This window comes from Pseudorca crassidens, chromosome 12 (assembly GCF_039906515.1).
Source record: "Pseudorca crassidens isolate mPseCra1 chromosome 12, mPseCra1.hap1, whole genome shotgun sequence".
Lineage (NCBI taxonomy): Eukaryota > Metazoa > Chordata > Mammalia > Artiodactyla > Delphinidae > Pseudorca > Pseudorca crassidens.
Window position 1 is genome coordinate 67,993,582 of NC_090307.1, and position 565,705 is coordinate 68,559,286.

Genomic DNA, 565,705 nt, shown 5'->3' on the forward strand with positions numbered 1-565,705 from the left:
CCTGTCTGCTCATGAGGCCTGCCTGGAACTCTCTTCTCCTGCCCGAGGGCCCGTGAAGAGAAACCTTTCAGTAAACTCACAGCCAGACCCCCAAGTGAATTCTGGAGTCCTCCCCAGCGTCTGTGGCCGCCTCATCGGCCTCCAGGGCCCCAGCGGCAGGGCACGACTGCCCAGCCGAAGACAGGATTGCTGCTGCCCGGTACCAGGCTGGGGACAGAGATGCCACACGGGCCAGTTTATTCCTGTTACTGCTCTGTACAGGTATATACAGTTGGTGTGAGCCTATGGTACATTATTTCACAAAGTTATCTTACATCCTGTGCACACTCCTCCTGGGCGAGAAGTACCTGCGGGCGGTGGAGGAAAGGACGCTCACGGGAGCCACTCTGTTGCTGAGGACGTGCACGGGGGCGCCCTCCCACCTGCTCCCGGGTGCCGGAGGCTTCCGCAGTCTTTCTCCTGGAGCGGATAGAGGCTGGCGGGGGCCAAGCAGCACCCACAGCCCCCACCACCCCAGCCTGCCTGACCCCACCGAGTACCATCAGCAGCAGGACAGTATCCCCCAGCCCCTCGCCCCCCGCCCATCACGGGGCGCTGGCGTGCATCTTCTCCAGGCAGCTCGTCCAGAAGGTCACCAGCCGGTTGTCACGGTTGACGCAGAAGTCCGTGAAGTCCTTCAGCAGCCGGTCAGCAAACCTCTCGTCGCCGGTGGCGCTGGAGCGCCAGGTCTTGGTCAGCATGGTGTTGTAGGCCCAGCTGTAGCCCACCCTCTCCTCGCAGAACAGGCTCTGGCTGGCGGAGCTGGTGGAGTTGCGGCGCCGCCGTGGCTGCCCCGAGAACTTGCGCTTGGAGTAGGGCAGCTGCAGGAACACCGTGCCTGTGGGGACAGGGGCCAGGTCACAGCTCCGGGAAGGAGGGAGGGAGGGTGCCCGGGCCAGCCCCCCGCCCCCACTCTGGGGCTCCCGGTCCTACCTCGGCCGCCCCAGACCCCGCCCCGTCCACACTGCGCCTGGAGCGCCTCACCTGTGACGTGGATGTACTGAGGCTTGGTCTCAGCAGGGAAGTTGAAAGCAGAGGCAGAATATTTATCTTGAACAAACCCAAACCTAAGGGAAGGACAGGGAGACAGGCCGATGAGGGCCCCCTGGGCTACAGGGACATGGCGGGGGGGGGGGGCGGGGGGGCGTGCTGGGGGGAGCGAGAGTGTGGCTAACACGACTCTCCGACGGCCATGGGATCTGGAAAGTCTCTTTCAGGTGGAACATTCAGGCTGCTCCTCACTGTCCTCACCACTTCCCACCATCCCGGCCCCCTTTCCTCTCTGGTGCTGAGAGCCTCTCACCTGCCCAGCTCTCCCTCCTCCAGCCTTCATCTCCACCCAGCCACCCCCCACTCCATCGCATCAGCCCTCCCCCCTGCGCCCACCCCCAAGACTGTCAGCTCCCCCGGGGAAGGCCCTTATCTTAACTCTGCTGAGCCGGGCCCCTCTCCCCTTCCTCTCAGTTCTCCCACACTAAGCACACAGTAGTTCTCAATAAAGGTTTTGCATTGAGAAATATCATAACTGGAGTCCTTTCCTTAAGGCGAGGAAAGCTAGGGCCCTGCCTCGCTGTGTTCTGGAAACAGGCATCCATGGCTTGTTCTATTCCTGGTTTTTTAATTTCCACAAAGTGCATGTATTACACTTTACATGCTAAGTGCTGTAAAGGATGCATTGGCAGATATGGCCCCTGCCCTGAGTCTGAGGGGTTTATGTAATGAAGCCTGTGATGAGGCAGAACTATAGCAGGGAAAACCCTGTCTCCCTTCCTGGACTGAGCTCCAGGGAGGTGCTGTGTTGCATCCTCTACAGAAGCTGCTGGCTTTACACGGGCACTTGATAATTATTTACTGAAGAACATGTGAAGTCAGACGCATAAACAGATCGGCTGATGGGCACTACCAGCTCATCACTGTCAGCTGGTTCTAGCACATGCAGGAACGGCTCTGGAGTCTGCCCTTCCTCCTCTCTACTTTCCGATCAAGGCTCTCTATTTACTCAGCGTGGATCAGCAGGACCTGCTGACAAACTCGTCTTCCTCATAATAACTACCATCTCCTGGGGCCCTACTAGGTGCTGGGAACGTCAGGGAACCCTCCCAACAAACCCGGTGAAGGGGGAGAACTCGAAGGCAAAGCACCTCACGGTTCCTCAGCCAGATGCCGGTGGAGGCCGAGGTGAACCAGGCCTGTCCGCTTCCCACATCAAAGTCCTTTCCCACCTACCTCTTCATTGACCGCCCCAAATCGCACCCCCTCCTACTGGACGGAGGAAGTCAGGTGCCCTGGCATTCATTTCACAGCCTTTACCAAGCATTGAAGAAAAGGGCTGAGTAAGGTCTAAGGCAGGCCTGGGCCGGCTTGGGTGGGGGAGGCTGAAGAGTCCGGACTTTATCCTGCGGTTGGTGGGGGGCTGTGCACGGAGGGGGGTGTGCCAGGTGGGGCGGGGACAGCTGAAGGCGCCTGAACAAGATGATATGACACTGAAGCAGGCACAGGAGGCTCTGATTTTCTATGAATAACACAAGGCAGCAACCGGACACTGAGTTAGTGATGTTCTAGAGACCCAGCTGGACCGGCCTGGGGGATACAGCTAAGCCTAGGAAAGGCTCTCCCTGGTATACATATTAGGTACCAGTAAATATCTACTGAACGTATCTATTGCTTTTTAACCATTCATTGTCTTCTCAACATGTGTCAAGAGGCTCCTGACAGATTCTACAGTTTTTCACCTCCTGGAGAGTTTGGCTCCAGGTCCTGTAGGAGGCTGAGGAGAGAGCTCTCTGCTCTCCTACAAACTGGAAGAAGAGGGAAGCAAGTCTGAAAAACTACAGCTCCAGGAACCGGACAGGTGGTGCTCATCTCTGAAACCAAGGCAGAGGGACTAGTCGGAGATAAGCAGTGAATCTGTCACTGGTGGACTGGGTCCATCTCCCCAGAAAGGGAATGAACTGGGCTTCGCTGTGGTAACTGCTATTTGAGACCAACACTGATGCCTCCCCATGCTTCCCTCTTGCTAAGGGACAAACCTGTGTGCAATGGCTTCCTGGAAAAGGTGCATTCGGTCCCAGTATGTTTCTGGTTCAAAGCCTAAAAGGAAAAAAGAGTAAATGCCGAGTTGTGATTCCAAGATTTGCAAATCTCCCTGGGTCCAGCCTTGGGTATCCTTCACTACTCTTGGCAATGCTCCCCCCTTGAGCCTGAGCTCTGCTTTTTCACACCACCTGCTTTCAGAAAGACCAGCCTCCACCCCAAGGAGGGATATCCTAAAGACAGTGACAGCCCTCAAGCTTCATCAGGGTCTAGAAAGGAGAGGAATATGAGTCCTCAGCGACCCGTGTGAGCTACTAGAACTTGGTATAAGACTCATTCTAATGACCGTCTGTGCCGAAAGCGGAAAGGAGCAGGATATTAAAATACAACCAAGAGATAAGCTTGAAATGAATGTCATTTGCTTCTAAGGAGAAAAAAAAAAATCCCAATCTTCCATTTTAGGGGTGGGGAAATTGAAGCAAATCAATATAAAATGATTTTTGGAAATGTGATCAGCTGGGGAGGGGAGGGGAGGGGAGGGGGCAGGGCAGGTGAGTGCCCGCCCCCACCGCCCACTTCGTGCTCCAGCCTGGCTGGTGTGAGGACAGGAGCAGGGTGAGGAGGTGGCAGGGCTGAGGCAGCTGTCACACAGCAGAGGCAACAGGCCGGGGCTGCTCTCGGGATCAAGGTGTGGAGGGCTGGGGCGGCAACCACATGAGACCTCGTCCCAGAGGCCAGGGGTGCCTGCAGGGGCTTTGTTGCTCTTTCTGTATTTGGAATTTTATATCTAGGTTAGATTTGAGGATTCTGGGTAACCAAAGAGCAGAAAAGAGAAAAGACTTTGGCTTTAACAGATAAAAACAGACAGTGTATTCTTGTCAGATTTTTAAGATTTTGAATTCCCTGTTATCAGAACGGGAGATAACAGGAAGAGAGGTGGCACAGAAGCAAGAAAATTGATTTTTAGATTCAAGTCCTTATTCCTTTCAACTAGGACTCCTTTCGTTCAGCTGTAACCATGGCAACCAACAGGGGATGCTGGTCTTGAAGACTGGGTTACGACTGGCAGGGAAAACCATCGGTTCACACAGAAATGTCCTCCAGTGCCAGCCCTGCGAGCACCCCTGCGCTGTTGCAGCGAAGGTGGAAAACCCCAGAAGAGTCTTTGGGTGGTATGGGGGGAGATCTCGCCTTCCCCTCAACATGTTAAAAACAGCAGTAGGAGGCGGTGCCTGGCTTAAAGTCATCAGATGCAGACATAATCACCTGCCATTTCAGGACGGCAAAAAACAGTCCCCCCTCGGCCACACCGTGAGGGTAAATGAGAATGTGTGTGTGGGGGGGGATTGGGGGGTGCTTTGTAAACCCTAAAGATCCCAGGATCTTCAGCCTCCAGGGGCCGGGGGGCTCACCTGGAACCCCAACTATCACTTAAAACACTGTGTCTATACACAAATGTCTTCCAAGATGTAAAGAATGTACAGGTGGGCCTTTGGAACAAAAGCTCTTTGCACCCCGGGGGTGGGGGGGCCGTTTCTCTGCCACCAAACACAGCACAGACTCATAAGAACTCAGGAAAAAGCATCTCCTTCACCTCAAAAGTTTTTTTCTCCACACTGATAATTTCTACGCCTGAGAGTCTACAGGGCTCTGACACACCAGCAGCAACTCTAGCTTTTCGTTATAAAAAGATCATCCATGAGCTCATGGGGTGCTTTGTAGGAGCTAATTACATGCTCACTGAAATGAGTGCTTGGTGATGAAAAGTCCATGCTGTGTGAAGTCAGCTCATCCCTCCATCTGTCTACACCTGCCCTCAGAGTCTGGTAGACGAGGGTGGAGCAGCGGGTGGGGTTGGCCCCATGGTCTCCATTCCGGGGAAGCACTCTGAGGGGGTCCCGCGTCCTCCAGGTGCTGACGCATCTCAGCTTTGCACAACAGCACACTGTGTCCTGTTTTTGCTTTCAATGCCTCCCATTTCTGGCCTTTATTCGTGGAGCAGCAGATCCAAGCCTCCAGTGAGGATCAGATTCCTGCCGCCCAAACCAGTAAGGCTGGAGCAGAGAGAGGAGGGTGTAGGGAGAAGCCTGGTGCTGCTCGAGATTTACAGAGCACAGCGCCCTCTCCCACCCACCGTCCCCTCCAGGCCTTACGAGGGTCTTCTTAAGCTAGTGAGGCAGCTCTGGTCACCCCCATTTCAGGAATAAGGCATTTGAGGCTCAGAGACATTAAGTGACTTGCCCAGGGTTGCTCAGCCACTAAGTGAAGAATCAGGATTGAAACTCTGGCCCCAGCACTTCCCTGGTGGCGCAGTGGTTGGGAATCTGCCTTCCAGTGCATGGGACACGGGTTCGAGCCCTGGTCCAGGAGGATCCCACATGCCATGGAGAAACTAGGCCCGTGTGCCACAAATACTAAGCCCGTACTCTGGAGCCCACGAGCAACAACTACTGAGCCTGAGTGACACAACTACTGCAGCCTGCGTGCCTAGAGCCTGTGCTCCGCAACAAGGAGGGACCACCGCAATGAGAAGCCCGCACACTGCAACGAAGAGTAGCCCCCGCTCGCCACAACTGGAGAAAGCCCGCGCGCAGCAACGAAGACCCAACGTGGCCAATAAATAAATAAATTTATAAAAAACAAACAAACAAAACCCTCTAGCCCCCTGACTACAAGGCTCCTTCTTTTCACTGGCCCGTGAAAAGCTGGCCTCCATTTTACCAAATTGAAAAAAAAAAAAAAAAAAAAAGCTGGCCTCCAGGCGCCTCGAGAGGCGACCCTGGGGGAAGGGTCTACGTGGGTAACAGGCCCTCCGGAGAGGGGTGTCTCTTACTGTCAAACAGGTGCTCGCTGCCCTCCTTGAGCAGGCAGCTGATGTTGAGTGGGATGAAGAGCTGGGCCCGGAGCGGGTCGCCGTACAGGTAACTGGGCAGCGCAAAGGGACCCTCCAAAACCGGCACCAACAAAAAGCCACAGGAGGTGGCCTTGCGATGCCAACCTTGGACCTGGTGGGAAGCACAGAAACACACAGCGTCACCTCCAAGTTCATTCTGACAAGAGAAGTAACTTCCTGAGGAGTGAAGCCACCCGAGTGATGGCCTGCGTATTGATCCACAGGTTCACTGATTAATGTCCACCGGCTCCAGACCCGCCCTGGGAGGAGGAAACACAGTTGAACCTCCTGTGAATCCTTGGAAGACCGACCGGGAGGTAAGCGCATGGCTCCTCACAGCCTGAGTTTCTGCAACTTCAGGGGCTCTTTCGGGAGGAACAGGCTAGAGAGAGCTATGTCCTGCCTCTTCTTGCTCCATAGGATGTTGGAGGAAAGTCACAGGATATAGGTTAAGTCCTTCTAATTTTGTCCTTTATCAAAAATTTACTAAGTCCAAAGTATCAAATAGGAAAACAATCCACTCAGGCTGGCTGAGAGAGATAAGACGCGGGCTGCAAGATGATCATGGTGGCCTCTGGCCAAAAGTGACAAGCGCTGACCTCGCAGAATGAGAGCTGCTCTCTGCAAGCTCCCAAACGCCATCTGTCTGAAGACTGACCGAGAATAAAAGTTACTGGGGCTTAACGACAAACCTCCCCACTCTTAGCTTTTCTCCCAGGAACACTCCTAACCATGACCAAAACACCAAGGTCTCTGTTTGACCAAGTAATTTCTAAGGCTTATGTAATATTTATCTAAATAAAATGTGGTTTATAACAAATGTGGACATGGCCTTAAAATAATAATTAACCTACACTCGAGATTCTTAAAAACTTAATAAAATCATGATAAAAATGAGCAGCTTTCAGTGGGTTTTACATGAATTGATGTGCAAAGTGTACTTTTTAAAAGATAGATGCTAAACTCCTCTGAGGAAATAAATACTCTTCTTCCCGCCAAATTATAACTGTATCTGTGTGTGTGTGTGTGTGTGTGCGCGTGTGTGAGTGAGAGAGAACACTGTGGCTGTGTGGTTCTGAGACAGTGTCACCTGGTGGGGCTTCTGAGGAGGACGCTATCGCACTGGGCCAGAGGGTTAGTTCTGGCTGGAGGGAGTGGTCATCCCAGCGCTGACCCGCTGGGGAAGAGCTGGTGTCCCCTGCAAGCTGAGCGGAATGGGCAGCTGGGCGTCTTTTTTGATTTGGACCTTAACAATGTTCCCTGGATGGGAGTGTCTCCATGGGACGGGTCCTCAAAGACAGTAATGCCATTTGGAGGCAGACAGGGGTTGGGCAGACAGAGACGCAGACCAATCTCTTCCACGTCTTATAGGGATAAAACTAGGCTTTTGAGCCCCGGACAGAAAAACCTGTACGTTGCCAGCCGACGCTGTGCTCCTTTCCCTTTGGTCATCTCCTAGGCTCTTCCAAACTCTTTTTGAACTTTCCAGCTGCTTTCAGCTGTGCAATGAGATGTTTGGACCAGTGTTGGAGGGGCGTGGGATTCAGTTGAAGCCACAGAGAAATACTCTTTGGGGCGGAAGGAGAGAGCATATAAAAAAGGGTAGGAGACCATAAAGATGGCTCACGAAGGCTCCTGGAAGACACTGACAGCTCGGCTAAGGAGCATTTATTTTAGACACACAGCCTGGGATGGGGGGTGGCCAGGAGCAATGAGTGACCTGATGAGGCAGCTGGACCACGGTGGACGAGAAGCAGAAACAGTCAGGAGACCAACTGAAACAGGGCTTCTCAGCTTTGGCACTTGAGACACTGGGGCTGGGGGATTCTTTGCCGTAGAGGCTGTGTTGTGCTCTGTGCTATAGGATGATGGGCTACATCCCTGGTCTCCCCACCACCCGCTAGACCCCAGGGGCACCCCCACCATTTGAGGCAAGTAAAAATGTCTCCAGATATGCCAAATGCTCCTAACAGGTCACAACCACACACCTCCCCCACCCCTGTAGAGAACCAGTTAATAGCAGTGATATTCACGAACAGAGGATTGTGTAGATAAACTATGATACAAACAAGCAACAGAGTATTCTGCAGCCCTTAAAAATAATGAGGCAATGTCTTCCAAATTGAGCTGATGTAGTGTGTTCTTGGTTACCAAAACACTCAGGTAGCTTTGGAAATTTGAAATGGTAAATATTCATGATGTATAAAAAAAACATGATACAGGGACTTCCCTGGTGGTCCAGTGGTTAAGAGTCTGTGCTTCCACTGCAGGGGGCGCTGGTTCGATCCCTGGTTGGAGAAGTAAGATCTCGCATGCCACACGGTGCAGCCCAACAAAAACAAAACACATGATACATAACTATAGAATCTTAATTACATAAAAATGGATGCTTAGTTGCATAGATACATAAACGGGACCTAGAAGGACGTGTCAGACTCTAAAATACTTGTGATTACGGATGACTTTGATTTTTTACTTCTTGTGTTTTTTAGTTTCCTATTACGCACATGTTAACTTTTAAGAAACAAATGTTATTTTAAAAACTTTCCCCCCAAATGAGGCAAAACAAATTAAAAAACAACTACAGCGAAGCCGACTTATTTATATTGATACAGAAGATATATAGGTGATAGGAAAAGCACAACATGAATAGTAAATATTCTGAGCTACTATGTCTGTTAAAAAAAAAAAAAAAAAAGTAAAAGTAACAGGGCCTCTATATGCACAGAATCTCTCTCCAAGTACCAGCAAAGTGGCAGGGCAGTAGATGGAAGTCCCAGGGAACAGGGTGAGGGTGGGAGAGAGGGTTACATTCTGCTCTGCACCAGTGATTCTCAGCTGGGGGCAATGCCTCCCCTCCCTGGGGACATCAGCAATATCTGGAGACATTTTTGGTTGTCACAGGAGGGTATGCTACTGGTATTTGGTGGGTAGAGGCCAGGGATGTTGTTCAACATCCTACAATGCACAGGCCAGGCCCCCCCATGACAGAACCATCGGCCCTACGTGTCAGTAGCACACCAAGGGTCAGAAACCCTGATCTACACACCCTTTTCGACTGTTTGAATTTTTCACTATGCTTAATTTTTTGAAAGAGGCTAATCCAACGGTCCACGTGAAGGTAATAGGAGCCTGAAGTGAAAACCATTTTTTGAGTGACGTGAATCTCTACCGAGCACCTGCGCGCCCGTCTGCCAGGTGAGCCCAGGCCTGACCGCACATAAGGGGGTCTCACCATCTCAAAGAGCACAGCGGCGGTCACCGCCATCCAGTGCAGCTTGATCTCGAAGGCCGCGTTCAGTGAGAAGTTGCCGTGGTAGTAACAGCTGCACCACTCCAGTCGGTCTGTGCGGTTGTTCACATCCACGTCCAGGGTCACGGTCCTCTGCTCTGGGACAGTGGCAGCTACATGGCAGGGGGGGAGGTTGGTGGCCGGGGGGAGGGAAAGGAAGGCAGGGGGTGAGGAGGAAGAGAAAACAACTGAGCATCCAGATGTGAAACTGCAGATTCCAGATGCTTCCTGGAAATCAGCTAGTCCAGGGCTCGGCAAATGCTTTCCATAAATGTCCACGTAGTAAATATTTTAGGTTTTGCAGGCTACAAGGTCTCTGTTTCAACTATTCAATGCTGCCGTTACAGTGCAAAAGCAGCCTCAGGTATTACCTAAACGAGTGGGCGCAGCTGTGTTCCAGTAAAACTTTACAAAAACAAATGGATTTTTAGGGCAGTCAGGCTACTCTGTGTGATACAATAATGGTGAATACATGTCATTATACATTTGTCAAAACCCATAAAATGCACAGCACCAAGACTGAACCCTAAGGGAAACCATGGGCTTTGGGTGATAATGATGTGTCAGTGTAGGGTTGTCGATTGTAACAAATATCCCACTCCAGTGGTGACGCTGATAGCAGGGGAGGCTGTGCATGTGTGCAGGTTGTGCGGGGCGGGGCAGGGAGTATATGGAAACTGTACTTTCTGCTCAGTTTTGCTGTGAACCTGAAAGTGCTCTAAAAATAAAGTTTATTATAAAACAAACAAATGAACAAACAGGTGACAGGCCAGATGTGGCTGGTTAAACCATAGTTCGCTTCCCCTAATCTAATCCAATTCCTGATTTACAGATGAGGAAACAGCAACCCATGGAGGAAAAACGTCTTGGCCAAGATCAGAGTCAGAACCTCAGCCAGGCTGAGCCCCAGATCTTCCAATTCCAGTGACCACGAAGGGACATGATGGGACACACAACCCGGACCACAGCGAGGAGAAGGTCTTGCTTTTCTGGTTTCAACCCAGGAAGGCAATAGTTCTATAATTGTTTCTCAAGAAATGAAACCTCTTAATGAAGGCTAACGCTCTGTCCCAACAACCGTGTGCTGCCCAAGGATGTCAGGTCAGTGCCAAAGTGGCTCATCCAATCTGGGCTCCTGCTCAGAAATCCTTCTCAACCAAGACAGGGGTGTTTTAGAGACGGGTCAGACTGTCAAGTTCCTGACCAGACTAAAGGCCCAAAGCGGGCTCAGAAGTAAGAAGATCAGGGCTCTGCTCCACCTGGCTGGGCACTGCCACACATGGGGCTTCCGCAAACTACGATCGGACCCTCTTTCTCCCCTGCCCCCTTGAATCCAGTGACATTTCTCTGCGGCAGTCAGCTTAGTTCTGGGTTCTGCAGGTAGAAGCCCCGAGTGGCTTTTATCACACACAAGTAACAGCTCTTAAGTCAGCAATTTGAATGAACTTGTGCTGGGGGGGCAGTGGAGCTGCCGCTCGGACGCTGAACGGGACCTGGGCAGACCAACACTCAGCTGCGAGGTACACAGCTTGTCATCCTCTCAAAACCAGAACGTGCAAAAAAAAAAAAAACCAGAACGTGCAAAGTGGGAGACACTGTCGACTTGGACTGGGAAGACCTAAGCCCTGCCGTCCAAGCCCTGCGCCCCTGAGAACATTGCTCCACCCCTCCTGGTTTGGCTCCTCGTCTGCAAACTGAGAGGGCGCCCGTCCAGCGGCTCTGCAGAGAAGAGGGGAGGGTCAAGTGAAACATGGATGAGAAGGGCTCTCGGACTCCCCTCCTGCCTTCTCCTCTGGCCACCCTCCCTTGTGACTCTCCTCCTTTCCTCCTCCTCCTGTTATTCCTTCCTCCCAGTTTAAGCCACGGGCTTATCACCACTGCTCCATCAGAGGTCTGCCTAAGACTCCCATGGACGCTGCTTAAGCCTAAAGAACTAGGTGGCTCTGGTGCTAAAAGTCTCATCAGAACGAGTTTCTGTCTCTGCCTCGTGTTCCTGACTCCTGACACCGCCAGAGGAACCCTTTACTGAACAGCCCAAACTCAAGGAAGGAAGTTTGCTCTCTGGGCTTGGACAGTGTGTTCTCTGTAGGTGAAAAGCCCCGGTCACAAAAGAAAGGGCACTCAGAAAACACCAGCAGTGACCTTGCACATGTCTCCTCTCCCATGTGGCACGTCAAGTTCAGAACAGGCTGGTCTGAGGAAGCCAGAGGAAGCGCACTGTTCAGCCTAGTGGTTACGGGCTCAAGATACCACTGGCTTCACTCCTCAGTAGGGGAGGTGACAGTGCAGACGCTGCGGGCAGAGGATGCTGACAATGGTGTGAGTCCAGCTGAGGTGCAGCCCCTGGCCAATTCTCTGCATCTCTTCTCGACTTCCATGAGGACCGGCTTGTTCCCCTTGGGATAGGGAGATATAGCGAGGCCAGTGAATAAGGACAAACCCAGGCTGAGCATCCTTCACCCGTGTCACAGAGACGGGTTGTCAAAGACCTGAGGAGGGGATCGGTGTCACAGGAGGAGAAAGAACAGCATCTCAGGGAGGGGAGTGAAGGTAAAGGTAACAACCAGCTCTGCCCACCGACAGAACGAGCAATCTCAGGAGTGAGCGCCACGTGGGTGGGAGTTTTCAAAGAGCGGCCGGCTCCCCACTCCTCAGGGCTGCTGTGGAAGACATTCAAACATCAGGGTTTGGACCGAGGTGCCCTACAGCCCCTTCTGAGCCTGAGATCCGGTGGGCTGCAAGAGAAGGCTGAGAAGTAAAAGGCGTGGGACTGGCTCAAGGGATGCAGTGCTGCCTCTTCCGGGGTCTCGGATCCCCTGAGCTTCACGGCTCAGCGACACAAGATGACAGGGGTGGGGAAGTGGAGCCACCACAGACCAAGCCAGACAGGACCATGTGCCACCGCCAGGCATTTCAAAACAGTTTTCTGCTGCTAACTTCCAACTGAGAATTAGGAATGTCTAAAAAGGAACACATCAAAATGAATGAACGAAAAAGGGAGCAGGTCATAAGTGATACAAAGGCCTTCTTCCCCTTCTATGTCATTTTGATTTTTTTCTGAGAAAAATACTCAACACTACAGATAGACCAATTTCACTTAAGTAAACAATACAGTAAAAGTCTATATTCTAACCTGAAAAAATGCTGGGAAGAAGGATCTCATGTCCTAACACAGAGGTGGGAGGGGTGTTACTGGAGAGAAGTAGCTGTAATAATGCCGTGTTGGGTTTAAAAGGAAAAGAAACCCACTTCCTGTGGGAGGGGTGGTGGGAAAGGAAGCTGATGGAGTAAAATTCCACTATAACAATCATGGGAGCCATTGAAAACCTAGTAAGTGGATGTTTTCCCAGAAAACATGCACATATGAAAGATTCTGCCTAGTTTCAGAACCACCGACCCTCCTGACACCCCTGTACAGGGTGAAGAATACCCCAGGTTGATAAACTACCCGCTGTAGACATAAATCTCTTTGCCCCTACTCTTCCTCTTTTTTGGACATATTTTCCCATATGCTTTTCCTTTTTGACCACACTTTTTGAAGTAACTAAGAACCAAAGCTAAACCAAATGACACAAATCTCATCCTGAGCTTCAGATGATGGCAGTCACGAGAGGGTTGTACCAGCGGCTGCGGGAGAAGACTTTGGAAATGAGGATGTCCCTAGAGAGACTGTCAAGATAGCCTCCAGAACCAAAATGATGACGCATTTCCCAGAAGCAGTAACCCTAACCAAGGGGTAAGTGCAGCACACGGGCTGGGACCCTGCACACACCCCCGTGGAGACCTTGGTGAGAAGCAGTGGTCTGTCCCCTGCCTCTCGCACAAAGCACTGGCCACACTGGCCCTGAGCAACTCTGAGAATCTGGAAACTGTGACGACTTGTAGCGTTTCCATTCCACCAGCTAGGCAAGCATTCCAATTAGCCGGGCACTTCTGGGCTAACCAAGTAGAATGGGGAATTTCCCTGGAGTTCGGCCTATGTTACGTTTGCTTCCCTCCATCCAGAGGGTTTTGAGGGTCTCTCCAACCTGCCTTTGAGGGAAATCTCACGACGCCCTGCCTAGGGCACGCATTTTCTAAAGACGCTCACATCTCGACCCATCAGTCCGGTCCTTGAGAGCAGAGGTCACCACTGTTCAATAAGCAGGTGCTCACCCCATCTTAGGGCTGCAGGAACCGAGGAAGGGAAAGAAGAATCCCGGTGTGCATCCCTTGATGGGGTAAGCACATTTGGGGAGGGAGGGCAGAGAGGAGGGTCACGCACAGGGTGAGTGCCTGGAGTGGACACCTCTGAGGTCTTCTTCTTCTGAGGTCCTAGGATGTTGTAGTCATGGGACAGCCTCTGGCAAGAGCTAAACCAGCAGTGAGCACCAGCTCACGTCCCCTGTGTCCTGAGCCTCTTGGGAAAAGTGACCACACCGTCTGTCCTCTCCTATCCATAGAAGATTAGTGTCCTGCCCTGATCTGACAACTGCTGAGCCCTGTTGGTTTGTTGGGACAATGATGAGCTCGACCCACTAGGCTGGTGAAAGCCGCACAGGAGCCACGGTGCTAACAGTCACAGTGTGACAGCCACGGGGGCCCTAACCCTGGTTCCCGTGGCACCGCCCCTTTGGCTGCCCCTCTGCTCAGCCACCCGCCAGTGTGTCCCCGGGCTCCATCTGCTTGGGCACCTACCTAAAAGCGCAGCTGCCTGGCTCCGGCCCCCAAAGCTGCGGCTGAAGGAGCTGTGCCTGCTGGCGTAGGAGGCTGGCCGGCTGGGCAGCCAGGGCAACAGGAAGGCAGGGATCTCCGAGTGCAAGAGCTCCTCGGCCACGAAGGCCACCTCAAACCACTTGCGCTGGAAGCTGGCGAAGTCGTCCACCGCCGTCGTGTGCCAGGCAGTGGGCTGCTGCACGGCCACTGGGAAGGGCAGAGGGGAGGGGGAGCCCTCAGCACAAGCTCTCGTGTGCTCACCGGTTCACGCCCAACACGGGTGAACCTGAAAACACAACGCTAACGAGCCAGACACAAAAGACCACAGAGCGTGTGAGCCCGCTTGGGTGAAATGTCCAGAACAGGCCAGTCTTCAGAGACAGAAAGCTGACTGGTGGTGGCCAGGGCCTGGGGGAAGAGGAGTTTTGGAGGGAGCCCTAATGAGGACGGGGTTTCCTTTCAGGGCAATGGAAGAGGTCTGGAACTAGATAGAGGTGGTGGTTGCATGACACTTAGAATACTCCATGCCACTGCCTTTTAAAATGGTTAGTTTTGGGAACTCCTTGGTGGTCCAGTGGTTAGGACTCAGTGCTTTCACTGCAGTGGCCCAGTCAGATTCAACCAAGATCCCGCAAGCCGTGCCCCACGGCCAAAAAAAAAAAAAAAAGCCAAATAAATAAATAACTAAAATGGTTAGTTTTATGTTATGCAACCTCTCCTTCAATTAAAAAAATATTTTATCCCCAGTTTCAGACCTCTAATTTCAGAGCATGTGACAGTAACTGGGGGTTTTTCACCTTGAAGGTAAGGTGGGTGTCTACTGGTCAAACTCAGAATTTAAGGGAAGAGGGGTGATGGACACACTTGGTGTCTACGAGGAAAAAACCTAGACGGATCCACTTCCAATACATGCTTGGATAAGAGCGCCAGTGAGTGGCACCAGCCGCTTCATCTGATGGAGTATTCCCGAAGCCCAGAGGCCGAGAAGCTGTCTGTCTGAAGGGTGGAAGTCACTCCCCTCCAAGGTCCCTGTGTGCTCGGGAGGGACTGGAGATGCTGGTCGGAACCCTGGGTGCCTGCAGCTCTGACCAGGCTGGAAATTGCTCCCCTTCTGGGAATTCCTTTTATTCATTAAAAAACAAAATACTTGAAATTTATCTTGGAAAGCTTGCTAGTCTTCCTGGAGGAAGAGATGGAGTCTGAAGGCCCAGCAAGTAAAAAGTGCTCTCAGTTAGATGAGAGCTGTCATGTTATACTCAGACCCACCTGCACTGGGTGGGGGTCGGGGGCGCCGTGAGTAAAAACAGTGACCAGCAAATGAGCCGCGGGCATTTCCTCATCATTTGCCTCAGCCTCTTTTAGGCTTATCTTCCATCCACACTGTGCTCACCAAGAATGTACTGTGGCTTTAAGAAACCCTTTGTCACTCTGGTGATGCTCAAAGTAAGTACAGATGCTCAAGGAGGCTGACGGATCCGTCAACTTAGGGGACAGCATCACACGAGGAGCTCGAGAAGCACCGTCATTTAACGGAGCATGTCACCAGGAAACACCTGCCCCACGGGCAACAGTTCGCCTCACCTCGCTCAGGCTCTCTGTCCATCACTATCTTGTAGAAATAGAAGCCATATATGAAGGTCCGCCAGACTTCACCAGAGGCGTGTGTGATGAGCTGCTCTTCCAGCATTTTCTAGAAGGAGAGACAACGAAGCTCTGAAATTCCTGCAGGGGAACATCTCAGAGGTGCAGCCCTCAAACCCCACTCTCCACCCCCATCAGCGGTGACGACTGCGCTGTGTTAAATGCTGTGCCTGGTGTAAATTATATTATAAAATGCAAATGCATAATACAGTATCATCAGATATTTCAAACATACAGAGAAGTATAAAGAAAATCCAGGTCATGCCATCAGCTAAATTCAACTAATTTAACTTTTTGCTATACAGACTTCAGAGATTTTTGTTTAAAAAAAAAAAACATCTCGGGAATTCCCTGGCAGTCCAGTGGTTAGGACTTTCACTGCCGAGGGTGTGGGTTCGATCCCTGGTCGGGGAACTAAGATCCCGCAAGCTGTGCAGCGTGGCCAAATAAAATAAAAATTAAAAAATCTCTATGGAGTCTCCCATGTCTCACTCCCCTTCCTCTCTCTCCAGAAATAAATGGTTAGCGAAATGTAATTCTCATGCATGTTTTTAATAATTTTATTATATAGACAAGTATTGATCAAACAGCACTGATTCCCCATGGGGGCCTCTGTGTGGACAGTACGGTGTGAACCGACCTCTCCCTTTCCCCTTCTCTCGAGTTTAATTCCAGTTCAGAACAGTGTCATTAAATTCAGCGAGTGCTTGCTCAGTGCCTACCATGTGCCAAGCAACACGGCGGGCACTGGTGATGTGGAAACACACAGTAAGGGATGGCCTGCGCTCGGGGGGCCTGGTCAGGGCGGAGGACGAATGAGATGTGGACCCCACTCTGCTGTGCCCAGCGATCGACAGAGGATGCGCGGGGTGCCAGGAAGATGCTGAGGCAGAGGGAGGGCACTGCCTGGGGATCCTTCACAGAGACTCCCCCAAGGTTCAAAAGCACAGATTCTGCCCAAAACATTTCAGTTCCGGTGGCAGATTATGCCCGATGTTTAAGTCAAGGTAAAGTAGTGCCTTTCGAACCAAGACCTGCTCTATGATTCGTTGATCCCAGACAGGCCTCACACTGACTAAAAACAGACTCTTACTCCACCTGGTGACCTCATTACTGGCGAGGGCCCCCGCTCTGTGGTCTTACCTGCATGATGTCGATGGCCATGGCCTGCGTCTGCACCCCATCCACGTTGTTCACCAGCCAGTGTACCACTTCCGCACTGATGAAGCAGCACGGTGAGAGGCCCTTCTGCTCAGGGAGCAGCTGGACTCCTGTCCTGAGTTCCAAGGCGGCAACAAGCAGAAAGAGAAGGTAAAAAAGAAGGGACCCCCACTAAAACATTTGATATCTGAAGTGAGGATCCCCACAGCTCAATTTCTCCACATTAATCCTAGACTCAGAGAAATCCCTGTGACAGGACAAAAGAAGGTGTTACAGGGGAAAAGGAGAAGGGGGAGGAGAGAACCTGGCCTTCAGAGAACACCTATGCTTGTCGGGCGTTACACTGGGTAATTTACATGATTATTTCATTCAATCCTCACATCGATCCTGTGAATCAACCATTATAATCCCACTTTACAAACAAGGTAACAGAGGCTCAGAGAGGTCAAGTGACTCACCCAAGGTCTCACAGCTGCTGAGCGTAGTCAGGTATAAACCCACCAAACCACGCTGCCTGAGCACCACCCCAGCTTGGGCCACGGGATCCTCCCACCCCTGCACTCATTCATGAAAGAAGCCACTTACGAGGGGTGCTTCATGGCCTCCAGGATCTCCACCAGGGTGGAGGAGGACGTCAAGGAGCTGGCCGCCAACTGCTGAGAGCTGTAACACAGAGAAGCAGAGTGAAATTCCCGAGTCTTGACCCTCTTGCTTTGCTTCTTACAGAGCTGGAAACCAGGCTGATATGGACACTGAAGGCATTCAAGCAAATTCTGGACAGTTACATCCTGGAGATATCTCACAGGGGGGTTCCTGCTTCCAACATGTATACATTTAAAAAAAAAAAGGATTCAAAGTGGTTTTGTGTCCAAACTTGCTTCCTTTAATAAGCATCTCCCCTCTGAATAATACGTCAGGCTTCACCCCTTCCAAGAAATCTCTCTAGAAGAATGCTCTGGACCTTTCACACATCACATCATTTAATCTCACCAAAGAACGCTAGGTAACATGGTCAGAGCACAGGGGGCAGAATCCCAGGATCATCACCATCAGCTGGAGGGCCTCTGGTTTTTCTTGGCCTAAGTTTCCCCATCTGAAAACTGGGGATGATACTGTTCCTGTCTTCCAGGGTTGCTGTGAGGTTAGTGTGTGTAAAATACTGTGCATGGGACTGACACCCACAAAGTCCAAAACGGTAGACCATACTAAACACAGTAACAGTAACATCCACCCTTTGGAACTTGGAGATGTAAAAGGAGCTGGTGAAGGTCAGAGCTGGGAAGCGTCAGGGTCATCATTTGAATCCCGTCTGTCTGCTCCAGCGCCCAGATCTTTCCGTCACCTGCTGCCCGAGTTCTTCCTCGATGGTACTATGGTCCCTTAAACATGCTTAATACTCAGCGACCGAGCCCAGATTACTGGGCATGGGACACACAGGGCCACCCATCACACCAAACCTGGGGCTTATCCGGAAGCTCCTTAAACCCCTCCCATTCCTCAGTCCCAGCCTCCTCTTCCTACTAGGCAGGTCCAGGACCCACTGGAGCATTTCAGAATCTCAGGGTTAAAGAAGACTTTAAAGATCCTGGAAGTGAACTAATGCCTGAGTCCTCGCGACAAGAGTCTGGACAGAGGCCGCTCCATTGTGTGAACATCTTCAGTGGCAGAACCAGCTGCTTGGGAGCTCTTTATCGTGAGGTGGAGTGTGTTCTCTGTAATTCAGTCATTGGTCCTGATTCGTGTTGTTTTTGGCCTCTCATCTCCAGCCTAAACATTCCCAGTTCCTCTTCCAAAAGCAGAAGAGAACCTGCCACGTGAGCAACGAGGAAGCAGAGAAGTGCACGCCTTTCCTGTGCCCTGGGCTGCCGGAGCCGAAGCGTCTGCCAGACTTGGCAGGGACGTGGGCCTGGGGAGACGACAGAGGCCAGACAAGGCCAGGCCTGCGGCTGCCTCCAAACTGACCACCTCTACCAGCCAGTATAGACGAGATGCAAGTAAATCCAGCACAGGATGTGTGACGTGCAAAGGAAACTGCGTGGCTGCTGATGGGGACCAGCCAGGTGAGCTGCCTCAGATGACCTTCTGCGCTCAGGTGAAAGGTCCAAAGTCATGTCTCTTAGACCATTTAGCTGAGGACCACTCAGTCAGTGCAGTGAGGGAACAAGAGCAGACTGGACAGAATTACGATAAACCAAACGCAGCTGGGAAGGATATAAAAAAGAAGTTTCTCAAATTTGACAACAGCATTAAAAGCTGGGCACTTCCTCCAGCAAATGAGCTCCAAGCAGCTTCTTTTCCCCCTGGTTATTCAGGAACAAGAAAAGAGCCACGGAGGGACTTCCCTGGCAGTCAAGTGGTTAGGACTCTGCGCTTCCACTGCAGGGGGCACGGTTTCCATACCTGGTTAGGGAACTAAAATCCCATATCCCACACAGCGCAGCCAAAATTAAAAAAAAAAGAAAGAAAAGAGAAGAGCCACATTGGGGCTCTTAATCGACCCATTCACTGTTCGTCCATTTCCTCAGGTGGCGTGGACTGACTGCACCTGACATAGGCAAGGCATCGGGCCATGGGCGCCCCGTGCAGCAGGACGGGTTCGCTCTGGGCCCCCTTCCCGAAGCCCACTCCTGCACAGTGCCTGATGCTTCTCTGTGTCTCTGCGGCAACCTCTTAGCTGTCCTGTGAGGAAGGCAGGGCACTGACCACTAGCCCTGTCGAAAGGTGCTGGTGAGGACCGACTGTCTGGGCTCCCAGATATAACTTGTGGCCGAGTCAGACCTTGGGCCTGGGATCCGGACCCCCGGCCTCTGCAGCCTTTGAGGTCAGACCAGCCTCACTGCCCAGGAGCATGAGTTTGGCCTTTCTGGGTCTCACCTGCTGTCATTGGAGTTTGCAGAGGGGAAGCCCTGTTCCCCTGAGCTCTGCGAGTTCCCAAAGGTCTGGCTGTTGCCTCTGTCCACGGACTGGCCTGTGCTCACCCCCAGACTGGTGCTGTCCGACATCGGGGTGGCCGTCTGGTCCACAGACACCTGTAGGAGATTTAAAAGTTAACACCAAAGGGAAAAAAAAAATCTTTCAGGCTATTCACACGCATGGTCCTACCCATTTCTCTCATTCCCAGTCCCCACTAGTCCCTGGTTGAGGAGCTAAAGGAGTCCAGGGACCACCCTGCTGGCGTGTGCCCCCTTCTATCGGAGCCAGTGGGGGGGGGGGATTCCTGTGCCGCAAACTGAGGCCACGGGAGGCCAAGGTGCACAATGAACCCCTGGGACCAGGACCTGACTCAAACCACAAGATTTACACTAAAGAAAACCCCCACCAAGGGAGTAAAGAAGTCAACATCATTCCTCAGGGCTGGGAGAAGGGAGAGAGCACGGTTAGAGACAAGCAGCTCTCCTGGCCCCCAGTCTTCCTCACTCGCGCCTGTCGCAGGTGCAGTCAGTCTTCCCATTTGCCCAGGTTCACAGCTCAGGTGCATCTGAAGCTCCCTTCTCCAGCTTCACCTCTAGAGGCCTCGTCCTGTGGCCTCCCGTCTGCCGACTCCCACGACCCCTCAGGCGTGCCTGCCCCACCGCCTGGCTCCCACTGACCCCCCCACCTCACACACACCCTACCTGTGAGCACTCCAGCTTCATCTTCCTAAAGGATAGCTCCAATCTCATCACTCCGTTACTGTGAAATCTTTCAAGACTCCCCACAAGCTACCGAACTGAGAACCGACTCGCGGCACCGGAGCTCTGGCTCAAACTGCCCCATCCACGCTCACCCACGGCTCTGTTTCCAGCCGAGTCAACCCTGTGTGTTTAAAACTGTCTGTGTGCCCCACCAACCTGCGACGCCCTTCCCCACCACCACAGGCTACAAACGCTGTGTTTCAAATGCTGCTCCCTTAGTGAAACATTCCCTGACTCACTCTGCCCCCATCCCCAAACAGAAACTGTCTCTCTACTTTGGGTCTCTGAGCCCTGCCTGGGAGCTGCCAGGTTTTGCTTCATGTCATGGTTTTCTATCTGTCTCATTCCCTTTAAACGGCCTGGAGGGCAGGACTATGACCTGCCCACCTAGAGAGGCTGCACCCCACAGCAAACATCTGGAGAGAACAGCAAGCCTTCCAGAGCACTTCTGGAAAAATCTAAGACTCCTAGTCCCTCTTACATGGGGTTCTCGAGTACTTCCAGAATGGAGCCTTATATTATCAGATACTCTATTGGATGATGGAAAAATCACTCCTTCTAAAACAGGGAATCTCGGGACTTCCCTGGTGGCGCAGTGGTTAAGACTCCACACTCCCAATGCAGGGGCCCCAGGTTTGATCCCTAGCCAGGGAACTAGATCCCACATGCATGTTGCAACTAAGAGTTCACATGCCACAACTAAGGACCTGGAGAACCACAAGTAAGGAACCCACCTGCTGCAACTAAGACACAGCTCAACCAAATGAATAAACAGTAAAAAATAATAATAATAAAATAAATAAAACAGGGCATCTCAACCACCGCATTATCGCCGTTAGGGGCCAGATAAGCCTTTGTTGTGGGGACCGTCCTGTGCATCCTCGGGTGCTGAGCAGCTCCCTGGCTCCTACTCACCAGATGCTAGTAATGACCCCCTTATCATTGCCCTCTGCTCCAGCTGTGACAAGTAAAAATGTTTCCAGGTATTACCAATCGTCCCCTAGGAGACAAAATCACCCCTGGTTCTAAAAGAACCAATTGGCTCTCCTACATCAGGTTCAATGAACTGCCAAAAAAAAAAAAGGACCAATAAGTCTTTGCCAGCACCATAAATACTGAGAAATGCAGCAAGAAGCAGTTTGCAATTACCAGCTACCACCTGCCCCCAACCAGTAAGACTTAGGAATAGATGCTACACCGAAAAATTAAGTTAGAAGCTAACGGAGGGGACTAGACTCAGTTCTCAGGCACAGAAGCCTCTAGGTGCTGCCTCTCTGGTGGGGTCATCTCTCGTCTACTGCCCCTGAGAATTGCCCCACCAGCCTGAGCCAGGAAGTGGTTAAGAATTATCCTCTAAATCAGAAATTGGCAAATATTTTCTGTCAAGGACCAGATGGTAATTATTTTAGGCTTTGTGGGCTATAAAGCCTGTTGAAACTTATACAGTTTCTGTATAAGTGAAAAAGCACAAAAGCAGCCATCAATGATGTAAATGAAGGGGGTGTGGCTTTGTCCTGATAAAACTTTATTGACAAAAGCAGATGGTGGGCCAGATTTGCCCCACCCCTGCTCCATATCACACAACGTCCATGTTTCAAGAGGCTGCTCAGATGGGACTCCTCTGGTGGTCCAGTGGGTAAGACTCTGCACTCCCAATGCAGGGGGCCCAGGTTCAATCCCTGGTCGGGGAACTAGATCCCACATGCATGCCACAACTAAAAGCCTGCATGCTGCAACTAAACATGCCTCAATGAAGATCCTGTGTGCCACAACTAAGACCCAGTGCAGCCTATATAAACAAATATTTAAAAAATAAAAAAATAAAAAAGAGGCCACAGAGAAAGGCATTTTGCTCAGATCTTAATACCAGGAAAAGTTATGCTTCTCCCCAACAACTGGTTTGTCTTTATCTCATGACCACTCTGAATCCTGGAACAGATGTTTCCCACTTTTCTTTGGCTACCAGGAAGTGCAGAGCTGAATTTAGCAGGAAACTCTAAGTACGTTATAAGACCTTGTAGGATGTCCTGTCTTGTTTTTTCTTTTCCTGAATTTCCCCATCTAGTCACATTTTTATTCTGGAGGTTGCATTTATTTCCATAATCCACCCGAAGAAACTTTTTGGAATAAGACCAGTGGGAAAAGACAGACAAAGAGATGGACAGAACCGCCGTTGTCTCACACGGAGAGCTGAAAAGAGCCAATCAGAGGGAGGTGCTTGGTCTGGGATGGGTTTTGTCTTAGGAACCTCATTCAAAACCTTCCTTACAGAAGGACCCCATTAAACCTGTGCAGAGGGGACCTTCCAGAGGTGAGTTTAATCTCCTGTCTCCTCTTTGGAGTAGGCTAGATTTAGTGACCTGCTTCCAGAGTATAGAAAGGGGAAACAGCAGCTTCACAGTGGAGACAGCTGGCAAGTACCACGTCACCAAGCGATGACGGTTCACGTCACCAATGATGTTGTGTGGACCTTGTGGACCTCCATGGGATGTGATGAGATGGGTACTTCACCTCTGAGGATTCTTTTCAAAAACCTATAACTCCCGTCTCGCCGTGAGAAAAACATCAAACCAACCCAGATTTGGAGACTTTCTACAGGATATCTGGCCAGGACTCCTCCAGACCATCAAGGTCATTAAAAAAAAAACAAAAAAAAAACCAACCCAAATAACAAGAAAAGACTGAGAAAATGTCACAGACCAGAGGAGACTGGGGAGACATGGCAGCTAAATGCAACACGGCGCCCTGGACTGGACCCTGGAACAGAGAGGACGTTCACAGAAAAACCAGTGAAATCCAAATAAAGTTTGGCACTTAGTTAATTAAACAAACAAACCAACAACCCTCAGCAGCAACACCAACCCCTTCTCCTCCCACCTTCCCACACGCCCAAAGCTGTGGGAGAAGCTGAGGGAGGGGGCTTTCCCAAGGACGCCTCTGAGATGAGCATTAACCACAACACGTGCCCGCATGGCCCCCAACCCCATGCCTGTCAGAGCCCTGCTTGCTCCTGCTGGAGGACAACCAGCCACCAGGACACAGCAGGACCCGCCAGCCCAGCCCTCAACTGTGCATTGAGGCCAGTGTCCCACCTGGAGACGAGGTGGGTTAAGCAAGCCTCCTGCCTCCAGCCACCCAGCACCATCCGGGCACAGAGAGGCCTCGTAAAAGCACTCATGACGGAATCCCATATACCTTGCAGAGCTGGAGAATAACCCCAGCCCCACAGCCAGGATGTTTTCCAGGGTTTATATCATCAGAGAAGGAAGGAATATCACCCCTCATCAAAACCCTCCCCTGAAGTTTGCGATTGACATGTACACACTGTTGTATTTAAAATAGATAACCAACAAGGACCTATTGTATAGCACAGGGAACTCTGCTCAATATTATGTAAACCTAAATGGGAAAAGAATTTGAAAAAGAATAGATACATGTATATGTATAACTGAATCACTTTGCTGTTCACCTGAAAGTAACACAACATTGTTAATCGGCTATACTTCAATATAAAATAAAATGTTAAATAAACAAACAAAAAAAAAACCCCAAAAAACAAACTTCCCCTGCCCTCATGGTGCTCACCCTCTGGGGGTGAGGAGGGGGGAACAGACATCAAACAAGCAACAACCACAGGGTGTCGTGTTCATCCCTGTATCTCCCACGGCACTCAGCACAGCTCAATTTAATTTCATGTCAGTACAGAGCGCTCCCTTACTACATCTTACACGGGATCATTTTTTTTTTTAATGGTGGGTAACATAAACTCCTCATCTCTGTTTGCTGTTTCCAATTCCAGGAACTTATCCACTTCTGTTCTTCCGGTGAACTCCACCACGTGAACCTGTGTGGAGTATTATAGGATGTCTAAAACAATTCTCTCCCGCTCTGTTGATTTATCTTAGGTTAAGTTCTAATCTAAGTCTGAAGCTTTTCACAAGAGGGTCTATTGTTAGAAAGTAAAAGGTTAAAAACTCCAACCGGAGTCTGTTTTAAACCACAAGGGCAGGTTGCCTCCTACGGATGGTGATTGCTGGATTAGGACTCAGAAGCCCCAACGGGGACCTGCCCAGGGTCGCGCTTTCACTGGGAAGAGCCCAGCACAGACCCAAGATGCCCTCTGGCCTCCCAAGAAAGGGAAGACACCAGTGTGAACTACAGAACAGTGGAGGGGCTCTGCCACTTGCTAGTTCCGGGCCCTTTGACCAGGCAACATACTTAAGCCTCAGTTTCTTCATCTGGAAAATGGGGTGATAGTACATGTACCTCATGGACTCACAGGCTGTTTGCAAAGCCCTTTGCACAGTAGCTGGCGGAGCACGTCCTCAATCCATGTTGGTTTTCTCACTTCCATCAAATAAGGGTTCCTAAACCTTTGCCCCGAACCTCCCACGTCCGTCCTCCTGAGCCTGCCCTGCTCTGCACAAACCTCTCCTCCCTTTCAAATCTCTGTGACCAGGTCAATCACATATACTCAGGGGCCTCAATAAAGGGCAGGGAGCCCAGGTTCTCTTCACCAAGATCTGTCAGCACAGCAATGACCGATGCTAATTATGGGGTGGGGGTAGTGAATCAAGCATCTTGGTCTTGATTTAAATCCCAGCTCAACCCTGTACTGTGTGAAGCACAAGTTCTTTGTCCCTCAATTTCTCCATCTGTAGAACTGGGATAAAACTTCTGCTTAACTCATAGGCTATGCTGTGAGGATGAGATGAAATAATACTATGAGCCTGGCACATAGTAAGTGAAGAGTTTTAAGGCTTGGAAGCCCCTTGAGATGGGTCCAAACCCTTTATGTGACACGCGAGTTCAGGACAGTCCAGAGGCAAGCTGCCCAGGGACGCACACCCTCAGTCTATGACAAAGCACATGCCTGGTAGTAATTGCTTGCTCTGTTCTTCACCACTTCCTGCCGCACTGCTATAAATTTATCTGCTTGTACTAGGAAGAACAAAATAAGAGTTCTGTCCTTAAGTCAGCATGTATCATGTTGCTTATGTCATATGGCCAAAAACACCTAAATAGGAAGATGCTGCCCCGTGGCCAAGAGTCAGTGGCAACACATGACAAAGACGGGAACACATTAAGCCACACGTGCCAACATGTTTTCTGACGTTAATCTCCTCATCCCCCTGTGTCACCACAAACACCAAGAAAGGAAATGCACCTCTGAGACTGAATTCAGTTTCAACTGCCCCTCAAACTCGGCTTCGGCCCAATTCCACGCGTTCAGAGCCGAGCTGAAGGCCAGGTCGCGGCTTCTGCGACGGACAGGCATGCACGGGCCTCGGGGCCCTGGGGTTGGACTGACCTGCGGGTAGAAGGTGGACGATGCTGTGCGTGGGCTGCGAACAAACTCCATAAAGAAGGCCCCGTCCTGAGGTCAGAGCGGCAGGAAGCGGCAGCAGGTGCGAGGGGGCGGAGGGACGGAACGTGGCCCAGCAGCGAACCATCGGGGAAGGAGGGGGGGACGAGAGCAAAAAACAAAAACAAGGAGGGAAGGAGAGAAAGAAGGGCACATGAGGGGAAAGGGAAAAAAAAAAGAGAGGGAGAGAGAGAGAGAAAGGGAGAGAGATCCACCCAGGAGGAAAATATCCAAATGCGAAGCATTAGCAGAAACTCACACCTTCCTGGGCAGAATATCCCAGTGGGGTGGGAGCCAGCACCTGGGGGAGAAGGTGTGTCCAAGCGCCTCAGATCTCATCAGAGCCTGGCTTGGCTGCTTGCGTCCTCCCACATAGCTCTGAACATCCTCAGACCTATGCCGAAGGGAGGAGAAGGCCGCAGGGCAGCTTGCAGAGGGGGGCATGGGGCAGGATTGGGGGCAGCGTCCTGGCCTCCCGCCTGGCTGGGTGACCAGCAGGCCTCTGGGAGATGCACGGAGGCCTGACGTTTGCGTTTCCGCCTGTAACATGGCAGCCAGATGGGAGAAGAGGATTCACTGCAGGAAAAGTTCTTTTTCTTTTTTTTTTAATTTTCTGTATAGATCATATATTGAAAGTGATGATATTTTGGATACATTATGCAGGAAAAGTTCTTGTTTAATTTTCTGAGCAACCTGGGAACACAGGAGCAGCAATACCTTCTCCCCACTGGTTGTGTAACAAAATCATATGCAGTCCCCGGGAGGGGCTCCTGAAGCATCCTTCCCCTCCCCACCCTATTCTTGTGGGGTTCAAGCTGCCGTGTACTTGAAACATAAATGACAGAGAGAACTTTTCCAAAGACCCACTCCCTCCCTCTTTCTTAAGGTCAAGAAGTGTCCTCTTGTCCCTTCAAAATCTTTTTACTTTTTATGCTTTATTATCACTGAAATTCGGAAATGCCACTTGATACACCTGAAGGTCCCTGCTTTCCTAAAACTTTTTAAATTCTAAAAGTAGAATCACTGAAGTATTTCGGTGTCCATTTTACCAGGACTGCTGCCACGCCCATCAGCCACTAGGAGCTCAAGTAACGAGCTGAGGAAACACATGTCTGCGGAGATGCACACTCGGGTACCCTCTACACATCCTGACACAGCTGCTGCCTGGAGAGTGCTGGGCCATCTCCTAACACCTCCGCTTCTCCTGGACCACTTGGGAATCTACACCCAGCAGACCGATGGCTATCCACATGGATTTCAGTGTCCAGCTGGAAGATGAAGGGAGTGCTCTAGACCATGATCTCCTATTTGGCTGTTGGTGTATTTTAACCATAATGCTTGTGGTTCTGTAATTTCTGTACTTCTCAGTACTGTCCCCCGCACTGTTTCTAATCCTCAAAGACGGCAGTGGGTGGACGTAACAGCTAGTGAACAGCACACAGGCACTTGTGTGTTCTCACGTTCTATTTGCGTCCCTTCTCTGCCAGAACATACAGAAGCAGAGGTGCTCACGCTGCTGAGATGATGTTCCCGTGAGTGAGGACAGGTGAAAAGACTTTCTTCACCAACAGGTCATTCTTGACGCACAGACTATCCTTGGGACTGTACCTAGAGTCACTGCCTTAGAGCTGGGTTTGCGGAAACGACAGCCTACAGCCTAATCCAGTCACCTGGTTATTCCAGCCTGTGAGCTGAGAACCATTAAGATTTTAAATGGTTACAGAAGAGCCCACACAATAGCCTTGATCTTCCCTCTCAGCCCACAAAGCCTAAAATATTTATTGAGGTTTGCTGTCTCTGGCCTATGGATGCCACACACTGCCTGCAGCCTCAGTTGCTACTTTTTCTCAGATTTTAATCCCTCCATCCTAGAAGTCTAATTCTAAGAACTTACCCTGTAGAAACAATCAGAGATGTGATCAAATAATTATGTGCAAGGATGTTTGCAGTATTACTTGTAATTGTGATACACTGCAGAATAATTATACAAACTTATGGAATAATTGCCAAAAACTATTTTTAAAAATCTGAAACCACCATTTTTTTAACAAAAAATGAAGTTATAAACAAAGGTCTAATCATATGATGAAATATTATATAGTTATTTTTTAAAATCAAACTTTGGAGAAATAATGACATGAGGAAATTTTCACGATGTGAAAGTAAAATAAATAAATATGCAGATGGATATACAAGCTGACCACAATGTTGAAAAATAAAATACATCTATTGAATCTCCTTCATTTCCGAGTGAGAGAGACCAGGTAAGAGAATGTGTGGCCAGCTCACCCTGCCACATCAGAACGATATCAGATTCTGAATTTCCAAGGAGAAGGAGTTGGCAGAGACACATCTATTGGTCTTAAAAGCTACAACAAGCCTGACCTGTGGAGCTTTCAGCTCCTCTACTGTACTTGCTATTCCGTATAGAGGCCAAAGCCTCAGGTTTTGGTTTCCGTCTCCCAGGATGCTCCCGTCTGACTACTTCTTAGGAGTCTAAGCAAACTGATGGGAATTTCATTCACCAAAGAGTGAGCTCTCCCAGAAGCTGCTTCAGTCATTTTCTACCTCCCTCCCGCCACCAGGAGGGCTGAAGATGGGGCTGAAGGAAAACCAGAGGCCAGTGTCACAGCTTGAGCCAGATCTCGGATAGATAGAGTTTAGCTTGACTGATTTACATCTGCTTTCATCTAGCAGTTAGCGTCCTTACAACCGTGAGCAGGCAAGTCCCTGCATCAAAATAGCAGTGCTGCAAAGGATTCCTCCAAATCCTCAGCACACTTAGTCCTGGACTCATGGGCTGCGTGTTACCCTCCATACCGGGTCCCTGAGCGCACACGCCAGCCCCCCCACCGGAGGGGCTCCTTTACCTTTCGTGGGCTGTCCACGTAGGTGGGAGTCATGGCTACGCCGCTGCTCTCGGCTGGGGGGGCGGAGCTCTTGCCCCCATGCACCGCCACCTGCTGTTCTCCCAGGCACCTGAAAGGGGGGAAAACACAGGGCGGTCCTTGCTCAGAGCCCCCTGGGGAAGGACCCATGTTAACCACAACGAAGCGAAGGCAGCTCTGTTGCCAACACCTTCGAAACACGCTCTTCCGCTTTGTTAATCCTCAGGCCCTACGTGGTGCCCTTAATTTCATTCATTGTCCTGAACAATCACCAGCTGCCACGGAAAATCAGAAAACAGCTCAATTTTAAAAGCCTCTTGGCAGCACCTGGGCTTATGTATTACTTTGAAAAGGCAAGTGACATGGTTTGAGTGACTCTGTCCATGAACACCATTTTTTTAACTCTCTGGGAGAAACTTTTTCTCAGTTTTTATTAAATATACCAGCAGAAGCACATTCTGAACGTTAGGGCTGCGTTACCATTCCGCATTAACTAAACAGGGTGAAATGTGTCGACTCTTTATACATTTTGAAGATCCGTTAATCTTGCAAATGCACACACTTGAGCCCTCCCCACCCCCCAAAAAAATGCCACACACTAATCTAACAGGCGTTTATCTCAGACACAAGACAACTATGGTTTTCTTATGACATCTCCTCCCATCTCAGTTCTGGTATCCATAAATGCCTACTTTCACATATATTTTCCTAATTTTTTTTTCCGTACTAAGATAAGCCATGAACTATGGTAACGTAAATGCTACCCCCAAATTAGACTGTTCTAATATACCATTGAATTTTTATTTGGTAAGTTCCAGGAGACTCACATTACAGTCTAAAGTGCTTCATTGTTACCATAACACACACTTCTCGTGGTGGGAACTTCGAGGCGCCACCCAGACCCTCTGCCGTGGCCCTGCTGACACGGGAACTGGGCATGTTGTCCCCCTCCAGAGACGGCCCAGCTGCAGAGCCCGAGCCCCTCCCTGGGCTGCCTGTGGACAGTGAACCATCACCAAGGGGTGTAAAGGCCTGGCCCTGTTGGTCCAACCCGGCTCATCTCCGAACGTGGCTCTAGCTCCAGGGCTTGAGGGAGTTGCCCGAGGCCGTCACTGGGCTTTCCTGCATCTCAGCTTCTCCCTCTGTCCCCTCCGCCTTCCGCCCCCTCCCTCCCACGGGGGCTGAGCCCACGACTAAATTCTGTCTCCATCCGTTTCCCCGGGAAGCCAATTTGTGACATTTCCCTCATCTTAAAGCCTGACACATCTCTTACTGATGGTGAAGTAACCTCATATAGGAGATTAAAAATCAGTTTCCATAGTAACCTGTTACACTCTCTCTTTTTGGTTTTTGTCATGGAAAATTTTCAAACCCATATGAAAATAAGGAGGATAATGTAATCGAACTCTTATCTACCTGGACCCCAGAATTATTTATTGATAGAGCCAATCTTGTTTCATCTATCCCTATCCACCCGATTATTTGGAAGCAAAACTCACACATGCTATTACTTCATCCACAAACACTTCAGTATATATTGTATCTTTAAAAGATTTTAGGACTTCCCTGGGGGCGCAGTGGTTAAGAATCCACCTGCCAATGCAGGGGACACGGGTTCAATCCCTGGTCCAGGAAGATCCCACATGCCGCGGAGCAACTAAGCCTGTGTGCCACAACTACAGAGCCTGCGCTCTAGAGCCCACGAGCCACAACTACTGAAGCCGGTGCACCTAGATCCCGTGCTCTGCAACAAGAGAAGCCACCGCAATGAGAAGCCCACGCACTGCAACTAGAGAAAGCCCGCATGCAGCAACGAAGACCCAACGCAGCCAAATATAATAAATAAAGTTTTTAAAAAAAAGATTTTACTGTGTGTTTGTTCAAAACAGGATTCAGTTAAAATCCCTACAATGCAGTCAGTTATGTCTCTCAAGTATTCCTTAAGCTAAAAGCTCCACTCATCCCTCCATCTCCCCGTAATTTATTTGTGGAAGAAAGTAGCTCACTCGTCCTGTAAATTTACAGTCTGGATATGCTGATCGTATCCCTTTATTGCTTATCGTGTTCCCCTGCGCCCCATACTTCCTGAGCACTAGAAATTATATTTAGAGGTTTGAGCACATTTACGTTTGATGGGGCAGTAATTCTTCCTCAGTGTGTTGTGTGCTTCTACATGGAGGCCCACAGCATCTGGCGATGTGAGCGGTCACTGGTGATCTCTGCTAGGTCCGTGAGCGCATCAGAGCCCACATGTGGTAATGTTCCAGCGCTCCTTCTGGACCCATTAGCTGGAATATTGGAGAGAGACACCTCCTGCACCAATCACTTGGGGACTCAGAGGTGTAATTCATATAAGAAAAGCAGACTAAAAGCCTGACTCTGCCTGGTCCACGTACAGTGCACTGTCTCTGCACCACATCGTGGTGTGCTCCTCTGGGCCTCATCCGCAAACACACACTGGGACGCTCTCCTGCGCCTCCTGGGGGCTGTGGCCTAGCCCGTGGCTGGGACAGTGGTGGCAGGAAGCCTCGGTTGCCCCCCAGGGTCCCCTCGTCTGATGCACATGACAACCCCCAGGTACTGAGCTGCCATCTACGTGCTGACCCGTGGACTAGGAGTTGGGGATTCAGAGACAAGTAGGACCCGTCCTTGCCCTTGGAGGTTCCTTGTCTCACGGCTCAGGAGAGGGGATGTCACAAAAGGACTAGCTGTACTGTGCAAGTCCACACGTGAGAATACGCATGGGGCACGCTGCCTTCTTCCCAGAGGCCGCGACAATTGCCACGTGGGCTCTCTCCCTGCTCTGACTCCCTGACATCAGTTTATCCCCATCTAACAGGAGCCGCAGAGCTGCGGACTGGCACCTGCAGCCCAGACTGCCCACAGCCACGCTCCTGGGGCCTCTGCCTCCCACGAGAGCCTGACAACAGGTGCACGCCTCCAGGTAAAGACCCAGGAGAAATGGAGGAAACAGACACGCGTGGTAAGATGACAGGACTACGGGTGAAACTTCTGAAACTCTTCTTCGTATGGCTATAACAGTTTTCCATAATAAAATTGGATCTGCTTGGTGTAGCAAAACAATAAAGAAAAACACAAAGTAAAAAATGCCGTGTGAGCAAACGTCACATAAAGGTCTCGCTCCCTCTGCTCGGCCTCCGGCTCTGAGAAATCACACCACATCACCCAGGAGCAGTCATCTGTCCTGCCTCCTGCTGTGGGGTCAGCTGAGCTCCCCACACACACCCAGGGACACTGCCACCCCAAAGTACCCGTGCTCTTCAAGTCTGAGCAGAAAGAGGCTCCTTGGGGTGCACTGAACGATGACTCACTGACACATTAAAATAAGATTCCCCTGCCCCCAAATTCGCACCCCTCCCAGCAACATATGTTCCTTGTTCTTTTTTCCAGCAGGAAAGGTCTGTGATTAGCTACAGGGACAACCTGCCAGGTGGAGTTCTGGGGTCTTTCCTTGGTCAGATAAAGGTATTTTCTGGAGGCCCCAGTGCCCTCAGTAATGAGCCCGACCTACCCCAGCTCTCCTCCTCTCATCTGCTCCCCTGTCACCATGGCCACGCTCTTCCCTTCTCTCCCCGCATCCCTTCCTCTCCATCCCATCCTCACCCTCTAGCCTCTTCTGCCTCTCGCCTGGACTAGTGAGGCCTCTGCCTCCTGGGCCCACCCACCAGGCCTTCCTGTACACAGGACCCATCTCTGCAAACACCACTTCTGCCAAAGATGCTGAATGAATATTACATGATATTAAGGAACTGCTGTGACTTTTTAGGTAAATTATGGTATTACAGTTTTGCTTTAGGAGTACTTATCTTTCAGAGATGCACACTGAAATATTATAGACAAAGGGGTGTGATGTCTGGGATTTCATAAGAAATAAAAAGGAAGATATGAGCAAGCAGGATATAAATGAAACAAGATTGGCCGTGAGTTGATAATCATTGAAGCTGGGTGATGGGTAAACAGGGATTTAATACACGAGTCTACTTTTTTTTAATCTGTTTGAAATTTTCCATTAAAATAAACTTTCAAAGGGTCGCTCTTGCTATGAGAATGTGTAAGAAGAGCCTGGAATCCGATTTCCCATGCTGTCTTTGCAACTGCATCTCCCACTGGGCCTCGGGCTCACTCATGTTACCTTCTGAAAGCTTAACATATTTGGGCTCCTGTGGGCATGGCACAGACCCCCTCACCAGACAGACACCAGGAAGTACAGCAGGGATCTGATCTGGCTGGAAGGCTGGAGGGGGCAGGGAAGACCTCCCAGAGTAGGTCCCACCTGCTCGTGGCAATGTTTTCTCCTTTTCCCCAAGTCCTCCCCCTACCCCCCATATAAATGCATCCCTTTCTACAAGGACATCTTAAATCCTACCTCCTGTGACGCCGTCCCTGCCCTCCCAAAGCAAGATGTGGTCCCACGGGGGTCCTAAGAGCTGCAGCACCTACTGTTTACAAAGGGACCACACACTCAAATGCCTAGAGAAGCTGGTCAGGTGGCCCTTGTCTGAGGCGCCAAGACAAGTCCAAGAGCAGACGGCGTGCTGGTTCTACAGTAAACCAGGGGCACTAGTCCACCTAAAGTGCCAGCCCGTCGTGGCTGGGCTTGAACGTGGACCCAGTGGTAACTGAGCCTCCACCACTTCGAGCAAAGTTGGATGTTACATATTACCCATAATATAATTTCGTATTACATTATCTATATTTTTTATACAATATAACCATGTTATATATTTTTTCATGTAAGAATTCATTAAGAAATCAAGATTTTTATATGAAATCTTCAAACGAAAAAAATTTGGCTCAAATATTTAAAAAGTATTTTGTGTTTTTAGGGCAATGTTAACTACTCTATAACGGTGGCTACATGTCATTATAAGTTTGTCTAAACCCATAGAATGTGCAACACCGAGAGTGAACCCTGATGTAAATAAACTGTGCTCTTTGGGTGACTACGATGTGTTAATGCAGGTCCATCGATTGTAACAAATGTACCGTTCAGTGAGGGATGTGGATAATGTGCAGGGACAGGGTGTAGATGGGAACTCTCTGTACCTTCCATTCAGTTTTGCCTTGAACCTAAAACTGCCCTAAAAAAGAAAGTCTATTAAAAATACAAAACAAACAAAAGCGCAACCAACCAACAAAAAAACACCTTGTGGACCAAACCAACTGTATCTGTAGTTCAAATCAAGTCCCAGACTGCAAGTTTTTAACTTCTGGCCTACTTCATGACATTCGACACTTACCAGGTATTAACCTAGCTTTCTTTTCACATATGTGTCTTTTTGTCAGTTACTGGCTCCTTGGTAGACAGAAGTCACATTTCACCGCACTGGGGCCTGGGGGATGGGAACGAGTCTCTGTCCACCAGGTACTTACTTCTGAGTGGCTTCCATTTCCAGCAGGGCAGACAGAGCTGAGGTTCCCTTCTTCCCAACCGGGGGGCCGGTCGACTCGAGGGAGTGGGTAGGGATGGGCCCAGCCATCTGCAAGCCTTTCATGGCGGCCCCTTTCTAAAGCATAGAGGAGGAGACAGGCCATCAGATGCTGCTGCGTCTGCTGTGCCTCAGGCTCTGGGAGCCCACCAGTGCAGTTGGGGAAGACGGGGTCTCAGGATCAGGAAATGCCAGGAAACGGCTTTTTGCTTGAACTGAAGGTCCCAAATAGCTGTGGACTCAAAACACACTGCCTCCTTGAGGCGGTTTACGTATAGCATCTCATTTTATTCTCAATCAACGGCTCAAGGATCTCCTTGTAAATAACATCACATCTAATTTAAGGAAAAAGAAGCTAAGTCTCAGAGAAGTGAAGTAACTTATCCCAAATCGCACTGCAGCTGGAATTCAAACTCCAGTTAACTGACTTCAAAACCAAGGTTCTGGGCTTCCTTGGTGGCGCAGGGGTTGAGAGTCCACCTGCCGATGCAGGGGACACGGGTTCGTGCCCCGGTCCGGGAGGATCCCACATGCCGCAGAGCGGCTGGGCCCGTGAGCCATGGCCACTGAGCCTGCGCGTCCGGAGCCTGTGCTCCGCAACGGGAGAGGCCACAACAGTGAGAGGCCCGCGTACCGCAAAAAAAAAAAAAAAAAACTAAGGTTCTTTCCACTACATAAGCTCTCCCAGAAATGATGCTGTGTACGAGAGGCAGCTGGCCTGGGTTAAAGAACACTGAACTTGAGGTTAAAAACAAAAAATAAAAACACGGCTGATGATGGAACACTACTCAGCAATGGAAAGGAATGAACCGTGGATTTCAGCGACAAGTTGGATGAACCCGAAAGGCATTATGCTGAGTGAAAGAAAGCAGCCTCGAAAGGTTACGTATCGTATGATTTCACTTATAGGACATTTGGAAAAGACAACAGTATAGTGATGGAGGACAGACCAGTGGCTGCCAGGGGTTAGAGATGGGGGACAGTGTGACTCTAAAGGGTAGTGTGAGAGTTTTTTTGCACTGATGGAACTATTCCATGTCCTGATTGTGGTGGTGGGGGTGGTTATGTGAATCTATACATTTGTAAAATTCACAGAGCGGTATGTGTACACACACACACACACACACACACACACACACACACACTCTCTGAATCATCCCAGATCAGCCCTTTCTTAGCTCGGTGTCCTCAGACACATCCCATCACCCCCACGAGCCTCAGCGTCCTCACTGGGGAGTGAGTGGTTGAATGAAGGCCCAAGGGTGCAGGAAACACTACAAGTGCCATTGCCGCTGTCACCCTCTTGAGCGAGTTTCTATCCAGCAATCCAGCACCAGCAATCCAGTCACATAAGCAGCTGTGCCTGATGCCGGGTCCCCAGTGGGGAGCTCACAAAGGGCTGTATCCTCGGGTCAGATGCGTGGCCCCAGCCCGGTGGCTGGCTGTGTACCCTGCTTCACCCTGCTCTGGAGGAGAACCCACTTCTTTGGACTGAAGATAAACGCTGGGCAGCTGTGGAGTAAAGAAACTGGCCGGCGAGAGGCCTCAGACACAGGAGGAGACGGTCCCTGCATCCCAGACCGGGCCCAGCCCCCAAGGGGTCCGTGGTGCCTCACCCGCATCATGCGATCGGAGCGGTGCCGCCGGCGGATCCGGTTTAGGCCCTCCACGAATCGGATGAAGCCATCCAGGAGCTGCCACTCCTCCTCGTCTGCCCGAGGCCTGTCCCCGTAGATGTCACAGTGGGCCTCCCCCTCTGTGATGCGCTTGGTGGCGGTGACACAGGCTGGCAGCAGCAGGAAGCGGGTCCTCCAGAACTTCAGAGACTCAATTAAGCTACAGAGGGCCAGAGGGGAAAAGGGGTGGTGGTGAGAAAAAGTAGATGATAAAAGCACCCCAGTAAGCATCCCATCTCAACACCCACGCCCCCGGGAGTGAGGGTGCAAGCGTCCATCTGCCCAGGAGCACGTGCTCATCTGATGCTGCATTTCACGCAGGCTGAGAGGTAAGAACTCCAAGGCTGCTTTTACTTTCTATCCCAGAGACGTCAGAATGCTTCTGTGCACCCAGGCCCAGTGCCGCTGTGGCCTTTTATCATCACAACCATAAATCATGCGTAAAAATGAAAAATTAAAAACAAGATGTCACAGGGAATTCCCTGGTGGTCCACTGGTTAGGACTCGGCACTTCCACTGCTGTGCGCCCAGGTTCAATCCCCGGTCAGGGAACTAAGATCCTGCATGCCTCGTAGCATGGCCAAAAAAATAAAATAAAATAAAATAAAAACAAGAGGTCACAAAGCTTTTATATATAGAATGGATAAACAACAAGGTCCTACTGTATAGCACAGAGAACTATATTCAATATCCTATAATAATAAAAAAACAGTGAAATAATGCTATTTGCAGGGATATGGATGGCCCTAGAGATAGTCATACTGAATGAAGTAAGTCAGAGAAAGACAAATATCATATGATATCACTTATATGTGGAATCTAAAAAAAAAAATGGTACAAATGGACCTATTTATAAAATAGAAATTGAGTCACAGATGTAGAAAACAAACTTATGGTTACCAAGGGGGAAAGGGGCGGGGAGGGACAAATTGGGAGACTGGGATTGACATATACACACTACTATATATAAAACAGATAACTAATAAGAACCTATTATATAGCACAGGGAACTCTATTCAGTACTCTGTAATGACCTACATGGTAACAGAATCTAAAAAAGAGTGGGTATATGTATATGTATAACTGATTCACTTTGCTGTACAGCAGAAGCTAACACAACATTGTAAATCAACTATGCTCCAATAAAAAGAAAAAAAATCTACATTTATATGAAACCATCACATTGTACACCTTAAATATGTACAATTTTTGTCAGTTATACCTCAATAAAGCTGAAAAACGATTTTTAAAAAATCCTATGATAAACCATAATGGAAAAGAATACAAAAAAAAAAAAGAATGTATATATGTGTATAACGGAACCACTTTGCTCGACAGCAGAAATTAACATAACATTGTAAATCAACTAGACTTCAATTAAAAAAAAAAAAGATGTCACAAGCAGTCAGGAAAATGTGAAGAGCACTGACATTCCACCAAAGAGCACATCTTGGGACTTCCCTTGTGGCACAGTGGTTAAAACTCCGCACTCCCATTGCAGGGGCCCAGGTTCGATCCCCGGTCAGGGAACTAGATCCCACATGCATGCCGCAACTAAGAGTTCACATGCCACAACTAAGGAGACTGTGTGTGGCAACTATGGACCCAGAGAGCCACAACTAAGGAGCTCATGTGCTTCAACTAAAGAAGCCCGTCTGCTGCAACTAAGGAGCCCATGAACCACAACTAAGGAGCCCACCTGCTGCAACTAAGAGCCGGCGCAACCAAATAAATAAATAAATAAATAAATATTTTTTAAAGAAAGAGCACATCTTCACCAGGTTTTTTGCTGTTGTTTGTTGTTTCATGCGGTAAAATATACATAACAAATTTACCACTTTAATGATCTCTAAGTGCACAATGCAGCAGCATTCAGTACATTCACACTGTTGCACAACCAGCCACGTCCATCTCATCACTGAGTTTTTAACCCAATGCAGATGTGCTATTTCCCTCCATTTTCTTTTTCTTTTTTTTCTTCTAAAACAGGCATCATTTTGCAATCAGGAGAAAGGACAGAGACATTAAAATACGGACACACACAAGGCGGCGAGGATGGAAAGTGAAATCGGGGTCTCTGACCTGAAGTCCTCGGAGCCGGCAGAGCAGATGTACTGGTCTAAGTAATTCCACTTGTACTCCTCCAGCCGCTCGTGCGAGAATTCCACCCAACAGGAGACAAACTCCGAGTCTGAGTGGGAGGGGCAGAGGCTGTAGGTGTAGTGGATCTGGGCAGATTCGTAAGGGTACCTGAAAAACAAAGGGTGTGGCCTGAGGTCCAAACAAGGATCCCCCCCTCCCCCCAAGTCTCCTGTACCTTTTCTGTCTCAAGACACTTAGCAGTATCCTTGGCACTCAACCCTCGACCACAGTAACCAAAACTCATCCCAGGGAACTGGTAATGGAGATTTCTCAGTTCTTCTTAAACTTTCTCATTCTTCTAGCCTCATACTCTTTATTTTTAATTGGCATGTTAAGACTCATGCTAAACATTATAAGCTGGATCAAATCCCTTTTGGAAGTAGGTGAGCTACAACCATAAAATACAACCCTAGAGAGCAAAACAGTAACTCTGAAAGAAAAACCAATTACTCAACCTCCTTGGTTTGAATTACATGTTATACACATAATTCAGTATGTGGACAGTATGTGTTAGAAACATAACTTAGTAGTTTGACATAATTTAGGACAGAGCTGGAAACTTTAAATACCCAAGGACTCACTTGGGAAGGTATCGTGTCACTGTGATCATCTTATCCTTCAGTGTGACTTTGTGGAAAGTTCTGCCCATGCTCAGCCAGTACTGGTCTTCCTCCTCAGGGCGGTTTCGGGACACAAGGCCTAATAGGGAAAAAAATAAATAATTTCCTCCATGTGGTTGAGGGTCATTCCTTTAACAGGCAATTGCTTCTCTTCCATATAGATTTAGAAAAGGAGAAACAAAAGAGGCAACACTTTCTTTCCAGGGGCAGTTTCATGGAAAAGAAATATTCTTGGTTTAAAAAAAAAAAAAAAGTCCTGAAGTGGGCAGATTTTTCCGTTACTGAACCAGCCAGCAGGAGGTTAGAGCCTGGGGGTGCCTACAACAGCTGGCCGAACAGCCCAATGCCTCGTCCTCTGTGAAGGAAAGTTCCGGAGTAGATGTTAATTGGCTAAAATGGAACTCCACTCCCCTCAGGCACAAGCTGCCACCCGGCATCTGAGGCCCTCAACCGCGGGGGTGGCCAACCTAGCTTTCAGCCCTCAGCCCCCATGACGCCCACACTGCTGCACCACGTTTCAGACTTATTTGCTCGAATTTCCTTCTCCAAACATTTGCTCCTGTTGCTTCTTCTGCCTTCTCTTCCTGGGCGACTGTCGAAATCCTAGGGATCATTTAAGGTCACCATCAAATGTCACTTCCTCCAGAAAGCTATCAGACCCTATCAGCGGTGAATTCTACCCTGGATGTAGCTCCTTGTGTGCCTCTGTCTCACACCCTGACAAACCAAAAGTTCCAGGAGGCCAGGACCCAAATCTTGTTCGTCTTTGTATTTTCAGTAGCACCTGATAAAGTACTATTTCACAGAAAAGGAAGTAGGCAACCTGGATGGAGCCACTGACACGAAAAGCAGATCCATCCCACTGCTCTTGGGATAAGAACAAAATCCTTCACGTGGGCCTGTGCAGACTGGGTCTCCTGACATCTCCGGCCACATTGCTGGCTTATTCCCAGTGCTCTCCACGCCAGTCTTCTTTCGGGTGCCTAGAAAGTCTCATGAGGTCTTCCAGCCAACAGGGCCTTTGCACATACTAACCCTGCTGCCTGGCATGCTTGGCCCACCTGTTCCTGCCCTCCACTCCTCTCTCACTAAAAACTCCTGCATGTGTTTCAGGTACAGCAGCAGCTCAAACATCAACTCCTCAAAGAAGCCGCCCCTGACTCTCCAGACCAGATCAGGTCCTGTATTAAATATTCTCGCAGCCCTCTGATTTTTCCCTCACAGTCTTTATTGCAACGTGGAATTGTATATCATAGTTTGACTAATGTTATTTTCCCCCACAGAGCAGGAGCTTCAAAAATATTAATGAGGGGCTTCCCTGGTGGCGCAGTGGTTGAGAGTCCACCTGCCGATGCAGGGGACACGGGTTCGTGCCCCGGTCTGGGAAGATCCCACATGCCACGGAGCGGCTGGGCCCATGAGCCATGGCCGCTGAGCCTGCGCGTCCGGAGCCTATGCTCCGCAACGGGAGAGGCCACAACAGTGAGAGGCCCACGTACCGCAAAAAAAAAAAAAAAAAAAACTAATGAGGACTTCCCTGGTGGCACAGTGGTTAAGAATCTGCCTGCCAGTGCAGGGGACATGGGTTCGATCCCTGGACCAGGAAGATCCCACATGTGGCGGAGCAACTAAGCCCGTGTGCCACAACTACTGAGCCTGCGCTCTAGAGCTCACGTGCCACAACTACTGAAGCCCACGCACTCTAGGGCCCGTGCTCCACAACAAGAGAAGCCACCGCAATGAGAAGCCGGTGCACCGCAACAAAGAGTAGCCCCTGCTCGCCACAACTAGAGAAAGCCCGCGCGCAGCAATGAAGACCCAACAGAGCCAAAAGAAAAAATACTAATGAACGAATGAATGACCACAGTCATATATTCATCAAGGCACACTGTCGTACACCAGGCACAGTGGTTTTCGTGGTGGAGGACAACAAGATGCAGCTGAAATCATCCTGGCACTCAGAAAGGTTACTATTCAGTACAGTCTATAATGTGCGAAAAAGGCATCACGTGATACATATCACAAGGGGCTTTTAGAGAAAATCCAGAGGGAATCCAAAGCTTTGTCGTGAACAACAGGACCTGGACCGGAGGACTGCTAAGCTCCCATTAACAGGTCCATGCTTCTTTGATCCTCTAACCAGAGGAGATTTTTTTTAAATTTTTGGTTGCTTTGGGTCTTCATTGCTGCGCATGGGCTTTTCTCTAGTTGCGGTGTGCGGGCTTCTCATTGCAGTGGCTTCTCTTGTTGCGGAGCACAGGCTCTAGGCAAGTGGGCTTCAGTAGTTGCATCACGCAGGCTCAGTAGTTGTGGCTCCGGGCTCTAGAGCGCAGGCTCAGTAGCTGTGGCACATGGGCCTAGCTGCTCCGTGGCATGGGGGATCTTCCCGGACCAGGCTCGAACACGTGTCCCCTGCACTGGCAGGCAGATTCCTAACTACTGCGCCACCAGGGAAGTCCCCAGAGGAGCTTTAATGAAGCCAAAGATGGCCTGAGGTTTGGTGCTGGCTGGTTAGGGAGGAGGGGAGCTCATTAGCTACAAGGAGGAAGCAGGGGACTATCAGATGCTCAGTGATGGTTCCAGGAAGTGACCGCCGCTGTGTGGTTCCAGGCCCCTGCATGTAATTCTCGCTGCCTGACTTGTTTCAGAGGAGCCCTCCAGAGCCCAGCTCTGACTCAGCCGGTGCCACTGAGTCTCCGCCACTCACTAGCCTCTGCCACTCAGGGACAAACCATCCCAGCTTCAAGTCACTGAGCTGCAGTGACAAACAAGAGAACATGAATCCAGAATAGGAAAAAAACCGAAAAAACAACAAGTATAAACTTGAGATTCAGGTAACATGAGAAGACCTACTGTGTCAGGCACTGTGTGAGACATAAACCCAGGCTCCTGGGTCTGGAATATTCACCCTGTAGTTTGACAGCTCAGCCCCTGCTTGGCTGCCTGGGACCCCGAGGTACTGCTCAAGCCAGGCTGGAACTTCCTGAACTTGGTCATACCCTCTACCTTAAAAGGAGAGTTTTAAGATAACTCCGAACCCAGTGGAGAGTTTAATTCTCATGTAAAGTTAGATTTAGAGGGAAAAAAAGTGTGTGTTGAAAAACAATGACTCCTAAATGTATGTATTCCCTACTATCTGGAGAACCCGCTTGCACAAACTTAGTAGAGAAGAGAAACTACAATCCAAAGAGGACAGCTCACCACGGCCATAGAGCGGGCTGCTGCTGAGCGGGGGCGGGCCAGCGGGGCTGGGCTGCTGTGCCCTGGGCTGCACGATGATCTGGTAGCCCTGCATGAGCCGCTGGCAGACAAACTCCTCAAACACCTGCTGAGCCGTCATCTGCACACCTTCCTCGTCCCTCCTGAAAAGACAGACGGCTGTTCACAGGACATGCCTGGCCCAGGGCCGTGTGACACTCATAGAGTCCCCCGGTCCTTGGCTTCATCCCCATGAGCCAGCCCTGATGATCCTTCTGTGGTGGTAAGTGAAACTAATGATTTGTAAACCAGTCTTGGGAGAAACAAAAGCTGCGCGCCTTTCCTCTGCCACCAACCTGTCGATGTCGGCCTCTGGGAGGAGATCGTAGCAGCCCTCTGTGTAGTCATTCTGCAGGCCCTGGCGGTCGGGGAAGTAGTCCGTGGTGAGGGGAAGGCACGCCGGAGTAGTGAGAGACTTCCAGTCCACGCCAACTGTGCAACAGAAGCCTGGCACTACAGGGGGAGCAGACAGCGTCAGAACTGCCTCGTGTGAACAGGGAGGAAGGTACGTGTAGTCACCAGGCAGGTGTAGGATGGCGGGGTGGGGGGTGGGGGACAGGGGGAGGGACGAAGGGAGGGGGAAGGAGAAAGTAGGTGGTGACAGGTGATAAAATTGCCAGGAAAGGGGTGGGGGGGGGGAGAAAGAGAGAGAAACAGAGGCTGTTAGACAATGCAGTGCTTATCCAATCCCATCATGCAAATGGGATGCACAGCCGATACTTTTCATTTTCTGCTGATCATGAGCTACAGCCGCGATGCCAGTGAGGTTACCGCAGGGCAGGCCAGGCCAGGCAGTTACACATCGAAGCAAATCAACATTCCGAGACCGGAAGAGAGGCTCGAGCTGGAAGCCTCCCCTGGGCTGATGGAGAGGCTGGGTGGGGAGAGGAGGAGAGCGCAGCCGGATTTTGGAGCTGGAGTTTGGAGCGAATAGCACACGGGAGCAGAATTCAGGAACGCTTTCAGGATGGCAAAAATAAGTCACAGATCCAAAAGGGTAGGAAGAGGAATCAAGGAAGGATGTCTGGGAGTTACAAGGCCGGAACTTTAGGAGACAGAGTTTAACAATCTAGAAATGAAAGCTGCCATCAGCAGAGTGGGCCCGACCACAGGGGTCTGTCCAAAACCTCCTGCTCTTTGGGTAAAGCAGAGTTTCTCCACCTCGGGGCATGAAGGCTATTCTAGACCAGATAACTCTTTGTTGTGGGGGCTGTCCTGGGCATTGTAGAATGTGAGCAGCATCCCTGGTCCCTACTCACTAGATGCCAGTGACATCTTCTGGTTGTGAAAACCAAAAATGTCTGTAGACATGACCAAATGTGCCCTGAAGTGCAAAATATTCCCCGGTTGAGAATCAGAGTTAAAGTAATGGGGCGGTAATCTCTCTTAAGTCATTTAAGTGAAAATTATTTGTCAAATCTCCATGCGAGGGAGCAACGAGCAACAGAAACACTCCGCGCCTCTGCCTCTGCATTCCCAGTGAGACCCTCACACACCTCACTTCTCGTGGTGCCCTGTGACTTACCGTGTGCTGTACCCCCTCACATTACCTCCTCCGAGCAGGTGTGGAGGCATCATCGGCCCCTTTAAACACCTGGCCGAGCCGAACCCACCACAGGTCACAGGGCCAGAAGCCACTCTGCTCAGGGATCTTTCCTCCATACAGTGACCGACACACACCACCCAGGGCAACAGAGCCTCCCTGAGCCCGGAGTTAGGGACAAGAAGGGGATTGCACCCTGAGTCCCAGCAGGAAACATGCCCTGTGTGGCAGCCCTGCTTTGGGGAAGATGACTTGACCTGCAACAGGCCTAACTCCATGGTCTCCACTCCAGGTCCTGGGCTGACTTTTGGTTGGTTGGTTTGAATTTTATTTTATTGTGGTAAGAACACTTAGCGTGAGATCTACCATCTTAGCAAATTTTTAAGTGTAGTGGAGGGTAGGGTGAGGCAGGGTGGGATGAATTGGGAGAATGGGATTGACATATATACACTAATATGTATAAAATAGATAACTAATAAGAACCTGCTGTATAATAAATAAAAATAAATAAAATTTAAAAAAACAAACAACAACAACAAAATTTGTAAGTGTCCAATTCAGTATTGTTAACTGAGGACGGTGCCGAGCAGCAGGTCTCCAGAACTTACTCATCTCCCAGGACTGAAGCTTTACGCCCACCAATCAGCAACACCCCCCCTACTGCCCACCTCCCCACAGGTCCCAGGCAATCACCACTCCACTCTCTGAGTCTATGCTTTTGACTCTATACAGGTCTTGTTAACTCCTTAATACTTCAAGAACTCAAAACACAGCCAAGGGGGAAGGGGGGAGGGAGAGGGATGGACTGGGAGTTTGGGGTTGGTAGATGCAAACTATTACATTTAGGACAGATAAACGACAAGGTCCTAATGTATAGCACAGGGAACTATACTCAGTCTCCTGTGATAAACCATAATGCAAAAGAATATGGAAAAAAAAAGTCTATATGTGTATAACCGAGTCACTTTGCTGTATAGCAGAGATTGGCACAATGTTGTAAATCAACTAGACTTCAATTAAAAAATAAATAAAATTTTTTAAAAAACGACACAGCCCACGATAACCTAGTTAACACCCCAATTCCCCATAGGGCGGACGAGGGATGAATTTGTTCACATTTCTTGGTTAGAACCAGCAGCAGAAGGTGGGCACACAATGCAGCCCCCGTGGGGAGGCCAGAAACAGAAGACACTCTATCACTGTGCCTTCTTACATCGTTCTGGCCGTCACCAGCTTCCTGACCCTCAAGATTATAAAAACCTTTTAGAAATGGTATCTGCGGGCACACACTGAGACACGGAGAATTCAAACCCCGTGGTGAGAAAAGCTCCCGATTCTTAGCTTGATGATGTTCTTTTCATGGGTAAAAGGTCTGTGTGGCCTCTTTTCTACCTCCAGTATCTTCAGGCCCTGCAGAGGCCTCTGAGGAGGTCCCACCTCAGAATCATTCAGTTAACAGTAATAAACACAGATGACAAAATCCAGTGCTGGGGTTGTAGAGAAGAAACAGGCTCATCTATTCAGGGCTGGCAGCTTTCTAGAAAACAATCAATCTGCCAACTATTCTTTAGAATATATTCCGAGGATCTGAACCAAGAGAAAAAAACACACCCACTGCACCATGCATTATATGCTAAAAAACTAGAAATCACCCAAATGGCCACCATTAAGACATGATTATCCAAAGCACGATTTAATAATGTGTTTGATATTGCCATGAAAAATGACCAGTATGCCGGACCTGGAGAAGTAGTGAAATGATTGTTAAGTTCCTTAAAAGTGGGGATAAAAAGACTTGGTGATGTACATATATCCACTGGTCACAGTGAAGTAAAGCAAAATCGACCAAGCAGTAGAATTTTTTTTTTTCTGGTCTTTTGCTATTGATATTTAGATGTTCAGCTATTTCAATAGACAAGGATGATCAAAGCAAATGCAACCCAGACAAACACTTCCAACTACAGGGATGTAAACAGTTTCAGGTCTTATTCCTTCCGACTTCTCCCCAGAGCCATCATTAAGCATTTGAGAGCCAAGGCCAGCTCTGGGAATTCCTCTACCCTTCCTGTGTGGCCCCGAATCACATTCCAGAACAGGTCATTTGGCCTCCCTTCCACTCATGTTCCATCGGAGAGGCTGCAGAGTCTCCCCTCTCCCCTCACCACCCAGAGACATGTGAACTTCCAGACCATTCTCTTCCCAAAGGGCTCCCTCTTGCTCCCCCAGTGCCTTGACCATCCACCCCCACGCCCCCACCTCCCTGCCACCTTCCCCCGTCAGCAGGCCCCTCTTACTTGGGTCTGGAGAGGTAGAAACACTGTCCTCTAAAGCATCCTTATTCTGGGTCCTAGGATTCATACCTGTGGAAAGATGAAAAGAATCTGTGTCAGTGAGACTCATTCTGCAATAAAAGTTCTGACCAGTTATGGTTTTAAAAAAAAGCCCCAAACTGTAGCTAAAAATAAAAAACCAAGTACAAATTCTGTGCTGAGTATCTCCAACAGCACAAAAGAATCCATCAAAGAAAAACGAGCAATCTAAAGTTCGGGAAGGAGCCAGAACTTTACTCTGAGGTTATCAATACTGTTCGCCTAATGGGACCTTTAGGGCACATGCACAAAAGCAAACAGCAACCCACCACTTAGAATAAGAAACGGGACGGGGCTTCCCTGGTGGTGCAGTGGTTGAGAGTCTGCCTGCCGACACAGGGGACACGGGTTCGTGCCCCGGTCCGGGAAGATCCCACATGCCGCGGAGCGGCTGGGCCCGTGAGCCATGGCCGCTGAGCCTGCGCGTCTGGAGCCTGTGCTCCTCAACGGGAGAGGCCACAACAGTGAGAGGCCAGTGTACCGCAAAAAAAAAAAAAAAAAGAAAAGAAAAAAAACAGAAACAGGACGAATTTCAAAGTAATTTCAACTAATTAGAGCAACCTTTAGCAAACACAAGGTGACCTATTTAAATTTAGTCCACTTAACAGTCATCCTCTGAAATTTTCTTTCCTGAATCATGGCTTCCTGGAATATGACTTATGCATTGAAATGCAATGCATTTCAATGCAACTTATTGACTGAAAAGTAATAGAACTAATTTCAAAACACACATTTCAATATTTAAATGTCCCTTTCAGGGCTTCCCTGATAGCGCAGCGGTTACGAATCCGCCTGCCAGTGCAGGGGACACAGGTTCGAGCCCTGGTCTGGGAAGGTCCCACATGCCACGGAGCAACTAAGCCCATGCGCCACAACTACTGAGCCTGCGCTCTGGAGCCCGTGCTCCGCAACAAGAGAGGCCACCGCAATGAAGAGTAGCCCCCTCTCGCCGCAACTAGAGAAAGCCCGCCTGCAGCAACGAAGACCCAACGCAGCCAAAAATAAATAAAAATTAAAAAATTAAATGTCCCTTTCAAAACACATTTACTAGGGAATTCCCTGTCAGTCCAGTGGTGAGGACACCGCGTTTTCACTGCCAAGGGCAGGGGTTCAATCCCTGGTTGGGGAACTAAGATCCCGAAAGCCGCGCGTTTACATTTACTAGAAAATTAGGATAGGACTGGAAAGATCCTCACAAAACTGTCAACAGTGGCTATCTCCTAGAAGAAAGCTGGAGGAAGTGGTGGGAGGGAAAGGAGATCTTTGGCTTTTTACTGTAAATACTTTCGTGTCAGCTGAATCTTTTCTAACAAGAACAAATACTTACAAATCCCTTGTGAAATTTTTGAAAGGACAAGCTACAACCTGTGAGAAAGTATTTGCAAATCGCACCTCTGGCAGAGGACATGTATCCAGAACACATAAAGAACTCTAAAAACTCCAGAGCAGGAGAACAACCTGATGAGGAAATGGGCAAAAGATATGGACACACATACAGAAGGCACGTGAAAAGATGCTCAATGTCTTAGTCATTAGAGAAATGGCAAATCAGAAGTTCGGTGGGATACCTCTGCACCCGGGTCTCTTGGGATGGCTAGAAGGACTGCTCAAGCCAAGTGCTGACCAGGATGTGCAGCAACAGAAACCCTTATCCACTGATTGTAGGAATACAAAATGGCACACCACTTTGGAAAACTGTTTTGCAGTTTCTTTAAAGGTTAAACATATATTGACCATTTGACCCAGCAATCCCACTCCTAGGAATTCACCTAAGAGAAATGAAGATTGATGCTTACACAAAAACCTGTTATGTAAGTTATGTAAGTGTGGCTTTATTCACAACCCAAATGTCTTCCACCTGGTGAAGGGATAAACTAATACATCTATACAATGGAATAAGATATGGCAATAAAAAGTACTGAACACGACTGGGGATGCCGGCAACAACTTGGATGAATCTCGAATTATGCTCAGTGAAAGAAGCCAGACTCAGAAGGCTTCAAGTTGTATGATTCCATGTGCAAGACTTGCTGGGAGAGACTAAAGGGACAGAGAACAGATCGGTGGTTGCCAGGGGAGGAGGGAGGGATTGAGTACAAAGAAGCAGCACAAAGAATCTGAGGGGTAATGGAAATGTTCTGTATCTTGATGTTTTTGTTGGTGCTTATGACTCTATGCATTTGTCAAAACTCATAGAACTGTACACTAAACAGAGTGAATTTTACTGTATGTAAATTTAAAAGTAAATATATATTTTTTTAATTCAGAAAGATGATGTCACTTGGCCAAAACAATTTTAGAACTTCTTTTTTGGAGCTGCCTTCAGTAGATTTTTAAAAATTACTAGCCATCATAATAAGAAGATACAATCTATTAAGTCAGAAAAATAACAGTGCTTCATTTTATTCAAACCCACACTGAGGCAAATGTGAGGTAGGTATTATCCCTTTTCCACAGATAAAGAAACTGAGGCACAGAGAAGTTAAGTAAGTAACTGAAGATCACACAGTAAGGAAGTGACACCTGCATTTAGACTCTTTCTGTGCAACTCCACAGATGCTTTATTTCCTGACTATCCAAATGGGTCACCAGTTTTCATCTACTGAAAACGTTATCTGTTCTCTGCCAACAGCCAAAAGCCATTTGTAGCTAAATTTTCTGAAAAAGCTAGCCTGACTGACAGCATCCATTTTCACACAAACACAAAGCATAACAAGGAAGCAATGGGGTGGTTTTTCTTGTCTGGCCTGAGAACTGGTATGAAGGCAATTATAAAACCGGCATTCTCCGAGCGATGCGAGCAATAGGAGAATTACTAATACATCGCCTCATGGGTTTGGATTCTAAATTTCGTCATCAGAGCACCTTTTTTTTTTTTTAACCCAATCCAGACTTCGTCTACAAGAACTGAAATTCTTACCCTCATAAAGAAACAGTTCAACTTAAGAATTGTGTGAGCAACTGTTTGAGTTCAAAGAGGCAACCCATCAAAGGGTTCTCGGAGCACCTCTGGCTTCTAGGCCCAGAGCAGACCTGCCCATCTCTAAGGGATAAAGCATGTTCAGCCTTTTGTGCCTCCCCTGTCTTCCGTCCCCAAACACATTTTATTTGAAAGAAATGAAAAGAATTTAATGAAAAGAATTAGAAGAAATACATATTTTAAAGGCTTCTTCGAAGCTACTTTCACAGTTTCCTTGCAGCTCAAGCCCAGCACACAGCCTCTCCCTGCAGCTCTGCCTCTGAGGCTCAGCTTTAGGCCCGCAGACTCACCACTGGCATGTGAAGAACCCAACGACCTGGGAGGGCGGCGGGGGAGACCTCCTGGGCAGGCGGCTCTGCTCCAACCCAACATTTGGGAATGAACCTCACTCTCAAAGTTGAAAGCCAGACGCACCGCTCGGGGAGCCAATGCTCAGAAGAGCCAACTCAGCTCTGTCTCTTTTCACAGCTGTTCGGAGTCAAGCAGTGTGAATGTGTTCTCTGGTTGCTAACGTTTGGCCAAAAAAGGTAATCCGTGTGGGGCCTTTGGGGCTGCTTCCAGGGGACACCTGTGCCTGGGGCGAGTCACTTCTTCTCTCTGGGCTACAGAGATGGTACTTCCCCACAAACACCCAGCCTGGCCTGGGTGAGTAACTGTGCGCTCTGATTTACTTTGCCTGGTAGCTCTCGGTCCAAATCTGCTGCACGTATCTAAAACTCAACACAAACACCAAGTTGCAGATTCAGAGTCCCGACAGTAAAGAGAAAGAAAACTTGGCGTCCACTGATTTTCTTTATCAAAATTCTCTAGCACAGTTACCCCCATCAGGGGGATGACACTGACAAGTCTTATAAACGGGTGCCCAGTTAAAGAAACAGAGGGATAAACGCTGCCTGCCCAGACCAACCAACAACCTGGTTCCTGCTGGGCAGCACAGGGCCAGGAGGGAAACCCGCAGAGATGCCAGCCCTGTGAATCACAACTCACCTATGAGTCAGGTCCAAATGCAGGCGAAATCGGAGTCACGCCTGCATGCCTGCTCATGGTGCAAACCGCCAAGGCCAGAAGGCAGAGGTGGGTCACAGATGAGGTTTTCCCGTTTCTCTTCCATTTTTTAATGAGGGAAATGTTCACTAGTTTTGTTTCGGCCCCCACTTTGTCCCCAGACAAGGACCCAGTGTGATAATTTTGCCCTGAAGGAACCCGATCTACTTCTGGTCCTTCAACAACTCTGTGAGGCAGGCAGGCAGGTGAAGATCTTTATGTCCATTTCATGATCTAACTTCTATTTTCCAAGGGTCACTCTGAACCACTGTGCTGAAAATAAACTCTACGGCAGGGCAAAGGGAGGAGGCTGAGAGACCAGTTAGCAGGCCACTGCAACAATCCAGGTGAAAGATGAAGGCCTCTTGGGTTGGGCTATGACTGGTGGAGTGATGAGACATGCTAAGATTCTGGATATACCTGAAGGTAGATCTGACAGTAACTGGTCATTGCACACGGTAATACAAATTAGAATGATTTTCCCTAATTTCTCTCTGTGGCTAGCTGACATAATTGATCAAGAAGTACAAGAGCAGGCTTCCCTGGTGGCGCAGTGGTTGAGATTCTGCCTGCCGATACAGGGGACACAGGTTCGTGCCCCGGTCCGGGAAGATCCCACATGCCGCAGAGCGGCTGGGCCCGTGAGCCATGGCCGCTAAGCCTGTGCGTCCAGAGCCTGTGCTCCGCAACGGGAGAGGACACAACAGTGGGAGGCCCGCATACCGCAAAAAAAAAAAAAAAAAAAAAAGTACAGGAGCAAAGACTAGAGTCAGTTCCCACGCGAGGCCAGTGCTAGACCACCTCCTCACGAGCCCCGGCCCCTTAATTTTTTAAATTAATTATTAATTTATTTTTCTTTGGCTGCGTTGGGTCTTCGTTGCTGCACACGGGCTTTCTCCAGTTGTGGCGAGTGGGGGCTACTCTTTGTTGCGGTGTGCAGGCTTCTCGTTGCGGTGTGCAGGCTTCTCATTGCGGTGGATTCTCTTGCTGAGGAGCATGGGCTCTAGAGCACAGGCTCAGTAGTTGTGGCGCACGGGCTTAGTTGCTCCGTGGCATGTGGGATCTTCCCAGACCAGGGCTCGAACCCGTGTCCCCTGCATTGGCAGGTGGATTCTTAACCACTGTGCCACCAGGGAAGTCCCAACCCTGGCCCCTTAGAAAACACATGCTCCTGGTCACAAAGGGACTGGGCAAGGGTAAGGATGACCCTATTTAACTATATCACCCTGACTGGAGAAAGAACCCAAGGAGCCGACACCTGCTCTAAGAAGCTAAACACTGTAGGACATATTTACGAATTGATAGCTCGTATACCAATTAAACAGAATAATTATGTGGGTTGTTCAAATGCTGTCATTCTGGCAGCTTGGTTTTAGAAGTATAAATGTCTTTGTCAATAAACACACTAAACACTGTGAGGAGAAGATAAATAAAGATAAGCTCTTTCAGTCTAGTGGAGAAGCAGACGCAGAAACAAACAGTGGGCCCAGGATATGCCAAGTGTACAACTGCGTCTGGAGTTACGTGGAAACGTGCCTCACACCTCCTGGGAGGAAGCAAAACCACCAGGGAGGGCTCCAAGGAGGAGGTGTTGTTGGTCTTTATGATCCATAAAGACCAAGTGGATGTTTACAAGGCAGAATCAGGGGTTGAAGATAAAGGAAAAAGCATATTCTGTAGACGGACTAGTCTATGCACAGAAACATCAGGACAAAGATCTTCTGAGAAGGCACAACAGCTGGAATATAAACTGTGTTCATCTAATAAGAGTAATGACAACAACAGCTCTCGTTTGCTGAGTGCTCACCATGCGTGCCAGGCACTGTCCTTAGCGCTTTGCGTGGATTATTATCACACTTAATACTCAACCCTCCTCACAGATGAAGAAACCGAGGTACAGAGCAGTTAAGTACCTGGCCCAAGGGCCTCGCCGCTCTTTAGAGGTGGAGTCAGGACTCATGTCCTAAGATTCCAGAGCCTGTGTTCTTCCCACATGCAGGGCTACGTGGGAGTAGAGGCAGGTGAAGGTGTAAAGGCAGGTGGGGCCCAGGTGACGACAGGCGTTACAAGCTGTGAAGAACCAATAAACGGTTCATATGTGGGACAGAGAGGGTGATCAGACCAGACCCGCATTTGGAAATGGCCCATTGGTGACAGTACAGGAGATGGATAGGAGGGGACACGAACAGAGCAGGAGGATGATTTGAAGGCTATGGTGACAATCATGGCCAGAAATGACACGGGTCTGAAACAAAGCAACGGTGGTGAGAATGGAGAATGTGGCCCAGAGTCAGAAAAGGAGGGGCAGGTGGGCAGGCGGGGGGGACAGCAAGACGTGAGCTCAGCTGCCGGTAATTAAGGATGAGGTAGCCGGGGGTCATCCAGGTGGGGAGGCCCGTCAGGTAGATGGATCTATGACTCAGGAGCCCAACAGGGAGAAGGTGAGCCCGAGGTGCAGGGGGCAGCAACCGCTTTCCCAATGCATGTGCACCAGGGAACTCTTAGCTCAGAGGCCTCTAGGATGGTGTCATTTGAGGATCTTCCACACCAATCGCTGAATAAGGATTCTTTGCAACTTCCTGCTTTTCCCCAGACTAGATTGTAAAGTTCCAAGACTCGTCTTCTGAGGAATCATCTGGTCTACGTGAGCTACCCACCCCAGGCCCGGAAGCACTCCACGACCACTGTGGGCAAATCCTGGTGCTGTTACCACCTGAGCCCATGGTTCACCAGCTTCAGGTCACCAGGAAACTCGCTCAAAGTGTGGTCCCATGAGCCCCAGAGCAGCCCTCCTTGGTACAACCTGACCCCAAACAGCCAGGAAGGTCAAACTCTGGGTTCCTATAAAATGGCTCCTTCTTTTAGCAAAACAATAGAAACGTTGCCTTTAGCGTATTCTGAAGGTACTTTAAAAGAGTCTGGTAGACAAGTAACATTTTTAGCCCCCTGAGTACAGGGATAAAAAGTATCTTACTCACCCCCAAATTTTTATTCAATTTGTTTTCTCATTCAAAATAATGACAGAAAAGATGCACTAGAAATAGGAAGGAAATAAGTATAATCCTTTAGTAATTCTCTCACTGCCAGTCCAGTTTCCGAGCCTTAGCTATAGGCCTCTAGAAACGTCGCTGGCTGAATCCAGCCGTGAATGGAGGAAAAACTTCATTCACCAACTTAACACAACTTCACTTTCATTACGCCTTCCTTAAGCCAAGTTCCACAAATGCAGGTTAACTGATAGAAAACTAAGACACAAAGTAGCAGCACCATTTTTTCTTTCCGTTTTAATGTTTTTCATATTCATTTTGTATAATTATCTGCCCTTTGCGGCTTTCCAAAATCTGCCCCCCACCCATCCAAATTCATGTTCCCCTACCCCTGTAAAGGCTCTCTGAACACTGCTGCTGAAATCAGAAACAGCAGGACACCTGGCTACTGGCTTGAGCGATTAGTGTAACATCTCCACACCTCTGGGTGCTATGCTGCCGTATATGTAAAATATACTTAATAACCTACTCCCTACTGGGATGATCGCGTAAGATAACAGATATACAAGTGCTTCCAAAAAGCATAAACCCTGTATTAATACAAGTTCCTACTCTCCCTCCACTTAGAATCCCTTACCTTCTCACTCTCCTCCTGACCAAATTCTACCCCTTCGCGTCTGAGATGCGTGCCCACTTCTGTAGGCAACAACGTCACCCTTCTCTTCTCTGAACTCGTAGGTGGAACCACACTGCTCCCTCTGGGTCTCTCCTGATTGTTTTTATGGGGGTGGGTTTGCCCACACACACACATGTAATTTAAAGCTCTCAGGCCTGGTGTTGCCCACTACAGTGATCTCATAAGCAGCCCTCAATCATGACTCACTGACAGTCCAAGGATAAATGTGTTCTTGACCAACACGTTCTCGGCTAAAAACGTAAAGTGCAGCCCATTTATAATTCCATGCATTATACAGCACTGCTTCTAAATAGGTCACCCGAAATTGTGGCTGAAATGATCCGGAAATAGACATGGCCCTGCTTTTCTGGTTCCCACCTCGCTTCTAGGTGTGGGCCTGCTCTGAGCATCCCCACTCTGTTACCTCTTGGGTTGCTTACCTGCACCACTGCTGCTGAGCAGGCTGACAGGAAGCTCTTCTGTTCCAGTGAAGTTCAAGAAGGATGTGCCATCGCCAGGCTGGTGGGAAGCGCTGTGCCTGCAGAGAACAGAGCCCAGCCGCCTGGCTTAATGTGGATCATCACCTCTTTTATCCTGCTCACCCTGTCTCCAGGGGGTTTTCATCAAAACCAGGCCTGAACATTTGGCCACACAGGCTGGCAAACACTAAGACCCATACCATGGCCACCAGGCTGCGGGGCTTGGAGTGTGTGCCAGCTCTGGTCTCCTGCCCTGGCACCCCAGCTGCTTCCCCACTGCCACGTCAGATGCCTGCCCCCTCCGTCCTAAGCCTCCCCTTGCTGATACCCACAGGACAACGTGAGGTGCTTGAATAGAGGTACCAAGTTAACCTGGGAAAGAGGTTACGCCCTGCCTGTATCCCTCATCCATCCCATGGGATGTTGGGATGACTGAAAAGGGATCAAAGATTGCTCTTTGCAAAGGTAACAGATCACAGCAACAGCGGGTAGTGTAGCATGGACTCGAGCATGTCAAGGCTTAAATGACTTTCTTCCTAGGCTGACTCTCCTCAGATGCCTTGTAACACATTCAGGATCCTGGTTTGAAAAGACTTGTTTCTATAAACACAGGCCTTGGTTTCCATTGCTTTTAGCATCAACTTCTTCTAAACCCAACAGTGGAATTCCTCAATGACCAAAATGACAAAAGTCATAGACTGACTGCCCAAAACACACAGCGGGAACCACCTGCCTTGGAACTCGTTTTCTCCCATGACTGAGGATTAGGAGAAACTCATGTCTGAGGTTGACAAAGCGTGTTTTGACTTAAAGCAGAAGCTAAAGCAGGGCCTGGGGAACATCTCTGGCAAAAGCATCTCAGGCTATTTGCTGTGCACTGGCCTGGTGGCAGGGACGACGCTGACAAAGGAAAGGCCCGCACGCGTGCACACGGTGTCTCCGAGTCTCACGAACGTGACGTTTCGCGGGCAGTCTATTCTGCTGTTGCCCTGGGTGCCCGAGCACGTTCTCGCAGTACCTCCCACCCAGTACCCCGTGCCCGGCCTCACCTTCCAGTGGCTTCATGGTATGCCAACTCCAGCAGCTCTGCAGAGGAGTGGGTCGGGTCCCTCTGCCCGCTGCCCTGCAGCTCTGCCATGTTCTGTCGGGTCTGGTGATGGATCTGGATAGCCTCTCCAGATGGTCCTGCCCAGACAAAGATCCACTGAGCATCATTCCCCCGACAGCCAGTGCTGTGTACTTCACCTCAACCTTCCTTCCTTCCCGCTGCTGGGACGCGGGTGATTGAAAGGCGACCACACCACAGAGGCATGTCCTGTCTGTGACCCTCTGGCTCCCAGATGGGACATCGCCTCTTCCAAGCAAGGCTCATCCTCCTGTGAGGCTTCAGTCTAAAAATATTTTGGGGTCCTCTGTCTCGCACATGTCAACTGAGACACAGTAAAGAAAGATAACAGTATGGGAGACAAGGGTCCCTCCCAGGAGGGTCAACATGGGCGAAACGAGAAGGGACACACGAGAGAAACACCGATGACTCTGTTAGTACCTGAGATGATAACAGCTCCTACTTCAAGAGCAGAGGACGCACAAGGGCAAAACGGACATCGAGTAGGAGCTAAGTGAGAATTAGTTGCGTCTACGGAAACATGCTTCCTGGAGAATGATAGGTTTCAGAGCTGACTGTCCAACCAGGTTAGCGGGGATTGAAGAAGAGGGTATTTGGGCAAACCCCAAACGTGGAAGAGGCAAAACACAAGCTGGAGGCCACAAACTCGCTTGGGAAAGAGAAAAACCTCTGAGGATGGGGGTGAGGAGGCGGGAGGTTGGGGAGCCTGGCAGAGGAGGGCCTCGGCTCTTAGAGGGCCAGGTGGGCAGAGTATTTAGTAAACACATTTAGCTTTAGAAAAGCATGGGTGATGGGGGTGGGGGGAAGCACAGAAGCAGGAAGAGCTGACGGTCATGGAAGAAACATCAATAGTTCTCGTAAGAGAACTTGAAGGGAGCCGGTGGGGATGATGATGGGGAGGAAGGGACACCAGAAAGAAACAGGTAAGGTGACAGATTAGGATAGAGATAAGAGGGGCAAAAAGGGGGTTGGGAATGACCCCCAATTACAGCCAAAAGAACCAGATTCATTGCTCACTTATTTAACTTGTAACTCCGAAAGCAAGTACCAAAGAAAATAACTAGACACTTGCAAGCATTCAGCAGGATGGCTTCCTGAAAACACCCAGGAGGTTAATGTACCTGTTCCTCCCCAGCCCAGTAACAGCCCATCAAGCTGAAGTTTAATTTTAGCCACAGCTTTATAAAACCTTACTGTCATCTTCTTTAGGACCGAACACAGATCAAAAAGGATGAGCTCGGAGAAACAGTGAATTTGAAAAAAAAAAATTTATTTTTTAGTTTTGATTGGTTTTGAACTTTATTTAAATGGTATCATACAGAAAGTACACTTTTATGGCAGGCTTCTTTCATTATGTTTGTAAATTTAAACATGGTTTGGAATATGGCTGTAGTTTGTTTTTATTTCAGCTTCCCATTATAAAAAATAGAACTCGTTTATTTTAAGCTTTTTTTCCCCAATTTATTTAAACTAAAAAAAAAAGAAAAAAAAGAAATTGTTCACCCATTTCTCAAAAAAAAAAAATTTTTTTTTTCTGCTGTCAGAGACCCTGAGAGAAAACAAAGTAACATAACTCCGTGTAACCAAGACTGTAACACTGACATCCAGAGAGTAAGGAAAGGAAGGAGTGAACAAGAAGAGGGACTTTCGTCTCAGGAAAGAAAGCAGGTGGCAAAGCACAGTCCCTGTCAAACAGAAAAAGGAGCCCTTGGGTCTACACAGCTGGCTAGCTACAAAGTCCTCAAGGATCCTCACAAGAGCCCCGGGACAGACAAAGTGGGCGTGGCCACCCCATCTTCCAGGTGGGGCACCACAGGTGCAGAGAAGATGACACCCTTGACCAAGGCCACTCAGGGGACGCCAGGACTAGGAGTTCCCAGTCAGGGCTCTTTCCCGAGCGCCCAACTTACCCACAGGAAAAGTGTGCATCCAGCGCCTCCTGTTGGACGTAAGCTTCATGGGCATCCGCGAGGGTGCAAAGGGGTTGATCAGTGCCCGCTGGGGCATGTATCCCCCAGGTCGAAAGTGCAGCATGGACTCTGCGCTGCCCACGTGGAACCTCCCCGGCGCACTGGAGTCCCGCTGTGGTGGCTCCATCATGTTCTCCAGGACATCTGCCAGTTACCGTGGGGTGGGGGAAGCACAGAGAGAAAGCACAGGGTCACGGTGAAAGCAGAACTAGGAGGACAACCTGCGGAGGCTGACAAGGACCTTGGAGAGCGTACATGTTAGGGAACGAGGGAAATGAGTGAAATCGCCAAACTATAAAGGAATGAAATAATGGGTTTACTTTTTAAATACCTGGGAGAAGGGGGTTCTGGTTCCTAAATTACTGGCCCAGTGAAGCCACACCCAAACCTGATGGGGAGGACCACACATTGCCTGGAGACCTTAGATGTTGAGCTGGATGCAATGACTCAATAGTGGGTCTTGAGTTGTCTCCCTTTGGGGATGGGGCGGGTGCATTCTGCATGTGGGAGGAACAATACATGTAGATATTTGGTGACCAGAAGGGCAGACCCTAGCAGAGATAGCCAATGTGTTCACTAGACCTGTTTGATTTTCCTCTGAGACACACAAGGAGACTGTAGTTTCCAGTCCCTTTGCACTGGGGCCAAATAACTGAGTTCCAGCCAAGAGAACACAGGCAGAAGTGACATGCTCCACCCGAAGGCCTGGACCACAAACCTCTCCACGCATGATCTCCATTCTCCTCTGCCCTGCTGTGGAAACTTTGGAGACCAGTGTTGATGACCATGGCATCCCGGGATGGAAGGACCATGGGGCCCTGAGTGACTGGGTGGATCAGAACCCCCTCCCATTAATGCAGTGGCCTGGAACATGAGTAAGCAATCAAACATTACTGTGTTAAAAAAACTAAATTCTTGGGAGAAAAGAATGAAGAAATGGATGCATCCAGCCTTGACCAGGTAAGGAGATGGCATGATATTTAGACTCAACCTGTCCCATTCAATGGCAGACAGGTCCCTAACCTGAGTAGATCAAAGAGCTGAAACCTACAACCAACTCTGTTGGTGAGCATCCCATGTTTACTAAGCAAACACCCAGGTTAGAAAGTGGGTCCAGCAGATACAAATTCCATGGCATCAAGGAATGTCTTGTCCACCATTATCTACCCAATTCCTACCAAAGAACATGGTACATAGTAATATTTAATTCCTCAAGCCATTGTGCATGCAAGAAGAGAACATTCAGTTCTCCATGAAAACTGTATTTTTCACTGTAAATTAATGAAATTGATGGTCCAATTTATCAAATAAGAAAGAATACAGTCTAGTTAGTTATCATGGAAATAAAAGGAGAGAACTCAACTTTAAAAAAGGTGAGTACACACTTTGAAAAGGATAAGAAATAGGACTAAGGGCTAAAATGGGTCAAAAATATGGGTAGAGGAAAGGGGAAATGTTTCCTATGCTACACTGGGTAGGTGGATGGGTGAGAAGCCCTAAATATAACAGAGAAACTGGAAACAAAGGCCATGTGGATGGCATTGCCTGACACCGTTCCAGTGAATTGCTTTTTGGCTTTTCCAATAAACTCTCACATATCATTAAGGCTGTTGAAATCAATTCTACCATTCAGATAACTTTTAAGAAAACTTGTTTTCAGGGGCTTCCCTGGTGGCGCAGTGGTTGAGAGTCCGCCTGCCGATGCAAGGGACATGGGTTCGTGCCCCGGTCCGGGAAGATCCCACATGCCACGGAGCGGCTGGGCCAGTAAGCCATGGCCACTGAGCCTGCACATCCGGAGCCTGTGCTCTGCAGCGGGAGAGGCCACAGCAGTGAGGGGCCCTTGCACCGCAAAAAAAGAAATACTTGTTTTCAAAGCTACTTGGATTGGGACTTCCCTGGTGGCGCAGTGGTTAAGAATCCGCCTACCAATGCAGAGGACACGGGTTTGAACCCTGGTCCGGGAAGATCCCACATGCCGCCAAGCAACTAAGCCTGTGCGCCACAACTACTGAGCCTGCACTCTAGAGCCCATGAGCCACAACTACTGAAGCCCACGTGCCACAACTACTGAAGCTCGCACACCTAGAGACCATGCTCCACAACAAGAGAAGCCAACGCAATAAGAAGCCTGCGCATCACAACGAAGAGTAGCCCCCGCTCACCGCAACTAGAGAAAGCACACATGCAGCAACGAAGACCCAATGCAGCCATAAATAAATAAATATATATATATATAATTTAAAAAAATAAAAAGCTACTTGGATTAAGAGCAAATTTATCTCCTCAGAGGAGAACTGGCTTTTAGAATGACAAAGGTTTTTAAAGGATTAATGTGTAGTTTAACTTTTACTACAGACCCTTCTAAGAATATGTTTAACAGAATGGGAATATAACTGTCATGCAAACTCAGAAATTTCCAGAAGGTGGGAAAAAGCTAACCTAGAATTTTTTTTTTTTTTGGCCGCAGAGTTTGCGGGATCTTAGTTCACCAACCAGGGTTTGAACCCGAGCCCTTAGCAGTGAAAGCGTGGAGTCGGGGAATTCCTAGAAATCTTCAAATGTATTAAAATTCTTTTGAATACTAACCCTAATTAATGTAGGTGACATAGGTTATATTCTATAGTTGTGTAATTAAACATCTCCTTTCTCTTTCAGAATTTCCTTTTTATACTTTGAACCAGTTTAAAAAAAAAAAAACTTTTTTCAGCAGTCAAAAGATTTCTGGCTGTTGGCTCAGTGTCTATGGTGCCTAATGAATGAAAGATGAAAGCACCCTGCTCCTCGGTCCTCAGGCCCCAGGAGCCACCAGTTTCCCCTTCAAAGTGCTGGGAAACACCCCTCACCCTTTGGGAATCCTTCCAGGGCAACAGGAGGCAGCGGTGTGCACACAACAGTCCTAAATCAGTGATTAAAAGTCAGGAGGGCTACTCCTCCATTTAGAAAACATTCTTGAAATATCAAAATTATGGAGGAGAATGATTAGTGGGAGGGTATGGCTCTAGAGGGGTAGCAGAAGAGAGGCCGTGAGGATGGAATATCTTAATTGTGGTGTGGTTACATATGTCTACACATGTGCTAAAACTTCACAGACACACACACACCCACAAATGCATGTACGACCAGTGAGCTCCGAATAAGCTCTGTGGATTGTACAAAGGTCATGTTCCTGGTTTTAATACTGTACTAGTTATGCGAGATGTTATCACTGGGGAAAATGAGTGAAAGCTACACAAGACCTCCCTGGATTTTTTTTTTGGCATTTCCTATAAATCCATAATTATTTCACAACAGAATGTTTTCCAAACAGGCAGGAGGGGGCTGTATACTTGAGTTGCAGATGCCACTGGATGGGTAAGATAAGATATAGGAAAAGCAGCACCTGTGCTCCCTGGGCCATGCCAAGTTAACAGGTCACTTGAAGTGGAATAGAGAAAAGAGGCTGTTTTAAGTGTGGCTCGAATGGAAATGCTAAGGAAATAAGTAAACACTTTAACCTTAGGCCTAAGAAAAGCTCTACCTTAACATATGGAAAGGTAGACATTTATAGGGAAGAGAGAAGAAAGGGCAAAGATGAAAATAGTATAACATACACACACACACAAACAGCTAAGGCCATTCGTACTCACTGCACCTGCATGGAAATAATTAACACATGGGACTTACAGCCCACACCTATCCATAGTCCCGCCCATCCCCGCTACAGGAAGGCAGCTATCCCCACCCTGCCCAGCCCTGCCCTCTGACCTCGAGTGCTGGTGTAGCCCAAGGAGCTGCTGACTTCATACTGGTGCAGGTGGGGGTGAGGGATCATCAGGATGTTGGCGCTCCTGCCCAGGGAACTGTCGTCAGAAGCCTGGCTCCTCACCTCCTCTGTGGGCAGCGGCTGGCCAGGCAGGGAAGGGCTGGATGAGACATCACAGGAGCTGGCGCTCTTCCGACTGTGACTCTCCCGCTCTCGCACGGACCTGGTGGGTAGAGACCAAGTCACACCAAGCGGGGGGTGCTGTCCGACCTAGAGTTACAACTCCCAAATGGATCCCCAGCCTGGGCTACATGGGAGGCCAATAACGAAATAACGAAAACCCCCAATGGGATCTCCGAGGAGGTAATGTAGGAGGGACTCTGCCCTGAGCAGCTGGAGACGTCGTCCCAGGATCAGAGTTGTAAAGAAGCAATTGCTCAGCCTGACCCCACCTCATCCCACCATCAAGCTCGTGTCACTGAGAATGGGGTTGTGAACCGATGTCACCCAAGAGGAAACACACAGCACAGCCTGAGATGTCTTCCGGCATCAAAAATTGAATCTAAATCTAACCAAGCCTCTAGAGATAATTGCCAGTTTACAGCAGATTCAGAGACAACAGGAAAAGTTAAATGTCATATGGAAATAAACAAAGGAAGAAAGCAAGACACTCTGCGGTCACAGAAAATGACATAAGAGAAAATGCAACATGTGCATCTTCTTCAGATCCCAACTCAAACTAAGTAACTGTAAAAATCACAGTTTTGAGACCATTGGGAAATCTACAGAGGGACTGGCTATCAGGGATATTAAGGAATTAGTGTGAATTTTGTTACCAGTGACAAGGGTACTGTGATCAGATTTTTTTTGTTTTATTTCTTATTTGTTAGAGAGACACATGCTGAAATACTTACAGGTTTAAAAAAAAAGAAAAGGGGGCTTCCCTGGTGGCGCAGTGGTTGAGAGTCCGCCTGCCGATGCAAGGGACACGGGTTCGTGCCCCGGTCCGGGAAGATCCCACATGCTGCGGAGCGGCTGGGCCCGTGAGCCATGGCCGCTGAGCCCGCGCGTCCGGAGCCTGTGCTCCGCAACGGGAGAGGCCACAACAGTGAGAGGCCCGTGTACCGCAAAAAAAAGAAAAGGATACCTGATATCTGTTTTAGAATACTCAAGCGAAATTTCAAATGTGGGAGAAGTGATAAAACAAGATTGACAACACACTGATAACTGTTCATTTCACTGGTCTGTTTGAATGTTTCCTTAATAAAAATTTTAAAAAATGTATGCCCTTATTAAAACATGAAACTCCCTGAGGGGAAAACCTCTGGAAACAGCAGGAAGAAGGATCAGCAGGAGAGGAGCCCAACGGGGTACAAAATTTCAGAATGGAAGAGTCAGCAACCGCCGATAGGGCCACCGCTCTGGCATCAGAGCTGTTCTCTTTCCACCTGGAAGGATTTTAAGGGAGAGCTTAAATGGAACATGAAAATAGATCCCATGGGCTGACTACACTTTTCATTATTTCAACAGTAAATATTTAAGCGCCAGCATATGCTCAGCCCAGCGTGGGGATAGAGCACAGATTAGGGCACAGTCTGTGCCCTCAAGGAACACAGCCTGAGTCTCTGAGACACCAGGTCTTGCCGTCTTTGATCAGAAGAAAGAAAACCAAGGATCTTGGACCATGAAAGGGTTCTTAGACACTCAGAAGAAAAGCACCGCCGAGGCCCTAGGCAGCATCTATGTGCAGGGGAGCTGCTGTTAACAGCACTCACTGTGAGCTCTAAGCATTCTCGGGACCAGACATCAGGATGGGATGAGGGGAAAGGACAGAAGAAGAGCACGTGGCCACTCTAAGCCCATTTGTCACAATGTGAAGAGACGGAATATTCCTCCAATCAGTGATTCTTCAAATCAAAGCACACTTTCCATGTCTAAGAAATGTGGAAAATGGACTCGCGGTACTTGGTCAACTAGGGAAAAAAATAAGCTAGAGCTCTGTTTCACATTTCATTAAAAAAAAAAAAATTCTATATAAAGAACTAAGTATAAAAACCAAGACCGAAAAAGTATTGGAAGAAAATACAAAAGACACGTTTCTAACCTTGGAGTGGGGATGGCTTTCTTACACAAGACCCAGAAATGAGTATGTTGGTAAATCTGACTATATCACAATGAAAAACTACTACATGACCAAAATACCATGGAGCAAATTTTAAAAACAGGAATAAAGAAAGAAAAGTCTCTCGCCCTCTGGGAATAATAAACCTAAAAGAAACTCTGGGCCCTGGGATCGATCGGTTGATCAATCTATCTATTTACCTATCTATCTATTATTTATTAGTGGCTGCCTATCTATCTATCTATCTATCTATCATTAGTGGCCTCCCAGTGAAATGAAAATTCCAGAATTCACGAATTGCTTCTCTTGGCTAGAAAAAGCAGAATGCTCTCCTTATGAGGGGACAATACTTCATAGCAAACATAGCTAACAAAATGGCTGGGCCAGAGAACCAGAAAACAGACTCCCTAATGATCCACATACTACGGCTTCCACTTGGCTAATTTTAATTTAAGATGTTTTCAAGGTTGCTCTCATGCAGGTCCCTACTGGGCCTCAGGTTTTCCTAATCAGCTTCTACATCCACCCCAAAGTGCATCTGGCAGAAAACCTGCAGGTGGCGAGGCGCTGAGCCCGGGATGGGCCTGGCAGCCTGAAGACTTGCGCGTCATAAGCATCGTAATCCACTTGGATGGGAAGGGTGTTCTCAGATTCTTTGGGAGTCCCCAGAGCTGAAACACACAAATAATACAAACTGTCCTCAAAACACATTTCAACAAGAGGCCTTCGGATGGTCTTCATGAAAATCTGCAAGATATAGGTCATCATCACCATCTCCCCCTGAAAAAAATGGGATAATAACCCATTCGTCAGGTTACTAAGATTAAATGATTTATATGTCAAAGCGATATAGAAATTACTATTTACTAGCATTAAGTAAAGGCAAGATGATGGCAGCATTTCCTTCTGTGATCCCACTTTAAAAATATCATCTTGGGCTTCCCTGGTGGCGCAGTGGTTAAGAACCCACCTGCCAATGCAGGGGACACGGGTTTGAGCCCTGGTCCGGGAAGATCCCACATGCCACGGAGCAACGAAGCCCGTGCGCCACAACTACTGAGCCTGCGCTCTACAGCCCGTGAGCCACAACTGCTGAAGCCTGCACACCTAGAGCCCGTGCTCCGCAACAAGAGAAACCACCGCGTTAAGAAGCTTGCGCACCACAACAGAGTAGCCCCCGCTCACTGCAACTAGAGAAAGCCCGCGAACAGCAACAAAGATCCAACGCAGCCAAAAATAAATTAATTAATTTTAAAAAAATAAAAATATCATCTTAATGTGTATATTTAGTCCTTTAAAACTTTCCACCCAATCCCTACAATTGACCTATGGAAAAGAAAAATAAGGTTTTGTTATCACCCATTTTGCAGCTGACAGGACAAAAATATACAGGATCACTAAGGGACCTTCCAAAGATCACACAAGGGGAACTCTGGTCTCCCAAACTTGGCTGTGAATTTTTTACGCAACCTCACAAAATCTTGTTGCCATGGGTTAGGTGACTCTTTCTAAAAGTGATGAAAGGAGAAAAAAATACTCACACGTATCACGGCCATTTTTTGCTTTCTCAGAGGCAGGCTGCAAAATTAAATAGAGTTTATCACTCCTGGGATTTGCTTTGTTGTTTATTTATTTAATGCAGAAAACTATAAAGTACTAAGACAAATTTCTCAAATGCTATTCATGACCACTGGGGGATAGGAGGTTTCTTAGGCCCAAAATAACAACATCAGTGACAGTCCCTAAAGGCTCTGCTGGTGGGTGAAACCTACCTTCTTTCCGGCCAGTTTTATTCGTGGGGTGAAACTATTACAAAAGAGCTGGCTTTTGGATGTGTAGAAACTGCAAAAGAAACAGACAGGGTCATTCATCTAAACCCCTTTCTTTCTTTTTTTTTTTAATTAATTTTTTTTTTTGGTCATGCCACACGGCATGCGGGATCTTAGTTCCCTGACCAGGGATCGAACCTGTGTCCCCTGCAGTGGAAGCGTGCAGTCTTAACCACTGCACCGCTGAGGAAGTCCCTAAACCCCTTTCATTTTAAACCTCAAGACACAGCTGGAATCCCAGCCATGGATCAGCCCTCCCAGGAACACCTTTGTCTCAGGCCTCACTGATCTTCCCAATTCTTTCTTTTGTAATTACTACAAAACATTAATTATGTTTTAAAATATTGTTCTATTCCTTTTTTTCCTATAAATTGTCTCATGTGCGCTAGTCCTGATTCCTAACTGGATTAGAACCTCCTCGAGCTGAAATTAGCAGGAACACTGAGGCCTGGTCTCATGCGAAGAGGAGGCATGGGGATTTTTCTACAAATGGAGAGGCCCAGGCCCTGTGCTGGTCCACTATGGTCTGTGTGAGTTGGGAACAGGGGGAATTGGGAATAGTTGTGGAAATAAGTCCTTCAAACTTGTTTTTATGTTTTTCACCATAGACTGTTCTTATGTCACAGCCATGGCTTTGCATATAGAGATGCTTTAAACAAATGTTAGAACTTTGGTTTCCACATTCTCGTCACAAAAGATTTTGTAGTAAGAACTTAACAGGTTTGAAGAAAAAAATGGCAAGGAAGCTAATGGAATCCCTGATCCTCTATGGCGAATCCAGATCTCACCCACCTGTGGTTTATCCAGTGAGGGATATTGTAGTCATCACCCAGGCGAGAGTCGCGAGGGCCACTCCGATTGTGCAGCTGAAAGGGAACAAGGCAGGGCCCAGGTCAGCTGGAAAGCAGGTAAGGCCCGGAACTGTTCCAGCTTCTCTGATTCTAACTATTCTCAAGACCACCCTGCACTGGAACCTGGCTTTTAGTGAGCACTGCAAAATCAATCACCTTGAACAACGGGACAGCATGCAGTGGCTGCTCCCCCATGCACACCAAGTCCACACCGATTCCTAAAAAAGGAAAGACAGAAAGAGTTGGTGGGGGGGGCGGGCAGTGTAGAGATACGTATCCCAATCTATTAGCCGTGTGATTTAAGTGGGTCAGGGTACAAGGCACAGCTGACTTATTCTCCTCACCAGCTCTGCCCACGTGGTTAAGAAGTAAATAGGTGCATTTTGTCTGTGTCCTCTTTACCAAGTCCCACCGCATCTGCCACTAATCAGTGCTTGACAGCTTTTGACGGCCTTGCAGATCGTGATTTGTCAAACAGACCGCCAGGCCTCCATGACTACAGTTTCAAGGCCCGAAAGGAAAGGGAACCTTGTCATCTCAGTAAAAAGCAAAATAATCCACATCATTCAACAGAGTTTCTTTACTGGCCACCAGGATTTACGTTCCCAACTCCATCTTGTTGTTAGAACACAAATCAAATAGGGGGAGGGGGTGCAAGCCGGAGACGCACAGCACATCCCAGAGGGAGGACCGGATGATCCCATGGCGCTTCCCAGGATGGGCTGATGGACGCTGGATCCTGGAAACAATCCCCCAAAGGGGTTCTCCAGCGTCAAGTATGTTTGGGAAACTCAGAGTGCCAGTTATGTCCTCTAGAGATAAACAAGATACACTAACATATTCAAACTGGCAATTAGGAACTCTGCCGAACTGTGCACAACCCAGCATGTCCCAAGCCGACTGACCATGGAACTCTTTTTTGTCACCTGACATTACTCATGTCCCCAGATCCCGATGGGTAAGGGTAAATCAGGCTATAAACACAGCAGCGCCCCGGAAGCATTACCGTTATCTATCATCCGCTGCTTGGTCAGGATCATGAGTAGCCGGTCCACTTCGAACACACCCACCCCGGGCGTGATCACCACAGACATCTGCCCAGTTCGGTCAAAGTTGCGGTTGATGTAGTGCTTGTCAAACACTTGAAACAAAGTAAAAAGTCCTCCTGTGAAGATGCTACAGCTTATCAGAAACCAGCCAGTGGCAAGCGTCTCCATGCTCTCAGACCATTTTGTCCATGTTTCTGTTAGAGCAGTTGTCACCTCCCGGCCTGAATTCACTACTGTCCTTCCCCTTCTACAGTAAGAACTGCTTGAATACAGGTCTATGTCCCTGTTGCCTTTGTTAATACCCCTCTTCGAGGCTGAATACTTGCCTTGTGCAGCCTTAAATATCCAAATTTCATGTCGCTAATTTAAACCATCCATAAATGGATCTGTATTGAAACTTAGAAGAATCAAATATTGATTTAAGACAATATTTGAGAGAGCTGACCAGAATCTTGTGACGACTTTTTAAATTTGGCAAGTTAATTCTTACTTCTTGTTTTTTTTTTTGGCCGTGCCATGCCACGCAGTTTGCAGAATCTCAGTTCCCTGACCAGGGATTGAACTTGTGCCCTCAGCAATGAAAGCAGAGAGTCCTAACCACTGGACCGCCAGGGAATTCCCTAATTCTTATTCCTGAGCTGTGCGGTTTTTACTATGGAAATTTAGTGCCATTCAAATGTGACAAAAAGGCTTACTAATAAAAGACCCCATGCTCTAGAATCCCTAGCACCTGAGTACAGACACAGGGGCAGGCGATACACACAGTAAAGTGACCACACACCATCTCTTCTGTCAGTTGCCAGTGATGGACAGACACCTAACCAGAGCTGGGAATGTGGAATTCTAACCAGAGAGCAGAGACAGGGTCACTGGGAGCTGAACTCGTGTCTAGGAATTCCTGCTGCTGCGGTTCCCAGAGCCACCCTCATTCCCACCTTCCTCAACAAGGTGTTCAAGCCTTTTCTGGCTGCCCCAAGAGCCCCTGTATCCTTAGAGTAAACTTCCTTTTTTGTTTGAATTCAGTAGGTTTCTGTTATCTGCAAACAAAGTATCTCAGCTAACACATAAATGCAGGGAGAAACGTTTGGAAGAAATCACATCACGCTGTTAACAATGGTCCCTCTTGGAAGGGTCTGACAGTGGAGGGAAGGGGGAGATTTTCATTGTACTTGATATACTTCTCTAGTATTTGAATTCTAGGAACAATGGGCTCCTTCTTTAATTTAAAAAAAAAAAAAAGTAAATTAAAAAAAATTACCTGGAAGCAACTGAAGGATGGAGTGGAAAATAATAAGAATGCAGTTTTTAGGAAAACAAAGGGCCCAAGGAGGACTTTCTCCAGCTCTTTACTCTTGGATCACCATGAGAAGCAGATGAGAAGAGGAAGTTGATTCCCAACAGAAAACCCAAGAGCTACATGGTAGCCATTAAAACCATCCAAACAGAAGTTACTGCTTTCAGTTAATCTGGGGGGTAGGTAGGTGGGGGCATCACCAGCTAGGTCTGGGTCTCTGCACATTAGTAAAAAGAAGGTCACAGCCATGTGGTCAGCAAGACATCCGCTCACTGTGGCTGGCGCCCTTACTCACCATTGAATGACAGATTGATGGCCTCTAGGTAGTTTCCTTGTGCTGAGGTAGAATTGTCTCCTTGAGGAAAGCCCTCTGAAGCAAAAGACACAAGAGAAGGAACAACATCTCATGAAAGATGGACTCGTAAGAAGCAAGTGGGGGGATTTCTCTGGTGGCGCAGTGGTTAAGAATCTGCCTGCCAGTGCAGGGGAAACAGGTTCGATCCCTGGACCAGGAAGATCCCACATGCCGCAGATCAACTAAGCCCGTGCGCGACACTACTGAGCCTGCACTCTAGAGCCCACGAGTCACAACTATTGAGCCCATGCGCCACAACTTCTGAAGCTCACGCACCTAGAGCCCGTGCTCCACAACAAGAGAAGCCTCCGCCATGAGAAGCCCGCACACCACAACGAAGAGTAGCCCCTGCTCGCCTCAACTAGAGAAAGCCCAAGCACAGCAACGAAGACCCAACGCAGCCAAAAATAAAATAAATAAATTTATATATAAAAAAAAAGAAACAAGTGGAAGGTGCCTTGATCCACAGGCCCCTCCCCCTGCAGAAGGGACGTGACTGAACTTACTGCACATGCAATGACCAGCGGGACCCAACCAGACATAGAAACCCGGCCAGAAGCAGAAGCCATACTCAACACTGGAAGGGAAGCAAGCAGGAACCTCTTGGTCCCCCAGCCTCCATCTGACACCTCCTCCCCTGCCGCACCTTTCAGCACATAAATGCAGTACCTGCCTGTTCCAGTCGCACCAGCACTGGATACTGGATGAAGAGCTTTTTAATGGTCACAAGGAGGGAGGTCCACTCTTCTCTCCTCTCATTCTGCACCACCACCCTGAAAGGAGCACGATCACAAAATAGGTATCGAGCAGTGATGACACACAGGACATAGGGTCCCTTACTGGGTTCAAGGAAAGGAGAAGAGGGGACGCCTGGAGCTGGGGTCATTTATCATATAGCAATATGTAGTAAAGTCGAATGCCTTTAACAAACGTTAACAAAGAAATGTAATTGCATCAAGAGAGTGAAAATTAAAAATTGAAAACAAAAAATATAAAAACATTTCAAAATTGCCTAGAGATTATATAAATGCCCAGTGCTGTGCAGGGAAATGAACATTCTTACAGACTGAATTACAATTAGATAGCATATACGAAAAGCCTTAAATGAAAACATCCATATATGTGTTTTTACACAGACAGCCAATAAACATATCTAGGTCAGGGAACTAGATCAGTGGAAAAGGATGGGTGGGAATCTGCTTACTGTATACCTCTGAACCTTTAAAATTTTGAACCATGTGAATGTATTCCAAAAAATAAGTAAAATTTAAATTGAAGAAGAGAAAGATACATTTCCATTTAATGTTAGGAATTTATCCTAAAGAAACACACAGGATCCAGAATAGCCAACACAGTACTGAAGAAGAACAAAGTTGGAGGACGGACACCATCCAACTTCAAGACTTATATGAAGTTACAGTAATCAAGACAATGTGATATTGTGAATGAACAAATAGATCAATGGAACAGAATGGAGCCAGAAATAGACCCACACAAATATAGTCAACTGATCTTTGCCAAATGAGAAAGACAATACAATGGAGCAAAGATAGTCTTTTCAACTGGTGCTGGAACAACTGGCCGTCCACTTAAAAAAAAAAAAAAGGAAGGAAGGAAGGAACAAGGAAGGCAGGAAGGAAGAAAGAAAAAAAGAAAGGGGAAGAAAGAAAAAAATCTACTTGCAGTCAACCAATCAACAGCATTGGGATCATCAAACTCTCAGGATCCATCCCAGAACTTACTGAATCAGAACCTACATTTTAACAAATTCCCAGGGATTCATTTGTACACAGCGGTTTTAGAAGCACTAGTACAGTGGACCACAAACACTAAAAAGGTGCTTTATAAATAACTCTACTGAGCTGATATTTAACATACTCTCTACAAAAAAAAAAAATCTAGACACAGACCTTACAGCCTGCATAAAAATTAACTCAAAATGGATACAAAACATAAAACTATAAGACTCTGGAAGATAACACAGGAGAAAACCTAGATGACCCTGGGTATGGTGATGACTTTTTAGATTCAATACCAAACGCACAATCCATGAAAGAAAAATTGATAAGCTGCACTTCATTAAAATTAAGAAATTTCTGCTCTGCAAAAGACAGTGTCAAGAGAATGAGAAGACAAGCCACAGACTGGGAGAAAAGACTTGCAAAAGACACATCTGAATAAATGACTATCATCCAAAATATACAATGGACCCTTAAAACTTTACAATAAGAAAACAAACAATACAATTAAAAAGTGGGCAACAGGGCTTCCCTGGTGGCGCAGTGGTTGAGAGTCCGCCTGCCGATGCAGGGGACACGGGTTCGTGCCCCGGAGTGGCTGGGCCTGTGAGCCATGGCCACTGAGCCTGTGCGTCCAGAGCCCACGCTCCACAACAGGAGAGGCCACAACAGTGAGAGGCCCGCGTACTGCAAAAAAAAAAAAAAAAAAAAAAAAAAAAAGTGGGCAACAGACCTGAACAGACACCTCTCCAAAGAAGATAGACGGATGGCAAATAAGCAGATGAAATGATGCTCCACCTCATACGCCATCAGGGAAATACAAATTAAAACAACAATGAGACAACACTATATACCTATTAGAAAGGCCAAAATCCAGAACACTGACAACACCAAATGCTGACAAGGATGTGGAGCAACAGAACTTTCATCTGTTGCTGGTGGGAATGCAAACTGGTGCAGTCATTTTGGAAGACAGTTTGGTGGTTTCTTACAGAATTCTTATCATATAATCCAGCAATTGTGCTCCTTGTTATTTATGCAAATGAGGTGAAAACTTATGTCTACACAAAAACGTGCACATGGATGTTTACAGAAGCCTTATTTATAACTGCCAAAATTTGGAAGCAACCAAGACTCCTTCAAGGGGTGGATAGTACAGCCAGACAAAGGTCCATTATTGAACGCTAAAGAGAAATGAGCTATCGAGCCATGAAAAGACATGAAGGAAACTTAAATGCATACTACTAAGTGAAAGAAGCCAATAGGAAAAAATTACATATTATATGATTCCAACCATATGACACTCTGGAAAAGGCAAAATTATGGAGACTGTAAAAAGATCAATAGTTCCAGGGGTTGCGGGTGGAGGAAGGAATGAGTAAGTGGAGAACAGAGGATTTTTAGGGCAGTGGAAATACCCTGTAAGATACTATAACGATGGAGACCTGTCATTATTCATTTGTCCAAACGCAGTGAATATACACCACCAAGAAGCCCATTTTTTCATCTTGTTTGTTTTGGGTCTTACCCCTGGTCTGACTTTGCAATCCAAAGGGAAGTACTTTTAACACTATGATATGTGTTTCTCCAGACCCTTTTCAGTTTAGCCTGTTTTAAAATTGGACGTTCCTCTTTTTAAATTTTTGTTTTTAATAAAATCAAATATACTTTGGTAGAGAAAATAGCACTGTGAGCCTGCATGTACCTACCACTCATATCCAACAATTATCAAAGAGGATTACATCATTTTTAATGGGATGGCTGTATAATATTTTGTCAGTCTGAAATTCTACCATAATTTAATTCTTTATTGTTTGATATTTAATTTTTTTCTAATTTTTAAAATTATATGTCACTGTGAGAGACAGATACACAGTTATGCATCCCTGAGTGTTTCCTGCTTTTTTTTTTTTAATTCAGACTTTTTTTAGAGCAGTTTTAATTTCACAGCAAAATTGAGAGGAAGGTACAGAGATTTCCCATATACTCCCTCCCTTAACACATGTTTCATGCCCCCCTCACCCAGTTATCAACATTCCTCACCAGAGTGGTACATTTGTTGAAATTAATAAACCTACAGTGACACACCATAATCACTGAAAGTCCATGGTTGCCCTTATTCTTTAGGAACAAAATGTTTTAATATCTATAGTTTGCTCTTAAGTAAAATGTAGCCAAAAACCAAATGAAGCGGGGCTTCCCTGGTGGCGCAGTGGTTAAGAATCCGCCTGCCAATGCAGGGGACACGGGCTCGAGCCCTGGTCTGGGAAGATCCCACATGCCACAGAGCATCTAAGCCCGTGTGCCACAACTACTGAGCCTGCACTCTAGAGCCTGCGAGCCGCAACTACTGAGCCTGCGTGCTGCAACTACTGAAGCCAGCGCTCCTAGAGCCTGTGCTCCACAACAAGAGAAGCCACCGCAATGAGAAGTCCGCGCACTGCAACGAAGAGTAGCCTCCGCTCTCTGCAACTAGAGAGAGCCCGCGCATAGCAACGAAGACCCAATGTAGCCAAAAATAAATAAATAATTTTTTAAAAAAAATGAAACAAATATGGCATGATAATAACTGTTTAATCCAGGAATTGGGTATATGGGTTCATTATATTAATTCATTATTCTTTTCTGTGAGTTTGAAACTTTTCACAATAAAAAGTTTGGAAAGTCTAATTGCAATGTGGTATCCTGCATTGGATCCTGGAACAAAAAAGGTACATAAGTGGAAAAACTGATGAAACTGAGAAAAGTGTGATATTTAGTTCATAGCAATGTACCAGTCCTCATCTCGTAGTTTTGATAGATGTACCTTGGTTAGGAAATATTCACAGAGGAAACTGGGTGAAGGGTATATGGGAACTCTCTGTACTATCTTTGCTACTTCTCTGTAAACCTAAAATTATTCCAAAGTAAAAAGGTTAATTTTTTTTTCTAAGTTAGGGAAGAAACAACCAAGGGAAAACAAAAGGCAAAAGCAACCCAAACATACTTATAGAAGTCTTCATAGAATCGCCCCTTGTGATCCTGCCTAATTGAGGCTCGGTTTATTTCAGGAAATTCATCTGAAATAGAGAAAACAACATATACAGATCAGATTAAAAAGAGAAATTCAGTTTCTCCGCTTCCCCCTTCTCACATCACACACACACACACACACACACACACACACAATTATGTATCTGTTAAGTTGGTTTTAAGATGAATCACAGCCCACAGACTCCTTGAATCTGCTAATGGACTGTGTCATTTTCCACTCTACCCTACCCTCTAACAGAAAAGATGGGACAGATGGAGCAGTGCCAAAGGAAAGAAAATGATAAGGAATGAATTGGGATGGGCGTGTGGAAAGCTTAACAAAAAAATAACTGTAGGAGACTTACGCACCAAGAGATTTTGCATCATAGAAAGTCCTAGAAAATAGGACCACTGTCACTTCATGACTACAGTTCTTCTCCTAGGGATGAGTAGAGAAAAAGAGGACTCAAGTTTATTCCATTTACTTCAATTCTGGGAGGCTTGGGGGCTCAGGCATTGGGTAGCATCATGTAATTGTAGACTGCGTAATGCAGTAGACACAGCTCTGCCAGAGTCAGAAGGCTGGGACTGACTCCTGCCTCTGAAACTACCACTACATGACCTTGGGCAAGTTATCTAAAGTCCTAGGAATGTGGAAGGTGTTTTGAAAACTGCAAATCACGGGACTTCCCTGGCGGTCCAGTGGTTAAGACTCCATGCTTCCACTGCTGGGGGCGTGGGTTCCATCCCTGGTCAGGGAACTAAGATCCTGAATGTCGCACAGCACGGCCATTAAAACAAACAAAACCCTGCAAATCACCAATAAGTTGGGGGTGCTGTCTCCCAGCTCTTGATTTGGCATAAAATAGATCAGCCCATTGTCAGAGGATCATGGTATTTGTACCTGCTTCATGGTGTTTTTTAATTTCTTCAGGACTGTGGTTTAGGGAAGAATGGAACCCATGGTGGTGGATGTAAGCACCAGACACTCCCACCTACTGCCAGGGCCATAGGACGAGGACTGGGTGCTGCTCAAGATGCACAGGTTGAAACCAAGGTAATTACCTTTGGACTGCGATGGGGACGAGTGAGAATACACATTTCCATGCAGTCTGGAGTTCAACATTCTACAAGTAGGGTGTTTACAGACGGCATGAAATTTGGCTTGCACCACTGAGCCAGAAAGCTCAGTTTCAGTTCCTCCTGGGTCTTTGAAGACAACAGCCTATACTGACCAACCCCATCTCGAACTGATCTTACTAACCACACAATTCAGCATTCACCGTATAAAACAACATAATGAACATAACATGTCACCTTATATTCTTCCACCGATATCTCTCAAGTAGACAGAAATTCCTAAATACAAGCCACAGTACCAAGAGCAGACCTTCACTAGCCATCAACTAATTTATTGGACGCCTAGTGCTCCAAACACAGCTCCAAACTCATCTGATTTTGGTGTAAGTTTTACACAGGAAAAGTGCCTGACAGTGGGCTGGTGTGGGCATGAGAGCCTCTCAACTCATGTTTAATGGAGGAGGTAACATACAACAGTGGTGACGTGACTCAGGATTACAGAAACAAACAGGACGGCCCAGGAGTTACGACCTCAGGTGAGCACTGGATGAATGGATGGAACTGGATTAGAATCCTCGCTCTGCTTTTTCGGGCTATCGATCACAGGCAAGTTACCTAACCTCTTTCAGCTGTACTTTCCCTACCTGTGTAAGAGTGACAAGAGGATGAAGTGAGATAAGGAGGGTAAAACACTTCCCACAATACCTGGTATGTGCTCTTATATTTAGGTCTCTGATTCACTTTGAGTTAATTTTTGTATATCATGTGAGGTAAGACTCAAAATTCATTCTTTGGCATATGGATATTCAATTGTCTTGAATCCATTTGTGGAAGAAGCTATTATTTCCCTCATTGAGTGGACTGCACATTCTCATCTAAAATCAACTGACCATAGATGTATGGGTTGATTTTTGTACTCTCAATTCTATTCCATTGATTTACATAGATACCTTTATGCCAGTACCACACTGTTTTGACTACTTTGGCTTTGTAATAAGCTTTGAAATTAGAAAGTGAGAGTCCTCCAACTTTCTTCTTCTTTTTCAAGATTGTTTTGGCTCTTTAGGATCCCTTGCAATTCCACATAAATTTTAGAATATTTTAACAATATTAAGTCTTCTAATCCATGAACACGAGTTATTTTTCATTTATTTAGGTCTTCATTCATTTCTTTCAGCTATGTTTTATAGATTTTAGTGCATAAACCTTGCCCTTCCTTGGGTAAATTATTCCAAAGTATTTTATTCTCTCTGATGTTCTTGTAAATGGAATTGTTTTTTAATTTAATTCCCTTTAAAATTTTTTATTCCTTGTTTTAATTTCCTGATCAGATTGTTCACTGCTGATGAAACACAAATGATCTTATGTGTTGATTTTGTATCCTGCAACTCTGCTGAATTTATTAGCTCTAATAGTTTTTGTTTTTGTTTTTTTATGGATATTTGGGGGTTTTCTACATACAGGATGTCATCTGTGAAGAAAGATAGTTTTGCTTTTGCTCTTCCAATCAATATGGATGCTATTTCTTTTCTCTTTTCTTTCTTCCTTTCCTCCTTTCCTTCTTTCCTCTTTCCCTCCTTCCTCCCTCCCTCCCTCCCTTCCTTCCTTTCTTTCTTTTTTCTTCCTTTTTTCTTTCCTACTTGCTTTGGCTAGAATTTTCAGTAAAAGGATGAATACCAGTGGTGAAAGCAAACATCCTTATCTTGTTCCTGATATTCTTAAGGTGGAACATTTTCGGTCTTTCACCATTGAGTATGATGTTAGCTGTGTGTTCTTCATAAATATACTTGACCATGTTGAGGTGATGAAGGTAATTTAAATCTAGAGTCTTATCAATTTAGACTTTAGCTAAGGTACCTCAATTAAATTCAGCTTAATAGAAAGAGTAAGTTTTTAAAATCTGAATTGAATAATGTTTACGCAATGAGATTTAGTGCATGAGAAGAAACGTACCTTCCATTTGGTAAAGAGATCAGCAAGGAAACCATTCACAGCTTTCTCAAAATACAGATCCCCTGAAAAGAAACAATAGAAAGAAGGTGGGAATTATCTTTATTTCTTGCTTACATTTTCTTCTCTCAGTAAATTAACAGGAATAGGACTAGTCAAAGAGAAGGTGGTACTGCTACATCCTAAAAGCATTTTCAACCTAGACTTTCTATGGAGCCAAATTTAATATTTACCTCACTCAGTAAGAGGTCATAGCTTCAAGGTAAAATACAAGATTGAAAAGCTTTGATGATTGAAAAAGACAGTGTATCTTCAAAATGAGAGAACCGTCTAACTTTTAAATATAATTATTCTCACAGTGACGCTTCCAGTTTGTTTGAAGGTGATCTGGTAGCCCCTGGGCCTTCACTAAATTACCATTTGCAGTTTCTGCTGTTCTTGAGTATCCAAGATGCCCTACATCAAAAATTAATTTGTAATTTTGCTAAACACAAATTAGAACTGCATGCACCATGAGGCTGGTGTGTCGGGCACAGTGTCCACACCTCATAGCAGCTTTACTGTACTCCACTTATTGTGTAGTAATTCTAATAAAATGAGACAAACTTGGTGATTTCTGTGAGTGATAGGACATAAGATGAAAGATATCAAAGAAGTGCTGGTTCCTGGCCATAGAGTCACTCCCTCTATGACTTTTGATCTATGCTTATAGAATAATTGAAGACCTGAGAATTCAGATTTTTCATTAATGCTTTACTACATTTCATGCAATTCACTAGATATATAAAATATTTATCTATTTTAGCATTTGAGGATTTGTTAAGATCTCAGGACATATCTTCAGAGAATGCTAAGAGATTGCTGTAAATGATACCAACTTGGGGGAAACCAGAAACTTCTCCCCATTAGCAGTTATGACCCGCACTTAGGAACAGTACCATAAATATCAAAATCCCACATTTCACAGCTCATCTGAATAAATATGTAAACCATAGCTGACGTAGAACGGAATACCACCTGAAAGAAACAAAGACATAATTGCATTAAAAAGCAATGATGGATAGAATTTCAGTTCTGCAAAATGAAAAAGTTCTGCAGATCTGTTTCACAATGATGTAAATATACTTAAAACTGCTGAACTGTATATTTAAAAATGGATAAGATGCTATATTTTAGGACTTCCCTGGCAGTCCAGTGGTTAGGACAAGGTGCTTTCACTGCTGGGGCCCGGGTTCAATCCCTGGTCAGGGAACTAAGATGCTGTAAGCTGCGTAGCACAGCCCAGGAAAAAAAAAAAAAAAGCTAAATTGTACATGTTTTTTACAAAAAAAAAAAAAAAAGCAATGCTGGAAGATTTCTCTTAATTGTGAGACATGGAACTTCTAAAAGCAAGCTCCATCCCTGGCATCACAGGCCATGAGGGGAAGATTCTGTCCCTACCCTCTAGGAGCTCACGGCAGAGGATAAAGACATGCAAAACATTGCAACTATATACAAACGTTCCTTGAAGCTTCCCACAAGAAACGTTGGAGAAGGGGCAGTGAATCTACTGGGAAAGTCGATGAGACCTCATTACAGAAGGAGAACTTGGGCTAAGATGCACCAGTTGATGAGTTGTTGATCTAATAACTAATCCACATCATACCCCTCTCCATACCCAGAATGCCTCCAGGAAAAGCCCTAGTGGTTTCCCTGGCCTGTGTGCTTTACCACAAAGCCCTTTCTTTACCCAGCCCTTCCCTCCTCCAGCAGACTTTAAAGAGCTTTGGTGGGAAAGCAAAATGTATAAAATGTGTAAGTTGCAGGCATCAATACTCCCTTTCCTTTTACATTTGCTCCTTCGAATCTTTTGTGTGCCAGGTAATTGAACTGATTATAAAGATTATCTCAAGTAAAAGAGCCTTGGGACATTAAGTGCCAGGAGGTATGCCAGACAACTTTGGGATATAAAGGTAAAAGACACAGTCCTTGCCCTCAAAGCGCTTGCAGTCTGGTGGCAAGGCAGGTAAGAAACGCATTCACCGGAGTGTGACAAGTGCTGATATAGATATATGTCCCAGGTGCCACGGGGGCACTTCCAGCCTGGTGCATCCAGGGAGGCTTTCCAGGAGCAGGGAAGCCTGAGACTAGTGCTGAGGGATGGATGAGAGGCTTGGGAAAGGGGGAAGGCGAGGAGCAAGCACCGCAGGCGGGAGAGAGCAGCACGCAAAAAGACACGGAGGCAAGAGAGCACGCTGCCATGTTGGAGGGATGGTGAGCGGTTCCCGTGGCTGGATGGGATGGGGGGCTACATGGGAGAAGTGACAGATTAGCTCCAGACTCAACTGCCTCCCCTGATTTTTCCACTCGGCTGTCCAGACATCTCACAAACTGAAGTTCCCCTGAACGACTCCTCCCTGGCCTTCTCCATATGATAAATGGCACCGCCATCTCTCCACCAGCTGCTCAATTATTCCTTTCTTCACTCTTCACACCCAACACATTAGCAAGTTCTGTGGACTCGACCCCAGAATGTTTCACCAATCTGCCCATCTCTCCCCTGCTCCAGTGCCCAGCCTAGCCCACGCCACCACCTTCTAACTTCCTAACTCATCTCTCTGCTTCCACTCTTGCCCCGACAATCAACTCTCTGCTCCAGAGCCAGAGGGGCTGCAGCGGGTACTGTGGACGCCTAGCCAACATCCTTCCTTTCTAAGTCAGAGGAAGCTGATTCTATTCTGGGAGGCAAGGGACCCGCCAAGAGACCAGACCTCCAGGCATGCTGAGCAGTTCCACATGACTCAACCCTGGTCAGTAAGGTATAAATGGAAGTGTGTCCTGAAAGGAAGCTGACTCGGCTGGAGCGTGCCCCGTTGTTGTCTTTCTTCCCTTCTTCCCTCCTCTGCCTGGCATATGGATGTGGTCACAGCAGCTCCAGCCAGACCACGGAAGCCCAATCCTGATAGGCAGAAAAGGAAGGCAGAAGGGGCCTTAGACCACCAGTAACTGTGACGCTGTCACACCAGCCATAATTTGCCTACCCATGGACTTCTTTTATATGAGAGAATAAAGCTGACCTTTAAGTATCAATTTGCCACCGTAACTCTGGGAGTTTATTTTTTTTATACAGTATTATTTTTTTAAATAAATTTATTTATTTTTGGCTGCATTGGGTCTTCGCTGCTGCATGCGGGCTTCCTCTAGTTGTGGCGAGTGAGGGCTACTCTTCGTTGCGGTGCTCGGGCTTCTCATTGCGGTGGCTTTTCTTGTTGCAGAGCGCGGGCTTAGTAGTTGTGGCTTGCGGGCTCCAGAGTGCAGGCTCAGTACTTGTGGTACACGGGCTTAGTTGCTTCGCAGCATGTGGGATCTTCCCGGACCAGGGCTCAAACCCGTGTCCCCTGCATTGGCAGGAGGATTCTTTAACCACTGCGCCACCAGGGAAGCCCACTTTGGGAGTTTTGTTCAACAAAATCCAACTGAATGAATAAGTGATCTCTTAAAAGCGTAATTCAGGTATCATTCCCCCACTTAAAATCCTTCAATGGGGAATTCCCTGGCGGTCCAGTGGCTAGGACTTGGCGCTCTCACCGCCATGGCCCCGGGGTTCAATCCCTGGTCAGGGGACTAAGATCCCACAAGCCGCTCAGTGGGTAAGCATGTGCCAACTTATCATGGTCTTTATAAGCCATACTTAAGAGTCAATTCCCAGAAAACTGGGGGAAAGATCACTGTAAAATACCAATGTATGCCCAGTAGAGTGGCAAAAACTTTCAAAATCTAAGACCTGGTGTTGTAAAAAGTGAAAAACAAGATTTTATATATGGCTACTAGGAGTTTAAAATGGTCCAAAGAGTTTGAAAAATAATTTGGCATTACCTTACAGAGTAGAACCTATGACCCAACAAATATACTCCTAATCAATGATGAAAAATATAGTGAGTACAAACGCGATAGCTAAAGTGGGGGGGGGGGAGAGAATACATTTTAATCCACTTTAATAAAACTTAAACGTGAGCAAAACAAATAATATACTGTGTAGGGTAAAATACATATGTATTATCACTATGTAAACAAGGGAATTACAAAAATAAAATTCAGATAGTGGTTACCTCTAAAAATGGCCCCAAGTTCTCAACTATTTTGCTTGCCCAGGGGACATCTGGTAATGTCTGGCGACATTTCTGGTGGTTATGACTTGCAGGGGGTGGGGATGGGCGCTACTAGCACTTAGTGAGTAGAAGCCAGGGATGCTGAACACCCCACAATGCACAGGACAGTTCCGCACAATGTTACTGCCCTTGGGGCCCAGGTGACCCTTTGTTCTGGAGGGCTGTCCTTTACACTGTAGTGCGTTCAGCAGCATCCTCCACATAACCCCAGTTGTGACGACCAAAGATGTCTCCAGACTTTGTCAAAAGACCCCTGGGGAGGCAGGATCACCCCTGGGTTGAGAACCAAAGGGAGGCTGGGGGATAGGAACACGCAAGAGAAGACAGGTGCTTTCACCAGCGTGGGTAACGTTCACAGCTGTTCAGTTTGGATTTTTCCAACTGGAACAGAGTCACAGGAGGAGATTCCTTGGCAAAGGTCTTTCTTCGTGTTTACCAACACAATCTTTTACTGAATTTAAATTTCGCTATGTATTAGTGGGCACAGAAACCTGCAAGCTAGATGTTCCATCTCTACATCTGATATTAAACGGAAGAAAATGAAGATCAACCCCAAACTGGAGAGATCCAACTGTAAAGCACTAGAATTTCAGGAGTCCCCAACTATATTACAATATTATCCAGCTGAGCAGATAGTAGCTGGTCACCAGCTTGATCATGAGATCAAGTTTTTGCTGGTTTCTGTTTTGTTTTTTGATTTCACAACTTATAGACATAATACCACGGGGAAACAAACCGAAAAAAGCACTTTATCACCCTTACCCTGGTATCTTCGCTTATATAACCACACATGACCTTCTCATTCTTGACCCACAGCTCCCCGGCCTGCGCCCTGAAAGGAGAGGCACACGCGTTATTACGAGTCCTACATAAACCGAGAAGAAACAGGGGTGCCTTTGGGGTGTCTCTCTCTACTCTATCATTTACACCCAAATGACCTGGCCAGTTACAGATTTCCAGAGGGCCACGAACAGATTACACAACATAAAGAATTCTCAGAGTACGCTGAATCTGTACAACAGGAGCTCTTAATTTGGGGGTCTGCAGACAACATGTGGGTCTAAGGAAGGGCTTCGGGGAACCCACGAACCTTCTGAAATGATGCAAACTTTCCTGAGCACAGAATTGTACCTTCTGGCAAACCTCAAAAGGGCACACGTCACAAAAACAGTTAAGAGGCACTGATGAACAAATTTGCTAACCCCAGCTTTGAGTCAATGAGTTTCAAAAAAAACAAGATCCACTGCAGTATCAAATTAGAAGATAAGAAAGAAGTCAGGAGGCACAAAGGGACAGGGTCCCTATTCAATGAAGGCCATTTTGCTGAAAAATTTTTATGTCAATATTCAGTAATGTAATATTATGTCTTTTCCCCCTGCTTCTTTATTCTGTTTTTCATATTGTCTACAATGAGCAAGCACTGTATGTAAAAATACTTAGCATAGGCCTGACACATAGCATGTGCTGAACAAGTGGTACTTGACAGTATTAATTCTATAATCAGGACAGGTGTGTTGAGACTTGACACCATAGAATCAGAGCTCAAGTCAGAGAAGATCCCAGAAGATCCTCTGCAGTGGGGCAGATCTAGCAGGAAAACACCCAAACTGGATGTTCCAGTGGGCTTTAAGTATGACTCTCAAACAGATCTGTCTGCCCCAGGACAGCTGGGAAGTCAGGGCCAGAAATTATTCAGTGTTGCTCCCTCTGGCATGTGAGTTAGAAAAAAACAACAAAAAAAATTTTTTTTAAGTTAAAAAAAGTAGGCAGCTAGTCAGTAATCTCCAAAATTATATCTGGGAAAATGGTATCTCTTCACAATAAGATCAAATAGACTAGGTTTCTAAGTTCAATTTTTAAAAGATATTTATTTTTTTACTGAAGTATAGTTGCTGTACAATACTATATGTTACAGGTATATAGTATACTGATTCACAATTTTTAAAGGTTATACTCCATTTATAGTTATTATAAAATATTGGCTATATTCCCCCCGTTGTATGATATATCCTTGTAGCTTATTTTACACCTAATAGTTTGTACCTCCCACTCCCCCCCAGCCTATAATGCCCTTCCCCACTTCCCTCTCCTCACTGGTAACCACTAGTTTGTTCTCTATACCTGTGAGTCTGCTTCCTTTTTGTTATATTCACTAGTTTGTTGTATTTTTTAGATTCCTCATATAAGTGATATCACACAGTATTTGTCTTTCTCTGTCTGACTTATTTCATCTAAGTTCAATATTTTAGAAAAGCAGAGTGCTGTTAGGAGATAGATTTTAGTGCAATATTTTTCTTTAAAATTTTTCTTCAATTTTTTAAAATACTGATTTTGAAGTTTTTTTGTTTTTTTTTTTAAAGAATACATTGTGAATTTACTGAGAGCAAAACAAAATGTTTACCTTTAAGGAAAAATAACATTTCAAAGGTAGGGTCTCAAGGTAATAAAACTACGTCCTTAACTGTTGACTAAATTACCAGATTAAAAGGCTAAATTACAGGGAAATTCTCTAATAATTTATTATGATTTGATTTTATTTTCTCATATGAGGCCCAGAACACTTTTTTTTTTTTTGGAAAAGAAAGTGACTTTTGATTCAATGTAGAAAGACTATAAATTTTTTGGAAAAATGATAGAAGATTTTGTGGTTTACATTTAACCATGAATGAGCAAAATATTAGGACAGATCTTGAAAAGTCTAAAACTGACATTATGTCAGGGTGTATGAAGGCACTTACATGGAGAAACAAGGAATTTAATTATGAAAGGGATTCTGAGAGGGTTTCTAAACCAGGACTCATCAAACTGTAGCCTGCAGACCAAATCCAGCCCATCTCCTGTTTTCGTATGGCCCACAGCTAAGAGTAGATTTTACATTTTTAAATGTTAAAAAAAAAAAAAAATTGCAACAGAGACCTGAGACTCACGTGGCCCAAAGTCTAAAATATTTACTATCTGGTCCTTTACAGAAAAAGATCCTAAACCTACCACTTCATTTTGCAGAGGAACAGATGCAGAGACTCCCTGAGCTGTACAGCATCACCCTGCTAACCACTGGTGCTGCAGGATGGAATACAGGTTTCCTGACTCCTGGTCTCACCTGGGAGAGACCAGCTTGTATTTGATGGCATAAATAGGTTGCATTTCTTGTTCTGCTTGAGACTTCATCACTTCTTGAACTGTGCTTTAGTTGCTAAAATTTTTTCAAAGAATTTTTGACCTTATAACAACTTCTAAAACATCCCCTTTCGGAAAGAAAAAAATGAATCTTTTATCCTTTCTTTCTTTCAGGATCAGTAATTCAGACTAACCAAATAGCCCTCATTGCTGGTGAAAGGTCTTTACAAAAGGATTCTGGACAATAAAGGTAGGAGGAATGGCTGAATTAGAAAATCACCATCTTGCAATAATCATCAACAGATGAAACCATTCTGTGAAAACCTGATGGGGAATTTCATAACAGGGGACCAGGCTGCATCACCAGAATCCAGTGGTCAATCTCACATTAAAAGTGAGTCAACCAGATGTAAATATGCTTGAGTATATACAGTAAATTTCAAGAAAGACACAGTTTCCTCTAGGGAAAAGGACATATTTCTAACACACTTTTTTGGTGCTGTTAAGCCTTCACTATGTGGATATTTTGATTTTTGAATTTAGAGGGGGTTTCAAAAAGTCCCCTTTTCTCTCTTCTTCACAAACTGAAATACAGAAATCATTTTAATAAATCAAGAGCAGTGTGATATCTCTAAAAAGGCAGCAAGTCAGGAACTATTGTGCTAGTCATTTTATGTCTCCAAACCTGTTTCTTAGACTGTAAAACAAGAAAGTTTGATGAAATATGTTCATCTAAGGCTTTTTCCAGTTCTAAACTTGTGAGTCTATCCCTCCTTTGTTCAGAATACAAGGCGGCTTCAGCAACATCCACCCATCTTAAAACTACTATATAGTGCATTTCGGGGTCTTTTGGATTGTTTTAGCTACCACAATCTAACGTTTTAAGCTATTGTGTATTTTATTATAAGGATGTCCTCATGCCTCAAAGGCTGTATGTAGCAGTTACTGCACTACATGCTATTCCCAGTTACAAGCTAATAAATCAAGAGTGACATAGTATCTACCTGATGCCAGCGAATTCCACCTTCTGAGTGATATAGGCACATGTGCTGACCTAAGGGAAAAGAGAGAGAGAGATTCAACAATACATCAAGGCCATGAAAGGTCACAAAGAACATCTCCTGGCTTTCGAATCTCTTCTATTAACCCAAAGTTCAATTAACATGGGAGTAACAGATTTATCCCATAGGAAAACGTGTTGGGGCAGGTATAACAGTAGGTTCTCACGGGTTTGGCAAGTATAGACAATAGTAAAGACCAAGTGGATAATAAGTGGCCAGCTTCAGTAATATACTTATGTTCACACACACTTGCATACATATGTACATTTACATATGGAACATTTATTTCTCAGTTTAGAAAATGGAACCTTCTCCCACCAAATAAAACATGAGCAAAGATATCTCTTTCTGAAAATATACACTGTATGGACATTCTACCTATGATTTGTTGTTTCATAATAGCCAAAAAGTCCAAAAGGAGAATTTTCAGCAGCAGCTCACAATTCTGATGAACTGATCATGTTCAGCGGAAAATGTCCATTAAAAATAAATAAACAAGGGCTTCCCTGGTGGCGCAGTGGTTGAGAGTCCGCCTGCCGATGCAGGGGACCCGGGTTTGTGCCCCGGTCCGGGAAGATCCCACATGGGCGGAGTGGCTAGGCCCGTGAGCCATGGCCGCTGAAGCCTGTGCTCCACAACGGGAGAGGCCACAACAGTGAGAGGCCCGCGTACCGCAAATAAATAAATAAATAAATAAATACACAAGGAAAATGGAAGGAGGGTAAAGCAAAAAAGCAGTCTAACCTGGAAGGAACAAGATCTGGGTTCCAGGGACTTCCCTGGTGGCGCAGTGGTTAAGAATCCGCCTGCCAATGCAGGGGACACGGATTCGAGCCCTGGTACGGGAAGAGCCTGTGCACCACAACTACTGAACCTGCGCTCTAGAGCCCGCAAGCCACAACTACTGAGCCTGTGTGCCACAACTACTGAAGCCCACACGCTTCGAGCCCATGCTCCACAACAAAAGAAGCCACCGCAATGAGAAGCCCGCGCACCGCAATGAAAAGTAGCCCCTGCTTGCCGCGACTAGAGAAAGCCCGCGTGCAGCAACGAAGACCCAATGCAGCCAAAGATAAATAAACAAAATAAATAAATTAGTTTTTAAAATGTTAAAAAAAAATTAAAAAGATCTGGGTTCCAGCCCAGAGTCAATTGCTTACTAGCTTTCTCATCTTAACTCCTCAATCTCAGTTTTCACATCTATAAATTCAGGATAATAAATGCCTGTCCACAAGAGGAGATGCGAGGAGCAAAAGAGATCAAGTGAAAACCTGAAAACCAAAGTTCAAATGTAAAATAATATTACACTCTCCCCATTCAAACCAAAAATGCAGAGTTAAAACTCTCTGATAACAAACAAGCAAAACAAAGCTTATAAAAACCATGAAAAGAGAATGGGAGGAGACATACAACATGTTTACAGTAATCGTCTGTGATGCTGGAATCAGAAAGGATTTTATACTCTTCTCCATACCAGATCTACATCTCCCTGGTGACATGGATTATTAACATAATGGAAAAAGTAACACACTTTTTAAAAAATAATATCTTACCAAACTTTTCTTCAGTCGCCACATATCCCCACGGCCAATATATTGATCCTTAAAGGTTAATTCCACTAGGTCAAGGGTCACATCCTAAAAGGGATAATCAAATATATGTCTCTGCTTTTCTCTGCCATACTTTATAGTCTAAGATAACACTCACTCACCATGGAGAAACCTTTTGACAAAAGGACAACTACTGGAAGACCATTCAGTAGTAGAACCCTGACAAACAGAATTTTACCCTGCCCAAGAAGGCTTTGGAGGACAGGTAAGTCTCCAACAGATACTATAGCTGCTGTATCATGTGTGGTTAAGTGCAAAGGGCACCAGAGTAGTGATTCTGTGTTTTAGTCTTGATTCTGGCACACAAACACGACATTGAACTGTGGGCTTTATTTCCCTAGATAATGTCAACAATATCTTTTGGACAATGATTTTTACCTCTTAATTTTATAGCATCATTTCTCAAAGAAAAAAAAGAACACATAAAGAAATGTTAGTATTTTTATAGAAAATTTTACATTTAGCTTCACAAACACACATATACATACAGAATCTTTTTAGGACAAGATTTTTAAAAAGGGGTGAGGATTTTAAATGCAACCTACATTCTACCTATAATCTAAATGACCTATGTATGACCACATATTTAATAGCCTAACACTATACTTAAGTAACTCATTATTTCCTTAGAGACCTAATCTTGAGGAAGGGTATTAATCATTCCTCAAAAGATATTCAAATCCAGAACAAAGACACACCTTAGGGTCTACGACATTCACATACACATCTTGATAAGGTCTTAGCCGAAACACTTGAGTCACCGTCTGGTCCACACTGATAGTTTCTGAAACGGGAGAAGGAACCTGGATCAGGTAAATATATTTGAATCCATAACTACTCAGACATTCAACAAACAACATCCTTTGCCAAGGGCAAGACATGCTGTCAGCCTTCAACAGCTTAAAACTTAAGAGAGTTCTCTGCTTTTCAGGTGAAATAAGACCTGAACCCAAGCAATTAAAAAATGAGAGAGACAAACAAATAATACAAAGAGACAGAGATAGAGACAGACAGAGAGAGAGAAAGGAAAGAAATTAAGAAGCAACATAAGAAAGTTCGAAGGGTTGTGAAAATTCAGAAGAGGAAATCATTCTTTTGGAATGAAAGTAGCAGGGGTAGTTAAGGAAGAAATAAACTTTTCAATGAGCCCTTAAGTCTGGTAAGTAGGAAACTTAACAGGTGGCAGGAGATGAGGTAAGAGTAAGAAGGACACTCAGGGTCTAGATTTTACTGACTGTTTTCCCAACAAGTTAAAAAATAACAAAAGAAGTGGTTGACACCAAAATCCTTTAGAGCAAATTAAAAGTTTTTCCTTTTCTTTTAAGTGCCAGTTAAGGAAATACTTTATTAGCTATCAATAAACATTTTAGTTCCTTGATCAGTACGGTATAGTCATTAGAGGAAAAAAGAAAGGATTTGGATCCAGAATGAATAAGTAGAATCACTGCTCTGGCTCCTTCACTTACTGACTCCAGGCAAGCCCACTCATACCGGTAAGACAAAGCTTCCTCACTCTCTCAAGAGTTGGTGGGAAAATCAAGAAAGATAAATGACAAACAGGGTTTCCCTTGTGGCGCAGTGCTTGAGAATCTGCCTGCTAATGCAGGGGACACGGTTCGAGCCCTGATCTGGGAGGATCCCACATGCCGCGGAGCAACTAGGCCCGTGAGCCACAACTACTGAGCCTGCGCGTCTGGAGCCTGTGCTCCGCAACAAGAGAGGCCGCAATAGTGAGAGGCCCGCACACCGCGATGAGGAGTGGCCCCCGCTTGCCACAACTAGAGAAAGCCCTCGCACAGAAACGATGACCCAACACAGCAAAAAAAAAAAAATTAATTTTTAAAAAAAAATGACAAACAGCTCCCAGCACAGTGCCTTGCACAAGTGGCAGGTAATCAACAATATATGTTCCTCCCCTGCCCCAACCCAAAGTAGGTACTTAAATATTTTGTGAAGAAAATATAATATTGAGAAAAGCATGCTTTGCCAACAATCTTTAAGTGTAAAGCTTCACCTATTCAGATTAACCGTCCTCTTGACTCTAAATGTAGTTTTTTCAGTGCCCTCAAGATGCTAACAAATGAGATTCCTTGGCAATTTTGATATCTGACAATATTTTTTTTTAGCAGGAACACAATTTGATAAGGAGAGAAGTACTGTGCCCTCATTCCCAGAGATTGTGAAGAGGGGTTTCTTACAGTTTCTCAAACAGTAAAGTGTAAAAATCTTAGAGAAGCGAGATGGAATTTTTACCTTTCTGCAAATCCTCCTTAAGTGACTTGACCTGCAAAAGCAGAGGGCTGGGGAAAAAAAGAAAAGCAACAGAGAGAAGGGATGTTGTCAGCAGTAACTAACCAGCTTTCTTCACCACCCACAAAACACAAACAGATCACTCTGGACATATTCTAACTGGCAGCACAACAATTGGAGAAAGTTCCCTTAGAAAACAAACCCTGCACTTGTATTAAAGGAAATGGATAAATGCTACAGAATTGTTCAGCGTTGTCATCTCAGCTTTAAAAACAAAAAGAATGGACCACTTTTTAAAAGATGATTGGTTTATCAAATCCTGGAGGGCAGGAGCATTTTTATCCAAAGGCAAAGAGCCATCTTCCCCTTCAATCCCCTTAGACACAATATCACCTGGAAAGAGAGGGCTGCCCAGTTAGTTCCCTGCTCCTGTCGGAAGCTCACCTGTACTCATCGTTGGGGTGAGCAATCTCCACAATGTCTCCAAGCTTGATGTAAGGAAACACTTTGGGGTTCACGACTAGCTCATCATCTGAAAGACAATTCAGCCATCTCAGGCAGCAAAGAACTCACTTGGGCAGCAGGTTGCTGTGTATGTTTTCACGCGGGGTCCTTACAACCCCATCATTTGGTATTATGACCCCATCTCGCAAGATGAAGTTCCATTTAAAATTGAGATTTAGCTCAACTGAAGGATTTGCACAGGAATCCAGAGCTAGTGAGTAGTTGAGGGGGCCGGTGTTCGGGAACCTTTGTCTCCAGAGCTTTTCCTACTAGCCCACTGCTCCCAAGGAGAGGGTAACTCTTCTTCTTTGGGAATTAGGTCTCTGCGGCAATCCTTGACTCCCTCAAATAGCATGTATCTGGCATATGCCAGGAACAAAACAGCCGGGGTCCCACATACAGCAAAATCCTTTCTATTTACAGTGTTCGCAGAACTTCTAAAAATACTGTCTGAATGTGACCCTCACAATAAATATTTGGATCTAGCAGAAGCAAGGAAATGACCTAGGAGATAAAGCAACTTGCCAAAGGGTAGATAGCTAGTAACAGTACACCAGGACTGGTTACTAGTCCAGGGTTCCTAAACAAACCACCTCTCACACATGAAAATCAAGCCAGAGAAAACACCCTGGACTTTGGAGGGCAGCACCTGATCAGGGGAAAACTTCATATATCAGTTCACATTAGAGTCCAATGAGACCCTTAAAATATAAGGAGAATGTGATTTCATATGTTTATCTACCCCTGCCCCCCACTGGGGGTGGGGGAGAATTCTTTCAAATATAACAAACTCAGGATCATAAAGATAGGGTGATTTTTTTTTTTTTTCTGTTTTAGCTTTTAGGGAAAGACATGGCCTTCAGTTATGCTAAAACCATGACAAATAAGTATGTCCAGATTTCAAATATAATCAGACCCAACAAAAATTCAGCCTAGGAAAGCGAAGTACTGGGTTAATCCCACAGTTGCTTTTTTTGTATATTGTTTCCATTGACAGATGTACACCAAATCCTCTATGAAGTCTTCCCCTAACTTCCACAGTCTGAATTAAGCTCCCTGAACACATATTCCTTCCTGCTCCATTTTATCATTTCCTTTTTGCATGTCTGTCTCATCAAGCTGAAAGCTCCGTAGGGAGAAGGGACCTTGTCATATTCAAAATCTTTATGTTTGGTACAGGTATGTACTTAATAAATACTTGTTGGATGTATTTTTTTTTTTGGATGTATTTTTTAAATTTGATTTTTACTTTACTCATAGAAATACAGTTGATTTACAATATTGTGTTAGTTTTCAGTTGTTCAGCCTAGTGATTCAGTATTTTTGCAGAATATATTCCATTATAGGTTATTACAAGATAACAAGTGTATTCCCTGTGCTATGTAGTATATCCTTGTTGCTTATCTATATATAGTAGTTTATATCTGTTAATCCCATACGCCTAATTGTCCCTCCCCACTTCAGTAACCACAGGTTTGTTTTCTATGTCTGTGAGTCTGTTTCTGTTTGTTTTTTAAAATAAATTTATTTATTTATTTATTTATGGCTGCATTGGGTCTTTGTTGCTGCGTGCAAGCTTTCTCTAGTTGTGGTGAGTGGGGGCTACTCTTCCTTGCAGGCGTGGGCTTCTCATCGCGTTGGCTTCTCTTGTTGCAGAGCACAGGCTCTAGGTGTGCAGGCTTCAGTAGTTGTGGCACGCGGGCTCAGCAGTTGTGGCTCTCGGGCTCAGTAGTTGTGGCTCTTGGGGTCTAGAGCACAGGCTCAGTAGTTGTAGCGCATGGGCTTAGTTGCACCGCAGCATGTGGGATCTTCCCGGACCAGGGGTCAAAGCCCTGTTCCCTGCATTGGCAGGTGGATCCTTAACCACTGCGCCACCAGGGAAGCCCTGTTTCTGTTTTACATGTACATTCATTTGTATTATTTTTTAGATTTCACACATAAGTGATATAATATAGTATTTGTCTTTGTCTAACTTATTTCACTAAGCATAATATTCTCTACTTCCATCCATGTTGCTACAAATGGCAGTATTTCATTCTTTTTTATGACTGAGTAATATTGCTGGATGTATTTTATTTATTTATTTTTCTTTATAGTCCTGCAGCAGACTGGGTACAGCACAGAGCTACCTTTGTCTTGTACACGTGAAAAAGAAGACTCGCATACATTGTATATACACTGTATATACTGTAGCCTTGTATCTTTCCCTCCTCTGTCAAAAGTTATTTCTGTTGTGCATTCAATTCTGCTCCACAAACGTTTAGGCAGCTTCAGCTGCATACAAAGTACAGTGTTAACAACAGACTGTGGTTTTAGCAGAAATAGTGTTTTAAATATAGCAATGCTTAGTATATCCTTCCTGGTAATTACAATGGTTACATTTATTAAGCAGGTAGAAGGAGCCTGGTACTCTACTAAATACTATACATACATCATTTTACTTTATTCCCGTAAGACCTTATGATATAGAAACTATTATTTTCCCTTTTTGGCAGTCCTGGCCTTTGGGTGGCTTATACATATATAACACAGGAGCAAATACATACTAAAATACAATTTTAAAAACACTCACTGTGTTGTTAATTCTAATTTCTGAAGTAAATAAGGTTGTTAGGACAGAGGGAAATTTATTCCTTTACGAAAGAAAAAAAAATCATATGAGTAGGTGCTTTCCTATTCTACAGGTTTATAGACTCAAGGTGCTAAGAGAAATGGAGAAATTATTCTAAAGAGCTGGAATTTGTAGTTAAGGTAAACTAGGGGCTTGCCTGAGGTCACAGGGAAAGTTAGAGGCAGAGCTGATACCCGGATTCATGTTTAACACAGGACAAGATGCTGTGTCCTGCCCCATCTCACCGTGCTTCAGAGCCAGGCAAAGGTTCATGCTTTGATCATACCTGTCTTATGCACATCCACTACTTCTTTCATTAAACATAAGTTTCTCTTATCTGCCAAACCAGTGCATACTGGAATTTTGCAGAACATACACAGTAAATAAGTAATAAAAAGATACAAACAAATCAACAAGGACCTAGCACAGAGAACTATATTCAATATCTTGTAATAACCTGTAATGGAAAAGAATATCTAAAAAAAAAATCTATATATAGGTATATATATCTATATATCTGAATCACTTTGCTATATATCTGAAACACAACACTGTAAATTAACTATACATTAATAAAAACATTTAAAAAGCAAAAACAAATGAAGAGTAGTAAGCCGGCAATATTCACAAAGTTTGTTAAAATGCAGGATGCAAATGCTTCTAGAAGGGGCCTGCTACTCTCCCCACTACAGTATCACTTGCTGCTTCACTCAGTTAAGCTACCTGCTTAGCCTCGATTGTCACGAGTCAGTTTGAAAATTTCAAGGCACCGGACACATCAGAACCTCGGCCAACTTACGCAACCCCCCTAAGACCAATCAATACTGACCACTGCCCCCAAAGCCCTTCTTGTGGATGACAAGTTTGTAGACCTTTGTTGTTCTCATCTTGTACTGTTGTTTCCTTCAGCTGTTCCAAGCTTGGGGGAGAGAAATCATCTTGCCTCCCTGCCAGTGAAACACAAACAAAAAGGCTGGAATGTCAGACTTTTCTTTGCAACTGCTCTTTGATTTCAGGGCAGTGAAAATACTGCCCTTGCTCAGCTGAGAGGTGGCACCAACCCTCGGATGAAATCACTCCTCCAATTACCAGGAGGGACGTTGAACAAACAGAACCAGTGAATCTGGAAACGAAAGGGAATTCGGGCCAGGGTCTAGTCCAACCTCCAAGAAGATATTTTATCACACCCTAAAGGGAAAACTTGGAGTGAATGAGGCATTCATTACCTTGCCTCTATATAAACCAATAACACCCAAATATTAAAGAGATCTTAAAAGAGATTAGGCACACAATCTGTAGATGAGGAAAGTGAGAGCCAGCGCAAGGGACTTGCCCAAGGTCTCTGAGACAGAGAGGCATTCCCACTGCTCACGTTTCGCCATCGATGTCCTGGGCAAGAAGAGTGTAAACAGAGGAAGGCTCATTACCCAAACCTCCATCTGCACAAACTCTCAGTGGTTCCTCCCCGCACCCTCCACCCCCATTTCATAGCTGAAGCCACGGAGGCTCAGAGACGGAGAGAGACTTGCCTAAGGTCACACAGGGGGTTGGGGGTGGGGCCAGGTTTCGAACCTGGGCCCCGGCCCCTTTCCTCCTGCTCCCCAAACCCGGGCCCCGGGCGGGCAGCTCCACTCACCCGCAGCTCCGGAGCCCCTTCCCGCTTGAGGCCGGGGTTCCGGGGTCCGGACCCTGGCCAGGGCCCCCGCGCCTCCTCGGGACGCCCCGCCTACGCCCGCAGAGCCTGTGCAGATCCCGAGCCAGAGCTGCAGGCGCCAGCCGCCCCGCCCCGGCCACCAAGCGCTCACCTGAGAAGCCGCGCGGCTCCGGTGGCTCCGCCCCGGGGCACCGCCCCCTTCCCGCCCACCCGCCCTGGGCCGCTCTGGCCGGGCCTCCGCCTCGTCTCGGTGTCCGCGCCACTTCCCCATCCGGGGCTCGTGCCGGGGGCGGGGCCTCGCGTGAGCCCTGTAGGTCGGGCTGCACACCTGCGTTTCCCGCTCCCGAGCCTGAGGGCCGTCGTCACGGGAAAGGAAGTCCTTTTCCTCCAGACGTTCCGAAATAGATCCGAGCACAAGCGGTTCTCTTCCGACCTAGTGATTTCCTCAACAGGGCAAACTCGGGCGAATGTCCCCGGATCTGTAAACGATGTTATGGACCCTCACCAGGCCTCTCAGGGCTACTGAGAGGCACAAAATAGAGTTTCTGGGAGAACTTTTGTAAAATGCAAAGGGCTAAGCACGTGCGATGGCCCCTGCTGGGAAGTATCCACTTGAGGGGCTTTTCAAATCCTTCCAAACCCCAAGTGGTGTTCCGTGCTTCTCTGGTTGTTAACAATAGCTACCAGAGCTGTCACAGACATTCTTATGTAATCGTCACATCTCTTTTAGGTGGCATATACTATCTCATTTCACAGACAGGGGAACAGGCTGAGGACACCAAACTCCTTCAAGGACAGATCTTGACCCAGTGGAGTCCAACTTGGCTCCGAAGGCTGAGCGTTTAACCAGCAACCTCGTGTCTCACCCAAGGGTTCAGCCTAAGCCCTTATCTGTTGGGACATCTTTCTCTTCTCGAGTTAAAAATCAGAGCTGTGTGGGCAGTGCCTGAAGCTGGCCAAGGGCTGCTGGCAAGTTGCCAGCTCCATCTAATTGACCAACCGTTTTCAGAAATTTTCTGAATGTTGAAATAAAAAAAGCATCACATACCACAGAAGGACTAGGGAGTGAGTGAAGGATTCGATTCGGAAGTTAACTCTTAAATAATTGCAATTTTTTATTTTTTTATTTATTTATTTTTGCGGTACGCGGGGCTCTCACTGTTGTGGCCTCTCCCGTTGTGGAGCACAGGCTCCGGACGCGCAGGCTCAGCGGCCATGGCTCACGGGCCCAGCCGCTCCGCGGCATGTGGGATCTTCCCGGACCGGGCACGAACCCATGTCCCCTGCATCGGGAGGCGGACTCTCAACCACTGCGCCACCAGGGAAGACCTAATTGTAATTTTTTAATAGTAAAGAAAAACATGTAATCAAGCAGACTGCAACAGTTGCAAAACCTGTCAAGGATAAAATGTTAAATATAAAATACATGTTTATGTTGCCAATTCGGGGGGCACACCCAGATCCCCCAGGCTGTTTTTCAGTAACTGAAGTCCTTCCATCCCAGAGTTTAGGGGACTCGCTGTCCCTGGCCCTCAGGGGAATTTGATTCTGTCTCCTGAGAGATTGGTGTGTCGTATCTTGGAAATACAAATATTTCACTTTTTAATTTGGCAAAAATTTGTAAAAAACCTTGACGAGTTTTGAGATTTTAAAAAATTGCCTAGGGAATTCCCTGGTGGTCCAGTGGTTAGGACTCCATGATCTCACTGCCGAGGGCATGGGTTCAGTCCCTGGTGAGGGAACTAAGATCCCACAAGCCATGTGGCCAAAAAAGTCTAAAGCTGGTCAAAGTTAGGGGTTAGGGAAGGCTGGAGGGGGTAGCTCCCAGACTGGAGAGCCAATGGCCTTCGTTCTACAATGTACAATCACTGTGCTACAACCACATGGAGGATTGCCTGTTTTTAGCTGTGTGGCTTTGCACAGGATACTTCTCTTTCCTCAAATTTCTCCCCTGACAGATGGGAATAAAAAGTACGTGTTCTTCCTCCTTCACAAGGTGTTTGAGGGCCAAGCAAGGTGAGGGACATGTTAAGTCTTTGAAATTAGAAGAACTTAAAGTGCCAAGTAAATGTCACCAAAAGCATGGAATTTGTCAGGAAATTGGCTCTTCTCGACTTTTAGGGGATTGAATTATATATATATGATGCTTCTTTGGGGTCCCTTTGTGCTTAACACAGAGCTAGGAGCAAGACTGGGACTAGGGTGTGGTAGGTGGGGCTAATGAGACACTTGCCTTATTTAGAGCACAAAATGCTAAGGGGGTCCCAAAAAACTCAGCAATGTAAATGTGATTTTTGTTTTTAAAAAAAGAATACAAAAAATCCATGTTGAAATGTAAATGTGATTTTTGTTTTTAAAAAAAGAATACAAAAAATCCATGTTGAACAAAATATCACATTTTTAAAGACGAGATCAATAATGGTGCTGTGCAGTAATATTAGATCCTGAGGGAAAAGACAAACCAGTAATACTGAGTTTCTCAGATCCTCTTCTATAGGCACATAGTTGCCTGAGAAAGAACTTGAGGACTTGGCTACTATAAGTGTAGAAATGTTCTAAAGTGAATTTCTAGTTAATTCATCCCAATAGCATCTGTGGTAGCCTGTATGTGAACTGTGTATGTATATAGACGATGGATGGACTTACAGGCTGTAAACAATAGGGTTGGCCTTTAGGTGTGTATATCTCCAGCCCTAACTAAAGCTGGGAAAACCACTGTCTTAGATAAAATGGTCCACATGTTGACTGGTTCAAGGATACGTTGATTAGAGAGGAGAAAGTTAAAATCTCCCACAAACCACCAAACCTCTAGCTCTCTACTCAGCCAAGTTGATAAGCTCCAAGAGACAACAGATTTCTGTTTAATACAGGGCTGTGTGATTTGGGGATTGATTGCATTCTCTGGACCGTCTCAATTCCCTCTTGAATAAACGTTCTTTTCCTTCCTTCAAATATCTGTTGAGTGCCTGCTTGTGCAGGACACTGCTCTAGGTGCTGAGCAAAGAATGATGAACAAAACAGACAAGGGCGCGAGGGACAGATGATAAACAAGTCGATAAACATGAAATGGCAATTTTGGCTACTGTTAAAGCTTTGAAGAAATTAAAACAAGATGCCAGAAAGGAGATGTATCAGGGGAGTGACATGATCTGAAATACTGATTCCAGGTATAAAAAGATATCTTGGGCTGCCAGGGTAGAAGCCGGGAGGCCCGGAGAGTTGCAGCCGTTCGGGCCAGAAAAGAGACTGGACCAGAGTGGTCTCAGTGGAGTCAGACACTGGACCTGAAGCTCAGCAGGAGCGGAGTCAAAAGATGTGTTCCCCTTTAAGAGTCCTGGCCGCAGGGGCGGGGCAGAGGCCGCTGGAGCTAGCCGAGGGCGGGAGGCTCCACGCGGGAAGAGCCGCCCCAGGAGAGCGCGCGCGCAGTGTGGGGGCGGGACCTGGGCGAGTCCGCATGGCTAGCTCGGGCCCCGGATGAGGAAGTGCGGGGCGACCATAGAGACGAAGAGGCGGCGGCGGCCGGAGCGCCCCCGGGCTCTCGGCTCCGCAGGCTCAGGTAGACTTGGAGGCTACGGGGCAGTGGCTGCAGAGGCTGGGCTGGCGGGGCGAGCGCGGGCCGCGGAGCCGACCTGAGGGTAAGAGGCCGGGGGCGGGAAGGCTTCGGGCGTAGCCGCCCCGCCGCACTCCAGTCTGAGTGGACCCTTCGCCGGGCGGTGCAGGCTGAAGGGGAGCCCGGGCCCCCCGCCCTCTCGGGGCGCCGAAGGGAACGCAGGCTGCGCTGCGGGCGCGGAGCGACCCGGGGAGAGGGAGGAGACCAGGCCCCGCGTCGCGAGGGGAAAACGGCTTCTCCGAGTCATGGCTCCGGCGGGGGAGAACGATTCCTCTTCGACCTCGATACGGCGGGGGACCCCCAACTTCTCTCCTCGGGGCGGGCGACGCCCCTTGTCGTGGGCGAACGCGCTTCTCCGGCTGCGGCGCTCTTGTCAGCAGAGGGAGACTCGCTCCCGGGGTGCGAGAGGGCGATTCTTAACTTATTTTCAGGAGGGATAAGATCGCTCTCGATTTGGTCAGCGCCCCCCAGGTGGAGAGGAAGACTCAAGTTGCCTAAAAGTGACAGGGGGCTCTTCCTTCCCTGTAAAAGATAGATTTATCTTCCCTTCTTTATTTTTTATCTTTACCCTGATACAGAGGGAGGAAGACCCTGAATTTACTTTATGGTGTTAGTCAGCCTTTCTCCCCTCCCCCAGTCGTGTCCACAGAGGGAGCCTCGCTTCTCCGCCCCCGAGCTTCTTGGTGTGCCTGGAGCTCTTTTCCCTCGCACAGTGAAGAGCGTGGCGTTTGAAGTGTGATGGATGCAAGCCCGCGTGTGTCCCACTTCCCACCTTTGTGACCTTGACTCATTTCTTAACCTTTTGTCAGTCCTCCCATCTCTAATTTGGGTACTCTCTTCAAAGAATTGTCCTAAGGGCTAAAGGAAATTTTGTGTAAGTGCTTAGTACATAGTAACCTTTTGGAAAACTGTTGCTATTACTGTTACTTAATTTTTTTTAAAGGAAACTAGTATCTTCCACAGAGAAACACAGATTTTTCCATGCATGTCTCTTCCTCCCATCCCTCCCCACCCCCATCACTTTCTGAGGAGGCATTTCCCCGGGGCAGAGAGACACTTGTACTGTCTTAGATCCGACCACACTTCCCAAATTAACAAAGAGGGCCTCAGTTAGAATAATCTGCAAAAAAGACTGCTTTTGGAAGCAGGTCTGTACTCCAAGAGGGAGACCTGATAGGAGAAGCCAACCTTTCCTTTGTCCACAGAAGCTATCACTCCTTCCCGACTGGTTAGAGATGCCCTCTCCCACTCCCCCTACTTGCTCTAGTGACGAAAAAGCTTCCTTCTATCTGATGTGCACACCCCCCTACACCCAAGATGGAGATTCCAACTTCTTTCTCTTGCTCTCCCAAGAAAAATAAGACTCTAGACCTATGAGAGAAGGACGCTTTCCTGCTGTATATTTGGAGTGGCACAGATGGTTTCTTTTCTCCCCTTCCTTTGAAAAAGGAATGAAAATCTTTTATGCAGACTCTTTGTCAGTAGAAATCAGGAGCATTTTCACTGTTTCACTCCCCATGTGGAGACAGAGGGATCCTTTTTCTGCATGCTGATAAAGGGAGGAACGGGGGAAGCCGTGCTTGATGCTATTGAGATTTCTTGTGCACTCCGTGGGGAAGAGCCAGGCCCTGTTCGGTATATGGACTTCCCTGCCCCACTTTCAGTTTGTCCAGAGATCTTCTTCAAAGATTCTTCTTTATCTGTTACTCAAGAAGAGGCCCCCTTCTCCGAATTCCCTCAGGGAGGGATTGGCTACAGTGTCCGAATCTTTGGAAAAGAAAGCCCCTTTCTCAAGGTGAAAGGAGTGTGGTGAACTTCTGAGGGCCTGATCGTTATTGTGAGTATTGTCCCTTGTCACAAGTGTGGTAGTGCCTAGTGTTATTAACTGCTTCGTTTGGTTAAGAGCAGCCCCTTTGCTTTTGGAATTAAAGGGAAGGGAGACCATCAGATGGGATTATTGGGGCACATGGCTTTCTGTTCTGTTGTTTTCTTTGTTTGGTTTTTTTTCTTCTTTTGCTTACTGCTGTAAACTTTGTACCCCCAGAACTTTTGTTTTGGGGCATGTTTGAATGACGAAAGTTGCCCCTTTGTCAGGTTTTTAGTATTATAAAATGTATTCTAATGAGGCCGAGAGCTACAATGTTAATCTTTCATTCCTAGTTTCCCCATCCTCCCCTTGGCTTTTGTTATTTGGTGGGATGGGAATTAACACTTCCAGATTGCCTGAAGACACACTGAAGAACAGCTTTCTATCTTTTTCGTATGTAAAGTGTTCTTAAATTACCTCGTTTGCCCTTGAGTACTTGCAGTGGGGATTAATCTGAGCTCTGTACCACTTTTTGTTGGTGTCTGTAGGTCTGCTGTGCTGAAACAAACTGGAATAGAAAAGTTATTTAGAGTCTTGGGATTTTTACGGGTAACACAATGTTTTGCGATTATTTTGTTTAATTTGTCCATTTTACATGTGAAAAACAAGCCCAGGAAAGTTCAGTGACACACTCAAGGCCGTGCAGCTAGTAAGCGAGAGGCAGGATAGGGACCCTGATCTCCCAGCTTGGAGACCAACAACTAGACTGCTTCCCAGCACTGATTCTGCATTTGAAGCAGAAAGACTGGGAGATGATAATTCTCAATTCAAAGGGCTTTCTTCTTTTATTGGAATAATTATACTGCATACTCCTTATAAACGTTAGTCTTCACCCCCATCCCCACCCCTGGGATAAATCCATCCCCTAAACAATGTAATTCTTATTTGTGTTAATGGTAAATATGACAAGCTAATAGCAGCAGGAGAGAGTTGTTTGTGAATTTATGGGTTATTTTCTGCTTACACCTCAAACTAGGTAATTATCTGTGTCTTCACCCAGTAGCTTGGTTATAAATCATTAGTAAGGATTAAGCCATAAATCCCTGTCTACATTTTATAAGCATGTGTTACTCTTTCTGCTTACTTCAAGTTTATTTAACACTTTAGTGTAAAAACTTTTATGATTGAGGGAGAGAGCTGACATTTGGAAAGATACTGATAAAGGGATAATATACTTACCAGTTATTCTTTATTGCTTCATATTTGGATCTTGAGATATAACGTTTTAAAAAAATTTTAACACGTGTGATAGACGCTCATTGTTAAAAAAAAAAAAGTACAGCATGCAGATAAGTTATCCATGGTCCCATCACCCAGGGTAACACTGTTAATATCTGGCTTATAGTATTTAAAACAATTTTCCTATATGGATATATATTTTTCCAAAATAAAAGAATCCTAATATTTATCTAGCTTGATAAGACATCTCAGGCAGCTTTCTATGGAGAGGTATATTTCTGTACCATCATTTTTAATTGCTCCATTGCATTCAGAAATTTAAAGAACTTGAATGGTAGAATTCTGTTGTTTCTGCAGTCTTGTGGCATTACCAATGTCTTGATAGAGGGAGAAAGTTGAGAGGACAGTTTAGTGATGCGAGCTAGTGAGTTGAGAATCATTGTAAACTGCTGCTCTAGGCTTGCATCTAAATATGACTTCACCTCTGAGGGTTCCAGCTGAGGCACTTAGCTGTTCTTGGTGACTCCACTTCACATACTGCTGAGAAACTTGAGGACCAGAATCACGCTGCAAAAAGGAGGGAGTGTCTGTTTTGCTTCGACAGCCGACGTGCCTAGTTGTTTTACAGGTTGAAAAGTCTTATAATTACGTCTCTACCAAACAAACGTATCAAGAGATGGTAGTTTTGTGGCGTTTGGCTTTTGTATATTGGAAGTTATCTTTTGGTGACCAAGCTTTACATTCTGTTTTGGTCCACACCAGTTTACAACATAGATGGAGGTGTAGGAAAGGTAATGGCACTGTTTCTCCTGAGGAATATTTTGAGCCATTTTATGTGATTATCAACATTGCCTCTTTGTGATAAGCATCTGCTTAGGAAGCATGTATTTGTGCGTGATTTTGTGTTCAGAACAAAATCTTGAGTTAGGACTGTGGGGTTGGAAAGGAGTGAGATTTGTTAGAGACACAGCTGGAGTTGGGACCGTTGGTACAAGCGCTAATTGAACGGCATGTGGATGGTCAGACATGATTACGTCTGAGGATTCAAGTCTGAGCTCTGGGGTAACGGGTGCCATTACTAAGAGAGGCAGTGGGATCAAAAATAAGCATATAATGCTACCGAGAGCCTCTTACTCATCCTGTTTCTCATAGCTGCTTGCATGTAGCAATACTCGATTATTCACTGCGTTGAATGGGTTCTATTTTAGGCTTGTTACGTTTGGGGGGGGTGCCATCCTTGTGAGTGAAACGTAGGTCACAGCTTGAGAAAAAGTTGGGGCTAGGGACAGATTTCTTTCTTTTAAAAAAAATCAGCTGTATTAAGATGTAATTCATATAACTTGTAATTCATCAACTTAAATTGTACAATTCAGTAGTGTTTGGCATAGTCTGAGTTGTGCAGCCATCACCACAATTAATTTTAGAACACTTTTATTGCCCCCAAAGGAAAAACTGTCCATCAGCCACTCCCTGTTTCTCCAACTCTTCCAGCAGTAAGTGGTCACTAATCCACTTTCTGACTCCAGATTTGCCTGCTCTGTACATATCGTGTAAGTGAGATCTTTCGTGGTCTTTTGTGCCTGGCTTCTTTTACTTACATAAGGTTTTCAAGGTTCATCCATGTTGTGTCATGAATCAGCACATCATTTCTTTTCATAGTTAAGTAATACTCCATTGTGTGGATAGACCACATTTTGTTGATCTGTTCATCAGTTGATGGACATTTTGATTTGTTTCCACTTTTTGGCTCTTGTGAACAGTTCTGCGGTGAACATCCGTGTACAAGTTTTTGTGTGGGCATGTGGTTTTTGCACATGTTCCTCAGAGTGGAGTCGCTGGATCATGTGGTTACTCTGTGCTTAAAGGGACAGTTTTGAGTCATCCTGTTAGCAGAGAAGCTGCACGAAAAGGTGAGGTCATCAAAAAAGTGAATCCTGGGAAGGGAGGTGTATCGAGGGTTGAACTTGAGAACACCCGCACCCTGGCAGGCAGGGAGACCCACGGAGCTCGTCTCCACCTTCTCTTCTACAGTAGTCTTTCCTGCAGTTACTCTTTTGGTGCATATGTGGTGTGACAACTAAAAGCTGGATTGTTATCTGTCGATGGGAAAGGGAAACTGAACCAAATTAAAATGGAGCACTTCCAGCCTTTTGGGAGCGGGGGCATCAAATAGCAATTTCACTTTATCCCTTAACCCCCACGTATACACACACACACACACACACAAAATGGCTTAAAATCTAAAGTACCCCTAGAAATCCAGGAGCTAGAGGAGAAAGGGGAAGACTAGCTCCAGAAAGGATGCCTTTGTCAGCACGGTTTATGAAAGTCCCCTGTGAGTCTCACCTCACTCCTTTGCACGCCAGTGCATCTCTCCTTGCTTCTCCTTTGGATTCAAGTTTCTTCACCAGCCCTCCTGTGTTACCTCAACCTTATGGACCAGCAGTCAGCTTTCCTGTAATTTCTAGTATTCGTATTTAAGTTAGTGGTATTGCGTTATGTCCTTTCACCTTTGAGTAGGGTTCCTTGAAAACACTAAGGCGCTCGCTCAGCAGATGAGAGCATAGGGACGTGAGTAAACCAGCCACCACAGGTTGGAAAACCAGGAGGAGGGCAGAATGGTCTGGAATGAGAGGACCTGTCATCTGCCCTTCCTCAGCCCCAGCTCCAGTCAAGACAGCACAAGCCAGTGTAGGGGACCTTCTGTCAAGGAGGAACAGTCGTCAACCCAGGAGTGCTCAAGGAGCGGGCTGCTCATTGACGGGGGAGGCAGAGCGTGTGCCTTTGTGTAAGCGGCATCGGTGGACTTTCCCCTATAATCAGGGTACAAACAGACAGGGCCCAGGGCCGCTGGGTCGTAAGGAGGGAGTTACGTGGTGTCTCGGAGAGTCCCTCATGCTTAAAAATCTGATCGTGGTCGGTGGAGAGACGGTGAGACAGCCTAACAGTCAAAACAGTTCAGTAGCAAGCTCTGGGTATTACTTGTATGTAACATGTTTATTTTGGAGAAAGATGAACATTAGGAAGTGGTGAGAGTACATCTGAAACATCCTTTCCTATGTACATTTCGGCCAAAGGAATCTGCTGTCGGTACTTCCGATAAATTCTTGTTATGAACTCGGAGATTCCAAAGATTTCTCATCTTCTCTCTCCTCCTGTTTAGGGTTAAGGAAAACATCAAGAACGAAAGTGTGCAGTATCTCATTTGGTTATCATTTCCGCCTTGGTCAGGTCAAGTGGATTTTGTGGTGGAAACCACACGCGTTTGGTAGACTAAAATGGAAAAGTTACCGGCCAGGAGACCCTGGTTTTGGGTGTACCATTCCCAATCTGTGTGTGTTTGTTTTGATTACTTTAATAATACAGTATCATGAACTACTTAAATATGTACATTTTAGCAAATAACCCATGTTCCCATTACCCAATGTGAGAAGTGAAACATGACCAACACAGTGGAAGCCCTGGGTGTCTCCCCTCCATCCCTCAGTTAACCATGTAATGTTTTAGGCAGGTCACCTTTACCCTCTTCAGGTGTGGTGTTAGAACCTGTAAGAGGAAGACAACAGCCGCCCTGCTTAGCTCACTGGGTTGTTACGAGAATCAAATGAGTGGTGTCTGTGAAGGCACTTGGAAAATCTCGAGGTGCTGAGTTGAAGTCAGGAGGGATTTGCCCAAGAGCTGATTTAGTCGTGTTGGGTGCCAGCCTGCGTAGACACAGCTCAGGTGTTTAGTGAGCACTTTTCTCTATATCTTCTTCCAAAGAGAATTCTTAATGAAGAAAAGTCAGTGAATCGAATTCTTCAGAGTCCCTCAGTATATGTTAATTCAGCAAATATTTTCTGAGTACCTTCTATGTGTGAAACAACTATTCCAGGCAACAGGGATATAGCAGCGAACAAAACGCGCAAGGTTCACAACCTGAAAACAATTCAAAAACAATCTTTATTTTCTTATTTACATTGGGTCTATCCTTGGACTTAGACGTGTCTTATTCTCATCTACATTTGATGAGATCTCACTTAAATCCAGATTTATACTAAGAATTGTTCACAAGGCAGTATTTGCATTGAAATTAGACATGTCTATTAAAGGTTTAAGGTATTTATTTTCCTCAAACTCAGTCTCTTACAGAGAATTTTTTGGTGCCAGATAATGTTGGCATTTGAGTTAGAATTTTTTGCCTTTGTTTTAGCCAGTTTAAGCTGAGACAGCTTTCTACTACCGTGCAAGGTTTTAAACTTTTATCCCTTCCTTTGATTTGTGTCAGGGTGAGCCGTTTGGTGTAAAAGACTTGACTCCATATCTGCATCTGCCCCCATGCTGTCATCCGGCGTAGAGACCCAGCCCGTTCCACTCGATTCCTCCATGTCTGCCGAGGTGCAGGAATTATACTCTGAACTCCCAGTGAGTGTCTCCAAAGAGCTTCATGCTGACCCTGAGCCAAGTGCGATTCCAGATGTAAAACCTGGAGCCTCAAGCTCTCGTATAAGTCAGAGTAGGGCAGTGCCCTTGGAGCTGCAGAGGACTCCCGTGGAAAGTTGTCGCGAAGAAACCCCTGAGACCTTGGACCATGGGGGTGAGCCTGGGCGGTGTGGGCTGGTGGACCCCACAGCAGAAGGTTCTGTGGCTTCTGGGATCTTGGATAGGGAAGTGAAAGCCAACAGCATGGAGCAAAAGGTCTTCAGAGATGGAGGGGACCAGGCGGAGAGTGTAAGAGACCCCTGTGAGGGAGCAAAGGAAGACACACGTCGATATTCCACAGCTGCTGAAGAGAAGCTCTGCCCCAGCCAGGTAAGAAATGAGATCTTGATGCAGATCAGTTGAGTGGGAATGGCATCTTTCCAACTGGACTAACACTTCTTAGAATAAAGTACAGAGTCTGACAGGTAGCTTATGATTTATTCTTGAAGCATTTCCAAAATGTTGATTTTGATGTTAACTTTCTTTTGATGATTTTTAAAAACATTCGTGTCGCATCAGACACTTGAGGAGAGGAAGTGCTTATCTCATGAAAACGTGTCAGTCCTCTGACACAGCTACTGTATATGGAATGTTGAGTCTCTTTGTGATGGTCGTGTGGGATTTCTGTGTCTGATGTTAAGGAACGATGTGTACTCGTTCCTTGGGTTTTGGTAGCGTCATGGTTAGGATAGAGTGAGGTGTCACAGGGATATCTTTGAGGGAGGCTGTTGACCCAGCTAGGGCTTCATAGGATGGATACCCTCATGGGGTCTCCATATTTCAGAAGTAAGTCCTAAGCTTTGCAGGTCTAGAAACTTGACTTATATCTTTTGTACGTCAGAGGTGATGATCTCCAAAAGACTGATCCAAGCTACCCCCCTTCATGAGAGGTTGAAGCTTAAATCAGAAAGCCAGTTCTTTAACTAATACACAGTGAAAAGTGGAATCACTGCTTGGTGTGGCATGGAAAATCCCATCTCTGTGAATTTGATATTGGAATAAGAGGGATTAGTTAGGTGAGACTAATGGTTAGTGAGCTAAGGTAGCCTGATGGACCCCAATTCCTAAAGGAAGTTTTACCTGCCAAGTGGACTAGAAAGCTTACTCTTTGCCCTGGATGGTGCCTTAGATCAAGAGTTAGTAAACTTTCTGTGTAAAGGGTCGTAAAGTAAATATTTTAGGCTTTGCAGGCCATATGGCCTCTGTTGAAACTACTCAACTCTGCCATTGTTGCTTGAAAGCAGGCATAGGTGATTCTTACAAAAATTAGTGTTGCTGTATTCCAGTAAAGTGTTGTCTATAAGCACAGGCTGTAGTTTGTCAACCCCTGCTCTATGTACTAATAAATTCGTATTCTCTGGGCTTCCTGGGCTAGGAAGCCCATTCCCCACCTGATAAAAATACATCATTTCTTTACACAGGTTGCAGGGCAATTGACTATCATTAGTAGGCTGCGTATATTAACCATAATTAAGAATAGATAAAGCGTGAAGTAACAGTTGAAAAAAATATCAGATTTTATGCTGTGATGCCCTATCCTTAAAAATATAGTTAAATGAGCAAGGTAACAGACCCAAAGTTCCTTACTCCTTGCTATGGTGGGCTGCATCTAACAAGATGGAAAGTTTTCTTCGTGTAGAATTTGATATAAAATGAAATTATGAGTATATAAATGAACACAACATACTTATATTAGTACGTGTATATACATACATATATACGTACCACCCAACTCGAGAACTAGAAGATTACTGTCTCCCTATTCCTTTTCTAAACCATTCCCTTTCTCACTTTTAACTCCACCAGAGGTAAATTCTATTTTGAATTGTGTAAAGCAAAATGAAATTTAATAGATATAAATGCAAGATTTTGTACTTGGTTTTCATAAAGGGAACTACACACAAGTGGAAAACAGAAGTGAAAAACAGAAGCCCTACACGTTTTAACTGGTTAATTAGAATTGACTCTGTAGCTGCCAAGAAAAGCCAGTTTGCTCTTAATATACATTAACAAAATGTGTTGCCTGGACAGAGGTGGTGGTTGTGTGCTTGTGTGCTGGTTCGCCTGTACCTAGAGTATCATCCTCATGGTTCTCTCTCCCCTACCCGCCCCAGCATTCAGATGAGCTCAAGATACAGGGAGGATGGGGTGGGGAGCAGAGGGGAAGCAAGGAATGAGTCAGTGTTGGGGTTCCTGGCCAAAGCAGAGCCTGTCCCTTCCTTTTCACATTGAGCCTGGGGTCATGTGGGAGGAATGTATTCATGGATAAGAATTCACACTAAGGACACAATGTGAAAATACCCCATTGGAAGCCGAGTTGCTGGGTCTTCCTGAAAAATCAGGAGGAATGAGAGAAGCCTTTGCAACTTTGGAGGGTTGAGCAGAGCAGTTCTGTTGGGCACAGTTAAGCTCAGGGGAAGACGGGTGGGACGGTGGCAGCTCCTGACATTCTTAGGTCACAGCACCATTGGAAATCTGGATGAATGCTGCAGGCCTCTCAGAAAAGCAGACATGCCATCCCGGCAGGTCTGCAGACTCCAGACATCTTTGGACCCCAGGTTAACTCTTGCTAGATGGCAAAAACACCACAAACATAGTCAAAAGACAACTGACACATTGGTAGGACATATTTGCAACGTATATCATGGATAATGGCTTATATCTCTAATGTATAAAGACCTCTTAAATTGGGGAATGAAAAAACCCAATAGAAAAATGGAGGAGACACTTGAGTAGATAAGTCACTGCGTGCATGTGTGTTTGTGTGTGTGTATTGTGTTTAAACACATGAAGATGGCCAACCTCACTCATAATTAGAGATGCAAATTTAAACAACCCATGATACTACTTTTATGAAACCTATCAGATTGGTGAACATGAAGAATTAGGACAACACACCTGGTCGGCAAGGCTGTGAGGAAAAGGGCTGTTCTCACACATGGCTGGTGGGAACGCATACTGATACAACCTTGCAGAAGAGGAATTGGGCTACACTTAACAAAACTATGCCCTGACCTGTTGACCCAGAACTCTCATTTCTAGAGAGTATCTACCCTGAAGCTACACCTCCCACAGCATAAAAATATGTATACACAAGGGTATTGTTTGAAGCGTAGTTTATTATTGCAAAATGTTGGAAGCAACCTAAATGCCCACATATAGGAGACAGGTTGAATAAACTATGGTATATAAACATCCTTCCCTGGAGCCCTGTGCAACTGTAATAAAGAATGAAGATCTCCATGTACAGGTACAGGTGTCCCCTAGACCGCTTCTGTGTTTGGTGATTCTCTGGAATTCACAGGACACTGCACATGGTCATATTCACAGCTAAGATTAATTACAGTGTAAGGACATAAAACAATCAGCAAAGGGAAGAGGGGCATGGGGGCAATGTCTAGAGGAAATCACGCACAGGCTCCCAGGACTCCTCTCCGAGTGTAGTCACACACACTTCACTTCCTCTGGGAACAAATTCTGCTCATACACGTGAAATGTCTACCATGGAAGCTTGTTAGAGTTCAGGCTGGTCACATGGGCATCCTCTGGCTGGCACATACCAAAATCCCAGACGTCACAGGAGGAAAGCAGGGGTTCCCTATGAATCACATTGTTGTATAGGTGTCATGAGCCACTCTGATCATTTAGGAAATAGTGGAGACTCTCCTGCAATCTAAGTTCCCAGATGCTAGCCAAGGCTACCCTTGTAAGCATGCCTTTCTTAGAATAACAGTTAGGCCTGCTGCTGTTAACTCTTCTGCAAAGGAGGATATACTAAGTGAAAAGAGCAAACTGTGAAGGACTTTCTACAGTATCCTCCCTTTCATGCATGAAAGAAGGGGAAATAAGCAAGTGTACAAGTGTATGCTCATTTGTATAAAACACACACATGTGTACACACAGGAGGGATGAGCCAGAGAAGAACCATGTCACTTCTGTGGGATTCCTGCCCCCCAGATGCACAACCAGGATCTAATCATGAGGAAACATCTGAGAAACCCAAACCAAGGGACTTTCTTTCCAAAAGTTATGAAAGATGAATACGTATGGAACCCTCTCAGTTGAAAGGAGACTGAGGAGGCATGATGACTAAATGCATTCTGGGAGCCTGGATTGGATCCTGGTCCCGAAAAAGGGTGTTATGGAGCCATTAACAGGATTTGAATAAGGTCTTAAGACTAGTTAGTATTTTATTAGTGTTAATAACTATACTGTGGTTATTTAAGATGTTAACATTAGGGAAAGCTGGATGAAGACTATACAAGAAATTTTTTTGATCAATATTTGCAAGTTTTTGGTGTATGTAAAAGATATTTCTAAATCAAATGTTTAAAAACTTTAAAATATTATAACAATTAAAAAACAAAACAAAAACCTCTTCTTGATAGAGGGAGACAGAATTTAACTCAGTATGAGAGGTGCTTTTTAACAGCTAGACCAGTCTAGACATGGCTTAGGTTACTCGGGGAAGTCCTATTTATGAAGAGGCTCAGTGACTGTTTGTCAGGAATATAGCAAAGGGGATTCTAACTCAGACAAGCAACCTCAGAGGTGTTCTTTTCCATGCTGACATTCTGTGATTTTGTTCTAATAGTTGATTTGCCTTTAGCAGCATTCCAAAAAGCTTTTTCCTTCAGCTTTTGTTCGTCTCAAACCAACAAAGAGGCCCACAATCGTGCACTGGCTCCAGTTTGGGGAAAAGTACTCAGAGGTTATCACTTAACCCACTCTTCTCTGTTCCCTCTGAACCAAAATCAGTCAAGGCGGAAGGCTACTGACTTCAACAGAGCTCGGCTCCAGGAATAAGAACTTGCTGTGGTTGTGAAGGACGGCCACCTACACTTTCCGGCGTGGATTGCATGAATTAAATGAATTTAATGAAGTTAAGTCTGCTTGGTGAATTTCCCAGTTCATGGAGAAGAACAGCACCAATATTTAGAATTAGAAGTTTACGCTTTTTTGTACCTTGGGCCCTGATGAAGCCTAAACTGTTTTTGTTAAATATTCATTTCATTCACTCATTTAACCTCTCAAGGTCATTATTAGTTGTGTTTTTGTTTTTCTGTTTTTTTTTTGGTTGTTGTTGTAAAAGAAAAACAAAGTACATGTTATTTTATGAAGCAACTTATTTTTAAATGTTGGTCTTAACTTTTTTTTTTGGCTTTTTTTACTGTGGTAAAATACATATAACATTTACCATTTTTATTATTTGTAACGCTTCAGTGACATTAAGTACATTCACATTGTTGTGTAACCATCACCACCATCCATCTCCAGAACTCTTTTTATATTCCCAAATTGGAACTCTGTCCCCATTAAACAATAACTCCCCATATGCTCTCCCCCAGCCCCTGGTAACCCCCGTTCGCCACCTTTCTATGAATTTGTCTGCTCTAGGGACCTCATACAAGTGCAATCATACAGTCTTTGTCCTTTTGTGACTGTACTTGACATTTTCTTTAAAGATCCACGTAGGGCTTCCCTGATGATCCAGTGGTTAAGACTCTGCGCTTCCACTGCAGGGGGCAAGGGTTCAATCCCTGGTTGGGGAACTAAGATCCTGCATGCTGTGTGGTGCAGCCAAAATATTTTTTTAAAAATTTAATAAAAAATAAAAAAATAAAGATCCACTTAAAAAGTTAAAATAAATATTCCAGCCATGAAATATTTCAATCATGAAAAGTTAAACCAGCAAAAAAATCATTCTTTCCTGCCTTATGATTGGGTCAAAAAGTTATAAGGACCTGTAACTGGTACTTTTGTCCTTTGATCTGGGATATTCTGTTATCGGGAGGGGAGAAGAAAGGCAAAAACAAGAAGGGGAAAGAGTCTGGGAACAGATGCGTGGAAGGGACAGCTGCAGGAGCCACGCTGAGTGGTGAAAGAACCGTTCAGCTGTGACCTCTGCACTCACAGGAGGAAGGTCAAGAACTACGGTGCACACAGAGGTTACGGACCAGGATACGGAAAAGACTGGTCTTATTTAAGAATAAAATGGAAAGACGGGTATGCGACATCCCACACAGGTGATTTGACATTGAAAACTTTTTTTTCCTGATTTGAACAACCAACTTTCTTTTTCTTTTTTTTAACTGAAGTATAGTTGGTTTACAACGTTATATTAGTTTCTGGTGTACAACGTAGTGATTTCGTTTTTGTTTTCTTGGCTGCGCAGTTTGTGGAATCTCAGTTCCCTGACCAGGGATTGAACCCAGGCCATGGCAGCAAAAGCCTGGAATCTAACCACTAGGTCATCAGGGAATTGCCCAATGTAGTGATTTTTGACATTTTTATAGGTTATACTTCATTTAAGGTTATTACAAAATATTGGTTACATTCCCTGTGCTGAACGTTACATCCTTGTATCTGTGAAAACTCTTTATACCATGCTTTGTTTGTTTTTCTTGGTGCTTAGATGTAAGCTGTACACAGGGGTAGATCTGCCGGGGTGAACGTGTTGTAAAAGCTTTGGCTTCAAGATACATCATTCATGCTCAACACAGACACAGAAAAAGTTCTGAATTGTCTGTTAGCGGAAACATATGAAGACTCAGTATGCATCTTTTGACAGATATTTGAAAGCATATGGACAGGAGACATCAAGTCAGGAAGCACAATGGCTGTTGATCACCCGAGGCATGTTATGCTATTGGAGAAACTTCTTATTTAATGGCATGTTCAGAAAAGACCCAATCTTGTGCAATTTATGTGACTTTACTTAAGGGAAAGGCTGTTATGCTAAATGCCCATTAAGCTTCCTTCCTCATCACCCTAAGCGTCTCTGATCCTAAGGGAAATTTGCAATAGTGTGAAGCAGCTTGCTGTTTGCTTAAAAGGAAATCTTGTTGGAAATAACTGATTTTCAGTGATTTAAAGGTGAAAAAATCTGAACTTCACACTCTCAGTAGTACAGTTGGTGGCCATAAGGTGTTCTCCCGGTCTGCCAGGGTACCATGGTCCCCACAGTGATGGTTTGCCGTGGTTCTCAGCTCATATTGTTAAAAGTGTGTGACAAACAAGTGCCCAAAGCACCATTCACATACTGCTGGGACTTAAGGTGGAACTTTCTCCTCATTAGTTTAGCAGTTCTCTTAGATAAATCCTTGTGGCGGACTGTTACTAAATGCCTTACCCAGCTAACGTGATTGGTGCCTCATTTAAAGTTTCTCTGAATTGAGATACATGGAGGAAAATTCCTTTTTAGGCTCAGTAAAGATTTAAAGTTGCTGTCCTACAGCTCTTCCTTCCTAGATGTGCAAGCGTAAGAAACTGAAAGGTCCATCTAGAGATCCAACATCTTGTTTATTTTCAGTGTTCTTCACTGTGAACATGATCACTGCTGTTCCCACAAGTGCCAGGAAATAGGAGGTATCTCATTTGCTCTGTGTTGGGGCCCTATTGTGTGTTCAGTGTGTCGGCAGTCCCACCTGAAGCTGGGACCACCACTGCTCCAACTTAGGAAGCTCAGTCTTGGAGGGGGTCAGCGAGATCTGCTTACAACCAGGGCTCATGGCTCAGGTGTACCTCAGGCCCTGAGGAGCTTATAACTACCCTGCTTATAAAAGCTGAAGGACCTGGTGCATGTTCATTTCCCTCCTAAAGATATTTGTGGGGTTTTTTTTCTGGCTCAATACTAGCCTCATAGGAATGAATCAGTATTGCGTCTTTTCCAGGATAAACAGCCAGATTTTTTTAAATTATTATTATTTTATTTAATTTTATTTATTTATTTTTGGCTGTATTGGGTCTTCGTTTCTGTGCGAGGGCTTTCTCTAGTTGCGGCGAGCGGGGGCCACTCTTCATCGCGGTGTGCGGGCCTCTCACTGTCGCGGCCTCTCTTGTTGCGGAGCACAAGCTCCAGACGCGCAGGCTCAGTAGTTGTGGCTCACGGGCCTAGTTGCTCCACGGCATGTGGGATCTTCCCAGACCAGGGCTCAAACCCGTGTCCCCTGCATTGGCAGGCAGATTCTCAACCACTGCGCCACCAGGGAAGCCCCACAGTCAGCTTTTAATGGGAAATAAGATTATAGACGAACAGTAAGAATGGTTTTCAAGACCCTCCTAAAATCTGCCTAAACTTTGGAGAAGTATTTTAAGTTGGTTTTGATTCCAAGCAGTGGGCAAGAGGATGACATGTTGGCTGTGCCAGGCTGAGGCAGAGAATTTGCTGTCAGTTTGACAAATTGCACTATTACGTGGCATTTCGTATTTTATATAGTTTATATAATGCTACAAACTACTGCAGTTATCTCATTTGATTTTGCAAGAGGCAGCCACATGAACTTTTATCTTGGAAACAGATTTTGCAAGGAATGTTAGGATATTAACGATCAGATGTCAAGATTTAGTAAAATCTAGATGGTAGAGAGAAGTGTTTAGGACTTTACCTCTAGGAATCCTGAAACTTAGAACACTTAGCTGATAAAATATTGTAGGAAAAGGACATTGTGTCTGATAAATTTCTGCAAGTGTTTCTTACATGGTCGGTTGGCTCGAGGGGATGGAGGGAGTTAGTTGCACACAGGATGCTTACGCTACACGGCCATTGCTCGCAAGTGGTCTGTTCTGTTCCTTCATCTGCGTTTGGGACCCAAGGCTGGTTGAGCTCCCACCTGATCTGAAGATCACCCACTGCCGTGGTGCTGGTGGTTGGGGGTCCCTCACATCTGAACTCAGCCTCACACTGTTTTTCAACCCTGTCAATTCCTGATCATATCTAGACTTAAAACTTTGTAGGGTCCACAGCCCTCTGTGAGGGGAAACTTGTTTTTCATAACTCAGAACCTTTCAGGAGAAGTCAGCAAGGCAGGGGGAGAGAGGAGTCTGTCACTCCTGGCTTCTGCTGCTCCCTTTCACTGTTAGGAGTCGTGGCTAAGCAGGGAGACGGCGGCGGCGGGGGGGGGGGGGATGGCTTGAAGCAGTCAGGTAGGCACTCCACCAGGGTGTGTGCAGGCTCCAGCTAAGACACCTCCTTAGAGCAGCAGGTGGGGCCAGACTAAAATCCCAGCAGTCCCTCCAGGAGCCGGAGCCCTTAGGGTTCATCATATGAGCTCACCAGAGTCCATGGGAATCTGAGGGGACCTGTATGCTGCTGGCAGGTCAGCTCTCACTGCAGTCTCTTTTAGGCCCAGAAGAGCTTAGGGTGGTCACTCCAGATGACACTGGGCTCTGTTGGTGACAGTCCTATTGCCTTTTCTCACAGGAAAGTGAGATCTAAGGTCTAAGGTCTACTGGATGGTGAGAGCTTCTGCTCATGGAGCACCCGTCCTGACGGGGCATCTTGCGAGGTGTCTGTGGTCCCCATTTATAAAATCACGTGTAAGCATGCACTCTGTGCAGCAAAGCTAGCAGGTGGGAGTCCTGCGGCTGGAACGGAGCTGCATCTGACTCCTCACCCCTTGGCTTTTGCTCCAGCACCCGGCCTTTCCCATAAAGTATTAACCTGAAGAAATACTCTAAATAGCATCTAATCTAACACTTCAGACATTCAGTCTGAGAACTGGAAGTGTGGAGGGTAGTATCATTTTGGAGAAAGGATCAAAGGTAACTACAAATAATGATGTTTTCTTAACCTCTTATTTTGAAATAATTTGAGACTTACAGAAAAGTTGCAAAAGTAGTGTGAAGAATTCCCATTACCCTTCACGTGTATTCCTCACATGTTAACATTTTACCACATTTGCTTTTTTCCCTTCTGAATAATTTGAGCGTATAGTTGCAGACGTGATGCCTAAATACTTGACTGTGTATTTCCTAGCAAACAACGGCATTCTGTCAGGTGACCACAGTACCCTAATCAAAATCAAGAAATTAACACTGATCAGAGTACATTTGGCCAATTGTCCCACTGAAGTCTTTTGTAGCAAAAGAAAAGAAAATGCTTTCTTGGTCTAGGAAAAGTCCAGGATCATTTGTGGCATTCAGTTGTCATGTTTGTTTAGTCTCATTTAATCTGTAACATTTTCTCAGCTCATGACCTTGGCACGTGAAAGAGTACAGGCCATTTATTTTGTAGAATTTTCCTCAGTTTGGGTTTGTCTGATGTATCCTCATGATTAGATCCTGGTTGTGCATTTGGGGGGCAGGAACCCCACAGAAGTGATGTGGTTCTTCCTGTGCATCCTCTCAGCAAGCGCCTGGCATTGAGGTGCCTCATTCCTGGGCAGGGGAACTGCCATCACCTGGTTCAGGTGGGGTCTGCCAGGCTTCTACACTGTGAAGGTACTATTTTCCCTTCATAATTATTAAGTATCTCGTGGGGAGATATTTTGAAACTATGTAATATTTCTGTTTCTCATTCAAACTTTTAGCAACTAGTTTTAACATCCATTGATGATTCTTGAGATAATTATCACTGTGATGGTTGCCAAATGGTGATTTTCTAATTCCATCATTCCTTCTACAGTAAGTAAGAGCTTTTCTTCTCCCCATTTACAAATAAATTGGACCTGGCATCACGCTAGAATTTATACTCTTTTGGCCAAACGTGGTAACACGTAAGTTCTGTGGGAGATGGTTGTTTTAAGTTCATGCTGTGCAAAAGCATTCCACGCTGAAGTTGCAATAGAAAGTGAAGGAACAGTCCAGCTTTGTACATGACACTCCACGCCAGGCCTCTTCTCTCACTTCCAGTGATGATGCTTTATTTCCTCCTGTGTCCTCCTGTATTTGCCATCACTTTGATCTTCTGTTTCCACCACAGAACTTTGCTTAGAAATGAAATGGTTTTGCTTGTTTGTTGTTGTTTTTTTTTGGTATGCGGGCCTCTCACTGCCGTGGCCTCTCCCGTTGCAGAGCACAGGCTCCGGACGCGCAGGCTCAGCAGCCATGGCTCACGGGCCCAGCCGCTCCGTGGCATGTGGGATCCTCCCGGACCGGGGCACGAACCCGTGTCCCCTGCATCGGCAGGCGGACTCTCAACCACTGTGCCACCAGGGAAGCCTTGTTGTTGTTTTTGTTTTGGGGTTTTTGGGGGGGGATTTTTTTTTGGTGGAGAATGTGGGCAGTGATTTTTTTTTAAGTGCTGTAAAAGTTATCAAGCATTGTAGCAGTGATTTTACCATCTGTCAGTTTAAGTGAGTGCTGTGTCAGAATCTTTTACTTACCAGTTAAATCCATGTGAAAAAAAAAATCTTCGGACAGAGAAAAAGGTGACCCAGAAGGAAACTTTGATGTGAGCAGCCATCATTGGTCTGTCAGTGTCTCCAGCTGGTCAGCCTGGTCGGACCCTTTCCTCACGGGGCCCCATGCCACACATGCGCTGCTGCTGCTGCCCCTTCCCATTTTCCTGAAGTCCCTCTGTAGGTTGTCATTGATGGTGTTCCTCCTTATACCCTCCTCCAGTGAACAGGGATGAAAAGGAAAAATAACCCTTCCAGGAAGTTTGAGAAAAAAATGAGTATGTGATGCTGAGAATGGTTAGGGACTGAGTTACATTCAACTTCCTGATAGTTTCCATTCAGATTTTCACTTAATTAAGATCACATTGCATCAGTGTGTTTCTTGATTCGGAGGATACTTACAGGGTTTTGTTTGGATCTGCAGCCCAGCATTCTCAACCTCTGTTATTGTCCAGACCTTGGGAGACTTGGCTTTTCAAGCTCAAATTCTAGAGAAGTGGAAGTTTTATTGATTATATTAATTTGAATTTGAGGTTTGCTTCAGTTCCCAGTCCTTGTGACTGCTAGCAAATTTCCAGGAGTTGGAAAGAAGACTCTCAGAGAATCATTGGCATTGGTGAGCTCGGGTGTCTCTGGATCCTCCCTGACGGCTGGATTTTCTTACCGCAGGAGGACCTCCTGATGCAGGCAAGCAAAGAACATCTATGCACGGACCTCCCTGAAGATGGTCTGAGGAACAAAGGTATTTATTTCTCTCACATCTTTTCCTTCTTCCATTATTAAACACACAATTTTAGTTCACACTGGGAACGTGAGGATTTTAGGTCCCTGCCTTGCCAGATGGACTTCACTGTAGCAGCTCTTGATATCATTGCCCACGGACGTACTCGGAGGCCCCTGGTATGATAGAGCGATGCCTCATTTGTGACAAAAGTTTGCTTCCCACTTTTTCTATAATGAGTCCCCATTGACTGTGCGTTGAACCTTAATGCTGGTGTGAAATCTTTCATTTGACTTTATAAAGCTGCACTGCTGTGTGGAAGGGTTCATGTGGACGGGGAGGAACCACCGCTGGCTGTGTAGGGCATCCTGCTCTGTTCTCGTGGACGGCGTGTCCACTCCCGGTCACCATGAGAGTTTGCAGAACAGTTTCTCACTTCCGTTACCTCGTTTACTCCTCAAAACCATTGTTGAATATGGGCATCTGAGATACTGCCTTTAATTTGATTGATTGATTGATTTGATTGAGGAAGAAGCCGAGGCCCAGAAGAGTGCTGAGCCAAGATTCTTCTCCCACTGCCCCAGGCTGAAAATAATCTTAGGCAACTTTAGCGAGGACTCTGTGTATCTATTTTATAATTAAGGTTAACAATGTAGAATAATCAAAACTGCAAAAAAAAAATTCAGCAAATATGTTTGTGTGAACATTTTGTTACTGTGATACAACGTCAGATTTGACTCTGCTTCTTGGCAGCCTGGACAGAAAAGGAAGCACAGACCATCCCTATGAGAAAGGACGCTTGTCCCAGTTTATCACCCTGCTTCCTGCTGCTGGAGATTCTCTCTGTGGCTCAAAGCCTTGGCTGTCCAGTAGAGAGTAAAGTTCTGAAGATGAGAAATGTTGCTTTGTGCATGTCTCACCCAGTCTCAGGGCTTTACTAGGGATGCAGTTTAGTGCCATCACCTGTACCCGCCTGGATCTTTTTTTTTCTTTTTTGGCGGTACGCGGGCCTCTCACTGTTGTGGCCTCTCCCGTTGCGGAGCACAGGCTCCGGACACCCAGGATCAGTGGCCATGGCTCACAGGCCCAGCCGCTCCGCGGCATGTGGGATCTTCCCGGACCGGGGCACGAACCCGTGTCCCCTGCATCGGCAGGCGGACTCTCAACCATTGCGCCACCAGGGAAGCCCCCACCTGGATCTTTTTAGTGGGGCTCCAGTACTGGTATACTGAGTCGTAGGTGTGTTGGTGTATTTTCACCCACATCTTATCACAAAATTCACTGTGTATGTTATGAACTACATTTAACTACTTTCATTTAACCACTGAATGGACCTTTTAAACAAGAGAACCAGAGTTATTTTCTATGACGAAATCTGCATTCTCAGACTTACCTGGGTACTCTCCACCTAAAAAGCTGGTCCCCACTGGACCTGGGTAAGTTGAGCTCTTCTGAAAAGTGTTCTTAGATAAACTGCTCTGTGGCACTTTTCTTCCTGTCCTAATGCCATTCTTCTTTAGTGACTTAAATGGTAAAATGAAATTGTTTTCCTCCCAAGCCATAGGGAAGGTTCTCAGGTTGATGTGGGGGAGCCTGGAAATGGCAGCTCTGCCTGACTTTTAGCAGCGATGGCCTAGTGCCCGACTGTGAGACGTTCTTCCATGCAGCCCCCGAGAACCTTGCAAGTTGGCCCTGTGTTACACTTGCGGGAACCAGCTCGGCTGTCCAGTGTCCCAGGCAGGCATGGCCAGGCAGAAAGGAGGGTTCTAAGCAGGCAGGTCTCCGCAGGAATTGAGCCCTGGGAGTGCGAGCAGGCCGTGCAGCTGCCACCACGGATTTGAGTTAAACAGATGCACATGCTCTACTGTCTTGTGACCAGCATTTCAGCTTGCTTTGCCAAGGTCAAGGTCAAACATTTACTAACTTACCATTTACTACAGAATTGAGAAGTAAATGATGTTTCTTGGAAATCTGGTTGTACTGTCTCTACAGGGGCCCCAGCGGCCAAAATTTTCACTCTGCCGTGGATTGTAGCTCCTAGTTTTAGGCATGTTAGATATTTTAAGTTTTCCTGATGGAAATCTAATGGATCCTTGCTACCTTTGTTGTGAGCGTTTGTACCGTTGAGCACTGTGCAAATTGCTATACATAGTTTTGTTTATACTAAGTTTTGCTTATTCTGAAATGGGGGCACCTCTGAGGTCAGTGTTCTGTAATAATTTATAAATTTGATGAGGGGTGAATTTGGGTCCCCCGTACTGAGCTATCTAGTAAGTGACCCTCTTACAGCTCCCTTCTCTGTGTTGTTTTTCCTTCTCTCTATAAATGTCCCGTTCACAGCACACTCCCAGGTTCACATGGGATTCCAGGCTTTTGAGGCTCTTTACAGTCGTTCTGTCTGCTGTGGTTCAGTGAAGTAAAATGAGAACACGATTGACTCTTTAATAAAAAGGACCTTTGTGTTAACCAAAAGGAGTCTTTAATTTGTAGAATGCTATTTTGCATATCATTCCCTATTTCTTGATTGCCGTAAGGCAGATCCGAGAGAAGCGGGCATGGGGACCAGTGCTGGGTGTTAGTCAAGAGGCCATTTCACAAGGGAAGAATGTCCCATCAGGCCCTCTGACTGTGCCTCTCCCTCCCTGCTGTTCTGAGTGTTAACCTGGCTGTTTCACCATAATTTTCTGTTCAATATTTTATAAAACTAATGTTATCAATTCTTTTTTCCTTGTAACTGGGCTTGATTGGGAAGGTTGCGTAAGAAAGATGGAATGGGCTCCAGGAAAAATACAAATATTAGTTCCCACTAATTACTGTGAGACTTAGTTCCCATAGTAACAGTCTCCGTTAAGGCTTATGTGGGAATCCTCTGAAATAGTAGGGTCACCAGAAATTGGAAGAGTGTTGAGGAAGTAAACTTTGATGCAGAGGTGAAAGCATCAAGGAGGGAAAAGCTACCTTATATAATTTTTGGAACTAGATAGTTTAAATTATTTAGAATAACTAAAGTTGAAAATCTTTTCATAGCCTCTATTTCTATTATGTGAATAAATTAAGCATTTTAAGGAGATGGAATGAACCTATCAATAAAGCCCTTAGGTGGTATATGCATTCAGATTCTTGGAGTTTACTGATCTGTTTGTATAGTTTGGAATTACTATCTCATGTTTTGTATTCCCTGTTTATGTCATTATGCTCCTATAATTTACATTTTGGGGAGTGGAAAGTTGAAAAATCAGCCAGTACCACACCCATTTAATAGGCTACAACGAGGAGGTGTAGACATTTGGGGAACTAGTTTTTCATTTTAAAAAAAATTAAGGTATAACTTACATATACTGAAATTCACCCTTGTTTTGGGTGTGTATATGGTTCTGTGAGTTTTGAAAAATACATACAATTGTGTAATCACAACTGTACCAGCACAATCAAGAAATAGAACATTTCCATCATGCAGCAATCTCTTGCAGGCCCCTTTCATAGTCGGTCCTTGCCACCCCCAGCCCTTGGCAACCACTTATCCATGTTATTTCCCTATCGTTTTGACTTTTCTAGAATGCCCTATACACGTAATCATGCGGGGGAAGTCTGTGAGCCTGACTTTGTTCATTTAGTGTAGTGCATTTACAATTAATCCACAGTGCTGTGTGTATCGTAGCTCATTGCTTCTTACATCTGAAAGGTATCCTGTCGTCTAGTTGTATCACGATTTATCTGCTTCTCATTCGAGGGAAATTTGAGTTGTTTCCAGTTTTGGTAATTATGCATAATGCTGCGGTAAACACTTTCATACAAGTTTTTTTTTAATTTACTTTCATTTATTTATAGTTTATTTTGGCTGCGCTGGGTCTTAGTTGTGACATGCAGACTTCTTAGTTGCAGCATGCATGCAGGATCTAGTTCCCTGGCCGGGCCCCCTGCACTGGGAGCATGGAGTCTTACCCACTGGACCACCAGGGAAGTCCCTTGTACAAGTTTTTGTGTGAACTTGAGTTGTCATTTCACCTGGGCAAATACCTAGGCTTGGGACTCCTGGGTCATTTGGGAAGTATGTGTTTAATTTTACAAGAAATTACCAAACTGTTTTCCGGGGTGCTTGTACCCTTTTTTATTCCCACCAGCAATATATAAGAGTTCCAGGTGAGGAGTTGAATGCTATCTCATTGTTTGTTGACTTATCTGGAATTCAGAAAGCCAGGTGTCCAGTGGGCAGTACAAGCATAGGAGGTGACGGAACTTATAGGGCTCTCTGCCGCAATCCTACCACCAGTAGGCAGCCTTTGTGAACCTCCACCAGAGAGCTTCCTTTTATAAGGCATTTCAACATTGCTAACCCATTACACATCTTTCCAAGGACAAGATGCAGGATAAACCAAAACTTACGTCATATTTAGTTTCCATGTCTAGCCACTTAAATTTTGATCCAGGAAAATGTTGTCATGGAAATGCTATTGAATCTTTGTCAACCTCCAGCATGTCTATCCTGAAGTAGGGTCATTTGGAGATAACACCAAAAAGGTGTCTGAGTTTTCTGATGTAACTTTTATTATAATTGGAGTATGAGCACTTTTTGAAAAAACAATTTCATGGAGATATAATTTATAGACAATAATTTTCACCCATTTAAAGTGTATACTTCAATAATTTAATTTTTATCACTTCCCAAGGAAACCTTGTACCTGTTAGCAGTCATTCCCCATCCCCACATACCCCCAGCCTCCTCCAGTCACTAATCTACTTGTGTCTCTGTAGATATGCCTGTTCTGGACACTGTATAAATGAGACCTTACAACATATGGTCTTTTTGGTTTTGTTTTGTTTTGGCTGCATCCTGCAACTTGCAGGATCTTAGTTCCCTGACTAGGGATCGAACCCGGACCCCAGCAGTGAAAGTGCCGAGTCCTAACCACTGGACCACCAGGGAATTCCCAAAATGTTCCAATTTCTCCACATCCTTTATCAGTTATATTTTATTTATTTTTGGCTGCATCGGGTCTTGGTTACTGCACGCGGGCTTTCTCTAGTTGTGGCGAGCGGGGGCTACTATTCCGTGTGATGTGCGGGCTTCTCATTGCAGTGGCTTCTCTTGTTGCGGAGCACAGGCTCCAGGCTCATGGGCTTCAGTAGTTGTGGCATGCGGGCTCAGTAGTTGTGGTGCATGGGCTTAGCTGCTCTGCAGCATGTGGGATCTTTCCAGGCTAGGGCTTGAACCTGTGTCCCCTGCATTGGCAACCGGATTCTTTAACCACTGTGCCACCAGGGAAGCCCCCAACAGTTATCTTTTGTTTTCTTTTGAATAATAGCCATTTTAATGGGTGTGAATTGACATCTCATTGTGGTTTTGATCTTCATTGCTCTTATGACTAATGATGTTGAGCATCTTCTTGTGTGCCTATTACCGTTCATATGTCTTTGGGAAAATGCTTATTCAAGTCCTTTTCCCTTTTGTTTTTCTTTTTTAAAAAACTAATAATTTTATTTGTAAAGCAGTGTAGGATTTACAGAGAAATTGAGCAGATGACACAGAGGGTTTCCATCCCAACCTTCACTCCCCTCCCCACCCCACGCCCTCCCACGCCCCCCCCACCGTTTCCCCTATTGTTAACGTATCAGTATTGTATATTTGTTACAGCTCATGAACCAGTGTTGTTATACAGTTCATAGTTTATTCTGATTCCCTTACTTTTTCCCTAATGTCCTCTTTCTGTTCTAGGGTCCCATCTAGGATCCCACCTCACATTTAGTCCTCTTAACCCCTTAGGCTCCTCTTGGCTATGATGGTTTCTCACACTTTCTTATTTTGGGTGATGCTGAGAGTTTTGAAGAATGCTGGTCGAGTGTATTGTAGAATGCCTCTCCTTTGGGGTTTGTCGGATGTTTTTCTCATTAAGACTAGGGTTATTTATGGGTTTGGGAGAGGAAACTCCCACAGGTAAAGTGCCACTTTCATCACATATCAAGGGTACTTACTATAAACGTGAAGTGGTGTTTGTAAGGTTACTCCCCCTCCCCCTTTCCATACTGTCAGCTCTTTGGAAGGAAGTCACTATGTACAGACAACACTTGAGAAATGGGGAGCTCTGCTCCCTCTGCCTATTTTTAAATTAGACTTTTTGTCTTTTTATTGTTTAGTTGTAAGACTTCTTTATATATATTAAGTACAAATCCCTTATCAGATGGTTGATTTGCAAATATTTTCTCCCCACCAGTGATTTGTCTTTTTGCTTCTTGATGTTGTCCTTAGAAGCACAAAAGTTTTGGGACTTCCCTGGCGATCCAGTGGTTAAGATTTCAGTTCCACTGCAGGGGGTGTGGGTTCAATCCTTGGTCGGGGAATTAAGATCCCACATGCCACATGGCACGGCCAAAAATTTTTTTTTAATTAAAAAAAAATGTTTAAAAAGCACAAAAGTTTTAAATTTTTTTAAATTGATTAATTTAACTTTTTTTAAAAAAAATTGAGGTCTAGTTGATTTACAATATTATTTTAGTTTCAAGTATAAAAAGTTTTTAGTTTTGATGGAGTCCAGCTTATCAGTCTTCCTTTTTTTAATCACTTGTGCTTTTGGTTTCTTAGCTAAGAAATCATTACCTGGGACTTCCCTGGTGGCACAGTGGTTGAGAATCTGCCTACCAATGCAGGGGACACGGGTTCGAGCCCTGGTCTGGGAAGATCCCACATGCTGCGGAGCAGCTAAACCCATGCACCACAACTACTGAGCCTGTGCTCTAGAGCCCTTGAGCCACAACTACTGAGCCCGAGTGCCACAACTACTGAAGCCTGTGCGCCTAGAGCCCACGCTCTGCAACAAGAGAAGCCACCCAATGAGAAGCCCGTGAATCGCCATGACTAGAGAAAAGCCCACATGCAGCAACAAAGACCCAAGGCAGCCAAAAATATAAATAAATAAATAAATTTTTAAAAAAGAAAGAAAGAAATCATTATCTAACACAAAGTCATGAAGATTTACTCTTGTGTTTTGCTTGTAAGAGTTTATTATAGTTTCAGCTCTTACATTTAAGTTTATGATCAACTTTGAGTTGATTATTTCGTGTGATGTGAGCTAGGGTTCAAATTTATTCTTTTGCATGTGGATATCCACTTTTTCCAGGACCATTTGTTGGAAAGGTATTCTTTTTGGTCCCTTTGTCAGAAATCAGTTAACTGACTATAAATGTTAGAGTTTGTTTCTGGACCCGGGGTTCTGCTGCATTGATCTTTATGTCTCCCCAGCGCCAGGGCCACACGGACTTGATTATTGTAGCTTTGTAGTAAGTCGGTTTTTTTTTTTTTTTTTTTGCGGTACGCGGACCTCTCACTGTTATGGCCTCTCCCGCTGCGGAGCACAGGCTCCGGATGCGCAGGCTCAGCAGCCATGGCTCACAGGCCCAGCCGCTCCACGGCATGTGGGATCTTCCCGGACCAGGGCACGAACCCATGTCCCCTGCATCGGCAGGCAGACTCTCAACCACTGCGCCACCAGGGAAGCCCTGTAGTAAGTTTTTAAAGCAGGAATTATGAGTCTTCCAGCTTTGTTCTTCAAGATTGTTTTGGCTGTTACGTGTCCGTTGCATTTTCATACCAGTTTTAGGATGTTTGTCAATTTCTGAGAACACAAGCACCATTAAGCAGTTATCATAGAACTACAAATCCAGGATCTTCAGCTGAGGTCATGAAACTCCTGTGCTTCTTAAGTGGGCACATACCTCACAGAATACACATTTCACCCTCCAGTGTACCTAATACTTCTAACACCTTCCCTCATTTAATTCTTCTTTCTGCTAACATCTGTATGTACCTGCCAGTCTCCAGGGTCACGGTTGGGTACTGAGTACACAGCGATCATTATGATCCAGTTTCTGCCCTCACATACCTCCAGTCTCATGGAGCTGATAAATGAGACACATAATTGAGAAACAGCCTTACAGAGGCTTTGATAGAGATGTTGTGCAAGGGAGTGAAGTTCCAGGGGAGTGGTTCGCACTCGCTAAGCGTGGACTCCGTCTGGCACTTCTGACAGTTTTACCTGTCAGAAGTAACGGACAGGTCACCGACTCATCTAATCTTTACAAGTCCTGTGATGTGGATACTCTTTTTCTCCCACATTACAGATGAGTACCCAGGTCAGTGTTCCATGGCCTTTTGAAAACTTACTAATAAATAGAAAACTTTCTTAAAGGCTCCTTTAAAGTTCTTTGTGATTTCACAATAAATGTGATTAAAAACAAGCCAAAAGAGTAGGCAGAGTATCATTTTGCTTTCGTGCTGTCCACAACCCCTCTTCCCCACCTGCTCCTCTGCTCACCACCTGGGAAGTAGCTGCTCCCCGGCCTCCCCACTAAGACTGGACGTGTGGAAAACAGGCGGTCTTCCAGCAGGTGGGGGCTCTAAGCGTGAATCTTGCCTTAAGTGCCTTGCACAGTAAATGGTTTGGGGTTGGATGAAGAGTTTTAGTGTTTTCCTGAGTAGATATAGTGAGGGATAGGACTAGTGTGGTGAGGGGAGTGGGGGAGGGGCCAGAATATACATGACCGGTTTCGTGAATGCTGCTGCGTCCAGCAGAGAGACATAGTAAAACCATTTGGAGTATTTTGCTTAGAAATTCATGAATAGGTTAGAATTGTCTGCTATGATATGGAAAGTGGGTCAGTTTCAAAGATAAATACTCAGTGGACCATTAGGATTTCAAGGCTGCCTTTTGTCAGTGATTGGTAGCTTTGCACACTTATGGAATGCAGCACACATTTATGTATCTAGTATTTGGTGACTCTGAGTATTTCTAAATGCTGTGTCCTAGCCTAGTTATTAAGTTTATCATTTAAGCTATTCTCAGATTCAGTAAAATAAGAATCAGAGAGAGCAGAACAAAGGAAAAACACTTCTCCTTTATATGGCAGGCACTGTACCAGGTGGTTTGTTTGTTTGTTTGTTTTGCGGGACGCGGGCCTCTCACTGTGTGGCCTCTCCCGTTGCGGAGCACAGGCTCCGGACACGCAGGCTCAGCGGCCATGGCTCATGGGCCCAGCTGCTCCGTGGCATGTGGGATCTTCCCGGACCGGGGCACGAACCCGTGTCCCCTGCATCGGCAGGCGGACTCTCAACCACTGCGCTACCAGGGAAGCCCCCAGGTGGTATTTTATATGTATCATTTAATTTAATCCCCAGAGTAACACTGAGGTAAGTATACTTACCCTCTTTTTACAAAGGAGACTCAGAGAGGTGGGTGACATCACAGAGCCCAGCTGGCTTGCCTTCAGAGTCACTGCTCTTTCTCTCAAAATTGCTGCTCTCAGAACTAGTTAAGAAATGGCCAGGGAAGCCCTAGGAAGACATTATTAATAGCATTTGCTGATGTCACCCAACTGTAGTCATTTATTAACTTCACAAATATTTATTGAGTGCTATTACATACCAGGTATTATGCTAGACAGTAGGGAGGTGGAGAGACTAAAACAAACTTGATCTTTCCCCTCGTGGAGCTTATGTTCTAGTGGGAATTAGATTTGTAGATGGATTTGCATTTTGCTTTATCTGCTTAATGCAGGTGTCCTGTTATGTACATGCATGTATACGTACATGCATATACACATTTACATTTACGTTAATGTGAATAGCTTCGGGTTTGTTTTCTGTAAAGAGAGAAGGATGAAAAATCTTTTGTAGATTAGCACGTTTGGGGAACTTCTTTATATTACATCGTGTGCCTAGAATTTCAGAGAAACTCTGTGCAGTAAACTCTTTCTTTATGAATGTGTTTATATTCTGCTTAGAAAGGTTTTTTGTTTGTTTTTTAACATTTTGTAACGGAAAATTTCACATTTATTCAGCAGTGGAAAGGAGAATGTATTAAACCGCTGTGTACCTATCACTTACCTTCAATAATTACCAACTAATGACCAGTCCTGTAGGGAGGCAAGCGTTGCAGGTAATTGGGTTCAAGACTAATATTCAACTTAAAGAGTAATCTCTTTTACATAGGTTTTATGTATAACTGTTCTTTGTCAAAGAGATAATTTTATCTATTGTTTACTCAAGTGTTAAGAAGATGGGCATTTAGTAATATAAGCTATTTTATTGTGAGTCTACTTTATTAATGCTTTAGGATGGAAGCTTCCTAAGATCTGAATTAGGCATATGTCTCCCCATTATATTCATTTGTCCAGCTAGGTAAGTGCATTTAAGTAAGTAACATTTAAAGAAAGGCATTTGTTCAGAGTAACCTCTTTCTTCCAGGTACTCTTTTGGCCCTCTGTCATATTTTGCAGAGAAGAACAGGCCAATGGTATTGTAACACTAACTTTGCAATTCTCTTTGTGAGTTGGGTCTTTTTTGTTGCTGCCGTTTGGTGCATGATTAAATTTATGATGATATAGCAAATGGTTTGTTTCTTTTAATGATTACATATTGATTTGGATTTCTTTCTCTTGTGCAGAAGGAAATGTACAAATTACAGCTGAAACTCTGCTAAAATCTACTGAGGAAGTACAAGGTATGAAGGTCAGTGGGACTAAGACGGATAATAATGAAGGACATGAGAATGGCCATGTAAGTAAAGGTCTCTCAGCTGGGTGCAGCGGATACCCAGAAATAGACAAAATCACGACCAGTGGTGAGGTTTCAGAGACTAGCACATTAGTTTCCCTAGAGCCTTTAAACTCTGTGGACCCTGGATTAATAGAAGCAACTAAAGAAAAAGAATGTGAAGAACTAAAAACCTGTCCTCCTTGGTTGTCATTATTACCAGGGAAGAGTGCCATTTCCAAAGTGGACGATGGAAAGGAAGAGTTGTGTACATTAAAACTTGTCTGTGAAGCAGATGACAATCGCCAACAGGTTCCTGGCCACCATAGTGAGAGACACAGTTCTGCACATGGTAGTCCCAAAGCCATGAGAAAGGTGGTTATTGTAGAACCCTTAGAAGAAAATTCTGAAGTTTCACATTTCACATCATGTTTGTCTGGTCCAGAATCCAGAACAACATCCTCAGAAAAGTGTGGTTTTGATGGTGATAGCTTGCCAAAGGGATCTGCTAAAAAGACAGACAGTTCCTGTTTTGATGGGGACGATCAAAGCAAGAACTTGGCTTCTAGAGAAGAAAATGAACAGCCTTTGAACCCCAGGAGTGAAAGAGAGGAACTGTTTCTTGTTAATGCCAGGCAAGCAGAAGAGGATGCTAGTGGTCACTATTCTGGAAAAAAAGAGGCTGTTGACTTCCCCAAAGAAAATATCCACGATCACTACTGCCCTCACGGCAGTATCCGTACAGACTGCTCTAGTTCTTTAATGCCCAATTCTTTTACTGAAGCCACGGAAATAATGTTTAAAAAAAATGATTTAAAAATCACTTTAGACATTCAAGATAACTTGGCAAATCATGAGGACCATAGAGGAACTTTTGCTAATATAAGCTATCCAGGCACACACTCTGAAGAGAACCATTTTTCCTTCTCGATGCAGATTGAAGAGCCAGAACAGACAACCACTATAGAGCCTGGTATGTTAAGGGAAAAGATTTACAGTAAAGACTCTGACTCCTTAGTCAGCACCCAGAGAAATCTGGAAGGCAGCACCCAGTTAAATGAAGCATCACATGATGGATTTCTGATTGAAAGAAAATCCCCTGTGAGTTTAATGCCAGAGGACCAGATAAGTTCTATAAATGAGGTGTTGAAACCCAAGAAAGACATTGCTCCGTTACTGCCAGCCCTAGAATTTGATGACAGACCTGAGTCAGAAATAGCTGTACAGAACTCCCAGGACGATGGTCCCCATTTAGAGAAACAGAGCGCTGCATGGGAGGTGAATGAACTTCCTCATGCCAACGAACTAGTTGTAAACAAAATAGGAAGTGAATGTGTTTTAAATCAAGTGTCCCTTAATTCTCAAAACCATGCGAAGTTGCCAACTGACAAAGAGATGCCTGTAGCAGCGAGCGTGGGCTCCCGACAGAGCCAGCACCCTCCGTCAGAGGATGGAGCAGATGTCACTGCTGGTACCCAGACTGTTCCTGTAAAGACAAAAATGAAAGACATCTCTCCACCAGGTGACAGAACCTGTGGTGCCTCTTCAAACAATCCCACCTTAAACAGCAAATCAGAAAGCCTAGAAAGAAAAACTGAAACAGCTGATTCAGGAGCAGAAGGTCTGCATTCCAGACTTCTCTCAAATCAGAAAGAAGCAGCAGGCTTGCCTCAAGAGGTCTCTGCCATGGAATGTCAAAGCATTCAATCTCGGGATCTCTCTAGCTGCCCTTGTGTAAGAAAAAACGTCCCAGAGGAGAGCGCGTGTTCTGCCCATGCTGCCCTGGAGCCCAGCGAAACCATCCTGGGAGTTGAGAACTGTCTGATAACCAAGTATGAAAATGCATTTCAGCACAGCGATCACCGCCCCCAAGGGAGAGAAGCCTCCGTGGAAAGTTGCATCCATAAAGTGAGTTGTACATCGGCGGAAAGTGAGCCAGATGGGGGAGAAACTGAAGGCAGGCTTCCAGGAGGTAAGATCAGAAACGAAATGACGGCAGGCATGTTAAATAGTGAAGCTCCAAACAGGACCATCCACTCCACCTGTCACATCCATCCCAGCGAGGAAGGGCTAGAAGAAGAAGAACAGGACACACCCAAAGAGACTGTGTTTTGTAAACATAACATCTGTGATTGTGCCGCACAGGAATTAAACCAACCTGCAAACATTCCAAGTCCTGAAAAATTGCTGGACCAGTTTCCTACTGTTATGTTCACCAGTGTTAAAAACATGAACCAAGCAGCTGAAACTCCTGAGCAGAAGGCAGATGAAGCCCTCGGCTGCCAGAGTAACCCAAACAGATCCAATGAATGCAGAAGTGAAGATAACCCAGCTAAGGAGACACTAGGCAGCGACCAGAGAGAGGTGGTCGCAATACCTAATGGAGAGGTGAGCCATAGCCTGAAGGATCTGCCAGTTGGTTCAGGCAATAACAGCTCATCGTCTGGTGGAAGCCTGAAGAAAGGGGCCTTTGAAAGGATTTCTGGTTGTGAGGAGCCCATAGACGGTATGGCAGACATGGTCTCCACAGGCTGTAGTGTTAAGGACACAGAAGGCGTTCTGGACATAAGGGCGTCTAGTACTCTTGATGGGGGTGCAAGGCAGGATGGGCCAGTGTTAAAGGAAACCTCAAGGAGTGTGCTGTCACAAAGAGGAGAGCCTATTGCTGCATTTATGGGAAGGATGGACCAGGATTCAGATTCCCAAGATGCTGCTTCCTCGACAGCAGACTCTCTCGAAATTAAAAAATCACGTGAAGAGAAAGTATGCAGATTGTTAAAAGACTGTGAAATGGAAGTGTGTCCAGACTCTTGTGCCCCTGAGACAGGGTCTGTGGCAGATCATAAACCAAATGTAAGAGTATTGGATAGAATAAATGTGTCTTTAAATTATATTCATCTTGAACAGCAAGCTAAAGAAGCATCTCTGAGAGAAACACAAGGAATGATTGAAGGATCAAGACTAGAAATAAATTCTGAGCACGACAAGGGAAATGCCATTGGAATTTCCTCAGAAGAACTGACATCTTCTGGACACCAAGATGAGAACTCTGTTCCCCCGGGAAGCCTGAAATCCACTGAGATAATTCCTTTGTATCCGTTGTCTCAAGAAAAATCAGAAACAATTATGAATAGTGAGGAAACTGACCTGAAAAACCTTTTTAAACCAAAAGATGGTGAAATGCCCTGTGAGAATGTAAAGGACTGCATGGTCCTGCCTGAGATGAAAGGAAGAGCACCAAGGGATAAGAGTAATCCTAGCAAAGAAAGCGGCACAGCCCTCATTGCGGAAAGTTCGCCTTTGACGATGGAAACAGAAGCCGAAGTGAAAAGAGAAGAAACTACAGAACACCAGAGGGGACCACGGGGTCAGTTTCCTGCTGTGGAGGAGTCCGAAGAGATGACTGTCAGAGAAGGTGTTCATGGTGATAACATGAGCCAGGTGTCTCAGACCCATCTTAAACCCCCGAGGGTGCTGCGTGTTGCTGAGGACCAACAGAGCCAGAAGGTTTCGGACTACAAGGAAGAGGAACAGATGCATCAAAAAGAAGCACATGCAGCTTTGGAACGATGCACATCATCTAATATGTTGTCAGATGAGGCGCAAAGTAAGAGCCAACCTAAGGATTGCAAAGCTGAGCCCACCGTGGTGAAAAATATCACCCTAGCAAAGCCAGCCACAGGCGGCGACACTGCTGCAGGGTTTCAGAAGCTGAAAGACCCAAAGGAGGAAAGCTTGTGTCGCCCATCAAAAAAGGACATTGAGTCCTGCGCAGGCCCTTGCCTCCATGATGTCCCCCGGAAAGCACAAGACCCCAACTCCGCTGGGCGTGATGAACTACACGGTGCCTTTGGGAACACTTCACATCAGAAAGGAGTGCTTCCCTTAAAGAAGCAGCCCCACCGAACGTGTAAGAAAGTTTCCTGCCAGGAGCTAGTCAACATGGGGAGGAAAATAAGTAAAATCAGAAATTCTACATTTTTAAAGAGCTCCTCTGAAACCATCCCCACAAACGCATACAGATTTCTCAGTTCACATACTGTGTCTGCACCCACGCAACTGGAACCTGAAACAGCCCCTGCCAGGAGCCTTGTTAGCCACGTACCAAAGCAGAAGGCCACTCCAGGCCAGCCCTCGCGTAGCCTGAATGTTCGGAAGCCTACCAAAGAATCAGCCTTATTCAGCAAGCTGTCCATCCTTGCCTCCAGACTGGCCCCAGCCACGAAGACCCAGAAGCTGCGGTATCGGCGGTGTTCCTCTGACCTTCTTCCAGTGGCTAAAAGCTACAAGAGGCTCAGATACAAAAGGCTCCTGGATGGGTTTTCCTACAGCACAACACAGCTGAATCCATGGTTGGCACATAGTGATTGGGACAGGAGGCCTAACAGTAAACCCTTGACGCTTTATTCGCTCGAAGCCATCAAAATGAGCTTCATAGATTTGAGCGACAAGATGCCATCCCTGTTGTTTGGTTCCGAAATCTTCCCAGTATCCTTTCACGTGAAGTCGGGCTCCGAGTGCGGGACCGAGTCCCCAAGGACTTTTCCCGAGCACTGTGCACCCGCGAGGCTCGCCTTAGGAGAGGCCCGCCGGTGCCCGTCTTCACCTCCCAAGTGGACCTTCTCTTTCTTCTTGGCCCACGACTGCCCTGGGGTGGCCATGTTCAGGGAAGACCCTGGCCTGTACTGTCAAGCAGGCGCCCAGCCTCCACTGCAGCCTCCAGTTCCTCTCCAAGACCATGGAGCCACCACCATAGTCCAGACCAGAGCGGGCTGCTCCGTCCTTGGCCTTCACACACTCCTAGCACTTTGTTCCCCAGGATGTTACCGAATCTGGACCAAAAAACGGAGCTGCTCTAGCCACATGCCCACCATGCAGAGGCTCTTCCTGACCCAGTTTACCCAGGGTCTGAAAGGGTTACGGTCTCCCACCTCCATAGCAGACAAGGTCTTCTGTTCTCTGCCCTACTCGGTGGGCCGAGTCCTGTCCATTTGGAGCCAGCACGGGCCTTCTGCCTGCCCCTTCGAAGTCTCTGCTCTTGATTCCTCTCACAGCAAGCGGCAGCCACCTCTGGGCACCATGAGCAGGTAAAATCCGTCCCCTGTTCTTTGCTGAAGTCCCATGTTTGCATCCTACCATTGGGGGGAGGAAAGGGCGCTCCTGAAAATTCAGGGCACAGAGTCTGTGCCTGCCATTTCCTGTTTATTGCCCAATCTCTGCTAGGAACATGCAGCAGTAATTCTGAAGTGTAGCCCCCTCTAATTTTCCTGAAGGGTCTAGATTTCTTGCAGAACCCTTTATTTTGTACCTTCCTTTGTTCTGTCCATTTAATTCTGTGAACCATTAAATCTTGAATCTCTCCTTTTCTCCTCTTGCTCTCACCTTGCAAAGAACATATCCCATTACTATAAGTAGTGACTTGTGACTTGTAACTATTACTTGTTCACAAGGTATTATAACAGCCTGCACCTAACTCAGTGGTTGGTGTGTAAAGGATACAGAAGAAATACTTTTTAAATAAACTAATTAATTACATAGGCATCACCAAATCTAGTTTAGGAATCTATGTGTTTCTTTCTGGAGCAGGGAAGCTTCAGAGATTGGTGTTTACATATTAATAGCTATAGAATTTATAGAATTTTAAGTGAACTGGAAAAGAGTTCTTGTGGTTTGACCACTGAGAATAGTTGAAAATAATTTCACCAATATCATTTTACCTTCTAATAGGAAATGAGAGAAGAAAAAGAATTTGGGAGTTACATCCCTGAAGATCTGCTTTAGGCATAATAGTTAAATCCTCCTATTTGTAATCCTCTAGATAAACAGAAACTTTAAACATCATTTGGTTTGCCCTTATCATTGCTGTAGTTTAAAACTTCAACACCAAAAAAGCCTTAAAATTCCAAACGGCCTGGGAGAGGCCTTGTTGTTTGTGTGTCTGGGCAGAGTCTCTCATGCAGAATCATTCTGTCATTGAAAAGCTTCTGGGGCATACTGTGAAGTTACCCAGCATCTTAGCAGAAAACTAACTAAATAAAAGAGCTTCAGAAAGGCACCCCAGAACCTGAATGTGGCTGATTGTGAGTCTTGTCCTGTAGGAAAACAGGAAAATGTTCACTTCTTATCAGGCAGCCATAAAAATAAAACAGGATGAATCAAATTGTTTTAAATGATGGTGCACTGCTTCTGTTGCGTAGTTTGTTTGCCTCTACAACAAACTCTGCTCTGTGTCTGTAACACTCAGTTTTAAATCATGTTATCTTCTTTAAACTATGTCCAGTCCTAAGGTAGCATGGAGGGTAGTTATTCATTTCACCCTGTGAAGGTGAATGACCCTATGACCCTTTTCCCTCTTCCAGAACTCTTTCCCACCTGACTTTTCTGTTTTCTGGTGGGGAATATTTTCTCTCTCCCTTAGATCCTGTATCTGACATTTCATTTATTTTATTTTTTAGTTTACTTTTAATTTAATTATATATATGTGTGTATATATATGTATTTTATTTTTTTATTATTTTTTAAAATTTATTTACTTATTTTTGGCTGCGTTGGGTCTTTGTTGCTGCACGCGGGCTTTCTTTAGTTGCGGCGAGTGGGGGCTATTCTTCATTGCGGTGCGCGGGCTTCTCATTGCGGTGGCTTCTCTTGTTGCGGAGCACGGGCTGTAGGCGTGTGGGCTTCAGTAGTTGTGGCATGTGGGCTCAGTAGTTGTGGCTCACGGGCTCTAGAGCACAGGCTCAGTAGTTGTGGCGCACAGGCTTTGTTGCTCCGTGGCATGTGGGATCTTCCCGGACCAGGGATCGAACCCATGTCTCCTGCATTGGCAGGCGGATTCTTAACCACTGCGCCACCAGGGAAGTCCCTGTATTTTAAAGATTTAATTTTTTTAAAAAATATATTTATTTTTGGCTGCGTTGGGTCCTTGTTTCTGTGCGCAGGCTTTTTCTATTTGCGGCGAGTGGGGGCCACTCCTTGTTGCGGTGCGCGGCCCTCTCATTGCGGTGGCCTCTCTTGTTGTGGAGCACGGGCTCTAGGTGCCCGGGCTTCAGTAGTTGTGGCACGCGGGCTTAGTAGTTGTGGCTCGCAGGCTTTAGAGTGCAGGCTCAGTAGTTGTGGTGCACAGGCCCACTTGCTATGCGGCATGTCGGACCCTCCTGGACCAGGGATCAAACCCATGTCCCCTGCATTGTTGACAGGCAGATTCTTAACCACTGCGCCACCAGGGAAGTCCCTATTTTTTAATTGAAGTGGTAGGGGTGGTGTTTGTGGGAACTTTTTTTCTCATTGGCTCTAAAAGTGCCTTAACATCATATATATCCTTGGCTTAGAGCTTAGAAGTTTGCTGTGTTTGTAGACACACTTAGAAATGTTAAGCGTGATAAATTGGGGAGCCGCAGAAAGCAAGACTTAACCAAGATTAAATTAACTTATGTTTCCACAGCGTTTTCTCATTTGAACCTCATCCTCCAGCACTCCATAATATGGGTCAAACAGACATCTTTTTTGCCTTTTTTTTATAGATGATGAGACTGAGGCACATGTTTTTTTCTAACTTGGGTCACTCAGCTGGTTGCTGTGTCAGCTGAGCTAGACCCAGATGAGGCCTCTGATTTGGTCAGCCCTTTTCGCAGTATTCCAGATTGGTGCTAAGCTCTCTAACAATCTGATTTATCTGTGTTTCAGCCATTGAACAAATTTCTCTAACTTCCCAGAGGAGATGGATTATATGGTCATTATATAAACATCTGATTAATTAAACCTGTACTGTGTCTAAATTCAGTAGAAATGGATACAAGCTTTACTTTGAGGGGTACCAAAAGCTCTCCATCAATGCATATTAATGTATCTATAAGTGATTAATACCATTTTTCATCTATAAAAATCAAAGCTTAATTATAAAGGAACTAGCCCTGTGAACAGTTTTCATCTACATGGCCATGTTTTACATGGAACTCGGCTTTAAAGATAATAAGGTTTCTTCACAATTTTTTGTAAGTTTATAGAAATTGGCAGATTTTATTTTAATACGGTTAATACAGAAGTGAGGAGTGTATTTTTATCTTTAAATTACTTTTTAAAAACTTTAACATACACGTTCAACAACTTGATTAAAAGGTATAAGGTTAAGGGTATTCTTGTCCTCCTCCTTTCTCTTACTGTCCTCTGTATATCTCTCCCTGCCTTCTTTCCATTTAAGTTAGAATATAATCCTCCTGTTAGCCTGCCTCCATTCCAGTGATGGGCACGTACATGTAATTCTCATGCCTGGGAGGGAGGTTTTCGTCTTCCTGGGTGACTGACACTTCTCGTCTTCCTTGGGCTCTGATTGAGCATCCTTCCAAACCCACGGTACACCAGAGCCTCTCCTGCCATCCCGCTGCCCTAACCTGCCTCTCGTGTACTTTTGCTCCACTTCAGCCACACCGCGTTACCGTCCGTGCCTCTTCCGGACCTGGAAGCTGCTTACAGCACCAGCGGCAGTCATGTGAGGTGAGGCTCCAGTGGCGCCTGGCACGTGAGGGCTTGTGGTTTGCAGTGTGTGTGTGAGTGAGAGAGAGAGAGAGAGAAGTGGGAGACGAGGGCACTGGTGGCTGGTGTGGGTCGGGCATGGTATAATTCTGACCTCTTGTTCTCCTTCTAAGCCTGATCTACATCTCTCAGATGAACAATCTGAGGTTCAACCTGTGTAACTAAAGTTGTGTGATCAATCCCATTTATGAAAAAAACGTCAAAATCCCTAGCCAGCTCATTGTACCACAAGTCCCCTTAAGATACTGCTCAGTCATTTAGCCGATTTCAGTGCCCGGATGGGATTGATGTCGTCTGAGCACAGTCCCTTTGTTCAGTTCACTAAATGTCTTCTTCCCACAAAAAACCTGTTCCTTTTTACGTTTTTCCTTATTCACTGCATCTTCCTTGTTCGTTATTCCATCACAGTGAAGTGGATTGACCACATTCTCGTCGTTTTTTACATGTATAGACACAGGTGTGTCCAGAAGTGTCAGGAGGACAGGTTTACTGGGAACGTCATTCAGCTCTTGTCTGGATGTTAAGACGAATGTGCCAACATAGAAGGTGAACCCATCCCATGTCGTTCTTCTCTGTCTCTCTCTCCGTGGTGCTAGGCTAGAGCCTCCATTCCCTGCCTTGGTACCAAAGTCTCGCTTGGTAACAGACTCAGCTGTCAGCAAGCTCCTGCTTTCAGCCTCCGAGTTCCCGGTTCCTGGATTTGATGAGCTGGATGGTGTGACAGCCCCGTGCCCCCGACCACAGAGCAGCCCCCCAGAACAGAAAGAGGTAAATTTAAAGTGCCTGTGGGGTCAGGTGGCGGTAGCACCACAGATGATGTGACAGGTACAGATGGGCCCCTGAGTCTCTTTGCTACCACCTTACCTTCAGCTGAGTACGGGAGGTTAGCAAGACAGTAAAGGATACCTTGAATCTCTTCTTCCTCGTCGCCTTCCAGACCCTTTTCTCTTGATGACACATTTAACAGTGTTTAGAGAACCGAACCACAGAGCGAGAAGCTTCATGCATTCAGAGACGAGTGAACAATGGTGTGCTTCAGTTTTGCAGTATCTGCTGTCTCCAACAGTTGCAAATTTCCATATTGATAATCTCAGTATCTGAACTGCATGTACAGTAACATAAAGGGGGTGGTTGCTGAAAACGCTGTTGTCAGGAGTGGGGGTGGCGGGGGGTGGGAGCTTTGTCATAAACTACTTCCTGAAGTCATCTGTACACTGAGGAAGCAATGCGATGGGTGTCAGGAAAGGGGACTTCATATATTTAGAATGTCTTACAACCTGACCATCTTTCTTCTTAAAAATAGACTGAGCCGGAGAAGAGGCCAAAGAAGGTCTCACAGATTCGCATCCGGAAAACCATTCCTAAGCCAGACCCTAACCTTACCCCCATGGGCCTTCCTCGACCCAAAAGGTGAGCGCCTTCTCTAACGTGCATGTGTGCACTTTTTTGGAAGTTGGCAGAATATAATGACCTTTTGAATGATCATATACTCTGAGCTTTTGTTATACTTCTAGGAATTTATCCAAAAGAATTCATCGGTACTGTGGCCAGAGATTTGTGTGCAGGGATATTTGAACGCGTTCTCGATCACTTTTCCTGAGCTCTCTATGCCGGGTGCTGTCGCTCTGTGTACACAGTCCCAGTTCATCCTCCAAGGGTGCTGGAAGGTAGGCACAGCCGTCGTCCCCAGGTTTAGGTGACGGTGCCAAGGCTCAGTAGCTGAGAAATCTGTGTTAGGCCTGAGTGTCCCTCATGACAGAACAGGTAGTTCCTGTCTCTCACAGGTCTTACCCGACCCCACAGCCCAGGCTCACAACATTCTGTGCACAAAACTGGGAAGGGACCTACACATCATGAAGGAAAGATGTCTTTTTTTTTTTTTTTTTCCCCAAGAAAATGCTAGATCCATGTTATGGTCCATAGTATAGCCTTTAAAAATTTGGATTCTAAAGATTTTTATGACAGAGCTGATTGCTAATTCCTATAAAGTGAAGTGGAAAGAAAAAGATTACTAAATTATATATTGGTTGGGCGTGATTCCAAATTGTGTATTTGACATGATTCCAGTTTGGGGATGATGTATATTACACAGATACTATGAAGATATAAACATTTTTAAAAGATCTCCAGAGTTATGTTTTCTTGTGATGGATTTCACTCCTTAATTTCTCATCAGCAAATGGAAGGAAGCCTGTGTCCCTTGATTAACCCAAGGTAAGTTATTTCACCTTCCTGAGCTTCAAGGACTTACCTGTAGAATGTGAGTAAGAATTCCCAACACTTAAGATTGCTGTACAGTCCAGTTGAGAAAAAAATGTGCACTATATCTATTTTATTGCTTCACACAACACAAATGTGATAGTTAACTGTTACTATGATTTACGTTCCACTTTTCCCACGTGGTTCTTATCTTAACGTGTTGTGTTTTTATACTATAGTTCTTTTATTGATCATCCTACCATGTCTTTTCAAGAGAAATTTTTAAAGTATTTCAGATGTCCTGGGTTGAATAGTACTTTTTACTAGAATGAAATAGGGTTCAGAATCATGGTATTCTCTCTTGAATTTTTGTGTAGATAGAAGTTCTGGAAAACCTTATTAATAAAGATAGGTAGTTGGGAGTGCAAAGAGTTTTAATAGAACAATGACATTCAATCCTTTCAACTTCTGTCAAGTAATATCAAAAAATCACAGAGTGATCTATCATCAAATCATATTTAATGATTTATCACCTAATCTTTTTTGAAAGCAAAGAATCAAACAGTGCTGACTCACTTGGGTTCTGTCACCCAGCCTTTGGAGGCCAGCAGTGGCTCAGTTTATGGGACGTGCACCGAGAGGATCTGACCAGTTTCAGATACCTAAGAATTCTATGTTACTTTCTCACTTAAGGGCACTTTATTTAATCCTATATAATGAAAGGGTTGAAAATACAAGATCTTCAATAAATCTTTACCTAAGACATCTTGGTAAAATGCTTTTATTACCTCAAATACACTTTTGTATAGACACTTTGAAGGTGCCGATTTAGGGCATTAAATTTATGGAAAATTTTTGAAATACAGCTTACTTGGTGAAGGCAGTTTTTATTATTCAAGCCCATTGGCCAAATCATTCTTACTTCCTAACTTTTCTGCCTTCCAATTATAATATAGTCATCCCTCAGTATCCTCGGGGAATTGGTTCCAGGAGACCCCCCGATACCAAAATCCACAGATGCTCAAGTCTCTTACCTAAAATGACCTGGTACAATGAATACAGCCTCCCCTCCATGTCTGCGGGTATGAAACAGTAAATATGTTAATATTTACCTTCAAGAAAATCATACAGACCATTGAAAAATAAATTATGGTACACTTCTTGTAACGTAGATTTCTAAAAGCCATAAGTCAAAATTAAAGTTATGTATAAGAATTTCCCATTTTTTGAATTTGTAATAAAGCAATGTAATTTATAGCTAAAATAATAAATTGTGAAGTGAGTATGTTAGAAAGCATGATATTGCTTCAGTAAATGTGTATACATGCATGAATACTCATTATTAGACTTTTAGGAACAGTTAAGAATCATGTAAAAAATCAGAAATAAATCCATCAATTTATGTAAATCTCATGATTGCTTCAATATTTAATGTAGGAGAAAAGTGTATCACTGCAAACCAATTGGCATGGCAGCTCATACAATTTTTGTTGTTAACAGGAAGTAGAAGTTGTAATATTTTGTAAAATGAATGATTGACTTAAATATTTCCTTATATGATTTGATTAATGTTCTTCTAAGTGATAACAGACTGTGCATGAGAGTTGAGAATAGTTTGAAAAGACATTGTGTACGGTTAAATACATGACCAAGCTATTTTTGGTGTTTGAAGCTCTCTTTTTTTTTTTTTTTTTTTTTTTTGCGGTACACGGGCCTCTCACTGCTGTGGCCTCTCTCCCGCTGCCGGAGCACAGGCTCCGGACGTGCGGGCTCAGCAGCCATGGCTCACAGGCCCAGCCGCTCTGTGGCATGTGGGATCCTCCTGGACCGGGGCACGAACCTGCGTCCCCTGCATCGGCAGGCGGACTCTCAACCACTGCACCACCAGGGAAGCCTGAAGCTCTCTTTCTTAAGTAGGCATTGTTTGATGATAGTCAGGAGGTGAGTGAGGCCAAGTCCCTCTGACAGCCCCATTCCACACCATATCTGAAATTAGGCTGAGTCCCCTCTTGCTAAAGCCGCTCTTCTCTTAGCGGAACCGTGTATAAGGTGGGGAAAGACACGTCCAAAACACGTTTACGGTGATTTCATTAATATCTGAGGAGGACCTAGTGAGATCAGTGATTTTATTCAGATACCAAAGTAGAATTCAGGGTGGATAGGGGCTGTTCTAAAAGAATTTGTGAGGGGACTTCCCTGGTGGTCCAGTGGTTAAGACTCTGCGCTTCCACTGCAGAGGGCATGAGTTTGATCCCTGATTGGGGAACTAAGATCCTGCGTGCCGTGTGGTGTGGCCAAAAAAAAAAAAAAAAGAATTTGTGGGAATGGAGACGTTTACATGAGTGTAAGGACACTTCTCAGGTGTGTCACGTGCAGGAGTTTAAAGATCAGGAGATTGATTACCCTAGAGCTGGGTTTCAGTGTGTCTGTGGAAAGTCTTCTAGTACACTGGTGTGAGGACCCCTGGTCTAGCAAAACCTTAGGGCTTTTACCTTAGTATCATGTTATTAGTCTAGGTCCAGTCAGGAGATGGAAACCACACAGTATTTTAAACAGGGGAAGTTTAAAGTGTTAAAGTATAACAGGAGAGTAACTGTTAAGGTGTACCGGGAATTCTGAAGGGCATCCTAGGGCCAAGGGAGAAGGGGGCCCTCTCCCCAAGATTGGAGTCTGACTTTGTTGGAGAAGGTGTGGTTGCAGCCCATCGGATAGCCAGGTTGCTAATGCCAGAGCTGGGCGAGCAGGAAACAACAACAGTAGCCTTCCAGGGCTTGAGCTGAGGCTGGAGGGCAGGCACCCGGGGTGTCAGGGTGCTGCTGCAGGTGCGTGGTCTGGGGCATGTGGCGTTTGCTCCAGGAGAGTCACAGGAAACAACCCTCAGGATGTTGGGGTCCCACTATGGGCTTCAGTCCCCGAATGCCCCATCTGTGGTGTGGTGGTCACCAGGTTAGTGCTGCAGGGGCATTGGGGAGGGCTCCACGCTCTGGCTATACAGCTGGGGCAACTGTCCCCATCCAGCCCCGCCCCAGACATCCCAGTACACGTGCACCCATGATGGACCATGTGGCAGCAGCAAGAAGAAAAGCTCCTTTGCTCCTCCAGTGTCCTCCAGTGCCTCCTTCTGCCAAAGCTCAGCACCAACTCACTGTGAAGAAGAAATGCATTAGGAGTCCAAGATGCCATTGTCACAGAGCAGGTACTGAGGGTGCATTCTGAGCTGAGAAGCAGTAATTAGATAACTGGTACATTCCAGTAAACGGTAAAAATTTAAACACATTCACTTGACCAAGAACTGTTCTTTTAGGAATAGATATGAATAAATGGAAAGGAATGTATTTAACACAGTTATAGAAATAAAGAAGCAAGAATAGCCTGGAAAATTCAGAAAAGGAGTGAAATAAGAGTACTAGTCTTAAGAGATCTTAAAATATATTGTCGTCTCAGTAATTAAGACAGTATGATGCCAGAGCATAAATATACAAATTGGTAAAGCAAAGTCCATAATTAGATACAAATACATAGAGAAATTTAGTATGTGACAAAGGTGTCCCCTCCAATCAGTGGTGAGAAGATGGACTATTCAGTAAAATGCTACTGGGACAGCTGGATGGCCATTCTAGGAGTAATAAAGCTGGGGGACTTCCCTGGTGGTCCAGTGGGTAAGACTGTGCGCTTCCACTGCAGGTGACACAGGTTTGATCCCTGGTCCAGGAACTAGATCCTGCATGCCGCAACTAAGAGTCCATATGCCCCAACTAAGACCTGGCGCGACCAAAATTAATAAATAAATAAATATTAAAAAGAAGAAGAAAGCTGGATCTCTACCTTAGACCTTTCATCAGAATATCTTCCAAATAAAATCAGACTTAAATGTAAACAAATGAAGCCGTAAGAATAATTGAAGAAACTGTAGGAAATGGTTAAGTATAACACAAAATTCAGAGCCATAAAGTAAAAACCTGAAAAATATGTCATAAAAATCTATCACTTCTGCTGGGAAAAAAAGAAACCAACTATAAACAAAGTCAAAACACAAACTCTTAATTAACTAGATAGGAAGAATCCTCTCACAGTGTATACATATATCAGGTCATCACAATGTACACTTGAAATGTCTTACAGTTCTGTGTGTCAGTTACACCTCAGTAAAGCAGCATCTAAATGAAAAATTTTAAACAGCTTTATTGAGAAATAGTTCACATACTGTGTAATTCCGTGTGTTTTAGTATACTGGCAAAAAACGATACTAATCCCATACAGGATCAATAAAAAGAATTTCATACCTAACTTCAGAAAGAAGTTAAGTATGAAAACTTCAGACTTCCAAAGACAAAGAGATAACCTTAAAAGAAGCCAGGGAACCTTATAAATGTATACATCAAAATCTTCAAAATAATAGCAAATGGAATCCAGCAACGTATTAAAAAATGATTATACATGTGACCAAGTGGGATTTATGCCAGGAATGCAAGGTTAGTTGAACACAGGAAATTAATCAGTGGAGTATACCACATTAATAGAATAAAGGGGGGAAAGCACATGATTATCTCATTAGATGCAGAAAAGGCATTGGACAAAATCCAACACACTTTCATGATAAAAACACTCCATGAACTTCAGAATAAATAAGAGGGACTTCCCTGGTGGTCCAGTGGCTAAGACTCCGAGCTCCCAATGCAGGGGGCCTGGGTTCGATCCCTGGTCAGGGAACTAGATCCCACATGCTGTAACTAAGAGTTCGCATGCCCCAGCGAGGATCCCACACATAGCAGCGAAGATCCCACGTGCCGCAACTAAGACCTGGTGCAGCCAAATTAATATTTTTTAAAAAAGGAGAGAGAGAGAGAAGTAAGAACTTCCTCAAATGAATAAAGGGCATCTACCGGAAAACCCGAAGCAGAAATCCTACTTAATTGTAAAAGACTGAAAGATGTCCCCTAAGATCAGAAACAAGACAAGGATATTCAGTCTAGCCATTTCTATTTAACATTCTGCTAGAGGTTCTAGACAGGGCAATTAAGCAAGAAAATGAGATAGCACTCAGAAAGGAAGTAAAACTATCTTTTCAGTATCTTGTATATAGAAAACCCTAAAGAATCCACTATTAGAGCTAGTGAATGAATTCAGCAAGTTTGTAGGATATAAGATCAAGATACAAGAAAAAGAAAAATAATTGTATTTCTGTACATTAGCAATGAGCAATCTGAAAATGAAATTAAGAAAACAGTTCCATTTACTGTAGCATCAAAAAAAAAAAACCTAGGGATGAATTTAACAAACGAAGTGTAAGGCTTGTTCAGTAAACACTACAAACTACCAACTACTGTTGAAAGAAATTAAAGATCTGAATAAATGGAAAGACATCCATTCATAGATTGGGCTACTTAATGCTGTCAAGAAGTTAGTACTACCCAAGGCAACCTACAGCTACTGCAATCGTATTATAAAATGTCGACTACCTTTTTTTGCAGAAATTGACAAGCTGATCCTAAAAATCCTGAAAATACAAGTGGCCCAGAATAGGCAAAACAACCTTGAAAAAGAGGAACAAAGTGGAAGACTCACACTAACCCATTTCAAAACTTACTACATGCACAGTTAAAAATAATTGAGGGCTTCCCTGGTGGCGCAGCAGCTGAGAGTCCGCCTGCCGATTCAGGGGACACGGGTTCGTGCCCCGGTCCGGGAAGATCCTACATGCCACGGAGCGGCTAGGCCCGTGAGCCATTGCCGCTGAGCCTGCGCATCCGGAGCCTGTGCTCCGCAGCGGGAGAGGCCACAACAGTGAGAGGTCTGCGTACCGCAAAAACTAAAATATAAATAATAATAGAAATTGTTTTGTATATTTTACCACAGTAAAAAAAAAAAAAAAAACACAAACTTAGTACAAAGCTTCAGTAATCAAAACAGTGTGGTGATGTGTAAGGATTGACATAAAACCAATGGAGGGGACTTCCCTGGTGGCGCAGTGGTTAAGAATCTGCCTACCAATGCAGGGGACACAGGTTCGAGCCCTGGTCCAGGAAGATCCCCCATGCCGCTGAGCAACTAAGCCCATGCACCACAACTACTAAGCCTTCACTCTAGAGCCCGAGAGCCACAACTGCTGAGCCCGCGTGCCACAACTACTGAAGCCCGCGTGCCTAGAGCCCATGCTCCACAACAAGAGAGGCCCACGCACTGCAACGAAGCCTGCGCGCAGCAACGAATACCCAACGCAGCCAAAAATAAACGAAATAAAATAAATTTATTTTTAAAAAATGGAATAGGGAATTCCCTGACGCTCCAGTGGTTAGGGTCTCCATGCTTTCACTGCCGAGGGCCCGGGTTCAATCCCTGTTTGGGAAACTAAGATCCCATAAGCCAAGCCATGTGGTGTAGCCAAAAAAATAAAAAGTAAACCAATGGAATGGAAGCGTTTGGTGGTTTCTTATAAAACTAATCATACTCATACCATACGATCCAGCAATCATTCTTGGTATTAACCAAATGAGTTGAAAACTTATATTCATATAAAAACCTGCACAGAAATATTTACAGCAGGTTAATTCATAATTGCTAGAATTTGCAAGCAACCAAGATGTCCTTCAGTAGGTGAATGGATACTAAATCATGGTACATCCAGACAATGGAATATTATTCAATGCTAAAAAGAAGTGAGCTCTTAAGCCATGAAGAGGACATGGAGAAACCTTACTGAAATACTACCAAGTGAAAAGCCAGTCTGAATAAGCTACATACTGTATGATTCCAGCTATGTGACATTCTGGAAAAAGGCAAAACTATGGACACTGTCAATGAATCAATAGTTGCCATGGAATAGGGAGGAGGGAAGGAGGAATAGGCGAGTACAGTAATTTTTAGGGCAGTGAAAATGATTCTGAATGATACTGTAATAGTAGATACATGTCATCATACATTTCTCCAAACCCACAGAATGTGCAACACTAAGAGTGAACCCTAATGTAAACCATCGACTGTGGGTGATTATGATGTGTCATTGCAGGTTCATCAGTTGTGACAAATGTTCCACTCTGGTGCAGGCTGTTGATAATAGGGGTTGCTGTGCTTAGTAGGGGAGTTGCAGGGGCTTCCAGGCAGGGTATTTATGAGAACTCTGTCCACTCAGTTTTGCTATGAACAAAAACTGCTCTAAATAAGTCTTTTTTGTTTTGTTTTGTTTTTTTATGATAACAGATAACCCACAGAATCAGAAAAAGTGTTTGCAAGTCATATATCTGATAGGGCTCTAGTATGAACAATATATAAAGACTTCTTACAACTCAACAACAAAGTGACAGCAATGCAATTTTTTAAAGTAGGCAAAGATTCTGAACAGGCATTTCTCCAAAGAAGATGCAGACGAATGGCCAAAAAATTTTGCTCAGCATCATTAGTCATTAGGGAACTGCAAATCAAAACCACAAGATGGCTCTCACCACTAGGATGGCAGTAATTTTTTTACAAATAAAAACAACAAAATAAGTGTTTGCATTGAGGATGGGTAGAAATTGGAACCTTCATACATTGCTTGTGGGAATCTAAAATAGTGTAGCCACTGTGGGAAATAGTTTGGCAGTTCCTCAGAATGTTAGAGTTACTATATCACTACTTCTAGGTATATGTCCAAGGGGAATTGAAAACATGTTCACACAGAATCTTGTACATGAATGTTCATAGCAATATTCTTCATAACAGCTAAAAAGTAAAAACAATCCAAATGTCCATCAGTTGATGAATAGATTAAGAAAAGGTGGTCTATCCATAGAATGTTAAAATGAAGTACTGAGACATGCTACACCATGAATGAACCGTGGAAACAGTGTGCTAAGTGAGAGAAGACCGACTCCAAAGAGCACATACTGTATGATACCATTTGTATGAAGTGTCCAGAATAGGCAGAACCATAGGGGCAGAAAGTAGATACGTGGTTGCCAGGTGCTGGGGTAGGAGAGGGTGGGTGTGACTGCTCGTTGGTCCAGGGTTTCTTCTGTGGGTTGTGAAAATGTTCTGGAATTAGTGGTGATGAATCACATTGTGCCTCTACGGAAATCCACTGAACCGTAACTTTAAAGGGTGAATTTTAGGGCCACCATCACCTGGCTGTGAGGAGAGCCTATAGGTGCTCCAGCACAGGATCGGGGGCGCTGCACCCACTGACCACCAGGCCCCGCCACATCTTTCCAGGAGCCAGATCTGCCACGGCATGAGCACAGCAATGTGCTTTGGGGGTCACAGTGGCATGGTCCTCACAGGAGACCCCTGGGACCAGGGCTTGACCCCCGAGCGAGCCCCTCAGAGCCTCAGTTTTGTCAATACTAGAATAGCACAGCCTTGCTTCAGAATTGTGTCAAGATGCTTCTTTACCAGGGGGAAATCAAGTCGTAAAAACAGATCAAGAGGCGGAGGGAGCAAGGAACCACCAGACAGAAGATGCTCGAGCGTAGACTCTTGCCAGAGCCACTCTGGGCAAAGTGGCATCTGCACAGGAAGTGTCTACTTTTGAGGACATCTACACATCCCACCACCTCCAGTGAGTGAAGCCCCTCTGAGGAAGGCAAAGCTTGTTGAGAGCCTAGGAATCCCAGAAGCTGAACTTGGCGCTTCAGCAGTCACCTCAGCTCAGAAACTGGACATGGGTGCACACTACCCTGATTTGCTCGTCAGAATGACTGTCAGAAGCCTAATCTTTCACTTTCCAACTACCCATCCGACATCCTTAATCTAACGTAGCTATTGCTGTCGTTAAGAAGCAAAGTAACAGTTGTTTGTTGGAAATCCCTGTGAAAAATCGTATCCATGCTATTATTTATGTATTTTTTCCACAAGTATGTTCTTTGCTGAATTGGAATTGAACCAAACTGAACCTCAATTAAGATTTTCAAAAAGCCAGGAAGAAACTAAAGCACAATGCTGAAAAGTTTATTGCTGTGCTGTTCAGTCACTTCTTAACTTATCTGAAAAAGGTTTAAAGCACAGAAACTTTATAATAATTTGCTCTTTTGTAATAAAGGTATTGTGCTGTCTGAAAATAAGTTTCTACTAAGAGTGGTGGCCTGAAGGTTGAAGCTATTATCTTCTACATAGTACCAAAAACTAAGAGTGAACAAACAGATTGAGCACACTCATAAAAATAAATAATAGGGTGGCTTCCCTGGTGGCGCAGTGGTTGAGAGTCCACCTGCCGATGCAGGGGACACGGGTTCGTGCCCCGGTCCGGGAAGATCCCACATGCCGCGGAGCAGCTAGGCCCGTGAGCCATGGCCGCTGAGCCTGCGCGGCCGGAGCCTGTGCTCCGTAACGGGAGAGGCCACGACAGTGAGAGGCCTGTGCACTGCAAAATAAATAAATAAATGAATGAATGAATAAATTGGTGAATTTTATGATATGTGAACCAGGGCTCCTTGAAGACTGGCTACAGGTCTAGGGCAGGAAATGCATGAGTATAGACTGTCTTGTGCCAGAAAGTGATGAGCTCTCAAGAGGCGACTGGGGTCATGTTGGAGAGACACAGGAACCAGTTTGAAGAGACTCTCAACTGCCACAGATGAGACTGTCTGAGCATCAAAAGGAATAATAACTGCAGTAGATTGAAGCACATGAGATATGTTTCAGTCCAATAGTTCATAATGAATGAGTTCACAACTCTGGCTGTATTTGGATGATAATAGGGAAACAATTCATTGTTTTGTAAACTGGTAAATAAAGGGAAAGAACCAAGCATACAACCCACTTTTCCTGTGCAAACGGTACGTCAGGGTTACCAAAGCATGGATGAGCATGAAGTTTTCTTTAGATGGAAGAATTCTCCCAGAAGAATGATAGACTGTCACCGTGTACAATCCTAAAGAACTAATAAATATATTCAATGTTTATCAGTGGCTGGCTGCTAATACACAAAAAGGGTGACAGCTGGGTATCACGTCCCTCGTGATGGACACCTAGAAGTCTATCAGAAAACCCAGAACACCTAAATCTGATCATACCTCTCTATTTAATTACCAGTCCATAGGAAATACCTGTAGTATTTTCCATATGTTTGGGTCAGAGGCGCATGTTAAATGACATCAGTGGGATGTAATCAAGAAAATCTAGACTGGGGAAGCCACAGACTAAATGACCTGATTTCTTACACAAAAATTTACAAAATAAAAAGGCAAAATAGGACACTACTAACATAAATTGGGACAGTATTGATCAGACTTAGAGGTTCCAGGGATTTTGTGTTGTTTGAGAGAAGGGTTTATAAGTTAAATATGCTCATTAAAATTTTTGCCAACCACTAAAAGAACAGAATATGTATAAATTTCAAGCCAGGAGAGGAGAATATGAAAAGAGCAGTCAATTAAGCAGAAGAAACATTGAAAAAGTAGGACGAGAAGAAGCTGTAAACTAAGATAATAGGTACAAATCCAGTTATATCCCTCCAAGTAAGTATAACTGGACCAAATCTCACAAAGTTGAAGATTGATGCCCTGGAAAAGAAGATCCCTTACTCATTGTTCTCATGAGACACATCTAGGACTCGTCTTTTACTCTTGGAAAGTAAAAGAATGGAAAACATAGAGTTGGGAAACCAATCTTTTCTCTCTTACGAGACCATGAAGAATTTATTTTTTTCTCTTTTCAGGTTAAAGAAAAAGGAGTTTAGTTTAGAAGAAATATATACCAACAAGAATTATAAATCTCCTCCTGCAAACAGGTAAGTACCTATGAGCAGGAAATAATAGATTGGGGGGCTTCCGAAATGATCGATGTAAATCTCCAATCCTTGTGCTTTGGAAGGGGTTTTATGTTCCGTTCTTCCAATACCGGCGTCTTGAAAATAACTAGAATTGGTATTTTTAGTTCCCAGCACTTGAATTGGGGTCAGTGGTAGGATGGGAAAGAGATGTGTGTCAGGTTAGGTAGTCTCCTTTTCGTTTGTACTTGGTTTTTAGCAAATATGCCGGCTGTCTTCAGGACCAATAAGCACTGATCTTCAGATATGACTCCAAACCCAAGTACAGAAGGCATTTCACTTGGCTACCTTTGCGTCTAAATCAGTTCAAGTCATTGAACATTTATTAAATTCCTGTAGCGTCCAGGATGTAGCAGGAGAGTTTTATCCTAGAGATAAAACTCTGAGGCATTGATATAAGACTATTCATTACAGCATTGCTAAATAATAGGAAAGGATTGGAAACAACTTAAAATATCCATTAATAGGGTTCTCATTAAATTATAGTCCATCCTTGTAATGGGATACACTGCATAGCCATTTAAAAGAATGAATCAGATACCTGTGTACCCAGCTGGGGCAATCTTAAACGTTATTGATAGGTCAGAGTGGCACAATGCATAGGCCAGTGCATGTAGTTTGCTGCCATTTGAGTAAAGAAGAAACCATAGATGCTGTGGGTCAGCAAACTACAGGCCGGGTCCAACCAGCAACCCGTTTTCTTTCTTTCTTTTTTTCCAGCCCTGTGAGCTAAGAATGGTTTTTATTCTTTTAAAGGGTTGTTTAAAAAACAAAAAAGAATATATAGCAGAGACTTGTGCGCCTCGTTAATTTTAAGATGTTTACTACCTGGCCCTTTACCCAAAAGGGCTGACCTCTGATGATACATGCTTACCTATGCACATCTGTACGTTGAGTGACTTTGGGAGGATACACAAAACACTGTTGCTGCTGTTGCCGGGGTGGGGAGTGGGGGGGGGTTCATCTTACTTTTATTCTTTACCCTCCTGTCCAGTTTAAATTTCTTCACTATGTTGCTTGTACTACATATTCATAGATATATGTGTTTTGTCATCAAAAAATAGCTGCAGACCAGAGGAAAGAGCTGTCAGGAGCAGTTAGCCTTTAGCGCCCACTGACTGGGAGGGTTGGTGGCCCCCAGGGTGAGCATGTTGGTGACTCTGTTTTGTGCTCCACCCTTAGGTGTTTAGAGACCATCTTTGAGGAACCTAAGGAACGGAATGGTACGCTCATCTCAATCAGCCAACAGAAGAGGAAGCGAGTTCTGGAGTTTCAGGATTTCACAGTCCCACGAAAGAGGAGGGCTCGCGGTAAGGTCAAGGTGGCAGGCAGCTTTACCCGGGCCCAGAAGGCGGCGCTGCAGAGTCAAGAGCTGGATGCTCTGTTGATACAGAAACTGATGGAACTGGAGACCTTCTTTGCCAAGGAAGAGGAGGAGCAGGAGCGGTCATCCGGTTGTTGAGAAGCGATTCAGGTGGGGGGGTCTCAACTTTAGACTTTCCCGGCCTCCTTGGAAGAGGTTGCCTAATTTTGCCCTACTGCCCAAACCACTCAAAATGCAGACTATGGATTTTTACCTATTTCAAGGTGCAGCCTTTTTAGGAACTGGTGAAAGAGGGTCCTCTAACTTGTACTGCTGAGTATAGAACCTCAGGAACGCTCCCTTTCTCCTGGAAATGGTCCTGAATGATGTCGGCCTCCTCCCCACACTCTCTGCCATCCACGGAGGAGGACACCACATACCTTCAGTAACACTAGGTTTCCAAGGACTCACAGCATTTGCACGTCCATGTGAAAGTTCCGCGTTGTTTACGGTGGTGCTAGACCAAGGTTATTTAGACATGTGGCCTAGGGAGGGGGACCTGGCGTCCTGTCCCATGTCTCACCGGCTCATTTCAGTAGTTGAGGAAAGATGAGCTGCTGTGTTTTCTAATCCTTTGAGCCCATCTGTCCAGAACCAGGTTGTGTGTGTGTGTGTGTGTGTGTGTGTGTGAGTGAGTGTGAGAGTGTGTGTGTGTATGTGTGTGTGTGTGTGTGTGTGGCTTTTCCCCATCATTTTCTCCCCTCTGTGACTGTGGGTCACTAGTGCCAGAGGAGCCCGTCCAGGCCCCATTCGAAGTAAGTTGCACTTTTTAATGTGGTAGTGTTGATTATTTTCATTTGTTTTATTTCCCTTTTTTTGTTTTAATTATTGCTGCATGTTTGGAGCCTTTAAATGTGATTTTAAAGCAGTTTTTTAAGACATCAAGGAGAAAGACAGTACATGTCTTCAGAACACATGACAGGCATTTGACCTGGTTTGTCGGTGTGTGGTGTGGGGCGGCCGAGAGCCGTTTTCCCGTTGACGTGTTCAGGCAGCCCCTTCCCCGCCTCCAGCTCCTAGTGCGACTCATTTCTCATCTGGGTTCTCATTCTTGCTTAAGTAGTTGTATTTATTTTAATGACGGAAGTAAGAGCAGGTCTCTCCCCCAGTCATTTAAAAAGTTGGAAGCTTGGGTGTGGTCTTAGTGGGTTTCATCTGAAGTGGTGGTCCATGACAGAGGCATCCACGATGGCTCAGGTGGTGATTAAGCCAACCCAGAGCGTTTGCAGCTGCCAGAGCAGCCCGCTCCCTAGTGGGGAGGAGGACAGTCTGGGGTCACGAAGTTCCATGGCCAGCCCTCTTGGAGGGCAGCTCACTGTACTTTGGGCTCCTGCGTCAGACCTACTGTAAGTTTGGTAGAATGCCAGACAAAGGTCTCTGGGTTTCTCCGTTTCTGCCTGCAGCAGTCTGTGGACAGAGGACCAGAAGCGTGCTGTGTGAGGCCACAAGCCCGGAAGTTTCATTCCTTTCCCACTTAAGGCCTATGTGCCCTTGCCTTGCTTCCCCTCCTCCCCTTCCCTTGTGTTTTATCTTTTCTCTCTCTCTCTCTCTCTCTCTCAAAACAAGAGTGCAGAGAATTAACATTCCTTGGCTGGTGAGTGGGATGCTAAGCCCAGCCTCAGGACATTGGTCACCTCTCCCATCCTCCCAGGAGCCACTGCCGTGGAGCAGCGCCAATGGGAACTGTCAAAGCTCCAGAGACATTTTCGAGTCAGTCTGTGAGAGGAGTGAGTGGTGCCGTCCTGGATCATGTCTCCTGGGTCCCTTTGGTTTCCCTGTCTGTCAGGGGATGGGAGGATGGGGTGGGGGTGGGGGTTTCTATGTGCCTTTCCTTTGCAGGTTGACAGTCTGTGCCACACTGGAGCAGAAAAACTGACAGTGCGAGAAAAACGAAGTGCCACGTCTGTCTTGTAGGTCCAATGCCTCAGACAGAGCATTTAGTAAGTGAAATACACACCTGGTGATCCATGGAGGCTTCTAAGGCCACAGCCACGTAGCATTAGAGGGGAGCCTGGCTTCCGCACCAGCTCTGAACAGTGCAAGCCAGATGCTGCCATCGTGCATTCGCTTTGCCCAGACTGTGTAGACACGACCTGTGTTTCCCCTCAGTACCTCTCCCTTCCTGGGACAGGGTCCTTAGACACAAATGCTTCTCTCTGTCTTTTTGCTTAAGGGAGTGAGATGAATTTGTGCCCTTGTACAAACGTTTTTAGGAATCTCCTGCTGCACAGCTTGCAAACTCCCAGCAAATCTACAGAGCCCTGTTTGCCAGCTCCATTGCCAGTGTAGATGGGTCTGCAACGTGGCAAGCGTGGCAGACTGAAGTTGACGTGGGTGCAGCTGTGGCATCACCAACATTACGGAGATACAATTTCAAGTTTGCCCGTTGCAGGAGTGGCACTTGTCAGGGCCAGGAGCAATGATTTGGAACATTGGCGTTTGGAATGGGGGCTTGGGGGAAGTGGAGACCTGGGTTCCTTCCTTGTCCTGGGAACATAGGAAAAAGCTCCGCTGAGGCCAACCCTCTCCTTGTAATTCTTGGCGTGCATCTGGCCAAGGCCCTTCCTCATTCCAAAGTTAAGAAGGGGCCCCCACTGCAAACTTGAAATTGCGTACCTGAAGTTGCCACATCGTGTTCTAGCCGTGCTCAGCCATACCTGTCTTAACATCCATTTTTACCATTGGCCTAGCCAGCTGCAGTGCTGTCTGTGGTCCTCGGAGCCAGCCACCTGCCCATAGCTACAGGAGGTCTGGTTCTGGGGTGGGACTTGGTACAGTTTCTGAGTATGGGGACTTACCACCCAAAGACACTTAGTGTTTTTAATATGGGAAAGAGAGGAGAAATCTCAGGTCCAATCAGGGTTCTGCACGTCAGCTTTTCACTGAAACTTTCAACTATAGTGTTTTCCATCTGTCAGTTTATAGCTATATTTGCCCCCCCACCTTCCCCCTCCTCTTTTCTTTTGGTTTCATTTCTCTATTACTTTAAATGTACCTCATCACCTGTTCAAGCAGATTATGTCCACTTTTTTTTACTGACCTTATTCTAAGAGCTACAGCTGAGGGAGGTACGGTGGAGAGACATACAGCGTTTGCCTTACTCGGAGCCTGAAGAGCTCAGAAACTCATGCTGTGAATCCTGAAACAGCGCTCCTCCAAGAGCTGTGAAAAACATGATGCTTTGTCACAACTTTGCCTGAAAGGGTCTTTTGCGCGAGTGCCAGAGCCAACCTGAGGTAGATTCCAGATCCCACCCTCTGGGCATGATCCTACCCCTGTGGCTGGTTCCCTGTCTGCCAGGCTAAGGGCTGCACAGAGTGCAGGACTGGGGCTGCCGGTCCAAGGCTTGGTGCAGCCTGATGGAATGCAGAGCCAGTGCTCCGTCTCCAGGCTGGGATTTCATCTCATAATCAATGTACATCAAGATCCGCGAAAGACAAACTTTTAGACGGTGGTACTTTTCTCCCATTCCCTGGGGGCAGAGTATGCAGTTGGTGCTTTCTTTAATTCCCTTGTGTTTTGTTTCTGTAAGCTTCCCTCACCCCGGTATCATGGAAAGGACCTCTGAAACACCACATCATGGGTGGCTGTATCCAAAGTCTTTAAGTAGTTGGCCAGAGGTGCGGAGTATCCTTTCCTGGATTCATGCGAGGGAAGGGCTCCTTGCCACGACTGAACTTCCTGTATAAAAAGCTGGCCCGGAAGAAGGCTTGATTTACTGAAATCAAAGTTTAGTACTATTATCTAGCCACAAATTGATCAGCAAAGGCTATTTATTTTTATTGTGAAGTGAGGGCCCCCACATAGCCTGCCATCTAGCACAGCACTCTCTCAGATTGGATGTTTGTTCATTGTGTGTCTCCACGAGCCCCTCTCTGGTGCTGAATCGGATTTTAATTCTTGGCAAGAGGCCTCAGCATCATTTCCTTGGGCTGGTCTAGGCCAGTAAATAGCTGCCTGAAGTGTTTGTATATTATCATGGTCAATAGTTCAGTGAAATTTGTACATTTTTGGTAACATTGGCATACATGATGCCCCTGCAGTTCCTTTTCTGTTTGGTAGTTTGTGACTCTAAAATTCCCACTGTTATGTGTGTTAATTTATGAAAATAAAAAGGAATTTTTTTTGGAAAACCTTTCAAATAACTCTCAAGGCTGTTACTTTATTCTTATGGCTTCATAATAAGTTAAAATTCTACCTGTAATATCATGAGGTTGCTGTTGTTGGTTTTTAATAAAACATTCCAAAGTTATATATATAATCCCAGAAGCATTTTCTCTTCCAAAGTGGTCACCATTTTCTGAGGACGGCGCTGTGCTCAGAACATGTGTAGAGCTCCACCTCTGGGTGGCCTTCCAAGACTGTCGTGGAGCTTTTAAAATTTACTCAGGTGGCAGATCATCTCTTGGGAGGGACTTTAGTATTTGGAAATGCCAAGACTCACTCAAATGAGTCACACCCAATTAAGTTAGGTAGGGATGCCGAGCCAGTATTCTAGGTGTGATTTTTGAATAGTGTTTATTTTCTCGCATGGCTGAGAAATGAAAAAGCAATAATAAATTCAGGTCAATGGGGCTTCCCTGCTGGCGCAGTGGTTAAGAATCCGCCTGCCAATGCAGGGGACACGGGTTCGAGCCCTGGTCCGGGAAGATCACACATGCCGTGGAGCAACTGGGCCCGTGTGCCACACTACTGAACCTGCGCTCTAGAGCCCGTGAGCCACAGCTACTGAAGCCCACATTCCTAGAGGCTGTGCTCCACAACAAGAGAAGCCACCGCAGTGAGAAGCCCGCGCACTGAAACAGAGTAGCCCCTGCTCACCGCAACTAGAGAAAGCCTGTGTTCAGCAACAGACCCAACGCAGCCAAAAATAAATAAGAAAAATTCAGGTCAAAATGTCAAATATTAGCAACATATCTGGAATAAGAGCTTAGCTTGCTAAGGAGGCTACTTGGGAGAGTATAAATATGGTGGAGCACATTCATTTACTTTTTTTTTTTTTTTTTCTTTTTGCGGTACGCGGGCCTCTTACTGTTGTGGCCTCTTCCGTTGCGGAGCACAGGCTCCGGACGCACAGGCTCAGCGGCCATGGCTCACGGGCCCAGCCACTCCGCGGCATGTGGGATCTTCCTGGACCAGGGCACGAACACGTGTCCCCTGCATCGGCAGGTGGACTCTCAACCACTGCGCCACCAGGGAAGCCCCATTCATTTACTTTTTAAAAGGTCTTAAAAAAAATAAAAAGGTCTTGCCTTTTAGCTCATATCCTTCCCAGCTGTACATGAGGTTAGGTTGCGAGTCCTCTGATTCTCAACTCTTTGTTTAACCAGTGGAAACTGGTGAAAGAATGACTGAAAATAAGGCTGTTTAACACCACGCCTACGTGTTCCAGAAAGAAGCGAGATTCCTGAGGATGTTCTTCCTCTGTCCAGAGGGAAAGCAGTGCCCAATGTGCCTTCCTGGCCTTCTTCCAATTCTTGGATTTCTACAGTCAAGACCTCACTCTGTCCTCCTGCCTGGCAGTTGTGTTTCTGCTGCTTAGGTTTCACAATTACCTGGATAAGAATCCTCTCTGCAATTTTTCTTGCTTTAGAAGGAAGAGGCCAGTGATCACCTACGGCCCTGTCATTCCTTTAGCACCCCCATCACAGAATCTTAGCCTTGGTAGGGCCTCCTGAGAGTAAGAGGTTCAAACCGATGGGAGAATCCTCCACCGTGTCCTGCCCTCTTCACATGGTGGAGACCTCATTTCTTCAGTTCCTTCTGTGACTTCTCTTGAGAAGTGTTCCAGAAAACTCCCAATACTTCAAGCAACTTTCAGGGTCACCGGTGAGTCTTTCTAACATCCTTCTCAAACTTAGAGTCTTCTCTCTCCTTGCCGTCAGCTGGTGCTTCTGCTTCCGCGTTTTCCTGAGGTGGAAGCCGTTTGTATAGGACTTCCATGCGGACCCTTTTTGCAGTTCCTTGGCCAGCGCCGGCATGGTCCTCCCTGATATGTTCACCCAGCGCTCTCTGTGCCCGGAGGGCTCTTCTCCCACACGGCCACATGGTTCCCGCAGGCACTGTTCAGATCTCTGCCTTCCCAGATCACTCTTCCTAAAAGTGTATCTCCCCCCACCCCACATCCTCCTTCTGATGCTTTCTTTTTCTTTTTCCTTTTTTTTCAGGCCGCTCCTGCAGCCTGTGGGATCTTAGTTCCCCGACCAGGGGTCAAACCCGTGCGCCCTGCATTGGGAGCATGGAGTCTTAACCAATGGACCATCAGGGAACTCCCCGACGCTTTATTTTTGAGGCTCCTCTCTGGTCCCTCCTGTGACCCCTCAGGCACCTAAAACAGTGCCTGGTATAAATCGTAGGGGCTCAGTAAACACTTGATGGGTGAATGAATGGCCGCCTTCATTAACAGACCCTGTTGCTTGACAGAACGGCCGAGGTCCTCTTCCTCCTGCCGATTCTGAATATTTGAAGACCTCGTAATTCCCCTCCCTTCAATTACTCTTCAAAGGACCAGTCGCAGGTGAACCGGGAGCTTTTCTGGTGCAGCCACACCCACTGCTGACCTCGCGCCGTCTGATTGGCTGTAGCTCACAGGCTGGGCGGGGCCAGTCGAGGAGTTACCACCTCCTGTGAGATCTACCTGGAAGGTAGGTTCACGCGGCCCAACCCGGAGCCTGCATCCCTGCCTCTGGGCACGGGCATGCTGGGATGCTGAGGGTGGAGGCTCATGTGGATAAGAATCGGCTTGAGAATCTTTCTCCCTTTTGCATTTTCATTTCAGATTTTGGGAGAGGGTAAAATGGTCTGGAAGAATACAAACGCGGCGGCAAATAACCCAGGTGCTGCAGCAGCCGATGAGTTTTTCCCCTACTGCTGCCAGCCTAAGTGATCTTTGTAAAATACAACTTCGCACTTGTCAGAACCACTGCCCTAAAATCCTTCTGCGGGTTCCCCTCGCCCCCACATAAGGATAGTAACTCGGCGTTTGTTGAGCTCTGACCAAGTGCCAAGCATTCTGTGTTTATTACCTTCTTGAATCCTCACAACAACTTGATGAGGTAGATGTTTTTAATCCCCACTTTGTAGATGAGGAAACTGAGGCTTAAAGACATTAGGCGGCGCCTGTGTGGTAAGTGTTAGAGCCCAGGTCTATTCCTGCCCCCAGGATCTGCTCTAGCAAACCAGACACCTCCCCCGACACCTGCCTCTCCAGCTCGGCTTCCCACAGGCGCTCCACACTCTGAATTTCCTCTAGTTCCTCAAATCCTCCATGCTGTCTCTTGCCTCGAAGCTTTTGCACAAAAGCTGTACCATCAGCTGCAAATATTCTTTCTCCCACCCCTTCACTTGACTGCCTCCATGTCTTCAGATCTCTGGAGGTTTCCCCCACCTGTTCCTTCTCCCGCTCCCCTCCCTGTCAGGCAGGCTTCTTAGCTGCTCCCTCAGCCCACACCCCCCCACCCTCTGAACTGCCTGCTGTAACTTCTGCACCCCACACCACCCTGTGAGCTTCCGGAGAAGCCCCACCGGCTACATTTATCTGCGTACAGGTCACGCACCACAGTTAGGTCTGCAACACAGCTTTGGAACAACTTTCACAATGTTCTCTAAGAGGCCGGGCGCTGGAGGTGAGGCCCCCCACCCCCGCCCGTGAACCCGCCGCCTTCCTTACAGTCTCCTTTTTCTATCTGCAGCTCCTTATGGGTGTGTTTGTTTCCATCGCTGCTTCTTCCTTTTCTCCCAACTTCTCTCCCTCCCCCTCTCTTTGTCCAATACCTCTCCCTTCTCCTCATTAGACACAATCAAGAACTGATTTATTGTTTTAAAAATTTATAGAACAGAATCCCAAATCAGGCACATATTGCCTTAAAATCGTAGAACTTTATAGCTGGAAAGAGGCCTTAAAGCTTTGATATATAAATAATTTACATACACGCAGACACATATATGTATATATTCTTAAAATTTAAGAGGGTTGGAACACGTCCATGTGTATACATATATATGCATATATATATACACACGTCCACGCTTATATATATACTTAAAATGTAAGGGGTTGTATCTTGATGTCTTTTAATTTGTTTTGTTGTTGTTCACTGTTGAAAAGTGTTGATGACCTTCCCCTGCAGAATTGTGCTAGGGATTTCTATAGGAAGTTTCTGTGCCCACAACCTATGTGGAGCCTCAGATATGAGATGAGGTGCTGAAAGCCATGACCTCCACTCCTCTGGACTGGCTGGGTACTTGCTTGTCCCTTTACCACCTCTGAACTCGTCAGCAAGCCTTCCCTGGCCTTTTCCGCAAAGATTTCCAGTTCTCCAAAGCCCTCTGTGTCTTTCTCCACCAGGACAGTTAACCTGATCCAGGTTCCTCTGATTCAAATCTGAATTCTTGGTAGTAACTGAAGGTCAAAGAGCATAAATCATCCTATGGAGATACTTTTCCCTTTTGGTAAACTATATCCAAACCCTGTCCTTTATGTTTTTTTGTGAGGCTGTGGCCGGCCCCTATCTCTGATGCCAGGACAGAGGCCCCCCAGGGAGGGTGCTCTAGACCACAGTTGAGCCAGCTTTCTCTATGAAGGGTCAGATAGTAAATATTTCAGGCTTTGCAAGCCATATGATCTTTCTTGCAGCTACTCATCTCTGTGGTTGTAGCAGGAAATCAGTTGTAGGTGATATATGAACAAATGAGTGTGGCAGTGTTCCAATAAAACTTTATTTACAAAACAGGCAGTGACACCTAGTTTGCCAACCTTCACTCTGGAGGATAAGCATCTCTACTTGTACTCAGGAAACTCCTCCCCCTAGGATTTTACCAGGGGACTCACCAATCTAATGTGTTTCTAAATGAGAAGACTTAAAGGAAAAATGAGATGAAACAAAATCTGTCAGCACAATGAAATCCATATACTTACCTTGACCAAAGAAGACCATTGTCAACACAGAAGTAGCTGGAAGCCTCTAGTCCAGTGCATGTCAAAGGGCTGCTGGGAGGTAGCCAGGGGAGTCTGGAGCAGAGGGTTCCATCTGACCATGGCAAATTCCCTGGAATCTATCTCAAGCAGCTGCACTGTTTCCTCCTCCTTTTAATACAACTAGGACCTGGTGTGACAGTAGGTGGGCTGGAAAGAAAAGGGTCATGTCCCTCACTGTACATCGAGCCTGGGCTTTAAAAGGATCATTCCAGAAATGGTCTCTGGAAAACAAAAGTAGAAAACTGTTTTTTCAAAACTTGCTTGGCTGCAGTACAAGTCAGAGAGAAAATGGAAAAGTTTTCATGGAACAAACTAATAAAAAAAAGAAAAAGAAAAAAAAAGTAAATCAGTAGTTTTTGGTTTTGGTTTTCCCAGATATTTTCTTTTTCTTGATGTATAATTTACCCACTGGAGAATGCACAGAACTAACATTTATTATTTGATGAGGTCTGACAAATGTACACCCATGTAACCACCACCCAGATATTTCCATTGCCCCAGAAAGTTCCCTCAGGCACCTTCCAGTTAATCACTCCTGCCTTGAGGAAGGCAACTATTCATAATTCTATCCCTCTAATATTATAGTTTTGCCCGCTCTTAAATTTCATAGCACTGCAACCAGACAATGTTACTCTATGGATGTCTGACTTATTTTGCTCAATGTAATGTTTTTGAGATTCATCCTCCTTGTTGCAAGGAGGATGTGAGTTTGTTTGTTGCAAGGAGGATGTGAGTTTGTTCATTTTGTTGCACAGTCACATTCCATTGTATGAACACACCATGATTTGTTCATCCATAGTCTCGCCCGCTGATGGACATTTGTGTTGTTTCCAGTTTGGGCATCTTACGAATACAGCTGCTATGTACATCCTCATGAAAACAAAATCTAATAGAATGAAGTATAACAATGTCATCACAAAAGGCTGGAAGAGAATAAATAGAATTTAAATGTTCTAAGGTGCTTGCATTGGCCAGGAATGAATAAAAGTATAGGCAAACCTCAGAGATATTGGGCATTGGGTTCCAGACCACCGCAATAAAGCTAATATTGCAATAAAGTGAGTTGCACATGTTTTTTTGTTTCCCAGTGCATATAAAGTTATGTTTATGCTATACGTTAGTCTATTAAGTGTGCAATATCATTACATCTAAAAATATACACACCTTAATTAAAATTTTATTTTTAAAAAGTGCTAACCATCATCTGAGTCCTCAGCGAGTCATAATCTTTTTGCAATAGTAACGTCACAGGACACTGATCACAGATCACCATAACAAATATAATAATAATGAAAAAGTTAGAAACAGTGTGAGAATTACCAAAATATGACACAGAGGCACAAAGTGAGCAAATGCTTTTGGGAAAATGGTGCCAGTAGATTTGCTAGACAGAGGGTTGCCACAAACCTTCAATTTGTGAAAAACCACAATATCTGTGAAGCACAATAAAGCAAAGTGCAATAAAATGAGTATGCCAGTACTAATTTACATACCATATTTTTGGTTGTAAACAGTCAAAGATGGAGAGATTTATCAGGTCCATGGATTGGGAGGCTCAATATTGTTAAAATGTCAGTTCTCCTCAAATTGATCTCTCGTTTCAACACAGTCCCAATCAAAATCCCACCAGGCATTTTGCTAAAATTGACCAACTGATTCTAAATTTTTTATGGAAATGCAAAGGACTTATAAAAGCCAAAATAATCTTGAAAGTGAAGAACAAAGTTGAAGAATCCATGCTACCTGATTTCAAGACTTATAAGTAAAGCAGCCATAATTAAGATAGATCAATGGAACAAATGGAAATCTTTGGAACCCAGAAATAGACCCATGCATGGATGTTCAGTTGATTTTGACAAAGACACCATGCAATTCAATGGGGAAAGGAAAGTCTTTTCAGCAATAGTAGTGGAATAACTGGATAAGTGTATGGTGAAATGAACCTAACTTCATACACCTGAATCAGTTTGAGATGAAAGTAATAGTCCAATTCTCTCTCATAAAGTAGATACAAAAATCCTAAACAGAATATTAGCAAATTGAATCCAGTGATAGATAAAAAGGATAATACACAATAACCAGCAATGTCAGGTTGATTTAACAAACGAAAATCAATCAATGGACAACTGGATAGCCACAGGCAAAGGATGAAGTTGGATCTTTACCTCACACCATATACAAAACTTTTTTAAACTTTAAAACTCTTAGATGAAAACGTGGTATAATCTTCATGACCTTGGATTTGGCAAAGGATTCTTAGATATGACACCAAAAGCACAATTAACAAAGGAAAAAATAAATGAGATTTCATCAAAATTAAAAACTTTTTGCTTCAAAGGACACCATCAAGAAATGAAAAGACAACCTAAAGGATGGGAGAAAATACTTGCAAATCATATATATGATAAGGGAATTGTATCTAGCATATATAAAGAACACAACTCAATAATAAAAAGATAAATAACCCAATTTAATAATAGGCAATGAATCTGAATAGATATTTCTACAAGGAAGATATGCAAATGACCAATAAGCACATGAAAAATTTCTCAACAGCATTAGTTATCAGAGAAATACAAATCAAAACCAAAATGAAACACCACTTCATACCCATTAGATTGGATATAATGATAGTCATTTTGAAAAGAGAGAAAATAACAAGTGTTGGTGAGGATGTGGAGAAATTGGAACCTTCATACACTACTGGTGGGAATGTAAAATGGGGCAGCCACTTTGGAAGACCATCTGTCAGTTCCTCAAATAATTAAGCTATACAACCCAGCAATTCCACTCCTAGGTATACACAGAAGAGAAATGAAATTATATGTCTATACAATAAACTGTATATGAATGTTTATAGCAGCATTTTTCATAATTGCTAAAAGGCGGAAATGACTCAAATGTCCATAGCTATGACTGGATAAAGGAATGTGGTCTATCCATATAATGGAATACTATTCAATCATGAAAAGGAATGAAGTACTGATACATGTTACAACATGGGCAAACCCTGAAAATATTATGCTAAATGAAAGAAGCCAGTTACAAAAGTCCACATATTATATGATTCCATTCATATGAAAATGCAGAATAGGGACAGAAAGATTATTCTGATTTCTCCACATCCTCATCAACACTTGTTATTAACTGCTTTGTGTGTGTGTGTGTTGAAATATAATAAAATTTACCATTTTAACCTTTTAATTCATTTTTAACTTAATGTATAATTCAGTGTCATTCAGTACATTCACATGTTAAACAACCATCACACTATCCATTTCCAGAACTTAATCATCATCTCAAACAGAGACTCTGAAGCCATCCCTCTTCCCTGTCCTCTCAGCCTCTGGTAACCTTTATTCTAATTTTTGTGTTTATCAATATGCCTATTCTAAGCACTTCATATAAGTGGAATTAAACAATATGTGTCCTTTTGTGTCTGGCTAATTTTACTTACCATAATGTTTTCAAAGTTTATTCCTGTTGTAGCATGTAACAGTACTTCATACATGCTTTTATAGCTGAATAATATTCTATTATATGGATATATCACATTTTATTTATTCATCTATTGAACCACTTTCTGGCTATTGTGAATAATGTTGCTACGAACATTGGTGTATAAGTCTCTATTTGAGTCCCCGCTTTCATTCTTTTAGATTATACCTAGGTGCTGGATCATATGATAATTCTGTTTAACTTTTTGAGGAATGACCGAATTGTTTTGCACAGCCATTTTACATTGTTACAGCAATGCAAAAGTGTTCCAATTTTTCCACATCTTTGCCAACACTTGTCACTTGTTATTTTCCTTTTTCGATAATAGCCATCCTAATGGGTGTGAAGTTGATATCTCATTGTGCTTTTGATGTGCATTTCCCTAATGATTAGTGATGTTGAGCATCTTTTATTGGTCATTTGTATATTATTTTTTGAGAAATGTCTGTTCAAGTCCTTTGCCTATTTTTGAATTCGGTTATTTTTTTGTTGTTGAATTTTAGGAATTATTTATATATTCTGGATACCAGACCCTTATCAGATATATTGTGACTATTTTCTCCCATTCTCAGGGTTGTCTTTTCACTTTGTTGACAGTGTCCTTTGATGCACAAAACTTTTTAACTTTGATGAAATACAATTTATCTTATTTTGTTGTTGCCTGTGCTTTCGGCGTAATATCCAAGAAATCATTGCTGAATTCAATGTCATGAAAATTTCCCTTATATTTTAAGAGTTTTATAGTTGTAGTTCTTAGCTTTAGGTCTTTGATCCATTTTGAGTTAATATTTGTATATGGTGTAAAGTAAGGGTCCACTTCATTCTTTTGCATGTGAATATCCAGTTTCCCCAAATGCGTTTCATTTTGAAATAATCTCCCCCTCCCATTTTTTTCTTCCCCCTGGTTTTGAGTTACTACTCTCAATTGAATAGTAAAACCAATTCTATACTTTTTTTTTTCCTCCTCTTCAGACTTTTGAAAACCATAGAGGGAAGTGTCTCCTCTCCAATAGGAAATCTGCTCCCTGTTAGGCTCCCTGTAGGGCCCCGTTATGCCCTAGTTGAGCTTAAATAACCATGTAGAAATAATTGCAGTTACCAGGCAACATACCCCTCCTCCTGTGTCAAACGCTTGGTGAAGACAAGTGCTATTAGCAGCTTAGGGGAGAAAAAAGAGGAGCTGTATTCCTTCAGTTTGGGGACCCATACTCAGCCAGATTGTAGGCAAAGGGCTTAAAAGGAAGGATGTTAGATCATGGGTTTTGGAATCAGAGATGTATGTTCAAATTCTAGCTTTTCTCCTTTATAGCTGTGTGCCCTTGAGCGTTCTAATGGTTAACTTTCCTGAGCTCTGTTTTCTCTATCTTTAAAATGAGAATAATTCTCAGGGCTGGCTGCCGGTCTCTAGTCTCTGCCCACTAAAAAAAAAAAAAAAAGCTTATACTACTGAAAAGTCTATTTTTCCTTAAATCTGAAGATCAGGAATCTTTGCAGGAGCACGCGCTATCACACCCGGCACCTTGTTCGACGACTAATTGCACTTCTAGGTGATCCAAGACCTCTGGTCTCTGGACTCCCAGATAGTACAGCGATGGGAGGTAAGAATGAGACACCATGCATGCTAAGTCATCAGCACAGAGCCTGGCACTTAGGAAGCGCTAAGTCAATGGTAGCTGAGTTGTGGACGCTCTCAGTTTCCCCATCCGTAAAATGAACGATTTAGCTCAGTTGATCCATTCTCGGACCTTGAGTAAATCAGATTTTCCAGGCAGATGCGGAAACGCACGTCAGAAGGAAATAGGAGAACTGGCAACGCTGTGCCCAGGTCCAGGTTTAGCACTGTAAGCACCGCCACCGGCTGCACCTATCCGACCTAGCCCATTAGCTGCCGGAAGTGTCAGGCAGAGGGTACCCGGAGCAGCCGGGGGAGGAGCTTAGACAGCTCCGCCCACACACGCTCCGCGTTCTTCATTGGCGCTGTGAGTTCGAGCTCGTGACGTCACGCGTGTGCGACCAGCGTGTAAAAGGGGGCGTGTCCCGCCGAGAAGCTGGGGACAAGATGGCGGCGTCCGTGGGGCCGGGTTGTTTGAGGTTGCTGCGCGGGGTCGTGCCGTGGCGGAGCAGGTACAGCTGCTTGGGGACCTGCCGGGGGGTGGCCCGAGCCAAACTGGGGTCTGGAGAGAGGAATCGTTTCTCTGTCGCGGGCTCGCCCTGAGCAGAGCTCGAGTGGAGACGTAGGCACTCACCTTAACCTGGAGCTCTCGAGCAGGTGCGACTGCCGCCGGGTAGGGCGTTCCGCGTCTATCCTAAGCGCTCTCTCCTTGCCCTTTTCACAAGGGACAAAAAACAAAGATATAAACAAAAAGACCCAACCAGTGAAATAGGCTGTGTGCCCGCCACTTATAGCCGAGGCAGGGCTGGACGCCTCTTTCTCAGGGATTCGTGTTGCTGGGAGGGGCGGCGTGATGTGGGAAGAGCACTGGACTGGGAATCGGGCGGCTTTCACTTCGGATTCTTGGTCTTTGAAGCGAGAGGGTTGGACTCGGTTATCTCAAAATCGTCCATGATGGAAATGGGGTCTTAGTTACCCTGGTGACTCCCAACTCTTAGGTTGTTAGAGGGGTCATCTAAATCAACCTCTTTTTGGAGTAAGCAAAGTTGAGGCCATGAGAGAGGAAGGGACTTGCTCAGTTTCACCCGGCCAGTTAGTAGCAGAGCCGGGACCCCTACCCGGATACCTCTGTCTCTCTCAGGCAAGGACCTTTCCCTCAGGCTGCCCACCGTGAGGACATTCATTATTCGAAATAGCTTATGTAAGAACCAGCTTGGGAACATTTGGACTCTCAGAAAATGGATTAAAATGTTGGTAGCTATGACTCAGAGTCTGCTGTTCCGTGTCATTTCAAAGAGCTAAGGTTTGAGAGACACACAGTACTTTTGTGTTTCAGGCAACCTTCATTTTGTCAGCATTGACCAAAGCTTGCGCTGTAATTTTGGGAAGTAAGGACACTGGTTTCGGACTGAAAGGGAACAGAAACTGTCATTGCCCTGAACAGGAAGCTTCACTCTATTATTAACTACTCAGAAATGGTGTAACTTTCTCAGGAGGGGGCTCTGCAATGTGATGGTAACTGTTAGGACTTGGACAGGAGAGTCTCTGTGGTTTTAATATTGTTACCAGGTGTGCTGTTTATGAGTCAGTAGTGAAATCATCTAAAATGTGTCATAAGTTGTGTCATAAGTTGGAAAGACTAAAAAATGACCCTCCTAAAATTTTTTCTTTTTTTTGTTTTTGTTTAACGATGGTGAGGAGGATGTACTTCACTCATTATCATTTAAAAAGGGAAAGGGAAAAAGAGTCATAACTTTAGTACCAGTGTAGGTAGATAAGACGGGATTTAGGTGCAATTTAAGGAGGGTGAGGATTTGGGTACAATAAGAACTCAGTTTTCAAAGGTATTACATATCCAGGTGGGAACTATATTTAGATGCAGAAAAACCCCAAAAGAGAACATTTCCATGATCTTTAAGTAAAGCAGTGTCTGTGAGACATATGTTTGAAAACCTCATATTGCAGGGAAGTTTTTCAGTACCTGGGTGATAGGTGACAGGTGAGAGAACCAAAAGAAGGCAATTATGGGTGATAATTTAGGGCCATGTTTCCCAAATTTGTTTGATGAAAAAATGGGGTGGGTGTTTATCAGAAAAAGAGAGTCTCAGGTATATCCCCCAATACTGCCAAATTCAGGTTCAGTAGATGTAGGTTGGGGCCCCGGCAGCTGTGTTCTTTACACGTGTCCTGGATGATTCTTAGGTTCAGGCAAGTATGGACATAGTGCCCAAGGAGTGGTTGCTTGTGCAAGACTTTCCTTCAGGAATACTTATGACATTCCTACCACTGCCAACTGCAGTGCCAGGGATCGGGAGGGGGAGGGAGAGCAGGGGAAGAGAGAGGAATTAAAAGATATAGGCCTCATGTTTAAAGAACTTTACAGTTTAGTAGCAGAGCAAGGAAACATTACTAAATAATATGAGATAGAACGTGGAATGAGGCCTTCAAGAGGCCTGCCCGTTCATTTTCAGAACTTTCACAGTTCTAAAAAGCAGGAGAGACACAAGGACTATAGTTAGTGTTACCACCAGGGGTGATGTTAAAAATAATTTAAAACTATGACAGTGTGGACACAAACCATTCAGAGTGGTCACAGACAGTTAATATGGCCATCCCAGTGTGTGCCAGCTGAATATCAACTCTGTTACTTTTAATAATAGTAATATGTAACTAGGTGCCAGGGCCTGGGCTTAAGGTTTTATGTGATTGTCTCATTTATTCCTAATGAGGTAGGTCCTGTTTTTACAGGTGGAGAAACTGAGGCTTAAGATTAGTTAAGAAATGCCTTAAGGTCACACAGCTAATTAATAAGTGGCAGGATGGAGATTTGAGCCGCACAATCAGACTTGAGTGCTTAATCCTGGGCTTTAATTGCCCTCTTGCAGGAGGCCCATGTGAGTTCACCATGTAGACGGTTCATGTGATTGAACCTAGCCAGCCGTTCATTTCTCTGAAGCTTAATCTCACTGCTGAGATTGAGGTCCAGGGGGAAGACAGACAAACCCCTGCATTTGAGGGGTACAGACAGTAAACAAATGAGTGAATATATATAAAATCTGTTCATTTCGGGTAGTGAGAAGTGTTACGAAGAAAAATAAAGGCAGGTAATTAAGGGGTTAGAGAACGCTCCAGAGGGACAACTTTTGGGCTTGTGGTGAGGAGAAACCAACCAGGAGGAAGCATTTGAGCAGAGAACTGAATGAGGAGGGACTGAGCCAGCTGGAGGGGTATGCCCAGCAGAGCAAACAGCAAATGCAGAGGCATGAGTGTGCAAGGAATGGGGGCAGGTGAGTGAGAAGGGAAGCAGCAGGAGGTCTGAGGGTTCAGGGAGGACCACTTACATAGGGTCTCGTCTTATTTTCTGTTTTGAAAAGGTCACTCTGGCTGTTCTGTGGTGAATGGGACACAGAAGCCAAGCAGGGAGAACAGGCTAGTGCAGTCCTTCAGTGCAGTGATAGATCTGGTGGCTCAGGCCAGAGTGAGAGTGGTGGCAGAGAAGTAGGCAGATACGGGTATATTTTGAAGGTAGAGACTTCATGCCTTGTCACTGGATTGAATGTGGATAGTGAGAAAGAAAGGACTTACAAAAGGAGTCCCTAGGGTTTCGACTTGTGCAGTTGGGTGAATGGTGGTGCCTTTTTTCTGAGATGGTATATTAATTATAGCAGTGTTGCTGTGGTAACAGGTAAACTCCAGCATCTCAGTGATTTAACACAGTAAAAGTGTTGGTCTCAATCATGTAAAGTCCCAGTGGGTGCTCCTGATCTGCAGGACAGCAGTGATTTGAGGACCCATCTCCTGACATCTTTAACACATGGCTTCCAAAGGTCTGCATGTTTGCATCAAACAGGCTGAAACGGGACAGCCTGGGAAGCCTGAATGGTTCTTACAGTGGTTAGAACTCAGTTATGTGGCCACACCCTATTGCAAGGGAGGCTGGGAAATGTAGTCTGTTGGGTAGAGGAAGTGGATTTAATAACCATCTGGCTAGTCTCTGCCACAGATGGACAACTCTGGGGGTGGAGCAGGTTGAACGGGAGTGAGGGAGTGTCAGGAATTCTGTTCTGGACAAACTCAGTTTGAGGTGATTCAGAGTGGGGATGTTGGGTAGCCAGGTGGAAATATGGTCCAGAGGTTTTTGAAGGAGCAGCGAGGGAGTCCTCAGTATCTGGCTATTTAAAGCTGCAGGACTGGGTGAACATGTCTCAGGGTGAGCACAGACAGAGAAGAGGTCTGAACCCTGGGCACGGCAGCTGTTTGAAGTTAGGGAGAGGCTGGAGAGGTAGGAAGATCAGGGTCCCAAAGGCTAAATGTGTTTCAAGAAGGAGAAAGTGAATGAAGTCAAAAGATACAACTTATAAAATACCTAAGTCCTGCGGATGTAATGTGCAGCATGGTGACTACAGTTAACAATACTGTATTGTATATTTAAAAGTTGCTAAGAGAGTAGATCTTTTTCATCACAAGAAAAAAGTTTTTGTAAATATGTATGGTGAGGGATGTTAACTAGACTTATTGTGGTGATCCTTTCACAATATATGCAAATAGGGAATAATGTTGTACATCTGAAACTAATATAATGTTACATGTCAATTATACCTCAGTGGGGGAAAAAAAAGGAGGAAGGGCTCACCAGTGGCAGATGCTGCTGAGAAGTCACATAACACGAGGTCCAAGAAATATGTGTTGGGGTTGACAATGTGGAAGTTGGTGACCTTGACAAGAGATGAGGTGGTGGGAACAAAAGCCTGGTTGAGTGGGATTAAGAGAGGGGGGGAGGGGAGGAAGTGATGACAGGGAACATTGCTCTTTTAAAGAGCCTGCAGTGGGGTGGACAGTGTTTCTGTAAGATTGGAGAAAGTACAACATTTATATGAGGATAGGAATGATCCAGGAATGAAAGACAAGCTGATGCAACTGGGGCGTTTGCCAGGCACTTGTTCCAGGAGCTGGGGCTACAGCAGTGGACAAGAGACCAAGACTCTGCTCTCAGGAAGATCCGTATGCAAACCAGCCACCTGAGTGCCGTGCATTGGGTTACAGTGGATAAATGATTATCTCCCACTTGTACCTCCCCCAGCCCACACCCCCTTCCCCACAAAAAAAGCCTTTTTCAACAGTCTGCAAACGTTCTTTCAGTTAGGGGGTTCAGCAGCAATTCTGGAACACACAATGTAGCAGTGTGCACAACACAACAATACAGCCTTTAGTCAGATTTTACACTTCTTGTTCTTATTCCGTTTGGAAGGCAGGGTTTTAGGCGCTTAGCTTTTGCAGTGGGAGTGCCCAGTCTAAGAGATGAGCATTGTTCACTGCTGAAAGAACATTCAGATACTGCAACACACCCTCCTTTGTGTTAATAACTGTCCATCCACCTGGCCTCTGAGGGGGTGGTGATTGTCATGGTCCCAGCCTTGTTCTCCATACAGACCTTGCTTGCCTGTAGGAGAATCAGAGTCGTCATGTTACCACCATGCTGTGAGAGTGTTGTTAAGTCAAGGAAATTTCATGTGAAAAAACGAAGGTGTTTAAATCTGATAAAATCTACAGGATGTCTGTGTGAGACATAACTACTGACTATCCATGTATGTCAATATCATTGTATGAAAGTCATAAATGCAGTTCTGTTCTCCACAGAAATAGCAGTTTAGACATTTATAGAGTAAATTTCTGCTTCTCTCATAAAGGGCTTCAAGGGAAAAAAAAACACTGACAAGGACATAGTTTCTTTACTTTAGATTTCAGGCCAATATTTGGGGGAACTTAAGTGCTATCTGAATTGAAGGTGGGGTGTTTGCTTTTTGATTAAGGAGAGAGCCAGTTCACTAAAAATTCATTCATGCTTTCCTTGCTGGCCAAGTCACTTATTGCCACTGGGTATATGTCCAGTTTCCCTGGGTGAAGAGGAAACAAAGAAGAGAAACAAAGAATCGGAAATAATATTTTCTTAGAGCTTGAAGCCATGAAAGTAGTCATTTTTTTCTCAGAATGCCTGAAAACCCTCTTCACTCTTTGAAAGTAGCTTTTGTGGCAAAGTAGCCACAAATATTAATTTAAAAATTCCAAACCAGTTGAGCCTTCCAAACTCAAAGTAGATTAGAATAGTTCAGCCTGGTTTGTGTCATTTCTTTTCCAGGGCAAACATTTAAAGTTTAAAATTTTAGGGAATTCACTGGTGGTCCAGTGATTAGTAGGACTCCACACTTCCTGCTGCAGGTACCATGGGTTCGATCCTGCAAGCTGCGGCGCAGCCAAAAAAAAAAAAAAAAAAAAGTTTAAAATTTCAACCACTTTATTAGGTTCTTTAATGAGTAGGGGTTAGAGGCTACAAGGCTGTGTATAGCTCTTTGTTTGTGGTGAGGAAACGTATGGCTTTGTGTAAGTGCCGGGTTTACTTCTTGTTATGCTCTTACACTTAATTAAGAAAAGAGCAGCTTTGTGTGTGAAAAAATTTTAGACTTACAGAGAAGTTATAAAAATAGTACAGAGTATTCCCAAATACCCTGTCCTCTGATTCCCCAAATATCAACTATATTTGCTTTATCATTCTCTCTCCCTTTTTTTCTCTTTGTGAGTGTGTGTTGGTATATATTTTTTTCTGAAACACTTGATGCCCCTTTACCTTTAAATATTTGAGCCCTTTTTGTATAAGGACGTTTTCTTATGAAAACCACAGTACAATGGTCAAAGCCAGGAAATTAACACAGACACAATACTATTATTGAATCTATAGACTATATTCAAATTTTAGAAGTTGATCCACTAATTTCTTTTTAATTAAAAAAATATTTAATGCTTCATTTTTGCTTGATTGTAGGCGCCGTCACTGTGAAGACATTGCCCTGAGCCATTTCCTTCAGTCCTTAAGGAAGCTGCCTCTCAGAACCTTTTCCACAAGTAAGTAGCAATTAGAGGCAATGCTGGCCTCTCTGCTTCAGTTTGTCAGTAAATTGGGATAAACACAGCACATATTTCATAGGGTTGTTGTTAGAATCAGATGGAATTGTGCTTGCAAAGTGCTTAGAGTACCTGGCGTGTAGGTACCACTGAAGCATTATCTGCTGTTATCTGATTGTTCTTACTGGCTGTGTAGTATTCCGTCGCATGACTGTACTGTTTGGTGTTGGACATTTAAGTTGCTCCTAGTCTTTTCCTATTACAGACAGTTCTGTACTAACATATTTTTGTGCATCCTCAGGATAAATTTGTAGACTTAGAATTACTGGATCAAAAGGTTTATGTATTATATAATTTGGTATTTAAGCCAAATTACTCTTCAGAGAAGGTTGTCCCAGTTTACACTCCTCTGAGCAGGATGTGCTCATGAGTACATCAGTTCCCCACACCCTCATCAGCACTGGATTATGAACTTTTTGGATCTTGTAAGCAGCTATTTGAACCTGTACAAAAATGTATATTGTCTTTATTAACTAAAAATCCTTTTTATTCTATCATACTGGAGGCTATTTTTGACTGTCCAGTAATCATACCTTGGGAATAAAATGAGATGGTTAATGAGAATAAAAACAAAAGGCTTATTAAGGTAGTTAATAGGGGCACATCTGGGTGTTACTTATTTAATTAGGACTTGCAGGCTGGAACACAGGAATCACTTGAAGGGTTCAGGGGGAGCCTCAGAAATCAAGCCAGAATCTTGGATCTGCAGAAAAGCTGTGCTTTTTTAAAGTGACAAATGCAGCAGAGAGGCGGTCAGGAGTGGAGGGCACCCTCTGCTTACTACTTCCTGTTGGAGGAGTAAAGTAAGCCTGTGGAAGGTAAGAGAAAGACCTATAGTTGAAGAAAGGTCCAGTGTAGCAGAAGCATGCAGGAGAGTGTGACCAGTCGGCCTAGGGTGCTGGTTCAGTGCAGGTAGGGAGTGTACAACAGTTCTCTCATCATCAAATATTTCAGAGAGAGGGAAAAAAAATGTTTCTTGCTTTTTGACAAGATTTTCTGGTCAGAGGTAGAATATTTAGTTGTTAAGTAGTAAGGGTTCATTAGGAGTAATCAGAAAATGGAGGAGATTAATGACATCTATACTTGTTCATTTAAAAAAAAGAAACAGGGCTTCCCTGGTGGCGCAGTGGTTGAGAGTCCACCTGCCGATGCAGGGGACACGGGTTCGTGCCCTGGTCCGGGAAGATCCCACATGCCGCGGAGCGGCTGGGCCCGTGAGCCATGGCTGCTGAGCCTGTGCGTCCGGAGCCTGTGCTCCGCAATGGGAGAGGCCACAACAGTGAGAGGCCTGTGTACTGCAAAAATAAATAAATAAATAAAAAATAAAAAAAGAAAAATAAAAAAAGAAACAGCAGGAAATTCCCTGACGGTCCAGTGGTCAGGACTTCACGCTCTCACTGCTGAGGACCCAGGTTCAATCCCTGGTTGGGGAACTAAAATCCCACAAGCCTCTCGGCACGGCCAAAAAAAAGAAAGAAAGAAAGAAAAAGAAACAGCAACAACCAAAAGGTGGTGAAGGGACAGGGACAAATGGGCAGGATGATTTCCTTCCGTTGGAAGCCAAGGACAGGATGAAGGTTTTGTGCAGGCTACTGAGAAGTCAGCTCTTGAGATTTTGTTTTAACAATAACTTTGAGATACAATTTTCATACCATAAAGTTCACCCTTTTAAGTACGCAATTCAGTGTTTTTTTTTAATACTTACAGAGTTGTACAACCATTAGCACTACCTAATTTTAGAATATTTTCATTCCCTCCTCGCCCCCCCCACAATAGTAGCACTTGATCCATTAAACTGTCACTCCCCATTTCTCCCTACCCCTAGTCCCTGGCACCCACTAACCTACTTTATGTCTCTCTAGTATGTTTCCTATACCAGACACTTCAAATAAGTGGAATCATACAATATGCAGCCTTTTGTGGCTGACTTCTTTTACATAACGTATTCAAGGTTCATGTGTAGCATGTGTCATTACTTCATTCCTTTTTTCCTTTTTTATTATCAATATTCCATTGTATTGGTATACTACTTTTTTATTCATTTGTCAGTTGATGGACATTTGGGTTATTTTCACTTTTTGGCTATTATGAATAATGCTGCTGTGGAGCATGCATGACAAATTTTTGTGTAGATGTATGTTTCACTTCCCTAAGAGCTGAATTGCTAGGTCATGTGGTAATTTTATGTTTAACATTTTGAAGAACTGAAGCCCCATTTTACAATCCCATCAGCAGTGTATGCGTGTTCCAGTTTCTCCACATCCTTACCAACAATTATCTGTCTTTTTGATAAAACCATCCTAGTGGGTGTGAAGTTGTATCTCATCATGGTTTTGATTTGCATTTCCCTGATTACTAATGATGTATTGGTTTGCTAGGGCTACTGGAACAGAGTACCACAAACTGAGTGGCTTAAACGGTAGAAATTTATTCTCCCATAGTTCTGGAGACGAGAGGTCCAAGATCAAGGTGTCCTAGGGCTGCTTCCTTCTGAGGGGTGTGAGGGAGAGCCTCTTGTCTAGCTTCTGATGGATTGCTGGCAATATTTGGCTTTTTTGGCTTGTATTATAGAAGCATCACCCCGATCCCTGCCTTCGTCTTCAGATAGCATTCTCCCTGTGTGCGTGTCTGTCTCCAAATTTTCTCTTTTTATTTTTTAATTTATTTTTTAAAAATTTATTTACTTATTTGTTTTCTGGCTGCGTCGGGTCTTAGTTGCAGCATGCAGGATCCTTCATTGCGGCGCATGGGCTCTTCGCTTTGTTGCTGTGCGTGCACAGGCTCCTCCCTAGTTGTGGCGCGTGGGCTCAGTAGTTGTGGTGCGTGGGCTTAGTTGCCCTGTGGCATGTGGGATTTTAGTTCCCCAACCAGGGATCGAACTGGTGTCCCCTGTATTGTAAGACAGATTCTTATCCACTGGACTACCAGGGAAGCCCCAAAATTTTCTCTTTTTATAAGCACACTAGTCATATTGGATTAGGGCCCACTGTGCTGACCTTATTTTAACTTGATTACCTCTGTAGAGACCTTTTATCCAAGTAAGGTCACATTCTGAGGTGCTAAGGGTTAGGACTTAAGCATATGAATTTTAGGGGGACATAATTCAACCATAACAGATGTTGAGCATCTTTACATATGCTTACTGGCCACTCATATATCTTCTTTGGAGAAATATCTATTCAAATCCTTAGTACGTTTTAAAATTGGACTATTTATCTTTTATCGTTGAATTGTTAGAGCTTACGAGATTTTGCATTTGGGAGAATACTACTGTCCAGTCAGAACTGGGCCTGGATCGTAAAAGTAAAATCAGAGAGCCTGCGTGAGAAATGGTACCTGTCCCAGTCCTGGCCCTGTTGGTATCCAGCGGGGCAACCTGGATTCGTTTCTTGACCTCTTTGCAATTCAATGTTTTCATCTTAAATTCTGTAATTATGGTGGCATTTGGGGTGCACTGTAGTGTCACAGGAAAGAAGCTTGTACCTTACTAGATAGAATTTGGAGGCAGCAGGGTCTTTTCAGTGACTCAGGGCTGCACCTCCCTGTCAGATCCCTTCCGGGTCCAGTCAGCTTTGCTGAGGGCTTTTCCCAGCCCTCCTGTTGGTGCTGTGTTTGCGTGACTCATACCCGTCCCTTTTCTCAGGCTCAAAACTTTCCTGCTTTTTGTTACAGATGCCAGAAAAGTCCACACTGCCCCTGCCCGAACCTTGTCCCTGCTGCGCCCCCTGCTCTTTTTGGTCGCGACGGGTGGCGGGTACGCAGGTTACCGGCAGTATGAGAAGTACCAGGAGCGAGAATGGGAGAAGCTGGGCTTGGAGATCCCGCCCAAACTTGCTGGTCACTGGGAGGTAACAGGATGGAACCACCTTGGGTTCTCATGGAGCACAACTGCCTGTCACTTTGTAAATTGCTCCAAAGTTAAACTGTTTGAAAAAGTGAAATGTGCTTTCTTGGAGCTCACATCTCCAGTGGTTTTGGGGCTATTACAGAAGTTATACCTTGGGCATCATGTCCGGCTTCCCTCTGTCTCCAGATCCACCCCTGGTCTCCCCAAGGCCTCCGAGTGGAAATTTCCTGCTGTTGAAATATTCAGAGCTCGTGCCTTATACTCAGGCTGGCGTCCTGACAGTTCACGCCTTCTCAAGTCTGAGGATGAGCTGGAAGGGTTGGACTTTTGTGATGTGGATAAGTTCTCACCAGAGACCAGACTGAAATCATCAAATTCCTTTATCGTTACTGCTCAAAATGCTCTCCCCGCAATTGGGCCGTGCAGTTGGGGCGGCCTTCGGTGTCATTGTACCTTGTGTGATACGTAATGAACTGTCTTACTCATCTGTGCTTCCTGAGGCCCAGGATATCTGACTCAGAGCAGACATTCAGTAAATACTGAAATTGAATATAAAGGTGTAAGTTTAAAAATTGCTTTCTTTTTACCCATAATTTAACAAGTGAAATATCTGAAATCAATAGACCCTGATAGCTTGGGCAACAGAGGGGGTGAAAGCAGAGACGATGGTATTTGGGATGATGCATTTGGATTTCCCCATGAGCTGCGCCATATCAGTAATCCAGCTCAGCTGCACCCAGCAGCCAGGGTCCCAGTCCTGAAGGCAGGTTCTAACCATGCTCCTAGTAGCTGTGTGGACTTGGACACGTCACTTGCCAAGTTTTCTGTTTTTTGGTTGTATATTACAGAGTCCTTTTTTACAGAATTGTATAGTATGTGAGTCATACTTTTTAAGTATGCTGAACACTGTTTCCCATAACATTGGTTGTTTCCTCTGTAAACATATCCTTCTCCTTCAAACTAGTAAAGTACTTGTTAAGACTGTGATTCATGACCCCACTCCAGTGTTAAACCCAAGCTGGCTTCGCTCTGACCCCAGGCATCTGTCAGGCTGACCCACCTGGTAACATGCCCACCTGCTTTCAGGAAATTCCCACTCATTTCAAAGGTATCCCAAGAGAATCTACATTTGGAAGAAATTTGCTACTTCCTCATTCATAAAAGACTAATGTCAGTAGTTTTTCATAGCATCCACTGTTTGTATAATTGGGATTACTGCCATATATGAGTCAATACCTGAAAAACGATTATTTGTAAAGAGGACAGGGTTGATTAGCTTCTAAGTTCTAGGCTCTGGACAGTGACAGGACACAGGAGCAGAGTGGCCTAGTACAGTGAGAAGTCTGAAGCCCCTGTTGGTAAAGAACTGGGCTTAAGTTAGGTCCTGTTCTTTCGGTGGAATAAGATGCCTCCTGGGTTTGCAAGTTGGGCAACATTTCATTTATGAAGGGGAAATGGTCTGGGCTCAGAGTAGATGCTGTAAGATTTCAGGAGAGGCAGCAGGTTTGGGGGGGAGGGGCAGGTTTGGGGGGCAGTTCTTGAATGGGCAGATGGGGGCTGGATCTTAGTCCCACCCCCGGCTCTACCTAATCACTGACACCTCATATGAAAAATGAGAGAGTACCCCAGTCTGGCTGATCCTCAGAATTGTTTGGGGAGCTTTAATGATATGGACTCTTTGGTCTCAGCTCACTCTAGAGATTTAGAAACTTTGGGCAAGGCTCAAGATCTTTGTTCTTACAAGGCCCTGCGGGTGATTCTCATAAGTCAGATTTAGGAATCATGGGCAGATGAGCTGTAAGGGTCCCTTCAGGGCTCCATTAGTATGTGGCAGGTGAAAATTTCTGGTGGCGATTTTGCTGGAATATAATCCCTTCCTATCCCTGAAGTCAAGTCTGGCATCTCCAGAGCTAAGAAAGAAGACAGGTTGGAAGTTACTGCTGAGATGGCCTCTGGGGTCAGTGGCACAGTTGAGGTGACTGGGTGATTTTTTCTTACCAAATAGTGTTTTCTGGGTTTCCAGGAGACAGACATGGGCTGTATAGCCATCCCCACACATGAAGCCTTCCTATTAGCCCCTCTTGGTCAGAGTGCCAGCAGGAAGCCTTTGTCCTTTCCTAGCTTGTGAATTTCTCTTGTTGCAGAGAACCCTCTGGTCTTCCCTCTGTATCAAAACTCTCAAGAGCATGGTTGTAGTACCTTATGTTGAACAGCACCTCGCAGTTTTTCTGAACCCTTTTAGTTACAACAGTTCACTGAGGTAGGAAGGGCAGGTGTTAGAGCTATTTTACAAATGGAAAGACTAGTTGGTGGCAGAATAGGTTCCAGAACAGAGGTCTATCGATGCCAAATGCCGTACTCTTGGAACAATAAATACCATGTTGCTCATAGAAGGTGCTCTTAGTATAGGAGCTCGACGGTGGCAGTGAGAGATGGAGGGAGGGCTTGCTGTGTATTTGAGGTACCTCCATTCTCTGGGGCTGACTGTTTAAAATGGGAGGTGAATTTGAGTGGCCTGACTTGAACAGTTGTTGTCTGCGATAATGTGACGAGCATTCACATTATCCACCGCACCCCCGCCCAGCCCCCAGCACAGCACTCCTGAAGAATTCATGCTCACATCTTTCCTTCATGTAAATAGAATTTCCTCTTTTTTTTTTTTGAATTTCCTCTTTTTGGTAACAGTTTAGAGGAAACCATAACTCCAAAATCTATGCTGCCTCACTCCCTGCAGGCTGTCCTCTGGGCTGGGGTGGGTGCAGCGCTCACGTAGGAGCAGTAAGGAGGGAGGGACAGGGTGTCAGGAGACTTGAGATCTGGGCAGCAGCAACTGCGAGGCCTTGGGTGAGTTGTGTCACCTTGGGGCTTCTGTTTTTACACATTTAAGAAAATGTTTCTAAGATTTTTGCCTGATCTAAGATTCATGTTGTTTTTATGGTAGAAAAGAGGGAAAAAAAAGTTCATGCAGGGACTTCCCTGGTGGCAAAGTGGTTAAGAATCCGCCTGCCAATGCAGGGGACACGGGTTTGAGCCCTGGTCCGGGAAAATCCCACATGCCGCGGAGCAACTAAGCCCGTGCGCCACAGCTACTGAGCCTGCGCTCTAGAGCCCGCAAGCCACAACTACTGAGCCCGCGTGCCACAACTACTGAAGCCTGTGCGCCTAGAGCCTGTGCTCTACAACAAGAGAAGCCACTGCAATGAGAAGCCCGTGCTCCGCAGCAAGAGAAGCCACTGCAATGAGAAGCCTGCGCACCGTGACGAAGAGTAGCCCCTGCTCGCCACAACTAGAGAAAGCCTGCGCGCAGCAAAGAAGACCCAATGCAGCAATCAATCAATCAATAAATTTATAAAATTAAAAAAAAAAAGTTCATGCAATCTGCTGAGTAGAAATGAAACCTATGTGTTTGCTGCTGTGGGATTAAAGGGAATTCTGTAACTAGCAACAAAGTAACCTGTTAAGGAGAGTGGAGTCTCTGGAAGCTTTCAGGAGCATCCAGGTTCCAGTAGCTCCACTCTTTCTCTCTCTATATATATGGCATCACTTTCCCCAATGTGGAAATACCTTTGTCCTTTATCTACTTATAAAGATGTGTTCATCTACAAAAAATAAGGAAATGTTGCAAAATATGAAGATGAAAAGAGTTGATGACCTGTAATCCTACAACCCACAGGAAACCAGTTAACATTTTGGTGAACATCACCCTTCTAAGCTTTTGGCTCTGTTTAGGAGTATGTATTGTTAAATTAATTTTTATTTTTAGTAAGATAGTTTAAAAATTTTAAATAAAATATGATCATGTGAAAATTCAAATAGTAAAGAAGGGATTACATAAAAATGAGCCTTCCACTCTCCACCCCGTCTGCTAATCCCATTCCTGCTCTCCAGAAGCAAGCAAGAGTTTTTCATGTTTTTTTTAAATTTATTTGTTTATTTTATTTTTGGCTGTGTTGTGTTTTCATTGCTGTGGGCGGTCTTTCTCTAGTTGCAGCAAGCGGGGGCTACTCTTCGTTGTGGTGTGCAGACTTCTCATTGCGGTGGCTTCTCTTGTTGCGGAGCATGGGCTCTAGGCATGTGGGCTTCAGTAGTTGCAGCACGCAGGCTCGGTAGTTGTGGTTCACGGGCTCTAGAGCGCAGGCGCAGTAGTTGTGGCGCATGGGCTTAGTTGCTCCGCAGCATGTGGGATCTTCCCAGACCAGGGCTCGAACGTGTGTCCCTTGCATTGGCAGGCGGATTCTTAACTACTGCGCCACCAGGGAAGCCCCAAGCAAGAATTTTTAACGTTTCTTGTGTATCTTCCAGAAAGTCCCTCCATACTTACATATTTATTGAAAGTTGATTTAATTTTTTTCCAATTTCATTGAGAAACAATTGATATATATCACTGTATATGTTTAAGGTGTACAGCATGATAGCTTGATACATTGTGAAATGATTACCACAGTAGGTTCAGCTAATATCCGTCATCTTATATAGATACAATAAAAAGAATATAAAGAAGAAAAGAAAAAAGGAAAAAAAAAGTTTCTCCTTGTGATGAGAACTCTTAGGATTAACTCTCTTAATTTTCCTGTATGTTAATACAGCAGTGGTAACTATAGTCATCATATTGTACATTACATCCCTAGTACTTATTTCTCTTATATCTGGAAGTTTGTACCTTTTGGCCACCTTCCTCTAATTCCCCGCTCCCCCTCCTCCTCAGTCTAATCTGTTTTTCTGAGTTTGGTGGGATTTTTTGTTTTGTTTTTTGTAAGATTCCACATATAAGTGAGATTATATGGTATTTGTCTTTTTCTGTCTGAGTCATTCCACTTAGCATAATGCCTTTAAGGTCCATCCATGTTGTCGCAAATGGTAGAATTTCCTTATTTTTTATGGCTGATTAATACTCCATTGTAAATATATACACCATAACTTCTTTATTCATTCATCACTTGATGGACACGTAAGTTGTTTCCACGTCTTGGCTACTGTAAATAATGCTACTGTGGTGATTTAATTTCTTTTTTTAAAAAAAATTTATTTATTCTTTGCTGCATTGAGTCTTCATTGCTGAGCGTGGGCTTTCTCTAGTTGCAGAGAGCAGGGACTACTCTTCGTTCTGGTGTGCCGGCTTCTCATTGTGGTGACTTCTCTTGTTGCAGAACACAGGCTTTCGGCACGGGCTTCAGTAGTTGTGGCTCGCGGGGTCTAGAGCACAGACTCAGTAGCTGTGGCACACAGGATTAGTTGCTCTGCGGCATGTGGGATCTTCCCTGACCAGGGCTCAAACCCATGTCCCCTGCATTGGCAGGTGGATTCTTAACCGTTGTGCCACCAGGGAAGCCCTGATTCAATTTCTAAGTCGACTTTACTGAGGTATTGTTTACATGCAATAAAACCCTTTTTAAGCATATAATTCATTGGTTTTAATAAATATATAGACTTGTGTAATCACAACCACACTGGAGATATAAAATATGTATCCCTTTGCAGTCAGTATCCACCCATGGTTCCAGGCAATCACTGATCTGCTTCCTATCACTATAGATGAGATTTTTCTTTTAAGAAATTTTATTTAAATGGAATGTACTCTGTTCTGTGTGGTTTATTTCGCTGACCATAATGTTGAAATTCGTTCCTCTTTATTGCTGAATAGTATTTCATTGGGTGGATATGCCACAGTTTTTTTTTTTAATTTTACTTATTTATTTTTGGTTGTGTTGGGTCTTCGTTGCTGTGCACGGGCTTTCTCTAGTTGCGTGAGCGGGGGCTTCTCTTCATTGTGGTGCGCGGGCTTCTCGTTGCAGTGTTTTCTCTTCTTGTGGAGCACAGGCTCTAGGCACGTGGGCTTCAGTAGTTATGGCACGAGGGCTCAGTAGTTGTGGCTCTCGGGCTCTAGAGTGCAGGCTCAGTAGTTGTGGTGCACGGGCTTAGTTGTTCTGCAGCATGTGGGATCTTCCCGGACCAGGGCTCGAACTCGTGTCCCCTGCATTGGCAGGAGGATTTTTAACCACTGTGCCACCAAGGAAGCCCCACATATTATTTTTAACCCTTCATCTGTTGGTGGACATTTGGGTTGTTTGCATCTTTTGACTATTATGTATAAAGTCTATATGAATATTTGTGTTTAAGTCTTTGTGTAGACATTTGTTTTCATTTCTTTTGTGTAAATACCTAAAAGTACAATTACTATTCATAGGTAACTGTGTATTTATAAGAAACCACCAAACTGTTTTGAAAGTATTAATAGTTGTTTTACCATTTTGTATTCCCATTAGCAATATATGAAAATTTCTGTAATCTTATTAGATTCACTTATTCTAGTAGCTTTTTGTAGAAATTTTCATTGAAGACATTCTGGTTTTCATTTTGGAAGTTTCAAGTTGTTCTTTTTTATGTCTTCCATTTCTCTCATTATGATCATATTTTCCCGTAAATCTTTGACCATATTGTGCTTGTTTATTTAGCTGTCTCAAAGTCCTTTTCTCCTTTTCATCATCTTCTGTCATTTTGGGGTCTATTTCTTTTTCTTTTTTTCAAAAAATAAATTTATTTATTTATTTTTGGCTGCATTGGGTCTTCGTTGCTGTGCGCGGGCTTTCTCTAGTTGCGGTGAGTGGGGGCTACTCTTCGTTGCAGTGCGTGGGCTTCTCATTGCGGTGGCTTCTTTTGTTGCGGAGCACAGGCTCTAGGTGTGCAGGCTTCAGTAGTTGTGGTGCACGGGCTCAGTAGTTGTGGTGCACGGGCTCAGTAGTTGTGGCTTGTGTGCTCTAGAGCTCAGGCTCAGTAGTTGTGGCATACGGGCTTAGTTGCTCCACGGCATGTGGGATCTTCCTGGACCAGCGATGGAACCCATGTTCCCTGCATTGTATTTTTGGCTGCGTTGGGTCTTTATTGCTGCACGCGGGCTTTCTCTAGTTGCGGCAGCAGGGGTACTCTTTTGTTGTGGTGCGCAGGCTTCTTGTTGAGGTGGCTTCTCTTGTTGCAGAGCACGGGCTCTAGGTGCACGGGCTTCAGTAGTTGTGGCTCATGAGCTCTAGAACACAGGCTCAGTAGTTGTGGCATACGGTCTTAGTTGCTCTGCGGCATGTGGGATCTTCCCGGACCAGGGCTCGAACCCGTGTCGCCTGCATTGGCAGGCAGATTCTTAACCACTACGCCACCAGTGAAGCCCCATCATATTGTTTTGCAACCATTACCACTATCCGTTCCTAGAACTTTTTCATCATCTCAAACAGAAGCTTTGTACCTTTTAAATAATATTCCCTAGTCTACCTCCCACCCAACCCCCTTAAGCACTGTTCTACTCTGTCTCTGTGAAGACTGTTCTAGGTTCTTCATATTAGTGGAATCATACATTTGTCTTTTGGTGTCTGGCTTATTATTTCACTTACCAGATTTTCAAGATTCATCCATGTTTAAAGCATGTTTCAGAGTTTCTTTCCTTTTTAAGGCTGAATAGTATTCCATTTTATGGATGGGCCATGTTTTGTTTATCATCTATTGATAGATAGTGGGTTGTTTCCACTTTGGCTGTTGGAATAGTGCTTCTGTGAGCATTGGTGTACAAATATCTGCTTGAGTCTTTGCTTTCAGTTCTTTTGGGTGTATAACTAGGAGTGGAGTTTCTGGATCATATGGTCAATCTATGTTTAACTTTTTGAGGAACTGCCAAACTTTTCCACAGTGGCTGTACCATTTTATATGCCAATTCGCATTGTATGAGGATTCCACTTTCTCCACATCCTCACCAACACCTTTTTTTAAAAAAATTTTTGAATTTTATTTATTTTTTTATACAGCAGGTTCTTATTAGTCATCAATTTTATACACATCAGTGTATACATGTCAGTCCCAATCGCCCAATTCATCACACCACCATCCCCACCCTGCCCGCCACTTTCCCCCCTTGGTGTCCATATGTTTGTTCTCTATGTCTGTGTCTCAACTTTTGCTCTGCAAACCGGTTCATCTGTACCATTTTTCTAGGTTCCACATACATGCATTAATATACGATATTTGTTTTTCTCTTTCTGACTTACTTCACTCTGTACGACAGTCTCTAGATCCATCCACGTCTCAACAAATGACCCAATTTCATTCCTTTTTATGGCTGAGTAATATTCCATTGTATGTATGTACCACATCTTCTTTATCCATTCGTCTGTCAGTGGGCATTTAGGTTGCTTTCATGACCTAGCTGTTGTAAATAGTGCTGCAATGAACATTGGGGTGCATGTGTCTTTTTGAATTATGGTTTTCTCTGGGTATATGCCCAAGAATGGGATTGCTGGATCATATGGTAATTCTATTTTTAGTTTTTTAAGGAACCTCCATACTGTTCTCCATAGTGGCTGTATCAATTTACATTCCCACCAACAGTGCAAGAGGGTTCCCTTTTCTCCACACCCTCTCCAGCATTTGTTGTTTGTAGATTTTCTGATGATGCCCATTCTAACTTGTGTGAAGTGATACCTCATTGTAATTTTTTTTTTTTTTTTGCGGTATGCGGGCCTCTCACTGTTGTGGCCTCTCTCGTTGCGAAGCACAGGCTCCGGACGCACAGGCTCAGTGGCCATGGCTCACGGGCCCAGCCGCTCCGCGGCATGTGGGATCCTCCTGGACCAGGGCACGAACCCGTGTCCCCTGCACTGGCAGGTGGACTCCCAACCACTACGCCACCAGGGAAGCCCCTCATTGTAATTTTTGATTTTCATTTCTCTGATAATTAGTGATGTTGAGCAGGTTTTCATGTGCTTCTTGGCCATCTGTATGTCTTCTTTGGAGAAATGTCTATTTAGGTCTTCTGCCCATTTTTGGATTGGGTTGTTTGTTTTTTTAATATTGAGCTGCATGAGCTGTTTATATATTTTGGAGATTAATCCTTTGTCCGTTGATTCATTTGCAAATATTTTCTCCCATTCTGAGGGTTGTCTTTTCGTCTTGTTTATAGTTTCCTTTGCTGTGCAAAAGCTTTTAAGTTTCATTAGGTCCCATTTGTTTATTTTTGTTTTTATTTCCATTACTCTAGGAGGTGGATCAAAAAAGATCTTGCTGTGATTTATGTCAAAGAGTGTTCTTCCTATGTTTTCCTCTAGGAGTTTTATAGTGTCTGGTCTTACATTTAGGTCTCTAATCCACCTTTTAATTTTTTTATAATAGCCATCCTAATGGGTGTGAAATTGTATCTCATTGAGGTTTGGATTTTCATTTCCTAATGACTAGTAATGTTGAGCATCCTTTCACATGCTTATTGGCTATTTATATATCTTCGGAGAAACGTCTATTCAAGCCCTTAGTCCATTTTTAAAAATATTTATTTATTTATGGCTGCGTTGGGTCTTCGTTGCTGCACGCGGGCTTTCTCTAGTTGCGGCGAGCGGGGGCTACTCTTTGTTGTGGTGCGCGAGCTTCTCATTACGGTGGCTTCTCTTGCTGCAGAGCACGGGCTCAAGAGCACAGGTTCAGTAGTTGTGGTGCATGGGCTTTGTTGCTCTGTGGTGCGTGAGATCTTCCCAGACCAGGGCTTGAACCCATGTCCCCTGTATTGGCAGGTGGATTCTTTTTTTTTTTTTATTTATTTGGTTGCACCGGGTTTTAGTTGCGGCACGCATGTGGGATCCAGTTCCCCGGCCAGGGATCGAACCCAGGCCCCCTGCATTGGGAGCATGGAGTCCTAACCACTGTACCACCAGGGAAGTCCCGGCAGGTGGATTCTTAACCACTGCACCACCAGGGAAGTCCCCCTTTGTCCATTTTTGAATTGTGTGGTTTTTCGTTGCTGAGTTGCAGGAGTTCTTTATTTTTCTGGATACTAGACCCTTATCTGGTATATGTATTTGCAAATATTTTTCTCCTATTCTATGGCTTATCTTTTTACTCTCTTGATCATATCTTTTGATGAAGTCCAATTTATCTATTTATACTTTTATTTCCTGTGTTTCTGGTGTCATATCTAAGAAATCATTTCTGAATCCAGTGTCATGATTTTCTCCTGTTTTCCTCTAAGAATTTTATAGTTTTAAGTCTTATGTTTAGGTCTTTGATCCATTTTGAGTTGTTTTTTTATATCGTGTAAGGTTAAGTATCTGACTTCATTCATGGGGATGTGCAGTTTTCACAGCACATTCCCATTGAATGGTCTTGGCCCCCTTCTGGAAGTCAGTCTCATTCTCTTGTAAATGACAGAGGTGATGTAACGCTCTGACAGAATGTTGGAGAACTGGGAGGACAGTCATGATTCCCATCCCTTCTCACCTGACGACTTGTTGCATAATCACGGGCTTTATTTTTCACTTGATGTCTGTCTGTTTTTTTAAATGGATATACAGTTGACCCTTGAACAATGCGGGTGTTAGCGGCACTGACTCCCCTCCCCCCAGCGACTGAAAATATGTGTATAACTTTACAGGCCGCTCTCGGTATGCGTGGCTTCACATCCTCCAATTACGTAGTACTGTAGTACGTATTTATTGAAAAAAGTCTGCTTATAAGTGGACCTACGCATTCAAACCTGTGTTGTTCAGGGGTCAGCTACTCCTGTTTTGTATCTTGCCTTTTTTACCTTATACATATTGCTACATATGATGATTTTGCAAGACTTCATGTAACTACATACGTTAAGTGGCTCTGCTACCATAGTGGATTCTGGTGCCCTGGTGGTTTTTACCATCGTGATTAACGTTGTAGAGCACATCTTTGCACGTAGGCCTTTTCCTCAGGCTGAATGCCTCAGTGTAGAATTGCTGTCTGAAGGGGTCTGGGCACCTGCACGATTTTTGCTACATGTTTGCCGTCTAAAACTATTGTACCTGTTTGTAATAGGCATTGTTGGGTATATGAACCACACTGGGTGTTACTGAAACAGTTGTCATAGATGAACACCATTCCTCTCTTCTTGCATTTGCTGCTTCATTCAACAGATCTTTGAGCTCCTTCCATATGCCAGGCCCTGTTGAGATGCTGGGGATCCACTGGTAGAGCTAGAGCTCCCATCCTCAGAGAGCTTCCCTTATTAGGGGCTGAGATAGCTGAGAAACAGATGGACACATGGACATGTCTAGTGGTTGGAAGGCCGTGGAGAGAACATAGGTAAAGGGCACAGTGTCTCAGGCTGGGGCAGAGCTGGGCTGGGACCAAGGCAGTCAGGGAAGGAAGGAAGGCCCCGCTTAGTGCCGTGTGGGCTGAGAGGGCATCTGAGGGGCCGGGAGAGTGGTCCAAGTAGAGGCCTGAGATGGATAGAGAACACTTGTCTCTGTTAAGGGAGAACAAAGAGCCCCTGTGGCTGGAGGCACAGAAGGCAGGAAGGTAGGAGGGCAGGAGGACCCGTGGCGCCAGCTCAGCCTGTCCTCTGAGTGAGTGCTGAGTGATCTGGGTTCTGATCCAGTTGTCCTGGCTGCTATGGAGACAGATTAGGGGACCTGTTGGGAGGCTCTGACAGGATCCCAGCAAGAGAAGGTGGTGGCCTGGATCAGAGTGGGGAGCAGTGGAGTTGGGGTAGGGGGGAGGCACTCGATTCTGGTATTTTTTTTATTGAAGTATAGTTGATGTACAGTATAAGTTACAGGTGTGCAATATAGTGATTCATAATTTTTAAAGGTTAAACTCCTTTTAAGGTTATTATAAACTATTGGCTATATTCCCTGTGTTGTACAGTATATTCTTGCAACTTATTTAATTCATTAACTTATTTATTTTTGGCTGTGTTCGGTCTTCGTTGCCGTGTGCGGGCTTTCTCTAGTTGTGGCTAGCGGGGACTACTCTTCATTGCACTGCGCGGGCTTCTCATCCTTCTCGTTGCGGTGGCTTCTCTTGTGGCGGAGCGTGGTCTCTAGGCATGTGGGCTTCAGTAGTTGTGGCACGCGGGCTCAGTAGTTGTGGCACGCGGGCTCAGTAGTTGTGGCTCTCGGCTCTAGAGTGCAGGTTCAGTAGTTGTGGCACACAGGCTTAGTTGCTCCGTGGCATGTGGGATCTTCCCAGACCGGGGCTCGAACCCGTGTCTCCTGCATTGGGCAGGCAGATTCATAACCATTGCGTCACCAGGGAAGTCCTTGTAACTTATTTTATACCTAATAGTTTGTAGCTCTTACTCTCCTATCCCAATATTCCTCCCCACCCACACCCCCCTGCCACTGGTAACCACTAGTTCTCTATATCTGTGAGTTTGCTTCTTTTTTGTTATATTCACTAGTTTGCTGTATTTTTTAGATTCCACATTCGATTCTGGGTATGTTTTGAGGGGAGAGTGGACAGGATGCACTGATGGATTGCATACGAGGGGAGAGAGAAATTGAAAATGACTCGTGAGTTTTGACTTGAATGGATGCGAGGGGTGGAGTAGCTCTTTACTGAGAGCAGTGGAGGAAATAGGGAACATCAAGAATCATACCTTAATACAGTTTGTAATTTGCTTTTCTTTAAATGTGAGTCCACTTCAACATTTTCATGTGTTTATTCTCTGTCTATACTGGCTCAGAGTATTTGTAAGTTTAACGTTTAGTCTGAATAGCACGGAACAAGGAATCCACCACATTCCTCTGGCTCTGGTCAGACCAGGAGTACGCCCTGCCCTTAGAACTGGAGCCTCGAGCAGGCCGGGTGCCGCGCATGAAGGAGGGGACGCTTCCATGAGTTTCTTTTCAGGAACTCATGGTGTCCTTCCTGAAAAAGGTCAGGGTTTGGGGTCAAAGAGCCCGGCTACCTTATTTGGGCTACCTGGGCCTGGCGTTTGGCCTCAGTGGGGAGGGTGGTCGCCACCAGGCCTCTCTGGAGAACTGGCTTCAAGGGAGCAACACTGACCGGAGCTGGAAGGCCACCGCCTGTGCCCGAGCATCGCAGTCTGCGTTTGTGTGGCAGCTATGATTTCAGATATGCTGTCCTTTTTGTCCCTATAAGTCAAAGGGGGGAACAGACCTTCATAAGTGCTTCTTACCAAGAGGGGTGGAAGGTGTGTAGCGTCTGTAAGCCCAGGTCACCAGGTGACCTGGATGGCAGGTGTGTATGGGGGGAGTGCCCAGGTGTGCCGCCCCCCTCCCGCCGGGGTTTCCTGTTCCATGAAGGGTGGCATCTGGTGGCAGATTTCCCTTGGTCTCTGGTGCTTCTGAGGAGTCCTTTTTGCCTTCACGGGTCTTGAGGACAGAGGTTTAGGCGGTGGGGAAGCTGGCCTGGTAGAAAGGGGGGCCCTTTGGGGAAGAAGCCGTCCATGTGTCCCTCCTCCTGCAAACCAAGGAGCTGACTCTGCAGAGATGGGGCCCTAGGCTGCAGAGTGGGCTGTGGTCATCGGAGGGCTGCTGCCTGGACAGGAGGGAGGGGTTCGGCTCGGAACTGCCCCACCCGCCTCATGAAGCAGGAGTGGTGGGCATGATGCTGCCTCAGGGCCAGAGAGGCGCTGTGTGCTGAGTGTGGTCTTGAGTTTTTCTCCCTAGTAGAATTTAGAGGTTTTTCTGTGGCTTAAAGCAAAGTCTTCCAGTATTTTATTGTGAACACTTTTGAACAGAGTAGAAAAGTTGAGAGAATTGTTACCCACACAAACTGCTTGAGTGACCAGTTATTAATGTTTCCTCGTATCTGCTTTGTCTCTGTGCATATGTACAGACTCTCCTCTGAGCCACTGAAAGTACATAGCAGACATTATGAAACTTCACCCCTAAACACTTCAGTCCACATCTGAGCACATCTGGTTTGTTGTCATCTCATCTGGCCATGGGGTGCGTTAGCACTGCTTCCTTGTTTCTGCCCTCAGTTTAGTATTTTTTAAATGTGAGGTGTGACTTTACAGTTCTGAAAAGGAATAAAGCCAGATCAGCCTGTCAGGTCTCCCACGTCGCTCACCGCTACCCTGTCGATCTGCACTTGGCATTTCCTTCGCTCCACGAGTCCATGACCTTGGACAGTGTAGAACATGTTTTGCATGTTTTTAAACTTCCTGTAATTTTTATAGCTTTATTGTTCCCCTCTGTGAACAGGCTGCTGTTAAATGAGAATGACATAGGTGTAAATAAATACCTGGTCCTATGCTGGCAGGGGGTGGAGATTCAGTAAGTACTATTTTACCTCTTACCTAATAGGTGTTGAGAAGACAGTTCTGGATGTTAAAATGGGCAGACAGTCAAGCTGGTGGGAAGTAGACCCTGCTGCCTGCCCAGCTCTGACCTCAGAGAATCCTGGCCTCATTCCAGGGCAGGAGGACATCTCAAGGCCTCAGGGACCTCCTTCGTGGTATGTGCCAGGAGCTGTGGCAGCCACTCCAGCCTTTCCTCTCCCTTGCCTCCTCCAGCCCAAGGGGGTGCTCTGTGCCTGCACCACTAAGGGGAAAGGGAATGGACAAGGCTGGGCTCCTGCCTGGAGGGAGCTTTCTGCTGGGCTTCCTTACCCTGCTGCACCCTCCTCGCTGCCTGGGTGGCAGAGAAGTCATCTGGGCTGGTGGGATTGCTAGGAAACATTCGAGAACACGAAGGGAGAATTTGGCAGGGCTGTGAGAAGCCTTCAGATGAAGGAATCACCTGAGGGTAGTCCGTGCTTGTCTGGGCTCCTGCCCAGGCTTCTGTGAGGCTGATAACCTGCCCCCTGGCTCCTCGTGCCAGCCTTGGGACACCGACCATCACCTCTCTTCTTCGAGGGGCCTCCATCGGCCCCCAGGGAATGAGAATTAACAGAGAGCACCTGCCACCCCTGCCCCGCCACTCCCTTCTGTCCTCTGGCACAGCAGGGCACGGAGTTCACTCTGCAAGGAGCGGGGGAGTGGCAGTGGGTTGCCTGAGGAGGTTGGCCTGTCCACGGGTGCTGCGGCCAAGTGGCCTGGGGCCTGCAGAGCCTCGCAGTGACACTAGGTGGCACTCCCGCCCAGGGGAGTCCAAAGAAGGTGGGAGGACTAGAAATTAAGGACCAAGTGTGGGTGGCCGGAAGGGACCTCATTTGGGCTGGGAGAGTAAACTTTCCAAGGGGGTTTTTCTTACTCCCAGAAATTATGTTGAGTATTGTCTGGAATATTGTCCAGAAGGCATTTCCCTCCTGAGATGTACGTGGTGGAGGGCAGGTTAGAAGGCTGGGCGGGCTAATCTCAGGGCAGACCTGTGGGCTGGTTTATGAGTTTCCTAGACACCAGTCAGCCTGAGAGGCTTTGAATGATTACAGAGGAGTTCTGGTCCACGTGGAGCGGCCTAGTTGGTCATTTTACAGTGGAGAGCATCAGCGCTCCACAGGCCGCTCAGCGAATAAGAATCTGGGCTTTTGATCCAGACTTGTTTTTCCCCCTTAGGTCTAACTTCGGTCCTGCTGGATGCACTGCAGGCTTTGGGGAAGTCAGGACGGTCTTCCTGGATTTCTGGTTCTGGAATTTAGTGTTGCTAAGATTGTGTGTCAGCATCTTCCTGTGCTTTAACTCCTTTTTATTCCATCTCGAGTGGTGGTTGGTTGGAGCTCTGAGGTGAGCAGGGGTCTAAAGTCTCGCTGGGGCTCCGAGAATGCTGTGAGCCCAGGCTAGGAGGCTGAGTGGGCTGTGCACCTCCCTGCCTCCCAGTTCCTACTGGCGTCCCAAGGATCCCTCCAGCTTGTTACGGAGCACTTGGTTGGGCTGGATCCAGATGAGGGGGCAGGTGTGTGGGGCTGTGTCTGCATGTTGCTGTGTCCTCTTCCAGGCTGCTTTGGCTGAGCTGCCCATCTCTTCACAAGCCCTGTCCGCTCTCTTCCGGGTCTAAATGTTGCTTTAGAAACTAAATTCCCAGTGGTCAAAAGAAGCTGGGGTTGTTCAGCTAATCAGGCTCCTGAATTCCACATGCTTTTTGTGGTTGAGTAGTGGTGGTGTTCCCCGCTGGACCCTCCCCCTCCCCTAAAAAGTGTTAAGCTGGTTCATTCCATCCCACGTTGCCTGCTTTCAGTGGGCATGGGGGTAGGGTGCTGACCCTGCAGTGGGGTACCATCTACTGGGGTAGAAAGATAAGGTGAGAATCACCCCACAGGTCTTGATCCCCGCTAGGAAGCCTACGTGCTGGGCAGGGGTGGACCTTGCCCACTGGGTCTTGTTTGCTGGTCTGCACCAGGGGCTTTTGTGTGTCAGGGTGTGTCTGCCTGGAGGAGAGGGGGTGGGGTGAGGAGCAGCCTTTGTCTTCAGGGTCGGGTGTATGAAGGAGCGAGGGCTTTGAGGGCTAGAAAAGGTGTCTGGAGGTGGCTTTGTGTTCAGTCTAGAGAAGCCGGCCCTCGGGTGAGGTCCGCAGCACGTGGAGGCCCTGGCGGCCCGGAGGGGTGTGTGGGAGGCGCTCACGGCCCAGGGGGCCCAGCCCCGCCCTCAGGAGGCACCCGCGAAGTCCTGGGGCCGCCTGCCGGTCGCCTGTTCCCGCCGCTCCCCTGGCCCCGCCCCTTCCCTTAAAGAAACCCCGGGCTGGGGGGCGGGGCGCGGCTGACTAGCGAGCCTGGTGTCCGGTCTCCTGCCGCTGCCCCTGACTGGGTGGAGCCGAGCCCCCGCACGCAGTCAGGCTTCCGAGGAGCGAGGAGCGGCGCCTCCCTGCGAGTTCAGCCGGTGCGCGGCGCCGCGGAAGCCAGCGGAGCGGACCACCTGCTGGTGAGTGAGCGGCCGCGGCCGAGCCGTCCCGCGCAAGCGGAAGGCCTGCTCGCGTAGCCGGGAGGCCGGTCGCCCCTCACCGCTTGGGGCCTGAGGAGCCCACCCCCCAACCCCGATCGAGTGTGGCTTCCCTGGCCCCACACGGTGGGTCACGGGGCCGGGCAGGATGAGCTCACTTCCTTCGCGTCGTGTAGCATCTCCTTGCCTCCCGGCCCGGAAAAGGGAAATGTGGGCGTTGCGGGCGGCTCGATGTCCTCCTGCGCCCATTTCCTCAGTTCTGCCCGAAGGGTCTGGGACGGGCGCCAGAGGGGGAGGGAAGCAGCAGTGTTCCTCGGTGGGACCCGGACGTGCTGCAGTTGTCACCATGTACCAGCCAAGGGGCAGGAGGGGGTGACACTCTGCCCTTCCCAGGACCCCGTTCCCCGCTAGTGCCAAGGATTGCCCCGGAGAAGGTTGCTTTCCTTCAGGGGATTTAAGAAAGAGTCTTGCCGAGTCCTGTCCCCATCTCTACCGCCCTTGAAAGAGGTGCCTCTGGATCCTTCTCTCTGCTTCCTCTTCTCTCGCCCAAGGCTTCCCCAAGATGGCTCACCCGTTTCACCTGGGAGAATCCATTTTCCTGGTTCCCTACTTCTGACATTTTGTCAGCTTCTAGCCTTCGAACTCAGGGGAGGAATGGTTGGTGGCCCCACCTGGACACAGCTACCCAGCAGCCCTGCCCTCCAGAGCCGGGAGTGTGCACAGCAAGTCAGGCTGGGGACACATGTTTTGGGGGGCACTGGGGGTTTCTGCTGAGGCTTCAGGCCAGGTAACTGGCACCCGGTGAGCTTTCCACTCAGGGAGCAGGAGCACATCCTTGGGCTCTCGGGCTGGACACGTGCAGGGTTGCAAGGCCTTCATCTAGGGCGGTGAGGGGTGGGTGGGGATGTTGCAGCACCTCTGGGGTGTGAACCCCCAGAACAGCATGTCCTGACAAAGGTGAGCTCCCCCCAGCATGGTCCTGTTGAGCCATCCCTTCCTACTCACATCATCGCTGCCCCTGTGGTTTGGGCTCCTCTGTCAGAACTGCCTCCTCTGCCCTGTTCCTTCCATCTTCCCAGCGGTAGCAAACTTCTGTCCTCCCAGAGCGTGGGTTTGGAAAGGGAGGGGAGGCACTGGGAGCCAGGTCTGGGGGGTGAGGCTGCACTAAGCTCTTGGATGGAAGAGAGGCATGGGGTTTCTAAGCAGAGTTGTTCTTGGCCTTGGTCACAGCTTTGATGTGAGACTCAGGGCGGGTGAGCAGGAGGAAGGACCCTTCGCATTTCCAGATGAGGAAACTGAGACTCAGAGAGCACGTGTGACTTGCAAGGCCTTTCCTAGCTCTCAGGGCGAGGGTGGGGGGAGGGCGTCCAGGATCACAGTAACCAGATTGTCCTTGCCCCCCACCAAAGCCTCTGTGTTCTCATGTTCCATATGGCCATGTAATGACTTTAAAGTCCTACTGGTCATAGCCCCAAACTCACCTCCACAGAGTGTCCTTGAGACTCTCAGGAGAGAGGGAAGGGGTCTGTACTTCTCTGCTTCAGGGCGCTCTCCTTGCAGGCTCCTCCTTCAGGCCTGAACTCCCCAAGTTGCACTCAGGGAACCAGAAAGGGAGAAAGCTCTAGCTTGGCCTCCAAAGGCCACTGTAGGCGCAGAGGGCAAGTGGGGCTCTGAGATGGGGATGCTGGGAGCACTGTTGGTTGAGGAAGTGGCTCTGCTCCTGGGAAGTGAAAAGGGGTGACCTCTAGGGACCCCCTTCCCTCCGTCCTGCGGCTCTGAGCTAGTCAGAGGGAGTTGGCCTGTTTCCTGGTGGACAGCTGAATTCACGTCAGCTTGCTGGGGGCCTTTTGGGGAACACTGGTGATTTAAAAGAAACCTGACCCTGGTCTCAGTGTCTCATTTTAGAAGAGGAAGTAGAGTAGTGACAGAGACAGGACTGAGGCGTGAAGACCTCCTGCCCAGCTTCTCAGGGCAGTTCCTGGAGTCTCTCCAGGATAGCAGCTCCTTGGGCTGGTCCCCCAGAGTCCCCTCCACTGCCCTGGTGGGCTGTGTGGCCCGGTCAGGCCCCTGGACTGGAGGCCTTGGGGGAGAATGCAATGCAAAGGCACACACGGGGGATCTGCTTTGAGGTCCTGAGGTCTTGGGCCAAGCTGGGTTTGTCTGTGGCTTCCTGAATGTGCCTTTCTGACAACATCCTAGAGCGGTCAAGGTCCCACTGTGGAAAACTGGGAGGAGGAGGCCTGGCTCCCATCCCCGCCCACAAGGCGTCGCCAGCCCCCACTGTGAATCCCGGGTGTGCGAGCAGCCCAAGCTTTCTAGAGTTTCTAGAGTCGGGGAGAGAGCCTTGTCCTGGAGCCTAGCTTCAGGCGCAAACCTGACTGCCCATCACCCCGCTGGGCCTGTTTCCTGGGGAGCCACCGGGAGGCGAGTTTGGGGCCCCGAGGCTGGGAGGGCGGGGCAGGGCTGTGCTCCGCAGGTGGGTGGGGCTGTGCTCGGCAGGTGGGCTGTAGGAAGGGACTTAGCGGGACCTCAGCTCGAGCCTGGCCAGGCAAAAGCCAGAGTGTCCATGGGGCCTTGGGCAGGAGGAGGCCTGTGCGGGCACCTTCCTGCCATTCAACGGCCATTCAGCGAGGCGGGTAGCCTGGGGAGATGAGCTTGCCGAGGGGTCCTGGTCTGAGGTGGGGTGGGCCTTGGCAGGGGTGGAAATCCATGCTAACGTCCAAACCTTAGTCAGCCTCATCCAGCCCCATGGCCACTCACACCTAGAGATCTGGCAGGTGTCAGGCTGGCGGTTTTCACCTCCTTGGCTGAGGTGGGTTTGCCCAGGACCTCAGAAGTTCAGCCTGTGAGGGTCGAGCTATGTCCGAGTTGGGGCCTCCTGTTCGGTCTTGGCGTGGGGGCCTGGGCCGGGTCAGTTCTCTGCCTTCGGAGCAGCCCTGGGACCCCGCATGTCTTCATCTAAAGACGACGTGGGGCACGTGGGTTGGGGGCTGCGCTGGGCGGGGCTGTGACTCCCAGGCTGCAGAATGTTTGCTCTCCCCTTGCCTGTGATCTGCAGAGGCTGGGCGTCCTCTCAGGGAGCTGGGCGGCCGCGGACCAAAGTGCTGTTCCTCCCGAGAGAGATGGGAAGGCGGGGTGGCCGTTTTCCCTGAGGTCGCCCTGGTGCCCCTCTTCAGAGGAGGCAGGTATGGGGGACCCTGAGGCGGGGGCTGGGGACGACGACGAGGGGAGAGCCGGAGCAGGCCAGATGCTGGGGTCTCACTGCCGTGCCTCTCCCGCCTTCCTGCGCCCTCATCCCTCAGATGCTACTTTGTCATCTGAAAGGAAAATGGGTCAGGTCCCAGCGAGGGAGGGGCCGCAGACAGGCCGACGCTGGGCGCCCGCCTGGAGCGCGGGGCTCAGATTCCCGCTTGTGCTCCTGGGTTCAGAGGCGCCGGGTCCCCTCCCTGCTGGAAGCAGGCAGGCAGCCAGGCCAGGGACAGAACGGGCCGAGGGCGGGGCCGGTGCGCAGGCCGAGCAGGTGTGTGATGGGTGCCTGTCTCTGCAACAGCCCTGATCCGTTGGACGGGACCTAGCCAGGGAGCGGTCCCCCAGCCGCAGCCGCCGGGGCGAGGAGCGGTGACAGCGCAGGAGCTCCGGGGGGGAAGGGAGGAAGGAGGAGAGACAAAGGGAGCGAGCCTGGCACTGCCTCCCTGCGCCGCCCACCATGTGTCAGTCAGAGGCGCGGCGAGGACCGGAGCTCCGCGCGGCAAAATGGTGAGATGCTGCGGGCCACGCCTGCGTCCTAACCTGGCCTCGCCCCGCCTTGACCTCCGAAAGGTCAGAGTTCACGTCCAGCGGCCCCGTGGTGGAGGTGGTGGCGGCAGCAGGGGGCCAGGGTACCAGCCCCCGCGGCTGGAGGGGCCCGGCCCGGGGGACCTGAGTCAGAGAGCCCATTTCAGGTGGGCCAGCAGGCTGGTGGGCCAGTGTCTGCGCTGCGCCCCCACCCCGCTGCAGCGCAGCTCCTCCAAAATTGGTCCCTGTACTTCTGCAGAGAGCGAGGTGGATGGGGGGAGCCCAGGGGAGAGCAGTGATGTGTCAGGCTTTGCTTGGCCCCTACCCACTTGCCAGACCTTTTTAAAGCTGGAGGGGGTGGGATGGGAGAGACAGTGGACACAGGGGGTCTGGTGAGCAGTGGAGAAGCAGCGCCTCCCAGGGCCACCATTGAGCTGCAGGGCCTGGCCTTCGGCTCAGTTCTCCATTTTTTTCTGCTTTTCATATCAGCTGAGGTGCCTCTTTGTTCCTTGGTTTGTTGAGCAATTGGGGGCAGAGGACAGAGCTTCTCTGAGAGCACACAGGCACAGATGGAGCCTTATTCTCCAGTTGAACGCAGTGTTTCTGTAGATGAGGAAACCGAAGCCCCGGGACATTCTCAGAGTGGGTAGCAGTGTGATCTTGTGATGGCCACACTGGGGCCTCAGGAGCACTTTCTAGGTCCTAGGCATGTGGCAAGGTAACTTGGGCCTCAGTGTCATGCCTCAGGAGGGCCAGGGTTCCGGTGGAAAGGCTCATCACAGAGTCTGGCTCCCTCGAGGCTGAGCCTGGCTTAATGCGCTGAATTTGAGCTGGTGGGGTCTGGGGAAGGCCCACCTACCTTTATTGGAAGGAGGGGCCTGGGTCAGGTGTATGTGGCCCCAGCAGACCTGGAAGGTGGCCTGAGGGTTGGCGGGGAGCTTATCCCCACCAACCTCTGGATCGTTTTGGAGAACCTGACCTGATGCAGAAAGAGCACGGGGATGGATGGAGCAGTAGCGTGCGTGCGTGTGTGTGTGTGTGTGTACACGCGCACTAGTGCTTGTGCATGTTTGTGTGTTCCTTTGTGATCTTGTCAGGCCCCTCAAATGAGGAAATAAGATGCTTGGAGCCATGAAGAGATTTTCCCAGATCCTGCGCTGCCAGGGGCTAAGGGGGATCAGACTAGCTCTCCTTGGAGCCTGTGTGGGCAGAGCTGGCCCCAGGCCGGTAGGGAGCCGCAAGGCAGGTTCTGCACCATCTTCCTGGTGCACTCAGCCCCAAGGTCCTCTCCGGGGTCCCTGCCAGGTTCAGAAGCTACTCCATCTGAGAGGCGCCTCACCCTGTGTGTCTCAGCTGACAGGCAGGTGGGGAGACTGGGAAGTGAGTCTGCCGACCAGAGGCAGCCAAGCCCCCACCTCAGAGTGGGGTTGGGATGAAGGAGTTTGGCCGGTGCTGCCCGACTCCATCGAGAGGCGAGCCTGCTGAGGGTGAGGTGGGGCCCCCAGTCCTCCACTGACCCTGGCTGTGTGCGGACATGTGCCCTGCAGGTTGTACTTCCCCCAGCTGGCCCTGAGGCGAAGGCTGGGACAGCTGAGCTGCATGTCCAAACCCGCCCTGAAACTGCGCTCCTGGCCCCTGACGGTCCTCTACTACCTCCTGCCCCTTGGCGCCCTCAGGCCACTCAGCCGGGTGGGATGGAGACCCGTGAGCAGGGTAAGTGTGCAGGGGCTGCTGGCCTGGCCTCCCCCCAGGCAGGCCTGAGGTTGGGGCCCAGGAGACCGAGGAGGAGAAGACATTTGTCAGATCAGAGGTGGTGCTGTGGGGCCTGAGCGCTCCAGCAGGGTCACATTGGAAGGCGAGCCTGTGGAGAGGGTGGGCTGCAGACAGGTGACTGTAACGGCCCACCGTCCACTGCCTGCTGTCTCTGCCTGCATTTCTGCCATGTGGGGACTCTGCTTCTGGAAAGAACCCACATTGGGCATTCAGAAAATGGTGCCTGAAAAGAGCTTAGGGGTGATTTTGAGAAGAATCCAAATTAATTTCTGGATGCCAGAGGGTGGTTCAGGGAGGCTGGAGCCTGTGTGGGCCCCTTTGAGTGAGGATGCCTTTGAGGACCCAGGAGCCCCAGGCAGGGCTGCGTGAGGGAACGGCCTGGCTGCGCCCGGCTCTCAGGCAAGCTGGCCCCAAGGAAGAAACCCTGCTCCCAGGCCCTTGGACAGCCCAGGTGGGCGTTGCCAGGGCTTGAAAGCTCAGGGGCACCTCTGGGCATTAGGCCTGGGGTCATAGGGCAGCCCTGGGCTGCCCCCGCGGATGGGCGTCAGCTGGGAGTGCTGGGAGCCGCTAACTTATTGCCTCTTTAAAGGTGTTTAAAGTTGGAGTGGAATTGCTTTTATGCTTTGGGGACTTGGTGTCTTGGTTGTGTTCAGCAAGCAGCAGCCACCAATTAGAAGCACGTCCCACTATGGCAGAGGCACTTGAGGTTTAAGAGGCTGCCCCTTCTGGGTCGTCTGGCCCTGAGTTTGGCTGGAGGGTCCGACTGAGAGGCCGAGTCCCCTCTGCCTCCTGGAGGAGCACCAGGTGGGGAGAGCTGTGTGGACAGGTGGGCTCGGCGGGCGTGTCCAGGTCCTCGGAGCGCAGGTGTCAGTGGTCAACCCGTCTGCATGAGTCCCCAACCTCAGGGTGGGGGGCGACGAGCACATGCGCTTTGGGCTGTGGACTTGCCCACACACCAGAGGCCTCTCCTTTCTGTGCTGGTCTGGGACTCGGGCAGTAGTGCCCGCGCCACGGCCTGTGTGACTGTGTCAGATCTGTTTGCCCCTCCCCACCTCAAGAAGTGAGGCTGTGTTGGCCAGTCTCCCCGGGGACTGGGGAGGGAGTGGGGTAGCTGCTGTGGGAAGTCTGCAGGAAATGGCTGACAGCTGAGCTGTAAGTCACTGTGTCACAGGCCTGGCCAGTACTGTGTGTGAGAGATGAGAGATTTGGAAGCTCAGTCTGGTTCCTGGTGAGAGACGACCATGTCACAAAGCCCTCGTGGGGACAAGCTGCTCAGGCCTCGGGAGGTGGCCCCTAGGGGAGGGGAGAGGGTACCGGCTGATGGGGAGGAGGGGGGTTGGGGGGTGAGCACACCGTGTGGCTGACTCACCCGGTGTGGCTGACTCACCCGGTGTGGCTGACTCACCCGCCTGCCCGCGGCCTGCAGGTGGCCCTGTACAAGTCGGTGCCGACGCGCTTGCTATCGCGGGCTTGGGGCCGCCTCAACCAAGTGGAGCTGCCGCACTGGTTGCGCAGGCCCGTCTACAGCCTGTACATCTGGACTTTCGGGGTTAACATGAAGGAGGCCGCCGTGGAGGACCTGCACCACTACCGCAACCTCAGCGAGTTCTTCCGGCGCAAGCTGAAGCCACAGGCCCGGCCAGTGTGCGACCTCCACAGCGTGGTGAGGCCCCAACCCCACCTTCTACTCCTGCCTCCGTACAGGCAGCTCTTGGCTGTGCCTTTAGGAAGAGGTGGCCTGGTGGGCACTCCTCCCAGGCCAAACCCCAAGGAGGAGGTGGCCCTGCCCTCTGCCCCCTGCCCTCCCCCACAGCGAGCCTCTCCTGGCCCTTCCAGATCAGTCCATCGGATGGGAAGATCCTCAACTTCGGGCAGGTGAAGAACTGCGAGGTGGAGCAGGTGAAGGGGGTCACCTACTCACTGGAGTCGTTCCTGGGCCCTCGCATCCCCGCTGAGGACCTGCCCTTCCCACCAGGTGGGTCCTGGCCTGGTGGCGGCCAGGCAGCTGTGCTGTGGCGTGGCTGCGCTGGATGTAGAGGGTGGGGATGGGAGTGGGTCCGGGAGGGAGGCCTGTGGACCAGTAGTTACTCTGCCCGCAGCTTCAGGCCTCCCTGGAGCCAGTGTCCAGGCTGCACGCAGGCTCCGTGTTGGGTAGCATCAAGTGCTTGTCTGAGCGCCTGGTTCGTGTCTGCCCCACAGCCACCTCCTGTGGCTCCTTCAGGAGCCAGCTGGTCACCCGAGAAGGGAACGAGCTCTACCACTGCGTCATCTACCTGGCCCCCGGGGACTACCACTGCTTCCATTCCCCCACTGACTGGACTGTCTCCCACCGGCGCCACTTCCCAGGTAGGCCTGGGCCAGCACATGGGTGGGACCTGCCCCTGGGGGACTCAGAGAGGTCCTCAGCTTCTTGGTATCAGGAGACGCAGGCTCCAAAGCTGTGAGGTGACTGCTGGGCATGGGTGGCAGGGGCAGGCTGGGAGCCAGCCTGCTCTGCATTTGGAATGACATGGGGGTACAGTGGGTCTTGGGCCCTCCCAGAGTAGACACACTGGGCTCTGGGAGGCTTGTCCTCCCGATGGGCAGGGAGTGGCAGTGTCTGTCCCCACAGGCTCCCTGATGTCCGTGAACCCCGGCATGGCCCGCTGGATCAAAGAGCTTTTCTGCCACAACGAGCGGGTAGTCCTGACTGGGGACTGGAAACACGGCTTCTTCTCACTGACGGCTGTTGGGGCCACCAACGTGGGCTCCATCCGCATCTACTTTGACCGGGTAAGCAGAGCCCAGACCCTGCCGAAGCCCAAGGGCTAGGCCACTTGCACCGTCTCCTGTGCAGCCAGATCCATCTGGACTGTAAGTTCTAGGAGGGCACATCCCCCACCAGGCCTGGCTGTGCAGAGCAGCTGCCCTGAGGAGGGGCTGGGCCCTGAGCTCCTGCTCTGCTTATCCCCCACCCACCCCTGTCTCGAGGTGGCTGGTGAGGGAGGGAATTAACTTCCCTTCCTGGCACTTTGCTTCTGCAGAAACCCAAGGGGAACTTGGGTGGGGCATGCTGATGGAGGCCAAGTGTGTGAGGGGTGCCAGTACCCATGCCCGCGGGGCTTCCCCTCTTGGTGTCAGTTTGCCCCTCAGCCCCCCGGGTGCTGGTGTTGTGGCACCGTTCGTACTAGTGAACAGTTGGGGGTCTGAATCCTCCATTTCCCTCCAGTTCAGAGCTGGTCAGGGGCTATCAGGTTAGGCCTAGTCCATGGCCTGAGCTGCTGTCCGGACCTCCCTTTCTGAGCAGGGTGGGGGACAGGTTCGGGACGGCAGCAGAGGTGTGTTCAAGGTCCACGTGCTCTGCCTCCGCCTCCCACAGGACCTGCACACAAACAGCCCACGGTACAGCAAGGGCTCCTACAATGACTTCAGCTTCGTGACGCACATGAACAAGGAGGGCATCCCCATGCGCAAGGGCGAGCACCTGGGCGAGTTCAACCTGGGCTCCACCATTGTGCTCATCTTCGAGGCCCCCAAGGACTTCAACTTCAAGCTGAAAGCCGGACAGAAAATCCGATTCGGGGAGGCTCTGGGCTCTCTCTAGAGCCTCTTTCATGGCCACAGCTGCTGAGGGGTCTTTTCCACAGAAATGTGAGGGTCTTTTCAAGGGGAACCTCTGAGGCTATCTAGGGAGGGGACCATCGGGTCTGACCAGGCAGGACCTGGGTGACTTCTGTTCCAGGGTGCAGACAAGGTTGTCAGAGCCCCTCTCATGTCCTAGACCTACATCTTCCCCCTACCCACCTGAAGAGAAAGTGCAGGCCAGGACGATTGATTCCCTCTTGGAGATTTTCTAACGTGTTGTATAAACTGGAGATTCTACATGTCCTGGCTGAGCATTCAGTTGTTCTGATTTCCGTTTTAAGATAAGTGGTAGTTAAAGTACCTTCTTGCTGCTCCTCCTATCACTGCTTTTTGGCCTCCCTTGCATGGGGCGAGGTGCCTCCTGGCACTGACTGTGGGTCCCAGACCAGGGCCTTTAATGCAACTGCTCCCAACCTGCTTGTTGGGAAAAGCTGTCTTCTCTCTTTGCACTTATGGCTGAATGCATCACCTCCGACTCTGCCATCAACTTCCGAGGGTGCTCACTAATGGTTCAGGGCGTTGCAGGCCCCGCTGAGTGACCTTCTGGAGCTGGCAGGTCCTCTTTCCAGTAGGCAGGACCCATCACCAAACCCCCTCAGTGGTGTCCAAAGCAAAAGGGGCAGGCAGCTAGCTGGTGGTGGCCCAGCTGGGGCCAGGGGAGAGCTTGGGTCCCCTCCCTGTAATCCAGACCTACAGAAAAGTTGCTGCTATTGATCAGGGGCTTATGTTGGAGGCAAAGGAACCTTGGTGGTGTATTTGATGTGTGGGGGAGGGGAGAATGTCAGTGCCTAGAAAACCCGTCCCCAGGCAACAGGTACGCAGTCCTTGGGGAGCCACTGATTGTGGGGACAGGGCCAGATTTCATGTTTCCTGGGGATGCTGTGAATTTCTCCTGCAGGAGAAGCCATTTGAACTTTTTCAACTGTATCAGTAGCACAGTATTTTTGTATGAAAAGTGGGAGACTTCTGAACAGTAATTCATTTAATTGCAACATTTTGAAATAAAAAAACTCGCTGCAGTTTTGCATTCTGTTCCTGGACGTGGGGTGGTGACTAGCACAGAGCCTGCCGCAGGGCATGGATGCGGGCGATACAGGTGCGGATGGGCTGGCGCTGGGCCTGCAACTTGGAGGCCAGCTGCTGGATCTGCGCTTCCACCTGGGGAGGTTGAGGGGGCAGGCTGAGAGGAAGCCCCGCCTGGGAGCCTTCCGGGGGCTGCCCAAGGTCTCACCTCCTGCAGTTCTTCCTGAACCTGCTGCTCTGCTTCCTGGTCCTCGGGCCTGGGCTCCTCCTGGCTCAGCTCCAGCCACTGCCGCAGGCTGCTCGCTTGCCGTTGGCAGGACCTGAGGGAGTAACGCACCTGCTGCCTGGCTTGGCCCCAGGCAGAGGCCCAGCACACTTCTGGTGTGGGTGGAGGGAGAAGGGCTCCTGTTCCACCATCACGCAGAAACGCCCTCTGTCCTCTTCCCTGTGCAGAGCTGGCCGTGTGGGACCTGCCCGCTTCCCTCTGATTAAGGTTGCTGCTCACACTGAGGGTCCCAGGCCTGGCCGTGGGGTACGTGGGCTGTGGACCCAGACAAAGCAGGGCGGCTCACTGCATCATCCCGTGTCAGTCACACTCGCCCGGTAGACCACCGGCTTCCACAAGACACAGGTGTAAAGTTTTGCTCAGCTTTTCCTGAAGGTAAGGCCAACCTGGGCCTTCCTGAGCAGGACGGAAGGGGAGAGGTGCCGCCTGCATGCAGGGGCCATCACTGGGCAGACAACTCCCCCTGTTCCCCATGGACGGGTGCCACGTGGGTTTCTGGGTCTCACCTGAGATTCTGCTTCGTGGTCTGGTAGTCCTGCAGTTGCTGCTGGATGCCCTCAAGCTCGGCCTCCAGGTCCATGTGGCCAGTGGCAATAGGAGAATAAGCTTGATCTTGACCATCCTCCTGTCTGGGCCCGGGCTGAACCCAGGGATTCCAGGTGCCGGGAGTGACCTGAGCACTTGAGGCACTGACAGGCCCCAGGTACACACCTGCAGTGTCAGAGCCAGGCCCAGGCCTGGTGCCTGTGAAGTCCCCAGGAAGGAGCAGACGGGGGTTGGGGACACTGGCCAGGGATGAAGGGGCCTGGGACTTAAGCCCAGGTATCGTCGGCTGGGCTGATGCCTGTAAAAGAAGGATGAACACTGAGCAGGGAAGTGGGAGAAAGGTGGGGAGCTGGGGCTCCCCACACCTGCACCTGCTGCGGCCAGCTCACCTGGTCCTGCCCCTTCATTCAGCACCTGACACCAATAGAGAGCCCCACGACCACCCAAGCAGCTGTTTCCAGCCTTACTGACCTTTCACACCCACTCCTGCAATGACCGTGCATTTCAGTGGCAACTGTTCTTGTCCAACCACAGCTACAACCCTCCTCCCTTCCCTCCTGGTGACAATGTCCTCTGGTGGGAATGGACACTCTCCCATCCCCTACCCTCTCCCCACCCCTACTTAGGTCGCAGCTCTTCAGGCACCAGCGCCTTGGGGGGCCCAAGCCCAATGCACACTCCTGCTTCCTCACCTCCTTGCCCGAACTCCTTGACTCCTACGTCACAGGCCCCAGAGTCTCGGCCCCACTCCTCCCCATGACCCCATCAGTTCTTTACCTTCAACCTGTGCTGCGAATTGTTAACTTTGATCTCCAGCCCTGACCTTGTTCCTGAAGGCCAGGCTGAATCTGTTGCGTTACCTCAAATCTGACAGGTTCAAGACACACTTGTGATGCTTCAGCTGCTGGGTTCCCACCCTCCGTCTTCCCTCTCACAGTAAAGAATGCATCACTCCCTGAGCTTTTCAGGCCGGAAACCCAGGAGCCATCCGCAATTCCTTCTTTCCCTCTTATCAGACTCATCAGAGCAAGCCCTACATAGTCTGCCTCCCACGACATCCACAGCCACCGCCCCCCAGTCCCAGCCACCAGCACCCTTTGCTGGACCCGAGCACAGCCGCCAACCATCCTCCACAACTTCCTGTTCTTAAAGTCCAGACTTATCACCAGGGCCTGTATGACCCTCCATGATCCACAGTCTCTTCATTCGTCTGCATGCTGGGGTTTCTTTTGTCTCCACCACCATGTAAGTGTCACGAGCAGGGATGGGCCTCGGGGGCTGTTCCCTGCTGTGCCCCTAGGATGCTGGCCCCTGCACAGGCCTCCCTGCATCTTCCTGAAGCAATGAGTACTGCTGTGGCTACAGCACCAAGCGCACAAAGGAGAGCACTGGCACGAAGACCAGACCAAAGAACAGGACCCCAGGTAACCAGGGGGACTTACCCAGGTGTGTGCTTCCGCCCCACGCAGCATGAAGGAAGAAGGGGGCAACAGCTCCAGGCCTGTACTTGCTGTGGGCGGCGGCTTCAGGCCAGGGGCGCTTGGCAGGGGGCTGCTTGGGTCCAGTGCTGTCTGGGCCTTTGCCAGGAAGGGTGTTGTCAGCGCAAGGCCTATTGGCTGGACCTCGCCTAGGCCATGCTCCCACAGTGCCTCAGGCCTGAGCAGAGGGAAGACAGGAGCTGGTCAGGCGCGGTACCCTCCCGAGGAGGACAGAAGGGGGGCCACTGGCCCTAAAGTCCCCAGAATCACACCACCTACCCCTGCGCCCCGAGGGTGCCACACCCCAGGGGCGTCTGGCTCTCAATGGGCTCCAGCAGGAAGCTTGGGCGTCGCGGTTGCTTTCTTGCCCAGCGGGCAGCATTCCTGGGAAGAAACACAGGCTGTTCCTCCAGGCTGCCCAGGGGCTGCTTGGAGCCTGAGACCTCTGTGGGGCGGGGTAATCCAGTCCGACCCCTTCCATCTTACAGGGAGACTGAAGAGAGAAGGAAAGGCTCCGCCCCAGGCATCCTACTGAACTTCTAGTAATTCCAGTGAGCCTGCTGGCGATGGGTGCTCCACCCATGCTGTCTCACTTGACCCAGGCAACCAGGCTGGAGCAGGCTCAGAGATGGGGCCCTTGTCAGCTACAGCAGCACAGCATGTGGGGATGGGGTGGGGCCAGGTCACAAAAAAGTGGGGTTTCCAAGAGGGTACCTGTTTCCTGGCTGTCACGGGAGACGTGGGGAGACTACCAGGTCTTGCGGGGGAGGGGGGCTGCCCAACGGCCCATTCCTTTGCTAAGGAACCGTACATTCTCTCCCACGCTCGGGAGGAACAGAGGCTGTGGTCCCTTTGGTTAGGGCCGAAGAATGGGGGCACAGGATCCTGTACAGAGGGTTCCGAGTGGCTCGGCCATGACCCTCGAGGCCCAGTGTCATTCCTGTACCATCCAAGCTTTGCCGCAGGTGGAAGCGAGAAGGAAGAGGTGAGGGAAGGGCTACTCACAGCTCCAGGAGTTGGGTGTCCCCAGCAGCCGATGGTAGGCTGTCCAGAGCTCCCCGAAGCCCACGAGGAGCTGTTGTCCTCTTGGTCTCCAGGGAGGCATCGCCAGCCCCAGCAGCAAGGTGGCTGGGAAGGGGACCCTCAAACGTCACTCTCCTGCTGCACACGGTGGACGTAGGGGGCTGAGGCTCCCTGCCCAGGCCCAGCGCCTTCTTCTTCCAGAGCGTGGCACAGCGACGGACCACGCGGTGGAGACTGTGGGCCGCCTGCAACCAGCCTCTGGTCAGGTCGTGCTGTGCCTACCCGCTCCCCACAGAAGGGTGGGGGACCCCGGCCCACCTGCACCTGCTGCTGGGCGTGCAGCTGCTGCCGGAATGCCTTCATGCCCGCTGCAAAGCACAGGAGGCGCGTGACGCCCTCCCGGAGGAGCTGCTGGTGGTAGGCCTGCACTGCCCGCTCCTGCCGCGCCTTCTTTCTCCTCATCTCCAGCACGAAGCCCAGCCACGCAGCCCACACCTACAGGGAGAGGAGGAGGTGAGGCCCAGCCCTCCTGCTCAGGCTCCCTCCACCGGGGCACGGTCCGCTCCTGGGACAGGGAGCCCATTACCTTCGCCTGTAGTGAGAAGGCCCAGAACCACAGGGCCCGCGCCGTGTCCTGCTGCTCCCGCCTCCTGTCCGCCAGCTACGGGCCAGAAAGGAAATGTCTCCTTAGGGAGGCCACCCTGACCCCATGGCCCCGGTCACTCTCCGACCCTCTCTAGTCAGGCCTGCCCTGAGGTGGGGCGGGGGGGGTCAAGGAAGCTCTTTTGGGAAGAACAAAGGCCAGGAGCTCTGGGGTCGGGAGCAGTGAGGCAGTGCGCCAGGCCCCAGTGAGAAAAGCTAGGACTGCTTGCACTGCGGGCCCGAGGGTGAGGGACCTGGCCCACGAAGGGCCAATAAGCAGGACGCAGCCCCACTGGGTGTTTTATCAAGGCCTTGGCAAAGACCTAAAATGCATTTCCTATTCATTTCTGGATATTACCCTGACAAGTTTTCAACATGACACTGTAGAAACATGGCCCTGAAGTGACTTGGCTTTAAACAGATTCCAAGTGAAGGAAGCTGGTGGTGCCAGGAGGTGGCTGGGGGTGAGGGAACCCTGGGAAGAGGGTGGTATGAGAAATGATGAGCTAGAGGCAGGCTCAGGAGGCAGCAGGAGGACGGGGAGCGAGAAGGGGCTTCTCCACGGCTCCCACCTGCTGTCTCCACTGGTGGAAGCAGGTCCGACTGAGTGTCTGGGCCAGGAGTCGGGCAGCCTGTCTCTGCAGAAGCTGGGGAGAGCGTGCGCACAGGGGGCTGTGTGCCCAGTGCAGCCAGGTGCCCACACCTGGAGCCCCTGTGGGCGGTGCAGGCTCCAGGCCGAAGTGAACCATCCTCCCACCACCAGGAGTCATCCTGGTTGAAGCCAAGGGCCTCCTGCCCCAGACAGGGGTGCCCAGATGCCTCAGTAGGTCACCCAGCTCTGACAGGCATGGTTCACACTGAACCAAGTTCTTTGCTGAGCCATCTTCCACCCGGAAGGCCGGCTTCCCCAGCCTTCACTGAACACCCAGAAGGGCAGCCTTGTGCCCGCAGGACTCCAAGCATCCACAACAGAAGCAGTAAGTGCTTCTGGAAAGACCTTTCCTCCTCGCGATGCGGTCTCCTGGCCCAGACAGCCCCGCCGCACAGGGGAACTCGGGGGGTTGCCGTCTGCCTCACCCTCTTCCTGATGCAGCTCAGATGGTGCACCTTCCACCGGGCCACGGCCTGCAGCAGCAGCTGCCGGCGGTAATGCTGCGCGACCCTCTCCATCTGGACCCTCTGCTGGGCTGCGCTCCAGCTCCGGTCCCTCCAGCGCCGAAACCATATCCTGAGACAGCCTAAGGCGGGTCGGAGTCAGTTTGCTCTTTTGGAGGAAGTATCAATATATGGACGACTATGCAATGGTGAAAGTTTAGAGGGTGGAGAAGGCTGTGTGGGGACAGAACTAGGGTGTCAGCCCACACTCGGTGAGACACCACGTGTGGACGGTAGCCACCCTGGGAGGAGAGCTCCGGCCACCCACCTTCAGTGACTATGCACTCCCTGACTGGAACCAGATATGCTGCTTACCACTGGGCCCTCCAAGGACCCCCCGCCCCCAGCCATAATCCTGTGCACAGCGACCACAGGTGTGCCAGGGCCCCAGCGGAACTGCCCACAAGATGCTGCTGGGCACATGAACGAGAAGACCCTGGGTCTGAGGGAGTGGGAGGCAGTGGCCCCATTTTCCAGAGAGGAAAATGAGGCTCAGAGGCCCAGGCAGCCTGAGACAGGCTGGGGAGAAGCAAGGTGTCTGCTGGCCGTGTCCTGCCCGGGCTCCACAGGCAGGCAGGGGCCACACCCTGCACTGCATCTGTGTCACCAGATTCTCTCTTGAGGGAGCGAGCACTCTCTTCTGGTTTTTTTCCTCTTCTTCAGCCCCAAGAGAAGTTTCTTTTAGAGAAAACAGAAGAGAGCTGACCCCAAGGCACAGAGGCCAAGATGGGGTTGTCCTCCAGGACCTGCCGGAGGTGGGCAGGGAAAGCCACGTTCACAAGCTTGGAGGCGTTAGCACTAAGTGCTGAAATTTCCCAGGTCCTGCTTTATGCGGGGATATCTTAGCCTCACTGGACCCTCGTGATCAACTCCAGAGGCAGGTACTATCATCCCCATCCACAGACGGAGACACCAAGGCTGAGAGGAGGCCGTGCCCGAGGTCGTATAGCCAGCAGGCGGCCCTGCCTGCACCTCTCAAGCACCGATCAGCGTGAGTGTCCACGACTCTGTCCTCCTGCACCACCTAGCCCAGCCCTGGACCGCTAAGGTGTGCCTGAGACTCAGAGGCCTTAATTAAGCCAAGACATGGTCCCACAGGTACTGACTGCACATCTGCTGTGTGCTGACAACACAGTGTCTTCTCACATGGTCTCCCCGGTCCTCTGTACCAGCCCTAATGGACACAGCGAGCCCAGGGCCAGCCACGTGCTGCCACCCCGTCTAAGGAAAGCTGCCGCCTGCAGGCCAGCGGAGGGAAGAAGCTTTAGCTGTGTCCTGTGCCTATCACCTCCCCACCGTGGCCGCCTGACCCAAACTGGAAGGCCCATGCAGCGCCGGTGCCAAAACTCTGGTCCAAGCAGAGGCCAGGGACGGGCTGAGCCCCTCGGCATCTTTCCTGGGAATGACTAGAAACACAGCCCTGGTTTCCGGGGCAAGGGGCAGCCTGAGGACACAGAGAAGCATGCTGAGGGCGGACCAGGTGCGGGATTCTGGACCCCAGGATTCCATTCAGGGGGAAGCAGGATCTGTGTTCATCAACACAAGAAAATAGTCAGAACCAAACCTAAGTGGATTGTCCTGGAACAAATGCTATTAAGCCAATTTAACAACGTGGTCCGTTTTCTCTCTGGTCTGATTTAAACCATTTCCATTTGTTTTCTCATTTATTCTAATAGGAGCTGCCTCTTTAGAGCATCAGACTCCCCGCAGCAGAGCCAAGGGCCTCTGTTTCCACGCGTCTCTTGAACAGAGGCTCCATCTGGACCGTTTCCCAGGCTGTTTGTACGGCAGGTCACGGGACTACCTGGTGCCAACCAGGCAAGTCCCTGCTCCCTAAACGGGCAAGGAAGCGGACTCTGACACGACGGGGCTCACTTGACAAGCAGCCGCCGCCTTCCCATCAAAGCGCCCCACCCCGGCAACCCCCAAGTCCCCCGTTCCAGCTCCGTGTCTGCATTTCTCTGTAGGTCTCAAGCCTTGGTCTTTCATTTTAATATAAACTGGTTGGCAATCAGTTGGGAAGAGAAAGTGAAGATGTACTGGACTGAATAGTTACTCCCTACCAAGTTCACGTCCATCCTGGAACCTCAGAGCTGATGTTATTTGGGCAGAGGGTCGGTGCAGTGCAGTAACTGACAGCTAAAGTGGGCTGGGGCTGGGCCCTTAATCCCGTACGACTGGTGTCCTTCTAAGGAGAGACACAGATACACAGGGAAGACAGCCATGTGACAACAGGGCCGAGGCTGGAGTGACCTGAGGAACAGCAAGGATTGCCGGGAGCCACCAGAAGTTGGACAAGGCAGGAAAAGGGGCCTCCCCTAGAGCCTTCGGAGGGAGCACAGCCCTGCCGACACCCGAGTTTGGACTCAGAGAACAATTTTCTGTTGTTTTAAAGTCTGTGGTCCTTGGTTACCTCAGCAACAGGAAGCTAATACACATGAGAAAGAGACAAGAGACTGAGGGGAAGCACCTTGGGAGAATAAAGAAAGCTGTGTCCTTCACAGGCCTCTCCTCAGCTTCCGGGCCCACTTACCCCTATTCAGCGCCACCTGGGCGTCCCTGACAGCCTGGCCCTCCTGCTGTCGGTAGTATATCTGCACTGACACTGCCTCCCGCCACGCGATCAGGACCTATGGGCAGAAGAAGAATAGAGGGGTGATCACGGCATGTCCCGACTCCCCGGGGTCACCCCAGCTCTGCAGGCAGCTCCTCGTGGAATGAGGCCAGGTGTACGGCACTCACACACGTTCCAGAAAGCGCCCGCCATCCGCGCAGATGGCGGGCAACCATGCCCAGCACCCTCGCTGGAAGCCCTGTATCTCAGGTGACGGGACCAGAGGAGCTAAACTTCATACCATGTCACGAAGAAGTCAAGTCCTCACGTGGGCTTTCATTCTACTATTTGTTAAATGGAAGCCTTACGTTTCAGGCACTTTCACATATGAGGTACATACGAAATCACAGTAGCAGAACACAGTAGCAGAACCAGAACACAGTAGCAGAACACAAATCACACGCCTGCTCCCCAAACAGTCACGAACTGAATCCCCCCACAAAGGCCTCCTCCCTTCTGAGCCCTGAAGCCAAGCAGAGTCCTGACCGTCCTTCCAGGGGGAGGGGACACACATGCTGGCCTCGGAGCATTCCTGAGAGCAGACTGCACCCTGACCATGTGTAATTAACACTCATCTGTGGAGGCTCCAAAGCTGTCAGCACCAGTCCCGGCCTGCCAGTGCGGGGCTCCCAGCGAAATGCTTTCTTCTAAAACACCCCAGAGTCCAGGGACCACCTCTGTCATGTCATTTGAGTCTCCTGTCTAGTGACACGTCTTCTTCTCATAGCCATGTCCCTCCCCCAGCACGTGGGCCCAGGCCACACCAAGTGGCATTTTGGGGGCCACTTCCCAGCAACAATGACCAATGATCTCACATTCCTGGATGCTCTACAGAAAGCCCGCACAGTCATGAATCCCGCAAGGCCGATGAGCAGGATGGGGGAAAGGGGGCACCCAAGCATCCTATGCCCACACAAAGGGACAGAGGTGTGGTGACTTACACGATTTGTCCCAGCGGAAAATTCCATGTGTGTGGGAAATACTGGTTCTGGTAAGAGCTGGTTCATACTCACTACATGCCATGCTTTTGTTTTAACGGATATTGGTCCATACTTCAGTACAATAAACGAATGAAGAAACCCACCTGCGGGCACAGCTGTGTGTGGTGGAGAAGGGAGCCATCTCGTTTTCTAGGCTCCTCATTCAGCTCAAACCTCCACAGCCACCCCCCACGCCACCCCTCACAGGAACACGGCCCCCACCCCCTGGTGACCAGCTGGCTTGCCAGGGCTCACCTTGGAGCACAGGGTCCTTCTGTAGTGAGCTGCTGCTCGAGAGGCTTTCTTTGCTTCGTCCGCTTGGGCCACGGCATTCTCTCTCCAGCGACGTAATGCACCCCTGTGGTACATGGGGGGACAGGGTGACATGGATGTGAACAGTGTGAGGCTCTTCAGCCTGGTCCTGAATTGAGGTCTCCCTGTGCCCAAGTGTATCTGTCGCGCTGACAGCCACGTTTACGTTGACTCCACACCCTGCACACGGCTGAGCTGCTCTGTGCAGGTGCCATGGGAGCACCACAGGCACTGCAGTCTCGTGCATTCACGCACCACGGGGAACGCTAAGCCGTTTCCAGGTGACGATGACACAGGTGATGCATCCATGATAAGAGAGGTGGAGACGGGGAAAATGGAGGAAGGGCACGGGCAGCCTGGAACAGCATGTGCTGAACAAACACAGAGGCAGGAAAAGAAAGAGCGGAAATGAGGGAGGGAGTAGTTTAGAGATTGGCTCAGCAGGAGCTGCGGGACAGGCTTCGGAGGCAGTGGAGCCGAGGGGTATAAGTGAGTCCACGGGTGTGAGAGACACAGATGGTCCCAGAGGCTGGGACAAAGGCCTGGAGAGCCGGGGGTGGGGGGACTGACTGGGAGCTGAGAGGAGGTGAAAAGGCGAATCCTGCAGGTCTGAACTGGGCAGGGAGAGGCGCTCAGATGAGCAAGACACGCAGGAGATGGCTCAGCTGCTTCCCAGAGGCCCTGCTCTGCACACAGTGTGGGTGCAAGACATGAGGGGCCCAGGAAACAGTGCTTGCTGTGGAAAAGCCAAAGCCACGCTCTGAGCAGCACGAGGCAGCCAGGCCCCATCGCCTGGCCCTCGTCAGGGCCCCCAACCCACCCGGGTCTGCAGTCTGTTCCCTGTTCCTCAGGTTGGGCTGGGGCCATGTTGACTCACCGCAGCAGCCGCCTCTCGTGCCGGCTCTCCCTGGCTGCCACCTCCTGAAGGACGCTCCGCACCCGGCTCTGGTAAACCTGCAGACGACCAGGAGGACTGGAGGCTACCCCAGGCCCACACCACTCCCCACTCTCAGGCAGCCGCAGAGGTACAGGGGCTGTGATGCCCAGAGCGCTTACCACAGAGGGCGGGGAGCGGGCAGGAGCCCACCCAACAACAGGGAGATGACTTGCTAAGCTCTCACCTGGTGAGTCCAACCACTGGACCCCTGACAAGGAGTCCCCCTGGTGGTAAGGCTGGTACCCTGGGCAAGGATGGGAGAACTTAGCTCTGCAGTTTAAGACCCACTGGCCAGGGCACTTGCCCTGAGTCTTGTGGAATTATTACTCTGTTTTGGGAGGGGCAGGAAGAACAAGGAAGGGAAACAAAGCCTCCAGAATCCCCCTCCCTACCAGGCAAGGAGATTTGGAGGAAAGCAGCATCTCCTACCCCCCAGGTCTGCAGCGCCCTGTACAGCAAGGTGTGCTGGCGATGCAGGTCGGCTCGCATCAGCTTCTGCTGCTCGGCACTGTGCAGGGCCAGGCGCTGCGGACACAGGAGACAGCTGGCTGCTGTGGGCCCAGGGCCAAGGAGGGCTCGGACGTGCCTCCGTTTCACACTTCGTTTGGGGGAGCTTGGGTAAGGTGCTTATTAACCTCCGAGCCCCAGCATCTGCCTCTATAAACGTGCTCCTCTTAGGGGTTTGTGAGGCTCACAGGGAGCAAGTGCCTGGCTGCGGGTAAACGCTGACCAATTTCAGCTTTAACATTTTTCATCCTGAAGAGGATGCCTGTGACCAGTTAGATCAGGAACTTTAAATTCAGAGCGTTACGGAAGAACAGCCTGGCAGCTAACAGAACATGGAACTGTGAGCCAATCATCTCATGAAACCAGGTTAGCACTGCACCTGCACCCTGGCCTCCTCCCCACACTCAGAAGCAGGTGGTTTCCGAGGGACCGTGGAGGAGACCGTATGTTCGCCCTGAGCCTGACACATGGCTCCACCTGCCCATAACCCCACGCGGGCCGCACTTGTGCCAAAGCCTCACCTCCCTCCACCTGCTCCAGGCCCAACACAGGAGCTGTGCCGCGTGGAACCGTGCAGCCCGTGCCCTGCCCGTCCTCCTGTGGGGAGACAGTCAGTGCTCAACCCAGGTCCTCCAAAGGCCCTCTCGAGGGGTACTCCTTCGCAGCCCCTGGCCCCTGCTCAGTGGTTCTTCAACATGGACGGGAACCAAGACCCTTTCAGAAGAGCTGCCAAAGGATTTAGGTTCTCCACCCAGAAAAGCACACATAAAATCAAATTTTTGTGGACAACTTCACAGGGCTCTGTATTCGTGTGGTAATAGGTAACTGAAGAGGAGGTTAAATGTGGCCAGAGTTTGAGAGGTGAGAGACCCTCAGAGCATGAAGTAGATCTAGAGAGGAACCAAGGCAGGATGACGCCTGCAGGGAACACAGGGGCACCTGCCCTGGCCCCTAACCACATGGCGAGGTAAAAACTGCCACGACCTGCCCCTGGGCACAGTTGCTTCGAATGGGCCCCAATCAGTGAGCAGGATGTAGCTGATGGACAGGACCTAAGATCCACAGGCACATCTGACCAGCCGAGTTCCTGAGTCCAGAGATCCATGTGGTGCCCCAGGAGCCTCTCCCTACAGCCCTGGTCTTGCTTAGACTGTTTCAAGTTGAATTTCCAGAACTTAAGACCAGAGTCTACACTAACACGACCCCTCAGACTGATGCTCAGTGCTGCTACTACAGTCAAAGCTGCCCTGACCTGGGAAGGGCTTCAAAGGCAGAAGCGGCCACTCACTCTGTTCTGAGCCCTCGGGCACTCTCTCTCCAGACACAGAAAGCCTTCCTGAGCCACCTGAGGCGGTAGTGGGCACAGGCCACTGCTTGTCGCTGCCGCTCCAGGCGATGTGCTACTGCTTGCTGGCACCACATGGACCAGGACCTCCGCAGAAACTGCCGCTCTGCGTGGAGTATGGCCTGCGGCAGGGAGAGATCAGAATGGGTCAAATAGGAGGCGACACAGAAGCCAGGGAGTCTGCAGGCCACAAAGGATGACCAAGGCAGAAGAACTGGATGTGCAGGAGCTGCTCTGGCCCAGAAGCCATCTGTAAACTCCACTGACAAAGGAAACAGATGCCCAGACCCTGCTCCTGCCTCATGAGTCCTGGTCACAGACAGGTCGCCCTTCAGGGTGGGTCTGGGTCTGGATAGCGTCCTAGGAGGGGAGGCAGTGAGTGCAAAGGCTTGAAGCAGGTCCTCCCGGTCCCAGTACCTCCTAGGGGAGAACCACTTACCATTCTCTCTGCCAAGCGGTGTTCTCGATGCTGAGATACCTTCTGACACCAAAGTGCAAACAACCGCTTCTCTAACATCACCCTAAAAGAACCCAAATGAATAAGAGTAAACAACTCCAAAAGAATGAGAAGTTCCAAATAATTGGATTTTTTCTTTTATACGCTTCCATTAAGAGCGAAATAAGCCTAGGTGGGGAGGAAGGAAAGCATACAATAGACAAAAACCCCACAAATGATCCAACACATTCCACATTATTTCTGGCCTCACCCAGACGGTACAAAAAAGACTCAGACTTTGAGACCCTATTTCTTCATCCACCCCACGTTGAATCACCAATGGTGCTCAACGCTCACAGTGAAAGTCTTTCCAGTCCATGCTGAGCAGCCAGGCTGCTGCTATACAAATTCTTGGGGGAAGTAGTTAAAAAAACAGATGCCAGGGCTTTCCTGGTGGCGCAGTGGTTGAGAGTCCGCCTGCCGATGCAGGGGACACGGGTTCGTGCCCCGGTCCGGGAGGATCCCACATGCCGTGGAGCGGCTGGGCCCATGAGCCATGGCCACTGGGCCTGCGCGTCCGGAGCCTGTGCTTCGCAACAGGAGAGGCCACAACGGTGAGGGGCCCGCGTACCGCAAACAAAACAAAACAAAAAAAACAGATGCCAGACCCCCAAAGCTGAGCTGGGCCCTAGGAAATGGAATTTTAAACAAGTATTCCAGGTGAGGTGAAGAGAGAGACAGGTTTGTCACCTTTGCCTACTTGCACACCATAATGACATCAAAACCTGCAAAAGCAGCACTGGGATGACTGGTCAACAGCCTGCAGGGGATGTGTCTCGGCAAAGCCATCAGGACTGACACTGTGGGACAGAAGAAGACGGCTCCCCTGGCATTTAACCCATCAGACACACCACTCAAAACACTTCCAACCACGACACAGCAACTGGTCCTAGGCCTGCCCTCCAGCCATGTGTATTACAAAATGGGACAAGCTATATGAAGCACCTGCTTCCAGGCACTGGGCAATAGGCAATGCACACGTGATACTTAAGAGATGGGAAACATGCAAGGTTAGCCCCTTGGCTGCCCAGGCCCTCTACTGGGGGCAGTTTCTGGGCACTGGGGGCAGGGGAGGGAGTCCAAGGAGAGCACGACAGTCTCACTGAGCTGAGGCAGAGACTGGAGTTTGAGACCAGAGAGGAGGAACTGGGTGGACATGTGTGGCCTTCCCAGGCCTGGGCGGTAGTGACCCTACCCCACCCCCAGGCACGCTCATGGACACCTTGTGCCCTCCACAGATGAGGCTGCACAAGCAGACTCCATGAGCCCTAGCAGAGCAGCTGCTGCAGAGCTAAGAGATGAATGGAGATACCAGAGGTTGGACAGGGCTGGGAGAGGGAGTTCTGGCCTAGTCAGAGTGAAGAGACCTCCCTGGGAACCTCAGACTCAGAAAGCCTAGGCCCTAAGAATAAAAGTCATGCCCTAACCCTGAATACAAAATCAAAAAAGACCCACATAAAGAAAGAATAAAACCACACTGGACAGGATCAACAGGAACCACCAGAATAAACATGAACCATCACCTGCCAGAACAAAATGCAACACATTGAAAAGAAGCTGAAAATAATGACCCAAATGTTGGAATTGGCAAACACTTAAAAAGAGCTATTATATGTAAGTTTTGTATTTTAATGAAAAGATGAACAAACTTAGTTACCAGACAGGGACTCTCATAAGAGAAACAAACTACAAAAAAAGAACTAAATGGTTTGATGGTTCCTCAAAAAGTTAAACACAGAATTACCACATTGATCCACTAATTCCACTCCTAGGTATATAGCCAAAGGATTAAAAGCAGGGACTCAAACAGGTGCTCACAGAAGCGTTATTCACAATAGCCAAAAGGTGGAAACAACCTATCTATCAACCTGACCTATCTATCAACACATGGATGGAAAAACAAATTGTGGTATGTCCATACAATGGAATATTATTAAGCCATAAAAAGGAATGAAATTCTTACATGTGCTACAATACGGATAAACCTTGAAAATGTCATGCTATGTGGACTAAGTCAGGCACAAAATGACAAATATTTTATGGTTCCACTTACGTGAGGTACATAGAATAGGCATTGCAGAGACAGAAAGTAGGTTAGAGGTTACCTGGGCTGGGAGTAGATGAGAGTGAAAAGTTACTATTTAATGGGTACAGAGTTTCTGTTTAGGATGATGAAAAAGTTCTAAAAGTGGATAGTGGTGATGACTGTATAATATTGTGAATGTACTTAATGCCACTGAATTGTGTACTTGAAAATGGTTAAAATGGTAAGTTTTAAAAAAAATTATCTTAATGATTCAGAGTTTATTTCAGTGGACTATTAGAACTGAAAATAGATGCATATGTATATATACATGTTTTAATTTAAAAGTAAATGGAAAATAAAGCCAAACAAATTGAAGAGGAAAGATTTGAGGAGACTAATCAACTAAGCATCTTGAAAACGTAACTTCTCTTTGAACTAAGAAATATTATATCCTTTTGGCAAGTCTTTCCTTTCAGTATAATAATAGCTATTAAGACATATAACTTATTTATTTTAGGTCCAAGAGACATTCACGGATTAAGATTAAAAGATAAATTCTTTCCCATTCCTCTCTTCTCCACATTTTCCTTCCATTTTCTCAGCTTTTATTTTACTGTCTGCTGTGATGCTATGTGGATAATTCATTTTTTAAAAAAGAATTTATTTATTTTTGGCTGCATTGGGTCTCTGTTGTGCACACAGGCTTTCTCTAGTTGCGGCGAACGGGGGCTACTCTTTGTTGCGGTGCACGGGCTTCAGTAGTTGTGGCTTGCGGGCTCTAGAGCGCAGGCTCAGTAGTTGTGGCACACGGGCTTAGTTGCTCCGCGGCATGTGGGATCTTCCCAGACCAGGGCTCAAACCTGTGTCCCCTGCATTGGCAGGCAGATTCTTAACCACTGCGCCACCAAGGAAGTCCCCCACAACTCATTTTTGACTGAAATACTTCCAACTATCAAACGATACAGTAGACAAAAACACCAATTGACAAGACAATTAATTACCTTTACAGAAATCTTGCCACTTTATACTGAAATATTTAAAATCATGTTCTTCACACCAAAATGAAACTAATTTTATATTTTTAAAAAATTAATAATTACAATTCCTCTTTGGTTGTTTCTTTTGTGATTGTAATAAATACATAAAATACTGAGCAAACTTCACCTTTTAAAATATAAAATGGTAAGTTTTATGTTACATGTTTTACCACAATTTTAAAAATAAAAGGAAGCAAATGAAAATCCCAGAACTGATAAGTACCGTATCTGAAGTAGAAAAGTCACTGGATGGGCTACAAATTAGAAACTGCATAAGAAAGACCACTGAACTTGAAGACAGATCAAGAGAAAAGTATCCAATCCAAACACCAGAGAGAAAAAGGGAAGAAAAATATTGAACAGAGCCTCGGTGACCTGTGGGACAATATTAAGTGGTCTAACATAGTATAATTTGAGTCTCAGAAGGAGAGAAGAGCAGATATAGGGTAGATAAATTACATGAAGAAATAAAAGACTTCCCAAATTTGGTTGGAGTGGGGGTGGGGTGACACCTCTGATCCAAGCAGCTCAGTGAACCCCAAGCAGGACAAACATAAGTAAACTACACCTAAATACATCACACCCTAAATGCTGAAAACCAAAGATTGGTAAGAACATCTTAAAAGGAAAGGAAGAGAGACAGATTACATTCAGGGATACAATACAAATGACACGTGACTTTTCATCAGAAATAATGGAGGTGAGAAGACAACAGAACACTGTCTTAAAAACACTTGGACTGATTCACTTTGTTATAAAGCAGAAACTAACACACCATTGTAAAGCAATTATACTCCAATAAAGATGTTAAAAAAAAAAAACAAAACAAAAAAACACTTGGAAGTGAGGGGATGGAGAAAACAACTCATTGTTCCGTAGCCAGGGAAAAGTCCTTTAAATATGAGACAGTGAAATGAGCATAAAACAAAAGCTGAGATGGTTCATCTCCAGCTAACCTGTACTCTATAAAAATGCCAAAGGAGGGCTTCCCTGGTGGCGCAGTCATTCAGAGTCTGCCTGCCAATGCAGGGGACACGGGTTCATGCCCCGGTCCGGGAAGATTCCACATGCTGCAGAGCGGCTGGGCCCGTGAGCCATGGCCGCTGAGCCTGTGCGTCTGGAGCCTGTGCTCCGCAACAGGAGAGGCCACAACAGTGAGAGGCCCATGTACCGCAAAAAAAAGCCAAAGGATCTTCTTCAGGATGAAAGGAAATGATACAAATAAAACCCACAAATCTACAAAAAGAAACAAAGTACACCAGATATGTAAAATATGTGGGTAAATATAAAAGACTATATTTTTTCTTCTCCTTATTTTAAAAAAATAATTCTGATTGTTTAAAGCAAAAATAGTAACATTGTATTGGGTAAAAAGTATTGTAGACACAAAATATATGACAACAAATACCATCAAGATAAAGAGGAAAGGAATTTTACTATTTTTATGTTCTTACATTTAACATGAAGTAGTACAGTAGTGTTCTAAATAGGGCTTCCCTGGTGGCACAGTGGTTAAGAATCCGCCTGCCAATGCAGGGGACACATGTTCGAGCCCTGGTCCAGGAAGATCCCATATGCCGCGGAGCAACTAAGCCCGTGTGCCACAACTACTGAGCCTGTGCTCTAGAGCCTGTGAGCCGCAATTACGGAGCCCACGTGGCACAACTACTGAAGCCCGCACACCTAGGAGAAGCCACCCCAATGAGAAGCCTGCATACTGCAACGAAGAGTAGCCCCCGCTTGCCACAACTAGAGAAAGCCCATGTGCAGCAACGAAGACCCAACACAGCCAAAAAAAAAAAAGTATTCTAAATAGAGCTGTAATAAGTTAATGATGCATACTGTAATTCCTAGAACTACTTTAAAAAATACAAAAGGTAGACCCCGAAAAGCCAAAGCAATCCTGAGAAAAAAAGAACAAAGCTAGAGGTATCATACTCCCTGACTTCAAATTATACTACAAAGCTATATTAATCAAAACAACATGGCACTAGCAGGAAAAAAAAAAAAAAGACACACAGATTAATGGAACAGAATTGAGAGCTCAGAAATAAATCCACACATATATGGACAACTGATTTATGATAAAGAAGCAAAGAACATACAATGCAGAAAGGATAGTCTCTTCAAAAAATAGTGTTGAGGGCTTCCCTGGTGGCGCACTGGTTAAGAGTCCGCCTGCCGATGCAGGGGACACGGGTTCATGCCCGGGTCCGGGAAGATCCCACATGCTGCGGAGTGGCTGGGCCCGTGAACCATAGCCGCTGAGCCTGTGCTCCTCAACGGGAGAAGCCACAACAATGAAAGGCCCGCATACCGCAAAAAAAACCCAAAAACAAAATAGTGTTGAGAAAACTGGACAACCACATGTAAAAGAATAAAACTAGACCACTATTTTACAGCACACACAAAAATTAACTCAAAATGTATTAAACACTTGAATGTATGACCTGAAACCATAAAAATCCTAGAAGAAAATACAGGCAGTACAACCTCTGACATTGGTCTTAGCAATATCTTTCTGGATACACCTCATTCAGGCAAAAGAAACAAAAGCAAAAATAAACAAATGGACTACGTCAAACTAAAAATCTAGGTAGAAAGAACAAAATAAAGAGCTTATATCAATTAAAGAAAAATAAACAAGAAAATTAGCAAAAGTTGGCTTTTTAAAAAAACAAATTCTTAGCAAGACTGATCAAGAAAAAAAGAGAAAACACACAAATTACCAAAATCAGGAATGAAAGTGGTGGTATCATTCCAGATTCTACAGACGATAAGGGGCACCTTTTTAAATTAAAAAAAGAAAAAACAGAAACTCTAGGCCCAGATAATTTCACTAGGAAATTCCATCAAAAATTTAAAGAAATAATACCAACCTTAAAAAGTCTTTCAGAAAATAGAGGCAAAACATTACAAGAGAACTATAGACCAATATCCCTTGTGAAAGTATATGTAAAAAATTTTAACAAAACATTAACAGACCAAAATCAATATGTAAAACGGATAATACATCACGACCAAGTTGGGTTTGTCTCAGGAATACAAGGTTGATTTAACATTTGAAAACCAGGAAAACTATATGATCATCTCAGTAAATGTGGAAAGAGCATTTGGCAAAATTTATCCACCATTCATAATAAAAACAGTCAGAAAACTAAGAATAGAAGGGAACATTCTCAGTCTAATAAAGGGCATCTATAAAAAGCTAATGCCTCAACAGTGAAATACTAACTACTTTTGTTTTCCCCCTAAGATTGGGAAAAAGACAAGTATGTACCCTCTTATCACTTCTATTCAATACCTTATTGGAGATCTTAGCCAGTGCAATAAGAGGGGAAAAAAAGCATACAGACTGAGAAGTATAATTAAGTTACCTTTGTTTACACATGACATGGTTATTTATGCAGAAACCCTATGCAATTTTAAAAGGAAGGAAGGATGAACTAAAACTAGTAAGTGAATTTAGAAATTTAGAATGGTCATGGAACTCAAGGTATCGACTGTACTTCTATATATTAGGACAAACAATTAGAAAATGAATTTTAAAAGTAATTCCATTTACAACAGCATCAAAAAAATTAGATATTTCGGAATAAATTTAACAAAATATATACATAACTTCAATACAAAGTTACAAAACACTGCTGAGAAAAATTAAAGAAAACCTATATAAATGGAGGATGTACCAAGTTCTTTTTATGGGAAGTCTCAATATGGTTAAGATATCGAATCTCCCCTAAATTGATCTATACAGATTCAGTGTTATTCCAAACAAAATCCCAGGAAGAATAAACTGATTTCAAAACCTGCTATAAAGATACAGTAATCAAGATAGTATCTTAATGGCATAAGAATAAACACATTAAACACATAGATAAATGAAACAGAAAAGAAAGTCCAGAAATAGATACAAACATATATGGCCGGGTTTCCCCGGCGGCGCAGTGGTTGAGAGTCCGCCTGCCGATGCAGAGAACACGGGTTCGTGCCCTGGTCCGGGAAGATCCCATGTGCCGTGGAGCGGCTGGGCCCGTGAGCCATGGCCGTTGAGCCTGCGTGTCCGGAGCCTGTGCTCCGCAACGGGAGAGGCCACAACAGTGAGAGGCCCACATACCGCAAAAAAAAAAAAAAAATATGGCCAATTGATTTTCAACAATGGTGCCAAGGCAATTCAATGGGGGAATGCAAATCTCAAGAAATGGTGCTGGACTGCATGTTGCAACTAAGAGTCCGCAAGCCGCAACTAAGAAGTCCTCATGCCGCAACTAAGAAGTCCGCATGCTGCAACTAAGAAGTCCACATGCTGCAACTAAGAAGTACGCATGCCACAACAAAGATCCTGTGTGCCACAACTAAGACCTGGCACAGCATGCATGCATGAATGAATAAATAAATATTTTTAAAAAAAAGAAATGGTGCTGGAAAAAACTGAAGAACAGAAAAAAAAAAATCCTTGACTCCTACCTCATACCATATACAGAAAAAAATTCAAGATGATCACAGACCTAAATGTAAATGCTAAAACTAGAAAGCTTCTGGAGAAAATGTAGGAAGATATCTTTTGAGATCTTGGAGTAGGCAAATTATTTTAGAGAGAACCCCCAAATCGCTAATTATAAAAGAAAAAAACTGAGGAAATGGACTGTATTAAAAAATTTTTTAAACCACCACAATATAATTTTTCTACTTTTAATTTTTATTATTATTTTTAATTTCTTTTTTTTGGCCGCACTGTGCAGCATGTGGGATCTTAGTTCCCTGACCAGGGATTGAACCCGGGCCCCCTGCACTGGAAGCACAGTCTTAACCACTGGACCACCAGGAAAGTTCCCCTGGACTGTATCGAAATTAAACACTTCAACTCATCAAGAAAAAAATATATATATATATATTAATTCATTTCAGTACATATATAACCACCTACTTTGCTCTCAATTAAAAAAAATACTGTTAAAAAATGGAAAAGCAAGCCACACACTGGAAGAAAATATTTTTAATACCTAGTCCAATAAAAGAAATAATACGAACCAGAATATATTTTTAAAAAACTTCTACAAATCAATAAGAATTTTAAAAAGACATATGACCCAATTTTTTAAAAAGCGAGGAAAAAGACTTGAACAGACACTTCACAAAAGATATAAAATGGTCAATGAGCACATCATAAAGGCTGAAAGAGTCAAAACCTGTCTGGTATTCAAAGAATGAAAATCAGTTCAGATTGAAAAGAAAGAACAAGTCTACCATTCATCAGTCACACAGAAAGCCAACTGCAAAGAAACACTGTTTCTCTCAACATCATGCAAGATGCCACAAGGACTCCCTCTTTGGGTTGTTATTGCTTCCTCACCAGTGATGCCCCAGACAAGCTTTGCTATGTCCATTCACTCCTGAGGATACTCATGACAGCTCTCCCTAGTGAGTCCCTCCTCAACTTGCCTCAGAAACAGCAATCAATCCAAAACAGATCACTGTTTCTCTTAGAGTCTCCTCAGTTCCTTCAGTGGGAGCCCAAATACTACAAATTCCCTTCCCTCAGGTACAGCAGCAATCCAGAGTTCCTCTGGAATTCCCTCCTTCCTGGCAATCAATCTGACTTGGTCAAATTACAGAGGCTTCTGTTCCTGGCTCATTAGGCTTTAAAGAAATGCTGGACAATCATTAGTCATCAGGAAAATGAGACAGCACTCCACACCCACCGTAACGGCTAAGTTAAAAAGACTGTCAAAAACAAAGTTGGTGAGGATGTGGAGCAACCAGAATTCTCAGATTTGCTGGTGAGAGCATAAAATGATGCAACCACCTGTAAGATTAAGCATAAACCCACCCCTGATCCAGAAGTCTACTTCTTGGTATCTACCCAAGAGAAATGAAAACATATTCCACTAAAACAAATGTTCACGGCAGCCTTACGCATAATGGCCTCAAACTGGAAACAACTCCTCTGTTAAAATGGATCAAAATACTGTCTTAGATTCATACAATAGAATACTACTCGGCAAATAAAAAACAGCTACAGATACATGCTACAACCTGGCACAATCTCAAAAACATTACGCTGAACTTTAAAAGACTTGCAGGCACAATAGAGTACGTACTGCATGATCCCACTGTACAAAGTTCAAAAACATGCAACATTAACTTAGAATGCCAGAAATCAGAACAGTGGTTATTTATGCAGGATAGGAACTGGCTGGAAAAGGGCTTGAAGGAGCTTCCTGGGGTGATGGAAATGTTCCGTATCTTGACTGGGGTGTTGATTATCCAGAGATGTAATTTGTAAAAACTCATCAATCTCTTTACTTAACATCTGTACCTTTCACTGTATGTAAATTTTAGCTCAACTAAAAAAAAAAAAAGGCAAACCAGTCTTGTCTCATTCTCAGTATAATATTTCACTGGCAGGTTAATAAACTACCATTTTTATTCATAATTCGAGATTCCACCATAAATTCCATCCGTATTCCTAAAATATTTTTTTAACTACCCTAAGAGTTATGGAAAGATAGAACATACACATTTATTTAGAACTTTGATTTGCTAAACTCCAAACCAAACCTATGGATATTAACTTACCCTAAGAGTCACAAATCAATTCTAGGGGTCAGGGGACAGTTAATATTTTATGCTGGGCACTCTGCTTGTATTTTACATGGATTATCCCACTTAGTTTTCATGACAACCCTGTGAGATAAGGACTATCATCAAATCATCTCCATTTTAAACTTGAGGAAACTGGGGCCCAGAGAGACTGAGTGACTTGTTCAGGGTCACAGAGCTGGCAAGCATGGAGCAAGGGTCGGAATTCGGGCAGGCCTCTCGGCTTCTAGGCCAGGTTCTCAATCACTCTGCCTTCTTGTGAACCAGGACGGTGGGAACCTGAAAAACTAACTTTTCTAAAAAGATCTCACTAAACCCGAAAAAAATAACGCCTAGATCCTCTTCGCCATCCTTCAAGCCTCTGTGCTACTTCCTGCCTCTGATTCACCTTCCACCCTCTTGTCTCAAGTGATGGTTCTAAACTCACCCATGCCTGCCCCCCAGCAAAAGCCGTTTTAGGAGCTCCTCTTGGCTGCTTTGAAGGTACCCTCAATTTCTGGTCCCCACAACATGCCAAAATACGAAAAAGCAATAGAACCAAACATGACTCATTTGTAAAGAAAACAAAGGGGTGTGTATGTGTGTGTTTTCGTAGTGAAGCCATTTTTTGAATGAATCTTACACTAGACCTCAACACAGGAACTAAGGAAAGGCGCAGCTGCTCTCTGCAGGGGAGGGGGCAGAGGTAAGTGCTAGCCCACGTCAGCCACTTTTCCTTGTGGCCACCCCCTAGAAACATCTTGAACTTCGTGTAAGGAGCCCAGGGTTCTGGCTGATCCTCTCAAACCAGCATTCAGAGTCCTCCAAAGCCAAGTTCACTGCAACTTCTCCCAATGCATGTCCCTCCCCCTTGTTTCACTGTCCTAAGTTGATGCACACTGTCCTCAGGGCAAACTCCCAAACTGTCAACGTACTAGTTCCATGCACCTGCTCAAACACCTGTCCATCATCTACCTGTAGGAGCAGGCAGCCCCTCAGTCTGGCCCTCCTCATCCCGCCAGCCATCCTCACCCCCAGCTCACAGACAGCCTCCCCAGGGCACTTCCCTCAGCACCAGCTCTGAGCTCTGGAAGAACTTGTGCTGACACCATTGAGGACACATGGGTCTATTCTCTTGAATTGTTCTTCAATTGTCCCTTGTATATCAGTCTCTCCTCCTCACCAAGATTTAAAGTTCCTACCCAGTCATCAAAAAAATATTCCTCTTGATCCAGTAGCAAGTACTTGGACTTTGGAATCAGGGAGACTGAATGTAAACCCTAGCTCTGCCACTTAATGGTTGCTACACGGGTGAGTCATTTATCACTTTGAACCTGTTCTCTCAGGACTGCTGTGACAAGGAAATTATTAGTGAAGATGATGATGTCACAGGCAAATGAGCTTCTATATTTTCCTTTTTCCCATCACACCGCACCCACCACAGTGGCCAACAGTTAGTCATTAATAATCTCTTCATGAGATTCCACCAATAGGTAGCACGGACCTGGCTCTGGGCAAGTTTGCCCCTGTGAGAGCTAAAAGGATGGAGCTCTGCTCCTTGCCTGTTCTAATTTTGTTGACAACGATAATTTCAAGACTTCAAAAAGCCAGGTCTAGCCGAACAGGAACCAAGCATTTCAGGGAAATCACGCTCAAGAAAGCCTGCCAAGGCGATGCGAGGTCCAACCACACTCTGATCCAGAAAGCTAATGGGCAGCTTTAATGCGGCTCACTGCGGCTTGTAACGAGGGAACGGGCATAAAACCAGGGCTGTTCTGAAAGCACTTGCTACACAGATAGACACAAGTTTTCCCAGGAGAAATACTGTCTTTTTCTGCTAGATGAGCTCAAAGAGCCCACATTATTGAAAATCAAGGAAGAACCAGGGTGTAGGGGACTGGCAGGCTAAGAAACAAAGCAAATGGCTATGTGGGTGGCAGAACTGAACCTGAGACACCTGGCCCAGGGCAGACAGGAGCCGCATGGTGTACCTGTGAAAGCGTGCTGCTCTGGCATAGAGGACTCTCTCCTGCTGGTGCCACTGCCAGAGCCTTCTCCATGCCTGGAAGGCCCCAGGGAGGGCTCGCCGCTGAAAGTGACTGTCTGCTCTGGCCTGCAACAGCTAAAGTAAAACAATGAATGACCTTTATTTGTACTTTACATTAAAAAGAAAAAGACCTTTCAGGGTCACACTCTCGAGGAAGGGATGCTTCCTACACAAACATTTTTTAAAATGAAAATCATTATTTCTAATCTTTGCCAACATGACAGGTGAAAAATGAAATATGATAGGTGAAAATGCTTCTCTTTAATTAAAAGTGAGTTAAGCATCTCTTTATACATTTGTCTATGTATGTGTATAGATATATATTTATCTAAACTTTTTTCCTATGGCCTAAGTGTTCATCCTCATTGCCCATTTTACTGATTGTCAGCATCTTAACTCTGATATATATGGGCTTTTTCAACCTTAAATTTATTAGTCCTTTGTCTCATGTGTTATCAATTTTGTTCCTACCCTGTAAAATATCTTTTGATTTTGTTTATAATGTTTATTTGTAGTACAGATTCTTTTAATTTGAATGTAATTATAAATTTCACTGATACATTAGTAAGAAGACAGACAACTGACATTAGACTATATATGCCTCCATGATCCAAAATTTGGGAGGAAAACCATATACACGTGTGGTGGCTTTTAAAACAGGACTGCAAATTCTTTCATCCTCCTTCCCTTGAATGTGGGTGGACAGTGACTATTTTGACCAGTAGAGTATAGCGAAAGTGACACTAAGTGACTTCCCAGGCTAGGTCTTAAAGGGCCACACAGCTTTTGTCTTGTTCACTGGAACACTCACTTTTGTTGCCCTGAGCTGCGACACAAGAAGTCTGGCTACCCAGGGGCCACCATGCTGTAAGGAAGCCCAAGCCTCTTGGAGAAGTCATATGCAGGCACTCTGGTTAATAGTCCCAGTAGAGCCCCATCTTCAAGTAATTCCAGCCCAGGAACCAGACTTGTAAGTGAAGAAACTTCTAGATGACTCTAACCCCCTACCGCTAGGTCTTCCCAGTGGAGGTCCCAGTAATCACAGAGCAGAGACCAGCCATCCTTGCTATGTCCTGTCTCAATTTTTGACCCACAAAATCCTTAAGCATAATAAAATGGTAGTTGTTTTAAGCCACTGAGCTTGGGGTGAGTTTTTACAGAGCAACAGAAAACTACAAGCATTCCTATGTGTGTGTTTGTGAATACATGGGTACACACATTCCTACCCACACAGAGGAAAAAAAATACCAGGTTTACTCATCAAATGTCATCTTAAGAGGCAGGATTATGGGTGTTTTAATTTTTTCTTCTTTATGTCTTCTTATACTTCCCAAATTTTCTGTGATGTCTACATATTGCTTATGGGCATTTTCAATTGTAAACAAGAGTAGAAGCAATAGTATAATGAATCCCCTCAAACTTATTGCCCAGCTTCAACAATTAACATTCTTGCCATTCTTTATATATTACTTTTTAAATAGAAAGAAACCCATAATAAATAATATTTTTATCTTTTCCTAAAATAGAAGGAACTGATGAGCTCCTTGGATATCTAAACCAAGAGATAACATTCAGATTGTTAGCTAAAGATTTTTTAAAAAACAACAGCTGAAAAAAACCAAAACAACAGCTGAGCAGGGCTCTTACTATTTTTCAGACCTTCACTGTGCAGGCCGTGCTGGAGCCCTGTAAGAGATAAGGACTCTGACCCTCGACCTTCTACCAGTGCTGGGCGCCAGGGTCGAGGAGATCCCTTTTTTCAGGGAGAAACTAAATGAGACCCTTTGCTTCTTTTCCACCTTGAATAAACATAACCTTTCAACTCCGGGGCTCATGTTCTTTTTCTAAAAGGGCTCTTTCTTCACATTCTGTTGTGCTTGCATTCAATGAGCTTAAGAGACCCAGTGGCAATGTCCTTTCCGAAACAGCCACATAATCCAAAGGGACGTGAAAGAATGTACCAATTCTAAACATTTTCTAGGTGTGGAAGGCAAAGGTGACACAAAAACAAGCCATACCCTGGGTTAGCCCCATCCAAACACCAAGAACTGAGGTGATCCTTGGGGAAAACTCTGAAGCAATCACCGGCAGCTCATCTGTTTGTTCACTCGTGTGTTCATTCACTCATCCAAATACTAGTCAGCAGCTACCCTTTGTCAACAGTTCAGGAGAAGAATGAGGCAGGACAGGCTGTACCCTCAAGGAGCCCCCAGCCTGGCAGGGAGGGAGGCCAGCCAACAACATGCTATGAGAAAGCTGCACGAGGGGTGGAGCAGGGGGAAGAGGTGACACCTGAGCTGAAAGGGCAGCAGGCAGATTGGGAAGCAGGAGCTAGCAGAGAATATTCAGGGAAGGACCGGCAGCTTGACTGAGTGCAGCTGTGAAGGGGCAGAGCGGTAACAGGAATAGGGAGAGAAGTAGATAGAACCAGCTCCCAAAGGAGTCTGTATGCCTCCCAAAACTGAGGAGCCAGCCAAACTCTTTAGATTCACTGTTAGACTCGAGCAGCAGATAGAGGAGGGGGTGGAGAGGACAGCACAAAAATAACCAGGAGGAGCTTTGTTTGTGTCCTCCCTGTTTCACCGCAGGGATGGCCAAACAGAGGCCTGCGTAGTCTACCTCCCACTGCAAGGCCTGTGCAGACATCATCAGTTGAACACACACTCCCCTGAGCCTGAACGTGGCCTGGAAAATCCTTCTCGGTTCAGCGCTACCTACCATCATTAGAGCCACCCTGGGGCTAAACTACAAGCCCCCCGAGAGCAGGAACTTTGCCTGCTTTGCATCACTGCTGTATCCTCAGTTCTTGGCCTGGCATCTAAGGCATAGCAGCCGCTCAGTAAGTCTTTCTTAAATGGAACTGAATCCATCTTTTTCTACCTGCCTTCATTAATCACTCAGCCTGACCCCCACCTCCTCCCACCACTGTGGGCACCTGTGTCTCACATCATTTAGCTCTGGGATATGGCACTCAGGCTCTGCACCTTCCCCAACATCTCCTGAAGGTCTCAGGAGGGGCTGGCTGAGTAATATAATCAACAATTTGGGTCAAGATGTGAATGGAATGGCTGATACGCTCACCACCTTTAGAGAGCAGCTGCATTTTCAAAGCAGATGAAGGGACAGGAGTTATGCAGACTTTCTGACATCCCTGGGGGGGTCTGGGGCAGATACCTTTGAGCTTTTCACAGTACCCTCTCTTCCAAATCAGAACACCAGACCTCTTGGTACAGGCCTTTCCCGAGAATCTTTCCAAAGCAAACGCATCCAAGAATGTAAGCCAACAGAGCTCCCTGCTCTGAGGAACTCCATACCTGCTGGGATCGCCTCTTCTGAGTATACTGTAACCACAATTGGAAACACTTGCGTAGCAATGTTATTCTGAAATGAAACACATAACACCAAGGTAACTGCCCTCCCACTTTCAGGTTTCAGGTTTTCAGAATTTTGTTTTGATTTTAAGGAAGGTAAATCTGGGCATAGGTACCTCTTGAGCGGTAAAGGCACCCCAGGGGTTTCATTCTAAGGGAAATAAGAACCTGTTTTCTGTCATGAAATCTGCCAAACCCCCACCTCGACTTTGGACTGTGGCTTGCCCCCAAAATTTGACAACTTTCTTGTAAAGGTAATTAGACCACCAAGCACAGTGTCTCTGGAACTCAGGTAATATGTATGAAATCCCCCAAATATCCTGAATTTTCTGATTTTACGGCCAAACTCTGGGGCCTGTTTAGGACCACCTGGGTCTGTGACATGCTTTCACACAGTGATACTGAGAGTGAGAACCACATTCAGCTTTATAAACCAGGATTTAGAATAATGATACATCCTGACAACTCCAAATTGACTCAGTTAAATATTGTGATTCTCACTGACTCATTAAAAAGTGCCCCAAAATTATACCTACAACTATGCAAAATAAGTTAATTATACTCTTGGGAGAGGGTTTACCGAACATTTCTTTTCTTTTTTTTTTTTTTAATTTTATTTTTGGCTGCATTGTGTCCGCATTGCTATGTGCAGGCTTTCTCTAGTTGCTGCGAGCAGGGGCCTCTCTTCATTGTGGTGCTCTGGCTTCTCATTGCGGTGGCTTCTCTTGTTGCGGAGCTCAGGCTCTAGGCACATGGGCTTCAGTAGCTGTTGCCCACGGGATCAGTAGCTGTGGCTCGCGGGCTCTAGACCGCAGGCTCAGCAGTTGTGGCTCACGGGCCCATGCTCTGAGGCATGTGGGATCTTCCCGGACCAGGGCCTGACCTGTGACCCCTGCATTGGCAGGCAGATTCCCAACCACTGCGCCACCAGGGAAGCACTATCGAACATTTCTTGCAGCAAGAAAGTGAACAGTGGTTCCCTCTGAATAGTAAGACTAAGGGGTCGAAGGAAGGGGTCCAGGCATACTTTATTTTTAACTTTCTACTTCTTTCCTATATATTCTGAGTTTTTCTTGTGGACATGTGGTGCTTTTATTTATTTTAACTGAATGATTAACTCTAAAAAATTGAGGACACACTCTACACCCTCCAAGACCAAGCCACAAACACCCACTTGCCTGGGCCGTCTCTGTAACACTATCAATGCCTACATTCCACGATGGAACGTCACTAACATCTGAAAACTGAGGCAGTGGTAGCCGAGCACCAGCACAAACATCCTCATTCTACCTCCCATCCCATCAACCAAAAGGAAAAGGCAAGCTCAGGAACACTGGTTTACAGCAGGGCCTTTCTCAATCTGCCGCAGTAACACTGAGGGTGATGATGACTCCTGGAGACCAGCCAGTCAGTCACAACGGGCCCCTGGGGAGCCTGAAGGCCACAGTCCCTACCTGTAGTGGTCCCAGGCAGCACACAGGAAGGGGAGCTGCTCACTTTCCTCCCTCTGTTCAATCTGAGACTGCCAGAGGTTCCAGAACCTGTGCAGTAGCTGCAGCAAAACAGGAAGGAAACAGAAGTTGATTAAGGCAAAAGGTAAAATGATCTCTCTTGACCCATTAGTTAGCAAATCTGTAACTCCAGAAGACTGTAAGCTCCCCCAAAGCAGTAATTACCTCAATTTGGAGCACCCAACATATAAAAGATTTGCAAAATAATTATGGCCAAGCAATATGGAATTATTCTGGGCCAACATAAAAGGCAAAAAGCTGGATCTACCAAATCTATGTAAATCAGAATGAAGAAGGTATTCCTAATCTGGGCCCCATGGAAGACAAAGCCATTTTAGAAGTTAAAACTGATCTTATCACCTACTACTGCCTATAAAGTAGTCTTGCCAAAAAGTGTTTAACTTCAATCCAATCAAGCCCTTAGATCTAACTTCTAGTTTATAAGAGCTACACAGGAAAAAGGAAAATCAAATGACGTCAGAACGAAACAGAAAGTTGGAGAATATGGAAGACTGTACAAAATAATTGGCATTCCTTTTCAAAAGGTTAATGTTATTAAGAAAGATAGTGTACGTTATGCTAAGTGAAATAAGCCAATCACAAAAGGGCAAATACTGTAAATATGAGGTACCTAGAACAGTCAAATTCAAAGAGACAGAAAGGAGAATGGTGGTTGCCAGGGGCTGGGGGAGGAGAAGGAGAATGGGAGTTATTGTTTAATTCACAGAGTTTCAGTTTTGCAAGATGAAAAAGGTTCTGGACGTGGATAATGGTGATGGTTGCACAATAATGTGAATGTACTTAATGCCACTGAACTGTACACTTAAAAACGGTTAAGATGATAAATTCTGTGTATTTTACAATTAAAAAATAAACATGTTAAACAAAAGAAGTGGGGGTGGGGGGACTGTTATTGACTAAGAGTCTTAAGAGACATAACCAAATGTAGAGTGAGCCATCAATCCTTAATTGAATCCTGGTTTTAATAAAACAGCTATAAAGACATTTTGGGGGCAACTGGGGAAATTTGAATATGGGTTGGGTATTGGTTAATATTAGAGCATTACTGTTCATTTTGTTAGGGATGATAATGATACTGTGGTTATGCAGGAAAATGTTCTTACTTTTGGGCAATGCATACTGAAATGTTTAGGTGTAAAAGTGTCATAATGTCTGTAATTTACTTTGAAATGATTTGGGAAAAAAGAGCAAATATTAACAATTGTTGAATTTAGATGGTAAAATAGAGGTTTATTACACTATTCTTTATATTTTTCTGTATGCTTGAACATTTTCACAATTAGAATGCCCCTTTCTCCTACACTCAGAAACACAATCTATAGGGGGAGATAGAATGTTTGTTGCCCTCAGGTAAGTGTAACCACTAAAGACAACAGACTCACAGTGCAAACATAACCAAAGCCTCCTGGAATGCAAAACTTAAAGTGTATTCCCTAGGTCAAGGTTGGAATCCACAGTCCCTGACCTCTGATTCAACTATCAATTTTTTTAGCAAACAGATAAAAAAAATGGGATTAAACAAGAGAAGAATAAGAGTTTCTCTAGCCTCTGGCATAGATTACTAAAGAAAATGGACACTAAGGATTTGGCGTCTAAAGGTCTGAACAAACCTCTAAGCACAAAGGTTAAAAGAAAAAGAGAATGGCCATCAGAAGAGGTGCCTTGATACAGAAGTGGACTCTCACCGTGACATCATGTTGCTGGTGAGCAAGATTCTTTCTTATTCGTTGGAGATGGGCACGGGCCACATTGTCTTTTAGGGCTCTAAAGCAAAAGTGCTGTGAAAAGAAGAATGGACACAAATCAGTGGTGTGTCTGTAACAATAAGAGCAATGCCCAAGAGGGTGGCAAGAAGCTCAGTAGTAGCTGTTCACAGCTGCTCCCATGTCCCAGAGAGTGTTTCTCTGTTTTGAGATTCAACTGAGAGCCTGATACAAGCCAGCCTGCACAGTAGACACTTAATAAATAGCTGTGGGACCACTCCCTGCGGTCCAGAGATACTGCACAGGAACAAACACACCCGCACCTCTGACCAGGAGAGGTCCCTGTGACCCAGATGGAAACACCAGACAAAGGTCAAAACATCAACTCTGCCTCTCAGAAAAGAGACAGACTTCCAGCCTGTGGTGGTTTTTTTTTTTTTTTTTTTTTTTTGCCATGTGGGGTCAATGTGTATGCTTACACAATTATAAATGCAGTTTTGTAAGAGTAAAATAGAAGGGAGAGAAGGAATTTTGAGAGAAGGTGACTGGCGGTGGGGGTGGGGGTGAGGTAGAGGCAGGACATGCTGGCCTGGCTCCAGCTCTGTCAAAAATGCCTCATGTGTGACTAAGCAAAGCACATTCCCCCACAGCCTGGCTTCAGTTTTCTGAGACAGAAGTGAAGCAACTAGGGCTTTTCATATCGTGCTCTGTGGACCCCCAGAGGCTCCTGAAAGTGTTCGGATGCCACCTCATGTGGTGAGGGTGGGGAAGAGCAGCCGGTAGAACAGACACTACTCCCCAGACCTAGCTTTGTCCACAGCATCTCTACTTTGATTGATTTCGAAGACTAGGTTTCCACCACTTAAAAAGGGGGTCTGCCATGTAGAACACCCCAGGACTAGATCACTTCTAAGGCTCCTTTGCAGCCCCAAAACCCTCTGATCCCACACCATCACCATCTCTGATCCAAAATGAAAATAGGGACATGACAATGAAGGGAGGCTTCATGATGGAAGCCATCCACACAACCAGATGCACTTAAGGAGCATGACGTGGGCCAGGTCCCCCAGGAATGGCTGCCTGAGCGAGGCTGTAGCGCCCTTACCAGCAAGGCTCGCCTGTGGTGCTCTTCTGCCACCTTCCGCTGCACAGCTGTCTCTGCGCACAGCAGCACGTCTACCAGAGTTAAGGCTTCTTGTCTCAACAAGGTTCCACCCCAGCCCAGAGTGATCCTAGTGACCCATCTGAAGGGTCCCGGCTGCAGGAGATGATGGGCATGCCAGGTGGGCTGGTGTCCGCCTCTGTCTCCCCCTGACAACCCAGGGAAGAAAGAACTAAGGGGAACCATGTGAGTTACTTATCTGCCTTTCTCCCCTCTCATGCCCATTTCATGAGAGGCAAAAATAGTTGAGATAAACTGCCACCAGTTTGAGTAAACATTTCAAAATCTAAGCAGAACCTGCTCCAAGTTCTCCTGCATTCTGTTTTGGCATCACAATCCAGTCAGAAGTTTGTGCTAAAAACCTTGGAGTTATTTTCAAACCTTTTCTCCTCCCACCCCTTCCATCTTCTCAACTGCCAAGTCCATCTGCTGCCCCCCTAGGTCTCCCCGGTTCTGTCCCCACCCCCAGCACCGTGCAGTACACTTGACTTGGTCCCCCTGTGCCAGCTTTGCTGCTACCATCGAGCTTTAGCCTTTCTAAAGTACAGATCTGCTGCATCACTTCTCTTCTCAAAAACCCACAGAGGATCCCCAGCGCCACTGGGATTAAGCCCAAATTCCTGACCACTGCACACAAGGGCCCTACAAGCCAGTCCCCAGCCTGCATCTACCTGCCCTCCATACCCCACAACTCACTGCAGACCCCGGTCATCACCCCTGGCTGCTCTTCCTCACCTACACCTGCATAAATGCCACTCCTTACACCTGAACCACCCTTCCCGACCTCCCTGTTGGGAGAACGTGTCATCCCCCAAGGCTTAAATTCAGCTCAAACATCACCTCCTCGGCTAGATCTCCACAGTAGCCCTAGCAGGACTTGATACAAACTTTTATGATAGCACTTATCACGCCACATTACAAAGACTGGTTTTCATGTCTACTTTCCCCACTAGACAATGAGCTACTGTTAGTCTCTAAGTTTCCCTGTATTCCAGAATTTAGGCAGGAGTTTAAAACAAAGTAAGAGTTCAGTGAACAAATAGAAGTGTGGGTGAACACCCAAGGCGGTCCAAATCCCACACCTGGGCACGTATTGCAGCAGGGGCAGTGATTAAGAAGGTGCACTGGAGTCAAAAGCCTGGCTCTGCCAATGAGTTTGAAAATCACTTAGCACCCCCCAACCTGTTCCCTCATCTGTAAAATGGAGACGGTGAGACCTACTCCACAGGGTTGCTATGAGGATTAATGAGATAATGCAAAATGTCTGCACACAGTAAACAGCTCAATGAATGGAAGCTAGGATCATAATGACAGGGCCATCAAGGACAGATGGCTTTCTGAAAAAGCAATGAAATGAAACAAATCTGAAACAGAAATGAAATGAAGCAGAAATGGCTGTGGCTATTTCTACCATCTAATGGGTAGAAAAAAGCAATGAAATGATAACAAAATCAGGGCAGTGGCAATGCCTCTGAGGGGGAGGAAAGGGAATGTAGTCAGGGAGGAGCAGACTGGGGTGTGAGCAATGTTCTAATTTTTTGAGTTGTGCTCATTTTACCATTATTCTTTAGACTATAAATGTTTGTTATATGCACTCTTTTGTATGAATATTCCCAAAATGAAACAAAATATTTTAAAAAGAAGTCAACAGAGATCCGAATTGTCTTAAACTGCTGGGTAACTACTTCCTATGTATCTCCTGACTCTTGTCTTATAGGCTGGTGAGCTCTTGCTGTTCTTGCTGTACAGACAGGGCTGGGTGGTGCAAAGGATACAGTGTTTCCAGTGAATAAAGGCCCTCCGCAGCACCATCCTCCTGGCCAGCCCCTCTACCCGCTCGTGGTGGATGTACAAGCTCTCCCTCCGTTTCCAGGCCCACCGCCAATCACGGAAGTGTGTCTGGAGCACAATGACGCAGTGGAATCCCTCAGCCATCTCTGCAACAGAGAAAATAGCTTAAGTGCTGCCCCCTCAAGGTTGGGCGATGAGCTGGAAGCACCTTTAAGACAGGATGAAACCCACTACTGGCAGGCATCAGGGCTTCAAGGCTGCTTGAAGAACGTTAGAATAAAAGGTGTTTTCTTGTTTTTTTTTTTTTTTTTTTTTTTTTTCCGGCCGTGCCATGCAGCATGTGGGATCTTAGTTCCCCCACCAGGGATCAAACCCATGCCCCCTGCACTGGAAGCGCGAGTCTTAACCACTGGACTGCCAAGGAAGTCCCAGAATAAAAGGTTTTTAAACACGGGAGGAATCCCTTAGCTGTCAGTGTATCTCTTCTCTCCCAGCAAAGAGAAAAGGGTTCTATCAAAGGGCTGAGGCTCCTAGTTAGCTACTGAGGAGCAGTAATGGCGACTGCTGCTTTCAAAGAAGACTCCATTTCACTTTTGCCTCTTTATCAGTGTTTCCCGGATGGGATTTCAGGGTCTGAGTCAATGACACACAACTTGGTCAACATGCTGTCAAAGGCTTTTGTGAGCTTTCAGCCAGGCTGCTACAGGCTGCCAGCTCCATCTCCTTTTAAGACTAATTAGCAACTGGCCTGATGAGCTTAAGTCCAGCAAGTGGAAGGGAACTGGTCCTGCAATGAGAATGCCATAACTGGAGGCATGTTAGTCGGCAGCTCATCATTAAATAGCTTCATGCCTTCAACTTCCAGGCTTGGGCAACCAGACAGGTGGTCCCCCGTCACTATTTTCACACAGACACATTCCCTCTCCCAAGAGACAGTGTAGGCAGCCTAGGAGGTCCCACAGGGAGGCCTAGGGTAAGCAGGAGAGCCTAACCCTGTGGCCAGCACAGTGTTCAACTCACTGCTCTGTGGGCTCAAGAAACTGAAGTACAAAAAGTACCTACGATCATGACCTATTTATCATTACTTCTGACCTCTCTCGGGGAAATAAAACCATCAGAATAGTGTTCAAAAGTTCAACATCATAAATCACATGCATCTGCATAACTGAGGACAAACAACCCAAATATCTATTAATACAAGAATGGCTAGGGACTTCCCTGGCGATCCAGTGGTTAGGATTCTGCGCTTCCACTGCATGGGGCATGGGTTCGATCCCTGGTTGGGGAACTAAGATCCTGCAAGATGCACAGCGAGGCCAAAAAAAAAAAAATAAGGTAAGCCCCTCTCCTGTAAAATACAATCATTTAAAAACTAACATTTATTAAGAACACTTAAAGACACAGGAAAGTATTGATTAGTTGTGTGAAAAAAAAAAAGCAAGATACAGCCTAGATGGGAGAGGAGTCTAGGGGAGAATGGATACATACATGTATATGTATGGCTGAGTCTCTTTGCTGTGCACCTGAAACTATCACAACATTGTTAATCGGATATACTCCAACATAAAATAAAAAGTTAAAAATAAAGATACAAAATTGTGTGTATCATACTAATCATAATAATCACAGTATTTATAGCATAATTAAAATCCTATTGAATTAAATATTGATTAAAAAACAGAAGGAAATATCTTAACTGTGAATTGAGGATGATTTATCTTCCTCCTCAATCTCCTTTTTGAAAATCTGTGGTGTAACATGGTTATATCTCCCCTTAATAAGTTACCACCCTATTGGCAGTAACAGGCAACAGGAGAGTGGGCACTCTGACCAACCCTCTGTCCCTGGAGCTCAGGACTTCCTGCTCACCTTTCCGCTGCCTCTTCTCTCTGCGCACCTGCAGGTATTCCAGCCAGGCCCTCAGGGCTCTCCACTGTTGCCAGTGCTGATGGTGTTTCACTGCGGAGACCATCTTCTGCCTCTCCCTCCAGACATGCAGAAGCTGTTCCTGCCACCGTGACCAAGCCTGAAAACCAGAGAAAAGACAACATGCAGGAAAACAGAGGTGAAGTACTGGTGAGGGAAAAGAGAAACACACACACTGGAAAGGCTAAAATTAGATACACACACAGGAAAGGCTAAAAAGGAGGGGAAATTCCCAAGGAGAATCGTAAGTGATGGGAGTCTGGGGTGAAAAGATCTTTAAGAAGGGTATTCTCTGCTTCCAAAAAGTAATTTTTTTTTGGATTAAGAAGGGGGAAAAAAAAGGACTAATAAAATCAATGCATATACAAGAAGCAGGGACAATCCAAGGGGTGATACAATTAATTCAGATTGGGGATAGGAGAGGAGGGTCTGCCTTTTCTTTCAAAGTGGGAGGAAGCCTACGGTCAAGAGGCCCTTCCTCAGGGACGTTAGTCTCCAAGACGTGGACCTACAGAAACTGAGGGTCTACAGAAGGATTCCCTTAAGATGATCCATAAATGCACACCCTTGGGAAAGTCTTCGTGCACACTCAACAAAACGCATGCCCTACTTTGAAGGTGACTGTCATAGATGACTTGATACCTTCTCTTATACCTTATACCTTTTTTTTTGGTTTTGTTTTGTTTTGTTTTTTGCGGTACATGGGCCTCTCACTGTTGTGGCCTCTCCCGTTGCGGAGCACAGGCTCCGGACGCGCAGGCTCAGCGGCCATGGCTCACGGGCCCAGCCGCTCCGTGGCATGTGGGATCTTCCCAGACCGGGGCATGAACCCGTGTCCCCTGCATCGGCAGGCAGACTCTCAACCACTGCACCACCAGGGAAGCCCCCCCACCCCCCCGCTTATACCTTTTTAAACCTATAACACCTCTTCCCCTTTCCTTCCTCTCAGCTGAATACCATTTTTCCTATTTCACCAAGAAAATAAAAGCAATCAAAAGACAATTTTCTCAAGCTCCCACACGTCCCCCACCTGCCAACAGGCTCTGCCTTCTCTCCTGTTGCTCTGGATAAATTGTCCACTCTCCCATCACAGGTTACCCCTGCCATGCATACAGCCCATCATCTTCTCAAGTTTATCACTCTGGCAATTCCCCCCACTCCCTTCTGCATCATCAGTTTCCACTCTCTACTAGATTTTTAAAATCAGCATTCGAGTGTGTTGTTATTTCTCCCTTAGGGGATGTGACAACCAAAAGCAATGGGTGACCTTTGATTGTACCCTGCACCTGACACTAAAAGAGCAACAATATACAGCTGCAATACAAACTGTATTCTAGATATTACTATATCAACATTACATTTCTTAGATATGACTGATATTGTGGTTATATAGAAGAACATCCTTATTTTTAGGAGATATGAGCTTAAGTATTTAGGGTAAACTTTATGTCTGCAACTTTAAAGCAACTCAGAAAATGTAAAAAATATACCGATACACTTGAGAGAAAGCAAATGTGGAAAGATGTTAAGGATGGGTTAAACTAGTGAAGAGAACCCAGAATCCACCTTTTCTGTGATTTGTTGTTTGTCAAAATTAAAAAGTTGGGGATGAAAGATTATTGTCACACAAATACTTCCTGAAGGGAATAAATCAGTGATCCTCAAACCAACCACCGAACACCCCTCTCTAGACCACTATGCCACCCAGCTAACACCCAAGTGCTTTCCTTTCCAAACTCTTCAAAAGGGCTCTCTACCTTTCTCATTTCTCGTCTAAGCTGGTTTTCTTGAACCCTCTCCCCATCGGGTTCACTGAAACTGCTCTTATCAAGGGCATCAATGACCTCCACGTGGCTCAATCCGAAGGCCAAATCTCTCTGCCCTGGCCTGCCAGAAGCACGTGACACAGCTCATCACACCTGCCTCCACCCGGCTTCCAGTATACCTTGGCCTCTCCTCTGTTCCTGCCGCTGATTCCCATCACTTCACCGGACAGGCTCAGCTCCACTGGCTATACCCATTCCCTTTGTGCTTTCACCTAGTCTCATGGCTCTAAATGTCATCTGCATGCTGAGGACTCCCAACTTTACATCTCAGGTTTGGACTCATCCTCAAGACTCCACACATATATCCAGCTGCCTCCCTGACACCCCCTCGTGGACATTTGGAAGGCCCATCAGGCTGAAGATACAGAGCTCAGAATGGAGCTCCTGCTAATCTTTCCCTACAAATCTGCCTCTCCCTCCAACACCCCCATTTCAGTAAATAGCAACTCCATTGTTCCAATTACTTAGGCCAAAAACCTGGGAGTCCTCTTAGACTTTTTCTCTAACACTTCACATCTTAACTATCCACTAGCAAATCCTGTCGGCAATACCTTCAAAACATACCCAGAATCCAAAACCATCTTCCTATCATCCTTGTCCAGAATCTCTCGTGGAACTTTGTAATCGCTTCCTAACTGTCCTCCCTGCTTTTATCCTTGATTTTCTGAGGTCTGTTCTTAACACAACAGCCAGAATTGTACTTTCTCATTTGTTGTGGTTATGTCACTTAAATCTCTCCATCTTATATGACAATTTCCCTCCCTGCCTTTTTTCTCTTCATGCTACCAATTTGTTAGAGAAACCAGGTCATGTACGCTATAAACTGTCCCACGTTTTAGATTTGTCCGATTGTCTCCTCCAGATGTCTCTAACTTGTCCCTCTGATCCCTGTATTTCCCATGAACTGATAGTCAGATTCATGTTTGGCTTGGTGGGAGTCATGTTCAAATTTTAGGCAAGAACATGTCTCAAGTGCTGCTGGGTACTTCCTGTTACATCACATTGTGGTTGGCTGCCATAGTTTTAGCAATGCCAAGACTGTTCCAGTGGCTTCAGATGGCGTTAATCTGATTCCTCCCTTATATTTCCCTGTTGTCTTTCCTCTGGGTGATTGCTGCCTAGATCCATTTTCTCACTGGGGTGGCAATTTTATAATTCTAATACTCCTGCGTTTATTAACTGAAATTCTATAAAGAAGCCTTACTCTCTCATTAACCCTCTCGTTTTTCAAAGATTAGTTTGTATAGGAAAGGCAGGATAAATGCTTGACTTTGGCCTTCATTAATTTCCAAAGAGTTGAATTAATGCTCTAACAACCCAAAATTGTGACCAATGAGCTTTTTTTTCTCATTATGAATGCATGAAGTTTTACATATTTGATATGTTTTCAATCCACAGCAGTCATTATTCTTTTTGATGCTCAAATTGTTCTATCTTAAGCCTATGGGAGTCCTTCTGACACAACCCCATTAACCTCTGTTAATTTCCTCATACTCCTGCACACTATCTCCTAGGCTTATGATGTCTATTTCCTGCTCTATACCTGGAATCAGCCATTTCTCCAAAAAGCCTCAGTTCCCTTTAGTGGGAAACAGAAGAGACCACAACTTGGGCACTGGGGATGCTAGAAGCAGTGCCAGTAACAAAGCATTTAAGTCTTTTCAGTAAATAGAGTTAGAAATTCACTATTTTAGAGGAAAAAAAACCATGAGTCCATACTGATATTGACATTTCCAATTTCAGATAACAGGGCTTTTGTTTAATTTCTGATTTTGTACCTGTAATCTTTCCTTTTACACTGAAAATCATGCTTCCTAATGACACAGACATAGTTATTTGCTTTATCTTACTGTAACAGATTCAACCCAACAATCCAAACCTGCTACTTACAATAAGACCACTGAATGCAATTTTAGATCTCTTAGTAGTTCTTTGTGTCCTTAGAACACATCCCACTCGGGATGAACAGCCAAAATATTGTATTTTAAAGTAATTCTTTTCTCTTTGTAGTCATTGCTACAAACTTGGTATGTTTGTTTCAGCGTGTTCTAAAATCCTAGGGATTGGTTCTTTTCCTTTTTGATTAATTTTTTGTTTTTAATTATATCAAATATTTACATGGTTCCAAAGTTAAACCTATGTAACAAAGTAAATTCACAGAAGTACTTTGTTCCCTCCCTTCCCCCATAGGTAACCACTTTTCCTTAGTTTTTGGTTTATTTTTCCATTGTTTCTTCTTGAAAACAGAACACACACACACACACACACACACACACACACACACACTCTCACTCTCTCTCTCTCTCTCTCTCTCACTCTCTCTCTCCCTCTCTCTCTCTCTCTCTCTCTCTCCCTCTCTCTCTCTCTCTCTCCCTTTCTCTCATATCTCTCTCTCTCTCCCTTCCTTCCTCAAAAGGCAGCACACGATGAACCAGAGGGAGCCTGTTAAGAGGTGGGGTGTGATCACATCACTCCTCCTCTCAAAGCCAGTAGCTTCCCCCTCCCCTGGAAAAAGAGCCAAAGCCTTTATGGGCACAGCCTGCAGAGCCTTACTATTACATCTGCCTCCTTGTCACCTCATGGCCTAATCTTTCCTACTCTCCCTCTCACGCCCATCAATAGATCACAAGCTACGTCAAGTTCACGGGTGGGGTGACTCAATATCACAAACATGACAATTTTCTCCAATCTAATGTAAAAAGTCAGTGTACTATAATAAAAAATCCTAGTAGGCTTTGTTGTGGAACTTGACGAGTTGATCCTAAAATTAATAAGAGTAAAGAACAACTGCCAAGACAATTTTTAAAAAGAACAAGAATAAAGAAGATCTCTTTCCACATATGAAAACTTAAGAGCTATACAGTAAGATCAGGAGTAGTAATGAACAGTTAGCATTTACTGAGGATTTCCATACTCAAAGCATTGCTCTAAGCATATTACATGTATCACTACACTTAATCCTCAACAATCCTATGAGGTAGGTACCATTATTATTTACTTACAGATAAGAAATATAAGGTGGGGTGGTGGTGGGATGAATTGGGAGACTGGGATTGACATATATATACTAATATGTATAACCTGCTGTATAAAAAAAATAAAATTAAAAAATAAAATGCAATAAAAACCAAAATGCAATATTAAAAAAAAAAAAGAAGTCAAGGTACAGGGAGATTAGGTAACTCATTAAAAAAGGCACAAAGCTAATAGGTAATGGCAGCAGAATTTCCACCTGGGCAGTCTAACTAGAGAACCTCTGTTCTTTCCTACCTGCTTCATTAAATCATAATCAAAACAGTGTGTACTGGCTCACAGATAGACAAATAGACCAATGGAATACAGAGCCCAGAATAGACCCATGAACAAATGGGACGTTGCTCTATAATGGAGGTGGACTAATAGTCAGTATAAAAAAGATAAAGGATGAACTAACCAGTAAACAGTGCTGCAGAAATTATCCATAAGGAAAATGACAAACTAGGACCCTGTTACACACAATTTATAAAATTAAACCCAAGATGGGTTAAAGACCAAACCATAAGATACAAGAATTAGGTACACTGAAAATAATAACACTTGTATGAAAAAAAACCCACCATAAACAAAGCAAAAAAACAGGCTATGGACTAGAATACTTGCAATGTACCTAATAGTCAAAAGATTAGTAAGCAGAATGTATGACAATGTCCACAGAGCAGAAAAAGGCAAATAACCCAACAGAAAAAAAGGAGTGAGGGATAGTAACAAGCTGAAAAACAGAAACTCAAATGGCAAACAAGCGTCTGAAAAGATGCTGGGCTTCATTAGGAATCAGCGAAATGTAAATTAAAGCAACAAGGAATTACCACTTCAGACCTATCAAACTGGTGAAAATGACCAAGTCTGACAATGCAAAGCACTGATGAGGCCAAAAGAAATGGGAACTGAAATTTTAGCACATAAACTGGCACAGCACTGGAGCAAATAGGTGATGCTTGATAAGGATGACGAGATGATACCCAAAGAAGTTTCACTTCCAGGAACAAGAGAAACTCAGACTCTTGCACAGGGATCTGTGTTTAAGAGTGCTGTCTGCCACATTGTTTGTAATTGTAAAAAACATAATCAGAAGGAATCAACAGGTCAGCAGCACTGAGCAGGTAAATTGAGCCTTATTCAGTACAAAGGCATATTATAGGTAGTTAACAGATCTCTATGTATCAACATGGATAAACCTCAAAAATACACTGTTGCATTAAAAAAAAGCAAGCTGCAAAGTAAATGTACAGTATGACACCATTCATAAGTTTCCTAACAACACAAAGTCAGAACACTTATTCTTTTTTTTTTAAATTATTTATTTATTTATGGCTGTGTTGGGTCTTCGTTTCTGTGCAAGGGCTTTCTCCAGTTGTGGCAAGCGGGGGCCACTCTTCATCGCAGTGCGTGGGCCTCTCACCATCGCGGCCTCTCCTGCTGCGGAGCACAGGCTCCAGACGCGCAGGCTCAGAAGTTGTGGCTCACGGGCCTAGCTGCTCTGCGGCATGTGGGATCCTCCCAGACCAGGGCTCGAACCTGTGTCCCCTGCATTGGCAGGTAGACTCCCAACCACTGCGCCACCAGGGAAGTCCAGAACACTTATTCTTTATGTATATGTATGCACACATTTTTAAAAGTGCAAAAGAACACAAGAAAATGGGGACTTCAGTATCAGGGTACAGGTTATCGCTAAGGAGGACAGGTGGCGGAAGGAAGGAAGTGGGGGGCTTGAACTGTGAATTTAATTACATTAAATTCTGGGGCAAGTATGGAAAATGCTAACACCTTTTAAACCTGTATGTTGGGTACTTGGATATCTTTTAATATTTTTAATAAATGTTTTATATTTAATGTTTTTATTTTTGAAGTACATAATTTAATTTTTTAAAATTTTACCTATCTCATGACGTCTGCCCTGCTTAGTTCAGAGATGCTGTGAGGATTAAGAGAATGACTTAAATTTAAGTTCTTGGTAAATCATATGGTACTTATCAGACACAAGGATTTTATTTATAATCTGCACTATAAAATTTGCCTTAGGGCTTCCCTGGTAGTGCAGTGGTTGAGAGTCCGCCTGCCGATGCAGGAGACACGGGTTCGTGTCCCGGTCCGGGAAGATCCCACATGCCGTGGAGCAGCTAGGCTCATTAGCCATGGCCACTGAGCCTGCGCGTCCAGAGCGTGTGCTCCGCAACGGGAGAGGCCACAACAGTGAGAGGCCCGCGTACCACAAAAAAAAAAAAAAAAAAAAAAAAAAAAAAAAATTTGCCTTAGAGTCTCATACAGTGTGGTCCGTATCAGTGTTATCTTGATTGCTCACGTTTTTCATTGGATTTGATTCTGAATGACTCTCGGCTGTCTTCTAAGTTAAATCTAACCTCAAGCAATGAAAACCTGCTATTACTAAAAATATTCATTCAAATCGGTTGTTGCAAGCTTTGAAGGCAACAGTAAAAAAGGAATTCTAAAAGTGTTCTGAGCAATAGCAGCACCAGGAGAACGAGTTTATAGGTTCTCAAAGTGACTATCTGAAAGGGACGATAGCTGAAGTCCATCAGCGACAGAAAACCAGCCTCATTATGTTCCTATGCTTCTGGCATTTTCACATTCATAGCTCCCTCTCCCTCCTGAGAGCACAAGTCTACTGAGGACAAGGCAGCATGATAGTTAAAAGAACAGCTTTGCACTTTTCAGGCTGCCTCAGTTCAAATACTGGCTCTGACCTTTGCTAGGTGCATGACCCTCATTTGAGTTATTTAACCTATAATAATACGGGATTTAAAAAGTAATTTTGAAAATTGAGATAACACATATAAAACACTTAGTCCAGCACCTAGGACAGTAAGACCACAATAAATACTATTACTGCTCCTGCTGTTCTTGTTACCGTTATTATCACTGGCAAGAACTCTGTCTATTTCCTTGCTACTGCTTCAGAAGACCTTATGAGTTCAGAGGTCAGCAAATTTTTTCTTAAAGGGTCAGATAATACTTTTTTTAGGCTTTGCAGGCCACATGGTCTCTGTTGCAACTACTCAACTTTACCGTTGTAGCCTGAAAGCAGCTTAGACAATACATAAATGAACAGGTGTAACTGTGTCCCAATAAAACTTTATTTACAACAACAATCAGCTGGCCAAATCTGATCCATGGGCAAGTTTGCTGACCCCAATCTATGCTGTCTGCATATGATCTCCATATACTGCATATTCTTCCATGGATGATACAAAATGTTGTCAGATTAAAAAGCTATTACTCCTACAGGGACTTCCCTGGTGGTGCAGTGGTTAAGAATCCGCCTGCCAGTGCAGGGGACACAGGTTCGAGCCCTGGTCCGGGAAGATCCCACATGCCCCGGAGCAACTAAGCACATGTGCCACGGCTACCGAGCCTGAGCTCTAGAGCCCACAAGCCACAACTACTGAGCCCATGTGCCACAACTACTGAAGCCTGCGTGCCTAGAGCCTGTGCTCTGCAACAAGAGAAGCCACCACAATGAGAAGCCCGCTCACTGCAACGAAGAGTAGCCCCTGCTCGCTGCAACTAGAGAAAGCCTGTGCACAAAAACAAAGACCCAACGCAGCCAAAAATAAATCAATAAATAAATGGAAAAAAGAAGTTATTACTCCTACAATATAGTAACACGCACTTCTTTTTCTCCTCCTCCCTGGTCTATTCTCTATGACTGACTTGGCAGCCCTATAAGTACCCAGGAGACACTAAAAAGTGACTGAAGTTCAGAAAGCTTATCAAAGGCCATAAAAAAGCTTCACCAGAGCATACGTTTGGTACAGATGTTAAGCCTTTATAACTGACCAAAAACTAGTGGCTTTCCCAAAAGGAACTCTAAGAAATAAGCAAAATTATATGAAAAAGCCAGGTTTTCTTTTCAGTCTTAGTTTCTTTTCTGCCCTCGTTTTCTAATTTGCTGTAGGAAAAGAGTAATGAGGAAATAAAGAATATACTGCTGTTTCTTTAAACATATTTATAATTAATTCATAAATCCCGTTCCGGCTCCACAATTAACAGGACCTCTCTAAAGATTACTGGAAATCACATCTAGCATATTCCTTCCAGCGGCCTCTGTCTGTTGAAGAGTCCAGCCTTCCAAGTTGCCTCGCACCCCACTTCCATCCCTTGAGCTGCAGGGAGGGCCCAGCAGAGAGGCAGCAGCATGACGGTCAGCTTTCTGCTTGGGAGTCCGACCCCACCTGCCCAAGCTCCCACTGTGGGTATGGTGCCTGACGACGTGGACAGAGGACACCAAAGCCCGAGTCTGCTGGACTCACCTGCAGCTGGAGGCTCCGGGCCCTGTGCTTCACAGCCGAGGCATGGAGGGCACGGCCCAGGTGAACCTGTCCCAGTTGCCATCTCCACGTGCTCCACCACACCCTGTCAGAGAGCAAATCAAAGATGGGACCAGTCAGAGCAAGGTCAGCCAGAAAAGAGAAGGGCAGTGAGGGCTGGGCCTCAGACCCTGAGCTCAAGTTCCTCTCCCTAAACAGCCAAGAAACAGTTCTAGAGCTGCCAGTTAAGGGTTGGAAACGGATGGTTCCTAAGGTCAGATCCAGCCTTAGACACTACAGACATGCTCTGGAACTGAGCTTTTAAGACACTGCCATTTGGGACACCAGAGGACCACTGGGAACAATGCACAGTGGAATCAGTCCCATTATATAGCAGCTCATTGCTACACACACCTGGCTTTCAGAGTGGACTAACTCACCCTCCACTGTGTGGACAATGCTGCTGAGATGCAGTGCAAGGCAGCAGTTAAGAGCATGAGCTTTGGCATCAGAGAGATGGGTGGGTGAGCCCTAGTTCTGCTAATTACAACTTATACAGTAAGTCTCAGAAAGGTTGAGTAACTTGCCTGAGCTCATATATCTTAATCTGTGCAATAACAGTATTTCATAGTTTATGGTAAGGATTAAATGAGACACTTTACATTAAAAAATTAACACACACAGAAACTTAACACAGGGTTTTCTAGTAAGTACTCAATTAGTGTTACTTATGATTTAGTGAAAACCTGATCTCAATGTTGAACAAGTTATCAATAAATATTTATTAGGTATCAATTATGTTCAAAACATTGTTTTGGGGTTTTTAAAAAAATATTTATTTGGCTGATTGGGTCTTAGTTGCGGCGCGCGAACTTCTGTCTAGTTGTGGCGCGCGGGCTCCAGAGCATGTGGTTTTAGTTGCCCCGCGGAATGTGGGATCTTAGTTCCCCAACCAGGGATCAAACCCACGTCCCCTGCATTGGAAGGCAGATTCTTAACCAATGGACTACCAGGGAAATCCCCCAAACATTGTTTTAAGGTGGGTTTTTATGCTGGTTTTCCAGTAGCATAAAGCAAAGCTGAGGTAAAGTGAACGCTGCTGATCTGTAGGGCAATGGAGTACACTCACCACAAAGTACTCCGCTGTCTAAACTCCAGGGCAGTGGTCTGCATCCGAAGTTTGGTCCTACGAAAAACCACGTAGATCAACCAGGACTTCCAGGCCTGTCGCATCTTTTGTTTTGCATCTAGATGGCACCAAAGAGATTTTCAAAATGGGGCTGGGGGAGATGGATTACTCTGGGTTAAGACAAAAGTTCAAAAGCTCTGACATCCCTCCTTTGAATATCTAAATTCCTCCAGTCTTCTAGTGCCCTCTGCTGGAAAACTTGTGAAGCTCTACAAAATTAATAAGGATGCAGGATGTGAAGAATGGTTATATAAGTGATAACATTTACAAAACTTTTAAAGGAAAATCAGTGTACTGCACTGTTCAGAAATCTTTTATTATAAAAGTCCTTATTTTTTTTAGAGTTATATTCTGCAATATTTACATATGAAATAACAGAGGAAGCAGAGAAATGAATGTGGATATGGATATATGTGAGTCGATAATTATTGGAAGCTGGATGATGGGTACACGAAGTTCATTATTCTACCTTTCCATTTTGTAGATATTTTTAAATTTCCATAATATAAAGTTAAAGAAGTCATGTTATAAAATTTGCTGTTTGAAACAATAATTGTAAAGTAGAATAAGCAAGACAAAAGGAAAGGATACTATATGTATCTGTTTGAGAAACAGAATAAGAAGGACCAGTAATGATCCTGGAGGAAAGAGAATTTACTAAATATGGGAGGCACAAAAGTCCATAAGTCTCCCTTTGTGGTAAATTCCATTTTCATTATGAAAGTCATCACTGATGACATAAGTTTCTTTTCTTTTTAGAACACAAAGGAGAAAATAAAATTATGTAAAACATTTTGAGGACATTCTCCAAAATGTGGTCAGGATGACTAGAGCTATACTTTATATTTCATAGTTGTTGACAAGTCAAGTCAAAATATGAAAAAGAATTTAACATGCAGCTTCTTTGGGCCCACCTCAGACCTCATGAATCAGCACATCTCAGGCAACAAGGACTAGTATGGTGCTGTAGCTTAGAGTTTAAGCTCCTGAGTAAGATAAGCTGGGCCTGAGTACTGACCTTGTCACTGAGCTAAGTAACCTCACACCAGTTCCTCATCTGCAAAATGGTGCTTCCCTTCAAGGTATGTTTGCAAAGAGTAAACGAGATTATCTATAAAAAGAAGAAAATAAATCCAAGGAGATAAAAGAAGAGGTACTTATAATATTCTGGGGAAAGAGATGAGGCTTAATCTCAGGCATTGGCAAAGAAAAGATGAGTGCAAGGGACACCTCAGGGAGGCATGTTTTAAGAGAAGATAACTAAATGCTGTTACGACGAAGCCATTCATAAGTAAGGTTTCTTGCTTAGCTAGGAAAAGTAGGAAGAGCAGGTCTAAACGGGGAGCAGTGGACAAGCTGTACTGGGGACTTGCTGAGTTTGAGGTGCCTATAGGGCATTCATGTGAAATGGCTATGAGAAACAGCAGGCTGCATTATCATTTTGAAAGTTAGTGCCTTTTTCCCCTTAGGCTCCCCACATGGGTTTCTGGGTTCAACTTGAGGAATCAGACACTGACCAGAGCTAAACTGTCCACAAGATCACTAAGGGACAACCTGGACAAAGAAGATCAGAAGTAAGCACTGCAATGTGACACATGGCAGCAAGACAGACAACAGTCCCAAGTGCTGCGAGAGAAACACAGCCAGAACACTGCACCAGCAGGGCAGGAACAGCCAGTTCACACAAATCATGCTTAAGTGAGTGGTAGGTGCCAAAACCATGCCATATAGAGAAAACCATAGGGATATGATCACACAGGAGTTCCTGCTCAGAGATCACACATCCTGGAAAACAGGAAAGGGAATCGAACAAGTCTTCCCTTTGACTTGGAGTTATTCTCTCTCAGAGACAATGTACTCATCCTTCACAAAAGCTTCTGAGATTTTGTGAAGGCAAAAGTAAATCTGGGCTCTCAGTAAACTAGGAAAAGTGGGGATTTTCCTCAACTTGATAAAGAATATCTACAGAAAGCCTATAGCATACTTAATGGTGAGAAACTCAAAAGCTTTTCCACTAATCAAGTATAAGGCAAGGATGACCCCTCTCACTCCCTTTCAACATCATATTAGAAGTTCTAGCTAGTGCAACTAGACAAAAGCAATAAAAGGTATACAGATTGGGAAGGAAGAAATAAAACTGTCTTTGTTTGCAAATGACATGACTGTCTATGTACAGAAGCCAAAAAGAATTGACAAAAAAACTCCTGGAACTAATAAGCAATTCATAGCAAGGCTGCAGGATGCAAGGTTAATATACAAAAGTCAACTGATTTCCTATATAACAGCAATGAACAAGTGGAATTTGAAATTAAAAATACACCACCATTCACAGTAGCACTCAAAAAAATGAAATATTTAGGTATAAATCTAACAAAACATATATGAAATCTGTGTGAGGAAACTACAAAACTGTGATGAAAGACATAAAAGAAGAACTAAATAAACGGGGAGAGAGTCCATGTTCAGGATAGGAAGACTCAATATTGTCAAGATGTCAGTTCTTCCCAACCTGATTCATAGTCAATGCAACCCCAACCAAAATCCCAGCAAGTTATCCTGTGGATATCACAAAATGATTATAACATTTATATGGAGGCAAAAGACCTGGAATACCCAACACAATATTAAAGAAGGAGGCTGGAGGACTGACACGACCTGAGTTGAAGAATTACTATAAAGCTACAGTAACCAAAACAGTGTGATATTGACAAAAGAAGTGACAGATCAGTGTAACACAGCAGAGAGCCTGGCAACAGGCTCTTATAGTCAACTTATCTTTGACAAAGGAGCAAAGGAATACAATGGAGCAAAGATAGTCTTTTTAACAAATGGTATAGGAACAACTGGACATCCACATGCAAAAAAGACACAGACCTTACACCCTTCATAAAAATTAACTCAAAATGGATCACAGACCTAAATGTAAAACACAAAACTATAAAACTTCTAGATGATAATGTAAGAGAAAACCTAGATGACCCTGGGTATGGTGATGACTTTTTAGATACAACACCAAAGGCACCATCCATGAAAGAAAAGATTGATAAGCTGGACTTCATTAAAATTAAAAACTTCTGCTCTGCAGAAGACAATGTCAAGAGAATGAGAAGACAAGCCACAGAGTGGAAGAAAATATTTGCAAAAGACATATCTGACAAAGGATTATTATCCAAAATATACAAAGAACTCTTAAAACTCAACAAGAAAACAAACGATCCAATTAAAAATGGGCAACTTAATCGACACCTCACCAAAGAAAATACACCCTAATGTAAACTATGGACTTTGAGTGATTATGATGTGTCAGTATAAGTTCACCAGCTGTAACAAATGTACCACACTGATGGGGGATGCTGATAATGGGAGAGGCTATGTATGTGTTGGGGAGTGGGTGTATGGGCAATTACTACCTTCCCCTCAACTTTGCTGTGAGACTAAAACTGCTCTTAAAAATAAAATCTTAATAAAGGAAAAAAAAAGACAAATGGAGACATTTTCTTTAGACGTGTAGTTCCTTTTCTCACCATGATCCTCGGCTCTCAGGTACCTGTTCCTCATCTCCCGCTGCTGATGCACGTAGGTCTTCCAGGTTTGGAACATCAGGTTATACAAGTAATATCTGAGGAGCCAAAAAAGCAAATAGCGTTTCTTTAAAACAAAACAACTCCTAATCCAACATACGCAGTCCGTTCTGTACTTAGGAGAAATTAACCGGAACACTTCTGACACAAAAAAGCCAATCTATATCCTAAGCTAAAATTGGAGTGTCGTTCTCCACACCTTATATTATTACCAAGGAAGAAAGGTGTGAATTATCCTAGAATAACTTCACCTTCAGCACCCACAAAGCTGTGGCATTTGGAATGACAGTCATATCTCAATCATCCACACCATGTAAAACATAACCTCTCCTTTGCACTAAAAGACAGTCAATGTTCTCCTTCGTCTTTTCTGTCTCAATACATACATTATACACATTAAGTCGGTCAGTCCCAGGGCTTCCCTGGTGGCGCAGTGGTTAAGAATCCACCTGCCAATGCAGGGGACACAGGTTCGAGCCCTGGTCTGGGAAGATCCCACATGCCGCAGAGCAACTAAGCCTGTATGCCACAATTACTGAGCCTGTGCTCCAGAGCCTGCAAGCCACAACTACTGAAGCCCACGCTCTGCAACAAGAGAATCCACTGCAATGAGAAGCCTGCACCGCAAGGAAGAGTAGCCCCTCCTCGTTGCAACTAGAGAAAGCCGCGCACAGCAAAAAACCAAAAAGCACCCAAAAAAAAAAAAAAAAAAAGACTGTCAGTCCCTCCATATCTTCACTATCCCATTTCCTAAAACTTGATTTCATACTCTGTCAGCTTCTTAGAACAATTCAGCGATGTCTGTATTTATGGATATCTGAAATATCCATAAATCAGAAACCCTGCCCCGAAGAGCTTAAAGACATGATTATAATGAGTGAATACCATTTGAAAAAGACACAATGTATAAGACATACTAAGTTTTTACTTTAAAAAAGGTATAGGGCTTCCCCGGTGGCGCAGTGGTTGAGAGTCCGCCTGCCGATGCAGGGGACACGGTTTCATGCCCCAGTCCGGGAAGATCCCACATGCCGCGGAGCGGCTAGGCCCGTGAGTCATGGCCGCTGAGCCTGCGCGTCCGGCGCCTGTGCTCCACAACGGGAGAGGCCACAACAGTGAGAGGCCCGTGTACCGCAAAATAAGATGTATAAAAATACGTATGTGATGTAATTCCCAATTTTTACTTTTTCTTCCACTTATCTTTGGGAATACAAATGTCAAAGATTAAGAGTTTCTTCTCTCTACTGCTAAAAAAATAAATTTTTAAAGTTTTTTCTATTTTCTTAATGTTCTATATTGGGCATATATTTCCTCCCAATCAATACAAATTAAAACTTTATTATTTTAAAACACAGAATCAGAAATTATACAGAAGTGAGAGTCAGTGAGAAAAACATATTCAAATCATTAGCATGATCATTACATAATGATTACTTGAATTAGAGGGGTATCTCTGTGTATATGTGCTCACAATGCACACAGTATTGTGTGCTTGGGCTTAATTTAGGACTTTGATCTTGCTTGCTCTAAAAAGAATTTGAAGAAATACAGAAAATAATCCAAAACTCTTCTCGTTGCAAGGATGGTCCAACCTTCACAAACTCAATCAATGTGATACCTCACATAATAGAATGAAAGAAAAGAATCATATGATCATCAGTATCTCAATATAATAAAGGCCACATATGATAAGCCCACAGGTAACATCATGCTCAATGGAGAAAGGCTGAAAGCTTTTCCTCTAAGATCAGGAACAGGACAAAGGTGCCCACTCTCACCACTCCTTCTTAACATAGTACTGGGAGTCCTAGCCAGAGCCACTGGGCAAAAAAAAAAAAAAAAGGCATTGGAATTGGAATGGAAGAAGTAAAACTGTCTCTATTTGCAGATGCCATGATTTTACATACAGAAACTCCTAGAGACTCAACCAAAAAATTGTTAGATCTAATCAATGAACTCAGTAAAATCATAGGATATAAAATTAACGTAAGAAACTAAGTAGCAATTCTATACAGTAACAACAAATTATCTGAAAAAGAAATAAATCAATTTCATTTACAATAGCATCAAAAATAACAAAATGCTTAGGAATAAATTTAACCAAGGAGGTGAAAGGTCTCTACTCTGAGAACTACAAGACATTAATGAAAGAAATCAAAGAAGACAAATAAATGGAAAGGTATTCCATGTTCATGAACTGGAAAAATATTGTTAAAATGTTAGTACTACCAAAAGCCATCTATAGACTCAATGCAATCCCTATCAAGATTCCAATGGCATGTTTACAAAAGTAGAAAAAACAATCCTAAAATTTATGTAGAACCATAAAAGACCCCAAACAGTCAAAGCAATCCAGAGAAAGAACAAAGCAGGAGGCATCACACTTCCTGTTTTCAAGCTATAGTATATTATGGCACTGGAATAAAAACAGACAAAGAGACTAATGGAATAGAGTTGAGAGCCCCAAAATTAACCCAAGTATATACCGTCACCTAATATTTGACAAGGGAGCCAAGAATATTCAATGGAAAAAAGACAGTCTCTTCAATAAATGGTGCTGGGAAAACTGGATATTCACATGTAAAACAATGAAACTAGATTCATATCTAACACCACTCATTAACTAGAAATGGATTAAAGACTTAAATGCAAGACCTGAAACCATGAAATTCCTAGAAGAAAATATAGGAAAAAAGCTCTTTCACATAAGTCTTAGCAATGATTTTTTGGATATGACACCTAAAGCACAAGCAACAAAATAAAAAATAAACAAGTGGGACTACAGCAAACCAAAAGGCTTATGCACAGCAAAAGACACAGCCAACAACGTGACAACAACCACCTACAAAATGGGAAAAAAATATTTGCAACCCATATAGCTGATAAGGAATATCCAAAATATATGAAGAACTCATATAACCCAATAGGAAAAAAAACAAATAATCCAATTTAAAAGTGGGCAAAGGACCTAAACAGACATTTTCCCAAAGGAGATATACAAATGGCCAACAGGTACATGAAAAGATGCTCAACACTACTAGTCATTAGGAAAATATAAATCAAAATCACAATGAGATCAAAATCACCACACACCTGTTAAAATGGCCGTCGTCAAAAAGACAAAATAGAATTATAATGTGCACCTAAATTTATATAATGTTATAAACCAATTTTACCTCAATTAAAAAAAGGAAAAGTAGGAAATTAGGTCTCCAAAAAATAAGACATAAAAAAGAAAAAAAAAGACAAGAGAGAACAAACGCTGGTGACGATATGGAGAAAAGGGAACCTTGTGGACTGTTGGTAGGATTGTAAATTGGTATAGCCACCAAGGAAAACAGCATGCAGGATCTTTAAAAAATTAAAAATAGAACTACCAGACAATCCAGCAATCCCACTTCTGGAAATATATCCAAAGGAAACAAAAACACTAACTTGAAAAGATATCTGCACCACCATGTTCACATCAGCATTATTTACAATAGCCACGACAGGGAAACAACCTAAGTGTCCAAAGGTGGATGAATGGGTAAAGTTGTGGTATCTGTATACAATGGAATTTACTCAGCCATTAAAAAATGAGGAAACCCCATAAAAACATACACATTAAAAAAAAAGAGGGGGCTTCCCTGGTGGCGCAGTGGTTGAGAGTCCACCTGCCGATGCAGGGGACACAGGTTCGTGCCCAGGTTCGGGAGGATCCCACATGCCGCGGAGCGGCTGGGCCGGTGAGCCATGGCCGCTGAGCCTGCGCGTCCGAAGCCTGTGCTCCGGAACGGGAGAGGCCACAACAGTGAGAGGCCCGCGTACCGCAAAAAAAAAAAAAAAAAAAAAAAAAAAAAAAAAAAGGAGGAAACCCTGCCATTTGCGACGACATGGATGGGCCTTGAGGGCATTAGGCTAAGTGAAATATATCAGACAGAGAAAGACAAATACTATATGATCTCACTTATATGTGGAATCTTAAAAAAAAAAAAAAAAAAAAACTCAGGAAAAGATCAGATTTGTGGTTACCAGAGGCCGGGGTGGGTTGGGGGAGGCAGTCAAAAGGTACAAACTTCCAGTTATGAGACAAAGAGGTTCTAGGGATGTAATGTACAACATGATGACTACAGTTACCACTGCTGTATGATATATATGAAAGTTGTTAAGACAGTAAATCCTAGAAGTTCTCATTACAAGGAGAAAATTTTTTTCTTTTTTTTCCCCTTTTCTTTTTTTTTTGCGGTACGCGGGCCCCTCACCGTTGCGGCCTCTCCCGCTGCGGAGCACAGGCTCCGGACGCGCAGGCTCAGCGGCCATGGCTCATGGGCCCAGCCGCTCCGCGGCATGTGGGATCCTCCCGGACCGGGGCATGAACCCGTGTCCCCTGCATCGGCAGGTGGACTCCCAACCACTGTGCCACCAGGGAAGCCCTCCCTTTTTCTTTTTATTGTATCTATATGAGATGATAAACATTAGCTAAACTTATTGTGGTAATCATTTCATAATATGTAAGTCAAACCTTTATTCTATACACCTGAAACTCATACAGTAATTAATATATGTCAATTATATCTCAATAAAACCAGAAAAAAAATTTCTATCCTTCTGACCAGAAACATGCAAACAAGTAATTATTTGATAACGTGTATCAGTAAAATTAAAGTAATGTAACATGAAATCCTACCTATAGTGACAGTCAGCTCGAACACGGAGTTTCCACTCTCGATGGGAAACCCACCACTCTTCTTTCCATTCTTCAAAGACCTTCTGCAGAATTCTTTGCTCATAGTAAAACCTAGGGCAATGAAAAAAAAAACCAGAGAGACATAACTGACAATGTTGGAGCTGATATCTATTCCCAAATCACCATTTCATATGGCCATTGCTTTCTCATAGAAAAGTGTGGTTCATTATTTGATAACACCAAAATAGATTAAAAATAGACATATTCAACTTTTTCAGATCAAAACTTTAGAACTACTTAAACTAGAAATGAGGCTAAGAACTTTTATACTCTAGATCTCACCAATTAAAGAGGTGAAAGTAAAAAAATCTGACTTTTCAAATACCATAAGTGAGTTGAGAATTAACATTCTCAATTTTTTTCATTCACCAGACTAAAAAATATATTTGATTAGTAAAAGATAGTAGCTACACTTCTCATTTACATACCCAGGAGATTAAAAGTTATAAAATAAGCAAATGCCTAATGATATTCCTAGGACTTAACAGAATATATTAGTTTAACTGAAATCTGACTAGCGGAGTTATAACAAGAGCAAAAGAGAAGAGAGAATAAGAAGGGAAAAAGCTATTAAGAAAGAAAGTAGCAGGGCAGTGAGACTGTGCTGATGCTAACAGGCATGGTCAAGAAGACTGGTAACTCAGGATCTCTGGCCTGTCAGTCACTCCAAATTTCTTTTCATGGTTCTGTAGGTTACTAACATGTCCTTCATCCTCACCCACTCACAGGTTTTAAAAAACTGGCTGGCAAAAATATACATAGAGAAATTCACCTCCCAATGTTTATTGCAGCACTATTTACAACAGCCAAGACATGGGACTTCCTGGTGGTCCAGTGGGTAGGGCTCTATGCTCCCAATGCAGGGGGCCTGGGTTTGATCCCTGGTTGGGGAATTAGATTCCACATGCTGCAACTAAAAGCCTGCATGCCGCAACAAAGATCCAGCATGCCGCAACTAAGACCCTTTGCAGCCTCAATAAATATTTTTAAAAACAAAAAAAAACAATAGCCAAGACATGGAAGTAACCTAAATGTCCAATGACAGATGAATGGATTAAGAAGGTGTGGTACATAAATATACAATGGAATATAACTCAGCCATAAAAAAGAATGAAATAATGCCATTTGTAGCAACATGGATGGACCTGGAGATTACCATACTAAGTGAAGTAAGTCAGACAGAGAAAGACAAATAGCATATGATATCACTCATATGCAGAATCTAAAAAAAAAAAAAAAAAAAAAAAGATACAAATGAACTTATCTACAAACAGAAACAGACTCACAGACTTAGAGAATGAACTTATGGTTACCGGGGGGAAGGCTGGGGGAGAAGAACAAACTGGGAATTTGGGATTGACTGCTGTATTTAAAATAGATAACCAGGGCTTCCCTGGTGGCGCAGTGGTTAAGAATCCGCCTGCCGGGCTTTCCTGGTGGCGCAGTGGTTGAGAGTCCACCTGCCGATGCAGGGGACATGGGTTCGTGCCCCGGTCCGGGAAGATCCCACATGCCGCGGAGCGGCTGGGCCCGTGAGCCATGGTCGCTGAGCCTGCGCGTCCGGAGCCTGTGCTCCGCAACGGGAGAGGCCACAACAGTGAGAGGCCCGCGTACTGCAGAAAACAAAAAAACAAACAAACAAGAGATGCCAACAAATTTTTGATGACAGAAAGCAGGCAGGCGAGTGGCAACTGAATCAACAGGTGAAAGAAGGCGGAGAACTAAGTGTTGGTGGGAGGAGAGTCGAGAGGCAAGGGGCTGGTGGCATGAACCCCAGAAAGGCATGGGAACAAGAGGTATCAGGAAGCAGGGAGCCCTGGGTGGAAATGAAAACACAGGATTGTTTGGAAGCCTGTGAGTAAGAAACAGTTAGGCCCTTGGATCCCATTATTCACCTGGGCAGACTCAGGCTTATCTCTGGAGAGGCTGAACCTGAGGGGCACTGGACTCTCCAACACCAGGCACAGCTCGGGAGACAGTCCTAAACTGAGAGTCTACATACTGAACAGTGAGACCCACATTCCCTCTCCTCTGCTTGCCGCCAAGCTTATAACCACCGCCCCCCGCCTCCACCCCACTCTACCCCAGAAGGAGTTTGAAGGACTCCTCTCCTCTGGGGAAAACTGATCAATCTAAGGGAAAAGGACTTCAGATACTGACAGATGGAGTTCCCCCAATGAAACTATCTGGTCTCTGCCTCAAAAGCCTGAAGGGAAACCCTCAGCTTACAAGTCCCTATACATACATTGAATGGGTATATAAGCTTCTAATATTAACTCTTAAACATGAGCAGACAATAAAAGGATCTCTTGACATTTGAGGAAAGACTACAACATGAGACAGTGAACAAAAGCACACAGGAAAAAGGAGCTTGGAAGAAACAGAGCAGTCAAAAACCTTAGAAATAAATCATTACATTAACCTCAAAAAAATTATGAGCCTCCAGGATGTTATTTTTTTTAAAAAAGGACTATTCAGAGAACAAAAAAGAGCTCTTGGAAATTAAAACTATGATGGCAGAAATGAAAAAGAAAAGATCCATAGATAGGTAAAACAAAAAGGTGACTAGTCTATAGGCCACAGTAAGGACTCTGGCTTTTACTGTAAGCAGGATGGGAAGCTGCCCAAGGTCTGAGCCGAAGAGTGACGTGACTGGATTACTCAGACCGCCTGTGTGAAGAGACTGACTAAGGACAAGGCTCGGAGCAGGAGACCAGTGAGGAGGCTCCTGGAGTCATTCAGGGGAGACATGATGGCCCGGACCAGGGTGGTAGCAACTGGAGGTACTGAGAAGAGCTTGGAGCCTGAATCTATTTTGAAGGTTGAATCAACGTAATTTTGGCATTTGGCATTGCAATCGGGGAGTGAGGGAATAAGATACCAAGGATGACTCCTAGGTTTCTGACCCGAGTCCCTGGAAGGATGGGAGCTTCCTTTACTGGAGAGAGTAACACTCAGCAGGGAGGTCTGTGGGGAAGGTCTAGACTTTGGTTATGAACATACTGAGTTGTGACGTCTATTGGGCGCAGAGTGGAATGTCACGTGTGTAGCAGTCCAGGAAGAGGTCTGGGCTGGGTGTGTACCTTTGGGAATCATGGGATGAGGCTGACATGGTTGGGAGGTAGACAGAGAGGCAGTGCAAGGACTGGGGGTGGGATATTTAGATGAGGAGGAACCAACCAAAGAGAGTTAGAGGGGACAAAGAGGTGGAAGGGAAACAGAGAGAATGGTAACCTTGACGCTGGGAGAAGAAAGGGCTCCTTGAAGAAGGGAATGATGGGCTGTCTAATGCTTCTTGGTAAGTCAAGTGAGAGGAAATTTAAGAATTCACCACTGATTTTAGCAAATGTAGTGACCTTACAAAAGCAAAAACAATTTTGGTGGCATGATGGAATCAAAAGCCTCGTAGGATGGACTTGAGACTACAAAAAGAGGTGCTGGAGAGGTTGGGGATGGCCAGGAAATGTAGAGGGAAGCAAAGAGATGGAGAGCTAGCTGCAGAAAGAAGTAGCATCAAAGAGACTTTTTTTCTTTCAGGATAGGAAAATAATAGCATTGTATGCTGGTACAAATGATCCAGTAAAGAGGGAAAAATTGATACAGAAGAGACAGAAAAAAAACTGCTAGTGTGATGGCCTGGAGTAGGCACAAGGGGAATGCAACGCAAAAGGATTTTGCCACAGATGCCACAGTTGGGAAAGCAGGTCATATGGCAATAGATGCTGGCGGTCAGTAGACTGAGTGATGGTCTCTTCTGTTACTTCTATTTTCTCAAGAAAATAGGAACCAAAGCCTTAACCAAGAATGACGAAAAATACTGATAAATTAAATACTATAAATGGACGTGACTGTTTTATCTACTTCCCAAATTAGCCAAGTAATTTTGTTCAGATCTTCTCTTCAGAAAAAGAGGTGATACTTCCTATTTAAGACTGCCTTACATATGGACACATACTGTATGTATTATTTTTGCCCTATTAATTCAGTGGTCATTTTGGTTCCATTTATTAATGATAAAACAACTCCAGTTTATAGAAGTTAAAACATTCTCCAAGCACATAAAGGTATTATTCTGAAGTTTCTGGTATGATATCATTCCCCTCTAACATTCCTAAAAGTGAGAAATAAATAATTCAATATGGAAAAAGACCAAAAAGAAAAAAAAAAAAAGCAAAGATTAATATGCCCAACTTTACCCAAAGTAACAAATAACCCACTTGATTTAAAAAGGGATTACAAGTTGAAACTGACCACCCCATCACAAATTTCAAAGTCAATGAAAACATAGTATCAGAATTACAATTCTGGTAGATACTTAGAGAAAAAATATTCTCACTCTCTCATTTTACAATGTGAGAAACTGAGGCCTAGAGCCGTAACTTAACCCCAGATCAAACCATTATCTAGGGTCTAGGTAAGAACCAAAATTCAGGTCTCCTAAAATCCAGTCCAGTATTCTTTCCTGCCACCATTCAAGAGCAAAGAAAGGAAAAAGAGTACAATGTGAATGCTCTAACAGTGAGGCAGACATCAGTCGTAGATACCTGACACCCACCGCCAAGCCTCTGCTTCCTCACCAGCATCCACTAGGAAGGCTGGAAAGGTTTCTCTCCCAGCCTCTTCAGAAGCTAAAGATGGCCAGTGACATAGCTCTGGCCAATGAGGCAGAAGCAGCTGAGGGTTTCTAGGAAAGTTTTGCCTTCCTGATAGAGACAGGTCCAGCTGACACCACCCTTCCTCCCCCTTCCTGTGTAAAGCTAGAACAGTCATCTTGCAACTATACAGTGTCATCTCTAAGGACAAAGGGCCAGTATACTAAGGATGGTAAACTGGAAAGGATCTAAAAGCCTGAGTCTCTGATGACATCACTAAACAGCTGAACCAATACCAACCTCCAAACTGTGAGAAAAAGCAAATCCCGATTTGTTTAAGCCATCGTCAGAATTTCTCTTACTTTGAGTCAAATGCATTTCTAACATAATCAGCGTTTCCCGAGTACTTGGAATATAAATAGATATTATTTGAAAAGAGGTTTCCAGTTAAATATGAGTCAAATATGAGTTTAACAAAATCAAGCAGGAAAAGGATTTGGGGAAGAGAGTGAAGGTGGCAACATAGTTTTTCAGTCTCTGAATCCCTACAAAACACACAGAGAAACCATGTAGCAAAACCAAAAACTCATGTATCTATTACAACAAAACTAGGTGACTAGGTATCCCTACAACCCCAAAATGCAAGCAGGTGAGGACAAATCACCCAGAGTCAAAAGACCACCATGGTATTAACATTTGTACAGAAGAAAGAAGGAGCGATGAAGGTGGTATCTGAGGAACCTGAGAACAGGAGAACCTGAATCAGTCAATAAGTAGTCACTGGAAAGTGCAGAGGCCCAACTTGAGACCAGAAGCTGAAACTGAGAGGAGTTTTGTTCTCTCCAAAACCAGGGCTCATGTAAGAGCTGAAGCTGCTGGAGCAGTCTGGCCCCAACAGTCTCAAAACCGACCTGACCTCAAAAACAGACAGGGCTTCATACTGAGGAGGAACTGCTGGGAGCAGAATAGAAACTGAGCAGGAGAAGGACAAGGAGACAGGAGGACAAGGAGGACAAGGACAAGAAGGACAAGGAGGATCAGACCAAGCGTGGTAGGGGAACAAGCCAGGATAGCCCATAGAGCAAGCCGCCGCATCTGCGAACACCACGACAGAGACAGAAGAGGGAGCTCTGTGAAATTAGGAAAGCTTAACTAAACCTCACTTCACTCTAAAAGTTCAGAAAAATTAATATCATATAAAAGTGAGCAACAGAAAAGTAAATGAAGTAAAATCCTATACAAAGTTACTGTAGGGCTTCCCTGGTGGCGCAGTGGTTGAGAGTCTGCCTGCTGATGCAGGGGACGCGGGTTCATGCCCCGGATCCCACATGCCGCGGAGCGGCTGGGCCCATGAGCCATGGCCGCTGAGCCTGCGCGTCCGGAGCCTATGCTCCGCAGCGGGAGAGGCCACAACAGTGAGAGGCCCGCGTACCACAAAAAAAAAAAAAAAAAAAAAAGAAAGAAAGAAAAGGAGCAGAATAACAGGCCTATGGACAAAAAATTATGCCAGAAAGATGTGCCCACAAAACAGGAAAATAAAAACAAAAACAAAACCCAAGAAAACCCTGTAACCTATCTCAAAATGAGCTAAGACGTTAAGAAAATAAACCCACACCCAGGCATACCATATTAAATCTTTGAATAATAAGTCTTCAAAAGAGCAACAATTAGATCAACATCTTACAAATGGAAGTCATAGAACAATGGAATATCTTCAAAATGCTGGGGGAAAAAACTGGCAATGTAGCCTAATATATCCAGTGAAATATCTTTCAAAACTGAAAGCGAAATAAAAACAATTTTAGACAATATCTGAGAGGATTCATCACAAGCAGACCTACTGTAAAGGAAATATTCAGGAACATTTAAATGATAGAAAGAAAATCATCACAGATGGAAACCTGGAGATACAGGAAGAAACAAAGAACAAAAAGTGTAAACACATGAATAAATATAAATGAATACTGGCTGTGTAAAATGAGAGTAATAATGTTTTGCAGATTTTAAAATATAAACTGAATAAAGGGAATTCCCTGGCAGTCCAGTGGTTAAGATTCGGCGCTTTCACTGCTGTGGCCTGGATTCGATCCCCGGTTGGGGAACTAAGATCCTGTAAGCTGCATGGCCCAGCCAAAAAAAAAAATTTTTAATTTAATTTAAAAAAATAAACAATTAAAATACCTTACAATAAGGGCATATAAGTGGGGAGAGCGACAGGAGAGTTAAAGTGTTCGAAGAACCCTGCCTTGTTTGGGAAGAGGGCAAAAAGAAACAATTAACATTAGACCCCAGTAAGTTAAACAAACACATTATATTTGTTACGGCAGTCAGTAAAAGAAGGATAGAAGAGTATATAATTTCTAAGCTAACAGGGAGGAAGATAAATAAAATACTCAACTGAGTAAAAAAAAGAAAAACAAGAGTCTTCCGATAATGGCAAACTATGTTACTCCGATCAGTTCTCCCACTGAGAACAAGAAAAGACAAAAAAAAAAAAATTATTGAAGGCACGAAGAGCTACCAAGGCAGTAAAGAAGGGCAGGGCCAAGGTCCAGGGAAAGAAGGAAAAGCAGAGGGAGACTATGCCTCACCCCTGCAGCTGCGATGGGCTGTGGCCACATTGGGAGCCTCACTGATAAAGACACACGAAAAAGATGGGAAGAGCAAGGCCCTCCACAAGGTATACCAAGAAAAAATTTCAGAGAACACACACAGGCCAAATTTGCTTGAGAAACCTTGAATCAAGAGACCTTGATGTTCCAGATCAGGAAAGCCATACTGTCAGAAAAATGAAACAGGAAAGGGTATAGTAAGTGGAGAAGTGAAGGGTGAGAACCCGTAACATTTCAGTTTTTAAAAAACACTTACATTTTCAATGGCTGTCAGTTCTCTGAAACATTCCCTACACTGCCCCTTCTTTCTCTCCATCCCTCTGGCTTCCTGCACAGTGTCCCTGACCCCTTGCGATCAACTTAGGGCGCTGCAGCTAAAGCAATGTTAACCAAAACCCACAGCAGCAGGTGGTAGCCTAGAAAAAGTGAAGCTACCGGGCAGAGGGACTTACACTTGACTCAGTTTCACTCCTCTTGCCAATGCCAACTTTTTCCCCAGGTTCTGCCCTAGACCAAGTCAATCTGCCAGTCTCGCCAGGGACCTGAAAGAGCTCATTTACTTCTCCTGGGCAAACATTCATTCAAACTAGTATGTGTTAAGTTACCATTATATGATATACCTCCTGGAGGCTGGGGAGGAGCAGGGAAGGAATGCAACACATGCCATAGTAAAGGTTATATATGGGCTTAATACAAAACAAAATCCTAGAATGAACTCAACAGAAGTCCCGTGTTCTGAACTAATACTACCTGGCTTTAGAGGGAAATACTCTTCCAAAAGTCATTCGAATCCACAAATACAAGAACTTTCTGGCCATGCATCTGAAAGAAATGACATACACATTTTAAAACTGCATTTAGTTTATATCATCAATTTTCTGGAAAGGAGACGGAAACTTTAAGGTCCCAGGAAGTGGGATACTAGTATGAGTCAAAAGGTGAATCATATATAGATAATATTGCATCAAACAGAGCACAGGATGGGACAGATTTGTAAAGTTAACATCAAGCAGATTATTTTTAAAAAATACTTTCAGGGCTTCCCTGGTGGCACAGTGGTTGAGAGTCTGCCTGCCGATGCAGGGGACACAGGTTCGTGCCCCGGTCCGGGAAGATCCCACATGCCGCGGAGCGGCCTCGCCCGTGAGCCATGGCCGCTGGGCCTGCGCGTCCAGAGCCTGTGCTCCGCAACGGCAGAGGCCACAACAGTGAGAGGCCCGCGTACGGCAAAAAAAGAAAAAAAAAAAAACAAAACTTTCAATATAAAGTATTTTGTTGATGAAGATTTCAGAGATGAGGGAAAGGAAGTACATGCTAGTGCTTTTGCTCATATTATTCTTCCTGCCTAAAACACCTGGCAAATGCCCATTTACCCACCAAGGCTCATCTTCAATGCTCACTCCTACATGAAGCCTTCCTGGACCTTCCCCAACCAAACAGAGCAAGTAGCTTGGTACTCTCAGACCCCGGCTCCAACCCCTAGTGTAACATTATGACACCAAATCCCAGGAAGCGGCTCGCAGGGTGCCTGTTGTTCCCTCTGCACTGTGAGCCCCTGAGAGCAGGGACCATGGCTCACAGTATCCCCAGCTAGCACAGTGCCTGGAACACACAGAAAAAGTTGGCTTGTCTTGGCCAGTTGATCTCCAGGTTCAGCTTGGAATGCTCTTCCTCCTGCCCTTTACCTGGCTTTCTTACATTATCCTTCAGGACTTGGCTAAACTCCACCTCCTCCAGGAAGTCACTGCTGGCTACGCTGCCATGGCTCTTCTTGCCAGGTGGCCTATGGCACCACATCCTCCCTTCTCACAGCACTTACACTTCGCTGTTGTGGCTTGTTTAACAGTCTGCCAAGCCTACCTGATTTTACGCTTTCATGAGGTCTTGGACCAGGAATGTCTTATTCACCTTGTACGCTCAGCATCTAGCATAACACCTGGCTGGGTAGGCACCTGATAAATTTTTGTTGAATGAGTAAAAGGATACCTTTCAAAGACCTAATCAAGAGTAGCAGAAAATGATCATTTTCTTGGACTATGCTTAGACTTCTTCTGGAAGACTCTTTATAGCTTATACATTGTGGGGCACAACTGGAGACCATGAATGAAAACACTCAATGACAGATCTTACATCAGCAGATTCCTAAATATTTTGAACATTCTGCCATGAAGAACAGTCAGCAAGGTCTCCAATTAACTGAGATAAGAGAATAAGAATCATCCCCTCATTTTAACCAACAAGGGAGGACAATGGAAAAGTCACTGAGACAGGGGAGGGGAACCCTCGCAAGCTCACCTGATGCGCAGTTCTCTTAGCCGGCCCCTTCGGGTCCAGGCATATGAGGGATGATACTGTACAGGGTGCCTGGCCCTAGGTATCTCACTCCAGATCCCAGAAGAGGCAGAAGACTTCTTTTTGGACATTATCTTTGGAGAATAAGGTTTCTTAACTGCACCATCCCTTGAAGACCTTAAATTTGAGGAGTAAGGGAGAAAGGAGAGAATCAAATTATCTCTGCATGTGACGCAAATACTTTTTAACATACAAGTGAAATTAAACAGATAAGCTCATTGAGACGGAATGATAATAACTCCCCTTCAAGGACAATAAGCAGCCCAATCTCTGACAGAAATACCCACCCTATCTGGAGGTGGGTACTGCTGGCTCAGCTCTAAGCAGGAGCTATAGAGCTGGAGGGTACCTTGGAGTCCTAACACACTCTTTTTTAATGTGTCATTTAACGGGAATCATTTACAAATTGGAAACAGATTCCTTTACATAAAAAACTAGGAATGATTTTCAGATTGTGACAACTGTAACAATACACAACTACACACTTTTACTAAACACTAAACTTATGACTTTTAATTCCATTCCAGAAACATTAAGAGATCTTATTGGTATGAACACAAGATTTTTAAAAAATGTATGTCAGAGATCTGCCTGCAGGAAATACCTAGAGGCAACAACATTCCATCAGCAATAAGCAAACCGATAGCTCAAATATTGTTTCTAAAATACCATTGCCAACTAGTATTCCAAGTAATGGGCCCTAGGAAAGCCGTCTCTAAAAAAAATAAAATAAAACAAAACCAAATAAAATAAAATACCATTGCCAACTAAGAGGAAGCAGCAGTCCTTGGAAATATAGCTGACTTTTAGGTCTGAGACAAGGAAAATACAAGATGAGCCTGGAATATCTTAATGGGTCAAAAAGTAAAGAAATGATCAAAGAATGACAAGGGCGTGTGAAAAGGACACAGGAGCCAGCTTGAAAGGGCTCCCACTGGCCAAATCTGGGACAATTTCAGCAGTAATAGATTAAAACCCACCAAATAAAATACGAAATAAAATACGAATCCACAAAATACTGATATAAGTAAATAAATACATTAGGGAGAATGGAAAGCTCTACTTTGCAGTAGAATGCAATTAATAAACTTTTAGGAACCATCACAGTAGCAACTGATTCAGACAAGAATCATCAACGGATGTAAAAACAAGTGGGTGCTAGTTTGATGAGAAACAGGCTATTAATGTAATTTCAAAATATCTTGCCACAAGATACTTATTCATTTCTTTATAGTGGAGAAACCTGGCAGACATCATCTTAACCAAGTGATAAAAGTGAACATAGGCTTCCCTGGTGGCGCAGTGGTTAAGAATCCGCCTGCCAGTGCAGGGGACATGGGTTCGAGCTCTGGTCCGGGAAGATACCACATGCTGCTGAGCCACTAAGCCTGTGCGCCACAACTACTGAGCCTGCGAGCCACAACTACTGAAGCCCGTGTGCCTAAAGCACATGCTCCGCAACAAGAGAAGCCACTGCAATGAGAAGCCGGCATACCACAACAAAGGGTAGGCCCCGCTCGCCGCAATTAGAGAAAGCCCGCACACAGCAACGAAGACCCAACACAGCCAAAAATAAATAATAAAAAAAAAAGAGCAGCCCCTGCTCGCCACAACTAGAGAAAGCCCACGCACAGCGATGAAGACCCAACGCAGCCAAAAATAAATTAAAAAAAAAAAAAAGTTAACATCAATGGTAATAGGACCAAATATCCTGGTATTGATGCACTGAGAACACAGCATCACTTCTGCGAAATTCCTGCCAAAAATGCACAACCTGAGTTCAATCATGAAGAAACACTGAACAAACCCAAACTGAGAAATATGCATAAAAGGTAAGTGATCTGAACTCTTCAAAATGCTTAGGTCATGGAAGATAAGGAAATACTGAGAAATATTTCCAAATTAAAGGGGACTAAAAGTACAAAATGAACAAAAAGGGAAGTTTTTCTTACATTTTGTTTTCTTTTTGCTATAAATAACATTTTTGGAACAACTGGCTTCAACTTACTCTCAAGTGGTCCAGGGGAGGGGGGAAATATAGATATTTGATTCTCGTTATTTGCGATAAGTTCTATAAAGTCCATAAACACTGAGTTAGTGAATATACTGAACCATTGTCCCTAAGGGAAAATACATGGTTAGGTTCCTGCCAGCCTTCAAAAACATTCTCATCAACTAATCAATACAGAACCTTGTGGGCTTCCTTGGTGGCGCAGTGGTTGAGAGTCCGCCTGCCGATGCAGGGGACACGGGTTCATGCCCTGGTCCGGGAAGGTCCCACATGCCACGGAGAGGCTGGGCCCGTGAGCCTTGGCCACTGAGCCTGCGCATCCGGAGCCTGTGCTCCTCAATGGAAGAGGCCACAACAGTGAGGGGCCCGCGTACTGGAAAAAAAAACAAACAAACAAAACCTTGTTTTATGTGTACTTCTGTTTAAAGACACCTTATTTAATACATATAGTGAATCATTAAATTGAACTCACAGCCAACAGCCCTATAACTCATGCCTGAACAAAGTTCACCTAACATACACTTTCTTCTTAAGGTACATCACAGCGTTCCTGCACTTAAGAACACTAGACAGAACTTCAGCACTACGTTTGGGGGCCACTTTAAACAGCAAAACTGTCAACAAAAAGCACAAAACTGTGAAAACGTGGGACTACACAGACTGGGAAAAGGACCCTTGCTTAAAGTATGAGCTGAAACAAAAAGGCAGAACACTGCCTTGTTTGACCTCAGCTGGGAGCATGTGCATCAGTGAGTAAAATGTTTTGCCCCTCTGCACATGTCCACAAATGAAATGAAAATGCTGAGACAGACAGAGAGAGAGAGAGAGAAACAAACAGGCAGACAGACGAATGTGGTAAAATGTTAACAACAAGAGAATCTGGGAGAAGAAAGGTTCTTTGTCCTATTCTTGCAACTTTTCTCTAAATTTGAAATTATTTCAAAATAAAACTAACAAAAATTTTAAAAATAAGACTTTCATCCCACTCATTTTAAAATAAAAATGAAAGAGACTCTAAAAAGTTAAGAGCCTATGAAACAGCAAATTGAGGGAAGGTGTGCGGGGACAGTGCCCTCTTGAAGCCCTGTTACATAATCAAATAGGTAGTCAGACTGGGAAGCCCATGCCTAAAAGTCCCTGCCCACTGCTCTCTCCTTTCATCAGACTCTGAGCACCTTCTCACCAGCTACTGAATCAGGCAGCAGATGAACTCTTTACAGCTCTGGAAATTTAAAGACCATAAAGATACCAACATTGGTGTAAGTCAGGTGGCTCCAGAAATCTAAGTTATTTTAACACCTAAAGGAAGAGATCACAAACTGAAACCACAGATTTGTCTATGTACATATGTGCCTGTTCCCCATCGCAAAACCTCATGATGATAGGGACCATTTTTATCTGCTAATATATACTGAGCCCCTAATATATTGCCAGGCACTCATAGTAGGTAGGCATATAAAATTTGTTAAATTGGTCTTCCCTGGTGGCACAGTGGTTAAGAATCCGCCTGCCAATGCAGGGGACACAGGTTAGAGCGCTGGTTCGGGAAGATCCCACACGCCGCGGGGCAACTAAGCCCGTGCGCCACAACTACTGAGCCTGCGCTCTAGAGCCCGTGAGCCATAACTACTAAGCCCGCGTGCCACAACTACTGAAGCCTGCATGCCTAGAGCCCGTGCTCCACAACAAGAGAAGCCACCACAACGAGAAGCCCGCACACCTCAACAAAGAGTAGCCCCCACTCGCCGCAACTAGAGAAAGTCCGTGTGCAGCAATGAGGACCCAATGCAGCCAAAAATAAAATAAAATAAAAATATATAAATATTTAAAAAATTGTTAAATTATGGAACAGAGGAAAGGCAGAATGATGGAAAGAAATATGAAACAGAAGGCACTTCAAAAACAATATCAGAATCCAAAAATCATGAAGAATGGGGGAGGAGAATAAAAACATAGGAATTCAATTTTTTTTTTTTAATGTCAATGGGAGGACTGATTAGCCAAGAAATACAGAAAAATGGAAGTGAGGAGAAAGACAGAATTTGAAAATGTTCATCCAAAAGTGACAAGGGGGAAAGACGATAACTCTAATTTGAGGGACTTCCCTTGGTGGTCCAGTGGGTAAGACTCCACGCTCCCGATGCAGGGGGCCCAGGTTCGATCCCTGGTCAGAAAACTAGATCCTGCATGCACACTTCAACTAAGAGTTCGCATGCCGCAACTAAGATCCCACGTGCCGTGTCCCAGCACAGCCAAAATAAATAAATTAAAAAAACTAATTCGAAAAGATACATGTACCCCAATGTTCACAGCAGCACTATTTACAATAGTGAAGACATGGAAGCTACCTAAATGTGCATCGACAGACGAATGGATAGACAAGATGTGTATATTCCATATACACAATGGAGTATTACTCAGCCATAAAAAAGAATGAAATAATGCCATCTGCAGCAACATGGATGGACCTAGAGATTATCACATGAAGTGAAGTAAGTCAGACAAAGACAAATTTCATGTAATACACATATATGGAACCTAAAAAATGATACAAATGAACTTACAAAACAGAGACAGACTCACAGATATAGAAAACTTATAGTTACCAAGTGAAAGGGGGGGAGGGATAAATTAGGAGTTTGAGATTAACAGATACACACTACTATATATAAAATAAACAACAAGGACCTGCTGTATAGCACAGGGAACTACATTTAATGTCTTGTAATATCCTACAATGGAAAAGAATCTGAAATAGATATATATATGTATGACTGAATCACTTTGCTGTACACCTGAAACTAACACAACATTGTAAATCAACTATACTTCAATTTTTGAAAAATTAAGAAAAATTAGAAAAACAAAGAAGTGCCAAGGGGAAGGCATGCACTGACCAATTCATTTAACTGTTTACTTGGCAGGTGTATCCTGTAATGTTTGTTTATTCAATCAATATCAAGGACCTACTATACGCCCAGCAACATAGCAAGGCCAGGGGCTACGAAGACAAATATGTATTCAATGTGTTTCTCATGTCTTACAATGAGAAAATAAGACATTGATAGCTTACAGCAAGCATAGGACACTGACACACACCCAATATCTATAAAAGACAGTTTCTCAAGAGCTTATGGTGTATTGAGATGACAATGAGAATACCAATCGTTAAATGCTAAGAAAAAGGTAAATTTAGGGTGTTACGGGAACGTACACACTGGGTGGGAATAGGGCAGTCAGAAGAGGCTTCCTGGAGATCATATTAGAGTTGAGTTTGGAAATATGAGTAGAAATTAGCTGGGAGTAGGGAACTGGAAAGAGTTGGATGGGAATACTCGGCACATGCAATGTAGAAGGAAAGTTCACAGAGAGTCAAGGAACTCCAAGGAGTCCTATAGGACTCACAACAGGGGATCTCAGATTGCTTTACAGCAGAATACTTAGGGAATTCATTCCCTTCTCAAGGCTCCCCAACCTAAAGCCGCAGAGTATCTGAGGAAACAGAGCTTCATTTTAAGGCCATGGTTAATTTGCTTCAGAAGATGAAGTAAGGCAGGCCTGACGAGTACTCTGTGGATCGTTGGTAAACACTGTCAGGGTGTTGATTCAGCTTTCAAGGATGGATCCCTCTTCTGTGGGATCAGCAGGGGTAGGACCTCAGCAGCTGTGCTGGGAGCTCCATGTCCCACTTGATTAGAGCAGCAGAAGAAATTTGACTCACGCTGGATGAACCAGATTAATTCTCCCAGGACTGAATTTTGAGCTAAGACACAGTCTGAACAGGAGGTGGGGGGTGAAGCACAAAGATTGCACTGCTCAGGAGGAAGGGTCCAAACACTGCTGAATAGGTCTCTCCAGCTACCTGGCTTCCACCTTGTCCAAGACCTAGTCGATTCTATAAAAAACTTCTGTATGTTAGTTAGGATCCTAGGTTTCAAGCAATAGGAACCCAACTCAAATTAGCTGCTGCTAGTATAACAACAGGAGCCATTCAGCAAAATTGATAACCTTTTAGCTAAAACCAAGAAAAAAGAGAGAAAAGACACAGATCACCAAAAGTAGGAATGAAAGAAAGGACATTATCATTGACCCTTCATAAATTAAAAGAATTATAAAGGAATACTATGAACTTTATGCCAACAAATTAGACAACTTAGAGAAAATGAATACATTCCCAGAAAAACACAAATCACAAAAACTGACTAGAGAATAAATAGAAACTCTGAATAGATCTATAACAAGAATTGAATTAGTAACTATAAATTTTCCTAAAAACAAAAGTCCAGATCTTGATAGCTTAATTGATGAGTTCTATCAGACATTTAAAAAATAAATGATGGGGACTTCCCTGGTGGCGCAGTGGTTAAGAATCTGTGGGAGGGAGGGAGACGCAAGAGGGAAGAGATATGGGAACATATGTATATGTATAACTAACTGATTCACTTTGTTATAAAGCAGAAACTAACACACCATTGTAAAGCAATTATACCCCAATAAAGATGTTTAAAAAAAAATTAATTAATTAAATAAATGATACCAGTACTCTATAAACTCTTCCAGAAACAAAAGTGGTCAGAACACTTCTAGAATCATTCTTTTAGGCCAGTATCACACCCGGACGCCAAAAGCAGACAAAAATATGACACACACACAAAATATAGACCAATATCCCTTGTGGCTATAAACACAGAAATGATCAAAAAATATTAGCAAACCAAATCCAACATACAAAAACCATATAACAAATACTATGACCAAGTTGGATTTATCTTAGGAATACAAAGCTAGTTTAACATCTGAAAATCGATTACTGTAATACACCTTACTAGTAGAAAAAAGGACAAAAACCATATGATCATTTCAGTAGATGCCAAATAAATATTTGACAAAACCCAACACCAGTCATGATAAAAACTCTCAAGGGTCCCAAAAGAAAACAGATGACATACTAAACACAGGATAATTTGAGGATGGCATATTAACAAAGGTATGGGTGTAGACGAACCACTAGGGAAAGTGCAGGAACCTCAAGCTGGTGAAAGCGAAGGCAGTACCACCTCTAGGCCCAAAGGGATAAAAGAGAGAATAATCACTAGAATCCAGGAGAGTCATACAAAGTCTGCTACCTTATGAGGTACTGTGGGCTTCAGCAGAGGGACACAGCCAACCCAAGGCATCTTGCAAGGAGGGAGCCAAGGGGATAAATAGTCTGGCCTCACTCTCCTCTCCCCCTCCTCACTATCTCCTGACAGAGCACCTCTTTGGCCAAATCCAATGGGAAGCACTGGATACACGAGTGGAGATTAGATCTGGATGGTTATATTGAAGACAGCCAGCACAAAGAGGTAATTCCCTAGCTCATGTACTTCAGAAGAATTCTGAACCAGAGACTCAAGGACTAGAACCGGTGTCTCAAATTGTTAGCTCTTCCTGCTTCTCTCAGTGTGCTGACCTGCGTAACTCCTACAGTATAGGGTCCCCTATTGCCTATGCAGGGTGGAGACTGAAACAGCTGCTACAGCAACCCATTAGGTAGGTCTCTCTCTCTCTCTCTCTCTAATGCCTGTCTCGGCCTTAGAGGAGAACTTCTGATTGGCCCCATGCAGTCACATGCACATCCCTGAACCAATCCCTCTTAGGGGGCGGGATACTCATGAAGGGCCAGCTGCAAGTCACAGGCCCGCCACTGTGAGTCTGAGGTTTGTTAGTAAACTGCAGTCTCCTTCTTGTAAACTCCCTCCTTTTTCCTAGGCGAGCCATAGTTGGGAGTCTCCTATTTGGAATCAAAAGAACCTCAAAGCAGGCTGAAAGCAATCATAATCAAAAGTAGGAGAAAGATATACTAGCTAGCCTCGATGTTATAACTTCTCGGGAAAATCATCCTTATTTCAGCTCAAAGTCAAAATTTCAATGACAGATATCTCCACACACTCAAAATGGATTTTGACTGTAACATAAAGTATGAAATGTGCATTATACGCTATACTCTAGATAAGAAACCCAAAATACCAACAAAAAACTGTTACCCAAAATTCCTATCTCACTACCCATGATTTAGGAAAAAACTACTTTTAAAAAATTTATTATTTTCACACACAAAATATTTACAGGCTTTTATATGGGCCATAGTTTCAGTTATCTTTTTTGTCAAGTCCCATCACTCACCTGGAATCAACCTTCCTCTCCATTCTCCGCTTAATCCCTTTTTGATGAAAATTCAACCAGTGGCTTGATACACACTTCTCAGTGAGCAGATTCTTCATGAATCAAAAAGTCTTTTATCTTCCTCTTCTAACTATAAGAAAAAGTAGAATGAGAGTAATTTACCTGAAGCCTCTAAGGAGCCACATTCCTCAACAGCTACACATCAGCTTCTAGTCTCCTGCACCTCCTTCTTAATTCAACAATAGATGAACATGGGAAGTCACTGATTTTTTTTTTTTCTGGGCCTCACTGAGTGGCTTGCAGGATCTTGGTTCCCCGACCAGAGATGGAACCCTTGCCCTCAGCAGTGGAAGCGTGGGAGTCCTATCCACTGGACCTCCAAGGAATTCCTGGGAAGTCGCTGATTTAAAAACAAAATTTTTCATTGCATTTTTAAAAGTTATTTTCTAAGAAACAAAACTGAGAGGAGAGTGAGCCATACTAAAAAGGTTATGACTGACTCACCCATCCTGTTCAGGTGATGCTCCAAGACCTTCAACTTCCCTTCATAAGAACACCAGGAGAGGCCAAGATTTCCTATTCCCCCCCACTCCAAGATTAATATTTATGGTTGTCAATGTTATCTATAAGAATCTTCAGGCAGTTTTTGATCAGTGTACAGTTTTCATTTTCATTTAGTGATAAAGTCTACCAATAATATTCATTATGAACTTAATAAATAACATAGTTTTTATTTCTTAGTACAAAGAATAGCAATGTTGTAGGTTGAATTGTGCCCCCCAGAAAGATATATTGAAGTCCTAACCCCTAGTACCTATGAATGTGACCTTGTTTGGAAACAGCCTTTGCAGATGTAATTATATATAAGTTAGGATGAGGTCTTACTGGAATAGGGTGGACCCTTAATCCAATAATGATTGGCGTTTTTATAAAAAGAGGAGAAGAGACAGAGGGACAGATACACACAGAGAGGAGAATGCCATGTGAAGACACAGACACACAAGGAGAACAGCATATTATGATGAAAGCTGAAACTGGAGTAATGGGTCTACAAGCCAAGGAACACCAAGGACTGTTGGCAACACCAGAAGCTAGAGAAAGGCACAGAACAGATCCTTCCCCAGAGCATTCAGAAAGAGGATGGCCCTGCCTACATCTTGATTCCAGATTTCCAGCCTCCAGAACTATCAGACAATAAGTTTGTTGTTTTAAGCCTCCCAGGTTGTGGGTTTTGTTACAGCAGCCTTTGGAAACTAACATTAAGTAGTAAAACAAAGGAGGAAAATTTAAGTATGTGGTGGAGGAAAGCTAACAAACAGGGTGGACATGTCCCGTGTTGAGTAACTGTGATGCATTCATGAGACATTAATTCTAAAAGAATGAAATTACCCTTTATAATCAAGGTCACATATTTCAATGACAATCAGATAAGGAATCAGCCAGAAAAGAGAGTTTATCCATACAAAATGAATAGTCCTTATTGAGCTCAAACCTATGTCCTAGTCTTTCCGGTACTACATTCCAAGTAACAAAAGTCACAATTAGTGACTATTTCTGTAAATAAATTAAACTGAAAGATGATTCAAATAGAGATTTTTTTGGTGTGAAATATTGCTATAATAAATGGGTCACTGCCTTAGGTTTAATAATGATGCTATGGAATGTTTTCTGCAGTCAAAGACTCCTTTGACACTCTGTGCCAACATTCTAATTACTTTACATATCTGCCTTCCCTATTAGGATATAAATTCCAGGGACTTCCCTGTTGGCACAGTGGTTAAGAATCCGCCTGCCAATGTAGGGGACACGGGTTCGAGCCCTGGTCCGGGAAGATACCACATGCTGCAGAGCAACTAAGCCCATGTGCCACAACTACCGAGCCTGTGCCCTAGAGCCCGCGAGCCACAACTACTGAGCCCACATGCCACAACTACTGAAGCCCATGCGCCTAGAGCCCATGCCCCACGACAAGCCACTGCAATGAGAAGCCCGTGCACCACAACATAGTCCCTGCTCGCTGCAACTAGAGAAACCCCACGCGCAGCAACGAAGACCCAACGCAAAAAAAATTTTTTTTTAAATTTTTAATAAAGAATATAAATTCCATGAAAACAGGAGCCGTATCTGATCTCCTCATTACTGTATTTTCAGGACCTAAAACACTGTCTGGAAAACTAACAGGTGAGATACATAAATACTGGAAAGATCAGGACATAAGTTTGATCTCAGTAAGGATTTGTATGAATATGAACTTATGTCTGAGTTGGAATATACATAATGATAACCAAATATAAAAGACAGCCCAAGAAAAACAAAAATCATTAGGTGTGGACTCCAAGGTAAACCTACAGACTGACCTCCTAAGATGACAGTAAAGGATAAAAGGGTATAAACCATAAGGTCCAAGAGATGGGAGAAGAGATCACAGGAAATGAAAGATTTCCACAAATTTTTTCAACAACTAGGAAGAAAATTAACTGGCCTAACAGATTTGAAGAAGCGAAAACCTACAGAGTGGGATACCAAAGAGAAGCAGGCCAATAGAATTCCCGAAGCGCTCAGAGCTAGAAGGAACAAGGAAAGGCGTTCAGAACTGAAGCCACAGGCCACAAATGAGGGGACTGAATGTAAGTCTATTTGGTGAGCATTTGGGGCCCCTAGTCTCTTCCCCAACCCTGCTAGGTAGGGTATCCAGCTCCCTCCCCCCAACCTCCATTCAGAATTCTGGCAGCTACACTTCTTGGCTCCCAATCAGAAGACTGGAAGAGTCTTCTCAAAAGTAGATAAGACTTGGGCTTCCCTGGTGGCGCAGTGGTTGAGAGTCCGCCTGCCGATGCAGGGGACACGGGTTCATGCCCCGGATCCCACATGCCGCAGAGCGGCTGGGCCCGTGAGCCATGGCCGCTGAGCCTGCGCGACTGGAGCCTGTGCTCCGCAACGGGAAAGGCCACGATAGTGAGAGGCCCGCGTACCGCAAAAAAAAAAAAAGTAGATAAGACTTAACAGACTTTGAAATAAAGACATCTGTGCCCCACCTCCATCAATGAAAAGGCAGGCTTGCCCCTAGAGAAGAGCGCACAAACTGACAAGCGGGCTCAGACACTGGAAGCTTCCGATTAATTTCTCAGTTGCTGATACTCAAGTATGAACGGACAGTCAAGAATCACAAGACATTTGGAAATGACCTCCAACAAAAAAGAATGAAACCAAAATATGGGATTTCCCTGGTGGTTCACTGGTTAAGACGCTCCGCTTCAAATGCAGGGGGAATGGGTTTGATCCCTGGTTGGGGAACTAAGATCCCGCATGCCACGCAGTGCAGCCAAAAATTTTTTTAAAAAAAGAAAGAATGAAACCAAAACAAAGGAATCCTGAGGAAGCGCCACTACTTGTGATGTATTCCTGCCAAAAACTTGAAACTAAATATCATCAAGCGTCATCTAGAACTAAGTACCATCCTACAAAAAATACAAGGGACAAATAAAAATGACTTTAAAATCAGCAAAATCAATGATGTAGGAAACTTTACAGGACAAACGACTCAGTTCTTTCAATAAACTGCTAAGGAAAGATAGGAAAACTTATACATTAAAAGAGACTTAAGATGCTTATTGGGACTTCCCTGGTGGCGCAGTGGTTAAGAATCTGCCTGCCAATGCAGGGGACACGGGTTCAATCCCTGGTCCAAGAAGATCCCACATGCCGCAGAGCAACTAAGCCTGCGAGCCACAACTACTGAGCCTGCGCTCTAGAGCCCGTGAGCCACAACTACTGAGCCCGCGTGCCTAAAGACCATGCTCCACAACAAGAGAAGCCACCTCTTGCTGCAACAACAGAAAAGCCCATGTGCAGCAACGAAGACCCAATGCAGCCAAAAAAATAATAATTTAAAAAAATAAAAATTAAGAAAATCATAATTAAAAAATTATTTTTAAAAGGATGCTTATCGGGCTTCCCTGGTGGCGCAGTGGTTGAGAGTCCGCCTGCCGATGCAGGGGACACGAGTTCGTGCCCCGGTCCGGGAAGATCCCACATGCCGCGGAGCGGCTGGGCCCGTGAGCCATGGCCGCTGAGCCTGCGCTCCGCAACGGGAGAGGCCACAACAGAGAGAGGCCTGCATACCGAAAAATAAAAAAATAAAAAAATAAAAATAAAAATTAAGAAAATCATAATTAAAAAATTATTTTTAAAAGGATGCTTATCGGGCTTCCCTGGTGGCACAGTGGTTGAGAGTCCGCCTGCCAATGCAGGGGATGCAGGTTCGTGCCCCGGTCCGGGAAGATCCCACATGTCGCGGAGCGGCTGGGCCCGTGAGCCATGGCCGCTGAGCCTGCACGTCCGGAGCCTACTGTGCTCCGCAACAGTGAGAGGCCCGCATACCGCAAAAAAAAAAAAAAAAAAAAAAAAAAAAGGATGCTTATCAACCAAATGTAATGCATGGACTTTGATTCTGGATCTTGATTTTAACAAACTACAACTGTCAAACAAAAAAATATGAAACAATGAGGGAAATTTAAACTTTAACTTTTTTGAACTTAATGTTTTAATGAGTTATTAAAGAATTATCATTTTTTTTGCTGTGATAGTGGTGTTGGTTCTTTTAAAAGGATACTGTGTCTTTTACCGAATATGGAGAACAATTTACAGATAAAATATGATAAATTTAAGCACCAAAATAATTAAGGACAGTAATAAATTATAACACATTAAACAAAATGGGAATCCATGAGTCCAATCTGACAATAAAGGGATGAACAGATAGTTAGATAAATGAGGTAGAAAGGAGGGCTTATCCATACACAAAATGCCCAGAGACAAATGTGGAGGGAGTTGTAGAGTTGGATAACCCCCATCTTATGACAATCATGGAGAAAATGATTTAAAAAAAAAAAAAGCTAAAAAGTGATAAATGTGAATAAAGGTATATGGGGGTTCTCTGTATTATTTTTGCAACTTCTCTGAAGACTGAGATTATTTCAAAATAAAAAACAAAGCAAAAATACTACAGTGGCAGAGATATAAATGAAAGAAGATAGGTCATGAGTTAATTTTTGAAAATGGGTGTTGGGTACATACTATACACGGTTGAAATTCTTCATAATAAAATTTTTTAAAATTCTGGAGTAAACAAAGACAATATGGGAAAGAAAAGAAAAAACCACCAACAACAAAAAAGAAAACCCTATGATTAATATCCTCAGTGAGATAAGAGAACATATTATATACACATAGAATAAAATAAGGATATTATTTAAAACAAAAAGAGAGCAAGAAAGATATAGGAGAATCAAAACATTAGAAGGTGGCTAATAAAGTTGAAGAAATGTCCCAGAAATAGGAAGAGGGGGGAAAATGACGAAAGGAAATAAAGTTAGAAAATCAAAGGCTCAATCCAGGGGATCAGATATATAACTAGCAGGAATTCCAGAGAGATATGAGAGAACGAAAGAGGAAGAAATTATCAAAGAAATAAGAATTGTCTCAAAACTGAAAGATGTAAATCCTCAGATGAGAGGTCCTGAACCAAGGCCAAATGTCACGGTAGATCAAACACTTTTTCCAACATGCAAGGAGAAAAGGCTTAAGATATGCATTTATTGAGAAGATACAGGAAAACTGGACATTATCAAAATTAAACATTGGTGGGACTTCCTTGGTGGTCCAGTGGGTAAGACTGCACTCCCAATGCAGGAGGCCCGGGTTTTGATCCCTGGTCGGGGAACTAGATCCCGCATGCATGCCACAACTAAGAAGTCCACGTGCCACAACTAAAGATCCGTGTGCCGCAACTAAGACCCAGAGCAGCCAAAATTAAATAAATAAATGTTTTTATTGAACATTCGTGCTTCAAAGGACATCATCAGGAAAGTGAAAAGAAAAAAAAAAGAAAGTGAAAAGATAACTCAATGAATGGGAAAAATATTTGCATACTTGCTAAGGAACTTGTATCTAGATTATATTTTTTAAATTCCTATAACTCAATAATAAAGACAATTAACCAAATTTAAAAATGGATAAAGGATGTGACTAGATATTTCTTCAAAGAAGATATATAATCAGCCAATAAGAACATTGAGATGCTCAACACCATTAGCCATCAGGGAAATAAAAATCAAATCACAATGAGGTACCCATCAGAATGGGCATAATCAAAAAGACAGAAGGATAATAATAAGTATTGGTGAAGATGTAGAGAAACTGAAACCCTCCTACACTGCTGGTAGTAATGTAAAATGGTGCAGCCACTTTGGAAAACAACCTGGCAGTTACTAAAAAGACAAATACAGAGTTACCATTTGATCCAGCAATCCCACTCTTGGTATATATCTAAGAGAACTGAAACCGTATGTCTATACAAAAACTTGTATATGAATATTCGTAGCAGCATTATTCGTAATAGCCAAAAAGTAGAAGCCCAAATGCCCATTAACTAAAGGATGGATAAACAAAATATGATATATCCATACAATGGAATATTACTCAGCCATAGAAAGAAATGCAGTACTGTTACATGCTAAAACATGGATGAGCCTGGAAAACATTATGCTAAGTGAAAGACGCCAATAACAAAGGACCACGTATTGTATGATTCCATTTATATGAAATGCTCAGAACAGGAAAATCTATAGAGTCTGTAAGTAAAATGGTGGTTGCCTACAGCTGGGAGGATTGAAGGGAAACAGTGAAGTGACTTACTAATAGGTAAGGGTTTCTTTTTTGGGTAATTAAAATGTTCTAAAATTGATTAAGGTGATGGTTGGATAACTGGGAATATACTAAAAACAACTGAACACTTTAAATGTGTGAACTGTATGGTATGTGAATTATATCACAATAAAGCTATTAAAAAAAGAAGAGGAGGAAGTACTAGAAGTAGTAGTAGTACAGGAAAATGTGCTCCAAAAACCAAGGAAATAAATCAAGAAAAAAAAAAACAAAAAAAAAACAGGGATCTGGGAACAGTGAATCTAAAACAAAAGAATAGTAAAAAGAAACAAATTCCAGGACAGATGTGAAAGTAAGTCTCTGGATTAGAACTGGGAACAGCAGGCACAGAGCCACCAGAACAGATTAGAGCAGAGGAGGAAAGTCTCCAGGAAAGAAATGGAACTGATGGTTTTGAGAGTATGCAAAAAATTACTGACAGGTCTATGAGAAATACTGAAGCATTCAGAAAAAAACATTAGTGATCTGTGCATGGAACACTAGGAAAATAAGACAATTATTAATTCTCAGAAAAAATGACGGGATGTAAGAGAAAGGAAGAATTGCAGTTAGTCTACTTGGTTCAGCAGTGAATATCTGTTATATAATGTAAACACTGACTATTAACAACAAATTACCACATAACCACGTTGGTGAGATGAGGGAAGAAAACCTGTGCATTTCCCATGAATGGTCAACACTTAACGTGTAAACCTAACAAATCAAGAAATATCACCTATAAGGTTATTTACTTCCAATTTACAAATAACATCAGGAGGAACAGAATGGAAATTGGAATTAGAGCCTGGAGACTATTTTCTAATTTAAGGTTTTAGTATTAATTTTTAAATACACATGTGAATTCGAAAAATGTAAAAGTATCTTAAAGAAGTTTCTACAGTATTCTGCAGCTCCTAACAATAACTGAGAAATGAATGATCTTACTAAAGAAAAGCAAGAAAATACCCAAATTTATATACTAGGTCGCAGAATAAGCTTCAACTACTTCTTCCAGGAAGCCTTCCATGACACCTCCAAGTCTCATATTTCCATGGCACTTAGGCGGGTACCATGCCACCTAGAGTGTATAGATTAGATTCAAAATAGCATTCATGGAGCTGGTACTCTGTGCCAGGCACAGTACTAAACAGTTTTCATTAATTACCTGCTTTAATACAACCACCCCAACAGGTGGTAACCATTTTTATTTTAAAGAAGAAGTGCCCCAGGTCACCAGCTAAGTAGGACAGCTGGGGCTGGTACTCAGGGCCCTAACACGATTCAGTCAACGAATAACAAATCTTCACTATAATCCAGAGATTAACAATAAATCTGAACGGCCTCCCATCAAATAAAAACGGAGCACTAATCTCCCGCTGCGGGTGTTTGCCCAATTAGCCCTCGGGGCTCAGGTGTGGCCCCTACGGTCTGAAAACCCTCGCCCGTCGCTCGGCCACGCAGCAGGGATCCAGAAACCCCGAATTCGGATACGCGCACGCTAACGAGCCTTGCACTGACGCGGCACCAGCACCCGCCTGCGGCGCCCCAGACGCGCAGGAGGACGTCGGGCGAGGAACGTGGGCCCCGGGAGCCATCCTGCGCGCCCTTTCCACCTCTCCTCCATTCTCGGACCTCAGCCCCATGGGGAGGTAGCCTCACCTGCACTTCTAGAGGAGGAGGAAACGGACGCTCCCACAGGGCAGTCACCGGCCAGGCTCGGAGGGACGTGCGCTCGTCGCTGGGCTCCGGCCGGAGAGGCCGAGCACTCCCGCCTCACGCTTCAGAGAAATCCCGGTAGACGCGGTGCAGCCTCCTCAAGCCCGCGCGGCCTACGCCAGCCTCCGCGCTTTCCCGCCCCTTAAGACGCAGATCTCGCGCCGGCCCCGCCCCCATCTCCACGGCGACGCGGCGTGCGTGAGGGACGCCCAGCCCGAGACCCGAGAGACAGCCGAGCCTCATGGCAGCAGGCGACTCACCTCCCCGTGGCCGCCTTGGAGCCCCAGCAATGCGAGTTGGCCTTGAGGTGCGTGGATAGACGCGCTGTCAGGGCGGCCCCGCGGAGGGCTCTCTGCCCCCGTGGCCCACTCGCTTCTTTCACAGCTCAGCCTCCCACTGCTACTCTTAGACACGAGGATTGGGAGCTGTCTTGAAGCGGATTCCCGAGTTACGCTTCGCGTGGCAAGCACCAGGGACGAGGCTCCCGTGTAGAGGCCGGCGCGGACCGAGGCCCTCCTTCCCCCACCTCCCGGCTCCCGCGTGAGCCTCTCTGGCTCTCGGTTCTCGATGGTTTCCGGGGAACGCAAGCCGGTCCCCGGGGCCTGGGGCGCGCGCATTCGTAGACTGGGAGGTCGTCAATCTTGACCGCGCGGGTGAGGGTTGCGCCGCCGGCGAATTAAGATTATCCCAGGTTGATGGCGTCTCTTAACCATTACTTTTAAAATGTAATTAACAAGCATTGTTAGTAAATAGTCATTAATTTAAAAGATGATCAGAGTGGGCCCAAATTTTAAAAAGTGGGGATGGGTAGGTAGGGCATTTTTTTAAATTAACGAATAGTTGGTTTACAATGCTGTTTCAGGTATACAGCAAAGTGATTCAGTTTTATGTATATATATACACTATTCTTTTTCAGATTATTTTTCATTATAGGTTATTAAGGTAGGGCATTTTTATATCCTTTTCTCCTGTGCTTCGTAAAGCATCATTTGAAAGCACTTGATATTTCTGGTGGAGAGCGCAAAACAAAGGCTAGCATTATGCATTTAAATGCCTGAAAGATTTTACATTAAAAACATGAAGGAAAAAAAACTTGTTGGGTGCCTTGGTATTAGAATCACAGGTAATTTGCATTTTTGCTTTTTTTAACTTATGTTAATTTTTGTAATTAAAAGTGTTTAAAAGAAGTTCCATTTTAGCGGGACACGGGAACCAATCTTTAATCTGAAGTTATGTGACAAAGTAGTTTTTAAATAATTTAGTTACTTTCAAAGTCCTGATTAACACTGTAACTAATATTTACTTACTGTAATGTTACTCTTATGAGTACTTTATTAAATTACATTTATACAAATTATGACAATCCAGGATGAAAAATCAGTAAGCACGCTTTCTAAATGATTTGCTGATACTTTGTCATGTACATTTACCACGATCAGCTTTGACTAATTTAGGAAGGAATTAAAGGCATTTGCATTTGAATTATAATGAAAATAATTAGTCCCATTAGGTAAGATTAGATAACAATATAGAATAACAATAGCTAGTGCAGCAGCGCTTGGTGATGTCAGACTCTTTTAACTACTTTGCATATATAAAATCAAAGATGTAAAGTGCCAGAAAGGGTTTAGGCTCAGCAAATAATTTGCTCTATGGTCTTACAGAAGTCTCTTAATAATTTCTTTGTAGTCGTTGAATACATGATGCCGCAACTGTGAAACTGTTCAAATCCTATTTTCTTGGAAGTAGGGATTACCCTTGGAGAAAGAAAAGCTGAGTAGGAAAAAGCTCATTTAGAAAGGTGGAGAGCAGTGGAGGTCTGAGTTGAGGCTGCTCTCAAAATTTTTAGGTTTCTGATTTCTATTTGCTTCTCTGCTGTTCTTGGACTGTTAATTTCCCCAACTGACTGAAAGTTGGGAGTCCCCTTATGCCAAATTTTGAAACAAGAATTTGAACCTAAACCAAGATCTTACAAATATTTAGTAAAGAAGTAGAATCTTTTTTCTCTTACTCTCTCAAAGGGGGTTCCTATACTGATATTTGAAAATTCATTATCATTGCAAAAGGGGGCATTTAGAATTACAAATTATCATTCCTGCCAAAGAGAATAACATTCAAAAGCAACAACGAAACAAGGATTTGCAAGCATCTAGCTTTTACATGACACAGATGAAAGAAGTTCACAGATGCCCTCCCTTAGTAAATGATTACCTTTATTCCTAGGTAATAATTGTCTTCTCCTTTAATAAGGATAGATTAAGGCTTTGAGAGGTAAGAAGTGAGTTGAGAACATGGTTCTATAAGACATTAAAGAAGAGCCTGGGGGAAGAGTACATCCTCCATAGGATAGACTAGAAGACACCCAGGAAATGAGCTTCAGGCCAGGCCTTTATGATAATACCTACAATGCCTTGAGCACATTTCATATATGGCTGGTGGTAATTTAAAAATATGCCCACAAATTCTGTGACACTCTTCCCGTATAAAGGTGTAGTCTAAGTCCTCTTCCCTTGAATATAGGCCAGCCTTAGCGATGCCTATCTAAGGAACAGCATGTGGCATAAGAGACAGTGACTTCGAGGCTAGGCTGTACAACTGTCTGGCCCTCTCCTAATTGGACACTTGCCTGGGAATCTAGCCACCATGTTATGAGGGAGCTCACGCCACAGAGAGACCAGGTGTAAGTGTTCCAGCAGTAGCTCCATTGGTTCCAGCTGACAGCCACCAACAACCACCAAACATGTGAGTGAGTGAGCCATTAGATGTTCCTAGCACACAGCTTTCCAGCTGATGTTGAAGGGAGCAGAGACCAGCTGTCCCAGTTAGGACCACCCCAAATTACAGATTTGGTGCAAAATAAATGTTGGGTTAAGCCATTGAGTTTGGGGATAGTTTGTTACACAGCAAAAGATAACCAGAACAGTGGTTTTAATGTTATCTCTTTAAAGCCTGAAAATTAGGTACTACTATCTCTTTTTGCGGTACGCGGGCTCCTCACTGTTGTGGCCTCTCCCATTGTGGAGCACAGGCTCCGGACGCGCAGGCTCAGCGGCCATGACTCACGGGCCCAGCCGCTCCGCGGCATGTCGGATCTTCCCGGACCGGGGCACGAACCCGTATCCCCTAGCATCGACAGGCAGACTCTCAACCACTGCGCCACCAGGGAAGCCCTGCTATCTCTCTTTCATAGATGAGTAAACAGGTTCAAAAAAGTGAAGTGACTGGCTCCAGTTTCACACTGAGTGGCAGAGCCAGAATTTAAGAGCTTCAAAAAAATAGGCCTTCTCCACTTCTCCACAGTGGCTTGCAGAGAGAGGATAGTTGTGAGAAACTCATTTTATTCATCATTACAGACGAAAAGAAAAAGTTTTCATAATTGTTTTGTCCGTTGCCAATATACAAGGACGGGAACTTAGTGCGCAATCACTGCCCAATCGGCTGATTTCACAAGTGAAGCTCAAAGAAAGTAGGCCCCTTCAAAGAAATGTAGACTTCACTATACTTTGGCGAGAAAAATTACATTTCCCTCCACAGCCATGTATCATTCCACTGTCCCACGGGGCAGAAACCGGCTCACACGTGATCTCCGTCAAACTTCTCCTCCCCGCATGGCAATTACTCTCATTTGTTCACAGAGGAGGAAAATTATATGTGCGTCTGTGTGGCCGTCAGCCGGTCTCAGCACTACATACTAACCACCTGACATTCGCAGTTTCATCTTTCACCCAAACGCACTTGCACTTCTTCCCGTGCAGGCTATGGGGCGGGAAAGAACATTTCAATGAATTTGTCAGTCGCCTGTAGCTCATTCAAAAGCAACCGTGGCAAGTTTGCTTATTAATGCAGCAACGCGTAATCTCGCTTATTCCTCATACACATAGAGGCCATTTTAATAAGAGCGAAACTCAGAAGTCAGAACTTTGCCCAAGATTACACCACCAGTAAAAAAATAGCCAAGGTTCGAACCCCAACCGGAAGGCGCACAGCCCTCAAGTTCGCCTAACTCAAGATTCCCGCTGCCGAAGCCCCAGGGTCCTCTGCCGACGCAAACCGTGCAAACGCAGCGGCCGACCCACTGCCCGACCGCGGTCACCCTGCCTGGAGAGCAGCCGGGCGGGGGTCGCGGGCTTCAAGCTCCGCCCCGCCCCGAAGCGCACGTGGGAACTGGGCGTCCTCCCCAGGGCTGCCCACGACGACCGCCTGAGCACACCTGGGAGGGTTTCCGCGGCCCCCGGCCAGGCCTCCTCCCCCTGCCGTCATCCCCTCCCGGCCTCCGCCTCCCCGCCACCGTGCGTACGCAGGGGCCGACGCCCAGGGAGCGCGCCGCGATGTTTCCTTTTTCCGGCCGGCACCGCCGCGGACACCTCACATCCGGGCGCGCGTCGGCGAAGGCTGCGCTGGGGCCCGGGTGCGTGGAGGGAGATATTAAGGGGGAGGGGGCCGGGGAGGAGGGGCGGAGGGCTGGGTTGCGGTTACGGCGGCTGAAGGGAGACAATCCGAGCGGGTTGGGGGGGGCGAGAGCGAAGGCCGCGCGGAGCAGCTCTCGGACCGGCGCGGGCGGCGGGCAGGGGAGCGGCGGCCGAGGCACCGAGTAAGGGCTGGGTGGCGGTGGGGCGCCGGGATTCGGGGCGCCGCACGCCTGGGCCCGCGGGAAGAGAAGGGGCGCGGGTGCGCTGCGCCCAGGTTCGCAGGCGTGAGCGCGAGCGCCGGGGCGCGCGCGGGGGCCGGGCAGGGGCGCGAGGCCAGCGGGGCGGCCGGCTAGCAGCGGGCGGGCTGGTGGGGCCCGAGCCGCCGGGCTGGATGGCGGCGGGCCTGTACCGGCTCCAGCTCGGAGTGCCCAGGCCGGGGGATTCGGCCTCCCCGCTTCCTCCGGCCCACCTCCCCTCCGTGAGTACTGTCCCCGCCCATTCTCCGAAGGAGGCCGCTGGGTCGGGGCCTGCGCGAGAGGCCGGGGGTTGGGGTCTCGGCCAGGGGAAGCTGAGCTTTGGAGCTGAAGCCTGCGCTCGCCCCTTCCTTGCCAGGGGCTCCCCTGACATGTCCACAGGTGCGGCTGGCCTAGTGAGGGGCGCTCTGGCCCCGTCCCCAGTCCCTGGCCTCCGGTAACAAGGGGCAGCTGGCGCCGTCCATTGGCAAGTGACAGGCACTTTACCACTGCCCGACTTCCCGGATCCCCAGCTCCAGCCAGTCTCCTACCTGCCCCCACTACGAGAAACTTCCCCACTACTGCCTGAACGGCCCTCACGGGTGGCAGCGACTAATGTTGGTTTCTTTTTGTATTAAAACTGCTTAAAGGGTGGACCCTGATTTGGGCATGTTGCACTCCTCCTTTCCTTATCCTGTGATGCTTAGCTCTTTGATAGAAGAGGTATCTAAGTACCAGTGTTTCTGTTTCCAAGTGGGTTCTGGTTTATAGCGTAATTGTTGGGTGAGGGTTTTTTAAAGGTAGTCAGTCTAAGAGATATGAATTTCCGTTTGTTAAACAGTCAGGACTTATGAAAATTTATTGTTCTCAGTGACAGTTTTGTGCTGATTTCTTCCAGGTGCAAAGAACTGTAGACCAAGGAGCCATGGATAGAAGTGTGGGTGAAACAGAAAATGGAGATGCCTTCGTTGACCTGAAGAAGCAACCGGCCTCCAAATCCCCGCATCGCTATACAAAAGTAGGCTTTGTGGGCTTCCCTGGTGGCGCAGTGGTTGGGAGTCCGCCTGCCGATGCGGGGGGCGCGGGTTGGTGCCCTGGTCCGGGAGGATCCCACGTGCCGCGGAGTGGCTGGGCCCGTGGGCCATGGCCGCTGGGCCTGCGCGTCTGGAGCCTGTGCTCCGCAGCGGGAGAGGCCACAGCAGTGAGAGGCCCGCGTACCGCAAAAAAAAAAAAAAAAAAATGCTTTGTTATTAATGAAATAGTGTTTTATAGGTGAGGAGATTAGTAACATTGTGTAGGAATTTCGTTAGTATTATTTAAAGTGGTAGTCTCATTCTGACTCACTATGTGAACTAAATGTTAACTAGATTTAGTAAAGCATTGCTTTGAACTTTTTTCTGCAGTGTGAATACCCAGAGTTTAAACTAGAATTTGCCCCTAAGTAGCCTTCAGGTGAAGGGAATATTGGCTCGATATTCCCTGTGTGAATTTGTGGATCAGTATATGTTGGCAGACAAATTCTGTAACAGCTGTGTAATTGATGTGTTATTGACTTACATTCCATAGAGTAAGGATTTCAGCTCTGGGATGCCTCACAGAAATCAGTGTCCTCTGTATTGATGTTTCTTTGAGAGGCGAACTCCCCACAGGAATACTCTGGTGTGCTTGCCTAGGGTAACCAGATTTTTTAATTCTTTTTTTTTTTTTACTTCCTGTTGTAAAATGCATATGGACTCAACAAAAGTTAAGACTTCAAGCTAAAAACTTGTGGTGATTTAAAACTCCTCCAGATATCTCCTCTTTCAGGGGGGTGGGGGAGGAGGAATCACCTGAAGGTTGTATATTTATTGAAGCTATTGTTTCACTGTCCTGTGGGCTATTGAACATTTCTGAAGAGGTTGACTGGAGCAGTGAATTCTCCTAGTGCACTGAACTGTGTTGAGCTGGAGTACATAAAATGTGCATGGGACTGTTGACGGGAAGGGTTGTGTCCTAGTTGGGCCCATATCTGTTATTTCCCTGGTGTGAACCCCATCAAGGATTCTAATGTGGTTATCATCCCTGGCTTCCCAGAATACTGATTGGTTAGTATTTTAAACTCGGGCTTTGTTTGTGTACTGATGCTACTACTCTTAACTACTTGATAAACTATCCGATGCTATTGGAGTAATATTCATTTTTAGCATTAAAAAAAAAAAACTTGAGGAAAAGAGTGTTTTCAGGTGTAAAAGAGTTTTGGTTAATTGCTGTATTAATACAATCTGTTTTGGCATGACAGAATGTGAGTTGATAGAAAGCACTTTACTTCTTCATTCAGATTTGGTCTTCCCAAATATAGTTTCCCTCAAACCTGAGAGTGCTTGTATAGTATTTCACAACTTAAATTCATTACCTAAAATGTTGACAGGTGAAATCTGAATGGAGAAAAGCTTATTAAATGAAGGGAAAGTGATTTAAACTGCTCTTATTGATATAAGCTCATGTGAATTCAGGTCTCCCAGCAGTTTTTGAATAAAAGTTCTGACTGGTACTTTATGTGTAGAGTCCAGGCATAGAGGCTTTTGAATCACTGTCACACACTCATCAGAGGGTAGTATGTATATTTCATCTTTAATGTATATGCATCTTTATGCATAAGTCATTTTTAGGAAGATATTATTAGTCTTTCTTAGTGTGGAACTTATATATGTCTACAGTAAAGACTGAGAAGCTCAATATTGCCCATTTTTGACAATCCAACCTCAGAATTCTGCCATGCTTAGATAAATGTGCCTTAAAGAAATTTTTAGGTTGACAGTTAAGTTTACATTCAATGGTCTTCTCTCCCCAATTTAGTTAGAAATAGTTTTACTTTCCACTTCATTCAAGAGTACTTAGTTAATGGCAATTTTAGGGTCATGTTTAGGCAGTGTTGGGGTATTAGGGTAGTGCTTTCATATATATGTTTCTCAACACTCTGGTAATTTTATGTGGGATTTGAGGCAAACTAAGCCTTTTTCCTTTTGAAGGAAGTTTGAAACAGTCCTATGTTCTGAGCACTATAATAAATGTCTTTTGGTTCCACAACTGGAATAATATTTGAGCCATCGTACTCCCTATATACATACTGGGATCAAACTATTGGAATAAATAAAACATTTAGTAATGTTTCTGCCACTTCAGGTTCACAAGCTAGAAAGTTTAGAAGCAGTAGAAGGAAACTGTTCTCAGTGATTTTTGTAAGTGATGTCTTGTCTGAAAACTTTTGTAATTGAGGGATTTGTAATTAACTACAGGGTCAAGAAAACACTGGCCAGATGAGAGGGTTTCTTAAGCTTTGACCCTTCTCCACTTAGTAGTATTCAGTTGTTTTATGGGATAACGTGAATAGTCTGTTCAGAATTCGAGGTTTTTTCCCTATGCAGGTGGAGGAGTTCAGATGTTTGGCGAGTGCTTTTCAAGGTAACAGACCAGAGTTTCCTGTGTGGTAGGACATCCTTTAGTCCAGCTAGCTTCTCAAACCTTAATGTGTCTGGGGATCAGCTGTGAACCTTGGTAAAGTGTGAATTCTGATTGTTAGGGCAAGGGTGGACTTGAAAATGTGGCCTCTTAACCAGCTCCCAGGTGGTGCCCATTCTGCTGGTCCACTGACCATGCTTTGAGTAGCAAGGCTTTAGTCTTCTGTGGAGAACTTGAAATATGGTGTTGATGTTGTCAAGCAACTCAGGTGCATAGTTACTCCCCAGGGTTCAGTTGGTGTCCATTGTGTTTCTATGAATGTCTCAGGAACTCAGGTTAGGGTCACATTGGGAATATTCAGGCCTACTACTAAGCCTCAGTGATTATTAATTTGGATGGTTATGAGTAGCTTTATTATATGCACCTGCTATCCTGAGGGTCTTGAGCCCTTAATTTATAAACCCACTCAGGTCCATTTTGCCAGGCCAGATTCCTAAGATCAAAAGCTATGTTTTGGTAGTATTCAAATGTGCAATTTTTCTAAAGTGATTGCATTATGTTGAAGGACTTTGGGAGGTTATAGACTGGGGTCTCACATCAAAAGTCATGGATTAAAAATGGTTTAGACAGTGGTTCTCAAAGTGTGGTCCTCAAAACTACCATTTAGTATCATCTGGTAAATCGTTAGAAATACAAAATCTCGGGCCCCATCTCAGAGGTATTGAATCAAACTCTAGGGTTAGGGCCAGCCATCACTGGCTGAATAACAAGTAATTCAGAGAATTCTGACTCAGATTCAAGTTTGAGAACCATTAGTTTAGAAAACAGGAGGTAGTGAGGCTTATTAGTGGAAAAAGTTTGGGACTCATTCAGCTTTTTCTTACCTTCATCAGTGGTCCTTGTTTACCAGTTCTTGAGATGTAGTACCTGCTCTTCTATCAGTGATACCATCTTCTGCTTGAAGTACAAAATAGAAATGCTTTGGCCTGTCCCACTATTCAGATCCATGTTTTTTTCTTCAAGCGAACAGACTGATCTTCTTAGATCACAAAGTATTACGTACTTTGTGCTTTCTTCTTTGCTCCTGTAGCTTGCCACTGACTCCTTGTTGAATGCAGTCACCTGCCAGTTGGACACGGAATAAAAGCAGAGGACACTCAGAATATTCAGCTTGATACTGACCATTGTTAACCATGCATGTTAAATCTACCAGCTGAAAAATAGGTGTTGGATTATCTGAGCTATACCTGTGTGCTCTTCATTGCCTTGACCAGTTATAAATTGGCACCATTTTATTTGTCATTGTAGGGATCTTTAAAGGAGCCCACCCTAATTTGTGGCTGATGGGCAGTTGGTCACAGTGGTACAGCCATGTTTGTGTCTTTGCTTTGTTTCTTTGTTTTGTTTTGTTTGTTTTGGCCATGCCACACAGCTTGCAGGATCTTAGTTCCCTGGCCAGGGATTGAACCCGGGCCCCAGCAGTGAAAGCACCAAGTCCTAGCCACTGGACCACCAGAGAATTCCCTGTCTTTGCTTTAAAATCATTAAGAAAACAGATAAGCAACTGAATTGGACTGATTTGAGTAATCCTTCTAGCCTTCTTGGAGAGAATCATTTGCAAGACTTGAAGTCAAGCCTTTGAGAATACTCTTTGATTTAAATTCTAGGTTGAAATCAGTAGTCTGATGGTCAGTTTTTGCTATACAAAGATCTCATTTGATAACTTCATGGGTATCTCATAAACTGAGTTGAATAGTAGGCTCTAACAGGTGGCATTTCAGTGAGGCACTTAGCTATGAACTTCTAAGCTAGTATAAAAATAGGGGTGCCTGTTTATATGGGGGAAGGCAGAATTGTGGTACCAAAAATCATGATACCATGTTAATGTTTCAGCTGTCCAGAAACCTGACTGGAAGTTCTTAGAGGGGGCTGGCTGGCAACACCATAGATACTGTCTTCTGACTGCTCTTTCCTACCTGTTCCGATTTTAAGTCATCTTGAAAAGTTGGGATTAAGGGCCCTTGCCCCCTTGGGTATCCTCTCCTCCTTCCTCATGGTGGGAACTTCTAGCTAGATAATGAGCCAGTAATTTCACAATTGGAACGTCTGACATAGAAATCTGTGGTTCTAGCACCCCTTCCTAAATCTTTGGTTCAGGAAGGGGTGCTGTAAGAGGAGCTGGCCTAGGGGGAGCCTGCCCGAGGAGTTGGCAGTTCATTCAGGGTTCCCAGCAGTCCCACTGGACTGGGACAGACCCAACACTGAGTGACAAAGCTGCTGAGAGGGGTTGGGCACCTTCCCCTGTCCTCTCAAGAGAATCACTGGAGAGGAGAGGATAAGGGGCCACTGAGCCCCACTGCCTGGTTTGGGATCCCCCACTCTTCCACCTACTTAACCTGTGTTGCCTTCAGTCATATTCTCAACTTCTCTGACTCTCATCTTTTTCCCCTGTAAAATGCAGATAGAATAGTATCTAACCCATAGGATTTTTGTGGGGAATAAATGAGAAAATGAATATTAAGTGCTTAGAAAAGTGGCTGGCACACAATAAGTGTTAAAAACTGCTTATGATGGGGGCTTCCCTGGTGGCGCAGTGGTTGAGAGTCCGCCTGCCGATGCAGGGGACACGGGTTCGTGCCCCGGTCCGGGAAGATCCTACATGCCGCGGAGCGGCTGGGCCCGTGAGCCATGGCCGCTGAGCCTGCGCGTCCCGGAGCCTGTGCTCCGCAACGGGAGAGGCCACAACAGTGAGAGGCCCGCGTACCGCAAAAAAAAAACTGCTTATGATGTAATAAAGGTAGGGGGAGATACTGAAAGATAGCTTCTTTAGATACCACCTTTAGATCAAGGTGCTTATTTTCTAAATGTCACAGTAACCATCTCCATTTTAATATGAAACCAGAAAGCACTATGAAGATGTAATGCTACCACCCTAAAAATGATTTTCATAAGTTTCCTTCTGGTACTTATTTACCTGCTTACTTCATGTTTTACATTGCTTTTATCGGTTGTATAAACGCATTTAAAAGCCAAGGTTTATTTTTATTGTGTTGGCCAGATCAACAGAAAAAGCAGGGTTTCCTTTTTTTTTTTTTCCCCCATTCCCATTTTCTTAGCTTCACATAAATCCTTTCAATAGAAGAAAGTCTTTGCATCAAATCAGCCACCATTAGAGGCTTGGGTGAATCCAGGTGCTGAGTCCTGCTTATCAGCTCTGCAGGATCCAGTTTGCATCCTGACGTGCCTGTAAGAACTGTTCTAAACGGTGCCCCTTTAGCAACAAACCTCATGAATGGGGGATGGTGGAAGGTATCTCAGGCACCCCCTGTGTCATTCGTTCACCATTGCCCTGGCTGTCATCTATGAATGCCATTACCCCATTGTGATCTATTTTTAAAAGCTTTCTAAGCCTTTCAGAAAAGTCATGTGACTCATAGATTGAAATATCAGGTCAGTCAGCAACCATCTGAGAGCCTGATGGGCCAAGCCCAATGTTAGTGGGTGTGTGGAGGGTGGGGACTAGAAGAGGAGGTCAAAGGGGGACCCAACCCAAGCGCTGCTCCAGGGACATGTGCCTTCTTTAGGAAGAGCCAGGCACACATAGGTGAGATACTGGGGCACTTCTACGGCGCTCAGACCACTAACAGTAAAATAACAATATCCACGGTAATCATAAAAAGTTGGGCTTTTTACTCTTGTGAATTGAATTCAGCTCACGGAGGTAAAGAACATTTCCCCTTTCATCTCCTTCTATAAGTGACTTGTGTGAAATTCTATAATAGATTGTCATCAGAATGCATAGCTGCTTCTGCAGGGGATTTCTGCAGAAAGAAACTGTATAAGGTTTTAACCACTGTTGCTTTGGGCTTATACTCACATCATTTGCTTTCTACTTTAATTCTGATCACTGAAAGTGGGTGTCCATATTAGTAATTCCCAAATAGACTCTTTGGGAAGACTTGACACATTTTCTTTAAGGAAGGCTGCTAAAACTAAGAAAACGTGTTTATACTTCCTTGGGTGTGGGACTCTTAGCCAATTAGCAGCTTGTTCTTGCCTGGTCAGGTTTTAGTAACCTATGCAAAAATTAAGGTCTCTGTTGATAACTCTTCTCTTGTCCAGATAATAATTTTAGTGAACTTGTTCACGATGTAAGTTTCTGTGGATTGTCAGGACTCTACAAAAGGGTAATCTCACATTCCCTCCTGAAATACTCATAGGGAAGGAGCATTCCCAGTTCAAAATGGGCACTTCGAAGTATTTTGCCTTTAGCCAAACTTGAAGGTTTTCTTTGAAAATATCCCAGAGGGATTCCTTTCCAGGAATAGTTGCTGTTAAGGACTCTTGAGATGGCAAGTTCAAGAAGACTTCTTTTGAGAGATTGGAGAGCAGTGGGGCCAGGGACCACAGTCATCTGCCTGTGCTAGCCACTAAGCATGGCACACAGGAAGTGTTCTGTGGACAGTTACGAAAGAGCAAACTCTGTGTTGACTTAGCGTATGGTTTCTCTCCTCCGCACTTAACTGGGGGATCCTCTCAAGCTGGGATACCATCTTAAGCAACTTAAGACATTGCTGAAGGTAACAGGTTTAGTTCTCTAAACCCAATGAGGAGGATCTCATTTTTCCCTAAATGTTGGGGTGGACCTTGGGCCACATTTTGAGAAACGTGATTGGTTTAAAGCACTACTTTTTAACCTCTGTGGGGTCCATTGGAGGTCTTTGGATAACCATTGGAGATGAACACTCATTGCAGAAATTGCACAAATGCGTTTTGTGTATGGTTTCCTTGATGCTGTGAAACTGGTTTAAGAAGCCCTGCTCTTAAGAACAGTACCTGTAGTTTGACCTAGATGTTTAAAGTTATTCCTAGGAGCTATTCAATCCAAGAATTGTTTTGTTTCCCCAGTTCTCAGACTGTTAATAAAGAAAATTGCTCTTCATCCTCTGTAGACAGGTGGGCTGTGTTTTGGACATTGCATTTGGTCAGAGGCATACCGTGGCACAGTCGGTGCTGCTGGCGTGGTTGATGCCTGTGTGCAACTCGCCCACTGTTCCACTTTGTGCTCTTACAGGCCTGTCAAGTTTGTACATTGAGCATTCACACCTAGAATACGCCAAGCGTATAAAGTCAACAGAGAAAACTGGAATAATATGGGAGGGAAAATTAAAACATTTTTACCAACCTGAGCCACTCTTTTGTATCCAAGGGTAGTTGGCATTTATAAATCTGTGATTAGAGCAGTAAGTCTGTAACAAGAGAAATTAAACAAAACATTAACCTCTGGTAACTAAACCTCTTAGTTTAATTTACTTAAAAAATTTTTTTTTGAGATAGAATTCACATACATAAAATTCACCCCTTTTAAAGTGTACCATTTAGTGGTTTTTAGTAAATTCACAGAGTTGTACAACCATCACTACTATCTAATTCAGAATATTTTCATCTTGGCAAACAAACTACCCATTAACAATCACCCCTGCCCCTTATCCCCTTCCCCCAGGCCCTGGCAACCATTAACCTACTTTCTGACTCAATGGATTTACCCATTTTGAACGTTGCATATAAAGAGAATCTACGGTATGTGGCCTCTTGTGTCTGACTTCTTACACTTAACATAGTGTTTTCAAGGTTCATGTTGTACCATGTATGAGTACTTTATTCTGTTTTGTTGCTAAATATTAATTGTATAGGTTTACCACATTTTGTTTAACCATTTATCATTTGATGGACACATGGGTTGTTTAAACTTTTTGGCTGTTGTGAATAATGCTGTGAGCATTTGTGTACAAGGTTTTTGTGTGAACATAATTTTTCATTTTTCTTTGGTTTATAACTAGGAGTGGGATTGCTGGATCATGTGGTAACTGTGTTTAAGTTTTTGAAGAACTGCCACCATTTTCCACAGCAGCCGCACCATTTTCCATTCCCATCAGCAATGTTAGAAGGTTCTAGTTTCTCTACATCCTTGTTAATACTTATTTTCCCTTTTTTTAAAAATAGCCATCCTAGTAGCCATTACATGGTATCTCGCTGTGGTTTTGACTTGCATTTGCCTGATGACTAATGATGTTGAACATCTTTCATGTGTTTGTTGGCCATTTGTGTATCTTTGGAGAAAAATCTATTGATCTTTTACCTGTTTTTTAAATTGGGTTATTGTCTTTTTGTTGTTGAGTTGTACGCGTTCTCTCTATGTTCTAGACTCTTATCAGATACGTGATTTGTAAATATTTTTTTCTGTCCCATGGGTTGTCATTTCACTTTCTTGACAGTGTCATAGGAAGCAAAAAAATTTCTAAATTTGAAGTCAAATTTATCTTTTTTCTTTGGTTGCTTAGGCTTTTGTTGTCATAGCTAAATAACATTGCTTAATCCAAGGTCATGAAGATTTATACCTATGTCTTCTTCTAAGAGTTTTATAGTCATAGCTCATATGTTTAAGTCTTTGATACATTTTGAGTTTCTTTTTGTATATAGTATGAGACAGGGGTAAACTTTATTTTTTTGAACAGTCAGATTTACAGAAAAGCTGGAAACATATCTTATATTGGTATGGTACAGTTATTACAATTAACAATGTTGATACATTGTGATTAACTAAAGTCCATACTTTATTCACATTTCCTTAGTTTTAAACCAGTGTCCTTTTTCTGTTCCAGGATTCCATCCAGGAGACCATATTACATTTAGTTGTCATCTCTCCTTAGCCTCCTCATTTTCCTTTTTTGTAAGGCTTTTTTTTACCTTTGTTCAAATATTTTTTGATCCCCGCAAATAGAACATTTTGGTCCATCTACGTGTTTTGCGGCTGTGTTAAAATTTTAATCTTTGCAAGTTGACTCCTAAATAAATAGATAAAATCATTAGCATTTCAGCAAACAGCTGCAGTAATAATAGAGAACACCTATCACTTGGGCTCCCTATTATCATTTGGAGTTAAAAGTTTCAAACAGAGCCTCATTGTTTAGAAACGTTTTGTATCTTGAGAATATACATATTTAAGTATGAAATATATTGCCCTTGGTTTAATAGTATACTAGGATTCTTAGTTTAATATTTGGATTTGAGGGTGGTGGAGCAAGGGAATATGTAATAATCTTTGGGTTGCTTCTAATAGCAGAAGATTGCTTTGCAGTGTTTTTTCCTGTAGTGTATAAGTATTTCCTATATTGCAAGGTCCTTCCTGTTTTTACTGGAAAATGTTTTAAGCCCTACTGTTCTTAGGATTTCTGTATTGTTGCATCTGCAATCATCATAACTACTATTGGTCCATCTTCCCCACCCCTCACCAGCAAATTTGTGTCACCCCTGCCCTTCTGACGCTGTGTTCACCATGCAGATTTCACTGGACTCCAGTCTCTACTGGCAATTTGCAGGTGGTATGTCAGTACTTCGACAGTTTTTTCAGAATTTTGAATAGCCTTTAGACATTTTCTTATATTTGGAATTCTGTTTATCTCAGACTTCCAAATTTTTCTAGGTATATCTACCCAATTAATAAGACATAATTCATAAATGAATCCTAAATAAATGTAAATAATTGATATTCTGGTTTTAAAACTAAAATGTCATCTTGTTCTAGCGCATTTTGCTATTTCTCACCTAATGGAGAAAACATTTAGGTGCCTCAGGTGTCTGAAGATACTGAGTAACTTCATGGCATGCTTATATGCTGTGATTCCTGTAGGCTGAGAGAGTAACTCTATCCCTCCGTATTTACCCCAAGATATGGGAAGCAGTGATCAGAGAAGCAGCAAGCATTCTGTTGTGAGGCCTGTGACGGGGGTGTTGGAGAGGCCACAGCACAATGGTATATGCTTTTTTGCAAGGCAGTTGTAGCATTTTACTGGTACTGAGAGTTTGGGAATTGCTGGGGTTTTTTTTTTGCGGTACGCGGGCCTCTCACCGCTGCGGCCTCTCCCGTTGTGGAGCACAGGCTCCGGACGCGCAGGCCCAGCGGCCATGGCTCACGGGGCCAGCCGCTCGCGGCGTGTGGGATCTTCCCGGACCGGGGCACGAACCCGTGTCCCCTGCATCGGCAGGTGGACTCTCAACCACTGCACCACCAGGGAAGCCCTGGGAATTGCTGTTTTTAACTTTACTATGAAAATGTTTATATAAAAAGGACGCAGTGGTTTTGTGTATACGCATGTGTATGAGCAGGTGTGCGTGTGTGCACACGTGTGCATATATAACCGCACATATTTCCTAGTTCTGCTGAGAGGGCCTAGAAGCAAATGAGGATACCCAGTTCCCAAATCTTGATTTATTATACTATTCCCCACTTAAAGGAACTTGGATTTCTCAAGAAATGGCTGACTCTGGGGTTAGGACAGGATGAGTACAACATAAGATAGAAAGTAAGAAAGTGCTTTTAAAAAATGATGGGGCATGTCAAAAGGATGCAGGAGCCTGCTTGAAGAGACTCAATTTGAGCACCAAAATAATTAAGGACATTAATGAATTATAGACCATTGGAAAAGCTGGGAATCTGTGAGCCCATGTCAATAATAAATAGGTAAATAAAAGGGGGAGAAGGGAGGGTTTGTATTTACAGTGGAATGCCAAGTGCCTGACTGGTAATTATGGAGGGAGGCCTACAGTTGAAAAATCAATATTGGTTTGGCTCAGAATCACCAGTAGGTGCTAAATTTATGGGGAAATTTTGATGAAGGCTAGAATATTTGGATGATTTTAAAGTGTCTCCCCACAGATTGCATACTGATTGCAAATGGGAATGTAGTAACTAAAGAGTAAAACTGGAGAATACCTTGACCAGGTGGTTAACATCAAGTTAACATCACTGATGAGGGGCACATGGGTGACATAGGCATCCAGAGGTGATGCTCTGAGGTGGACATCTCTTAGGTTAGTATTCTGCTCCAGAGATGCTTACCCTCAATCTAATCATGAAGAAACATTAGACAAACCTAAAATGAATAATGTTCTTTTTTAAAAAAAAAAAAAGTAGGCTTTATTCTTTAGAAATGCTGATGTCATAAAAGACAAAAGAAGTTGTAGAAATGTTCCAGATTAGAGACCAAAGAGACATGACAACCAATATCTGGTTCTAGACTGGATCCTGTGTTAGATTCTAATAAAAGGTAATATAAAGGACATTATTGGGTCATTTGACAAAATTGGAATCCAGAGGGATAAAGTGTTATTGATAACTGGTTGTATAAAACTGACAACACTTCTCAACCAGGTTCTGCAGAAGTGAGCCCTTATGCTCTAAGGCATCCATTGTATGTAATAGATTCTCTTCTCTCCTGTGCATCTAAAGTGATACTGGCCAAGTATAATCCTTGGGAGAATGGAAAAATAGTCACTCAAATTATTTTCTATAGGGCTTAATTCTCTCATGGAGCCACAAAAAAAGGCTGTGAAAGAATATGCTCATTTTTAGGAAACAGGCACTGAAGTATTTAGGGGTAAAGGACCATGTACATTAAAAAAAAAAAAAAATCTGTCGCTTTGTAAGTTGGCATCTAATGCATTTAAGACCAGTCAGAATAGCTGAAGGTTTTATGTAAGCCTAAAGCTACCATGCCTTGATCAGCGTTCAGTGTTGTGGGGTGTATTATTGGACAGAAGTTTATGAGAGAGTGTGTTTTAGCAATAAACTGATCACTTACGTTATTTGCCAATTCTGCTTGAGCTTCTGCTGAGAACCTTGAGCTGACTCTGGTTCTTTCTGGAATAAGTCAGGGTGTAAATAAATAAGAACTGTATGAACTGCTTAAGGTAGACAGTCAGTTACTGATAACAAAAATAAGTTGAAAATATGTGGCCCAAGAAATATTGTTCAAAATCACCATATGATTTCTCTTTCTAGGAGGAGCTCTTGGATATTAAAGAACGCCCTCATTCCAAACAAAGGCCTTCGTGCCTCTCTGAGAAATATGACAGGTATCTGTGGGGGTCAACTTCTTGTTACACCAAACTTAATAAATGGAGTTGTATTGTTTTGCTGGAATTACGAGTGGGGAGATTTCAGGGGTAATGACATTGGGCTTCCACACAAATAAATTGCACGTAAGCTATGAACATGACTAAATAGCATCTCACTGCACTGTCTTCATCGGCTTTGTTATTAATTAGCTGAAATTCAGAGATTTAAGCTGCAAGGAACTCTAAGGACAACTAAACCAATTCTCTTTCAACTAACTGGTGATGAAACTAAAACTAGAAAATGACACATTGGTCAAAGGCACCTTGTCAAAAAGCAGAATTAAGACTTGAACACAGGAGTCCTGACCAGAGTCTTTTCTCTCTACCAGTGGTTTTTTGCACTGTGCTTTGAGGGTCCTTCCAGGGCCTGCCTGGGGCAGGACGATCAGGAGGACTCTGGGCCTTCTATCAGTCCCCCACCCCTCACCCCCAAACAAGAGAGCCATTCAGATTTTTTGGGGTGGTTTGTTTTGTTTTGTTTTCGCCGCACTGTACGGCATGCGGCATCTTAGTTCCCTGACCATGGATGGAACCTGAGCCCCCTGCAGTGGAAGCACAGAGTCTTAACCACTGGACTGCCAAGGAAGTCCCCACATTAGCCCTTTTGCATCTTGGGCTCCTTCATAAGGTAGAAAGCTTTGGTTTGAGAAGGCTATAGCTAAAAATGGTCTGAAAGTCTCTTAGAATAACCCTACATTGCACTTCTTATGGTTATCTTAAGACGTTAAGGTCACTTTTTTTTTTTTTCCCCCCGGTACGCGGGCCTCTCACTGTCGTGGCCTCTCCCGTCGCGGAGCACAGGCTCTGGACGTGCAGGCCCAGCGGCCATGGCTCACAGGCCCAGCCGTTCCGCGGCATGTGGGATCTTCCCGGACCAGGGCATGAACCCGTGTCCCCTGCATCGGCAGGCGGACTCTCAACCACTGCGCCACCAGGGAAGCCCTAAGGTCACTTCTTAAATATCAAGGTAGATGGTTCATATTGGCCCACATTTTTAAAAATATATATAGTGTTTAATTTTTTGATAGACTAGCACACGCTTTTTTTTTTTCTTTTTTTGTGGTACGCGGACCTCTCACTGCCGTGGCCCCTCCCGCCGTGGAGCACAGACTCCGGGCACGCAGGCCCAGCGGCCACGGCCCATGGGCCCAGCTGCTCCGTGGCATGTAGGATCCTCCCGGACCAGGGCAGGAACCCGCATCCCCTGCATCGGCAGGTGGACCCCCAGCCACTGCGCCACCAGGGAAGCCCGCACATGCTTTTTTTAATTTTGTACATGGACAGTTCAGAAGGTTGCTAAATCTGGACTCCTCACCACTTTCCCCTGGTGAGGGTGATACTTGAATAATGGCTATTCTAATTGGTTAGGAGTTTTTGCTAAGTCTCAGATTAGCTGGGGGTTTTCTTTGTTTTTGTTTAGTTTTTTCTTCATTAAAGCTGTAAAGGTTTTTTATGCCTCAAATTGAATTTTCTTGTTACAGCTGTTTCTTCTTGGCGTAAAATAGTTATCATGGGCACATATTCCCTTTGATTCTGAAGTGGAGACATTGTGCCTAATAATAATAATGAAAATAAGAGAGATGGAGGAAAGAGTTTCTCATCCTAGCAGAGCTAGAGTTAGGTACCAGATCGTTGGGCTCCAAAGCTTCTCCTCTGCACACTGTACCACCTGCCACCCCATCATTAGTGTGGGAGTAACGAAGTCAAACCCAGACTACACACTTTAGGCTCTTAAATAGCTGTCTGTCCTACTTGTGGGAAAAACTGAGACTGTACATAGAAATTCTGGAAAATATACACTAAGCCTTCCAGGAGCTGCTTCCAATAAGAGGATTAAGGGGCTTTTTCCTCCCTTTACTAATCTTCAGTAAACTGAGTAATCAATATTTATGGAGCATTTCTTTGTATAGGACAGGCATAGATACTATAATCCATATGCACCCCAAGGTTTGTGGTCTGGATGTTTCATTTATGCACAAACCACTGCTTTTCAAATGACTATTGCTATTATGTGAACAACAACAATGTATTGCTGAATTTATTAGTTGTTTTTATTTTCATCTTAAAAGAGAGAACCATTCTGATGGCAACCATAAAGTTTTATATTGGAAAGGGGTTTCCATAACCTGTCACCTGAAGTAGTAGAAATTAGACTACGTGTGTTATTCATGGTGCAAGTTCTAACTGTTGGTGCCCTTTGACTTGTAGTGATGGTGTCTGGGATCCTGAGAAGTGGCATGCCTCCCTCTACCCAGCTTCAGGACGGAGTTCACCAATGGAAAGTCTGAAGAAAGAGTTAGATACAGATCGGCCTTCCCTGGTGCGCAGGATAGTAGGTGAGCACAGTCTCTGAGAAGTGGGGGCAGCAGTTTTGGAGACAGTGCTCTTTGCTGCTGGCTTCATTCTTAGCTGTGAGAGTTTTATGCATTGGGAGAAAGTATCATTATCAGGAAACTGACTTAACAGTTTATTTCTTTTTTTTGAATTTTATTTTATTTTTTTAAAGTTCATTTCTGATTAGCAGAGTAAAATCATAGCCTTCCTATGTAGCAGTGGTGAGTAGACTGTATTAGGCTATCTGCTTTTGAATTAAAAGTACCAGGTCTTTCATTGAAGTGGATAGCTGAGTTAGATGTGGGGACCCTAAAGCTGCGCTGGAGAGCTGGTTATGCCCAGTCTCAGGTGAGACTTTTCCTCAGGTATAAGTTAGTTCTGGCAGTTCTTAATTCACAATAGAGTATGATCTGAATACTGGGTTTCAATGTGGTTTGCGACTGGAGTAAAGTTTGATCTTCCATACCTTTCCCCCTTTAAACTAGAAAAGTGAAATGGATAGTGGGCAATATAAAAGCTAGTCAAGGAACTAGTTGCAAGAGGGAACTCTTTTTGAGATGAGAGGAACACGCATCATAAAACCAACTTGGAACTGAACAAAGAAGATGGGGTGATGACTGTAGCTTGAGCTGTAAGACCCTTCTACACAGATGAAAACTTAGAAGCAACCTAAATGTCCAGCAGTAGAAATGAAGTTGAGTAAACTTTGGTATATCCATATATAGGAGTGTTCAGCTGTAAAAACATGTTGGAGACATGTTCACCAAGTTATGCAAAACTGTCTATTTTGTGTCTTATTTTTGGACGAAAACAGACAGTGCATGGAAAGTCTGGAAAAGTGCATACCAAAACATTTTAGGAAATGTTTCTAGTGAGAGGATTAAAGGAGGTTTTCCTCACTTGGACTTATCTTTAGTTTTCTGATTTTCCTAGGAAGAATTTTTGTGTGTGGTGACATGTTTTTCTTACATCTTTATTGAGGTAAAATTGGCATTCGATAGACTGGTACATAAATGGCACATAAAGTGTACCATTTGATGTTTTGACATGTGAATACAATGTGAAACCATTACCACAATCAAAGTAATAAGCATTTCCATGACAGCTAAAAGGTCCCTTAATAGCACCCCATGTGTCCCTTCTTACACTCCACCCCCGCCCCACAGGCAAGCACTGGTCGGCTTTCTGTCACTATAGATTAGTTTACATTTCCTAAAGTTTAACATAAATGGAATTATACAGTACGTATTCTTTGGGTAGCTTCTTCCACTCAAAATAATTGTTTTAAGATGCATTCATGTTTTGGGGTATATAAAAGTTCGTTCCTTTTTATTGCCTAGTAGTATTCCATTGTGTGAATTTGCCATAGTTTATCAATTTATCTGTTGATAGACATTTGGGTTGTTTCAAGTTTCTGACTATTAACCAAAACTACTCTGAACATTCACGTACAAGTCTCTCTATAGACATGCTTTCTTTTCTCGGCTGAATATCTAAGAGTCGGATGGCTGGGTTCTATAGTAGATGTATCTTTAATGTTTTGAGAAACTGCCAAGCTGTTTTGCAAAGTGGTTATCCCATTTTACATTTCCACCAGCAGTGTGTGAAAGTTCTACTTGCTTCACATCCTCATCAGCACTTGGAACGGTCAGTCTTTTTGATTTTAGCCAGTCTAATAGGCATGTATCACATTACTGTTTGATTTACATTTCCCTAATGATTAATGTTGAGTATCTTTTCATATACTTATTTGCCATCCATATATCATCTTTGGTGAAGTGGCTCTTCAAACCAGTTGTCCTTTTTAGTTTTTAAGAGTTGTTATATGTATCGGATACAGGTCCTTTATGAGATATATTCTTTTCTTTTATTGGCCACGCCTTGTGGCTTGCAGGATCTTAGTTCCGCAACCAGGGTTCAAACCGGCACCCTCGGCAGTGAGAGCTCAGAGCCCTAACCACGGAAATTCCCTCAGATATATTCTTTGAAATATGTTCTCCCAGTCTGTGGCTTGTTTTTGTATTCTCTGAACAGTAACTTACAAAATGCAAAAGTTTTAGATTTTGATCAAATCCAGTTTATCTTTTTTTTTTTTTTTTTTTTTTTTTGCGGTACACGGGCCTCTCACTCTTGTGGCCTTTCCCGTTGCGGAGCACAGGCTCTGGACGTGCAGGCTCAGCAGCCATGGCTCACGGGCCCAGCCGCTCCGCGGCATGTGGGATCTTCCCGGACCAGGGCACGAACCCATGTCCCCTGCATAGGCAGGCGGACTCTCAACCATTGCGCCACCAGGGAAGCCCTAGTTTATCATTTTTTAAGATAGATTGTGCTCCTGGTGTCATGCCTAAGAAAACTGTGCTAACCCAGTGTCACAGATTTCCTCCATATTTTCTTCTAGAAGTTTTATAGCTTTAGGGGTTACATTTAGATCTATGATCCATTTTGAGTTAATTTTTGTATATGGTGGTAGGTATGAATTTAAGTCTTTTCTTTTTGCATGTGGATATTCAGCTGTTCAATACTTTCAATACTTTCTTTTTAAGTGGTTACTGTTTCAAATACTGACACCTACTGTAGTTTATTAATTGACAAAACATTTGCTAATAATTACATAGATAAGAATTTAGTCAAGGGACTTCCCTGGCGGTCCAGTGATTAACACTTCGTATTTCCACTGGAGGGGGCGAGGGTTCGATCCCTGGTCAGGGAACTAAGATCCTGCATGCTGCACTGCGCAGCAAATTTAAAAAAAAAGGCGGGGGGGGGGATTTAGTCAAAACAAAGGGATTATGGAGATTAATCATGGAAAATTATTGATTATAAAGTATATTTATTCCTCCAAAGAGATGAAGGTTTGCTCATCTTCGTTAAATATGTGAGCTCTCTAGCTGTTTTAGTGGTGACTCTTTTCCAGTACCCCCATGGCCACCAGTCATGGACAGACCACCTAGAGAGGAAGAATGCCCTTGCTGGTTTGCTTAACTTTCTCTTTCTGGCATCTTTCCAGATCCTCGAGAGCGTGTGAAAGAAGATGACTTAGATGTTGTTCTCAGCCCACAGAGACGAAGCTTTGGAGGGGGCTGCCACGTGACAGCTGCTGTTAGCTCCCGGCGCTCAGGAAGCCCATTGGAGAAAGACAGTGATGGGCTCCGCCTGCTTGGTGGACGAAGGATTGGCAGTGGGAGGATAATCTCTGCTCGGACCTTTGAGAAGGATCACCGTCTTAGCGATAAGGACCTGCGAGACTTGAGAGACAGAGACCGAGAGAGGGACTACAAGGACAAGCGTTTCAGGGTTTGTCTTCTAGATCCTCTGGCACCTCGTGTGTTCACTTCGTTTATACCGGGTTACCCTGAAATGCTGGGTGAACATAGCCCGTTGTTAAGCTGGAGGGAGGAACAGAGAGCTGGGGGTTGGGGAGGGGCTTCAGGTCTATAGCATAGCATCTTCATTGTACTACTGAGCGTTATTTAATTCATCAGTCCTTGATTGAGGTAGAAATGCCGTAACTAGAATCCTATTTTTTATTTTGCATTATGTACTTTTCCAGAGGGAGTTTGTGGATAGTAAGCGTGTCTTTGAGCGTAGAAGAAATGATTCCTACACAGAAGAAGAACCAGAATGGTTCTCAGCTGGACCCACAAGTCAGTCTGAAACCATTGAGCTGACTGGCTTTGATGATAAGATACTGGAAGAAGACCATAAGGGGAGAAAAAGAACAAGGCGACGGACAGCCTCTGTGAAGGAAGGTCAGCAGAAACTTTCAGAGGAAAGCTCACTGTTCTGAAATGAGATGTGCTTATAATTGGCTTAATTGTACACTTAGGAATAGGCACCAGTGTTAAAAGTGGCAAGTTTTTAATGTTGAAGTCTGATTTTGAAACTTCTTCCTGAGTGTGAGTTCAGTGTGTGTAGATTGTACTACTGTCTCCTCAATTTGTCCTGCCTGCAGTGCTAAACAGAAAAGTCTCCCATTACCCAGTAAGAGAACTATGTACACCAAAGGGTTCCCCAGAGGTAAGAGGATGTGATAGAAATAATGAGGGGTCTCATTTATTGAGCATGTATGTACTGGACACGTGGTAAGCGTTTTGTCAATATAATCCTACTTCTGACAACCCTGTGAAGCAGATATTATTGCGCCCATCTTATAGATGAGCAAATGGAGATGCAGGCAGCTTATGTGACTTGTCTGTGGACACTGAAGAAGTGAGTAGGGAAGTTCGGAGTTGAATAAGATGCTGTGCTTCAGAGCCCACCTCCTTCACCATGGTGTTAGGCCTTCATAGTGTTGTCACTTGGCTTCTCCCAAACTCACTTTTCTCAGGTATCTTCCTTGCTAAACTGAAGAAGCCAGAGCTAATGTGCGAGGGGTACCTGGTGAAGGGTGGGGGCCCACTAGTCGTGTTCAGAGCAGTGACCAGGCTGGTGGTCTTGGGAGGAAGCAGGGAAGAGGCAGGTGGGTAACCTGGGAGACTTTGCTGTTAAATTGCCTTTGAGAGATGCCTTTGTCTCACACTCAGACTAAAGCAGCACCAGCAAGTGTGGTCTTTTCACCTCATGGTAAAGATCAGGCTTCTGATGAGAAAAAGCCCATCTTTTTCTTAACTGAGATGAAATCTGAATTTCAACCATTCTTGTATCAACATGGGAGGAGCCAGAAGTAGCAAAATATATCAGTAGTGTCACCTCATCTTACAGATGCAAAGAGACAGGACTGGAAAGAGGTGACAACCAAGACCCTGTCCCGTGGGTTTAATGGCAGTGCCTCAAGTATCAATAGAATCCAGGGGTCTGGGCTCTCTCACCCCATTGGTTAATTGCCCTAGCTACTGTGTTTAAGATAAACAGGTATTCTAGTTGCATCTTGGCTGCAAGAACGAAAGGACTGGGAGGGATGATGAGCACCTTTGAGTCCATTTATGTCTGTGTTCCAGCTTTCCATTGAACTTGGTATGTAGAGTTCTCTGCAGGCATGTAATAGTGCTGGGAGTATAGCCATGGACAAGACAAATGTGTTCCTTGCCTGCATGATTTTAATACAGGTGTGTGTTGAGCACCTACTCTACAGGGCCCAGTGCTAGGTATTGTACAGATGGTGATGAATGAAACAATTTGAATATGTATTTCACTTATAAACAAAAAACAATTATGTAGAAGGAGGAAATGGTTAAAACCCTCCACTGATAGAAAATTTTAATTTGTATTCTCTCTAAGGAAAAGTATATGTTCATTCTGGACTTCCTGGCAGTCCAGTGGTTAAGACTCCACGGGGCATGGGTTCGATCACTAGTCGGGGAGCTAAGATCCTGCATGCCGTGCAGTGCAGCCAAAAAAAAAAAAAAGAAAAGAAAAGTATATGTTCATTCTGAAATGTGATAATAACACTTGCCCTTAGTTATCTTTCCTGGGTCCCTGGCTTTTGAGACTATCATAATAAATGGCCAGTTGTGTTTGTCTGCTAATGCATGTTCCTACCCACTCTCAGTTGTCAGGTCCAGTTTGCTCTCAAGCTGGCATAAAATTACACAGGGGGCACTTCTGCTGCTTGCATCTCTGTTAAGAGATGTTCTCATTTCAACACAAAATAAAAGAGAATAGGAGAAAAAAAAAAAAAGAATAGGAGAAATACTAAAGTTTTTTTGTAAGAGTGTGAACTAAGTACAGACTCTCTTCTGGCTGTCATCCTAAAGTAGGTAGACAGGTTCTGGTGGGTTAAATGAGTTAGAAGCGAGAAGCACTGCTCTAGTGGAAAAGGACACAAACTTGGCATTGATTAGGCTGTTAAGTTGTTTACCTTTTCTAGGGCTTGGTTTCTTTGTCTGTAAAATGAGGAAAATACCTCCACCAAAGTAGTCGTTATAGTTAAATGTCAGTCTTTAAGTAACATCGTTTACCTCTGCTGGTTGGCAGTAAGTGTGTGCTGACCCACTGGAGAGGCTGCCCGTTGCCTTGTCCATGGCTCACAAACGTCCGTCTCGCCAGTTGCCTTAGGCCCTCAGAAGGCCCAGGGTTCTGAGGCGGCAGGCACCTCTGTGGAGGGGCAGTGCTGCCTTACACACACAGCACAGCATGGAAGAGCACTGCTGGCCCACCTAGGGTTGAAGTTTCTGCCACCTGCTAGTATTGAGACCTTGGGTAAGCAAGCCACTTAACCTTTCAGTTGTTGTCCCCTGCCTTGTTGTCTAGCTTTTTGAAGTGTTATTGGAATGAAAGCAGATGATAGCATTTAGCGTCTCTTGGTCTAGAATATCCTGGATGAATAATGAGACTACAGTCCTGTTGGGGCCTTTTGAGAAGGGATGGGTCCAGGCTTTGGCACTTTTTTTTTCCTAGGAGGACTTCATGTCTGCTGTGATCTTGAAACTATAGGCAGCTTTTACATTGGTGCTTTTGCAGGGAGGGGCTTTAGGAGTTCTGTTCTTCAAATTAATAAGTTGATTTTCCAGTATCTCAGTGCACTTATTTTAAAAGGAAAAAGTCTGTTTTTATCTGAAGGATTTTGCCTTTTGCCCATCCTCTGGCTAAAACCAAGATGTTAGCTTCCGTCAATGGAAACTTGGTAGCTTCTCTTAGACCTTATCTTCCCATGCTAACAACCAGACATAACTCAGTTTTAAATGAACCGGGCACTGCAGAGTAAGACAAAGCTGATGAGAGCAGCTTTCCTGCCTCAGAAAGCTCAGTCTCACCAGACTGTTCCTATAATATAGTGTGATAAGTACTCTGAGAGATAACACAAACATTATAGAGAAGGTGGTGATTAATTTTTTGGTAGGGTAAAAATGGGTAGGCAGTGCAGACTTTGTAGTGGAGGTGCCATTTGAGCTTTGCCTTGAAGGATGAACTACAGTCAGTAGGCAAATGAAACTTGCCCTTGGACTAGGTTTCACATAAATACCTTAGGTTGTTGAACCCTGACTTAAAGTGGTGATGCAGATGCATGGGTGAAAGCAGAGCCAAATTAATTTCATTCCATTTTTAAGCAGTAAGAGAGGCTCAAAAATTGTCCTTTAAAAAAAAAATTAGAAAAAAAATCCACTACATTATAGAAAACTTGAAGAATGGGCAGAGGAGGGATCATAATCCTTCCTAAATCATGTTGGTGTTCTGACTTGTTACTAAGTCTTTTTTCCTCCTCTAGCTTCCATAGGAAGGGAACTGTTTTACTATTGCAAGTGCTGCACTGGCACAAGAAGTCTGCTTTTAAAGTCATCTGTGGCTCTTCTGCATGTGTGATGATGCTGAGGCCACAAAATATGTCTGGAGCAGTTTACATGATCAGACTGTCTTTGTCCGGTTTTGCTTTCAGGCATGGTCGAGTGCAATGGAGGAGTGGCCGAAGAGGATGAGGTGGAGGTCATCCTTGAACAGGAGCCTGCTGCTGATCAGGAAGTGCCAAGGGATGCCGTCTTGCCCGAGCAGTCCCCAGGAGAATTTGACTTTAATGAGTTCTTTAACCTTGATAAGGTGCCATGCTTGGCTTCGGTGAGTGTAGCAGCATGCTTATCAACATGGATGGAGCAACTGTAGGGTTAAATTTGACCTGAGTCTTTAAGATACCTCTTTTTAAAGTTTTGTTTTGCTAGATGATTGGGAGTTTCTTGGCTTTTATTCTTAAATATTATTTGAATTTTTGTTGGCTTCGTTTTGAGAGGCTAAGTGAGAATTCTATACCAGTTAACTTTTTCCAGGTTGTTAGCATTGGATTAAGAATTCTTCAGATGTTTAAGAACATTGTCTGCTTTTATTTTTAAGTTGTTAAGTGTTTGTTATAGAGCCTTATTGTGGAGGTGGATTTTTATTACTGATGATCAGTATCATACTGATCTGCATTCCTTGGGTAAGGCTGGTTAGGTGGTACCTGTGTGATGTGATGGTTCCGAAAACCTTTCATGAAAAGGAATGTGGGATACTATCACTGTTGCTGTTAAACTGTTGAGGTCTAATCTTTCTCGACTTTTAAAGTAGAAACAGTAAGACATCCCAAATCTTCACTTGGTACCTGCCCTTGCTCCTGTCCCCTTTGGACATTTAGGGATTAGTAATGCCTCATCAAATTTTTGGAGAAAAGATAAAACTGTGGCCTGTGCCCCCAGAATTGAGATTTTTCTGTGGTTGCTGAAGGAGTGCATAGGACTGATGAAATAGAATTTTAAAAACCATTTGACCAAAAGCATCTGTACGTCCCAGATGTTCTTTACAGGACATGAAATACAGCAAGTAAGTTTGACCAGTCCTTTAGAACTAGTGGTTCTAACTTAACTTACTCTACTCCTTAACTGTAACTGCTTCTTGTTTGATCATTGCATGAGTGGACAAAGCTGGGCATGACAGAGAGGCATGCCTTTGTCATTTGCCTGCCCCCAAAAGCCTAAAAGATGGCCACCTGGAATAGGTGAGCAGACACTGCATAGCACTGATAGGTACAAGGCCACAGGTGAGTTCTAGGGCAGTACTTCTCAAATTCTCTATGGTGAAGGCCAGGTTTTATTTCCAATCCATTGAGGACCAGTACCTTAGTATAAAGTACAAATATCACAGCAATGCCCAGTTGCTATAAAAGTTGCTAAGCATTTACTCCGACTCTCAGCTTACCTCATTGTGGACCAGCTTGGCCCAAGACCACACTTTTCTATAGCGCTGTTCAGGAATATGCGGAGGGCGGCTGCAGATCAACCGGCAGCTGCGTGGTTTTGCTCCTTACGTTCTAGCACAGTTTTAACTGTAAGTCCTCTAGCCAGATACGTCACTTACAGTGAGCTGGCCAGTAGTCCTTTGGCTCACTATGAGCGGAAGGGTTGCATCCAGATATGAGTTTAATTTACTTGATGTAAAACTGAGTGATCCTCTCAAATTCTTAGCTTTTGAGGGGACAGTAATTTTTTATTTTTATACCAGCTGTGTTTAGTGACATTTTTTTTTTGCATTCTCCTAGAAGACAGATGGAAATCTTATTGTAAAAAGTTTTCACAGCAAAAGGTCAAAATTTAGAGGCCTGTACTTGGCTCCAAATGTGAGTACCTGTGAAACTTACCTGTGTAACTAGGCAGAAGAAGAATTCAAAACTAAACTTTTAATAATAGGTAACATGCATACAGTGCTGATTGTTTTAGGCTTTGTATCCAATAAGTCATTTAATCCCCACAAAACTCTTGTAAGTTAGATTACTACTGTTTCTGTTTTACAGGTGAGGAAGGCAGGCACAGAGAGGTTTAAATAACTTGCCTAAAGTCACATAGCTAGTTAGTAGTGGAAACTGAATTCTAATTTTTGTAGTTTCAGTTAACAGTCTTTACTCCTAATTCCCCCCAACTATACTGCCTATAAAGCATAAAAGGGAGGAATAGGAACTCAGCACCATCTTATCCTTTGGCCCTCACCCTCAATCAAAACTTGGTTAATTCTGAGAAGGTACCTGGCTAGGAAATCTCTCCATGCTTTTCATGGAGGGTACTACTCATTAAGGTGTATATTCTATAATAGATTCACTTAAAAGCAAAGCTGGGATCAGTAAAAAGAGATGCTCTGGTTGTGCTGTATAACCAGCTGGATTCTATTATAATGCTCAGAAAATGACCAGTCAATTGGGAAAAATAAGAAGGGCTATATAAGATTTGAATATCAACTGACAAATAATATAAACTGTTTGAGGTATAGTACCTGGCACTTAGCAGGACCCACAGATGTTGGGTATTAATTGGCATAAACAGAATTACACCTATATTTTTAAGCTATATTTACTGGCATTGCAATACATCAGAAGTTGACAGCCACGAAAATCTGTACAAAATGAAAATTTAGATCACATGTGCAAATAATTTTAGTTATGTAATTAAAAATAAGCTGATTTTAGATATGCAGCTCTTACTACAGTACCTGATACATAACAGGTACATAGAAGTATTTTGTTTTTGTTTTTTTTGCGGTACGCGGGCCTCTCACCGCTGTGGCCTCTCCCGTTGCGGAGCACAGGCTCAGCCGCTCCGCGGCATGTGGTATCCTCCCGAACCGGGGCACGAACCCACATCCCGTGCATTGGCAGGTGGACCCCCAACCACTGCGCCACCAGGGAAGCCCCATAGAAGTATTTTGAATGAAGAAAAACGAAATCAAAACAAATCCTAAACTATGTAGAGTGATGAACAGGAGCATGACATAGAAAAACCTTGGTGAAATAATCAAAAGTGTGCTAAGGTGAAAGTGTGTAGCCTTAAATGCATTCATTATAAATCCAAAGAAAAATCAAGCTAGAGTGAAACAAATACAAAAATATGGAAATTTCCATAAAAGTGGAAAGTAATGAAAGAAAAGCATTGATTAGTAAAACTTAGTAATTGTCAAAGAGCAAAAATATTTCACAATATCTGTATCAGAATAATATGAATCCTAGGATATGACTAGTCTAAATGACCCTTAACGGACCAAACTAACAGTCATATAGGTTACCTTAAAAATGCTATTAAAAATGTAGTCTAGAAAGAGCAGCTGAAACATACCAGACTGCAGTTCACAGTCTCCTCCTCTTGACTAGCTTAGGCTGTGGGATGTAGCGGCAGTCAGCTGAGTACCAATGTGCATAAGGGGAGGGAGGGAGGGACTGGTATTAGAGTATCCCTGCTGGCTCTGGTAAAAAATGACTGACTAGATAAACTCAAGATTCTTTTTGGGTTCAAAATGCTCTAGCTTCTTGAAATTGGCATTTATAGTAAGTGGTGTGTAAAAGCGACTGTCTCTACTTATGTTTTAGCTATAATAAAACTTAGCTTCTCTAACAAACAAAGTTGGTCACTGATCAAAATATGGAAATGACTTTCTTAACACTTACTGTCAAATCCTTAGAAAATGTCCAGATACCTTATATTCACTTCCTTTACTTTTTCATGTTCCTCCTGTGTATCTTCTGGCTTTTTTCCTATACAATATGATCAGAGGAAATAAAAACAAAGTGCAAAGCTATTTTTACTATTTTTAAAATTTCAAACTCTTTTCAAAATTAAAATATTTTAAACAGCTGTAGCTTTTACTTTTAAAAATTCCTGTTTATCACCAAGGTGGTTGGGTTTTGGGTACAATTCCCAATTTTTCACAGTGAAACATCACTATAATGCTTCTCCTATAATTTAATGATTGCAAATTAGTGGACTTGAAAGTCAGCATTTGCTGGCACAGCCTGTTTGTTTACAATCATTTTGTATTCATGTCTGCAGGGTTTGCCAGTACTTGTCAAAGCCAAATCCAATAAAAAAATTGGTCTTTGCCCTAAAAAAAAGAAAAAAGAAAAAGTCAGCATTATTTAAGGTATGAGAGTCTACAAGTGGAATGTGATTGAAACTGTTGAATAATACCTAAGAAAATAGAAGTACCCCAAGTAATCAATGTCTCGGTCTTGTGTTCAAGAGAATTATTTGTGGCTTAGATTGGGTATGTGTTATGAGAAAATTCTTCCAGATAAGAATAAAAGAATAAATCTAACCTTCCACTGCTGAACTTTGACTAGAAACTGGGGGTTTTAGACTTCAGATAAAACAAAGTCCCTAACTCTGTCATCTGTGTACCAGTCTTGAGAAAAACCTGTTTTCTGTTTATGCCTTATTGTCAAGGATGTGCCTCATTTTGGGATTGATATTTGCTTTATCTTGTCTTTTCTAAATATTGATAAGAGAACTGCATAAAGGTCATTTTGGATATTTAATTAGATTTATAATAGGGTACAACTGAAAATTTCATTTTCAATGCTTAAATTTAGTTTTTAAGAAGGATTGGTAATAGAAATTGCTGTTATGAAACAGTGTTGAAGAAATTACTTCTGATCATAGTGCATCATTTAATTGCTCTTATTATTAAACCAAAAACTATGGAGGTCAGATCTAAAAGAAAACGAACACCTGAAAACTTTCCATTAAGTTCAAACAGATATTGGAGATCAATTAAAAGTTCACCTTTCACATTCTGACTTGGACTTTGATTAGGAAATATGACTTGGAAATATGATCTTTATGAGCTCTACTTTTTAGCTTTTGGGTTCTGAAATTGTCAGCATTGGATTTCATGATGTTTATTACAACCTTGAGGTTGCTGAAGTCTGAAGCAAGGGTTTTCTTTCATCAGCTCTCCATACCTGATGCTTAGTTGAAGGTCACTCATCAGCTTGGCAATGGAATGCTTTACTCTGGTGCTGATTTTGATTTCAAAACTATACCCTCTTAGAACATTGATGGATTTTCTAATGAGGCAAAAATAGAAAACCAGAACACTTTCTGTAGCACAGATGTTTTGCTTTATATGCTTAGAGAATACATGGTTGGTTATGCCCAAGTTTGGGTTACTCAGAAATGATCCAGGAGGGGAAGAAAAGTTAAAGATGATCAGAATCCTAAGTTCTGAGGGTGTTTGCCTTCAGGTCAGCAGCATCAAAGGAAGTTTCAAAGTAAGTGACCCTTTCTTAAAATTTGAACCTTCTTGTCCTTTTCACCTAGAAACTATTATCTTAGCTTCTTTTATCTTTCCCTTTAGATGATAGAAGATGTTTTGGGAGAAGGGTCAGTCTCTGCCAGTCGATTTAGTAGGTGGTTCTCTAACCCGAGCCGATCAGGAAGCCGATCCAGCAGTCTTGGGTCAACACCACATGAAGAGCTGGAGAGACTTGCAGGTAAAATTGCTTCAGGTTCTGGTCTTAATGTAGACTTGAGCTTTCCCTGATATGGTTCATTTTGTCTTCATTAGTCAGGGGTCCATTAAAGGGTTTCTGGATACTGAAAAAACCCTTCAATTGGTGTCCTTTTAATACTGTTGAAGATATGTTTCTGTGCTTTATTGGGACCAATTAATTATGAATATATTTACTTGCAATACTAGGTCTGGAACAAGCCATCCTCTCTCCTGGACAGAACTCGGGGAATTATTTTGCTCCTATACCATTAGAAGACCATGCTGAAAATAAAGTGGATATTCTAGAAATGCTACAGAAAGCCAAAGTGGATTTAAAACCTCTCCTTTCCAGCCTTTCTGCAAATAAAGAAAAGCTTAAAGAGAGCTGTAAGTTTTTATTAGAGTCTGCTTTAGATATTTGAAACATTTGGATGCTCTGTCTTAATGGCAGAATTGGTTCTAACAGACTGCTATCTCATCAAAAGTCAGATAATGGTGGGTTTTGTTTAATGTTCTTCAAAAAAACTTTTTATCAAACAGTACCACCTCTTTGAGAATCTGGTAGTCACTGGGTCACAAGCTCCATGGTAAGAACTTTTCTTCTAAGTCCTCCTTACCTGGAGCCTGAGTATAACACTCCCGTGAATGTTGTAGTCCTCTCGAGCATAACTTGGCAGCTCCTCACACCTCTGCCCCAGTCTGCCATGTTCTTGCTTAGGTTATTAAGCCCTCAACATACAACCTTCGTGATATATTAACCATAGTGCAGGTAGCACTCTTTCTCATGTTGGGCCATCTGGGATTCCTGTCCCTGGTAATAAGTCTCCAAAAGACTCATTATAAGAAGTCCTCCTGCAGGATCTCAGTGCCTTCAGTTTGTCTGTTTTTGGTGTCAGCCTTTTCTGACCACCTCAATTCAACTGTGAAATAAATTATTTTCACCTTAACCATCATGGTATACAAAGAGAATTCCTACCACATATTCCTTTGCTTCGCTTAACCTGGACTTTTTTCAACCTTTCAGCACATTCAGGGGTTGTGCTTTCAGTGGAAGAGGTAGAAGCAGGGCTCAAGGGCTTGAAGGTGGACCAGCAGGTGAAGAATTCAACTCCCTTTATGGCAGAGCATTTAGAGGAGACCCTGAGTACTGTGACCAGCAATCGACAGCTCAGAAAAGATGGAGATATGACTGCATTCAACAAGCTAGTGAGCACCATGAAGGCAAGTGGGACTTTGCCTTCTCAGCCCAAAGTCAGCGTAAGTATTTGGCACAAACCCCAACCTTTTCTCCTTTTCCCTCTTTCTATTCCACTTCCCACCCAATAAATGGCTTTTAAAAAAGGTATTCCGAGTAAGTTGGAAATTCTTTAGTAGTCAGTTGGTCCTTGCTACTTTTGTGTGTTTTTTAATTATTGCTATACTGTTTGTTACTTGAAAAAGCAGGCTTGTGGTTAATCTGTAGTTACTGTGCATGACAGTACAGCGATTGAAAGATTCAGACATAACTTGCTTATCTTAACTCACTGCTGAAAAAAAAAAAGGTGTAAACATACCTTTTGGAATGAGCTCCAGAGAAGGTTTTCAGTTTATTCAGCTACTTAAGTTAAAGTAACTTACCATATTTTTAGAGTAAAATCTTTTCACAACTTCTAATTACTCCCAGATACCTGAGATTACTTGCTTTCTTGATTAGGCAGTTGACAGGTATACATATCATTTGTAAAGTATCTAAGATGAATTTTTCAAGACAGTTGCATTCTGTTAATTTACTAATAAAAAAAAGCTGTGACTCCAAACTTATAAAACACCTTTAGACATGAAGTTGGGTTACAAGGTGACTGCATGTCAGTAAATGCAGGTGTGTAGCACATACTGGTCTTTGTCATAACACATTTAGAGGGCGCCTCTCAGCCATGGTCTATGTGTTACTGTTGCTAACCCTTGATGATACAAAGTGAAAGGGAAATGGTAAATCTGAATAATAAATAAAAACATAGACTTACTCTAGTTGCTATGTTATAGCAAATTTACCAAACTGAGTTTTGCCTCTTGTTTTTCCTGACACCTTCTTGTCTGAGAGCTATAGGTTAACCATGGGAGAAGTAGCTGTTTCACTGTGCCTTGTACCAGTGGAGGGCAGCTGATTTTTGATGTTTCTTTTCTGACCAGCTGTTAGTGCTAGATCCTAACAGACGCCATTGTTCCTGGCCTACCTACCTGACTCTCTGCCTCTGAAAGGAGGCATCTCAGATAGGTATAAGATAGACTTATTTCTGTGTATCTGACCACACCATGCCAGTAATAGGGGAATGTTCCTTGTAAGCTGCTTTAGATAATTTCCATGCAAAGAATTACTAGAGATAAATGCTTTCAAATGAGGACCAGATTACAGGACTGCAAACTATCCTGTTCTGCTTTCTTGTTATTGGGTTGGCCAAAAAGTCCATTTGGGGTTTTCTGTGATTTAACGGAAAAACCCAAACAACCTTCTTGGTCAACCCAGTACCTTTATGTCATGGTGATTACGTGCTGACGACAGTGGTAGGGGTCAAATCTTGTAAGTAGCCACTTTTATTGTAAGTAAAGAAATGGGAGCAGGGGAATTCAACAGTTTACCTGATGCTTTTGAACATCTTCTTTCAGATATGATTCTAGGGTTTGATATTAACACAGTTGACCCGGAGTTGTGAGGATAACTGGTATGATGTTGGGGTTTCAGTGCTCTGAAATATATCTGGCTTCAGCTGAGGGAATGAGCCTCAAACACAGGCATAAAGGAATGGATGATATAATTTAAGGTGCTAGGCAAAGAGTAACACAAACTCAACCTAGAAAAGAAAGCAACAAGAAAATAATGTAATAAGTGCACCGGGCATTATCCCAAAATATTACTTGATTTGCATATTGTTGTTTAAGTCATGGAATTCTTCCAAGCTTTTAGTTACTGTGACTGTGTTATGTATACTGTTTCTGATCTGCCTCTGTTTTGGTTCAATCATATTGTTTATCCCCAAAATAGGACATGTTGGTTCAGTCTAAACTCTATTTCAAATTAAATTGTAGACACTATCCTCCAAGTATAGTAAGCCATGTAGTATAAAGTTGCCTATTTGTTTTTTTTTGTTTTTTGGGTTTTTTTAAATAAATTTATTTATTTTATTTATTTACTTTTGGCTGTGTTGGGTCTTCGTTGCTGGGTGCGGGCTTTCTCTAGTTGCGGCGAGCGGGGGCTACTTTCCGTTGCGGTGCACGGGCTTCTCATTGCGGTGGCTTCTCTTGTTGTGGAGCACAGGCTGTAGGCGCACAGGCTTCAGTAGTTGTGGCACGCAGGCTCAGTAGTTGTGGCACACAGGCCTGCTCCACGGCATGTGGGATCTTCCCAGAGCAGGGCTCGAACCTGTGTCCCCTGCCTTGGCAGGCGGATTCTTAACCACTGCGCCACCAAGGAAGCCCGCCTATTTGTTTTTGTTAAACGGAATTAAATGACTCTTGAGGAGATCTTATTAAAATCATTTACAGTCAGTTCCAATTCCAAAACCAGCAATGAAACACTTGGATATCTTTGGGCTATTTGTCACTCCCGAGGACATTGCTGTGGACCTTGGCAGTTCCAGCTTGTGGAAGGGAAACTGACAGAGAAAGCACTTCAGGCAGAGCTAAATGGACACAAGGATGTCCTGAAGCACCAGAGGTAATACAAGTTCGATGCAAAATATAACTGCTGCTGCATTAAAAGAGCTAAAAGTGGAGGATATGAATTTTGCCCTGTATATGAGACCCATTTGGAGTAGCTTGTTAAAAAATAATGTTTAAATTTCCTGAAATATGAAACTCTGAAATATCACAATTTTGGCCAAACTCACATGTTGTTACTAGGTTTTTCGTACCATCTATGGTCTATAAATCTTGTTAAAGACAATGGGTAGCAAAGGTTGCCTCAAATTAAAATCTATAGATTATCAAAATTTCCTCCTTGTGCCTTCTGAGTAAGTAAGTGTTCCCCTGTTTCACCATTTTCTTTTCCCCTTCTTTTGGTCACAGTGTTAGAAATAGTAAAATGGACTTAGGGTTACCACAGAAAAGACCTTGTCTGAGGGTCTCTGAGTGGACTTTGCACGTACATGTGAAAATTCTTTCTGTTCCGAGATCTTTGGGACCTGTGTGATGAGAGAGTGGGACAAGTTGATCTGACTTTTCTGTGATATGGACATCATTCTGCTGTTAAGTGCCAACTCCCTGGGGAGTTTTTATGTTTTCTTGTGGTGGTCCCCAATTAATAAGTTTAGTATGTAAGAAGGTTAAAACCAGTTTTCCTTTGATTTTTTTAGCGAACGCTTGAAAGCCATTTGATGTCCCCTGCTGAGATTCCAAGCCAGCCTGTCCCTAAGAACATCTTGCAGGTACTTCACAATCTTATACCGAGGCCTTGGAGTCCTGAACAGTAGTCCTCCGAACTGGTTTTGTGTAGTGGTCCACCTTTGGGCCTTAGAGAATGATCCATGTTGCCCGGCAACGAAGGATACGATGTTGCTGCCTGACATAGTTCTGTGTCGCTTGTTAATCTCAATGTGGGGTGGGTAGGTGGCTAAAAAAGATGATGAAGTAAGTGCTTGGTTTCCAGTTTGCAGGTTTGCAATTTCTATGGAAATTTAAAGTATCTAACTTATATTTGTAGCACTAACTTAAAGGAAATGTTGGTAGCTGAACATTCAGAGCAATTTGTTGAATGTACATGTGCCAAGTCCTTTAGTGCAACAGGAGGGAGATTCATCATTGGCAACCTCTGACTAGGAGGAAGAACTAGGTTTGTTCACAAGGATTTGACTTTTCTGCCTTTAGGAACTTCTGGGTCCACCTGTTCAGAGACCTGCTTCTTCCAATCTTCTGAGTGGCCTTATGGGGAGCTTGGAGCCTACGACATCTTTACTGGGCCAAAGAGCACCCTCTCCTCCCTTGTCACAGGTGTTTCAGACGAGAGCAGCCTCAGCAGACTACCTTCGTCCCAGAATACCATCACCAATTGGTAAATGCTTTTGTGCGTAGATGCCTATCTGTTATCATTTCCCCTTCCTTTCCCCTAGGTTATACCTCTCCCTTAAAACTGGCAAAGTCTTTTTCATGGGTATCCTTGAAGAGTTTAAAAAGAAATGTGTTAATTTGTTATGATTTTTTCAGGGGGTGGTAAGGACACAGATGTGGAAGATAGTTTATTATCCAGCTGCCCTTCTAGATAAATAGGTTCATGTTGAAGTTTTGTACTTTTTCTCTTGAGGTTGATCTAAATTGGATCAAGCTTTTTAGTCATCTTCCTTATTTTGGGAATTCAATCTAGAAAAGTTAATTTGGCTCCATAGGTTTTTCCTTAATAGAGAAGTCAGAGTAGTGGCTCTCTACCAACCTGGTGAAGTTGTACACGACCAACTGGGAGGTCTTGTGGCTAATTCAGAACATGAATGGAAGAAGCACTTCCAGAAAGCTGTCTTAGCAAAGTGTTGTACACAATCTCAGTGTTCTTGCACCTGCGACCACTTTAGGCTGCTGGCTGCTCTGGCCCCTGCCAGTCATACCTTGAGAGGAAGTTTTTGTAATCTTTCCACAATTAGGGAGATATAATGGAAAGAGTATGAACCTCAGAGCACTGGCCTCTGCTTTGGTATCAGCTGGTGTGGTTGCAATGGGCCAAATCACTGGCTAGAAAAGCTATTCTCTCCCAGATAGAGGTCTCGGCTCTGAAAGAAACAAAACTGACAGCTTAGCTGGGAAGATAGATACCAGCAGTTTGGGTCATTAAGTGCTCTGATTGAGGTCCACAGAAGAAGAGAGACATCATCAGCCCAGGAAATCAGTACTTCCTGAAAGAGATGGTGTTCAGCGAGGAGCAGCATGCATTGGTGATAATGCCTCTTGGAGGGACAGGTGCTATCTTGACATGCACTGAATCTTTAACCTTCCCAACAGGTTTCACACCAGGACCACAGCAGCTTCTCGGAGATCCATTCCAAGGCATGCGCAAGCCCATGAGCCCTGTCACAGCCCAGGTCTGGCTGAGCTCTTTCTCAAACTTAATCTGTTGCTTGCTTTTTACCCTTATTGTTGCTTGTGGGATAGAGAATTAAATTGCTGCAATGCTTGGAAGTGGTTTTGAATTATAACTCAAGCTCAGTGAAGGCTAGAAAATTGGTGAAATTATGTCATACTTAAATAGCTGAAATTCTGTTCAGTGGATGGCAGCATAGTTTAGTCAGGTTCGCAGTATCTAATTTCTCTCAGCTGCTGCTTAAACATACCTTTCCCAAAAGAGCAAAGAGAGACCTTTGTAGAAAGTGCACTGACTGTCATTCTTCTGCTGACCCCCCTCTGCCACTTCTGTTCAGCAGATGAGCCAGCTAGAATTGCAACAGGCAGCTTTGGAGGGACTGGCCCTGCCACATGACCTTGCAGTGCAGGCAGCAAACTTCTACCAGCCTGGTTTTGGCAAACCACAGGTGGACAGAACCAGAGATGGATTCAGAAACAGGTAAATTATTAATCCTACCCTTGTGGAGATTTGCAAATTAGTTATCCATAGTATAACTTCTGTTTTACACACTGATATATTATACAATATATGGTGACAGTTCCATCTCCTGAATGTTCAGTAGAGGAAATCGTATGATTGAATTCTAGTGCAGGGGCATAGGCTTTTCATCCTATATAATTTTATTTATATTTTTCATTTAGCGGATTCGTTTTTACAGATGTAGCTAGCATAGCTACTTATTTGCAGTTATGCTTATGAAATGATGAAAAGTAAAACTACACCTAGCTTCCTCCCCCTCAGATTCCTTGTTGAGTATCAAACTGTGCCTTGATTCAGGTTTGTTGGTCAGAGCTGTTAACAAATGATGACTGACTTCACTCTCCTCCCATTCTCTCCACTAGTTTCAACAAGTAGTGAAATGAAATGAACCATAAGTTGGGGAGGAAAGGGTAGCAATATTGTTTTTTATTGTAAAATAAAATAAGCAGAAAACTGCATGAAGCAAATGTATGGCTTATTGTAAGGTAAACTCTTGTTAGCTACCCAGAAGCCCTCCTTGTGCCTTATCCCGATAATACCCCTTTTCTCCAGAAGTGACCATTGTCCAGTCTTTAAAAGTAATCACCACCTTCGTATTTTTAGTTTTATCACCAAAATATGCATCCTTGAACACTGTACTCCTGCCCCATATAGTATTTGGTACTTAAGCCGTATTTGTTTTGATGTGATTATTAAAATTGCTGTCTCAGTGTCTTCCTTTAGCTGGTTTTGTATGTTGAAACTTTCAGAAAACATTGGGACCAGTAAGTACCCCATTCCCTTGCATAAATGTGTCTGATCTATAGCCCTCAGCCTAAACAGAGAGCTCAGGACTGGTCTGCCAAGCCCCTTCACTGGACTTCTCTCTACAATGTAACGATTTGTTGACCTTCAAAGCACTTTTGATATCCACAATTTAATTTGCTCTTGGCAACAACTCTGTGAGGTAGATGGGGTAAAGAACTGCATTTTACAGATACAGAAACTTAGGTTTTTAAAATGTGACTTACTTGAAGCTAGGAGGTAGATCCAAGTCACTGTCAGTGGAGCCTTCAATTTTTAGATCAAATGGCAGGCCTTCCCTGAATACCCTGTACACAATTGTGTCCCCCAACAGATATGGTTTCTCCTTGCCTTGCTTTATTTTTTTATTGAACCTGTCACCTTCTAGCATATTTTTTTTTCTGTCTCCCTGCCCATAGTAACCCTTCTATCCTGCAAACACAAGAATGTAATGAAGCCAGAGATTTTTGTTTTGTTTACTGCTGTATCCCCAGCACCTAGAACAGTGTCTAGCACATAGTAGGTGCTTAAATATGTTTATCAGAAGGAATAAATGATAGGTCGTGCAGAACCACCAGATTGGAGGTTACCTCTTAGTCACCCAGAGTACTACTGTCTCTCTCTCCCCTTGTCGTCATACTCATAGAGTCTCAGGGTGGCAGCACTGGGGCTTACCTGGTACAGACTGGAAAGAAGCCATGAGTTTAGGATTCCCATCTGCTTATGAGTCAGAGAACTTCCAGAATCATTGACTGTACTTGGAGCTTTGGCCTTTGCAGAACAAGGTCTGACATGGCTGAAATGCAGTGAAGCTTTGATTAGCCAGTGAACTCACATAGTTCATTCTTCTCTCAGCCTGTTTATGTCATCATCAACTGTTTCCTGTTTTCTTCCAAGTTAAGAGAGAATAAGTAGGATGTCTGGGGAGAGAAGGGAAGTCTGCTCTTTTAAACTTTATAAGGGAAGCCTGGGACCAACCCTGTGTGTAGACCAGGAGTAGCGGGGAATGCTTCATGTAACTGGGTCCTAAAATAGCTCAAAGTCTTGGTGCTCTATTTGACTTGAATCAGTGTCTCACAGAGCCTCAGTTCTATGCCAGGCACTGTACTACTCAGTGTTGCTCCCTACCTTCTGGAGCACAGCCTGCCCTACAGAATAAAGGCCCTCCCTAGCCTACCTCACTGGAATAGTCAGCAAGTAAACTACACACTAGCGCTGGATAACCCTACATTCCCAAGGCCTTCCTGAGTCCCTGTACCTGTTCCTTCTACCTGAATCATTGTTCTCCGTCTGTAGTTTATCATTGGCACACTCAATGCAGCTCCTTCCAAGAGAAGCTTTTGCAAAGTCCCTGCATCGTAGGGGTATCCTCTCATTCCTTCTACCCCTCATTTTCCCATTGTACTTTGTTGGTACCCTAATATTGACATTCCTTGTTTGCCCTAGGTTAGTAAGTATCTCCCCTAGATGAGAGTTCTTGCAAGGCACGGGACCATGTATCATTAAGCTTTTGTCTTTCCTCAGAACTTAGCACATGGTTTTGCATATGTTAGACACTTATTAAATGCTTGGGAAATTGAATTGAAGAAAGGAAATGGGATGCTTCCTAGGCTGGCCTTGAGTTTTATGTGGTTTTAGAACTTGGAGTTTGAGCAGCTTGGGGCTCACACTGATAATTGGTTTGTTCACAGGCAACCGCGAGTGACCAAGTCACCAGCACCTGTGCACGGAGGGAATTCCTCTTCCCCTGCCCCAGCCGCCTCCATCACAAGCATGGTCAGTGACCTTTGCCTTTGTGAATGACTCCTAGGCTTCTCCCTGTTTGGTTGTGCCTATGTTGGATCACTGTGTACCCCAAAATGTCCTTGAGTGCCTTTCACAGGAGTCAGTGATTTAATAGACTTTTATGCCTGCCTATTTATTAGGCCCTCCCCTCTCAGGATACAGTCTAACTCAGGATTCTAAGTTCTAGTGAAGCCCCTACCTTGGGGAAAGTGTGTTCCAGGAGATAGACAAGTAAGGGCCAGAGCATACAGCGTGGTGTGATACGTTCAAACAAATGAAGAATTGGAGTGGGGAGCAGGGGAGGACAGGGGTAAGGATAGGTGAGGTGACTGGGCTTGGAGCATGGGAAGTCCAGAGAAACATGGTGGGAGTTCATGAATTCAGATTCAGGTCTCAATACAAGTTAAGGCTGGGATAGAGAGGTTTGCTTACTTGTGGTGACAAGTCAAGTTTTACAGCCGACTCGTGTACCAGCATTATTTACCTTTTTTAGGTTTCATCCCCCCACAGACCTTTATCACCTAGTCAAAGCTGATAAGGGGAAAAGACTATTGCTCTGTACTTCAGGACCTCAAGTGGGTCTTTGCACTAAGCACCCTGAAGGCAGGATCTAAGAGCTTTTCTGTTCATAATTCATGCCCCGTCTCCTGTCATCAAGGATTTGGGATTGTTTAATGAGAAAAGTTGCATGCATAATAAAATCATCAATGTAAAAGTAGGCAATAAAGAGGTGGGAAGAAATGACCCCAAATAGTGAGTACTGGTGGCTGAGGAGACCTTTAAGAACATAATTGTGGATTTTCTGGTAGCCAGGTTAAGATGGGAAACACTACAAGTATAGAGAAATTTAGGTTCTGTGGTTGTCGCTGAAATGTCCTTTCCTAGCTGGGAGGGCTGCTGTTGCAGGGTATACTTCTGGCCATGTTCTTTCCCCCTTCCCAGCCTAATCCTGAAGCAGAGGCTGCCATAGGCAGATCCCCATCACCGCAGACAGGTAGATTGAAGCTTCTGTGCTTCAACTACCTTTATGCTAGAGCTAAATCTATGTTTTGATGAAATTGTGAGCATGGGATGGTGCACTTGGGCCACCGCCTATTTGGCCCATCCTGTTGCTTTTCTTCCAGCAGCTAGAGACCAGACGTTGGAGTTGGCCTCTGCCACATGTAGCCAGAAGGGGACTCTTCAGCTTCAGTAGTTTGGCCAGTTGATTAGGAAAGGCATTTAAAGAATGTGTTAATACTGTTTTTCTCTGCAGCTTTCTCCTTCCTTCACTCCTACCTCAGTGATTCGTAAGATGTACGAGAGCAAAGAGAAAAGCAAGGAGGAGCCAGCATCTGGAAAAGCAGCTCTTGGTGACAGTAAAGAGGACACTCAGAAGCCCAGTGAAGGTACTGCAGAGCTGTTGAGGATGTACTGCCCAATAACGTATGTGACAGAGCATCAGCCTGCAAAGCCCTGGGCAAGACCCCTGGTTGCTTTGGACCACAGTTCTGTGTCTAACAGTGAGAAGGGTTGGACCAGCTCACAGTTACTTAAGCCACTTGAAATTCTGACCAATCTAACAGTGGCAGGCATGAGTGCTGGTATTAGGAAGAACAAGCATTAGTTTAGGATCCTTATTTTGGCTTGAATTATTAGTACATTTATTTGGCAAATTAATAAAAGTTCAACCAGGTTTATTTCTGAAAGGTTCTCTCCAGTCTGTGGAGACTAATCATCTAATAAAACCTGCAGTGGGTGAAGCATATAGGAGGTGTGTGAGAGCCTTTTATAAATATGTAGAAAATGTAAGAGGTTTTTAGGGGTTGCACAGTTGGGATTTTAAGGACATAGTGAAACAGATTCTAATGAGTGAGGTTTACATAGGTCTAGAGTATTGGTCTGAGAGCTTTTTGCCTGTGAGAAAGCTTCTGAGAAAAAAAGAAAAAAGAAATCCTGTTGGTCCTACTAAAAGGCAGTTCAGATTCCTTCACCAGACTATAATTACTCTTTAAGCTTTCTGTTGTGATGGATTTGCATAATTTTACTCACTTGATTTTCCCCTTAGACTAAAAAGCATGTTAATCCCAAGCAGCTGACTAGGATAGGACTAGCTCCCACACAGATGCAGACCACAGGCATATGGGCAGACCAGGGTGCCCAACTGAGTTAGACCACCAGACCTGATATGCCAGGCTTGCTTGCCCATAGCTATTCCTGGATTGGGAAGGTTGTAAGAACAAAGATGTGGGCTTCTTAAAAGTTATCTCATTTACAACTTCGGAGTCTTTGGTTTTTTAGAGTGTAGCAAAAATAAACTCTTGCAGCAAGGTGTTGGAAGACTGGAAAACTTGGGGTCTGCTCCCAGGTCTGTCCTTAACTACCCATGACCTTGACTAGGCCTGTTCATAAGGCCAAACGATGGTCCCTACGATGCAATCCTCTAAATCTGTTGAGGGGATCAAATAAGGATTGTGAGCTTTCTAAGAAATGAGTTACTGGATCATTGGGAGGACAATGTGTTTGAGAAAAGTTTGCCAATACCAAAATATTCTCTTTCTGGATCCTTACAGAGAACCTCCTGTCATCCAGCTCTGTGCCCACTGCTGATCGAGACTCTTCTCCCACTACAAATCCCAAACTATCAACCCTACAGCGGTTTTCATGTTCCACCCCACTATCACAGACCAGTCGTTACACCAAAGAACAAGATTATCGACCTAAAGCAACTGGGAGAAAAACACCCACCTTGGCATCCCCAGTTCCAGGAACACCTTTTCTCCGCCCTGTGCACCAAGTCCCCCTTGTCCCCCATGTCCCCATCGTTCGGCCTGCTCACCAGCTTCACCCAGGGTTGGTCCAAAGGATGCTGGCCCAGGGAGTACATCCACAGCATCTTCCAAGTTTGCTCCAAGCTGGTGAGTTTCTGACCTGGCATGATGACAGTTGCTAGAACTGATGGTTTTCATCCCTAAAAAGATGTTACTAGGTTTTTTCCATTTTAACCAGTGGGTCCAATCTGATCTATCCCTTAGTCGATTAAAAGATTAGGAACCTAGCATTGAGCATTCTTCATTCTTAATAAACTTTCTGATTAGCAAAACTGTATAGTCAGGCTTGAAAATTTCCAGGTAGATTATTTCTCACCAGTTTCTTCTTTCTGCCCAATAGGTGTGCTTCCTCCTGGGATGGACCTGACTCATTTACAGGGACTATCTGGCCCAATCCTGGGTCAACCCTTTTACCCTTTACCTGCCACTAGTCACCCTCTCCTAAACCCTCGTCCTGGGACACCTCTGCATCTGGCAATGATGCAACAGCAGCTACAGCGCTCAGGTAAGTTCAGAAATGGGCCAGATGAGCTGAGGATGGGCTCAGGCTCAAAGTTTTTGAACCAGTTTCCAGTGAAGGGGATAAAATGACACTGACCATTCACCCTAGCAAGACTGGGATAAGGGTGTAATCAGAGAATAGGATGAAGTAAACCGACCTCTGTGGGATTTGGAATTCCTGTGAAGACAGTGGGAGAGCCAGGTGTGCTCCGGCTTTTTTTTTTTTTTCTTTTGTCCCTTTGCCTCTTAGGAGAGGAGGCTGAGAATCCTGACAGATTCAGCATAGGGACTGCCGAGAGTAGATGCTCTCTCGCCAGCTTATGTCATGGCTTCTGCTTGTCTTGGGAAGTAGTGGGCATGTCATCTAGGATGGGCTCTCAATATGGATTGCTTCTGAATAGCTCAGCTTTCTAAGGTACTGTCTTCTGGCATTTTGCAAAGGAATTTCCTAAAGAAGCCTAGAATCAATCACGTGGTAAAGAATTCTGTTTGGAGTTTCATGGATAGGATTTGAGTGAAGCAGGGTCTGCTAGAGAACTACTTCCCCTCCTTGTGCTCTGAATGATAACGTTCTTATCGCCACAGTTCTTCATCCTCCAGGGTCTGGTTCCCAGGCAGCTGCTGTTAGCGTTCAGACGACGCCTCAGAATGTGCCCAGCCGGTCAGGCCTGCCTCATGTGCACTCCCAACTAGAGCACCGCCCCAGCCAGAGGAGCAGCTCCCCCGTGGGCCTTGCCAAATGGTTTGGCTCAGATGTGCTACAGCAGCCCCTGCCCTCCATGCCCGCCAAAGTCATCAGTGTAGATGAACTGGAGTACCGACAATGAGCAGGGCAGCAGGCTTGTCTAAGCCTGGACCTTTTGGTGGCACCCTGGTCAGGACTCTGCTTCCTCATCTCATGTTGGTTTATGGGCTTTTACTTTGTAGCACTCTGTGCGAAGCTGTTGAAGGGCACCTAGGCACCTGGTGTTGTCTGCATTATGATGGAAGGAACTTATTAACCAATCGAGTGGAGGCTACATGGTCTGAATACAGGATGCAGTGTTGTCAGTCCTGAATACAGGAAACAGTCTTTTTTTGTAAGATATGTGAATGAAGTGTTGGTGTCTTCACCAAAAGGTGGCACCTTAAGGGTTCTGAGGAAATAAATGTATAGACCCTTATGTACAGACCTGTGTATAAACAACTTTTGTACATACATATAGGATAGCTTTTTTGAACTTATACAGCTGTACATAAAAGTAGCTGATATTAGTTAAGCCTGTGTCAACAGTTTGGATTTTTTTTCACTTGTACATTTGGGACTTTTTCTTTTGGTTGATTAAAGTTGCATATGCTAAGTGTGTGAATGAAGTGAATGGCACTGTTGTGTTTATTTCTTCCTGAATCCCTTCCTCTTCACTAGGTTCTTTGAGGGAAATTATCTTAAGTTTTTTCTTTAGAACTCATGGAATTGAACTCTGATTTGGGAGAAGGAAACTATGGCCCTCTTTCTTGAGCCTTAAAGACCCCAATGGGCCAGTTCAGGCTGGGCTGACCTTACAGGTAGTATTGATTGTGGCTAATACCAGATGATGGTGTGCAATTTCTAAAATTAAACCCACCTAGTGAAAACTATTTGTTTATTGGGGTAAAAGTCAGCGGTTTGTTGCCTTCCTGTTCTCCAGGTCAAAGTCCCCTATAGGGAAAAATGGGGCCTTAGAGTTCTGATTCAATCCATAAATTTTTTCCATATAAAACTTCCCTCAAGACTCTGGTGCCTGTGTTAACTGATTTCTTGTGTGCTCTACCTCATTCCTCAACTCACAATTATTTTAATTATTCATCTTAACTACATGCACAACATTGGAGAAAAGGATTCTACTATAATACTCTAACTATGGCCTCAAGTCCCCTTTCCTCACTTAAGGTTTTTTAGTCCCACCAATCTGAGGTGACAGATCTTCTTGATTTGTCACCCAGTATCTCGATAACTCACCCAGTATCTCGATACTTGTCTATTTAGGGCCATCAAAGCTACTTTGACTTCATACTAGAGGGTCAAATAATGAGGCCATTCTCTGATTCACAGGTGAAATGAGCAAGATGGGTGGATTTTGAGTACAAGGGTGAAAAACAGCCTCAGTGTTAAGGGTGCAGCCTATAAACCTGGAGCTGCCCACCCTGCCCTATATTCTTCCAGGAACACAAGAAAGCAGGTTGCTTTTCAACCAAACCTGGCTTTGTGGACTGAGCATGAGGTCTGTCTCTTCCTAGTACTTCAACTTCATTAGCCCTCCCTCCCTGCAGTAGGATTTGGTGAGTGATTCTTCAACTTCAGAAATAATAAGCCCTGTTTAGAATTCTCACAAATGCTTTGTTTCTATAAACAAAAGCTGGAAAACAATCTCAAGTAACAGTGGCAGAACATAGACACCTGAATCTAATTCCATCTTTCCTGTGTGTCCTTTCACCTTCCCTTTCATGTTGAACCAATAGTTAGTAGGTGTAGAGTGGGGAGGATTGGTTTGAAGCTGCCTGTGAGGGCCTCCTTTTCAGACTTAGAAGCTGGTATGACAGAAATGAACAAATGCAGGCACCAAGCAGAGGGCAAAGCCATTAGCCAATAACTGGTGAGATGGAGCCAGAAGGAAATAAAGGAGTGTTGCTAAGAATAGCACAGCAGAAGCTAAACGGCACAAAAACTATTTTGGTGAATGGAAGAGTAGAGGCAAAAGAGGAAGTTAATGCAGTCTTCAGGAGCTAAAAGCCAGATATAGAGTAAGGGCAATGGAAGAGTAGAGGCAAAAGAGGAAGTTAATGCAGTCTTCAAGAGTTAAAAGCCAGATATAGAGTAAGGGCAGGAGGACTTGATGACATGATGTCTCAGCTAACAAGGTATCTTACGTGGAGCAACTTTGGAAAGTCTAGCAGGCATGAAATGAGTTTAGAAGCAATCAAGACTGGAAGGATGTGCAAGGCCTCCTCAAAGTAAAAAGGCAGAGGGCCACAGAGAACCTCGTGGAAGTTAAGGAGGGGGGTCAGGTAGGAAAGAATAGTGCCCCCACCCCCCAAGGAAGCAGTTGAGCAGCCAGTACTTGGCAAGTTAGTAGTAATCAAAAGTAGGGGGAAAAAATGGGAAAGTACAGCTAGGCCTTCTTCCAGGAGACAGCTGTTAAGTATCTTATAAGCCAGGCTCTTAAGATGGAAGGGAGGTCAGGTACACTGGCCTGAATGAAAGAGACAAACTCCAGGAATGAAGATAACTTATTGGAGTAAACTGATTCAATAGTTCTATTCCCTACACAATTGGTTCAAGAATGGGAATGAGATGCAGAGACAAATTGGCTGGGCAGCTTCTAGGAAATGGCTTCCCCAAAAGATAAAGACTCAGCACTCTTTAGTATCCTCTGGATACTGATACAAAGCCTGGGACTGAGCAGACATTCTTTGACAGTGAGAGGAGCCAACTGCCCAGCAAAGCCAACAAACTGCAGTGGACAAGAGTAGCTTGATGGAAAGAATCTGGATCCTCAATGACATACCAGCTACCATAAGCCCATCTGAGCTCCAGAAAACTTATGTGAGAGACCAAGTTTTCTTCCATTTCAGCTGGTTAAGTTAGCGTCTGCTATGAAACACAGCTAAAAGCATTCTAACTAGTTAATGGCACAGGACAGTGAGTCTGCTTAGCTGTGCTATAAAAGATTAGGAAAGAAAAATGGAAATTCACAGGAAATTCAAGCCATGCTATGACAGCCAAACAACTCTAGTCTTGGGAGTTCATGAAGAGAAAGCTTTGCGCTATAGGAATAACCCTCCTTGGTGGCCCTACCCCAGGCAGCATTCCTAATACAAGACTGTACCTCTCTCCCAGAACTCCCAAGTCTGAGCCCAAAAGGGAGAGAAAGGAGGGGTAGGGTAATGCTCTCCTCAAACACCAGGGGCCACCGATGGGGGAAGGGGAGGGTGTTGAATGATGGAAGCAAGGCCTGTTCAAAGCACATCCTGAGGCCTTGGATGAACTTGGGTTTCAGCATCCTTCTCTCCCCAACATCCTGGCATTTCATTGCCCAATGAAAGTGAGTCTGAGGAGTCCCCCAAAACCCATATGCGCTGGCTAGAAAGTAAACCTTGCTGGAAATCCCATAGCTCAGGAAGCCAATGTCTCTCTGAAGAGCCGGGGTAGGTTCTAAATTATGGCCTCTATCATGAATGTACCAGTGATATCAAGGTCTACACCCTGCAAAGTGACTAGGATACCAGGCCTGAGAGGCTTATCTCCTGGCTGTGGGGACAGTGCTAAACCCAGGCTCTAGGAAGACTATGAGAGGGAAATAACTGTCACTAAGGTAATAGGAGTAACAAGTACTGGAAAAGGCTGAGTATGTGGAAAATCCCATATCCTCATTCCTCACAACCTGCTAGAAGCTCTAGCTCACTTCACCTAAAATCAAACTCTGTCTTCCTGTAAATGTTTCCCTTCTCGATTTTCTCAGGGACTCCCCTTCTCTATCATCCCTGTAATCCATACTGAAATAATCTTTGACTTCTCTTCCAAAGAGCAAGTCAGTCAATTACCGAGTTTAGATTTCTCCTCTATAGCTATATGTCCACTCCCTCCCTCTCCCCATATTCTCACTAGTCCAGTCCAGCACACAAAGATTTCTGCCAATTTTGCATTATCAAGGAAATCCCTTATTTCCAGTCTAAAACCTCTACTTATGCCCTTAGTACCCTCTCAAGTAGTCTTGACCCCACCCCTCCTTATAACCTAACCTCCCACCTCCATACATATGTGTACCCACAAACCTGCTCTGATCACACTGGTTGCCTCACTTGCAATGTTCTGCCTCCATGCTTTCACTCGGGTTATGTGGCTGGGGCCAGGGCTGCCATGGGAGTTCAGGAGAAGGGCTGGGCTATGGGAAAGGAGACACTTAGTGGCACCCAGCTGGCACCATGGTTCAGCTCAACTTTCAGCCCAACACTGATACACAGCTGTGCTCTAACTAAAGGAAAGGAACCAGTGAAAACAAGAGCCAACATTCCCCAAGTACTTATATGCCAGATACTGTGCTAGTAAGCATTTTACAAGTACCATCTCTCTTAATACTAAGAATCTCCACTCTAGAAGGTAAGTGTTATTACCATCTCCCTGTTACCTGAGAAAACTGAAGCTTATAGAGATTGAGTAATTTATGCAGGATTCCACAGTTAATTAGAGGTGGGCCTGCCATTCAAAGCCTGATGTGCCTGGTCAGAGTATTTTACTCAACCGCCACACTACACCATCTCCCAAAATGGCTAGCATTGCAGGGAATAATCAGTTAACTTACATCTAGTCCTTCCTTTCTCCAGTATCATCTGGGAAAGACCACCTGAAAGGACCAAAACCCACACTGAGTTGGAAGGGTTTCTCACAACTAACCATCAAGTGAGATGTTGCAGTCACATTTTTACCCATTTCACATACAAGACCAAGCTCCCAAGTACTCCTTCTGCAGCTGCCTCACTACACATACCCATCCTCATTCAGTCCTCCTCAAAACAAATTCTGACAATGACACATGAACTGTACATAGTTCGCTGGCCTACCAGGTCCTTTATGCAGCTCAACATACAAGGTGACACCAAGTTAAGACAAGTGAAGTTCCAATTTGGGTGCCTCCATCTCCCTCCCCTGTATTCTGGTCCAGTGGCTACCAAAGCCAGGAGGGGCTTGGAGTCAGGTGTCTGATCATGGAGAAAGCTGCCATGGCCTGGCAGATGGTGAAGGGGATGGTGTCACTTCTTCACAATCTGAATGACATCCTCGTCCTCCAACGTATGGTCTTTACCCACTTTTTGAGGATTGTGTTTCACAGAGAGACCCCACACCAGAGCGCTGTATGGAAGGAAAAAAAGAACAGTTAGCGTAAATAATCACCTAGCTTCTATCTACCTAGGTGCCACTTTCTGCTCAGATTTAGCATTCCAGCTCTTAAGAGCCAAAGGCCTGCAATATCCAAGGTCCCCTGTCCCCAGTCAAAGCCCAAAGGTTTTAGCTTCCCAAGCAGTGTGGCACACTGGAACCTTCACATAAAAAGTGGCAAAGATTTTCAGAAGTTGTGTGGTTCCTCTTGCTCCAAAGCCAACTTATGAAAGTCAAAGAGAAAAAATACAAATGAGAAGTATGACAAGACTAATTTAAAATTAAAGGAGAAAGCATAGGTTTTTAATAGAGAAAAACCCTGAAATAACTGATTGGAAATTGATTCCTACAAATGCAATGTCAGTTATTTACAGACTGTTAGAGAATACCAGTTTTTATGGGGTCTACTGAAACCATCAGTGGGTACTAATAAGAAATGTAGGACCTCCTTCCTCAGTCAAACTAGGAAAACTCTCCTTCCCTATCAAGAAGCCATAACTGATAGGTCTCCTGATTTCTTAGAATATAGGAAGGTAATTTTTATCCATGGGCTTCCAATACTAACAGTATGATGTGCTACTGATGGAAATGAGTGAACAAGACACTGATACCAGCCTCACAGAGACTAAGAACTATGTACCAAGGGGTAGAAAACATTGGCCATATTATTTTTATATTGTCTTTGCTTTAAAAATCTTTATTCCCCCCAAAAAATAATCATTAAGCAAGATTTCACTTTTTTAAATAAAAACAGATAAACAAATAACAAGAACTGATACATCACCATTAGTAAAACAAATACACATAAAATCTTTCAAATGTACTAACAAGCAAGATAAATGCAGCGTAACCATTTTACTATCTTAAGTTACAAAACTAATTTTTAGCAGTCAAATTCAATGCCTGCAATAGAGTCAGTGCCTTGTATTTTGCTGATGGCAAAATGTAAACAGGTTCAGCCCTTTTGGAAAGCAATGCAGCAAAACATATAAGCCATATAATCATTAATCCTACTTTTGGATTAAAGAAATAAAAAGGGAAAGGTCTGTGCATTAAGACTAGAAACTTACATAAAGTAGCAAAAGATAGGAAAACTATGGTTATAAAAATTATAGATATAAATCTTAGAGAAAACATTTATATAGTAAATTATCAAAGGATGTGTGCATGTGGTCAAGGACACAAAGGGAACGCAACAGGGACATGTCATAATTAGTAGGCCTAAAGCTGAATTTTTTTTTATTATTAAGACAGTTAAAATGCTATTTGTGCAATAATTTAAAATCAAAAACAGGAAAATAGTGACCAAATAAAACTCTATTTGCCTTCATATGTCTCTTCTCCAAAATATTTTTCTCCCCTTTCATTTAATTCCTTGGTTAAGCTACAATTCAGAGGCTTTGAACAGTGTTCTGTTACCATGGAAGGCAGGAACTATCCAGAAATCTATAAATTTTGAAAAAAGAAAATGTCTAACTTCTCCCAAGATTCTCCTTCACTGATTCAAGTATGTGTCAAAATATAATGATTTGAGGGCAGTAGAAATTAGCACCTGTGTGTGGATAGTTACTTTTGATAAAAGGAATGTGAAGCTTAATAAAGGACTTCACTCTTTCAGTATTCTTAGGGTCAGAAACAAGTATGAATATTTTAAAAACTATTTCTGGACTTCCCCTGCAGTCCAGTGGCTAAGACTCCACGCTTCCACTACAGGGGGCATGGGTTCGATCTCTGTCAGGGAACTAAGATCCCTCATGCCACGCAGCCAAAAATAAATTAATTAATTAAATAAAATAAAAACTATTTCTATGCTTTCCTAATTTTCTACAATTACTTTCTATTTTCTCTTGTTTTTATTTTTTTTTTGTTATTTTTGTTTTTTCTCTTGTTTTTAAAACAATTTTTAAAATTTCAGCCTGTGAAGATAAAAAGAATTATTTATAAATACTGTAATTCAGTTAGTTAAAATATTTCTCACAGAATTATAGGTTGCAGGTCTGAACTACTTTTTATATATACTAGAATTAAATAAGTAGATTATAGATAATGACAGCCACGTTTCTCACTGCTGGAGAGAGAAGTTAAAATAAGAAAAAGGAGAAGGCTAAAATGAACCCAGTGGTGTTGAACTGGAATCAGAGGTAACAATAAATAAACTGATGGTTCTTAATATAGATAGATAAGGATGGATGGGTAAATTAAATAGATACATACATAAGACAAGAGAGAGAAAGAAATACAGATGGACTTGTAAGTACAGGTTAGTATCCTTATATACATTTCCTAACTCTGTCTGCTAAGAGGGCCTTACAAGCAACAACAGCCCACTAACAATGAGGATGCCTAGCACACAGATCTTGTAAACCCAGGCTTCTTGGATAAGTGACTGATTCCAGGGCTGGTGTAGGAAAAATCACTATGAATCAGGAACATCTAGTAGTGCCGAAAGGTAAGGAAATGTTTAAAAAAAAAAAAAAAAAAAGATGGCAGCCTATCAAAAGAACATAGGAGCCAATCTGAAGGAGCTCCTAACAGCAAAAGCTGGAACAACTTGAGTGACAAAATAATGACAGGATTGGATTATAACACCATTGAATAAATATCCAAGAGCTCATACTAATAAAAATAAATTATGAATTAACTTAATAAACAGGGGAGAAGAGCTAGCTGTAACTCACAATAGAATTCCAATAAATAAATGTAAAATGAAAGAGGGAAATAAAGAATTACCATTAAGCAAAAAACACAGCAATAAATGTTGCAGACAAGCTCCACCATAGATGTTAAAATCAGCAGGTAAACATCTAAAGAGAAACAGATCTTCATAGTCTCAAAGTACCTCCCCAAGACATTTATCAAATAAGAGAGAACAGTATCTTTACAGTAGAGAAACCCAGCCAACACCAACATAACCAAGTTATCAAAGTAAATATTACCATCAATAAGATATATCAACATCAGGCTTCCCTAGTGGCGCAGTGGTTAAGAATCTGCCTGCCAATGCAGGCGACATGGGTTCGAGCCGTGGTCCAGAAAGATCCCACATGCCGCGCAGCAACTAAGCCCATGCACAACAACTACTGAGCCTGCGCTCTAGAGCCCACGAGCCACAACTACGGAAGCCTGCATGCCTAGAGCCTGTGCTCCACAACGAGAAGCCACCACAATGAGAAGCCCGCGCACTGCAATGAAAAGTAGCCCCCACTCCCCGCAACTAGAGAAAGCCTGCGTGCAGCAACTAAGACCCAACGCAGCCAAAAATAAATAAATAAAATAAATTTAAAAATAATAATAATCAGGGCTTCCCTGGTGGTGCAGTGGTTGAGAGTCCGCCTGCTGATGCAGGGGCCACAGGTTCGTGCCCCGGTCCGGGAAGATCCCACATGCCGCAGAGCGGCTAGGCCCATGAGCCATGGCCGCTGAGCCTGCACGTCCGGAGCCTGTGCTCCGCGACGGGAGAGGCCACAACAGTGAGAGGCCCGCGTACCGCAAAAAAAAATTTTTTAAATAAATAATAATAAGATACATCAACATCATGAATCCAGTGATATGATGCAAACTGAGGACACATCGTCATTTTTGTGGTATTCTTACCAAAAATGCATAATCCCACTTCAATCATGAGAGAACATTAGACAAACCCAAAGTGAGGGACATTCTACAAAATAACTGATCAGTACTCTTCAAAAAGGCCAAGATCAAAGACACTGAAAGACTTAAGGAAATATTACTGGCAGACTGGAAGACTAGGGAGAAGTAACAGCTAAAATCCCATGTAGATTCCTGAAACACAAAGAGGATGCTGGTAGCAAAGGTATTAAAATTCAAATAAGGTCTATAGTTTAGTTAATAATATTGTACCAATACTAACCTCTGTTTTTGATGATTGTATTATGCTTATGTGAGCTGATAATGTTAGGGAAAGTAGGGTTAAGGATGTAAGGAAACTCTATTACTATTTTTGCAACTATTCTGTAAGTCTAAAATTAGTTCAAAATAAGATGTTAAAAGAAGTATATTTCGGGACTTCCCTGGTGGTCTAGTGGTTAAGACTCCGCGCTTCCAATGCAGGGAGCATGGGTTCAATCCCTGGTCAGGGAACTAAGATCCCATGTGCCACACATTGCGGCAAAAAAAAAAAAAAAAATTCCACCTGTATCAGCAGTGAGGAGTATGAGAAAGATCAGGGGGACTTACTCATGCAAAAGGTTTAGAGAGGCCCTCAGTACCCAGTGAAGCCCAGTATGATGCTGGCAGGAAGAATTAACATTTTGTGTTTGCCAAGAGGAAGACGAATTAAAAAGAGAAAGTCAGAGCACTTTGTACTGTCAGCCCTCCCAACCTGAAAAGGCTTTTAGGATTCTTCCTGCTCCAAGCTGGCATGGTTTTAAGAAGACACTGCAAAGTTCTAACCAAGCAAGCATCTCCTGATGCCTAATTTCTATAATACTATCCTAAGAATTATTATTAGAACCAGTGGCTCACAGGGAAAAGAAGGCACCATGGGCCCACGATACTTACTATTTAAATTCTTTGATAAGATTTTTGTGAATCTTCATGCAGAAATCCTCCACCGTGGTCCTGGAGTAAGGCAGCACCACTGGGGATGTGTAATCTGGCAACTGGCCTTTGGGTTTGGTGTAACTAGAACACAGAGGGAATAGAGGTTGCCTACTTCTTGGAATGTTTCATGTGTGAATGCAAATCAACCCTCCATCACCCCGGAGATCAGACCCAGATAACCTCTATCTTGAGGAAGAAAGTGCCCTCAATATAGCCTCGCAGATGAGAGGAATTAACTTATTTATATCTCCAAAAATAGATTATGTTAATGAGCTCTAGAGGGTATCATTTTAGGACAGTCTGGTTTAAATCCTACAGTAATATTACCCTATCCACTAAGACTTACATCCTCACTAGTTTCAGATAGTCCCAGATCTTTTCCAACAGGTCATCAAAATTCCAGCGGTGATGCGCAGAGATGGGTACACAGTGAGGCACCTTATAGATGATATCCAATTCCTCAATGGAGATCTGATCAATCTTATTTAACACATAGATACAGGGGATATAGACTCTGTAGAACAAAAACAGTACGTGAGTCTGGAGCTGTGGACAAGACTGTCAGTCTGATTATCAGCACCCTCTCACCCAGGACCCCAGATCAGAGACTCTTAAATGGGGTCATAAGAAAGTCAGCCAAAAAAAAGAAAAAGCTTCCTACCAAAATCAGGTAGAACATCCAAAAAGTGAACTATGGGTTGAGAAGTAACAAAACTCAAGCCGTAGTCCCTAGTCATGCAACTAATTACTGAGAAAGCATCCTGCAGTGGAAAAGAACACAAGCTTTGGAGTCACAAAGAATGAATTTATTCCCAGCTCTGTTGCTTTCTATACATGTGTCCCTGGGCAAGTCTCAGAGTCCAGTTCCCAGAGTTCTTTTATGAACTGTAAGAATGTAAATATATTTCTAATAATATAACTTTTAAAGAATAAAAAAAAATTTTTTAATACATCTAGCAAAGTCATAATCCTAATGTTCAATCAATAGGGCAGCTAAGTTACTAATAATTAGGCAAGCCACAACTTCTCACGCTTCAATTACCTCACTTCCAAAACACGTAACTCAAAGCATTAGCTTTTATTTGTTTTCAAAATGCCAGAAATGGACTTTCGTGGTGGCGCAGTGGTTAAGAATCTGTCTGCCAATGCAGGGGACATGGGTTCGAACCCTGGTCCAGGAAGATCCCACATGCCGTGGAGCAACTAAGCCCAGGTGCCACAACTACTGAGCCTGTGCTCTAGAGCTTGCAAGCCACAGCTACTGAGCCTGTGCGCCTAGAGTACATGCTCCACAACAAGAGAAGCCACTGCAATGAGAAGCCCGCGCACCGCAACAAAGAGTAGCCCCCGCTTGCCGCAACTAGAGAAAGCCTGCGTGCAGCAACGAAGACCCAACGCAGCTATAAATAAATAAATAAATAAATAGTTTATTTTAAAATGCCAGAAATAATTTTAACAGTAGTTTCAATTATAATTTAATTTCAAATACTAGTAATAGTAATGTCTCATGGAATAGGGTTTCAGCTCTGTTCCCTTAGAGAAAATAGACACAGCCAGTCTGCTCTCAGTTCTTCAGAACAGCCTACAGGATTTCTCAGATGGATTAATTGTGTGAGAGCAGATTGAGAACCTACCCTCTTCAACCATCATATGACACAGAGCTTAGGGGATAGCCTAGTTCACAGCAAGTAACTGAAACAAGCAATTAGATTATCATGATCAAATTGCAGAGCAAAGAAGGATGTCAGCAATCAAGACCAACCCTTCATTTTACAGCTAAAGAAAGCAAGGCCCACTATTATTTAAGATAACAGCACAACTGGAGTTAGAATCAATGTCTGCCAGATTCATAATCCAATGTTGTTGCCATTACAAGGCTTCAAATTCAAACTCAGGCACATTTAGTCAGTACCTGTTTCCTTCCACCACGTCAATGAGGTCATCTGCTGTGGCATCACTACGCAGAGTCACATCAGCATTATGGATTTTGTATTCAGCCAGAATGCTCTTCACAGTTTCAGCATCCAGTTCACTCTGAGGGCACTGAATGGGCATAGAAGACAATGACTGGTCAGAGAGCAAAAAAAAACCTCCTAAGAGTATCTACCGATGTACCTGGATAATCCTAGATAAGGTGCAAACTTATTTATAAAGACCATTATCCTGGATGAGAGTACCTGACTTTTAGTAGGAAATACTCAAAAACTAAAAATCTTTCCAAACTCAAAGGAATGTGCTATGGCATGAATTGTGTCCCCATCCCCACCCAAATTCATATGTTGAAGACCTAATCCCAGTATCTCAGAATGTGACTGGAGATAGGGTCTTTAAAGAGGTAATTAAATTAAAATGAGGTCATATGGGTGGGCCCTAATCCAATGTGACTCACATCCTTACAAGAAAAGGAGATTAGGACACAGACACAGAGGGGAAGGTCATATGAAGACAGAGAAGACAGCCATCTACAAGCCAAGGAGAGAGGCCTCAGAAGAAACCAGTCCTGCTCACACCTTGATGTCAGATATCCAGTCTCCAAAATTAAGAGAATTAAATTTCTGTTGTTCAAGCCACCCAGTCTATATAGTACTTTATCATGGCAGCCTTAGCAAAAATACAGAAAGAATGTTCAAACATTATGACAGGATAATAGAAAAGATCTTTTGGGCAGGACAGCTTAAACCTATGCCAGTCAAATAATCTGGACCTCTAGAATGTTAAATGTTGTAGGAAATTCTCATTCCTCAATTATATGACTTAGAAGCAGCATTTGACAGAATTGATCGTTCTACCAATCTGCAACACTTTCTTTAATTGGCTTCCAGGATTCCAAACTCTTCCAGTTTTCCTTCTTCTTTGTCTGAGATGTCTTATTTGCTGATTCTTCTCATCTCCCAGCGTCTAATCATTGTGGGGGACGGAGGGTGGTGTCACAAAGCTCAATCCTTGAACCTCTTTTCTATTTATATTTGCTTCCTCAGCTAAGCTCATGGCTTTAAAATTGATAACCACTAAATGTATAGCTCCAACCCAGATCATTCCTCACATGCCTATTTGACAGTAACACTTGGAGGTCTAATTTGAGTGTCACTGGCATCTCAAACTGAACATCTGATCTTCCCCTCCTCTCCAAACCTATTCTACACAAAGTCCTACTATTTTAGTCATGAGAGTCCATTTTTCTAGCTCAGAACAAAAACTCACCATCACCTCCTTCTCTCACAACCCATATCCAGTCCAGCTGTAATTCCTACCAACTATTTCCAAAATCTTTCCACAATCAACCACTCCACATCTCCTCCACTGTTACAACTCTGGTCTAAGAAGCCATCACTTCTTGACTAGATTATTGCAATAACCTCTTAAATGGGTTCTGTGCGTCTTTACTTAACCCATTTCAGTCTGTTCTCAACAACCAGATTGATTCCATTAAAACCTGAATCAATTTTACTCCACAGACTGGAACCCAACCAAAAGTTACCCATCTCCTGCAAAGTAAAAGCATGTTTGGCCCTATACTATGAACTTTGTTTCTTACCACTCTCCTGCCTGCTCACTCTTCTGTTCCTCAAACGTGCAAAGGAACCCTCTACCTCAGGGCCTTGCACTTGGGATGTTCCCTCAACATGAAACGCTCTTCCTCAAGATATTCACTTGGTTCACTCCTTCATGTCACCCCAGTGAAGATTTCTCTGATCAACCTACTTAAAACTGCAACCCAGGAGACGCAAGAAGGAAGAGGTATGGGAACATATGTATAACTGATTCACTTTGTTATAAAGCAGAAACTAACACACGATTGTAAAGCAATTATACTCCAATAAAGATGTAAAAAAAAAAAACTGCAACCCTCCCGCCAACACTCTCCATCCTCTTTCCCTAGTTTACTTTTGTCCTTAGTTTATCATTATCTAATATACTATAATCACTCATTAATTTTGTTTGCTACTTTCCCCATTAGAATCTAAGGGCCAGAATTTTTGTCTATTTTGCTCCCTCTTCCATTCCCCCTGAAAGCCTAAAACAATGTGTGGCCCATGGTAGGTGCTCTATAAATCTGTGTTGAATGAATGAAAATAGATGATTATCAGCAGCCATCTACTTCATGCAAACATAAGATTGGTCTTTAGTCCCATATCACCCCAAATAACCCAAAGGAAGAAATAAAGTCACAAAGGTTAAGTAAGTCTGAGACCAACTCTTGTCCTACTCTCTCAGTCATTACGACATCATTGTGTTACCTCAATTAGTGCTGGGAGAAGCCAGGCAATTTCCAAATGTCAATGTCTATGTACCACAATCCACTCTCCACCCCAGTCCCTTCAGCAACCTGCCCCATATCACCTTTTCCACTTACAGTGGCCGTGAGATTAATGCCTCCTTTATCCTTCTTCTTAAAGCCAATGTTGGGGGGTTTGCTGTTCAAGCGAATGCCAAAGCCTTCCAGCTCATTTTCTATTATCTTCTTATGTCCCAAGGGTTTCAGGACATCCAGAACAATCAAGATCAAGTTACACGTTCTGGCCACTGAAAAATTGAAAATAAAATTTTTTTCAAAGCTCATTAAAGACTTAACATAATTCAAATACTCCAAAAGGGGGAGGGGGTGGAACATAATTCAAATACTCCAAAAGGGGGAGGGGGTGGTAACATAATTCAAATACTCCAAAAGGGGGAGGGGGTGGTCTAGAGTTCCTACACTTAAGAGACAAAGGATTTTTTTTTTTTTATAAATATACAGACACACATGAAGTTCTTAAGCTTTCCAAAGATTTATGCCAGAAGTCAATCTGCAATGTATTCTTTGTTTTCTATTAGTGTATCTAGAGGATGTGTCAACTTCTAGATACACTAGTAGAAAAATAATTTGGGATGAAGATACAAACCAGGCAATAACCTGAATTCCTGAAAAAGTTCAGAAAGATTTAAAACAGTAAGAATTCTAAAAGAATAAGATTATCCAGTTAGCATATTTTTTGTCGACTTTTTTTGAGATATAATTTATAAAAAATAGTGTTAAGCACATGGTTTGATGACAAATGTATATACCTGTATAACCACCACAGCAACTGAGATTCAGAGGATTTCCATCACCTCCAAAAGCTCCCTTATACCCCTTTGCAATGAATCTTCCCCTCAATTCCCAGTCAACCACTAATCTGCTTTTCTTCTTTTTTTTTTTTATTTATTTATTTTTGGCTGCGTTGGGTCTTCATTGCTGCTGAGCACAGGCTTTCTCTTGTTGCAGTATGCAGGCTTCTCATTGCAGTGGCTTCTCTTGTTGCAGAGCACGAGCTCTAGGCGCACAGGCTTCAGTAGTTGCAACACGTGGGCTCAGTAGTTGTGGCTCATGGGCTCTAGAGCACAGGCTCAGTAGTTGTGGCACACGGGCTTAGTTGCTCTGCAGCATGTGGGATCTTCCCAGAGCAGGGCTCGAACCTGTGTACCCTGCGTTGGCAGGCAGATTCTGAACCACTGTGCCACCAGGGAAGTCCACTGATCTGCTTTTCTGTCACCACAGATTAAGTTGCATGTTTTAGAATTGCATATAAATAGAATTATACAAAATCTAGTCTTTTGTGCCTGGCTCTTTTAATTTAGCGTATTTCTGATAGTCATCCATGAATGACTTCAAACCTATAATTCCATAAATAGCTAAATTAATAATTAAGGGTAAAATAAAAATACTTTCAAACATGAAAAGAAAAACCAGAACAATGTACCTATCATTCACTCTTTTTCAGTAAGTTTCTAAAGAATGTGCTTCAGCAAAACATGAAAATAACCCAAAAAAGGTAAGACGCTGACTCTAAGAAATAGGGGATCCCACACAAGAACACAAAAGAAAATCTCAGGATGACAGCCATGCAAAAAGCCTAGAGCTGCATTATCCAATACAGCATCCACTAGCTACCTGGGGCTATTCAAATTTAAATTAATTAAAATTCAATAAAATTTAAAATTCAGTTACTCAATTGCACCAGGCACACTTTAAGTGATCAACAGCCACACACACCTACAACTACCATATTGGACAGCACAAATTCAAAACATTTCCATTACTGTAGAACATTTCCATTACTGGACAGTGTTGGTCTAGAAAGCAATCAATCCAGATTGAGGCATAAAGACAAAGGGTAAAGGAAGGTAGTGTCAGGGTTGAGGGGAGATAATGAAATCAGTAAGACTGTATTTGGAACTGTATTCAAGTATCTAGAAAACTACTGATTAATAGGCATTTGATCTATTGGAACATTTGAAAAATATTAACAAACAGAAAAGTAAACAAAATAAAACAAGAACCAATTATTAACTCCATGAAAAACAAACTTCAAAAACAGATCTCAACAGAAAAGAAACCAAGTCATAACACACTACTTATCTCAGCACAACAAAAGTCAGACAGTCATTACATAATAATATATACCACGACTAGTGAGTTAACTGAAAATTATGATACAACTTCTTTGAAAGAATAGGAAAAGAGACATGGAGTATGAGAGAGCTAATTTCCTACCATAACATGAAACCAACAGATGGTATCTAAAATTAATTAGTCATGAAATAGCAATATAAGCATAACATTTTAAAATATGAAATAGAAGAAACAGTTGAAGACTTGTCAGTACCTGCCAATGGGGAATGACACTAAAGGTGTCAGATTATCTGCTATCTGGGGTAGCAGATTATTGCCATTTATGATTAGCCTTTATTTATTTATTTATTTATTTATTTATTTTTGGCCGTGCCTTGCAGCCTGTGGGATTTTAGTTCCCCGACCAGGGATTGAACCCGGGCCCTCGGCAGTGAGACTGCAGAGTCCTAACCACTGGACTGCCAGGGAATTCCCCTATGATTATCCTTTTATAGTATTTTACCTCAAATAAAAAGGAAAGAAGAAGAAAAGGCATGGGTGGGAGTCAGGAAACCTGAGTTCTAGCTCTGAATCTGCCACAACAGTGCAACACTGCACCAACCCACTTCACTTCTCCTGTCCTTAGTGTTTCTCTGCAAATGGGGATCTGGACTGATACTCTCTGAGGTCCCTTTAAGTTCCGACATTCTACTCCAGTGAGAAGTCAGTTAAAACTATGCCCTTCATTGTGGTACCAACTCCAAGCCCAACAGTCCCATCTAAAGGAACAGTACCCAGTAAAGGGATGATATCCTGGGATGGTGGCCCTGGAACACTCACCTGCAATGACTTGACGGCCTCTACCTTTCCCATCCTTGGCACCCTCAATGATACCTGGGAGATCCAGAAGCTGGAAGATTACGGAGAGAAAAGGAAAAACTGATTATAAATCTGAACAGATCAAATAGAATGATTTATTTCTCAAGTAGTCAAAATTTAGGAGATCCAAATCCAATCTTCCTTATAAGTGAATGTGTAAATCTTACTTTTACTAAGCATCTACTATATGTCAGCTGCAAGATTCTTACATACTTTATCTAGTTCAAAACGCCTAGTAAGTCTGTGAATAAGGATATTGGTTGAGATTCATAGAGGTTAAGTAGTTTGCCCAAAGTCACAGTCTTAATAAACAAGATTATAATCCACATTTTGGGGGCCTTAATCCATTATTCTACACTAATATTTTTCAATATTCCGCCACTTTTCAGAAGGCTGATCCTCCATACAAATTCCTTACTATAGATAATAAGTGGATCATAACATTCACAAGCAATAAATCCTGAGACCTTTGTGAATCCTCCAGTTCACAAAAATTTCTGCAGCCATTCTTAATCAGGCAAGCACATAAAAATCACCTATAAAACAATTAAAAATGCAGGGGCTTCTCTGGTGGCGCAGTGGTTGAGAGTCCACCTGCCGATGCAGGGGACACAGGTTCATGCCCCGGTCCGGGAGGATTCCACATGCTGCGAAGCGGCTGGGCCCATGAGCCATGGCCGCTGAGCCTGCGCGTCCGGAGCCTGTGCTCTGCAACAGGAGAGGCTACAACAGTGAGAGGCCCGCATATCGCCAAAAAAAAAAAAAAAAAAAAAAAAGCAGATATCTGAGCTTCATCCCTGTATATTCTGATTTGGAAGGGCCAAAGTAGGATTCAGATATTGATCTGTATTTCAGAAGGCTCCATGGGTGACTCTGATAGGTGTCCCCAGTTGAAAATGACCACTCAATTGCCCAGGAAATGCAATAAAGTAAAACTTCAGAGAAGTCACAGTGTATGTACTTAATGATGAGAACATCAAAACCAAATCCATAGCACCGATGATTCAAATTCACAAACTATAGTTATAAGCCCTTAAGAGTCTGTTAAGAGCACATGTAAAATCTGAAAATACGAAGGGCCATACTACTGTATGGCCAATACTGAATTATCCATATGAACAGACAGGTATATAGCTGCAGCTTATCAAAACATCATTTAAAACTAGCTTTTGCTGGGGAATTCCCTGGCGGTGCAGTGGTTAAGACTCCACGCTTTCACTGCCGAGGGCCCGGGTTCGATCCCTGGTCTGGGAACTAAGATCCCACAAGCCTCGCGGCAAGGCAAAAAACAGCAACAACAATAACTAGTCTTTGCTATAAGCATATCTGATATTACAGAAATAAACTTCACATTAAATAAACCACAAGGAAAAAGAACAAACTCAGGAGGTGCTTAGAGAGTTCAACTTTTCCATTCAAGAACCTGCTCAAAATGTCCTTCCTATTCCTCACTACATAATAAATAACATTACCTCCTCTAAAACTGATACAACGCACCAGTTAAATTGAGCTGGCACCAGTTAAATTGAGCTACCCTTTCTCTTTCAAAAAACGTAATTTATATTCAATACACCTGCCTTGACTTGGAAACTTTAGTTACACTGATTTAAAAGGCTACATGGGGGCTAATGAGCACACCAGATCTTGATTTCTAAACATCTGTCTCCAATAAAAGGAACGAGCACTCCTTCAGAAGTGGCAGATTCCAGGGCTGGGGCAGGGAAAATATAAGATTAGCCTGGAACATCATGTGGTACCAAAAAATAAGGCATTACACACAAAAAGATGGGGGCTTCTGGAAAGAACAAAGGAGCCAACCTGAAGAAGTTCCTAATAGTCACACCTGGAACAATGTGAGTAATAAAATAATGGTAGTACTGGATTATAATCCATAAAATAAGATAAATATCCATGAGCCCACAATGACACAAATTCAATAAATAAATGGGAGAGAAGGAATAGCTCCTCCATATAATAGAATTCCAATTAACAAATGTAGTAGGAAAGAGAAAAATAGAGAATCACCATTAAGCAAGAAGCACAGTAATAACTGTTGCATATGAGATCCAGATGAATGCTAAAATGAGTGGGCAAGTTTGTGAAACAGGATTTGTATCTTCTCAAAGTATCTCCCCCAAGATATTTATTAACTACAAAAAGAAAGATAATAGCTTTACAGTAGAGAAACCCCACAGACACCACTTTAACCAACTGATGGGGGTCAATATTACCAATAATATATACTAACATCATGAATCCCTAAGATGCACTGAGAAGGACATACCACCATTTCTGTAGTATGCTTGCCAAAAAAATATAATACCTCAGTTTAATCGTAAGAAAACATCAGAGAAATCCAAATTGAGGAACAGTCTACAAAATAACTAATCAGCACTCTTTTAAGAGTGTCAGGATCATGAAGGACAGGACTGAGGAACTATTACAGGTGGCAGGAGAATAGGAGAAAGAACCGAACATAACATGGGATGATCACAAATAGAATCTTGAAAAAGAACACTGGTCGGGAAACTGGTAAAAATTCGAACAAGTTCTATAGTTTAGTGACTAGTACTGCACCAGAGTTAATCTATTACTGATAATTATTCTATGTTTATGTAAGGTGCTAATATTAGGGGAAGCAGGGTGATATAAGAGAACCTCAAAATAATTATGCTAAGTAAAAGAAGCCAGCCAAAAAAAGAGTTCATTTATATTTACACATGGTCTTATTTATATAAAACTCTTAACATGTAAACTACAGGATGAAAGGGGCATGAGGAAACTTTGGGGATGATATGCTCACAATCTTGATTGTGGTGATATTTTCACCAGTTTATAGATATGTCAAAACTTATCAAATTGTATACTTCCTGTGTAGTTAACTGTATGTGAATTACATTTCAATAAAGATGTCTGAAAAAACAAAACGTCTATCATCAGTTGTTCCTAAGAAGTTAAGTCTAAAGTGTATTTCTTCAGCCCTCCCAAAGATTCTGTAATCTACTTCCACCACTTTGTAAATCCCTGCCTGCTTTAAAAAAAAAAAAAAGTATTCCATCAGCAAAAGGCTTTATACTGAGACAAGAGAGCAAGAGCCATGGCAGCTGAACATGGCGGAGAAATTTATTGAAGCCCCTACAAATGTAAAAGCAAGTTAACTTTAGCTTTTCTTGAGAGGGAAATATTTAAAATTACATTAAACTATTTAAATATTTAAAATTACATTGAACTATTTGAATGTGGCAACTATATTTCATCCAATAAAAACAGTCTATGCTTTACAATTCTGAATTTCAGATTACAACCAACTAAGAGATGAGAAAATAAAAAATATTTCTTCAAATCATGTAACTGTAGGATTTTAAGAATTGGAATGTTAACGTACTTCAAACTCAAATGCCTTCAGAGATTAAAGCAGGTACAAGTCTATATATATACATATATATATATATATACACACACACACATATACGTATACACATATATATGTATACATATGTACATCCCTGGTTAAGTGGTGGTTCAGCCATTACTTGAACACCTCCAGACATAGTAATTAATTACCTCAAGAGGTACCATTCCATTTTTAGGCACCTTTATTGTTAAAAAGATCTTCTTTCCTAACAACAACAAAAAAAACAGAACTCTACCTCTTTATAATTCTTATTAGGTGGTTCTAATTTTGTACACCATTCCCCACCAAGTCACAGATAATGAGTCCTCTGCCACAAAACAGCCTTTTAAAAGAACATTTGAGGGCATTTTAATGCAGTTAAACACACCTACTAGTATGCTTACTTAACTTGGTTTCTGGAGAAAGTCAGAAGAAAAAACAGAGGCAGAGGGCACAGACGGAAAAGAAAGTACCATGGAAAAAAGGAAGAAAAAAACCTGAAAAGATCAAGAAACTGAAATAAATGAAGGTTTTGAGGAAAAGACAAGGAAAGAGAGGGGTTAAGTGGCTATTTATTCTGATATACCCAGAAGCCCTGAGAGAGGTGCCATAACATCTCATCAGGAAAGAGGTTACTCTCTGAGCTGCCAAAGACTCTGAAACCAGATGAAATTAAGCAATGGTCCAGATATGCCCAAGTGTCCTCATTCTTGTTACTATATACATTTGGACATGGAGTCCTAGAAAGGTACATGTCCTAACAGTATCTGCATGGATACCTAACCAGAAAGAAAAAAAGCCACTGAAAATACTACCAGGACACTGGTCCCTCACTACTTCAGATTCTATAATAAAGAAGCATGAATGTACTTCACAACTCACTGTGTAGCTCAGCAAGAGGGAAAACAAATACCTACACCAAGAGTTTCCAAACGATGTGCCAAGGCACTCAGGGCGTTCTAAATTTTCAAAAGAAACAGCAGTTGTTAATATCTGTCAGGCACTGAGGGAACTACTAAATCCAAGAAGCTCACAATTTCACCATTAGATCCTAGTACACTGCTTTCAACCACATCAGATCCGAATCTTTGGGAAGTTGGATTTTTCAGCGATTACTATGGTAAAAAATAAGCACCACACAAAAATCGGTGTCGAAAAGGAAACAAATGTGGCAGTATCCAATCTGATTCCAAAATTTGAGAAGTTATATGGTACCCAACAGTGCCCATATCCCATTAGTAAATAACTGTAGCTGTAAGGACATAAATAATTGTTTGGATCTAACTATTTAACAAACAGAACCATTAGGTTATTTCTTTTAGCCTGGAGCACCATAAAAAATTACTGGGACCAGAAAACTATCAGGAAATAATTGCTGAGACACTAAGGATGCTGTGAACTAGAAAGTTTGGGAACCTCTAGTCTAGATTCAAATGCCATGAAATTCAGAACCTTACCTTCTTAGCTGTGGAGCAAAAAAGAATGTGTTCCATTACATTTTACACATTCCTTCTTTCATACCCAAGTGGACTCCTCATTTGGGAGCCCTAAATCTATCATCTATCTGAGAACTTCTGAAGATGACAACTTCATTAAGTCTCACAGATAAGAATTATTTTCTAAAAAGGGTCTGATCGGGCTTCCCTGGTGGCGCAGTGGTTGAGAGTCTACCTGCCGATGCAGGGGACACGGGTTTGTGCCCCGGTCTGGGAAGATCCCACATGCCGCGGAGCGGCTGGGCCCGTGAGCCATGGCCGCTGAGCCTGCGCGTCTGGAGCCTGTGCTCCGCAACGGGAGAGGCCACAACAGTGAGAGGCCCGCGTACCGCAAAAATAAATTAATTAATTAAAAATAAATAAATAAATAAAAAGGGTCCGATCATGGTATTTATTAAAGTTTCTGATGGCTCCTAGCTATGTACAAGATAAAATTCAACTTCCTAAGCAGGCACATAAGATCCTTCATAATTCAGCTCCAACCTACCTTTCCAGATTCAGTTTCTACCACTCACTGTCCCACAGCTAAGCTCACACCACAGCACGCTGTTCACTGTTATGGCTCCTTAAAACTGTCCTTTACATTCTCCAGTTGGTGAAATTCTATTTGAACTTCAAAACCCACCCCCTTGTCACTTTCTACATGCAGCTTTTTCTGTCTTACCAGACCTTCCCCCACCTTCATCCTCAGGTGGAAAAAGTAGTCCTTCCTTTCTCTGTGTTTTCACAAACGATATCCCACTGTATTATTGTTTTTATGTACTGCGCTATCTCCTCTACTAGACACTGAGGGCCTGGTAGATCAAAGATCAGGCCTGGCATATACAGAGCTCCAAGTAAGTGTTTTTTAAATGAAAGAATTGATTCTTCCCTTCCTTGGCCTGCAGGCCTGACTCACCTGGATCTTGGCACCTTTGTATCTGATGACACCAGGTACAGTGGTCAGAGTAGTGAACTCATAGGCTGCCACCTCGGAATATACCCCTGCCAGGTTACTGAGCAGTGTTGACTTCCCCACAGATGGAAAACCCACAAACCCAATTCGAGCATCACCTGTCTTGGCAACGTCAAATCCTAAAACATCAACAAATATAAAAAGGAGGAGGAAAGTTATCCCTGGGAGTGTTGAGACTAATGTAATTCCTTTTACATTCTGGTTGCCTATCCCTCTAGAACCTATTTCTCCAACTTTTTACAGTTTATCTCTAGGGTAGAGCTTAAGCACACAAAATTCCCCCATAGCAATTCAAAATATTTAATGGAGTGGGTTTTGTTTATTTTATTTTATTTTATATTTTTTTATTGGCGTATAATTGCTTTACAATGGTGTGTTAGTTTCTGCTTCACAACAAAATGAATCAGTTATATATACACACATATTCCCATATCTCTTCCCTCTTGCGTCTCCCTCCCTCCCACCCTCCCTAGCCCACCCCTCCAGGCAGTCGCAAAGCACTGAGCTGATCTCCCTGTGCTATGTGGCTGCTTCCCAGTAGCTATCTACCTTACGTTTGGTAGTGTATATATGTCCATGCCTCTCTCTCGCTTCGTCACAGCTTACCCTTCCCCCTCCCCATATCCTCAAGTCCATTCTCTAGTAAGTCTGTGTCTTTATTCCTGTTTTACCCCTAGGTTCTTCATGACATTTTTTTTTTTCTTAAATTAAATGGAGTGTTTGATGTAAAAACTTTACACCTCTACATGTTATATACCTTTCTAGTACCCACAGTATTTAGGGCCCAAATATTATATAACCACTGATCTAAAAAATCGGTTTCTTTTTTTTTTCTTATAAACTCTGGGGACTGTGTCACTGACAGAGTTTTCTTTTCTTACAGTGCATTGCAAACAAATTCAAAGCCAAATTTGTGGCCCTTCTCTAAGAAGTGTACAGACTTTATGACATTATTTTTCATCCTAACTTTATCTCTCGGCTTCAACTTATTCTTTCTATCTTCATTTCCCTTTGTATTAATTTCCTTTATCTTGTTGACTATTTATTTACATATTTCAGTGAGCCAATGTAAAACTATTTTGGATCAGTACAGGACATACATAAATAAAACCCTAGTTCACTTAGAGAATATTCGTTTGCCTTTGAAATCAGTAAAATTGGGAATTCCCTGGCAGTCCAGTGGTTAGGACTCGGTGCTTTCGCTGCCAGGGCCCAGGTTCGATCCCTGCTCAGGAAACTAAGATCCCACAAGTCGCATGCCATGGCCAAAAAAAAAAAGAAAAAGAAAGAAATCAGTAGAATAAAATAAACACAATTCAAGAATTTAGGCTTAGGAAACACAAATCGACTTTGATATAAAATTTAAAATTATTTTTAAACCATATGCCTTTATTACTTTAATAAAAATTATACCAAGAAAAAGAAAGTCGAAGCAAAACACAAACCTTCTCCTGGTCCACCACCACCACCACCTTTTGGAGTAATGAGTTCCCTGCGAAGCTTAGCAAGGCGAGCCTTAAGCAGCCCTAGATGATGTGCTGTGGCCTTGTTCTTTTGCGTCCGAGCCATCTATAAGGGAGGAATCACAGCCATAAATCAGAAGCAGTTCCTACAAGTTAAAACATCCAGAATGAATGCGCCCCCAGCTCTGAGAGAATGATGTTTTTTATCTAGGTCCCACTAACTTCAATACACCCATTTTAACTCAGACTTAAAAGAGTAAAAATCCATTCTCTCCATCACGCAGACTATTCCCCGCCATTACAGAGCAAACAGCTGAGGCCCAAACAGAAGAAACATGACCAAGGTCATTACAATCAGCATTCACAGATTAGACTAAAACTCAGCTGCTGATTCCTTTTCAACTGCTTGTACCTGGTGTGCCCCAACCGATTTTAAAGAGCTCTGAGCACTTCAGACCATACAATCACACAACAATCCAGGTGGAATCAACAGCCACCGCAGATGACAATTTACATCCAGATCATATTCCCGGGAGCAATACTCTGGGAAAGGGGGTCATCAAAGTAGAGACTGGGGAAGGGGAGGGCGGTTCGAGGTGCGATAAAGAAAGATACTTAAGTACGCGAGCAGGTCAGGGCAGAAGTGGGGGGATAGGATTCAGTGTTGCTCACATAAAAAGAAGAGAAGACTGAGAGAAACAATGTTCAGACAGGAGCAGAACGCTGGAAGGGGGCACTGACTAAGTTGCACAGGTGTAGACCGCGGGCCCGGGATGAGGGGAGTCGGGGAACGCGGGCCCGGTCCTGAGGAGGCTGAGGGAAGTTCAGGCAGGAGAGACGCCGCCGAAGAGGAACGCTCGGACGAAGTGTTCGAGCGCCCATTACCTCGGCTTCGATCTCCGCGATCTTAGCTAAAGTGCTGCTCATGTTGGTGAGTCGCGGGGGGCGCAGTGGCCTCCACACGGACAGTCTCCCTTCGGACACCCGCCAGCGGACCTTCCACAGCCACCAGGCGCTACAGCAGTGCGCAAGCGCGGTAGTTCCTATTTCTCGCGAGAGTTCCGCGCGAGACTTACTGAGAGAGATAGAGCGTGAAGTGGTCTCCTCCTCCTCAGCCAACCGCGCCCCGTCCCGCGAGCCAGCGCGGTGTCATAGAGCCCGCGGGAATGGGTGCCAGAGAGGCCACCCCGGTCCTTACCTCCCCGAGCGCGCCGAGGGTCGCGCGCCGCTCGGCCCCGCCCCGCCGGACTTGCGCCCCGCGTCCTGCTCCGCGCCCAGCCCCAGGCACGTAGTGTGTGATGAGTGACTCTTCGCTGCAGGCCCGCAGCTCTCAGACCTTCTTCCTGAAAAGCGCGCTCGCGGCGTCCACCCGTCTTCGCCGGCACCGACGGGTCCTGGGGCCCCTTTCACTGCTGGGAAGACACGGCGGGGGACTCCTCGGCCTCCAGGGTCGATGTAGAGACCGATTTTCAGCCTGTCTTCTTGGGAAAAGAAAATGCCCCCTTTCCATCACTCAAAACTATTTTTAGGTGTTTGTTTTGTCTACCCCCAACCCCGAGTAGAGTGCGCAGCACATAGTGAGCCCACAATAAATGCATGATTGACTGGATAATTCCCAGAGAACCGGTCCTTGAAATACTGAAAAATTCGAAACTATGTGAAGGATAAATAAATAGTGGTACCTCTGTGCTGTGAAATATTATTTCAGCCGTTAAAACATAGATCTGTGTGGTCTAACTGGAAGGATGTCCAGGACATATTGTTTAAAAAAAAAAAATGGTAGCAGAACTTCACTAGGTTGTGATCCCATTTATGTTAGTTTAAAATTAGATGTTTATTTATATAGGTGTACATGTCGGAAAGCGCATTGTTAAATGGTCTGAATAAAAGGATACAATCTCAAACTGTTAACAGTGGGATAGGATGCAAGGAAAGGCAGAGAAAGCCTTTCACTTGTTATTCCATATATTACTGTGTCGTTCAATTTTTTTAAAAGATTAACATATCCATGTATTATTTGTGTAATAATTATAATAGAATTTAAAATTTCAAAAGACGCCTCTACCCCAAGTGTCTTGTGAAGAGGATGCCAGGACGCCCAGGAGCTGTGTGCTGATTTTGAAAGCTGCTTCCTGTGGGATCAATGAATTCTTGTTGATAGATTGATTGATCCATCGGGAGTCCGCAGGCCAGGCTTAACCTGCAGGGCTGGCCTCCACTCAGCCCTGGGAGGGAAGTTTATTTATCTAAAATTGTAAGTAAGACCAATTCCAACTTGCCAGAGACGCAAAAGGAGGTTATATCCGGCACAAAGGAGGGAATGGGAAAAGGCAAGCTTTTACAGAAGGTCCCGAAGGGCTCAGGAGTTTCTTTCTCTTCTTTAACCTCAGCCTTTTCATAAATAAATTAAGGGGTGATGAGGTAATTAGATCCCACACTGTCAGTAATGGAGGAGGGAAGGAGAGGAGAGGAAGTCCAGCTGGAATGGGATATGATCAAAGATCAGTCTTAAAAGACAGATAAAATCAAATCAGCAGGACTTTACTAACTTAGAGTACTTAAGGAATTAATTGGCTGACAATATCAAGGGTATGATGCTCTGTGAGTAGGTTCTACTTAGCAAATCTGTCACAGGAAGCCTGCAGCTAAGTTAACCACTTCATTGCTCAAAGACACCCCAGGACCCACCTTAGGGGCCCAAACTGTCAGGATTGTGCCAAAGGGTAATATTGACCTCCCCCAGGGTACTGGGTGGCCATCTTTTTTTTTTTTTTTTTTTTTTTTTTTGTGGTACGCGGGCTTCTCACTGTTGTGGCCTCTCCTGTTGCGGAGCACAGGCTCCGGACGCGCAGGCTCAGCGGCCATGGCTCACGGGCCCAGCCGCTCCGCGTCATGTGGGATCTTCCCGGACCGGGGTACGAACCCGTGTCCCCTGCATCGGCAGGCAGACTCTCAACCACTGGCCCATGGGTGGCCATCTTATTCATCCAACAAATATTAACTGAGCTCCTTCTGCTGTTTAGCACCGTACCAGGTCTGAGGACAGAGCAGAGAGTGAATCAGATACTGTCCCTGCACTTAAGAAGTATCTAGGTTGGGAAGCCAAGGCCAGGCCTTTAAGCTCAGCTCCTAAGAGCCAGAGCCAGCCCAGGTCTGCTGGGCACTAACCACAACAGAGGGCCTGTTTGCCATAGGGCTAAACCACTAATGCCTTGGCATTGTATTTCTTAAAAAAAAAAAAAAAAAAAATTAATGAAACAGAGGAAGGACAGACAGAAAAGCTTTGTCTCTTGCCAGGACACTCCAATCATTCTGAAATAACTGGTTCTTCAAATGGGCAGGTGTTCTCTGCACTTGCGTGTTCTGCTCAGTATGCTTTTCTCCCACCCTTTCCTTCTACCACCCACATCTTTTCTGATCCACACAGATGCTTTCCTTGGAACTCAAGCTTGGGTAGAGGCCCACCGATGGCTGCCCCAGGTTCTTACCCCATCAGAGCACAGTCACCCTGCTTGGTTACTCCTCTGACTTCCCACCAACCCCTGAGCCCACGAGGGAGGAGCAGCATAAATCTCCAACACCAGCATTGGGGCAGCTACAGCAAGCCCTTGAAACATACTTATTAAACAAATGGAAACAAAAACAAGGGGACAGGAAAAAAGAATTTTTAAGAAGCAGGAAAGATTTTTTCTTTCCTAAATGAGCATTTATACCTTATTACAGACAGCATAGTAATTGAGAGCTAAACAACTGTGTCTGGTTGGTGGCAGGAGAAATAACAGGATAATGATACATGAAAAATCCATGTTACCACTTTTTTAAGCTTAGCTTCTAAACAGATCAAAATTCCCAGATACCCTAACAGTAGAGGGTGGGAAGCCCTCCATGAAGGATAGGTATTAATACCAGTAGTGAGTGATGTATGTTTTGCTTTTAGATGGGGGATTCTCAAGAATGTGCACATCTAGGGCACGATGAAGACAATTCTCTACAAACACTTTGTCTCTTAGATGCAAAAAAATGAAAATACACAAAAGTCTTCACTAAGTAAAAGTCTGCCTCTTCTGCCATTCAAGTGGGTGATTCCTTGACCCATATAATAGTCTAGTCATTTCAGTTCAGTACATGTTATGTGCGGGGGACTGTGCTAGGCACTGGGAATACAAAGGTAAGATGCCTTTTAACCCCCAGGAGAGGAGTAAAGGTATGAAGATACCCAAAACTCAGTAATACAAAGCCCAGTGAGTGAGGCAAGTGTCAGAAGAGATATAAACAAGGTACCTTGTGGGGTTCAAAGAAGGAAGTGCTTACATCTGGTTTGGGTCAGAAAATGGCTCCGCACGAGATGTGCCCGGGAAGATGGAGATGAAAAAAAGGGAACATTCCAGGCAGATGAGCAAAGGCAGGGAAGAGGGAAGCAAAGCACACATCTGTGGGCTTCACAAGTGCCACTGGGCTGGAGCGAGTGTGTGTGCTAAGGGTGTCCCAAAACAGGAAATCATTCCTAAACATCAACAGACGGCCTGCTCACCTGAGATTGTGAATACGGTCAGCATGGGCAGTCATTTTTTGGGTAAAGAGCAAACAGTACTTTGCTAAAAGATAATTCACTTTCTTTCCTTAACCTTCTTCTGAGAAAATTGTAAAAATATCCCAAAACGTGTATTGTTTGTTCTAAGTATGCTCAGAACCGAATAAATGAACTAATGAGAAATCTTATTAAGAAATGTCAACCTAGTTTAGCAAAATGGATGTAGAATAGAGAAATAACTGTGCCTCCAAAGGCTTACTCATATTTAATTGTGGTATGTTAATAAAGAAATAGACATTCAATTCTGATGTTAGCAAGCGATGGGAAGGTAACAGTGGTAGAATTGAAAAGTATAGGAGATCTTCTAAAATAACGGGAGGGATAAGGAATATGATTAAGGCAGCAAAAGTAAGGAAAAAGAAAAGAGAAAATAATAAGGTAGATAGTAAATAGTAAATAGTAAATAGTAATAGTAATAGTAATAAATAATAGTAATAAAATAGTAATAGTAAGCATAAAATAGAATGAAAGGAATAACATCCAATATATCTGTTATCATACGATAAAGAGACCGAATTCCCCTTTCAAAAACAGAAATTTGGGGGCTTCCCTGGTGGTGCAGTGGTTGAGAATCTGCCTGCCAATGCAGGGGACACAGGTTCGAGCTCTGGTCTGGGAAGATCCCACATGCCGCAGAGCAACTAGGCCCGTGAGCCACAACTACTGAGCCTGCGCGTCTGGAGCCTGTGGCTCCACAAGAGAGGCCGAGACAGTGAGAGGCCCGCGCACCGCGATGAAGACTGGCCCCCACTTGCTGCAACTAGAGAAAGCCCTCGCACAGAAACGAAGACCCAACACAGCCAAAAAATTAATTAATTAATAAAAAAACCCCAGAAATTTGGATTTTTAAAAAATCTAGCTGGTTCTTAAATATGAAAAAAACACCTAAACAATTGACAAAGAAAGGTTAAAAATAAAAGAATGAAAATAGACTGATACATAGATGGTTAAAGATGTGCCAGATAAATGCAAACAAGAAGAAAAAGAGCATTATTCATAATAGGTAAAAAGTGGAAATAATCCACATATCTATCAACTGATGATGGATAAATAAAATGTGGTATATCAATAAAATGGAATATTATTCAGTAATAAAAAGGAATGAAGTACTGATGCATGCTACAATACACAAAACCTTAAAAACATTATATTGAGTGAAAGAAGCCAGTCTCAAAAGACCATATATTATAAGATTTATTTTATATGAAATGTCCAGGACAGGAAAATCTATGGAGACAGAAAGTAGATTAGTGACTGCCTAGGACTTGGGGGTAGGGTGGGAATGGTGAGTTGATGACTGCTAAAGGGAAGGGGGTTCTTTTAGAGGCGATGAAAACGTTATAAACTTGATTGTGGAGATAGCTGCACAACATTGTGAATATACTAAAAACCATTGAATTGTATTTTTTAAATTTTCTAAATAGTCCAAATAGTAGAGATTATATAGGCTGTTTTCTCTGAACAGAATCCAATTAAACTAAACATCAGCAACAAAAATATGAGGAAAATGTAACCACTTGGAAATTAAAAAACACTCTCCTAAATAAATTTTAAAAAGTGAAATTTCAGGGGCAAGATAGAGGTATAGTATTAAGAGATACAAACTACTATGTATAAAATAAGTAAGCAACAAAAATATATTGTACAGCACAGGGAAATAGAGCCATTATTTTGTAATAAATTTAAATAGGTATTGGGAATTCCGTGGTGGTACAGTGGTTAGGACTTCATGCTTCCACTGCTGGGGGCCTGAGTTCAGTCCCTGGTCGGGGAACTAAGATTCTGCAAGCCACATAGCGTGGCCAAAAAATTAAAAAATAAAAATAAAACAAATAAATAAATGCAGTATACTCTATTAAAAAATTGAATCACTATGTTGTATACCTGAAACTAATATAATATTGTAACTCAACTATACATAAATAAATAAATAAATAATAAAAAGTGAAATTTCAAATTATCTATAATCTTATGAATAAAACGTTTCATACAAAACCATAGGAATACTGCTAAAGTTGTATTCAGAGGAAATTGTGTAGTCTTAAAGGTTTTAATTATTTTTAATAAGATAGGGCTTCCCTGGTGGCGCAGTGGTTGAGAGTCCGCCTGCCGATGCAGGGGACACGGGTTCGTGCCCCGGTCCGGGAAGATCCCACATGCCGCGGAGCGGCTGGGCCCATGAGCCATGGCCGCTGAGCCTGCGCGTCCGGAGCCTGTGCTCCGCAACGGGAGAGGCCACAGCAGTGAGAGGCCCGCGTATCACAAAAAAAAAAAAAAAAAAAAAAAAAAAAGATAAATGAGTTACATATTCGAAATTTTAAATTAGTACAAGAACCATGTAAAGTAGAAAGAAAATTCTAAAAAAAATTAAAATAGAAAATTAATAAAATAACAGTTTGTCAAAACAATTGAAAGGATTTGAAAGGCCCAATAAAATAGGAAGGAAAAATATCCTGGCAAGCCTGAAACATGGGTAAAGGATAGAAAAAAAATAATAAACAGTAACCATGAGTCAGAAAGGACATATAACCACTAATAATAGCAATTAAAATGATTACAAAAGGCTATTCTGTATAACTCTATACCAAAGGATTAGAAAATCTAAGGAAATATTGTCATTCCTGGCAAAAAAATAAAATACTACAATTCCCCCAGCAGAGAAAGAAGACCTAAATAGACTAGTATGTAACTCTAAAAGAGTTTGGAAAAGTAATCAATCATTTTAGAAGGCACCAGGTTCAGATGGTTTTACAGCTGAGACGTCTTCAATTTTAAAAAGCAAGAGGAAACTTGGGGGTTATAGATATGTTCATTATCTTCATGTCTTTATTATGGTGATGGTTCCATAGGGATATTCATAAATCAAAACTCATCAGCTGTACACTTTACATATGTACTGTATGTCAATTATACCTCCAAAAATATGTTTAGGAAAAGACAGAGAAAGTAGGACTTCCACTTCCAATGATGAGGAACTAATCCTTTAATTCTAAACAACTGTAAGACTGGACAAAATCAGAGGTGATTGCTTTCAGGCTTTGTAAAACAGGCAACACAGACTGTGATCCTTGAGAAAAGGGAAATAGACAAGATGAGCCCCATGTTTGTCCTGGCTTTCTGCCTGGTGACAATTTCCCAACTGCAGTGGATCCCAAGCAAAGGAGTGGTCTCCCTGAGCTGAAAAGGCAGAAATCAGTATTTGGGGCTGCTGAAGCAGCAGGAATTTGTAGGTCAGGGTACAGGAGCAGCACAACAGTGGGTGGGAGGAGGCAAAAGTCTACATGGGAATTCCTCTTGATTCTTTGGCCAAAGAAGGCTGGGCTGTGGGCTCTGTGTGTACAGAGTGAGACTCTGTGAGGCTCAGCAGAGAGCAACTGCTCAGGGCTGAGAGCTGAACAGAGATACCAAAGTTTGCTCAATACTGGAACATGGAGTTCAAGCCCGGGCATAGTAGACGTGCTGAACATTTGGGGCATTCAGTTGAGACTCCCAAAAGGCCATGATTTAGGAGTAAGAACTAAGTCCTAGAGTAAAGGCCATGCCCAAGGACCAAAGACAAAACCAAAAGAGACTCTCCCAAACACAACTTAAAACCAAACGTGAAAGGAACAAGAGGCTCCATCAGTAACTTAACTACCTGCCAGACCAAAACTCAAAACCCTTGAAAAGAATGCAGGAAAATCCAGACTGCCTACAATGTATCATTCATGTCTTCCATACAATAAAAAATTATTACCTGTGCAAAGTTGAAGGAAAGTGAGATACATAGTCTAGAGAAAAAAATCAATAGAAAAAGACCCCAAGAGGACCTAGATGTTGGAATGAGCAGAAAAGGATTTAACACAACTATTATAAACATGTTTGAGGATTTAAAGGAAGAAGTGGACATAATGAGGGAACAACTTAGCAGAGACATGGAAAATATTTTAAAAATGGGATTTATAAAACAGATAAGTACAATATCTGAAATGAAAATTTCACCTTATAAAGTCAACAGAAGATTAAAAAGTGCAGAGAAAACTTTAAACTTGAAGAATCAATAGAAATTATCTAAATTGAAAAACAAAGAGAAAAAAATTGGGGGAAAAAAATGAACATAGTCTTAGTGTCCCATGGGACAATATCAAACTGTAACATACCTGTATCAGGAGCCCAGAAGGGAAGGGGAGATAATACGGTAGAAAAACCATGCAAAGAAATAAGGGCCAAAATTTCCCAAATTTGGCAGAAAACATCATCCTACAGATCCAAGAAGCTCAGCAAACCTCAAGTAGGATAAATACAAACACACACCTAGGAATATAATATCCAAAGGGCTGAAAACCATGGATAAAGAGAAAGTCTAAGCAGCAGCCAGAGGAAAAAAGACATATGGGGGAAAACAATACAAATGACAACTCACTTCTCATCAGAAACAGATGCAAGAAGACACCAGAGCAAGGTCTTTAAAGTGCTGAAATAGAGAAAGTGTTCTGTAGAATACACAATAGAATTCTATCCAGTAAAAATATTCTAGGAGTGAATTCCCTGGCTGTCCAGTGGTTAGGACTCCACACTTACACTACCAAGAGCCTGGGTTCAATCCCTGGTCAGGGAACTAAGATCTCGCAAGCCAAGTGGTGAGGCCAAAAAAAAAAAAATTCTAAGAAAATGAGGGTGAAATAAAGACGTGCTCAGATAAACGAAGGTTGGAGAGAGTTCACTGCCAGCCACAAGAAATGCTCAAGGAAATTCTCCAGATGGGACTCAGATGAGCAAAAAGGAATGAAGAGCACTGGAAATAACAAATATGTAGATCAATATTTTTTAAATTGTCTTAAATTACATATTAATTATGTCTTAGTAAAACTGGAAAATTTTGTCTTTTGCATTTTCTTAAAAAGACAACTATTTAAAGCAAAAACAGTAATATTGTATTGTGAGTTTTGTATATGCTCATGAAATATAAGACTCTCAGCATAAAGGACAATATTGGGGGTGTAAATGGCATTATATTATTGTAAGAGTGTCACGTTTTACATGAAATGGTACAATATTAAATCTTTTTAAAAGGACTATAATCAAAAGTATTCGAAGAAACTTTAGGAAAACATTTATAAAACCTTAGGTGAGCGAAGCCTCCTAAAATAAGACAAACCCAGGGGCCTTAAAGGAAATGACTGGCAAATTTAACTACAAAACAACATATTTTTTTGCATGTCTCCTGGACTGCAGGATACACTCAAAACAACATCAAATATAAATAACCAACTGGTAAAAAATATTTACAACACATATGAAAGACAAAGGTTTATCATTCTTACTATACAAAAAAAGCCTCTACAAATTGTTGTGAAAAAAAGATGAACAATCCAACAGAGCAGAGAGCAAAGGATATGAACATGCAATTCCAAGAAGAGAAAACCCAAATAGTAAATATAGGAAAAACTGCTTACCCTGTCTACTGACTAGGGGAATTCCAATTAAAGAAACAATGAGATAACATTTTGTCCCCAGTATATTGATAAAAATAGAGAAATGACATCCAGTGCTAGTGAGAATGTGGAAAAAAGGAGCATTCTCATTCCTTGCTACCAGAAAGGTGAATTGTTATAATCCTTTTGGGAAATAAGATGACAGTATTTACTAAAATTTAAAACATACATGTCCTTTGACCCTGTATTCCCACTTTGGGGAATCTATCATATAATTCCTGAATAAGTACAAGAATGTTTATGGCAGTATTGTTTGCAGTTCCCCCCCTCAAAAAACAACAAAAACCTGAAACAATCCAAAGTCCATCAGTAAGAAAACAGTAGAATCCATTCTGTATATGAACAATATAGAATTATACATAGATACTAAAAAGGAATGAGTAAAATCTTTATTTTTTTTAAGATCTTTATTTTTTTTAACTAGGTGGGATATACATGATACTTTTATTTTTAGGTGGAAAATTAATTTATAGAGTAATAGGTACAGTTTACCTAATTTTTATGAAAATACAAACAAAAAACCTCAGATAAAGTCCTGCAGATACAAGCTCCCAATGGCCAAAGCTAGAACAATTTGAGCAATAAGATAAATAAAGAAGCATAGGGCTTCCCTGATGGTGCAGTGGTTAAGAATCCACCTGCCAATGCAGGGGACACGGGTTCGAGCCCTGGCCCAGGATGATACCACATGCCACGGAGCAACTAAGCCCGTGCGCCACAACTACTGAGCCTGTGCTCTAGAGCCCACGAGCCACAACTACTGAAGTCTGCATGCCGAGAGCCCATGCTCCACAGCAAGAGAAGCCACTGCAATGAGAAACCCACGCACTGCAATGAGTAGTAGCCCCCACTTGCCACAACTAGAGAAAGCCTGTGTGCAGCAACAAAGACCCAACTCAGCCAAAAATAAATAAATTTATTTATTTATTAAAAAAAAGAAAAGAAGCATACAGCCAAAGTATAAATAATAAATATCCATGAGTCCATACTGGTATAAATTATTGGTTAATAAAGACATAGGGAGAAGTGACAAATCTGTGCAGAATTCCAAATGATTTATGTAGGTACTCTGTCCACGAGAAGTCCCCACTACTTAGGTGTGGGCTCTACATAGTGACTTCTTTCTAAAGAGTATAGCATATATGGAGGGAGGTGGTAACTTGACCCTGGAAAACCCTGAAAACACTGTCTCAACCAGGTGATCAAGGTCAACCTCAACAGTGATAAGTCATGTAGATGGTATGTACCCTGGATATGATGTGATGAATGGTGGTCTTCCTCCTCCAAAGCCATAACCTCAGTCTAATTATGAGAAAAACATCAGACAAATCCCAGTAGAGGGACATTCTACAAAATACCTGGCAGATACTCCTCAAAACTGTCAAGGTCATCAAAAACAAGGAAAGTCTGGGAAGCTGTCACAGCCAAGAGGAGCCTAAGGAGACATGACAATTCAATATAATGTGGTGTCCTGGATGGGATCTAGGACATTAGGTAAAAATGAAGGAAATCTTAAACCATGGACGTTAGTTAAGGATAATGTATCAATAATGTTCATTCATTGTAATAAATGTACCTTACTAATATAAGACATTCATAATAGGGGAAACTGGGTGTGGGGTATATGGGAACTCTCTATACTCTCTCCTGAGATTTTCTGTAAATCTAAAACGGTCCTAAAAGTTAAAGTCTGTTTTTCAAAAATCCTATACATACATGTAGTTATATTTATCCACAGATATATGTATGGATGTGGAGAAAGAGGTAGAAGGACACACACTGGGCTGCAAAACCTGGTTATATTCATGGAGTGGAAAGAGAGGCCAGTGGGAAGAGATGATTAAGATAGTTTCACCTGTGGGGACTTCCCTGGTGGTCCAGTGGTTAAAGCTCCTTGCTCCCAATGCAGAGGGCCCAGATTCGATCCCTGGTTGGGGAACTAGATCCCACGCGCCGCAGATCCCGAGTGCTGCAACTAAGACCTGGCACAGCCAAATAAATAAATATTTTTTTAAAAAGATAGTTTCACCTGTTAAAACAAGTATGTACAGAATATTGCTTCTGAAATTTAAAATTATATATTAAAAATAGTAATAGAAATACCAATGGATGTGTAATTGTACACATCTTAAGGAGTCAGTTGAAATGAGGGATTTTGACTCTATGCCTCTATGGATGGTCCCATGTTGCCCTTCTGTGTCAAAAGTGTAAAATCCTATGACCGTCGCCTGACCATTCTCTTTCCCAAATCTATCTCAATAGGAACACACTACTACATTGAACCTAGACCCATGAAATGGAATGCATCCCTGGAAAAGGTAGGATTCTTCAGTTCTTTGTTTGCTTTTTAATTAATTGATTGATTTTAATTTTTTTAATTATGATTTTAAAAAATGTCTTCTTGGGAATTCCCTGGTTGTCCAGTGATTAGGACTCGGCCCTTTCACAGCCGGGCCCCGGGTTCAATCCCTGGTCAGGGAACTAAGATCCCACAAGCTGTACGGCAGGGTCAAAAAAAAAAAAAGTCTTCTTGTAGACAGTTTGGAATATACAAAAATGTATAAGGAAAACAATATCAAACACCTACAGCTCCAGTATCCACTATCGTTATTTTTTGATTATTTTTAAATTTCCTTCTAGGGCTTCTTTCAATGCACACATGGAGTAGTTTGATTTTTTTCTCATTACAAAAATAATAAATATTCAATACAGAAACAAATCTTCAAAACAGAAAACACGGATATACAAAAAGAAGAAAATGAAAATCACATATAATCCCACCACTTAGCATTTATCCATGTATCCTGCAGACATTTTTCTCTGCATTTACTTTTCTCTAGACAAAATTGGGACTCATTCTTTTTTTTTTTTTTTTTTTTTGCGGTACACGGGCCTCTCACTGTTGTGGCCTCTCCCGTTGCGGAGCACAGGCTCATGACGCGCAGGCTCAGCGGCCATGGCTCACGGGCCCAGCAACTCCGCGGCATGTGGGATCTTCCCAAACCGGGGCAAGAACCCGTGTCCCCTGCATCGGCAGGCGGACTCTCAACCACTGCGCCACCAGGGAAGCCCTCATTCTTTTTTTTTAATTGGAGTATAGTTGATTTACAATGTTTCACGGTACAACAATGTGTTTCAGTTACACGTATATATACATATTCTTTTCCAGATCTTTTTCCATTATAGGTTATTATAAGATATTGAATATAGTTCCCTGTGCTATGTTGTTTACCTATTTTATTTATAGTAGTGTGTATCTGTTAACCCCAAATTCCTAAGTTATCCCTCCCCGCCCTTTCCCCTCTGGTAACCATAAGTTTGTTTTCTATGTCTGTGAGTCTGTTTCTTTTTTTTTTAATAATTAAATAATGATTTTTAAAAATATATAAATTATTTTATTTATTTTGCGTTGGGTCTTGCTGCGCGTGGGCTTTCTCTAGTTGCTGTGACCAGGGGCTATTATTCGTTGTGGTGCGTGGGCTTCTCATTGTGGTGGCTTCTCTCGCTGCGGAACACAGGCTCTAGGTGGGCAGGCTTCAGTAGTTGTGGCACGTGGGCTCAGTAGTTGTGGCACGTGGGCTCAGTAGTTGTGGCTCGAGGGCTTTAGAGCGCAGGCTCAGTAGTTGTGGCTCATGGGCTTAGTTGCTCCGCGGCATGTGGGATCTTCCCGGACCAGGGCTTGAACCCGTGTTCCCTGCATTGGCAGGCAGATTCTTAACCACTGCACCACCAGAGAAGTCCCGGGAATCATTCTTTATATCCAGTTTTGTTTCCCCTGTTTCTTTGAATTCAATATATATCATGAGCACCTTTTCTCTTCATTAACAATCGTGGTTCATCAGAATCCCTGTGGGGAAATACTCCTGGAGCTCACCTCTCCTTCAAACAGGTGTTTTCCGAGCACCTGCTCTGTGCTACAACCAACATATTGCCTGACCTGGAAGAGCTGACACTCTGGTGGCGGAGGCAGGAAAAAACCCAAACACACGAATCAATATATAATCACAATTTGAAGAAGTGTTATGACGGAAATACAGAGGGTATAGTGATAGAAACAATATTGAGGGTGGGATTTGTTGGGGTGGTCAGGGGAGGCCTCTGTAAGGAGGTGGTGTTTAAGCTGAGACCTGAGACCGAGAGGAAGCTGGGGTGGGCTTTGGTGCTGGCAGAAAATAATCTTATAGGTGTATCTGGAACCTCGTGAGGTCCTGCCCAAACTAGCAGCATCACTGGAGCCAGAACACGACTCCTAGCTCCCCATCCAAAGCTCTCTGCACTTGACTGCTGTGGCTAGTGTGGGCTCCACTGTGCTGAGGTGGGGAACAGCCACACTGGCATCACGGATGTGCGACCTATATAGCCCCATGGGGCCCTCCCCCATAAGGGCCTCGCCCTTGGAGTTTAATGCTCTGCTGTCACTGCCTTGAAATTCTTAAAAATTTATCTTTGAACTGGTGTTTTGTAAGTGAAGGCCCATGGACAGTGAGCAGAGGAGAGAAGTACAGCATGGGTTTGCTTATGTATAAGGATGTATACTGATACGTTGAGAATTGTCCCAGCATTCTCGATGCCCGGTGAGCACAGATTCCAGTGGACCCACGCTGCATGGGAATTCAGCGAGACTCAAGGCAAGCACAAGGTAAAAGGGTTACTCTGAGAATAAGTGGGGACAGAGCCCTGAGAGGCCATGACTTCCATTTGAGTTGGGACTTGCTTAAATGCAGAAAGAAGGCGCCAATGTTCTAAGAAAGATGAATGACCAAAGAACGCTATCATATTCTCTCTTACTCATGTGCCTTTGTGTTAGCCAACTATTTATGCTGAAGATGACAGCAGAAGGAAAAGAAAAGACAGAGCAACCCAGAGTTCCTTTTCCTTCCAGTCTTCCCTGACTCATCAGTAAGCTGTGGCTGGAACGTTCATGTCTCAAGAAGTGAAATAAAAACAGTTGAGTATATTCTGTGCAGCACTTCCACTACTGTGGCAAGCACAAAATACAAACGCGTGGACAAGTTACAAAATGCAAACTGTGTAATTCAGTGATTCCACACGTGAGTTAAACTCTCATAGATGTTTGCATTTAAAACTGGCATTGAGGGACTTCCCTGGTGGCACAGTGGTTAAGAATCTGCCTGCTAAAGCAGGGGACATGGGTTCGAGCTCTGGTCCTGGAAGATCCCACATGCCGCGGAGCAACTAAGCCTGTGCACCGCAACTACTGAGCCTGCGCTCTAGAGCCCATGAGTCACTACTGCTGAGCCCGCATGCCACAACTGCTGAAGCCTGTGCACCTAAAACTCTGCAACAGGAGAAGCCACCGCAATGAGAAGCCCATGCACCGCAATGAAGAGTAACCCCCACTCGCCGCAACTAGAGAAAGCCCGCGTGCAGCAACGAAGACCCAGTGCAGCTAAAAAAACAAATAAATAAATTTATATAAAAAAATAAAATAAAATAAAACTGGCATTGCACAATGTGAACACAAATGGTAAAATTCGTGCTGATAATTTACAATTTTATTTTTTCTTTCCTTAGAACAACATTAAATAGCAAATGAAAAACACCATGACAAGTTGAGATAATAGAGAGACCACAGAAGAAAGGAGAAAGCCTTACATGCTATTACTTTCAACAGCACTTTTCTTCCTGTCTTTTGTACAAGGGGCCCTGAATTTTCATTTTGCACGGGCTCCTGCAGATTAGAGAGCTGGCCCTGGGGGCAGCCTAGAGAAAAACCCTGGGATCTCGGCTTCTGAGTGAGGCACATGAGATAAAAGAAGAGAAAAAAACCTGGCTGAGACAGCAGCACAGTTTATTTAGCTTTAATTCAAAATGATATTAGCAGCAACATGTACCTACATATGTTAAAAGCTGATGCTCAACTTTTTTTTTTTTGATGTGGACCATTTTTTAAAAAGTCTTTATTGAATTTGTTACAACATTGCTTCTGTTTTTTTTGTTTGTTTGTTTTGTTTTTTTATGTTTTGGTTTTTTGGCCACAAGCCATGTGGGATCTTAGCTCCCTGACCAGGGATCGAACCCATACCCCCTGCATTGGAAGGCGAAGTCTCAACCACTGGACTGCCAGGAAAGTCCCATCAATTTTTTTTTTTAATTTGTCTTTGTCCATTCTACTCGGAATCTTTAAAATTTGTTTTAAAAATCATAAGATATACATAAGCTCTCCGTAGTTAATTCAGAAACTATCTAACGAAGCAATATGTGCAAATTTCCTTTTGCTGCTCACTGAAATCCCTGGCTCCACCCAGAACTTGTGGCAGTGAGTCCCTTGTTCTGCGCCCTTTTCTCTGAGGCTCAGAGAGGGGAGATGAGCCACCCACAGTGCCCAGCTCATAAATGGAAGGATCTGGACTGGTATCCACATGGGTCTGCATCCTGCATTGAGTGTGTTCTCCTCATGCCTTCAGCAGAACCATTAGTAACACGAGGAGCCAAGGCAGACACTGGAGAGGATCACGAGTGTGTCTGGCCCAGATTCTGCTCTATAATGACAGGCCTCCGCGGCTGCCTGGGAAATCCTAACCGGATATTAATTTCACCACCGTCAATGGCCTTCATAATATTTTTGTTTTAAAAAATTATGATTCCAAGTAAGAAGATCAAGTACATTATAAGTTCCTGTGATCTCAACTCTCAGATGAAATCATGCAATTTAGTGCCTCCTAATGCAGTCAGATGGAAGTTGCAAAGCAGGCTGTGTCGGACATAACAGATTTCTAAATGAACTTGACTAATATAAACACAGTATTGGGGGCAAGGGCAGGCTCTACTGAGTGGAGATGATATCTGATCGTCTTTGGATGGTCAGGGTCCAGTAGAGTGTCTAGCTCGAGGTAAATACTCAATATGTTGGCCAGACTGAATTAGTCAGTGTGCACAAAGGTTTCTCATCCTTATGTCCTTAAAAGGAAAAGATGCCCCAGTTTTTCTGGTGTTTCAATGCAACATAGCAAAGCTAGCCCCCCATTTGTGAAGATGCTTTCAAGCTTAGCAGCTTAGCAGCTATGACACGATGTAATTGCACCAGGAAGACCCCTCATCTTGTAAGGTATCTGACCAGTTCATAACAATCCACATTTTCTGAGAACTGCCCTCTCCCCACAGTGGGGAGCCATTTGTTAGGACAGGACCCCTTCCTTTCTCCTGGCCACAGGGCATGGTACCAGGGTGAATAAGATACCTGAATTGGGCTCATCCAATTCTCTTTCCAAGGGACTAAGCATTGGGGTTCAGCAGTTCTGCTTGGTTTCTAGTGTGACTAGGATGAGGAAAATAACAAAATTTGGGATCCATACTGTAGCCCTCTTGTGCCATGTGCCTGTATAGATAGAGAAAACCAATCTGTAGAGGGCAAGATTGCTTGGGAGAAAGAAGAGATGAGGACTGGCTCCAGGCAGCCATGTTTGCACCATGTGATCTTGCCTTTGACCACAGCTGACTGGACCCACGTGGCAGCAGATTCAAGTCTGGCCAGTGAGACCTTACCCCAGGAATTTCTCCATGGCTGGAACTACACATGTGGCATTTGGAAACTAGGGAGCAGACATGTTCTAGACCAAAGAAACAGAGAATCTGGTCTGCATGCAGCCTGGGAAAAGCATGTCTGTGACAAATGATGGCAAGTAAGGCTTTCGTTGGTCCCCAGAGTGCTCTTCTCCCTCCTTCTGGGCCCGCTGGCATTCCTGCTTGTGGGTTCCAGGAGACACAGTGGGGTCTTTCAAGCGAATTCCTTTTTTTTTTTTTTTTTAATAAATGTATTTATTTTATTTTTGGCTGCATTGGGTCTTCGTTGCTGCACATGGGTTTTCTCTAGTTGCAGCGAGTGGAGGCTGCTCTTCGTTGCACTGCACGGGCTTCTCACTGTGGTGGCTTCTCTTGTTGAGGAGCATGGGCTCTAGGCCTGTGGGCTTCAGTAGTTGTGGTGTGTGGGTTTCAGTAGTTGTGGCACATGGGCTCAGTAGTTGTGGCTCGCGGGCTTAGTAGCTCCGTGGCATGTGGGATCTTCCCTGACCAGGGCTTGAACCCACGTCCCCTGCACTGGCAGGTGGATTTTTAACCAATGCGCCACGAGGGAAGCCCCGTGAAGTCCTTTTTTATTTAAGGAGCTTGAGTTGACTTTGTTACCTGCAACCAAAAGAGTTCTAACTGATTCTCAGGACTCCCATGCCTTGTGCCAAGCCTCCTGAAGCACCCATTACTTTTGGATTCGGTGAGATGTGACAGTGCCCTTCTGGTAAATTCATATTCTCGTCACTTAAGTTAGTTTGAATACGTCTTTGCTGTTTGTTTCCAAAAGAGCTTCCACTTCCAGAGTCCCTTCCACTTCATTTTAAATGCTGCATAGTATTTCATCCCAGAGAGAAATCTTAATTTTCACAACCATTCCCCCTTCATTGCAAGACCCCATACTGGGAACTGTGGTAGTTTAATGATAGTAGAATTCATAGATACTAGAATAGGGTTTCCCTGGTGGCGCAGTGGTTAAGAATCTGCCTGCCAAGGCAGGGGACATGGGTTCGAGCCCTGGTCCCCGAAGATCCCACATGCCACAGAGCAACTAAATCCTTGCGCGACAACTACTGAGCCTGTGCTCTAGACCCTGCGAGCCACATGCCGAGAGCCCGTCCGTGCTCTGCAACAAGAGAAGCCACCGCAATGAGAAGCCTGCGCACCGCAACAAAGAGTAGCCCCCGCTCTCCGCAACTAGAGAAAGACTGCAGGCAGCAACAAACACCCAACATGGACAAAAAAAAAAAAAAAAGATACTGGAATAAAGGCTAGAGATCAAGAAAGACTTCATTCTTAACATATACACACTACTATGTATAAAATAGATAACAAGGACTTACTGTACAGCACAGTGAACTACACTCAATATCTTGTAATAATCTATAATGGAAAAGACTCTGAAAAAAGAATATATGCATACCGAACATATACTAAATCACTTTGCTGTACACTTGAAACTAACACAACATTGTAAATTAACTACACTTCAATTAAAAAAGAAAGACAGATGGGGACTTCCCTGGCGGTCCAGTGGTTAAGACTTCGCCTTCCAATTCAAGGGGTACGGGTTCGATCCCTGGTTGGGGAGCTAAGATCCCACATGCCTTGCAGCCAAAACACCAAATATAAAACAGAAGCAATGTTGTAGCAAATTCAATAAAGACTTTAAAAATGGTCCACATCAAAAAAAAAAAAAGAAAATCTTTTTAAAAAAAAAAGAAAGGAAAAAAGATTTCATTCCATATGAACTTTGAATGTATTACCTATGCAAATGAATAGATGCATGAAAGTCTTCACAACGGAGCTGATATCTGTGTTGACTGTTGAACAACAAGCAGGATGTTTTTCTAGAAGAGAAAAATGTAGGGAAAGGGGAATTCCTAATAGAGGGACAGCAAAAGCAAAGGTGTAGAGGCAAGAAACAGAAGTGGATTATGGAACAGACTTTTTTATCTAGAAAAAGGAGCTGGCATCTCTAAATTCGAATCTGCATTAGACTAACAGTCCCAAATGTTAAGGCATACTGGTCATCCAAATAAAGTCCAACTTTAAAAAAAATTAAAATAAAAAAAAAAGAAAAGGAGTTGGCAAGTGACAAAGTCAAGATTTAAACCCAGGCCTGTCTGGCTCCTACGTGCTCATGAGTGACCACTGCCCCTTTTGCAGGGATCTGGGTCCCTTTGGATTTGGGGCAGATTGCTTCCCACTGGGGGTCTGTTAAAGGAGGATTGAAGTAGATGATACCTAAGGCTCAGTCTAGGCTTACATCCTGTGAATCTAAGTTCCAACTGACCACATTTTGTTTGCCGGCCATCCTGGATCTGGTGGATCAGATGAGCCTTTCAAGGATAGGAGATTCTGCAGGGTTTCTAGGAATTTCTAAGAAAGCTCTAAGTTTCTCAGAGGCAACCAGGGACTTGTTTCGAGGCCCAGGCCCCATCTCAGAACGCGTTTGAGATGGGAGTACAGCCTGCAGGCTCAAAGTACTTGACCTCCTGGCCCAAGATCATATATTACATCCCATTGGGGGAGAAATGCCCACCAGGGAATTCCAAGAGCCATTTCCAGGCACATCCAATGGCAAACTGTGAGTAACAGGATTCCTCTGAAAGGACCCACTCCAGGGATGATAAACTGGGGACTGAGGGCCCACTCGGGCCCTCTGGCCTGTTTCAGCAGCACCATGTTCACTAAAAACTTTGGACTACTTGACACACATTTAAAAATGGGAGATTTCCAGATTTCTAGATTCTCATGAAAAATGGAAAGACCTGACAACACTGGGCCCTTATTCCCATGACCTGCTGGACCCTGGTTGCCCCTGTGTGGTGGCGCCTGCCTCACCCTGGAGTCCCCACTCGCCTCACACACCTCACCAAGTCAGCCTGGCCCCTGGAGGCACGTGAGTTTGAGACCCTTGATCTAGGTCAACTCTCTGGTTTTATAGGTGAAGAAACTGAATCCTTGAGAGGGGAAAGGATTTAACTAAGGTCACAGAGACTGGAGATTCCAGCTAGTTTCCAAGGTCCGACTTCCAATCCTGTGTTTCTTTTAGAGCGCAAGCCAGGAACGAGAAAACCAGCAATCCCTGTGCCTGTCGTGAAGGTTGAGGGCCTACTGTATGCCAGGTGCCTCTCGCAGAATGAAGTAGTAGTTCCCGCCGGGCTGCTGTCCCCAGAGTCTCAAGTAACCCCCATCCCAACCCACCCCCATCCCAACAGGTTTGGGAATCCCTGCTATATTCTCACTCAGAAAGGTCCAGCTGTCAGAAGAGAAATACCCTGGGCCCTTCCTTCTTTACCGCTCAGCATTTGGCCATGGCTCCCTGTAGGAAGCCTGCCCTAGCACCCCAAGGCTGAGTTCCATCATGCCTGATATGAGTTTTAATTCTTGTGCTTCCCTCATCAGGGCATTTAACACTGAATTACAGGTAACAACAACAACAACAACAAAGACATCAACAAAATAGATACCATTTGATTAGACATTTACAATGTGCATAACAATACTCTCACTCATCTCTGTAAGAACCCCCTAGGCTCTGGGAAGTAAAGTAAATTGACCCCAAATCTCACAGCTGGAAGGGGATTCAGGCCTCCTTGCCTGACAAGAAGCTGATGCTCTTCCTATTTTCTGTACCTCAGTTGCTAGAAAGGGGTTTTCAGAATCAAGGGAGACCTGAAGCCCTGAGGTTGTGGGTTTACCCCATCACCTCAACTTTCCAGGTTCTGCACATGAATCTTACAATGTCAGGCTGCACAGATGGGGAGCTTGGGAGTCGCCCTAGGAGGGAACCGCAAGGGGCTTGGCAGGGGTTTTGTAAATGTGGACGGTGGACTGCAAGCTTCTGCATGTGTCCCGTCCACCACCCCCCTGCCCCCAACCCCTCACCCCAGCTCAGGACTGAGGTGAGTCACCACTAAGCAGTTTGGATTGACACCCCAAATTTCTGAGCCAGAGTGGAGGTAAGGCTCATTTAGCTAAACTCTGGTAATTTACATGATAATTCTTATTTTAAAATCTAAGTTCTAGGGGACTGCCCTCGTGGTCCAGTGCGTAGGACTCCATGCTCCCAATGCAGGAGGCCTGGGTTCGATCCCTGGTCAGGGAACTAGATCCTGCATGCATGCTTCAACTAAGAGTTCACATGCCGCAACTAAGATCCCACGTGCTGCAACTAACTCCTGGTGCAGTCAAAATAAATAAATATTTTAAAATCTAAGTTTTGGATTTCTGAATAAATTTCTGTTGTTGTAAGCCCCCTGCCCAAATTCTATTTATATCCCACCCCTCCCCCCCAATAAAAAACACCTTTTGAAAGCACATTAGCCCGACAAACTGTCTCCCTCTATTACCAGCCTAACGTATAAAATCAGTTGATCATTTAAAAACTTCTGCTATGTTTGATGTGCATAGATGTTCATCTGAGTGCTGACTCTTAACAGCAAAGAAAAAGAACACAACCTAAATTTCCAACATGGAAACTGATTAAAGAGTCAAGGTACTATACATCCACGCAGTAGGAAACTCTGCAGGGAGTGAAAATATGTACTTATTTTATTTTTTAATGTTTATGTAATGACTTGAAAAGTACTCATGATATTATGGATTCCTCATTGCTTTTCAAATTACAAAAGTAATCCCTTTTCACTATAAAAATAAAATAAAACACTCCCAAAACGTTTAAGGTAAGAGGTGAAGCTGCCCCACAAACATACCTACCTCCAGTCCCAGTGGTAACATGCAGTGCATTCATGATATACTGGTACTTTAAGAATCAGAATAAAATTGTATATATTCATTAGTATCACTTTTTTAAAAACCTATGCATTGGAATAGAAAAAAAGCGTATTTATACACCCATGTTCATAGCAGCATTATTCACAATAGCTAAATGTGGAAGTAACCCATGTGTCCATCAGTGGATAAATAGATAAGTAAAATATGGTCTATCCATACAATGGAATATGAGTCAGCCTCAAAAAGGAAGGAAATTCTGACATACGCTACAACATGGATGAACCCTAAGGACACTATGCTAAGTGAAAGAAGCCACTCACAAAAAGACAAATACAGTATGATTCCACTTATATGAGGCACTTAGAGGAGTCAAAATCATAGAGACAGACAGTAGATTGGTGGTCGCCAGGGGCTGGGAAGAGGAGGGAATGGGGAGTTATTGTTTAATGAGTACAGAGTTTCAGCTTTACAAGATGAAAAGAGCTACAGAGATGGATGGCAGTGATGCTTGCACAACATTATGAATGTATTTAAAACCACTGAACCGTACACTTAAAAATGGTTAGGATGGCGGATTTCATGTTATGTGTATTTTACCACGATAAGAAAAAAATGGGGGAAAAAAGCCTAGACAAAAATACAACAACATTTTAGTACTTTTGTTTGGGTGATGGGGCTGTGGGTAATTTGTTTTTCTTTCTGCTTTTCTTCGTTTTCCAAATAATCCTTTTTGGGAAAAATTAACAATAAAAATAAAAATGATAGATTGCATCTTTTCTCTTTCTTCATCTTACTTCACCCAAGAATCAGTACTAGTTCAAGATTCCGTTTGTGCAGAATTTGGCTGCATCCAAGCCAGGTTGACCACCACCATGGTGAGCCATAATAATGAGTTACCTTTTTTGAGCCAGCTTGTTGGTGAGGAAACTGAGGCTCAGAGGAGGTCAGTGATGTGGGAAGAGCCCGAGATAGAGACCCAGCATGGAGATCCATGGGAAGTCACCCTGTGGTCTCTCCATTGAGGTCAGTTCAGTTCAACAACCATGTTTTGTTTTGAGCACCGAGGGTGCGCCAGGATCTGTGTCCTGTGCCAAGGGCTGGGGAACGAGAGTGACCCAGGGACCATCCTGCCTTATAGTCTGGTTGTGCTGACACAGAGTGCTCAAAAGGAGCTGGTGGTTGGGCCACATGTTACCATGGAATCTCCAGCTAAAAGCTTAACTCAACCCAAGCACCATCACCTTTCATGCAACCAACTGATGATTTCCAGTTTTCATGATTAGAAACAGTGCTCCAGTGAACATTCTTGAACCTACATCTTTTTTTTAAATAAATTTATTTATTTTATTTTATTATTTATTTTTGGCCGCATTGGGTCTCTGTTGCTGCGCATGGGCTTTCTCTAGTTGCTGTGAGCGGGGGCTACTCTTCCTTGCAGTGTGTGGGCTTCTCTTGTTGTGGAACACGGGCTTCAGTAGCTGTGGCGCACGGGCTTAGTTTCTCTGTGGCATGTGGGACCTTCCTGGACCAGGTATCAAACCCGTGTCCCCTGCATTGGCAGGCGGATTCTTAACCACCGTGCCACCAGGGAATCCTATTCCTGAACGTACATCTTAGAGCGCAGCTGTGCTTATTTCATCATTTCATTCCAACAAATGAAATTGCTGGATCAAAGGGTAAGTGTATTTCCTACGCTTTTAAAACATATTGCCCTTGACTGCTTTCCAGAAAGTTGTACCAATGTACCCTCTCAGCAGCAGGGTATAATGGTCCTCTTGGGCCCTTGCAGCCATAATGGCAGTTAGCAAAATATTTGATAATTTGATAGCCAAAAATGATTTTTTTCATAGATTCATTCAAGTATTTATGAGTCACATGCACTGTGCTTGTCAGTGGAGATACTGTGGGGACAAGATAGGAGGAGTCTCTGCCATGGGAGCCTCTGTCTAGTGGGAAAGAAGACAATTTAAGGAGTAATTATTACCTTGAGAAGTAGTGGTGTCAGAGGTGTTGTGAAAAGGGGAAAGGAGCAGCTTTGGGCACTACTGGAAACATAGGAGGAGTTAACTACTTATGGTGTCTGGGGAAGCCACATTTAAACAGAGACCAATCAGTACACTGGAAACAGTATTTGGTTTTTATAGGCCATTTGCATTTCCTCTTTTTGTGCGTTGCTTCCTTGCGTCCTTTGCACATTTTTTCCTTTAGGGTTTTCGTTAAAAAAATTTTTTTAAATTAAAGTAAGATTCACATAACATAAAATTCAACAGTTTTGGACTTCCCTGGTGGTGCAGTGGTTAAGAATCTGCCCGCCAATGCATGGGACACGGGTTCGAGCCCTGGTCCGGGAAAATCCCACATGCCATGGAGGAACTAAGCCCACGTGCCACAACTACTGAAGCCCGCGCGCCTAGAGCCTGTGCTCTGCAACAGACAAGCCACTGCAATGAGAAGCCCCCACACCGCAACGAAGAGTAGCCCCCCACTCACCGTGCCTAGAGAAAGCCTGCACGCAGCAACGAAGACCCAACACAGCCAAAAATAAATAAACTTATTTTTTTTAAATGGTTCCTTTAAAAAAAACACACCATTTTTAAAAACTTTTTATTTTATATTGGACTATAGCCAATTAACAATGTTGTGATAGTTTCAGGTGCACAGCAAAGGGACTCAGCCATACATATCCATGTATCCATTCTCCCTCAAACTCCCCTCCCATCCAGGCTGCCACATGACATTGAGCAGAGTTCCCTGTGCTATACAGTAGGTCCGTGTTGGTTATCCATTTTAAATATAGCAGTGTGTACATGTCGACCCCAAACTCCCTACCTCTTTCCCCCACCCTTCCCCAAACTCACCATTTTAACATACGTAATTCAGTGGCATTTACTACATTCACAATATTGTGCAGTGTGGAGTTCTTTTTTTACTTAATTTATTTTGAAAAATTTCAAGTTCACAAAATGCTTAAAAAGCAATAAAACAGGGACTTCCCTGGTGGTGCTGTGGTTAAGAATCCGCCTGCCAGTGCAGGGGACACGGGTTTGATACCTGGTCCAGGACGATCCCACATGCCGCGGAGCAACTAAACCCGTGCACCACAACTACTGAGCCTGCGCGCCACAACTACTGAAGCCCGCGTGCCTAGAGCCCGCTACGTGACAAAAGAAGCCACCAAAATGAAAAGCCCGCATGTTGCAACGAAGAGTAGCCCCGCTCACCACAACTAAAGAAAGTCCGTGCGCAGCAATGAAGACCCAATGCAGCCAAAAAAAAAAAGCAGTAAAACAAATACCCTAATTTGGGGGATGTTTACTTTTTAATTGCACTTTAAGAACTCTTTCCATGTTAAGGATATTAACTCCTTCTCTGGCTTCTGGAGCCAATTTTCTTTGGTTGGCCACTTGTCTTTCACGTACGTGTGTGTGCACGCGTGTGCACGTGTGACAGTTTATCATCTGCCATGTTTCTTGTCCCCATGTCACCAGTGGCACCATAACTCTCCTTCAGTTAATTAGGAACAAAACAGAAAATCCTCATAGATTTGCATATAGAAAAAATAAAACAATTACATAGAAAGAAAGTTTTGCTTTTTTTTGTTCCCGATTAAGTGAAAGAAAGTCCTGCTGGTGACAAAGAGGCAGGAAATATGCCTGATGATAAACCACGGCCCATAGGGTCCCTGTCAGGCCCTGGAGACCACAGCACAGAGGGGTCGAGATAAGCCGGGTGGGGGTGGGGAGGCAGGAATTCCTGGGCCTCTTTTCAGGCTCCTCAATGAAGCTCAAAAAGCTAGGCCTCCAGAACAGGCAGATGATTTGCACACTTCCCAGTCACAAAGGAAACCCAATAGTCAAGAAAGAAAAGAGGCCCAGGGTTCGGTGTTAAGAGACTGGCTGTTAGACTCAGGGAGGGCTGTACTCGACTTGGACCCCACCCTCCACCAGTGCAGGCTTGGACAAACCACCTAACTTCCCAGTTACCTTACCTATAAAAAGAAGGCAGTAAGCCTATCCTCAGAGGAGGGCTGGGGACACTAAACTTCTGGCACAGTTCACCCAAAGCTACACTGTCTGTCTGGCTCCAAACCCTGAGCTCCGCTCCTGCACGAGGTGCCATGATGGCTCAATGAATGACCTTCCTACTGTTATTAGGAAGCCAAACACAGCCCAGCACTGAAGAGTCAGCCAAGGAAGCGCACTGGCATCACAGGCCTTCTAAGCAAGCCTGATAAAGGTGAGAAGGGTGCTTTCTTCTTGTCCGGCAGAAACGAGGGTGCCCCTCCATCACCCCCTCCTGTTGGGTCCCTGGCTCATGGCCAATCACTCAACCAAAGCCTGGCAGTCTGGGTTCATGGGGAAGGCCCCAGGAGCGGCCGGGGTCTAGGTGCCACTTTGTCTTATGCACACTCGGCCATCCCTGTCCCTTCCTCATCTGGCAGTTCCCCAGTGCCCTTATCAGTAAGATGAGAACCCCAGAGTAGGTACCTCACAGGGGAATTTCAAGAATCACAGAGGGTAAACCAAGTAATGCTCTCAGTACCACACCTGACAGTTAGTGTTCAATAAATGTTCGCTGTTATTGTTAACCCCCTGTTCCAAAACAGGAACACCGAAACATGTTGGGAAGAAAATATATTGTTATGAAGCAACATTATAAAGCGGTATATAAAACAGGACCCAATTATTTGAAACAAAAAAAAATTATACATATGTAGAAGGGGAAAAAGACCAGAAGGATATGTTGGCAGCACTTAACTCTTGGTGATGAAATTATAAGGAATCTTTTTTTTTCTTTGTGTTTTCATGCATTGTCTACATTTTCCTGCAATGCACGTATCACTTTTGCAATCAGGGGAAAAAAAATAAGCATTGTGAGAGATGAGAGGAGCTATCACTTGGATCTGGGCTTGTGGAGAGGATACCCCAGAGGAAGTGGGGTTTGAGCAGGGCTTGGAAGGATGGGAGAATTTGAAGAATGGGGGAGGAGAGCCAGGAGAAGCCTTTTTCACGTCCTTGTTTTTTTTGTCTGTCTCCTCCCCTAGGCTGTGGGCTCCTTGAGGGCACGGTCCATGGTCTAATTTGTTCACTGCTGTATCCCTAGCATCTAAAACAAATTTAAAAAAATTCGAAGAACTGGTGCTTAGTAGGTGCTCAATAAATACGGATCTAGTGAGCAAGTAACCTTGAAGCTCCACTTAGCTTGGGAGACAAGGATGCTCTCAGTTCGCTGTCCAGCTGGTGCACTGCCAAAACGGAGGTGCGTGGTTTCCATGGCAACAGAAGAGGGCCTGCCAGGCCAGCAGCAGGAGGCAGACGCAGGGATTGTGAGCTCTGCATCTTGTCAAGGTGCGACCTGGAAATTGGGAACATGGCGGTGGGCTCTTTCAACAGATGTTGAAGGAAGAGAAGGAGCTTCATAATACAGTTAACTTAGTTGTTCACTGGACAGGTTTGTCAAATCAGTGAATGCTCAGGTAAGTAGTTCAGGTCTTTGAAGGAGGCTGGGAGGCTCTTAGTGGGTGGAAGGCTAGGGACTCTGGAAAGTTTGGTTCTAGTCTGAATCTTGCTGTGTGACCTTGGACAAGTTACTTAATCTCTCTGGGCTTCAGCATGTTTATTCATAAAATAGGTTTGATCAGCTCTACAATTGCTCATAAAAAGACGTGTGTGGTAGTAATATAAAATGGTGCAGCCACTGTGGAAAACAGTTAAACACAGAATTATCATAGATTATCATATGATACCAATTCCACTGGTAGGTATATACCCAAGAGAACTGAAAACAGATACTTAAACAAATACTTGCACTCAAATGTTCATAGTGGTACTATTCACAATAACCATAAGACCATCAACGGATGAATAAAGGAAAGGTAGTATATCCATATGGTGGAATTCAGCCATAACAAGGAATAACAGTGCTGCAACGTGGATGAACCTCGAAAACATTATGCTAAGTGAAAAGAGCCAGACTCAAAAGATCAAATATCGTATGATTCCATTTATATTAAATATCTAGAACAGGTAAATCCACAGAAACAGAATGCAGATTGGTGGTTGCCAGGGGCTGGAGGAAGTGGGGATTGGGGACAGAATTTTCTTTTAGAAACGTAAATGTCTTGGAACTTGACAGAGGTCTTGTTTGCACAATATTGGGAATGTAGTAAGTGCTGCTGAATTACACACTTTAAAATGGTTAATTTTATGTTATGTGAATTTCACCTCAATTCAAAAAAAAAGAAAGAGAAAGAGCCTAAGATATAGGCAAGACTGAAGGTTCAGTTATAGATGAAATTGGGAGATCATCACAGGCCTCCTGCACAATTACACCGCCAAGGTGACATGCAGGAAAAAGCTCCCAGTTGCGGTCAGGACTGGGATCTGGATCTGTGTCTGGCCACTTCCTCATGGTGGGATCCTAGGCCAATCACTCAAGCTCCCTGAGCCTCAGGCTTCCTCTCTGCAAAATGGGGCTGGTGCATCTTCCCTGTTTTCCTCAGAGCACTGTGGATCAGTGATCTGAGAGCACTCTGTGAACCCACGTTCACAGCATGACCCCTCTGGGAGGAACATCTCAGCACCCTGTTTTCTAAGCACGGCAGACTGAGAACCAATTCCTTGTTCATGTGGAGACACTGAGGGGGTTCAGAAGCCACTGGCAAGGAAGGGGCACATCCGGGTTAACCGGTTGGATTTCTGGCTCCACCACTATCTGTGTGGCCTTGGGCAAGTCATTCATTTTCCTGTTTCTTCATTGGTAGAATGGGAATATATTTACCTTGGAGAGAGTCTGTGTGTATACTGTAGGCCCTCAATAATCAGATCCCTCTTTCTTTCTTTCTTTCTTTTTGCGGTACGCGGGCCTCTCACTGCTGTGGCCACTCCCGTTGCGGAGCACAGGCTCTGGACACGCAGGCTCAGCGGCCATGGCTCACGGGCCCAGCCGCTCCGCGGCATGTGGGATCTTCCCGGACCGGGGCACGAACCCGTGTCCCCTGCATCGGCAGGCGGACTCTCAACCACTGCGCCACCAGGGAAGCCCCAGATCCCTCTTTCTTTGTGGCTGCTCTCAAACACAAAAATTGTCGGTTCCCCGAATCCACCAAAGAATCTGAGCTGTGGGTCAGAGAGGTTAGGGCACTGGCCTGAGGTGGCACAGCTAGTTTGGGCTTAGAACACAGATCGCCTGGCTCCGGGTCCGGGGAACTTCCCTCAGCCCTCTAAGCTTCATCATTTATTTTCTCCAACAGGCATTTGGCAACTACTACGACCTAGGAAGGGCGGAGTTGTGTAAGGAGAGACACCCAGCCCAGAATTATGTGCTGTGCAGACCTCACCACTTCAAGAGACAGGTGTTGCTGTCCCCGGTTTACATATTAGGAAACTGTGTTTAACTAAGGCTCAGAGAGGCCAAGTGACCGTCACCAAAACACTCAACCAGAGAGCACAGGTGTCGAATTCGAACTCTGGTCCTCCCGCGGTGCCACCCCCGGAACCCGTGGGCACGCGTGGCTCTGCGCAAGCAGGGAGCGCGGCGGTGGGAATCCCGAGCGGAGCTGGAAGCCTGGCCCGTTCATTTGCATGCTAATACCCAGAATGCTTTTCCCCCGCACACCGCTTTTCTTAATGGAAGCGCTCAGTTTGGAACCGTGGAAAGTTTGGAACACATACTTCGCTCCCTCTTTGCAACTGTGGGAACTTCCCGCCCGCACACGCGGTGCCTGCAGCCCAGGGCTCCAAGTTGGGCTGCCTGGCAGCGGCCGCCAGCTCTTCCCAGGCAGAAGAACCTCTGTGTCCAACCCGCGCGCGGCAGCATCTCCCGGACGGCCGGGACAAAGCGCCCAGGCCCGCCGGCGGGGCTCATGGCCCGAGCGCTCGGCGACTCGCCGGGCTGCGGGCGCCGGGGATGCTCCCGACCTCAGGAGGCCAAAGGGTGCTCCCTGGAGGGTCCAGTACCCCCATTTCCCTGGGGTGCGCGGGGACCCCTGCCCCTTCCCATCGCCCTTGCCTCTATGTTGTCGCCTCCCCGAGCTGGTTACTTTCCGCTCCCTGGGGCACAAAGCTTGGCGTGTGGCGGTTTGGGGGAGAGGATGGACGATGGCCTCGTATCCCCAGCTCTCCCGGGCGCGCAGCCCCTTCGGTTCAGTCAGTGAGCGGGGTCCAGAAGCAGCTCCGAAGGTTCGGCCTGCCCCCAGCCAGGACCCCGAGCCCTCTCTGGGGTTGGTAGCGCGGAGGCGCTTGCAGACGACTTCTGGGGATTTCGGGCATCGAAGGGGGGCTCCGAAGGGTAACCAACGCCCGCTCGACTTACGGGTGCACATCGCTGGCTGGGGGGCCCACATCTGCGCCCCTCGGTCTCCCCCCACCCCCCGCCCAGTCCGCTCTCCGCCACTCTTGGCGGGGAGGGAGGGGCAGTGGGAGCTGGTTTGCTGGCTAGGCGCTTCGTTTGCATTGGTCCGGGGGGGCTGAGACTGCAGCCCCCGGCCCCGCGGGCGGGGTGGCGAGGCGGGGGCCGGACGGGGGCTCAGTCTGCGCTAGCATTGGCGGAGCAGGGGACTGGGGAGGGGGGGCAGGAAGCGGGGGGGAGCGGAGCTGCGGGGGGGGGTGTATAAATAGGGAAGGGGGGACGTGCATCCTCGGCTGGGTGAGGGGGGGGCTCGGGACAAAGAAAGTGGAAAGTTTGCAGCGCTGGGCGGTCCGGGCCAGGGATTCGGGTGCGCACGTGCAGGGCCGGGGGCGCCGGGGGCCCCCCAAGCCGAGCTCGCCGTTTCTTTTTTTTTTCTGCAAGCGGAGGGGGGGTGTTGTTGGTATCGCCCCCTCCTTCTCCTCCCCCCAGGGGTGAAAGTGCAAGAGGAAGTGCAGCCGCTGCCATCTTTCCTCCGCTCCGAACACACGGAGCCCAGGGCCGCAGCGCCGCCGCTCCGCCGCCGCCTTCGCTCGGCCCGGGAAAGGGCCCGCCCTACCGCTGCCGCCGCCCGCCCGCTCCAGCCTTCGCTACCGACTCCGCCCGCCAAGCTCTGGGACCCGGCCCGCGCTGCCGCCCCGGTGCGCGCCCCGCCGCCGCCTTAGCCTTAGCCTTTTGTTTCCTCCGCTCCGGCGCCCCCGCCCCGGCTCGCGCTTTGCAGGGGACGCAGCGCGCGCCCCCAGCGGGCCCGGGTGAAACCGCGGCGCGCGCGCCTGCGCGACAAACCCCTCCTCCTCCTCCCTGCGCGCGCGCGCGCGCGCTCCCCCTTGGCTGCGCGCCGGCGCCGCCTGGCGGGCGGGAGGGGAGGTGGCAGGCGCGTTTGCGGGAGGGGCGCACCTCTGTGCTCGCGTACCCCCCAGAGGTAGACCGAGAAGGGGAGGCGGGCGGGCGGAGAGGAGAGAGGAGTGCACGATCCAGCAGGGGTGGGGGCAGCTATGTGGGAGGTGGTGTGCCCTGCCTTCTAGACAGTCCGATCCGGGCAGGGGGTGTGTGCGCTCCGCGCACCTGCGAGACTACAGAGCCCCGGGCCGGCACGTGTGGGGAGTGTAGATACGTTCGTTGCACCCCGCTTCTTGCTGCCTAGGGGAAGGGAGTGGGGCTGGCAAGTGACGCGGCCCGGTTTGTGGGGAGGGGGCGGCGGCCATGGAGCGAGTGAACGACGCTTCCTGCGGCCCGTCGGGCTGCTACACCTACCAGGTGAGCAGACATAGCACGGAGATGCTGCACAACCTGAACCAGCAGCGCAAAAACGGCGGGCGCTTCTGCGACGTGCTCCTGCGGGTGGGCGACGAGAGCTTCCCAGCGCACCGCGCGGTCCTGGCTGCCTGCAGCGAGTACTTTGAGTCGGTGTTCAGCGCCCAGTTGGGCGACGGCGGAGCTGCAGACGGGGGTCCCGCTGACGTGGGGGGCGCAGCGGCGGCCCCGGGCGGCGGGGCTGGGGGCAGCCGGGAGCTGGAGATGCACACCATCAGCTCCAAGGTGTTCGGGGACATCCTGGACTTCGCCTACACTTCCCGCATTGTGGTTCGCCTGGAGAGCTTCCCCGAGCTTATGACGGCCGCCAAGTTTCTGCTGATGAGGTCGGTCATTGAGATCTGCCAGGAAGTCATCAAACAGTCCAATGTGCAGATCCTGGTGCCCCCTGCCCGGGCTGACATCATGCTGTTTCGTCCCCCTGGGACCTCGGACTTGGGTTTCCCTTTGGACATGACCAATGGGGCAGCCTTGGCAGCCAACAGCAATGGCATCGCAGGCAGCATGCAGCCTGAGGAGGAGGCAGCTCGGGCGGCTGGTGCAGCCATTGCGAGCCAAGCCTCCCTGCCTGTGTTACCTGGGGTGGACCGCTTGCCCATGGTGGCCGGACCCCTGTCCCCCCAACTGCTGACTTCCCCATTCCCCAATGTGGCATCCAGTGCCCCTCCCCTGACTGGCAAGCGAGGCCGGGGCCGCCCAAGGAAGGCCAACCTGCTGGACTCAATGTTCGGGTCCCCAGGGGGCCTGAGGGAGGCAGGCATCCTTCCATGTGGCCTGTGTGGGAAGGTGTTCACTGATGCCAACCGGCTCCGGCAGCACGAGGCCCAGCATGGTGTCACCAGCCTCCAGCTGGGCTACATCGACCTTCCTCCTCCGAGGCTGGGTGAGAATGGGCTACCCATCTCTGAGGACCCCGACGGCCCCCGAAAGAGGAGCCGGACCAGGAAGCAGGTGGCCTGCGAGATCTGCGGCAAGATCTTTCGTGATGTGTACCATCTCAATCGGCACAAGCTGTCCCACTCGGGGGAGAAGCCCTATTCCTGCCCCGTGTGTGGGCTGCGGTTCAAGAGGAAAGATCGCATGTCCTACCACGTGCGGTCCCACGATGGGTCCGTGGGCAAGCCCTACATCTGCCAGAGCTGTGGGAAAGGCTTCTCCAGGTGAGGAATGGTGCCCATCCCCCATGACTTGTCCTATTCCTAACTCATGGACTAGCTCCTCTCCAAGAGCTGGGGGTGTGAGACTTGCAGGGGACTCACTTGACCTTGCAGGGCCATGTCAGGTTTGGGGAGAGTGTTTTAACGGCCCTGATTTTGAGATGATGTGGCCAAGAACTGCTTTCTCTTCCCTCAGGGAAGTTCTCTGGCACTAGGCGTGCCCTACCATCTCTCTTCCTTGGGGCCTGTGGGAAGGGGCCGGATTCCTCAGGCCGCAGCCACCGGGCCTCACCATTCTTCTCCCTGGGCTCCCTTTGTGTTTCCGGCACCAGACGAGGGGCCCCCTCTGGGGGCGGGAGGCCAGGCTCCTCCAGCGACTTTCCCCGCTTGAATGGCCGCCGGGGGAGGGACCGAAACAAGTGCATCTGGGACTCCTTACGCTCCCATGCCTCCATGTCCCCCCGCACAGCACTGGCAATCCTGGGTCAGTAGACTCCGGCCTTGCCTCTCACAGCCCCGGGATCACGGGGCACAGAGCTGGGCACCCAGAGTCTCTTCTGAACAGCAAAGCCTTTGATCTGCTCTGACCTGGTGGCTCCAGAGCCCACCTGAACCCACAGATCCCCTTTATGTTCACTGGACAGAGAGGAAGGAGGGCAGGATGTCGTTTTAGATTGACTTTTTAGTGAGCCTGATAAGGAACTGAAGACTTGTCTGCAAGCAGAGGGTTGTTTTTCCTCTTAAGAGAATATTCAGAATAAAAGGCTCGTTTTAACTTGCCTGGGTACTGAGGGCCTTGTGTGTATGAACGTAGGGATGGAAAACTCCCTCAGAGGGGCCCCAAGCAGGAACCAGTCGTACCGGTCAGGCAGCCCCTGCCCACCTGCTCTGTCGGGCATCTGGTTTACCAGCCCAGCTGGGGGCTTAAGGCTTCATCCCTTGGCCTCTGGGGACTGAATTCCATCCGGGTGGCATTCATTGGCTGCTGTGGTGGGAGAGGCTGGGGGAGGGGAATGCTGAGTTTCTACGGGGCTTTAGTCTGGACAATGAATCACACATACCCCCTCCCGGAAAGGCTGCAGCAAGGCAGCCCAGTCTCATTCTAAAGTCCCCTCCTTGGGTCCTAGAAATCATTGAGTTTCTGGTGGGGGGAGGCGGGTAGGCAAGGTCAGAGACAAATGCTCACTCCCCTTCCCCCTCTAGAGAAATCCAGGGCAGAGAGGCCTGGGCCTCAGGAGCCAGAGCTGGGTGGTGACTTTTCTTTGTCATGCTGGGGTGGGGTGAGGGAGTCCTCTCCAGCCTTGTCGGGGCAGGGGTCTGGCCAAGCTTGTAGCCCCCTTTCTTAAGGTCTTGTTTTAAAGTCTCTTTTGGTTCTCTTTTCTAGGCCTGATCACTTGAACGGACATATCAAGCAGGTGCACACTTCTGAGCGGCCTCACAAGTGTCAGGTAGGGGCTGGGCCGGGGCAGAGATGGGCTGAAAGAGAATGCTGCTGTCCTCACAGCTACGGCCATGAGCCAGCTGCTGTGCGTGCTGGGCTGGCTGACTGACCACCGCTGTGCACACCTCCCCCTCTGTCCCCCCACCGTCTGTCTGCTCTTCTCCTTTGTTCTCCCCCAGCCCCCTCCCTCCCACCGCTGATGTCCCCTCCTTCCTGGTCGCTGGGTCCTGGTTCCCAACCCGTCTCTGTCTTTGCTCTGTTGCTTGGCTTTCCTCTCCTGGCGTTTGCCAGCTCCTTGGATGGTGGGCCACATTGGACAAGTGTCGTCCTGGGGGCACTGGCACCCCACTGGGTCCGGCTTCTGGTTCCCAGCAGTTTGCAGGGGCCACCGTGGGGTGGGAATGGCTTCTTAAGGGCTCCTGGTGGTCCAGCCAACAACTCTTCCCCTTGTATGCCCAGCAGCCTGACCTGAGTTGGAGCTGCTTCTGGGTCCCCTCAGCTCAGAGCACCAGGCCGCAGGGGTGGGGGTGAAGGAGGCAGGGAGTGGTGCGATCACTGGCACCTGCTTAACCCATCCTGAGCCACGTGTGCACACAGCCAAGGGCTTCTGAGAACTGGAAAGCGAGGTGGTTTCCTGTCCTTGAGAGCTCTTTGTGTAGCAGTAGGTAGGGGAGGCTGGGCAAGATTCTCACCCTTGGTTTGTCTGCTTGAACAGTATCTGGGGGCTCTGTGATGCCCAGAAAATTGAGCTTCCTCTCCTGGCCACTGAGCATTCCTGTGTGGGTGGAAAACACACTTCTATCTTCTCCTTGGTCGTACCCCCTTTCCTGGGCCAAGTTCCTACCATCTGAGTGGGAAACAGAGTTGTGGGGTGTTTACTGCAACGTCTGATGGGGTGACCTGCTTCTCTTTATCCTGTTGGTGGCAAGGAGGAGGGTCTGGGGAGACCGATAATAGGGAGGGATGGACGGACGTGCTGTAGGTGGGGCAGAGAGCCCCCAGGGGCCAGGTGCGGTGGTGTTCCCAGATGGCCAGGAGACCGGGGGTGGGCCTGCTGGGATGCGCCTGTGCCTCGCTGCCTCCTCTCCCTCTGTCTCTCATCACGGAGCACATTCTGACTCTCCCAGGTAGTGTGCTGAGCAGCCCAGCAGAGTAGGAGGAGCCCAGAGGGCAGTGGGGGCATGCCCGGTGGCCTGGGGGGGTAACCTGCACTCTCTGCCCTTTTTCCAGGTGTGGGTTGGGAGCAGCAGCGGCCTGCCGCCCCTGGAATCTCTTCCTAGCGACCTGCCATCATGGGACTTTGCCCAGCCTGCTTTGTGGAGGTCGTCCCATTCGGTTCCTGACACCGCCTTTTCCCTTTCTCTAAAAAAACCCTTCCCAGCCCTCGAAAACCTGGGCCCGGCACCCTCCAGCAACGCTCTCTTCTGCCCAGCCCCGCCGGGCTATCTGAGGCAGGGTTGGACTGCCCCAGAGGGCAGCCGGGCCTTTACCCAGTGGCCTGTGGGCTAGCCGGGGCCTCCCGAGAGGGTTTTCTGTGGAGGGGAACGGCAGTGGCAGTGGTCTGAGCCCCCTGCTTTTGGGAGAGGCCAGCAGAGTGGTCCCTGCCCACCATGCCCAGCTCCTCCCTGGGTGACTTGGACTCTTTCCCAGCTCAAGGACCCCAAATAGGGGTAGCAAAGGGCTCCTTCCTGGGTCCTCCCCATGGTCTCCACGTTTCTTTCTGGGCTCTCTTGCCTTGTTTTCCCTCTTTAGCAGATGGTACCCCTGGGTGTCTGACCTTGCCTGGAGGTTGATGCTTTCCTAGGAACTAAGCCACTGGCTTACATGCTTCCCCTCCCCTGGCATCACCTCCCCTAAGGGGTTTCTAGAATGGGGCCTGGCCACCCCTCCCCCCACCCTGGGAGTGAATCCTCCTCCAGAGGAGAGGAGACTCCGGCGCAACTCCAACTGGGCCAACCGTGCTGCCCTCGTCCCTTCCCACTCACACAGGTCCGCTTTCATTTCTGGCTTGTGAATTAGACTTTTGTGGTTTTGAGGTTTATTAGCAGGTCTGCTCAGGAACTAGATTAACCAGTAGCTTTACATTGGGTCATCCCAATATATGGCTTTGGGTGCTGATAAAGCAGATGTAGACCTCCGTCGGATCCCAGTGGTGTGCCCTTCAGTCCCCACGGGCTCTGCGGGGATAATAGGAGTGATGATAAAAGTTTTCATTCTAACATTTGAGGCTTTGTGTGTTTTGTCCTTGGTCTGTGTCATAACACTGACATCACTGTCCCTTGGTGTATGAGCCTGCTCCTGCCCTGCCCCTCCGACACACACTCTCACAAGCCTGCTGGCCCTGCCTCCAGCCCCACAGCCAGAACTCCCCTAACAGTGACCTGGCAGGTGCAGGTGAAGACGTGCTGCCTCTCAGGCTCTGAGCTGGCTGGCCAGGTGTGCCTGGGCTTTGTTAAACAGCTGGGGCATCTGTTTTGCATGGTGTGTCTGCTGAAAGTATCAGAGGTGAAGAGACAGCTCTCTGGGAGTTGGTTCCTTTAGCCCCTGGCAGAGTTGGGCATGGGCCATACCTCTCGGTCCCTCCTGATGCCACAGAGGAGACAGTAGGAGCCAGTTACAGAGACGGGTGCCACAGCTTGAGGGGAAAAGCCCTCTGAACGTGGGCGCATGGGGGCTCAGGCTTGGCAGTGACACGCAAGTCTCCTTGGGGTTTGGCCTCAGTGTGCTTAAATGGCCCAGATGTCCCAATGCTGCTCGATCTGTGAGTGCTGTGGGCTGGGACATTGACCCCAGATGGAGTTCAGCCTGAAGCCGAGAGGCTAGAACAGCTCAGACCTCTCCCATTGCTCCCAGTGGCCCCACTTCTTGGGGGCTGGTTGGGGGGTTTGGGCTGGAGGGATAACTCATTAGGAATTGAAATGGGAATAAGGGAGCTGACACCCTTGAGAAGAAGGGTGTGACAGCAAGGGTATGACAGCAAGGCCCATGGTGCTAAGCCCACATGCATTGCCCTCAGACTTTTCCAAGGGTATGGAAAAGACTACTTAAGATACCCCCTGAGGCTGCCAGGCTCAAAGGCCACCAAGAGTAGGTGTGCACCAGTGCCCCTGGTACCACTGAGGCCCCATTCCTGAGCTGTTCAACCCTTGGGAAGAAAAGCATTCGGCAGTCTGGGACGGGGAGAAACTGGCAGGGAGGGAAGGGAGCCTGGCTGGGGCTCAGTGTTGAGTGGTGATGAACCTCTCTGGGGGCTGGGCCAGGACCTGGCAGGTGCGCCTCCAGCAATAGCAGGTTGCCTGTGCGCAGGGCTGGGGGCGAGGCGGCCGTTCCCAGCACCACCGGCGATCGATTGGGGTGCTGATCCTGTCAGGGTCCCTCTGCCTTCTCCCTGCCTCCAGGACAGGAAGTGTTTTTCTCTTGAGTGGCCCCAGCATGGAGGTTCCGGGCACCCCCTTCTTTGAGATCCATCTCTCTCCTCAGCCTTTCTCTCCTTTCTCTCCTGGGTTAAGTGACGAGGCCTTTTATGTTTGGTGTTGTCTGAACTTCTGGCAGGCCTAGACTCGGACTTGGGCACTTTCACAGTTCAGAAAGCCTTGGGTACTCCAGCCACAAAGGGTCAATCCTGGTACAGAGAAGCCAACCACCATTTCAGCTTGGCTTTGTAACACAGTGATAGTTTTTGTTGCATTTGTGTTTCGTTTTGTTTTGTTTTCCCAGCAGCAGATTTACATTCCTAATTATGTTTGCTCAGGCTAAAGTTTGCTTTCATTCCTTGAGAGATAATCAATGGAGGACAGGGTGGGAGAACTCAGCCTGGTCTGCAGCTTTAATTTTGCTTAGCTAATCCCCCAAATGGATAATCCACTTGTGGATAATTGAAGTCTGGCTGTCCATTATCTTTCGTTAGCAAAGTATGACAGGCAGTGCTTTAAGGGACACATCCCAAAAGAAAGTTGGCAAGAGAAACAAGGCATCTCTTTCACATCCCTCTAGTGGCACCCTCTCCCAGGGGCCACAGAAGGTGGGATCCTGAATGTGTGCTTTCAGCTGCATTTTCGTAACATCTGGTCCATGGTTGGCTCCTTTGAGTTCTGCGGTGTAGACCACACTGCCTCTCGCCATTGTGGCGGTGGTCCTCAAGTCGCTGTCTGGCCAAGCCGGCTCCCGTCCCCAGATAAATCGACAGGTGCACCCCTATCTCCCGCAGGTGTTCACGGCACCCCTTACTCTGGTTTACAGTCTGGTGGGGCTGGGGAAAGATTCAGTTTTCCACCCACTGTGGCCTATGATTGGGTCACAAGGTCCCTGCCGGGGGGCCCACCTGTGGCCATGAGACCAAGCACCCATGGTGCTTTCTGAGTCACCTAAGTGCTCAAGTTTCCCTGCACAGAACCTGTCACCTCTATCAGGACAGCCCTGGCTACCAAGTACACTGATAAAAACTACCCACACCTTTTACCAGAAGCTACGTCTGCTGAGGCTGGAGGTGGTAAGAACACATGCTCAGGGGCTGGTTCTCAGTCCAGCTGCCCCGAGTCCTCTCAGGACCTCTGTCTGCCCGGCTGTAAATCGGGGAGGAGGGGAATACCCCAGGGTGGCCAGGAGGATCGGGAGGGCACTGGCCCGGCAGTGGCAGGGTGTTGCTTTCTCTAGTAGCTGAGCCCTGTGCTTTGTGCAAATTACTCTCTAAACTTAGCTCCCTCATTTGTCAGATGAATAAACTCAATATATAAAACATGAAAGCAGTACACTTGACCCTTGAACAACACGGAGGTTAGGGGCGTCGACCCTCCGAGCAGTCAAAAATACACATACAACTTAGTGTCGGCCCTCTGTGTATGTGATTCTTCCACGTCCGCGGTTCCACATCTGCGGGTTCAGCAAACTGCAGATGGTGTACCACCTACCATAGTATTTACTGTTGAAAAAGATTCGCATATAAGTGGACTCATTCAGTTCAAACCCTGGAAAACTGTTCAAGGGTCAACTGTATTTTGTTAGCATAAATTGTTCTATTCGAATGCGTAACATTTATTCAAAAGATAACGACTAAGAAGAGCTCAGCTGGTCCTGATGCAGACATTTGGGGTTGGGGTAGCAACCACGGTGTCTTCTACCTCCACAGCATCGAATGCATTTGTTTCTCACTCTGATTGTACAGTAAAGCAATAGATAGACGTTGTACATGGTGACAGTGTTCAGACGCTTACCTTAAGGTCTCAGGATCTGTTTCTGTTCAGTGGAGCCACAGGAACACCCCCATTCTAGCCAGTTAACGGGGTGGCGGGTCTTCAGTGGGTTAACGTTTGGTCTGTGATGCAATTAAAGGTGAATGTTGCTTTCTCTTGTGGCTCTAAAATGGTAAACACAGGTACAGAGAAAAGAAATGAGTCAACCTTGACTAGAACTCCTGAGACATGTCCATGGATCCAAAATAGTGAAGGTCACCAGATTCAACTCTCCTGAGGGCTTTCCCGACATTCCATGACCTCCAAGGCTGGGCAGCCATGCAGGCCTGGGCTGGGGGAGAGATGTTGGGGGTAGACCCAGGGCTGAGACGGAGTCAGGGGACCCGGGGCTGCCTTCCCAGGGTGTGGTACTGACTGCAGCTCCTGGCCGGTGGGGTGAGAGCACGGCCTGCCTCGAGGGCCACCGTGAGGATGCACTGCATGCGACGAAGGGCTCTGAAGGTGAAGTCTGGGGCCTGCCTGGCACAGTGGGGGGCACTGGTCAGTGCAGGGTGGTGCCATCCTTGTTGGCACCAGCACTGGGGTTCCACAGATGCCCCCGGAGCCTCCGGCCCTCACTCTCTGCTAATTTTCACATTCGCAAAATTGACACTGTCACTTTATGGGCTGCTTTCTCAATACAAACACACACGGATATTATGAAGAGTAATCTCTGTGTTCTGTCCTGCCTTTCCTTTCCATTTCCCTGTGGCCACGATTAATGTCGCTTTTGAATAAAGTGAGTAAATTGGATTCTTTGTATAAAGTAACCAGGGGAAACCCAGGGTGGAGAAGGTGAAGACTGTTCCGTTTATATGCCAATAGCTCTTCTGTAAATTCACTTACAGCCAATGCAACAAACATCAGTTCTTAAATGTTTAAGAATGAAAAGCCCCTAGCTCTTTTGTTTTGCAGAACTCAGCCTGCCATGTAATGTGCATGTTGGGGGCCAGTGGGAACCAGTCATCCTAGCTCAGGGGTCCTGTGGGGAAGACCATGGGGAGTAGGAGCGGCTTACTTGGCATCTGGGGAGGAAGCCTGGCCGCATTCTGAAGTTCTCTTACACAGCGAGTCCCTGTGTTGGCCGGAAATGGCTTTGTGCCACAGTGTGCTCGGTAGGGAGTCGGATGTGGACGCCAGCTTTTACCTCACCCCGTTTTCCTTTCTGCCCTCAGACCTGCAATGCTTCTTTTGCCACCCGAGACCGTCTGCGCTCCCACCTGGCCTGTCACGAAGACAAGGTGCCCTGCCAGGTATGCGGGAAGTACTTGAGGGCAGCGTACATGGCAGACCACCTGAAGAAGCACAGCGAGGGGCCCAGCAACTTCTGCAGTATCTGTAACCGAGGTAATCTCCCTGCTACTCCCTCATGTCCAGGGGATGGGCCTGAGCCCATGTGGGAGGCCGGGGGGTGTCTGACCACCCTGCTTCAGGCTCCACTCTGCACGGCCAGCCCTCCCTCCCTTCCCACTGAGCGATAAACACCTTATCCCCCAGCCAGCTGTTTGTCACCCTTTCCTTTCCAAGAAACCTGGGGTGCTTGGAACAGGAGTTGCCAGGAGCTCAGCAAGTGAGAACAGCAGAGAGTGTTGTTCCCAGGCTTGGGCCCATGACACACCTGCTGCCCAGGGGGCAGGATGGATGCACTGAACTACTGAGGTTGGGAGTCATTAGGCCCCAAGAGGTGGGAGAATGAGGGGTCCTGCTCAAGAGCTTTGCTGGCTGATCCACTGGCACGTGAAAGTCAGCAGCCAGGTAAGGACGTCGAGTCTGGAGATGGACAAGGGCCGAAACTCTCTAGCACAAATGGTCGGAAGAGCCCAGGCCCAGGTAGATTGTGGCCTTGATGAGAGCGGAAAGTGGCAGGTGCTCTGAGCAGGGCAGCATGCTTGCGGCTGAGGTTGGCCTAGGTGGCATCTGTGGCCCTGGTGTTGTGTTGGATGAAGTCTGTCCTGTCCCTGAGCTTCTGCCAGGGCTTGTTGGCTGCTAGAAGGGCTGAGGTTCGTGTTTTGCAAGCAGCGTCAGTGGAGGAGGCTGCGCCTTATCTGCTGAAGGAGTTGGGGCAGCTGTCTGGTGAGCGTGAGGATGCTTCTGCATGGTGCGCTTGCTTTGGCCAGGTGGGGACGTGGCTGGAGAGTCCTATCTCCTGGGACACTCATGTCGCAACACTTCTGGAAGTCTTGAGTGTGGCTTAGTGGATTGAACACTAAGCCAGGAGGCAGGGGACCCAGGGTTTAGCTGGCCCCTCCCACCTCACCCTCCTGTGTGACCTTGAACTCTCCCTTCCCCTCTCGAAGGCTCAGTCTCTTCACCTCTAAACGGGGTTGAGAACATCCCCCTTGCCCACCTCACAGGGCTGCTGTGAGGATCCCAGGAGACAAGGTAGGTGAAAGTTCTCTGAACCCTGCAAGCAGCAGCACACTTGGGAGGCCCTCCTTACACTTTGTAACTGTCAGGAAAGACACAGCTCGCTGACACTCTGCTTTGGACCAGGTGCAGCCCTCCTGCAGTCCTTGGCTGGAAACTTTGCGTCCTGTGCTATCTCCACATGCCCTGAGGTTGCTGGTGGAGGGAGCCTGCTGAGTGGCTGGGTGTTCTCTTGGTGCCCTGAGCTGGGTTCCTCCCGGGGACTGCACACCTGGGGTTTGCCTTGAAGGCCATTCGATGTCAACGTTTGTACCACCAGGAAACCTGCTCTGGAAGCAGGGAGGTGGTCAGAAAAGCTGCTTAAGCATCTGTCCTATTTTCTGATATGTCAATAGAGCCCTTTCTGGCAGGAGCTTCCTCCGGGGAGCTGGCAGTGGGGCTGTGTGTGGAAAGAGCTATCAGGCTGTGGCTGCCCAGCTCTAGGAAGAGATGGTTCCTTGTCTTGCTTCATCCCGTGGCTTCCTGACCGCGCCCCCAACTAACTCGAGACCTGCTGCGACGGTGCTGTCAGCGGGCGTACTGTCGGGGTTTCAGGGTTGAAGTTCTCAGCCTGAGAGTTGGGGTCAGAGACCAGAGGCGGTAAACCAGTTAGGGCGGAGGAGGACGCCAATGAGGAAACAGAGATAAAGCCTGGATTACAAAGTGGCAGGGAGCTGAGTGGGGGACCCAGGGCCACAGCCCCTGTGGGCCCCACTCAGGAGGAAAGAAAAGCTGCGAGCAGCCGGGAATAGCAGGGAACGTCGACCCAGTTAGGAGACAGCTGATGTGGCAAAGCCCACAACTATTGTACATCAGGATTTGTTTTCCCTGGGCTGGTAAAGAGGACTTGGGCAGCAGCCACAGGCCATGTGGCCAGGGTGGGGGTGCCTGGAGAGTAGAACCAGAGCCCACCTTTCCTCAGAAAAGCCAATGCGAGATCTGGGTCGTAAGCAAAACAGCTTTGGGGGAATTCCCTGTCAGCCCAGTGGTTAGGACTCTGCGCTCTCGCTGCCTAGGGCCTGGGTTCAGTCCCTGCTCAGGGAAATAGGATCCCACAAGCCGCGTGGCCAAAAAAAAAAAAAAAAAAACCCCAAAAGCTAAAACAGAAAAACCCAGCTTTGGGTCCCAGAGTCGGAGCAGAAAGTCCCATTCCTCCAAGAAGACAGAAGAGGGCTCTAGTCTAAACCACCCTGGATCCTCAGAAGGAAGAGAAAACAATTTTGCTCTTCATCAGAAGAGAAGGAGCAGGATTCTACCTCTGGACTCATTTCTTCTGCAGAAATGGGAAAAGACGCCTCCCTTCCCCTCCAAAAAAGAAGAGGAAGGGGAAGGCAGTTTTTCCAGGAAGAGGATAGATCGCCAAAGACACTGAGACACTGGAATCAGAATGCAGGACGCTCTGGGCCGTCCTTTCAAGGCTGTGACTACAGGAGGAGCTGCAGGAATAAATGGATGTTCTCTCTACAAGGGTTCAAGCAAAGGCTAACGTTCAGCCAGCCGGTTAGCGGGTGAGACAGGATCAGATGAATTTCCAGGTGCCCTGATATCCTCCAGTCCCAGCAGTTCTTAAGCAATCAGCTTAACCACCCATCCATCTGCCTACTTTCAGCCACACAAACAACTCTTGCCTGTGAAGAACGGGAGAGAGGAGATGCAGCCGGTGGTCCAGCCCCACACTGGAGACAGATGACCTTGTCTTTGTCCTGGAGACATATCAGGACGTAGACCATCCTATCTGCAGAGAAGATAACTTGCAGTGGGAGGAGTATGATGGTTACAAAAGCCTGTTTCCGACGTTCAAGTTGAGGAAATCAGTTGAGTTGAACAGTGGGAAGGACTTGGTAGATTGCCACGATTTCCCTTCTTTTTAAGTTTCTGTAGCAGGGTCTTTATGTAGATGTGTATGTACTGGTGTGAGGGAGGAAGCGGGAAAGCGTATTGGAAATCGGTCTTTGACCGAGACAACACTTGCTCTCAAATATCTGCTTAAAAGGTAGAGAAAGCCTTCTCTCCAGCCAGAGGCAAGCGCCAGTGGTAGACGCAGACAGCCTGCCGTCCCCTGGACTGAGCTGACCCAAGCCTACTTGGTGCCCCCCCTCCAGCACGGCTCAGTTGGGCACAGCCCCACCAAGGTGTGGACAAGAAGAAGGCCGTCCCTGACCCCTGCACAGATGTGGAAGCTGCCAAGGAGGGTTTGCTTCCAGAGTGCGAATTACAGCACACCAGGCAAGAAAATGCAGTGGAGAAGCAGTAGCCTCGTGGTAGCATATTCTCCGTATCTGGAGCGTGAGAGAGGGTGGCCCGTCGGTGGTGGTGGAGTCACGTGTGTGCTCAGTGTCCCCATCACTCTGATGCTTGTAGAAAGCTTCCTCTTTGGTTCTTGGTTAATCAGTGGTGAACAGGCAGGTGAGTTTAGAATTCTGGCCAAATGTGTCTGGCTTCAGAGATACGTTCACAGAAACTCGGCTTCTGTTTTACCCCAAAACTTGGCTGCTGAGCTGCTCTGTGTTTAAATTCTGGGCTTTAGGTGGCAACTGTGGATCCACGCCTACCACCCGCCATGTGGTTTTGCTATAGATAGTAAGTAGTCTGCAGCTGGGGCAGCGTCAAGGGGACCCTGCCACGTGGTCCCCAGACCATTTTTCGGGAGAAAACAGTGAGTTTTCATTGAGCATCTGCTGTGTTCCCCAGCACAGCTCTTCCCACAAGGAGTAAACATAATAGTTCCTGGTGCTCCTTCCCTCCTTTACCGTCCCTCTTGATTGCAGTGGCCCTGCCCTGTGGAGAGAGCTTCAAACCAGTTCAGAGGGCCCCGCAAGGGATTAAAAAACAAAGAAAAAAATTCCCTTCTAAAGTGGTATCATCGCATCAGTTGGAAAGTCCTGATATTTCTGTTGGTTGCCAGGGCTGCAGCGCCATCCATGGGGCAGGGCTGAGATCCTCTGTCCTGTGAGTCTCATCTGCTCCTTCCTGACCACAGCCTCCCTCCGAGGAGTGTTTATATGGGACCCTCGTAAGTCAGTCTGTCCCCTGCTTGGCCCCAGGCAGACCACTTGGTCACAGCGCAGGACATCGTGCTCTACTAGGCAGGGCAGGACAGCAGCATCTGGTCCAGGAGGGTCTTCTTTGTCAGGAAAGGAAGGAAGATTCACCCAGCCCCCCATTTCCCTCCAGAACCACCAGCTGCTACCATCGGGGGGATGTTTGTTGAATAAGATTCCCACATGGCAGCCTGTCTACCCGCAGCTTTCATTCTAATCCACCAACATGGCAGAGAAATACAGGAATGTAAATGGTGATAATGGAGCCTACTGCAAAAGTTGAAGGGTTGTTTCTAGGGCCGGGACCAAGACACAGAGACTATTAGAGAGTCTGCCCAGTGGTGAAGGACCACGTGGTGGCACGTGGTCCTGGGGTTAGAGTCCAGGCTCTGCCATTTAGCAGCTGTACATATGGCTGCAAAGCACAGCGCGATGCATGCGGTGCGCTGGGCCTGCACACCTCTGTCACTCCCTGAAGGTGACCTTTATTGTAGTTCCAGTAGCATTTGAAAGCCCAGGCCAATTCAGACTTTCTTCGAACAAGTCTTGTGCAGACATTACACAGTACTCTCCAGCCTCTGGCCCATTAGTAGTGGATCCCACTGCTACCCCGTGACTGTAATTTAACGAGGGAATGAAAGGACCCGAGAAAAAAAAAAGAAAAAAAAAAAAAAAAAAAAAAAGAAAGGACCCGAGGATGTGTCAGCTGCATCTGGAGTGGACTAAAGGGACACCATCTAGGCATAGCGCCCCAAGTGGGCCTTTTGCCGAAAAGTTTTGGTTCCTGCCGAAGGCACTTTTGGATCCTTGACTGTGGGAGGATTTGATGTCCCAGCTCCTTCCTGCGGAAACCCAAGTGGAAATCCTTTGACTGGCCCACCTGGTTCCATCTCCTCAGACTCGTGGCTGCTGTGGAAATTGGCCCGAGATCACTATTCCCAGCCCGAGGCATCTTGAGGCTCAAACTGACTGGAGCATCTGGGTGGGTCTGGAGCAGATCCCAGAAGGTTGGATTGCCCCTCCCCCCAAATAAAGACAAGGATTGTGCCTATTTCTTCTTCCTTAAGTGAACCTGTTGGATCCTCCAAAACCGAACCAAGAAGACCACTGTGAATAAGAGATGACTGCACACCCCCTTTAACATAACTTCCTATTTTCATTGTTCTTCAAAAGGTCTAAACAGTTACTAAACCCAGTTATTCTGAAGGTGAGAAAGTTTGCAAAATAGAGCATGTCTTAACAGGTAGAAGAAGGGGGACTCCTGGAGGCATTTCTTTGGGATTTCATCTTGCCTCCGTCTGGCTTCTTGCGCAGATGGTTTGCCTTCACACGTGTTCAGCCGTGTTCTGCCGGCTGGAGTCCCGTGGCTGCCCTGGAGCCCCATGTACTTTCCCGACAGCATTTCTAGCCGTGGTCCCTGTAGCTGGTCTGGGACTGTGGACCATCCGTTCAGACCACTTGTTACTGAGGTGCCAAGCGAGCCGAGGTAGTTGGCCTCTGGCCCTGGCCAGAGTGGGATCTCAGGCCATCCCTCCAGGCAGCCTCCACAGCCTTGCAGAGCGGGCTCTGCAGAGAAGCCGACTCAAGGACAGTGCCACCCTCCCTCCTGAGCCAGGTGGCTCCTGTGGTTGCAGCGCCTTTGAGCCAAGGAGGGGCCCCTTCTAGGAGTGCTAGCCAGTGCGGCCAGAGGAGAGGCGTGGGGGAAGCAGAGAGGTGTCTGTGTGCCGGCTGCGGGATCTCATCTCCTTTTGTCTTGTTTAGGTTTCTCCTCTGCCTCCTACTTAAAGGTCCATGTTAAAACCCACCACGGTGTTCCCCTTCCCCAGGTCTCCAGGCACCAGGAGCCCATCCCGAATGGGGGAGCAGCGTTCCACTGCGCCAGGACCTATGGCAACAAAGGCAAGCGACCCCTTGCTCTGCACTTTGCTTCTCTGCGCAGGCTGTGTTGTGGGGGCGCTGGGCCGGGCGTGGGGAGGCGTGAAGGCTGCCGGCTTGCTGGCCGCCTCAAGGAGGCTTGAGATCTGAGTGGCAGTGGCCTCCAGGACAAAAGTCACAGTGGGAAATCTCACTCCAGGGCGGTGAGTGAGGCTTTAGGGCCCTGCCGAGATCCAGCCCCCGCCTCCTCTTCCCCAGCACCCTCCTCGCTCCTGGCCAGCCCCCACGTCCAGAGCCCTGCAGGGACGCCCCGGGCCCAGGGCAGGAAGAGGAGCCCTGCATGATGAGCCTCTGGGCCTGTCCATTGCCTGTGGCCCTTTAAGGATGGCGTGGAGCTGTGGCTGAATGCTTTCTTCTCCTTTGACCCTGTGGGCAGAGGGAGCCAAGGTCTGGCTTCCCCCTCGGTAGGGGTGGTTGGTTGCTGTGACCAGCCCTTTCCGGAGAGCCTCTGGCCGCGTTTGTGAGATGCATGGTGCCGACTCCGAGTTGGTTTGCGTAGAGCTCCCTAGGCCCCACCTCCACTTGTTGATTCGGGTTGTTCTGTGGTTTTTCAAGTCGTTGTTGCCTTGGGGATGACGCCAGGGGCTTGGCAGATGGCAAAGATGGCATGCTCCACGCTCCCATCACAGACTTCCCTTCCCGGCATGGCGCTCTGAACCCAGGCAGGAAGGAGCTCATTGTGGAGGCTTCACGTGTGGGCCGGGCAAGGCAGATCAGTGAGGGCTGTCTCGAGGACCACCTTGTTCTGGGCCCTGCGTAGGGACAGCTGGCCGATTGAGTTGTTTAGTTCCTTCTAAGCTGTGTGCTTTGGCAACTTGGCCTGGAAGGCTTCTGGCAGGCAGAGGCAGTGAGGGCAGGGCTTGTGTTTGCAGCGTTGGGAAAAGGACTGGCTCTGACTCAGCCGTCGATAGGGTCTGCCTGGGTTGAGGAGCCCGCGGCTCTGGTTCTGGCTTGCTAGGGTGCAGCCAGTCTGGTGCAGAGGTGAGGCCACTGGCGTACCTGCTCAGCATCATCACAACAGCTGTTTTACCCTCAGAGGCACCCAAGAGAGCACCTAGGAGCTGGGGGTCTTGGGTTGTCCTGGGTGGAGACAGAGGCGGTCCCCTCTCCATACCCTTCCTTGAAGCAGGCCGAGATGGTGGTGAGCAGTACACGTGCGCCTGCATGAAGAGTCCGCGGCGAGGGAGGCTGGCAGCCCCAGGCCCTGCTGTCTCACCCCTGTAGGCACGCCAGGCTCCCTGACTGACCAGCTGAACCTCTGTGGGTTCTGCTGGGCGGTGGCTGGCCATCGGCTGCCCTCCACGAGCCTGTGAGCTGGCCCCTGGCGACCCCTCCGAGGGGGCATCCCCATAGCCTGGCCTCACCGCTCCTCTGTGTTCTGTTTCCTCCTAGAAGGCCAGAAATGCTCACATCAGGATCCGATTGAGAGCTCCGACTCTTACGGTGACCTCTCGGATGCCAGCGACCTGAAGACGCCCGAGAAACAGAGCACCAATGGATCCTTCTCCTGTGACATGGCGGTCCCCAAAAACAAAATGGAGTCTGACGGGGAGAAGAAGTACCCCTGCCCCGAGTGCGGGAGCTTCTTCCGCTCCAAGTCCTACTTGAACAAACACATCCAGAAGGTGCATGTCCGGGCCCTCGGGGGCCCTCTGGGGGACCTGGGCCCTGCCCTTGGCTCGCCTTTCTCTCCCCAGCAGAACATGTCTCTCCTTGAGTCCTTTGGGTTTCAGATTGTTCAGTCGGCGTTTGCATCATCTCTGGTAGATCCTGAGGTCGACCAGCAGCCCATGGGGCCTGAGGGCAAGTGAGGCAGATGCTGCGTCCCCGCAGAAACGGCCACCGGGGACCGCTGAGAAATGCTGTGAATGCGGAGGGAAGTGGTGTCTTTGGGTTCTGTAGCTGAGAGATTTTTATTCGTTTTTAACTCCCCCTCCAGCCCTGTCACCCACCCCTAACCCCCAATGGTCTTTAGAAATAGATTCTCATCTGATACTCGGCAGAAATATCTGTGAGACCCGGTATGGGATGAGGGCAGAAAACACTACACAGGCCTCCAAGGCAACACCAGGGCTGGTTTCTCTAACAGGCGGAAGCTGGAGCTCCTGGTGCTCAGGCTTAGTGACCCCAATTCCACACCTGCACCTGACAGCATTCTGGGACCTCGGTGATTTTGGTCCCCTGCCCCTTCTCTAATCCCTCATTCCCCCTTCTCATCTCCCTCAAAAGATACCACAGTAGGGTCTCCGCCCACTTACACAATGCTGATGCCCAACTGTTTTTAAGGAAGCTGGAAGCCTACAGCATCCCGTGGACCATGGGGTGAGTGTCCTCTGAGAGCCCCCTGAGCTTGACCTTTGACCCGGAGGGCCCCAGACCTTTCTGAGCCCTGCTTGAAGGCTAGCATTTTGCCACTAGGACAAGCTTAGCAATCGAGGACACTCCTACCCCAAATTTCAGTTCTTAGGTGATTTTAACCATTCAACTTGCTGTTGGGTTTTAATTCTCTAATTATTATTATTATTGTTATTATTTTTTAGGACCAGTTGTAGTGAATTGCTACTGAAAGCTATCCCAGGTGATACAGAGCTCTTTGTAAACCGCAGTCACACGTTAGGGTTTAGGATTAAACTTTGTTTAGATGTACCATAATTAACTTGGCTAGTTGATTGTTTGGAGTCTATGGAAGAAATAGTTTTATGCAAAATTTTAAAAATGCCAGTCTGGTCAGGGAGGGAGGGGGTTTCAGTGCTGTTGGAAGGCAGGAGAGCTGGCAGGTGGGGACATCATACACCTCAGTTGTATCACACGTGAGCAAGCCAAGGTTGACCCTATGATGTGAGTTGATCTGATCAGACTGTATTAAAAATGTTAGTACGTTACTCTGCTTGCTCCCCTGAGTCTGTTTTTTTCTCTGGGACCCAGAGGGTGGGCAGTCTGTGCCCCTGCACCTGGGTGGGGTGGGATCCCAGGAGACCTCTCTTCCTCTTCACTGCACCAGTCCCACTGGGATTGACAGGTGGGTGCTTCCCCTGCAGACTCAGCTGCCACCATCCACCCACCCGCTCTCTCCTGGTCTTCACTGCTCTGTGCCCCAGACCCTGGGGTACAGTGGTGCATGGGACACCCTTGTGGAGCTTAAAGGGAGAGAGGGAACCAGTAAGCAGATTTAACCACAGAGTTCAGATAGGGAGACATCCAAGGAGAGAAACGGGCAAGGGAGGGATAGTGATGGCGGGAGAGCAGGTAGGTGGTCCAGGCTGGTGAGAGGTGGGGGTGGGACTCTGGAGGGAGACCTGGAGCCAGAGAGGACCAAAGAAGCTAGGACCTAAGGGGGGATGTGGGCAGGGAGAAAACTCTCAGGGCGGCTCTAAGAAGCTCAGCAACTTGAGTCCCCCCTAACCCTGTGCTACCCAGAGGTTAAGTAAAAGGCTGCTGTACCCTTAGTGTGAATGTATGAGGAGAAGGGGAAAGAGAACAGCAAACAGACAAGAAGTGAGCACAATGGAGAACTAATGGGAGCAAGAGTCAGAGCACGAGGGCACAGGCAGACTGTTGGCAGCCTGGGTGTCGAGGGAAATCCCGAACTAACAGATAGCATTTAAGCTCCAAACAGGTAGAAAAGAAAAGAGTGACAAAGGGGAGAAAAATAAACAGACCGGGAGGAGCAAACAAAGCACAAAATGATTTAGACCCACATTAATACTAGTAATAACATTGTTCTGGCTTAAAGGCAAAGACTGAGCTGGATGTCTTTTTTTTAATTGAAATATAGTTGACATACATTATGTCAGTTTCAGGTGTACTGCATAATTTGAGCTTTGCCTACATTAAGAAACCATCACCAGGGCTTCCCTGGTGGTACAGTGGTTAAGAATCCGCCTGCCAATGCAGGGGATGTGGGTTCAAGCCCTGGTCCAGGAAGATCCCATATGCCGCGGAGCAACTAAGCCCATGCACCACAACTACTGAGCCTGCGCTCTAGAACCCGCAAGCCACAACTGCTGAGCCCACGCACCGCAACTACTGAAGCCCATGCGCCTACAGCCCCGTGCTCCGCAACAAGAGAAGCCACCACAATAAGAAGCCCGTGCACCGCAACGAAGAGCAGCCCCCACTCACTGCAACTAGAGAAATCCGCATGTAGCAATGAAGACCCAACACAGCCAAAAATAAATAAATAAATAAAATTTTTAAAAATCTTAAAAAAAAAAACTATCACTAGCATAAGTCTAATAACCACCTGTCCCCATAAAAAGTTATCACATTACTGACCATATTTCTTGAGCTGTATATTACATCCCTGTGGCTTGTTTTATAACTGGAGGTTTCTACCTCTTAATCCCCTTCAGCTATTTTGCCCCCGCCTTCCACACTTCCCCCAGCTGGATTTTTTTTTCTTTTAAACCCTAAGCATCTACATGAAATCTTGAGTAAGTTGCTGGGCTCTGTGGAGTGTGCGGGATGGAGGCTTTGGGCCCTTTGGGGTGAGTGTCAGAGGAAAGGGCAGGCCCAGAATGCTGAGGCCCCGTGGACGGGCAGCCTTGTGACCACCACAGAATCTGCCAGCTGGGGACACCCAGCGGGCATTAAAGCAGAGAACCAGGCCTTGAACCAAGGTCTTCATTGGAGACTTCTCGGTCCTGCCCCCACAAAAGCACCGGTCACGTCTGTGGACAGGCAGGCACCTATCCACAGTATCTGTCACCTGGCAGGAGTGGGACGACAGAGCAAGCACTACTCACTGAGGCCTGGGCAGCAAGCAGAGGCCTCTGGCCCCTTGCCTGGCGTCTCCTCGGGCTCCTCGGGCTGTGGCGAGAAAAGCTGTGCAGAACGTGGTGCATAATGGCGGGGCGTCTCCTCTTGTCCTGGTCAAAGGTGAAGGCCCTAAGTTCTGGCTGTCTAGCCCCACCATCTGCCCACCCCCAACCCCGGGGCAAATTTCTGAGCCTTGGTTTCCTCACCAGGAAAACAGCCTGTGAAGACTAAGGAGGCCTGAGCTAAGCTCTGTGCCTAATTCTCAGCACAGCCTGTGAGGTGGGTTCCATTACTCCCCCTCCTGCAGATGAGCAAACAGGCTGAGAGGTGGAAGCATCCCCGCCCTGCCCCCACCCTCACCCTACCCCAGCCCTACCCCACCCGGCTCCCACCCCCATCACATAGGAACGGGTAGAGCCAGGATTCAAACTCAGGTCTGTCCTCTGACTCCAGAACCTCTGTTCCCAAGCTCCAGTAACAGTGTCTCTATACACAAGAAAATGCCCACTACTGTGGCTGGCACAGAGCAGGCTCTCTACTCTCCTAGTCCCCCAGGACAGGGGCCAGCACAGGGCAGCAGAAAAAAGCCACAGAGGAAGTCAGGGTCAGTGCCAGAGGGAGTGCCCAGAGAGCTGAGTGAGTGAAAACACTCTTCATCCTGAGACTGACCCTCTGGGCTCCAGAGCCACCCTAGGCCCCCACTGAATGAAGGTGTTCCTGGCACCACCAGCAGCCTGGTCGACTTGCTCTGGGCAGACCTGTCACACCAGGAAGCCTGTCCAGCCACTGCCCCATGGCCTGGGCCAAGGCAGGAGCACTGGCCTCACCTCCCCAGGGCAGTGATTACCCACAGGGAGGCCCCGTGGCACCAAGGGACCCCGGCACATATGGTTACAAAGAAACATGACCACTGACAGCCGGGAGTGGGTGGGGCCTGTGAGCCTGTGGCCAGTCTCAAGAGGTGCTTCTGAGATACTTTTACAGCTGTGGCAACTCTCCAAGCCTTGGCCTCCCCTCTGTGAAGTGGGGACGACCACACAGACTTGCAAGGTTGTAACAAGGCTGAATCACACACATCCGGTGCATCCTCTGGACGTGAGAGAACCCCGGCCCCTTCCCTGGCCCCCTGTTTCTAGTCTCTGCCTTTCTCTCTCCAGAGCCTTGTGGGGGTCCCCAAAACAAACTCTCCACAGCAGCTTGCCTCCTCTGGATTTCCCTGCTCCAATCCCACACTTTCTACTAGGGATGCCCCAAGCACGAGCCCCCACTTGTGCTCTTGTTTTTCAAATATCAGGCCTTTATTTGGGCCAACCTGCAGTCACATCCTGTGCTTAACAACAATAAGCAAAATAACAATGGTACTAAGCGCCAGGCACCCTTCTAAACACTTTACACCTATAAATCTCTTTACCCTCCAATCTCCCAAAGAGGTACGTGCTGTTATTACAATTAAGCAACTTGCCCCAAACACATGGCTTTGAGTGGTACGGTAAGGATCTGAACCCAGGCCCAGAGCTGCATCTTCATTGCGACCCTGCACTGGGGCATGTCCTTGCCTCTCGGCTCCACACTCAGACCCTCCCCTTCTCAGCAAGTCCCACTGGCCCCCAGCCCCGAGCCTTTACCCTGGAACACCCTCCACCTGGAAGGCTCTTCCTTCACAGCCCTGTGCATCTGAGTCTTACCGTTTCCATGGCCTTGTTTGCCTCTGCCCTCCTCCGACCTTCCACGGCGCTGCACCTGCCCCTTCCCCGGGCGGTCGAGGGGCCCTGTCTCATGGTGGTCTCCAGAGATGGCCAGCGGGTGCAGATCCCAGCACCACCTCTTTCTAACCGGGTGTGCTCTGGCAGGTGCAGCTCTTATTCTCGCAGCTGCTGTGAGGATTACACGGGCTGGTACCTGTAAAGCAAATTAGGAAACACTCAGAAAGCTCCCTTTTAGTTTGCCCGCATTATTATCTCCTCCACCAGACTACACCCGCACAAAAATGCACAATAGCAGGGACAGGCAAACTTCTGTAAAGAGTTAGAGGGTGAACATCATCAGCTTTGTGAGCCGTGTGGCCACTGTCACAGCTGTTCCACTCTGCTGTACAGGAGTAGCCAGGCACAGACACAGCTCGGTTCCAACAAACCTTCATTGAAGGACACTGAAATTTGAATGTCATATACTTTTTACGTGTTACAAAATATTCTTCGAGTTTTTTCCCAACCATTTAAAAATATAAAGCTCATCGGCTGTACAAAACCAGGTGCAGGCTGGCTCCTGTACAGCCCGAGTCTGCCAACCACCACTCAAGACCAGCTTCTCTTTCTGCTCCTCCGGGCGGGCCTCTCTCTCCTGGCTTCAGAGCTCAGATTTCCCCCAGATTCGGGTCCCAGCCTATGGGACATAAAGCTCACGGTTTATGTGAGTAAAATGGATCCGACACCCAGAGCTTGTGATTTCTTGGTCTGCCGATCAATCCATTGATCCCTGCGGAGTGCAATGCCACGTCCCCCAAACAAGGTCGTTCTAAGGAACTACAGAGCCCACACAAAGGAGAGCCTAGTGCGCCCAGAACAAGAACTGCCTGCCCAGTTTTCTAGTCATTTTGTTTTCATTCATGTGTCTTGGGTTCAGGGGCAGAGGAGGCAGGACAGAGGGAAGAGGGTAGGTGGCGAGCTGGCAGATGTGGGACTGGGAGAAGTGGGGAATGAGGTCAGTGACTGAGTCCTGTTCTTGTCTGCTCTCGTTCTTCCCGGCTTTCCCCGAAGGTTTGTGCTCAGAGGCACCAGGGGTGAAGTGAGAGCTGCCAGTTTTGGCAGTGAGCTCAGAATTTCAGTTCTCTTGAGGGCCTTGCAGGAGGAAATTCCACAGGCGTGCCCTCTCTTATGTTGAGTGGTGAGGCCAGACTCGCCCTAAAGTTATCCTCAGAGCCCCACCAGTTCCCACCAGTTCCCGTAACCATGCCAGCTGCCCAGCACCTGGCAGCAGGCCTCCAGGACTCCAGTCTTTACACACCCCACCTCTGCCCTTCTCTTTGTGGCCACCGGCCTGACCCTTCTGGGATCCCCCGAGGTGCCTGTTGGACCCTGAGGCTCACTGGGGAGAGCGAGGTGGGCAGAATGTCTATCTGGACCTGCATCTCTCGCTAAACCGTGTGAAAGGAAACGCCAAACATTCATCTAAGAGATGAATCTGTCCTAAGAAAACAAGACTCTTTTGAAGACAAGGCAGTGCGGAGGTAGGCACCTCTGAATAAAGCTCTTTGTATCGCTGTGGATGCCACAACAGGAAAATCACTGACTTTTGCTTCAGGGAAAGCCTGTGGCCTGCACTCAGCCTGGTGCCCCACCCGGGGCCAGTCCACACTGGGCAGAGGCCGAGGCCTGTGGCTCTGAGGACGGACCTGCAAGACTGTCCTCACCTCTCCCTTCTTAAAGGGCATTCGTTCTCTTCTGATTCTCTCCTCTTCCGAATCAGAATCTGTGCCCTGAGCCTGCTGGATGTCCTGGTGTCCACATTGAGAAACACAAACTCCACACGTGGCAGGGCCTGTGTTTATTTTTTTTTACGCTTTTCTCTGGATGATGATAAACTATTTGCTTTTTCATGTCCTTTCCTCCACCTGTAAAGTCCTTAACTCCTGTTTCCCTGAAGAACTCTTATTCATCTTATTCAGCTCAAGTGGCCCCTTGTCTACAAAGTTTTCCCCGCTCCCTCCAGGAGGAGGCAACTTTCATCCTCACATCATTGCTTTGTACCACAAACTGTGCCGGGGCCTCACATACATCAAGAACTCTGTGGAGTAGGTACTGTTTAATCTCACTGAGGCCTAGAGAGGCCAAGTAATTGCCCATGTCACACAGCTGTGCAGTGGCAGAATTAAGACCCGAATCCTGAACTGTCTGACTGTGGGTCCCAGGGCCCCATCACTGTGTGCCATCTCCTCTGTGCCAGTTCCCTGTTCTGCACATATTACTTTTACATCACGCTTTATGGATCTATCTCCCCATATGAGGCCAGGTTTTGCGGCAAATGGGGTTCGTGCAAACATAATTCGTCTCTGTATTCCCAAAACCTAGAATAATGCTTGGCACTTAGCAGCTGCTGATTTGACAGATGTTCTGAGTGGGCGACTGTGCCAGGAAGGACTGAATTCCTGCTCTCAAGGAGCTTAAACACACAAAGCAGGACAGGACATGGGACATACACATAAACAAATGTCTGAACCACAAGAGAGAACGAGATATGAGAGGGGAGGGAAAGTAAATGCTATGATGGTTTGGAGAAGGTCTGAGAAGGTGGTGGCATTAGAGCAGGACCCTGGAGCATGCTTAGGACTCGGAGATGTAGGGATGGGTGTGGGGGAAACTGGGGGGGGGGGGGCTCAGAGAAGGGAAGAGGTGGGCAAGCTTGCTCTTGAAGTCCAAATACCAGCTGACAAAGTGACAAATGCCTTCATGTCATCAAGGGAGAAAAGGGCCATTTCAGACTGTGTAGGAGCTGCTAGAAAAAGTCAGCCAGCAATCAGACAGTGAAGAAGAGCTGGTTGGGGCAGACCATGCTCCAATATCTGAACAAAGACATTTTCCTAAGAGGACTATGCAGCCAGCTTTTTTTTTTTAATTAATTAATTAATTTTATTTTTGGCTGCGCTGGGTCTTCGTAGCTGCGTGCGGGCTTTCTCTAGTTGTGGTGAGCAGGCGCTACTCTTCATTGCGGTGCATGGGCTCTAGGCACATGGGCTTCAGTAGCTGTGGCTTGCGGGCTCTAGAGCACAGGCTCAGTAGTTGTGGTGCATGGGCTTAGTTGCTCCGTGGCATGTGGGATCTTCCTGGACCAGGACTCGAACCCATGTCCCCCTGCATTGGCAGGTGGATTCTTAACCACCGCGCCACCAGGGAAGTTCCTGCAGCCAGCTTTAAATAACAAATCTTCTCTCATTAAAATAGTAACTCCCCCCCCATTTATTCAGCACACGGTTTTTCTGATTCTCGTGACTGTGACTGGGCAGTCGTCCTCATTTCACAGATAAGAAAATTGAGGTTCATATATCTAGCCCAGAATAAAAAGCCTGAGATTTAGAGTCAGCAGATCTTGGCTCCAGGGCTCACTCTTACTTTCCTGTACTGATAGAAGAACTTTTTTGGAAAATAATTTGTTAGAATTTATCAAGAGTCTAAAAATGTTCATATCCTTTAAACCAGTAATTCTACTTGTAGGAAGCTATCTAACAAAGTGATACTAAAGAGCTTACGACACAAAGATGTACATAAAATGTGAAAGCAGCCTAAATAGCTGGTTAATATACAGCCACTTAAAAATGATTACAACAATGTTCAATATCATAGAGGGAAATGTTTATATTAAAAGTGGTTATGAGAAAACAGCAGGTTATGAGAAAATAAAATTGCCTACGTGGTAACATCTGAAAAATGTTAAAAAGATGCATGGAAAAAGAGTGGAAGAAAATGCACTTGCAACTGGTTTATTGGGGTATCTCATCCTGTATAAATGTGAATCCTTTTTTATATCTTTCAATAGCTGCCCTTAGTAACACCATGTCTAAGCCCTTTTTCTCACTGGGTAGCTTAATGACGGACACCATAGATTCTCAACTACTTTCAGAAATTAGAATAGTCTCCTTCTGGTTTTTCAGATTCATTTAAAATGTTTATACAAATAAAAATACTCACTTAAAAATGTCCAGGTCAAGCTCTCCTTCAAAGCTCTCGGCCTCCACTCCCAGGGAAGCTAGATGTGGCCATGGCCCTGGTGGCCTGAGTGGAGGGTGGCGGAAGGCGGTCTGTCCCTTGTCACATCCCCCCTGCTCCTGTCTGCGGCGGGGCTGTGGACAGGGGCCAGGAGGCCATGGGGAAGTGGCCATCTCTCTGTTGGTTGGCTGCTGCTCTTCAAGACTGACTGGCTGTCGTCTCTCTCTGTGTGGCAGCATCCAAAAATTGGCTCTCTTGTGCAGAACCCTTCTGAATCTCAGCTTTCTTACCTGCAAAATGGAAAGAAAATGCACTCCCTTATGTGGGTGACGTGAAAACAGAGTAAGATAACATGACTGGGAACACTGTCAACTGTAAAGCACAATGTAAATGTCATTAGCTATTATTATTCCTCTGAGGAGCCTATTCTTTGAAACATCTACTGTTATTTGAAGTGGATACCTTTACTCGCAGAACGTAAAAACAGAACTGATGAATTTTCTCTCAGACCTACTGTTCTCCAGCCCCCTCACCTCAGTAAAGGGTAGCACGTACTCCTGGGGATGCAGGCCAGGCCTCTGCAGGCAGCCCGGGCTCTCTCCTCCTCTCACACCCAACATTCACTCCACCTGCAGGCCCTGCTGGCTGTCCATTCAACCGTATCTGCAAGTCAAGCGCTCCTTCACTTCTGCTACTACCCCATCCAGGCCATCTCACCTCTCTCTGTCCTCCAGTTGGTCCCCCTTCCCCACCTTTGCCTCCCCGTGATCAGTCTCAGCAGCCAGAGTGAGTCTTTTTAGACATCAGTTGGTTCATGTTACTCTGGGCTCCATCTGACGGCTTTCTCTCTGACGGTTTTCCATCTCACTCAGAGCGAATCCAAATCCCTCACCGAAGTGTACAAGGCCCCTCATGACCTGGCCCCTGGTTCTCTCTCTGACCCTCCCTCCCTCGCCCGGCTCCAGACACAATGGTCTCCTCACTGTTCCTCTCACAAGCAAGCACGTGCCTGCCTCGGGGCCTCTGCACTTGCTGTCCCCTGCCTCACAGGGCTTGCTGCCTCACTTCAGCAGGGCTGTTCTCCCTGACCACCAAATTTAAAACGACGTACTCCTACCTTATCCCTTTCCCCTGATTCTTTTTCCTTCTTAGTACCTAGCACCCCTGACATACTGTATACTTATATAAGTGTATGGTCTGCCTTCCCCCATTAGAATGCAGTACACTGTCCACCGCTCCATCCCCACCACCCTGCACAGAAATTAATTCCTTCCAAACAGTTCATTATAAGGACTGCTTCATAGTTATACCTGCCCAAGTCCAATGGCAATTTTCATGCCCTGGGGTTCTTCTGGATTGGGTTCCCTTCCTTGTGTATTGGGGAAACGCTATACCCTGAAAGGGAACAAAAGCCTATTTTCCATGTTCAGCTCAGCGTGCAATTACCCTGGCACTTGCGGCTTGGGGGTGCAGAGAAGAAGAGGGGCTCTGCCCTTTTAGCATCTGACCATCTTCAACCCTCTTCCAGACACCTGCAGCTGGCTGGAGTCAGGCGAGATGCATTCTGCCACAGCCCACTTTCTGGGAAGTTGTGCCGTGGAAAAGACAAATACATGTAAATAACCAAGAAATGTGATGGAAGGGGTTGACAGATGTGGGGAATTTATTATATTTACAGACAGTGGAGGGAGGAGCCCCCACAGAAACATGCACCCAGAGTTCCACAGAGTCATTACTTGTCTTTAGAGCTAGGAGGTGGGGTCATGTATCCCACGTGGGACCATGAACTCTGGGGATGCTCCCACCTACGTTCACCACCCTCCTGGCCTCAATTTTCATGGAGGCTGAGATAAAACTCTGTAGCCCCTCTGCTTGCCTGGTGACCATGTCTGACCCCAGGCTGCTTTGTCTTAAGGGGAGAAGGAGCCCATCTCTATTGTCAGTATAGGCCCCAATCCCCACACAACGACCAGCTCATTTACGGGCCCATGTGGTCTTCCAGTGCTGAGGCCTCAACCCTGCCCTCCTGACTTTGTGGGCAGTGGCCCACCTTCCCTGTCCCTTACCCAGAAAGCTGCCCTTCCCAGAAAGGTTCTCAAGCTGCTCTTCTCCTACTGAGACCTGCCTGGACTAGCCCGGGCACTTCACAACAATGTTCTACTTTCCCTTGGCAGAACTTGGCTCTGGCTCCAGTCTTACGCCACCAGAGGCACCTGTATGCAGCTGCCCAGGAGTGGCCAGCAGGGGGAGCCAGGAAAATCCAATCCAGACTCTGCAGCTGGACAGAAGCAGTGGCGAGGCTCAGGTAAGTTCCTCCTCATTTAAGATACACAGAACCAAGTGCACTGTTAAAACAGCTGAGTGTGAGGTTCAGGTGAGTGGAAAGCCAAACAGAATACATCCAGTCAGTCATCAACAACTCGTTATTAAGCACCTTCTACCTGCCAGCCTAGACCCTCATATAGAGAAATTCTTAGCCTCCAACGTAAGGGTTGAAGACCTGGGAGAGCTGATGAGAGGAGGTCCAGGCACTGGGAACACAGGGAAGAGGCATGACAGGTTCCCAGGACACCGGGAGTGGGAGGCACAAAAGAACAGAGTTTGAGGCCAAAAAATTCCTGTGATTCTGCCAGTACAACAACACTGCCAGAGAGAGAACGACCGGCCCAATGAAGCTGCTAAAACCAATCTAAATGAGAGCTCACATCCTAACATCTGAGGGAAACCACTTCAAGAGTAAGTAGAAACTGAAAACTTGATCAATATACTAATTTTGGTTCAAAATAATCCAGTGGGGAGAGGGAGCGAAAGGGGGTAGAGATGAAACACGATTGGCCATATATTGATAATTCCACAAGCTGGGTGACAGGTACCTGGTAATTCATTACATTATCCTCTCGACTTTTGCATCTGTTTGAAAATTCCCATAGGAAAAGTTTATATATACCAACAAGTTGGTCAATAACCACTAGAGCCAAGTTTCACAGAAGATACCCTGTTTGTTATGGGAGAAAACTGTCCTCAGTTCTTTTCATTCTTTTTTCTTTATTCTGCTCTGCAGTAGTTATTTCCACTATTTTATCTTCCAGGTCACTTATCCGTTCTTCTGCCTCAGTTATTCTGCTATTGATCCCATCTAGAGTACTTTTAATTTCATTTATTGTGTTGTTCATCGTTGCTTGTTTCATCTTTAGTTCTTCTAGGTCCTTTTTAACTGATTCTTGCATTTTGTCCATTCTATTGTCCATTCTATCTCCAAGATTTCGGATCAACCTTACTATCATTATTCTGAATTCTTTTTCAGGTAGACTGCCTATTTCCTCTTCATTTGTTAGGTCTGATGGGTTTTTATCTTGCTCCTTCATCTGCGGTGTGTTTTTCTGTCTTTTCATTTTGCTTATCTTACTGTGTTTGGGGTCTCCTTTTTTGCAGGCTGAAGGTTCGTAGTTCCTGTTGTTTTTTGTGTCTGTCCCCAGTGGCTAAGGTTGGTTCAGTGGGTTGTGTAGGCTTCCTGGTGGAGGGTACTAGTGCCTGTGTTCTGGTGGATGAGGCTAGATCTTGTCTTTCTGGTGGGCAGGTCCACGTCTGGTGGTGTGTTTTGGGGTGTCTGTAGACTTATTATGATTTGGGGCCGCCTCTCTGCTAATGGGTGGGGTTGTGTTCCTGTCTTGCTAGTTGTTTGGCATAGGATGTCCAGCACTGTAGCTTGCTGGTCGTTGAGTGAAGCTGGGTGCTGGCGTTGAGATGGAGATCTCTCGGAAATTTTTGCTGTTTGATATTATGTGCAGCTGGGAGGTCTCTTGTGGATCAGTGTCCTGAAGTTGGCTCTCCCACCTCAGAGGCACAGCACTGGCTCCTGGCTGCAGCACCAAGAGCCTTTCATCCACAGGGCTCCTTAATTTGGGATGACTCGTTGTCTATTCAGGTATTCCACAGATGCAGGGTATATCAAGTTGATTGTGGAGCTTTAATCCGCTGCTTCTGAGGCTGCTGGGAGAGATTTCCCTTTCTCTTCTTTGTTCTCACAGCTCCCAGGGGCTCAGCTTTGGATTTAGCCCCGCCTGTGCGTGTAGGTCGCCGGAGGGCGTCTGTTCTTTGCTCAGACAGGACGGGGTTAAAGGAGCCGCTGATTCGGAGGCTCTGGCTCACTCAGGCCCGGGGGTAGGGAGGGGCACGGAGTGTGGGGCGGGCCTGCGGCGGCAGAGGCCGGCAAGACGTTGCAGCCTGAGGCGCGCCTGTGCGTTCTCCCGGGGGAGTTGTCCCTGGATCCCGGGACCCTGGCAGTGGCGGGCTGCACAGGCTCCCCGGAAGGGCGTGTGGCTAGTGACCTGTGTTCGCACACAGGCCTCCCGGTGGCGGCAGCAGCGGCCCTAGCGTCTCATGTCTGTCTCTGGGCTCCGCACTTTTAGCCGCGGCTTGCGCCCGTCTCTGGAGCTCCTTTAAGCGGCGCTCTTAATCCCCTCTCCTCGTGCACCAGGAAACAAAGAGGGACGTAAAAGTCTCTTGCCTCTTCGGCAGTTCCAGACTTCTCCCCGGACTCTCTCCCGGCCAGCCGCGGTGCACTAACGCCCTGCAGGCTGTGTTCACGCCGCCAACCTCAGTCCTCTCCCGGCGCTCCGACAAAAGCCGGAGCCTCAGCTCCCAGTCCCGCCCGCCCCGGCGGGCGAGCAGACAAGCCTCTTGGCTGGCGAGTTCCGGTTGGCCTGATCCTCTGCGCTGGAATCTCTCCGCTTTGCCCTCCGCACCCCTGTTGCTGTGCTCTCCTCCGCGGCTCCCAAGCTCCCCCACTCGATGGGAGAAAACTGGGCATCTCTGCTCATCCAAAATCCCTAAAGAGCTCAGGACACCCTGAAGCTGTGAACTTTCTCTCCTGCCCCTCCTCTCACAGGTCTGCTGCCAGAGCCAATGATGTTGATCTGTTAAGGAGCAGCACAATGCGTGCAAGTCATTTCACTGGGTCTCCTTACCTGGTTATTCACAAGAGCAGGGAAGAAGAAACTCAAGACCTCCCCTGGGGAAACTACTGAAATGTAAATTCTATCTTCTGTTGCCCAATAGGAAAGGAGTGTTTGGTTAGGATGACAAGACGAGAATCCATGGGAGTGAGGGATGAATTCTGTTCCTAGTAGCACTGTGTGTTCACTGGGCAACCTGAACAAGTCCCATTCTCTCTGGGAGCTCCTCCTTTCTAAAGACAGGGACATATTGCATATGGAAACAGCACTTGTAGGTGCTTGTTTTGGCAGCACGAGAGAAGTTCAAAAGATAGTTTTTTCCCATGTGTCTCCTCAGCAGTATGACAACTCAGGGATAGTAATTTACAAAAAAGTATACAGTAGATCCTAAGGCTGGTGCCACTCCTGACCTCTGGAGAGCTCTGGTTCAAGAAAGAGGTCAGAAATTCAATTCACAACTGGCAGGAAGTACTGGGTCTGGGCTGAGGCAGGTGGGAGTGGTCCTCCAAGTTTCTGGGAGCATGAATTAAAAAACTCAGCCAGCATTCCCTGACATCCAGCGGGTGAGGCTTGATAGCTAATGAGTCTGGGTCCAGAAAAAACAGTGCAAACAAGGCTATCTAAAAGAGTAAAAACCAACTCAGAAAACAGCGTGACATAAGAGTTTGACAAAAGCAAGCACAGCACAGTAAGGCAATAAAACAAACACTTCATAATTATTTTAAATGACAAGGGTACTAATTATATAAATGATCCACACAGAAGTACATGCTCCAAAAAAAAAAAAAAAGAAAATACAAAATACTAATCACAATACACAAATGTACTACATATCAGAAGCACATCTAGGGTAATAAAAGTAGAGCAATCACAAAGTTATATTAATAAAAATAATATGGTGCTGGCATAATGATAAACATATACATCACTGGAACAGAATTGAGAGTCCAGAAATAAATTCATACATCTATGGTCATTTGATTTTTGACAGGGGTACCAAGACCATTCAGTGGGGAAAGGATACTCTTTCAACGAATGGTGCTGGGACAGCTAGATATACATATGCAAAATATAACACCAAAAAAAAAAAAAAAACCCCACAAAATATAACACCAAAAGCACAAGCAACCAAAGAAAAAACAGATTAACTAGACTTCATCAAAATCAAAAACTTTCGTGCATCAAAGGACTATCAGGAATGTGAAAACACAACTCACAGATGGGAAGAAAATATCTCATATATCTGATAAAAGTCTATTATCCAGAATATATAAAGAACTATTACAATACAAACAAACCAATTAAAAAATGGGCAAAGGACTGCAATAAACTTTTCTCCAAAGAAGGTAAACAAATAGCCAAAAAGCACATGAAAAGATGTTCAACATTTTTTCATTAGTCATTAGGAAAATGCAAATCAAAACCACAATGAGATATCACTTTCCCCCACTAGAATGGCAATAATTTTAAAAAGGGGAGGGGGGATAACAAGTGTTAGCAAGGATGTGGAGAAGTTGGAACTCGTGTTGCTGGTGGGATGCAGAGGTGCAGCCACTGTGGAAACAGTCTGATAGGTTCCTCAAATGGTTAAACTCAGAGTTAACCACAATTCCACTCCCAGGTATACACTCCCAAAGAACTTAAAACAGATATCAAACAAAAACCTGCACATGAATGTTCATAGCAGCATTATCCATAACAGCCAAAAGGTGGAAACGACCCAATGTCCACCAACTGATGAATGGATAAACAGAATGTGGTATAACCATGCAAAATGAGGTTATTCAGCCGTAAAAAGCAATGAAATACTGGTACACTCTACAACATAGATGAATCTCGAAAACATTATGCCTAGTAAAAGAAGCCGGAAACAAAAGGTCAAACTTAGTGTGATTGATATGAAATGCCCAGAATAGGCAAATCCACAGAGACAGAAAGTAGAGCAGGGGTTGCCGGAGGATGAGGACCAGGGAGGATGGGGGGTGGGGTGGGTGACTGCTAGCAGGTAGTAGGCTTCTTTTTGGAGTGATGAAGATGTTCTGGAATTAGAGAGAGGTGTACAACCTTGTGAACACACTAAAAACTGCCGAATTGTACACTGTAAAATGGTGAATTTTATGGTACCTGAATTATAGTTCAATTAAAAAAGTAGAGCATTTTTTTATTGTTAAATTTACTTAATTTCATTATTAAGTTTTGTTTTTAAATGTGTCTGTCTTGGGGCTTCCCAGGTGGCGCAGTGGTTGAGAGTCCGCCTGCCGATGCAGGGGACACGGGTTCGTGCCCCGGTCCGGGAAGATCCCACATGCTGCGGAGCGGCTGCGCCCGTAAGCCATGGCCGCTGACCCTGCGCGTCCGGAGCCTGTGCTCTGCAACGGGAGAGGCCCCAACAGTGAGAGGCCCACGTACCGCAAAAAAAAAAAAAAAAAAAAAATGTGTCTGTCTTGATGGCGCAGGACATACTGACATCTGAAGGCTTGTGTGCCCCGCTCTGCAATGTATTCGCCACCATCAGTTCCTACCTCATCCTCAATCTCCAGCTGCAAACTGATCCTCTAGCCGTTACCTGAACACAGACTGCCAAGCTCTTCCAGGCTCCAGCACCTGTACTCATGCTATTCCTTCTGCCTGGAAACTTGTTCCCTCTGTCCACCTCATTCAATCCCATCTTGTCTTTCTTTTTTTTTAAAAGAAAAAAAAAAATTTTTTTTTTTTGGCCGCACTGAGCAGCTTGCGGGATCCTAGTTCCCTGACCAGGGATAGAACCTGAGCCCCTGGCAGTGACAGTGCCAAGTCCTAACCACTGGACTGCCAGGGAACTCTCCCATCTTGTCTTTCAATACCAAACACAAACATTACTGGCATCTTGAAGCTCCTCTGACTTCGCCCTGCCCCAGCTCCGAAGATGTTCCTTTCTCTGTACATTCCTCTACAGTGGCATTTCTTGTATTATATTGTAATGGTTTGGTCCCATGTTAGTCCTCTTCTCCACCCCAGACTAGGACCCCAAGGAGGCACAAATTTCCTCTTCCATCTTGAGCACCAGTGTAGTGTACCATCCCTATCTTACAGATGAGTAGACAGGTTCAGAAAGGTTGAGTAATTTCCCCAAGATCATTAGACTTGTTAAAGGATGGAGTTGAGGAGCTGAGATCAGAACTGGGCCGTCTCAGATCCAGGGTTCTCCCTATCAGCACAGTGAGGTGGTTATTAGCAAAGGCTATGGGATCAGACTGCCTGGGTACATAGCCTGGCTCTTCCACTTATCTTTGTGGCTTTAGGCAAGTTACCTAACCTCTTTATGATTGTTTCTTCATTTATAAAACGAGGATAATAGTCCTACACACAGGATTTTTATGAAGAATAGATGAAGTAGTATATATAAAAGCACTTAGAACACTATTTGGCACACACTAAAGTGCTCAGTAATGTGAGTTATGATGTTTATTACTGTCCCACATCGACCTACTGTTTGGTAAACACTGGATGGCTGTGCATCATTCTATGTAGAGATTTCTGGGTTATCCGTCCCACTGCCAAGTCAGGAATCCAGAGAGGGGATGTTAAAGCTCCAACAAGTAAATATACTACAGTGATAATACTTTGATCTTTTTAAGGCTCTTTGGGTTGACCATGGCCAAAAAATGGAGAGGAAACCAAGTATTTTCTACCCCATTCCTAGATAATTTGGATTTTCTTAAGCCACCCAGCATAACCAGAGAAAAATCAGAGGCTCGGCTGGGCTTCAGCTTCTAATCCAAGATGGTGGCAGTAACAACAATAATATTAATGATAATAGCTCTTAATACATATGAAGCATTCTTCTAAATGCTTTACATATATTAACAACGTCATGTTTATTGGAGTAGATTTTCCTACTATAGCCAAGAGAGAAGAAAGAGTAAAAAGCAGAGTAAAATGGCTGATGGCAGAACCACTCTGGGAATGGGAAGATTTCTCATAAATCTGATGACCTGTGAAGGTGACAAAAGGCCTCTCAGTGTTGAAAGGGACAAGCTCCTAGAAAGTGGAAATGCCCCTCCACTGCCTGGGCAGCAACAGCCTGGCTGCAACTGGGTGGAATTTCTACTTCTAATATCAGGACAATAAGGAAGCTGCTGCCAATACTGCATAAAACTCAAGAACATTAAGCGGTGATGGCTGAGTTCCAGCTGAGCCATTAAGGTAAATGTAGAAGAAAGTGCCAGGTAGAAATATCACTGGAAACTCACAGAACACATTGAGTGTTTGAAGCTGGTACTTAACCTCCTATCGTTGAAGTCAGGGTCTTGCCATGATGGGGCCAAACCGAGTCCACTTACGACTCCCCCCTAACACGCACGTTTCTGTTATCCGGGCTTCACAGTAGTAAGATGTTCATTCCCCTCATCCTTGTGTTTCCTTCCAGCCACAGTCACTCTATGATCGTGTTTGGGATTTTTTCTTCTTCTTGGTTCATTTTACTGTAAGAGTCTGAAGATTATATATCACAACTTTTTTTTTTTAATATTTCCGGACATAAAAATTCTTTAAAGGATATTTCTTAAGAGGAGATGGGATAGAGTTACCTGTGGGAAAAGGTGGGTGAAGAGAACAGTGCGTATGATTGTGTAGAATGGGAGAGGGAAAGAAGGGAACTGAGGGTAAAAGGAAGAGCGGCCCCTGACACAGAAGCTGCTCAACAACTGTTTGCTGACTGAGAGAATGAACAGCAACAGTGGAGTGAAATACCAGGATTCAAATTGTTCCACCTCTTGAATTTTTTTTTTTTTTTTTTTTGCGGTACGCGGGCCTCTCACCGCTGTGGCCTCTGGTTGCGGAGCACAGGCTCTGGACACACAGGCTCAGCGGCCATGGCTCACGGGCCCAGCCACTCTGTGGCATGTGGGATCTTCCCGGACCGGGGCACGAACCCGTGTCCCCTGCATCGGCAGACGGACTCTCAACCACTGCGCCACCAGGGAAGCCCTGAAGTTTTTTTTAAATGTAGTATCTTCATTTTGTTTTTTTAAAAAAATATTTATTTATTTATTTGGCTGCACTGGGGCTTATTAGATCACTCCCTAACACCATACACAAAAATAAGCTCAAAATGGATTAAAGATCTAAATGTAAGGCCAGAAACTATCAAACTCTTAGAGGAAAACATAAGCAGAACACTCTATGACATAAATCACAGCAAGATCCTTTTTGACCCACCTTCTAGAGAAATGGAGATAAAAACAAAAATAAACAAATGGGACCTAATGAAACTTCAAAGCTTCCGCACAGCAAAGGAAACCATAAACAAGACCAAAAGACAACCGTCAGAATGGGAGAAAATATTTGCAAATGAAGCAACTGACAAAGGATTAATCTCCAAAATTTACAACCAGCTCATGCAGCTCGATAACACAAGAACAAACAACCCAATCCAAAAATGGGCAGAAGATCTAAACAGACATTTCTCCATAGAAGATACACAGATTGCCAACAAACACATGAAAGAATGCTCAACATCATTAATCATTAGAGAAATGCAAATCAAAACTACAATGAGATATCATCTCACACCAGTCAGAATGGCCATCATCAAAAAATCTAGAAACAATAAATCCTGGAGAGGGTGTGGAGAAAAGGGAACACTCTTGCACTGCTGGTGGGAATGTAAATTGGTACAGCCACTATGGAGCACAGTATGGAGGTTCCTTAAAAAACTACAAATAGAACTACCATATGACCCAGCAATCCCACTACTGGGCATATACCCTGAGAAAACCATAATTCAGAAAGAGTCATGTACCAAAATGTTCATTGCAGCTCTATTTACAATAGCCAGGAGATGGAAACAACCTAAGTGTCCATCATCGGATGAATGGATAAAGAAGATGTGGCACATATATACAATGGAATATTACTCAGCCATAAAAAGAAACGAAATTGAGCTATTTGTAATGAGGTGGATGGACATAGAGTCTGTCATACAGAGTGAAGTAAGTCAAAAAGAGAAAGACAAATACCGTATGCTAACACATATATATGGAATTTAAGAAAAAAAAATGTCATGAAGAACCTAGGGATAAGACAGGAATAAAGACACAGACCTACTAGAGAATGGACTTGAGGATATGGGGAGGGGGAAGGGTAAGCTGTGACAAAGAGAGAGAGTGGCATGGACATATATACACTACCAAACGTAAAATAGATAGCTGGTGGGAAGCAGCCACATAGCACAGGGAGATCAGCTTGGTGCTTTGTGACCACCTAGAGGGGTGGGATAGGGAGGGTCGGAGGGAGGGAGGCGCAAGAGGGAAGAGATATGGGAACATATGTATATGTATAACTGATTCACTTTGTTATAAAGCAGAAACTAGCACACCATTGTAAGGCAATTATACTCCAATAAAGATGTAAAACAAAAAAAATTTATTTATTTGGCTGCACCGGGGCTTAACTGCGGCATGCGTGATCTTTAGTTGCAGCATGCGGGATCCAGTTCCCTGACCAGAAAGCAAACCTGGGCCCTCTGCATCGGGAGCGTGGAGTCTTAGCCACTGGACCACCAGGGAAGTGCCCCACCTTTTGAATTTTGATATTTTCCCAGCTACCTTGTTATTCCCACATCCAGGATAGACTTAACAGATAAACACCTGATTTACATATTGTAATGCTAACTACAATCACATATAAATTAAAAGTAATTCATGGCAAACACCACGATCAGGGCTTGGCACACCTGAAATACACAGATGAATGTTATTACATTTTGAAGACACAGCAAAGATTACGGCAAAAGCGCTGCCTCCCTAAAGTCAGCCCACAGAGCCCATCACTCCATATGACTGCCTAGACTATGCCTAGCAACTGGCCAAGGTCAATGGCTCCAGCTCCAAACCCAGGCCTTTCCTTTCCTGCTCCCTCTCCCTGACAGCTTACAGCTTCTGGGCTCCACCTCTGACCTCCCCTGTTTACAGCGAATGCTCTTGATAAGCTCTGAAGTCTGGATTTAAGGCCTTTCCTTACCTCCAGCACCTGGCCTCATGGAGTTCACAAACCCTCACCATGCTCATGAATTCTAAGGCTGCACCCAAAGCTCCTTTGTGCCTTCTTGCCAGCCTGCCTTTGTTCTAGTAGCTTCCTAGCTCATCCCCCCTCACCTGGGTCCTACTCAGGTTTTCCTGTCTAGTTGGCCAACACGGGTCCCATATCAAACTGCTTGCTGGGCACTTCCACACGCACCCCTTGCCCCCATGTCAAATTCAAAACCACAGAGGCCAGGCCCATGACACAGGACCACCAGGGAAGTCCCCAATGTATTCTTTTTAGCTCTTCTCTTACTTGACCCTTCTGGCAGCGTTTAGCGATGTGGGCCCCTCCCTCCTTCCTGAAACAGCTTCACGAACCCACACTCTCCTGGTTGCCAGTTACGCACCTTTGGCCACATTTTCTCAGCCTTCCCCCAGCCTGCTTTTCTTCCGGCTCCTGATCTCAGCGAGTGGCACCACCACCTGACGAGCTCCCACACCAAAGCCAGCCTCCTTAGGTCTTCCTGCTTGTTCCCGACACCCCCTCGGTCACAGAGTCCTGCTCATTCTTCTTCATCAATGCGTTGCCTCTCCTCAGCCTCACTGCCTACATTTACGGAGCACAGACTATGAGCTGGACAGGTGTGTTCTAAGTGTTTTAATCCTCACAACAAGCCTCTAAGGTAAATTTTATTATCATCTCCAATTTCAGATTAGGAAACAGAGACACAGGGTGGTTAAGTAACTTGCATGAGGTCACACAGCTACTAAGTGGCAGAGCAGGATTCAAACCCAGGTGACCTGACCTAATTCTGGATCCAGGCCCACTGTTTTCTCACCTAGATCACTGCAGCTGTCTCCTTGCGGTCTTCTGGCTCTGACTTGGCTTCCTCTAATCCTCCACACTGTGGCCTGACTCAACTCACTAAGACAACAGTCTGACTCTTTACTAGCTCTGCATGGCCTTCAGAATAAGTCCACATTCAGGGACCTCCGTAACCTGGTCAGCAAGTGTTTCCCTCTTTGGCTTCATGCGTTTGTTTCTTGGCCTCACTTTAATCACCACCCTGAAAGCTCCACTAGCCACGGTGACAGCCTCCACTGCCAAGCTTCTGCACATCGTCTGATCTGCCAAGAACACTAACTCCGGACTTCCCTGGCGGTGCAGTGGTTAAGAATCCACCTGCCAAGGCAGGGAACACGGGTTTGATCCCTGGTCCGGGAAGATCCCACATGATGCGGAGCAACTAAGCCCGTGCGCCACAACTACTGAGCCAGTGCTCTAAAGCCCACGTGCTGCAACTACTGAAGCCCGTGTACCTAGAGCCCGTGCTCTGCAACAATAAAAGCCACTGCAATGAGAAGCCCGCGCACCGCAACAAAGAGTAGCCCCTGCTCGCCACAACTAGAAAAAGCCTGAGTGCAGCAACGAAGACCCAACGCAGCCAAAAAAAAAAAAAAAAAAGGACACTTAACTCTTTGCCCTTCAGATTTTACTTTTTCTGATAATCCTTTTCTGACCTCCTGAAACTAGGCCATATGCCCCTCCTGCGAGCCCCTGTAGCCCCCAATGGTAATCCCTACTGTAGCATTGATTTCTCTGCGTTGTTTTTCCTGTCCACTGGTACCTGCTCTATCACAAGACTGTGAACTTCTCAAGAACAAGGACCTGGTTAGGGTCACTGTTGTATCCTCAGTACTCGGCTTAGTGCCTGCCTGTGTACAGCATTTAATAAATAATCAGTGAATCAATAAACCTTTATTGTTTGTGTCATACTCTTTAATACCTACTTATAAATGCCCTATATTGCTTTTATTTTCATATGTGTTAGCCTGATCTTTATAACCAGATTGCAAGTTTCTGGAAGATAGCAAATGTGCTCAGTACTTCTAAGTCAGAGGTTACTGACACAAAAACTGACACATTATTAAAAACTAACAATTATTCAGGGCTCAATGAATGTCAACAATCCAAAGATGTAGGTACTATTTTTCTCTCTCTCTCACCCTCCATATGAGGAAACTGAGTCAGGGAGTTTAGCAGCTTCCCTAAGATGACACAGCTAGTAAGCGACAGAGCTGGGATTTGAATCCTGACATTTGTGCCTGTATTCTCAACCCCTATAATCAGAGGCTGAGGAAACTTGGAATTACCGATGTTAAGTAATTTACCCAAGGTCATACTGTAGTGCTGGGACTGGGACCCAGGTCTTCCCAAAGCCTGCACTCTTAATTACACTGCTTCTTTTGCTTAAATAATCGTGCTAAAGCTCATACTGGGTGTTGATAAATTTTGAAAGCTGCAGATCCAGTTTACTGAGATTGGAGAATATTAAATTCCCTTCCAAAAGAAGCATAATTGTAGCTTACCGAGTTAATTTACCTTAAACATCGCCAGCCTAGTCTTACCAGCCAATTAAGTTTATGGTCTCTACTTCTCTCCCTTCAACGCTGAAGGCTGTTTTCCTCAATATGAAAGCCTTGTTTTCTAAGACTGGCCTCTAACTCAAAATCAGCTCTCATTCAGGAATTTACTCTTCCCTTTATTTCCCAAAACCAGTGATGTGATTGATGTTCCCAAGTTCCCTGCTCTCGTGGCCCCTCATCTCCCCAACATGGAATGTCTTGTTTCTGAAAGTAGCCTGTGATCCACAAGCCTTCTTGGCTGTTTTATTGTTTACCCTTAAAAAATTACTATTCTCTGTCAGCTTAGACTCCTTTCCTCACATACTCTGCTTTTTCCCTTTATTGCAAACATTTATTAACACTTAACTATGTACTAATATGGACATAATCTAACTCACTGAAGGCCATACTTTAGAAACGGCCTTGAAGTTTAGATCTTTTGACTGGACTATGATTTCCTTAACAAACTTCATAAAACCATCTCCTGCTCAGTTTGCAATTGTACACCCAAATATCTCTCAGCAAAATCTCAGTGGCCACTTCCACAGCACATAATATGGAGAGAATATCGGGAGTCAACTCATTAGACCTTACCACGAAGAATTTTTTACCAACACCTTGGCCCTTTTGCTGACAAAAGGATTCTTAAGCCTTTTGACAGCGTTATGGCTTCCTTAGAGCTCTTCTATGTTCAAAATGAACTGTCCAGCTTTCTTGGGAAATGCTCTGGAGGCTCTTTCCTGAATTAACTGTACAGCTTTGTCTCTCTGGATTAAGCACTGATTTAATATGAAACCAACAGTTAAACATCTCTGAAATAGTAAAATATGATTATATTTCACAACGTTGTCTTCAGGATATAAACAATCCAAAGTGACTATTTGGGTAGTGCTGTATCACATTATTATTGTAGTAATATTTTCAGAAGAAATCTGAAGTTTAGAATAACTATAGGCCAAAAAATATGGACATATTGCACTAACACATGAAGCAAAGTTCAAATTTGTATTCTAAGGAAAAGACCAAAACATCACCAATGATGATGACAGGCACATCTCTGAACTTGATCTGATTTCCTTGAGGAAGGAAGGTACTGAACCGGTTATAACAGAATATGCCTTTGAAGGATTGAGCAACAAGTCCGTCATTCTCGAAAAAAATCAAATCATCCTGATAAATGTCTTAGTTATAAGGGAGAAAAAGCAGAGATGACTAGGCTGATAAAAATCTCCTCTGGCCTGTCTTATATCTCTTCCAGGCAGTGCTGTTCCTCAAAAGACACACGGCACAAAATATGGTTTTGCTGTTATATCAAAGTGTGTAAGTTAGGGAAGATAGCAGTTTTTTAAACAGAAAAATTAGATGATAACAGCAACAGGTAAAGAAGCTTTGGGCTTCTGAGGAGGAAGTCCTGGCACCCCTACATAGGCACAGTAGATAAACTGAAAACGGTACAAGTGCTGGTCTGAGTACAGCCTGTCTCTATTGTAATCAGAAGGAAGAGTATTACAATCCAGCAGAAGTAGCCGTTCAGAAGTATTACAATCCAGCAGAAGTAGCCGTCCTAAAGAGGAGCATTTCATCAGACAATAATTGAGCACTCACTGCATACAAAGGCAACAGATTAGGTGCTGAGGGATCCAAAAGAACCCCCTGCTTCTCTGAAATTAGAACTGTATTCTCATTTTCTCAAGCCAATGTATTTTATGTAATGAAACAAAATATGCATCATAGATCTCTTGCAGTGGTGTAAGAGTATTCAGGACCTGCAAGGAAAACTGTGCAAAGAACCTTCCCCTTCAGTCTTTTCCTTGTAGAAATATCCTACTGGTTCCCTGAAAATAGTGTAAGCTTTCTTTAGCAAGTGAAATACCACCCTGTTACTCTCTCCCTCTTACCCTGTTTCACTTTTTTTCATAACACTTAAGACCGCTTGACATTTTATAGATTTGTCATCTGTCTTTCTCAACTAGAATGTAAGCTTCATGAAGGCAGAGATTTCAAAATATTTTGTTCGCAGATATATTCTCAGTATCTCAGTATCCAGAACTATATCTAGGGCTTCCCTGGTGGTGCAGTGGTTAAGAATCCGCTTGCCAGTGCAGGGGACATGGGTTCGAGTCCTGGTCCGGGAAGATCCCACATGCTGCGGAGCAACTAAGCCCATGCGCCACAACTACTGAGCCTGCGCTCTAGAGCCTGCGAGCCACAACTACTAAGACTGAATGCTACAACTACTGAAGCCCGTGCGCCTAGAGCCCGTGCTCCGCAACGAGAAGCCACCACAATGAGAAGGCCGCGTACCACAACAGAGTAGCCCCCACTCGCCACAACTAGAGAAAGCCCACACGCAGCAACGAAGACCCAATGCAGCCAAAAATAAATAAATAAAATAAATTAAAAGAAAAAAAAGAACTATATCTAGCATGTAGTTGTAGGAGGTTCTTAAAATTTTTGTAAAATTAATAAAAGCATTAAAAAGACACCTGAATATTATGTTAGAATTATTAAGTTATAAAATTTTGGCGTATCTGTGTATATATGTGTGGGTGTGAGAGTAAATTTACAGACTCCATATGGTGTGATTCCCAGTGGACACCAAGTCAGGAGTCAGAGGATCACAAGCTTGTGTGGGGAGTTAGGAGAGTGATTGCGAAAACAAAGCAACATGTCTTATTTAATGGATGGAAGGAATCAAACATTGTCAGCAAACGTCTCCAAAGAGTAAACTAAATGTATCTTTCTGTCCTTTCCATGTCTGAAATCTGAGTGTAGTGAATCCAAATTCACTTCAGATTAGTTGGTTTGACATTAGCTTTCTTCCTTGAGAAAACTTTTGACATTTATGTAGTAAAGTTTTCTTCTTTTCCCTCCTCCCTAAATTACTGCCTGCAAGATGCAAGCCCTCAGATCCAAACAGTATCCCATTTCTATTTTGAGATTTGCCTGAGTCACAAGGTAATCTTGGCAAATCACTCTGCTCTATCTCTTAGTTTACTGAGGCTGCCTGGGAACTGGAGCTGTCAGCCAAACAGGAAGAGAGCTGTGTTGCCTAACTCCAGAAGGTCTCAGTCCTATGGATGTGGTGAGGTTTAATGATGGATATAAACGGCTGCAGATGGAATTCCCACAGGGTGGGGGTGGCGGGGGGGGGGGGAAGGCAAACATTTTACTTCCTCTATAGGAACTCAGGGCTGGTAGAAAGGCCAGACTATTAAATATAGCTGAGCAGATATCTCAATGTATCTGCAAGACATGTGTTTCCAACTAAAGAGACCCCTTCTGTATTCCTACTTATTCCTACTATATATGACACCCCAAACCCCAAATATAAGCAAAGGTATGTGACTGATCTGACCCTGGCAAAGTTACACTGTTTAAAAAAAAAAAGAGTCAGTGTTTATAAACACGTATAAACTACAAAGGCCCTTTTTCAAGAATGGGTATAAAGAGCTGCTTCCACCTGGATGCTCTGATTTGTGCCCCATCCACGGTCTCAAGTTCCTCCTGGTTGTGTAGCTAGCATGTTCTCCCTAAGTGGTTCTGCCTTAGTCACTGTGATTCTAAACTCCCTGCCCCCACCCCCACCCCCAGTGATGCCTCTTGACAAAATTATTCTTTCTGTACTCACACAAATGGAAACAGAAGAGATGAAAGGCCCCGGGGATGCAGACAGTGCAGGTCTCAAGCTGAACCACTGCTAAGCACAACCTGAACGTTTCTGCCTCTCTTCGCTTGGCTGAGTTCCTCTCCTGACTCAGGGTAGAGTGATGAGCCTGGCATAGGAGGCTTAGGACCCAGGGGGCGCCTTTCAGCCGAGAGGAAAAAAAAAAAAAAACAAAAACCACCTCACTGCAGCAAGCTGGCTGGGAAGCTCCCAGTTCTAAAGAGAGGCTGTTTACCAGAAGAGCATAACAAGGGCAGGTCTGACTGCAAGGCTGGGAACGGGAGGCAGAGCCGCCGCCAAGGGGACCCCGGTTGGACCCTGGTTGGTCAGTCACCTGCAGGACGAAGGAGGTGAGGATGCTGTTGGCCTGGCTGCAAACAATCCTTGTCGTCAGCAACATGCTCCTGGCAAAAGCCTATGGATCTGGAGGTGAGATTACTGTCTTTCCTTTCTGCAGTAACTTAATGAAGCAGAAAGGGTAGAGCTCCCTATTTCCCAAGCAGGAAGGAAGATGACAGGAAACGAAGCTTTTAGCAGGTTCCTGTTGTCCCATGAAAGCCTTTTTTTTTTTTTTTCCCCCTTTCTCCTTTCCCTGCCAGGAGCTTGCAGCTCCATCTTTGCCATTAAGAACAAAGGCAAGTAGCCACTTTCTCTTTCCTTTTCCTTGCCTGTGGCTCATGAGTGGATGGAACTTGGGGGTTCATCTCCCCTACTCCTAAGTAGTGTTCTTTTCAGGGGCTTTGCACAGTGTCACCAGAGCGCAGGCCCTCCTCCCTCAGCCCCTTCCTGCGGCTCTCCTGCTGAGGCGAGTGGGAGTTTGGAGTCACATCCAGGCAGCGATGAGGCTGGTTCCCTCTGTCTGAGGCTCTCTTTTCCGTGACTGAATCAAGGCTTTTGTAGAATTCTCTTGGGAGGGAGTGTTGCCTGTGGAAGTGTGGCCACATCCGCAGAGAAGGGAACACAAGAGTTTATGTAACATGGAATGACAACACAGGGATGGATTTCGGGTCCGGCTGCCCACCGACCGAAAACTCCCATCGTCTCCAGAGAGAGACCTGAACCCAGGGCTCCCCAGCACCCTCCTGCAAACTGGCCACAAGTTCCAGAGCGACAACCCCTTGGGTTGTGCGGTGCTTTGCGGCTTACGAAAGAGAAAGAAAAGAAAAAAAGCTAATACTGAGCGTTGGGGGCCGGGCACCGGGCACCGGCTGGGGGCTCTTCACGCGCTCTCCCTCCCTTCTCTTTCCGGCCTCACAACCCTGCGAGGCAGACGGGGTTTTCCACGTGAGGGCAGCGTCTCCCAGCTGGGGTGGGCCCGGGCTCCCCTGCCCGCCACTCAGTGTCCTGTCCGGGGGACTCCTCTTCCTCACAGGCTGCTTCTGGGACAACGGCCACCTGTACCGGGCTGACCAGCCGTCTCCCGCACCGGGCCTCCTCTGTCTCAACTGGCTGGACGCGCAGAGCGGCCCGGTATCTGCCCCCGAGTCGGGTGAGTGCCTGTCCCGCGAGGCGGGCCTCGGGCGGGCGGGCGGCGGCTGCGTCCCGGCCCCGGCCCATGGCGCCTTCTTTCCCCTCCCAGGCGCCGGCAACCATAGCTACTGCCGGAACCCGGACCAGGACCCACGTGGGCCCTGGTGCTACGTCAGCGGCGAGGCCGGGTCTCCCGAGAAGCGGCCTTGCAAGGACCTGCGCTGCCCAGGTACCCGCTCGGGACCCCGCGCCCAGGGGGGGGCCAGAGAGCCGGCAGCGCACGTGCGGCCGCGCGACGCCGGCCGGCCCCGCCCCGCCCCGCGCCGTCCGATTGGCCAGGGCTGTCTCCAGGCCGCGGGGCCCGAAACCCATTGGCCAGCGCCGCCGCCTGGAATGAGCTCATCCTCCGCGAGCGCCTAGTAAACAACCGTGGGCCGCGAAGCCCGGCCCCTCGGCCAAGCTCCCTGCCCCATGCTTCGCCTGGGGAGCCGCAGAGTCGCGCGTCCCGGGTCCACGCCCTTAGTGAGACCTTGGGCGTTTACGGGCCTCTTGTGGAGCGTCTGCTGTGTGCTAGGCACTCAGCTCACAGCACCCCCGCCATCCCCAAGAACCAGTTTGGGGGATCTGAGCCTCAAAGAGAAGTTCAGCGATTTACCAAAGGCAGTGACAGGGTCCAGGTTTGAATCTAGTGCATACTTGTGGCTCCCGGCGCAGCAAGACGATTCTCTAGGATTAAATGGGATATGTAAACATATAACATAGGGATTGGCATAAAGCTTGGGCTCAACAAACCTGAGCTGCTCAGAGGAGTCATCGATTGTTTCCTGGCATAGAGGGGGGACCCCTGGAGGAGGTGGCAGCTGAGCTGGACCTTGGAAGATGGCAAGGATTTGAGCATATGAAGACGTGGGAGGCAGGAGAGGCCCTTTCTCATAGCCTTCCCCTCACCTTGGCCTCGTCCCAGCTATGGTGCAGCCCTTAGGCCTGGTCTTGCCCCTAGGTCTTGAAATAAGTGCGTTCTAAGGTGGGCCCCCTCGTCTCCCCCCAGACTCAAGGCACTTTCTGATGAGAGCTGTTTCCCACTTCACCTCCAGAGACCACTTTCCAGGGCCTGCCAACCTCTACAACAGAAACCGAGGAGGTGTCTGAAGTGCCAGGAGGAGATGAGGTGCAGGTGTTTGCTCCTGCCAACACCCTGCCTGCCCAGAGCGAGGCCGCTGCCGTGCAGCCAGTGATTGGGATCAGCCAGCGGGTGCGGGTGAACTCCAAGGAGAAAAAGGACCTGGGAACCCTGGGTATGACTGCCCACCCCTGTCCTTGTGGGATTTATTGAGAAATGTTTGCTGATTATCTGGGGTGGAGATAATGGTATACCTTGTGTCCTGTCCTTGGCAGGCTACGTGCTGGGCGTTACCATGATGGTGATCATCATTGGCATTGGAGCTGGCATCGTCCTCGGTTACACCTACAAGAGGTCAGTAGCTTCTCTTCTGGGCTCTCTGAGAGAGGAGAGGAAGGTCCACAAAGTCAAAGCAGACTCCTTTGTGGCATTCTTACCCATAAAGGAAGTGAGGTGTTGGAAGAGGAAAACCAGCTCAAGATGTAGAGACTTGGTTCTAGTCTTTACCAGGTGACCTTGGACAAACCCTTTCCTTTGGTGCCTTTACTCCTCACCCCATAGCCTCCTGAGGTAGGGGTTCTTGTTCCCCATTTTACAAGTGAGGAAGCCTTCATCAGAAAGGTGAAGTAAGCTTGCTCAAGGTTATACTGCCTGGGAGTGGCTGGATTCAAACCCAGCTCTTTTGACACCACATTCCCTGATGTCTAATCCAGCATGCCTCGTGTGGAAGTGAGTGGCCCTGCAGAAATCAGGCTGGGCTTTCATTGCAGGGACCCTGAGATTGAATTCTTTCTGTGAGTTATAAAATTCTGGTACTAGAAAAAGTTCCCAGCCACTGCTTTTGCAGTTGGGGCTTGAATGTCCTGAGCCATAAGCAGTGGGATCTCCTTTAGGACAGGAGGAAGGAAGTGAGTAAGAGGATAGGGAGTCTGTTAGCTACTCTACACCACATATGAGAAAGCCAGAGAGGCTACCTGGGAAACTCAGGGACATGACCTGTGGCTGGGACGGCAGAAGGAGGAATGCTTATTTTGAGAGGTCCCCTGAGATGCCATGTGGAAAAGGGTCTCAAAGCCAGTGACAGATGCATGATGATAAGCCAGAGTTATGCCCGTTTTTACAGCACTAGCTAACTCTGGGAAAATTATTTGCAAAATCTTGGGCAAAATCAGGGGATTTGACTTCTAGTCCAGAGTATGTGTGATGTTTCTTTTCTATGGTCTGGGAAGGCTTCCTATAAGGGAAGTGATGTGGTGGCCTGCATTTTCCAGTGGTGAAGACCATGTCTGAGCCCACAGCCCCAGTGGGTCACCCAGCATTAAATAAACTGAGGTATCCTTAGGGCAATGTAGTCAGCCTCCTCATTTTACAGATGGAAAAGGGGAAGTGTTGGGTAAGAATAATAACAACAATAGCAGCAGTAGCGAACATTTACCAGAGGCCAGGCACTGCTTCAAATGATACGCACACTTTAACTCAATCTTCGCAATCACCCCTTATGAGGTAAATGCTGTTATTATCCCCAGTTTACAGATTAGGAAACTGAGACAAGAGAGGATATGTACCTTGCTTGAGGTCACACACCTAGCATTTGGTGGAGTTAAGTCTTAGCCCTGCCACTAACTAGCGATCTGTGTGACTTTGGGCAAGTTGCTTCTGTTTGCTACTCCAGGGCACTGCTGTAGCTGAGGATGCGACTGCCTGGCACATAGTAAGTGGTCAGTAAACCATAGCTATTTTTCTTTTCTGTAAAATGTGGGTACTGCACTAGCACTCTCTGGGCCCCAATGCTTCTCTGATCGTCTGTGATTCAGGAAGCACAGTTCAGAGAGGGGAAGTATTGACCTGAGAGTGTCTCCTGACTCCTAGTGCAAGGTTGCTGCCCTCAGTGGGATGGTTGACGTGGCAGGTCCAGAGGCACCTGCTTGTCATTTCACAGAGTCAGAGGAAATGATGGGGAGACCCTGGTTATAGTTCGTAGTCAGACCCAAACTGTGTTGGCTGAGTCTAGCTGTTGAAATATTTCCTCCTTCTTCAGCCACTGGATAGCAGTTGGCTCTCCTCCAATCCTGTGACAGTGTCCAGGCCTCCAGGTGCGTGAACTGACTGCTAAACGTCCTTAATTGCAAGCTCAGTTCTTAGGCCCAATGAGGAAGCCAAGCCTTTTTCTTCTAGATTTGTTCCTTCAGGCTGTCACAGGATTGCCCCAAGGCCTTGTGTTTATTTTCCTGTAAACTCAGGGCGAGGCACCAAGTCACCAGACTCCCCGTCACTAACCATCGGACCACCCCTTCCCTCGTCAAAAGTGCTCTGAGCACAGACTGTACAACAGGAAACCGCATGTGGGCTGGAGGCAAGCTCTCAGCCCCTATCTCTCCCCAGAGTCAGAAAACAGTGTTCTGGAAAGCGCTGTTGAGCGCAGGTCCTGCTGCTTCCCTGCACCTCCGTTTCTTGTTTCTTGTCTGTTCAGTGGGGCTGTATCCCCACTCCACACACACATACCCACCCCAGATTACCATTAAGTATTACGTGTAAACAGTAGAACACCAATCAGGTTAAATAACCACTAGCTGCCAGCATTTATTGCATGCTTTCTTAATAAGCGAGGCCCCACTGAATGCCCTTCCCTGATGATCACGCCCAAGCCTCAGGACCACACTAGAAGGACCACTTTTACACCGTTTTACAGTGAGAAGCTGAGAGCCAGGGAAGTTAAGTGCTGTGTCCAAGCTACACAGCCAATAAGGTGTGTCTAAGGATTGCCAGTATCTCCCAAAAGTCCAGCGAGGCCCAGGAACTTCATGCCAATTTGCATTGGATTGCATAGGACAGTAGGAAAAATTGGAACTTTCAAAATAAAATAGCTGGGTTTAAAAGTTAAAAGAACCAGGATCTAGTTCTGGAACACCCAGTTCTGGGTGTGACAGTGGACAAGTCATTTACCTTCTCTGATCTCCTCATATGTAAAATAGGGGCAGGAGATTAGTGATGATACTCCCAGCTCTAACGTTGCCTAAAAAAAGACGATATTACCTGGTGGTGGCTGCAGGCAGTACTGAGTTCAAATCCCAAATCCACCATTTGCTTGAATAAATGATTAAACCTCTGTGCATCTGCCTTCCCATCTCTGAAACAGAGATCCTAATAGATGCCACATAGGTTTGTTGTGAGGATGAAATTAGTGTAGTTTGGGCAGACAGTTGGTGTTCCTAACCTTAGCTGCCTTGAGAAACTTGTCCTGAGCAGCAGTGTGGCACAGCACTGCTTCTGACTGAGAAGGGAGCAGTGGCTCAGAGTTACATAATAATTTGAAGGAACCCGTGTTACCTGAAGGAGGTCTCGGGTGCCTCCAATCAACCCCCCAAAGAGGATGTCAGACACAGGCAGCAGCTCCGTCCACACATGCTCTCTCTGGCCAGCCCAGCTCCCGGTCCTGGCCCCAGAGCAGTCAGGATAGAATTACTGCAAGCCATGAGCCCCCCTATCCCCCTCCCCACAAAGGCCAGGGAGAGAGCTTTCCCCTGGCCGGGAGGAGCAGGCAGTACCAGGCTTCCTCTCAAGGGAGGCAGGGCAGCAAGTGGGGGCCGTGAGGGCTCAGCCTGGCGGGTCTTTGTCCTGGTTGTCTGGGCCACGAGGTTCAGGTGGCCAGTCTGCAGCTCCCTGCCCCTGCCACTGCCCCTGCAGCGTCTGTGCTCTGGCTCTGGAGGGAGTATTTATTTTCTGATACAAAGGCAAGGGAAAAACTGTAAGTCAACACCACTCTGCCTGCTTAAGAGAGGAGCTGAGTCAGTGAATAAGTCTTTTGTTCTTTCTTGGCTGCCAGACAACAGCCTGGCTGCCCCCCCTACCCCTAAAAGGTGGTGAGAAGGGGCTGAGCCGCCTGGTGGTCAGTGCAGCAGTCCTGCTGGCCTCTCTCAGACCTCAGAAGGGGCTGGGGGTAGCCACCGCACCTCCAGGACTCACAGGCACCATTAACAGGAGGCACGTGGGGTTGGGTGTGTTTTGAGGCTTCTAAATGGAAGAGACTGTCATCCAGATGAGTCCCAGCACCTGCTTCCTTCATTACCCTTGGCTGCTCTTCCAGCCCGGCTCTGCCCCATTAATCCAAATTGATTTTTCCCCCCTAAAGCAGCAGTACCCAACCTTTTTGGCACCAGGGACCGGTTTCATGGAAGACAGTTTTTCCACGGACGGGGGTGGAGGGGGGGGCCATGGTTCAGGCGGTAATGCGAGCGATGGGGAGCGGCAGATGAAGCTTCGGCTCATTTGCCCGCCGCTCACCTCCTGCTGCGTGGCCCAGTTCCTAACAGGCCACAGACCGATACCAGTCCACGGCCTGGGGGTTGGGGACCTCACCCCTGCCCTAAAGACTTGTGTATGATGCAGCCTGACCATTATCAACGGCTTGGCTGACCACAGCTGGATGCTTGATAAAGGAGGTAGCTGAGGAAAGCAGGGCTTTGGAGTCAGACTCCAAAGCCTCACTTTCTTCTATAAAATGTGGGTGATATTTGCAGTCTTGCAAAGTTGGGTGGAAGGTGAACAAAGATGGTACATGTATAAAGTGTGTGGCATCCAGTAGGTGCATAGGTAGCTCTTCTCATGCTGGATGATGGGAAGGCCATTTCCTGGCACCTTAGTGGGTCCTCAGGAAGCATGAGTTCCTGCTTTCCCTCTTCCTCCAGCCCCTTAGATTTTGAAATTCAGGCCTGGCCCAAGACTCTTGGCAGATACTCTCCTTCTTTTGTAAATGGCCTTTTGGTCTTCTGCTGGCTTGGGGGCTCCCTTAATAAAATTAAACCGAGACCTTCCAAGTTTCTCCCTACATGGGCAGACTTGAAGAATCTAGCATTTTGTTTTATTACAGAGGTAGGTGTTCTCTTCGATGCGGCAGCAGCTGTAACCAATGGGCAGTGCCCAGGGGCAAAGTGAATCTCAGGCTGTGAGTGGGAATGCACTTGGTCCAGACAGCCCTGTCCTCATGGCCCTCCATGGCCCCTCTGGGTGCTCTGGGAGGTCCTCTGCTGCGGGGGTTGGTGGTGTCCAGTACAGAGCCTGATGAGGATGGGTAGGAGCTGCAGGCTTACACATTCAGAAACTTGGCCACCCAGGGTGAGTCAGGGAGATGAGCTAACAGGTTTGCCTTCTGTGACCTTACAGTGAGAAATAGGGAGTCAGGGCACATGTCATGTGTGGGATCTCACAGAATGTTAGGGTCCGTGTAGGTTAACAAGTCCAACTCCCTGTTTTACAGATGATGAAATGAAGGCCCCAAGAGAAGGGGAGTGGCTGAGGTCACACAAATAATACTCACCTTGGCTGGTCAGTAGGAGAGTTCCCTTGGGAACCCAGATTAAGATAACGTTGCTTGGTGAGTCAAGTCGTTTTCAGGGCAAATCATAACAGCCTCCTATGAGTTTTACAGCAGTTCCACTGTTTTTGAAATGCTTTCCCATCCATTATCTTATTTGGAGGCAGATATTATCCCCATTTCACAGATGAAGAAACCAAGGCTCCCCGAGGCCAAGTGTCACACAGCCAAGGCTGGGCTGCTCCAAGTACAGACAACTGGTTTATTTAAAGACAGTTGTGAGGTACCTGTGCCAGCTTTTCCCCGTCCAGCCCCTGCTGTTTTCTCAGTGTTACTCTCCAGTCTCTGGACACTTTTGTCATCGCACCTCACATGGTGATGGCTGTGTAATCCATCTGATCTTGGCCGTCTCCCCAGGGAGTCTGAAGCAGGCCTGTGTTGCTGCCATCCATTGGCTACTTGTTCCAAGGCCTCTTTGGCGTGGGCTCCTTCCGGAAAGATTTCCTCTGACAGCTGAGCCCACGTATCTAGTTGCTGTGTCAGACGATGCTGACCTGCGTGCTGGGGGCTGGTTCTGGTGTGCAGTGCGCTAGGCACACACCAAGCCCTTTGGCTTGCAGTGGGGGTGGCCTGGTCCCATGGGGTGGGCAGAACATGTGCAGCTGGAAGACTGGGTGTGTGAGTCTCTGCCTCACTGTTTCTTTGGGGGTGACCCTGATCGGGTCAGAACTTCTGTTGAGCATCAGCCTGAGTCTGACAGACTTGGGTTTGAGCCCACCATGTCATTTGGAGAGTTCAGTTTCTCTGGACTTATTTCCTCATCTATAAAATGAATGATAAGACCCAATTGTTAGGGTTCCGAATGAAGTGAGATAACGCTCGTAAAGCTCTTAGCATGGAGCGAGCACTTCATGTGCGTGAAATGGGGCAATATCAGGGCCTGATTGGGTCATTGAGCACCATGAGAATTGGAAGGCGTGTGAAAACTCAGGGTCCCATGGTCATTGTCTCCCATTGACCTGAGCAGCCCTCAGAGTCCTTTTTGGCCCCTGCATGGTCCCTGTTTCTAGCCAGGGCTCACAGCTTCTGGAAATTTTGGATAAGATGTCTCAGAACAGGATGGTCAGGTCAGTTTTCTGGACAATTTTATAGGTGAGGGCTGAAAATTCTCTGGGTCTTGTGGCACCTTCGGCTGAAAAAGCAAAACTCCACCTTGCTGTAAGAGTCTCTTTCCTACACAGTATCTTCATTGAGCCCCACTGCAGCTGTGTGAGGTTCATGCAGATGAGGTTTAGGGGCTCCTTGCTGAGTTAAGGCAGTCTGGCAGAACAGAAATCTAGGCCATGAGCCACTGACTGGCTGTGACCATGGCCAGCCCCTGCCCCTGCTGGGCCTCAAGATGCCACCTTAGGAGCAGAGCCATGCAGGAGGCAGAGCCTGAACGCTTCCCTCTTCTCCTGCCAGGGGCAAGGACCTGAAAGAGCAGCATGAGCGGAAGGTGTGTGAGAGGGAGATGCAACGAATCACCCTGCCCTTGTCTGCCTTCACCAACCCCAACTGTGAGATCGTGGATGAGAAGACCATTGTGGTCCACGCCAGCCAGACTCCAGTTGACCTTCAGGAGGGCAGTGCCCCCCTCATGGGCCAGGCGGGCACTCCAGGCGCCTGAGCCCCCCATGATGGGCAGGAGCCCATGCAGACAGTGGTGCAGGACCGCCTACCCACCTACAGCTGGGAGGATCTACACTTTTTGTTGTGGCTAAAAACCCCCACTTATTTTTTTGGTTTGTTTTTGGTGAATCCTAAGACAAGCAGGTGGTACTGTGGGCTGAGGGTGAGGCTGGGTGGGGTCCTACCAATGCTGTTTCTCCATCCCATGGAGCAGGATTTTGCCCGTGGATGGAGGCAGCGGCAGTCCCCACAGCAGTGCTGCCAATAGGGCCTTCCAGTGCCCCGGAACTGAACCAGGGATGGACAAGGAGCTCCCCCAGCTCCTCTGTGCTTTATTGTCCAAGATGGCCTCAGCCTCTGCCTCCCCATGTGTTCTCCTTGGGCTTGAGTGGTGCACACTGTTATTCACAGTTCAGGTCATGTAGGTTGAGAGGCAGTATTTAAAAAAGATATTTAGTTTTTTAAATATTTGGGATGCAATTCCCTGCAGACCTCTGAGAAATGGAAATAAGTCTGTACGAAAGTCAGAACTGTGGGTTGAGAACGGGATCTAGGCGGGGGGGCTGCTGGCAGTGATGTGCCTTGACAACTGTGGGCTGGGCCCAGGGACTCTTCCTGTTTTGAAAGTAAAGGAAGGGAAGAAGCGCACTGAACATTCCACTTAGGAAGAGGGTAAAGAAGTATCTGCAGCTGCCTCAGGCCACAGGACCCGAGTGGACCTGGGGTGTCCCAGACGGTCTCTCTTCGGGGTGGATAGTGACCTTTCATTCTTCAGGGGTGAGACAGCAGCCAGCTAACCTACGGGAATGACACTGTGGGTGAGGCCTTGTGAACTGCTTCTGAGAGGTTAACCTGGAAACCCACTCGGAGGCAGGGTGATGGAGGGGGCTTCAGGACTTGGCACCTGCCCCGGCCCAAATCTGCAGGTGGCTCTGTAGCCTCCAGGCCAGCGCCTTCCTGTGGGGTCAATAGGGCAAGGGCCACGACCCCTAACTTGTAAAATAATCATAGAACCATTGAGGGACCTTAGGGTGCCCGAAGCCTTTTGGACAGAGGGGCCAGAAGTGGAAACTGACATTCAGGGTCACAGAAGAAGCTACCAGCACGGCCAGCCCTGAGGCCCTGATATCACGCTCGGAGGCCTTAGCACTGCTTTCCGTCCACAGAGCTTCCTTCCCAAAGCCCTGCCACTGCCTCACATGGAGAGGGGTTAGTGGGGCCCAGTCTCTCCGGCAGGCTGTTCCTGGAAGTGATTTGCTGAGGGGACCTAGGCCTCAGGGGGTCCCTTGTTGGTAGAGATGCAGAAGAGAACATTACTGGTTTCTACTTTTCTATAAAAGCATTTCTCTGTGTACATGTTTTATATACCTCATTCTGACACCTGCCTATAAAGTGCAGGAAATTGCTCTGCATTCGACTTATATAAATTAAAAAAAAAGGACGACTCCATATTGCCAAGTTTTTGTGGGGTATCAGGACCCTCCTCCCAAAAGTTGGGAAGTTTTTGGTTACCTTGTCAACACCTGCATGGCAAGCTCTGGCTCTCTGTCCTTCACTCGGGCCCTGCACCTAGGAGGCAGCAGCAGCTGGATGGTTGGGAACTGCAGCCTCCGTGTTTGGGCGTCGCAATCAGGAGCTTTTCAGGTCGAAGTTGCAGGGAAGATGGTATGTGGCATCCCAAAGGAGGCTGGTCACTGCAAATCCTCTTCCCGTCAGCATTCTTTCCGAGGTGGAGATAGTTAAAACGAACATCCAGGCAGCCCCTGGCAGGGGCTGGAGACGGGGTGGTGGGTGGTGGTGCTGTAGCAGCCGAAGGAGGGATAGGTGTGCAGATGGGGGAAGAGTCTCCAGGCTCCCAGGAGCAGCTCTGGGCTGTGGAAGGTCCCTGCGGGGGTGGCTCCTAGGGCTCCAGAAGAAGCTACCAATGGGAGTTTGTTGGGTTTTTTAGCAGGGACTTAGCAGTAGGTTCTCAGCCTCCAGGAACACTTAGGGTGACCTCTACCCATACTCAGACACTGCTCTATACTTCTAGAAGCAAGGGGCACCCTAGAGCATCAGTTTTTCCAGGAAGCAGATCCTGCCCTTCAGTTGGACTCCAGCTTTTGGAGAAATCACCTTTGGGTATGTGGATGCCTAGTGTGCCCGGGATCCTACAAAGCCAGATCGCAACATCTTGCCCAGCCGTCACCCTCCACGACAGACCCCATGTGCAGAAGCAAGAAACAGGTCTCCCCCTGAATACTTGCAGGGAAACACCAGGGGTGGGGGTGACTTGCATGCATTTCTTCCTTTAATGAAGGTGGCACCCAGCCCTGCAGAGGACTCCAGGATAGCCTGGCTATGGGAGCGCACGCATGTCAGAGGGCGGCAGCGTATGGCCCTGAAGGGATGACTCAGGCAGGAGGTGGGAGTCAGACCTGCTACAAGGCCGGGGCTGCCTTAGGTGGGTCGTGCATGTTCTCTGGAGCAGGCTGGTGTCTGTGTAAGGAGGGGAATCAGAGGTGGGGGGCACGAGAAGTCCCTGCCGAGGGGTCAAAGTGGCCAGCACACCCTCCACGTGCATCTCCCTGAACCAGGCTGCAAGTCACTCTCTCACTCTCAGCATGGTCGGTTATGTTAACTGCTTAATTTATTTGGTCTGCTCAATGGCCCCGCTTGGGCCCACTCCCCCACACTTGTGGGGACCACTGAGGCACCACCAGCCACACAATGCTGGCCTTCCCGCTGCCGGGAGCCCAGGGCTCAACCCTACAGCAAACCTGCACACTCCACACTTAAGTATGGTCTAGACAGCAAGGAAACTCTGGCCAGAGGTGACATCTAGTCCCACAACTCATCAGGTCTATGTACAGCGTTTCACATAACACCCCACAGATATAACAAGATAGTCTGAACAGCAACCGTTCTCCTGCATCACTCCCACCCACCTCCTCCCCCCCCAATATAACCACCATTGCAGTAAGATCCCAAACCCACTCCTAATCTGTTAAATATGGTGCAAGGTCCCACTTATGGGGAGGCAAATCTACTTGTATTCAAGACCCCCACCCCAGCTCTGGAAGCCAGGGTAGAGGGTGTCCCCTGGGCTTTTCAGCACCCACAGCTGTGAGCTGTGGCTCAGGAGACTGGGGCCAGGAGCTCATGAGCTGGGCCAGCCAACATGGGAGGTAGAAGCCAGAAAGCCCGGCTCGGGGAGATGTCCCCCGCAGCACCTCCGCTCTGGGACTCTGCCACCACATCTTGCCACCCAAGCTGCTGCCTGGATCAGGCACAGTGAGGGGTGAGCATCGGCTGCCACGAGGACAAGGCTGGGAGACTGCTGAGATTCCCAGCACCCCGCCCCATACACTGGGCCTGCGACCAGCCACACTGTCCTCCAGAACCCACCTAGCAAAATCCCAGGCTCCTGAGGTGCCTACCAGGGTGTGAGTGACAGCAGCCAGGATACTAGAGCTTTCTAGCAGGCAGGGCCTCTTTCCTTCCAGCCCCAGCTTCTTCCTGCACTTGCGGCTGACTGCTTGTGGGAGGCAGAAAGGAAGTTCCCAGCCAGTCTCCAGCCGCTCAGTTTGAGAACATGGGGGGAAGCTCCCCCTCGAGCTGATGTGGCCCCTGGGCCCGGGAGGTGAACAGAAACCAGCCCTTCCCCTGACTCCTGGCCGGACACACTACAAACCGACTAAGGGACCCTTCAAAACCTACTCCCTTGACCCTGCCCAGGGGAGGGCAGGATGTGGCGTGGAAGGGGGTAGCACCACTGTCACTTCACATCCTTGGATGGCCGCTCACTCCGCCACGCTCTCATGAGAAGTCCTTCTGCACCAGCTGGATCAGAGGCTTCAGAGCCCACAGGCAGGTGCACCTGGGATCCTGCCCAGCAGGTCCAGGTCACAATGATTAGTGTAAGCAAGAGCCTCCCGGAATCCACTGCCAGGGAGTTCCCGAGTGGTCATGAGTAACAGATTCCTCCTGGCACGGGGACCAGGCTTTTTTTTTGTTTGTTAGTTTGTTTTCTTCTTCACAGCTTTCAGGCGAGTGTTGGATTTACAGACAGTAACCAGGCCCCAGAACCTGTGGAGGTGGCTTCCCTGGTGCTGCACCCGCTCGCCTCCTGGGGAGGTAGTAGGGATGGCTGGTTCTGCTTCTAAACAAGCTGCCAATCCACAGGAAGCGCGGAAGGCCCTGCCCACAGCAGGGATGGGGCGCAGAGGGGGCAGTGCTGGCTGTGGAACGCCCCCCTGCAGGGGGCTGGGCCGGGGCTAGGGGGGCGAGTCCCGGGTCAGGCCATATTGCACGGTCACTGTGTGGTCCAGCTCCTCCAGCTCTGCAGGCAGTGGGATGCCCAGGTCCCCAAGGTACAGGGAGAGGGCCTCAAAGGAGTCCTCCAATTTGGAGAATGCTGGTCTAGAAAGAAAAGGAGTTGGAGACAGGTGAGATACGGGGGTGGTGGCGGGGGGAGAGAAAGGGTGGCACAGAAGGCACCCAGGCCTGCGGCTCCACTGCTTCCTGGGTGTCTGACCTTGGGCAAGCCCCTTAACCTTGGTGTACCTCTGTGGGAAACAGGGGTCATGTAACTGTGTAGGATGTTGCTGTAAAGATGAGAGATAATAACACTGGGAGAAGGCTGGTCTGGCAGCTCAAAAAAAGCAAGTCCAGGAGAAAAAAAGCCCATCCCACGTCTTGGAGAAAATGCAACCATCACAGGTGGGACTGGACTAAGTACCCTTTTAAAGATCCTTTCCAGTTCTCAGACTGTTTCCACATCAATGGATCTGCCCCGGGAGGGGCATTTCATAGACTCTGGTAGCCCTTCCCAAGGAGTAAAGCAAACGCCTGGCTCCTAGTGCCCTGGAGACAGCTCAGCTGCCCTGGAACCCGACACCTCAGGCTTACTCTCCCGCCTCCTCCTTGATTCTGCTTAGATATCTTGTCACCTTCTTGGCAAGGCCTACTCTGTATAACTTGCACCCTAAACAATCCTTTCCTCGGCTTGACCCCTTTTTCCATAGCATCTGTCACTTCCTCATATGCAACACAGTTTGTCATATCTATTGTTTATCACTTCCCCTTGTTAGAATGTGAGTCCCCGGAGGGCAGGCCCCTTGGTTTTGTTCACTGCAGCATCCCAGAGCTTACGAACGCAGCGTCTGGCACTCAGTAATATTGTCTGAATTAAACAGACATTTACAATGACTGAGAAGGGATATTAGCAAACGAATATTGTGTGGCTTAACATTTTCTCCTCATGCTCTTGTTCTGGTGTGACTGAAGGATTTTGGTCCTTTGGTCCATGAAGGAACAAGATTCAGAGCCTCCCACCAGCAAATCCCAAGTCTAAAGTGGATCTTCGGAAATCATTTAAAAATAAAGGTTGGGGGCCTCCCTGGTGGCACAGCAGTTGAGAGTCCGCCTGCCGATGCAGGGGACATGGGTTCGAGCCCTGATCTGGGAAGATCCCACATGCCACAGAGCAACTGGGCCCGTAAGCCACAACTACTGAGCCTGCGCGTCTGGAGCCTGTGCTCCACAACAAGAGAGGCCACGACAGTGAGAGGCCCGTGCACTGCGATGAAGAGTGGCCCCCGCTTGCCACAACTAGAGAAAGCCCTTGCACAGAAACGAAGACCCAACACAGTCAAAAATAAAAATAAATAAATTAAAAGAAGGCTCAACATTAAAAAAAAATAATAAAAATAAAAAAACAAAATCAATGTAACTATTTAAAAAAATAAAAAAATAAAAATAAAGGTTATGTGCCAACTGGTTATCTTGGGGGGGATGGAGCTGGGGAGTGGGGAGTGCTGAGGGGCACACTGCTCAGGAGATTATAGAAAACGTATACTTCCTGTCCTATATATTTTGGTAATGTTTGAATTTGTTTTTTAAAAGAAACATAATTTTTGATAGCAGAAGCACAAAGGTTCTAGTTTTCTAATGCACAAACTTAAAAAGACTCAATAACTTTGGTAATAATGAAAGCTATAACCTGAGAAGAATAAAGGTAATTTTAAAAGATTTCTTTAAAGGAAGAAAATGGCTAAACGCATAAAGATGCTCACAGTAGTAACACCTATTGTAAGGAGAAACTGGAAAAACCTGAACATCTACATTATGTATATTATGTGTTCATACAGTCTCCTAGTGAATTCCATAGTCAACAAAAATGATAATCTGGAATACTGGGTAGTGACAAAATGCAGAGCAAAATGTAAAGCTTTTCTCTATTTGACATTATAAATGTACAAAACATATGTATTTGGACATGGACGTGGGAATATGGAAACATGGAGACACTTATGCTGTTAGCATGGTGTAGCTTTGGGTGAATTTCCTGCTGTTAAAGTTTCTTTTAACAGCTGTCTCTGGGTTACATCCAGGTCACTTACTACGATACCCTCGTCTCCCGTCCCCTCGACTGGCATGTCAGGGTTGTCAGGTGGCTTCGGTGGTTGACAGCCATCCTCGAACTCAAGGCTTTTGCCACCCCAGTTCCTGGGAAGGGCTTGGGGATGGCTGAAGGCAGGGGCGAGCATCCCAGGACCATGCGGGTTGGCAGACAGGAGCGGATACCAACCTGCTCTCGGGCTCCAGTCTACAGCAGATGGCGGCCAGGGGGAAGAAGGCTGGGGGGCAGTCCGTGGGGACAAACTTCTCCCAGAAGAGCTTCACATTGAGGCCGAAGTCCAGTGTTCGGGGCAGGCAATCAGGATCTGCATACACCTGCCCGATGATCTGCAGGTGGGAAGACAGTGGTCAGGAATGGGCTGCTGATGTGCAGTTGCATGGCAGGGGTGGGCCATGCTGGTGTGTGGACAGGACAGGAAGGATGGTCAGAAGAGGGAGGTAAAACCCGTGCTTGGAGGGCTCCACCTCCCCCGTTTCTCCAAATCTTGCTAATCCAGACTTGTCTCTCGACTGAGAGCGTGGTTACTGAGGAGGGTTTGGAAGAGGCCTCACTGCAGCAGAAGCACAATATTCCCAACTGGCCTCTGGAGGGGCAGCTTCCACCCACCCGACCCTGCCCTGCTCTGTACCCTTCTGTCTGTGTCCCCTGACAGAGTTTAGGCCCTGAGAAGGTTGGCGCTGGGTCTGATTCAAGTCTGAAACCCTTTGGCGCCAGACCAGTGCTTTGTACGCAGTAGGTGCTCAAGTGATCTCTGTTAGAGAACAATATTTTTAAAAACCTTCCTTCATTATTCCAACCATCCCTCTTGTCTCCTCTACCACATCTCACTCCGTGGGAAGCACAGAAGCCTTTGAATGTATGTACTCGACTCAGTGCTTCAAGACAGACTGAGCTAAGCTCCTGAGGGCAGGACTCTTTCCGTGACTCACTCTGTACCCCACAGAGCCTAGCGCTGTGCCACACGGGCCAGCGCTTCCTGGAGTGTCTGCTGCTCCTTGTTGGGCTGAGGGTGGGGGCAGCACGAGTGCCTGGGGAAGGTGGCACAGAGGGAAAGGCTACATCTGGCCCAAGAGCTAGAAGGACAACCTCCTGCCCTTCCTGGTGAAGTTTCGTGTCCCGCCCACCCCCTTACTGGCCATGTGACCAAGAGCAAGCCACTGCCCCTTTCTGAGCCTCAGCTTCCTCACCTGAATAAGCCCGGCCCAATCCTTCTCATGGCACCAATGAGACTCGAAGGTGTCAACAGATCTGTGATAAACTACACAACCCTCCACTGGTGTTGATTTTATGGCAAGCTACTCATCTTAGGAGGAGGAGGAGCCCCAGTTCTGACTAGGGGGCCGAGCTGCTGGGCCTGCTGCCTCAGTCCCGGCCTCCATGCAGGAGCTCACCTCACAGAGGACAATCCCAAAAGAGAAGACATCCACGGTCTCATCGTAGCTCTTTCCTTGGGGAACACAGGAGAGCAGGCTATTAGGTTTAGTCCCTTCTCTGCTCTGCACTGAGTCTAGAGCCAGGTCAGGCCACAGCCAAGAAACAGGGTTAGAATAGGTTCTGTGGGGATGCCCCAAAGGCTGCCCTGGATAGACACCATCTGAAAATCACCTTTCCTCAGTCCTGGGTGGGCTGCCTTGGAGAAATCTTGTGAAACAACACTGCCCAGGATGAAACTGCATGGGATAGTGAAAGAGAATTGGACCAGGGTTCATATGGACCCTGACACTGCCTGCTGTGCGTTCCTGGGAAGATTCCTAAACCTCTCTGGGCTGCAGACTCCAGAAAGGGTGTATCGGACCATTTCTGAGGCCTCACAGCCCTGTGTGGTTCAAGAATCCAATGAGCATCTCTGGCTGGTTAGAGCATTATCCACAAGGGGGCGCCACACTTCAGTTCTCAGCACGGAGAGAGAAGAAAAGGCAATAAACAGCCTGAGCTCTCAGCTACCCTTGGTGCTCAAAAGCCACAGTCAGACCGCAGCGTGGGCCCAGAATGGGGCACTGGCCAGCTCGCAGGACTGAGCTCAGGGAGGGAGGGGTTTATGAGGTCCAGCCTGGCAGGGGATAAAAACCATCTAGCCCTCAGCTCTGGGTACCTGGCCTTACACTTCACAGGCCTCCCCTGAAGCCCCCAGGGCTCTGCTGAGAGATGCGGCCCCACCTCCCCTCTGGGGCGTCAGGACTCACCATTCAGCATCTCAGGGGCCATCCAGTAGGGGTTTCCCACCACCGTGTAGCGTTTCTTGCGGTCACTCTTGCGCAAGGTACGCTTCTTGGTGGTGGCCTTCTCCACTGGGGGCTTCTTCCTCTCCTCGACTATGAGCCGTGACAGCCCAAAGTCTGCCACCACCACGGTCTTGTCCTGGGAGGACAAGGGCCAGGTTAGCACCTGGTGGGGACATTCCCAAAAGCAGCCACTGGGAAGGGGAGAAAAGGAGTGTAGCAAAGGGCTGTCTTAGCGAATGGGGCTCGGCGTTTGTTTTTTCACTGTCTGCTCTCTGCACAGAGCAGGTTCCCCAGGCCTGGGGGTGTTCTCAGCAGAGGCGCTGGAGCCTGGAGGGGTAAGGCTCTGGGACCCGGAGAGTGGAACTCAGAGGCAGGACAGAGGATTTCTTTTGTTTTGTGTTTTTCTCATCCTGCCTTGTTCCCAGATAGATTTAAGGCCGTGGCTAGAACCAGGATAAGACAGAAAAAGACAAGGTGGAGGCATTCAGTGGGGGGACGTAGGGGAGATAAGCTCTTCAAACAGCTACAAGGCAGTCATGTGGAAAAGGGATTAAGACTGTTCGGTGTAAGTCCAGAGGGCACAGCCAGGGCCAGTAAGTGGACACCCAGGAAGCCACACTGGAAGTCAACAGGAGTAGTAACATTGTAACAGCCAAAGCTGACCAGCAACGAGGACGGAGGCTGGCCCCAAACCAGTCACTGTGAATTTACTAGCTCTGTGGCCTCGGGCTGAGGCTTCAGGTGCCAAGGCTGTAAAACTGGGTCCTCAGTGAGTTGCTTTCACCATCACAGGGCAAAACCAGGAAAAGCGACAGGGCTCTATGTACAGTTAAGGAACTTCTCAAGTCCCTTTTAACCAAAGGATTTCAAAGCTGCTACTGGGAGGAGGTGGGATTCGTCGGCATGTGTTAGGAAGCCCCTGGAAGACAGAGGAGGGCACTGGAGGCAGCAGGAGGGGCAAGACAGGAGCCCTAGGTGATACCTCTGGTCTAAAGCAATAGGGGACAGTCTCCCTGGTGACAAGGAGGCCAGGAGGACCGCCCTGGGGAGGCCCAGAGTGGTGGGACATACCAGCTTGATGAGGCAGTTGTGCGAGTTCAGATCCCGGTGGATGATACACATCGAATGCAAATAGGCCTGGAACAGAAGTATGAGCTGAGGCCAATGGGCAGTTAATCAACCAGATGGTGACTCTGAAACTGGGGGCCACAGAACCTGCTCTTCTCCCAGGTCATCCCCACCCAGCTTCGGAACCAACCCGGACTCCAGAGCCCTCCTGCTGTCACTCCCTTGTCCCACCGACAACAGAAAGCCAAAGGCCGCCGGGGCTTCCCCTCTCCCTGACGCCATTTCCTGCCCATCCTCTGTTCACTGACCCAACCCAGTGGATGCTGTCTCCTGAAGTCTCCGACTCCACTGGGCCCTGGCCCTTGCAAGCCTCCATCCCCTCTACCCACTTTACTTAGATGCCCCACCTGGGTACATTGCTCCTGCCCCTTCACACCCTCACCCTCACCCCAGTCTCTGGCTTCAGCCACTCTGGATCCTTCCTGCTGTGAAAGGGCAAGTGGCCTCCTCCTGGTCCAGCTGGCTCTGTGCTCCCAACATCCCCCTCCCCTGAGACTCAGCACCCTCCCCACTCCCTGTGGTCTAGTGGTGAGGATTCGGTGCTCTCACTTTGACCTCTCCCTCTTCCTATCCAAATGTTTCCAAACTGGTCTCTACTTGCTATTTCCCCCCTCCAGGCCTCCGCCTCTGGCTCTTGTCATCCTGGAGCCACTTCCTTTCCCTTCCCTTCCCCAGCAAGAGGGGAAGGAGCCACCCCCCAGCCCCCTGCAGCCCCCACAGCACTGCTTCCGGCCGCTGGGCTCCTGGAGCTGCTCACATGCCCAGGGAGCTCTTCCTGACCTGCCTGCCACCCCTCCTCCGAGGCTGCCCATGCCTCTCCCGAGACACCTGCCCTCGAGACGCCTGCCTTTTCCTTCCGGCCTCCTCAATGTCAGCGCCTCTCAAAGCCACCTTCTCTTCACTGCTGACCCCCACGAACCACCAGCACATCAGCCTCAGCAGATGCCTATCCTATCCTAGCTCTTCCCAAACCCGTTTCCCGACCATCACTCCCCCCCACCCCCCACCCCCGGCAGTCTGGTAGACGACACCACTGTTCTTCTAGGCACCTCAAGGCACCCCGGGCCCACCTCCCCCCACCCCTGCTCCCTCACTACCAACCAGTCTCCATTCTGACTCCACCCTGCCTCCCAGTCTCCTGGTCCCACAGCCCCACTGTAATTCAGAAACCTGAAAGGTTTCATGACTCCCAACCCAGGTCTCCCTGCCCTGAGTTCTCCCAACTCTCCGCCAACCTACTGACCACACCAGAGTCACCTTCAAAACAGCACAGCTCTGGTCACGAAATGTTCTTGCTTAAAAATCTTATATGTGTGTCTTTTTGGCTTCCTAAATAAAGTCTGGACTCCTTAGCTTAAACGCAGGGATTTTAATGTCCCCCCTGTCTAATACTGTCTTCATGGACCCCACATAGAACAGCAGGCATTAAAATCTCGGGCTTGGGGGTCAGACCAACTGACCCAAGCTCCTAGCTCCGTCCCTGTGTAGCTCAGCTTCTCATCTGGAACCAGGGCTGTCATGAGAGGTGCTAGTCCCTCAGCTCAGTGCCCGGCTTGGAGAAAGCACTCGGCAGTTGTCACTGTCCCTGTCGCTGTGACTGGCACCATTCTTTCCCAGTGAAACAGACTATTTCCTCCTCTCTCCTCCCAGCTCTTTGCTGCTCTCATCACCCCAACCTTGGAGCCTCTCTGCCAAGAGGAACTTTCATGCAATTCTGACCCATCCTTCAGGGCTCAACTAGAACACAATTCCCAATTCTCTGATTTCCTAGGCAGTGAGGTTCTCTGCTCTCTCTAAGGGCCCTCAGCACCTGGATGCCCCTGTGACAGCAGGGCCAGGCTGCCTCGTGCTAGTTTGCTTCTCCAGTTCGCCTTGCCCATACCCTGTTTGCTCTTGAAGATTGGGAATTCTTTGAGAGTAGAGTTGTAAGTTGAGAACAGCCAGCGGTGGGCAATTTTCACTGGCACAGAGAGAAGCTTGATAAACAGGTGCTGAAGGACCCAGCCCATGCAGGCTGCCCAGGACAGGGTCTCTGCCTTTCAGTGCCTGCCCGCCATCCCTGCACCTCTCCTGACCCCCCACTCCCAATACCCCTGCTCCGCTGGCAGGGCTGTTGGCAGGACTCACCATTCCAGAGGCGATGCCTTTGGCAAAGCTGACCTTCTGCTGCCAGGGGAACGGGTCCTACAGGATGGAGGAATGCCCATCAGAGGCTTCTGGGCCCTGTCCCACTTGTGGTCCGGGCCCCGTGGGTCAACATGATCTGCCAGCAAACCCTCCCTGCCTGTGCCCAGTCCCGCCCAGCACGGCCCTTTGTAGGCAAAGCAGTGGGCCTCTCTGGCCATCATGGTTCCAGAGTAGTGGTGACAGAGGTGTCCCACAGACAACCCACCAAGGCTCTTGGGAACTTTGGGGGTGGCACGCTCACCACGCTGCGCAGAAAGTCCTTCAGCGTGCCCCCCTCGATGTACTCTGTCAGCAGGTTCAGCTTCTTGTCCTTGTACAGCACGCCGATGAACTTGAGCACGTTGGGATGGTCCAGGCTGCGCATCACCTTCACCTGAAGGAGGGGAGGCCAAGGAGGGCGGGTGGTTTCTTTCTCACCCCTTCCCTCCAGGGAGTCAGCTTGACAAATGTGACCTGCATCTCCCACCTCCTATCTCATGTGCTGTGGAAGAAGGCCCCAGGTGGACGGGGATGGTCTCCCAGGCCTCACCCCTGGGAGCCTGCCTTTCTAGGAGCTGCATCGGGGGAACTGGAGTAGGAGGACCCAAGGCCTGGAGGGCAGCACCCAGTGGAGCAATGGAGAGAGGTGGGAGAACCGTGTCAACATTCAAGGTGCCAGGCTCCCCGGGCACGGCGTTCAGGTGGGGTCACAGCATCGAGCTGCAGTGAACTGGTCTGTGTTCATGTCCATCACCCCACACTCCACGAGCTCCTCTGAACCACATCTCGTGGTACCCAGCTCATGCTGTCTTTAGTGTTTGTTGCACAAATAATTATGCTGTAATTTAGAGGGGGCAGGGATGTTCCTCTAAATGATTTTTTCTGCCTTAAGAAAGTGATTCCAAACTAAGTTTCCTCTTGAAATCTTTTTTTTTTTTTTTTTTGGTGCCAAAAGCCGGGATTGAAATCATTATTTAGTAACAACTTCCGTCTTCCAACACTGACATCAAACTCCTAACCCCCACACTCCCCTTCTTACCTCAGTCAGAAAAGTCTTCTGTGTCTCCTCGTCACACCGAATCAACTCCTTCATGACCATCACTTTGCCAGTGGCTTTGTGTGTCACCTAAAAGGAGGGTGACTGTTACTGGTGCAGAGACCAGAGGTGGTTCTGGGGAACTGTGTGAAAATCGATGTACTGGCCATCCCATCCCCTGGAGGACACACTGAAGTAACCGGATAACACTGACAGAGCTCATGTGTAGAACACACAGCATGGGCCCCGGGGGACTAAGAGGGGAGCACACCCTCCTCCCTGGAGAGCTGGGCATGCACAAAGGAGAAGCAAGAATCCAGAAAAGGGACATGTGGGAGGAGGCGGCGGGGTGGGGGGGGGGGTGGGGCTGCTGCCAAGCCAAGCAGGGTCTCTGGTCACCTGACACAGAAGCATGTCCCCTGGGGGAAAAGGAGTCTAGGGGCAGGAGGGTCAGTGCCACAGACATGCACCAGGGAGCTGGGTGGGTTGGGAGTGAGCTCTCCAGCCCCAATGCCCCGAAGGCTGAGACACATGGCTTACCTGACCCCCCCCTCCCAGCTCTCAGCAGAGGAGGAGGAGAGAAAGAGAGGTTAGTCCCCGAGACTGTTCAGCAGGGAGGCAGGAGCCACTCCCAGCACCGAGGCCTCTGGGCACCTAAAGACACCCACTGACTGGAGGCAGGAGGGCCACGGGAGAGCTCGTCCCCACCCGGGGCTCCAGGTCCACCAAGCTCACTTCAGCAGCAATGCTGCCCTTCGGTGGCCTGGGAGGGAAGGGGTGCGGCCCTCACACCATCACCTCCAGCCAGGAGTGAGGTCTGGTATCCTGCAGGGCATCAGGGAGGCCATGTGATAAGAAATCCCCAAAAGAAGGTGAGAGGGCTGGGGGGCAGAGAGGTGGCACAGCTGCCACCAGTGCTCACCTTGATGGCCTGCCCAAAGAAGCCCTTTCCCAGGACCTCCCCGTGGATCAGGTCACATGGCCGGAAGATCTGCTGCGAGTAGCTGCTGGAACAGCGGAGGGATTCTGAGCGGCTGATGTCACGGCTGAGCAAGAGGGGCTCCTTTGGGGAGCTGGGGCCAGGGGACTTGGAGATGCTGTTACTGCGCCTGAGGATGAGGAAGGATGAGGGTAGGGACAGGGCAGTCCTCAGAGACCCGCCAGGAAAGCCTAGAGGCAGGAACCTCAGGTCCGTCCTGTCCGTTCCAATGTCTGTAGTTAGGGTGCTGTGATGCGGGAGGGGACTCTAACATCAGACAGATGTGTCATCTAGGGGCTGCAGACATCTGCAGCCCATTTAAGCATGGTAAAATCACATTCAAAGTGGGAATCCTAAGTATCTCTCACCTGGAATGATGGATTAGACTCTACTAGCCGACAGCACTGTTGATGGAAGTCCACCGCCTTCCATGCCTGCCTGATTTAAGCCCTGACTGGCTTAGAGCGACAGCCTAGTACCACCCCAAACAAGCAAACGGGATTTCGGATATTTTGCACATCTTTGTAGTACCCGTTTGCATTTCCCGAATTTTAAAATAATAAGTGTGTATGATTTTTAGAGCAATAAAGCCACTATGTTTATGACATTTTTTTTTTGGCCACGCCTCGCAGCTTGTGGGATCTTAGTTCACCAACCAGGGATTGAACCCGGGCCCTCAGCAGTGAGAGCTCGGAGTCCTAATCACTGGACCGCCAGGGTTCCCTGTCCCTTCTTGAAAACCTAAAACAACTTTAATTCACCTTTTGCTTTCTAGTTTTCAACGTCTTTACACTTATTAACCCTATCTGTGCCCCTTCTCCAGCCTCTGAGCCCCACGCTTCCCCCACAGGCCATGCTATCCTTTGGGGTCCAGCACTGCTGCCTCCTGTCCAGCTCAGTTCAGTGGACAGAGCCTGACCCTCTGGTTTCTAGGGAAACCTGGCAGACAGCTGGGTCCCGGCTATGAACTGTGATCCCTGAGGCGGGGGAACTGGGTCAGCACAATCCTCATAGCCCGTCCCTGGCCAGCTGGTTCCCTTCCTAACTCTGCTGGCCTCTGAGAGCCGGCTCCACCTCGTCTGAGGGCCGGCATGGGACAGCGCAGAGCCGGGGCGGGAAGTGGCACCTCAGGGAGCGTCTCCTCAGTGTCCCTTCCAGATTCTCCTTGGTGTCCAGGGGGATGAGGGTGTCCGAGTGTCTGGCATTCTGCATGTGGGGAGAGAGCCGTGCATCCAGCCGCAGCTGGTCCAGGCGCTGGGAGACGGGGTCATGTTCAATCAAGAGCTGAAGCGTCTGGCTCGTCTGGCTAATTGCATCTTCTACCTGTGGCCAAGAGCAGTGTAAGGCTGGCTCCACAGGCTGTCCCACTGCAGGCCACCCACTGTCAGCCCAGATGACCCAAGCCCAGTGTGGCCTCCAGCTGCCACTAGCCACACAGTGCCCTCTGACAGTCTGGCAGGCCATCCCTGCTGCCCTGGTAACATGCCAGGCTGACACAGGAGGTCACTAGTGGTCACAGGCTCACTGGCAAGACAAAGAGATAGACTGGGGGTAGGAAAAGGTAAAGGCCATGGCCTGGTCTCCCGGAGGGTCTGTTCCGTGTCCCACTCCCACAGGACACACTGTACCTCTTCCACTCGGAGTGTGCGGACGGGGGTCCCATTGATCTCCAGGATGCGGTCCCCAGGGTGGATGGCATTGCGGTTGTTGGGACTGATGTGCATCCGGTTGACCCTGGGCCAGACAAGAGTTGAGATGGGGTGAAGGCATCTTTAAAGTGTCTGACCAATTTCTCTTGTGCAGGGATGGCTCACCAGGCCCCAGGCCCCTACTGGCCCCCAAGGCCCAGGCCACTCACAGCGAAAGGCCACACCTTTCACAGGGTGCCCCGTCTCAGTAAAGAGCACCCCCACTCACCCAGAGGCCTAAGCCAGAAACTTGGACGGCACCCTCCCCATGTGGGGTTCCCTCACTGCCCTCCAACCCTCACCATCCTGAAGAATCCTCCATCACCATAGTGACCAACGTCCCCTGCCTGGATCTTGCACCAGCCTCCTAACTGGTCTCTGCACCTCTAGGCCTGCTCCTCTCCCGTCCCACTTCCACGGCAGCCATCCTTCTAAAATGCTCACCTGGTTGTGTCACCTAGTTGCTTAAATCCCTCAATAGACCTGCTGAGTCTCCATAATCCAGGCCCTCCATGACTTAACAGACCCCCTCTGGCTAGTCCCAACCACTCAACCTACACCAGACACAGCCACAGACTCCCACCTCAGCCCTGAACACAGTTCTAGGCTTAGAGCAGACTTCACCTCACTCCCCCAACCCCAGGACCTCCCCCCTCTGCTGTGAGCACCCAGTGCCCAGCACACAGTAAGTGCACAGTCACCATCTGCAGGGTTGGCAGACACAGTGCCTCATTACTGTTATTAGGCAGACAGACTCTTCCCCCATCTGGTCGCTGGCCTGGACCTAGGATGGAGTCTTAACCTCTTTCTCCTCCTTCCTCCATTCACTCACTCAACCAACGAAACAATAATCCATGCACACCCACTATGTGCCAGGCACTGTTCCAGGCCCTGGACATGCAGCGTTGAACAAGACTAAGTTCCAGAAGGAACTCGTGAGGAGGACACATGATAAACAAACATAACCAAGGCAGATAATTTCAAAGAGCAAACATGATCTGAAACTTGACACGTGAAAGGTGAGCAATTCTGGCGTTAAGTATCTGGTGGGGAGGAACCTAGGCAGGGAGAACAGTAAGTGCCAAGGCCCAGGCACGGTGACAGTACAGTGAGCCCAGGAGGAAGAGACGAGATGAAGATGTGGGGAGCTCTGATATGACTCTGGGGTTCCGATCCCCTCAAGGCCCATCTGTGGGCTCTGCTCAAGAACCCCTGCCCCAGACACTCACTCTTTTACTTGCACGGTGGTGGCGTAGCTGGAGCAGGCACTCTCCACGGACACGGAGAAGCCCCGCCTGCCCTCGGTGGTGGCCGGCATGGAGATGTGTGTGACGGAATAGGGCAGCTGGTCCTGGACAGACTCTGTGGAGAGCCTCTCAAACATGGGTGCCAGCACCACCTCGTTGTGGCACTTCCCACTGCGGGAGGAGCAGAAAGGGGGCTGAGAACCCGAAGCCCCACCTGGAAGCCCCCACGTGGCTTCAAGTAACAATATCCATAGCCCCATGTTCACTGCCCTTGCCCGATTCCAGCTGACAAGAATAAGCAGCCTGGGTTCTCTGGGGTGGGCTGGGACTGGGGGAGAGCCGTCTGGGTTCTCTTCACTCTGCCTCTGACTCAAATTAAGCACTGGGCCTCAGCCTGACTTCTTTTATCGACAGAGGCAGTTGGACTGAGTGAGTTCTAAGGGGTCTTTGCCTTTAATGTTCTGGGATCCTTCTCCGAGAGCGCCCTCCCAGGCACTCTCTTCCTCTGGGAGGCTTGCAGGGCAGTGTGGTTATTCTCCCAGTAGGTAAGGACAGAGGGCAGAGACGTTAATCATCTTGCTCACAGCTTTCAGACCTGGTTAAGAGCATTGCTGTGATAGGAATCCAGCATGCTGATACCCCTGTAAACTTTCTGCCTAACTCACAGTGCCACTTGTCCCTCTCTCTTGGCCACTCTTGTAGGGAAGGATGGACACGGGGCCATCATCTTACCAGTAGAGGGTGGCGTGCTGCACCAGGGCGTACGCATCCCCATCCTCAATGATCACCTTGCAGCTCATACAGGCAAAGCACTCTGGGTGGTACTTGAACTCCCCGGCCACCTGTTAGCAGGTGGGGAAAAGGGTAGACAGACATGGGGAGGAAGTGAGTTGTCACTGCTGCTGGAGTGAAGGTAGGGATGGGCGAGGGACCTCCCATCAAGGATCTACAGACCCCAGTCATAATCTACCTTGGCACTCCCCTCCCTCGCGCTTCCAGAGAAAGGGTCAGATGGGTGCCTCCCTGTCATTTCGGAGACTGCAAAAAACTCTTTCGGTCTCAGCCATGAGAACAGGTTCCCAGAAGTAATCATCCCCACTAGAAAGGCTCATATTCTCCTTTAAGGCCCTCATCCCATCATACTGTGTCTCCTCCCTGCCTGCCTACCCACCCACCCCAACACTGGACTGTTAAGTCTTTGAGGGAAGGACCTTACCTGGCACTTAATGGGTACTAAAAAAAAATCTGTTAAATGACTGAATAAATAAAGGGAGAGGCCTTGGCTGATGGGAAGACCAGAAGATGAATGGCCACGGGGAACTGGAGGTACTGACAATGGACTCTGATGACCAAGAGGGGCAGAGATGGAGGGATTCACGCACCATGACAGGTCCCGTCATCAGCAGAGAGCATCCATGGCAGAACTCCCCAAACTTCCCCCAGTAGTCCTTGTGGCAGTATAGCTTCCCATCCTTCTCGTAGTACCAGTTGGTGAGGGAATCCTGGCATTCAGAACATCTGAAAGGTAAGATGAGAACAGAAGCTCTCCCGGATCCTTGGAACTAGGCTACACGGGCCGCCCCTGGCTCCCAGGTGTAAGAACAAAATGGAGGGACCTCTTTGATCCAGAGCCAGGACAAGGGAATGTTACAGTTTGCTGCTGTCTTCCCAACGGAAGCCAGTCTGAGTGAACAGGACCCCAGAAACCAGCTCTGTATGACCTGCCTCCGCTGGGGGACCTCAATCTTTCTGGGTCTTGAAGCCCTTGGAGAATCTGATAGAGCCAAGAAGCCTCTCCTGGCAAAATGCGCATAGGAGGAAAATGTGCATAGAATTTAGGTATGGGGTACATGTGTATCAAGGGTTGAAGCCTACTCACGGACCCTGTTAAGAACCTCTGGTCTAGACAGCTATCTCGACAAATCAAAGAAGCTCAAAAACCCACCCATTACCAACAGCATCACTGATGTAGCATTCTTTTTTTAATTAAAAAATTTTTTTAAATTGACGTATAATTGATTTACAATGTTGTGCCAATCTCTGCAGTATAGCAAAGTGACTCAGTTATACACATATAGACATTTTTTAAAAAAATATTCTTTTCCATGATGGTTTGTCACAGGATATTGAATATAGTTCCCTGTGCTATGCAGTAGGAACCTGTTGTTTATCCATCCTATATATAACACTTTATGGTGTAGCATGCTTGAGAAAATTATGTTAAGCATAAAGAAACAGTCAGGCAAATCCAGAAAGGGGAGGTCATTCTATAAGACAACTGCTCTTTACTCTTCCAAAAAGTTAAGGCCCAGGGATTAAAAAAGCCTAGAGACACAGAAACCAAATGCAATACCTAAACCTTGTATTTGAATCTGGACTGAAAAAGAAAACAGACGAGAGTGACATTTTTGGAACAACTGAGGAAATCTGAATTTGGACTATACATTAGATTATATTGTAAAATTACTGTCAATTTTCGTAGATGTGATGATACTTTGGCTATATAGAAAAATTTGTAGAAGAAAAAATAGTAAAGTAATAATTAAGGGGAAACTTCAACTGACTTTTAAATAGTTAAGTAAAAAAAAAATAAATAAAACATTGTGTGTGTGTACAGACAAATAAAGTGGCTTAAAGTTAGCAAATGATGGGGCTTCCCTGGTGGCGCAGTGGTTGAGAGTCCGCCTGCCGATGCAGGGGACACGGGTTCGTGCCCCGGTCTGGGAGGATCCCACATGCCGCGGAGCAGCTGGGCCCATGAGCCATGGCCGCTGAGCCTGCGCGTCCGGAGCCTATGCTCCGCAACGGGAGAGGCCACTACAGTGAGAGGCCCGTGTACCGCAAAAAAAAAAAAAAAAAAAAAAAGTTAGCAAATGATGAGTCTAGGTGATGGACACATGAGTGTTCTTTGAACTATTCTTTCAACTTTTCTATATATTTGAAAAATTTCAAAATAAAATATTGGGGGGATAAAACCAAAACCCCATCGGCGCTGTGTAATACATGCATGTTAGCCCCAGGCCTCCTTTCTGCTCCAGTCACCGTGACGTTCCACCTTTGGTCAGGCCGGGGGGGTGTTCTCGGGCCATGTCTGTACAGACATGCTCGTCCTCACGTCTGATCCTGGCGCCCAGTGCTAAGAGCCCCTCGGCCTGACAAGCCCACCCCACCTCTTTCTCCCTAGTTAACAGACTCTCTGTTCTTGTCATGGAGGCCTCACACCACCCACACTGGCTTTCCTTGCTTTCTGAGAGGCAGGGTGGAGCTGCCTCTTGGTTTGAATCCTAACCCTGCTGCTTACTAGTTATGTCATCTTGGGCAAGTGACTTCACTTCTCTGACCCAGCTTCCTTATCTGTAAAATAGACTGCTGCGAAAATAAAATAATCTGTATTAAAGTGTAGACAGTTTGGGACTTCCCTGGCAGTTCAGTGGTTGGGGTTCCATGCTTCCACTGCAGGGGGCACGGGTTCAATCCCCGGTGGGGAACTAGGATCCCGCAAGCTGCATGGTAGGGCCAAAAATAAAATTAAAAAATAAAAAAAAAAAAGTATACACAGTTTCTATAAAAGGTCTAGTGCAGTAGGAACTCAGTAAGTGTTCACTGCTGTTAAAGATGGTGATGATAATGGAAGCTCACGTTATCAGCCCCTTACTGCCATCAGCTGGGTGGCTTTTGGACAACTTCTCTCAGTAGCTTTTCCTCATTGACAAAATGTGACTCACAGCATCTATTACAAAAACCCACTATGAAGACTAAATAAGTTAACGCAAGAGGAAAGCCTTTTGCAAACTATGAAGGGCAAGGCAAGTGTATTACAGTAACTTGGGAGTAAATTGGCAAGCACTGTAGATAGAAAAGATAGACATACAAGGTTTCCTACTCCGCTTTCCAAGAGCTTTATAATGAGTTGGGGAAGAGAAATTCTAATCAAAACTTGATTAACAGTGCAGGGTGAGAGGCCACGATGGGGGCTTCTGCCACCAGCCATTCCCACCTTCAGCATTTCCTACTTGTCCTTTGGATGCTGAACTTCAGGGTCCTGAGAGCTGGGTCTGGTGTGAATAGTAAGGATATGAAGTGCCCAGAATGGCTCAGTGAGGACCACAAATTACAGGAGGTAGAGGAGAAGACCCTGTTCTGGGCTTGCAGCTCCAACTCCTCTCAATGTAAAAGGCATGCTGGGGGACTTCCCTGGTGGCGGAGTGGTTAAGAATCCGCCTGCCAATGCCGGGGACATGGGTTTGATCCCTGGCCTGGAAAGATCCCACATGCCACGGAGCAACTAAGCCCGTGCGCCACAACTACTGAGCCTGCACTCTAGAGCCTGCATGCCGCAACTACTGAAGCCTGCGCACTGCATCGACAAGTAGCCCCCCGCTCGCCACAACTAGAGAAAGCTGACGCGCAGCAACGGAGACCCAACACAGCCAAAAAAAAAAAAAAAAGGGCACATTGGATGAGCTCTGAATTGGGAGGAGAGACTACATGCCCTTGGAAAAGCCCCTTTCCCTCTCTGGGCTCAGTTTCCCCACCTGTAAAATGAGGGGATTAGACTTTTCCCTAGATGATTGAAGGTTCAAGTCTCAGCACCACTTTCCCCCTAAGTGGCCTAGGGCCAGCTGCTTTAACTCATTTGTGAAATGGCAATATCACCACCTACTTTCGGGGTAACAGTGAGGATTAAACTAGGTTCTGGACGGCTGTGAGGTGCCTAGCACAGGGCCAGCACCAGAAGCAGGGGCTTCCTTCCTGCTGCCACCTGCTGATGTAAAGTTTCTGGGTATCTGCTTTCCTCCTTCACTGGATAGGAACAGTGTCCCACTTACTCCTGGTAGACTCAGCACCTTGCAAAGGGCTGGCAGAGTAAGCCCTTAGCAAATGTTTCCAAAGTGAAAACGGTGGGAGTGGCAAGAACCCGCAGTCCAGGTGGGAGCACAAGAGTTCCAGGGCTCACGGTCACCAGGCCCTACCCCTCTCCTGTCTGCAGGGGAGAAAAGCTGGTGCAGACAAATTTGCACCCAACTGCAGGCCTGGGCCCTGTCACACCCTCGCAATGGTATGTGTGCCGCGGGGCACAGGAGCACCAGACACGTCCTTCTCTCCATTGCCAATATCCTGCTTTTGTTTGCTGCAAGTAGCCCTGGCCAGGCCCAGGAGAGGAGGCAGGGAGAGAAGCGAGTGCAGGCACGCAGGAGACAGCCACGCCAGCCTCCTGGGAAGAACACCTGGCCAGAGAGCAACACCACCGATGCATACATCTGTGTCAAGGAATGCCTTTGACGGGCACAGCCAGCTGCATGGCCAAAGTCAGTCACCACAGGTGTCTCTGAAGAACAGGAAGGTGAACAGCTGATAGGAGGACTGGTTGTGGGTCCCCAAGCTGCTTTGTCACACAACACAAGTGGTTCCAGGCCACCGGGGAAGTTGCCAGGGTAGACTTAGAGTCCTAGCTTAGACATTAACAGCAGCTATGGTGACCTGTTACAGGAATGCTAACCATACTCTGGGTGCTATTATGAGGTGCCTTACATGATCTCTAACCCTGACCACACCCTGCAAGGTGATAGGATTATCCCTGTTTCACAGACTAGGAAACTGAAAAGCAGGGTCAAGTCACTTCTGTGAAGTTGCCCGGTACACACATGACGGAGCTGGGATCTGAACCAATGTGCACTTGCACCTGACGATGCAGCACGTCCACTAAGCTGGGCGTCGGGGTTTGCATCTTTGAAAACACAGAGGCTGAAGCCCTGAGAGCTCGCGTTCCTTCTAGTGTTAACACTTGCTGACACTCCTCCTTAAGCCCAAGGACCCAACAGTTAAATGGCACAGCGACTCTCCTCCTCCGCTGAGTCCACAGCAGGCTGGTCCCCAGGAGACTCTGCCTTTTAAGAAAAGAATCCAAAACACACTCTGGGAAAGTAAGGTCCTACTCAAAAGAATCCCACCTCAGGTTCTCAGGGGCTATGGCCACAATATGCTCTCCCCAAAGCCAAGGCTTTTTCCCAGCTTTCAATTTTTTAAAGTTTCAAGTGAAAGTTAACATCTGTCCTGGCTGCAGGCCAGAGGGCATCCATCTCAGAGGTGGTGGGGTTGATGGTGGAGTCCAGACCTGGGGTGGAGGCATCAGCCACCACACTCTCCCGGTCAGTGAGCGGAGCTGAAACCCTCCCGCCCACACGCCTTGACCTCCAGAACTTTTCCCGAGCACTACGGAGAGCCTGGGTGGGTACAAAGTGGACCAAACCCTGATGGTCAGTTCAGTGGGCAGCTCAGATCCAAGCTGAGGCCTTTTGAGTCAGCAGGGAACACACCAGTTAAAAAAAATAATACTTAGAGTCTCACAAATAACTTTTTTCAAGATCTGGGTCCATATTCCTTCTTTGCCATTTACTATCTGTGTCACATAAAGCCAGTTACTTCATGACTCTTGAGCCTCAGTGTCCTCATTTGCACACCGGTGATGATGAGAATTAAATCACGTACAAATGCCTAGCACGAGCCTGGCCCACAGCTGGTGCCCATGAAGCGTTCACTTCCCCACCTCCGTCTTTAATTTGAGAACACCAAGGGCAAAAGGAGACAGACCCCTTGCCCTGCCATGCCCAAGCAATACGGACCTGTTTCTTGGCCCAGAACCAAATAGATTTCTGGAAATAGAGACGGTTCCCAAATGAATTATTCATCTAGCCCATTAGAAATCAATTGATTATAATCAATTCCTACCAATTAGGAAATAGTTACTGTGCATCTAGGGTGTGCAAGACCAAATAGGCAGGATGCTGGGAGAAGCCAAGTGCGATAAGACAGAGGCCTGGCCCTCAGTCACATGCAAATTCTCCAGACCAAATGTTTACAGGTAAAATTTCAACCTTATGTGGTAAAAGCAGAACACAGCCACAATTACAGTGGATTTACATAGGTTAAAGAACAAGCCCTCCCATGTCCTGGTTGAGGGCCTGGTTGGATGCTCATCCTTAGCCTCTGAATGAGCAGGAAACTGTTGGGAAGAAGCTTCTTCCAGCCCCTACCTCTGAGCTGTGACCGGGGTGGACGGGAGAGCGGGCAGGTCTCTGCCCCTGCCTGAGAGTCACCACTGGGGATGCTACGCCTCCCCCAGGCCCACGGGCTGCAGAGAGAACAGGGGCCTATAGACTCCGGTCCATCAGAGCCCAGTGTTCTACCACCACAGACCCCTTTATTACTCCTCCTTCCTGCAGACCCTGTAGACTGAAACAGGCTGTCAATTAAGCTGTAATTATTATGGATATGTTGATATCCTGTTTGAAAAAATTAACCAAACACATAATGAGCCTCTGATCAGCAAGAAATAAGTGCTGCCAGAGTGCACTGATTCAGTTCCAACCAAAAGCCAGGAAGGCTGTAATAGTTTCAAGCAATTTGTGCCGTCATGCTGCAGTTAAGAGTAGAGCCTCCGGTATTTGGAAAAAATGGAAAAGAGCTTGTGTGTCTCTGAGGAGGTACATAGGTTGCGGAGTTGGGAACCATTCACCTCATCAAGTCCTTCATTTTTCAGATGAGGAGAAAAAGAGTCCCAAGGTGGTTGCCAAATGTTACTGCTAAGCTGGGCTGGGTTAAGAACAGTTTCTCCCTTTAAACATGGGTTGCTTTAGAATACAAAGATGAACTTGTTTTCTTTAAGAGACAATGTGTAAACCAAACCCATTAGATCAATGTTGGGCATTAAACAGAAAAGCTATAAAAAGAAAAATCCTTTAAAGATGTCAGACAAAAGTCACTCCCTAATTTACCTCTTTTGTAAATTCCAATTTGAGGTGTTTTCTTACTTGGGAGGACACTTGTAACTGCATCTCACCCCCCAAGCTGGTGGCACCGGCAGCGGAAGACAGTGCCCTCTGCTGAGTGCGACCTGCCAGGCAAGGGTGCCGGGGATACAGAAATCACATCTTTCATCCCCAGCTCCCTCTTCCCTCCCCTACGCACTGTCACGCCAGATCATGTCCCCGTGGAATTTGGTTGCGTCACTCCCCTTGCAACCAGAGCCCCAGAACTCCTGTGTGTTCAAGGCCTAGGGTCAAGGACTTAATTTGTTCCATGAATCTCGTAAGGGTCGTGTTCAGGAGCCCAGGAAGTCCAGTCCCTATGCTCTGCAGAGGAGGAAACTGAGGCCCAGGGAAGCGTCAGAGGGCTGCCATGAGGACATCCTGTAGTAAAGGAGAGGGCTGATGGCAGAAGCATCTTTCTGACCAGGCAGGGACAGTGGTGACTGATGAGACTGCTACCTGGGAGAGTGGAGGGTCTGGGTGGTCCCTCCTGTGGGGCACACAGCCCCATGTGTGGCTAGCTCTTCAGAAGTGGCTTCAGGAATGTGGCCTCCCATTTGGGGGAGGGGGCAGCGGAGAGGGTCTATGGCCAGTCAGTCAGTCATTCCTGCCCCCCTCCAGCTGGCCAAACAGAGTTGGGGGGAGGGCTGTCAGGTTGCCCAGAGGGGCTGGGGCAGAAAAAGATAAAGGACAGGCAGACCTGGGTGGTTTCAGTGGCCTGGCCCTCAGAGGTCCAGGATGAGAGTTCATTATCTGCTCTAGCTCCTCAGAAGTTGTGTCTTGTCCCTGGAGATTAAAAGGGGCACATGTTCCTGCTTCTAAGGGAACGACCCCTCCCCCAAGCTGCCTATCCAGGATTAAGAGTAAGAGGGATTAATGAGGCCCTGGCTTAACCCAGTGGCTACTTCAAACACTTGGCATCTTGATTCCACATGGTACAACTCAAGATCAATTCCCACTGGCTCTGCAGAGGAGAATCTCTGCCATCCCTTCATATGCCAGGCACACTATGGGTACCCTTTTTCTGCTCGAATCTCTCTGCTTCAAGAGGAAAGCAAACCTGAGAACGATCCTGTGGGGGATACATGCAGGGGGAGGTGCAGCCTCCTGAGGGTGAGAGAAGAAACTCAGGAAGACAGATGAGGCGGGCCAGAGAGACCCCACAAGTTAACTATGTTGAAACCAGTTGCCACATCTGTAAAATGGGGATACAAAACGTCTTGAGGCTGTTGAGAGATCAAAGGATAAAGTACATAGCAGGATGCCTGGAAGAGTTAGCCCTGAGGACCAGTTCCCTCCTCCCTCCCTCAAATCCAGGGGTTTCCCACCACTCTACCAGGGTCTAGTAATTCCCAGAAACCGCATGGTGTTCTGCTTTTCTGCCCAGGGCACAGCCACCTGACTATGTATCCCAGCAGCGAGTTAGGGGCAAGGGGCTGGGTTGGGGAAGCCAGACGACCAGGACCATGGGTGAGGGGGAGGCAGACCTTGGAACAACAGGCTGCTCCCAAAGAATGAAAACAAGCCCCACCCCAGCCAGGAATGGCTCCATTCAGGAGGGACCCAGAGGGCCAGAACCCCCCTGGGGAGTTTCTGTTGGAGGGGGGGTGGGGCAGAGAGCAGAGAAAGGCAGGTCAGAGGTAGAGAGGAAGTTTCCACATCTCCCTTTGAAAAGCCCCACAGAAGCTCAGGCCTGGGGACCTGGCAGGCACGAGGGCCAGCCCCACAGCTCAGGATACTCCAAAGCCAGCTGCCCCAGTCTCACTTGCCCAGGCCTTTCCCCAGCAACTGTACTCATAGGGAGCACAGGAGCCCTTAAAGGCCAGAGGCAAAGGTGCCTGCCATTAAGAGAACAAACGTGTATAATGAGAGTGCCTACCGTGGACCGGGCTGCCCACACCCAGGCCTCGCCAGCTTCCATGCTGTTTGGCAAAACCTGCCCATCCTGCTTGTTGGGACAAATTCCTGGGCAGGCGGCACAGCCTGCAGGCAGGTGAGACGTGTGAGAGCTGGAAGAACAGCACCCTAGCTGTGCTCTTCCCCTGGAAGCAGTAACACCAAGAGCAGGCCGGGTCGGCGGCACCTTTCAGAGGCTCTTCCAGGTGTGTCTGGGAAGGAAGGAGAGGCCGAGCTCCCCAGGAGCTGCCTTCTGGGCCCACCCCTCACCTCCCATTCCCAGCACATGGGGGAAGCCTTCGCCAGCCTGGTTCTGCTTGGAAGCAGCTTCCACTGGCTTCTGCCTGACACACGGTCAAAGGACAAGTGAAATCTGAGAAGCAGATTCAGGGAGGCATCTGCCCTCCCCTCAGGACAAGGGGCCCAAAGAGGAGATGGGAAGAGGACTCGGAGCCCAACTCACCGGAAGGGGTCTCTGGAGGTGAAGTAAGCCTGGACGGACAAGTAACTCCCCATCTTCTTCCCACATCAGATACACAAGCTCAGCTGCAAACCCGTCTGGGAGGGCCTCTAGCCGGCAGACGGCCACCATGACAGGCCCGGGGCTCCGGCACCGCTGGCTGTGGGCTGGCTGCCCGGCTCACCTCTCCCTCTGGAGGGGCCGGAGAGGTGTGAGCGCTCTGGGCCCCTTGCCCCCCAGCAGAGACCCGCAGGGGCTCATGGCTGGGATGCTGCCCCCCAGTTCTTGGAGGCTGGATGGCCCCTCAGGACTCGGGAGAAGCACCTCTCTGCGGAGGCTACACGCACACAAGGATTCTTGGGCAGGGGCCGGTGACTAGCCAGGAAAGAGGCGCTGCTGTCAAGTTAGCCTTCTTCTCCAGCCCCACCCCTGCCGGGGGAAGGAGGGAGGAAGGGGAGGGGCTCCGCGCGGAACGAGGTGTGTGGTTGGAGCAGCTATTAGGAAACAGACCTTGCAGGCAAGGGGTGGAGCTGAGCGGGAGGGAGGCTGCAGGCTGGCGCCGCAGACAATAACCAGGAATGGCTGGGTGTCCGTCCCTGAGCTCGGGGAAGGGCAGGGCAGGAGAGGGGGTGAGCACATCTGCCCCAAGTGTCCCCAACCTGAAGAGCCGCCCAAAGGACGGTAACTCTGCTCGGAGGTGAAGAAAAACACAGAAGACCAGCTCCAGGCCAAGCCACACCCACCCCCTAAAGCGGGGGGGGGGGGGGGCCCTCTGGCAGGAGAGGTTGGTCCAGAGACCCAGGTCCAGAGAGCTGCCCTCTGGGCTGTCTGCTCTGGGCTGGCATCTACTTGGTGCTGGCACTAGGGTCCCCATTCATTCCTTCCCTCTGCCTGGCCTGGAGACTGCCACTCCACTTCTGGGCAGAGCTGCACTGTGGATGAGGAAACCAAGGCCCAGGGTGTTAACTGACGCCTGCTGTTTCTCCGTGTGGCAAGCACCTGTATGACACTGTCTTATTTCTCTGACATGGGAGTTATCTCCATGGTATACACAAAGAAAGTGAGGTACAGAGAGATTAGGTAACTTGCCCGAGGCCAAAAAACTAGTCAGTGGCAGGGCTGGGATTTAAATGCAGACTCATGTGACTCTAGAGCTGAAGGTCTCAGCCCTGAGCTTCATTCTGCCTCTTCAAGGGGAAAGATCTCTTTCAAAGCCCTCCAGCAAGTAAGAGGAGCACAGAGCCTGTATCCCAGGTCACCTGTCCCCTCTCTCTTTCTTTCTTTCTTTCATTCATTCATTCCTAGAATGCCAGCCATCGGCCTCAGCAGGCAGTGGTGCTTCTTCCACGGTGACCATGGTAACCAGGCTTCTCAAACTGAAAAACAGGGCACGATGGAGGACAAGGCCCATGGTGTCTGTGGGGATAATTGGCCAGGTATCTGGAGTGGGGCCTGCCTGAAGAGCCCCAGCTGCAGGACTGACCAAACGAGGGCCCACCACTGGGAGAGCCCGCAGAAGACGTAGGCACGTCCAGAACTCATTGCTGGACTTGAGGGAGCGACACCAGCTCCTTCCCACCAGGCACACACTCCTCTCCACTGAAGTCACCCTGTCACTATGACAGGAAAGCCTGTGGCGAAGGTGGTGGCTGTGTGTCAAGGGAGGCTTTTCCCATTCCTCTACTGACTGGGCACAGGGATAACGAGTGTGATAAGAGAGGGTGTTTGCACCCTGTTATAAGCTGGCATTTATCGAGCACTTAGGACGTTCCAGGCCCTGTGTTAAGTGCTCTGCATCTGTTATCTATCATACTTAAATGGCCAATCTACAGGGTAGATGTTATCACCCCCACTTAACAGATGATGGAACTGAGGTTTTGAATGGTTGTGTCACTAGCCTGAAGACAAACAGCTGGTAAGTGGGGGAGCTGGGTTTCAAATCCAGTAAGAGCCGGGGTTGGGACACTTTTTCTGTAAAGGGCCAGACAGCAAACATTTTAGGCTTTGCAGGCCTACACGAATACAGACTCTGTCACTGCAGCACGAAAGTGGCCATATATAAAATGTAAACAAACGGATGTGGCTCTGTTCCAATAAAACTTTATTTATGGACACTGAAATTTGAATTTCATGTTACTTTCATGTGCCACAAAGTATTCTTTTGCTTTCCCCCCTCAACCACTTAAAAATGTAAAAATCACAGGCCATACAAAAACAGGCAGTGGGCTAGTCTGCTGACCACTGCTCCACAGGCAGCACACTCAACCACACCGTTTCCAGCCTCTAATCATGAAGACCAGCCTTTGGCATTATTGCAGAACTCAGCCACGTCCATCGCCTGCCACACAGACCCCACACTCCAGCCCCAGAGGCAGCCAGCAGGCAGTGAGCACTGGACGAGGTCTCACCCTCACTTACCCTGTCCCAAGCCCTACGTGCAGCACTTACAAGCATAAGTGAATTTTAACCCACACCAGCTGGCAGTCCTGTGATCGCCCCCTTTTTACAGAGGAAGGAACAGAGGTACAGAGAGTTTAAATCCCTTGCCTGAGGTCACCCAGTTGTACACGTGAGAGGTGAAGCCAGGATTTGAACCCAGGCTGTCGAACTTGAGCTCTACCATTGCTATGTTGGAGCCCAGCCTGGGCCCGCAGCCAGACTGTCTGGGTTTGAGTACGACAAGGCACTGCACATAAGCCCTTGGCACAGAGTCTGGAACACATTAAGGGTTGATAAATGTTAGCTGCTAATATCATTAAGACTATTGTTACTACCACTATGGGCTAGCTATGTGGCCTTCAGCAAGTTGCTGCCCCTGTCTCAGCCTTGGTGAGGTCTCTAAATAGCTGCCAGCTTCAATGTTTTTCAGCCCTATGAGGTTGCAGAGGGCTCCTTGTTTTCCTTGGGTCTCAAGTTGAGTTTAAACCTCTTGAGCTGGCCCTGAGGGGATCAGGATCCTTGCCTGGGGGCCACACAAGAGCCACAGAGGAGGTGGGCAGAGTGGAAGGGTGGGGGGAACAACACACAGTATACCGAAAGGCCGGCCCAGATGAGAGCTGGGAGCTCTCTTTCTTCCAGTGACAGAGCCAACTATTTCTCACCAAAAATCTATTATGTTCCCCTGTAATTCGATCAGGCAAGAAGGGGGCCCCAAATTAAGTCTGGAACTAGCAAATTATCTTCTAATTGCACCCTCTGATTTCCATCTGATGAACAGAGTGCGGATGGAAGAAAATGCAAGCCACAAAGAGACGGGGCCAGGGAGCCCATGAGCATAACTCCTCTTGACATTTCACACAGCTCTGCTGTTCCAGCGGCGGCGGGTGCAGTGAGTCGGTGTCTAGGAATGCGAGCAGGAGGCTGCAGGCGCTCTCCATCCCCCCTACTCCCCTCACAAAGGACTCAGTGGGTGGGTGGGTGTGTGGGGAACTAGTGTAAGGACCTCTCAATGCCATAAAACTGCCTCCCCCTGGAAGAGGTGTGGCTGCCTCCCCCAGTGCTGACCTGAAGCGGAGGCCCCTCCAAGGTGGAGTCCACTTGACCCCTATAAATCCAGACTACAGGAGGAACAATGAAGGACGCGAAACCACCAGACGTGAGAAGCCGCTGGCTGATGAGACCCAAGCGTGTGGCTTCTCAGGGCCAACTTCAAAGGCCTCCAACCCCCCCAGAACTGGGAGGCGGGAGGTCACAATGGAGGCTGTACTTCCACCCCCTTCCCCTGGATACTGGTTCTGGGTGGAAAGCTGCTCTTCTAGGTACCAGAGCAGCTGGCACAGGATTCAGAGGCTGCGGCTGCCAGAGGCAACTGCAGGGATCCTTGGACTGGCAGTGACGGACGGGATAAGATGGCAGGGGAGGTACTAATCTCCTGCACATTTCACAAGTTGGAAACCTGGAGGAGAGCCCAGGAAACTGACTCCTCGGAACCAGCTGAGACACTGGGCTTCAAGGCGGCTGCGAAGCTGGCAAGGACAGCCTTCAGGGCCAGTGGCCGCAAGTGAGTGCTCTAGGGAGCAGTGGTGAATGAATGAATCACCCCAACCTCTTCTCAGAAGGCAGCTCTGGTCAGATAACCTGAAGCCCAAGGAACTGTGTCCGTGTGGGGCCCTCTACTGGCCGGGAGGACTCCATCCAGGGATGGGAGCTCGGAGACCTTGGAAGGGGAGCGGCGTCATCCTCATCTGCTGTTTTTCTTGCCTCTGCTCCCCCTCAATTCCAGTTCACTTTCCATACTAAAGCAGCAGTCAGATGAGGGTCCCAGCAAGTCTACTGCTAGAAATTTTGCCCAGAGAAATATTCCTACAAACGTGCCAAGACCTGTGTCCAGCATGGTTTCATGCTGAAAGATGAGGAATAATCCATGTGCCCATCAGCAGGGATGGGCTACATGCAATCTCACTTCCACGTGACAGAATACTACGCAGATGTTAAGAATAATGAGGTAGGGGCCTCCCTCATGGTGCAGTGGTTAAGAATCCGCCTGCCAATGCAGGGGATACGGGTTCAAGCCTTGGTCTGGGAAGACCCCACAGGCTGTGGAGCAACTAAGCCCATGTGTCACAACTACTGAGCCTGCGCTCTAGAGCTCATGAGCCACAACTACCGAGCCCATGTGCCACAACTACTGAAGCCCACGCCTAGAGCCTGTGCTCCGCAACAACAGAAGTCACTGCAATGAGAAGCCCGCACACTGCAACAACGAGTAGCCCCTGCTCACCACAACTAGAGAAAGCCCTCATTCAGCAACAAAGACCCAATGCAGCCAAAAAATAAATTAATTAATATTTTAAAAAATAATAATAATGAGGTAGATCCTAGGGTCCTGAAACAGAAACTGTCCTGGGTAAAGGGTTACGTGAATAATCCAGGCATCAGAGAGAGTGTGCAATATGATCCCACCATTTCAAAAGTCTATGCGCGTAATCCTTAGAGACCACCTGGCGGACTCTACCATGTGGCTGTTGGTTTCTCTTCAGGGTAGTGAGACAAGCAGCACGGAGGAAACAGCATTCATTTTCTACCTTTTAATACTGCTTACATTTTTTCTTACACTTAAGTGCTGCTTTTTAAAACAATAAAGGACAAAAACAAACAGAAGTCCTGGGACCTCCCTGGTGGTCCAGTGATTAAGAATCCACCTTCCGGGCTTCTCTGGTGCAGTGGTTAAGAACCTGCCTGCCAATGCAAGGGACACACGTTCGAGCCCTGGCCCAGGAAGATTCTACGTGCCGCGGAGCAACTAAGCCCATGCGCCACAACTACTGAGCCTGAGCTCTAGAGCCCGCAAGCCACAACTACTGAGCCCACTTGCCATAACTACGAAGGCTGCGTGCCTAGAGCCTGTGCTCTGCAACAAGAGAAGCCACAACAATAAGAAGCCCGTGCATCGCAACGAAGAGTAGTCCCTGCTCACCGCAACTAGAGAAAGCCCGCGCACAGCAACGAAGAGGGGAAAAAAAAAAAGCAAACAAAAAGAATCCACCTTCCAATGCAGGGGATACGGGTTCGATCCCTGGTCAGGGAACTAAGATCCCACATGCTGTGGGGCAACTAAGCCTGTGCACCGCAACTACTGAGCCCGTGAACTCTGGAGCCCATGCGCCACACCTACAGAAGCCCGTGAACCGCAACTAGAGAAGCCAGCTCACCGCAATGAAAAGAAACCCACGTGCCACAACAAAGACCCAGCGCAGCCAAAAAACACAAAAGTCCCATGGTTTAGAGTAAACACCTTCTCACGTGTTTTTCCTAGTGCTCCTGTCCAGAGGCAAAGGCTGCTTGGGTGCCCTGCACTCAGGACTCCCAGGGCTGTCTCTCCAGCTTCCCTCCTGGGGTCACCACTCTGGCCACCTCCTGCCCCACTCTACTTCCTGACCTGGCCACGTAGGCTCTCCCTGGGCAGTCCCAAGCCTTTGCTCCCTTAGCTCCTGTAGCCTCTTCCACCTCCAGCTGGTGACTGTCTCCTCCTTTTTTTAAAAATTAATTAATTTATTTTTGGCTGCGTTGGGTCTTCGTTGCTGAACGCAGGCTTTCTCTAGTTGCGGTGAGTGGGGGCTACTCTTTGTTGTGGTGTGCAGGCTTCTCATTGCGGTAGCTTCTCTTGTTGCAGAGCATGGGCTCAGCAGTTGTGGCTCGCGGGCTCTAGAGCACAGGCTCAGTAGTTGTGGCACATAGGCTTAGTTGCCCCGCGGCATGTGGGATCTTCCCGGACCAGGGCTCAAACTCGTGTCCCTGTATTGGCAGGCAATTCTTAACCACTGCGCCATCAGGGAAGTCTCTGTCTCCTCCTTTTTCCAGGCCCACCTCCAAAAGAGCACTCAGTGTCCTCTGGAAAGGGTTTCCTTGACACATCCCCAAGCATGTCACACACAGGAGGGGCTCGGAGCCCGTACCTGTTTACCTCCAGATCGAATACATGAGGCCCACCCCTGACATTTGCAGATGCCTAGTAAATGATTCAGGACCCCCATTACGAGCAACTTCTAGAGTGGTGATAACTAAGGTTTACAATGCATTTTCAATTTACAAAGGGCTTTTATGCTCATCATCCAGGTTAGTCCCTGCAATAACCTCAAAAGGAGTACATACAGCACAGACAGGGCAAGGGAAGCCGAGGGATGTTAGGTAATCCATCCAAGGTTACTGCGGGGAAGTGCAGGACTGAGATTAAAAGCCTGGTTTGCTGACCTCCAATCCCATGCCCCTTCCTCAACAGGAACCCTAATGAGGCATTCAGGAATCCAGCCTCTCCAACACCTACCCAGGGCCCCGAAGTGCTGGGTATGCTGAACTCCTCCATCTGATTTCTCTAGATTTTCTGCCCACATTCTTATTGTCAGGATATCATGAAAGCAACTGCCTTGTGGGAATCAAGAGGGTCTTGTGACCAACAACCCAGTGAAAACATGAAGTCAGGTCTAACAAGTCATGACTGATCCACCACTGCTGAATCCTCGTGATCAGCCCCCTTCCTAAATGCTCACTGTCTACCTGTTCCAACATCTGCAAAATTCCACAGAATTCCACCAGAATTTGTCCACAAAATCCCATTCAGAATTCTGTGAAGGAGTCAAGTCAGAAGAATTCTAAGTTCACTTTTTCCAGGATCTCCTTTTTTCCTCCTTTTTGAAAACTGGGCCAGTTAGCGACCTCCATTCTTATTTCACTATTAGATCCCCAACGCCTGGTACACGGCAGGTATGGAACAAACTATACTTGGGGTATTACCCGATCTCCACGGTTTTTCAAAAGTAACTAACTGTTGCTGTGCCAATAAGGTATCCCCGCTTTTTCTTCCTTCAAAATATTAGGAAATAATTTTTCCAGTCTGAAAATCTAAACACATTTCATGTGGCTGGGTACCCTCATACACCTTGGGCTTTCTATACTCCCTTCCGAGTTTCAAGGGACTGGACTATATCTCTAAGGTTCTCTCCAGATTTCCAGGATACCTGATTAAGCTGGATGCCAAGGACTGTCTTTTGCCCTGTGTTTGTTAACACGACACCACGTTCCAGAAGTCGTGGACACTTGGCTCCCTTTCTGTAAAACACTGACCGAGCTCCATGAGCCCCACACTGGGGTGGGCTTGTTCTCATACACTTTCATTTAATTCTCATAACCCTGTGAGGTTGGGATGTCATCTCCTTGTTATGTATGAAGAACTGAAGTCCTAATAGAAGGTCATTCAAGGTTACAGGTCTAGGAATTGGCAGAGTTGGGATTTAACCCAAGACTTTGGATTCCAGGTCCAAGACACTAAAGTTGCCTCAAATAACTATTTTATACTTGCTATTTGATTTACAGTGGTGTTTTTAAGTTTGGTCGAAAGAACTGCAGCATCGGACACCCCTGGGCAGCTTGTTGAAAGTGATGTTTCCTGGACCTACCCCAGGCTGATATAATAATAATTGCTGAGAGCGAGCCCACGTATTGCATTTTATAGAAGCCCCGGTGTTTCTGATGCAGACTGAAAGCTGAAACCACCGCTTTCCTCTTTCCTGTGTACTCTTCCACTTGATTCCACTCTACTCTCACACGAACCCTGAGAAGCAGGCAGCACAAATCACTAGCAACCCCTTGTTACAAATGAGGAAATGACTGCAAGGCAGCTTGTTCATCTTCTTGTTCTGGATGCAGCTTAAGTACAGAAATGTTTGGTGGTTGACCTTCTGTACAGCCTTGGCTTGCTGGGGACTTCCACCCTCCTGGCGCTGTTCTTACTCATGTGTAACACACAGTAGCTGCCTCTGTCTTTTTTTTTTTTTTTTGCGGTACGCGGGCCTCTCACTGCTGTGGCCTCTCCCGTTGCAGAGCACAGGCTCTGGACATGCAGGCTCAGTGGCCATGGCTCACGGGCCTAGCCGCTCCGCGGCATGTGGGATCTTCCCGGACCGGGGCACGAACCTGTGTCCCCTTGCATCAGCAGGTGGACTCTCAACCACTGCGCCACCAGGGAAGCCCATGCCTCTGTCTTTTCCTCACTGACACCGCAGTGTTGCTCAAGGTACAGTGGGAAAAGGTGACTCCAGAATATAGGGTCTTCTCATGAAAAGGCAGCCTTTGGAACTGAAACAAGTTAACAAAACAAAACGCAAGGGCTGACAAAAACAAAAACAGCCGGTGCTGCTGCAAGAGTCAGTGCTACTGATGGGAGTGGAGTGGGGCACCCCCTGTTCTAACCAGGATCACCACCGGGCCGCCTCAGCGAGGCAGGACCAGAAGGTGACTGACACGTAAGAGAAAACCACCCTAATTCAAACTTGAAACCTGGCTTGAGGTACTGGGAGGTTTTTCCTGGTAATAGGGAGGAGTGTGGAGACAGAGAGCTTGTTAGCACTCTTCCAGCACTGCCCAAGTGAGGAGGGATTCTAGCCCTTGCGGGAAAACTACAAGGCAAAATTAGCACAGTGGGCTGGGCAGTGCAGAAGGCATGCCATCCTTCAAGGCTGCAGCATTGCTGGTTTTAGCTCCAGAATGACATTTATAGACAGAGATCTTATTCTATGCCCCCATTTCAGAAGAAGAGCTCTTGCCTGGGAGAATACTGCAGAACAAAGATATGGGGATGACGTGCACTGGAAGGGCTTTATCCAAGTGTCAAAAGAGAAAGATGGTTGTTCGATAAAAACATGATTCGCCCAACAAGCACTGAGTGCCCGCTGCGTTCTTGGCACTCTGCCGAGCTCTGGGAAACAAAGATGAACTGGATGTGGCTCCGGACTCAGAGAATTTCATACTCCGAGACTGATGTTAGACGTGTAAACAGATACTGACAGGGCCACGACTGAGGTTATACAAGGAGAGTAACAAAGACAGAGAAAAAGGCTCCTCTGATTGGTGGGGAGGAGTGTGGGTGCATTCGGGGAGGCTCCTCCACAGAGGACTGGCTGCATCGGCTGAGTCTAACAGGCTGATCGCCAGGCAGACAAGAGGCATTCCACCTGAAGGAACAACATGTGCAAAAGCACTGAGGCGGAACAGGGGAAGGTCCATCCGCCGCAGCACAGGGCGCATGTGAAGAGCGAGCAGAGGGGAGGCTGGGATGGGGGAAGAGGGCACGGCAGACCACCAAGAGTCAGGTCACCCACAGGTGGTGAGGAGTTATCAGAGGTATTTAAGCAAGCAGAGGCTCCCAATGAAGAAAACACAAAGCCTGAAACACCAAAGAGAGCGCTGGTCCTTAGCTGCCAGTTCCTCTCCCTGAACAGGCATTTGTCTCAAGTCCACAGCTGGCTGTGTGTACATCCACTGAAGCCTGCTGGCCAACCAGTGTTCTCTAACAGCAGACCACGGCTTCATCCTCAGGCCACGTCTCCACTGAGGTGGTCCTTTTAACACCTGAGATTTGCCTGCATGAGCTGTAAAAGAACAGGGTCACAACCCCTTTGTAGATAATTATCCACTGTTGCTCTGTAACACTAATATTAGAAAACTGAATGTTTAACATTCAGTGTCAAATGCTGTGTTTACACATTCTTCCCCTGACTGCACAGGGAAAGAGTGCTTTGGATACCTTGACAAATCTCCGGGAAATGTCTGGCAGAGAAGACCTGAAAATCTAACCTGGCTGACAACGAACTTGCTGTGTGATCTAAGGCAAGCCATTAAACATCTCTGGGCTTCCATTTCTTCCTCTGTAAGAGGAAGGAGTCAGGTGAGCAAAACATTCTACACCAGTAGGTCAATGCTGAAGGGCTGTGGTCGGAGAAACGCTGACTGGCTGAACACCCAGAGACCTCTTCAAGGCTAGGGTCACCTTGGTGAATCCAGGACCCTAATTCAGGCCTCATTTTTGACCTTTTAGGTCCAGGAACAGGACTTCATAGTATCCAGAGAGGTGCAGACATTCTAGGATGTGTCTATCCTAACCATTTATTGACCTCTGTCCATTTATGAATTGGCCCTTGAAATCAGAACACCACATCCCCTGTACAGGTGCTGCTCCCTGATCCTTCCTGTCATCAAGAATCCCAGGAAGCCGAGTTAGGCATCAGAAGGCTGCACTGTGAGCATGGACTTAAAATACAGGGAAATGAGGAGCCATGGAGAGAAATTTCGTTCTGGCAGCCATGAGCTAGCCAAACCAGCCCCGCCTACAACAAAGAACACCCTTCTGGTGACTAAACCCAGATTCAGTATCTCTATGTGGACATACTTCTAGTTTTGCATACTTCTAGTTTTGCCAGACTTTTCACTTACTGTTTCACTGTTGGCCACTCATTATTCTACTGGTTTTTAAACTAATTTTTAATTGAAAAAAAAAATCATTACTTCTTTAGATATGTAACAATCACCAATTCACGTACTATTCAGCCCTGGCAGACACTGGGCTCCCTGGGAGCTACTAACAAATGGCTACCAGTCATGGGCACTCACTCTGCAAGCCCTGGTCCCACCAGGGCCACGCATGGCTTCACTCACTCACCCCTCACAATAACATGACGAGGCAGGCACTAGGCTACTTTCTCCATTTCATAGATGAGGAAGCAAAGCACAGAAAGGGTAAGTAACTTGCCAAAGGTGCACAGCTAATAAATGGCAGGACCAGGATTCTAACCCAAGCAATCTGGTTCTAGAGTCTTTCTTAACTACCACACAATACTGCTCTTGTTACACACAGATCCAACTAGTTTAACTCCCAGAGGACAAACTTCATTTCCAAGTTCTTGGGGAATCGCCAAACCATCCACCCCCTCCCTGCCATAAATCACCCACAAGTAAAAGATACTTTTTTTCCCCACTTTATACTCAATGGGCATCTTTAGCTAATGCCATCCTTCAAAGATTTCTAAAAATTTGAAAAACAAATACATTAAAAAACTTGCGATTAGAATTGGGATTTGTCAGATTTCAGGACAGTTCATAACTAGTTTGGGCCATAGTTGAACATTTCTCTTTCTCTCTCCAGGGCTTGCTCTTGTCTGGACTGTACCTACAGAGTACAGCTCAAGACCTGCTGCTGGACAGGAGGACTCCTGGGTCAGCCTCTTTGGCTCCTTTGGGGGCAGAAGACAAATCATTCACTTTTCACTCGACACTTGTAGGCAATTGTCCCAAATAACCCAATGTCTGGAACCAGTTCCTCCCTGCCATTTACAGTAACTGCAGCCACGGTGGCTGCTAAGGGAAGTATGTGGGGAAGGGGAAGGGCAGGGAAAGGCCTCACTTTCATCACATCACTTGGCCACCCCAGGCAGTTCATTCAACAAATATCCCTAACATGCCAACATGTGCTCAGTGGTAACACATAAAGGGCAAAAAACCCTGTGGTCCCTGACCAAGTTATGCTAGCATATTAGAGACCTCAGGATGTCACTAAGGAGATGAGCAAATGAATAAATGTGAGATTAAACCCACAAAAAAAGCTTCAAGGGAAGGTCTATGAAAGCATAAAACAGGGGCCACAACCTATTCTGTAACTGTTTCCCTGAGACATCCGTTCCTCATCCAGGTAAAGACCTGAAGGATGAGCAGGTGTTAACTAGGCGAAAAGAGGGTGAGAGAGCATTCCAGGCAGAGGCAGCAGGATCAAAGGCCTTGTCAAAAGGAAGAAGGGCGAGTTTTGGACCTGTGAAGAGCAGCAAGGCTGAAGTAGAGGAAACGGGAGGCTATGGGGTGAGGCCAGACCATGGGGAACTCTACAGGCCACAGAAAGGACTTTGGCCTTTATCCAAGAATGCTGGAGAGTCATTGAAGTGTATGAGGACAGAGAGATGACAGAGTGTGACGTGGTCAGATTTTTTCTTTTTCTTTTTTTTTGCGGCACGTGGGCCTCTCACTGTTGTGGCCTCTCCCATTGCAGAGCACAGGCTCCGGACGCGCAGGTTCAGTGGCCATGGCTCACGGGCCCAGCCGCTCCGCGGCATGTGGGATCTTCCCGGACCAGGGCACGAACCCGTGTCCCTGCATCGGCAGGCGGACTCTCAACCACTGCGCCACCAGGGAAGCCCAGATTTTTTTTCTTTTTAAAGACCACTCACTCTGGTGGCTCTGTGGAGAATGTATTGGGGGTCCAGAGTGACCATGGACAGTTAGAAGGCTACTGTGGTCATCAGGTGAGGGATGATGGTAAACTGGAACACGGTGGTGATAGGAGAAATGGAAAGACGTGAACGCATTCAAAGTATAATCTGGAGATAAAACTGACAGGCTTGGATATAAGGATGAGAAAGAAGAGGTATCATGAAGGACACCTGGGTTCTGGCTTGGGCAGTGGGTGGATGGTGGTGCCATTCAACAGGACAGGTTACGATGGAAAAGGAGCCAGTTCTGGGGGGAAGACTGAAGGCCCATCTGGGTCTGAGATGCCTGCAAGACCTCCGAATGGACATGTGAAGTTAACAGCAGGATACTAGTCTAGAACTCAGTGGAGAGGTCTGGACTGCACACCGATTCCATCAGTATGTGGAGTATGTGGTCATCAGCATGTGGAGGACAGGAGCCATGGGGGTGGGTAAGACTGCCCAGGGAGGGAACAGTGAGCCCACCTGGAGGAATGGCAATGTTTCAGAGCTGGATAGAGGGGGGTAAGCAAACTGGAATGACCAGAGAAGTGGAAGGAAACAAAGGGGGCATGGAATGTCAGGGAAGCCAAGGGAAGGAAACGTTTCAAGAGTGACCGAGACACTAATAATAAACGCTAACATATATTAAGTCTTAATTACAGCCAGGCACTCTGCTGAGGGCTTTGAATACATGTTCAAATTTAGTCTGCACAACAACCTTTTGAGGTGGGAACCACTTCACTCTTTTATAGATGAGGAAACTGTGGCAAAGAAAGGTTAAGGCGGTGACTCATGAGGAGCTGGGATGGAAACTCAAGCAGCCTGACTGCAAACTCTGATTCACGTGACTACCTCCAGGGCAGCTCGGGAGGCCATACAAGATGAGGACTGAAGAGTGGCCAGTGGACGGACTGCTGAGTCTATCCTCTGGGACACCCCCAAGGGAATGTTCCAAGGGAGAGACAGAATGGAAGCCAGACTACAGCCCATTATTAGGAACGCTCCAAGTTTTGGCCTGTTTTTCAGCTGTCTGAGGGAACCAACTGGGAGATATGACCAGTAGGTCCAATCTGTGTCCCTGACAGCAGCTAACTGGGTGCTTTAATACAGTAGATGATGCTCAAAATGAAATGAGAACGGCTCAGGAGCACAGTGTTGCTACGTGCTGCTGCTGACCCTTTACATCACCCCATCCTAATGTTTTCCGGGTGCTCTCTGATGTGTTACCTCCGTGATCCTCACAACGACTTCATGAGGTGGGTTACTTTCACCACATCTTAGAGATAGGAAACTGAGACTCATCACAGCTAAGGAACTTGCCCACAGTTACACAGCTGGCCTGGCTCAGCTAAGGCTCAAATCAAGGTCTTCTGACTCCAGGTCTAATGTTCTTTCGTGGGAGTCACAGTGGAAAGAAGACCCTTCTTTGGAGCCAGAGAGACCTAACTTCGAGTGTCAGCTCTGTGTGACCCTGGGCAAGTTACTCTACCTTTCTGGGCCTTCCTGTATAAAATGGAGTTGTAGGGTTACCATGAGGGTTGAATCAGATAATCTAAGTGAAACTCCCAATACAATGCTTAGTAAATTATCAGCCGTCCATCCCTGGCCCCACCCCCACCCCCTCCGTCTCTGCCCTGGACAGCCAATGTGGGGCTTCCACGGGGTCTTATTTTTGTTTTTCCAAAGAACAGAGCAGGATTAAGGCACATTGAAGGTCACAAGCTGCTGCTACATATTAGAAGTCCCACTCTGTTCATGCTGGAGTCCCTTGTTGGGGCAGAAGAAGGCCCAGATGTTTGTCCTTCCCCTTCCCTGCGGGGCAAGCCCCAGGCCCCAGGCATCTATCCAGCAGCCAGCCTTAATGATCTGCTGGCTGGCTGTTTCCTTAGAGATAAACTAGACAAACTAGAATCAAAGGCTTTTGGGTCAATAAACAGGACAGCAACACCAACAGTACAACAGCAGAGGGCAGGGTTGCCCCACTGACTCCCACGCCAGGAGCCAGAGACCCAGGAGAAATTTAACAGCACTTTTACTGACACTAGAGTTCATGAAGCCTTTGAACCAATGTCCTTCAGTGCTATCTGACACCACCAGTGTGTGGAGGGTGATTTCTTTTCACCCTGAAGGCACAGAAGAGGAAACTGAGCCTCAGGGAGGGTAAATGACTGCCCTAGTCAGGAATGCAAAGACTCTGGTAAGCAAGGAGTCAGGATGCCTGGGTTCAAATCCCAACTATGCCAGTTACTAGCTCTGTGACTGTAGCAAGTAACCTCCATTTCCCTATATTTGTAAAATAAGTAAGACCAGTACCACATTAGGTTGTTGTAGGAATTAAATGAGATAATGTACGTGACATACACTTAGGACAGTGTCTGGTGCAGAGTAAGCACTCAATAAATGGTACCTGTTACTGTAACTATCATTCTACTGCGCTTGTTTGGATGGGGGTGTGGGTGAGAAAATGAGCACAGCTTTCAGCACTGCAGAAAACACTGTCGTCAGCCAGCCCATTATACCACAGTCTCGGTCGCTACGTGTGTGATTTCTTCACCAGCCTTTCCTGGAGTCACAAATTTAGAGGAAATGGTCTGTAGCTTGATGAAGTGACAACAGCTTTCTATCTGCATCATCCCTTTTCCAGAGCATCGCCATTAGGCAACACTTCTCCAAAGAGAAAGCTGTTCGCGATCCTGAGAAACGAGACCCTGAAAGTTCCCAGGAGCCTTAAGAATGGTGGAGTTTCCCCTGTGATAATGCTGTCAGGAATCGGGTCAAACAACAGAGTTCCAGGTAGGGGCCATAAAGAGGCAGTTTTTCCCTCCTCCCACAATCTCTCCTCCTTGGCCAAACACCTCTGACTAGGGGGAAAGGACAATCAAGGACAATCGTCAGAAAACTCAAGTTTCCCTGGTTTGCCAACATGCCAAGAGACCAGGTCACCATTCATAGCTTCTCATTTTAACCTCAACTACAAACAATGTGCAGTCCGGCTGCTTTCCTGGCCTCCCCCAGAGAGAGGGAGCCAGTTCCTGAGAGCTTCAGAGAGAATGTCCCCAGCTCTAGAACCAATGGCACTGCTCAAGAAGGAAGGTCAGAGGTACGGAGTCCAAACAGGCCCGCTGCGAAGGCTGAGGAGAGGAAACGGGAGGGCTGGTCAGCCAAGCATCCAGAGATCAGAGAGATCCTGGCTGGGCGCCCCAACTGCAGCAGCACAATTACGGACTTCCAGGAAGTACGTTAACTGGCCTCCAAAGTACAGCCCCAGGTCCCAGCCGTAAGTGGTTTCCTATTGTCTGGGCACCTGAGAATCTGGCGGAGGCAAGAGGCAAGATTATGTATGTGGCTGCAGACAGGGGATGGGCTAGTGTAAGGAGAAGGCAAGGGGAGGAGTTTTTTTTGTTTTGTTTTGTTTTTTTGTGGTACGAGCGGGCCTCTCACTGTTGTGGCCTCTCCCATTGTGGAGCACAGGCTCCGGACGCGCAGGCTCAGCGGCCATGGCTCACGGGCCCAGTCACTCCGCGGCATGTGGGATCTTCCCAGACCGGGGCACGAACCCATGTCCCCTGCATCAGCAGGTGGACTCGCAACCACCGCGCCACCAGGGAAGCCCCGAGGGGAGGAGTTTGAACCAAACCCCAGCAATTTCTCCATTCAATATCCAGCCCCACCCTGTGACTAGGAAAACAAAGGTATGGGGGAAGGGTAGAAGAAAAGTCATTTCCTTTATTGTAACTGGAGCCCAGCTGGGTAAGAGTGAGGCTGGAATGGAGTCAGGAAGAATGAATTACTTTGGGTAGCACGGAAGGAGGGTCCTTGCTTCTAGCAGGCCTGCACCCAGACACTGTGAATTCATCAGAGAATCACAGATAAGCTGAGGTAGAAGAGACCTTAAAAGACTATTCAGGCTAATACCTCAGGCTCCTCATAACCCAGGTCGCTTCTGTGGCCAGACAAGTACAATACTTCCCAGCCCTGAAGATATTCCTCCAATTTGGGAAAAAATCGAATTGGCTCCAAAGCAGCCAACCTCCCCAGGGCAAATCACCAGGCTCCATCTGAGGGCTCCATGCCATCCAGTTTTCGTGGGAAAGCTCAGGAGTCAGGAGATGCATCCTTTCAGTAGAGCTGGATCAGAAAGACTCCATCCTTGAGGCAAAGCTGCAAATAAGAGACTGAACCGAGATGCTCTGCTTCCCCCACAGGCATGATCTTTGACTTAACTGTGCCAGGGTGGTTCAAAGTTAACCTTAATCCCCAAGGCTCCACATCAGATGACCAATGAGTGTGTTAAGAGAAATACACATATGCATGCAGGTATATATAGACACACATTCACAATATAACAAAGTGACAACTGCTGATTGTTAAAGGTTTTCTATGTGTCAGATGCTATGCTAGGGACTTTACATAGGTTATCACATTTAATCCTCCTGAACAACCTTGTGGGATGAGTACTATTCTTATCCCGATTTTACAGATGAGGTACCTGAAGTTCAGGGAAGTCACCTACGGTCAGTTAATAAACTGCAAAGCCAGGATTTGAAACCAGTCTCTTCCATAGCCTGAACTCTTTCCCACCAGGATAACGTGTCTTACTTCTTTATGAGCATGTATTTGTGTGTCTGTCTCTTTTATACACACACACACACACACACAGTGCACTCTAACAAGCTAGCATCTTCAGTTCTAGGGCCAGCTCTTTTCATCCATGGCCTAACTTTTTGACTTTTTGGTTTCAGGCCTTGCATCTGTAATATGAAGGAGTTATATCATATAGTAGGTGGTTCTTCTAGTTATAGGAGAATCCAGAAATCCCAAAGGTTAGCTTGTTCTACCCATTCCTGCTTATTTTGGTTAGAAGATATTCATACAAATAGGAAAACGGCAGGAACAAATAAGACCGTATGGGTTGGAGGCCAAGGAGAGCCTCAGTCTGGGAACTCTTTGGGTTCTGATGATGCTCGTTTGCCTCAGTTGTAAAATGAAAAGACTAGCCAGAGGCCCCTGGAGCTATGATACTCTGCTCCTATCTTACTAAAAGGCAAAGTAAAAGTGGAATCAAATTCCCTGAGGGTAACCAAGGAGGAGTAACCAAAGCAATCAGATCCACAGAGAAGACTGGAGAGCTCTGAGTTAGAGCTGAAAGGGCAGAAAAATGTTCCAACTCTTCCAGAGGCCAGAGCTCTCCAGGCCAACCCCCCACGTAATTCCCTGGGTGGAGACAAGTGCTTAAAGGTCAATTAAATTTCTTGGTATCAGCACAGGGGATGCTTTGCAACATGAGCTGTGTGCGGGAGCTGGAGTTTACAGCACATGGTGCCCGGCTATGGTCTGTCTCATTCTCAGATCTCAGCACAGCCCTGCCACTTCAGACCACGGGGGACCACAAATGCCCACCCAGCCTCCAACGAGGAATGACCGCAGGTCAGGCGCTGTGTTATGCTCTGGAGAATACAAAGACAAGCTCCCACTCTCAAGGATTCCAACCATTCAGTGGGTGCCTACCATGAGCTGGACCCTTGGCATATATGACTTCATTCAATTTCAACAAGTCTGTGACAGAGATGATTAACACCTTTATTTTCCTGATGAGGAAACAGAGTCTCAGAGAAGAGGAACAAATCTGACATTAAAGTCTGTTATTTTCAAGAAACCGAGCTGCCTCCGAACAATAATCTAAGAGCTATAATAAAGTTAATAACAAAAAGCAGGAAACTAGGGAGGCATCCCGTGGTTAAGAAGAGCTGGCTCTGCCAGCTGCACTACAAACAACCCTTGAGGCAACCGTGTAATCAGCAGAGCAGGCGTGGGAAAGTCGCTCTTTTTCGGGCTTGGTCTCCTCACCTATAAAGTGAGGGTGCTGGGACACCCCGGAAAGGTCTCCTCCCATCCCAAACCCCCCACCTCTAGCTGCACCCGGCCCATGTGTGGCTCTTCCACTTTCACCTGGTGTTTGCTCACATGCCCTTCCTGGGCATATCCCTTTGCTCCCTGAGCTCCCCCAAAATGGAAACTCTCTAGTAGGAAGCTTGTTTTGTATTTTCCAGAAGATGAAATAGTGCCTGGCCTGCAGCGCACTGGCAAAGACAGGGGTGTGGACCCACTTACCGGAAGCAGGAGCTGTGCCAGGCTTCGCTGACAGTCCTGTACAGCCTCTGGTTCAGAGCGACATGGTCTCCACAGCCCCGACACCTCCAGGCATCTTCACCTGCACACAAAACCAAGGGGCTCAGAGGCCAAAGAAGCAGGGGTGCAGGGATGAGATTCCTACCATGTAGAAGACGACCAAGTTAACGGACTCTCATGAGTCCTGAAAGGGCTGGGCGATGCTCTGCTGGATGCACAGTTCCCTCCTCCACAAGATCCCTGGGGAGCGCTCATCCAGTTGTTCATCTCCCCACCACAGGGAATTCCTGGCCTCAAAAGTAGCCTCATTTTTTAAAATGAGACTTTTAAAAAAACGGTTCTGGTTGTTCCTTTTTCTACTGAAACAAAACCTGCCTTCTCCTTTCCTTCAGCCCATGCTTATAGTTCTGAGTAGATGAAATGAACAAAGTCTCTTTATTTTCGGGTCAGCCTTTCCTACAATGGTCCCCAGCAAGCACCCAGAAATTTCTCCTCTCTAGGTTACACGTGTTGCTGCCTTTCCCTACTCTTCAAAAGCCCTGGTTGTGCAGATTTTCCATCACCCCAATGGTTCCATCATTCATTCAACCAACATCATGGGTCCTCTTGTTGGACCCATGGGTCCAAGCTCTACATTGGAGACTGTTGGATAAATTACCCCTGCTCCTCAAAGAGGAAATCCACTGGAAAAGAAACATTCTTCCATATTGTACTCTTTCATTAAGATGTTATTTCAGGGGTAGAAGCAAAGTGCTATCTTAGTTCAGAGAAAGAAATTACAAGGGTAGAAGGGAAAGAACAAACATTTAATCCCTCCTATATGCCAAGAACTGTGCTAGATGCTTTCACAGACCCAATCTCATTTAATTCTCAAAACAATCCTGTGAGACAGGTATTATTATATTCATTTAACGGATAAGAGAACTGAAGCTTGGGGCCGGGGGTGAAAGGCCAAGCGGCAGAGTTAGCATCCCAACTCAGGTCTGCCCCATTCTAAAGCCTGTGCTCTTTCTAGTTCCTGCCCATTCCACTCAGGGGAGCCAGGATAGTCTTTGCAGGGGAAGCTGAGCCTTGAAAGATGGGCAAGATTTACTACAGGCTGAAAAAGTATGGGGAAGAGCTGTGTAGGCTGAGAGATTAGCATGGGCAGTAGCACAGAGTCAGTCCACATCCCTCCAAAAGGGACAGAGCACAATACTCCTGGTGTGGCTCAGATGTTAACTTGTTGAAATAAAAGGGCAGCTGAGATCAAGTTGTGGTACCTGACTCAGCCCTAGAAAGCGGGACAAGGTTGTTACAAGACTCCCTTGTGCGCCCCGTGTGTGTGGCTTTGTTCTCTCTGGGTAACTCCAGACTGCCACAGGCACAGTGACAGTCACCGGACCCTGTTTTACAGGCACAGGGGCCATGAATAGACAATGCACGGCTTCGGGCACTTCAGGATTGCTTGGCGGCATTCTGGGGCAGCCAGGGCACAGACAGACAGCTGTCCTCATAGCCCAGAGGAGAGTTAAATGAGCTGGCAGAAGGCTTTAAAGCCCGACCCACCTGCTCCTCTCCCATACATGTATCACCTCCTGGATCTAAACTTCCTAGACTCTCAAGAGGGAGGGGCCTTTGTGGTTTTGGGTGGTAGTGGTTGGACAGTGCACCATCAACCTCACAAACTCCAAGGCAGAAAAGTCTGAGACACTCATTCAAACTGGTTTATGGGTGAGACACTGAATTAGTGAGGTTTTTTTTAATATTATTATTATTTTTACATCTTTATTGGAGTATAATTGCTTTACAATGTTGTGTTAGTTTCTGCTGTATAACAAAGTGAATCAGCTACACATATACATATATCCCCATATCCCCTCCCTCTTGCGCCTCCCTCCCACTCTCCCTATCCCACCCCTCTAGGTGGTCACAAAGCACCGAGCTGATCTCCCTGTGCTATGCAGCTACTTCTCACTAGCTATCTATTTTACATTTGGTAGTGTATATATGTGAATGTTACTCTCTCACTTCATCCCAGCTTACCCTCCCCGTGTCCTCAAGTCCATTCTCTATGTCTGCATCTTTATTCCTGTCCTGCCCCTAGGTTCATCAGAACCATTTTTTTAGATTCCATATATGTGTGTTAGTGTGCGGTATTTGTTTTTCTCTTTCTGACTTACTTCACTATGTATGACAGACTCTAGGTCCATCTCCCTCACTACAAATAACTCAATTTCGTTTCTTTTTATGGCTAATATTCCACTGTATATATGTGCCACATCTTCTTTATCCATTCACCTGTCGATGGACACTTAGGTTGCTTTCATGTCCTGGCTGTTGTAAATAGTACTGCAGTCAACACTGTGGTGGCACGTGTCTCTTTCTGAATTATGGTTTTCTCAGGGTATATGCCCAGTAGTAGGATTGCTGGGTCATATGGTAGTTCTGTTTTTAGTTTTTTAAAGGAAGCTCCATACTGTTTTCCATAGTGGCTGTATCAATTTACATTCCCACCAACAGTGCAAGAGGGTTCCCTTTAGTGAGAGGGTTTTTAATGAACACAGATATCCAAATGAATCTTCCAAATTCTGGAAGTACCAGAGTTTGGGAACTCTTACATGAAAGGGCTTTCAGGCTGCCACCAGCAAATCTCATTATTTTAAGCCACACCTTGTTTCTTGCTTTTACTTTTTAACCAGCAAGGAATAGTCTCTGACCCGACCACCCACTTACTCAACAATTCAACATCTTGGCTCTGAGTGACCTCTGGTTGTTTCCAAAATTCAAAAAGAATCAGGACTTTCCACTGTGAAGATATTCGAGATAACTTGTTATGGCCACACCCTCCAGAGCCTGCCCTGCCCTCCAGTCTTTTTTTTTTAATATAAATTTATTTATTTTATTTATTTATTTTTGGCTGCGTTGGGTCTCTGTTGATGCGCAAAGGCTTTCGCTAGTTGCGGCGAGTGAGGGGCTACTCTTCGTTGCGGTGTGTGGGCTTCTCATTGGAGTGGCTTCTCTTGTTGCAGAGCGCAGGCTCTGGGTGCCTGTGTGCCAGTAGCTGTGGCACGTGGGCTCAGTAGTTGTGGCCTGCAGGCCCTAGAGCACAGGCTCAGTAGTTGTGGCACACGGGCTTAGCTGCTCCGCAGCATGTGGGATCTTCCCAGACCAGGGCTCAAACCCATGTCCCCTGCATTGGCAGGTGGATTCTTAACCACTGCGCCACCAGAGAAGTCCCCCTCCGGTCTTGAGAAACTCAACACCATTCAACACTTACGTAACATGTGCTCTGTGCTAGGCACTAGGGGCACAAAAATCAAGACCCTCTACTCCCTCCTCTCATAGCCACCTGGTTCCGCCTTTGAAATGTCCCTCCAATCCTTCTCTGTCCTTCAGCACTGCCCGAGTTCAGGTGTTTGGCTTCTTTTCCTGGTGTGCTGCACAGTCTTAGCTGGCTCACCCAGACTCCCCAATGTCTACAGAACTCAACTGTTGACTCCACCCCATCCCACCTCTCAGAAGACAGTCTCCACCACCACTCCCTTCTCCACTGGCTCCTTCCAACTGTCATTTAGATAAATTCAAGTCTTTCCCATTAAAAAAAAAAAAAAACCTGGACCCCACTTTCTCCTCTAGCTACCACCCTTGCTTCCCCATGTCACAGCCACACATGTTAAAAAGTTGTCTAACAGGGAATTCCCTGGCGGTCCAGTGGTAAGGACTCCGCACTTTTACTGCAAGGGCGCGGGTTCAATCCCTGGTCAGGGGACTAAGACCCTGCAAGACATGCGGCGCAGCAAAAAAAAAAAAAAAAAAAGTTGTCTAATAAAAAACAAACTTATGGCTACCAAAGGAGAAAAGGCAGGGAGGGATAAATTAGGAGTTTGGGATTAACAGATACACACTACTATATATAAAACAGATAAACAACAGGAGCTACTTTACAGCATGGGGAACTATATTCAATATCCTGTAATAAAACACAATGGAAAAGAATATGAAGAATATATACATATATAACTGAATCACTTTGTTGTATACCAGAAACTGATACATTGTATATCAACTATACTTCAATTAAAAAAAAAAAAGTTGTCTACACATCACTGCCTTCATTTCTTCACTTCCTATTTACTGCCCAATCCACTGCAGTTTGACTTCCACCCCCACCATTTCTCTGAAACTGTCTCACCAAGGTCAACAGTGACCGCTTATTGCTAAATTCAATGGACACGCTTCAGTCATTCTTTTAGCAAGTATTTACTGCATGCCAACTATGTGTCTAACACCATGCTCGGGAAAGAGCAGCAAACAAGAGAGAGATTAAACATACAGCAGATATTAAACAATAACATAATTATTTTCATTATAATTGGGGCAAGTGGTAGGAAGAAGATATCAAGTTCATAACTAAGCAAATGGGGCTGGGTAGGGCAAACAAGAACATATTCCTTAAGGAAGTAATTTCCAAGCTGAGCTCTAAAGGATGAATAGAAATTAACCAGGCAAAAGGAGGAGGAAAGGGTAACACTGGAGACTGGGATGGCGGGGAGATCTGTGTAAAGGTCCTGAGGCAGGAACACAAACTCCTCACTCATCACTAAAGCTGGCTCTTGTTAGCTCCTAAGGACTAGGGAACTAAGACCAGTCCCTGGCCTACTACAGTCCCTCAAGAAACATTTATTGAAAGAAGGGATAGGGGCTTCCCTGGTGGCGCAGTGGTTGAGAGTCCGCCTGCCGATGCAGGGGACATGGGTTCGTTCCCCGGTCCGGGAAGATCCCACATGCCGCGGAGCGGCTGGGCCCGTGAGCCATGGCCGCTGAGCCTGCGCGTCCGGAGCCTGCGCTGCGCAACGGGAGAGGCCACAGCAGTGAGAGGCCCGCGTACCGCAAAAAAAAAAAAAAAAAAAAAAAAAAAAAGAAAGAAGGGATGGCCCTCCACAAGGTGGCCCCAAAGAACCTTTATCTTTCAACCTCTTGTACAAACGAATGCTCTAGTTACATCTTGATTTATCTTTTATTCCTGCCACACAAATGCATGGTCTTGTATCCTAACATTCACACCTATAGCTACTCTGTGTGTTTAGGATACTTTATTTACCCACCTTTTCCTCCCTTAATCAGACTTCCATCCTTCCTTGATGGTCCCCCAAAGGCAGGAAGTGTTTGTTTCACTTGGTGTATTACCTGTTTTATATCATTTGTTCTATAACTACAGTTCATTATGTTTCTGTCTCCTTTAGTCCCTTCCTCTCTGCACCACCGCCCCCAGCTCTAAGGGGCAAAGACTGCATCTTGATCATCTTCAAATCTCCAGGGCCTAGCATGAAGTGTGGTGCAGAACTGACACTCCTTTGTGTGGCAAATCCAACTGAAAAACTGGACCCAACTCTCAGCTATAAAGGTAATTTCCAAAGATAAGCTCCAATGGTCAGCAGCAATGATTCACCTGGAATGTGTCCTGGCTCCCCCGTGACTACCTCCAGGAAAAGTCACATGTAGACGTACATGCCTCAGTCTGTCACACTGTACCCGAGGGACACTATTCACGCAGAGCCTTCAGCCTCCCAAACCCAGACTTTCTTCAAAAATACTCTTGGCCTCTTCAGCTCCCTTACACAGCCCTAAAAGTCAATGATCCTAACTCTCTTACAACCTTCATTCTAGGAAATGTAAGAGAAATGTAATAATACAAAGTCTTGGAGATTCTGTGAGGCCTAGTGGAAGACCAATCTAGGGTCCAGTCCGGCTGGGAATGTCTTCCTCTAGGAAAATACCTCATTGTACCAGGCTGTTCACCTCTCCCTCGACTGTGTTTACCTCTCCTATTTGCAGACTTATCAACAGTGGCTACTGATTGTCAGAGTCCAGAAAGGGAGCTTGACTAAGTAAATGTCCCCAGCAGCTTCAAACAATACGGAGCCCTTGTCAGGTGTTTAATAATCAGAAAACCATGCCTTCATGGTTATTACTGGGATTTGTTGCTTTTAGGAAGTGCTAAGTGTGCGATGCAAACAAGGTGAGAATTGTAACAAATGGCCATTACAACATTTCTCACCTTCAGGATCTTTTGAATGCTGGTATAAAATATATTCAGCTTCTATACCCTTCTCTCTCCCAACTTAATAATTGGTGACATGAGCCTCAAACAATCTGTGACTACTGGGGTAGGCACTAGGGTAGCAGGATGGTAAGGCTGGAAGGGCCTTTAAAAATCATCTACTCAAACCTAAGCCTTTCATTTTTCTGAAAGAAAAATGGGCTTGGAGAAGAATTGAGTTGTCTAACCATCAGAAAGCTGGTCCAGAAGGGGCTCAAACCCAAGTTCTGAGACTACCAGACCTGTTGCATTTTTATGATCCTAAGCAGCCTCAGACAAGTTGAGACTTGCAAGGGCTCAGTTATTCCATGGAAGGGCTCAGCCTGGTACCCCAGCTCAGGGCCAGTGAGTTTCCCACAAGACACTAACATTCACCTTAATCTTGGTCTAAGAACTTGGTTTCTGCAAACTAGTCCTTTTCAACTTCAAAGTGGTGAGAAATCCCCAAGCACTGAGAGCTTGTGAGACCATAAAGCCTGGCCTGAACCAACATGCACAGATCCTATCCTTTCACTTGAGAAAAAAAATCGTTGGTGCTTCTCATGTTCCACTAGACTATGAGAACCTGGAACAAAACCCAGCCAATTCAGTGCAGCACAAAACAAGTACGGTAACTGTTGTGCCCCCTGGGAGCTGGCAGGTCAGGTATATAAATCCAACTTGTTCCAGGATAAAGCAGGAAGCAGAGGGGCAGGGCAGCAACTGGTATGGAACAACCAAGAGAGAAGAGATCACATTTGAATGAAGTGACTACCAACAAGATTAACAGTAATGATTAACATTCCTCTAGATATTCTCCCCTGTATCCCAAAGAGTTTTCCTCCTCACTAGCTTATCAAATATTACCAAAGGAGTGTCTAAGGAAGAAAGATTAGATGATTTTTAAAGGCGCTCCTGGACTTCTCTGGACCTTAGATTCTTCCTTCATAAAAGGAGGGATCATGGGCTTCCCTGGTGGCGCAGTGGTTGAGAGTCCGCCTGCTGATGCAGGGGACACGGGTTCGTTCCCCGGTCTGGGAAGATCCCACATGCCGCAGAGCGCCTGGGCCCGTGAGCCATGGCCACTGAGCCTGCGCGTCTGGAGCCTGTGCTCCGCAATGGGAGAGGCCACAACAGTGAGAGGCCTACGTACCGCAAAAAAAAAAAAAAAAAAAAAAAAGGAGGGCTCAAATTACTCCTAACTCTGAGAGTCTGTGACACTAAAACAGGGGCCTCTCATTTTTCAGGTCAAGGCACAGACACAGACATCTCAGAGGTTTTATTCTTGCTGTTATTCTCTTCTGCCTCTCCTTAGTTTATTAGGAAAAATTTGTAAGGGTCAAGCAGAAGAACCGGAGTTAGATCTGGGTTTGAAACCTGGCTCTGTGTCCTTGTGCAAATTATTTAACCTCTCTGAGCCTGACTTTTTTTTTTTTTTTGCATCAGCAGGCAGACTGTCAACCACTGCGCCACCAGGGAAGCCCTGAGCCTGACTATTAATCTTTATTTTTTTTAAGAAAGTAAACAAATAACTTTCTCCCCCAGCTCCTATCAGTAATTTTTAATAACTGAAATATAGTTGACATACATTATGTTAGTTTCAGGTGTACTGCATAGTGATTTGATGTTTGCATACATTATAAAATGATCACCACAAAAAGTCTAGTAACCACCTGTCCCCATACAAAGTTATTACAATATTATTGACCTTATTCCTTATGCTGTATATTATATCCCTGTGGCTTATTTATAACTGGAGGTTTGTACCTCTTAATCCCCTTTACCTATTTCACCCCCTTGTCTCTTAATCTTTAAAAAGAGAATATCACTCACAGCATTACCAAGAGGATTAAGAGAAATAACATAATATTACCTGAAAATACCTCCCACAGTGCCTGGCACTTAGTTGGCAACTGAATTGTGAGTACCTTTTCTTCTTTCTTTCATGTATATCTAGGGGACTGGCTGGGGAAAACGCTGAGCTATTAAATACATTAGCCTCTAAAATCTGATGGGAATGTTTTCAAAACAAATTCAGCAAATGTCTTCTATGTGTCCATGTGCAAGACAGAGACTAGGCCACAAACTTATGGGGCCCTTAGCGAGTGCTCATGGGTATGAGGGGCAAGGATATGTAAAAAAATAACACATGTCAGAGAGGGACAAACCAGGTACTGGGGGCAAGGCAAGCTTGGTGGAGTAATAAGACACTTGGTAGAGAAACAAACAAGACAGATGGTTCTTGCCACTTTCGGCTTTCAGGCACTCAGGTTCTCACTTCCAACCATAAGTTTACTTAGCTGTGAATGAGTAGGCATTTTCTTATCTAGGGGAAGGCCTACAAAGAATCTCTTTATCAGAGAACTGGTTAACCAATTCATACATTCTCAGATGGCAGTTCTCAACCCATTGTCAATGGCAGGGAAAAAAATTCTTTGAGTCCTTATTATATGCCAGGCAGTGTCCTAAGCACTAGGCAAGCATGAACTAATTGAATATAAAGATTCCATGAAATAAGGACTAGTATCAAAGGACTATTATTGTTCCCATTTTAATGAAAAGGAAACTGAACTGCTCAACTAACAAGTGTTAGAGCTGGGATTAGACCACAGGTCTGCTTACTCCAAAGTCTGTCTTCAACTACATTTTAGACTTTCTTTACTGGAAAAATAAATTACAAGTAGAGAGATCTGACAAAATAGAATCCCAGGATGGACGCTCAAGGTGTACTTTGATAGAACCAAGCAATGGTTTCGTGTTTTAGCTACTGTTGGATGTGAATTAATAGGTAAGAATCTAATTCTTGCTACTGTATAAGGAAACGTCAAGAGTGGGAAAGAATATAGACTTGTAAGAGACTGCTACAGCTCCACACCCTCTCACTGAAATGCCGAAATGATACCTGGGGGTGGGCTCCACCCCTCCCTAGTAGGCCTGAGCCCAAGCCCCCAACCCCAGGTTGCACTGATCAGAGGCCAGCCCTGGGCTGGAAATCAGCATAGTCTCCAGAAGAGGCAGACAACCCACCAGGAATGTGGAAAGCCTAATACTGCCTCTTGAACGTGATGCGTTTCTATTCAGCTCTAAAACCTTGTGGTCTTCTTGGACCCTACCTTGCTCCCTCCATCCCATATCCAGAGCCATTCAAGTCACCCAACCCTGCCCATGACATGAGGCATTTTCCTCTGGTCAGTGCCTCCTTCTCCATTCCTATCAGTAACAACCTCAGCTCAGGGTCCATTGTATGTACCCACCTCCAGACTGGTGCTCTTCCTTACCCTTGTCCAATTCATCCTGCCCACCAAAGCCAGATTGATAGCATAAACACAAAATGCCCACATCATGACTCTCCCTGCCTCTAAACGTATGGTCTCTGCTGCAGATCAGAAAAGTCTACAAGCCTGGCATTAAACCCTCTGCAGTCTGGCTTCACTCACCCTCTCAGCCGTATCTTCCACTTCCCACACCTCCCAATCTTTGCCTCCACCACACATATTAATTCACCACCCCTTGTGAAGATCCTGAAACTCACCTGCCTTTGCAATCCTACTCCCACAGTTTTATTCCTTACCCCTTAAACCCCCCTGCCCTTTTTTTTAACCTACCTGAGATCTCTCAAATCTTACCTCCGTCAAGCATTCCCTGACCAAATCTGGTAGCCACCCTGGACACCCTGCTGTTCTTCAAACATGCCAAGCACATTCCTGGCTCAGGGTCTTTGCTCATTCTCTTTTATTCCTTGTCCAGAATGTTCTACCCCCAGATATGCAAATGGCTCACTCCCTTGCTTCATTTCTCTGCTCAGATGTCATCGAAGAGAGGTTCCCCTGACCTCCCACTGCACCTATGCCCTTATCATACTTCATCTCTCTTCAGAGCATTTATCCCTGACATATGATATTCATGTATTTACTTATTGTCTGTCTCTCGCCACCAGAACATACACTCCACGAGGGAAGGGATTTGATCTATTTTGCTCCCTGTTGTATCCCCCAGGGCCTAGAAGTGCTTGGCACACAGCAGGAACTCAATATATACTTGTGGGATAAATGTATGAATAAAGTTCTCCCTCATCTTTGAAATTCCCTTATGTTATCACCTATAGGCCTTATAATAGCTTGCCTTGATTTGTTCATTTTTTCCTCAATTACTCTAAATAGTGAATTTCTCAAAGGCACAAACCACATATTATTCATTTCCACAAATACTGTGTGCCAGACCCTGTATGCCTCAAGGACCCTGAAATATTGGAAAGAGCACTGAACAAGTTCTAGGTTAGACCTGGCTCTACCGCTAGTTGAGTAACCCTAGACAAATCCATTTTCCTCCCTAGTCCTCAGTTTCTTAACATGTAAAACGAGGAGAGTTACATTATCTCTAGCATCTGTTAAAATTTATAACAGGTAACACTTGGCCCAGCCCAGTGCCTTAGACATCACCGGTACTCAGCAAATATTTGATTTCTCTGTTGATTCTTCTGTTACACAGGAATCTGAGTTGTCTCGGAACACAGCTCTGACTGTGTTCAAGAACAAGTAAAAGTTTAAGTCCCGCTTCCTTCTCTGACTCCACGGGCAACCTCATTCTAGTGTTTGTGATTCAGAGAGGATGATGCACCAAATTTGAAGCTAGAAAATATGAACTCTGACCACTGCTATTTTTTTGGCTATGGAACCTTGAACAAGTAATTTCTGAACCTTAGTCTCCTCATCCATAAAAAAGCTGTACTGGCCTTCTCTCAGTCTTCAAAGGCACCACATGCCTTTCTGCCTCAGGGCTTTTTTATGTTCCCTCTGCCTGAAAAGTTCTTCACCCTTTCTTAGCTGGACTAGCTTCTACTTATCCTCAGGGCTCAGCATAAACTTGCTTCATAAAGGAATGTGTTCCCTATCCACTTCCCTTGCCCCTGGTGCAATCTTATGGCACATATCTCAACTGCTTATCTCAGTTATTATGGCATTTATCTCAATTGTCACCTCAATTATTTACTGTACATCGCTAGGGCTGTAAGCACCACAAAGGCCAAGAACTGTGTCGTTTTGCTCATCATTATACTCCTCAGCGCTTGGCTTAGCGTGTGGCCCAGAAGTATCCAACAAATATTCTTATGGAAGAATGTACAAACGAATGCATCTAGAGGCACTGATGCCTCTAGACAGCTTTTTGGTTCACTCAGAGAAAGATCTAATAAACACTATTGCACTCTAAGATCTTTCGCAAGTTTCTGAGAATCAAGGTTCAAGACAGGGAACCTATGTTACTCAAAGGTTAGAAAAAATCATTAGAAATCATTTGAGACAAAGAATTCTGGAAACTAAAAAAAAATAAAATAGGAAGGGACGGAGAATGTCTACCCCTAGCCCTTTTTCTCTAAAAGCCTATTATTAAGAATGAGGAGAAAATCCCATGCTCCCATGGTGAGGAAGTGACCCACTGGTGGCCTGGTCCTTTTATTCAGGATGGAGGAAGTGACTGTCCACAGGCTGAAAGCCAGGAAGCGGGGGCAGATATCCAGGACAGCCTCCCCCCTCCACTATTCCCTCCTGCCAGCTCTAGAAAGCTTCTGGACGCTGACCCTGGTCGACCCAGAGGCTGGGCCACCCACACAGGTGGGTGTTTCCCACAACTTTCTGGGAAACAGAAAGTTCCTGGTACTGGGGGACAGGCAAGGAGGGCAGGAAGCTGCAGGGTGGTGTGAAATGACTGGGAGGGAGGGGACCACAGGCCCAGCCAACCTAACCCTGAAGCTACCCTTCACCCTTAGACACTCTTCCTTCCAGGAGGTGTTTGGCCACATTCCTTTCTGGTCTCAGAGGGGCCATGGGAGGGCCCAGAGCCCCAGGGGCCCTACCTGCCTCAGGAAGAAGCTCCAATCTCTCCCTACCCCCAGTCGTGTCCTAAACCCCAAGGGAGCCCACAATGCCCTACTTCCTGCAAAGAACCCCAAGACCCTGGAGACCGCAGGCACCAAGATACCCTCCAGAAGGCTTGGATCCCGTGGGAAACTCATACTCTCCTCAATTTTCCACAGAAAATCCAGAACACGGGGTAACTCTCCATACCCTCAGAACCTACCCAAACTCTGAGGATGCCGTACTCCCCATATTCCCCCAAACTGTGACTCCAACGGAAACCGGTCCCCTCAGCTTCCTTAGAGTTTTAATTTGAGGACCTGCAGTCTCCAGGTCCACAAAAAAAGGTGCCCCCCCAACATCCCTTCCTCCCAAGGACCTCGACTCGCGGGAAGCCGCCAACCCCGCCTGCCCCACCTCCCCGCGAGCCCTCTATCCCCGCTCCCCACAACCTCCGAGTCTTCGGGGAGCGCTGTGCTCACTCCCCAAATTCTCTCTCTAAGGAGCCGGTACCCACGAGGGTCCACTCAGCCCGAAACCCCCGAGAGGCCGCCAGCTCCCCTCAGGCGCCCCGGGGCCGGGACAGGACGGCGCAGCCCTTCCTTACCCGCCTGCTCGGCCATGGTCCCAGAAGCGCGGAAATGGGGAAGAGGAGGCCGCTACAGCGCCGTCTCCGCTCAGCTCCTGCCGCCGCCTCAGACGCGCGAGGACCTCTGCCCGGGGCGCGAGCGAGATGCGCCGCCTACGGCGCCCGGGGAGGACCAAACCGCACCTGGCACGGGGGCCCGCCCGCCTACGCCCCGCCCAGCCGACGCCAGGCCCCGCCCCTGGGCCTAGCCCCGCCCCCTGGTTCGGGCTCTGCGGCGGCCCTGGTGCCCGCTAGACTCTGCGCCCTCTGTGGGTGCCCGAACTGGTGAGGGTGATTCTGCGCAGGCTGGAGATCTCAACACAGGGGACCCTCTGCCCATTTTACCGATGGGGACAGCTGAGGACCAGAGGGGACAAGTTCGAACCTCAAAATGGCTCAGCTTATTAGGAGATGAGCTGGGATGGGAACGCTGGCTCTTAATCCCCAGTCGAAAGCTCTTTCCAGTAGTGTCTGGAATCAAGAATATGAATATGGAGAAACCAGGTTTACCCACAAATAGCTTTGGGCGGGGGGGTTGAGGGTGGGCTTTTCTTAGAAGCTTCCAGCTCAGAGAAGCCACTTGTCTGTGCCACTATAAGCAAGCTGACACTCAGTGGCAGATCCTTAGCAGGCCAAGTAGGTATATAAATGAACCCCGAACACCAGATCTTCCAATTTTTCAAGATAAGCCAAAAATCCAGGTATTTAGGTGAAATTTCCCTCTTTTAAAAATGTTGGTAACATTCAAATTCTAAAAATGCCATGTAGGTCAAAGGAAATGTACCAGTGGTCTGGATTTGCCCTTCGGACTCTTCTTTGTAGAGAAGAGCCCTGGACCAGGATTTAGGACAGCAGACTGGTTTCTCGCAGCCGCTAGGTGGCTGAGGGGCCTTGAGAGAACCACTTCCCCTCACTTGGTTTGGGAGGGGCTTTGGGTCCTCTGTGTGACTAAGGTTCGGCCACATCAGCCGGTCCCTGAGGTCCCTCCCATCTGATTCTCTTGTGCTGGGTCTTCGGCAACTGTTATTTCCTTAGATCAGATATAGGTCATGAGAAAAGTGTACAAATGACCAGGAAGGGACAGGGATGGGGCCCAAGGAAATGGATCACAACACTCCCACCAAGGACGAAGTTCAACCCAGCACTCAAGTACACAAAGGTGAGCACAATCCTCTTCCTTCCTGCTCTGACCGTGTACTCCAAACCAGATGCAGGTCAGATTTTTCTCCTCTGGGTGTGGCAGGTGGCCCCTGAAGTCCTGAGTGTGAAGAAAGTGCTGAGGGGCAGTGTGGGCGATGTGCCTCACTTCTGTTCATTCCTGGGAACCCTCTTCAGCAGTCGGCTTTACTTTCTGAGGCTATCTCTGCTCTGATTATAGTAAAGACAAAACTGTGTATTGAATTAAAGTGATGGTGATCCAGGGGACTCTCCTGACAAGGAGAGTGGCTAGCAAAAAGGGGTGAGGCTTTTATTTGCCCTGCACATGGAAAGAGGTTACACTGTATTTTCCCAGACACTGGCAGCCTTGGAACCAAGGCCCCTGGGAGTCTTCCCTCTCCCTCTGCCCCACAGCAAGGCACCCAGGTCTGTCTCTTCTCCCTCCTCACTCTCACTACACTTCTTTCCCACCTCCAGCCTCATGGTCTTCACCAGCAGGGAGTGGGAGGATAAACAACTCCCCCCAAGTTGCTCCCAGGGAAGTTCAGGTAACTTTGAGAAATGAAAAGTTGAAATGTAAAGGAAGAGAACAGCAGTCTATAGAAATGATAAAACCCAGAGATACCTTTTCAACATGGATACAAAGAACATTCCAAAATCGCTTGTGAACTCAAAGGGAGTTCTGGAGGGCAGAAAAGGCCTGCGCAGGGAGAAAGCCTCCTGGGTTTCTAGTACCAGGTCACCTGTCTGCAGTTTGATTACCTGACCATGGCTCGGTCAGTCCTTGAGGCCAAATCCTGCTGACTGACTCACAATCAACTCTCTGGGCCTACAGAAATGAGGACCTGGGCCCTGACAAATACCTTAAGGTCTGGCTCTGCCATCCTGAGGGAACTGGTCTACTGGTCCACGGCCAGATACTCCCAGTGTCACTTCCATGTGCCTCAGACCAAGCCAGTCTTGGACCTCTAATTTCTCCTCTCCCTGAATCATCCTACCTAAAATGGACTGATTAATCTTCCAAAATTATGTTTCTGTCACCTCTGTGCTCAAAAACGAATAGCTCCCTATTGCCTACAAAATAACAGCCAAACCTGGCCCTCAAGAACTAACCACATCTCACCCTACAGCCTTCTCTCCCTACTCCCTTCGCTCCAGGACTCTGCTTTTTCCTGAATACCTTCTGCCCTTGTAACATTCTGCCATTCCTACAACCACCAGCTGTCCCCCACAACCCCACTGCTCCCCATGTTCTCTGTAATTTTGTTGTCCCATTCTGCTAGAAGTGCAGTCTTGTTTCTAAACCCTTAACACATTGTTATTTTCAATCAATTATATCATTTTGCAACCCCTGTGAACTAACCTAAATCTGCACAGTCCAATATGGTAGCCACTAGCCATACGTGGTTATTTAAATTAAAATGAGATAAAATAAAAAATTCAGTTCTTCAGTACTCTAGCCACATTTCAGGTGCCTGATAGCCCCATGTGGCTAGTGGTTACTGTGTTGCACAGTGCAGACAGAGAACATCTCCACGACTGCAGAAAATTCTATTGGACAGTGCTGTTCTCAACAATGATCAGTAAGGGCTAACATCACAAAGAGGGACTACCAGACATTGTGTCTCCTGATATGATGCAACAAGAAGTATACACTACCACTCATGACATAGTCTTACCAAAAAAAAAAAAAAAAAAAATCAAGCCTGAATCTGGCCAAGCCTCTAGATTTAACAACCAATTTACAGGAAATATAAGAGTGAGAAGAGTTTGTTAATACCACAGTGATGCAAATAGCAAAAGTGAAGTTGTAGGAAACTGAACAGGACAAACTAACTGCAAGGGAAAGAAAAGAGACAGAAGAGGATCCTACAGATGTAACAGACTTAAGAGACATCCAATAGCAACGTATGGATCTAATCTGGATCTCAACTCAAACTGTACAAGAGTTATGAGACAACTAGGAAAATTTGAACAATGATTGGATACATGATATTAAGAAATTACCATCAATTTTTAAAGGTACATAAAAGAGTATCTTGGTTATATTTTTAAAAATCCTTGAGATGCATATTGAAATACTTCATAGGTGAGATATGACTAGAATTTGCTTCAAAACAGTGCAGGTACGGGAAAGGAACAGTGTCAGGGTGGGGATGAAACAAGACTGGACCTGAGTTGATAGCTATTGGGGTTGAACAACTGGTACATGGAGGCCTTATTGTCCTGTTCTACTTCTGTGTCTTGTTTCCTTTTCTTACTGGGCTTATGAATTCCTGGAGTTCCCTTACCTTTGCATTTCCTACAATGTCTTGGCACTATTCAATTTGATAACTGTTAGGTCAAAGTTTAAGAGGGAGAAAAGAACTCCTTTCAGACGGATGACCTGTAGCTCTGATGTGCTGGGGAGCCCAAGGCTGGGCCAGGTTTGTAATATCACCATCTTCCATCTCACATTCTGCTGAGAACCTCACGGAACCTTATGGAGCAGCACGCCCCATTACAGGTAGAGGGCTTGGCTGGAGGCCAGCTTGCCTTGTCAAAGAACGTGGGGAGAGATGCTGACACGGAACAACCTGCTTCTCCTCAAGGCTCTTTTTGGCCACAAGCTAAGCTCCAGGGTGGCAGCCCACAACCTTCAGAATTCCATACACTTATAAGGACTGGGTCTGCCTGTCAGACAGGTCACACCTTGCGTGGGGCTGTGTATGAAGCCAGGCCTCCAGCCTATGCTTCTCATTTCTAATTATCCATGGGTGTTTGAAGACTTTCATCCTCAATCTTCGCGGAGGCCAGACCAGTCCTCAACCCATTCCCCCCCACTCCCCTGACACAGTAAGTCCACAGCTCACAGTTATGTAAAACCATTTGTTTAATTCTAAATCAAATCACTTTTACAACTGTGAAAATTAGTGACTGGTCAAGGTGTACACAGTATTATTTTCTGACTGTGGTTGGGACCTGGTCCTAATCCACAAAGGTGGCAGGAGGGGTTGGGGGCCAAGAACATAGAAAACACACACAAAGAAAGGAAAAATGCCTCAGCAGAGGGGTGAGGTGGTGAGCCTGCGGGGGCATTGGGAAGGGGCCTCCCTGTCGGGGCTGGGCCAGCAGTCCCAAGTCGGCTCTCCTGCCCCAGCTCCTGGCAGAGCATGAGTGGGGACCTGCAAGGTTCAAAATCAAAGGGCACATGGCCAACCTGGCTTTGCTAACAGGTTCCTGGGATGCCTTTGCTGGTGGAGCTCTCCTGGGCTCACTCCTCTTCGTTAAAGGGTCAAAGTTATTTGTCTTCCTACCTACAACCCTTCTTTTTTTAACCTTTCTTCTGGAAACCCATTTCTGTTCGATCCATCTGACTGAAGTCCTCTCTCCCATCACTAGGTGGGGCCATTGCACTGAGAAACCAAGGCCCGTCAGACCTGGGATTTCCAGGTGATAAAATGAGCACTTTTGAGTGGGTGCCCAGAGAATCTTTAAAATCCATCAGGCACACCGTAAAGCAGGTGGCTTATTCCTACCAAATGGATTCGGCAAATGAACCACCTATTCAATACTTGTATTTTGTCTGTTTAAACACTGAACTCTGGCACTGAAAGGTAAGAGGGGAAGCGGGGGGTGCAATGGAGAGAGGAAGCGGGGGGTGCAATGGAGAGAGGAGAAGGGCTTCCCTCATCTTCCTCAAGGTCTTGGTTTCCACACGCTATGCAGAACCATATCTGGAACAAACACTAGGTGGAGCTTTCAACCACTTGTTGGCTATTGCTGTGGGTAAACTCAGGAGCAGTGTGGACTGGTGAAGTGACAGAGAGGCCCTCAGAGTAAGTCCATCTCCTCCTACCCTAAGGGTCTCCTGGAAGAGCCTGGATTTCTAGGAAGATGCCAGACTGGCAGAGCGAGAACCATTCCACCAGGTGAACTGTTCTCCTGCTGGCAACACACTCCCTCAGTCAAATTCGGAAGAAGCAGCTTGTGAAGTTGAAAAACAAATCAAGGGCTTGGGAAGAATGACTTCCCTGAAAGTTTCCAGGGGAAGACTTCCACAGGCAGACCACATCCTATCTTTGTGCTGAGGCTCCCTGGGCTCTGCGCCCGGCTTTACAAACCACCAGGGGTTGCCTGCTCTGGAGTAGCGTGCTTCTCTGGTTTTAGCACACACACAAGAGGTCTTCAAACCATACCAAAATCAGAGTCACATGCTGGGTCTCCCCTTTCCCTGCCTCTTCTTTAAGGACAATTTGGCTTCTGAGGTCTGGTCTTCAACATGCAGCTGGGGTGACTCAACAAGGCTCCCAGTTTCCTTTGTGGGGTCTGGGAAAGGATGCACCTGGAGCTTCTGCGGCCTTAGGGACAAGGCTGCTTGTTCAGTCGTTCCTGCATCTGAGCTCCGAATCCCACCTAAGTCCCAACTGCAGGTCTTTCCTAACATGCAGTCCGTCCTGGCTTCAACAGTAATCTAGAATGGGTACCCTCTGGCAGGGAGGCAGATGTGCATAGTTTTGGGGGAAAACTGATGGGAAACCACATGTCTCTGGGGATAATCTACGCCAGGAAACCAGGAGGTCATTCAAGCCACTCTGGAGCCAAAGACATTGAGCACAGCCCAGAGGCAACAGATCTTTGGGTCCCTGGTGAATTCATGAATTGACTCCAGCTCCAGCTGCGGCAATTATGATCTTAATAGGACAGCAATTTCTTGCATCTCTGCTGAAGAGGAAATAGGACAGAATAGCACTGTGATCTGGACGGGGAACCTCTCTATACGAGGAGTCCCACTGACTTCAGAGGCCACTTACCAAGGGGTATTTAAAGAGATGTAAAAAAGTTTCCATATTTGGTTCGTCCCTTTGTTTTTTTAATATTAAATTCAGGTGAAATTGTACTGACAATTCCTCTTCTCCTGCCTCTTTCCTGTGCAGAGTCAGGACCTGCTGAGCTGGCTGGGACAGGATTTCACGGTGTAACCCATAAGAGATGACTCAATGCCAAGGCCTGAGGTGTTTACAGCAGTGGCCTCACTCCAGGGTCCTCAACAACTGGTCTTGAGTCCCAAAGCTCTGATGGAGAAGCAAAACTCCTTGATGTGTCACTGACCCCACTGATTCCAGAGGTCAGGATTAGCCAGGAAGCCAAACATCAAGAGTGGGGGTGGCATGTCACCAGTCCAGAGGCCCTGCATGGATGTAGGCCGGGAGCCCAGCATTAGGCAATCAATAGCCAGAACATGATCACCAGGGCCACAAACAGGAACAGGCGTGACAGGAACTGCTCGTCCACGTACTGGGGCGTTCCGGGGACAGCTGGAGGGACAGGAGGGAGGAGGGAGGCTGTGAGAATGCTGCAGCTGCACACCCTGCCCACTGGAGTCAGAAGTTGAGAGCATCAACCTTCATCTCTTTACAACAGAATCCTGCACACTAAAAATATTTCCAAACCCCAAATAATATTAGGCAAAACAAAATTCAAATTATAAAAATTTAACAATGAGGACAAAGTCTCCAATTCGTCCTAAGAGGGTTTTGTCTCCAGGTGCAAATAAACCAGGAAAGTCTTGGAGGGAAAAATAAAAGCTACTATTTGTTAAGCATCTTGTGTGTGCTGTTGTGTATACACATTATTGCCTGTTGGGCATTATTATCCCATTCTGTGTAAAAAGAAACTGAAGCACAGGTATGAGGTGACCTGCCTAAGATCTCAAGGTTCATGAGCTGGCGGAGAGCCCACAGTTGTGCTCTCAGCCTCTCCACACACTGCCTCTCGAGTCATGGAGTTTCTAGATTCTGGCACTGATGAGTCAAGAGGGGTCTCAGGGAGCCCCGCGTGAGGTGCCTTCCTTTTCCAGACACGAGAACTAGAGCCCAGAGAGGCAAAAACGACCTGTCTCCCTCAATCCATAGCAAACTAGGGGCAGAAGTGGGCTGAGAACCTGGGTCTCCACTCCTCTCTGCTTTGAGAAAAGCTACTCCATAGAGCTCCTTGTCCTGACTGTGGGGCAAGGAGAGTTAAGAGAAACTACATCCCAGATGGGCAAACTGTACCAAACACACCCAACAAGGGAAAACTGTCTGAGTGTGCCAAGGGGATAAAGAGAGTTCACAGCCTGGCTGTGAACTCTCTTTACCTGGGGAACCCGGGTGAGCCCTGGACCAGGATGGATGGAAATAAACTAGCAGGCAGGTGCATGCTCCTTCCACGGGGCCCTGTCCCTCCTTCAGAGCAGAGCACGCCTGGCCCTTTGGGGTCTCTTTCCTCTGATAAAACAGCATGCGAACAGAGGAGAAACTTTTGAGGCAGATGAGGTAAGGAAGGGCAGTCCCAAGATCGTTTGGTGCTATATTATGCCCCAGTTAGGCGCGCTGATGGAATCAAGCAGGCCGGCAGTCAACAAAGACTTACCGATTGTCTGCTATGTGCCAAGCACCTGGGTCCGGGGGCAGGGGACAAATGGATGGCTCAGGAGAGGTTACTGTCCCTAGAGCCTAAGCTCCTGGCCAGGAGCCACGCACTGGTCCCTTCTGTACCTCACACTGTGCCCAGCACACGAGGCCCCATTGAGTGCAAGCAGAGCTCAACCGCCTTCAGCAGCTCTGCAGCTCCATGGTCAGGATCTGGGCCTGGGCGTCAGATTGCGATAGAGCCCAGGCCACCTACCTCACTGCCCTGCCCTACACCAACTGCAGCCAGCACTCTCAAGCTGGCTGGAGGGAGAAAGGTAGAAGCAGGTGGCAGACCTAGGCATGGTTCCCAAAGGGCTGGGGCTTAGGACCAGCCCTACGTGTGTCCTGAGGGAAGCTGGCCAGAGATGCCAGAAAATAGGGAGGCCCAGACTCCTTGCAGTCACCTGGCCCCTCCCCGCCCGCAATGGTCAAAGTCAGGGGTATATGCCCAGGACTAGGCTTTTATTCAGCTGGGTAGAGTATATACTTTTTCATTTTATGGGCATGGGTTATATCTTGGAAAACATTACTAAGCATTTTCTGAATTGTAAAATGGAGTTAACTGCACATCTATCCCACAGACTCATCGTGGGGATCTCAGGTTTATAATGGAAAGCACTCTGAACCTGCTTGTGCCTAATACTTGGTAAGTGTGCAATATCATTACCATGACTACCAGTAATCGGAAAAGAGTTTAGCACATTTTGAAAAGGCTGATTATCCTACATATTGCTGAATTCCTAGGAGTCTTCAAGCAAAATCACCAAGAGAATAGGGTCTTACCTGGAGGAGGCCGCCCATCGTTTATGTTAAATGCTGTGGCAAATATGCCAAAGGGAAATGCCCCAATTCCAAAAGACATCTGGAAGCCACCATCTCCAAATCCAAACCCTTGAAATCCCTGTGTAGAAGAAATGCAATTCAGAACAGGCAGGTTTCTCCTCACCTGTCACACGTCACCTTAGGTGTGGCACCCGCATTTCTTCCCCACCTGCTTTTCCTCCCATCTAGATCTCAAGGCAGAGGAACCCTGGCGGCTCCTCCGCCCTCCTGGTCATCCAGGGGTCCCAGCTAAGGAGCTATGAATGCCAGAAAGGACTGGCTCTGACCCAAAGTAAAACTCTCTGCTGATGCAAGTAAGTGTTCTCAGAGCTCCAGGTTCCTTCCCAGAGTCCCACACTAGCCAATACAACTTTCTACATGCTTTATAACAGCCAAAGTGTCAACAACTCTTATACCCAATTACAAGGGAACATAGAACAAGCTACACATTATCTATAAGAGCAAAAAAAAGTGGAACTCTAATTGGCCAACAATGGAGGTCATGATCAAAATTTTGATACATTACGCTGACTATGCAGCAACACAGAAAAACTCTTATGACCAAGCTTTCAGACAAAATTGTTTGAACACCATGGTCACAAGTATGTGACAATATGTATGTAGGTGGAAAAGACATGGATAAGTATTTTCCCTAAGATTTTTCTTTTAATATTGTTACAGAGAATTTTAAAAATTCAAAACACTTTCTTTCCTGATTACAAAAGTAATATATGCTTGCTATGAGAAATTAACACATTACAGGAATAAATAACACAGAAAATCAGAGGTCTCCTTGTTCACCCTCCACCTCATAACCCCTCCCTCCAATGACCACTGTCAGCAGTTTGGTGTCATCCTCAGCCTTTTTTCCCTATAATGTTGGGTTGGCCAAAAAGTTCATTCAGATTTTCCCATAAGATGGTGGAAACGAACTTTTTGGCCAGCCCAATATGTTCTACACTGCATCATCTTTCACATGAAAAGATTCGGAAGGAATCATAATATTGTAAATAGGTTAACTCCTATTTTCTAAGTGCCAACTCTGTGCTGGGCACTGTGCTAAGCACTAGTACACTCAAATTGCATTTAATTCTTACATTAGGATCACCCACATTTACAGATGACCAAACCAAGGCTCAGAGAGGTGAAATAACTTGACCAAGGTCACACAGCTGGTAAGGGGTAGAGTTTAGATCTGGAACTAGATCAGTATGGTCCGAAAACCCATGCTCTTAATTACTGTGAACATCTTAAAAAAATTCCTCTTCTCCTCTGCATCCCTGGGCAGATCCTTAGAACAACTGATTAAAAAATAATTAAAGAAAAGAAAAATTATTGGGCTAACTGCTCTCCACGAAGAGCTGATAGGCCTTCATTTGTGAGTCTCTTGCAAATCATGCAAGTGGCTGCTCCCTATCCCTACTGAGCATAGCCTGGCACCCAGCTCCAAACTTCTTGACGGGCAGCACTACCTATAAAGCCTAACAGCTATTAAGAGGGCAGACCTACAGGGAAGGAAAACTGGTTTCCATCTCCTCAGTGCAGAAAAGCCTCCAACTAAGAGCTAGCCTGGTTGAGTCTGAGGGCTCCTGAGATCAAGGCTGCCTTACCCAGGAAGGTGCAACTGTTTCATCAGGAACCACCACTTCATTCAGTGCAAATCCGAGGACTGGCCCTCCGGCCTCCCTTCCAGCAACACCTGTACAATCCCACAAGTCCTCACATTTGGTAGGTTTATGTTCCTGGGGCAGAGTAGGCAAAAAACATCACCGGTGGCTGTGGGTGCTTGTAAACGCCAGAGATGTGCACTGGCGTGTACATCTGATGTGCAGTCTTCACAGTCAGGGCCTCTGGCTTCCTGGGGCCTCGGATTCCTGGGTTAGGAGCTAATGCTCCACTGGGAACCAGAGCCTGGGAAGTACATAGTCTTGTCCATTGGACCACTAGGGAAGTCCTCAATAAAGTATTTTTTAATTAAAGTATGCACTTTTTTTTAGACATAATGCTATTTATTGCTAATTTAATAAGACTATAGCGTAAACATAACTTTTATATGCACTCAGAAACCAAAAAAATTGTGTGACTTGCTTTACTGTGATATTCGCTTTATTGTGGCGGTCTGGAACTAAACCTGAAGCATCTCCAAGGTCTGCCTGTGAACTCCATAAGGGCAGGGATCTTTAACTATGTTCACTGATATATTACCAGCGCTTAGAATGAGGCCCAGCACACAGAGGGCACTAAATATAGAAAGAATAAAATCTTAAAAGAGAGTTACAAAACAGGAGCCAAATATTGTAAAAATAAAAATATATGTATACACAAACATCTATCTATAAAACACACACACACAAATAGATCTATAAAATTTGTGTGTGTATAGATAATCATAGAAAAATAGAAAAGAAAATAGACCAATGTGTTTCCATTGGTTATCTCTGGATGGTGTGATTATAAGTTATTTTCTCCCCTCTTTTCCTTTCTGTATTTTGCAAATTTTCCTTTACTTTTATAATCAAGGAGAAAAAATGTAGGGCCGAGAGGGAAACTTCTAAAGCCATGGGCTCAGTTCTAGAAGCCTTCTCCTAGAATTTTCCTCACCCCTCTGTTCTCCGGTTCTGGCCTCTGTCCTTGAGGACGGGGAGGAGTCTTCTCTCTGAAACAGAAACGGTGTAAAATAAGTCTATTACAAAATGCTTTGACCTGTTCCCTGAGTTGGGGAGCTCTTCACCAACAGGGTCAGGGCCATGGCCCCCTTTCATGCCCGGCACATGAACTTATGCCAAATTAAACCAAATACTAACTCTGTTCTACATGCAATTGCTTTTCCCTAGTGTGTAGAAAACTAGGGAGAAAATCCATTTGTTACAAGATGCTCATCAGACTGCACTCAGCTTATTCTTCTCACAGAGAGCCATACCCAGATTGGTTACAACTGTCAGCCAGGCACCTTCCTGGACCTGGGTCACGGATGTCAAAAACCCCAAATCCAAATTCAAACAGAAGACAGCCTGTCAGCAGAGAGGGCTGAGATTCAGGGTCTCTCTGCTCTGCCCCATTACCTTCAGCTTTACCTCCCACTACTCTTGAGCAAGTACTTTACACTATTCTTTCTCTCTAGGACCTCTGGGTCCTAGCCCCTTCCATCACTCATCCCACAAATACTGGACTGAGGGCTTGTTATCCATCAGGCGCTAGGCAGGATGCTACCAAGACTGAAGATAGATCCTACTCTTGAGGTGCTCGTGGTTTAAAGGGGGCTACAACCAATCACACTACAGCGTGGAAGGGACTTCTTTAAAAGAGGTGTCAACTAAATGGAGTGGGGGCATGGGTGAAAGCAACTAATGTGGGGAAGAAAGGCCACTTTAAGGAGGAGGTAACTTTAGGGTTGCTCATAAAAGACGGCAGAAGTTAGAGGAGGAGAAGGGGGTTGAGCAGGACTGGAGAGGGCAGAAGAGGCAAATGGACAACAAATACAAAGGCTCATGAAGGTGAAAGCATAAATAAGTCCCTTTAAGAGAAGTCCAATATGTCTGGGTACAGGGTATGCTGGAGTGGGGTGGAAGAAGGTAAGAGACACTGTTGGGAGTTTGGGAAAAGTGTGCGTGGGTGTGTTATGTGCACACTCTAGCACCACACCATGAAGGTTCTCAACAGAATGCCTCCATTTCCAGAAATCTCAAACTCCACAAAGCCTCCCAGACCCCCATTTCCTCCCCCCAGACTTTAGACATCACTGCTACAGCACCCACCTCCCACCTCCCACCCTGCAGACTCTCCTGCTGGACACCCTGCTTCCCAGGCTCCTTCACAGCACTCTGCATACTTGCAATGGTGGTGTCTTGTGCGCTGCCTAGCATAGTGCCTGCCCATTGGCAGATGCTCACAGCACATCTGTATCACAGTCCCGCAAATGGCAACCTGGTTGCCCTCCCCTCCTGGCTGACTCCCATCTGGATGCCAAGTGCCTTGAAACGGAGGGTCTGTAAACACTAACTAAAGGGTGGGGTGAGGAGGTGCTGAATAGAAGTGAATTCGTGTCCAAGGGGAGGAGTGTGTGTGAGAGGGGCCCCATGGCCTCACCTGGGGTCCTGCTGCCCAGTGCTGCCCCTGCCATAGAGGGGAATCACCTTGTCGCGGCTGATGCCAGCTTTGCAAACTGGACACACCTGTCTGTTAGGTCTCGTCTCCAACCACTGCAAGCAGGAGAGAAAACCACGTGAATGGCACAAGCCCATCAGGGTGGTCAGTCAGAGCCAGTAGGAGAACTACAGGGACCAGCGCCCTCAAACTGCAAACACCAGCACCAGCAGTGAACACCTCAAGGAACCCAACTCTCTGATTCTTGCTCCTGGCACTCAATAAATATTTACTAGTGGTGAAATCAAAATTGCCTTTAGATGCCGTCATTAAATTAAACAGGCTTCTTAATGCTTCGTTCTCTCAGGGGCTTGCCAGCAATACAGCAGGAAAGAACTGCAGGCCTGCAGCTGTGTCAAGAGGTCTGACAGATCCAGTCACAGGTCAGGCTGCAGGTAGAACAAACTTTAAATCTCCATCTTCCCTGACGAATCAATTGTATGACCCTGGCAGTCAGATTTTTCTTTCTGTGTTTCTCATTTTTACAGTATTTCCTCAACAACTACGTGTCTTAGACATCAGCCATCTGGAAATAAGCTGACCATTTTCTGGTGATTTACTATGTGCTAAAGGATAGATTTTTCTTATTATCTAAATTTGTTTAGTGGTTTTTATGTACTTTCAATGATTTTTGCATTCAACTATTTCTTTCAAAATTAAAAACAACAGTCCTGCTTTGGGTTTTTCAGGCCCTTTCACTGGTTGTATTAAAATCATTTTAACTTTCTTAAAAACAAAATTAAAATGATAAAAACATATTACCTTAGTGTCCTTGTAGACATTAAATAAATATTTTATACACACACACACATTCAACATTTATCTGAGAGCATAAATTATCTCTTTAGACCCAGTGATATGTAGTTTATCATATGTGAATCTAGGACTTCAGGGCCAAGGAGAAGGCAGCATTTAATGATTTTTATATCCTATTTCCTTTATCTTACTGTCAAAAGCTTGAAAACTTAAGTATTATGTGCTCTTTACAGATTTAGAACAGACATGTTCTAGAGGTTCCACTGGGGTCAGAATGCACCGCCCTGAAATGTAGTGGAAACCCCTCTCACTTTCTCTGCTTCTTTCTCCCATCAAGATTCTGAGGCTTTAGCAGCCTGGAACTTTTCTCCTCCCCTCCACATTTCCAAGCCACCTACAAGTGTGGGGCTCCAATGACAACAACCATGGAGACAGCTGGCAGTGATTATTAACAGCCAATTGTCAGTGCCAGACTCAGCTCTGTCCCACCAAGCAGGCGCCTAGGTCTTGGAGAAAACTTACTAACTAGTTTTCATAATAATAAAAAGCTGGAAAAACAGACTTTTTCCCTCTCATAAAAGCTCTCTGTTGAGACCAAAAAAGTTTCCCCCTTCCTAACATTTTCAAGACCTATAAGGGTAGGGGGGATTGTTGATATGATGGGAGGTGCTTTTTATAGAGGCACAGTCTCAACAATAAAAACCTAACATACGATCACATCCAACCCAATTTACAAATGAGGAAGTGAGACCCAGAGAGGTGTAGCTTGCCAAGGCCACAAAGGCCATCAACAGCAGAGTCAGGAGCATCCCTCCTGGGTACAACACTGACCTCTTGTTTCATCAACTGCCTATCAGTGGGCAGGTGTATAAAGAGGGTTTGGGGGAAAGCAAGCAAATGAGTCCACAAGCAGGGAAGACTGCAGCTTCTGACAGTAGTCTCCTGAGACTAGGGGTGTCCTGTGCAACCACAGCTGATGAAAGACAAAGTAAAATGAAATGCATCTTACCTGATGTAAACATGGCCAACTGCCAGAGTCCCCAAGGCAACCAGTCATCAAGGAGAAAGAGAAAGGGGAAAAGGAAGAAAAATTATTTCATTAACAGAAACACTGGGTAAGGTAGGAGGAGAAAAATGGGAAAACAGGACTGAACTGTGGAGCACTGCAACCCCACTGAGGGTCTGTGGGGATCACTGTTATCAGAAATTAGAAAAGACTGAGCTAAAATCACAGGAAAAATGAAGCAATGGAGACAAGACACCAGTCTCCACCTCCAGGATCCCACTACTTGTGAAGACCCCCAGGTCCCAGACCATCCCAGACCCAGCTTCTCTACAACTTGACCTTTGAGGGGTTATGGCCTCTCAAGGAATCCAATAAAAGTTAAGGATCCTCTGTGCAGATAAATTCACAGGGGCATACTCATGCACATGCACACACGCACTATTTTAGACTCAACTTCAGTGGGTTCACAGCCTCCTCAGGCTCACAGGGAAGGTGTGGATCTAGATCCAGTTCTACAAAATCTTCAGGCTGTCCTCAGCCCTGAGAGCTCTGCTGGCAGGAAGCAGCTTAAAAGTTCAAGTCTACCGTAAAAACATCTTTAGGTAATAGAAAGATGGGGAAGCTGCTTGGCAGAAAGGGCTACCTCCAGCTTAGTGACTTACACTACAGAGATTGCTGCTCAGTTTCGCATTTTACAAATGAGGAAACAAAACTCAGAAACATCAAACGACTTGCCTGCAGCACCAGGACTAAAACAGAAGTCTTCTGACTTCCATTTTACTGTCCCTCTATCACCCAGCACTGGGTGCAAAAAATGACATCTACAGAATTGAAGGAAAAGTTACTCTAACTCCAGATTTAAATTTTTTCTTTCTCTCTACATTCATCCATTCAACTAACAAATATCTACTGCACGCCTACCAAATGCCAGGACAGTGGAAAATGTAGACATGGCTTCTGACGCTCACATAATGTATCTTCTCAACCTGAGTAAAATTTGGACTCAGAGGATAATTCCTTTCCCAATTACTGAACCACAGTTTAGCCTCACAATCCAGACACACAATCTCCTTGGACATAACAGACACCTGCCGCCAACATTAACCTTGCAATTCCATTCTAAACTGAGCAGAGGTCACTCCAAATCACAGCAGCTCTCCAGTGGCAACTTCCCTCAAAAGCTATGGGGGAGAAGTGGGGGTGCTTTTCCTCTGGGAAAAGTTCCGGATTATAACAATGATGGCAGTTACTCCCATTCATTAAACAATGACTGTGTGCTGTGCTGAGCTGTGGCTAAATAGCTTTTCATTTGTCAATGTCACATAATGGTCATCACACTAACCTTTGAGCAACTGCAATTATCTCTGTTTCACAGATAAGGAAACTGGGGTTCAGAGAGGAAAGTAGATTTGCTTAGGGACAAACCACTCAGATTGGAAGCATCTCTTTCATTTTAGAACCTGTGTTCTTTCCAATGGTACCCTGACTGAATTCTTCATTCTTTCAAATCCTGGTTTTATGATACCTCAATCACAAAACTAGAGTATTTCCAATTTCTAGGAGAGGGCTGATGACAACAGTTTTTGTTTATTTTTATTTTTGGCTGCACCTCGCGGCACGTGGAACTTCGCCGATCAGGGATCAAACCCGTGCCCCCTACAATGGAAGCACAGAGTCTTAACCACTGGACCACCAGGGAAGTCCTGATGACAACAGTTTTTGCACAAAACTTCAAAATTAGGGCAAGAGCCTCCAGAAAAAAAAAAACACCTCTGCCCCATTCTACTCATTCACCAATAAATTTATCTTTTTCACTGTTGCCAATTTAAACTCCCTGAGATATTATTTAAATGACCCTTTCTTCACACCGCTTCCCTGCTCAAAAATATTCAATAGCTCCATGTTCTACTCAGTTAAATCTGGGTTTGATAATCTGGCCCAATCCTCCTTTAACAATCTTGTTTCCTAATACTCCCCAGCCCATAATACCCATCCAGAGTGCTGTTAGAGGGATACAGCAGCTTCAGGTCTCAGATGAACCCAGCAGCACATTTGCCTGTCCCTAGAAATTGCCTGCCTTGGGGTGGCACACACTCTTCACCTCACCTAGCTGGCATTCTCATCCCTCTAGTTACCCCAATTTGCCCTTCAAGGTCCAACTCAAAATCAAGAGGGAAAAAAAAAAAATCTCAACATTCACCCAGGTTTTCAGAGCCAGAAGGGGCTTCTGTAACCATCAAGGGTGGAATGGACACTGACTCAGCCCCTTCATTTTGATATATATAAAATATGGTAACAAATATTAGGATCATAGCTCATGTAACATTTACTATGTGCTACGTGCTCTTCTAAGTCTCTTACATATCCTGAGTCATTTAATGCTCCCAAACAACCCTAAAAAATGAAGCACTATGTGTGGAAGCACCTTGCCCAAGGTTATCCAGGGGGGAAGTGGCAGAGTCAGGATTCAGAGCAAGGCAGTCTGGAGCCAAGTCCTTGCTCAGAACCATCGTGCTGTAACTGCCTCTTGGCTCAGCGCAGCAAGTGGCATGGAGTAGTGCTCACTAAATGGTGAGTATTGTCACTTTAGAAATGGGGATAGGGAGCCCAAGGTGGGGACAGGATCTGCCCAAGTTCACTCAGCTTATCAGCAGCAGAGCTGGGATGAGAACCCAGGTCTCCTGCCTTTGTACCTGAGTGTATCAGGACCCCAAATGGGTGGAAAACCTGCTCCAAAGCTGTCCAGGGCCACAAGCTTTCTAAACATGGCATGTGTCCTCTGGGGCAGTGGAAGGGGTACTGACCAGAAGAGGTGGCCACACAGGCTGATGACGGCGTCCTTGGCTGTGTCCAGGCAGATGTTGCACTCGAAGGTGCTGTCCTGCCCTCCGCTCTCACCAGCGCCATTGCTGCTGCCGCTGGGCCCCCCTGCACTAGAGTTCTCAGGAGATGCAGAGGCCGAGGGCCCTTTGCTTGCCATCCTTGGCTGTCAGCAAGCTCTGAGTGAAGATTCTCCCCAGGGAAATCCTGAAAGGCAGAGAGCCCATGACTGCCCATTTCTGCAGGCCACTCCCCCCAGTCTCCATGCCAACACCCCCATATTCTCTCAGGTCTGGAAGTTCAGACTATGACTGAACCCCTGAGTAGACTTCCCAGAGGCTGCAGAGGATGACAGTCGTGGGGCACTGCCCAGAGAGAAACGACTCAGAAACTTCCCATGAACATGGCCCAGAATAGACCACACAAATAACGAACCGCACAAATAGAGAGCAGCCTCCACGGAACAGCTCTCCACAGGAACTAGGACCCTGTCTCACTGTCTTTCCATTCTCCCAGGATAACTGCCCAGGTGATAAATAAATACATGCTCAATCAGAATGAAAGTTCACAGGCTGTCTTCTAACTTTGGACAGCCTCTGTGTTGGCGATCGAGTCTGCTCAGGCCAGAAAGTCGTGACCAGTGCACGCCAGAATACAAAGAAAACCCTGTAACCATGAAAGCTTCCCAGGAAGCTAGGAAGGACCAGAAAGGTCATCTGGTCCAACGTCTTCCATACTGCAATCTTTTGCATTTCCCCTTCTGCCAGGTTAGAATACTACATACCTGATTTTGTCTAAATCTATCAACATTTAAGAGGAGGCTTGTATCACTGCTGAAAACAGAAAACCAGTAGTACCTACCATAAGTGAAAGATAAATACAAACATAATGAAGGAAGAGCTTTTATCCCTTAGGAAACTGCAGCCCGAGACCTCTCGGCTGACTGATGAATGTGGAGCTGAGGCTGGGACTCGTGACACAGTTTGTAGTTAAACCACCATTGTACCACCACAGACCAAGCTGGTCACCAAATACTGAAACAGACCACTGTTCACTACCACCTCCAGGTCAAAGAACCCACCAGGAGTTGAACAAGAACGAGCACGAGAACACCACCAAAAGATACTCAGAAATTCTGGGTGCAGAGTAAGAATCTATCAAGAGCCTGATCTGGCCACCCTCACCACCTCAGAGATTCCAAATGGGAAATGCTAGGTGGCTACCAGTCAGAGAATCGGAGGCTTGGATGCTGGTCACAGTTGAGCCTCCAGCTTGCTAGCTGGTCTTGGAAACCTCCTCTCTCCTCTCTGGCCACAGTTTTCTCATCTGTAAACTGAGGCACTGGACTCCATGGTCTCCAGGTGCCCCCTTCCAGCTCTGCGGCTGCACCAGGTCATCTCACCTGCTCTCTCCAAAGCAGGCAGCCCCACCACAAGTCTGGGACTCACCAATGGAGCACCAGAAGACCACCCTGATTTCAGCTTCCAAAGTACCAGGAGATAAGGACCAAAAAGCCACAGTCCTTTTAGACCCAGAAGCCTCTCTACACAACAGACTCAGAACTCTAGATTCATGAGCATCCCCCACCACGACAGCAGCTCAGTGACATAAGCAGGGAGAGGAGGCCAGCTCACCACCACTTTTTCACTCAGTTACATCATTTTACATAGTGTCCCAGAAGAGCAGCTGGCTGCCAGCAGCACTGTGCCTTGTTGGCCTCAGTTCCAAGACCTTCCCCATGATCCAGTGCTTCATCCTCTCCATATACATCTGGTCTTGTCTTCGTAGGGTGGAGCCTGCTTGTGAGGGCCACATTATGGCCTTTCTTTGTCATTCCAGCTCAAGCACCCGACACGTTTCTTTTAAAAAATAATAATTTTTTTTTTAAATTAAGGACTATGTGTATAGATGTGGAAAGACAACCATAAGTCAGGTTCACTGATGGATCTTAATGACAGTCCCCTGATATCATGATTTGGAAGCATACAGCAACAACAACAAAGCATCCTCACCCTAAAACATAGCTCTAATCAAGTCTCTAAAACAAATTATCCAGTTACAGAAAATATGGGCATAGATCCATGTATTAAACAACTCCAGGAAGATGCAATCAGCAAATCCAGAATGTGGGACTTTCTATGGGACAAATAATCAAAATTCTCCAAAAAATAAACAGCATGGGTGGGGTGTGGAGTTACAAATTGAGACTTGAGACATACCAACCACTGGCAGTATGTGGATCTCACTGGAACCAGATTCACACAATCCAACTGGAAAAGACATTTGTGAGATGAATGACAAAAACTGATTTAGCCTGGGTATTAGTTTATATTAAAGAATTACTGTTAGATTTATTGGGTATGATAGTGGCATATTTAAAATTTTTTCATCTGTTATATATGTATGCTTAAGTATTTATGAAGGAATGATAAGATGTTTGGGATCTGCTTTAAAATACCCCAGGGGGAAAAGTGAAAGTAAAGAGAAAAGAAACAAGAACAAGGAAGTTGATAGTTGTTGGAGCTGGATGATGAATGGAGGTTCATTCCATCAGTTTATTTTTGTGTGCTTGAAAATTTTCCATTATAAAAGATACTTTTTAAAAAGGTCAGGTTGCAGAACAGTATGTGTATGAATTTATTTAGGTGAGAATAAAGTACACAAATGAGTATATATTTTGCGAAGAAAATGTCTACAAGGCACACACTAAACTATCAACAGTTATTTTTGGGATTGGGAGGGCTGGGGAACTTTGAATTTTATATTCCTATCCTGTTTCAGTGTTTTATGACAAGCAGATAGATATTACTTTTACAATAACATTTTTGAAAAAGTAAACTGTAAAATGTATGTACAATATTACATTTGTTACAACAATAATGAATATAAATATTAGAAAATGTCTTTAAAAATGTGGAAGGGCTTCCCTGGTGGCGCAGTGGTTGAGAGTCCGCCTGCCAATGCAGGGGACACGGGTTCGTGCCCCGGTCCAGGAAGATCCCACATGCCGTGAGCCATGGCCACTGAGCCCGCACGTCCGGAGCCTGTGCTCCGCAATGGGAGAGGCCACAACAGTGAGAGGCCCGCGTACCACAAAAAAAAAAAAAAAATGTGGAAGAACATACCAAACTATTAATAGTGATTATCTCTGTACTATCTCTGGGGGCTCAGAGGTCCTCCTTGTTTATAAAGCTGACATTTTTACCTGTATTAATTCTAAAATCAGACAAAAGAATAACAGTACATTTAAAAACTTTTTTTCCCTGATGTTCTAGTTCTCCCCAATCCTGAAAGGTTCTGTATTGAAATCCTGGCTCCACCACTGACTAGCCATGTAGCTCTGGGAAATCCCTTAATGGCCTGAGTATCTTTTCTCACCTGAAAAATGAGAATGTCATACCTCCTACAGGGCTGCTAAGGTGGCTATATGCGATAACACAGTGACCTGGAGGACCCACCAAGGTAGGAGGGGGCCACTGCTGCAGGGGAGATGCACATACATGCACTTACCCTGGTTCACTGCCCTCTCCACTCACTGGCCCAACAAGGCTCTGCACAGTGCATTCTCCTACACACAGGCCTAAGGGGACAATCAGGGTCATGGTAGGTGTCAGGGTAGGAATGGCCAGGGGACAGTAATAGGTCAACTCAGAGTTTGCAGGGAATAGCAGTCATGCATCAGGCCAGGCACTGGGACAGGCCTGCAGGTCCCAACTCTAGGCAGACCATATCACTCTCATTCTAATTCTTAGCAGACTGACCACGTGGTCCCTACCCGAGCTCTAGAGCTTCATCCTGGTAGGCACGCAAATATTTTCTGAGTGGGTGGGTGCAGGCATGTGTGACTGGTTTTGGTCAACTCCCAGGCCGGCTGCTCATATAACCTCTCTTTTACATATCCTGGGCCCTGTCACTGGAGCCTCCTCTCCTCACCTCCTACCTTCCCTCACACACAGGAACCTCACCACGCCAGGGCAGCAAGGCAGAAATGAGCAGCCTTCCCTGGGGACTGTCCACTGAGCACCTACAGAACAACAAAATGTGGACACAGCCTCATGGGCCCAGTAGGACTGGGACACTGCCCTAGAGAACAGAGGGCCCTAGTCGGCTCAGAAACTGGACAGAGTAGAAAGGAAGCTGGCCCTGAGCCTATGTGAGCTGCCATCCTGTTAAAAGCTCTCCTGCTCCCCGTAGGGCCTATAGATTTGGACCTGACCACACAGTAGCCTTCTTGTGGCTGGTTCTGTGCCCCTGTCCCTACCCTGACCATTCTTCACTCCTGAGCTGAATTCACTTTCTAGTTTTCAAAGCACATTCACACCTACTACCACTTCTGACCCTCACTCCATTTTACAGAGGACATCAGGCCAGGGATGTTAGAGGACTTACCCAAGGCCAGGCCATCATACATGTTAATTCTGTGCCCAATTCAGACTTTCCAACACATCAACACTCTTTTCACTCTTACCTGTTACCCCTTTAACATGCAGCTTTACAAAATTAAATACCTGGTCTTTGTTTTCCCTCAAATTCACAGTGCAATGCTCTTAACTTCTGTGTTCTTTGAAGTGAGTGCAAAGCAAACTCACCACTCATCCATTTATGCGTGAAACCAAAGGCTCTCTAGTACCAACTACAATTGACGCCTGGTGCTACCAACTGGGGTGAAGTGGGTAAAAAAGAGCAAGACCACATTGAACCCCTGGAGTCTAGAATAGGAGCTAATTATAAGAATCCTTAACAAGGAGCTCCATCAAACTTGCCTGTTTTTCCTAAACAAGGCACCCTCCCAGAGATCTGGTTCCTAGACCACCTCGGTGTTTTAAATAGGACCTGTAACTGGCTACAGCCTAAGAATCTATATTTTTAAATAAGTGTCCCACCTTCCACTCCAGAAGATTCTCTGATGAAGAGTTTTGGAAAATCAGCTCTTAAGGGGAGACTCTACCAAGCACAAAGCAATACAGCACAGCACAGAGTTTGGGAGGGACAGTAACCATAGGTCTTGTCCTTCAGAATACCCAACCCCCAACTATAGCCCACAGGGACTATGAAGAGGTCAGATAAACTTGGGGGGTGGGGGACAAGTCTGCTGAGATCTCAGACCACCCAGCACCTGGTCCATCTGGGACAAAGCTGATCATTTATAAAACAAGTTCACAGCTTGTTTTGAAAAACATCCCTAAAGTTGAGATGTTCAGGGCTTCCCTGGTGGTGCAGTGGTTGAGAGTCCACCTGCCGATGCAGGGGACACGGGTTCGTGCCCCGGTCTGGGAAGATCCCACATGCCGCGGAGTGGCTGGGCCCGTAAGCCATGGCCACTGAGCCTGCGCGTCCGGAGCCTGTGCTCCGCAACGGGAGAGGCCACAACAGTGAGAGGCCCGCGCACCGCAAAAAAAAAAAAAAAGTTGAGATGTCCAAGGCAGCACATTTGGTGCTGGAACGAAGGCAGATTGGCAGATTTGTGATAGTTAATGATCCCTTAGGAACACAGAACCTGGCAGCTGAAGTTGCTTGACCCAGCATCCACACTCCTATTACCTTCCCAGAGCTAGCCTGGCCCACCTCACAGGAACTGAGCAAGGGAGAGAAAATGAGACTTGCATATTCCTCAAGGAATCACCAGGGAACGTGATCTCACGAGGACATCTCTTTGTAGTATTCTTGTGTTCAGTTCTCAGGTTCTAGAGAACCGCAGGTATGCATAATCTGCCTTCTCTGCCCCTTCAGCTCTAAGAATTCCTGGACCGGGGTGTATAGAGGCATGTGGAAATGGTGATTCTAATTATGAAGATTACAAATTTGGATGATAAATAACTGGCATGATGTGAGAGGTGACCCAGCAGAAGTCTTGTTCCTGTGGGCACATGCGTGTTCATACAGAAGCTTTCTGCCGGAACGGTGGCGAGCCCCAGCCTGTCTTCACTGCTCACTGATCACAGTAGGCAGAGATGGGACTTGCATTCTGAGAATGTCTACATCACACTCACAGAAGGTTAGAGTGGGAGGAAATCTGAGTAAGTTGATTGGAACTTGGAACACACAGAACCCAGGCTCTAAAATTTTGGAGTCTAAATGGAGTTTCCGTCCCTAGGCTATATCTCACAGAGGCCTGGCCCTCAAGTATAGGACCAAGGACCTGAACAGCCTTTCAGGTCCAGAAGGACAGAAGAGGCTGAGCAAATGGCCTCTTTTCCTTAGGGCTGCACTGGTCTTTTTCTCTGGTATCCTCTAATCTCTCTATCTGTACAACTAACCCCACACCTACCTTCGAAGATTTATTAATGACCCTATTTGCCAGGCATTCAAGACACAAATATAAAGGGTTTCAGCCTAAGGGGGATAGAGGTAAGTAAACCAACAAGGCAGCCCAGTGTGCTGCGTGCTGACAGTAGTGTGTACAGAGTGCCTGAGGGCAGGGCTTGCTGGGGAGGACAGAGACACAGCACACAGGACAAGTGGATAACTCAATTTGCCAAGTTCAGTGTGGCTGGAGCCCAGAGAACATGTGGGGGGGGGGTAGGGCAGCAAGGGCTACAATTGAGGCAGGAAGAAAGGCCTGGAAATCCTCATGCCTTCAGCCCCTGCCTGTCGGGCTCACATTGCCTGCTGCACCACCTAACCCAGACCCGCCTAACCGTCCAAATGGTTCCATGATTCCAATGTCTCTTTCTCTCCCCATCCAGTTCCCATCCCCTGCTAAGTAAACTAGTAAATTCACATGACAGATTACAAGGCCACTAAAAATTATGCTTCTGTAAGGATTTTGCCTATATGGGAATTTTAATTATATAAAATAATGTTAAATGAAAATAGCAGGATAGAAAATTGTATACCAAATTGAACATACTGTATGATATTAACAGGTTAAAAGATACAGAAAAAAATTGGAAGGGGCCCAAATATTAACTGTAGTGGTCTTTGGATAACGGAATCATGGGCAGATTTTTAAAGCTTTTTTTCACACTTAACTGTACTTTCCACTTTTTCCATAGTAAGTACTATGTTATTAAGATTCAGAAAAAATATGGGACGATGTTAAAGGTCCCAGATCGTCAGATCTCAGTAGGGGACAAAAAGGAAAGCAATCTGATTAAAGAAATCTACACTAAGGTGTGATGAACCTTAGTATAATAATTCTCTCAGAAATTTTCACATTTTTAAATTTTATTGAGTCATATTTTTAATAAGTAACACATTCACATGGCTCAATTCAAAAGGTACAAAAGGATATAGACTGAGAAGTCTCTCTCTCCCATCCCTGGAACCTAGTCATCCTGCTCCCTGCCTTGGAGACCAATGGTACTAGACTATATCTTTAGGACACATTCCAGAAGTAGAACTACTGGGTCAGAGGGTATCTGTATTTGTAATTCTGTATCAAACACCCTCCAAAAAGGATGTGCCAATTTTTAGTCCCATGAAAAATACATAAGAGTGCTTGTTACCCCCATCTTTGCCAATTATATGTATGTTTTCAAAAGAGAACACATAAGTAGCATGAGAAACATAGGGTAATTTTGGCAGTTTGGGACAATATTTTAAATTCACTAATTCACTCGCTAATTAGTTATTAAAATCCATTATGTTCCATGCACTATGCTAGGCCCTAGAGATAACAATTTCCAAACGTAACACATATCTGAGTGGGAATTCTAGGCTCAGCTGTTCCTACTTCTTCGCATTGTCTTCCATTATTTCTTTTTTCTTGTGTGTGTGTGTGTGTGTGTGTGTGTGTGTGTGCGTGTGCGTGTGCGTGTGTGCGCGTGAGCACGCAGCACACAGGATCTTACTTCCTCACCAGGGATGGAACCCGAGCCCCTTGCAGTGGAAGTGCGGAATCTCAACAACTGGACCACCAGGAAGTCCCATTTTCCATTATTTCTAAATCAAAAGTGTTTTTGTTTCTTTTGTTTTAAGCTTCAATGATTTTTCTTAAAGTTTACCAGGTTTCATAAGTAAGGGTGAAGTAGGATTCGGATTACCCCAGCACAAACTTTCAAGGGTCATCCAAGAGGCTGCCTTCTGTCATTCCTTGTATCACTGTCTTAAAATGTTCCTTAACCTTTTATGGACTTTTGTCCTTAAAAATTATCATGGCACAGGGACTTCCCTGGTGGCACAGTGGATAAGACTGTGCTTCCAATGCAGGGGCCCTGCGTTCGATCCCTGGTCAGGGAACTAGATCCCACATGCGTGCCGCAACTAAGAGTTTGCATGCCACAACTAAGGAGCCCATGTGCCGCAAATAAGGAGCCGGGGAGCCACAAATGAGGAATCTTGGAGCCGCAACTAAGGAGCCCGCCTGCCGCAACTAAGACCTGGCGCAACCAAAATAAGCAAACAAATAAATATTAAAAAAAAAATTATCATGGCACAGGGACTTCCCTGGTGGCACAGTGGTTAAGAATTCGCCGGTCAATGGAGGGGACACAGGTTTGATCCCTGGCCCGGGAAGATCCCACGTGCCGCGGAGCAACTAAGCCTGTGTGCCACAACTACTGAGCCTGCGCTCTAGAGCCCGCAAGCCACAACTACTGAGCCCTCGTGCCACAACTACTGAAGCCTGCATGCCTAGAGCCCATGCTCGGCAACAACAGAAGTCACTGCAATGAGCACGCGCACCGCAATGAAGAGTAGCCCCTGCTCGCCGCAACTAGAGAGAGCCGCGTGCAGCAATGAAGATCCAATGCAGCCAAAAATAAATTAATTAATTAACTAAATTAAAAAAAATTATCATGGCACAGACGAATATAATGGCTCTGGGTTCAAATCTCAGCTCCACTACTTACTCTGTGACTTCAGTCATTATTTTCTCTCCAAGACTTTTTTTACTCATCTGTTAAAATGGGGCAATTACCTTCCTCACAAGATAGTTGTAGGGATTAAAGAGTAAAACAGTAAGGGACTAGCACAGTGCCTGGCACATAGTTAAGTGTTCAAGAAATGTTAATTGCTCCTCCACTGTGAGGTCTCACAGAGTACAATGAAGGTGTAACTGCTTCTTTATACTCCCCAGGGAGCTATGCAATCAGCAGGTATTTGGTTAACTTGCTGAATGAATGAGTCACAACCTCCCTTTCTGAATGAGCATCGCTCCTTGAAGGCATTGTAGGTGAGACATCAGAACTGTGTATGAGGAAATCCAGAACAGGACACAGTTTGATCTGGGCAAAATCAGATTTTCCCCAAAAGTGTCAAAATCAGGAGGCACTTGTTGTATCTATTATCACTATAAATAACATCAGCTAACACTGTGCTCAGCCCTTTACATGAATCATCTCATTTAATCGTTACAACCTGCCTTTGAGGTAAACACTGCTTACCATCTTCAGCATCCCCTGGGATGTTAGATTAAGGCGCAGAGTAGTTAGGTCACTTGCCCATGGTCACAGAGCCAGTCAGAGGCAAAGTTTTCAATTCCTAAGCCAATGTGCTTAAGTACCTCAGTGATCTGTCTGTGTGTCTATCTTCTCAAGCCCAGACCCAGCTTCCAGGTGCCTTGCTCAGCACAGGGCTAGACACCTCAAGAACACCTCATAAATGTGCATGGGCTGATGGCTCTGATGCCCAGGAGTGCTTAGAAGCGTACAACTCAAGATGAGTCAATGTAGCCAACTAAAGTTGTAGAAAATCAGTGTCCTAAAAGAACAAGACATTCTTCAGTGATGTTTTTCAGAACTGGAAATGTTACATAACTGTTTCAGAGTAATTTTTTCTTAAGTATTGTCCAAAACTCTTAAACAAATGAAAAAAAAAGATCGGGGATATGCAACCAGAAAAAGTTCAGGTTTCCCCAAATTAGTACCGACCTGTATTAGAGATTATGCTACTCACACAGAGGATTAATTATTCACTGAACTGTCTTGCTCACTCTAGTTAGACACCTCCTGGAGTCACATGCACAGTGCCTGACACAGAGTACATGTTCAATAAATGTATGTCAATAAATGATGGGAATTTGCCAATTTCAATTCAAACCAATATAACTGGATAAAATACTGTATTAAAGGAAGCTCTTCAGACTGGACAGATCCTAGTTAAGGGCTGTAAATTTTGAGTATAATACAGTGAGAGGACAAAACTGGAGCCAGAGGACCTAGTCTGATGCTCAGCTCTGCCAACTCAACTAAGGCAGGGTCCTCACCTGCAAATGAGGTAATTGTGTCTGTCCTTCCTTTGTCATCAGAGAAATTTTCAAAGTGAGAGTTTTGCTTTTGTTTTCACACAGTCAGTAAATTCTTATTAAATTCAGATTCTATAAAATCTTATTAATTCAAATTTTATTGGCGGCTGAGCTGAAGACCTCTGAAATACTCTAAAGGTAGAGTATCAAGAAAATGAATAAGGTCAACAAGGTTTAACCAACTAAGGAGAAAACTTTCTAAGAGTTTTAATAACGTCAGCATATACTTGACAAAAACAATGTGATCTCACTTCTCCTTTCAATAGGAGGTCCCAAGGAGGACCATCAAGAGAGCATTTATAAGATAGACCAGCGGAGTTCCCTGGTGGTCTAGCGGTTAGGATTTGGCACTTTCACTGCTGTGACCCGGGTTCAATCCCTGATTGGGGAACTGAGATCCTGCAAGCCTCGCAGCCAAAAAAAAAAGACACTATGAACAGAGTAAGAAGGCAACTCACAGAATGGGAGAAAATATCTGCCAATCATATATCAGAGGGATCAATATCCTGAATACATAGAGAACTCCTAAAACTCAACAACAAAAAAATGAACAATCCAATTCAAAAACGGGCAAAGGACTTGAATAGACATTTCCCCAAAGAACATATACGAATGGCCAACAACATGAAAAGATGCTCAACATCACTAATTATTAGGGAAATGCAAATCAAAACTATGAGATACCATCTCATACCCATTAGGATGGCTACTATTTAAAAAACAAACAAACAGAAAACAAGTGTTGGTGAGGAGGTGGAAAAATCAGAACCCTTGTGCACTTTTGGTGGGAATGTAAGATGATTCAGCTGCTGCAGAAAATTCTAGGGCAGTTCCTGTATTTTCCAAAATGTCTAATATGAGCACATATAACTTTCACAATTAGAATTACTGGGGTGTGTGTGTCTGACTATGTGTGTCTTCAAGATAGTCTAGTTAGACCCAAATGCTCTGGGGTCAAGAGAAGCGTGGGTGCACTGGTAGCTTTGCCACCTCAGGCAGCTGCCCAAGGCCATCACCAGTCCTGAGCATTTCCAACTACCACTGACTCCTTGACTCCCTGCCTGTGACCAGACAAACACAAGAGTAGCTCCCAAATTACAGGATCTCCTAGTGGTCTTATCACATCCGGGATGATGCTGTACTACCCCTTTCACTTGACATGGCCGCCCCAGCTCTGCATGGTCAGCAGTGGTTGGGGCTGAACCAACCTCTGAGTGGTCAGACGTACAACTCACTCTGCACTTCAACATGTCCAAATCCAACTGCCATCAGGTCACGGAGTTACTGGCACTGCCTCAGATTTTGCAGTTCAGCTCTCAATGAATTACTTCAAGGGGCTTCAGGGGATCTGCAAACTCTGAATATTTACATGTAAAATTATACATGATGACAAGTAATTCAATTACAAAAGGGCAAAGGATTTGAATAGACATTTTCTCCAAAGAAGAAATGACCAACGTGCACGTGAAAAGCTGTTCAACACCATCTAGCCTTAGGGAAATGCAAATAAAACTACAATGAGATGCCACTTCACACCCACTACGGTGGAAAATAATAATAATAATAAAGGACAATAACAAATGTTGAAGAGGGTGTGGAGAAAATGCAATCCTCATTTATTGCTAATGAAAATGTAAAATGGTGGACTTCCCTGGTGGCACAGTGGTTAAGAATCCGCCTGCCAATGCAGGGGACATGGGTTCAATCCCTGGTCCAGGAAGATCCCACATGCCGTGGAGCAATTAAGCCTGTGTGCCACAACTACTGAAGCCCGCGTACCTAGAACCAGTGCTCTGCAACAAAGACCCAACACAGCCAAAAATAAATAAATTTTTTTTAAAAGAAAATGTAAAATGGTGAGCTGCTGTGGAAAACAGTTCGGCAGGCAAAAAGTTAAAAATAGAGTTGCCATTGACCCAGCAAGTTCACTCCTACGTAAACACATTTAAGAGAACTGAAAATATGTTCAAACAAAAATTTGTACATGAATGTTCAGAGCAGCACGTCATAACAACTAAAAGACAGAAACAACTTAAATGTCAATCAACTGACAAATGGATAAACAAAACACAGTATATCCCTACAGTGGAATATTACTCAGCCATACAAAGGACTGAAGTACTGACACATGCTATGACATGGATGAACCCCAAAAACATTACACTTAATGAAAGAAGCCAGACATAAAAGGCCACATACATGTGATTCCAGATTAGTGGTTGCCAGGGGATGGGAAGAGGGGAGACTAGGGAGAAACTGCTAACATGTACAGGGCTTCTTCGGAAGATGAAAATGTTCTGGAATTAAGACAGTGGTGATGGTTGCATAACTTTGTGAACATTCACACTTTAAAATGGTGAATTTTATGATATGTGAATTCTACCTCAAAAAAATAAATTTGAGCAACAGTCTACAAAATAATTGGCCAGTTCTCTTCAAAAGTTTAGTCATGAAAGACAAAAAAGGCTGAGGAACTGTCTCAGATTTAAGAGACTAAGGAGACTTGATACTAAATGCAATGCGGGAAACTGGATTGGATCCTGGAACAGAAAAAGGACATTAGTGGGACAAATGGCAAAACTTAAATAAAGCCTATAGCTTAGTTAGTAGTACTGTATTTACGTTAAATTTATTAGACAATGTTATTATGGTTATGTAAATGTTAACATTAGGGAAAGCTGGGTAAAGAGTATACAGGAAGTTTGTGTATTATTTCTGGAAGTCTAAAATTATTTCAAAATAAAAAGTAAAAAAGAAAGTACATGGAGCAGGTCAGGGGGTTGGCAATTTTTTTTCTGAAAAGCACTGTACATTAAATACCTTAGACTTTGCAGACCATATCGTCTTTGGGGCAACTCTGTTGCCAAAAACAGTACGTAAATTAAAGGGTGTGGCTGTGTTCCAATAAAACCTTATTTACTTGGTTCGATTTTCCTAAAATGCTGATTTAGGTACTTTTTTAAGAGGAAAATTTCAGATTGAGAAGTTTTAAAGACACCATTAAATTACAATCATTTTACTCAACGCCTGGATAATATCTGAATAAGCATTTCACAACTTTTTTTACAACCTAGGAAACACAAACAAAAAAGGGAGGAAGATAAACACAGGCAGGAAGTCTTGGCTCAAACCCAACCTTTTTTTGGCATTCCAGCAGGATTGGGTCAATATGGAACCTCTGTTCTATAGGGCAATGTAAGCATTCTAACAGGTTTCTAAAAAGTGATCTGCTTGGAGTTTTGTAAATCACAAAGTAAGGAGCTCTGATGTTTAATTAGAAAACTAAAGATATGCTAGAAGCATTATCTGCAGATTACATGTGAGGATGAACTGGCAAGTCAAGTCCATCACAGGATTGGTTTTAAATGTTGATGAAATTAGCCAACAGATTGCAAAAACTCTCTCAGTAGACACAACATCTATAACAACAAACTGCTGGAGAGAGGATTAAAGAGGGATTCATGTCCTGGAGCTGGGGGAGGCTGGCTTGAACAGCCTCCTTCCAACCCATACTCTTCAGCTCTGTGAGTCCAAAGAGTTCACTGGCTTCTCCTCATCAAAGTCTTCAGATTCATTTCCAAGTTATTCTAAGAAAGTAAGCTACAAACTGATGGGGTGGGGACCCTGCTTAGTTATTCATTCAACAAACATTTAAGGAGCCCTTATCAGATGGGCCATTCCAAAGTCCTTGAAAAGAAGGATGGTACACAGGACAAGGAAGAGATGACAAAAGTTCAAACCCACTGGCCTCACTTCTAGAGATGTAGGCTGGGGGGATGGAGATGTCAAGAAAAGAGGGCAGAAAAAGAAGACAGCACCAGAAAGACTCAAAGTAACTACTCAGAATTAGACACTTTCAAGTTGAAAAGGACCTCCATCTAATAACTCCTTTGACAGGGAGTTCACTAACTCTGGAGGCAATCCATTCCATTGCTGGTCACCTGTGGCCAGCATTAAGTTCTTCTATTAAATCAAAATTTTGTCTTCCTGTAGAATCCACCTATTGATCCTAGTTTCTGCCTCTTTCAACCGCAAAGATGAAGTGGAAGCCCTCTTCACCATAACAATCTTTTCTGTTTTTGATGAGATTGTTTTGTTTTCCCTTCCATTGCTCTCTTTTCTGGGCTAAACATTCTCGCCAGCCACCCCCCTCGCCCCCCAAAGAGTTCCAGCTGCCTCAAAGCAAAGAATGCATATCTAGAATTCACAGCAAGAAAACACTTAAGATCAGTGGGCTTCAAACATCGGTATGCAGAGGACCCCCGAGGAGCATGTTCAAAATATAGTTTCCCTGGTTCCGACCCAGATTCTAAATGAGTCTTATTTGAGTCCTGCACTGTGAAGTATGCACCGTAGGGTATTTCAAAGCAGAGGCTGTGAGAACCATATTTAGAGATACACTGCCTTGTTTCACAAATGAGGAAACTGAGGCCCGACACAGGGAAAGGATTTGGCCCATGAAGCACAACTGGCTGTCGGCGACGAAGTCTCAGAGTCGGGCCTCTTACTCCCAAGCCCAACTCTATTCAGCGCGCTTCCGGGCCTCGGCCTCTCCACTCGGGGCAAACTCATTAAAAGCACCTCCGCATGAGAGAGGCGGCCTCGACTGGAAGTCAGAGTTAGAGTGAGTCTCTGCCTGGAAAGGAGAGCTTGTGGGGGCCTTTTCCCTACTTGGGGCCTCAGTTTCCCCAAACTGTAATCACTGGACGAAAGACCACAATACAAGCCTGACCTCCCTTCTGGGGCGAATGGCCCGGGCCAGGGCTGGACTTCTTGTGTCTGTGCTGCTGGGCTCAGATGTCGCAGCCCGTGGGCCTGCTGAAGGCGGAACCCGGTGCCCGCCCGCGTCCCTCAACCTGGACGGCCCCCACCTGCCGCCCCAACCCCTCATGTACCTGCCTCTGCTCAGCTAACGCCGCCGAGGGCGCCCCAGCCTGTCCGTCCGTCGGCCGTCCAGCCAGCCCCTTAGCTGGGTCAGTCCGGCCGGCCGGACTTCAGATTCCTCCTACGCGTACGCTGGTCAGCTGACTCACAGCCGCCGCTCTCCGGCGACTTCCGTCCACAACCGGAAAAGGTTGGTCCGCGCCGCTGTGCTTCAGCCCCAGATACTGGGCTCTAAGGTTCCGCCTGCTGGCAGGAAGCGGAAAAACACAGGGACCGTTTAGCAGCTTTTTAAAAAGCCTAAGTCCGGGCATGGAAAGCCCCAGACGTGCTTGGAACATTTTTGTTGGAACAGAGTGTAAGGATGATGGGAATCAGAATGATGGGAATATGTCATAGGACACAGGAGCTAACTTGAAGGAGATCCCACTGGCCAAATCTGGGCAATTTGAGCAAAATACATAATGATAGTAACAGAATATAACTGAATAAAATTATAACCCAATGACTCTTTACTGATATAAATAAAGAAGTGATTAATAAATGGGGGAGAAGGGGAAATTCTTCCTTTTAGTAGAATGACAACTAGCAGATATGACGGAGTTAGAAAATCAGTAATGGACGGTAAAGCTAGAGGAACAGGATGGTTACACAGTAAAGGGTCTCCCATAAATTACTTATTGATTGCAAAGGGAAAATAGGAATTTCACAGAGGTGTAACCTCGCAGAACAAGTGAATCAAAATGATCAGAGTTAACATCACCAGTTATAGGTCAAGTAAAGATTATGTGCCTCCTGGAAGGGATGAAATTTGGATATGGATCGTGGTTTAGGGGTTGGGTATCAATGTTAAAATTTCTATTGTGGTTATGTTAAGAGAACACCCTTGTTCTTAGGAAATATTCACTGAAGTATTTAGGGGTAAAAGGGCACAATGTCTCCAACTTAATTTCAAATGATTCAGAAAAAAATTCAGGTGTATAAAAATTGAGAGCATGATTTAAGGAAATGAGGCAAAATGTAAGCAAGTGGTGAATCTAGGTGAAAGGTATATGGAAGTTCCTTACATAATTTTTGCAACTTTTCTTTAAGTTTCAGATGCCAACTAAAGAAGGTCTCTTGACACCCGGTTCTACAAGGATTGAGTCATTAGCCACGGTAGTCTCTGACCTTCAACACACAATGAAAGGAGTTCAGGGGCGAAGATCAGGAATGAGGCACTCTCTGTTCTGGGAAAACTGGCAGAACAGGTCTTCAGATGGTTAGATATTTTCAGGAGAAAATTTTAGGAGCCCAATTTCTTGCATATTTTCATACCTAGAAAGACACTAATGTCATTAACTGAGATATGTGTTCCTCGTGACTCACAGCAACCTTCTACTGAGATGTGTGCTTGATTGCTCATACCCATTCTCCAAAATCACATATAAACCAACCTCACCCACCTCTTTGGAGCAGTTCCTCAGAGCTATCTAAGAGGCTGTTTCCCCCTGGGCTATAGTCATCAGTAAGTCCCCAAATAAAACTGAAACAGCTCTCACATTGTGCATTTTTATTTCAGTGGACAATGATATAAAAATTAAAATTTACCCCCAGAATGAGGGGAGTGCCTTGGTTCTAGCCAATTTACTTATTTACCTATCAAACATTAATTTATGTGCTGAGCACTGGTGATGCAGTAGGAAACGAGACAAGATCTTTGCTTTCATGCCTAGCAGGAGAAATATCAAACATACAATCACAAAACTAATGGACTACTTGGCTTGAAAATATTAATAGCTAACATTTACCGAGCGTACCTAAGCACACACCAAACAATGGTTAATTTGATCCTCACAGCAGCCCTGCAAATGGTTTTGATCATTACCTCTGCTTTACAAATGGGTAAAGGAAAACTTTTAAAAGTTTATGCAATTTTATCCTTTAATTAACAGTTTTCAGATGACATACTGATAGGTGAAAGAGCTGCAATTTGCACCCAGACATTGTTCTCTGGAGTTCTTCTTTTTTTTTTTTTAATTTATTTTTGGCTGTGTCTTTGTCGCTGCACGTGGGCTTTCCCTAGTTGGGATGAGCGGGGGCTACCCTTCATTGTGGTGCACGGGCTTCTTAATGCAATGGCTTCTCTTGCTGCGGAGCACGGGATCCAGGTGCACAGGCTTCAGTAGTTGTGGCTCGTGGGCTCTAGAGTGCAGGTTCGGTAGTTGTGGTGCACGGGCTTGATTGCTCCGCAGCATGTGAGATCTTCCCCAACCAGGGATCGAACCCGTGTCCCATGCACTGGCAGGCAGATTCTTAACCACTGTGCCACCAGGGAAGTCCCGTTCTCTGGAGTGCTTAACACCCATCTTCGTTGTTTCATGAATTCAACAAGCATTTATTAAGTACCTGCAATTATCCCAGGGACTGTCTTAGGGGTTGGGTCTGAGTAGGGGGTGAAGGTAGTAGATGAAATAAACTCATAGATGAAATTCCTCATCTGCCAGACTTCTCTTCAAATTCCTGTGGACACAGGGATGTTTCTAGTCACATGAACCTGGATTTGAGTCCAGGCTCTGAGAAACAAAAAAGCAGCCCCTGATACCCAGGAGCTAGCCTGGCACTTACAGGAAGGCTTCGGTGTTCTCCTGTTGAGCATAAAAACAAAACACAGAACATCAACGTCAGACAAGGCTGCTCTGTGACTCTGATGGATCAGGACAACATAAAGACCTCGCCATAATCATGTATGAACCAGACAAAGCAAGAGCATTGTCCAAAGCACAAAAATGACCAAGTATTTCCCTAACCTAGCTCATATAGAGATTGCTGCTGCTTCACCAATTACAGCTTTAGTCTCAGTCTAGTCTTCCCTCGTTCTAGATAAGATTTACCAAGGTACCCGTCATAGACAGCATCTGATCCAGATAAAAGCCGGCTTCCTTATTTATTTAACTATAGTTGATTTACCATACTGTGTTAGTTTCAAATGTACAGTTTCAGATTCTTTTTTTTAAAATTAATTAATTTATTTTTAGATTCTTTTCCATTATAGGTTATTACAAGGTATTGAATATAATTCCATGTGCTATACAGTAAATCCTTTTTGTTTATTTTATTTTATTTTAAAAATCTTTAGAATTTATTTATTTTTTTGGCTGCACTGCGAGGCTTGTGGGATCTTAGTTCCTCAACCAGGAATCAAACCCGGGCCCTCGGCAGTGAAAGCATGGAGTCCTAACCACTGGACTGCCAGGGAATTTCCTATCTATTTTATATATAGTGGTGTGTATCTATTAATCCCATACTCCTAATTTATCCCTCGCCCTCCCCTTTCCCCTTTGGTAACCATAAGTTTATTTTCTTTGTCTGTAAGTCTTTCAGTTTCATTAAGTTGATCTGTATTATTTGTTTGGATTCCACGTATAAGTGATAGCATATAATATTTGTCTTTCTCTGCCTGACTTACTTCACTTAATATAATAATCTCTAGGTCCATCCATGTTTCTGCAAATGGCAATATTTCATTCTTTTTAATGTCTGAGTAATATTCTATTGTGTATATATATATATATCACATCTTTATCCATTCATCTGTTGATGGACATTTAGGTTGCTTCCATGTCTTGGCTATTGTGCATAGTGCTGCCATGAACACTGAGGTGCATATATCTTTTCAATTAGAGTTTTTGTCTTTTCCAGATATATGCCCAGGAGTGGGATTTCTGGATTATATGGTAACTCTATTTTTAGGTTTTTGAGGAACCTCCAAACTGTCTTCCATAGTGGCTGCACCAACTTACATTCCCACCAACAGTGTAGGAGGGTTCCCTTTTCTGCACACCCTCCCCAGCATGTATTATTTGTAGACTGTTTAATGATGGCCATTCTAACTGATGTGAGGTGATACCTCATTGTAGTTTTGATTGGCATTTCTCTAATAATTAGCGATGTGGAGCATCTTTTCATGTGCTACTTGGCCATCTGTATGTCTTCTTTGGAGAAATGTCTATTTAGGTCTTCTGTCCATTTCTTAATTGGAAACACTGCTTCCTTAAGCCCACCCCCAAATTATCACACACAAGCCCAAATCCTAAATGTCCTTCCTAAGACTCTGTTACTGAGATGCCCTATCATTCCTGATAGTTCACATCCCCCACTTTGCTGTAACAAATAATAAACTCAACTTGTTCAACCACGGGTGTGCGTCTGGTGGTCTCTGATTGGAGAGCATTCAAAGATCCCTTGCTCACTAGCTATGTGAATTCAGACATCAGTTTCACCTACAGAAGCCCCCATTTCCTCACCTGTTGAAATGCAAAGATTTATTCCTACCTCAGAAGGTTGTTGTGAGGATATGGAACAGGCTTAGCACTGAGAGCTCTCAGTGTACTTTGAAAAATTCCTGCTTGAGATGCAAACTATTATATATAGGACAGATAAACAACAAGGTCCTACTATATAGCACAGGGAACTGTATTCAATACCCTGTTCTAAAGTATAACGGAAAAGAATATGAAAAATAATATATATGTATAAATGAATCACTTTGCTGTACAGCAGAAATTAACTCAACATTGTAAATCAACTATACTACAATAAAAATAAAATAAAATTCCTGCTTGAGCTGCTACCTCCTTTGAAAAGACACAGAGCACCATCATTATGAAAAGATATTGAAGCCAACAGCTCCAATTAAGACAACGTGCTGATTGTATTCCCCTTTGTTCTTTTCTTGGGTTCAGGAGGCAGACTAAAGGCGAGAGTTCAACTTTTCCTTTGTCAGAAATGAGGTCATTCTCATGGTCTCTTCTGGAAACGTTCCTGAAACTTTAACGTAAGGGAACCAGCACTGTTTATTTCTTCATGTTCTTGCTATTAAAAATGTTCCCAAGACAACAGAATTGGAACTACCAAACTTGGAAGCACTTCAGCTTCAAAAATATATCAAGTAATATCTTCTCTGCTTATCACATTAAGGTACTTACAGACCCCAGAAGTCCTGTTGGTGATGTTTGCATTTATGCTGCTAGGACCCAGCATGGATTTAATAGTATTTGATGCCTACAGCAAACTGTGCTAAATAAAAAATATTCATTCCTGTTGGGAAGAATAAAATAAATAGAAATGTTCTGATGTCTTCCTCTGCTTGCTCTGAGCATCCCAAGGGTTCTCATGTTAATAGCCCTAACCTTCCCCCGCCCCCTCACCTCCTCTCCAGTTATTCCTCCGACTAATAGTAACACGCATACGAATAATGGCAGCTAATATTTACTGAATGTTTATTAACGTGTCACACACAGTGCTAAGGGCTTTATGCAGTTTAATCCTTACCCCCAAATTTCGAAACAAGTATTATTACACAAGAGGAGCTAGAGGCCCAGAGAAGTTAAGCAGCATATCCAAGGCCACACAGCTGGTAAGAATCAGGTTCATTTGGAATCTGACAACAAACCTCCTCCTGTTAAAATGCTGCCTTGCCACCCTGGGCCAGCGAGTAGGGTCTATGAAGCGACAGAGGGAGGAATGGGCCTGGAAAGAAAGAAAGGGCAGGGGCAAGGGGGAGTGGGGGTCCATGCAGAGGCAATCAGATCTTCTCCAGAGTGCAGAGGGAAGGGGTGGAGATTAGGAGCACAAGACAAGTAGGAGGCCATTGCAGAGCCTCAGAGGGAGTGGGGACTTGTGTCAAGGGTTTTGGGGGGCCAGGAAGGTTGAATAGTGGGAAAGGGCAAGTTATTGTGAAGGAGAAAAGTGTGATTAAGGACCTGAGGCCTCACAGGTGTGTAACTGCCAGGTGAGGAGAGGCAAGGATTCTAGGGGACCTTCTGACCTATGTGATCTGTTAAGGCTCACAGATCCCTGCCCTTCTCTGGGCCTCAGTGTTTCCTCTGTTCAATGCAGGGAGAGAAGATTCCAGGATCCCAGGAACCAGCCCAGCTTGGGTAGGTGGTGAGGAGATGGCATCACTTTTTCCTTTGGTCTTCTCACCTGACATGGGAAAGAAGGTTCCCTGAGCCTGGCCCATCCCCATCCAAACCCCAGGCTCGGGTTAGTCTCCTGCCATGGGTCCAGGAGACTCAGAGAGAAAGACCATGTATGCAAACAGAATGGAGAATAAGCCAGAGGAAGCACCCCCAGTCCTCCTCAACTCCAACCGTTCCTCGGAGGAGGTGGGCCTGTTAGAAGCATGGCCTCATTGGTTACCCAACCCAGAGCAAATGTGCAAATCCTTGCTGTGTACCTTCAGGCATGTCACCTAACCTTGAGCCTCAGGCTCCTCTCATTCTCTGTGCATGGGTTCTAAGGTTGGGCTGAAGTCCACTGCACCCCTGCCATCAATCCTTCTGCCCCACGACAGCTCACGGTCTGTTTCTTCTGCCTTCTGCCAAGGCCTGGCCTAGGGCTCTGCAACATGGCAGCCCTGCTGGCCGAGGACAGCGTCTCACTTGGGTCGAGGGCAGAGTGAACCAGCCTGACTTCTCAGGTTCAAGTCTGGATGGTATTATTTGTTTAGGGACATGGCCACTAGATGGTATCAGGACTATATTCTGGAATCTTCTGAGAACTGGGCAAGGAGGACCCTATTCCTGGGAGTTAGGCTCTTCCCAGAGGATTCTGTAATATTCCCAACACAGATGAGGCTTGGACAAAAGTCTAGGAAACCAAGGAAGGTTTCCTAGTGAAGGAGAGGAAAATCAAGAAGGCACCAAGAAATCATGGTCCAAACCCTGGGCAGTGTGGGGAGGGAGGTGGGGTACTCATCTGGCAGCCCATCTCTGACCTGCACCTCTGGGAGCCCAGGAAGGAAGGGAGGAATATTCACTCAGGGTGTACCATGTGCCAGGCATTATGAGGAGACTTTTTCTCTTACATTTTTATCAGTGAGTCCTGTTTTTTTGTTTGTTAGTTTTGTTTTGTTTTTTTTTTGGGCTGTGCCACATGGCTTGTGGGATCTTAGTTCCCCGACCAGGGATCGAACCCCAGCTCCCCAGCAGTGAAAGCGCCGAGTCCTAACCACTGGACAGCCAGGAAATTCCCATCTCAGTGAGTCCTCTTAACAGTTCATTGAGGAAAGAATTATCGGCCATTTTACAGAGGAGGAAACTGAAGGAATATGACGAATGTCACACAGCAAAGTAGAACTGTATTTTGTGCTTCCAAGTCCTGGAGGATGAGCTAGAACTTGGGTGACCAAATAAAATGCAGGATGCTCAGTTAAATCTGAATTTTACATAAACAATGAATGGTACATATTTATACAAAAAATTATTTGTCATTTATCTGAAATACAAATTTAACATGGTGACTTTTATTTTTTGCTAATCAAGAAATCCTAGATACAAGGTATGCCCATGGCCAGGACTGTGAGGTCTAGGAGAGAAGTTTGAGTGACACCATGACCCCCTCTCAGGTGTGGGGAGGAGGCCCAGGCACCAAGGTCAACAATTGCCTGCCACCTGCTACCTGGCCACCAGGGGGCAGCCGAAGTTTGCACAGCTCCTGCTTGGGTGACTGGAAACTTTCCCAGGGCCCGGGAGTAACAAAGACCTAAAGGGACCAAGATCCTCAGACTCTCATTTTCCCCCACCCTGCACCCCATCTGTCACCTTGGCTCCCACACCCCAGAAAATCGCTCCACCCTTTGTCCATCCACGATCAGGCCAGAAACCCGGGAATTATTTTTTTTTCTCAAGACTAGATATAATTTGAATACAAAAAAGGTTAAAAGTCTTAAGTGTTTCCCTGCAAGAATGTTTACATATGAACACACTTGCGTAACCACCACACAGATCAAGACAGAGCCGTGCTGTCCAATTCAGAGCCCTCTAGCCTCATGTGGCTACTGAGCGCTTGAAATGTGGAATCCAAATTTAGATGTGCTGTAAATATAAAATACACACTGATTTCAAAGACTTAATATGAACAAAGAATGTAAAATAGTTCGTTAATAATTTAAAAGTATTGATTACATGCTGAAATAATATTTTGCACATGGATTACATAAAATGTATCATTAAAATTAAGCTCACCTGTTTCTTTTATTTTTTTAAACTGTGGCTAGAAAATTTTAAATTACATTCATCGCTTGCATTAGAGTTTTATTTTTCAGCACTGGCGTAGACAGATCTGACTTATTCACCTGTAAAATTGGGACTCAGGGAATTTCCTGATGATCTAGTGGTTAGGAATCCATGCTTCCACTGCAGGGAGCCCGGGGTTCAATCCCTGTTCGGGGAACTAAGATTCCGCAAGCTGCATGGCATGGCCAAAAAAGAAAATACAACTCTTCGAGACTTACCTGGCTGTCCAGTGGTGTGCGGTGCGGCTCGGCCAATAAATAAATAAGATAAAACAAAATAAAATTGGGATTTGGAGAGGTGGAATCATTGGCTGATGTTTACACTGCCTAACCATGGCAGAATGGGATGGGAAATGGGGTCAATTTGAACCCTGAGCCCGTAGTTTCCACAGTTCCTGCCCCCCAGTCCCCTGTCCTGAATGGGGGTGCTGCTGTGGGGTGTTGAGCAGTGTTTGGGTGCCCCAGACTCCAGCAGCATACCCCCTCCCTGCTGTGAGCCCATCCTGGGTTGCGGGAGTCAGGGAGGGGCTTCCTGGAGGAGGTGATTAAACCAACACTTGAAAGATGAGTAGGAACAAGCCCAGGTGAAGAAGAGGGAAGTATTTTAGGTAAAGGGAACAGCAATGTGCAAAGGCCCTAAGAGGGCCTGGTGATTGAAGAAATGAAAGTAGTTCTGTGTGGCTGGAGTAGAGAAGTGGGGATCTGGTGAGGTCAGCCAGGCCCAGATTCTGCAGGTCATGAAAACTTCAACCTGAAGGCCAGAGAGGGTCAGGGGACTGACCTGGCCAGGCTTGTGTGTGGTTTTTTTTTTGGTCGTGCCCTTTCGGGATCTTAGTTCCCCAACTAGGGATTGAACCCTGGCCTGGGCAGTGAAAGTGCCAAGTCCTAACTAATGGAGACCCGCCAACCCCCCGCCTGGGGAATTCCAGTCTTGTGTTTTAGAAAGATTAGGCCTGCTGCCATTTGGAGAATCCTTATTCTAAGAGAGAAAATGAAAGCCAGAGAGGCAAAGGGCTTTTCAGCATCACACAGTGAGTGTGACCAGGCAGGTACCAGAAGGGACGGGAAAGGCACAAAGACAGCCTTCCTTGTTGAGGAGTTTCCCTAGGAGGCGCTGGCTTTAGATGCCCACTAGGTGACAGCAGTGGAGGGACCAAAATCGGGGGCTTCTGGGAGGGCCCTCTCTGCTGTCCCACAGGCCTTTCTGCTTCCATCTCTCTGGTCTGGGCGTGAGAGGGCTCCTCCCTGGGCCCTCTCGTCCACATCCCAGACCAACAAGGAGAGCCTGGGTGTCAAGAAGCTCAAGGTCTGGTCCTAGCTCTAACTCCCCTCTGCTGCTGTCCTTGGGCAAATTCACATATAAAACAGTGCTTGAGGGCTTCCCTGGTGGTGCAGTGGTTAGGAACCCGCCTGCCAATGCAGGGCACACAGGTTTGAGCCCTGGTCCAGGAGGATCCCACATGCTGCAAAGCAACTGAGCCCATGCGCCACAACTACTGAGCCTGCACTCTAGAGCCCGCGAGCCACAACTACTGAGCCCGCGTGCCATAACTGCCGAAGCCCGTTCGCCTAGAGCCTGTGCTCTGCAACAAGAGAAGCCACCACAATGAGAAGCCCGCACACCTCAACAAAGAGCAGCCCCCGCTCACTGCAGCTAGATAAAGCCAGCACACAGCAACAGAGACCCAACACAGCCAAAATTTTTAGATAAATAAATAAATAAATAAAACAGTGCTTGAAAACTTGGGTTCTTGGCTGGAAAAATGGAGATTTATTACTTAGTCTACCAGGGGCCAAATTCTTCTGTCAGACCTCCCTCTGGGCCTCTTGACCTGCCCTCTTCATCCTGTTGAGTGAGTTAGACTCCCAGGGCCTCCCCAGGCCCCAAGGGCCAGGCCAGTCCCAAAACGGAAGGAGGTGATGTGAGCTAAGTTCTCTGAGTTACAGCCAACAAACAACCCAGGTTTCAACCTCAGCCAAAGAGCCCTGGGTGGGATGGAAGGGTGGGTAATCAGCAGAGCCTCCCTGTGTCTCCAGTGTGAAGTGGGGTGAAGAGTTGCTGCCCTGCTTCTCCTCACCCCACTGCTGGGTAGGGTTACCAGGTATAGTAGGTAAAAACACAAGACACCCAGTTAAATTAGAATGTCAGATACCAAAAATATAACTGCAGTGTTTGGGGCACATACTTACACTAAAAATGATTCCCTGATTTCTAAAATTCATATTTAACTGGGCATCTACAATTTATTAGGCAATTCTACCACTTGGGCTTGGTGAGAATATAAATGTCAAGCACATTCTGAACGGGAAGGGTGTGAATCTTGCACTCAGCATCATTCTCTCAAACCCCAAGGCCTGTTGTGGCCCCCATGTCTAGCTAGACAGGGCTTTCAGGGCCCATTCTACCCCCTTGTTGCTGTCGGGTTTCCCTACAGTTCTGGAGATGGGGTCTCATGCTGCATGAAGGACTCATTTGGGCTATTTGCAGCCTATTGTGAGGTTTTCCCCTCAGTGAGCTCCTTTTCCATTCTCTGATCCTCACCACACCCCCTGAGAAGTAAGAAAGGTGAGTAAGTAGGGACGCATGAGCATTCCAATCAGTAGATGATGTCATGGGTATTCAGCCAAGGTAAGTGATTTGCCCAAAGCTGCCCAGTGAGGGGAAGTGGAACCAGGGGTTGAACCCAGAGTGTGGATAAGGATCTGCTGAGGCTCTTAGGACCCTACTAGCAGGCTGGAGTCAGTTGGGGGAATGGAAAGAGCCCACATTCTGCAGCTTAAGAACTGGGCATCAAATCAATCACATTGCAATTCTGCCTGGCTCCTGCCTTCAAATCCCCTCCTAACTGGAGATCTCACTTGTCAAAGGCTATTATATGTCAGTCCCTAAACACTTTATATACACTCACATTAATCCTCATGGTATAAGTACTATTCTTATCTCCATTTTACCAATGAGGCCAAAAGAGGCAAAAAGACTTACCCAAGATGACAGAGAAAGTAAGGGAAAAGCTAGGACTCCAATCTGGGTCTGGCTTGGGCTTATTATATTCCACTACACTGCTTTCCCCAGGTATTGGATACACCTGGAAATTCTAGGTAGAAAAATCAATCTACAAACAATGACAGTGTTGTTTCTTCCTTTCCAAACTTGACAATTTGTATTTCTTTTTCTTGTGTTATTGCATTGGCTGGGACTTTCAGTACCATTAATAGTAGGCACTCATGACATGTTCCTGAGTGCTTCTGTGTTAGTTATGTATTGCTGTGTAATAAATATCCCCAAACTTAGTGTCTCAAAACAACAAACATTTATTATCTCACATAATTTCTGAAGGTTAGAAATTCAAGAGTAGCTTATTAATTGAGTGGTTCTGGCTCAGGGTCTCACCAGGTTACAGCAAAAATGTCTGCCAATTTCTTCAAAGAAAATATGCAAATGGCCAATAAGCACATGAAAGGATGTTCAACATCATTAGTCATCAGGGAAATAAAAACAAAAACTGCAATGTGGTACCACTTCACACCCACTAGAATGGCAAGGACATGGAGAAATCAGAATTCTCATACACTGCTGGTGAGAATGTGAAATGGTGCAGCCACTTTGGAAACAGTCTGGCAGTTCCTCAAATGGTTAGAGTCATCACATGACCCAGCAATTCCACTCTTAGGTATGTGCCCAAGAGAAATGAAAACATATGTCCACAGAAAAACTTTTACATGAATGTTTATAGAAGCATTATTCATCATAGCTAAAAAGTGGAAACAGTACAAATGTCCACCAGCTTGAACAATGGATAAACAAAATGTGGTCTATCCATACAATGGAATATTATCCAGTCATAAAAAGGAATGAAGTACTGATACATGCTACAACACAGATGAACCTTGAAAACATTATGCTAAGAGAAAGAAGCTAGTCACAAACAGCCATATATTGCATGATCCCTTTTATATGACATGTACAGAATAGACGACTATATAGAGACATAGAGTAGACGAGTGGCTACTTGGGGCTGGGGGAGGGAGGAAGATGGAATGACTGTTACTGGTTATAGGATCTTTTTGGAATGATCAAAATGTTTGGAATTAGGTAGTGGTGATGGTTGTACAACTATGAATGTACTTAAAGCCATTAAATTGTATGCTTTAAATGGGTGGATTATATGGCATGTGAATTATATCTCAGTAAACTGTTACCAAAAAAAGAAAAAGGTCAGGTGGCGGTGTACTCATCCTAAGGCTTAAGTAGGGCCTAAGGATCTGCTTCCAAGTGATTCGCTCATATGGCTATTGACAGGAGGCCTCAGTTCCTCACCATGTAGGCCTCTTCATTAATGTCCTCATGACATGTCACCCACCTCCCCAGAGAGAGTGGTCCAGGAGAGAGCAAGGAGGGAGCCATAATGACTTTTGTGACTTAGTCTAGGAAGTAATGTCACTTCTGCCACATTTTGTTAGAGGCAAGTGACTAGGTACAGCTCACACCGGAGGGGTGGGGTGGTAGGCTCCACCACGTGAAGGGAAGAGTATCAAAGAAACTGTGCACATCTTCAAACCACCACAGTTTCTAATGTTGCTTGGTTAGGTAGAATGGCTTCCATAGTGTCTCTGAGTCCCCATCTCTCCCCTCTCTCTTTTATTCATATTTTACTAAGTTGTTGATTAAAAAACTAAAAATAGAGTTGCCATATGATCCAGCAATTCCACTCCTGGGCTTATATCTGGAGGGAACTCTAACTCAAAAAGATACATGTACCCCAATGTTCATAGCAGCAATATTTACAATAGCCAAGACATGGAAGCAACCTAAATGTCCATGGACATAAATCCCTTGCACTTCTAACTCCGTCATGGTGGCAGCTTCCTAGAGGACACAACCGACACCCAGGCCCTGGCTCCTTCGAACTGCCAGACCCCTTACCCCCAGGGATGCCTTCCATCTCCATCCCGCGACACTAGCATCCTCTGTGCCCCCTCCCCTCCTCTCTCTGTCCAGGGCCTTGCCCTGTGTCTGGCACATAGTAGACTCTCAGTTACTATTTGTTTTTGAACGAATACAGAATGCTCTGGAGCTAGGCACTGCCTGCACCATTCTCCTGGCACAGAGAGCTTCAGAGAGCCCTCCAGGTGGGGCCAGGAGGCCAGCTCCACTGGGCAGAGGGAGGGTGCCCTCCAGGCAGTGGCGAGGAAGGCCGTGTGTTGGAGAGGCTCTTGTGGAGCTGGGAATCTCCCAGAGCCAGGGGAGGCCCTCCCCACAGGCCAGAGGACATCTGACCTGGCTTCTCCCCAATCCACTAAGTGACTATGGGCAAGTCACCTCTCTTCTGGGGCTTCACTCCATCCATCTCGACAATGGGATGAGAAGCCCTGCCTTGCCTGTCTCCCCAGGGAGGGGCAGGGGTTGTGAGCATCAGATGAGATCATGGCTGGGAAAATGTGAACAGGAAAGAGTGGGGTTCGCTGGGTCCTAGGCCTGGGGTCAGGGTGTGGAGGGGGAGAGGGACATAGAAGGGAGGAAGAGAAAAGATTAGGAGAGAGGGAGACACACGTGCACGCGCGCGCGCGCGCACACACACACACACACACACACACACAGGAACAAAGAACAGAAAAATGTGAGAGACAGAGAAAGAGGGAACGAGTGAGAGAGAGAGAGACGATAAAAGGGGGGCTTCAGTGAAAAACTGTAAAGAGAGACAGAGGAGAGAAAGAAATGGAGAGAGAAAATAAGATGGGGAGTTAGAGACAGAGAGAAAGATGGAAGAGGGGGGATGGAGGAGACAGAAAGAAATGAGAATCAGTGTCAGAGAGGGAAAGCGACTAACAGCCAGAGAGGGATGGGTGAGGAGACAGGAGACAAAGGGTTATGGGGCCGGATGGAGACAGACAGGGAGAAACAATCTGATAGGGAAGGAGTGAGAAGGGAACGCCTTCTCCCATGGACCCTGACCCTGCACTCCCCACTGTCACCCACTGTGCACCCTGCCCCACCCCAGACGGGTGGGGACCCAGAGAAAAGCCTCGGCCCATCTGTCTGTAGGGCTCAGCTGGCCCTGTCCTGTCCTGCTGGTTTGGATCCCGACATCCTCCGTTCTGAGGCCCCTGAGGGGCACCCCACTGGGAGGCAGGGCTCTGGAGCCTGTCCTGTAGGCTCACTGACGTGGCCACTGATTAATCTGAAGGGAAAACCCAGTGACACCCTCCCCTGAGGCCCGGGCAGGCCCCAGCCTGCCTCCCTTTGGGGCCCAGGCAGGAAGAGACCTCAAAGGTCAGCTCCACTGTACCCCTCACTGTACAGAGGAGGAAACCGTGCTCCGAGAAAGGCAGGGACAAACCTGCAGTCACACAGCCAGGCAGTGGCCTAACCAGGACTCGCTGTCACAGATGCTATGGCCCCAAAACCTTTGAGACTTGCTTTCTTCTGCGTAAATTGCTTCCTGCCCAGGGGTGTCCTGAGCCGTAACAGTGTTTCGAATGCCAGGCACTGTGCTGAGAGTCCTGTGAAGTGGCTGCTGTGAGTATGCCCATTATACAGATGAAGAGACTGAGGCTCAGAGAAGTTGAGACTTCTAGGCCTGAAGTCACACTGTGCCAGGACCCAAGCTAGGTCCATCCGACCTTGAAAGTTGGGTTCTTGCTGTGGCACCTCCCAGCCTCCCTGGGTTGTTCACCAGCAGGAAAGGGCCCTGTAATATGGAAAAGGAGGGCAGAGGTGGGAAGTTGAGTTGTAAGTACGCAGCTTCCCCAGATGGTTGGAAGGTGAGTAATACATCAGCTCTGAGACACAGGAACAAGTGTCTGGGTGTAACCCCTCCCTGTTGGACAGACCACCCCTGTCTCTTGAGGTACACATGATGCCTGCTGTGTCCCCCAGGTGACTGCAGTCCAAGGATGGAGGTGGCTGCAGACACAGCCCCCTAGGCCACCTCTGCTCCTCTGGGGACCACAGTCCCTTCACGCCCAGAGCATCAGCCCTGCCCAGTGTTGCTTTCTTTTTTAAAAATTAATTAATTATTTTTATTTTTTGCTGTGTTGGGTCTTCGTTGCTGTGCACGGGCTTTCTCTAGTTGCGGCGAGCGGGGGCTACTCTTCGTTGCAGTGAGCAGGCTTCTCATTGCGGTGGCTTCTTTTGTTGCGGAGCACAGGCTCTAGGTGCACAGGCTTCAGTACCTGCAGCACGCAGGCTCAGTAGTTGCAGCACGTGGGCTCTAGAGCGCAGGCTCAGTAGCTGAGGTGCACGGGCTTAGTTGCTCCACGGCATGTGGGATTTTCCTGGACCAGGGATCAAACCCGTGTCCTCTGCATTGGCAGGCAGATTCTTAACCACTGCACCACCAGGGAAGCCCCAGTGTTGCTTTCAAAGTCTGCTCTGGCTGTGTCTACACCATCTATCAGACCAGGAGGGCTGCTGCTGGGCCATGCCTGTGCTTGGAGTCCCAGGAAGTGGGGAGCCCTGGGGCACTGTCCCCTGAATATGCTGAGTGCCTTTCTTAGAACCAGGACTGGGCAGGGAGAGCATCCAGGTGGTGGGCGGGGGGGGGGGGGGGGGGGGGGCGGGGGGTGGGGGGGGTGGAGGGGTGGGGGGGGTGGGGGTGGGGGTGGGGGGGGTGTGGGGGTGTGGGGGTGTGGGGGTGTGGGTGGGGGGGGTGGGGGGGTGGGGGTGGGGGGAGTGGGGGGGATGGATGCTCCCTTTCCCAGAAGCCTCAGAGCCTCCCGGGGGAGGGGTGTGGCCACAGAGCCCCAGCCCTGCCCTTACCTCCTTTACCCAGCTTTGGCAGAAGCCCGTGGCTCTCTGCCAGCTTCATGGAGGTGGGCTTGGCGGCCATCCCTGGGATGGGGGGATGACCAGTTCTAGGAGCCTCCTCTGAGCCCCCAGACCCTCTTCCCTCCCCAGGGAGATACAGATCCCCCTTCTGGCCCCTGCCCCCAGGGCCCAGGGCTTTGGCTCCTACCGTCCCCATCCAGGCGAGGCTGGTGGCAGGTGACTGGAAGGCGTGGAGAAAGGCAGGCCAAGTGGGGGCGTGGGCCCCGGCCAGTGTACTCCTCAGCCAATCAGCGGCCTGCCCAGCCGGTGGATTCAGTTACAAGCCCCAGATCACCCCATACTCCAGCCTCCTTCCTACTCCTCCCAAAGCTCCATTCATTGGCCCCGCAGCACCGGGTCGGCTGGACTCGCTTCCGCTCAGCTACAGAGCTGCTGCCTCGTGGGCCCACCAGGGTAGGATTCCCGGGGGCTTTGTCTGACTGGGCTGGGCCAGGGCGGAATGGGGGTTCTGGTGGTGCTCTTGGGGGTGCTGAACTTCCTGGGGGCAGCTCTGGGGGACTCCCCTGCCCTCCACTTGCACAGCACCTCCTGCCACTTGGCCAGACCCATCTCTGGCAGCCCTTTGGGGTTCCTTAGCTTCTTGGGCAAGGATGCCCAGGGACTAGCCCTGTTCCATGCCCGCTGGGATGGGCACGGGAGGCTGCAGGTGTGCAGCCGGCAGGATGAGCCAGAGCTCACTACAGCCTTCAGTACCCTCTGTGCTGGTGAGATCACCCGGGACTCCTTCATCCACACCCCTGGACCTGAGCTGCAGAGAGCCCTGGCCACCCTTAAGCGTCAGTGGGAGGCCTGCAGAGGGCCTGCCAAGAGTCCAGCAGAGACCAGGGAGAAGCGAGCAGCAGGGCAGAGTGGAGCGCCTGGCATGGGGAACCAGCGAGTGAAGAGAGGCTGGACCATGCCTGGCACACTGTGGTGTGGAGTTGGGGATTCTGCCGGGAACACCTCGGAGCTGGGTGAGCCATCGGTGTGTGGACAGGGGGGCTGGTGTGGGGGGGAAATGCAGCCTTTAGCCCTGGTACCCACTCTCCCAGGCTGTGTGTCCTGAGGAAGTGACTTAACCACTCTGACCCTCAATTTCCTTATCTGTAAAATGGGGTGACCATAAATCTCATCATGGGATGCTTGAATGTGGTTATAGATGGGAAAGGTCCTACTCACACCTGGGAGGCTTCATTAATTACCATCTGAGGAAGGAGGCTGGCTGGGGTGGATCCAGGGTCGGCTGAGCCAAAAAAACATTACCCAAGAGGAGGTTTTATGGGCACAGGGTGCCCAGTGGAGGGGACGCCGAGTGGGAGGGGAGGCCTGGGTTCAAATCCCAGCTCAGCCCTTCCGAGCTGAACGAGTCACCTCCCCCCTCTGAATCTGTTTCCTCACCTGTACAATAAACGTGACACCTCCTTCCCAGGGCTGCTGTGTGCTTGGGTGTGGGAAGTGCCAGGCATTTGGGAGATGCTCAGTAAAGGGCATCATTGCTCAGGTGGTGAAAAACATGCATGGCTTTTTTGCACTCTCGGTACAGCTGTCAGTGCATACACGTGGAGGGCTGGGAGGAGGACTTGGCACTTGAGTTGGAGCAGGCTGGCATCCTGACAATGCCTCATTGTGCCAGCGAGATTGCACCCTGCTGTTTACCATTCCATTCCACACACATTCATAACTTTGGAGTTTCACTTGTGGTGTGAGCCCGAGAACTCTGGAGGCAGACACCAGTTCACCTGAGGAAGATATTTCCGTGGGCAAGGGTTCCTGGGTGGGCTGCCTGGCACTTGGAATTGCCCAACAAAGGCTGTACCTGGGTGTTCTCTTCAAGCTTTGGAACTGTGAGTCCCACAGGGAGAGGCCTGAGGCAACCCAGGTCATCTGTATCAGGGCTGGGATGAGAACGAGGTCTCTGCTCCCAACACCACGCGGGCATAGCCGGCATGTGGTGCTCACGACCCTGCTGAGCTGGTGCCCCCTCCGCTCCCTGCAGGGGTCTTCCAGGGCCCCGATCTCTGCTGCCAGGAACACGACCGCTGCCCACAGACTGTCTCACCCTTCCAGTACAACTATGGCATCCGAAACTACCGACTCCACACCATCTCCCACTGCAACTGTGATGCCAGGTTGGTGGTGGGCAGGGAGGGCTGGGAACTTGGGGTGGGATTATCCACCGGGATTACCTGGTGCAGAGTCTGGGATTCCAGAGAATCCTAAAGGATCAGCCAGCCGGAGTCCACTGTGCAGTGGGAAAGCTGAGGCCTAACAGGAGAGGGGACACTTGGACCCCAAATCACCTGGCTGGTAGTGACCAGGTGGTCTGGGAGAGGAGCCAGTAGCTCTCTGTGGTCCAGGAACCTGAGTGCTGGCTCTGGGACAGGTTCCAGCAGTGCCTGCATAACCAGCGGGACTCCATCTCTGACATCGTGGGCGTGGCCTTCTTCAACGTGCTGGCGATCCCCTGTTTCGTCCTGGAGGACCAGGAGGCCTGTGTGGAGTGGTACTGGTGGGGCGGGTATGTGGCTGCCCCTTTCGAGCCCCTTCCCGGCCAGTGGGGAGCTCGGGCTCCAAACCTGGGAGGGAAGCCTTTCTGTATGTCTGTCCTCCAGGGAATGATGCCTCGTCCTCCCTGTCTTCTCCTCAGGGTTGGGCCCAGGATGCAGATGCTCCCTGGGTGCCCTGCAGGACCCAGTGGGATGTGGGATGAGGGGTGGGACTGGCAGAGCCCTGATCTCCATGGAGATGAACCTGGGGACTTCTGGGAGGGGGGATTCTGGGTTACCAATTGCCACCATGTGCTACCTCCCAGGTGTAGAACATATGGCTCTGTATCCCTCGCCCGTCTCCAGCCCAGGACCTTCTACAATGCCTCCTGGAGCTCCCTTGCCATTCCCCTGACTCCCAGTCCTCAGAACCCAGCACCCAGCAAGCCTCGGTGGATTCAGCACCCTCAGAAGTGGCCAGCACAGCAGAAAGAGTCCGAGTACCCCAGCCAAGCCAATGCCACAGCCCTCCAGGCCCCTGTGGCCTCCCCTGGGCCTGATGTGGCCTCCATAGTCCAGCTGGAGGTCACTGATTCAGGCCTCCAGGGACTATGGCGTGGCCTAAAACCTCAAGGTGAGCTCAGAACCTAACCTTGGGGGCTCCTGTTGTAAGGAGGTGTCCCTGACTCTGTTCAGGGTGGGGGGCCCCTGTGTTGCTTCCTTTCCTGCTCTGAGCTCCTTCTGGGGTCTCCCAACCTCTCTCGTGCTACAGCCAGATGGATTTTTGTAAGCTCCAAACTTGTCCATGGCACTCCTCGCTGAGGCCCCACCATGATGTCCCAACACCCAGGGGTTGTCGAGTCTGGTCCTGCAGATCCTACTCCCCAGTCGAAACTCCAGTTCCACAAACTTCATTTGGTTCTTCTAAAGCCACTTGCTCTCTCCCACTGCTGGGCCTTTGCACATGCTCTTCTTGCTGCCTGGAGAATTCTCCCTGACTCTTCCCCTCTTCCAGCCTCAGCTTAGGAGCCTCTGCCTCCAGGAAACCTTTTCTGACCACTCTCGACTCTCTGGGCTTCCCCATGCCAGCACTGCTGTGTGTGTGTGTGCGCACGTGCACGCGTCTCCTATGTGTGAGGCACTCTGAAGGCACAAAGGGCATGAGATGGAGGGACACTGTGTGTGTGGGACACAGCATGTGTGCCGGATGGCAGTGGGCATCGGACAGGGCTCCTCTCACCACCACACCTGCCCCCAGGTGCCCGCCAGGCCTGCCGCGGCTTCCGCCGCCTGGACCAGTGTGAGCATCAGATCGGGCCCCAGAAGACCAAGTTCCAGCTGTTCAACGATGCCCGTGAACCCCTCTTCCACTGCAACTGCACGCGCCGGTGAGGCTGCTTGGACCCTTGGGGGTGGGCTGCCTGTTGCCAGGCACTGGGAAGGGACACCTGGCTGATGAGGCCCTGCCCCAGCCTGAGTCTGCCTCTGTCCTCAGTCTGGCACGCTTCCTGAGGCTCCACAGCCCACCTGTGGACGCCAACATACTTTGGGAGCTGCTGGGCATGACCTGCTTCAAACTGGCCCCTCCACTGGACTGTGCTGAGGGCAAAGGGTAAGTGACATCAGGGCCAGGAGGGATGGGGGACTTCCCAAGGGGTGGGTTGCCTCTGCTCCCTTTGTGCACCTGGGCTGAGAGGGTGATGGAGGGGGTCAGGGGACCTCTGAGCTCCACTGTCATCATCCCTGGGTTCGGCTCTGCAGTTGGCCCATGTAGGTTGCATCTCAACTCTGTCATTTACTTCCTATGTGACCTTGCAAGCTGAATAACCTCTCCACACCTGTTTCCTTACCTATAAAATGGAGGTAGAAGCCAAGGAAGTGGCGTGTGTGACGTACATAGGCCAAAGCCTGCAGGACACATAGTAAAACACCTGCTTAACTCTTACCCCATAATCCACAATTTCATTTCAATTCTGATTCTCAAAGCTAACTCTGTTACTTTTCCTATTTCACAGGTAGGGAAACTGAGGCCCAGACTGACCCAGGTTTCTGCAGCCAGCTAGTGGCAGAACCTGGGCCTCTGGGTGCCAACCCAGGTTTATCCTGCCCCCTGCTAGGTGTAACAGTCCCCCACCCTCCCAGCCCCAGCCCTGCTCCTCTCTGGGCCTTGGTCACCCTCTCTGCAGAGTAGGGTGGGATTCTTGGCAGTTATGACCACCTGCCCCACTTTTCTCTCCTCACAGCTGTTCCAAAGACCCCAGGGCCATCAAGGTGTCAGCTCGGCACCTGCAGCAACTTCAGCAGAGGCAACTCCAGCTCCAGGGGACAGGCACAGACAACAGGCAGGCATGGACTTCAGAGCACCCAAAGGCCCCCATGTCATTCTATGACCGGTGTCTGCAGCTGACCCAGGGAGCCGGAGGACCTGAAGGACAGCAGAAATCCTGGAACCAGTGACCTCAGTTCCAGCTCTCCTGGGCACAAGACTGGACCTCGTCCCTGGCTTTGCTAGGCCCTGGGGGTCTCAGCTTCCCCTCCACGTGTTAGACTGAAGCATGGACGGGCTCTTGTGGATAGCCAGAGGGCTGCATGGGTAGGGTGGGGGGGCCAAGACCCAAATGCTGGACCACGTCTCCTGCTGCGCTGGGTGATCTTGGGCTGGTGACACAACCCCTCTGTGCTTGGATGTGGTATTCAGGAGGCTCATTCTGCTGCCCCAGGCTTGGGCCTTCCCAGAGAAATTAACATCCAGATGGGAATGGGGAGAAGGTAACATTGCAGCAGCCCCAGGAGGTACCAGGAGGAGGTACATATATGTCTATGTTGCAAAATTAATGCATGTCTCAAGAACTTGCCCAGGGAAGCCCCAGCGTCTGCCTGCTGAGGTCTAGGGCAGCAGGTGGGGAATGAGGGATGTCACAGAAGTGACTGTGTCTGAATCCAGGGTGGCGGAAGCTAGAAAGGGGCTTCCCAACTCACCTCCCCAGGGGACCCCTTCTCTTAACAGCTCCTATGCTCTTCCTGGCCCAGCCCTGGCCCATTCTTTCTGCCCTAGACCTAAATTCAGATCTCCCCCGTGCCCTTAAGCAAGAGACCTCCTTCATTCTGAGCCTTAGTTTCCTCGTCTGAAAAAGGGGAGTGTAAACAGGACCTACCTCACAGGGTTGTTGAGGATTAAGCGAACCAACTCACGGACAGCACTCAGCACCTAGGAAATGTTCCCTCCCTCCAGCACACAGCCAAACTGTGCTTAGGCGTCTGATTTTTTTTTTTTTTTTTTTGCGGTACGCGGGCCTCTCACTGTTGTGGCCTCTCCCGTTGCGGAGCACAGGCTCCGGACGCGCAGGCTCAGCGGCCATGGCTCACGGGCCCAGCCGCTCCGCGGCATGTGGGATCTTCCCAGACCGGGGAACGAACCCATATCCTCTGCATCGGCAGGCGGACTCTCAACCACTGAGCCACCAGGGAAGCCCTAGGCATCTGATTTTTAAAGGTTCACATAACCGCTTGGAGGTCTCAGTTTGCTCACTTGTGAAATGGAGCTAAGAACTACACTGAACTCAACACCACAACTTGTGGTGCAGCTTAAAGGACATGGCATGTGTAATGTATACAGCTGGTGCCTGGTAACTGTCAGATCTGTCATCCTCTCATCTCTTTAGTCCCTTCCTCTGACTGCCCCCAACCCTAGACTGCTAACAAGTTAGGAAGAAGTCAGGAGTGAGGCTGGAGAATTTAATTCCTAATTGATGACCTCTAGGTTTGCTCCCCCATCCCAGATGGGGGCTGGGATACGGGTTTGCTGATTGTCACAGTTGAGGTGCCAGGACCAGGTTTGGGGAACCCCAGTTGGCCACCCCTGGCCAGAACAGAGTGGTAGGTGCACATAAAGCTGGAGCAGCAGCAGGAGGGAGGCAGGTGGGTTTGCAGAAGATTGGGGCAGAGCCCCAGGGGGCCACCTGGGCCTGCCTGCCCACCTCACCCTCAGGGCCCCAGGCCCCCTTCCTCCAGGCCCTGCTGACCCTGGGGGCTGGGATACAGGCTGTCGGGGGCCGGGGCCTCCCGATTGGGTCCCCGGGAGCTGCCACCACCGGGGTCTACGGTCTCTAGGCGCAAGGCAGGCAGCAACCCCAGGCTTTGAGGCACAGATGGTGGGAAGGCCCAGGACCCAGGCAGCCCAGGGGGCCCCTCCTCACTGTTGCCCCGGCTGCCACCATCACTGCCCCCGTTGGGGGCTACCCGAGGAAGGCGGCGGCTCTGGGGCGAGGGGCTTCGGCTGGTGCCACGGCGTTCACAGGACGAGGGCTGCAGGGCGAGGCCGGGGAAGCGGGCCAGACCTGGGCTTCGGCTACGGTGCCGCTTGGACTTGCCAGGGCTTGGGCTGCGGGACTTGGATGCGAGCAGCTCCAGGGTGCTGTCATCCTCGTCCTCCGAGCTGGCACCCGAGCTGTCTGTGCTGCTGCTGGCCAGCTCCGAGGTAGGCAGTGAGATCTGGGGGGAAGGCTGGTCACTGGGGTGCCCCTCTCCCCAACCGGCCACTGAGGCCTCTGGGAACCACTCCTGCCCTCCCCCTTGGCAGACCCAGGAAGGTCAGGATACTTGTAGGAGGTCACAGAACAGAATGTAGAAGCTGTAGAGGACTTTGAATACTCCTTTGGCGCCCCTGACCCTGCAGCCTGGCCTACTTACCTGGAAGGGCTCAGTGACCCCGATAAGGATGCTGTGGGTGTGGCTATAATAGCCCAGGATGAAGTCTCCGTGACCCTTGGGCAGTGACTCCTCACTGAATGTCACCTGGTGGGCCAGGGGGTTTAGGCCCAGGTTGGGGTGAGGGAGGCAGCCTCAGGACCCTTCAAGCTGAATCCTGAGCCCCCAAGGGCAATGGGGACTTCCTCCCACTCTCCCCCTCCCCTTAAGTACCTGGTAGATGTTCCCATCCACATCCTCGTGTTTGGCCCAGACATAAGCCACGTAGTCCTTGCAGTGGCGGAAACCCACCTGGGGCGAGAGCAATCAGGGTCGTGACCCCTAAGGTCTGACCCCAGCAGCCTTAAACTCTGGGGAAGCCAGGGACCCCACATGGGTCCCTGGCTGCCCCTTCAGGCCCTTCCTTCCCCGATGTACCGACCACCCCTGCCTGTCTCACCCGGTACAAGCCGATCCAGTCCCAGGAGCTGCGGGCGAACACCGTCTCTATGCGGTACCTCACCACAGCCTGCTCCGGCCGCACCCACTCGTCCGCCACATCCAGCCGCACAAGCGGCACTTCGTCTCTGAAGGCAAACTGCCCAGGGGCAGGGGGCAACATCAGGGGAGACCCTCTAGCATTCTATGCACCTAGAGTCCTTGGGCCTGCGTCGGCACAAATTGGCTGAGATGAAGGGCCTTTGAAGCCACTGCACAGGCTGGGAAACTGAGGAAGAACAGGTCTAGGATGAATGCCAGGTTTCCTGCCTCCCAGCTCAGGGCTCTTTTTGTCCTTAGCCTCCTTAGGGAGTGAGTGAGAACACAGCTTTGAAGCTTAGTAGACTGTGGGTTTGGCCCTGGCTCTGCCATTGTTATGCAGTGTGACCCAAGGTGAGTTTCTTGACCTCTCTGAATAGAAGGGCTCCTGTCCTTAAACTCTGATGATCTTATTTAACTCTTGGGGTTGCTCTGCAGATTCAATGAGATACCATATAAAGCATCCTATAAACTTCTCAGTATACAGTAGGTGCTCAATGAATGACTTGCCTATAAGCTAACAAAGGAGTCCCATGATGCACTGGATATTCTGGAGTAAAGTGAACACCCATGAGCAGGCAAGAAGAGCTCTGGGTAGATGGCTGGAGACCGTCCAGGTTCTGCTACTAACCTGCTTCATGACCTCAGGTAAGCCCCTCATCAGGCTAAGTAAGACTCAGTTTCCCCACCTGTATTAAGGAACCACTATTAACCTTGTTTGTCATCAGTCCATGGAGACAAAAGAATCTTCTCTTCCCAGGGTCACCCCAGGCTGAGCAGGGGTTCACCTTGTGGATGGGGTTGCTGGGGTGGCAGGTGGCCAGGGTATTGGCCAGGGTATTGGCCAGGGTATTGTCCCTCAGGGAAAGACTCGGTGGTGCCAGCCTCTGGCTTTGTCTGCTTCCCTGTTTATCTGGTTTCAACTTTCTCTCCCTCCTCAGCTTCTAAGCCAAGCTGCTCCAGAAGAAACCAGCACATCCTCTCCCTGCCTGTGGGTTCCTAACAACAGGTCTGGCCAGGTTGCGCTCTTGGAAATACCCTTTAGGGCCTTGTGGGGTCAAAACTCCTGCTGAGTCCTGTGCTGTGTTGCTTTGGATAAGAGATTTAAGTTCTCTGAGCCTCTGTTTCTCCCATCAGTAAAACTGGGAGGAGAATTTAGACATCCTCAGGGCCTACCACAGTATTCAAAGGGATGACATACATGAAGTAGGCTACACAGGCTCTGGCATATAGTAGGTGCTCAACAGGTAATGTTTTACAAGAGACAGCGTTCTAGATAAGGAGGGAAGGATAGGGCACCCAAAAGGAGTGGTTCTCAAGGTGAGGTCCCTGATTGGGGGTTAAACCTCACACCCAAGGCTTTTACCAAAGGTCATGGGAGGCCAGACACGGGCAGATTTCCATTCCCAGCTGAGGACATTGGCCACCGTCCCTCTGACTGACCATATGACAAAGTTAGCAGGGAAAACATTCTCTGGTCTGCTGGGCTCCCTCTTATCAGATCAAGAGAATCGGAGAGCCCAGGGTTGAGTTTCAGGACTGGAAATTGGGCTCCACCCCACTCTGCTGCTGAGCCTGTGTGCAACTTGGGGTGCATGCCTACCCCACTAACAGAAAGTTGGACTACATGGTCTCTAAGATCCAGTTCTGACATTCTCGGATTTCCCCTTTTTCCTTTGGCAGCTAGGAGCCCCAATCCTAAACACAGGGGCTTCCCTGGTGGTGCAGTGGTTAAGAATCCACTTGCCAATGCAGGGGACACGGGTTCAAGCCCTGGTGTGGGAAGATCCCACATGCCATGGAGCAACCAAGTCCATGCGCCACAACTACTGAAGTCTGCATGCCTAGAGCCTGAGCTCCGCAACAAGAGAAGCCACTGCAATAAGAAATCCGCACACCACAATGAAGAGTAGCCCCCGCTCGCCGCAACTAGAGAAAGCCTGCGCGCAGCAAGAAGACCCAATGCAACCAAAAATAAATACATAAATCAATAAAAATTTATAATTAAAAAAATCCTAAACACAATGCTAAATTTTATAGTAACTATATAGGGTTTAGCTTTGTATTTTTTTGTATCTCTACTCCCCCTCCCCATCACATATGGTAAGATGGTAAAAAAATAATAAAAGAATGTGAATGAATGCTACATGGGATTTGAGTAAATATTTTCGTGGCTGGTCTTATTATATATGTGAATTTTAACATAAGTTGCCCTAGCCTTTCTCAGAAAAGGGGAAATAGAGATTAGTGGAAAAGGTATACCCTTTGAAATCAGACTAGCCAGGGTGCAAATCCTAATCTTCCCTTTAGTAGCCATGTGACCCGGGGCAAGGGGTGCTGTGTCCCTGGGCCTCAGAATTTTCACCTGAAAATGGAGATCATAGGACTTCCCCGGTGGTCCAGTGGTTAAGACTCTGAGCTCCCAATGCAGGGGGCATGGGTTCGATCCCTGGTCCGGGAACTAAGATCGCACATACCGCATGGCATCGCACATAAATAATGGAGATCATAATCCCATTCCCAGTCTGCTGTGACAAGTGGATGCTGCTGAGGGCAGGTCTAAGGGGTTACCGGTGGGCAGTGGGTTGCTGAGCTGGGCCTGGGGATGTCATGCGGGGAGGATGAGGCCAGGACTCACGTGCAGGACGAACTGGGCAGCCACGGGCTTGTGGTCGCTGACAGTGTATTCCATGTGGCTGTGGTAGCTGTGCTGGGTCACCTGGAGCCGGTGGCTCTCCCGTCCTGAGGGGCTGGGACCTCCACCTGGAGCCTTGACCTTCCACAGGATACGGTCTGTCCAGGCTGGCTTCCGCTTCTTGGCACTGCGGTGGGCAAGGGTAGGCTGAGTATCAGGGGTTGGGGGTCAAGGCACCTCTGCCTCCTGTCTCTCTTTCCTGTCTCCCTTATCCAGAAGACCTCAGCCCACATCCCCACCTCTCATCCCAGTTCTGAGCTCACCTGGTATCATATTTGTTAGTACCCACGTCAAACTTGAAGGTGGGCGCAAAGTTGAGGGGCCCCTCCTGGAAGCCCCTCAGGATGGGCCAGGTGTTCTTGGCCATGTTGAGCTGTGAGGGTCCAGAAGCACAGAATTGGACAAGAGCTTGGGCAGGGCAGGTGAGGGCAAGGACCATAGCCTAGGGTACAGGTGGTCCTAGGGCATGTTCTGTGTGCTTGGGGTTTTGGGGTCCAGGCTGGGATTCCCCACCTGGTCTTTCTCCCAGAGCTGGTGGAGCTGCTCGCTGTCGATGGCAAATTTGACGAAGTGCAGGTCGTAGCTCTCGATGCGGAAGTTCAGGTCCCCGAACCAGAACACGAGGCTGTTCGGAGGTGGGGGTCAGCGGGGTCCATGGGGTGAAGAGCCCAGCCCAGATCCTTCTCTGCCCCCATCCAACCCGACAGCTGCTCCTAGTGATGACGCAGAGGGTGGGTGGGTTGCTGCAGGGCCGCCAGCCCACCACGGAGCAGCAGGGGGTGTAGACCTAGAAGTTAGGTTCCGACCCCTAGCAAGGCCTTGCCCCTCAGCAAAGCTCCACCCTGCAGGCTCCACCTCCCCATCAAACTTACCAGCTTTCTTGTTCCTAGCTATAGTGTGGGTGGTCTCCACCCCCATAGGCCCCGCCTCTCCCCACTAGGCGCACAGGTCTCGCCCCTGAGTCCCACCCCTCCTTCACTAGCCCCGCCCAAGCCCCATTAGGTCCCGCCCCGGCCCATACTCGTGATCCAAGATGCCTTGAGCTCCAGGCCCCTGGAACTGCTGGAGGCTGAGGATGGTCTGGAAGTTGTCCTTGCGCTGCTCCGCTTTGTCCATGTGGGCCGGCAGGTGGCAGTTCAGGAAACACAGCATGTGCCCGAAGGCGGCCAGTCGCACACTCACTCCACCCTTGTTGCCCTTGGGAAACAAGGTTGGGTGGGTTATGGGCGGGGCCTAGGCTAGGAGGTGAGGCCCGCCGGGCTTAGGGTGGGCGGGGTCAGCGGGTGAGGCCCAGGACCCGTGGAGGTGTGGAGAGGGGTGGGTTCTAGGGAAAGGAGTGGAACAATAGGAGGGGCGGGGACAGAAAGGGGCGGGGTCTAGAAAACGAGGGGTGGGGGTGGGTGGGGAGAGGCAGGCCTCAGAGCAAGGGGTGTAGCTTGGGGAGGGGATATTGCCAGTACGCGGGGGTCCGGGGACTAATCTACGGATCCCTTAGGGCCCTGTACCCTCCCAGGCCGCTTCCACGCTCACCCAATAGCCACCCAGGCCAGTGCGCGTGCAATCAGTCTGCACATCCCTCAGGAAGGGCAGGTGGTAGTACTTGGCGAACAGCAGCAGGATGACGCCCTGCATCCGCACAGTACTCACCTGCAGCAGAGGCGTGAGGAGGCTGAGAGGCAGGACACAACTCCCCCGCCCCCGCCTTTTCCGGTTCTTAAAGGTCTGCTCTTCCATCTTCCCATTTCGTGGACCCGGCCACCGAGGCCCAGCGGGCCCCACGGTGAATCAAGGCAGAGCTAGGGCCGAGTAATCCAGGGGTCTCCACCTGCCCGGGGGTTGAGGGAGGAGTTACCAGCACGAAGTTGAAGGGCCCCAGTGCGTCCATGAAGAGCTCGCTCCACTGGTCGGTGAAGAGCGCGTCCTTGAGCCGCTTGTTGATCATAGAGTTCACTTCCTGCAACCTGTGGGGGACTGTGAGGCGGCCTTCGGATTGGGGGGGGGGGCGCCCTAGAAACCCCTCCCGTGGGAGAGGGTCTGGGAGGCAGGAGGGGCTCAGGAGGGAGTCTACTCGCCCTGTCCCCTCACCCTATGGCGATCATGTCTGCCCTGTCACTGTCATCGCTGCTGCCCAGGTGAAGGAGGGATGTGACATCATCGGGGGGCATGGCGGTGCCCACGTTCCATGTGACCACAGTGATCCTGGGGAGGTGGGGGTACAGAAGGGGTTACTACTGGGGACCACTCTCTTACCCTCAACCTCCCTCCCACAGGGCTTTTTCTGGGGAAATAAGCTTGAGTATAAGCCCTCAGAAGGACCCACAGTGGGCCCAGGGTCCCTTCCACCAGACTTCCAAGGGAGATCAACTGAGGCGGGGTAGGCAAGTCCCTTAGGAGAGGATGCTGTCTTCCGAGGGCCCCAGAGTGGGCCTAACACCCACAGGGAATCTTCCTCAGGGAGGTCAGCTGGGGTGGAGTAGGGTAAGCCACCCTAGAAGGATGGCTAGTCTTAGAGTTCAAGCCCCAGCAATGTCTTGGGAGAGGGCCCCTCACCAGAAGCCAGGGTCGCTCTTGCAGGTGGGCTGAGCTGACCAAGAGGAGGATGACGAGGTGGATGTAGAAGAGGAGGTGGTAAGAGGGGCTGGGGTTTCTCTGGGCTGAAGGTTGGGGCTCAGATGCCCACCAGGCCCGGCACCCTGGGTGCCAGGCCTGGGGAGGGCCATCTCAGGAGCTGGGGGGACACACGGGGAGCGGTTTGGGGAGCGGCTGGGGGAGCGGCTGGGAGATCGGGGTGGCTTGGGCAGAGGTGGGGGCAAAGTCTGGGCTAAGGGGGCCCCTGGCCGGAAGGTGGGGTAGAGAAGTCCGGGGGAGTGAGTGCCAGGCTCTGGAGGACCCTGGCCCACATCCAGGGGCAGAGTCTGTGGTGTCCGGGACAGGACAGGATCCTCAGGGCTGCTGCGGGGGGCCTCAGGCCGGGCTCTGAAGGAGGGGGAGATCCGAGGGTCTGGGGGGGCTTGAATCAAGGATGGGGAGCCCACAGGACCAGATGTCTGAGTGGGGGGCTGGAGATGCCCTTCTGAAGGGGAGAGAGGTCTAGGGGCTGGGGCATCCCTCTGTTTAGCTGGTGTCCATCCCACAGAGGCCAGGGCTGATGTCATGGATGCTGGAGTCAGGGCCTGTTCCTGAGAGGGTGACAGAACTGGACTGGGCACTGGGGAAGAGCTGGAGGGGGGCTGTGGGGGCTGTTTCTCAGATGCCACGGCCAGGCTCAGGCCTGAAGCAGCCAGGGCTGGCTTGGGTCCCATGGAGGCAGGTGGCACCTGCTTCTGGTCCCTGGACAGTGGAGCCAGCCTGGGCCCCAGGGTAGCTGGAGGAGGCTTCGGCCCAGCCGAGGCAGACACCACCAAATGGCCCACAGGTGTTGGAGCCAGTCTGGAGCTGCGATGGGCAGGAGCTGTCTTCTGCTCTCCAGGGGTAGACATTGGAGCCAGGATGGGTCGGGGAGACGCCAGAGCCAGGCTTGGCCCCTTTGAGGAAGATGGCATTGCTGCTGGTGGCCCCACAGGTGTCAGAGCCAACCTTGGTTCCGAGCATACTGGTGCTGCATTCTCCTTCACTGAGAGCTGAAAACGTGAGTCCATCTTGGATAGGACAAGTCAGAGACTCAGAGTCAACCCTAACCAGGCCTCCACTTCCATATAGACCCCAGCAGACTCTGTCTAGCTAAGAAAGGCACATCTTTCTGAGGAAGTTCTTCCTAATTTCTCACCTTAATCCATTCTGCTGTGAATCAGCTTCTCTTTTGGAGGAAACAGGACATGGAAACCTATCCCCTCCCTCACCTGTGACACCTCTTTCATAGAGGTGAAACTAAGACCCCCAACTCAAAGGAGGCAGAGTGTGAGCCTGGACCTGAGGGCTCTCCTTGCCTTCCTGGCTGGCACCCACTCCCTGGCCACCCTGGAGTGTTGGGTGGCTGGAGTCAGCTTCCCTGAGCACCGCCCACCCCTGCAGTCCCTGCTGCTCCCCTAGCCAAGGGCTACTGATCTGACCCCCCCAGATCTTCCCACTCAGGACACCCTGGGGCCAGCCTGTTAAACACCACCCCCTTTCCTCCACAGTACACAGGAACCCTCAGGTTCCCCCCGCCACATCCCAATTCCTTGGTCACAGCCCTCTCTGTCCTCGTCACCCATTCCTAGAGCTCCGTGCAGGAGCAAGAGCCTGGGTTGGGACTGGCCATGTCGATTCCCAGCCCAGCTCTGTGTGACCTTAGGCAAGCACTTCCCTGCCCAGGGCCTCAGTTTCCCTGTCTTAAAATGAAGGACCCTGGTGAAGGATCCCTGGCCACACCTGATCCTGGGAAGCCTAGGTCTCATATCCTCTGCATGTACGAGCCAAAATTTGCTAGGCTTCCATTTGAGCTCCATGGAATAGTCATTCCTCCCAAGTGTGATTCTAACACCCAGAGCAAGTCCAGGATTCTGTTGATCCTGGCGCCGCACCACTGTGCACAAGTTGTACCCTCTTACCGTTGTCACCCCACCTGTGAGGACAGGCAAGCAGGTATCCTCTTTATGTCCAGCAGGTGGAGTGGGTGGTGTGGGGCCCTGCAAGGACCTCCTCTTCCTTTCCCATCTGTCCCTGTCTGATGCCCCTGTCTCCAGAAGTCAGGATAAAGTGTCCCTTGCCAGGGAGGGTAGACGAAGGTTTACACTCACCCTGGGGTGGCCCCATCCCTGCCTCCAGAGATGCAGTTCTGTCTGCATCCCGTGTCCTGCTTGGTTCAGAGAATCTGAAACTCTGCCTCCACCTCTGTCCCCAAACTCAGATCTTTGAAGCTTGCATTTTGGGCATCCTCCTTGGTTCCTAGTGTCCCACTCCAAACCCCCACCCCAAACACACACCGCCTCCAGCACTAACAACTTAGACATCCCAGATGTCACAGTTTCAGTCTTCAGGGACAAGCCTCCTCATTTTGCATTAGCTCAGAAAGGACAAGCAACTTGCCCAAGGTCACATAGCAAAGCTGGAGCACAGCTGGGTCCCCTGATACCTGGTCCAGGGCTTTCCCAGGAGGTCCTGGAGACAGCTAACTCCATCTCTCTCTGAGTGTCCCATCACTACCCCCTCAGCCCCTAGGGTACCCTGTTTGCCCAGCCCCTGCTTGGTGGGCAGAGGAGAGTGCCAGCCCCTCAGCTGGGGCACCAGGGTGCCTGCAGTATGTGGGGGGGGTGTGGGATTAAGGATCAGGAATGGGGGAACTAGGATTTAGGGGTCTTACCTTGGAGGGTGCCCCAGTTTGGGAAATCCCATGGGGCATGGGCAGGGGGCCCAGGCCAGCCTGGGTCCCCGGCCTCCCGCTGCCACTGATGCCCTGGCCCTCCATGTCTGCAGCCCCCGGCAGCCTGGGTTCCCTTGGGCTCCAGCTCCTCCGCTAGCTCCCGGGAACCAGTGATGTCATCAGCCGTTTCAACCTGCTGAGAATTTAAAGACACAGGCACCAACTTCCCAACATAGAGGTGGCCAGGGCAAGGTGGCCTACCCCCTGGGGACTGGCTGCTGAGCCTGGAATGGTCATGGTGGGGGAGGAATCAGGGGGAGTGGGTCCATTGGCCATTGGCCTGGCACAGGTCCCAGCTGGCAGCATAGTGGAAGCTGTCTTTCTGTTCCCACCCTCCAGCCAGTAGGCCTGGCCAGCCCTTGCTCAAGGGAGGGGCATTGACACACCTGAGGGTAAGGTAGCTCAGAGGTCAGCCCCCTCTCCAGGGCTTCAGAGACACCTGAGTCCCTGCTCTGATCCTGTGACCTTCTTGACTCCCTGCCAGCTCAGGGCTTGCCTTGGCCCCCACCCTTGCCCCATTTTCAGGCCTTGGTGCCCGCCCCTCTCCTGGCTCTATCCTTCCCATCCCAGAGCCAGACACTCAGGCTCCAGCAACTGGAATCTTTCCCATCTCAACCTCAGCACTGGCCCCTCCTCTTCTGCAGACACCTTGAGCCTGCCCTTGGATGTCCTCACAGCCAGGCCCAGCCCAGCTCCTCTCAACTTTCCTCCTCCAAGACTCACTGGGTGTGGCTTGGGAGAGGGACTTGCTCAAGGTCACCTGGTGAGCTGGGGAGGTCCCCTGAGCCTCAGTGACCCAGGAACCACAAGAGTCAATTGGGATGTCTGGGGGAAGGGAACTGGGGTGGAGAAAGGCCCAGCAGTGGGGGAACAGACTGGCAGGAGGGTCAAAAACAGGTCTGGGAACTTCTTTGGCCAGGACCCAGCATAGGGCCTGGTCTCCAACAGACCTAGGGAAGTGTTTGTTGAATGAATCAATCAATCAGTGAGAAGAGTGAATGAGTGACAGGTTCAGATACAGCCGGAGATAGCTGTGGGCTCTGCTTCTGCCTCTTCCCCACTCTCACTCTTATCTGCTAAGCAGTCCCTGAAACCCTGATTCCTCCAGAGCTGCTTGATTGCTTACAGAGGAGTGATCTCACTCAGTTTAGGCAGAAAATGATCAGAGTTTTGTGCCCAGAGCTCCCTGCTGATCAACAGTCACCTCTGTATCCTCATGGACCGGTGTGGTCCCCTGCATGAAAGTCACATGGACAGATACCTCATTCCCTCTCCTGGATGGGCTTCCCACCTCTGCTAGTCTCTGAGTCTAGTCTGTGTTTCTGGGCTAGCACCTCTATGAGGCTGGAATTTGCAGGGGCAGAGACCCAGGCCATATTAGGGTCCTGGGGTAGAAATGTGGTAATGGTGGAAGTGATGACGTTGGTGATGGGGGAGGTAACGACAGTGGTGATCGAAGGGGTGGAGATGATAATGTATGTAATTATAATGGAAGTGAGGACTGACAGTGCTGGTGGTGGTGGTGAGGTGACAGTGCTGGCAAAGTGGAGGTGATAATGGTGGGATGGATGTGATAGAAGAGGTAGTGGAGGTAATGGTGATGGCAATAGTAGAGATGATAACAAAGGTTGGTGATGGTGGAGGTGCTAGAATGAAGAGATGGGGGTTATAGTAACAGTGGAGGAGGGATGGGGGCAGACGAGGTGGTGGGGGTGTTATGTTAACGGAAGAAGAGGTGGTGGTGGAGTTGGAGGTGAAGATGTGGGTGGTGGTGAGGGAGGAAGTGAGCGTGAACAGGGTGGTGGTGCTCAGGCCACCAGATGTGGGAGGAAATTTTGAACTTACCCTGCCTAGCCCTCTGACTCCTATTTTACAGATGGGAAAACTGAGGCCCCCAAGAGTACTTGGCTTCTGTTGCAATCCTGGAAGTGATGGGAGACAGATCCAAGTCCCTGGAAGCAGTCCTAGGGCTCAACCATCTGGGCTGAGACAGGGGCATCAATGTCCTTGAGAAACCAGGCAAATGTCATGCAAATAAGTATTCAAAGGGCTCCTCTGCCCCAGTGGGGCAGCCAGGATCTCCACCATGTCCCCTCCCTGAGCTCAGATCCTTCAGGGGACTTTGTTTCTGTCTCTGCCACTGATTTACTTGAAGAGTCACTCAGATTCCTGGTCTGTGTAAGGCAGATAAAAACAGTAGATACCTCCAAGATTGCTGTAAGAATTCAACAAGATAATACATCTGAAGAGTTTAGCACAGAGCCTGGCACAAGCAAGCTCTCAGTAAGGGCAGCTTCCCTGGAGTTACCACCATCACCACCACTACCACCACCACAATCATCATCATCATCATCATCATCCCCATCATCATCATCTATTCCAACCTGCCCATTTGGAGGATGCTGAAACTGAGGCCCAGCATAGTTGCATTCCTGGGTCGGGGGGAAGGAAAAGGGGCTCTGAGACCCAGACATGGCCTTGCTAGGGGAAGGGGGCAGGGGGCGGACCTTGGCTGAGAAGAGAACAGGGTAAGAGCTATATTTGAGCTCCTGGTGTGATGACTAAGGAGGTTGATAACAGGCTCTGGGGCTCAGGGTGGCAGGCTGGGGGCAGCTGCCAGGGAGAACCACCCCCCTGGAGGTGGCTGTCTCCGGAGACACCTCCTGGCTCCCTCCCTTCCCTCGCTCCTGGGGGTAGGGGGTGGTGTACTGAGCCAGAGAGTACACCTTTTCCTGCCCCACCCTAGAAATCTTAGTGCTACCCTCCAGGCTGTTCGGGTCAGGGATAGGAAAGGAGGTGGTTGATGGGTTATCTCAGTTACTCTCCATAGTAACCCTGTGATGTTGGTAATAAGATCCCCATTTGACAGAGGAAGAAACTGAGGCCTAGGGATTACACAGCCAGCAGGGGACAGAGCATGGGGTTCCCAGGGAGATGGTGGATAATTCTCCCCCACAGAGGTTCCTGTTGAACCTATTCTTTGAAGGAGAATCTGTATTGCCAAACTGAAAAGAGAAGAAACACCCCGGCAAGCAGAGGGAGCAGCAGGTGCAAAGGTATGGAGCATGAAAGGTTCCGGCTGTGAAAGGATGCAAACTCTGGACACGTGCCCTCATGGCCCTTTGGCTCAGAGTAAATCCCCCAGAAGTAGGGAAGGGAGAGAGAGACGTGCTTCTTCCTCTTTCCTCTTCCTCTTCCTCGATCCACCTGCCAGGGGCACCTGAGGATGGTAATGGTACAGAAGGGTCTGTCCTCTTCGTTTTGCTCGCTGGTCACCTGTGAGGGAGGTCACACTGTGGCCACTAGTTGAGAAATGTTTTGAGACATAGAGGGTGCTACAGGGTAGTGTGGGAAGGTGGAAGAGGTAAGCATCAAGGAGGGCTTCCTGGAGGAGAAAGTATACAGGACCTGGAGGAGCATTTTTCCTCCCAGGGCTTCACTCCAGAGTTCCTTATTGGTACCAACTGCCACATGTTATATCACTCTCCCCTTGTTCTCACCTCTGGGGCAGGTGTCATCCTCACCTCCCATTCTGCTCCTCAGGAATGGGTTCAAGGAGGAGGAGTGACTTTCCCAAGGTCACACAGCTGGAGCCTGAGCTCAAACATCCTTCCTTCCTCTCCTCAGCTTCCCCTCCTCCCAGTCAGGCTGGCACCCGCTGTCAGCTGCTCTGAAATGAATGGCTATTTTTATTCTGGTTTGAGGGGATCTCGGGCAGCAGAGCCATGTAGGTTAGAAGGCTCTAGGACAACTGGCTTCAGCAGGCAAAGAGAGGTTTACTGCAGGGACAGAAGCTTGCCTGGGGGCTCTCCTTTCTTGCATGCTGACCTGCCCTTGGTGCCCAGGTCTCCAGAAACTTCTATATTGGAGCTCAGAACAGAGCACAGAGCCAGACTAAACCCTAGCCCTGGGTCCAGATCCAGCTTGAGCCTTAATCTTGGTGTTAACTGAGCCCCGATCCCACACTAAGACTGAGCCTCTACCCCAGCTCTAGATTGAGCCTTGGTTCTGGTCAAGTACTGAGCCTGATCCAAGCCTGACCTAGCCTGATTCCAACTGGAGACCTCAATTCTGGACCCAGATCGAGCGCTGATCCTAGCTTAAGACTGAGCCACAGTCACAGACTGAACTTTAACCCTGGTTTGGACTAACCCTTGATTTTAGACTGAGCCCCAAGCCCAGGTCTAGACTGAGATCCAAGTCTGGTCATTAACTGAACCTGGTGGCAGACTGAGCCCTGATCTTGGTCACAGACTAAGCCCTGAATCTAATCATTGACTGAACGCTGGTCTCAAACTGAGCTCTGACCCTGGGTCACACAACTCTGGTCACATACTAGTCCCTGACCTCAGACTGTGCACTGAATCTGGTCAAAGGCTGAGCCCTGAACATAGTCACAGACGGAGACCAAATCCCAGTCACTGACTGAGCCCTGACTCCAGCCCCAGACTCAGTTCTGAACCTGGGCATAGGCTAAGGACAGACCCTGACCTTGTCTGAGCCTGGTTTTATCACAGACTAAACCCCAAACCCAGCCCCACCTGAGCAGGGCTGCTGGCCTAGATTACAAACTGCCCCATAAAGGCATGGATTATGAGCAGAGATCTGTTCTGGGAGATCCTGAGCCTCCCATGACTGCTGATGCCGGAATGTTCCTGGTACTGTTGTGGCCAGTCACTACCATCAGTTCCACTAGCTGGCTAGTCGACACTCAGCAGCCCAGGCTATGGCCCCTCCAGGACACAGAGTCCAGGTTAATGCAATGAGGGTGGTTTGGTGGCACCTGTCCAGTGAACAGTGTGGGCCCATGGGGTGCTGAGGTTTGGCTCTGTCAGCAGAAAAGCCATGGGCTCCACGGGGCCTCTGGATTCAGCCAATCTGAGGCCCTTGCTGGGGTGTGGGGTGGGGTAGAGGGAACCCATGGCATATGACCCATTCTTTTTGTTAACAAATATTACTGTTTGTGTTTAGGTAACACATGTTTATTATAGAAAACACAGAAAAATATTGTAAAGGAGAAAAAAAATTCACCTATAATTTCATCTACCAAGAGATGACCATTTTGACTTCTTGGGTTGTTTCCTTTAGATTATGGTTTTTGGTGAAGGCGTATGTATTTATATATACATATTTTATAAAATCCATTGGCTACTCTGTTGCCGCCATACATCCATTGCAGCTCATATCCTTGACAATCTTCAGGAATGGGTCCCAACTGGTTAAGCCAGGGAGCATTTGCATTTCCCCAGACACTTGATTAGATCATGGATGGACCTAGTGAGATATAAGGAGACTTTTGCTGGGGGTTTTGGGAAAGAAAGCTTGTTTTCTCTCCTGAGAAGTTTACCAAAAAAAAAAAAAAGATTTCCCCTTGCTTAGATATGAATGAAGAAGTCTGTGGTGGTACTGGTTACTACCGGCAGCCATCTTGACACCATGAAGGTAATTGGGCTAATGATAAGCTGATGTTATAGAAGCAGAATGGAAAGAGATCAGGTCTTGGTGACTTTACCAACCAGATCAAACCTCACCTGAAGCCCTCCCTGCCTGGACTATTTTGTTATTTGAGCTAACAGATTCCTTTCATTGTTTAAGCCAGTTAAACTTGAGGTTTCTCTGACTTGCAGCCCAGAGCATAGCAACTCCCAGCTGATATTACTGTTTCATAGCTTTTTAAAAAAATTTAATACCATAACTATGAACATTCTCCATGTCATTCAACAGTATGCTGCATCATTTTAAACAATTGCTTGGTTCTCTACCCTAAGGAGGTATCACCATTTATTTAACTCATCCCCTGCTGTGACATGCTTCTGTCTTCTCTCCAGTTTTTCACCATGATAAACAGTGTCTTGATAAACATCTTGACCTAACAATTGATTCCCTCTCTGAAGATTACTTTGGGTCAAATTCTGAGAAGTGGAATACTGGGTAGAAGAAATATTTTTAGGGTTTTGATTTACTGTGTCAAATTGCCTTTCAGAAAGCTTGGATGAATTCCCACTTCCACTGCAGTAAATAGAGTGTTAGACATAGCCTGTCATTTCAATAATCTGGATAGAACCAATTATATTTACTGTGTCCTCATGCATTTATAGAGAATGGATATTAAATAACAGCCCTAAGTCTATTATTATTATATCTTCACAATCAAGTCAGTGAATGGGAGGTAGCAGGGTATGAACAAAGGGCAGAACTGACTTTTCCATTAGGCTCAGTGTCTAGGGCCCATCATACTTTTAGGGGTCCACAAAAATATTTTAATTTTAACTTCCTTTAAAATCGGAAGAAAAAAATGAATAAGTAATCATGAATCCAGCCTGGATTACATTCATTTTATTAAATCAAAGCAGTTGTAAAATCCAATTTTTAATATATGTTTTTTAATAAAGGAAGGGGCCCAGGAAGGCAAAACTGGTCATAATGCAGCCTTGGTTTGATGTTGAGGAGGATTCTGAGTCCCAGGCTAGATTCGGTGGGAAAGAGCATTGTGATCAATGTGCTGTGTCTGCCTTAGGCTTGAAGAGAGGAAGTAGCATGCTGATCTAGTTATCTTTGTCTTGGTGAGATGAACACAGGCATGTTTTAGGTTCAAATCCCAGATCCACAACTTAATTGTTTTACCTTTCTGAGTCTGTTACCTAACTTGTAAAACGGAGTTCATGGGGCCATTCTGAGGT

At 46.6% G+C, this 565,705-nt stretch overlaps 11 protein-coding genes and 1 long non-coding RNA gene across 83 annotated transcripts; 6 read left to right on the forward strand and 6 right to left on the reverse strand.

The window, feature by feature from the left end:
• Positions 1–220: 220 nt before the first annotated feature.
• Positions 221–93,190, reverse strand: DEPDC5 (DEP domain containing 5, GATOR1 subcomplex subunit). Of its 10 annotated transcripts, none has more exons than XM_067700138.1 (43): positions 93,134–93,190; positions 92,158–92,275; positions 88,658–88,745; positions 88,217–88,263; positions 86,662–86,747; positions 85,907–85,990; positions 84,297–84,346; positions 80,938–81,007; positions 76,966–77,044; positions 76,031–76,092; positions 73,367–73,436; positions 72,972–73,044; positions 68,916–69,019; positions 68,187–68,261; positions 66,555–66,689; positions 65,705–65,766; positions 65,490–65,563; positions 64,641–64,710; positions 64,410–64,446; positions 63,419–63,539; positions 60,749–60,969; positions 56,942–57,145; positions 54,955–55,090; positions 53,867–53,964; positions 45,665–45,730; positions 42,124–42,280; positions 41,771–41,931; positions 38,531–38,648; positions 37,890–38,057; positions 35,748–35,967; positions 34,076–34,209; positions 28,664–28,772; positions 25,740–25,805; positions 19,629–19,783; positions 17,340–17,417; positions 16,737–16,869; positions 15,534–15,642; positions 13,935–14,159; positions 9,201–9,370; positions 5,906–6,077; positions 3,069–3,129; positions 1,024–1,106; positions 221–877 (listed from the first exon to the last, which is right to left on the reverse strand). In XM_067700138.1, exons 2-43 carry the CDS (start codon positions 92,213–92,215, stop codon positions 585–587), a joined length of 4,782 nt encoding a protein of 1,593 aa, XP_067556239.1. In that variant the 5' UTR covers positions 92,216–92,275; positions 93,134–93,190; the 3' UTR covers positions 221–584. The 10 variants fall into 10 exon arrangements, with proteins under 10 accessions (XP_067556239.1, XP_067556234.1, XP_067556235.1 ...); XM_067700133.1 differs by having other exon boundaries at positions 25,596–25,805; XM_067700134.1 differs by lacking the exon at positions 25,740–25,805 and adding an exon at positions 25,596–25,739 and having other exon boundaries at positions 42,124–42,307.
• Positions 93,191–96,424: 3,234 nt separating this feature from the next.
• PRR14L (proline rich 14 like) lies at positions 96,425–153,439 on the forward strand. 10 transcript variants are annotated; one of them, XR_010933210.1, is made up of 10 exons: positions 96,465–96,617; positions 103,906–104,429; positions 115,889–115,961; positions 126,374–131,549; positions 134,881–134,952; positions 135,588–135,759; positions 136,295–136,401; positions 136,506–136,658; positions 147,821–147,892; positions 149,114–149,175. XR_010933210.1 is itself a non-coding variant. In XM_067700145.1 (10 exons), exons 2-9 carry the CDS (start codon positions 103,956–103,958, stop codon positions 149,391–149,393), a joined length of 6,426 nt encoding a protein of 2,141 aa, XP_067556246.1. In that variant the 5' UTR covers positions 96,465–96,617; positions 103,906–103,955; the 3' UTR covers positions 149,394–149,405; positions 150,861–153,439. The 10 variants fall into 10 exon arrangements, 9 of the variants coding, with proteins under 9 accessions (XP_067556249.1, XP_067556245.1, XP_067556246.1 ...); XM_067700145.1 differs by lacking the exon at positions 136,506–136,658 and adding an exon at positions 150,861–153,439 and having other exon boundaries at positions 149,114–149,405; XM_067700146.1 differs by lacking the exon at positions 136,506–136,658 and having other exon boundaries at positions 126,374–126,430; positions 126,686–131,549; positions 149,114–153,439.
• A 10,300-nt stretch (positions 153,440–163,739) lies between these two features.
• On the forward strand, positions 163,740–200,168 carry PISD (phosphatidylserine decarboxylase). Of its 7 annotated transcripts, XM_067700182.1 has the most exons (9): positions 163,834–163,893; positions 170,199–170,278; positions 174,011–174,186; positions 196,065–196,230; positions 197,717–197,953; positions 198,127–198,265; positions 198,490–198,636; positions 198,902–199,062; positions 199,649–200,168. In XM_067700182.1, exons 3-9 carry the CDS (start codon positions 174,011–174,013, stop codon positions 199,871–199,873), a joined length of 1,251 nt encoding a protein of 416 aa, XP_067556283.1. In that variant the 5' UTR covers positions 163,834–163,893; positions 170,199–170,278; the 3' UTR covers positions 199,874–200,168. The 7 variants fall into 7 exon arrangements, with proteins under 7 accessions (XP_067556284.1, XP_067556283.1, XP_067556289.1 ...); XM_067700183.1 differs by lacking the exon at positions 196,065–196,230 and having other exon boundaries at positions 163,740–163,893; XM_067700188.1 differs by lacking the exon at positions 174,011–174,186 and having other exon boundaries at positions 163,849–163,893.
• A 710-nt stretch (positions 200,169–200,878) lies between these two features.
• On the reverse strand, positions 200,879–285,648 carry SFI1 (SFI1 centrin binding protein). 19 transcript variants are annotated; one of them, XM_067700171.1, is made up of 32 exons: positions 281,161–281,371; positions 272,797–272,926; positions 264,564–264,737; positions 263,019–263,090; positions 255,005–255,115; positions 250,279–250,373; positions 246,695–246,812; positions 245,569–245,671; positions 236,379–236,535; positions 234,494–234,655; positions 232,662–232,732; positions 231,539–231,631; positions 229,776–229,873; positions 228,265–228,331; positions 224,895–225,025; positions 213,202–213,283; positions 212,706–212,884; positions 211,939–212,014; positions 211,340–211,435; positions 210,851–210,927; positions 209,917–210,019; positions 208,601–208,697; positions 205,990–206,150; positions 205,485–205,559; positions 204,857–204,931; positions 204,589–204,765; positions 204,253–204,515; positions 203,527–203,631; positions 203,212–203,425; positions 201,730–202,067; positions 201,146–201,257; positions 200,879–201,072 (listed from the first exon to the last, which is right to left on the reverse strand). In XM_067700171.1, exons 2-32 carry the CDS (start codon positions 272,892–272,894, stop codon positions 200,968–200,970), a joined length of 3,885 nt encoding a protein of 1,294 aa, XP_067556272.1. In that variant the 5' UTR covers positions 272,895–272,926; positions 281,161–281,371; the 3' UTR covers positions 200,879–200,967. The 19 variants fall into 19 exon arrangements, with proteins under 19 accessions (XP_067556272.1, XP_067556266.1, XP_067556257.1 ...); XM_067700165.1 differs by lacking the exon at positions 281,161–281,371 and adding an exon at positions 266,812–267,004; XM_067700156.1 differs by lacking the exon at positions 281,161–281,371 and adding an exon at positions 285,515–285,648 and having other exon boundaries at positions 200,879–201,257.
• On the forward strand, positions 285,499–328,030 carry EIF4ENIF1 (eukaryotic translation initiation factor 4E nuclear import factor 1). 8 transcript variants are annotated; one of them, XM_067700177.1, is made up of 19 exons: positions 285,499–285,625; positions 286,758–286,877; positions 299,139–299,212; positions 301,463–301,590; positions 304,596–304,882; positions 305,139–305,337; positions 308,901–309,076; positions 314,105–314,240; positions 314,447–314,626; positions 315,264–315,496; positions 318,568–318,639; positions 319,079–319,262; positions 320,198–320,277; positions 320,614–320,756; positions 323,273–323,357; positions 324,622–324,754; positions 325,919–326,263; positions 326,517–326,681; positions 327,263–328,030. In XM_067700177.1, exons 2-19 carry the CDS (start codon positions 286,785–286,787, stop codon positions 327,502–327,504), a joined length of 2,955 nt encoding a protein of 984 aa, XP_067556278.1. In that variant the 5' UTR covers positions 285,499–285,625; positions 286,758–286,784; the 3' UTR covers positions 327,505–328,030. The 8 variants fall into 8 exon arrangements, with proteins under 8 accessions (XP_067556278.1, XP_067556282.1, XP_067556274.1 ...); XM_067700181.1 differs by lacking the exon at positions 285,499–285,625 and adding an exon at positions 285,667–285,808; XM_067700173.1 differs by lacking the exon at positions 285,499–285,625 and adding an exon at positions 285,952–286,104.
• Positions 328,031–332,232: 4,202 nt separating this feature from the next.
• On the reverse strand, positions 332,233–352,718 carry DRG1 (developmentally regulated GTP binding protein 1). The gene is made up of 9 exons (XM_067700190.1): positions 352,558–352,718; positions 351,655–351,778; positions 350,153–350,328; positions 344,326–344,395; positions 341,488–341,657; positions 339,046–339,176; positions 337,480–337,647; positions 337,092–337,214; positions 332,233–332,543 (listed from the first exon to the last, which is right to left on the reverse strand). Exons 1-9 carry the CDS (start codon positions 352,597–352,599, stop codon positions 332,444–332,446), a joined length of 1,104 nt encoding a protein of 367 aa, XP_067556291.1. The 5' UTR covers positions 352,600–352,718; the 3' UTR covers positions 332,233–332,443.
• A 29,967-nt stretch (positions 352,719–382,685) lies between these two features.
• On the forward strand, positions 382,686–401,817 carry PATZ1 (POZ/BTB and AT hook containing zinc finger 1). 5 transcript variants are annotated; one of them, XM_067700202.1, is made up of 5 exons: positions 382,691–384,887; positions 386,269–386,332; positions 392,729–392,900; positions 398,762–398,899; positions 400,331–401,817. In XM_067700202.1, exons 1-5 carry the CDS (start codon positions 383,617–383,619, stop codon positions 400,744–400,746), a joined length of 2,061 nt encoding a protein of 686 aa, XP_067556303.1. In that variant the 5' UTR covers positions 382,691–383,616; the 3' UTR covers positions 400,747–401,817. The 5 variants fall into 5 exon arrangements, with proteins under 5 accessions (XP_067556306.1, XP_067556303.1, XP_067556305.1 ...); XM_067700204.1 differs by having other exon boundaries at positions 398,827–398,899; positions 400,328–400,501; XM_067700201.1 differs by having other exon boundaries at positions 382,692–384,887; positions 400,328–401,817.
• Positions 388,380–427,512, reverse strand: LOC137203641 (uncharacterized). 5 transcript variants are annotated; one of them, XR_010933217.1, is made up of 6 exons: positions 427,389–427,512; positions 409,375–409,682; positions 405,379–405,592; positions 403,681–403,803; positions 391,536–391,678; positions 388,380–388,502 (listed from the first exon to the last, which is right to left on the reverse strand). It is a non-coding gene; the product is annotated as an uncharacterized lncRNA (long non-coding RNA). The 5 variants fall into 5 exon arrangements; XR_010933214.1 differs by lacking the exon at positions 388,380–388,502 and adding an exon at positions 388,560–391,243; XR_010933212.1 differs by lacking the exon at positions 388,380–388,502 and having other exon boundaries at positions 388,560–391,678.
• Positions 427,513–427,719: 207 nt separating this feature from the next.
• On the forward strand, positions 427,720–442,720 carry PIK3IP1 (phosphoinositide-3-kinase interacting protein 1). 3 transcript variants are annotated; one of them, XM_067700208.1, is made up of 6 exons: positions 427,720–427,853; positions 428,797–428,913; positions 429,004–429,123; positions 429,989–430,189; positions 430,290–430,368; positions 442,265–442,720. In XM_067700208.1, the coding sequence occupies exons 1-6, from the start codon at positions 427,781–427,783 to the stop codon at positions 442,329–442,331; spliced, it is 657 nt and encodes a 218-aa protein (XP_067556309.1). In that variant the 5' UTR covers positions 427,720–427,780; the 3' UTR covers positions 442,332–442,720. The 3 variants fall into 3 exon arrangements, with proteins under 3 accessions (XP_067556309.1, XP_067556307.1, XP_067556308.1); XM_067700206.1 differs by lacking the exon at positions 442,265–442,720 and adding an exon at positions 436,790–438,445; XM_067700207.1 differs by lacking the exons at positions 429,004–429,123; positions 442,265–442,720 and adding an exon at positions 436,790–438,445.
• LOC137203637 (E3 ubiquitin-protein ligase RNF185) lies at positions 439,603–527,585 on the reverse strand. 9 transcript variants are annotated; one of them, XM_067700192.1, is made up of 22 exons: positions 527,433–527,585; positions 512,332–512,554; positions 509,531–509,549; positions 507,709–507,821; positions 506,224–506,278; positions 505,233–505,364; positions 503,584–503,701; positions 482,650–482,749; positions 455,248–455,383; positions 454,598–454,707; positions 453,848–454,036; positions 452,559–452,664; positions 452,057–452,253; positions 450,874–451,060; positions 449,955–450,041; positions 449,178–449,309; positions 448,877–448,933; positions 446,693–446,758; positions 445,583–445,757; positions 444,791–444,846; positions 443,568–443,725; positions 439,603–441,397 (listed from the first exon to the last, which is right to left on the reverse strand). In XM_067700192.1, the coding sequence occupies exons 2-22, from the start codon at positions 512,505–512,507 to the stop codon at positions 441,253–441,255; spliced, it is 2,514 nt and encodes an 837-aa protein (XP_067556293.1). In that variant the 5' UTR covers positions 512,508–512,554; positions 527,433–527,585; the 3' UTR covers positions 439,603–441,252. The 9 variants fall into 9 exon arrangements, with proteins under 9 accessions (XP_067556293.1, XP_067556292.1, XP_067556294.1 ...); XM_067700191.1 differs by having other exon boundaries at positions 527,429–527,585; XM_067700193.1 differs by lacking the exon at positions 527,433–527,585 and adding an exon at positions 513,796–513,953.
• Positions 527,586–543,613: 16,028 nt separating this feature from the next.
• On the forward strand, positions 543,614–549,274 carry PLA2G3 (phospholipase A2 group III). Of its 2 annotated transcripts, none has more exons than XM_067700213.1 (7): positions 543,614–544,254; positions 545,277–545,409; positions 545,664–545,798; positions 546,093–546,400; positions 547,025–547,154; positions 547,262–547,378; positions 548,010–549,274. In XM_067700213.1, exons 1-7 carry the CDS (start codon positions 543,741–543,743, stop codon positions 548,221–548,223), a joined length of 1,551 nt encoding a protein of 516 aa, XP_067556314.1. In that variant the 5' UTR covers positions 543,614–543,740; the 3' UTR covers positions 548,224–549,274. The 2 variants fall into 2 exon arrangements, with proteins under 2 accessions (XP_067556314.1, XP_067556315.1); XM_067700214.1 differs by having other exon boundaries at positions 545,664–545,783.
• Positions 549,275–549,487: 213 nt separating this feature from the next.
• On the reverse strand, positions 549,488–559,134 carry INPP5J (inositol polyphosphate-5-phosphatase J). 4 transcript variants are annotated; one of them, XM_067700210.1, is made up of 13 exons: positions 558,966–559,134; positions 556,235–557,304; positions 555,770–555,883; positions 555,537–555,645; positions 555,215–555,331; positions 554,706–554,881; positions 554,198–554,309; positions 553,948–554,057; positions 553,628–553,811; positions 550,913–551,050; positions 550,687–550,764; positions 550,456–550,560; positions 549,488–550,257 (listed from the first exon to the last, which is right to left on the reverse strand). In XM_067700210.1, exons 1-13 carry the CDS (start codon positions 559,068–559,070, stop codon positions 549,751–549,753), a joined length of 2,925 nt encoding a protein of 974 aa, XP_067556311.1. In that variant the 5' UTR covers positions 559,071–559,134; the 3' UTR covers positions 549,488–549,750. The 4 variants fall into 4 exon arrangements, with proteins under 4 accessions (XP_067556311.1, XP_067556310.1, XP_067556312.1 ...); XM_067700209.1 differs by having other exon boundaries at positions 556,235–557,322; XM_067700211.1 differs by lacking the exon at positions 558,966–559,134 and having other exon boundaries at positions 557,002–557,111.
• Positions 559,135–565,705: the final 6,571 nt, after the last annotated feature.

What these genes read in the sequence shown, in the direction of transcription:
- DEPDC5 (XM_067700131.1), bottom strand. Translation starts at nt 92,215, where the DNA reads ATGAGAACAACAAAGGTCTACAAACTTGTCATCCACAAGAAGGGCTTT. An exon ending in CATCAATCTGTCATTCAATG is followed by an intron (nt 66,690 to 68,186) that starts GTGAGTAAGGGC and finishes CTTTGTTTCAAG; the next exon opens with TGTTTGACAAGCACTACATC. An exon ending in CAGGAAGCCATTGCACACAG is followed by an intron (nt 1,107 to 3,068) that starts GTTTGTCCCTTA and finishes TCCTTCCCTTAG; the next exon opens with GTTTGGGTTTGTTCAAGATA.
- PRR14L (XM_067700144.1), top strand. Translation starts at nt 103,956, where the DNA reads ATGCTGTCATCCGGCGTAGAGACCCAGCCCGTTCCACTCGATTCCTCC. An exon ending in AGATGGTCTGAGGAACAAAG is followed by an intron (nt 115,962 to 126,373) that starts GTATTTATTTCT and finishes TCTCTTGTGCAG; the next exon opens with AAGGAAATGTACAAATTACA. An exon ending in CCTCTGGGCACCATGAGCAG is followed by an intron (nt 131,550 to 134,880) that starts GTAAAATCCGTC and finishes GCTCCACTTCAG; the next exon opens with CCACACCGCGTTACCGTCCG.
- PISD (XM_067700182.1), top strand. Translation starts at nt 174,011, where the DNA reads ATGCCAGAAAAGTCCACACTGCCCCTGCCCGAACCTTGTCCCTGCTGC. An exon ending in GATGGAGACCCGTGAGCAGG is followed by an intron (nt 196,231 to 197,716) that starts GTAAGTGTGCAG and finishes CGCGGCCTGCAG; the next exon opens with GTGGCCCTGTACAAGTCGGT. An exon ending in CCACCGGCGCCACTTCCCAG is followed by an intron (nt 198,637 to 198,901) that starts GTAGGCCTGGGC and finishes CTGTCCCCACAG; the next exon opens with GCTCCCTGATGTCCGTGAAC.
- SFI1 (XM_067700153.1), bottom strand. Translation starts at nt 266,951, where the DNA reads ATGCGCAGGCTCAGTGGCCAAGGCTCACGGGCCCAGCCTCTCCGTGGC. An exon ending in CCACCAAGGAAGCCCACAAG is followed by an intron (nt 264,738 to 266,811) that starts GTTCTGTATTGA and finishes CTCAAATTTAAG; the next exon opens with GTCTTCAAGGGATGGTGCAG. An exon ending in CACGAGAGGCGGCTGCTGCG is followed by an intron (nt 210,020 to 210,850) that starts GTGAGTCAACAT and finishes CATGTACCACAG; the next exon opens with GGGTGCATTACGTCGCTGGA.
- EIF4ENIF1 (XM_067700173.1), top strand. Translation starts at nt 286,018, where the DNA reads ATGGCGGCGGGCCTGTACCGGCTCCAGCTCGGAGTGCCCAGGCCGGGG. An exon ending in CCCCGCATCGCTATACAAAA is followed by an intron (nt 286,878 to 299,138) that starts GTAGGCTTTGTG and finishes TTCTCTTTCTAG; the next exon opens with GAGGAGCTCTTGGATATTAA. An exon ending in TCCAAGTTTGCTCCAAGCTG is followed by an intron (nt 326,264 to 326,516) that starts GTGAGTTTCTGA and finishes TCTGCCCAATAG; the next exon opens with GTGTGCTTCCTCCTGGGATG.
- DRG1 (XM_067700190.1), bottom strand. Translation starts at nt 352,599, where the DNA reads ATGAGCAGCACTTTAGCTAAGATCGCGGAGATCGAAGCCGAG. An exon ending in AGGCCGTCAAGTCATTGCAG is followed by an intron (nt 341,658 to 344,325) that starts GTGAGTGTTCCA and finishes TCAATTTTTCAG; the next exon opens with TGGCCAGAACGTGTAACTTG. An exon ending in TATCTGAAACTAGTGAGGAT is followed by an intron (nt 337,215 to 337,479) that starts GTAAGTCTTAGT and finishes TCTGTGTTCTAG; the next exon opens with TTACACCAAACCCAAAGGCC.
- PATZ1 (XM_067700201.1), top strand. Translation starts at nt 383,617, where the DNA reads ATGGAGCGAGTGAACGACGCTTCCTGCGGCCCGTCGGGCTGCTACACC. An exon ending in AGCGGCCTCACAAGTGTCAG is followed by an intron (nt 386,333 to 392,728) that starts GTAGGGGCTGGG and finishes TTCTGCCCTCAG; the next exon opens with ACCTGCAATGCTTCTTTTGC. An exon ending in CTGCAGTATCTGTAACCGAG is followed by an intron (nt 392,901 to 398,761) that starts GTAATCTCCCTG and finishes TGTCTTGTTTAG; the next exon opens with GTTTCTCCTCTGCCTCCTAC.
- PIK3IP1 (XM_067700206.1), top strand. Translation starts at nt 427,781, where the DNA reads ATGCTGTTGGCCTGGCTGCAAACAATCCTTGTCGTCAGCAACATGCTC. An exon ending in CAAGGACCTGCGCTGCCCAG is followed by an intron (nt 429,124 to 429,988) that starts GTACCCGCTCGG and finishes CTTCACCTCCAG; the next exon opens with AGACCACTTTCCAGGGCCTG. An exon ending in CTCGGTTACACCTACAAGAG is followed by an intron (nt 430,369 to 436,789) that starts GTCAGTAGCTTC and finishes TTCTCCTGCCAG; the next exon opens with GGGCAAGGACCTGAAAGAGC.
- LOC137203637 (XM_067700192.1), bottom strand. Translation starts at nt 512,507, where the DNA reads ATGGCAAGCAAAGGGCCCTCGGCCTCTGCATCTCCTGAGAACTCTAGT. An exon ending in ACTGGGCAGCAGGACCCCAG is followed by an intron (nt 506,279 to 507,708) that starts GTGAGGCCATGG and finishes TTTCTGTTTCAG; the next exon opens with AGAGAAGACTCCTCCCCGTC. An exon ending in ACCACCGTGCAAGTAAAAGA is followed by an intron (nt 452,665 to 453,847) that starts GTGAGTGTCTGG and finishes TGTCTGGCCCAG; the next exon opens with GGTCAACCGGATGCACATCA.
- PLA2G3 (XM_067700213.1), top strand. Translation starts at nt 543,741, where the DNA reads ATGGGGGTTCTGGTGGTGCTCTTGGGGGTGCTGAACTTCCTGGGGGCA. An exon ending in GCGTGGCCTAAAACCTCAAG is followed by an intron (nt 546,401 to 547,024) that starts GTGAGCTCAGAA and finishes ACCTGCCCCCAG; the next exon opens with GTGCCCGCCAGGCCTGCCGC. An exon ending in CACTGCAACTGCACGCGCCG is followed by an intron (nt 547,155 to 547,261) that starts GTGAGGCTGCTT and finishes CTCTGTCCTCAG; the next exon opens with TCTGGCACGCTTCCTGAGGC.
- INPP5J (XM_067700209.1), bottom strand. Translation starts at nt 559,070, where the DNA reads ATGGAGGGCCAGGGCATCAGTGGCAGCGGGAGGCCGGGGACCCAGGCT. An exon ending in GCAGACATGATCGCCATAGG is followed by an intron (nt 555,646 to 555,769) that starts GTGAGGGGACAG and finishes AGTCCCCCACAG; the next exon opens with GTTGCAGGAAGTGAACTCTA. An exon ending in AGCTCTGGGAGAAAGACCAG is followed by an intron (nt 554,058 to 554,197) that starts GTGGGGAATCCC and finishes GGACCCTCACAG; the next exon opens with CTCAACATGGCCAAGAACAC.